This window comes from Epargyreus clarus, unplaced genomic scaffold, assembly GCF_041222505.1.
Source record: "Epargyreus clarus isolate Ecla_fem2 unplaced genomic scaffold, WU_Ecla_fem_2.2 ptg000024l, whole genome shotgun sequence".
Taxonomy (NCBI): Eukaryota; Metazoa; Arthropoda; class Insecta; order Lepidoptera; family Hesperiidae; genus Epargyreus; species Epargyreus clarus.
Window position 1 is genome coordinate 10,263,341 of NW_027332231.1, and position 472,972 is coordinate 10,736,312.

The following is a 472,972-nucleotide window of genomic DNA, read 5'->3' on the forward strand; positions in this document are numbered from 1 at the left end:
TTTAGCTTAACCACCATAAGGATCGGATACTTTGTTCATTTAGCTTTAATTTCTTTTTTTAAACACCCTGATACGTCCACTCCTCGCTGAGATATCGGTCTTCAAATGGAAAAGGATCTTTTTGTCTTTGATTATCGATATCTCAGCAACCAATGATCGTACAGAAAGTTAAAGATGGCTTTAAAGAACTTGAATAAATTCCCCTTAACGACTGTCCATTGTTTTTTCGAAAAAAATTTTTTTTCTTTCTGTCACATGAATTTGAAAATGCAACAAAAAAAGGGCTTTTGGTGGTTTTTTGGAAAATCAAGCGCTGGATCGTAAATATTGAGGAAACCACTAATGTTAAGTGTGCCTTTTACAGTTCAATATGTCCACAAAAATCCTACAAAGAATCAAATTAATCCAGCCAGCCGTTTTTTTGTTTCACTTGATCGAATTTTTGAAAAAATTAAAGGATCATGTTTTTTGCTCTGAAAAGCTCATAATTTTTAAAAATGAGAAAAAAAAATTGTTTTTCCGAGCTTTTTCCACATTTTTGTTCCAGAAAGTGCTTAAATTTTCAAAAAGAAAAGAAAAAAAAACTCCGAAAATACAATGGACAGTCGTTAAGGGGAATTTATTCAAGTTCTTTAAAGCCATCTTTAACTTTCTGTACGATCATTGGTTGCTGAGATATCGATAATCAAAGACAAAAAGATCCTTTTCCATTTGAAGACCGATATCTCAGCGAGGAGTGGACGTATCAGGGTGTTTAAAACAAGAAATTAAAGCTAAATGAACAAAGTATCCGATCCTTATGGTGGTTAAGCTAAAAAAAATTTTTCCATGCCCGTAGACCAAAAAAAAAACTAAAAAAATTTTGAAAATTTTTTTGTTGCTGGTTTTTCTACGATTACTCAGAAACCGCGGAGGCTACAAAATTTTGAAGTTCTAATCCAAAAACTAGACACTTGAAGCTACAATTTCCTTTTTTTTTATTTCCTGTACGACCATTTCTCTCAAAGTTACGGCCTGTTGAAAACTACCGAAAAATTTGGAATTTTTTTTTGATCCCTTAATTTTTTCCAGTAGTGTATAAAGGATATAATGCTAGAAAACGGGAAACATCATAATCTGCCGATTACTACACGTCGAAGTAGTGAAAAAGTCATTTTGAAAAAAAAAAACCTGTATTATTATACTATCTATCAGTGTCACTTATTAGCATGAATCCCTGGGAACTAATGATGCATCATAAACTAAAGGAAAAGGCTCATTTTCAGGAAAATACATTATTCTTCATATATTCTCATACAATTTTTTTTTTCAAAATGTCAGAATAAGAAAACCCCCCGCTGAATCGAAAAATATAATATAACCTTCTCTTCATTCATGTCATTTATTCATGTCTAATCTACACAATCATATAGGTCCTAATGACGCTCCTGGGGTCCCCTACTATTTCAAAAGTGGTAAACATTGTTTAACAGAAGTATTATCAAAAATCCGAGTAATAACATTTATAGTTCCTAATCTGGATACATATTCATAGAGGCGCTCTCGTCGCGAGATCTGTGTTGCATTATTTATCTCAATTTACAGTTACTTACTCCGTGTTCTCGGAATGTGGACGGTAGTGAGAAGATTGTTGAGTTATGTAGTTTTTAAATTATTACTATCTTATATATACAATTCTCGTGTCACAATGTTAGTTACCGTACTCGACCGAAACGGCTTTACCGATTTTCACCAAATTTTATATGCATATTCAGTAGGTCTGAGAATCGGCTACTACTACTACTATTTTTCAAACCCCATAGTGATAAGGGTAGTTCACCCTTAACATTTTTTGATTTATATAGCAACACAACGTTTGCCGGGTCAGCTAGTTTTACGTAATAAACGATTCAATGGCAACGCGGCGCTCGCGCCCTTCATAAAATTTTAGTGTGCCCTTAAGCTATTGTTAATTTAGACAAGAAAGTCCAAAGTAAAATTTAAATTTCCTAAACTCTACTGTATGTCAAACAACAAGGTGGTATAACCTTTTGTGGTTCCACTCCGGCGGCACCTCCGCTACACCTGTTTACCTACCACCACCACCACCACCTACAAACTTTATAAAGATAACCCGAAATAAACTTAAAACAAATGACTTAAAAATACCGTAGGTATCACAAGTGGTCTTAAGTTCTTAAGAGAACGCTAATTAGTTGGCGACTGGATATAAGTACAAGCACTTGACTTGCGAAAGTGTGGAGTCTGCCTAGAATAAAGCTAGAGAAATTCAAGTTAAGTCTAGAAAAGAATCTAGTTGTTGGGAACTTCGTACATTTTAGTTGCAGTCCTAAAAGTTAGTAAAACTATGTACAGTCACGAGCATAAATATATGACTATGGGCAGATTAGCAAAAATATCTGACCCAAGAACGAGTTCAGTAATATCTGCCTGCAAGAACGCTGCAAAAATATCTCGTATATAATATATCGTATCGTCACATATTTTTGCTGATCTGCCCATAGTAATATATTTATGCTCGTGACTGTACTTGAGTATTTTCGTTCTTAATTTGTATTTGTTTTTTATTACCCGAATGCGGGTTATGTTTTTGAAATATAGATGTCTTATTCTTTGGCACACTCTACATTCAAAATGGCTTGACGGATTCCATACATAATATGAAGTGTATTTGTGTATAAATTTAAAGCAAAAATTGTAGGTATCGTTCAACCGGGGAAGTACCACCGCAACACCTAGATATTTATAACGTGAAGCAATTCTTGCATTTGTGTTGAAGAGTGAGAATACCGACAAACTTACGTAATGAGGTGACCATGATTCTCAGGAATCGAACACTAGAATAGCATACGGCTTCAGGTAGAATACCTGTTCTATATGAAATGGTTACAAATATCCATGAGCCGATACTAACCACTTCACATCAGGTGGAATCCCAGTACATTAGAAATACGATATTTCATTGAAAACATTAATTTCATATATGAAATATCACAACCGCAACTAATGAATGACTGACACGTAAAGTTGCAAAGGAATAATAAATCACGTAAACCGTTCGCTGAACACAAAGACAAACATAATTATTGTTATATTCGTATCATTTAGCGCAACCCATTTATGTGGTACCCATGTCACCGGATACACATCGCTAACGGGAAATTGGACGAAATGCTTAAACCTAGTAATACGTAATTTTCATCAATATCAATTAGTTTATCGGAATACCGCTAAGGTTAAAAGCCGAGGATAAAACCAAAAAGGTAATTAAGTATAGTCCGCGTAAAACTTCTAGTCCGCTCTGAATATAGAAATGAATCGCGTCGCCGTAGCAAATTGTATGACTACGAGTACCTGCTCGCAACAACTTCAGAGCGGACTAGCAGTTTGGTGCGGACTATAATACCCTATCTAATTATGTGTGACGGGTTCCATGGACACATTCACGCATGTGCATGCGACATGCATACACATAAAACAACGAAACTAATATGCAGACACAGAAAAAATCTAAATTAGTAAAATTTCTCCTTGGCCGAAATCGTACCCGGAGCCTTCTGCCTGTTAAGTGTTTTTTCTGTCACGCAGTCTTTTGTCCTCGTGCAAAATTGGCCCACGTGCCACTTCTTACTTCTTATTATTTATTTCTTACTATTAAGTTTTTCGTTATGCGTGCATCATGCACGCAGTTCGTGAAGAGACTGCATCGAGTTTATCGGTAGTACCATATAGATGTTGAAGCATAAAAGGGATTTAAAATATAGGGCTATAGAGAGAACATTGACCAGATATCAAATCAGGTTGAGTGAGGTTTGAAATGTATTGTAGAACAAACAAATTCTAATAGCAATTAGTATAATCATCATCCTCATTAACCCACTACCGTCCACTGCTTGGCACGGGTCTCCTCTCAGAATGAGAGGGATTAGGCGATAGTCCACCGCGCTGTCCAAGTGCGAATTGGTAGACTTCACATACCCTTGAAAGCCTTTTTTGTTAAGATTTCTCAGGTACACAGGTTTCCTCACGATGTTTTCTTTCTCCGTTTTAATTAGTGTTACACCGGATTTAATAAGTATAATACTTATCGCTAATTGGCAATATTAAAAAGAAATATAAGTACCGCATGACAAAGGCCTTACATGTTTGACTTACTTATACTCATAGTCGAAGATATATGTCACTTATATGCTGTAGCACTGACATATATGTTGTAGCACCTACTCCATAAAAAATGACGACAAATTTACCCTTATCAAAGAAGGGAAACGGAAGTTCTCGGCTCTTGATGTGATCGATAACACCTTCAGTCATCAGCGAGGACATTCAACCCTTATCTTTCTACGTTATTAATCCATGTCCATATGTAATATTGTACACGCAGCAAAAGACCTTACACCTCATGTAACGGTAAATGTGCCAAATATTATCTTTAATCAAAGGAAAATAAGACATGCATATTATCTAGCGATCATAGGACGGGAGACATTCTTCCGAGGCATTTCAGCCGGGGGGACATTCTTCCGGGGCATCTGAGCTTGACTTCAGATAGGAATATAATCTTATCTGGGGTTGATTACACATGTCAATGGGCGGCAGTAGCCACTTATCATCAGGTGGACTGCATGCTCGTCTGCTACTTCTATATTATAAAAAAGAAAGATCTGCTTCTGAAGATTGTACATTTGAAGGTGATTGAGCCCTTTGTGCATCGCAGGCACCACCGCCATACTTTTGCCTGGTAACAGCGGTGTTAAACGCCAGTGTATTCAGGTTTGACAGGAGACACTTATCCAAAGCGTTTCAACTTAGTCCTCAAGGATAGTAATGAACAGCAGATGACAAGAATACTAAGAAACAAAAAGTTTTTAAACTGTTTTGTTAAAACAAAGTATATAGGTAGTGCATAGGCACATATTACATAGATAAATCAGTAGACACTAATATTCAGCTAAATTTATTATACATATAATACATTTTCAAAAAACTATTATAACTGCTACACCAACATAAAGTAACAGGATTTAAGGTTCTACGAAACTAAAAAGTCCGAAGCCAAAAAATATCTACCCATTTCAATAAAAGGAAATATCAGAGGATCGTATTTGCTTTTGACTTTCCTGAAGTTGAATTCGCAAACATTCAATATGATTTTTCCGTCTGTTTATATTTTATTCATAGCCCAGTGACAAACTTTGGTATTCTGCCCAAGGACTAACTTCGAATTTAAGTGTGCGGTCAAATAAGCACGTACAGTCAGTCGCTGACTGTCAGTAGACTAACTGACAACTTCTCCGTGCATGTGAAATGGCTATTTCTTTAATAATCCTCGCTTAGCAAAGAAGATTACGCATAGTAGTGACGGATTTTTGGTTCGATGTGAAAGAAAGTTGAATATCAAAAGAAAAGCAGGAAACCGCGTAACGCGCCCTGACAGTCAGCGACAGACTATCCACGTTGGTGTGAATGCATTGTCAAGCCTTAAAGGCAAAAAGTCACAATTTTTTATCATTCAATCTCATTCTCTCCACTTCATATCTGTTATGTACATTATAATACTTTTTGCGATATGATTACCGGAAAACCAACGATAAGATTAGTGTTTCAGTTTGTATGACAGTCGCATGCCGTTTAAATTTTGTCATTTCTCCATGAGCATTACAGGCTTAAATTATGACGCGTTCCTAATGGCAAAGGTCACAGAAGTCTTGCAAATGATCGTAGGCGGGTGACCACTAATCTCGACCCTGTCTGTCACTATGTCGGCTCAAACAAAGCAAAAGAAATATTTCCCCGAGAGGTTACCTCTATAGGATTTATTTTTCTTTCTCTCTAGAGTACTCCAGAAGTGACAAAGTCACTAGTAGTTACTAACAAGTGGGAAAAGCTGACTTTTCTCAAACTTAGCGGACACGCGCTAATAGTAAAAACTACTCGAGAAAAAGGGAACTTTCGGCTAATGAGTTCGGGGAGATGATTAACGAGGAAGTTTTGACATAAAACCTTCAAAGTTTGTTACTGACATGTTAAAATCAATGTGTTAATAAGACATGGGCGTCTATCATCTTAATGGCTTACATATGCAAAACCGAACATTTTTTTACAGAACTACTCGTAAGTAACTAATAGCTAGTTCTGCTATTGAAATTTTATAAAAATCTCAAATCCATCAATTAATGCAATTTCTGTAAATTGGACGCCGCTTTTTGTTTTAAGGAATTGCTTATAAAAGTATATTTTAATTTTAAACGGGAAATCATTTTAAATATTCAGTGTTTCTTATACATTTTAATAAATTCAAGTTATGATGTTTCTCGGGTATTTTATTGTATCAGATTAATAACTGTAGCATGTTTACAAAGATCATGGAACACGTTTGACATAACTAGGAAATCTGCCATTTTGAAAATAAATTGAATCAATTGAAAGCTTAATTATTCATCTATCGCATATTATGGTTAGCGAAGATCAAATTTGTCAATTCTTGCCTACAAAAGATTGTAAACTTTCTTTCTTTGGTAGCCAAAAGTTGGATAGATACATTATTTTTATGGACGTAGTAATTACAAAAAAGTCAGGCAGGCAGTGAAATATCACAAGATATATACTTTCGAGGATATTTGAGTAATGCAATGATTAGCGTGTAAGAACACAGTGACACTTGATTTATTTGTATGTACTCGTATCTAAACATTCCATTGTACAATATACATAGATACATACAGATCTGTAGACATTATTATAGACACAAATATTTAAATGCAATCTTAATATATACCAGCATTTACATATTTGTTCCCTACCTTTTTCTATCACTTACACTCCTTTTTATTCATGCAATTCAGTATAAACCTAACATTCGCTTATGTTGACAGCGGACGAGAACGGCTCGATATCGGAGACGATACCGGACAAACCTGTCGAGTTGAAGAGCTTTCCGAAGCTCTGCGAGCAGCGGCGGAAGTTTCCAGTGCTTTACAAGCTCGAGTTTCAGGTATGTACTTTATATTGTTAACAACATTTTTGATTAGAAAACTTATGTTAGTTACTTTAAACAATACCGAATTTTTGATTGGATAACTTTAAGTAAATCTGCTTACCTCAACGATGAGTGTACTTTATAGAATAACTAACTTGTGTGTTTTTGTAATGGAAGTAATATTAGATCCATCTATCTGTATCGAGGCTAAAACAGATCATCCTATTTCATAAAAAAAATATTCGTGCACAAAAAATATTTGCCTCCAAGAATTAATTTAGAATGCTTCTTGACTCATCTGATATGAGCCCTCCACTGATGTCTGCTTTATCATCCTATTAAATCATAACGTAGCACATGTAGTGCTAAAAGGTAGAACCAATGTGGTTCAACTGGCGAATTACCACCAACACAAACTAACGGCTCGAAGGCAAAAGGGAGCGTAATAAAACCAATCCCGATGAGTGTCGGTTTTACACTAATTTATTTAAGTAGAATATGTAAAAATGATGACTGTGAAATTATGGTCGTGTGCATGAAATGTCTACATGTGTGCACTTACATACGAAAAATTGCCAATACGCATTATTGGCGTCACGTGTACGTGCAGTAGCTCGTACAGTGCGGATGCCGGCTAATTTATATATACAGGCGAGCATCTTATTCGTTAAGAGTGGCAACGCATCTGTGATCTATTGCAGGTAGTATCAGGTCATGTACAACTCCTATTTTACGTGAAATTAGAAATGCCTATAGACGGAAGTGTCTACTTACCATCAGGTGGACTGCACACTCATTTGGTACTTTAATTTTATTAGAAAAAGATTGTGACGAGCTAATAGATGATTGATATTAAAATTTAGTCCCTCGCACGGTCAGGAATCAATTCAGAACTAAGTAAGTCACCTGATAAATCCAAAGCAAATCTTTGAAGTGCTGAGCTTTGGGAACATTTGTGGGTAAGACATCCTGTTGCTATCCGAACAGAGCTCCTGTACATTGTACCAGCTTAATGTACCTCTAACGTATTGAAGGTTTCCAATTTGGATGTCTGTAGAACACAAAAGAGATTAATCAGGCAGATCTGTACAACGTATGTCATACAGGAACGTTTGCTATTACAGCTTGTAATAGATGAATAGAATTGAATCAGAATACAAATGAGATGTACCACGTTATAGGTGATCACATCTGCCCATGGATATCTAAAACCAGTCACAAATAAAATTGAAATCGTAACTGACTTGACCGCAAATGCTTTACTGTCCATGAAGAAGACTATATGATACAATTAACTATCCATGAAGATCAAATATGAAAATCTCGTAAAAATGTATTTATACCAGGTCTTTGAATGGTGTTAGAAAGAATATGGTTATACTGGGGTCGTACTACCACCATACCAACTTTTGCGTAAAGCAGTTTCAGTAGAACGGCATGGATCCGGCTGACTTACACATAAAAATTAGTATAGTGATAGACTTCAGGAAGAACATGGCTTCTACCTGAAGTCTATCATTTTTAATTAACCCAATAGCTAATTAAAAATGTCCATGGACGGCAGAAACCACTTATCATCAAGGGGAATGTAGGGTCTTTTATTACTTGAGTTAGAAATTAAAAAGTATAAACACAACATAGCAACAACGCGAAATCGCGAAATCAATTATCGCGAAATAAAATTCCAGTGAAACATACTTACTACATACTTGTAGATTGCTCGCTTTGTGCTGTTTTAAAAAGTTTGTGTCACGTTTTTTGAAAAAGTTTTGTTTTCGGAATCGTTTTAAAGGCTTCTGCCATTTAATTGAAATTTAAGAAATTTTCAAACAAAGTTCTTTCGTGTCCAAATATAAATAAATATAACCAATACTAAGTTGATTGTTATATTGATATTTAGGTAACATTCAGTAAGCTTAACCTTAAGTTAATTTAAAAAAACTGTCGGTCAGTGCACTGCCGGTAATAGCATGTACTATATTTACCAATAATTAAAAAAACTTCGAAAAAACGGTCTATTGCTACTTAAAAATTTAAAGGTCACATTAGGGATAACCTTTCGGTTTTTAGGTTGACTCCTTTTTTGTTGTACATAAGTAAAGGTCAGCTATTATTTCGGTTAGAACCCTTTCTAAACCTTGTATAATCCCGAACAAAACTCACTACGCCTGATTAGGCTTCCCTTTACGTGTTTAATACACCGGGGACTACAGCGGATATTACAAGGGGAACCCATAGACCCATACTCTTAACAACATCAAAATATTAATAAGAATAAACCGTAACAAAATTGGATGTACATATTTAATAAATTTAATCTCTTTCCGGATTTTATTGTATATGGTGCTGTTTGCCAAATGTAACCTAATCGTGCAAAACTGTTTGTATATCAGCATAATTAGTAGGGTTTAAGTACTTTGAAATTTAGATGCAAGGCGTTGACTCAACAATTAAATAAACAAGACAAGTTAAATCATCATCAACCCATTACTGTCCCACTGCTGGGCACGGGTCTCCTCTCATAATGAGAAGGATTAGGCGATAGTCCATCGCGCTGGCCAAGTGCGTATTGGTAGACTTCACATACCTTTGAGATTTTTTTTTTGTATAAATCGCTCAAGTATGCAGGTTTCCTCACGATGTTTTCCTTCGCCATTTAAGCAAGTGATCATTAATTTCTAATACACACATAATTTTTGAAAAATCAGAGGTGCGTGCCCTCGATTGAGAGGCCGAGTTTCTTAACCACTAGGCTATCGCTGCTACTAAGTTAAATAAAACTGGAGTAAACGGATATCTAACACTATTGAGCCACAGGAAAATAATTAATTTGGATCAGTTAAGTACTTATCATGGCCTATGCAAATCGACAAGTATTTATATAATGGCGAATGAATACCCACTTTTGACCAATCATCACAGAGTCTAAACTATTAAAGCAAGAACCATGAAATATGGGGGAAATAAAATGAATTTATGACGTAGATATATAAGAAATACCCTTTTGATATTCCACAATTTTTGATATACACAAGATGTTTTTCTGACAAACATAATATATCACTTCCGAAGAAAATGCGAAATAAATATAGGTGTAAATCTAGATTGTTCTTGCTGTATAAGTACATATTTCATTCAGGAAATAAATTGAATTCTAGAACAAAAGAACAATGTCAGCAAATGCATTTTTCTGCATCATAATGATCGCATTATCTAGATTATACTTGGTGCTGTTTTTTGGGACTCCGCCAAGTTACTGTTACCCACTGAAGCATAACCTATTGAGCATTAGTGAGTCGACTTATTTTTACCTATTGGGGTGAAAATGGTGTGATTAAACGTTGACAATAAAAAGCCATTTCAGTGAGCCAATGCATCTGTATCTGGAGTTGGTATTCTATCTGATTAGACAAACTTTCTCGAGGCCTTCCAGCTTAATCCTAAGGGGTGACACCGCATCTGTGGCTAACCTCTGGCAGTGCAGTTCTATTTATAGTTGACTCCAAATGCCCATAGACCACAATCGCCTTAAACTCTAGAGGACTGCAAGCTTTTCAATATTTATATTTCCTAAAATACTATCTACTCCTTTTTAAATACCGCTGCTGATCAACGGCTTTCCTTACCATGTTGTAATTAACATTAACATTCTAACATTAACATTCTATCACAACGCAGTTGTAATAGAATAGTAAATAGAACATAGATATATACATTCAATTAGAAACTAAATAGAAGAAATTGTATATGAATGTAAATACGAGTTTATACTATGAAAACGCTCAGAAGGAATTCCAAAAATACAATATATTCTTCTATAATCATCAACACATACAACTTTATCCACTATTTTATCATATTTCCATTATAAAAGACATTGCAATAATCAGCTGACATTTCATAACTCAAAGCAAGACTGAACATTCTAAAATATAAAATAGAAAAGTATTTATAAGTGACGTAAAGTATTAACAATCAGCAATATCAATGGATCAATGCGATGTGCCTGTAACAATACAGAATACTACATAACATAACGGCGTGCTAAATAAAATCTTTGCTCCCAAATTAAGCGCAATAAAAATTCACACTATTTTCGCCGCCAAAAGTGCATATTACCATAAAACCAACGCTGCCCATTTAACTCCTGTGCGAAAACAGTGCATTTCCATTAAATTTTTAAACAGCTTTTTGCTCATTCACGCTAAGATGGCTGCATTTCTTATGTTTGAATGGTTTTTAATGTAAAAACGGGTTTTCAAGCGGCAAAATTGCAATAATAAATTTTACATTTCGTTTCTATATTAAGAGAATCATTTCAATTTTGTGTTTTACTTATGTTACTTTAATATATGTATATGATAATTTTTGTATAAGATTGATATGTCAGACTAGCATGCAGTCAACCTCCGCTAGCGACTCTATATAAAATAGGCATTCTATTTGAAAACAATTACAGATATTTGCCACTACGCCACTTGCCACTATGGACTACCGCCAACTGAGCCGGCATTCACACCTTTCAAGAGCATAAGAGCTGCTTTACGGTAGACATATATGTGACTGTCCGTGTAGTTCCGGGACCAGAATAGGGCTACGATATCCTCTGCCTGTCGTAAGAGGCGACTAAAAGGGGCTTCCGGAGTTGCGGGCCACAAGGGTGAGAGCTCAAACTGCCCGGCCAGCGACCCCGCGAAGGATGGCAGTATGTGTGGTCGCATACCGTCGTGTACAACAGACGGTTTGGCGAGCAGCATTCTTACCTGGGCGGAGCCCGACGGCAACGCGCTAAAAGGACTCCGGTTGCGTTGCTTTAGATATCCCAGAGTCCTCTACGCAGCGCCCAGGACGGCCACCGGGGGGGTTTTAGTACGGTAAGAATCCCACATAACTCTGTGTCGCTCCCGTGGCACCGGGTACCTTTCGTACCTAAAAAAAAGACATATGTGGCGGCGATACAACCTCTCCGGTCGAACCATGCACGTTTTGAGTTGCAATGTTTTCAGAAAAGCTTTCTACCGATCTCCTGCTAATCGTGAAAGATATCGCCACATGTATCTTAAATCACACTATCAACGTTTTCTAAACATACTATTGAAAGAAGATTCGCATTAAAATGTGGAACAAAACCGCTTTTCCTTCTTGATTAAGAACTGTACCCTTACCATGAGTTTTTACGTTTTGACAAACATGACTGTTTTGGTATTTGTTTACGTATTGGCCCGTACAATTTCCAATCAGCGCCCCTAGCGGATTGTATCCCAACTATAGTGTCAGTAACGTAACATTAAATGTATAAATTGACAAAATTTATGTTTTGTCTCTCTTTTTTGCGAACATGTGAGGCAGACAGACTTGAGCACTTACTTATTGTTACGTTTACTCAGTCTACTGAAATAAACGGAATAGAATAATGGATTGAGTAGACGTAACGTACAATTGTGGGATGATTTGATAACTCATGGTAAGGGTACTGGGTATTAAAAACAGCATTCTAATTGGTTGGGTTAGGATTAGCGATGGGCGATTGTTCTAAAAAAAACAATCGAATAAATCGACAATCGACGGAATCAACAATCGATTGTCGATTTATTCGTAGTAACAAAAAAACAATCGAATAACAATCGACGTTCGAATAACAATCGACGTTCGAATAACAATCGACGTACGAATAACAATCGACGTACGAATAACAATCGACGTTCGAATAAAAATCGACGTACGAATAACAATCGACGTACGAATAACAATCGACGTTCGAATAAAAATCGACCTTGAAATAACAATCGACGTACGAATAAAAATCGACCTTGGAATAACAATCGACGACCGAATACAAATTATATCGCGCGGCCACATACGTGTGCTCAGGACAATGTGCAGGTGCGTCGTGTTGCAAAGCTATCGTCACTTGCCACTGGTTGGAAAATGTAAAGTATTGTATTACATTTTAGTCAATTGTATATTTTGTTGAGAAATAATTATACCATAAATCATTTTGTATCAAATACTATGGAGTATCATCGATAATCCAGATGTCGTAGTCATCCCCTAAGTTCGTTTCATGACAACGTTTTACAAAAGGGGGCCTCTGAAAAATATAATATACGTCTTCATGGCGCATATTATAGAAAAAGATTATCAGAAAATATAAAATGTCTTTTTAGCGTATATTATAGATAAAAGTTATCACAAAAAATTATGTACTCATAGTTACATTAAAATTAATCGGTGAAATACTATATCTTTAAAGAAAAATAATGTTAACAACGCGAGTAGGGTGTGAGAGTGTGTGGCCACGAGGCGCAGTGAGCAGTGCGAGAAGCAAGGTGTGGACGCACCATTAAATAACGGAATGCAACGAAGCAGCGGAAGGGTGCACGACGCACGTGCGCTTCCCCCACCAAATATATGACTGACTCAGATTTCTTAAACACAGAAATTAGGGGCTCCTCGCTGCTAGTAGCTTTGTGTATACTAAATAGTTGACCAACAACCAAATAGCTTCGATAGTTGTATTTTACGTAACAATCGCGTATCGCTTGACTGCGCTGTTACTAGTTTTGCGTGTACTAAACAATCGAGCAACAATCGAACAATCGACGAACAATCGACCAACAATCGAACTATCGAACAATCGAACAATCGACGAACAATCGAACAATCGCCCAACAATCGAACTATCGAACAATCGAACAATCGACGAACAATCGAACTATCGAACAATCGAACAATCGACGAACAATCGAACAATCGACGAACAATCGAACAATCGACGAACAATCGAACAATCGAACAATTTCGATTGTTCGATAGTTATTCGAATACAATCGAAGAATTTCGATAGTTATTCGAATACAATCGAACACAATAACAATCGAATAATTCGATTGTTTTTAGTAACAATCGCGCATCGCTAGTTAGGATTACAGCACTGCAACTCAACCTAATGTTACAAGGCGTGTTTTTACGTACAAACAATATATTCGTTAGAAATTCTATTGCTTTTATCAAACTTGCCTTGTTAGATAGTATGTACGAGTCAAGTTTTGCTACTTAACTTACCACTTAACCTCATTCTATTGAACTGAAATTTGGCTTGAAATGCAGTGCATGATTAGCTTAGTGACTTTATTCTAAAATCATTATATTTGCGCACTTCTATGATATGACTAATTAAAGAAATGTTTAAACGATTTCTGAAATAATACAAAAAACGAACATAGAAAATAACTTTACAAAACAGCTTGTTTTTAAACACTTTTTTTATTATTATCTCCACCGGAGTTTGAACTCAAAGGGTTAATTTTCCTTCCTGTCTTGTAAAAAATAAACAATGACAAAGGCTGTAAAAGTTGAAAGAAAATGGGGTAATTAAAATTCACAAACAGATTCCCTTAGGAAATAGGAATGGAAATTGAGAAAATTTGATTATTTTCAACATGACCCAGATGGTAAAGTGTACTTCGTGTCCTTGTGTCCCTATTAATATTACCTTTGTACGTTAAGGCGGGGCCTGACCGGAAATTATACTTGAATGCGACCGGCGAATATTTTTAACTATTGTATAATCGACCAATATGTATGTATATAAGTTAGTATGTCCGCGATTTTCTCAAATACTACAGATCCAATTTGGATGGGATTTCGGTTTTTGGGAAGCTTACTTTACAAGACGGGTTAGTACATAATACATTTGGATGTTATACCATATTTTTGCTTTACTTGGAAGGCTAATGTTTTTCGATCATACGTATAATGCATGTATGTATGTCTCATTCTTTGACTTGCTCACCAGCGCAAACTGATTCACAGACTGATCATCTGAGATGTCGTTGGATTCGCCTAAATTGTCGAAGTAACATACATTTTGTTTTTATAATGGTTGATATTTGCAAAACTGGTGCTATAATATTTTTTATGAAATAATCTACTGGATTCGCTGTTTTTTAATCGTATTCATAGATAAATAAATGATTATTATATATCAAAAGGATTGAAAGATAAAAGGACGAAACGAATGAAATATTGGTATAACATATTAATTAAAAATTCTTTCAATAGGCAATATTTTGATCTGATTCCATTTTCAGAAATAAAAAAGGTGTAGGTAGTAACATTGCAATATTCACATTGTGAGAATGAAGCTCGGAGCGAGAGTGGGTTGTGCACAACCCATTCACTCTTGAATGATTATTTATTTAACGTGTGGGAGAACTGTCAGATGCGATTCATATTGTTTTTACTTATCTGGTGCTGTAATAATAGTATTTTTTGTTAAAGCTGAATACAGACTATCGTATTTGCGATGTGTGGCGCAGAAATATCGAATAGAATATTATTTGATACACTGAAATTAATGTGTATTTACTTAGTTTTAGCCTATGATTTGTAACATTTGTTAAGAGCAATTTTACAATAGCAATATTTTAGTAACAAGATTTAACCAGCTTTCTTAAAAGAAAAAGACATGTTATTATTATTATTTTTTGTATGAAATGTTATTAATATTTTAATTTCATTTCACTGTTAAACGCTATAAATAAGTGTTCTAATACCTTTATGCTACATCTTATTCCTCCTAACATGGTGTAGGTACAACATAACTACATAGACGAGATCTATAGAACATGTAGCTAATAGGTAACAATTAAAACATAGTTGTAGTTAATAGCAAGTAAGTAACCAGACTTATTTATCGGATTCAGCCAAACTTTGCAAAAATAATCGCATTGGTATTTTACGCTATAACTGTCGGTTATATTGATGAATACCGATAATGAAATTTCCGTAGTTTATCACATTACAGTGTTGTAGTTACTTTATGCTACATCTTGTACCTTTAACATTGTATATACCATAACATAGAATAGATCTATATACGTGAAATATGGCTAATTGGTAACAATTAAAACATAGATTTGTAGTTAATAGCAAGTCAGTAACCAGACTTATTTATCGGATTCAGCCAAACTTTGCAAAAATAATCGCATTGGTATTTTACGCTATAACTGTCGGTTATATTGATGAATACCGATAATGAAATTTCCGTAGTTTATCTCATTACCGTTAATTTGGTCGTTATGTCAGAAATTAACTTCACGCATGACCAGATTTCAGTATGGTAGAATGAATTATAAATGTTGGAATTCGCAGTGGTTTATTATTATATTATTACCGACTGCGTGATTTTTACGTAAATCCGATTTATCTTATATATAAAATTCTCGTGTCACAATGTTAGTTACCGTAATGCTCCGAAACGGCTTTACCGATTTTCACCGAATTTTATATGCATATTCAGTAGGTCTGAGAATCGGCTACTATATATTTTCATACCCCTAAGTGATTCACCCTAACATTTTTTTTTATTATATGGCAACACAACGTTTGCCGGGTCAGCTAGTAAAGTATATAGGTAAAATTTCATTAGAAATAAGCAGCCCCTTTACACTTCACGTCAAGTACCTATAAGATCTTATTTTATTTATGCTTAAAATACACGGACGTTCTAAATTAGTCCTCAAGGGTAGCAACGCATCCGTGGCCTTTATCAGATGTTCATATGCAGCAATTACTATTCAATTTCTTTATTCTTTTACTTCCGATAAATAAAATCATTACACAATTCAGCGTCCTGTCTTGATTTTTGAGTTTGTAAATCAGTCTCATAAAATCCTGACATTATTTTAACATTACAAAACTCGTAAAATTGACATAGTTTGACTTGCTATTATCGACGATAATAGTGCTATTTAGCCACTGTATGAAGGTCATTAATATTCAGAATAAATCGTTTTTCAATACATAAACTGGCGATCTGTACTCGGAAGCATGTAATAAATAATAGTTATATGGCTTAGGAAATTTTATAAATTCGATAAAATTGCAACAATGTTTACTTAATACTTATTATTCTCAAAATGAAATTATTTGAAATACAAATTTCATTTACAGATAGTGTTATATTGGTAAAATCTTATTGAAAAATCCTTATGACGTCTTTTCACAACTCGTCAAAAGATGGCGCTACTAGTATTTCTGAATCTCGCTTTTGAAGTTTTCTCAACTTCCTATTATACATAATATAGAAGCTCCGAACTAAGACTATCCGATGTCGTTTCCCAGACATGGTCACCTAACCTAGGGGGTATCTCCCGCTAGGTTAGGTGACCATGTCCCCCCTTGTAGAACCTCATCAAACCATCGCCGTTCTACTGCTACAGTATTCATTTCTACCCAGAATAATATGACTTTAGCCACAGCAGTCAAAAGCAAAAAAAGATCACTAACACTTATCTATATATATAAAAGAGATTTCCACGTATATAGTCACTCATCACGATATCTCTGGAACCATTAGAGCTAAAGACTTGAAATTTGGTAGGAATATTCTTTTCACCGAGTAGAGGTCAGCTAAGAACGGATTTTTTGATATTCCACCGTTAAGGGGGTTAAATGGGGGTTGGAAGTTAATATGAAAGTCCGTCAGTTTTAAAGCAAACTAGATGAAAATTGGTATTTAGCTTTCTGATTTAAAGTAATAAAAATCTAATCTAAGGGTTTTTCCAAAATCAACCCTAAAGGTGGTTAAATAGGGGTTGACAGGTTATTTTAAATTTTGCCATTTTGGAAGCCAGCACTATGAAAGTTAGCCATTGCTTTGCTGGTTAGATATAAAATAACTTTAGTTCTACCGTTTTTGGAAAATCAACCCCTATGTGGGTTAAATAAGGGTTGTAAGTTTGTATAGAATTCCCCCAGTTTTGATGTAAACGCTATCAAAATCGGTATTTAGGTTTTCGATTAAAAATAATTAAATACCTATTTCACCATTTTTGGAAAATCAACCCTTAAGTTGGTAAAATAAGGGTTAACAGCTTATTTTAAAATTTGCCAATTTGAAAGCCAGCACTATGTAAGTTAGCCATTGGCTCACTGGTTAGATACAGTGGAACTATAATTCTACCGTTTAGAAAATGAACCCTCATTTGGGTTAAATAAGGGTTGTAAGTTTGTATGAGAGTCCCCCAGTTTTGATGTAAACTGTATACAAATCGGTATCTGGGTTTCGATAGAAAATAATTAATCATCTATTTCATTGTTTTTGGAAAATCATCCCTTAAGTTCGTTAAATGGGGGTTGGAATTTTATTTCAAACTCCGTTAATTCGGAAGCAAGGACTATAAAAACTTGCATTTGGCTTCCTGTTGGAAATAATAGAACTTTTTTAACACCATTTATGGAAAATCTATCCTCAAGAGGGTAAAATAGGGGTTGTAAGTTTGTATGAAAGTCCACCAGTTTTGAAGTAAACTGTATAAAAATCGGTATTTGGGTTTTCAATAGAAAATAATTAAACACTTATTTCATTTTTTTTGGAAAATCATCCCTTAAGGTCGTTAATTGGGGGTTGGAATTTTATTCCAAACTCCGTTAATTCGGAAGCAAGGACTATAAAAACTTGCATTTGGTTTTCCTGTTAGAAATAATAGAACTTTTTAACACCATTTATGGAAAATCTACCCTCAAGAGGGTAAAAAAGGGGATGTAAGTTTGTATGAAAGTCCTCCAGTTTTCATGTAAACTGTATAAAAATCGGTATTTGGGTTTTCGATAGAAAATAATTAAACACCTATACCATTATTTTTGGAAAATCATCCCTTAAGGTCGTTAAATGGGGGTTGGAATTTTATTTCAAACTCCGTTAATGCGGGAGCGACCACTATGAAAAATTATCATTACAATCAATGAAGCATCTGAGTCACAGTTTTTTTTAGATTTTTAGATCAACTCTTAAGACTGCTATAGAAGGGTGTATGCATTATGCCTTTCTGTTTACACATCTGTTTCAGCATTTTAGCAACTCAACAATCAACCACCATTAGGGTACTATTTTTTTTTATACTATAGAAGTAGAAGACGAGCATGCAGTCCACCTGATGGTAAGTGGCTACTGCCGCCCATGGACATCTGTAATCAACCCCAGATAGGATTAGATATTCCTACCTGAGGTCAGCCACAGATGCGCCGCTACCCCTGAGGACTAAGTTGGAACGCCTCGGAAAAGTCTGTCTCCCTTACCACACCCTTAAAAACGGAACACAGCAGCGCCTAACACTGCTGTTATTAGGTAGAAATAGGTGTGGCGGTGGTGCCGCCGGAGTCGAACCACAAAGGGTTCTACCACCTTTAGAAACCTATAAGTAAAGGAAGATTCTTTAAAAACCGTTGTTGAAGTTACTTCCTTTGGCGTGTCTGGAAAAAGAACAGAGTGCAGAGAGGTTTAGTGTAGGGTGAAATTCCACGGGCCATCGTAACATATATTTTTAACATGGGAATGTATTACGCGTGTTGAAGTGCACATCGAAGGTTTTTTAGGGTTCCGTACATAAAGGATAAAAACGGAACTCTATTACTAAGACTTCACTGTCTGTCCGTCTGTCCGTGTGTCACAGGGCTCTATCTCTGAAACCGTAATAGATAGACATTTGAAATTCTTACAGAGGATGCATAACGGTGGCCGCTATAACAACAAATACTAAAAATAAAAAAGTTGAAAATTTCATATATGATAATGCGTAATTTTGGTATACTGATTAGGTACATCGCAACTACTTTGGACACACTGCGTGCCAACATTTTGTCCTGCCGTGGGGTATGGTTGTGGTTATGCGTGGATTAGTGATGGTTATGTGATAGACACATAGACCTTGGATTAAAATTTTGGGCTAGAACAGGGCTACAGTATCCCCTGCCTGTCGTACGAGACTAAAGGGGGACTTCAGGATTTGCGGGCAGCAAGAATGGGAGCTCTAACCGCCCAGCCAGCTACCCTGGAAAGAACCACTGTATGTAAGGCCACATATAACATGGACGGTTCCTATAGAATAGAGTAAATAATAATTATTGTATCCTACATGAAACTTATATTTTAAAGAAAGTTTCATTACAGTCCACTAATTAGAATTTTAGTGTATGTTTCTGAAGAAAGCTTGACCAATTTAGTTACACAGTGAAGAAAAAAAGCTTTTATTAATTAAATATTAATGCTATTTTATCGTTAAAATTGTTAAAGTTACAAATTTACGATTACAGTTACGAGTATTTGTCTGTTATATCATATTTTTTTTACGCGGGCGAAGCCGCGGGGTTCTGCTAGTACATAATATATGTATAAGTCTCCTCACAATGATTTTCTCCACCCTTGAAATAAATAATCATTAATTTCTTCTTTTAAAAACTTGAAAAAACTTAGTAACTGAAAATCCGTCACATAAAAAGGATATTCTTCCCTCCCGACTAAAAAAAATACCACAGACACCACTTACTAAGCAAAAAGATCAACAATCTGTACCGAAAACTTAAATTGCTTCCGAAACGCCTCGCTATAGCTTATAAATTCCGTATTGACAAACTTTCCTATTTAGTATTCGGGAGCCTTCAAGGAACTGTTTTATCTTAACACAAGTCGGTAACACGACGTTTTTAATATCGTCCTTTGAAAATTATGACGAGCTCTCTACTCTCCGCATGTTTAACGAGTTTGCTAATATTTTTTGCAACCTCGCTTATTTTTATAAGATTTTTTACGTAGCTGATGTATGTTAGTGCGAAGGGAAAAATCGCGAGGAAATTTAACTGACTAGAAGTTAGAAATTGTTGAAGGTTTGTGAATAACGTTAAGGTGGTAGAACCCTTTGTGAGGCTCCGAAGGCACCACCGTCATTTCTGCCGTATACAGCAGTATTATCCGGTGCTGTTTCCCGGTGTGGTAAGGGACACATACATATTCAAGGCGTTCCAATTTGTCCTCAGGGGTACAAATTTAATAACTCATTTGTGATCGACTTCAGGTAGGACCCCTGTTCTATATGGTGTTGGTTACAAATGTCCACAGGCAACAGTGACCATTTACCATTAGGTGGGCTGCTCTCTTTTACTGCTTGATAACAAATAAAAACCCATCCTTCAAACTAAAACACAGCAGGTCAATACTATTAATAGTAGTGTATCATGCCACCAAAATCTATCTTTTTTTTTTTTGTTAACGAGGGGGAAACCTTCAAAAGGTACCCGATGCCGTGGGAGCGACACAGGGTTATGTGGGACTCTTACCGCACTAAAAACCCCCCGGTGGCCGTCCTCGGCGCTCTTGCCGTCCGCAACCCCGGAAGCCCCCTTACGACAAGCAGGAGATACTGTAGCCCTATTCTGGTCCCGGAGCTATAGGGACAACCAAAATCTATGTACGTAATATTTAACCTGCTATTCGTAGCATCAGTGCCATGTGACCTACTACATCGATTAATCAACATACTGTCTTCTATCTTAAGCATATACGGTGCTCAAGTTCCGACCAAACTATTTAAGATAAGATTAAGCCGTGACGTAGCTTGAGGCTTTTAGCGCGAAGTCGAATATAGGATTAGTCGACGTGGGTCGTCAAAGTGCAGCAGAATGGGCGCTTATGGACAATGTACAGGGATTATGGGGACGCTGTAGTCTGTATTAAGGAGCGCGTAGTGTCGCGGCTTGTGGTCTTAGTCAAGTCTCAAGAACGTTGTAGTCTTTAAGAAGGATGTATAACCCCGCAGCCTTAGCTAAGTTGTACTTACAACGTTAAGCAACGTTGAGCGCGGTCGGAATTTGGATGGGTGACCGTTAGTGGCTGGATTTCATGCGTGCCTCGGAACGTCAGAGAACACATTAAACAGATACATGTTAGATAGTAGCTGCTTAACCTTGTCTGGCGGCGTTTGGGTAGTTTGAAACCATTCTACCCGGGTTGGTAACTAACCCGTACCTTGCTTAAGGAATACGTATTGGAGTAACGTGATGGTTCAAGCTCGACCACTTCTTTACAATTCACCAGATAAATTATTATAAGTAGCAACATATTTTAACCAAATATTGGAAGAACGCTTATTGAAATCTCTTTCACTGCCAATAATATTGACTTTTATAACAACTCGGGCAATAAAGCGGGGAACGTTATTTTCGTTTTATACCCCATAGCTGGCAATTTAGATGATTGCTTTGCGTATCCTATATATAATCAATTAATTTTAAATATAATAAATTTGTTCTTTCATCCTTTCATATTACTAAAACTCATTCGCATTTGAGTACGTAATTAATATTTTGTATGTTGTACCCAAATATATGAAGTGAGCGTTATTTATGTAGAAAAGTGCCTTTTTCTGTATTTATTTACTTACTAGTTTTTGCCCGCGGCTTCGCCCGCATTTAAAAGACCTTCATTGGAACGACAGTGGCACCATCTGGCGAATATTGTTCGTACCAACTCTGGAACCTTCGTGGGCTCATGGACAACAACTTTACTAAAGATCATCACTTGATCAAATGCATAATTTACGATTCAATCCTTACTAATATCGATTAAAATAATCGATTTTAGTAAGGATTGCATTTAGTAAGGGATGAAATCGATTCTTAATAGAGATCTTAGACCACCATCCCTAGTTCCCGTGGGATTTACGGGATAAAAACTATCCTATATCCGTTCTCGGGCCTCAGACTAACTTCGTAAAAAATTTCATTAAAATCGGTTCAGTGGTTTAGGCGTGAAGAAGAGACAACCAGACAGACAGACAGAGTTACTTTAGGATTTATAATATTTGTAAGGATTTTCTTATTATTTCTATGTAATGATGTGTACTTGAGTGAATAGAACGCCTAAAAGTTACACATGCTAGCTAGTCGAGATTATAGTTTGTGTATTGTTTAAAACAAGATATTTTTATTTTCTTGCAACCTTTTGTAAGACTAAACGGGCATAGGTCTCCTACATTTGAGTAAAATCTGACAGAATCTATTATGTTTCACACAACGGCGAATACACAAACACTCAGACCCAGAACAGATATCTAAATTCATCATTCAGATATCTGTCTGACCGGGGATCGAACCGGAGCCCTTTGCTCGTTTAACCTGTATGGATACTGCTCTGCGACGCGGATTGTCATTGCCGGGTATTATGAATAACTATTTGTATTTCGTTTCAGACGGCGGTCAAAGTGGACACCCACGCGTGCAGACACGCTACCAGGAAGACAAATCTAATCAAAAATCAGAACCAAAAAGTTATTCCTTGTAAGTACTTGAAAAACATTTAAAGCATATTTTTCTTTCTTTTATTTTAAACAACAAGACACAATTTCGACGATTCGTCAAAGTTTTTATATATAATTTAAGAGTAGCAGACGAGCATGCAGTCCACCTACCTGATGGTAAGTGGCTACTACCGCCCATGGACATCTGTAATCAATCCCAGATAGAATTAGATATTCCTTCGTGAGATCGGCCACAGATACGCCGCTACTCTTGAGGACTAAGGTGGAAAGCCTCGGAAAAGTATGTCTCCCTTACCACACCCTTCAAACCAGAACACAGCAGCGCTGCACTGCTCTTATGAGGCAGAAATAGGTGTGGCGGTGGTGCCGCCGGAGTCGAACCACAGAGGGTTCTACCACCTTCAAGATTGATGGGAGTGATGTAACTACTCCATATATAGGATTGAAAAACATTACTCTCTGCAGTCGGGTAAAAAAACACTTTAAATTGTGAAAAAAAGAAGTCACAGAGTTACAATTCCGAATATACTTTGTTAAAAATGTTCACAGCTGTAGATGTAGGTTTTTTTCTACTACTTTGGTACATTAACTTTTCCCCAGGCTATAATATCGTAGTCCAATTGCACTCAATTACTGCTTGCTTGCTCCAATTCTCGGGCAAAAGTTAGCTTAAACCCCTATTCAGACATGCCACAACCACACAACACCACGGGCACATTACATTTTTTTTATAATGTAAAAGTAGCAGACGAGCATGAGCAGTCCACCTGATGGTAAGTGGCTACTGTTACCCATGGACATCTGTAATCCACCCCAGATAGAAGAAATTCCTACCGGAGGTCGGCCACAGATGCGCCGCTACCCCTGAGGACTAAGCTGTAACGCCTCGGAAAAGTATGTCTCCCATACCACACCCTTCAAAACGGAACGCAGCAGCGCCTAACACTGCTGTTATTAGGTAGAAATAGATGTGGCGGTGGTGCCGCCGGAGTCGAACCACAAAGTTCTACCACCTTCTTCTTCACCTTCACTACACAATAATACATGGGCGGACGCAGAGTATAAAATGCTTGCGTTTTGTTCACGCGGACCACATTTTAACATTTTAATAAGCCATGTGAATTGTACTGCCACAGCCACAGCAACAATGCACTACTTACTACTAGCTACTATATCCTACTAGAACCAGCCACTCTGCCGCACACTTTTTATAATTACCACAATATATATACAAGACGCTGAAGCGATGATTGTAACGAAATTACTGTACACTTTTTGTCGCTGTGGTGAAGTGTGATACATGTGAATATGCACTAAGACCCACACATATATACATTTAATTCTAGTATACTTAAAAATAGATTAAAAGATAAAATGATTATCTGTTATACGTTGATAACTTTATAACCACTTATAATGGAAACGACGCGTTAAATTAATATTATTAAGTGTAAATTTGAACGAACATTTAATTTTAATAAAATTCCCTTTTTGAGCATGTTTTAAATTGACGAAGCATTTAATAAACTGGAGTGCACTCACACGAAAGTACCTACTATAGAAGTTAAAAACAAAGAGAGATAAACGCAATTTAGTATTTTTTCTACTTAAAGCCTTATTTATTTTGAACAAAAAATATAAACCAAAGTTATTATGGTTTTTAAGGTTATTAGGTGTCAAAGTTTTTTTTTTTTAATAACTAATGTAACAAGTAAGTGAACTTGGTTGGTCGGTTACACTAAATGCTATCGACTATTAAGTTGAGGGTTCCGTGAAGGTTACGCAAGGTCGACGACAGAGGTGCCACGCTGGGCGTTGTTCGCTTGTATTATGTGTGCAGTGTGCACTTTGCAAATATGCTATGTTTTCGATATATAAATGATTTTTTTAATAATTTAAGATCTTACAGATCACCTGATAGTAGGAGCTCCTTGCTACATGGACGTGATGTTTATGTCTATGTCGATGTGTCCTATGTGACAACCCCGCATAGGACTGAAATCCTACCTGAGATCGATCATGCATGCGTCCACCCTTGAGGACTAAGGTGGAATGCCTCGTATACCTAAGCGCTCCATATCACACTTCTCAAAACCAAATATAACAGCATGATAACTGGTGTTGCTAATTAATTATTACTAATCGTATTTCTCTCTAAAGCTTACAACTCAAAGTAGATTTTTATGCGTTAATTCAAAGAAATCCTACTAATTAATGATTATATTCATTAACTAGAGACTATCAGTCTCATTAGTACCATAAATCTAATTATATTAATTCGACATTCGTATCGCAAAATTCAGTTCCATAAAACCGAATAGCGAGAGCCACAGTGTCAAGTGATCATTGACAACCATTTGCAAAAACAGCAATATTCGAAACTAGTTCTGAAGCAACTCCACAACCAGAGGTGTGAAGTGCGGCTCTATTGAGCCTATTGGCCTTTTTTGTCGTTAAAAACTGCAAGGTAAGAGCCATTTAGAGACAAGTGATCATTGGGCACAGCTCGTGAGGTCAGCGAAATTGTAGAATACTGTAGTTTGACGAACTGAGTTTTGAGTCACAGGTACTACACGTGCAGTTTGATTTTTAAGTGTTGAATAATACTAGTAATACGAGTATATTGGTGATTTTTCAGTAATAAATGAATTTATATTTTGAGTAAAAATTAATTCACTTGGATGTTGACAGAATATAAGCGATGTAACTTTTTAACAATGATTTTAAATAGCAAGCGTTATGGTCCGTATTTTATTACTTTTTAAAGACAATTTAAATTTAAATACAAGTTTTAATAAATATATTTAAAAACTAAATTGAGCCTATTCTCCTTTTTTGTTATTTAAAAACTGCAAGGTAAGAGCCATTAAGCCCAGCGAAATTGTAGTACACTGTTCTATCTACAGGTACTCCGTGTGTAGTTCGATTTTTAAGCGTTAATTATATTTGAGTGATAAATTAATTTATCTTTTGTGTGACAAATTGACAAATTGTACGTAGCGGAACATAAGTTAATCATGCGATTTTTTCATAGCAATACTGACTATTAATTTAATGACTTCACACAAAGGTCTTTGAAGTAACAAACGGATGTAATATTTTTATATATTTTTTATTATTTTAATACAAGTTTTAATAAATACCTTGAAATCATTACATTACAGATACTTCCTAAAATTTATTGAATTTGGTATTTGGAATACATTATCTTAAGTAAAGTTGTAATATTACCAATTTCTTATTTGTCTTGACAAACTGAACAAAATCAAATCATTATTCTCATACCAAAAGCTTTTACTTTTGTTAAAATAAAACAAAAGAGATTAAGGACATTGTTTCATCACCACTGATAAACTACAAACTGTTAAAGCGAGCAAATCTTAAACAAATATAAATCCTAACAATAAAGAGTAAAAAGAATTACATATTAGATAAAGGTCATTGGTTACAGTTGACTATGTAGTTAGTGATATGGTCACCGTTTTCCGAAAATATATCTTACCTCATATAAAATACTGTAGATTTAGATATCTTGAATACTAGTCGTGTACGACACAACATTTTTTTATGGACTATACGATAAAAATGGTTGCCTTAGTGAATACTAATTATCGTATTGCTCAAATTTTTAAACATCAAAATACATATATTTAAGACAAAAAAATCCTTACATGATCCAGCCTCACATCAAAAACGTTGAATAATTATTAATAGACGCATTAGAACATCCTGTATTACAGTTGTCGGTAAAAAACACAACAAACAAAAACATGTAAGAAAAAAGGTATTTGATAGGTACTCGTATATTTGACTGAAAGAGAATGTAATTTGGATTCCGTCTGCTGGCAAGTCCAACTAGTGTCAAACTATGATTTTAGACTTAAATTATCGCGGAATTGAGACATTTTATTATGTAACGGGTACTCACGATATGCGTTTTTTATTGCCGATATTTCGACCCAGTTGCATGGATCGTGGTCACGGCGAAACTGAGGTGGAGGGGAGAAACTACTAGTACTAGTGGTAGATTAATCTACCCTACGTCTAGTTCGTTTTTCTTTTCTAGGTTTCATATCACGACACACAACACTGACAATATCCTTACGCACCGTACTTTGCACTATTTGTGACTTGCATAAACTAACCACTGGATTCCACGTTTGGGCTAACTTAAAACCATCTTCTCTATTGAAGTTCCTAGGATGTTTCTTGATCTCTATTGCTTCTCTTACTAAACGAGGAAAGTATAAGAAAAAATAGTGTCAAACTAGTCAAACAACTCAAACCGTAAACCTCTTATCTCGCTTATATCTTATACGATCACAGTCAAACAAGCAGCCGAGTGCCTTGCCTTCATTACAGATAATATTTTGTTCGCAGACGACTACAACAGAGTGGTGCTAGAGACAGTCGACCGAGAACCCGACTCGGATTACATTAATGCTTCCTATATAGATGTAAGTACTTTTCTTTGTTTTCTGTCTTATTGTTTTTATACTCTTTACTGTTTTTTTATTATTTGCTTAGCAGAGACAGAAGCGGTAAGTGATCGCTATTTTGGTTTGAGGTTTAAGTCTCTTTTCGTATTGCTTTTTAGGCGAAAAACAGAATCTTCATTTAGCGCCATATTTGGATTACTACTTACTATATAATTTACTTTGTTTTAATATAAAACTGTTTTACCGTGTACCTTTTCTTAAATATGTATATTTGATTATTCTTAACCATCATGTTAAATTCTTTATATAAAGTATGAGAAATACTTTTGAGCTTAATCAAATATGTAAGTGCTTCTACTAAGCATTCTACTTAGTATTAATATTAAAAAGGTATATTAAAAACGGTGTAACATTAAAATTCTTATGTGTATATATTACATACTATGTCAGTAGTAAAATAAATTGATTTGATGCCCTTAAAACCTCAGACATCGTAACAATATATACCAAATCAAAATAAATAAATATACAAAACTATTCTAAACAAAGAGGTTTGTTTACCGAGCTTCAACCGACATTTTCAGTGTAATTTACCTCATACGTGACGTTCACATACCTATTTCTTGTAAAACTTTATAATTAGACCAAGCTAGTTCGTAATTGGATGTGTACCTTAGTTGTAAAAGTAATTACGTGAGTGGTACATTAGATTACGGAGAGAAATGAGCACCTCCGTAAATTATGACGGGACAATGATATTATAAGTACAACGGGACAATTATATTATAAGTACAATGTCATTAATGGAATAGCTAATCAAGCGGTTGCACATCTAAATCGAATTCATGTTTTATTAACTGTTATAGTCGAATTATTGTACATAAATATTAATTAATTTTGATTGAATTCCATCAGTCCAACGATCAATCACTAACTGATTGTTCGAGAGTGTTATTTGGAGCCATACTAAAAAGCTCAGAATTCCTTGATATTTCGCTACGTGATACGCTTGAAATATTAAAGAACAAAGCCTAATGACTTAGCTCCCCAAATTCACGAAGAGTATGAGTACTCTTAGGCAAGAGATATACACATGGCTCCCAACCAAATGATCATACTAGATGAAGGGCTAGAATAAGACACCAAGCAGCCGTTACATTCATAGAAGCTTTAATCTTTGCGCTCAAACGGATAACTTGCAGAAATAATGTCTCTTGAAATAATATTCTTGAAACATCGAATCAGTTTTTATCAGAAAGGGTTATATCGTTTGCTGGACGTAAGACTTCTCGTAAATACGCTTTTCCTGTCGCGCCTGTTTACGCCCGCACGCCCGTCTTACTCACACATGTGAATTAATTCGCTACTCTCATTCGCTCTTATCTCTTCGCACCCCATGTGCATGTGCATATGAAACGATAGATGCAAGTGACATGCATGCAGCTGAGACACGCGTGCGGGGTAAACACGTGCGACAGGAATAACGCACTTGTAATTGGTTTGTAAGAATCAATATAAATTGAACGTATCGCACAATGAAATACAATTAAATATATAACGACGTACAATTTCTGTAAACTGTAATTTAAAATAACTGAACTAATTAGCCTCAGTGAGTTACAAAAAATGACCTAAGTCTCACAGCGTGTGTTTTTCGTCGTCCATGAAGAAAACTACGAAGAAAATTAATTAAAATGGAACCTAGAAACCCAGTTTCCACCAACGCTCCTCTGTTTGTAACTGCCCGTTATACGTTAACAAGGAAGCGTCGAGCAAACCAATCATCTCGTTTTAATAACAATTCTCTTTATGAACATTTAATTAATTTCGTTCATAATTGAGCTAAACGAATTATGCGTGTAATAAAATAATAAAATTATTAGTTGCTTTAATGATAAAGAAAACATATCCACGAGCTACGAGTAGTTAAAACATTGATAGCTGTGTTAATAGGGATAGATACTGATAGTTTCATATTTGACACTCTCATATATACCACCTTACCACAAAATGACACATCCTTAGCATTCCTTATGTACATATTAAGTATGTTCTTTTTAAACTTATTTCATCTAGACACGGCAAAGTGTCAGCCAAGTTCTATAAAAAGAACTGGAGACACCATACCGTGTGATATTACACGTATCTTTTGGTCAAATCTATAAGCGAGGTACATGTTTGGAATGTTTACTATTTTAGTGTTATTACAATACAAGACATTAATAAAATACATGCTACATTACAGAAAATAATTTTGAAATCGAAAGAACCTACGGAGGACATTATTTGAAGTCTCCTTTTCGATGATAAAAACGGTCATATCGTGACTTTTAATAAAAGTGAAACTATATATCGAAGACATATGGCGTATGTTGATTTATGGATGTGGTTCGGGACCCTTAGCATGTACAATAATGGAACTAGAGTGTCAACTTTCAGAAAAGGGTGTGATGGAAAGACCTTGGGGGCAAAAAAGGGCGTAACATATTGGTCGCTGTGACTAATGTGTATGCCATATAAGACTCATACTAGTATTTATATGTATGGTATTTTTCATTAATATGACATTCATTACTTGATTCGGTTTTTACTTTTGGATAAAAATAGTTATTTTTTTCATTTGAAGGTTTCACTGTGCCTGTAAATCGGTTGTCTATAGGATTAAAAACCGGGGCGGTGAAAGGGATTGAAGCCAAAATTAGTATAATTTGAGTAATTGATCATAATTAATTACACCACGTACTCATCAAAAATAAAAATAAAAACTATTTAATTTCAGTTATCGCTTGGATTTTCCGCTCCAAACATTTGTCTCAACATAGATATTAAAATAATTATTTTACGTCTAGATTATATAACTTATGTCTTGTATCTGTATAGTTATATATAATTGCCCTTATTTGTGTGTTACCACATACACGCTAGTGCTAATACACACACGCGTTTAAACTGTATAATACACTTATACACGCACACGGCCCAAATGACCCGCATCTAATATCCGCTTAAAGCCGATAGAGATTATTTAATGCGAAGAACATAATAAAAAGATAGAGATTGGGCAGTCGTGTAACTATTACAAACCGCTACACAAATGCGGTTAAACTGTACAATACACTTATACACACTCACGGCCCAAAGGATAACTCGTCTAATCGACGCTTACTACCAGTAAAGATTATTTAGCGAAGAACATAATAAAAAGATAGAGATTGGGCAGTCGTGTAACTATTACAAACCGCTACACAAATGCGGTTAAACTGTACAATACACTTATACACACTCACGGCCCAAAGGATAACTCGTCTAATCGACGCTTACTACCAGTAAAGATTATTTAGCGAAGAACATAATAAAAAGATAGAGATTGGGCAGTCGTGTAACTATTACAAACCGCTACACACATGCTTTTAAACTGTATAATACACTTATACACGCTGACGGCCCAAAGGAACTCTTATCTAATCACCGCTTAAAGCCAATAGAGATTATTTAATGCCAAGAACATAATAAAAAGATAGAGATTGGACACTCGTGTAACTATTACAAACCGCACGATATAAAATTAGGGAGCTGTCTTCACATTAGCAGCGATCTAACGGAAGGAATCGACGTCGTTTGGGTTTATTGGGGTCCTTTTATAAAGGGTCCGCGAATTTTATTACGCGTTTGAGCATAATGATCTGTTTATACTCGTGGTTGGTTATAATATTCCAAGACCAAATAGATAGATAAATCGTTTATTTAATAATACTTATACTTACTTAGATTAGTTTACGTATATGCCTGCATGGTGCATTGGAGCCGTGTGCCAACGAAATTGTACACTAATACAGTATGCCAATAAATACGTCTATAACGCACCTATACAAATAAGTTTTTGCTCTCTACGTAAGATCGGTTAGGGCTATAGTAAGGCTATATAGTTGACGAACATCAAACGTTAAGCATTGAATAAACAACTGAAATTTACAAAAATCACATTAATATGATTAAATAAATTGTACGAAACCAAAGTAAATAAATTTAGTTATACACATAAATGCAAAGGTCATTAAAATAAAATAACCTTCGATGAAACTAGTAATGTTTATCTGTCAATATTAAAACATTTATATGCTTGTTTGTTTTACTTGTTTGGTTGTTTAAATGCGGTTTGTATGGTTACGGTACATAGAACGGTATATGTAAATATGATCTGTGGATTTAAACAAATCCAAAGCTGCCCATATCATAATAATAGCTTTTGTCATAATAACATGTAGTACCCGCGGCTTCGCCCGCGTTTTAAAAAAATAACATGACATACCTACATATAACTGAAAATTTGTACCTTCATTGGAATTACAGTGACGCCATCTGTCGAAAATTGGTCGTGCTCAGAAACTTTCGTGGTCTCATGCACAACAACTTTGCTAAATATCATCACATTATCAAATGCATAGTTTACGATTGTATAAAGAACATACATACAAACATTAATTTTCATATAATAATATGTAGATTATTTTATTACTAATTTTGTTGCAATTCCACAGAGTATTTTAAAGCCGAACGCGTACATAGTAACTCAGGGGCCAACAGAGGAAACGGTGGTGTACTTCTGGCGGATGATATGGCAAGAACGAGCCGCCGCTATCGTCATGCTTACCAAGACTTTCGACTTTATCAAGGTAAATAAAGATTTGAATAATCCTTTGTAATTCGACTCCGGCAGCATCACCGCTACGCCTATTTCTGCTAGTAATATCAGTGTTAAGCGCTGCTGTGTTCTGGTTTGAAGGGTGTGGTAAGGGAGACATGCTTTTCCGATTCGTTCAAACGTAGTCCTCAGGGCTCTGTGGCCTACCTCAAGTAGGAATATAATCTTTTCGGGAATTGATAATATATGTCCATGCGCAGCAATAACCACCATGTTTGCTACCAGAATATTATAATAAAGTAATATTAAACTAAGGATACGGTCGGACTGATCGAGCCATGTACCATGATGACAAATTCATGAAGATGTTCGTTAAACATGTAATTGCCGCATCGAGCGACGTGCGAAATGCGACAACCACATATGTATGTCATCTTTGTTGCATTGAATTACATTACCGGTGCGACCGCACCCTAACCTAACCTAACAACATAGACAACGTAATTAAATGAACTCCTAATGTAAGTAGATATACATAAGATACGAGAATCTTTAAAGTATATATAAGTCTGTGAAAATCTATACGATGTGGAGGCAGATTGATTGGCTTGAACAAATGGAACGTATTGATGAGTCGATAAGAGCTTTATGAACCATGGTGACTTGAATCGATACGATAGATACAGATAGTGATACTGAAGCATCGACGTATACAATATTTTAAATGGGTTTAGCGTCACTACGTCGATTTCGAGTGATGCAGAATCGTTAAAAACTGTTGCATAGATGATTCAGAATTCCATCCCTGGACAAAAAAAGCTAAATAATAAATTTGGCTTTACTTTCTTATTCTGGGTGTTTGTGTATTTATCAATGGCAATAAATGCTCAAGAAGTGGCAGGAATATAAGCTTTAAACAATCCACTTAACTCTACATACTTTTGTTCAGGATAGTGTATGAAAAAAGATATTTAATTTCTTTTACGAAAGAAAAGAGTTTATAATATAAAAGTTTATTCCATTAGCCCGGTCGAGAGCAAGTGGGTTCAAACGTAATTCATTTCACAAAATGGAGTGTGAAATTGAGACGAATTCGCAGCATAATCATGATGGAAGAGAATTGGACGAAATGGAACGCCTTATTTCAATTTCGTCTAAATGTATGCTAGGGATGGTGATCTGAGATCGACTAATCGGAGAATCGATCTTTTGGACGAAAATAATAGAGATATCCAGTAATAGATCGATACACTGAATCCAAGAAAATCGAATGTCGATTTTTTTGAAGTTGATTGTATATTAAGAAATGTTATATAGGCATTTTTGCTGACAGATACGTATGTCAGTGGTCATTTGGTCCTGATGATCTTTTTTATGTCGCTATCTTCGCCCTTTTTAGCTGAGAAGATCGACGATCGATTTTAGGAGAATCGATCTATGGGCCTCGATTTTTAAGTGAATCGATATATCGCACTTCGATTCGAATCGATTCAAAAATCGATCTTTTTCGGAAAAGGATGAGGAATCCCTAATGTATACCGCCCGCGTCCCTTAATGTATGTTTGTTAACTCGAATATAATTCCGACGAAAGGATGATTTGCATTTCGCCTTTTCCCGACAGGAAAAGTGATATTCAATTTCTGTAATGTCTCAAAATTTGCCGAACGACCCGAATTTTTTTTCGTATTCTGAAGATGGAATCGGTGAAACCTTTCTGAAATATTTTTTGAGCTGAGATTAATAAGTGTCTCTCTTTAGATTTAGATTTGTCCCTTAAAGTACATATAGCACACATTTTTTATAGTTTTAAGTAGCAAACCTTATGTGCCTTATGGTATGGCTATGGTGCCTTATGGCCGGGAGTAAGCTCCCGGCCTACCATATCTATACCCTTACCATGAGTTTTTACGTTTTGACAAATATGACTTTTTTGGTATTTGTTTACGTATTGGTCTATACAATTTCCAAGTTCTAACACAATCCGCTAGGGGCGCTGATTGGAAATTGTTTGAGCAAATACGTAAACAAATACCGAAACAGTCATATTTGTCAAAACGTAAAAACTCATGGTAAGGGTACTGTAACTGCATATTAGACATTAGTAGAACTTACATTATTTGACCGCAGAGGTACCACCACCACACGTGTTTACGAAGCAGCACTTCTGTTTCGGTGCAATGGCGTGCGTACCGTGCCTGCTGCACTCAGCATCTGCTACTGGCTTCAAATAGAAGTCCTGTTTTATATGAATATTACAGATATTCAGGGGTAGCAGAGACCACTTAACATTAAGTGTTACAAGCACCTTTACTACTTCAATGTTAAAAACATGCACGTTCACGTCGACGCACTACAGATGCATAATGTTATTTCAAAAAGAATATCCGAAAATTGCATGGCGTACTAATTGAAAAAGAGCCCAAAAAGGCGCCTCGCATTTTATCCAAAATTTAAAACCATTTTTCGCAAATGGATTCTCTTTATGGGAGCTATCAAAATGTAGCTTTATTTCACTGCAGCATAGCAGTAATTATCCCCTCTTTACCGCAGGCGTTAATTATATTTTGTCCATTTTAATAACATGTAGTTTATTATCGGATTTTTGTATAAACATATTTTGAATGTACCTATGTGTTAAAACCAATGAACATTTGTTTATATTTTGAGATATATTACGCTTTAAATACTAGCACATGCTAGAATTATCTGTGTAGGGGTGTTGGTGGTGCTACAGTGAGAGGCAAGGTTTAATAGCCAACCCGTGTCGGATGTTTTTAAATCACCCATGAGGCCTCCAATAAACTTAGAGGGACATTCCAACCCATATTAGATGTTTTAAAGAGGCCACCTACGCACTTACAGGCACTGTTATTCAATGATAATAACCTTTCAGGGCACACAAAGTCATAGAGTTACAAACTCTCATGAAAATTTTGTCACTAACGGTCGCCCATAGATCTCCCGTGTCGGTAGTTGCTTCACGTTGTACATCGGTTAAGATCTACAGAACCAAAGAGCTACGCACGTCTGCTAAATTAGACGTCTTCTACACTCACAGCTCCATACTAGGATTCCTTGTGTCATGAGTGTCATAGACACATACTTATATGAATATACAAACTCCATTATTTACATATCTTTCTGCCCGGGGATCGAACCCAGAACCCATAGAACAACAAACCGGTATGCTGACCAATCCGCCAAGCAGGTCATCAATATTAATAATATTGTATTCTCAGGTAATGTGCGTCCAATACTGGCCGCCAAACAAAGAAAAGGACGAGACATATGGAGACATAAGCGTGGGCATCGTGCAGGAGGAAGAACTGGCCAACTTCCACATACGGACCTTCCGACTGTACAAGAAAGAGAAAGATGTAAGCATTCGAACAATCGTACATAATAATCATGATTAGAACAGACTTATTATTAAACATGTTTTACTAAGGGTGATCGTGATCAATTCAATGAAATATATCAAAAATATTTCTGTAGCAACATGCATACCACATGGTAATGCAAATTGCAATGCTACAGAGTCAAAGATGGTAGAGCCAGTACGGATCGACTGGGGAGAAACCACCCCTAAACAATGATTACTTCTATTCACTCCTTATAAATTCATTGCAGGGCCTACAAAAGAGAGTTTCGCTTTCGATACTGTTTGTTACTGTCCGTGTCGATAACCGCAGTAGTATAACGTGAAAAAGAAATTACAATTTTCGGGTACATAACCTTCTCGCTGAGTATTCATATCATAAAATCTCTTCCAAACAGGTTGTGGTAGAAGAACGCTTCATACTGCAGTTCCACTACACGCAGTGGCACTCACACAGTTGTCCGTTCAGCAACGCACTGCTGGAGTTCAGGAGACGCGTCCGTGCCGTGGTTGGTAGGAGGTTGGCTACCAATCCCGCAGCTGGGCCCATGGTGGTGCATTGCAAGTGAGTACTTAGATAATAAAAAAGCAGTGATAGCCTAATGGCTTAGAAACTCGGCCACTCGAACGAGGGGTGTCCGAGGTTCAAATCATGCACCTCTGATTTTTCAAAGTTATGTGCGTATTATAAATTAATGATCATTTGCTTAAAACGGTGAAGGAAAACATCGTGAGGAGACCTGAGAGATTTATATAAAAAAAATCTCAAAGGTATGTGAACTATGGCTTAATCCTTCTCTTTCTGAGCGGAGACCCAGCATTACGGCAATAATGGGTTAATGACTTAGTTGTCTACTCTTCTTCTTCTTTTTCAACCATTGTTCGCCCAATCTTGGGTATATGCTCCTCATGGTGTTTCCATGTAGTTCGGTCACATTTTTGTCCAATGGCGGCCGGCTACTTTGACCAGGTGGACCGCCCATCGTATTGCGTCTGACATCCAAGTACATCGTACATCGGACTTGGATGGAGCTTGTAATAAAAGATTTTATTTAACGATTTCGGTACACAGAAGTAATAATAAAGATATAAGAAATTATACAATTGTTAAAAGCTGTGGTTATTTTCTTATATAATTCTTTCAGCTGCAATTATAACAGATCACTAAAAATAGTACGCACGTATAATATATAAATATAATATATACATTACATATTATGTATAGTTAAATGTTTACGCATTTTTCGATTTGTAGAATAAAAGTAGATAGGTACTTAAAGTTCCTTCAAAATCGAATGCTAAAATACTAAATACGACTGATAAATGGACAGAAATTTCAAACTTGTTAAGATTCTCAAATATATGGAGGTTGGCTGAAATAAGGATTTCTACAGAAACAGTAATATGGATGCCATGTTTGTTTACTCGATGTCTATCAAATGTCAAAATATTGATTGAATGAAATAAGTGATTGTATTAACATTCCCGAAATCTGATTGGCAGTGACTGATAAATTATGAAGTTTATAAACACAACCATGGAATTGACTGTCAATAAGTGTTTACGATATTGTCGGTAGCTTTTAGATTGTCACTCTCCAATTAGATTTAATAGCAGTGGTTGAAACTTGGCCTCTTGATCGAGGAGTAAAAGGTTCACTACCTAGGTACCTACGTTCTTCTGGCTTTTGAAAGTTATGTGCGTATTAGAAAATAATTACCAGTTGCTTTTACGTCGGAGGAAAACATCGTGAGGAACCTGCATACCCGAGAGATTTTTTTATATAAATCTGGCTTGTGAAGTCTACCAATATGAACTTGGCTAGCGCTTTGACTATGATCTAATCCTTTAAATTCGGAAAGGAGACCCATGCCCAGCGGAGGGACAGTAATGGGTTGATGACGATTAGAATTGAGTACGAAAGTAATAACTTTCACTACCTATTTCTGTTTCATGTTACAATACACGTTATTCAAAGCGGTTACGAAAACACACACATGTATGACCAATTTCAATTTTCATATAACATGAGGTAATAAAAAGCGTAAGGTAAGCGTAAGCGTCAAATAAAACTTAGGTAAAGCAAACATAGCTGTAATGGTAAAATAATATTTATAAATCAATTTAGTAATATTTGACAGTAGGATATTCTGAAAAAAAATATTTTGATTCTAAATGAAAAAAAATTCACCAGTGACGGAGGTGGAAGGTCCGGAGTATACTTAGCAGTCGATGCTAATCTAGAGTTGGCGGAAGAAGAAGACTGCTTCGATGTTTTTGGATATTTGAAAAAATTGAGACAGTCCAGGAAAGGACTTATAGAAAACGAGGTACGTAAAAATCTTAACAATATTAATGTTATTAAGATTATTAAACTTATTAAGAGTAGTATTGCTACTATTAAGCCACATTTTTTTTGAATTTTTTTCGACATGCAGTAATAGAGTTAGTCCCAAGGGAATAGTGATTGTGATAAATAGATTTAAACAAAGCTTCTCCTTTTTAAATGATAAATATAGAGAAGATAAGATTTGAAGATTTTATTTTAAAAACTATTATCGTCGCACGTTTGGACAACTTCATACATATTTCTTCCATCAGGAACAATACAAATTCGTCTACGACACACTTGAAGAGCACGTGGTATGTGGAGTCTCCTGGTTCCCGGTCTCAGATCTCTCCCAGCGTCTGAAGCAAAAATCCCAACGGGATCCAGTGACCAAACTAAATGAGTACCAGAAGGAGTATCAGCAGATTTGCAAACAGACTCCGAGGTTCACGATAGGCGACTGCGCTGGCGGCCACAGGGGAGACAATCGTGAGAAGAATAGGGACGTGCTTGTGGTTCCGCGTAAGATGCTTTTCTGTATCTTTTAAAATATCCATAGCGCATGGTGTATATATGGTCTATTCTAAACTAATATTTAATAAGCCCTATTCAAAAAGAATATTTCATAGTTAAGTAGTATTTATCATTATGTTAATATGCATTATTGCTAAGTTAGACAGACAGTTTCTGACAGACAGTTTTTAAAATAAAATAATGAGAGTAAGAGAAAGTACGTCTACCATAAAATAACATACATACATGAATGCAATAATTCTGTGTTTTCATTGTATAAGTTTATGACAATTGTTGCCTTTTCTTTACTTATTTTATTTTTTCAGCTGATAATTCACGTCCCTACTTGACGTCCTTCCAAGGAAACAGTTTCACGGATTACATCAACGCTGTATTCGTAGATGTGAGTTTCTTCTAGAGTTTATTTTAAAATTACACAATCTTCGGGTCAGACAATGATAACTTTGCCTGAGACCGCTAAACTGTGATGTTATTTGACGGGTGTACCTCAAGGTTCAATATTGTGCTATAGGTACCAAAGTAATCATGAAATTATTGATAGAAAAACGATGCGCAGTGGTTAATTTATATTAGTTTTCACTGTAATAACGGGAATAAAATAAAACTAAAGTCAAGAACTTTTTCTTGTTTACCAATTTGAAATCTGTCTCTTACATTTATCTGGAGATAGGTGGAATACTTACGTCAATGCAAAACCTGTCGAAATAATTATAATATATGCTGAGAATACTACAAGTATATCATACCACCAGTTCATTTAAGTGTGCTAGGAGCATTACTAAATTCGAACATATTTTCAGGGTTATACCAAGCCCAGGGAATACATAGTAACGGAGTGGCCCCTGGTTATGACGCAAGGAGAATTCTGGTCGCTGGTCTATGACTACGAATGTGCTGCTGTGGTGGTTCTATGCGTACCACCTAAAAACTCGGTAAGACCATCTGCTGTTTCTTTATCCAATATCTTCCCATTCTTGCTTTATTTTTCTTTTTCAAAATAATATTTTTGTTAAGTATCGCATTTTCATCTCTCATTCCATTTATCACGTTGATTTGTTTACATTACTGTTTCACAAATTAATCCGTACATCTTTTTGATTGTCCGGCAGTAAGTACTGTTGTGAAAAAAATATCATTTTTTTAACGAAATTATTTACAAATAATTAAAAAAGAATAACTTCAAATAGTACAGAGTTATTGACCTACAAAAGTTATACTACCCTCGTATTTCTTCCCTTATTCCGCAACTATTCGTATTCTCGTCCTATACTCTAGTACTTAGTACTTCTTAACGAGATACCCGAAGTTTAAACACCATTACTCACTCACTTGTTTCGTTCATTGGCTAACAAATTGTTTCTATTTCAGCAACAATACCCGCCCTTCTGGCCCGAGGGTCGACACTCCAAGAAATATGGACCAGTGTTCACAATAGATCACGTTTCGCATAACCACTACACTAATATCAAGACTTGGATATTTCGAATCAACAAGAAAGTAAGTCACAAAGTTCACTTTCTAACATTTTATAATATAGGAGTAACAGACGAGCATGCTGTCTATTTGATGGTAGGAGGCTACTACCGCCCAGGACTGTAATTAAGCCCAGATAAGATTAGATTCGGATCAGCCACAGATGCGCCGATACCCCAGAGGACTAAGCTGGAATGCTTCGGAAAAGTCACCAGGACACAGCAGAGCTTAACATTGCTGTTAAATATAATACATTACTAAATGTTTACACAATTAAACTGTTTACACTATTAAACAAGTTAAATAATCTTTTATGATAAAATGGAATGTAAATTTTAAATTGAAATTGAAAAATAACTTGAAAATGGAATAATGGAAACGGATTATGATAATGGATTGAACTGGCTTCGACAAACACTGGGACTTGGTTAATAATGGAGGAACATGGAGCGATTTTATAATAACAGAATTTTATACATTTTAAAATGTTATCATGGAAAATATAAGTACTTGGATGGATGGATAAGTATCTACATTATAGATGAACATACAAAAATCCTTAAACAAATTAGATAATAGGGATAATAACTTGACTAGGAAGTTAGGAAAAGATTTTTAGGTTTTTTTTTTTTAATTTGCCTTGTTAGTTTGTACACGTATGTGTGGGTTTAATCTTCATGTTAAATTTGACGTACATCCCGTTATCCGATTAATCTTAAATTTTGAGTTTAACGTTATTTAAATCCAATATGGCTGACGTCCCAAGATGGCGAAACAATTATTTTTTACGCACATCATAATATTGGTATCAAATAAAAGTGTTTTCCCATGAAATACAAAAAAAATCAAACATTTATTTTAACATATTTTTTTTAAGAATGTCTTAATCCAAAAATAAACAAAAATTACACTAAAAATTTCTTCACAGATCGTGTCCTTAACGGAGCTGATGGCGGGCGTAAAGGCGCCACCGAAGACAGTCCAGCTGTTCCAGCTGACGTGCTGGCCGATGGGCCACAAGGTGCCGTCCTCCACCAACTCGCTGGTCGAGCTGATGAACATGGTGGAGCGGTGGCGACAGCGCACTGACTACGGACCAGTCTGCGTTGTGTCTCCGTATGTCTTTTGTCTTTTTGATTTATATCTATAAGGCTATCCATATACCATTCCAATTGTGCGAATTTCAGGTCGCTGGCTTAATCCGAAGCACAATAGAATCTTGTGTATTTATATGGAATCGTAGAGATGAAAGGTTACACCTTCTTCCTGTTTGCACGATATTTACGTCCATACTATAATCTGTATTGTAACTGGTTGGTTTTTTGTATCTGAAGGCATCGGCCTTACGTACATTTTAAAATTTATATGTTTTTAATTCTAATTAAACAAATTCTAATTAAAAAAGAATAATATAAACTCCTTTGCAAAAAAAACGGGCACCTTACACACACACTTTACCTTAGCTTTTCTATGGGTAAATATTATTATATTTTTAGTATGTCATTAGCTTGGATGACTAGAAATTTCTTATTATCAATGAGAATCTAGTTTTTTAACACTTTTATCCTGGTATCGGTGTTTTAGTCAATGTAAACAGAGAGCCGTGTTAAAATGGACATTTTTATGGGTATAATGAAATTAAGACTACGAGTATTTTTATGGTATTTTAATAAAAGAGACATTAAAAAATAAAAATTAATAACGAGTATGACCTCCTCTTGCAGCGATTACGGCATGTAATCGTCTTGGCATGCTTCCCACCAGGCTTTTGATGGTGTCCTGTGGAATGTGTTCCCACTCAGTCGAGATTACACGTTTAAGCTCTCTGATGTTTTGTGGAGGTGGTTGGACAGATCGTACTCGCCTTTTTAGGAGGTCCCAAACATGCTCAATGGGGTTAAGGTCGGGGCTCCGCGCTGGCCAATCCAAACGACGAATACCGACCTCTTGCATATAAGCATCTACGTCGCCAGAACGGTGGGCCCGAGCATTATCGTCCATGTAAATGGCATCTTCACCAATTACAGTCAGTGCGGGTTGTGCATTTTGAGAAAGGATTTCTGTTATGTACCTATGCGCATTTAGTGAGCCATTTTCTATGAATACTATCTCGGTACGATAGTTGGAAGTTACGCCCGCCCAAAACATAACGGACCCTCCACCATAAGGGGTGATTTCTTCAAAACACACATCGGCATAGCGTTCCCCTGGTCTTCGTAACACTCGCCGACGTCGGTCCTCACCATGCAGACAAATTCGAGCCTCATCGGAGAAGAGTACGCTACTCCAGTTACCTGGTGTCCAAGATAGGCAATTTCTAGCGAACCTCAACCGCGCAATCCGGTGCTCACGGAGTAACTTGGGGGCCCGCGCTGGTCGTCGACTACGTATATCAGCAGCTAAAAGTCTTCTCCTCACAGTCCATAGGCTAACTTGTGCTCCTCGTACCTCTTCAAGGTTTCTTTTGAGGTCTATGTAACTGCATTTGCGGTTCCTCAGCGCCTGAGTCACTAAAAAGCGATCGTCTCGCGGCTGTGTGCAAAGTTTTCTCCCAGAACCTTGCCTTCTCTGAACGGAACCTGTCTCTTGGTATCGAGTCCAGGTTCTTTGTACGGTTGAACGACTCACGTTTAACCGCTGTGAGACGTAACATTGGCTACACCCCTCTTCCAGCAGCGCTATAATTTTACTAGCTCTCATTGCTTTTTCTGCCATTACGATAGACACAAAGATATCTGTTTTAAGTCACAATAAGGCAGAATTATGCGATAAACATAAATTGTTGTACTAAAAATAACGAAAAGTTACTTTTAGTTGCTTGATAACCTTTTAACCGCAAACCCGCGAAAAGTGTCACAAAATGAAAAAGGGATTAATAATTTAAAAAACAAAAGTTTTGAATTTGGAATGAACTTTTTTTCATACCCAGACTCTTTATTAAGTGCCAGTAACATAGTTTGGCTATTAAAACCTCTGAAGAACTAAATTATTACCAATAATGTTAAAAAATCAAACCCGCCCGTTTTTTTTGCAAAGGAGTGTATATTGTTGATGCGATTCTTTTTAAAAACTTAACGGGCATACATAATAACTCATATAAAGATTACGTATAATGGGATTGTTTTATGTCGTAGGAGTACCTTTATTTTTCTAAGATCGTCAGTATAATTTATTACAATCTTTCAGGGATGGTCGAAGTCGTGCAGGAGTATATTGCGCTGCTAATGCATGTATTGAGCAAGTGATCCAACACGGAGAGGTCGATGTATTCCAGGCAGTCAAGACAGTACGTCGCCACCGACCACAGCTTGTCGAAAATATGGTAAGTTTTGATAACGAAGTAACAGTCAATTTAATATTTTATAAATAATTAAATAAGAAATACTCTTCCACAGACTGAATACAAATACTGCTATGACCTCGTCCTCCATTACGTCCTGCATTACTTAAATAAAGATATGAATGAAAAGAAGTGAGAGTGCGAACTCAAAGACGAACTCTGGTTCATTGAATTCGGGCGCGGCGCGGCATTACCTACTACACCGGAGGAAACCAGTCCGTCAGCAGCACCAAAAGAACCAAAGCGACAGCAACAGAGACCGGCGCGTCCGCGCCGAGGCTTATCGCTTGACCGCTTGCTGCCTAACACGACACGCCCGCCGCTGCCCCATGCGGTAACACTAGAGGCACCACGCCGCCCTCGCCGTGATCGTCCACCTCTTCGCCGGTCTATTCGCCTCGAAGACGATGAAGGTGCCGCCGAAGAACGCCGACGAGTGTTCGGCCACGGCCCCCGAGCACCTTCGTTCGACGAAGGCGACGCCAGTGACGACCACGACGAGGAATGCGAGTGCCAACGCACTTCGTTCGAGCGTTCGGGACCATCCGCCGATACGCCCGACGAAGAAGAATACGAACCGGAGTTCGTCGCCTCTCCTCCAACGGAACCACCGCCCGAACCACACCCGCACCCGCAGCCGCAAGTGCGTGGTGTGTCCGCCGACCGCGTCCTTGAACGCCGGGAAGGCCCTCCGCCCACACTGCGGGCGCCCTCCCGAGCCCACTCTCAAGGCGTGTTTGAGCGGAGATTGCCAAAAATTTATAAGTTAGGCTTGATGGACAAATCAAAACGGGCGAGTTCTAGTGCTCTTTACGAGCGGACTGATCGATCTCCGACGGAAGCTTTCTATAACGCAACTGGTTCGACACGACTTAGCTCTCAGGAACTTTTTGAAAAATTCTGCTCTGAAGATTTTACTTCACTGTATGGCCGCGAAGATGATAGACGTCGCCGACCGCCACATTCCAAATCGACTGGGAGTAGCGGTTCCGACGTTAGACATGAAAGAACGTGCTGCAGACGCGCTCCTTGTGGCTCCCAACCTGCTCTAACTCGACGTCATATTTGTCATGCACAAAGGTCAGATCGCTCTACGGATTCAGAAGACACATCACCTCACAAAGCTACAATGCACCCTCCTCGCGCGGCGGAGGGTAAAGCTACAGATGATTGCTCACGCTCTGCCCCACTTCTAAGTCCTGACAGATTCGAAGCGCGGTTCACGTTTGATATCTCTGAAAGGAGCGAGGCAACCTCTAATCGAGATGAAACTCCATCAGATGCTACTGAAACAAGGAATTTGACATTGTATGAGGAGCCGCATTCCGATCGCACGAGCATTTGTGAATTGTACGACGCTGCATTTTCGTCGCATCGTCCATCATTTCGGCGAAGCAGTTCGAGACGTCGGGGTGTAGGACCTTTCGATTTGAGCAACCTCGATTTTCGTGCAATCGATGACGAAAGCCCAAGAACAAGTCGCCGAACGTCACAACGGAGCGTCGATGAAACATTAAGGCAAAACTCGGAAGCTCGTAGTTGGGCATCGGATTCTGTGTTCGCAACACCGGAGCGTCGGGGAGCAGTTGATACCTCACCTTCATCGACTGACACGCGCCGCTACCTGACTGCCCAGGGAGACTCAGAGCGTGCAGATTCCGCAGCGGCTGATTCTACTCTGGCTGATACCACCGTGGTGGAGGACGCCCCGAGCGTCATCGAGCGATCGGAATACGCGTTAGCATTAAAATTAGGCCGGATAGATCTCGACGAGTCACCGGAGAGACCGGCCTCGACGCCGGTGGCGGATGGCGCCAGGCTGTCGAGCCGGCCATCCATGCACAAGCTGGAGCCAATCGAGCCCGATCGGCTCGTCGGCGGCGGCGAGGGTGACGCGGCGGCCACGCGGCGGCGGCGCGGGGCGAGCGAGCCGCGGCGCGCGGCGCGCTGCTTCCCGCTCTGATACCGCGCGGCGGCGGCGCCCCCCGCGCCGCTGCGCAGCCGCCGCCGTGCCCCCCATGTGCCTTCTCGTCGCCGCGAGCGCGCGAATGCGATACTCAAATTGAAGCTACTCTTCAGTGCACTAGACGCTGACGTTATAATTAGAGGGTCCAGTGTAGGTATAGCTTAGCGGGCCCGCTCCTTGCTAGGTGTAAGCGGCGTTCGATTTTTCTAGCACGTCGACGTCGAGCTCCCTCGTCTTCGCCTAGACCGAACAGTACTGCCAAATTTCTTACCTAATGTAACTAATTGTAATTAATTAATTATTTCGATCGTATATTAATTGTAAGCGACGTCCCGTCGATATCGTTAAGCGGGCAGTGCCCAACACAACTACGAGCGTAGATTCTAAATTGAGTAGATAAAATTGATCCCGAGGCTCATGCGCACGCCTCGGTTGCAGTCCACGACTGACACAGGGTCAAATTTTAGATAATATATTAAATATTTCTCTCACTTATGCTTGAAATGTCCTTTTGTAAGAATTCCAGGAACTTAGAACTTCCTGCTTTTTTAATGCAACTAACTACCACTAATTTCCACGTGTCGTTTATAAGATACCTACTGTATTTGTTTGTTTTAGATGATCGTATAGTGTTAGGATCAAAAGGTTTTCTTGTACGATATGAATGACGTTTCAAGCATCAGTGTGTGAGTTTGTCGGTGTCATCTTTGTGATGAAAGTAGCTAGTGTTTATTGTAAATTTATTTTATCATAGCCGTATTATTTTGGTAAAAAAATATTTGAGATTTATGCGTTTTCATGAGCTAATATGTAGTGTGGTACGAGCACACTCACGGCTTAATGAGATTGCTCTCGCCTGGCTTACCCTTTACCAGACTGAAGCGAATTTATAAATGAAAACAGATTCATAAACAAAACACTAATGAAACTTTTCATATTTTCGCTATTCGTAAAAACACAGAGAGCCGGCGGATTTTTAATACTTTTGTAATTTCGCTTTAATCATATTATATTAAAATGCGGATTGTATAAAATATTTATTTAATGTTTTGATGTCCGTCACGTGTAAATGTATTAGGTGTCTGTAGTTCTATTCCAATATTTTAGTGGTCTCTATTCTGTTGGTATTTCTATTAAATTAAATTATAATGATTGCTTAATATTGTTAGCTCGTGTTATTGTTATTTGTAATTGAAATTATAAGTACCTACATATATTCTCAGGTATTTTATATTTTTATCTTAAGTGTCCCCACTATATGGAAATTTAAGAAATGTTATATTTGCTGTAATAAATAATGATATTTTTAATCTGTTGTAAAAATGAAAACTGTAATATTGTTCTACAGTCGAAAACTTATTTATACAGTTTCCTAAACAAATACGCGTACAGTATTTAATTTATTAATAATATTTAAAAAGAAGTGTGCCAATTCTCCCATAACTCACCTCTTGAAAACTTTGGACTTTGTCCGCCATTTTGATTTCTATTTGTTGTAAACAGTGCTAGTTTTAAAATTAAATGTTATATGGTTTTGCCATAGATAAGTAAAGATTACTCACTCCTAACAAGAAAATGTAACCAGTTTAGAGAATTGAAATAATTGCGTAAAAAAGTTTTGCCACGTCTCCGTGTTAAGATGTCCCTAAATTATTTAAAGTAATTATTTATTTGTTATGTAAATTACGCAGTATTAGTTATTTATTCGTAAATTTTCTCTAAAAATGTTTTTGTCAAGAATTCAAAAAAAGAACTTACTAATAGGCCGTTTGTGGCTTCATTCAATTTCAAGGCGGCGAAGTGTCTTTACTAATCTATAGGTTTTGCTTAGTATATAAGAAATACTTCCATTAACGTTTAGGTGCGACCTTTGTATTTCTTTATATTGGATAGTTCGTATAATCGGTGTTGTTGCCCTTTCGTAATTTCAATATTATATAATATATTTTGATGTTGGAATTGCAATATTTTAATATAATTCAATTATATGTTATAGTGTTTAGATTCTACATTTTGTCGTCTATGTTCTTATATATTTCGGAACATATGTAAACATACTAGTTAAATATTTACCTATCTGTATGCCAAAGTATAATTGTTTTAAGTATAACCTATTACTCTGATGTTAGTATATTGATGTAATGATTTGCTATAACAAGCATAATAAGGCTACATGCATAATGGAATTGCAATTTACTTTTACGTTAAATATACAAAAATTACTTAACTTTTGAAGATATACTTCTTTGGCCCATGTAGGAAAACAGATTGTATTTTCAGCACGGCACGGATTTGCGCGCGCTAAAGTAACACATATTTTTGGCGAGAGACAGATGCCATTATGGCACCATTGTACACACGATTTATTTGTAGTAGAAACTTTTGTTTAATATTTGTTTATATACTTTATTAATTACGCTAAAGAAGTATATCTTTTATATATATATGCAATGGCGCTTGAAGCAAATCAAATCCACAAAATTTAAATGGTGATAATATAGCGTATTCAGAAGCGCATACCAACATAATACTAAATTCACACTTATGTTACGTTAGCAAGATACCTAATTCATTATAAACCCGCCCTTATATGCAATTGGCCCATAAACAAGTATTGGTAATTCATCTCTATGTAAATTACTAGTATATGCATTGTGTCCTGTATCTTCAAATGTTTAAAAACATATGCGATTAAATAGAGCAACAGAGTCATTGTAAAAAGGCGAATGAATAACTTTCGAAAATATTTTTTTGCACATAGCGTTAAAAGTGAGGAGAACGGATAACAAATTAAGAACTGTATTAAATATGCAGATACAAATATACTCTATCCATCGACATAAAATAATAAACAATTGAAAACTATTGTCATCTTTGTAAAGTGTTGAAAAGGGTTGAAACTGTTATAGCTCTGTTGCTTATTGTTCAATCGCTTGCTCCTAAATGTATATCTTCTTCATAAACGCGTAATTCTAACCTGTTATCTATTGTATATTTTGTCCTGTTCTCTTTACATTCGAAATAATATGATAGAAAGGGACATAACATTCAATATCTAAAGGTTTGAATACCAGATAGTTATGAATCTAGAGTATACGCTAAGGAACATGATCCTCTTATCTCAATTTCTTGCTGTCAAATCGATAGAAATAAATTTTAATAGACGTATTTTATTATAATAACGAATAACAACGCACAACCTACATAGGCCCAACGTTTATAAATTGTACAATTGTACAAGGACTGTCAGGGAACATGGCCGATTTAATAGAAATGAAATTGACTAGCATAATTGGCAACGTTTCCTTTACAATTCAATATAGAAAGCTTAAAATATTTATGGGATACGAACAATAAAAAAATAAAATATATTACAGTTATTTAACGTCTAATAACAAAAATGTTACATTAAAATACACACAAAAACATGTTTATTTAAGGTTTTAAATTTAATGGAAATTGTATTAACAGTAATAATATTAAGTTTAAAAGTAAGTTGCACTCTAAAATTTTTATTACAAACTTCACTGGCAACTTTATTCTGAATAAAAAAATATTTTTGACAACATCCACTCTAGGCTTTCCATCAACGTCATGTCAACAGATAAAAAATACTGTCTCGTCACTAGCGCTATGTATTTTGTTTTTAAAAACCAGATTTCGTGTCTATTCAGCCGGCCATGTTCCCAATGCATAATACCCATTTTTATAAGAGCATTTTTTAGAAGTTACGCTTTAAATTTTAGCGGCAGATTTAGATCCACGATCCAGGTCCGATGTTTAGGATTTAAGTATTTACTTAAAAAGAAAAGACATTAATAATCGTGTAGGTTTATGGGCTTTTTACATTGGGAGAAATTTTATCACATAAAAATACAAATGAGATTGAAGTATTTTTTAGATTTGAATGGGATAAAACTTCGGGTGGTGAGTGGACGTGCAGTTTAATATTGAGGTTATTTTATAAGGGTTATTACCAATTAAATGTTCCCTTAAAAGATGAGCTGCAAATCAGCGCCCTGTAAAGAGTAGTTGGCTGTAATTTGTGCAAGAGATTCTCCTGATGTGAAACAGCCCTTATTCATGTATGAGAGTATAGTGTAAAAGTTGCATTGATTGAAATTTTAGATAATTAAATCTTTAACGTTTATTTTATTCATTTTCAGAACAAAAAATAAAAAGTCTCTCCTAAATTTTTAAGAATCGTGCATATGCCAAATATTTTTTATACATTTGAAAAAAATGTGTTTTTAAGTTTGTACATTAAAACTGTATTTAAAAGTAATTATTATGGAAATACTTATATAGTAGTAGTTTAAATGCAGAAAAAGGATTTTTTTTTTAATTTTTAGTCAGAAGAACTAGAAACTAAAATAGAAATTCGTTTTTAATATGATTTTAAGTAACAATCAATGCATCTTCGCCTATATTCCATTGCATATTCTATTATTTTCAATTTTATTACTATGAATAAATTCGTTTATTGTATTACATTTATATGGTGTTGTAATTGCTTTATGTTAGTTAAAATTTCATGTGGACCATTATTCGATGTTTTAGTATTGTAGTGAATGAAGTAAGCACATGAACTAAAGAATTTTCTTTGTAGACATAAGTAAAATATATTCTATAATATGAAGATTATAACTTTGCCGGTTGATATATTGCAATAATAGACAATTTATCCGTCATACGAAAGAGATGCCGTATGCCTGATTTATAGGCGACCATTTTAGTCAATAGGCGTAGACTAAGGTGGTCACCACCGCGTCGGTGGTCGGATTCAAATACAACCCCTGTTATATATGAAGTTGGTTACAGATGTCCAAGGGCGGCAATGACCACTGACCACCTAGTGAACTGCTCCTTTACTACATCATTTATATAAAAATAGTTTCGTAAAACGGTGATATGATTAAAGCATTTCAATTTAGTCCTCAGCTTTATAACTCATCTGTGACCGACCACAGGGAGAATTCCTATTCTTGCGGTCGGTAACAGATGGCCTTAGACCACATTGCCCACGTACTAAGCGGACTGCTCGATTGCTACTTCCGTAACATAGTAAGGCAGTATGATTAGGATATACAAAATTATATGGCTCCTAAACGCCGTACAAAATTTCATTTTACTGGAAATCTTGCTGAAAACTTGCACAATATTGCCAACGTCACAAACTTGCAATGTATAATGTTACTTTGCAACAGTGTATAGACTACACTGTAATATTACAGTTTATTACAGGTACTACATTTATGCAAACTGCAATATTACAGGAAACTAAGAACGCGGCAATTTTGCCATTCGTTGCGCGATATTGACGGCAAATTGACGGCTATATAATGCAATGCAACTATAGACCACCAGAAAATAATGCCATTAACAAACTCTGTAACATAGCATTTTACTAATAGATTTAAACTGCAATATTACAGGGCGAATCTAAGAACGCGGCAATATTGCACTTCTTTGCGTGATATTGACCGAATTTGACGGCTATATAAGGCAATACAGCTATAGACTGCCAGAAAATAGTGCCGTTAGCAAACTCTGTAACATAGCATTTTACCAATATATTGAAAGTGCTCAGACCGGCAAAGTTATAATTTACGTAAAATAAAATCTCGCCGCGCAGACCATCTTTTATGTAAATAATGGCAAATATTAACCAAAAAGTAATTAGTCGGAAGTATCTACATAAATTATACCTAATAATAAAAGTATTGTATACCATATACACATATTATAAATTCGATAATTATAGAAGGGATTTAAACTTACTATTATATTAAAATTATATAGAAGCATTGTGATTTCAAGTTTCAACTTCCAAATATTGTAAATTACTTAATGATATTGTTGTCATGGATGTTATTTAAAAAGTAATTTTAAAATTTATACATGGAACTTAATGGAAAATATATTTATTTGTTGTATAATCAGGTGTTTTATTTTTTGACCCGACAAAATAAAATGTTTTTATTATCCGTTCTTATAATATATCAGAAAGAAATGTTTAGTTTTTGTTACACAGTTACAGCGAAACTATTAATAAAATTAGTATGAAAACTAAAATGCAAGTAGATCTATAAAAGACAGAGGAGGAAATAAGCTGTGCTTTTTTAAATCAATCATTAAGCAGTGATTTCTTTTTTTAATTACACCACTTTAATTATTATTGTGTGAGTGAGTAAGGGTTATTGTGTGAAAGTGATTTATTGTTAAATTAGTCAAAAGATAGTACTTTTGACTAATTTAACAATAAATAACTTATTTTATATATATATATATACTAGCAGAACCCGCGGCTTCGCCCGCGTAAAAAATATGATATGACATACAAATAACTGTAATCGTAAATTTGTACCTTTAACAATTTTAACGATAAAGTAGCATTAATATTTAATTAATAAAACGTTTTTTTTCGTCACTGTGTACCTAAATTGGTCAAGCTTTCTGCAGAAACATACACTAAAACTCTAATTAGTGGACTGTAATGAAACATTCTTTAAAATATAAGTTTCATGTAGGATGCAATAATTATTATTTACACTATTCCATAGGAACCGTCCATGTTATATGGGGCCTTACATACAGTGGTTCTTTCCAGGGTCTCTGGCTGGGCGGTTAGAGCTCCCATTCTTGCCGCCCGCAACTCCAGAAGCTCCCCTTTAGTCTCGTACGACAGGCAGGGGATACTGTAGCCCTGTTCTAGCCCAAAATTTTAATCCAAGGTCTATGTGTCTACCACATCACCATCACTAATCCACACATAACCACAACCATACCCCACGGCAGGACAAAATGTTGGCACGCAAGGTGTCCAAAGTAGTTGCGATGTACCTAATCAGTATATCAAAATGTAGGCCAATTCGAATAAACTTACGCATTATTATATATGAAATTTGCACCCGTCCACGTTGTCGTGTATTTGTCTGAATAGACGTTATCTGAAATTTCACGTTTCTAACTTCGAACCTAAAAGATTCCCGTATAACACTTCTTTTACCTCCTTTAACATTGAATTGAATTTCAAAAACATTCCTATGTACATATACATCAATAAATACTTTATCAGCAAATTTCTGAAAGCTAATATTCAACACCAGCGGTCGGCAACCCGACACCCACGGGTGGTGTGTGGCCCGCGACTTTCCCTTGTGGCCCGCGGGTCTGCGCGTTACTAATAATTGGCCAAGTGCAAGTCAAACCCGCACCTGGAGGGTTCCGTACAACCAAAATTTAATTTTTTTTTAATTTTTAGTATTTAACATTGCAGCAGCCATTAAAGTACACACATTGTGAAAATTTGAACTGTCTACCTCTAACGGTTCAAAAGTTATTTGGAAAAATATAGCAGTTTGTTGTATGGGGACCCCTTTTTGTTTTCAACTTTTTTATTTTTAGTATTTGTTGTTAAAGCGGCCACCGTTATGCATCCTCTGTAAGAATTTCAAATGGCTATCTATTACGGTTCCAGAGATAGAGCCCTGTGACACACGGACAGACGGACAGACAGCGAAGTCTTAGTAATAGGGTTCCGTTTTTATCCTTTAGGTACGGAACCCTAAAAAACCGCTGTTCTACACTTCAGCACGCGCAATACATTCCCATGTTAAAAATATATGTTACGACGGCCCGTGGAATTTCGCCCTACACTAAACTTCTCTGCACTCTGTTATTTTTCCAGACACGCCAAAGGAAGTAACTTCAATAACGGTTTTTAAAGAAACTTTCTTTACTTATAGTACCCTAATGGGGTTGATTGTTGAGTTGCTAAAAATACTGAAACAAATGTGTAAACAGAAAGGCATAATGCATACACCCTTTTATAGCCGTCTTAAGGGTTGATCTAAAAAAAACAGTGACTCAGATACTTCATTGAGTCCAATGATAATTTTTCATAGTGGTTGCTTCCAAATTAACGGATTATAAAATAAGGTTCCAACCCCTATTTAACGACCTCAAGGGTTGATTTTCAAAAAATGGTAAAATAAGTGATATATTAGTTACAACCAGAAAGTAAAATACCAATTTTCATAGACTTTGTTTCAAAATCTGCGGACTTCCCAACAAACTTTGAACCCCTATTTTACCCTCTGAGGGTAGATTTTCCATAAATGGTGTTAAAAAAGTTCTATTATTTCCAACAGGAAAGCCAAATGCAAATTTGTATAGTCCTTGCTTCCGAATTAACGGAGTTTGAAATAAAATTCCAATCCGCATTTAACGACCTTAAGGGATGATTTTCCGAAAAACGATGAAATAGGTGAAGAATTATTTTCTATCGAAAACCCAAATACCGATTTTCATACAGTTTACATCAAAACTGGGGGACTTTCATACAAACTTACAACCCTTATTTACCCCATATAAGGGTTGATTTTCCAAAAACGGTGGAATAAAAGTTCCACTATATCTAATCAGTATGGCAATGACTAACTTTCGTAGTGCTGGCTTTCAAATTGGCAAATTTTAAATTAGCTGTCAACCCCTATTTTACCAACTTAAGGGTTGATTTTCCAAAAACAATTAATTAGGTGTTTAATTATTTTCTACCAAAAAGCTAAATACAGATTTTCATAGAGATTAGATCAAAACTGGGGGATTTTCATACAAACTTACAACCCTTATTTAACCCACATAGGGGTTGATTTTCCATAAACAGTAGAATTAAAGTTCCACTATATCTAACCAGTAGAGCAATGGCTAACTTTTATAGTGCTGGCTTTCAAATTGGAAAATTTTAAAATTAGCTGGCAACCCTTATTTTACCAACTTAAGGGTTGATTTTCCAAAAATGGTGAAATAGGTATTTAATTATTTTTAATCGAAAACCCAAATACCGATTTTTCATAGTGGTTTCATATTTTACATCATAACTGGGGGAATTCCATACAAACTTACAACCCTTATTTAACCCACATAGGGGTTGATTTTCCAAAAACGGTAGAACTAAAGTTCTATTATATCTAACCAGTAAAGCAATGGTTAACTTTCATGGTGCTGGCTTTCAAAATGGCAAAATCTAAAATAAGCTGTCAACCCCTATTTAACCACCTTAAGGGTTGATTTTGGAAAAACTCTTAGATTAGATTTTTAGTACTTTAAATCAGAAAGCTAAATACCAATTTTCATCCAGTTTGCTTTAAAACTGACGGACTTTCATACTAACTTTCAACCCCCATTTAACCCCCTTAACGGTTGAATATCAAAAAATCCGTTCTTAGTGCGCATCTACATCATAAAATGAAGCTATATTCCAAATTTCATGATTGTAGCTTCAGTAGTTTAGTCAAAACCTTGATTAATACGTTTTGAACGTGAGTATCCTTTCGCTTTTATATATATAGATATATATATATATATATTATTAATAGCAAAACGTTATTAAGTTGACAAATTTTGTGCAAATTCTTCGTTTATGAAAAAACAATGGTCATGTAGGTTATTATATTTATTATATATATATATATTATCTAAAACCACAGAAATGATAAATTTCTAAACACATAACTCACCTATATATACCCAAATTCTAGATTTTTATGTTACTCTAAAGTAAATTTATTCACAACATTACACTTATAAAGAATTCAAATCGCTGTAATAAACTAAAGGATTCTCTTTGTACTGCTAAAATTCTAACGTCACTTAGCGTAGTGTATGTTGCAATTTGCATTGCATGCAAACCAAATAGCGGTAATTAAACTACTAAGCTTGTTACAAACTTCAGTAAAACCACACTTAGACCTCTAATTAGTTCGTAGTGTAGTGTCTGAGAACTTTGCTTGAATTTCACTTCATCTTCAGCCACTCATGTGAGGAATTCCTTGAATTGTCTAGAGTAGTTTTACCGGTGAGGAGCAATAAATTGTAACTCTATATATATCTGAACTTTAGAAATGGAAAAACAATTTTCATACAAAATTCAGGGCAACATAAAAAGAGGCAAAATATGTTAAGTACTAAAAATAAGATGATAATTTTACGACATTTTTAATAGGTTTTTTTACATACGAAACATTTATTTTGTGTATGTATACAGAAATGTCACTAATTTTCTCAACTCTTACACTTATTTGTATTAATTTATTTTTACCTCGAACCATTATTTTATCCATACAAATTTTGAAAACGAAAGAAATTACTTTAAAGACATTTAGTCAAATAAATTACGTAATATTATACTCTAGAGTTATAAAATAAATGTAACTAAACTGCAAATGCAACTCATAATTGAATTTATTTTACACTAACAAGTGTAAATAAGCTTATTAATATCAAAAACTGCAAAAGCAACTTACTATTGCATTTACTTGTCACTTACGAGCAAATAAGCTTGTTAATAACCAAATCAAGAGTCCATGTTTATGCAAACGTCATTATTTCTCTAATTGAGTTGCAGACTGCCGGCAGAAACTGCGAAGTTAAATTAAAACTATTAGCAGAGCACAGTACCGACAATGTTAGCAACATACATTAAAGTTGAATTAATTTTCTTGGCCTGCATTCACTAGATGATATTGTTTATAGTTATTTTAATAAAAGTAGCCTTCAGAATATGTGTGTGTGTGTGTGTAAGTTAAGCAAAGGTGTTTTTGGCCAAGCGCATGTCTGATTCGGACACGTAAGATACCGTCATCAAATTTTAATTTTGTTTTTAGTATTTATTAAAGTAGTAGCCATTGAAGTGATCAAGTTTTTGACATAAATGTATAAAAGTAACAAAGTGAACCATTGTTTTATCCATATGAATTTTGAGAACCACAGAAATGACTATAACGACACTTAGTCAAATACTCGTAATTTACGTAATACCCTATTTCAATACCCCATAATTATAAAACAAAGTCTTAAACTGCAAAAGCAACTTATAATTGCATTTATTTAGCACTTACAACTATAAATAAGCTTGTTAATATCAAAAACTGTAAAAGTAACTTGTAATTGCATTTATTTCACACTTACAAGTGTAAATAAGCATGTTAATATCCAAAAACTACAAAAGCAACTTACAATTGCATTTACTTGTCACTTACAAGCAAATAAGCTTGTTAATAACCAAATCAGAGTCCATGTTTATGCAAACGTCATTATTTCTCTAATTGAGTTGCAGACTGCCGACAGAAACTGCGAACTTAAATTAAAACTATTAGCAAAGCACAGTACCGACAATGTTAGCAACATACATTAAAGTTGAATTAATTTTCTTGGCCTGCATTCACTGCTTGATATTGTTTATAGTTATTTTAATAAAAGTAGCCTTCAGTGTGTGTGTAAGTTAAGCAAAGGTGTAATTGGCCACGTGCATGTCTGATTCGGACACGTAAGATACAGTGTCTTCAAATTTTCATTTTATTTTTAGTATTTATTGAAGTAGATTTTATCCATATAAATTTTGAGAACCACAGAAATGACTTTAACGACACTTAGTCAAATATTCGTAATTTACGTAATGCCCTATTTCAATACCCTATAATTATAAAACAAAGTCTTAAACTGCAAAAGAAACTTAAAATTGCATTTATTTGACACTTCGAACTGTAAATAAGCTTATTAATATCAAAAACTGCAAAAGCAACTTATAATTGCATTTACTTCGAATTACAAGCAAGTAAGCTTGTTAATAACCAAATCAGAGTCCATGTTTAGGCAAACGTCATTATTTCTCTAATTGAGTTGCAGACTGCCGGCAGAAACTGCGAACTTAAATTAAAACTATTAGCAGAGCACAGTACCGACAATGTTAGCAACATACGAGTACATTAAACTTGAATTAATTTTCTTGGCTTGCATTCACTGGTTGATATTGTGTTTAGGTATTTGATAAAGGTTACAAACATGATGTTATTTGTGGTATTAATATGTTAATTTGAAAGGTATATAATAGAAATGTAGCTTAAGATGGTAGGATCCGTCGTAATTCGATTGCAGATGCACCATGTTCACACCTGTACCTTTTTTTCTTTTTTTACTAATATAAGAGTAGCAGACGAGCATGCAATCCACCTGATGGTAAGTGGCTACTGCCGCCCATGAACATCTGTAATCAATCCCAGATAGGCTTAGATATTCCTACCTGAGGTCGGGCACAGATGTGCCGCTGCCCCAGAGAACTAAGCTGGAACGCCTCGCAAAAGTCTGTCTCCCTTACCACACCCTTCAAACCGGAACACAGCAGCGCCTAACACTGCTGTTATTAGGTAGAAATAGGTGTGGCGGTGATGCCGCCGGAGTCGAACCACAAAGGTTCTACCACCTGCAGATGCACAATGTTCACACATGTTCCTTTTTTAGAATTATAGTTAACAAACGACCGGTCCACGATGATGGTAAGTGACCACTGTCGCCCATGGATACAAGTAATCGACGAGATATAAGGACATCTACCGCCTTGTACCACAACTACAACTGTAGACTACAAATATAGTCTAAAAATAAACCAGTAGTAAAGTTAATCAAAGGTAAAAAGGATACTACCACAATAGAATGAATAATTATAAGACTTAATACATATTTATATGCAAATAATAATTCTAAAATGAAATTTTACCTTTTACTAATTGTACCCCTATTAATTGAATTCTGTACTTAAAAAGTAGCACTGAAAATACGAATTTCCGTTATAATTAAACCTAACATATGAAAGCTCCGCGTAAGCTGTGATTAATTCGCGCCATTGCAGCTGGACTAGGCTAATGCGGCTTATTTACGTTTTACAGTCTCCGTGTCCATTCCGTAACAATGTGACCATTTTCCAAATACTCTGATAAAACTTAAAAGCTTTCCAATTCATACAATTGAAGTGACAAGTTGAAGGTACCCTCTGTGGTTTGTCTCTGGTCACCGCCACATCTATTTCTGCCTAATAGCAGTGTTAAGCGTTGCTGTGTTCTCGTTTGGGTATGGTAAGGAAGACATACTTTTCCGAGGCATTCCATATTAGATCTCTGGGGTACTGACCCATCTGTGGCCCATCTCAGGTAGAAATCTAATGCTATCTGGGGTTTATTACAGACGAGCATTTGCCCGCGGCTTCGCTCGCGTTACAAATTAATATATTTTCATCCCCTATTTTATCCCTTTGGTGGCAGAATTGATCAAAATCCTTTCTTAGCGGATGCCTACGTCATAACATCTACCTGCATGCCAAATTTCAGCCCGATCCATCCAGTGGTTTGGACTGTGCGTTTATAGATCACTATGTCAGTCACCTTTGAGTTATATATATTTAGATGTCCATGGGCGGCAGTAGCCACATACCATCCTACAGTCCACCTGGGACTGCGAGCTCGTCTACTACTCGTATATTAACAAATTTATGTACATTGTACATATAAGTAGATGCACACATATACACGTTAGCAGATATATGTAAAATACATATGTAATTTCAATCTACGTAGTGTCTACAAATCCGTAAATACGTGCAACGTAATTACGACTTCAGAAGTAACTTTTCATGTAATTTCGTTCTAATTAGTTTTACAAGAAACAGCTAATTAAGACTTTTCCGTACATACTTAATGTACGACTATGAAATGGTTATTTTGAATAATAATTAAATTTTTAACGGATATAACTTTTTTTGGATTAGTTGTATGTCACAAAAAAATAAACATTTATTTAATCGATTTTAGTTTGACACAACAAAAAATTTCCTACAAACTAAAAATGGATTTGGATTGGACAAACATCGGATTGCTTCACATTTAGATTTGATATCATCCCGTTTAAAATAGGATGACTATTGGGATAAAGCCCCAGTTAGATAACGGTGAAAAGGGATTGGTGGCAGGAACAACACGAGGCCGCAGGCTAAAAAACCAATCTGCCTGACCACAGGCCTGACATTTGAATAAATTAAATTGGTATCGTAAATAGGTTTTTGCAGTAGCTTCTATATAAGTATGGGTGAATGCTTAATAGTAAAATGCTAAGTTCTGGTATGGAGAGGTAAGGGTAATATTTTTTTTTATATGGGAGTAGCAGACAAGCATGCAGCCCACCTGATCGTAAATGGCTACTGCCGCCAATGGACATCTGTAATCAACCCCAGATAGGATTAAATTGTTCCCTGAGGTCGGTCACAGACCTCAGGTACCTGAGGACTTAGTGGTAAAATGTAGGTTTTTTTATAATATAGGAGTAGGAGACGAGCATGCAGTCCATCTGATGGTAAGTGGCTACTTCCGCCCATGGACATCTGTAATACACCCCAGATAGGATTAGATATTCCTACCTGAGGTCGGCCACAGATGCGCCGCTACCCTTGAGGGACTAAGCTGGAACGCCTCGAAAAAGTTTGTCTCCCTTACAAACCCGAACACAGCAGCGCCTAACACTGCTGTTATAAGGCAGAAATAGATGTGACGGTCATGCCGCCGGAGTCGAACCACAAAGGATTCTACCACCTTCAATCGGTAGTAAATAGTACATTACTTTTCTTTTTACAGTAGTACATTACTTTTTACCTAGAAAAGTATCATTAAAGACCTTTTATTAGACTTTAACGAAAGTTAGTCTTCATTTAACACGAAATTGAAACGTAAAGGAACCTAATTTAACTCGTAACATTCCGTAATGTAGTTTTTGTTACTGGAGCAGTAAAACGTGTTTTGTGAGCATTCTAACGAGTTTATGAAAGGTATGTTGTTTCGAATATGTGACGTGAATAAATAGTTTGTAGCTATATATTAACTAAAAACTGTGTTATATCCAACACATCATGATATTTTTTTTAAATTTTTATATTTATTGTAAAAAGACGCTTTGCAGCTTACACTCAAAACTCTACACCTGGATTCCCCGTATGGGTGCCATGGACACATACAAATACGAATACATTAACACCCAGACTGGAACAAAAATCTAAATTCATCATTCAGACATCTGTCTGCCTGGGAATCGAACTCGGGATCCTCTGCGCATCAGACCAGTATAGTGATCGCTACTCCACGCAGGTCGTCTACTCATGTAAGTTCACGATAAGTAATAATAAACATTAAGATCCAATTATTATTTGGTGATGCCCTTAATCTAATTCATCATATGCGCTCGTTATTAATAATCAATCTATCCAATCATTGCCTAATAAAAATCGACATTTGACAATTTCATCCCATTACCATATTTCCTTCTTTGGTAGGTAAAAATTTAATTGATTGTGATAACGGGCAATGATTGACAGATACCTTAATCTAATGTATATCTCACTTAAGTGAAACAACCCATAAAATATTTAAGGGCGATTAAACTTGGTAAGTATCAGTAAATAGTAAATAGCTCGAATGCATGACATAAATATCGAAACCTTTTACTGCGAGCTCCCCCGGGATTGCTATAAATCTCTCGGCTGTGTATTTGGTGTCTGAAGTCGCACTGGTGTGATTCATGGCCTAGTTTGTACTGAGGAAATTTGGTGGGAATTTATAAGCGACGGGTTAAAAAACAGCAGTGATAGCCTAGTGGTTAAGAAACGCGGCCTCTCGATCGAGGGGTCCGAGGTTCAAATCCCAGGCACGCACCTCTGATTTTCAAATTTATGTGCGTATTAGAAATTAATTATCACTTGCTTAAACGGTGAAGGAAAACATCGTGAGGAAACCTGCATACCTGAGAGATTTATAAAAAAATCTTAAAGGTATGTGAAGTCTACCAATACGCACTTGGCCAGCGCGGTGGACTACGGCCTAATCCTTCTCATTCTGAGAGGAGACCCGTGCCCAGCAGTGGGACAGTAATGGGTTGATGATGAGGGTTAAAAAACTACTTGAAAATCGTAGAAATTATGGTGGTTTGACTAAGCGAACTAACTCCATATGTTATTGTGTGTAATAGCTGTGATATATAGATGTTTTCTACTTTATTACTTAGTTATAATTATGTGGAACAACATGAGAAAATTTAAACATGATAGAACCATTCATGTTTCTACTCCCAGGCACCACCACCAAGAAAATTTATTTCAAATAACATAAGTGTTATGTATTACTGTATTTAGTTCGTTGGACATGATAATGACAAACGCAACACATCTGTGGTCGTCCTCAAGTACCTAAAAGTCAAATCCCATTAATCGTTCATTATATGAGTATAAGTTCATTTATGGCAGTGGCATTTACCATCAGATGGACTGCATTATCGTTTGTTACCTCTATATTATATACTAGCTGGCCCGGCAAACTTTGTACCGCCTCAAAATCTATTTATCAAATATATTTCATATAAAATATAGCTTATGTTACTCGTAGGTAATGTAGCTTTCGAATGATGCAAGAATTTTTAAAATCGGTCCAGTAGTTTTTGAGCCTATTTATCACAAAAACAAACAAACAAACAAAGTTTTCCTATTTATAATATTAGTGTAGAAAAGTAAGACCTTGCAACTTTGTACCCAGGAGCTGCAACGTATCGACAATCGGCCTCAAAAATAAAAACCTTTATTACATTCACTCTTGTAAAAGAAGCCGATAAGCCAATATTATAAGCACCACTGAAAGGACGATATTCAAAATTCCGTACCCTTATTTTACGAAACATATTACAACCCATACTTTCTCAAAGTAAGCAAATTCGCCGACGAAGTTCCAAAGAGTAAAATCAATTTAAAAGTGAGAGCAAACTTAACGCGCTCTAAGTAAGATATATAACTTTTCAAGTTATTCTAGACTTGCAATTTCGTACGTAATAAATTTTGTACTTGTAAACAAATGACAATTTGTCAAAAGTTGAAGTACTGATTTTGTTTCTTAATTAATAACGCCGTATTGGTATTAGAACCGTTTGTGGTTCGATTCCTGAGACACCACCTATTTCTGTCATAACAGCAGTGTTAAGCGTCGTTGTTCATCTTTGAAGGGTGTGGTAAGGGAGATACATGTCCGAGGCGTTCTAACTTAGTCCTCAGGGATAGCGAAGTATCTAAGGCCAAAATAAGGTTGTTTCTTTCTTTCAAATCTTTACCACCTACACCGTTCATGACGTCTTATGAACAAGCCTTAGTACCTATTCCGCATAATCACACTACACTAGAGATGGGTTGTCCTAGGTAAATTTGGGACTAGGTATGCCTGTTCTTAGTATTTAAAAATACGTAAATCCAGAAACCTGTTCCACCTAGTCCCATAAAATACTAGGTACTTATTCTTGGACTTCGTACATATTAAAGAACTGTGTCATGAGCCAGCCGGCGCGACGAGCAAAAAAAAAACTACCTAGTCCAGTAAATTACCTAGTCCGATAAACTACCTAGTCCGATATACCACCTAGTCCGATATACTACCTAGTCCGGTAAACTACCTAGTCCAAAAACTACCTAGTCCGGGAAACTACCTAGTCCCTGAACCTATTCCACCTAGTCCCATAAAATACTAGGTACTTATTCTTGGACTAGGTACATATTAAAACTTGGAATAGTCCGACCTAGTCCGGTAAAATACCTAGTCCCGATACCTGTTCCAGTATATACGCTTCACCTCTACACTACACTATTATTACAGGCATAACAAGTGTAGTGTTGTTGTTAACCTGTTGCCTTAATTATCTGTATTATTACACAAGCTTTCAACAAATTGGCATAAGATATAACTTTGCAAAATTATTACAATTTTGAAGTTTCTAAGCACCTCTCATTTTATTAATACACAAGATTAAACTTCGGCAAACTGTTTTATCGCACATTTGCAAGTGTTGTCTCCGTTTATTTCTTCAGTTTCCTACAAATTCCCAATTTCAGTCTCATCTGTATTTCAGCGCTCTGCAAATAAGACGTGCTCTGTTTGTAGATAAAAAAGATAAGTTAAAAAGATAAGCCGAAGATTCTATTTACCTCTGAAACTGAGATTATTTATTTAATTTATAAATACGTAATCTCTTTAAGAACACCACAAAGGCTTCTGGAGGGTTTTCGTGATACAAGATTAGATTTTTAGCAAAGTAGGTTATCTGTATATTGTCCCTGTAGTTCCGGAACTAGAATAGGGCTACGGTATCCCCTGCCTGTCGTAAGAGGCGTCTAAAAGGGGGCTTTCGGGGTTGCCGGCGGCAAGAGTGGGAGCTCGAACCGTCCGGAGAGCAACCCCGGGAAGGACGGCGGCATGTGTGGTCGCATGCCGTCGTCAACACCAGGTGTGCGGGAGGAGCGCAAAGTGCTCCCCCCAGAGCAGAGCCCGACCGGGGCATCGTGCTCGGAGGACTCCGGTTGTGTTCCATCGGAGATCCCAGAGTTCTCCACCAAGCGCTGAGGACGGCCACCGGGGGGGTTTTAGTGCGGTAAAAATCCCACATAACCTGGCGTCGCTCCCACGTCGTCGGGTACCTTTTGAAGGTTGCCCCCTTGAAAACAAAAAGAAAAGGTCATCTGTATATGCATAAAACAATTTTCTGGCTCTATTTGCCTTTAAGGTTCGTGTAACAAAAAGCCTCGGTTGCTGCTTCTTACTTTAGATTTCAGTTAAAGTGATGTTCATTAAGAAAAAATCGGGTCAATCGTATCGCTTATTTTGTCATCTCATAACAAAACTGAGCATATAAATTTATTGCTTAAAAGTATAATAAGTAATAACATTTGTACAACAGGTTTTTGGTTACAAAATACATTTTTCATCTCTGAATCTGTTTCTCGGTAAATAAGAGTAAATCATAGTTAATTCTATCAGGCGTTACTTTGCGGAAATCCATGCTATTAAGTTAAGATTAAAACTACTTCGCAACAATCCGCTAAAAATATGTATGATGGTATATATTTTAAACCATGTAGTATGTACCACCCTCCCTCCCTCAAAGGATGCATGCAGATGCAAAAATTAAATTATATGGTGGTATTATATGGTGGTGTATATTTTTAATAAACACGTAACCCAGTTTAATCTTGTCCTTAAGTTAGCTAATTAAGCAATGGAGCTGTTCTAAGTATGGCGTAGTTGTCATTAGACGTAACGCCAAGCTACATGATGTCATCCTACTGTTTTATGTTGCGTCAACAATACTGCTTCTTTATATATTTCAGTATTCCTACATTTATTAATGGTAAAATCAGCGTGATCGAGACAAAATATCTATAGATACGCTCATAGAGCAGAAAATACAACTTACTTAAAGGAGATGTTTCATTTTCGGCCATCTCATGTACACTATATCTAAAAAACACGTATAATTTGTATAATTGAAGAAAAATACACATATATTTTGATAACCTAAAGTATTCTTGTTTAAAAATATTTAAAGTAAGCATTCCTCATTGAAATATTAAATATGGCGGAATACTGTCAATGTCAACTTTTTAAAATTGTCGATGTCGGTCAGGGAACCTATGTGTACCCCACACATAGGTTACTATACTCTTTGGATGTCGGTAATTCTGGATTTCGCTGTTTTTGTCGTAAAGTTATTGTTACCTTAGTACTTTACAACCTGGCTTTTGTTTTGGGTATCCCGTCATTATTTCTGAATTTAAATAATGATTTATAATAATTATAACAAAACCACCTTTTAAATAGTATCTGGTTTTATAGATGTAAGTGAAATGTCAAATTAATAAAGAAGAAGTTGTCAATTTGATATGTGTAAAAGTGGATATATACATATTATATAATAGTGAACTCCAATGTAAACGTTAAATAAATATGTACTGATGAGAAGATCCCATTTCAATCCTGAATATAGTTCTGCTCTGTGCTGCTTACGATTTTGGACTGATTCTACCTTACTTGTTTACCCAGCTTATGTGTTATGGACTCTTGTGATTTTCGTGCGATCGCTATGGATTGTGTTGACAAGGATTCAATATCATCAGGTAAAATATACAAGTTGTATTAATCGTGAAATAATCGTTAATAATTTTAAACTAGAGAAGCTAATCTTTTTACATTTGTCTTTTTTTAGATAATTATAATAGCAAGACAAGGACATTCTTGGGATGACAAAATAATCAGTTATTATTGCAACTGCATCGCTGGGCAACGAACCGTACTCGTAGGTAGCTGCACTCACATTATGACCATTGTTTGAAGTTTGGGCTGAGCTGAACAGGATATTACAGAAGCTGCTACATGATTGGATCAAAATATTGATTAGGGAAGATATTGAAAATGAATAAATAATGTATCTAAGTGAACAATAAATAAAATATTATCTAAATGTGTACTTAAAGTTGTTTTATTTACACACTTAAATGTTTGAACTAAAATAAATTGGTATAGAAATACATATTTTGGTACGTTTGTGTTACGTCAAGATTTATGAAAGTAAATATAATTAATGTTTATCAAATATAGGTATTTTTTCTCAATACATACAATACAATATTTATATATCTACGCCCATTCGCGTAAAAATATGTTAAAAAAAATTAAAAAAATGTATAAAAAGTATATAAAAGTATATAATGTATATAGTAAGTTAAAAGAGAATGACAGATGACATTATTACGGTAATCACTACCGCCATGATGTTTTTCCACTGCTGTGTTGCAAGTTTAAGTGTAAATTATTGTTTTTAAACAATTAAACGAACATGATTTGAAGAAAATGAAACCCTACGAATTGTTTTTTGCATGTTTTCTTAGTTTTTAGTATAATGTACAAAAGGTGGCCGGGAGCCCATACATTTTGAAACATCTCCTTTAAGCCATTTGAACCAACTCACCACACACAGAATTTGGAAAATGGAATAAATATTTTGTTTATAATTAGGATATTATAATATTTCAACCTTGATAATTCTCTCTTTTTGTTTTTATGTTTCTGTTTTAAGTAACACAAATATTTTTATATGTTTTTTACAAAAAAGCTAACCCCTTCAACTAAATTCTATTTTATAAATGGTAAGTGTTAAAATATCTAAAAATAGAGACTCTATTAATACATTTTACGAAGAATTTTACTTTAAAAAGGTTTTCTACCAAATCCAGCCACAGATTACGGCGTCATCTGAAAATGACAGGCTTCTTAAGTTAATGAGGGTGGATAAAATGTCGAAGATACCCATCAAAAGTGTCAAATTCTTAAGTGACCCGTAAACTCCGCCCTTTGATGTAAGGTCAGTCACTTTATTAGGTATTTTTTATCTAAAAATATTTAAGTATCTCAGCTAAACATTGATGAAGGAGGTACAACCCTTTGTGGTTCGACTCCGGCGGCACCACCGCCACACCTATTTCTGCTTAATAACAGCAGTGTTAGGCGCTGCTGTGTTCCGTTTTGAAGGGTGTGGTAAGGGAGAAATACTTTTCCGAGGTGTTCCAGCTTAGTCCTCAGGGGTAGCGACGCATACACACCCTTCCACTGAAGCGCAAGGACTGTTTCACAGAAGAAATATGTGTGGCGATGATACCTCCCTGATCAAACTACTATTAGTTACAATATAGAATGCAGTACACCTGATGGTAAGTGCCTTCTGCCACCTTAGAACATCTGTAATTAACCCCGGAAGAAGATTAGAATCCTACCTGAGGTCGGCCATAGATGTGTTACTATCCCTGATAGCTGTGTTAGGAAGCCTGAGTTAAATGTATATCTCCCTTACCACACCCTTCAAAGCGGAACAAAGCAAAGTTTTATACTGCTGTTAGACAGAAATACGGTAGCAGTGGTGCCCCCGGAGTCGATCTACGGTTCTGCCATCTCTAAAAAAATAATGTTTATAGAAAAACACAAACAAAATTCTAGCTGTTTGAAATGACCAAAATCTGTTTTTGAATAAAAGTGGATACACATTAGCATTTCTTTATCAAGTGATTAATGATGTGGACGCTATTTTCTTCCCGTCATTATTGAATTATGTCGAGACTCGAGATGTTTTATGTGAAGATTTTCTTTTGAACGTCTTATAAATTTTATAGTACACCAAAGATTAATATTAATGAACATCGAAATGACGCGAAAAAATTATAAATAATAATAATTTAGTCTCGAAAAATGTTTAAGTGTACCTACATCTTTTAACTGTGACATTAGAACACTAAGGGCGTCCGCAAAGCAGACGATTTTTGCATATTATTAGGCAAAATGGGTGTTTTATCAAATCAAATGAACTCAATTAATTTATTTTGCTTAATATAGGTAAATACAGTTGTTATATCCTCAAAATTGTCCTCTATATTCCACCTCTTAGAGGTATGCAAAATTTTAATCAATACTTCAGCCCCTTCTTAATATTATGAGGGTCAAGTCTTATTCAAATTAAATTTTAAACAGTCAATTTATAATTTCAAAATATAAATATAACAATATCATTAAATTATTATTATTAAATAATATATGTCATTATCATGCATCATATCAGACGTCTATACGATGCAATGAAGCGCTGCATTGATACAGTTTGGTAATAAGGGAATAATACTTATCTGAAGCAAACTTAGTCTTCAAAGGTAGCAACGCTGTGGCCCACGTCAGGGAGGACTAATCTTATGCGTTGTCATTTCTATAAACTCAAATGTTCATCTCATGAGTAACTCATTTAGTGGAATCCTTTTGGTTCGACTCCGGCAGCACCATCGCTACACCTATATATGCGTAGTAACAGGAATGTTCAACGTTTCTGTATTATGGTGTAAAAGGTTCGGTAAGGGAAACATACTTTCCGAGGCGTTCCAATTTAGTCTTCAGGGTAGCGGCGCATCTATGGCTGACCTTAGGTAGGAATCTAATCCTATCTGGGATTGATTACAGATGTCCATAGGCGGCAGTAGCCACCTATCATCAGGTGGACTGCATGTATCAGAATACTTTCATGTTATAAGAAATTTCAACAGTATTTTTTGTTACATTCATTAAAAAAAACACAAACTTGATACTAAGACTTATTTGGTACTTCAACCGTAAAACACGACTGACAAAACTAACAAATCCCGTATCTTCTACTTTACATTATACGATCGGTGCTTAACACTTTTATTTCGTTCTCGCTTTGATAGTACCGCGGTCACGACAACAATGTTTCTGTACAATAAATGTAAATGCAGGAATTCACAGTTGAGTTCTATCTTGTTTTATTTCCATCTCCTCGTTATCTCCTGTACTTCATTATATTATACACGGTTTAATGGTTGACTGTAGATTTTTTAGTTTGAAAGACTTTAATTTTAATATTTGCATTGGAATTTTTCGCACTCAAAGTTAATGAAGTTATTATTTATTTTGTGAGATTCTTAATGTAACTTACGTAGTTGTTTTCATTATTTTAGTAACGGTATATTTTGAAAAACATTCAATTTTTAATACATTAATTCACGGTTACAAAAGTTGCAAATACATATTAATAAAGTTTCGACAAATGTTTAATACATCAGTTTTGAATATGTTCTTGTAAAGTTAATTTCAATTTATATAAACCGAATACATTACGATAATCTCTTGTTTTGAACGTATATTTCATTTCACTTCCATTTATCATCGATTTTCTCACTCTACAGCGGAATCCTATTACAGAAATTGCGGTCACAACAGCGCCCCTAGCCAAAACGTCTTTCTATTAAATTTAACGCTATAATCCGTACGTTTTCCGAGTAGATTCTTTTACCATGAAAATAATCGTGTCAAATGTACGTTTGTGAAATGAAAGAGCTATTGGTAGAAGGGAACGTTGGTGTAAGATAGTGCGGACGTCATCGTCAACCCATTACTGTCTCATGGGCGCAGTTGTAGTGTTATTGGCCCCTAAATGGCTACTTGCCAAACTGTCACAAATTCAAGCGTGTGGGTAGAGTGTTTGACTTAGTATTTTTTACAATATAGGAGTAGCAGACGACCATACAGTTCACCTGATTTAAATTTTCTTTAATTTACATGCTACCGTATTGTTAGCAGAATAAGAGGACCTAAATTTTGTAACACCTGATTATGTACCTATTCTATGCAATTCTATTCTATTCTATTCTGATGGTAACTGGCTACTGTCGCCCATGGACATCTGCAAACAACTCCAGATAAGATTAGTTATTCTTATCTGAGGTCGGCCACAGATTATACTATTCCTGAGGACTAAGCTGGAATGCCTCGTAAAAATATATCTCCCTTACTACACCCTTCAAGCCAGAACACGGCAGTGCTTAATACAGCTTTTATTAGGCAGAAATAGGTACAGTGGCAGTGCCGCCAAATTTGAAACACAAAAGGTTCTACCACTTTGGGTTTGTGTCAATTTACAATAGTATGGCTTTTGAGTTTGATCAAACGTTTGTACAAATTTGGAGTTTGGCAAACCCCAAGCGTGCGGACGCGGTACAAAGGTTTATGGATGGATGGAAAAATAGCGGCTACAATAGAGCCATGAAGCGTACGTTGCAGCATCCCACGCTCGCGCCATTTTATATCGTTCATCCCGCTATACAATGCAATTGTGTTACAAAAGCCGCGGTCACCATAAAACCACTTAGTGTGCATGTGTGTCTCGGTATGTGATATGTAAACACATACAACGATATAAAGAGGAATTCTACAAAATCTAAATACAGGACGATTTAGTGTATCTTTTTTTATATAGCTTATCTTTTATCCTTTTTTATATTTATTTTATTTATTATCTTTTTTTTATTTTAGATGTACAAAGATAGCCAAAGACACTATTGTCTGCCTGACTACAAACTTGCAAAAGTCCAGAGTTATTACAATCCTTTTTATGACCTCGGTCACGATCTCTTCCCAAAACTAAAACTGGTCTAGAAAACACTCCACCAAGCTGTTACAGTGATAAATTAATAGAGAGGAAATGTTATTGAGTTGTTATTATATTTATAAACATCAGCTTTAACCAAATTATAGTAATTCTCAACTCAATCTGCAGTCGAATAGTCCTTATCACCCCGATTTACTCCAATCATTACAATGATAGGTCCATCCAGTAGCTATCTCCTGACGAATGGAACGACGTGCGGCGGAGCGGAGTCGTTGAGAAATGGCTGAACATTCGCTCCTAACGGCGGGAGCCAGATAACTCCTCTCTTCGGAAATCTTGGGAAAAGATACTGAAACGAAGGACAGACAAAGTACACATGATTTCATCAATATAAGTACGTCTGACTTATAGTTGCGTTACAATGAAACTAGATAAAATTATATAAAAAGTAGCTATGTCTTTTATACAATGTGTGCACAAGTGCAAGCATTAGTTGGTCTGGTAAGGGAGACATACTTTTCCGAGGCATTCCAGCTTAGTCCTCAAGGGTAGCGGTATTTAAACCTATCTGGGTTTGATTACAGATGTCCATGGGCGGCAGTAGCCACTTACCATCAGGTGGAGTGCATGCTCGTCTGCTACTCCTATATTATAAAAAAAATAGTAACTGGTTGCAATCTTATTTATATACTATTACATAGCATAAGACTCCGTCCAAAATTGGGGGAAACTGGAAGTATACTCCACCATACTTTTCAAATGCGAATTAATGGAGACAGAATTACTTGATATCACTTTCTAGCATCCAATAGTCCTTATTACCCCGATTTACTCCAATCATTACAATTATAGGTCCATCCAGTAGCTATCTCCTGACGGATGGAACGACGTGCGGCGGAGCGGAGTCGTTGAGAAATGGCTGGACATTCGCTCCTAACGGCGGGAGCCAGATAACTCCTCCCCTCGGAAATCTTGGGAAAAGATACCGAAACAGATGAAGATGTAACTTAGAGATATTTTCACGTATCAATATAAGTAGTAATCGCTTACTTCAAGTTTAGTTATTAAAATACATAAGGTAAGCCGTGATTTTTTTGTATCATCACAAAGTACGAACAAGTACGAGTACGTATCAGGTAGGACTCCTAAATTAAAGAAATGTTCAAATAAACTTGTATAAAACAAATAGTTGGGGAGCCCAAGAGGGGATTCGGGACTATCTCGAGCGCGTCAGACTAAGATATGGGAGATACCTTACACCCTGTAGAGTATCCTAAACCTTAAATGAGATTTCTATGTCGAGGGGTTTGCAGAATCGCGAAAGCGTGATCAATTTTCTTTTTAATATAAAGAAAATAATGCTAGAAAACGGGAAACATCATAATCTGCCGATTACCACACGTCGAAGAAGTGAAAAAGTCATTTTAAGAAAAAAACATCCCGTATTATTATGCTATATGATAGTGTCACTTATTAGCATGAAAGTGTTACTTTAAGTCTATCAGCATCAAGTATTAAAGTAAATTACTAAACGGATTTGGACAAAACTTTGGCTAGATTACAGAAAACTTTAGACTAACTTACATAGATATACATAGATTAACCTCAGAAAATATCCTTAGTTCCTGTTACATAGTACATTATAAAGCACCTACATACGAGTATAAGGCATCGAGTATCATGTTCAATACACGTATAATGTTCCGATAATATATCGTCTGAAGATGCCGGATTGAAAAACGTGAAACGCGAGTCGAGTTGTCAGTGAGAAATTGCCAGATCTACCCTCCTAATAGCCCCGCGAGGTACCCCTCACCTCTCAGCAGGAAATCGCGGATATGGACACCATATCTACTTGAATATTACCGGATGGAACTGACATGTTTAGCGCAGTAAAACAATTTTTTTTTTAGTTTCCAAAGCATATAGCTTAGTCAAGAAACTCAGCCTTTAGATCGAGGAGTCCGAGGTTCAAATGCCAGTCTTCTTTTTCAAAGTTATGTGCAAAAATAAAGGAATAAAATAAAGGATCACTTGCTTAAACGACGAAGGAAAACATCATGAGGAGACCTGCACACCTGAGAAATTTTAATAAATAAGTTTTTAAAGCAGTGGACTATGACTTACTCCTTTCCATTCTAAGAGGAGGCCCGTGCCCAGCAGTGGGCAGTAATGGGTTGATGACGATCTATCAAATGAAAATAGCGAATGGACATACCCACAGCCCACCTGATTTTACTTGTAACATGATATAATATATTCGAGTCTGTCCTTGAAGCTTTATATACATATATGGACATACTACACCTTACGCGAAGACAAAAGAAGTGAGAAGCGTCAGATAACTTCTAAAACGGGAGCTTAAAACTTTTCGCTGTGATGCAATGATACAAAATTGTTTCAGAAATAATTTTTGAAAAATAAAATTCTATTAGTTTTCAAATATTTCTGCTTTCTATATGTATTTCACATTTAATTTAGAAGTTTATATAATTAACACTTAAAAGTTGTACTGGATACATTTAGGTAATTAAAGCTATGTTCATTGTCAAATTAATTCAAATGTAATATAATTTAGTCAAATTAATTACTTCATATCAATTTCAATTTCATTTCATCAACCGCAACTGCGCAAATAAGTATTAATCACATTACTAATAACGATTAGTATCAGTGGATACTATGGATAAACAATAACCTTTGTAGGTAAATCTCTACTAAATTATCATACAATGACTAGCTGACCCGGCAAGCGTTGTGTTGTCATAAAAATAAAACAATGTTAAGGGTGAACAACCCTTATCACTTAGGGGTATGAAATAGATAGTAGCCGATTCTCAGACCTACGGAATATGCATATAAAATTTGGTGAAAATCGGTAAAGCCGTTTCGGAAGAGTACGGTAACTAACATTGTGGCACGAGAATTTTATATATAAGATTTGGGAAGACATACGAATATAAGTCATTCTAAAGTGTCCTTTTCCTGTCACGCGTGTATACACCCGCACGCACGTGTGACCCACACAAATGATTTCTCTTTCTGTACCCTTACCATGAGTTTTTACGTTTTGACAAATATGCCTGTTTTGATATTTGTTTACGTTTTTGGCCATACAAATTCCAATCAGTGCCCCTAGTGCATTGTATCACAACCGTAGTGTCAGTAAAGTAACATTAAATGTCTAAATTTACAAAATGGCGCTTTATGTTTTGTCTCTCTTTTTTGCGAACATGTGAGGCAGACAAAAAGACTTGAGCACTTACTTATTATTACGTTTACTCAGTCTACTGAAGGAAACGGAACAGAATAATGGATTGAGTAAACGTAACGTAAAATTGTGGCATGTTTTGAAAACTCACGGTAAGGGTACTGAACCGAACTATGCAATACAATGACAGACGCGCGTGCAACGTAGACACGCGCGACAGGGAAAGAGTCCTTAGTCCGTAGGAATAGAGATGCTACCCTCAATTTTGCTGTGATTTATCAGGTAGGACCAATACTGGCTTAGCATCATCATAAGCTGCGTCTAATAACTACATAAGACGTACTAGTCCGTATAAAATACCTACCTAACTAACGAACGATAAATTTAATTATATTTTGTAACTTATGAAATCGGTGCAATATTTTAATCAACTACGCAGTTAACGTTTATTATAAAATAAAAAGCATAAGCTTGAGTAAAACCCTGATGCCGTTTATAAGATTGCTTACTTAAATAATTACATCAAAGATTCGCTGAACAGCGAAATAAAAAGAAGTATTGCAATTACTACTCAAAGAAGCGGAAATTCCCGGATTCCTGCTGGATTGAACTGGAAAATAAAAATTAAACCGTATAATGAAATAATGTGGATATTCTATTATGAAGTTAATTGCAAGGAACTAGCACTTTAGTACAATAGGATATAACTTTTTAGAATGAACTAAATACATAATATGAAAGGATAAAATTACTTTGCATCATCATCAACCCCTTACTGTCCCACTGCTGGGAGACCCGTCTCCTCTCATAATGAGAAGGATTAGGCCATAGTCCACCGCGCTGGCCAAGTGCGTATTGGTAAACTTCACATACCTTTGAGTTTTTTTTTATAAATCTCTTGCATGCAGGTATGCAGGTTTCCTCACGATGTTTTCCTTCACCGACACCACAAATTCACTACAAATTACTTTGCAATAATTCACAAGTAATATGTATAGTAGTACATATTATTATGTACGAGTAGGTACTTAGAAGTATATACACATAAACCGATCACCTTTCCACATTAGACACATGCTTGCAATAAATATATGTCCATCTAATCCGCAACTCCTACATATTTATGTGTATTATTTACTATAGATACGTGTGTATACTTTACTTTATATTGCGTATACTTTACTATGCATAATAAGTGGCTACATGCACAATTATAGTAACTATAATGTGAGGTTGAGAGGAGAACCTTATGTAGATAGTGGACACTAATAATAATCAACCCCAAATAAACCTGGACCTAACTCGGTGACAAAAGCATGACTATCCCTGAGGACTACTATATGCTGGAACGCTTCGTTTAAGTATGTCACCTTAATCAATATTAATCAGAACATAGATGGACTTAATAATGTACCACAAGAATCGAATCTTACTAACTTATCTATCTTCTTTATTATATATATATAAGAGATTTCCACGTATATAGTCACTCATCACGATATCTCTGGAACCATTAGAGCTAAAGACTTGAAATTTGGTAGGAATATTTTTTTCACCGAGTAGAGGTCAGCTAAGAACGGATTTTTTGATATTCCACCGTTAAGGGGGTTAAATGGGGGTTGGAAGTTAATATGAAAGTCCGTCAGTTTTAAAGCAAACTAGATGAAAATTGGTATTTAGCTTTCTGATTTAAAGTAATAAAAATCTAATCTAAGGGTTTTTCCAAAATCAACCCTAAAGGTGGTTAAATAGGGGTTGACAGGTTATTTTAAATTTTTCCATTTTGGAAGCCAGCACTATGAAAGTTAGCCATTGCTTTGCTGGTTAGATATAAAATAACTTTAGTTCTACCGTTTTTGGAAAATCAACCCCTATGTGGGTTAAATAAGGGTTGTAAGTTTGTGTAGAATTCCCCCAGTTTTGATGTAAACGCTATCAAAATCGGTATTTAGGTTTTCGATTAAAAATAATTAAATACCTATTTCACCATTTTTGGAAAATCAACCCTTAAGTTGGTAAAATAAGGGTTAACAGCTTATTTTAAAATTTGCCAATTTGAAAGCCAGCACTATGTAAGTTAGCCATTGGCTCACTGGTTAGATACAGTGGAACTATAATTCTACCGTTTAGAAAATGAACCCTTATTTGGGTTAAATAAGGGTTGTAAGTTTGTATCAGAGTCCCCCAGTTTTGATGTAAACTGTATAAAAATCGGTATCTGGGTTTCGATAGAAAATAATTAATCATCTATTTCATTGTTTTTGGAAAATCATCCCTTAAGTTCGTTAAATGGGGGTTGGAATTTTATTTCAAACTCCGTTAATTCGGAAGCAAGGACTATAAAAACTTGCATTTGGCTTTCCTGTTGGAAATAATAGAACTTTTTTAACACCATTTATGGAAAATCTATCCTCAAGAGGGTAAAATAGGGGTTGTAAGTTTGTATGAAAGTCCACCAGTTTTGAAGTAAACTGTATAAAAATCGGTATTTAGGTTTTCGATAGAAAATAATTAAACACTTATTTCATTTTTTTTTTGGAAAATCATCCCTTAAGGTCGTTAATTGGGGGTTGGAATTTTATTCCAAACTCCGTTAATTCGGAAGCAAGGACTATAAAAACTTGCATTTGGCTTTCCTGTTAGAAATAATAGAACTTTTTAACACCATTTATGGAAAATCTACCCTCAAGAGGGTAAAATAGGGGTTGTAAGTTTGTATGAAAGTCCTCCAGTTTTAATGTAAACTGTATAAAAATCGGTATTTGGGTTTTCGATAGAAAATAATTAAACACCTATACCATTATTTTTGGAAAATCATCCCTTAAGGTCGTTAAATGGGGGTTGGAATTTTATTTCAAACTCCGTTAATTCGGGAGCGACCACTATGAAAAATTATCAATTCAATCAATGAAGCATCTGAAACACGGTTTTTTTTAGATTTTTAGATCAACCCTTAAGACTGCTATAGAAGGGTGTATGCATTATGCCTTTCTGTTTACACATCTGTTTCAGCATTTTAGCAACTCAACAATCAACCACCATTAGGGTACTATTTTTTTTTTATACTATAGAAGTAGAAGACGAGCATGCAGTCCACCTGATGGTAAGTGGCTACTGCCGCCCATGGACATCTGTAATCAACCCCAGATAGGATTAGATATTCCTACCTGAGGTCAGCCACAGATGCGCCGCTACCCCTGAGGACTAAGTTGGAACGCCTCGGAAAAGTCTGTCTCCCTTACCACACCCTTAAAAACGGAACACAGCAGCGCCTAACACTGCTGTTATTAGGTAGAAATAGGTGTGGCGGTGGTGCCGCCGGAGTCGAACCACAAAGGGTTCTACCACCTTTAGAAACCTATAAGTAAAGGAAGATTCTTTAAAACCGTTTTTGAAGTTACTTCCTTTGGCGTGTCTGGAAAAAGAACAGAGTGCAGAGAGGTTTAGTGTAGGGTGAAATTCCACGGGCCATCGTAACATATATTTTTAACATGGGAATGTATTACGCGTGTTGAAGTGTACATCGACGGTTTTTTAGAGTTCCGTACATAAAGGATAAAAACGGAACTCTATTACTAAGACTTCACTGTCTGTCCGTCTGTCCGTGTGTCACAGGGCTCTATCTCTGGAACCGTAATAGATAGACATTTGAAATTCTTACAGAGGATGCATAACGGTGGCCGCTATAACAACAAATACTAAAAATAAAAAAGTTGAAAACAAAAAGGGGTCCCCATACAACAAACTGCTATTCGATATTTTTCCAACTAACTTTTAAACCGTTAGAGGTAGACAGTTGAAATTTTCACAAAATGTGTAAATAAAAATTTTAGTTGTACGGAATGCTCAAGGTGCGGGTTGGACTTGCACTTGGTAAATTATTAGTAACGCGCAGACCCGCGGGCCACAAGGAAACGCGACTTTTCCTTGTGGCGCCGCGGCCATACACCACCCGTGGGTGTCGGCTTGCCGACCGCAGGTGTTGAATTAGCTTTCAGAAATTTGATGATAAAGTATTTATTGATACATATGTACATAGAAATGTTTTTGAAATTCTACTAAGGAGGTAAAAGAAGTGTTATATGTATATACACGGGAATCTTTTAGGTTCGAAGTTAGAAACGTAAAATTTCAGATAACGTCTATTCAGACAAATACACGACAACGTGGACGGGTGCAAATTTCATATATGATAATGCGTAATTTTGGTATACTGATTAGGTACATCGCAACTACTTTGGACACACTGCGTGCCAACATTTTGTCCTGCCGTGGGGTATGGTTGTGGTTATGCATGGATTAGTGATGGTTATGTGATAGACACATAGACCTTGGATTAAAATTTTTGGGCTAGAACAGGGCTACAGTATCCCCTGCCTGTCGTACGAGACTAAAGGGGGACTTCGGGAGTTGCGGGCAGCAAGAATGGGAGCTCTAACCGCCCAGCCAGCTACCCTGGAAAGAACCACTGTATGTAAGGCCGCATATAACATGGACGGTTCCTATGGAATAGAGTAAATAATAATTATTGTATCCTACATGAAACTTATATTTTAAAGAAAGTTTCATTACAGTCCACTAATTAGAATTTTAGCGTATGTTTCTGAAGAAAGCTTGACCAATTTAGTTACACAGTGAAGAAAAAAAGCTTTTATTAATTAAATATTAATGCTATTTTATCGTTAAAATTGTTAAAGGTACAAATTTTCGATTACAGTTACTATTTATCTGTCTGTATTGAGTATTTGTCTGTTATATCTTTTTTTTTTACGCGGGCGAAGCCGCGGGTTCTGCTAGTGGAATATATACGAATAGGGACAAAATAGACAGCTATATAGATAGAAGTGTGGGTAATGTTAAACTCGTTAGAGCGATCAATCAGACACGTGACGCGATTTGCGGCGGAAGAGGCGCTTTTGTTGACGTAACATTACGAGTATTATTATGAAAACCAGTGGCAAAAATGTTAGGAAATTATAAAAATGATTTTTTCGGTTATCATAAGATAATTAATAATTCGCTCGCAAACAATAATTTGAATATTTTTCTAATTTCCTAATATTAGAGGTAGCACACAAAACTCAATTTGAATGATTCTTTTATATATAAAAACCTGACTGTCTGTGAACCATTTTCTACATATACATATCTCACTTTAACACAAGTCATATATAGAAACTGAAAAAGTAACAGATAACCAGGTGGGTAATGCTTAACTCGTTAGAGCGATGAATCAGATGTGTGATGCATTTGCGGCAAAAGAGGCACTGGTACTGACATAACGTTATGAGTGATAGTAAGAGTAGCAAACAAAAGTCGATGTGCATATTACTTTTATTTTAAAATCGGAGGGACTTTGAACTATTTTAATCTCACTTTAACTTACGGAATACACAGCAACAAAGGAGACACAGACAGCTAGGTGGGTAATGTTTCACTCGTTAGAGCGATCAGTCAGACCCGTGATGCGATTTGCGGCGGAAGAGGCGCTGGTGCTGACGTAACGTCATGATTAATATTAAGAGTAGGAAGCAAAAGTCAATTTGCATATTACCTTTATAAATAAAAACCTGCTGTCTGCGAAGTACTTCCATCTCACTTCAACATAATGTATACATAGGAACAAAAGAAGACACAGATAGCCAGGTGGGTAATTTTTAACTCGTTAGAGCGATCAATCAAACACGTGATGTGTTTTCGGCGGAAGAGGCGCTTATGATAATATTATTAATATGTCGTAAGTTATATTAAGAATAGCAAATAAACGCCTATTTACATTCAACACTTATATAAACTAATTGCAGTTAAAAAAACTAAACACCACGCTTTTATAGTAACTATAACCACAATTACAGACAAATAAAGACAGTAGATAATGTTATTTTTAGGAATGTTAGAGCAATGAGTAAAAATATGAAACCATATAGAAGTAACCTATTTTCATCTAACTTTTCCATCAAAAATCCAATAACATAAACCGAGCGAACAAGAGACAGCCACGCTATTCTGTGAGATTGTTTTATAAACTCACAAGCTGAGTGTGCAATGCAATATCTAATCCAAAACTAGAGACTGGAAGGACCACACTTAGAAATGTAGAGATGATTCTTGACATAATGCTATTGTGTAAGAAATTCTGAAATTACTTAAACGAAAAGACATTATATATACTAAAGTAGTAATAGAACGGATTTGGAAGGTAAGTGCCATCCACGAGTACCAATAGGTAGTAAGTCCATCTGATATATATATATCAATTGGCAATGAATCCGTTATGGTGTTGGTGGAGCGGAATGAAGGTTTTTGTGTAAAAGACTTGAAAGAAATAATGACTTTTGTATGAAAACCCTTATTTCTCTCTATAACCCATAGATATACTACTAATAAAGATTAGTAGTATATCTATGCTATAACCCATCTAATCTTTTTCCATGTATGTAATTATGTAATTAACATCCCGAAGGTAAAGCTTAACTCAATTATTTTAAAAACACAAATTCTCTTGTTATATTGTCAGGAACATCGAGATTGCGATTTATCGAATTCGGTCTCTTCAACATAATAGTACAGATAACCTCAGGCCAGACTCCGATTCAGTATAATAGTAAAGAAAATCATAACTTTGATGAACAATCAATCAGTCAACGCTATCTATGCGAGTCGTTTACTACACTTTATGAATTCACTTATTATTACAGTGTTCTCAGCGCAATCGAGATTGCAATAATTGATCGTTTTAAATCCGTTTCGATCATTTCCCTTGTCATAATTACTATGTTCTCGGGACAACCGAAATTGCGATTAACGTATCGAATTCGGGCTATATAACGGTAAAGGACAGATAGAGTCATAACTGATGAGCAATCAATCACTCAACGCTATCTGTGGCGTCATTTACTGGAGCGACGTAATTAAGGATCGATCTGTCTATCCCGGTAAAACGGTTTGGGAACTTATTCACGCGTCAATAATTATTTTAGTTAACCCATTAATCAATACGGTGCGAAATACTTCGTTATGCGTAATAGCAATATACAGGCCATGGGGTGAAAAAAACACCCATGTTATTACCGATTGGTAGTCGGCGGAATGAAATGTATAATATTAAGTGAAGAACATGACTTGAAACAATAATATAATCAATGCGATTGACAATTGACATACTTACATGGTGTTAATGGAAGACAGATGAAGTAGTGAAAGTTTTTATGAAAATGCTGAAAGAATGAAGTAATTTTGTATGAAATATACTTAAATGTGACAACCCTATTTAATATTTTGACATGTATGTAATTAGCATCACAAAGACGAATCCACTTGTCGTAATTACAGTGTTCTTAAAGCAATCGAGATTGAAATAATGCGTCGTTTCGACAGCCTTTTTCAGGAAAACCGAGATTGCAATAATTGATTGCTTCGAATTCATTTCCCTTGTCATAATTACTATGTTTTTGGGAAAACCAATTGCGATTAACGTATCGAATTCGGGTTATTTAACCGAACAGTACAGATAGAGTCATAACTGATGAGCAATCAATCAGTCAACGCTATCTGTGGCGTCATTTACTGGAGCAACGTAATTAAGGATCGATCTGTCTATCCCGGTAAAACGGTTTGGGAACTTAATCATGCTTCAATAATGATTTTAGTAAAACTATTAATAAATACGATGCTAAAAGCTTTGTACACGAAACTATAAGAGCTTGTTTATATGTTTTTAATGGTATTTAATCTATTTACAATTTGGAATTGACTAAAAGTAGTAATAGTTGGGTGGAAACTCCGTCTCTCTATAGGGGATCCAATTCCAGGCACTCACCTCACCCCGAAGTTATAGCTATAGTTAGCCAGGGTAGCTAACAAGCCTGAAAAGCAGCCTTGCTTAGCTAGTCTCAATTAAGAGCTTGTATATATGCAAATTGTTGAGAAAACTTCGATACCGTGATTCAGAAACTGTAGTGACGCCATCTTTTGTCGAGTTGCGGAAAGTCCCCACACTACCAAAGAAAAAGATGAAAGCGAAATCTCATTAACAGCCCCACTAGTCTCTCCTACACTATCTTCTTACACCCTCGGTTCTTCTTTTAGTACCTCTTTTGAAGTACTAGAAGACGTCACCCTACTGCTAGAGGTTGACACTTAAGAAAATAACCTGCAGACTTCTATACATTATCAAATGACTTTTGAACATCACATTCCTTTTGATTGCTCAAGCGCTAGATCTCATTAAGCTCGCCAACTCAGTTCACTTAAAAGGAAAGAAACACGCAAATACTAAAAGGTCGACTAAAGCACAATGTCCTTTGTCAATGAGAGTATTCTTGCCATGCTAGGTGATTACGCCTGGGTGCCGGCTGTGGTCCACTACTCCTAGTTAAGAGATTGCATGTATGAAAATTTGTTTTAAAACTTCGATAACATGATTTAGAGACGCTAGCTGCGCCATCGCATGACGAGTTGAGGAAAATCGCCATACCAATGAGATGAGAAAAATGATAATACATACAATAGTCTCAAAAGCAATCTTACTATTCTCTTCTAGACAGCTTTCTAGGCTACTGTCAAGGTTTGAGTCTTAGTACCTTCTCATACAAGTACTAGAAGATATTACCCTACTGCTAGAACCACTTAAGAAAATAACCTCCAGACTTCTGTACATTATCAAATGACCTTTGAACATCACTAGCGCTAGATCTCATTAAGCTCGCCAACTCAGTTCACTTAAAAGAAAAGAAACGCGGAAATACTAAAAGCTCGACTAAAGCAATTTTCGCTAAGCTCTCTATCGCTATGAGCTTTCCTTTAATTAATAAAATGCAAGTTCACGAGTTTATTCTTTAAGCTACAAAGCTATGTGAAAAATATTTTCATTTTTAGCACACTATAAAAAGGCGAATATTACATAAACGAGTTTCTTCATGATAGTTTTTGTAATTAAAATAAGTCACTTAGACTTTAGATACACAAACTCATAACGTATATAATAATTATACATAGTGACAACAAAACTTGAGAAATACCTCATTGGTAATTTTTTTTTTTTTTTTATAATATAAGAGTAGCAGACGAGCATGCAGTCCACCTGATGGTAAGTGGCTACTGCCGCCCATGGACATCTGTAATCAACCCCAGATAGGATTAGATATTCCTACCTGAGGTCGGCCACAGATGCGCCGCTACCCCTGAGGACTAAGCTGGAACGCCTCGGAAAAGTCTGTCTCCCTTACCACACCCTTCAAACCGGAACACAGCAGCGCTTAACACTGCTGTTATTAGGTAGAAATAGGTGTGGCGGTGGTGCCGCCGGAGTCGAACCACAAAGGGTTCTACCACCTTTAATTGTTTTCATAGAGCAAATATAACTGTATGCTTGTGAACTTCAATATGTAGAGTATGTTATGTTTTCTTCCTTCTCAGTGATAGTAAGCAGTGATAGCCTAGTGGTTAAGAAACTCGGCCTCTCGATCGAGGGGTCCGAGGTTCAAATCCCAGGCACGCACTGATTTTTCAAAAGTTATGTGCGTATTAGAAATTAATTACCACTTGCTAAACGGTGAAGGAAAACATCGTGAGGAAACCTGCATACCTGAGAGATTTATAACAAAAATCTCAATACGCACTTGGCCAGCGCGGTGGACTATGGCCTAATCCTTCTCATTATGAGAGTAGACCCGTGCCCAGCAGTGGGGCAGTAATGGGTTGTTAATGATGATGATGATGATGAGTGATAGTATTAAGTTGGTGTTCGGCACATTAATAATTATAGTTTAAAACGTAAAAGTTACGCTAAAATCGCTTAAAAAGAATAATCGCTTAATAGGAATATCGTTAATCCTGGTTCCTGACGATCCTAATTAGGTGAATGGGATACAATTATTTAAATCGTGACTTGTCATCGGTTCTTCATAAGTGTTCAAAATTTTAAATTAATCGGTTTTAAATTAACCGTTCAATGTGGATAAAAATCAATTTCGAAGATTCATGTACATACATACATAGATACAACCCAAGCTAATAAACGCGTGTTAAAAAGAAGCTTCATATAAATATTGTACAAGTAGTATGTATTTATTATAATTGTGCAATAAATGGAATACTTATAATGGCAACAGAGATCTATATGATAAAGTTACCAACACTCCACACATACAATTGTAGCCAACAAACAATACAGTTTCTAACAGTTTTACAGTTTCTATCGGTGAACGTAAAAGTCTAAAATGACAGATACATCCCTGAGGACTAAACTGTAACATTCAATTTAAGTAACTTTGCTTTACCACACATATAGAAACGAACAAAGCGCGTTGCTACAAAATATATATGTTATGTAATTGAAATAGAAAACGACCATGTAACTTGTGTTTTTGTAGGTGGTAGAACCCTTTGTGGTTCGACTACGGCGGCACCACCGCCACACCTATTTCTCATAACAGCAGTGTTAGGCGCTGCTGTGTTCCGTTTTGGTGTGGTAAGAGAGATACTTTTCCGAGGCGTTCCAGTTTAGTCCTCAGGGGTAGCGGCGCATTGACCGACGTCAGGTAGGAATATCTAATCCTATCTGGGGTTGATTACAGATGTCCATGGGCGGTAGTAGCCACTTACCATCAGGTGGACTGTATGCTCGTCTGCTACTCCTATATCTTAAAAAAAGGTAAGTGGTAATCAATCGTAATTATGATTGAAGGCTCCAGACGTCTGAGTAGTAAGTTGAATTGCCACGGGTTATAACTGCTTACTGTTCCTTTTTATCCAAAGGATGTTACATTGCTGTTATAAGGTAGAAAATAGCCAGATAATATGATGTTGGTGCATCGGAATAATACCACCTTTATTACGATATTTCAATAAGATATTCTTAGGAGAAAATAATGTTACAATAATTCGCCAAGTACGAGTTGAACTCGCACATGGAGGCTTCCTTACCACCAAATGTTATTTTTTTTTATTTATTTTCAACAATACTTAGTTATATGATATAACAATAGATGGCGTTGGGGTGATGATGAATGATATGTAAACAACGTATAATAAAATTAAAATAACGATATTAAAATATGTTTTATGGTTCTTATTTAACCGACTTCAAAAAAGGAGGAGGTTACTCAATTCGACCGTATATATATTTTTTTTTATTTATTATAATACCAGTTATAGAAATAAACGGACTGTAAAAATTTCAACCGTCTTCCTAGTACAGTTTAACAGTTAGATCGAAAAGTGCCGAAAAAAACCAGTTTGTTGTATGGAGACCCCCTGTAATATTCAACTTTATTTTATTTTTAGAATTTTTTGTTATAGCGGCCACCGTTATGCATCCTCTGTAAAAATTTCATGTGTCTATCTATTACGGTTCCGGAGATATAGCGTTGTGATAGACGGACGGACGGACAGGCAGCGAAGTCTTACTAATAGGATTTCGTTTTTACCCTTTGGGTACGGAACCCTAAAAATGAACGAAGCAAAGCATTCCCTCATTTACATTATGATTCGATTTAATTCTAATTGATACAATCCAGCTCGCTAAACTGCGAGTAGCCAGCAAAATTGTTAAGCGTCATTCAAAGAAATTAATCTCCCAGCGAATCACAGAATCCGTTTGTTAAATACTGCACCGCATAAAGGCATTGGATTCCTTTGTTACTTATTTCTGACACTTACACAGAGTCGAATTGTTTTTAAATTAGTCCCATTTAATCCTTACATCATTTCATATTCTTTATGTTTTCCTAACTATCTTTTATGCACAAAAAAAATTGATGTACTATATGTGTTTATCATATTATATATCTGAAGGTGACAAATATCTTTTTGATATTACTTTCAGTAAGCATTTGAAAGCGTCCTTTTTAGGTTTACAACACTTTCATAGCTCCTAATAATACATTAAAATTAAGGCACTCTTTTCACAATATTCTCCAAATTCTTTCCTGAAAAATCGATAAACGTCAAGCTACCTTTGATATAGGATCTGAGATTGTTGACAGTGTAAGGTGGGACGCAGGAAGCGCGTCAGGTGCTGCAAACAAGATTCAAATTACGAGAGGCTTCCACTTGACAACATTTTGCAAGCGTGTTACCCGTAACAAATGAATTTACAAATCTACATACCAAATCACTGCCGAGACTCCGCTTATATTTACGGACATTGAACGTGACAGGCAAAATTATATTTTTAAATAATATTTTGACACACACAATTCGTTTTTGTGCGGCTGTATTATTGTAGGTGTACATACATCAATTCAAAATATATAGGAGAATAATTTTCTGTGTGAGATGCTCTTTGTTAGTAGATGTATTACACACACAGAATTTCAATTTATGATGTAAACAAGCCCTTGAAAACTTTGGAATAAGCGCACTATTTTATCCTTAGATACCTGCATATCAATTTATTTTAAAGAACTATAAACATCATAAACAGTAATACACTGTACATCTTTCATATAAACCCGTACACTTGCAACAAATTCTTCTTTTCAATGGAATTCAACGCGGGATTAACCCGCTAAACAAGATTTAGCTTGTCGAGGTGAAGCTGACCGAGATTGGATATTGAGTTAGAGCGAGCCGAACAAAGCTATCTGAGGCTCAATGGGCCCGCATTCGCCGGAGCTATTTGTTATCCTTCTTGTTATACGTATAAGATAAGGTATCGTCAGTGCAGGTTAATAATGTTTGGTCTCTGTACGTTATATATTACCTACTTAGTTTATACTCATCCAAGGAATTAGAAGTATCACAAAATACAACGCAGGTTCAATGGTTTTCATGGATTTTTGAAACATATCTACACTAATATTATCAAATCAAATCATTTTTTTTTATTCAAAATAGGTTCTTTACAGAGCACTTTTTGAATGTCAATACAACTACCAATACTTTCTATAAAGAGAAAAACTTTGTTTGTTTGTTTGGTTGTAATGTTAGGCTCAAAAACTACTGGATCAATTTTAAAAATTCTTTCACCATTCGAAAGCTACATTATCCACGAACATAGGCTATATTTTGTATGAAATATATTTGATAAATAGATTTTGAGGCGGTACAATGTTTGCCGGGTCAGTTATTTATAAATTGATTTAATAGATATTGTGTATACATTTTAAGAACTGTTTTTATGAAAATGGAGTTAAAAATATTTCATTAAATACGTAAAAGAAGAAATATTAAACATAGGTATCACTATTATAGTGCAGTGTTATGAAACTTTAGCACAAACTATTATATTTCACGCAATAATTTCATAATTATGTTTTCACTTAATACCAGCAATCTTAATTATTTAACCGTGATTTGGACGTGATTATCTGAAAGGGCACGTTACACTCGACGTAAAATTCCGACGTAGATACTTAACCCAAACAAACCCATAAAACCTACAACTGCGTACAGATAAAGTTTTGAGTACGAAAAAGGTCATAACTTGTATCGTAACATTCATTTTATTACGTTCAAGTGTACTAATAATTCCGTTAAACTAAAAATATTTTAATCGATAGTCTACGTAGACCATAATAATACAAACCTCATTGCAACATTTAACATAATTAGTATGTAATATTATTAAAATAGGTTACAGTTTAAATGTTTTTTTTTTTATATTTGAACCTGACGATAAAGCAGACGTGCTACCTGATGGAAAGTAGTTAACGTCGCCTATGGTCGTTTGCAACACCAGAGGAGCGGCCAATACATCGCCGGCTTTAAAGGAGAGCTCTTTTTGCACCTTTTTTGAAGAGCCCCATGTCATAAATACATATTTGTCGTTTGCAATGCAAGGAATTATTATACGATATAATTCTATGACGTAATATTACACGTAGCACATTAGAAGTTACGAAGAGAAGAGTAGAATCCTTCGTGGTTTAACTCATCAGGCACTACCTATTTTTGCCTTACAGCAGGGTTAAGGACTGTATGGTTGAAAGCAGAGCTACATGAAGCATTCTAGGTCTCAAAATTCTCTAACCCTATCTTAAATAAATATCAATCTATATATATAAAAGCGAAAAGATACTCACGTTCGAAACGTATTAATCAAGGTTTTGCCGAAACTACTGAAGCTACAATCATGAAATTTGGAATATAGCTTCATTTTATGATGTAGATGCGCATTAAGAACTTTTTTTGATATTCTACCATTAAGGGGGTTAAATGGGGGTTGAAAGTTAGTATGAAAGTCCGTCAGTTTTAAAGCAAACTGGATGAAAATTGGTATTTAGCTTTCTGATTTAAAGTAATAAAAATCTAATCTAAGGGTTTTTTCAAAATCTACCCTAAAGGTGGTTAAATAGGGGTTGACAGCTTATTTTAAATTTTGCCATTTTGAAAGCCAGCATTATGAAAGATATAATAAAACTTTAGTTCCACCATTTTTGGAAAATCAACCCCTATGTGGGTTAAATAAGGGTTGCAAGTTTGTATGGTATTCCCCCAGTTTTGATGTAAACTCTATGAAAATCGGTATTTGGGGTTTCGATTAAAAATCATTAAATACCTATTTCACCATTTTTGGAAAATCAACCCTTAAGTTGGTAAAATAAGGGTTGATAGCTTATTATAAAATTTGCCAATTTAAAAGCCAGAACTATAAAAGTTAGCCATTGCTCTACTGGTTAGATATAGTGGAACTTCAATTCTACGGTTTATGGAAAATAAACCCTTATGTGGGTTAAATAAGGGTTGTAGGTTTGTATGAGAGTCCCCCAGTTTTGATATAAACTGTATAAAAATCGGTATTTGGGTTTACGATAGAAAATAATTAATCACTTATTTCATTGTTTTTGGAAAATCATCCCTTAAGGTCGTTAAATGGGGGTTGGAATTTTATTTCAAGCTCCGTTAATTCGGAAGCAAGGTCTATAAAAATTTGCATTTGGCTTTCCTGTTGGAAATAATAGAACTTTTTAAACCATTTATGGAAAATCTACCCTTAAGAGGGTAAAATAGGGGTTGAAAGTTTGTTGGGAAGTCCGCAGATTTTGAAACAAAGTGTATGAAAATTGGTATTCAGCTTTCTGATTGTAAATAATAGAACACCTATTTTACCGTTTTTGGAAAATCAACCCTTAAGTTCGATTAATAGGGAATAGAACTTTATTTTAAAATCCGTTCATTTGGAAACAAGGATTGCAAAAACAGCATTTAGCGTTCTGGTTCGAAATAATAAAGCTTATTTAACACCCTTTATGGAAAATCTACCCTTAAGAAGGTAAAATAGGGGTGGAAACTGCGTTTAGAAGTCCGCAGCTTTTTAAGCAAAGCCTATGAAAATTGTTATTTGGCTTTCTGATTGAAAATAATAGGACACCTATAAAACAGTTTTTGGAATATCAACCCTTAAGGTTATTTAATAGGGGATGGAATTTTATTTTAAAAACCGTTTATTTGGAAGCAAGGACTGTAAAAAATGTAATTGGTTAGGAATGATAGAACTTTTTTAACACCATTTATGGCAAATTTACCCTTATGAGGGTACAATAGGGGTAGGAACTTCGTTTAGAAGTCCGCAGATTTTGAAGCAAAGTCTATGAAAATTGGTATTTTGCTTTCTGGTTGTAAATAATATATCACTATTTTTCCATTTTCACACATCAAATCAACCCTTGAGGTCGTTAAATAGCAACCACTATGAAAAACTATCATTGGACTTAATGAAGCATCTGAGTCACTGTTTTTTTTAGATCAACCCTTAAGACGGCTATAAAAGGGTATATGCATCATGCCTTTCTGTTTACACATCTGTTTCAGCATTTTTAGCAACTCAACAATCAACCCCATTAGGGTGCTATAAGTAAAAAGTTTCTTTAAAAACCGTTATTGAAGTTACTTCCTTTGGCGTGTCTGGAAAAAGAACAGAGTGCAGAGAAGTTTAGTGTATGGCGAAATTCCACGGGCCGTAGTAACATATATTTTTAACATGGCAATGTATTGCGCGTGCTGAAGTGCAGAACAGCGGTTTTTAGCGTTCCGTACCTAATGGACAAAAACGGAACCCTATTACTAAGACATTGCTGTCTGTCCGTCTGTCCGTGTGGCACAGGGCTGTATCTCTGGAACCGTAGTAGATAGACATGTGAAAAATTTACAGAGGTTGCATATTTTTAGTATTTGTTGTTATAGCACATAACAACAAATACTAAAAATAAAAAATAAAAAGTTGAAAACAAAAACGGGACCCCATACAACAAACTGCTATTCGTTATTTTTCCAACTAACTTTTGAACCATTAGAGGTAGACAGTTCAAATTTTCACAATGTGTGTACTTTAATGGCTGCTGCAATATTAAATACTAGAAATTAAAAAAAAAAAATTTTGGTTGTACTGAACCCTCCAGGTGCGGGTTTGACTTGCACTTGGCCAATTATTAGTAACGCACAGACCCGCGGGCCACAAGGGAAAGTCGCGGGCCACACACCACCCGTGGGTGTCGGGTTGCCAACCGCTGATGTTGAATATTAGCTTCCAAAAATTTGCTGATAAAGTATTTATTGATGCATATGTACATAGGATGTTTTTGAAATTCTACTAAGGAGGTAAAGGAAGTGTTATATGTATGTATACGGGAATCTTTTAGGTTCGAACTTAGAAACGTGAAATTTCAGATAACGTCTATTCAGACAAATGCACGACCACGTGGACGGGTGCAAATTTTATATATGATAATGCGTAAGTTTATTCAAATTGGCCTACATTTTGTTATACTGATTAGATACGTCGCAACTACTTTGGACACACTATGTGCCAACATTTTGTCCTGCCGTGGGGTATGGTTATGGCTATGCGTGGATTAGTGATGGTGATGTGATAGATACATAGATCTTGGATAAAAATTTTGAGCTAGAACTGGGCTACAGTATCCCTTGCCTGTCGTACGAGACTAAAGGGGGACTTCTGGAGTTGCGGGTGGTAAGAATGAGAGCTCTAATCGCCCAGACAGAGATCCTGGAAAGAACCACTGTATGTAAGGCCCCATAGATGGACGGTTCCTATGGAATAGTGTAAATAATAAATATTATATCCTACATGAAACTTATATTTTAAATAAAGTTTCATTACAGTCCACTAATTAGAGTTTTAGTGTATGTTTCTGAAGAAACCTTGACCAATTTAGGTACACAGTGACGAAAAAAAAGCTTTTATTAATTAAATATTAATGCTACTTTATTTTTAAAATTGTTAAAGGTACAAATTTACGATTACAGTTGTTTGTATGTCATATCATATATTTTTACGCGGGCGAAGCCGCGGGTTCTGCTAGTGATCATATACAATTAGGCGGACTTCACTATCTTTCTATTATTTTACTATCAAAAAATAAATATGATTATGTTTCATATGTGTTCCTAATGACTCCACCGTCCCTCACATTTTCTGCTAGCTCATAACTGTCCAAAAAAATAAAAATAAAACCCACAACTGTGTTAGATAAAACTTCAAGTACACAAACGTCGTAACTTCCATCGTAACATTATTTTATTTCGTTCAAATGTTCATTGTGTCATTGTGTCATCAGAAAACGCTTAGTTATCTTATACTCTTACAATCAAAACAAATCAAATAATATTATTTGATACGAATGTACCGCTGCATATGAAGTACACACAAAAATATTGTTTACTTAATAATTAAGTTGTTGCACTTAAAATATAAGTAATTATCCAGAAACATTCATAATTATGATTCTGTGACATAATCAATGTTACAGAACATGGATTCATGTCGGAATTCGATTTGCAAATAAATTCATAGTACCTGAAATGTAAATTAACTGAGGCCTACACTCTAGTAACAGATCAGTAGTTTTGTCTTAATTTTCGAACAATTTCAACTTAAGGACTTACTGTTTTTAAGAAAGGACTTGTCAACTTTATTTGACAGCTCGTCCTTACCTTTTTATGCAGAGTTACCATAAGCTATAGCTTGTTTAAGATAAATCTTCTTGTTGCCTATACTATCTATTATCATTAAAAAAAATCTCGTTTATTGCAAAAGGTGCTTTCAACCAGCTATCTCTTATATATTCATTTATTTGTATTACATTTATATGCAAACGAACAACAGATACATATCTAATTCGTTTATTTAGCCAGAAAGCGTTTGAACAAATTTGCCAGAAATACAGCAGGTGATGAAAAAAACATATCCAAGCTGGGATATACCCAGGAGTGCTCTATATCGTAAGCAGTACGTTTGCATTAGGAGGTCTATTTCCTGAAGATTTTAAAAATCCCCTCAAAGATTGTTGCATATTGGTAGAAATCCAATAATTGACCATACTTCTATCTTGAAAACTCTGAATGTAAAACATTTAGCATTCCCTGCAAAGGACTCGAAGCGTGGTTCCATTATTCGGTTTCAGGCGCTGAAAGCTCGAATAGCCGGGGAAATAGAATAAGGGGCTTATAAAGGTTTGTATTTCAAACATAAGCTTCGAAAATTAATGCAGACATAAATGTTCTCGGAATCACCCGTTTGCGGCGTTTTTGGGTAAACATTGTTGTGTGTGTTCAATTGTAGCCCATTATGTTGTATGCTTTGATAAGTAAATATACTTCGCCGCCTTTAAATTGAATAAAGCCACAAAAAGGATTTGTCAGTTATCTTTTTGAATTCTTGACAAATAAAAACATTTATAGAGAAAATTTACGAATAAATAACTATCATTGCGTAATTTGCATAATAAATAAATAAGTATTTAAAATATTTTCGGGAAAGATTTAGCACGGAGACGTGGCAAAACTTTTTTACGCAACTATTTCAATTCAAATTTCAAATTTCAATCAAAACTGGTTACATTTTCTTGTTAGGAGTAGTAATACTAATCTGTGTATGTTATGTATGTGTAAAACACAGATCATTTATGTGTGTTTTTTATAATATCGAGTTAGCAAATATATATTGTAGTGATGCATAATTATTGTAGTATATGAAACTTATTGATATTATTGATAATTCCCCCACAACATAACGACATCGACCAGAACATACTCGTACATATAAATTCATGAATTAGATGTCTGCTTGACCGGGAATCGAACCTGCTGCCCCTGCGTTTCAGCGACTATATTGACTGCTTATCACATGTCATACGATGGGTTATCTAAAACTAAATATTACTGTAGTGTACATGTTTCTGAAATTATAAACATTATTAATAAATATTTAAGAAAATCTCACGGGTACTTTCCGTACAGTTTATTCAGCTTATTCACTCCCCTTTCCTTTGACAGATTTTCTCGTACAAAGTGACCTTAACTGAAGGCATCTAAGTAACGGACAGAAAAACTTTTAGAAGCCATGAAAGCTTTCGCCTTGTAAGCTTTTGTTTATTTTAAATAAAAAGTTATGATGAGTAAAAGTTTGTGCTACTTTATGCTTCATAAGTGTAAGTTATTTTACAGGATTTTTCTGTATCACACAGAAAAAATACCTTGTTGGATATTTACATACCTTGCTGGACGGGGATCGAACTTGAGACCCAACAAGCTTGAAAATTATAATCGGCTAATTTCGCGCATGGACTACTGAAATCAACCCAGGATAGGATTATATTCCTACCTGAGGTCAGCGTCAGATGCTTTTAAAAACGCCTCGCTCAAGCATGTCTCACTCGCCACACCCTTCAAACCCGAATACAGCAGCACTGAACACTATTATGAGGGTTCTACCACCTTTAACAGTGACAGTTCCTCTACACAATTTTGCTCTTTATTAATTAATATCGTATTTATTTTTTATTGCATCACCTCTAAAATAGAAATGCAAATATTCTGCATCCAACCAGTCAACCTTAGGTGGATATAGAATATTTGCAGATGTTATACTTGTCATCATTGGTGTTATACCTTAAAAGCATAAATGACAGCAAACGCTGTCAGCTTGAAATTGTTATTTTCCTCCTCCTTTTAAAGAGTGCAGCATTTGGTAGGTAAGCTAGCACTCAGCTCTGTCAACACGGAACACTCACGTTTTATAACTTTAAAAGGTTCTTGAGTTATATGACAGAAGATTGAAGGTTACGTAAACGTATCTTCGTAAGAAATATATGAGGACACGTAAATATTTAAAGGTCTACATTTTTAAGGCTTTGTGAACTCAACTTACTAGTAATATACTTGGTTAGTTCGAGGGGCAATAGCGTGAATCCTTTTCTCTTCATTCAGGGAGACTCGTACTCTTTTTTTTTCTTATCGAGGGGGAAACCTTCAAAAGGTACCCGGTGTCGTGGGAGCGACGTAGGGTTATGTGGGATTCTTACCGCACTAAAACCCCCCCGGTGGCCGTCCTCGGCGCTGCGTAGAAGGCTCCGGGATCTCCAAAGGAACGCAACCGGAGCCCTCTTAGCGCGTTGCCCCGTCGGGCTCCGCCCAGGTGAGCTTGGCGCTCGCCACACCGTCCGGTGCGTACGACGGTATGCGACCACACATACCGCCGTCCTTCCCGGGGCCACTGGCTGGGCGGTTCGAGCTCCCACTCTTGCCACCCGCAACCCCGGAAGCCCCCTTTTAGTCGCCTCTTACGACAGGCAGGGGATACCGTAGCCCTATTCTGGTTCCGAAACTACAGGGACAAGGGAGACTCGTACCCAGCAAGGGTACACGGTTGATAAATTATATGACAACCATTGACAGCACACTCAACACAATAGACAACTGATCTCGTAAGCAAGTCAGAATTCCAACCCTTTCACCGAAACTCAAGAACTGCTTCAAGCTTGAAATAGGCGTGACGGTGATACCTCGCCGATCAAAACATACTGGTTCTACCTTTAAAAGTAACATGAATTACTTTTTACTCAAAAATACTTGCGATACCTGTAATACCAAAAATAAACATACTTAAAAATACAATTAAAATAATAATTAAAAAAGCCGGCTATTTTGCCGTCACTAAAAATATACATAATGAATCATATAAATTATACATGTCATGTATACTAAAACAGGTCCTCTGTAATCAATTGTATAATCCCAGGGCCTTTGAGGTATAATTGCTCGTCTCGGCCCTCTTAGAACAGTCCTGCAGGATTACACCACTCACCTCGACCCGCGCTGAGAGGAATTATTTCAATTTGCGAAATTAATGTGACATAGGGGTCGTGCAAATTTTACTAGCGTCATAGTATGAAATTTAGATTTTTTACTTAATAACTGTTGGCGTGACTTCGCAGCATGAACTATATGTAATACAAAAGTTCAACCTCTGTTTTACTGCATTAGGCATTTACATTATATAGCGTGTGTCAACATAAACACACGCGACACAATAGTCAACTAATCGACCTGACACGTACGTACCAAGTCATCGCTATCCACACCCACCGAAACGTAAATACTGGTTCACGCTTAAATAGGTGTGACGGTGTTACCTCGCCGGTCAAATCATACTGATTCTATCACCTTTAAATCACATACACGAAGCAAGACTTCAAAATAGCCACCCATTTTGCCGTCACTAAAAATATACATAATGAAACATATAAATTATACATGTCATGTATACCAAAACAGGTCCTCTGTAATAAATTGTATAATCCCAGGACCTTTGAGGTATAATTGCTCGTCTCGGCCCTCTTAGAACAGTCCTGCAGGATTACACCACTCACCTCGACCCGCGCTGAGAGGAATTATTTCAATTTGCGAAATTAATGTGACATAGGGGTCGCGCGAAGTTTACTTGCGTCATAGTATGAAATTTAGATTTTGTACTTAATAACTGTTGGCGTGACTTCGTACGCGTGAATTATATGTAATACAAAAGTTCAACCTCTGTTTTACTGCATTAGTGGTTGATTTCTCCTATTAATAATATTAATATAAGTCATATTTTCACGATTTTTTTATTTTTTTATTAGGGCGAGCGAAGCGAGTCCTCTATAATTCGAAAATCTTGCAAGCTTTCCATCCCTTTTTTGAAAAAACTACAGGGCTTATAAATTTGAAACTTAACATAGTTACTTAAGGTCATGTCTAGATTGGACCAACACGATTGAAATAAGGTTTTGTACACAAAAAAAAAACACTTTTTTATCAAATTTAAATTTAGTGTAACATTGATGGCTGTATGACTTGGATTATTTTTGTTTAAATAATGGCAGAATAAAAAAAACGTCATGATGAATGCAGACATTTATGACATAATTAGGGCGAGCGAAGCGAGTCCTCTATAATTCGAAAATCTTGCAAGCTTTCCATCCCTTTTTTGAAAAAACTACAGGGCTTATAAATTTGAAACTTAACATAGTTACTTCAGGTCATGTCTAGATTGGACCAACACGATTGAAATAAGGTTTTGTACACAAAAAAAAACACTTTTTTATCAAATTTAAATTTATTGTAACATTGATGGCTGTATGACTTGGATTATTTTTGTTTAAATAATGGCAGAATAAAAAAAACGTCATGATGAATGCAGACATTTATGACATAATTATGTCAATCAAAAATATGAAAATGCTAACGTGGCAGCGTTTCACCGAGGTTTCACCGGTGTATTTTAAAAGCGTTTTTTTTCAAGTTTTTCTTTGTTTTATAATATAGGAGTAGCCGACGAGCATACAGTCCATATGATGGTAAGTGGCTACTGCCGCCCATGGACATCTGTAATTAACAGAGGTCGGCCACAGAAGCGCCGCTCCCCTGAGGACTAAACTGGAACGTCTCAGATAAGTTTTTTTTTAATAATATATGAGTAGCAGACGAGCATGCAGTCCACCTGTAGTAAGTGGCTACAGCCGTCCATGGACATCTGCAATCAAACCCAGATAGGATTACATATTCCTACCTGAGGTCGGCCACAGATGCGCCGTTACCCCTGGACTAAACTGGACTAAGCTGGAACTCCTCGAAAAGCCATGTTTCCCTTACCACACTTTTCGAACCAGAACATAGCGCTGCTGTTATGAGGCAGAACTAGGTGTGGCGGTGGTGCCGCCGGAGTCGAACCACATAGGGTTCTACCACCTTAATTTAAAGTATCCGTCCGATTTATTTAGTGTCAAAGAAAAAGTTAATCTATTTACAATATGCGTACCGAAAATGTATCTAATTAATTACTATTAATCCATTCATATAAAATTTACGTATCATCGTATGGTAGGTACATCAATATAGCTCTGACAACTAAGTATAGTATAGCCATATCTTTATGAATTGTATTCTCCAGGTTATACTGGTGTACTTATAGACTGTAATACTGTAAAGTTTCATTCAAATCCGATTAATATAAGGCACAAACATCCATCCATACTCACAAACTTTCGCCTTTATAATATTCGTTGGATATTATAAATGTTTTGACACAGTGCAGTTTCAAAAACTCCACATATCCGATTAATCTAAGTTTTTGTTTACAGTGGGAAATTATAAAACGATCAAATAAAAAAAAAACTTAGCGACTGATAATGACATACTGTTTTAATAACTTGTGCGACTACATTACTAAGTGAGCGACTGGAAATATAGAGAGGCAACTTTAGTATTAAGATAGATTAGGTTTTTGTAATTGAATTGGTTAGGTTAGGTTGGAACATATAAGACAATATAAAACGAAGCGAGCAGGGCGCGACAGCGCCCAGCGAGCGGGTGGGCCCAATCTGTATGAATTCAGACCTTACCTTTATTCATGATCAATGACATGAGCACACAATATTCTACTTATTATAGTATTTTTCAAAGTGATTTTTGTATTTGAAACACTTCATTTAAAATAAAATGCTGTTCAGTATTAAAAAAAAAAACATTTGCTAAATATTGAATAAAACGCAGGACGTAATGTTTACACTTAGAAAGATATTAGGTCGCTCAAATTAATGTTTGTAAGTTGCTGTTCTGTTGATTTCTCGTCACTCGCAGCCAGTTGCTCCCTTAGTAATACTATAACCAAAATTCATTATTTTTGTCATTCAAAACTTTTATTTGCAGTCACTCGTTTCAATACTACCCGTTTAGAATCCATCCGCAAATTTCATTTCCATCGTCAAAAAATACTTTGTTTGTGACAAAAAGCCCAGTGACAAATTTACAATTTAGCGACTATCACATTGTGTTTTACGGAAATTCGTTCCTGTATTGTATAGAATTGGTTATGTTAGGTAGAAACATAAAAGAAAATACAAAACTAATTGAGCAGGCCACACACATAATTCATTAATTTAATTCATAAATTTAATAGTTAATTTAACAATTGATAAAAATGTTATTTAATAAAATTAATTAGTAGCTCATTCGCAGCTTTACGGAATGTATCCCTCGGAGCTTTAGTAAATTAAAGAAGTCGTGGTGAATTCAACATTCACTGATAAATGACCCAAATCGACATGAAGAGAATAATAAAGGACATTCACCATCTTGTTGATTGGTAACAGACCCCAGATTAGCTTATAATGTACTGCGTTTCAGACATCCACAATAGCTCATACCTATATATACTTAAAAAATATTTTTTGCAAATCAGACGCAATAATTTTATAAGTATGGCGGAGTTTAAATTCAAGAGTAAAAAGATACCAAGGATAAATCGCAAAAAAATTACAATCCCAAAAAAATGATCTAATATAAGTTATCCACCACAAGCATTTAAAGTGGTTGTGGTTCTGGATCAAAGGTAGCTTTGCTCTTCATAGGTCTTCTGACGAAAGGTAGATTTAATAATTTATTGTTAATTAATAAGTGACCACATCATCTTTGATATAGGATCTTAAACTGAATATACCATTCACGATACGCGAACCCTTATAAAGCTGCGCTTTTTGCTAGTATTATAAATGGCTACTGCCACAAATGGATATCTGTAATCAATCCCAGATAAGATGAGATACCTACCTGAGGCCAGCCACAGATACGCCGCCACAACTGAGGACTAAGCTGGAATGCTGCGAAAAAATATATCTCCCTTACCCTTACTTCTCTCTTACCAAACCAAAACACAGCAGCGCTTAACACGGAACGGCGGTGGTGCTGCCGGAGTCGATTCACGGAGGATTCTACCACCCATGTTATATTTGAGTTGTCAGAGGATGCAATTTTATTATTTGGATGCCAAGGTACCGTTTTAAAGGTTCAAGGGTCAATGTAGGTTATTATTATTTGTACCGCAAACCTAAATCGTAATTTGTGGTGCGGCAACGTGTCCCTCGGTCGCCATCTTAAAAGGCAAATCAATTTCACGCTCTATCGGACAAAATATTAATCGCGTTTATGCTAACATTTCATTATTATCTGATGAGCCACATACTCATTAGCTCCCTTTATTAGATGAAGAACATTTAGTTCATTTCCTTTCCGATTAGTAACATCAGAATATCACGTCGTCAATCAATATAAGCGATATTGAAGATAATATCAACATAGTCAATATCGCTTGGGCCGAGATTCTCTTGTCCCGTCACATTAGAAGATAGATGACAGACATAATCGACCTGTCCATGTAATCCCGAATCGACACATTAGCCAACTATTTGGCCAATTATGTTAGATTGCTTGGTCGGAAACATTAGCGCCAATAACTGTAACTCGAGAAGTACTGATCTTGTTGTCTCTTTTACACATAAGCAGTCTTTTTTTTACTCAAATACGGACGGTAATGTATTCTAGCGTATGTAATCTTATATATACAATTCTCGTGTCACAGTGTTACGAGAGTTACCGTACTCCTCCGAAACGGCTTTACCGATTTTTACCAAATTTTATATGCATATTCAGATAATCGGCTACTATCTATTTTTCATACCTCTAAGTGATAAGGGTTGTTCACCCTTAACATTTTTTTATTTATATGGCAACACAACGTTTGCCGGGTCAGCTAGTATGTATGTATATTTATTTCAGTCTTTGACACGCCCTACTATAATTCATCTGAATTGTGGGAGTAATATAGGCATCTTAGTTCACGGAATTATTATTAAACACAATTATTTTATTACTTTTTTTTACTAATTACTAGTAAAATACAATGATTTTTAAATTGTGGTGTCAAATAGTATTTATTAAATAACAAATCTATAACAAAAGGCAAGTCAATTCATGATTGACATAAAACTAAAGGAACTAAAAAGGATCACGTGGGTTTTTTAGAAAAAAACTTACTATTAGGTGCACGCTAGTGAAGTGACTACGAAAGACCGTCTACAATAAAATCTCCTCTAGTTACGCAAACCAATGAGGTTGAATACTAATACTAACATTTAGGATTATTCAAACGCAATTCCTACGAAATAAATGCCCCAAAACACCAGTTTCACGAAATTAATGCGTGGTACACACACGCGATCCTCGTCAAGATAACGCAGCATCGCTACATCTGTGTAGGGATGTGCGGAGTGAAATAAAATCGATAAATAATACTCGACTTTTGTTTTAATAAAATCGATGTTGTTGTTGTTGTTTAAATAAAATCGATAAATAATACTCGACTTTTGTTTTAAGATAAATGGATTGTAAATAAATGATTATTGTCATAAAAGTGAATTTAAAATGGACCGATGAAATGGTCGTCAATACTCATCGTAAAAGAAAGAAAAGGGTAGCCAAGAATTAGCTCTGAAATTATAGATCACGAGCCTTGCAACGCTGGACGCCCTAATTGTGCGGTCGACTTTAGTAAAGTGACTAAATAGTTCATTCGTAAAATATATTTTTCTTTTTCAATTTATTTGTTTATATTTTTTAAATAATCGATTATTGTTATTTTAATAATCAATTAACTAATTGATTATTAAAATAACAATAATCGATTATATAATCGACTATTTTGGGTATTAATCGATTTTAACTAAAATCGATTAATACCCAAAATAGTCGATTATATAAAAAAACATTATTTTTTCACATCCCTACGACGTGGCCGCGGCCTAATTGCGCGTGCTATCCGCAATTTACGACTACCCTCTTTACTGTGTGGTTTACTTTTTGCTTCTAATGGATCTGGACGTTATAAAGGATTTATCAGAAAATCACGCAAATTTTGCTGGATTAAAAAAATCATTACTTTATTCTTCGAGGGTAGCAACTTTTTTTTATATTTAAACCTAATCGATGAGGCAGAGCTACCTGATCTGAAGAAATCACCTTCGCCTACGGACATTTGCAACAACAGAGGAGTCGCCAATGTATCGCCAGCTTTGGAGGAGCTCCATATCATAGTGCTGCGGGAATACTTCAACAAGAAGTTCCTTCCACATCCTGCAAGTTCGTGGCAAGAACGTCCGTGCTAACCGAAGCGTGGGTGGTGTGGTTTACTTCAAGTAGAACTAACTAAAATCATATTTTCGCAATGCATGTACTTCAATTACTGCTATAGTGTTGCTATACTAAAAATAAAAATGAAAATGTTGATGGTACGGTAACCCCCGGGTGCGAGTTCGAAATGCACTTTGCCAATTACTTATAAAATTAATAACAGCTTAAAACTGAGCGAGTTTATTTACGAAAATTCTCAGAAAAGTTAACTAACAGAAAACAAGTCACTGATGACGCTCAAATCCGAACTTATATTGCAGGCAATGTTTTTGCTGAAGGAGCCTCCTAACGAGACAGGTAAACACGACGGTAATTGAATTTTGTTTATAATTGAACAGGTCACACGGTGCCGGAAGCTCTTCCTACATTTAAAAATCGATACACGTGGTTCAGACCTTTACAGCGCAATATGAACTTTTTGTTATATATACAATAGGAGTAAGAGACGAGCATGCAGTCCACCAGTAAGTGGCGTCTGCCGCCCATTGACCTGTAATCAACCCCAGATAGGATTAGATGTTCCTACCCGAGGTCGGCCACAGATGCGCCGTTACCCCTGAGGACTAAGTGTAACAGTGGTGCCGTCCTACTGGGACTATGAGATACTGGTACACTTACTTCAGGATTAAGTTAAGAATCATAAATTTACGTAGCACGTTATTTTATTTTACAATCCCACATGAGTAGTATGAAATGAAAAGAAAATTTTCGTAATTTTTAATATCTATTACTAAAGGCACTTATTACAGCAAAATGAATACCAATATACTCCTGTAGCACTACCATGAGTTTACAAAAGTATTACTCGCTAGCGACTGCGTTAAATAAATGTATGAAAAATTGTACAGCGCCTCTGGTGGTTACTCGTAGAACTAAATTCCGTAGTGTGAGCCACTCGTAACGTAAAAATCCTATCGAAATCAAATCGCTAGCGAATGTCATTATGATCTATTGCCATACAAATTCGGTCCCATGAGTCATTAATTTGACAGACGTTGTCAAGAAATACCGTAACGATAGTAGTTATGTTATTCACTAGCAAAATGACAATAGTTTTCTATTTACTATTTCTATAGTGTCGTTTCTATGCCAACTCATGGTAGTGCTACTGTATGCACAAGTGTAGTCCTACGATATGTAACTACACTCTTTTGTTTAGTTTATTGCTGTATATATCATCCATATATCGTAAAAGGAAATTGAGCGGAAAAATAAATAAAATGAGGTCGCAGACAGAACCCGATAGACATAAATAAAAACGCTAGGACGCTCAAAATCCAATCTGGATCGCTTCACGAGATATTACATATATCTAAGCTATAAAAAAATATTTATCGAATTCAAACTGCAAACGCTTATAAAATGATTGAATTTCAATTTCTGTGTAATAACAGCAGTGTTAAGCGACAAACTTTTTCAAGGCATTCCACCTTAGTCCTCAGGAGTAGCGGCACATCTGTGGCCGACTTCAGGTAGGAATCTTATCTTAGCCGAGGCTGGCTACAGATGTCCATGGGCGGCAGTATCTACTTACCATCAGGTGGACTACACGCTCGTCTGCTTTATTCAATAATGCCATACAAAAAAGCTCAGCTCGTGTGCTACTCCTATATAAAAAAAATCTGAGAACTATCAACTGTTCTAATTATAGTCCTTTAATTATTCGCATATTCTTGTCAACCCTCAAGATCCTGTTCAGCTTCAGATACCATCAGACATAGAAGACACGACGTACTTCTTCTACACGTCCTTAAGATCGTCATTCATGACCAGATGCTCTGATGCTGTTAAAAGCTGTAGGGAATATCCGCATACATATTTTGCCGTAAAATGTCAAGGCATCTGGCCGCTGGCCTGCGTATAAACCGATTTGATAAATACCTTGATCCTATTTCACACAAGTTTAGTATAAAACGAGCAACGGATACTTTATAATACCTATGTTACGGGAAAGCCAGTAGCAAGTTGAACTAGCGGATTTTAGGGCTGGCAAACTCTGTGTTAAATAAATCAATATGTTGTGTGTCTAAAGTACTGATGTCATACGTACTTTAAAATTATTTACGTGTGAGATAATACTGTCCTACTGTCATTATTAAAGCCGAACGGAGGATTTTGGGTACTCAATTCTCGTCGAAATCGTTAAGTATTTTGGACCAGAGTCCAAAACAAAAAAGATAATCCCGCGTTGCGCCAGGACCGTAGATCGTAAGTCGAGCATAAATATTTGTAGCTATATTAGACTAATTTGGAACACCTAGCATATTCGACTGCTACGTCAATTGTACTCGTAGCACCTTAGAAATGAAAGTAGGTATCAAGAAACAAATTTTGCATTAAATATTAATAATTAACATTGCTACACCCCTAGGGTGGACTTCCGTAAGCTCTTTGATCATGTTGTGGAAACATACCTAAAATGCCACCTGTTACAAATTCCATGTGAGTAAACCGTTTCGTTGAAGTTAAAAAATAATTTCCAGTAACATTAACGAGGTAGGTACTGTAACTTAATACAAAAATGGTTTAAAATTCTTTCCCTCGGATAAAAGTCAACTTTGCTGCTCCTCATTTTGACCGCTCCCGGCAATTACCCGAGTTGCCTCCCCTCTGGCCCTAGCAGCAAAAAAAACGTGTGTATCAATTTCGATGCTAGACTAGACTTCCCTTTACAAGTGCACATATTACATATACAATTATACATACATGAAGCGTAAGGTAGGATGCACAGAAAAATTGGAATTTAGCTAACGCTTGTATTCATTTCATTTTAAAAAAATCTTCATATCGGGGGCCTGTAATAAAAATCTATTCTTAAGGATTAAACTCCAAAACACATACCATAAAGTAATGCAACGCTGCGAACGTGTTAACCGAATGAAAAGGCCGCACAACTCGAGGACCTCATTACTTGGCTCGCTTGTTCAACTTAGGTGTTCAATAGAGCCTTACTCTAAACAGCTTTATCCGAGCCAAGAAACTCAAACAGACCGTCAAAGGGCACGTAGGGAACATTTAACTAGATCACGTTTACCGTTACATGTGCTCAACTTTGGCTCAAGATCTCATAAGTTTTGAGCTGGTATTTTAGTGGATTGGAATTCTCATACATTTGCCGCTGCTTATGTAGTCGAATGGAAAATATGAAGGCCGTTTCGAATTCTTTTGCGAATAACAAAAAGTTTCACCAATATATTAATGCTGAATTAAAATATCATCGTCCATTTTTATAATTTATTTTTGGCTGTTATTAGGCAGTTGAATTTGTCTTGAACTTTGTTTATTTATTATTATGTATAATGAAAAAAGTGTCTTATGTTTTACGTGGTCATCGTCAACACCTTACTTAGCCAGTGCTGGGCCCCTGCCGACCAGTGGATCTCCTCTCTAAGTGACAGGAGTTTTAGCCACAGTCCACCGCTGGCTAACTGCGGATTGGTAAACTTACAGTATTTTTTTAGGATTATTTTTGTGTAGGTTTCTTTATGAGAATTTCCTTTATCGTAACAATTAATTTCTAATACGCAAATTATAATTAATCATGAGTGACAGGGATTTAATCCTCGTACCTTCCGATTGAGAAATTCCGGTTTTGCAACTAAATTATCACTGTTTTCTTACGTGAGTACATCATTTATTATGTAACGGGTTACCTACACCAAAATTTGATACACGGCTTTCATATAACAAGATTAATACGGGTTACAGACAGTATCTACGCTGATCAGGCCATTTCTCAAACTTGCCCTTTGAATGTTGCTTAGAAATGGGATGCTGAGTCGGTAATGCCGTCAGTGGCAGTATTTAAATTGCTCAGTCGGCCGGACACAGATAAGCCTACAAAGGCGATCTTCCATCTTATTTTACCGTAACTTGTTTGTATTGAATAGTACGTTTTGTTACATTTAAATTTTAACTAGAAAGTTTAAGTCAATAATAATGGTAAGTATAGTCCGCGCCAAATTGCTAGTCCGCTCTAAAGTTGTTGCGAGCAGGTGTAGTCATACAATTTGCTATGGCGACGCGATTCATTTCTATATTCAGAGCGGACTATACAACCCTTTGTGGTTCGACTTCAGGACCACCGCCACTCCTATTTCTGCCTAATAACATCAGTGTCAATTGCTGTTGTAAAATTTATTCTCTAATAGGGTAAAATAGGGGTTAAAAGCTCATTCATTAATGAAAGCATATAAAATTGATGTAGTAGCAATAACTAGAAATGGCATAGTGACGTATTTACATAAAAGCCCATCAAAAAGCTCTCAGTTGTGACGACCGCATAAAATAGCTATTAGCTAATAACGTAATAAATCGACTAATTACGTAATTATGCGGGATCATAAAACAGTCATAGTTCATATTTTGATGTCACTAAATGTTCAGTTTCAAACCATTTATGGAGTCAGGTTATGTCAGCAGATTTATGTTTACTTTTATCCCCCCCCCCCCTTTTTACCGAAAGTAACCAAAACTTTTGTCTTCCTCCCCTACGGTTACGTTAACTTTTGAATTAGAAACTATAACGCTAGATTACACGCAAACAAACGGTCGAATAATTCGCCGAGCAATGACAAGTGTGTAGACTCCGCGCACGAGGACAGACGCGTAATCCTTTTATCCTATGTAATCCTCCACGAAAACCCCACGTCCTGCACATTACTACACATTTTGCAAAAAAAAAACAAAAATAATAAATAAAGCCCCCCCCCCCCCCACCTGGACGTTATGTCATCAAAAATAATCATATTAGATAAGCGTTGAGATACCAGAAAACCTTATGCCTAAATCATAATGTTTTCACTCGTCGTCAACAATATAAAAACCCAACATCGGTAGCCGTTTTCCAAAACAGAAAACGACTATATCTAAAGCTCAATATTCACTATCGGCCAAACGGAGTACAGTTACAAAGTTTACGTTACCAATAACTTGACCCACTTCACTGACAGTTTGAGACTATAAGCCAATTTGTATTGCGGGCACATCAACCTTTGACCCGCGCCGAAGACAATCGAATTAAAACATTGACCCACTTTCGGTTTATGGATCGCAAGAGGGACATTATCTAACATGATCTCTAAGATTAAACGTGGGGCTCTTACTAGCTGTTATGTGAATTTGGAATGTGGCCGCATGGCAGAGTTTACTGGTAAAAACGACAAATTAATAAAATTGAATTGATACTTTAAAACAATACGAGCGACAGCCTAAGCCGACGATTTCCGCTGATTGTTGCTGACTGTCCGCGGGTCATCAAATACTGCCAACTGCCGGGAGCTGCTGACTGTCGTTGCCTGTCATTAGTGACTGTTAACAACAGTCAGCGACGATCATGAGCACTGTCACTTCTATATATGCTTACTGTTGCTCATGTGTTACCTCCCTTACCTATATGTAAAAATTAAATGAATGGTGATAAAATATATTTATTCTAAGAGTGACGGAGGGTACCAGCTTCTTAACTTATATAAACTGTAGTATCACATACTTATTGCAGCTCGTTTAAGTTGAAAATAAAACTAAAGCATCATCAAATAAACTTCCTTACTACAAACTCTGCGACGTACACAGCCTCTTCCTACATCGATCAGAATTTTATTTGTGGTAATGTGTAAGTAAATCTACCGAAGACCTTTGAATAATATCACGAAGCAATCATAATGTTTTCATGGAATATTTATGGCTCTTCATACATTATGTATTGCTCGTTGTTTCGGAAAATTTGTTAGAAAATAGCATAGTGACAAGAAATTTATAGCGATTATTATCAACATACACTTACCTCATAGCACACAGACATTCTGTTGTCTTTTAATGCGAAGAGTGTTGTAACTAACTCCACAGGGGTTCTACCTTAAAACAAAGGATTAAACGATTGCGTCGTATGTAAACAAACGGCAGCTAATTGTCCAAACCCTTTCACCGAAACGCAAAAACTATTTCACTGTATAAATAGACTCTACCACTTATAAAGTATTTTGGCTCGAACATAGTTACCTAAAAAGCGACAAAATACAATAAAATATAATATACTTAACATAATAGAATACACATTCACAGGTTGATAAAAATTTGTGGACTTAGAAATAGTAATTTTAGCCCGTAAAAGTAGATTCAAACATATTCAATCATTCATATCCACTGCGATATCAATACTATAGGATACAGTCTAAAGCTATCCCGATAAATTAGTTTCCTGATCAACGTCAAGGAATAGGAACAAAAAGCTGTAAGATTAATCGCCACTAATCAAGGTAATTGGGCGCTACAGCCTCACCACAAGGTTTCTTGCGACGAAACTTGACTTGTATAAGAAATCAATTGTGTTCGTAAAAGATAACGATGTAACACAGTTGGGAAATAATTAAGATTTATATGAAATACATTCGGGAAATAATAAATACAGAGAATAAAATACTGGTTAAATGAATAAATGTAATTCTTTTTTCATTTATTCGTATTGTACCTTATTGCCATATTCAAATTGTATTGTTATAATTCATAAAAAAGAACTGAGACAAAATTCAAAATTCATCTTTAATTACGTTGTCAGAAAAGAATTCCCTTTTCAAATGATCCCAAAACTTCATCCTTTTCTCCTCGGGCAACTTCATAATTTTCAGATTTTTCCTCAAACTCATGCCTTTTAAGCTTTGGCCACAAAGCAAAGGTTCCCATTTTAACGTATTTAAAATACGATCCTGTTTATTCGGCGTTGGATTTCTAAAACGATAAATTGTAACAATTAATTTGACAATAAAATAGAAAGTAATAAAAATCATTTTATTAGAAGACAACAAATTAACTACGAGTATATATATTAAACTATAATTATGTTAATTATCACTTAACGAATTTCCTTCTATATCATTAAGATGTTATTTAGATGATCATTAGAAGATAATAACTTAACTAAAATTAATTTAAACCAATGATAATTATGAAAATTATCATATAATTAATATCCTTGTATAATTATAGGACATTGTATCATTTGAAGACTATTCAAATTCAAAATTGCAAAAAGAATTCCTCTTCAAAACTAACGATGCATTAGTGATTTACAACTATAATTGCTCTTATTTCAATAAACAGCGGTAACTTGCACTTTAAATACAGCCTGTGTTATTTCTAGATTAAGCTACAAAAAGACAACAAAATTATTCTTACCCATATTTAACAAAATTTGCCATTAATCTCACAATATTCTTAATGAAGTGTCTTTCATCCGTCGTTTCGACGCTTTTATAGACGTCATTAAGTGATTTACATCTGAATAGGTAGCAGATTTCGTCCCCAGACGTGGCCCCAGTCCAATTTAAATTCGGAACCGAAGACTTCCATCCGATATTGAAAGCCCCTTTAAATCCAAATCTATACAAGTAAACATTATTGCACGATTCACATTGGAGAGCGGCCTGGCGGAGCAACGGATAAATAACTTGATCTGAATGGTACTTCGCGTATCGTCTCAAACTTCTTTCTCCTATTGTCCCATTAACGAAATAAAAATCCATTATCCGCTTCCGTATTCTGTTGTATATTTTGGAATTGTATTCATCTTCCCGACCCTCGAACGGTAGTAAGTACTGGAAATTGTAATTTAGATACTTCAAAAGTTTCCTGTTGTTCGTGAGTCCCTCCAATTTATGCAAGTATGGTAAACTGGTATATCCAAACATGACATCAATATTACTAATCGTTTTTTCTTCGTATATCTTTAGAGGTGATTTGTTCATGAAGTACTGTTTTGATGAACGCTCAACGACACATCCGAATGGATTAATTAGTCTTTGTCTATCCCTCACTTCGGAACTATCGAATAAATCCCAAGACGCTGAAACCAATTCCATTGTAGACGCATTATTGAGAATACGATAAAATCTGTCTCGGTTGAATTTATGACCAGATCCAGTCAGTCTGAGATACAATTTTCTTTCTGTTTCAAACGTGTATGGTCTATAGTCTGAAGGTGATAAAGCGCTTCCACTTAAAACTATTATTCTTATAAACAAATCTTCTGACGCTGATAGCATTAGTGATGCTGCAATAGTACTTCCAATTCCTGCCCCGGCAACAGTTACTTTGCTAGGATCTCCATGAAAAATGTTGATATTGTCTCTGATCCATTTAAGAGCCTTTAATACATCCTTAGCTCCCATATTACCTTCGGCAAAACTATCTCCTGTGCACAAAAATCCAAATATAGAAGTACGAAATGATAGACTAACAACTATTACTTCTTCGTCAATAAAAAAGTCTGGTCCATGAGAACTGGAATATTCGTGAAGCCATACGAGAACAGGAAAGTTAACGCTAGCGTTTGAAGATACAGGCATATAAATTGTTAAGTGCAGACAATCTTCATTAAAACTTGTTGAGCATGTCTCCTCCGCAACCTGACTGTAGTCATTAACAGAGTTCTTTAACTGTAACGGATGCCATTTTGGTGACTGGAAAAAAAAAGACAAAGTACTTTGATAATGAAAATAATAATATCGATTTTAATTTAAAATTTAAGTAACTTGTAATGAAAGTACCAAGGAAGTCTGCAGCCCGTGCATAAGTCATAAGTCATAATTATTTATTTGCATAAATGTGGTTAGTAAGTTGTACAGAGTTAGAGAGTTTCTCACATTTGCCATATTTGGCGTGCAAAATACATTTTTATAGTGTTAGTAGGTACAGCATTGTTTAATTTATGTCAATTATGTCATTATATTAATTTATTAATTCAAATTATGCCATTACATTAATAGAATAAAATTATGATTAGGGCATAAATTCTTTCAGAGTATAGAAACATTTTTCAAGGAGCCACTCGGTCAATTGTTTTTTAAATTTATTTATAGTTAAACTTTTAAATTTATTTGGTATTTTGTTGTATATAGTAACACACATATGATATGCGTTTTTAGACTGCAAAGCATGAATGACGGGCCTTACTTGGAATGCCCTCTCAACTCTTTTTAAGTCTAGGCAAACATACATTTATATATATCAAAGTTACAAAGATATCTCAAAGAAACGAATTTTATCAAATATAAAAAAATAACTTAAAATTGCACTAGTTCTGTGATGTGTATTTCTAGAATGCATTTATTTTTTATTTGTAAAAATAAACAAAGCGCTTTTGATTTATCTTGTGACATTGACTAAACGAGATGTGTCTGGTTAGACAAAGCGAAATCCGGAATAGCATTGGTTCAGACACAAATGCATTTAAAACTGTTTTCGTCCCTTCCCAAGTAAACGTAATTTGAGGGAGGAAAAGAAGACTTTATTTAATGAATTTTGGCAATAAGCTTAAAACTAAACTCTTTGAAAAGTCATATGATAAGACCTTCGGTAAGTAACAGGTTGTGAACATATTAGAATGTACTCGTAGAAATCAAAGGCGTATACTACTACGTCTTTGAAAACATATAGGCGATACGACCCAAGTTAGTCAGTAGCACCGCTTTAATGATCGACTTTATGTATGCTTATTACTTATAAGGTATATTTGAAGTGGTAGAACCCTTTGTGGTTCGACTCCGGCACCACCGCCACACCTATTTTTGCCTAATAACAGCAGTGTTAGGAGCTGCTGTGTTCCGTTTTGAAGGTTATGGTAAGGGAGACATACTTTTCCGAGGCGTACCAATTACTCCTCAGTCGGTCGCGGCGCATCTGTGGCCGACCTCAGGTAGGAATATTTAATTCTATCTGGGATTGATTACAGATGTCCATGGGCGGCAGTAGCCACTTACCATCAGGTGGACTGCTTGCTCGTTTGCTACTCCTATATTATAAAAAAATACGCCTACTATATGAAAATGGTCACATAAAACGTATTTGAAATAATAATAACCTTAAACCTTAGGTTTCCTATCGGTGGTGCCGCGTAAGGTATCCTGTAAAATGCTGCGTATGGACGATTTTCAAACACTGTTAACAACTTCTGTCCAATAATGACAATACCATTTAATTCCAACGTGATATTACTTTTTGCAAACGAACACAGAAAGTTTAATACAAATGACACTACGACTACAAATTTCATTTTAGCTACTGAACTAAATGTACTAACATACCGCAGTTATAATAACTAGACTTGACGATAATCAAGAGATCTATGTGTATAAATGGTATTGTAACTGTTTAAAAGAAAGTATATTCGTATATACTTTCTGTTTTACAGTTAAATCGTTTTAAGAAAATTAATGTGACAAAATATGAAATATTATATATGATTTCAAAATATAAAATTCCAATATTGATGTAATGTAACTAGCTTAGAAACAGGCTAGATGCTAAGTATATACCAAATGTATATACGCATAATATAAATTTGTTTTATGGATGACCAGACACCTAAGAAAAGGTAGTATTAGAAAGAACTAAGAAAATATTTTTATACATCTGATCCCATTTTATATTTGCTAGCTTTTAGTAAAAGCAGAATATTTTATAGGATACCGGAGGAAAGTTACATAAACAACAATTCAGTGCTTATTGGAACGAATTGTTTACTTTCGTCAGTGTCCGCATTTTTTTGCATGCGAAATCAGAGACAAATATATGTAAAAGTTTAATAAATTCAAAAAACCTTTTGCGAGCTACGCCGCGGGTCATAGCTTAGTTAATAATTTTCACGGAACACGTCAATGTAAACTATAGTGAAAAGCGTAAAAATGTTTTGAAAATACGTAACAGTTGAATTCAAAGTTTATTGCAAAACATATATCAAACGAATTTGTCCAACTTCCAGAAAATATTTTGGTGTGCGGGTTAGAATTTTATAAATCCTATGTTTGTGTGTCTGAAACAAACAAAATGCTAAAGTTAAAATACAACAATTTCTGTATAGTAATAATTGTATTCCTCGTCTAGTATGTTGAGGCGTACTATGTTTTACCCAGACCTTCCCAGTTATAGCCACATCTGGAAGCTGTGGAATGAGCTTCTTCCTGAAGTATTCGTAGAGCGCTATGACATGGGTCTCTTAAAAAAAGGTGTAAATAGAGTTCTTCTTCAAAGCTGGTGATGCATTGGCAAGTCTTCTGCTGTTGCAAATTGCATAAGCGACGTTGACCACTTTATATCGGGTAGCACGTTTGCTTTATCGTCAGGCTCAAATATGAAAAAATAACACCAAATTTTAAATCTGATCCAAGTTTTTCTGTCAAAATCTAGATGAATAGCACGTCCTCTTTCATCACGTAATGCAGTAAACGTAATTCTTTAATACCAATAAAGATAAAGATTCCTTCGATATACAAATTATCGCAATTGATAAAATGTTACATGTATTTTTAACATAGCAGTAGTTAATACCGGTAATGTTTAGTATGAACATGTGCAATTTATTTATGAAATATAACCTATATTTACTGTTATTTTTAAATGCATTTAGTGTTGTATTTGGTGAAAATGAAACTGTAGGTACAACGCATGGATTGGTGGCAGGGAAAGTGTTAAAGACTTTGATAAATGATGTGAAATACTATGGGTTCATGGGAATACCGTTCGCTGAGCCACCCGTGAAGGAACTGAGATTTTTGGTAAATATTTTTCTTTAAAAAGCAACTCCTACTTCTATTGGACAACTCAAGTAGAAAAAATTGTCTTGTTACATTTTCAAAAGGAATTTCTCTGTAACATTCATGCCCATTTTTCACTTATACGGGTAGTAGCATTCCTACTTTGACTCCATACGATATATGATGTAAAGGTTATTTTATAAAGAGTTTCCACTTAGTTCTCACATCTCAAAAGCAATAACTCTTCTTTAGTTGACAAGTAGAAATGTATTTTACTTGTAAGTAAATTAAAAATACAATATCCTCAAATAATTTTGATATTTTTCATACTAGGATCCTCGGGAGATAAAACCGTGGGAGGGTGTGTTATCAGCTACCAAGGAAAAGAAAGCGTGCGTCCAATTTAATATTGATGTGAAAAAAGGTCAACCATTCGGAAATTATGGCGTAGAAGACTGCCTCTACCTTGATATTTATACCCCCGCTCCAGACCAAAACAAACGTGCTACTGTTGTTTTTCTTTACAATGATTTCTTTAAAAATTCATACAACAAATCCCTCGATTATGCACCAGATTTCTTCATAGAGGAAGACATAATTGTCGTTACAATAAGTCACCGTCTTGCTGTATTTGGATTTTTATCCGCTGAAGATGAAGTTCTACCAGGCAATGCAGGACTAAAAGACATAGTCACAGGACTGCGTTGGATTAACAATAACATAGAACGATTCGGTGGTGATCCAAAAAGAATAACCCTAATGGGATGGCATGGTGGCGCTGCCGCGGTAGACCTACTTGTCCATTCAAAAGCAAGAGAGCTATTCAATTCGGTCATTCTTCAAAGTGGTACATCCTTGACACCTGTATATCTGCAAGAAAACAGTCGCGAAAGAGCTTTCCAGCTCGCGGAGTTATTGGATAGAACTTCCCCCAGTAGCAGCCGTCTCGTGCAAAACTTGAACGAAGTTTCTGTCGACGACTTATTGGCAAAGGAGTTATCCGTAGCACCACATGACTACGGCGTTGTAAACCAAAAGCCATTGCTTGCTTTTGGTCCAATTGTAGAAAAGAATCCCAATGGCTTGTTGACGGAATATCCTGAAAATTCGCAGCAAAAAATAAACATGCCAATTATGATCGGTTTTAATTCTCGAGAGGGCTTGGAACCCTCTTTAGAGTACCTCATCCAGCCGATTTTTATGCTGCCCATTGAGAAAGATTTTCCCTTCATAATGCCTATTCGATTGAACTTTACATTTGACCCTCACGCTGACAGTTTCATGGACGCCATGAACGAAGTGAAGAATTATTATTTTCCGAGGAAAATTAAATTGGATAATATTCCAGAATACGTAACTTATATTGGAGATATTTTGATGTCGTACGGAGTTGATCAAACTGCAGCTTTGTATACTAACATATCTGAGAGTCCAGTTTACTACTACCATTTTGATTACTATAGTGATTTCAATGAGAATAAAAATAACATAATGAAGCTTGCAACGGTTGAAGAAGGCACATGGGGCGCTGCGACTGGAGATGAACTATGTTACCTGTTTAAATGCCCAAGTCTTAAAAACAAGTACAAAAAACATCATAATAATAAATCTGAAGATATGAAAATGCAAAGAATAATGATCAAAATGTGGGCGAATTTCATTAAATACGAGTAAGTGACCCTAATAGCTTCATATTAAATTATATTAAAAAAAAGAAAAAATATTTTGTATTAAAATATTAGTTTATACAATAATGTGAAAGGCTTTTAAATGTTAATTTTAATTTAATAACAGCATAAAGTCATAAACATAAAACTTTTACTTTCTTTGATTCTCTCGCACATAACGTGGGGCATTTCATGTCCTTAGTAGCACTTGAATAAAAGTTTCATTGTAAAAGAAATGAATTTGTTTACACATATTCTCTCTATTCCCCACATACAGGCACAAAAGAAAAACAGAAGGAAAATTAAAATACCGCTTAAACAATTCTCGATTCAAACTTCATACTTAAATCTGTTTTTTTCCAGAAACCCCACTCCGAGCGAAGACAATCCGCTTAGCGTACAATGGACCCCATACAGCACGGACACAAAGGAATACCTCCACATCGGAAAACAAGTAAAAATCAAACGGGATCTCTACAAGGAGAGATTTCAATTCTGGAACGGGTTTATAAGGAAATGGGAGCGACTCGCGAAGAACGGAGTCGTGTCTGTCAATAAACATGATGAGTTATAGGTGCTTGAGTTTGATTTGGATTCTTCAGCTTTTTAATGAACTTACGGGCTTGTAGTCCTCCTGATAGAAAGATAAGCTTTTAACGTCCAACACTTAAACTTATTATTATAATTATAAACGGTAATATTTGTGAGGATCGATTGGTGTTTGTTACATAAAAACTATTGATCGAATTTGGATGGAATTTGGCAAACAAGATAGCTTATAATTTGGTAGATAGCTTATAAGGTAATTATATTGGATGGTAAATAGGACGTGGTCCATACGTGAGAAACACAGCTAGTAACTGCAAAAAACAAATCAACTGAATTAGTACTCGTAGTAGATATTTTTCACGTAATAGATGATTGCATCGACCACCTTTGCGTGAGGACTAAGTTAGAATGCCTCGGATAAATTAATTTGTTCCTGCTTCCAATTCGTATTTTCTTGTTTTACAACTAAAAGAAAATACTATTTAGCATGTAATAAGTACATTTTTTTGTAAAAAAGAGTTAATAAAGGAACTACTTATTATTCAAGATTTTGTTTTTGTTAATAATTACCACACAATATATAATACACTTCGCTACAGATGACCTACGTCCATCATATCAAAAATCATTATTTCTCCGCTACATTTTCCTTTAGTTTACACTGGGTATAAAACCCTGGACCCTGAACATAGTATTAGCAACAATCAGTATGTCGTTTCAAATAGCAACAGATAGATAAATAATAATCTTCATCGCATTGATATACACTTTTATCAACGGAAGGGCCAGCTAAGTTACTTAACAATTATCGCCGGTGCGTTAACTGAACACTCATAAATTATCACTGCTCCATAGATAACGGTAGCAGTAAAACTTGAGTAGATTAACACAAATTCAATTATCTAAAGAACACGTCAGGTTTCAAGTTACAAAATGCTCGATCCGTGTAAACAATTTCATTTGACGGAACATGGCTATCAGCACTGTTTTAGTGTTTACGATCCTATCTCTAAGTTTTGTGGTCATAAGTGGTGACGTAATAGTGGAAACAAAGAACGGAAAGGTAGCTGGTATTGAAGTCAATTCAATTATCCCGAATGAGAAGTATTATTCCTTCTTGGGGATACCGTACGCTAAACCACCTACGAAAGAACTTCGATTCAAGGTAAGAGTATAAGATATGAAACTGTATTAATTACTTCCAGTAAAACCTGACTTTCATATGATGACATAAATTGTAAGATTTTGTAAGATAACCAAGTGCTTTGATTATTCCATTTCGTAATTAAAACATTTTGGTAAATTTTGTTTATTTGAATGATAAAACATGCAAGATTTTTAATTCAACGACATATTTTTTTAATGACAGAAACCTAGTGAAGCTAAATTTTGCTTCTGGAGAAGCGATAAAAGCAACTCCATTTTTCTATCAAGTATGAGTTGTACAATTTTGAGAATTTGTATTCTTTCTTACATAATATATGTATGCATATAAGAGCGTGCATTGTAGATTGCATGCAATACAATCAGTAATAAGTCTTAATTAACAATAAGTTGAAACTAAAGAAGTAAGTAGAGATAATATTATGCGCATATGAAAATAGAAGTTATTAGATATCAACACTAGTATGATATCAAATTACACTCTCAATATTTTTAACTAATATTTATTATTTCAGGCACCGGTGCCTCATCCAGGATGGGATAAGGTTTTAGACGCCAAAAAAGAAAGAAAACAATGTGCTCAATACAACTTGCCGGGTAGGCAAATAACGAACTATGGATATTTTGGAGATGAAGACTGCTTACATCTTAGCATTCATACGCCAAAACTGCCTAACGAGGATCTACAGTTACCTGTAATTGTTTTCTTTTACAACGAACACTTTAAAGTAACTTATAATGCCTCAAAGGACTATGGCCCAGATTTCTTTATGAAAGAAGAAGTTATATTAGTGACTGTTAATCATAGAATTGGATCTCTAGGATTCCTATCATTTAAAGACGACTTATTACCTGGCAACAATGGTTTGCGAGACGTTATATTAGCTCTACGTTGGCTTCAAGAAAATGTAAAAAGCTTCGGAGGTGATTCTTCAAGAGTAACTTTGATGGGTAATCAGGGAGGTGCAACTCTTGTTGACATATTACTACATTCTCCAAAAGCTAAGGGATTATTTAGCGCTGCTATATTGCAAAGTGGTACATCATGGGACCCTCTATATTTCGATGAAAAGGCATCGAAAAGAGCTATAGATTTAACTGAATACCTCGAAACTAAAGCTACAACTAGTTCTTTTCTACTTAAAGTAGTATCGGATGTACCAGCGATAAAACTAACAGAAGCAGAAATGTTTGTCGTACATGCTGATGAATCGCGATCTGTCCAGCGATCTGTTTTACCTTTCGGCCCAATAGTAGAACACCCACACCCCGAAGCAGTAATAACTGAACTACCTGACAAAAACCCTAAAGACATAGAAGTGCCCGTAATGATTGGATTCAATTCTAGAGAGGGAATAGATATGGCAGATCGATATCTCCAGAAACCATCTTATTTGACATTTGCAGACAGGGACTTTCTGATGTTGTTCCCAAAGAGAGTCAATTATCATTTTGAAGTTAATGACAACATTTACTACACTGCCATAAATGAAATTAAGGAATTCTACTTTGAAGAGGGCTATATAAAAATAAGTAAGCCTGGGGAATATATAACTTACCTTGGAGATATTTTTACTTTTTACCCGATTGACTATACTGTAAATGTGTATACTAATACATCCAGTTCCGAAGTTTATTATTACATGTTTGATTATAGCGGAGAATTGAATTTAAGAAAGAAAATTATTTTAAAAGAAGCCATCACTATAGAAGGAACATGGGGAGCTACAGTTACTGACGAACTATGTTATTTATTTGTTTGTAATCCTCTAAGGAAGTTATACAAAAAGCTCATCGAGGAAGAAGCGGAAGAAATAACAGTTTTGAATAATATGGTTAGGTTGTGGACTAACTTTGCTAAGACAAGGTAATATTTAATTTATATTTGTCACACTACAAATATTGGATCTTATGTCACACTATCACATTGTACATTGATAGTATGAAATCTTTGACATCTTTAGTGGCCTGTCTTTATACCTTACTGAGCTCAACCACATGTCTGTTCTTTGAATAGGCAGATTAATTAGCAATAGTCTATGTTACACAATGTGGGACAAATGGTCTTTCCTTTATAGTGATAATTAGTTTCTAATATTTTGTGCCTACATAACTTAACTATCTAGGACTTGAACATCTCCGTTAGTGGAAGACATATCACTTCTTTAATAGAGTACAGATTTGATGAACAGTGTTTTATATAATATTTTTTTCAGAAAACCAACAAAACCTGACGACAAAGTCAACTGGAAGCCAGCAACTAAGGAAAACAAGGAATGCTTAGTCATCAGCGACCAATTGCAATTGAAATCCAATTTGCATAAAGATAAAATAGATTTTTGGAACAAATTCATGGCGAAATACGAAGAAATGGCAGTCGATGGCGTCGTCAAAGACGTTAGAGACGAATTATAATTTCTGTGGAAAATATCTTATTATCAATGGAATAAAAACTAGTTTTTATATTACTTATTGTTGTTTTTCTTCTTTATTCAAACGCATGCACCTATGGATAATTATAACAAGTAATAAATAAAAGCCATAAGTACAGAATAAAACAAATGATTAACTGCATTAACTGCGTAGAAAAACACTTTTTATTTTAAACCGATTTTACATGGTATACATGTTTTATAGATGTATATGTACAAATAAATGTATTTTGTGTAGACTTTACAATTCTTTTATTTTTTTAAACATTCACAATAAAATAGTACCAAAAAACCAAGGGTAATATATTCCTTAATTAGGGGAGATCCACAAATTACGTGAGGTGTTTTTTTGAATTTTCTGTCCCTCCCTCCCCCCCTGGTGAGATGTCGTGAGATTTTATTCAACCCCCTCCCCCATCCCCCAATCTCACGTGAGATTTTTCAAAATGTGCGTTTCTTAAATATGTAAACGTGTTGGAGTGTTATTGTAAAAAGAAAAAAAAAATTGCTTCGTACTTTTATATACGACTAGTTAAGACTAGTAATCAATATTGCTGAGTTATAAGTGTAATAAAAATTTAACAATAGAATAGTAGTCAGTAGTAATGTATAACGTCGAAGTATGAATGAAATTATTTTCTTTCGAACGAATTAGTGAATGATCTTAATCGTATTACAGTTATGCTTAAATCTTAAGCATGTAGAATCTGGATAATGGGTCAAAATAGTATATATTTTTTTGTTTCAATAAGAAAAAAAATTGCGTGATATTTGCCGAGACCCCCCCTCTCTCCAACGTAAGATTAGATGAGATTTGACTCGACCCCCCCTCCCCCTTAAACATCTCACGTAATTTGTGGATCTCCCCTTACTTCGTATGATAAAATAGAGTACTTAGTCATTGCAATTTTTATTTTAATATATTTTCTACAATTTTAAATACGATATATGAATTTATCGCATGATAACCTTAACGTAGGGTCAAAATTACAACTTATTGAGATTTGGCCGTTACAATAATTTAATTTAAACAGCTAAGAATAATCTTACAACTAAGCCTTTGACTTACTCCATGCCAAAACACAATAAAATTACATTGCTATAATAAAAGCAAAAAGCTGTGAAATTGGCGCCACCGCATTAGAATATAAATCTATTTAAATTAGAATTATTATATGTATAGAGAAATCTTGAAGGATTTGTACATCAGCTATAGTTGGACCACGTACTCTACCACTTTAATTCCACTTTAATTTATTGCCATTGATTCATTTTCTTATCAAAATAGATAAACGTTACATTCTTATCAACTTAAATTCTACCGTTCGATACATATTTACCTGTAGTAATTATAACATGTATTACAATTAAAGAAACGTTACGAAAAATGAAGTGTTATTTATATTTCTTAATAATAATCTACTTATTAATCAATATTTGTAAAAGTGATGAAAGAAAAGAAGTTAAAATCAAACAAGGTGTTTTGGTGGGAAAAGTGGAAAGAACATTATTCAAGCAGGATGAATATTATGCATTTAGAGGAATACCGTATGCTTTGCCGCCTGTCGGTTCACTGAGATTTAAGGTAATATCTTAAACAGTATCTGGACTAGAACTCACCATTGTTCTAGTAATAGACTTATAATTATAGATATAAGTGATCTTATTTTTAATTAACTTTGATTGACACACGTTATAAATTAATTTGTACAATAAAAACACTCGTACTAAGAGACAATAAATGTGTATTATGTAAATTTATGTTTTAAGCCATAATATTAACTTTGTCATAATTTATACCGAAATTTCCATTCACAAAATTCAAGCATATAAAGTAATTCAAACTTAATTGAAAACTTGTTAATTAGGTCACCTTTATTGCCACGGTTTAATATTTGGAAAATGCAAAATGAAAATCATAAAACGATTTCAATTAATGTAATCAAATATTTTATTACTTTTATTCTCATAATGTTTTGTCAATAAAACTTTTAAGGTTGTTTGATATTTCAGCCGCCGGTGCAACATCATGGCTGGGAGGGTGTTTATAAAGCATATAAAAATAAACCGACATGTTATCAATATAGCGCGAGAATGAGGAATGGCGAAGAAATGGGAATATCTGGCAAAGAAGATTGCCTGTATCTCAGCGTGTTTAGTTCTAATCTTGAAGGGTCTGCACCCGTCCTCGTGTTTGATTATAACGACGATTTTAGAAGCGGATTTAATGGCACTGATGTATATTCTCCAGATTTCTTCATTGAAGAAGATATCATTGTTGTGACAATTAATCACAGATTAGGAATTTTTGGATATTTAACTACGAATGACGATGTTATTCCACCGAATGCCGGAATAAAAGATTTTATATTAGGTTTGAATTGGATTAAAGAAAACATCCATAAATTCGGTGGTGATCCTAATCGCGTCACGTTAATGGGAAATCGAGGTGGAGCCATTTTAACTGATATATTATTATATTCGGAAAAAGCTAAAGGCCTATTTGATGCCGTCATTATACATGGAGGAACAGCACTAGAATCTACATTGTTTGACAAAAATCCACGTGAAAAAGCTTTTAAATTGGCCAAAGCTTTAGAAATTGAAGTCGATGATAGCGGATCGTTATTGAACGAATTTCAAAAACTAGACGCAGAGGCTTTGATCTCTAAAGATGGCGAGGCTGTTGACCATACACTGATGGATAAGCATCAAATGAGCATATATCCTTTTTCTCCAACTATTGAGGAGAATAATCATGATACCGTTATTACATCTTTACCCGAAAAATCAAAAATTGTGAATGATGTCCCAGTATTAATTGGAATGAATTCCAGACCAGGATTAGATTTAACATCTCACTACATTATCGAACCCCGATTGGTAGCAGAAATGGGGGCAGACTTTTTAATGATGTTTCCAATAAGATCATCATTTTCATTCGATCGTAAAAGTTCTATTTACGATCAAGCTATCAAAGAAATAAAAAACTTTTATTTTGAACAAGGATTCTTTTATTATGGGAACGTTCTGGAATATGCAGTATATTCAGGGGATATCGTTCAAAATTATGCTTTGAACTACGCAGCTAAAAGGTTAGCAAAGAATTTAAATTCGTCAGTTTTCTACTACATGTTTGATTTTCGTGGTCTGTTGAATGAAAATAGTGAATACCTCGCTCGGAATGCAAGAACAACAATGGAACATTGGGGAGCAACTATTACGGATGATATTTGCTACCTACATCTATGCAAACGTATCCAAAAAACTTACGAGCAACTTAGTAAGTTAGTTAGCGAACAGCCAGAAATTAAAGTTTTGAAGAAAATGGTACGCCTTTGGACAAACTTTGTTAAAACCAGGTGAGTTTTACAAACGTCATAGTATTTAAGTAAAAACAACAATTAGTTGTAAATGCAACTTTTTCTAACGCTTTGCTTATCAATTTTATTACTATCTGCATGTTTATGATAACTATAAATAAACTTAACCGTACATATTAACGTTATAAAATTTGTGAAACTGATGGTCAGCTCTAATTTAAGGTAATTTTAATATTGTACAATGTCTTGTGATTATGCAATAATTTTTGACTCCTTTTATAGGTACGTAGGTAATATTATTTGATTAATTAATTAAGAAGCGATGTTACCAATTAGTAAATGTTATTTTCAGAAATCCAACGCCACAGGAAGATGAATTACTAAATAACCTTAAATGGGAACCATTAAGCAAGGAGAGCAAAGATGCGGCCTATCTTCATATTACAAAAATGTTAAAAATGAAAATAAATCCTTTGGGCGAACGCGAGAATTTCTGGGACAACTTTTTGGTCAAATATTCGAAATTGGAAGTAGATGGCGTTGTCACAAAAGAAAATGATAATCATGATGAACTTTAATTTTTAAGTAGTAAATGACATTTTAAAACTAAAATTAAAAGGTAATTCAGTTTTGACACGACTGTGTGATGTTTTTTTTATTAAAAACAAAACACGTTGATTAGGAAAAATCGAGATTTATACATGGCTAAGTGGGCATTATTCATATTCTTTCATAAAAATAACATTATAGATACATATCAATATCTATTTTATTTTATTTATTTATTTATTTATTTTCTCTCATAAGGTACATTCAAACATATATTATTTAGTCTGCCAAACTGTGTAACAGTTTAATGATCATGTAACTACATTATAATACTGTTTATTGGACTTTATATACAAAAGCTCCATCTGTAGCGTTTCGCGTAAATGATGCGGACATATTCTGTCTTCTTCATTATTGGCTAGATGGCAGCACTAGTACAACAATGAAGCAACGCTCAACAATGTGTGATAAAGTTCTTATAATACAGTGAAACTTGGTTAAGTGGGACCTGGATAAGTGAGAAACCTCCATAACTGGAACTCATGCTGAGGTCCCAACACTTTGGCACTGAATTACCTCTGTTAGTGGGACGAGGTAAACCTCTATATCTGGGATTTGTTCTTTCGATTTATCATCATAGTTACCTCTATAACTGAGACAGCGAGTAAATTTTATATGCATAAACCTCTGTAACTGAGATAACATTGTTTGTTTACTCATTCTTATTCTACCCACAAATTCCACACGTAATTCCAAGTACGTAAGTACAAATTTGTATAATTGTATAATTTACACGCTCTGTGCTATTCATAGTTTTTGTACATCAACTAGAAGTTTATATTTTGTAACAGATTAGAAACATGAGATTTTAAGGGGATAAAAAATATAAATTACATAGAATACCTACTTATTGTTCTATATTTTTCCGAGGACTATGTATTTTTTATGAAATTTATGAGTAAAGTCAGGTAAATTAGAGTTTCCTAAAATCAAAGTGCGTATAATTATTAAAACGTAACATTAATTACTAGATATTCTATACAGACAAATTCTAAAACATATTGACGAAAGTAGGAGGCAATAATATTTCTTCGTACCTAATAAAAATGATTGATGTAGGTAACTTCTAATTAGTTTCAACCCTAACTAATTCGTTTTGAGAAATAGAAATATTCTGTCAAGTTGTTAACCACGTACCTACTAATCATCATATCATCGCATAAAATATGAGGTATAATTTACTACATAATAGACCTCGCGTGACATACATACGGCCTCACGTATAAGTAACACCTCTATCACATATGGGTCACATAGGACTATCGGCCCTCATTCAAAAGAAACAAGAGTTATATTCGTGTGGGGTCGTAAGAAAAAGAATGTTATCACTTAGACGCATCGTAAGGTCCTACATGTCACGGAATAAGTATTATGCAATTACAGGCCTTGCAAGACGTCTCATGGTTCGTAGCAGGGTTGTTGCTGATGCAGGTTTTTACTAGATCAGCTGATGCTGATGCTGATGCTGATTTTTTCAGATTAATGTCAGCTGATGCTGATGCTGATGCTGATATTTAAAAATATTAAATAATAAATATAGTTTATACTGAGGTATTTGTACGTCCCTTACGAGAATAGTCTTTTTTAACTAACTTCACAAAATGAGGAGGTTTCTCAATGCTACCATAATTATGTCTTTTTTATGTTTGTTCGCGGATAACTTCGTCGTTTATGAACCGAACTGGATGATTTTTATTTTGTTGGAAAAAAAGATATTTCCAAAGTAGTTCCATTATAAGAAAATAAGGGTCTGATCACCAGAGAAATCGAGGGGAACTTTCAAAAATCGTAAGGGCGACTAGTGCATTTGTAAGATTTTTAGTATGTCATCACTAAAAAAGGTGAAAAAAAAAAATAATTAAAAAATACAATCGACTTCCATGTCACTACAAAGCAAAAATCAATTGAAACAAATTTTGGCTCAGCACATATCTCCGAAGCCGGCGCTCATATTGAACAAGCTGTTTACGCCGTTATCCAACGAAATATATTTAGCACCAACTTCAGAACCAAACCAACATCCACGTCAGCTACCCTCCAGTCTGCAATGACACAGAAGTCGGCATTTATTTGTTATTTTTTTTACAAATACTACACTGTGTCGTATCTTTGTTCAATAACGAAATATTTGGGTCATATTGCACTTTTCACTGGATGTGGCATTATGAATTGAATACATAATTCTGTTATTGATTGATTGAACTATGATCGAAAGTTATTGATGTGTGACCAAATTACGTTATCAATACAATCGAATGATTGTTTGATGACAACTTGTGTTTATAAACTTCTGTGATTGGCTAAAACTCCACGTGATTTAAGCTCGGTCCCGCCTTCAACGAACACGTTACAATTTCAATATCAGCATTAAATATCAGCATCTTTTGTTGCGGATGCGGATGCTGATGCTGATATTTAAAAGAAAGCTGATAATCAGCGGATGCTGATGCTGATGCTGATATTCGCAACAACCCTAGTTCGTAGGTCATTAAATAATTAGATAATACTAGTAAAATACTGCTTTATCACTTCTTGAAACATCATTTATGTTTATTTGAATTATTACGGAAATAGTCCGTAAATGCCAACGTCATCCTATTTCTCTCTTAATGACTTCCACAAAATCTTTTTCACGATTTTATAGAAGTCTAATTCTCCACACCTTTGACATTAAAACAGCGATGAGCACCAGGTCTGATATATATCTTAGAAGGTAACAGAACCCTGTAAAGTTAGACTCCGGCGGCACTACCACCACCACACCTATTGCTGTCTTATAACAGCAGTGTCGAGCGCATCTGTGTTCTTATTTGAAGGATGTGGTAAGGGAGACATACTTTACTGAGGCATGTCCAGCTTAGTCCTCAGGAGTAGCGGAGCATCTGCTATTTCTATATCATTAAAAAAAGGAAAACACGTCTTTGCTGCTGTAGAATCAAACGTTGAAAAAATTTATAATATGCATAATAATGCATTATTATCTTAATAAGAATTTTAATTATTAAGATTACATAGGTGAAAATTTAAAGTATCTATTCTTAAATGTAATCGCGGTTTATTAAGCATAAAAACATATTTGCATTATAAGTGCGTTCCTAAGTACCTATATTATATGCAAAACGAGCTCCGTTAATTAATTAGTCAATTTTTATTTTTATTAACACACATGTCACATTAAACTGTTGATGTCTATTATATATTATGTTTATTTACGACTTGCTAATTAGCTTTTCGCTATGATTATGATTTATATTTAGTTGTAATTGTAGTTTTTTAATTTATTCCTGTTGCCAATTGCCATGCAACAGTAATATGAATTTCGTCGTTCCATGAACATAACTCAGGTATTTTGGATTCTGATTTTCATAATTTCAATAATTTTCTTTTTAGTTAATTAAGTGTATCTTCTTCGCGCATAATATGGGGAAATAATAACAAGCGGGCAAACCCGCTTCGGCATAAAACCCGGCCCACGACAAATTTGACTTGCCGCAAAATTTTATATACATAGCCATCTTCGGGCATGAATACCTATCTTTCGTCTTTGTCGTGAGAGCTATCGACTTATTTCCTGGTCGTTTTACTCATACGCGGGGCAACAGTTTTTAGGGACGGGCAAATCCTTATCATTCTGAAATGGACGGATTAATGATGGATGATTTAATAATGGATTGACAATTGATAACGATATAACGTTGTTGACTATAGAATCCTGGGAGTAGGGCGATTTAACAATATTATATTATTAATTTTTAAAATCCGTTAAAGTCCTAAATTTTATATACAGACAAGTAAATTCTAAAAGTATTGTATACATGAGTGTTACGATATGAGCATCTAATATTAATGATATGAAAATTATTGAAAATAACTAACTACTGCAGTTTTCTTGTAGCCTTCATGCGTCGTGACGTTTCCGTAAAGCGGTCAGTGTGAAAAAATAAAGTGCTTATTTAAAGTAAGACGATAAAAAATTACAACCGACTTCTAAATACCTAAGATTTCAAAATACCTAAAAAATAAACAATGTAGAATCGACAACAGATAGATTAGACAACAACGCCGTATATGAATTTATTTTTGTTTTTCAACCCAAGAACGGGAATCATTTACTACAATTTATTAATTTTTATCATATTTATAGTATTTTACATAATAACAGCATTAAATGTAGCGCTGTATTCTGATGTAAAGGATGTGATCACAGATATAAACTTACATAGGGCTTTTAACTTAGTCCACAAGGGTAGTAAAGCCTTAATCAGATAGAACATCTAGAGAATTCAAATTCCGTGTGATTAAAGAACAGATGGACTGCGTGCCCATACACACAAACACACACATACACATAGAAATACACACATACACCCCATACATACACAGATCCCACACATAAACCATACATACACACTGTCATTTCTATATTAAAAAATCTTAAATAAAATCAATTTGTACATAAGCGTACGCCACGTTATATAACTATTGCAGTTATGCATTAACTGGTTCAGGCAATAAAGGTTCAATAGTAACTGGTTTTAACACGATGTCCTTACACTCAGGGCAAGTATTACGGAGATTGTGACATAGGTACCTAACATTACACGTAATAATGAGATAAGTAAATTGTAAGCGAAGAGACCTTGTTAAATATTATCTACATATATTATGAATATGCTTAAAATGTGTTCGTAATTTCAAGTCCTGACTTAGGAAGTGATTTTGCTCTTTGGCTCCTTAGAGCAGTTTTCCTATCGCGCGTATGCGCACCCTCACGTGTGTCCCACCGGCATGCGTGCTACTTTTTTACACACTTTATATTAGCTTCACTTGTATGTTTGTCAGTGAGTAACTCCGTTTTTCAGTAGAAAGAGATCAACATACATCCTTATAATTATGACGCTTTGTGGATGATTAATGTGAACAGCAGTATAAATAAAAAATAAATAATAATTAAAGAATCTAAAGAACTTGCTTTTATAAGAAATTTAACTAAAAAATAAATATACTATAAAAAAAACTAAAGTACATGCTTTTATAGAAATCAAACTAAAAAATATAAAATAAACTTAGAAGTTTTTTTATGAAAAATTGTATTAACAACAAAAAAATATATATTTAATTGTAAAAAAGCGAGCTATCACAAACGTTTTAAAACATGGGGTAAATAACGCTGCAATTATAAAAATAACATTAGATTAATGTTATATCTGTATAGTTTTTTAATATAAATGGGTTTATAATAGCTTAATATTTATGTCATTTTAGACCATGTCTATTTTTTTTTATGCCGGAATATTTTATTATTATCTATGGGAATATAACCTAATGTTATTCTGTTTTAAACATAATATCTGTATATATTCTGTTTTGTACACCTACTACAAAGAGTTGTTATAATTATACAATATAAAATAAATTAAACAGATATGTTTTGGTAGAGTATTTGAAACTGCAGTATTTTTCTAGCAGTATGTTTCTGCTCTTAGTACTACCACAAAATAATTAGTTTTTATTTTGTGGTACTACGTGGTATACATAATATTAGATACATTACCTACTAACGTGAGCATAATATTAAATGTTCTGTTACTAATAATATTAGATTAAATGTCTGACTTTGAGATTTTGAATGAGATCTGGTAACTAACACATTTTGCTGTTTTTACATATAGTGAAACAAAAAAAATGTTTCCTTATTTTCATATGCGCAAATCTCAAAAATTAGTGAATATATTAACTCAAAATGATGAAACACATAATTTAAATGTATTAAAGTTTTATTTACTATTCATCCCAAAGTTCACTTTATATGTCAAAAATTATAAAGCCGTTTGAGCCGCAGCTTTTTTTTATAGTTGTTTGTATTTTTTTTATAGTTGACGAAACAAGGTAAGAAAAACGTTTTAGTTCTGTCTTCCGTCATTAATTTTAACAAATATGTACGTTAAAGTATACATATACTCGTGCAAAAAATCTACCTATTTTTCTTTATGCTTGCACCTTAGAGTGCCTCTAGTTCAAAGATTAATCGCTGTGAAGTCAAGAAGACATTTTCCTTGTTTTTTGTTACTATTTAACATGATGTAAGTACTTTGTAATACAATGAGAAAAGTTACTGAATACTGATACAATACTGATACAATATTTTTACACTACATACAAGTTGTACCGTGAGCACGATTCTACGATCTTTTATTGAAGAACAAATTATTATTTATAAAAATAAATCGGTTTTCCTTACAAACCTTAAAAATTCAGATATTTGTATTTTATAGAGATACGTTAATTGTAATTCTTTAGAATGTGTTTTTAGAAGGGTGAATAAATCAAAACGTATTTTATAGAGCTGCTTCACGGAGTTGCAATTTAATGTTATTTTTTTTTTTTAAATAATTTTATAAAATTTGTGTTATTCGTTTACGCTTTAAGTATTCGTATTATCAAGGAGCGTATTGCCAAAACATGTCTAGCAAGTTTTTGTGACTAAATAAGTTGAGAACAATAATAACATTTTATAAGCTATTTAATGATATTACTAAACTGTATAGTTTTTGTAAGACAATTTTAGTATAATTTTATTGCCTATCTTAAAATCTTGAAATTCATAAAAGCCTTAACTTACCGTAGTTATAAGTAAATTTATCGCTATGAACTACGTAGTTTGTTTAACGGAGTCATATTATTTATCTTTTATACCGTCAGTAACTATTATGCGCCGTAATTAAAGCATAACTAGTGCTTATGTGAACAGTCGTAACGCGATAATAGCCCAGAACAGGTATAGCAGCATAATAAGCGTTACGTATTTTTCCCGCTTCCTGCAATATTTGCAATCACTTCGTTGCGCATTCGCCCTGAGAACGCAGGAATGCCATATTTGGCCTAATCTTGTAAAATATTAAACAGATTTCCGAATTGTTACGACTATAGAAGATAAAATAATGTGTTTTATAATCTTTGGCTGGTGTTATTTAAATGTTAAATGCATTATTCTCAAAATTAGGTAAAAACGTAGAGTACTAAATAAGAGCATAACGTGTCATTCCCACTTTCTGCAGTTTTTACAATCGCTGCAATGTTCTATTTGCTTTCATCTCTGTCAATATAAAACAGATCTGTAATTATAACTGTTTCAAGTTATAATTATAGAACACTTAGTAGACATTTTAGAAATTTTGTTCATATTTTTTTAAATTAATATTTAATATATTTGTGCATGACACACAATAACTAGCTATAGAAGTATAGTAGTAGCAGATATAACAAGGGTTGCGTGTTGTTCCCGCTTCCTGCAACGGCTGCATTTGCTACGTTGCGCATCCGCTCTTACCGCTCTGAAATAGGGCATTCTTCCTTCGCTCCAAATACCCCATAATTTAATTTAATAATAGAAATAAACAATTATTTATAAGTTTTAAATTACCCGCATTAAGGCTAAAATTATTCCTTCACATATATAACACCCAAAAACGAAATTCGGTGGTTAATACATTTCAGTGACGACCAAATCAAATCAAATCATTTATTTTACTTAATATAGGTATACAGTTGTTATATCCTCAAAATTGTCCTCTATATTACACCTCTTAGAGGTATGCAAAATTTTAATTAATACATAATTGTCTTCTTATTATTCAAATTAAATTTTAAACAGTCAATTTATAATTTTAAAACATGAACATAACAATATTATTAAATTATTATTATTAAATTAATTATTATTAAATTATATATGTCATTATCATTCTATACATTGTCGTTTAAAAATTCTTTAACGGAATAATACGCATTATCAATAAGGTGTAATTTAAGCAATCTTTTAAATTTATAGCCAGTTGCAGATTTTATATAATCAGGGAGTTTATTATATAGTTAATTGTATCAGGCGTTACTTTGCGGAAATCCATGCTATTAAGTTAAGATTAAAACTACTTCGCAACAATCCGCTACAAATATGTATGATGGTATATATTTTAAACCATGCAGTATGTACCACCCTCCCTCCCTCAAAGGATGCATGCAGATGCAAAAATTAAAAATATACACCACCATACATACCACCACCAACACGTGTTTCGCTCCAAAACGGAGCATCATCAGGGTAAGTTGACTCTACGACGGTTAATCGCTAAGTGACGCTGTCAACCTTTTTTTTTTTTTTTTTTTGGCGCCCAGATGTAGGTGGAAAAAGGGCTGACCCTCTACGGAGAGGGAGGAGCAAAAAATGCGTCCAAGCACTTACAGGCCGCGACGGCCGGTGCCTGCGTCGTGTGGGGCTGAATGAAAGGTCCTCCTGAAGGGAGGACCATCCCACTAAAAACTCCTTTAAGGCATTCGTCCAAGGGGACCGTACAGCCGACATCGGATAGCGACCTCTCGTTTGCGGAGCGAGAGGCGCTAGCGGCGCTCCCTAGAGAGCTACCGCTGGATAGATGACACTGAAGGTGTCAACGTATCATGAATAAGATTAGAATCGTCGGGAAGACGATTCTCTATGGAGAGTTGTACGCCCCTGTGGGCGGCCAGAAGATTCTCCACATCGGTGGAGAGTTTGTTAGGAGCGTCGGTCAAGATATTTCTTGGCCGACGGCAATTGTAACGGGTAGGAAGAGGGGCAGCATAGTCCGCTGCACCCTTGATTAAGGGGTTGGAATGGTTTTCTGAGCGGTCGAAGAACGCTTCAGAGAATTGTCTGAGGACTTGTTGTATTGGAGCGAGCTCCAGGTCGCGGTGGAGGTCAGCGTTTCTGACATACCAGGGGGCATTAAGTGCCCGACGGCAAAAGAGATTTTGTATGACCTGGAGTTTGTCTAGGATGGTGGGATTCGCGTGAGCGAAGACTGGAGAGGCGTATGTTAACACCGGTCGAATGCAAACCTTATACAGCGTTCGCTTATTCCTGGCTGACAACTTGCTGTGTCTGCCAATCATGGCGTTGAGGCGGCTCATGTAAGAGCGGGCGGTATGGGTGACCTTAGAGACGTGGGGTCTAAAGGTGAGGCCCGGGTCAAGGGTAACTCCTAGGTATTTTACTGTGGGCCTCCATGGAATGGGGGCCCCAAGTAATTTGACGGAGGGCAGGTTGTTTAAGCGCCTGCGTTTGTGGTCGAAGCGCATTGCGGAGCTTTTCTCCGCATTGACTTCGATGCGCCATTTCCTAAACCAATCTCCTAACTCGTTGACCGAGCGTTGGAGTTTGGCGAGGACAGATGACTCCTTTTGCCCTTGGATGTAAAGGGCGGTGTCATCGGCGAAGAGTGAGAGCTGCACCCCATTTTTGGGGATAGGAATATCGTTGGAGTACGATATGAATAATGTAGGAGCGAGCACTGAGCCTTGAGGGACTCCGGCTGTTACGGGGCGTGGGGGAGAGAGGATACCTTCGTGCCTGTAGCGGAAGGTTCTGTCCTGAAGGTAGGAAGCCACGATGCGGACTAGGCGATCAGGGAGACCAGAATGGTATAGCTTGTATACCAGTCCTCCATGCCAGACTTTGTCAAAAGCCTTGGCGACGTCGAAGAAGACTGCTAGTGTCTTGTTACGTCTTGGATAAAACCCGCTTGTGATGTACTCGACAATGCGGTGGACTTGTTGGGGGCACGAGTGCTGGAGGCGAAAGCCAAATTGGTGAGGAATGATGAGTGGGGGAGCATCTATTGGGAAGAGGTGCCCTCTTATGTGAACGAGGATCACCCGTTCGAAAACCTTGCCCATTGCATTGAGGAGGCTAATGGGGCGGTGGTTGGAGGGAATATGTTTCGGTTTCCCAGGCTTGGGAATACCGATAACTGTTGCTGTCTTCCAGGCTGTTGGAAAGAAGCTGAGATCGAGGCAGGCATTGAAGATAATGACCAGAAGGGTCAGTGCCTGCTCGGGGAAGTGTTTGAGCGCCAGGTTGGAGATACCATCCGGACCTGGGGCTTTACGAGGTTTCAAACCGCGGATGACGGTCCGGACCTCGTCTGTGGTGATTTTAATGGGAGCAGAGGTGACAGGGAGAGAGATCTTTTTAAGGACCTCCTCCTCCACCTTGTGAATGTGGATAGGGTCGCACGGTTGAGTGCTGGGGGAGCACTGCGCAGCGATGCTATCTGCGAAGCATTCGGCCTTCTCAGCGTCTTCGAAGGCTATGCTGCCGTCGGGACGCGTGAGAGGGGGAGTGCTTGAGAAGGCTTCGGTACGAAATCGTCTAGCGATTTTGTAGAATGCCTTATGAGAAGGTTGGATATCCTCCATGAGAGAGTTCCAGTTGGAGTCCCTCATTTCGGCTAGCCGGGATCTGACTTTCCTTTGGAGGGCGTTAGCGCGCCTCCTAAGGACAGGGGTGGGATACTTGGCGGCCCATCTGAGGGCTGCGTTTTTAGTTTGGATTAGCTTCCTGACCTCGCGAGGTAGTTTGCGGTTCGGGACCTCTACCACCTTCGCGTTGTCATGAAGCGAAGTCTGAACTAGCTGGGTGAGTGAGTTCACCGTACTGTCTATTTTCTCCGAGCTAACAAGGTAGTCTGGGGGAATAGTATACGGTGAATCGGGGGCCTCTATGGCCGAGGTGAGAGATTTCTCGTACCCTTCCCAATTAGTGAAGGTTTTCGAGGAGGTATGGGGAGTTGGATCATAGGGACCTAACTGTAGAGAGACTGGACGATGGTCTGAGCCCAGATCGTCCAGTGTTTCGATCGCTCTTGTATTGAGCGCGACGCCTTTAAGGAGGGCGAAATCCAGCACGTCGGGTTCTTGGTCTTCCCGATCGGGGTAGTGGGTTGGCGCTGTTGGAGAGAAGATATCAAAGTCCAGTGCGCGGGAAATGGTTAAGAGTTTCTTACCGTTGGTGTTAGTCAGACGACTGTTCCAAACGGTATGTTTGCAATTGAAATCTCCAAATAGTACGACAGAGTCTCCGAGCGAGAGGAGGGCCTCCAAGTCGCTTTGGAGAGGGGCTTTATTGGCGGGGAGGTAAATTGAGGCTATGATCAGGGACGGGTGTCCTGTCATGCCTAATTTGCATATGGTGGCTTCCATATTGGTGAGCTTGGGTGTTTCCAGAGGGGTGCAATGGAAGGATCTCTTATAGTAGATGGCAGTGCCTCCGCCACGACGGTCGTCGGCTCTGTCATTACGTACAAGCGCGTAAGAGGGGAGACTTACGCCTTTAAGGGAGGGCTTGAGGAAAGTTTCCTGAACAAGCAACAGGTCGATATCCCTGTTGCGGACGAACTCTTTGAGTTCGGGAATGCAAGGCTTAAGACCTCGTGCATTGAAGGAGATAAGCGAGACGCCTTTAGGTTTTTGACGACCGGGATGAAGGGGTTGAGTATGAACGTTACTCATTGAATGGACTTGAACAACGCTAGGTGTTCAGAGTAGATTGCGATGCGCTCCGCCTGGCTGGCGTTACGCATTTTTTGCGAGACGAGTATGATCTCGTCGAGGTTCACGCCCTTAACGCAGTCCTTAAGGAACATGATATGTTCCCTTACCGATGCGTCTTGGGTGGGACGGGGAGTGGGAGTGGCCTTAGGGGCCGGGGTTGGTGGGGCGGTCGCGGGTGCGACTTTCCTCCAACTCATGGGAGCGGTTGGGGTTTTGGAGGCCCCTAGCCGCGGGAAATTGGTCGAATTGACCGGAGGTGGGCCTGCTTTCGAGGGCTGCTTTTTAGCAACCTTCTTTTGAGCGGGACGGGGGGCTTTATTGCAGCCACGGTAGTTAGCCGGGTGCCCTGAAGTGGTGCATAGCACGCAGGCAGGAGGGGACTCGTCTTCACGAGACCTCTTGCACTCACGTGTGGCGTGGGGTTCTAGGCACTTGACGCACCTTGGGGGGGCAGTGCAGTTCGCCGCTGCATGGCCGTAAAGCTGGCAGCGGTGGCACTGGGCAGGGTAGCCACGCTTGTTAGGTGGTTCCACCTTGATCTCAGAAAGGCCACAGATTGTGAGCTCCTTCTCCTTGAAAATGTCCTTGGAGGACGGGGTCTTGGCTAGAATGGCCAGGGCTAGAGGGTATTTGACCCCGTTGCGGTTGTACAACTTGTGTACACCTTCCACGGGGAACCCTTGGTTGACTAGATCCGTTAGGATTTCGTCGGTGGGAAGCTCGTAGGGGAGACCCCTAAGGACCGCTTTGATTTTGCGGTCCTCTTCTAAAGCGTACGTGTGGTACGGGAGTTGAAGGTGAGTTAGGAGCCTAATGAGGCTCCTGAAGTCCTCGGTGGTGGGGCATGAAACGCGAATGGAGTCGCGAAGGTTACGTGCCTTGGTGTAGTGGATCTGTTTTTCCACTAGGGTTTTAGAGAAGTCGGACCATTTCGACTTATCTCTGAAGAAAATGTGTGGGGGCGGTTTGCACTTGGCAAGTGCCGGTTCGCAGCGCGTGGCTGGCTTGGCGGGCTTAGCCGCGGGGGTTGAGCTCTGGGGCTCGGTGGAGGTTTTTGGCACGGGGGCCAGAGTGGAGGCTTTTGGCACGGGGGCCAGAGCGGGGGCCGCTGGGGCTGGGGTGGCTTCGATAGAGGCCTCGGAAGAAGTCTCACTTGTCGCCTTAGCGACGCGTTTGACCGGTCGTTTCTTGGTCTTCTTCGACTTGACAGGGGTGAAACCCTGGTCGTCGTCGGAGGAGGGGGCGGTGATGAGGGTGTTCTCCGATGATTCGTCGGAGGAGGCGGGGCGTTTTAGCGAGATGGCGTCAAAGTCCATCTCGTGTCTCGGGGTGGCATCAGGGGATGCGGGTGAATCGGTAACGGACAGGGGATCCGTTACGGACTTTAAGGGCTCGCAAAGGGAGCGGAGTTTGACAGCGTCAATGGGGCGGTTGAGCTCCTTGCTCAAGAGGGAGGACAGAGCCTCGAAAAACCTATCCGTTACCATGTAGGCCATGGTAACCAGGGATGCCTCCCTGCCGAGGCAGGGAGCTAACGGGGAGGGGGAGGGAAATGCAATTACCCCTAAGGGAAAGTAACTGCTACCGTCACCCTTGGGATAGCCCAAGTGCAGTGGGATCGGGTCTGCCGGTTTCTCTCAGACCAAGAAGTCTGAGAAGCGCACCGGGTCAACGCTAGCTGGTTTCGTTGGCACCGTTAGGTATCCACCAACTCAAACGCGTCGGGACGTGAGTTTTGTTTATTCCCAATAAATTGGCAATAAACAAAGCACGGACCGCTACCGATAAAAATCGAGTAGTCGATAACCGGCCGAAAGGCCAGACAAAAAATCTGGGTTAGCGAACACTTAGAGCGCGAGCAGGCGGGGCTGCTCGGTCTGGCGTTCAAACGCAGAGTGCTGTCAACCTAATGCATGCCTTTTATAATGGTATCCAACCCTCCCCTCCACAATGAAATGTAAACAACTGATGACAGTTGTGTGATAATAAGGTTATAGATTAATTATTCGCATTAAATCTGCGAATAATCATCTGTTTACTGATTGTTGGTAAAAATATGAAGTAAAGGAGAGCTGGACACATTAATTTGTTCATTCAGCAGTGTAATCCTACTGTTGTTATTGTGCTTAATAATCTCCCGTTGTTCTAATATATTAAGTCTACAGCCCTTGTCACCCGTGTGTAAAATTTCATACGTATGGTTACTTGGCACATTATGGCCCGCGTCTATTAGATGTTTAGCGAAATTTGACTTGTCTGCGTGACCACTTGTATACGCGGCTAGATGTTCGCGTGTATCTGCATGCATCCTTTGAGGGAGGGAGGGTGGTACATACTGCATGGTTTAAAATATATACCATCATACATATTTGTAGCGGATTGTTGCGAAGTAGTTTTAATCTTAACTTAATAGTTTATTATATATTTTAGGATCCATACAAAATACACTTTTGTGGTAGAGCTTTGTTCTCGACTTTATTGTCCTTAATTTATTAATATTTCTAGTCAATGTTAATTTTCCATTAAATCTTATAGTAAAATACCCGTGAATATGTAAGAGGTTATTAAAGAATTAATCCCAATTTTGCACTTCATGGCGATCTGAGCTGAGTCTGTAGATATATTATGAATGAACCCTTCCCTCGAGAGAGTTTTAAGTAATTTCGCCTTTCGAATACGTTCAATAACATTCATTAGCACATTGCAATAATTTACACTTAAAATGTAGTACAATTTCTTGATCACATTTCAACTCTTAAGCAACCTGTTCACACATTGTAATTAATTAGTCTGCTAGCTTCGTATTAAGTTAAGATTAAAACTACCTCGCAACAATCCGCTACAAATATGTATGATGGTATATATTTTAAACCATGCAGTATGTACCACCCTCCCTCCCTCAAAGGATGCATGCAGATGCAAAAATTAAAAAATATACACAAATAATATAATTAAAAAATATATATATATATACCATCATACATATTTGTAGCGGATTGTTGCGAAGTAGTTTTAATCTTAACTTAATAGCATGGATTTCCGCAAAGTAACGCCTGATACAATTAACTATGCTAGTTTCGTGCCTTATTTAAATATTTTGTTGAGTGATTTGTATTACAATATAATCAAATAAAATACTGGAACTGTTTTCAATTTCAAATTCAAATCATTTATTGCCTGAAAACACGTAGGAAAACGTGTAGGTACAAATGATCGATGGTTATAGAATAGGTTTACCAAATTCTACCTGTCAAGGCATGCAATTTATAAGTTTTTATTTTTATAATATAGGAGTAGCAGACGAGCATACAGTCCACCTGATGGTAAGTGGCTTCTGCCGCTCATGGACATCTGTAATCAACCCCAGATAGGATTAGATATCCCTACCTGAGGTCGGCCACAGATGCGCCGCTACCCCTGAGGACTAGGCTGAACGCCTCGCGAACACAGCAGCGCCTAACACTGCTGTTATTAGGTAGAAATACGTGTGGCGGTGGTGCCGCCGGAGTCGAACCACAAAGGGTTCTACCACCTTAAAACAACAATACTTACAATTCATTATTATATTAATTTGCTGCAAACCAATGGGCCTTGCAAGCCATTTGAGCTGCAGGGCGTGTCAAAGAATGGGGCATAGATAGGTACATAAGCTCAAAAACATTACCCTCTGCAATCGGGTAAAAAGCGTTTATGTCCGCGGGCTTTTCAAGCATATTACATAAGCCTTGACGTTGAACTGCTATCTTATTTTTATGAAACAAAAAACGTAAAGTTCACTATGCGAACCGTGCCTTAGTTAAATAGTATGTTCTAACGCGTCATCAAGACTCATCCATATCTTACTTAAACCAAAAAACAAAACCTTTTTCACAGAAAAAGCACCTAAAATTGATAACAAAATCGAATAACACTCGCCTGCTTTGACAAGCAACAATTCATTCATCATGCGAACAGACAGTGACATGCAATGAAAATAAATCCGCCCAGCAAAATGATCCATCATCCCTGCAGACAATTTTATCAAATGGACGACAAAATAAGAGCCGTAGAGTATAAAGCTTATTATTATACGGGTATACCAAGTTCCGGATACACCGAATTACATTAATCAAAAAATGTTTAGGAACCCAAAATTCGGAATTTTTCAGGAATTTTATTGATATTTCTCTTCTTTCGTAGGATAGTCTTGAAGGATCACTAAAGGCCAGTGGTAGCATTACCCATGTTAAGGTCAATTTTCGAAGGTGTTAGAACTTAGAACCCTCTATGGTTTGAATCTGGCGGCAATATCGCCACGCCTTTTTCTGCGCTGTTTATTTGAAGAAAAAGGTAAGGAAAATACTTTTCCGAGCCATTTCATAGCACTCAGGGGTAGCGGCGCATCTGTGGCCCATCGCAGGAAGGAATCTAACCTGATCTTTCCCTTGATATTCACGAAAGTTCGTAACGAGTAAGTTATCATCTCCCCTTTTTTTTCTTTTTTTTTCGAGGGGGAAACCTTCAAAAGGTACCCGACGACGTGGGAGCGACGCCGGGTTATGTGGGATTTTTACCGCACTAAAACCCCCCCGATGGCCGTCCTCGGCGCTTATTGGAGAACTCCGTGATCTCTAACGGAACACAACCGGAGTCCTCCAAGCGCGATGCATTATCTCCCCTACCCTCAAGTAGTACCTCCATACTGTTCCAATAACAGGAATACAGAGCCTGCACTATTGTCATCTATGAAATAGATCCTAAAGCCGGGCCCCTGTCTAAAACACACTAAGTTTTGTTTGTACCAAAACGAGTCAGTGGTAAAAACGCCAAATATATCCAAAAAAATCAATACGACGTGAATATCTGAGCGTAATCGCAACTGCCGAGACTCGCACCAGAGACAAACTCGTTCTCGTGTCATTTCATTGACCTTCAAAAGGAGGAGGTTTTTAATTTTAACGCTGACAAACCGGTCTGATGGGAGTAGTCATAATTCTGGCGCGCAAAAAACTTGTAACATATCCAAGTATTTATTGAAGTGCCTTTTATGTTACGAAACTATGCTTATAACTAAATAAACTTCTTTTGTCCATGGATCCAATCCAATTAAATTCGTAATATACCATCTACGGCTCAATCCACAGCATACCCTGAAGATTAGGTATGTATGATGCTTGAAAAGCCATGTGGCGGAGCTGTCACCATACCAGTGTGACGCGCAAACGGTCCCGAGTTCGATCCGCGGCCAGACAGATCTAAATAACTATTTTAGATTTATGTTTGGCGGTCTGAGGGTTTTGCGTATGTATTTGCACTATGTGTATGTCCATGGCACCCACGACACAGAGAATCATAGTTTGGCTGTAGGTGTAGAAAACGTAGACAATACAGCCTTCCAGGTTGACACGTTTCCAGAGCTATTAAAAGGATCTAAGCGTGGAAATTATCGATTAGAATCAAACATTATCTTGAAATCTTGCTGGTTTCGACTTTGAATTCTATCCAAAGTATGCCAACCAAAGATTGATGATTGACAATTTTTGTGTATTACATATTCTTTCTAGATTATTGAATGTAAAACAAAATCGTCTATAAATACAAATTCAAACAATTATAACAAGAGTTATATAAACAGCATTGAACATAAGATTAAAGTTACAAATCTTAGTTTACGCGTGTAAATAGGTATAAAGAACAGGTAGGTTCAAGTGTCATGCATATATTACGAAGATAATTATGTTACGTTTTAAATATATTCCTATTATTCTTCTTTTGTAATTATTATAATGGTTTAGTGCTATTAATTAGCAGATTAAAACAAAAAACATCATTCAAACAAGGATGCTGATATAACCAAAATAATTACTTAGTTTATTTTTAAACGTTAAATATTTTATAAAAAACTATATTTATTATTTATTTATCTATACATATAAATAAAATTGGAGTGTCTGTTTTTATATTGAAATAACCGCTTTTTACTACATGCATGAATATATGTATATACGGTACATACACCAAAATAACATATTTTAAAATTTTTGTCTGTCTGTCTGTTTGTTCGGTCTAATCTCTGAAATGGCTGAACCGATTTTGACGGGACTTTTACTGGCAGGTAGCAGATGTAATGAGGTGTAATTTAGGCCACTTATTTTTAGAACTAGCTGTGCCCCTGTTTCTTTTCAACGCGGGTGAAACCGCGGAGCACAGCTAGTATTACATAAACTTTTTTACAAGTTTGTAGTTGATAAGTAGGTTAGGTCTGCTATTATGAATATTAATGACTTAATGTTTGTTTCTCACGAAGCCTCATTAAATCTTTTTGTATTTACTCAGAATATTCCTTCATACATGCATATTTTAAACTCGTATATATTTATATTTTTATTAACGAGAGTTGTACATTAAAGTAAATTAGGTATTATTTTTTGATCCTGTAATAAAATAAATAAACGCTGTTAAACACATGTACCTAAATATTTAATAATAATAATACAATAAGATAGTAGAGCGCGGTGGACTATGGCCTAATCCTTCTCATCCTGAGAGGAGACCCGTACCCACCAGTGGGACAGTAATGGGTTGATGATGGATGGATGGATGAAGGTGGTAGATCCTTCATAATTCGACGTCGAGAGCACTTATAATAACAGTGTTAAGCGCCTATTATATTATATATTAGCGCCTATTTAGCGGACCAATCAGGTCTACCGACGGCGGTAGCTACTTACCATCAGGTGAACCGCATATTCATTACCTACTTCTATGTTATACCTAAAAAAGAAATCTAGGCAGATATTGTCCAATGTCGATCTATGGTAAATAATACATTGAAAAGATTAATAATAAATAATGGGCATAAATCGATTCCTGACATGTTGCGGAATTTCAGGGTAGTGGGTCACACCATAACATATTTAGACGTGAGACCATAGATTAGTAAAGATACTTCGCCGCCTTGAAATTGAATGAAGTCACAAACGGCTAATTAGTAAGTTCTGTTTTTTAATTCTTGACAAATAAAAACATTGTTAGAGAAAATTTACGAATAAATAACTAATACTGCGTAATTTACATAATAAATAAATAATTATTTCAAATATTTTAGGGACATTTTAGCACGGAGACTTGGCAAAACTATTTTACGCAACTATTTCAATTCTCAAAACTGGGTACATTTTCTTGTTAGGAGTGAGTAATCTTTACTAATCTATGCGTGAGACAATAACCGTCCCTATTTAGAATGAACTTTGTGATGAACCTTGTATTGGACAGTTACCCATTGCACAACGGTTTACAATGAATTAGCACGTTTAATAATTAATTATCGCTTCCTTTAACGGTCACATAAAACATCTGCCAAATTCATAAAGTTCTGAAAATGTGTGTGAAGTTTACCGATTCGCACTTAGTCATCATGATGAAGTATCGTTCAAATGCGATCCGTCCTTGCCACCTGTGGGTCTTTCATGATTAATTAAAAAATGAACTATATAAATGAAGTAGATGAAGATATACCTCTGTATGTGAACGGCGTCCTTGCTTCACCACAGAATTTACTGACTTTATTGTGGATGGATTAAACTTATATAGGTGTAATTTTTTTTATTATAAGATAATAGTACACAAAAGAACATGCAGTCCATCTGATACTTTATGGTCACTCTTGCCAGTACCCTTACCATGAGTTTTTACGTTTCGACAAATATGACTGTTTTGGTATTTGTTTACGTATTGGCCCATACTATTTCCAAGTTCTGACACAATCCGCTAGGGGCGCTGATTGGAAATTGTATGGGCAAATACGTAAACAAATACCAAAACAGTGATATTTGTCGAAACGTAAAAACTGATGGTAAGGGTACTGATTCTATCTGAAGCCGTGAATGTTTTTATTTCTTAGGCGTGAATGTTGACTGAAAAAGAAAATAGGGAATTTAACAAATCGCACATTGCTTCACTAAATGGTAGATGGTTAGTACTTAGTTAGCTCTGGCTACCTAATATACATCCCGTCGACACTAAAATTAGTTTTGTGAAAATGCCCATTCGATAATTTAAATTTAATAAGTTGGTAAAAATACGAAAAACCTACAACCAAAAATACTAAAATATTTATTTATAAAATACCAAAACGATAGAAAAAACCTTCTCGAATATTAACTCATATCGTGTACTACGCGAAGTGTTTCGATTAAGTTTTAGTTGTTTAGTTGTTTAGTTGAGATGCCGGCGTCAGGCGAGCCACACGCTAGCGTACGCGATAGTGAGGTGCATGTTATCGACATTGATCGAGATATCGATAATATTATAAACGACACTAACATCGACATTGAGCCGGTTCCAGCTGTTCTTCAAGTGCAAGTTCAAGAGACCAAGGAGACCATGAACGGAAATGGTAAGTCTGTTGTATTAATTAAAATAACTTAGCAATTATTTTCATTTTCCATTTAATTCAGACGTGGTTCATATTTTGTTAGTATTTATTTTTAAGTATAATACTTAACAAGCTATGTTAGTAAAATTTATCATAAATAAAAAAATAAATAATATAGGTGTTTGTGCTTACAAATGTCCTCAGCGAGAGAAACTTTTTTATGTAAACATTAAACATAAGCAATTTCTGGATGACAAGTACCGATTTAATACACATACAATTTTACGACGAAAATGTAAATTACAGAAAAGATAACGGTATTTACATAATTATTTCATATTAGAAAAATTATAAAATATAATTTGGAAAAAAGGGGTTACTTAATATTCTTACACAATTATAGAGTCGTCCCCTGGAATCGAGCAGAAAATGCAGTGATAGTCTGATGTTATGAACTTCAATCCCCCTGCTTGCGATTTTCCATAATTATACTTACACGTTTTAAAAATATTAACATTAATTCAATTCACTTCATTCAAGAAGTTATCGTAAAAAACTACTTGCTACATCCCTAATATTTAAAAAAACAATCCGCACTTTTACCAACCTAATAAACTTCAGCCACAATAGAAATATGGAATAGGCTTAGTTTCCATACTGTTCCATATTTGTACTGTGCTAAAGCCAAACAATTAATCTGAATAGAAAGATATGAAAACAATTGTGGAATAGCTCTAGATTGATAATGATGACGATTATGATTAATATATAATAAATGCTTTAAATCAGTGGTGGTGGTGGTAGTGGTAGATCTATATATATCTCACTGATAGTTTCTTGCTCAATTTTTAATTAATAGAACAAACATTGATGATATAGATATTCCATTATATAAAACTAATTTAATTAACTAACACTTTCATAAAAATCGTAAGAAAGGTTTTTAATATTACACATTTTTAAGATATGGTTTAAGAAAAGATTCGGAGATTTGTCAGCCTCTTTAATAAACATTACCTCTACAACCTGTGACAGGCTTTGGATGAAGTTTTCCGGATGTTCCCCCAATATTTCTCGATGTGCTTTTACAGATTTGTCGGAAAAATAGTCAATACTTCGCAGACGTCACATAAGTTTCAGAACTTTTTTAAAGATTTCTCAGGTATGCCTCACGATGTTTACCTTCACCGTTTAAGCTAGTGATAATTAATTTCTTATACGCAGATAACTTTGATAAATCAGATTGCCTGGGATTTGAACCTCGGACCCCTCGATAAAGATGTCGAGTTTCTTAACCACTTGGCTATCACTGCTTAAAACTATAAATATATTAATAGGGACAAATCATTAAAAATTGATATCTTTACACATTCATTATCTTGTATAGCATTGTAATAAAAAAAAACTATTTACTATTTAATTTTTATGATCATAATCATAGATAAGTATAGATATCTCACCGTCTTATAATTGAAGGAAGCCAGTAAATGGCTTAAACGGCTGACAATTCTGTCAGCCGTTTAATGGCTGTCATGGTGTAATTTACGCGAAACAATGCCGACATGCGCAGTTAAGTGGTGCAAAAACACGAATAGATGACAGTGACAATTTCAATTGTCAAAACTGGTTAAGTTTTCTTGTTAGGAGTGAGTAATCTTTACTAATCTATGATCATAATAGAAAATATTGGATAGCATAGAGGTTCTTTCATTAGAACATCTTTTCTTCCTGAACATTACCAACAGGCGGATTCATGCTAGTTTGATACTCAAATCTCGTAAAGTAAAGCCTGTGATTGGAGAAAACAGAAAGCATAATACCAGCTAAGGAGTCAATATTTAATTTTCGAATTACATTACAATGCAAATTTCATCAAGGTTACTAATTACCTACTATATTTACAGCTTGACAAGTATGTTAGTGTTACGTTATGTTAATTAGGAGGAAAACCTTTATATAATTAAAGAACACTAAATACCTACCTTAATAATTAGAAGAATTACATCTGCGTTTAATCGTAAGGATTTTTCCGTAGCACATTAATTATAACAAGTCTATTATTAACTTACCTTCTGGCATTTTTAACGATAAATATCAAGGGCAAAAGATGTTATTTATCTTTCGCAGTTTCTTCATTTGTTATTGTTAAACAATGCGATTAACTGGCGATTTTTGTGTAATAAAACATCATAACAATACCATAATCGAAGGTGGTAGAACCCTTTGTGGTTCGACTCCGGCGGCACCACCGCCACACCTATTTCTACCTAATAACAGCAGTGTTAGGCGCTGCTGTGTTCCGGTTTGAAGGGTGTGGCAAGGGAGATAGACTTTTCCGAGGCCTTCCAGCTTAGTCCTCAGGGGTAGCGGCGCATCTATGGCCGATCTCAGGTAGGAATATCTAATCCTATCTGGGGTTGATAACAGATGTCCATGGGCGGCAGTAGCCACTTACCATCAGGTGGACTGCATGCTCGTCTGCTACTCTTATATTATAAAAAAAAGTAATATTTATTGACACGAATGAAACAACTATATTATGTGTTCGCTGTGAAGTTTCAAATGTCCATGGGCAGTAAAGACCATCATAAGGTGTTTGGCATCCTCTTTTGGTACTTACAAAATAATAGCCAAAATATGTCGCCATCTATTATGAATTATATTATACTAGTGGTGCCCGCGGCTTCGCCCGCATTTTAAAGAAATAATATGACATACATAAAACGGAAAATTTGTACCTGCATTGGAATAACAGTGGTGCCATCTGTCGAAAATTGGTCTTACCAACTCCCGTGGTCTCTTGGACAACAACTTTGCTAAAGGTCATTACTGAATCAAATGCATAGTTTCCGATTCTATACCTACTTAAAAATTAATTAAAAAACCTTTTACCCACGGACTAAATTGTGAATCTAAACCATTCTCAAGTCCCCTTGAACACACACAACAAATTTCATCATAATCAGTCCAGTCGTTTAGGAGGCGTTCAGTTACATACACACGCACATAAGAAATGTATATATAAAGATTACACTACAATTAATACACAAGTTAATAAGAATGATATTATTTACTTTTAAAGTTTTGGATTAAAAAAATACAAAATTTTAAATATCGTTTCTTATTAAGATCGGAATATTTTTATATCTATTATCTTAATAAATAATTTTTACATGCGTATTTTTTGTACTCTTCTTATTTCAAAGGCCTCTCTCGATGACTAATTTTTTACGTAAAATAATTATTACGGTATTTCTATACCTAAATAAGTGGGATAATATATAATAGTTAATATACAATTATCATGGCAGATTCAAGATAAAGGTTCCAAAAAATACCCTAAAGAATTAATTTGCAAAAATATGTTATAAAAAATCTAATTAAATAAATATAAAATATGATAGACTTCCGCGAAAATTTAATTTGTGTAATTAAATACGAGTATATCAACGTAACTGTTGACATATTAATGCTTTATAATTATAAATTACTAGATGACCCGGTGAACTTCGTACCACCTAATTATGAGTGACTATCTGTACCTCGTGGTTTCACTCGTGTAATTTATGTATTATGTCCATAAACTACTGGTAAATATTAGGAAATGGCCACAGGAGAACAGGAAAATAAAAAATACAATTAAATAAAATTCACTCTACCTCTCTGCACTCTGTTATTTTTTTACCGACTTCAAAAAGGAGGTGGTTATCAATTCGGCCGGTATCTTTTTTTTATGTATGTACACGAATTACTCCGCCGTTAGGGGAGATCCACAAATTACGTAAGATGTTTAAGGGGAAGGGGGGGTCGAGTCAAATCTCATCTAATCTTACGTTGGAGAGAGGGGGGGTCTCGGCAAATATCACGCAATTTTTTTTCTTATTGAAACAAAAAAAAAACTATACTATTTTGACCCATTATCCAGATTCTACATGCTTAAGATTTAAGCATAACTGTAATACGATTAAGATCATTCACTAATTCGTTCGAAAGAAAATAATTTAATCGCATTAGTTACGATTTAAGTATTCTATTGTTAATTTTTTATTACACTTATAACTCAGCAATATTGATTACTAGCCTTAACTAGTCGTAAATAAAAGTACGAAGCATTTTTTTTTTCTTTTTACAATAACACTCCAACACGTTTACATATTTAAGAAACGCACATTTTGAAAAATCTCACGTGAGATTGGGGGATGGGGGAGGGGGTTGAATAAAATCTCACGACATCTCACCAGGGGGGGAGGGAGGGACAGAAAATTCAAAAAAACACCTCACGTAATTTGTGGATCTCCCCTTAGTGAACCGATTTTAATAATTATTTTTTTATTGTGTTATTTTTTATTGTAGGTTCTAATGAAATTACAAAGTCAGTTCATCATTGACTATTTAAGGGTCTGATAATGTGGCTCGGAGACAAAATATGTAACTCCTCAACCGATGGGAATAATTGAGTCGTGTTTGAAGATATTTGGTGTAGGAGGTTCTAATGAAATTGTAAATCATTGACTATTTAGTTAGGTTAGGTTGGAACACATAAGACAATATAAAACTAAGCGGGCAGGGCGCGGCAGCGCCCTGCGAGCGGGCGGTTCCAATCAATGTAAATTCAGACCGTACCTTAATTCATGATCACGTTTATACAATTTTATATTGTATTAATATAAATGTTATTATGTCATCACTAAAAAGGGTAAAAAAAATTTTAACAAAAAATACAACCGACTTCTATGTCACTACATAGTAAAAAATAATTCAAATAAATGTTGGTTTAGTACATATTTCTGAAGTCGGCGCTCAATATATTTCGTTCGAATTATTTTGTGTTTAGTGACATAGAAGTCGGTTGTATTTTTTGTTATTTTTTTTACAAACACGCGAAAAGAAGTACCTATAACTTCAATAACGGTTTTTTTTAAAGAAAGTTTATTTACTTATAGTACTCTAATCGGGTTGTTGAATAGCTAAAAATGCTGAAACAGGTGTGTAAATAGAAAGGCGATTTATAACAGTCTTAAGGGTTGATCTAAAAAAACAAACAGTGACTCAGATGCTTCATTATGTCTTATGATAATTTTCTTAGTGCTCCAAATTAACGGATATTAAATTAAAGTTCCATACCCGATTAAACGACCCTAAACGTTGATTTTCCAAAAACGGTGAAAAATGTGTTCTATTATTTTGAATCAAAAAGCTAAATTCCAATTTTCAAAGACTTTGCTTCAAAATCTGCCGATTTCTAAACGAAGTGTCTTCTAAAGCCAAATGCAAATTTTTACAGTTTTTGCTTCCAAATTAACGGATTTTAATATAAAATTCCAACCCCTACTTAACCAACTTAAGGGTTGATTTTGCAAATATCGTAAAATAGATATTTAATTACTTTCTATCGAAATCCTATCAAATACCAATTTTCATATATATTTGCATCAAAACTGGGGGACTTTAATACAAACTTTCAACTCTTATTTATTCACGGAAACGCGGTCGAACAGGATAAAAAGTATCCTATGTCCTTTTCCTGCTTCTAAGCTACCTCTCGATTAATTTTCAGTCAAATTGGTTCAGCCGTTCTTGAGTTATAAAATGACTTCACGGAAACGCGGTCGAACGGGATAAAAAGTATCCTATGTCCGTTTCCTGGTTCTAATCTACCTCTTTACCAATTTTCAGCCAAATCGGTTCAGCCGTTCTTGAGTTATAAGTGGAGTAACTAACACGACTTTCTTTTATATATATAGATTTTGCGCGTTCATCTGATAGTCAAGGTCGATCAAATTAACAAAATAATAAAAGGTTTCCTCCCTTTACTTGAAAAATCGACTCTCACTTAATCTATTTATAAACATAGATTAGTAAAGATACTTCGCCGCCTTGAAATTGAATGAAGCCACAAACGGCTTATTTTAGTAAGTTCTTTTTGTGAATTCTTGACAAATAAAAACATTTTTAGAGAAAATTTACGAATAAATAACTAATAATGGGTAATTTACGTAATAAATAAATAATTATTTCAGATATTTTAGGGAAATTTTAGCACGGAGACGTGGCAAAACTTTTTTACGCAACTATTTCAATTCTCAAAACTCGGTACATTTTCTTGTTAGGAGTGAGTAATCTTTACTAATCTATGTTTATAAAGTAACAGTTTTATACAAACGTAAGGTCATTGGCCTTCGCATATACAAGGTTATCTTAGGTTAGCTTTGCATATACAAGCTTATCTTAGCTTAGCTTCGCATATACCAGCTTATCTTAGCTTACCTACAATTAAGTCTATTAGTTCTTAAAAGCAACAATAACTAGAGAATAATCATAAAAATAAAAATCCCTATTGCTATTGCCTTTTCCACATTTAAGACGAATCCGAAAACAATGTCGAACAAAGATAACATGAACACCCAGACCCAGAACAGAAATCCAAATTGATTTTAAAGTTGGTAAGACCCTTAGTGTTCAGGGGTTGGGGTCGCCGACCGCAGCCAGAACTCTATCCTATTTGAGGTTAATAATAGATGTCTATTATCGGCAATTGCCACTTACCTCGTTACCAACCACTATTATACAGAATATCATCATTCATCAATAAGGACTTTCTGACCATTTTTTTTTTTTTGTTTACGAGGGGGAAACCTTCAAAAGGTACCCGGCGCCGTGGGAGCGACGCAGGGTTATGTGGGATTTTTACCGCACTAAAACCCCCCCGGTGGCCGTCCTCGGCGCTGCGTAGAGGGCTCCGGGATCTCCAAAGGAACGCAACCGGAGTCCTCTTAGCGCGTTGCCCCGTCGGGCTCTGCCCAGGTGAGCTTGCCGCTCGCCACACCGTCTGGTGCGTACGACGGTATGCGACCACACATACCGCCGCCCTTCCCGGGGTCGCTTACCGGGCGGTTCGAGCTACCCACTCTTGCCGCCCGCAACCCCGGAAGCCCCCTTTTAGTCGCCTCTTACGACAGGCAGGGGATATTCGTAGCCATATTCTGGTCCCGAAACTACAGGGACAGAAGGACTTTCTGACCAGGGATCAAACCCGAGATCGTCAGCGTAAGACTACCACGATGATCTACAATGCATGTAATACAACATTATGCATTGCTATTGCTACATACAGCTGACTCAGTGACCCTACCAAGATCATTGCCTACGCTAATACGCTACGTAAATACGCTGCAGATGTAAACAATAGACACTTAAAACATAACCACGTAATTTACAGATAGGTACCTACTTAAATTATCATTTTTTTTTTTTTTTAAATTATAAACATTTTGAAAAACTAATTCTAACATATATTCTACTTAACCGATAGGGAACTTAAGTAACATAAAATACTCTTATCCGAGATATTCCAACTTAATTCTTACTTTGTAAGTAATCAACTCTTTTTATTATAAAAATATTTTAGATGTAGATTTTTATATCTCACACATTAGTATGTGGTGTTTTAATGTGGTGGTGATAAATGTTAAACTTTAATGTAAGAAATCTTTGGAGTAAAATATTATTATTTTTTCCAATAATTTATTTGCCATAATAAGCTAAAAATATTCCATTTCGGCGTACCAAAGTAACGAACCATAAACACAACAACTGTTTCATATATTCTAAGATTTCATATACATACTTAATTGTACAAAGATTAGACATAAACACTATAATTTATTAAAGTATTTGGTTCATAATGAGTTTACATAGTGTAAAGCTGGTCTCTTCGTTTATTTTGTTTTTAGTATTGTAGGTAAGTAGTTAAATACTTCAAGTTATTTTCTTTTAAAACACGCTCCGTAAAAATCGAATCTAAGAGTGATTATCTAATACTCAGAAGATAGAGCACTGTATCAGACGGATAGACAGCGTTGGTATAAAAATAGGGCCCAGCTTATATTCCTTGGGTAAGGAACTGTAAAAAAGTTAGTCTGAAAGATAATTTTCATAATTCTATCACTACTAGCGTAATAACCATGAATGTACCACTTTAATTTCATTTCCTTTTACTTACGGTACTTTTCCCATTGGACGGATCGCAAACAAAATGTAGCAGCTTAATTGACGCATGTAAATTGGACACGCGTGGGTGCGTATAAGAATGTTTGGAATATAACAACATCGACGTAAACAGCACACATACACCCTCACATGCGCACACGCGCGCACACACACACACACACACACCCACACACACACACACACACACACACACACACACACACAACAAACACACACACACATACACACACACACACACACACACACACACACACACACACACACACACACACACACAACAAACACACACACACACACACACACGCGCGCGCGCGCATACATACACGCACGCACCCATGCACATACATATATTAAAGTTATTGGCTATTCTCTTCTAAGAACTGTAATTATAACTATTATTATGTAATTAAATAAATGTATTTGTAATCATATATATTTATTATAGTTGTAAAAGAAAATTGTATTAGTTCAATAAGCAGAACATACTTCCTCATTGTCCAGAGGTGGGCGTAAATGGCTGCGTCACAGTTTTCAACTATAGCAGTCGTTTAGGAACAATTACTATTTGTGAATTAATGTTTTATGTTCTATAAAAATCTTTGAATCTTTGAAACAATAAAATGTATCAATAAGAATATTGCATGAAGCATGTAATCGAGATTAGGTTTTAACAATACTTACAAACTTTTTAGATTAATTGAACATCAACGACCGTGGTCCAGTATTCTAATTTTTTGTACGCATAAAAAATTGAGGTCATGTGACCGTGATCTTAAACTACCTATATTACTTCATTTTTTATAATAATAAAGAAATGCAGTCCACATAATGTTGAGTGGTCTATTTAAAATTTCGAAAAAAAAAGTCGATCTTTTTTTAATGGTTCTGGGTAATGTGTCCTAAAAAAATATAGACTATATAGCAGCGCCACCTGTCGGGTAGAAACCTAACTATTTGATTTGAGAACTTTTTTTTAGAGTCAGGTGTGCAGGTTTTACGATGTTTTCCCTCACCGTTTAAGCAAGATAATCTGTGCTTATGAAAGACATTTTAATCTTGATCTACGTTAAGCGACTTTGTGAGGTATGACGCAGATAACATCTATTTGCCAGCATATTTTAACAGTATAATAAAAATGACAAAGGTGCGAACTTGACAAAAACATGATTTTTTACATTATGTTTCCTCGTTTAACGGGTTATGACGTTTGTATATAAAAACACACTTTTTAGATACATTTGATCTTTGTACATCGTTAATAAGATAAGTAAGGAAAGGATTTTTTATTCCAAGGTAAGAATTTTAAAAAAAAACTTCGCCCCAATATTACAAAACCAAGTTATATCAACATTATTATTACCGTGTAAGATAAAAATACAATAATGATTATAAAGCTCTAAAATAACACATAACGTGAAACTCTAACATACTCGAAGTCTTTTTTTTGCCTTTTTATTATTTAGTTTATCTGCAGTGATGTGATCACGTAATCAGGAAAATTACCTATTGCGATTCAAGATCAAGTTAAATTTGAAGTTTAAGGCTATAAGTCCACAGCGCTGGCCAAGTGTATTTGCATTCACACACCTACCCATTTTTACCTAGGTAATCATCAGATCATCACAATATTTAATTTGGAGCTTCTTCGCTAAGAATAATTTCAAAGAAAAACACGCAAGTTGCCTAGTATAACCGTCGAACATATACAGGGTGAATTTTTCAAATAGGCCTTCAAGGCTAAATCCGAAACTATAAGGATTAGCGAAAAGTGCTGAATGGAGTTACGAGGCCTATTTTGATAAAAACTAAAACTGCATCATTAGTTTTTTTTTATATATTTTTCCTTAGCCGGGTATCGAACGAGTTCATTTTGAAAAAAAATACATTAAATTAGCCATATGTCCTTTTCCCTTGATTTGTCACATAACATTACTTCCTAGAATATGTTCCTTAGAAGCAACTATCAGATAGTGCAATAATATAGAGAGTGATTATTTTTTTCAAAATAAACTCGTTCGATTCCTAGCTAGGGAATAGATATTTAAAAAAAAATAATGATGTAGTTTTAGTTTTATCATAATCGGCCTCGTAACTCCTTTCACCATTTTCGCTAATCCTTATAGTTTGGGATTTGGCCCTGAAGTCCCATTTGAAAAACTCACCCTGTATACTAAAAATACAGGACAACCACTTTCATTCCTCCTTTTATCAAGTGCAAAAAAACTCTGCATTCAATAACAGCAGAAAGTGACAAAACAGCATATATTTATAAATATAAATTGAATGAATTATTCCGAAAGGTCAATCTATTATGTAAGGTAACATTCGGAGTTCGGACAGATCACAGAACTGGTTCTCAATGGAATTTTCTTTTGATTAAATAGATACACGGTCAATATATCGCTTACAAATATGCTTAGATATGCGGTGTAATGTAAGTAAAGTTTGCAATCGTGGGATCTTTTGGAATATTTTACAAATGTTATTATCATAATCATAATAAACTGTATTTAGTAATTTTTTTGGGTTACAATATTTGGGATACACATATAGTCAAAAGCGCAAAAGTTAAAGATGCCGATTAACGCATTCTCAAATATGTGCTCTGTTTGTGTGTGTGTGTGACTGTGTGCAATTAATAATTTGGGTGTGTCCCGTCGAGCTTAGATGCCTTAATATATATTTTTTTATAAGATTAAAGTAGCAAATCATGCAGTCTATCTAATGGTACGCTCAGTGCCGCTTATGAACAACTCTAACTGAATCCCTGGAGCTCTACCTGACGTCGATCCCAGGTGCGTTCTTAATCTTAACGATTAAGGTTGCTTCATATCATATGTAAGGCACCCGACATCCACACCTTTACAATATAACGCAAGAACTACTCCACGTTAAAAATATGTTACAGAGGTAACTCCCTGGCTGAAACATACTAGTGCTACAGATAGACAGCGGAGGCTTAGTAGAAGGGTCTCATTTTTACGCTGTTTTCACGAAACCAATCAAATAGAAGAATCTGCTACTTATCTTGCACACTTTGAAAAGAATTCCAAACCCCTTGCTGCTGTTTTGCGGCAGATGCAGCGGTAGACGAACATGCCGATGGTAAGTTACTGGCGCTCATGGATCTGTAATTAACCCCAGATAAGATGAGATTCCTACCTAAGGTCACCCATAGATGAGAACCTTACCTTACTTAGAGAACTAAGCTGGAATGACTAGGATAAGTATGTCTCTCGTACCGCACCCTTCAAACCAGAACACTGCAACGCTAAACTGTTATTATTAGGCAGAAATAGGTGTGTCGGTGGTGCCGCCGGAGTCGAACTACCGTACAATATAAAACACAAGTGCAAAATCTACACATTGTTTGCAATACGTTCCGGTAAATATAAAAAGCAAATATACTAAAGTATGTATAATGGGTACTCAGTATACAACCCATCAATTATCGTGCGATGTGGGAGTGACGTAAATTGTCAGTTATTTATTTTATTCTCATTGAACAGAACATGTGTGAGTCGTGCTTGTTAGTTAAATTTTTTTTGTAGTTTGGCAAAGGGAGATCTCCCGCCGGGACACGATCAGTGTGTCATTAGCATCGGTAAAGTTATTCATCATTTTCCGTGTAAAAGAGTCAGAGGTGCAACATGGCCACCTTCTCGCTACGCTCTCGGGTACATAGCGACATTGCTATTCTTGGAAAGATATCGTCACTCAACAGAGAATTTCAAGAAAATGTCTTAGTAACAATACAAAGTAGGACTGGGCCGAGCTCGAAACAATGTGATCATGCCCGGGGAGCGGCCGTGCTCCGACAGTCTCAGTTCGGAACTTGTATATATGCAGGATATTTAGAAAACTTCGATAGCGTGGTTCAGAATACTCGTGGCGCCATCTCTTGACGAGTAGCGGGAGGTCGCCACAGTAGTAATAACCTGCGTTACGGAGAGTCCATTACTTTCATGAGGTGATTTTAGCATTTGTGAAACAACTCCCTCCTTGATGAATTGTTGTGAGATTAGTTTGGAACAAACTCCCAACCCGAATCTCACACAGGATTGTGCAAAATTCGTAATTTTAAAAGACTACTACCCCTCTTTATGTAAGACCGTTATAGTGTCCGTTATCCCACGCGGATCATCATCATCATCATCAATATTAACATAAGTGTCGTAAACCCATTACTGTCGCACTGCTGGGTATGGGTTCTCTTAGATTGAGACCTATTTAAAGAACTCTCAGGCGTGTAAGGTAATTAATTGACAAAATGCCCGATGGAAAAACGAAAAGATTCGAACCGCGGACTCATCGATTGAGAATGCATATTTAAAACCACTAGGTTATCACTATTTCCTATTACACTAGCCCATATTAAGTTTCAATCAAATTAACTTATCTATAAACAAATACATAATATGAAGGACAGAATTTGTAAGAAATCCTTTGCTTTCATCATTATTGCCCACATTCCTTTTGAAGTGAGAGCAAAATATTCCTCTAAAACCGCGTTTCCCAACCTGTGGCCCGCGGACCTCTGGGGGTCCGCGAGTATATGTATAGGGGTCCGCGGTGTCATCTCCGGACCATACATAAATTACTCATTAAATGCAAAAGGGCCGCAAAACGAAAAATCAGCAAACCAGTTTTATTACAAAAACGTGATCTAAGCACACGGTATTTTAAAAAAATAAAAAAAAGATGCATCCAATGATGTAAAACACTATTATTAATCTATAAAAAAAAAAAAACAAAAACAAAATACGTAAATCGGTCTTTCAAATTATGTTTTGACTGGGATTGTTTTTTTTTTTTTTTGCTCTTCATTTTATTAAGGGGGTCCGTGAAAAATGTGCTTGATTTCCTAAGGGTCCGTGGACTGAAAAAGGTTGGGAAACGCTGCTCTAAAACTCCTTCAAAAGAACATCATTGTTACAATTATTTCAAATTACAATATTGATAAGGCTCGTTTAAAACTCATCACGAGTAAAGCTTGATCACAGATGCCCTTAATAGCACATTTTAACTTTTTAATGTAGTTTTGACGATCTTCAATAGTTAGAAAACTCAGTTACTACCGTTTTAAGTTAACTATCTAAAGTAATAAAGGATTTGTTGTCTGTGATTTGTGAATTAATTTCGTTCTCCAACTCGTTTGCTTGTGTTGATATCATTCAAACAAATTTTGGATACCCATTTTTAAAATTTTGTCTGTATGTATATTTGTCTGCTCTAAAACGCCTACTTAAGAACAGTCGGATCTGTACATTAATACGATTGGAATAGCAAACGAGTTGGTAAGTTGGTAAGAATCCCACATAACTCTATGTCGCTTACACGGCAACGGGTACCTTTTGAACGTTTCCCCCTCGTAAACAAAAAAAAAAAGTTGGTTAGTGATCCCTGCCTCTTACTTACACGTATAATCAACTTTTTTGAACAGGGCCACTTTTGAATATTGCGTAGCCACTTTTGAAAATGGAGAAAGTCGCATATGTAGTAAGCCGGGATCTACATTCTTCTACCGTAATACAAGAACTTCCTCACGCTAGAAACAGGTGACAATAGTACCTACCCGGTTGAATCAGACTCATTCTACCACCTTTCAAATGGTATTGAACGGATGTTCACATTGTGAGTAAAAAATATTTATCAGGCAGGATACATACGTTACAAATACTATCTATTTTACAGACTAAACAGAACAGACGTGATTTAGAGGCAATTTTGGTGATAATAGCTAAAAAATCCTGCGTAAAAATTCTATCATGCAGATAGCGTGCATACAAATGAAGCCGCGACCAAAACCTCTTTAAGATAAAACAAATCTCGTGCCACAAAACTACATAATCGCTTCTAACATTAGAATGTATATGAATCAATTAACGACCAACTCATCAGATTTATCAACTATGTAACTCGTAACTGGTTTCGATGGTTTATGAAGGTCAGCTCAAGCAAAAATGCTTCCTGTTAGTTCAAGGTGAACGTTGTTGAACCACAGCTTCGGTAACAGCAGTAGTAAGGTTAGCTACCAATATGTTACGTGGTCTATTGAGATTTTAAGTGTTTTAATAACAACTATGGCTTATGTTATGTGGTCTTTTATTACTGATGAAGGATTTAACATTTTAAAATGTAACTAAAAAAATTGCAGCACGCATAGTCACGGCCTGTCTAGAGCTTAGCCGCTCTACAAAGTTGAGCAACGACGGAAGCAGTCTGGAATTGGATGGCTGATTGCTGGTACCGTCCATTTCCATGGTTCGGGTCACGAGGTAGGCCGTTGCTACCAGTCGTGATTCTATTGAATAGCAGTCATTTAACTTCGCCGGAGGCCTATATACCACTAGCAGTCCTAAATAAAAATCGAAGACTCCAAGCCGCTCAAGACATTTTTTTTTTAATACATTTCGTGAATAGATTTTCGATTGTTTACTTATTGTACGAATTAAAATATGCAATTTAACGAATGGTTAATTTATTTCATCAAATTTCCGGTTATTAAGTACCGGAAGTCAGCTGAATGCGAAATAAAATTCTGATACAATTTCAATAACTACATATTCTTTAAATCTAACCATGAAACTTCTGAATAATGCATATTATTGTTATTGGTTTGTATGTTAATATAAGAAGAGTTTTAAAACTTAAAATTTCTTTGGTGCTTTAAGACAACCTGATAAGAACTTATTCAAAATAAAATGCAGAATAATCGCGCGGTTACCGAAATTACTGAATCAACAACACCCTAAGATTACTCCGATTCCTTTGGAAATCTCGAAGTCCTCTACGCAGCGCCGAGGACGGCCACCAGAGGGGTTTTATGCGGCATGAATCCCACAATACCCCGTGTCGCTCCCACGGCTTCGAATACCTTTTGAAGGTTACCCCTCCTAAACAAAAAAATATATAGTTGAATTTTAAGAACCAGATAAAGATAATTCTGGAACTTTTGTTATAAACTATTCGGAATTTATTTTCAAAAGTAGATTTGGTGAATATTTACAGTATATAAATAAAACTTCAATCAAATCTTCTTACATTTTATAGGAAAATTTTATTATCCGGAACGCATGCAAATTTAGAATCACATAAAAGTTTATGCACTAAAGAATGGATCCACAAAAAACCGGATTTGAATAATTAACCGGTTATTTCTTGCATGTTCTTATTTATGTAGAATACAAAGGTATTAAAATAATTGAATTCTATGCGAAACAACAGACACAACCAATAATTATTTATGATCACGCGAGAAGGTATGTTCCTAAGTTCAATACCTACTTGAATGGAAAACTACGATTTGTCCGCTGCTACGTCCACGTTAACGACAGATTTTATTTCTCCATTTTCTTGTATCTAATGAAAGACCACTTATAAAGGACCTTCTGTTACTTTAGTGTATTTGAAATGGTGTCTTATCTGTATAGCTTTCTAAATATAGCTATGTCTCTTGGACAAAAGAAAAAATCACATTCATAGTAGTTTTTTTAGTTTAATATTTAATCGTATGCTTAGAATAAACAAGCCAATCTTTCATCCAGTCTTTTGCATTTTGCCAACATTTTTTTGCGTGATAGTTGAACAAACAAACAGGCATACAGTAGTTTTACAGTCGCATACGTTCGTGACAGTGACTCGAATTATGTAACTGCACAAAGAGAGCAAAATAAACCATTTATATAGCGACACGGCTTACACAATGACAAAAAGTGAAGTGAAAGTTAGTTTTTGATCGCAACGCTATTTTCTTCCAGCGAAAATACGGGCAATTTGGTCATTATAGTAATTTGTGGCTAAGACCCATGAGAACGTAGCTGTAGTTTTAAGAGATTACGATCATGGGAGTTGTCTGCAAAGATATAAAGCAGTATTAAGTATTTTGATTCCTGTTTTAGTAACACTTGCAAGACTAAAAAAGATGTTTGACATGAAAGTCATCAAAATCGGCCCACGCGTTTAGAGTAATAGGTATAAACGATCTTAGACTTTAAAAAGTCTAATAAACAAATATAGCGCAGTCAAGTAAAAATCAGGCACTATCGTGGTAAAGATTTGTAGTTTTTTTGCTTAACCGCCTCATAAGGAAATGCGCCTACTTCAGAAGAATAACATATATCGATACCTTAATTTGCAAATCAGCCAACTCCACTTTTTTTCAAAATGTTTTTTTTATTTATTTTGATAGTAAATGGCGTTGAACGAAATCAAAATAAAAAACAAAAAAAACATTTTGACAAAAAGTGGAATTGGCTGATTGGCGAATTAAGGTATCGATATCTACCTTCGGGTAATGTGACGAGAAGTGTTGAAGCCAAATCAAGCAAAGGAAATATGTACCTACCTGTGTACAAGTACGAGTTAAACAATTAGGATTAGGATCAATTAGGATTGTTATGAGCCAGTGATTTATCGTCGTCCGCAAATGTTTATTTATTTAATGAGTTTTCATAAGTAGACATACATCCATTCACAGAACAATTTTTTAAAGGCGAAATATAATTTAAACTATGTAGAGTCTTTCTAGATGTAAACACAAGTATAAATAGTTGAATTGCCTTATAAGAATCTTATACGAGTAAATAAATATACAGTTTGTTGTGAAGCACAGTATCGAAACATTCTATCAATACCTAAAATAATATCATGAACTGTAAAAGATTAACGTCCTTCTTTAAATACAAAAAGGTGTGAAATCATAACAGAATCGATGACGCCTATCCTAGAACGTCGTCATAGAACTGTAATTCACAACGCTTCTATACGGATATGTAATGTTCTTCATGCATCTGTATGACATTTATGTAGGAATCTCATTCTTTGGCACGCCCGTAATCCAAATTTCTTGCAAAATTTTAGTATCTGAGGTATAATTAGAATCGTCTAAATTGTGGTATTGACATAAGTAAGCTGCATTTTTACCAGTCCTACTTTTTGTGTTCATAATAAATCTCCTTTATTAATTGTATTGAATTCACAAATGTTGTCAGAGCTCTTGGACAGTGATAGTGTCATCTGTAAAAGAAGCTTAAATAGGATTACATAAGTGTCTACAGTACACACATTATTACAAAAATAGATGTAGAGGTAGTGTCGCCGTGTTCTAACGACGAGAATTCACACTATACAATATCCACAGACCTGTAAATTCTGTAATTAATCTGTGACAATGTCGCACGCACAACAAATATTTTCTACAGCAGTTCTATGAAGTACACATTAGCATGTCTTCGTAATCAATGAATTTCGGTGGAGTGGTGCCGCGAATGTCGCGAGAGCGTTGCCACGGCGTGACAGTGACAATGAGTCCGCCGGCGCCGCACGCCGCGCTCAGCGGTGTCGCGACACTATTCGTAGACGTACACTCGCGGACACCACGTGACACTGTTATTGATGTTGACAAAGTGTGTGACGGTAAGGTTTTTTGTTATTAAAAACCGGACCGAGTTGTTAAGCTCAGTTAGCATTTTTTAGTGAATCCTGTGTAGTGATAAATTAAATAAAATGTAGTTGTAAACATGTTTTTGCTTACGACCGTGTTTTTAAAACTTTTGGTTGTTTATTAAACTTAATTTTATGCAATTTTGGCATGGTATACGTAGTAAATATTGCAACGTTTAGTCTTCAGTTACTTAATATTAATTAATTTTTATTTTTGATGTTTTGTACAGATGTATTTTGTATTGTAATAAACATACAAAGAGCCTGTTAAAAAAGACACACTGCAATAATTAAAGTGGCGACTGCGGCTCATAGACATCTACACCAATTTACAAATAGTTAGAGCTTGTATTCAAAAAAACTGCAGATTAAATCTAACTTAGTCCTCTGATGAAACAACACATCTGTGGCCGAACGCAATTAGAGTTAAAGGTTTTTTTTATATAATTGAACAAACATGTGTACCTATAGTCCAATGGGTAATAAGTCCCTCTCGCTCATGAGCACACATGTTCTCTAACCTAACCTAACCTGTCTCTACAAAACAAAGACTTTTTACATGGATTTTTTTTTTTTTATAATATAAGAGTAGCAGACGAGCATGCAATCCACCTGATGGTAAGTGGCTACTGCCGCCCATGGACATCTGTAATAAACCCCAGATAGGATTAGATATTCCTACCTGAGGTCGGTCATACATGCGCCGCTACCCCTGAGGACTAAGCTGGAATGCCTCGGAAAACTCTTTCTCCCAAAGAATTTCTCAAAGTAATTACAGATGGGTTGCCACTCCTAAAGTTTGAGATGGTCGTTTCATATGCAATTATCCGGCACCCACACCCTTATCGAAACTTACAACTGAAACTAGAAATACGTGTGGTGGATAGTACCACTGTGGTCAAACTAAACTGATTACCACTTTTCAGGTTTCATCATCAACCACTTACTGTCCCACTGCTGGGCACGGGTCTCCTCTCAGAATGAGAAGGATTAGGCCATAGTCCACCGCGCTGGCCAAGTGCGTATTGGTAGACTTCACATACCTATAGGCTTTTTTTATATATATATATATATCTCAGGTATGCAGGTTTCCTCACGATGTTTTCCTTCACCGTTTAAGCAAGAGATAATTAATTTCTAATACGCACATAAATTTGAAAATCAGAGGTGCGTGCCTGGGATTTGAACCTCGGACCCCTCGATCGAGAGGCCGCGTTTCTTAACCACTAGGCTATCACTGCTTTTTCAGGTTTAATTGTTATTAATTTAATAAAGTAGAGGTGTAGATGTCGGCTGACTTACACATAAGGCGAGCTAAATCTTCAGGACTGGAACCGTACCTGTGATCGGCTTATGATTGGCCCCTTTTTTATAGAGCTGGTTATTTGGGTATGACAAAGGGCGGCAACGACCACTCACCATCAGATGGACTGGAACCTCGAAAGGAAACAGAAAACAGAAAGGATTCTGACCAAAATACATAAGATACAAGAAGGTTTATATGCACAAAAAATCGCATTGCACAATTTTGTAATTCAATGCACATGACATACTTATGCTCATTTGCAGTTTAAAAGTAAATTGCAAATGAAAGTAAACAGGTCAATGCCTTATCAATATTTTTAATTTTTAAATTGCGTTGTAAGTAAAGAAATTTCACTTTTACTATTATGTAATAATATTTATAGGTAGGTACTTAGACTCTTAAAAGCAATTAGTGATATTATGTTTAGGGTTAATTATCCAATTAACTAATTTTTAATTTCATTTAATAGTATTTTTAAATCCATAAATGTCTTCATTAGTACTAAAATAGTCATTTTAATTAATTTTATTTATTATTATAAATTATATATATATATTATATATTTTATATATATATATATATTAATTATATATATATATATATATATATATATATATATATATATATAATGTGACGGATAGGGCTCAGGTTGTAATCCCGGTGATGCAAATACCTATGTATCTTGTATAAAGATACAGTAGTGTGTGTCACACAATTCTAGAGAAATAAAGATAAAATTGTTTAAGGAACAATTTTGTAACGAGAAAGCAAAGCAGATTCGACAAGCAAATATCTTAACTACGTTACTACCGTTAACTACATCTGAGCATCATCATCATTATTTTGATTTCAAAAGAAGCAGTGGTAGAGCCAGCATAATTCCGGGGAAACCATAACAGCATAACACCGAGGATACCGCTAGACTTATTTCTAGCGTGACGTTTAATACATTTCGGTGGAAGACTGTGAATGCCGACTGATTTTCATATAAGACGATCATCTTAGTCCACAGGAATAAACTGTTTTATATAAGTGCCCATAAGTCATAAGTGGCAGTGACAACATATCGTCAGGTGGTCTGCATCTTGTTTGCTCGAAATTTGAGAATTTTTGCCAGTTACAAATGGACAAATTTCGATCTTTATTTACCAAAAAAATTATAGATTGATTATTTTTGTTATTTATAATTATGTGCACTTACTAATGCTTACGACAGCGTAATCTATATCCAAAGATAAGCATCTTAAGTAAGAAAAATACTACTAGTATTTCCGTGTGAAAATTAGATATTTAAATATTCTACCTTGATCGATTGGCATCTTCACTAGGAAGTAATTATTTCTGGTTTCGCATAAATTAAACATTAACTAGGCATAAATTCGCATTACGACGAATTAATAACATAAAAAAGCGTTTTAATAAAAAGATAACAATTTTGTTCTATACCCGCTCCGTGGTAAAAAGCTTTAGATGTATGCAGTGTGTATATTTATTTATTTATTTATTGTCAAATAGAACGGTTTCGCAGAACCAATTATACTAATTGACACACACACAAATTAAATTATGTTATAAAACAATTTGATGTGAACATAAAGAATAAATACATAATAAATATTGAAATTTTATTCTTATATTGTTAAGCTTTTTCTAACAACAATCAAATTATAAATGCTAATTATCCACTTTGATAAATCTCTATGTAAAAACTGCACATCAAGTTATCTTAATGACTAAATACTGACATCATAGCAATAAACTTGTCAACGCTTCATTGTCACACTGCTCGGCTTGGGTCAAATCAAATCAAATCAAAATTTTTTATTCAAAATAGGTTCTTTACAGATCACTTTTTGAATGTCAAAGCAACTACCACCACTTCACAAGGTGTTTCGTTATGGAGAAGAAGCGGCGAAAGAAACTCCATAACACACATCTTTTAAAAAAAATGTTTTTGACAATGTTAACTTAACGTAATGGTACATGTGGAGCTGGAGCTAATTCAGACCACACCGTTTTGTCAGTCAAATAATCACTTACTTTATAGTACGCTTTTTTACATAGCGTTAGTTTAACGACATGTTTAAACTTTTTTTCTGTGAGATTCAAAATGTGGTCGGGTATTTTATTGTAGTAGCGAATACAGTTGCCCACGAAAGATCTAGCCACCTTACATAATCTACGTTTAGGAATTACTAATTTATTTCTATTTCTGGTATTAAAGTTATGGTGGTTACTATTTCTTTCAAACATCTCCTTTTGAGAAGGGTTCAGGCCTTAATCCACCGCGCGGGCCAAGTGCGTATAAACACCACACAGAGAGAACTTGTTCTTAAAGAACTCTCACATGTGTACGGTGAAGAAAAATATAGTGGGGGTTCCTCTAGATATTTTTATTCAAAATAATAATTAAGCTTTAATTCGCACATAACTACTAAAAATGGAACAATTGGAACCGCGGACCCGCTGATTAAAACGACGGGTTTTAACCGCTATCACTGTTCTTTGTTAAAATAATCTGTTACCAACTCATTTATTATTCCGTTCATCGAAGACTATAAGTTGCATTCTTTAGTCCTTAGGTGTTGCATATGTTAATAAACAATTATGAGTTAAACAATGAAAATTATATATAATTCTACCTAACAACATGTATGATTGTATTCGTCAGAAACAAAAGAACAATAAACTAACAATGAATGTTTATAAACCTCGATGCCGCCGTTTCTTAACAGCAGTGTGCAAATAAATTTATATCAAATATGTTTTAAAAAAACAAGCTTTATCTTTAGATGTTTTTGTTTCTCGTATTGTACCCAAAAACCCTTTCATTTCATATCCATATCCTAACGGTTCTTAAAAAATAATTGGTATACCACATTGTATTTAGGGGCATATCACTTATATAATTATGGATATGTGTAGTTATATGCAACATATCAGCTCAATCAGTAGAAATCGGTTGAGATTTGACTCTCACAAAACAAACGAACTAACAAAGCAAGCTAATTAAAAGCTTGTAAAAAGCAAAACAACTTACACAAGGAAAACTTAACGAGAATTGGATGATTACTATGTTTACTGCTCCTACGTAAGGTACATCCCAAGAGATACGGTATGTGTGTCTTAAACAAGAGTCTTAAACTATCTGAGGCTGACCTGATATACTTAGATCTCTTTCTTCAGGATTTGCCATATCGACGACGAATTAGCAATAACTCGTAACTCAAAAAACGCTTCTTTACATAAGAAGAAACGCTACTTTAAAAAAGACAGAACGTATTGGCCACACTATAATTTTATATGTATATATTAATATTTGCTCAATTTTGAACCTAAGGACCCAGGTCCTTAAGCTTAAGACACCAGTGTCTTAAGGACGACCTGTGATAATTCATTTTAAGTCCAAATATGCAAAAACGAGTTATTGCTACTACATCGTCGATATGATATACATATGAGATAACCATTAGCAAGAGTGGCCTCACTACTGAAATGGAGTTCATGACCATCTACTTAAAAAAGCCATTAGTTGTCTTCTTTATTGCCTTACTAGTTTTTGCCCGCGGCTTCGCCCGCGTTTAAAAGAAAATAATATGACATACTAACATACATAAAACTGAAAATTCGTACCTTCATTGGAATGACAGTGGCGCCATTTGGCGAAAATTGATCGTACCAACTCTGAAACCTTCGTGGGTTCATGGACAACAACGTTGCTAAAGATCATCACTTGATCAAATGCATAGTTTACGATTCAATCCTCACTAATATCGATTAAAATAATCGACTTTTTGGTCCAAAAGATCGATTCGCCGATTAATCGATCTTAGATCGCCATCCCTAATTCCCGTGGGATTTCCGGGATAAAACTATCCTATGTCCTTTCTCGGGTTTTAGACTATCTTTGTACAAAATGTCATTAAAATCGGTTCAGTGGTTTTGGCGTGAAGAAGAGACAACCAGACAGACAGACAGACAGACAGACAGACAGACAGACAGACAGACAGACAGACAGGCAGAGTTACTTTCGGATTTATAATATTAGTAAGGATTACAATATAACAAAGATCATTACTGTGATTACTTAGTAGGTACAAACTTACCACGTAAACAAAGGTTACCACAAAATAATCTCACTCGTAAAGTTAATTAGAATTTACTGTGATGAGTCACATATATTTGTTAATGCTTCTTCGTGTTTACGTTTTCTTCCATTGCATTTAATTTCAGATGCATTTAGCATGTACCTGTGACTTTGTGACTAAGTTTTTTGTGAAAAAAGGTCAACTTCCAATAAAACATCTACTTGTGATCTCTACTGAAATGTTTTTTATTTGTTTTCTTACTTTTATTATAAGACAGGTGAGAGATTTTACATGGAAACCAGTTAATGGAATATCACTAAATCAGCGGGCTTTTCTATTATTGAAAGTAATTTTTTTCACGCATTATGTCTATTTCTACTTAATGTAACAGTGTTAAGCGCTACTGTATCCTGTTTTAAACAGTTTATTAAGGGAGAGGCACTTATACTTTTTTTAAAACTCGAGTCCTTAGTCTTATTCAATCTAGAGTTTATTACAGATATGAATGGGTAGCAGCATGCTTTAAAACAAAGCTGAGCGTCCCTTTACTCACTATAAAAACTATCACTATCAATATATATATATTTTCATTAAATAAGAAACCCTGAAGGTGAGCAAATCGTGAGAAAAGTAAAATTTTAAGAAAAAAAAGATAACTTGACGATTGCGTCCAAAATAAAAACAAGTTTATTAACCTCCAGGTAACTTTCAAAACAGGTAACCTTCAGGTTGTCGATGATCCTTCGATATGAGCTGAGAAGGAAAAAATGTTTTTTTGTGAAATTTAATTTGCCTAATCCGGTAGATTATTTAAATTAGACTCAACTGGAATTATCGATATTAAACTTCTTCCAATTTTTGTCCTCAAAGCCATTTTTTAACCGACTCCAGGTAAGGAATTTCTAACCTTACAGTAGGTTTCCATATATCGAGAATACTAAACACAAATACAAGACAAACATTAAAAAAGACTTTTTCAAAAAATCTATCAAACTAATTAGATTAAGTCCCCTAATATGTTAATATGTTCTGGCATAAATACTCGTATTAGAAGAGAATAGATATTTGAAAGTATTAAACATTATTTAATAACTAATTCAAATTTAATTACGCCGACACCAACGTCTTTGATTAATTACGATACCATTATTATCTAATCGTTCAGGCTAAATGAAATACTTTGGTCGTTTTATATCTTAATTGATAATTTAAATATTGTTTAAGACATGTAATAAACCCTATATATTTACATTCTCAATATATGTAAATTACACAAAAAAACACATCACATGGTGTAACCTTTTTGTAACGCGCATAAAAAATCTTAATTATACGAAATGATTATAAAGACATTCTTCGTAATAACACAGTAAAACATTACACAGCAATATCTTAACGTGGCACGCATAGTTATACTCGTTTAGAACAGTTGGTAATAGGATTAAACTGTAATTCCGTATTCTAACAAACGTACATTGAATTAATAACGTATTTGCATTCGGTGTATTGAATGATCTTCGGCCACACACGTACAGCTATTGTCCTAAGTTGACCACATATACCAGTGTTGATTGGGACACATTTCGTTGATAGATTTTTTATATCATACAAGTAGGAAACGAACTAGCAGTCCTACTGATTGTTCCTAAGATGGCAATTACTGAAACGCCTCTTAGAGTAAATATTTCTTCTTACCAAATCATTCAAGCCAGAGCACAGCAGCACTCAAAAGATACTAATGAATTAATAGTAGAATTATATTTATAAAGTAACTAACTTTAAGTAATCGTAAGGCTTTGAACGAAAAGTTTTCCGAAACATTATAAATGTCAAAACTACAAATGAATTAAAAAATCAACAACATTTTTGCTAAAGATGCTTTTAAAGTGCTATAAAGGTGAATTAAAAAGAAATAAAACTAGGACAATATTCCCACACAATGCGCCTCTATAAAGATCAACAAGTAAACTTTAATTTCCGTATATAAAGAGATCAATCCAGTTTTCAATTATCTTTTTAACATGCTTTTATTAGCTTCACCTATATGTATGTATGTTTGTGACTAAGTGCCAGCTTCTTACTGTTAGTATATGCAATTCATCGTGGGTTTTAATCCACGGTGAAATTTTTTTTTTAAATAGGTATATCGAACTAAAAATGAAAAATAAATATAGTTAAAAAAAAAACTTAAAAGCGTGCAGCGTTCCATTTATCAGTTTTCGAAAAGCGCCCCACCCCACACTTTTACCACAATTATACTATTTACTGTTCCTTAATTTATTCCTAGATTGAAATTATTTTCTACTTTTTAGTTGTTTTTTTCATAAAATCGTGTTTTCTAGATTTTTTTAAACTATAATTATTTACAAACTGATGTATGCAATAATCATTTGATATCGTGCACGCAATTATCCTGTCACAATCAGGGTGTCAACATGCGTACAAGTACATGCACCATGCTACGTGTCGCCCCATACAAATAGCATCAATGACGACAATCAATGATGACCATTTCGACATGGATATTGAAAGACTGGCGAAAATTGCCACACCTATTTCTGCCTTATTATATATAGATATGTATTCTGACTATAAGGGAAAAAATAGGTATCAAAAATAAAAATGAGAAACAAAATATGATCATGACATTTACCAAGCCTAGTGGTTACATCTCGGCCTCTCAGACGGGCTCCGAAGCTGAAATCCCAGTCATGCAACTTTGATTTATAAAAAGTATTGGAAATTAATTATCACTTGTTACTTATAATGGTGATGGAAAACATTTTAGGAAACCTTACACCCCTGAGTATTCTTTAAAATAGTGTTCTCAAAGGACAACACCCTTCAGTCTAAGAGGAAACCCGAAAACCGAGGAAATGGACTAATAATGCGTTGACGACTAAGCCAGTTTGGACTTGGGCAAAAGCGTAGAAAGCCAATTACAAGGAGTTCTAACTTTTTCTAATAAAGCAAATAGGTGCTGTAATGAACTCCGGTTGCGTTTCTTTGGAGATCCCGGAGTCCTCTACGCAGCGCCGAGGACGGCCACCGGGGGGGTTTTAGTGCGGTGAGAATCCCACATAACCACGTGCCGCTCCCACGGCATAGGGTACCTTTTGAAGGTTTTTGAAGAAAAAAAAAGGTGCTGTAATGAAAAGTAAATCTACATCAATGTAAATTTACAACACTGTGGTTTACTTTTACTACCAACGTTCCATAAATACGAATAAACTAAAATAATTGTAAATATAAATACGTTTTAGTATCTTAATTAAAGACCGTAAAACAATCCCATTGCTCCAGTAGCTAATAAAAAATAAATTGTATGTATGTATTCAAGTCGAGTTACCCACTTTTGCTAAATTGAACAGTGTTCAGGTTTTTTTAATAAAACGGATTTATGGACGCTTACAAATTAGGTAGGTAAATTAAAAAAATATCAACGTTACTTTAAAAAAATATAAACAATATCATTATCTGAAAGGAATTTAAAAATCTCAGGCACCTTCAAATTTAATGAGGAACCCGATTATTAGAAGCCATAAAATTAAAATCCACGCATATATACAAGCATACATTGGGCACCGCGTGCATCACATAAGCGTACAAAAAATCTCTATTTGACTTCTGAACATCTTATCCATCGACAGTGTAGTTCTGGTAACTTCATCAGACATACCCATATACATACTCGTAAGTAATAACGAAATGGAAGCGCTACACTTATTTCAACAGCACATTAATTATTCACGAGTAGACACGACAAAACCACTATTTTCACAGAAACACGTAGAACATTCGTCGAGAAGACTTAAGAAATATGTAATGTGAATGTTTGGGTTAAGCAACTTCTTGTTTATAAGATCGCTGATTACTATCATCAATAATATCGCGTCGTTTTTCGTTCTAATGGTTATATTTCGCATTAAATATTGACCAAATAGGGTAATCATTTATTGCGTAGGGACTTTCAAGATGGTGGCAGTAGTGAAAGATCGTAACGTCATACATGAGGCGTTAATCGCGGTATAAGTTTAAGGTGGTAGAACCCTTTGTGGTTCGACTCCGGCGGCACCACCACCACACCTATTTTACCTAATAATAGCAGTGTTAGGCGCTGCTGTTTTCCGGTTTGAAGGGTGTGGTAAGGGAGACAGACTTTTCCGAGGCGTTCCAGCTTGGTCCTCAGGGGTAGCAGCGCATCTGTGGCCGACCTCAGGTAGGAATATCTAATCCTATCTGGGGTTGATTACAGATGTCCAGGCGGCAGTGGCCACTTACCATCAGGTGGACTGCATGCTCGTCTGCTACTCCTATATTTAAAAAAAAAGGTATCTGTTTAAAGTTGCGGGGCAAATTTAAAGATGTTAACGAAGTCTCGGGCCTTAATACTGCCTGCTGAATCTACCGCCCACTTCTCCCCAGATAACAGGTCAACGAAAAATAAGGTATTTGCCTGTTCCCCTGAAGGGGCCCGCGACATCAGTTCCTACAATTTTGCCTCTCAGGAAATAAAGTCCCTTTTTAGACAACCATCGGCGATTTTTTTTATATTATCAACTTCTTTGAAACCCTGTGGCTTTGGGTTAAATTAGCGAGAATTATAACCACACCGCTGCATTTAATCAAACCTTAGTGGAACTCCTCTTCCATGTAGAGTTCGATCCAAGAGTTCATATTTTTTGCTGTTTCCAAAATATAATATGTACTAGTTTTTGCCCGCGGCTTCGCCCGCGTTTAAAAAAAATAATATAACATACTAACATATAGGACAGTTTTTATCCCGGAAATCCCACGGGAACTAGAGATGGCGATCTAAGATCGATTAATCGGAGAATCGATCTTTTGGACCAAAAAAATCGATTATTTTAATCGATATTATTTATTTATTTTTATTTATTTATTTATTGTACGCCTTAAACTAAGGGTTACAAAGGGTAAACTTAATTAGTAAGGATTGAATCGTAAACTATGCATTCGATCAAGTGATGATCTTTAGCAAAGCTGTTGTCAAAGCCCACGACGGTTCCAGAGTTGGTACGACCAATTTTCGCCAGATGGTGCCACTGTCGTTTCAATGAAGGTACGAATTTTCAGTTTTATGTATGTTAGTATGTCATATTATTTTCTTTTAAACGCGGGCGAAGCCGCGGGCAAAAACTAGTGCCTAATAATTTTAAGATAATTTAATATGCATAAGATACCTACTAAGCGTACGTAGCCTGAACTGCATCGCGCACCGTTTTACACGGCGCGGTTTACCGTGAACTTAATATTGGAAGGTAAACAGCAATTCAATTAGGTAATTCGGTATTGCAAAGCAAGGGTCCATTTAATTAATACACTACACTTGAAACACTATAAATGATTTCAAAAAAGAAAAGGTATATCGGCATCTTTTTACATAGACTCCTACCTAAGTCATATACCAATTTACCTCTTTTTAGTAGAAAATATGAGAAAATTTTTCCTCGATTTATTTTTCGAAATTATTTAAACTTGATTTTGAGGTAGCAGAACCCACTGTGGTCCGACACCGGCGGCACCACCCCTAAACTAGGTGTATCGTTTCTGCGTAATAAAAACAGTGTTAAGCGCTGCTGTGTTCTGGTTTGAAGGTGGTAAAGAACAGACTTTGCCGAGGCATTTGAGGTTAGTCGTCAAGGGTGAGAGCCACAGATGTATGGCCAACCTGAAGTACGAATCCAAACTTATCTTATTTGGGGTTGATTACAGATGTCCATAGGCGGCAGCAGCATATCAGGTGGACTGCATTGTCGTCTCTTTACTCTTATATTATAATTTTTTTTTTGTTTGTATAAAGTACCAAGTGTACTAATAGGTTCTTTATATTAATTACGATCTAGCCTAATTTATGACTAATGAGTAATTCTACGCCAACTTAAACTGCTAAATAATCATATAATGAAGGTGGCGTCCTCTGACACTGCACTTCTTTGTTTTACCACATAAGGGAGTAGACACATTGTTCTTGTGTTCTATAATGTTCACTTATCACTATTTCACTAACACTACACTGTGTCATGGCACAAGCTCAAATTTAGTCCGTTTGAGTCTTCTCACTAGGTCCGTTGTATCGAGGAGCTGGATCGCCTCGATATTGACGTGATGATGAAGTCTTTTTTGATGACCTTCTGCATATGTACTGATTACTTTTTTGACAAGGTCTACTTTAAGGTCCCGATGTAGATCTTCATTCAAGGTGCATTTGCCAACCTATTATTACACACTATTACACAGCTCCTAGTCTTCGTTAACCCACTTAAAAATTAGGAATTATCTCATAACCAGGCTTTTAAATGCAAATATCCTGTATTTGCTGCAACGCCTTGAAAGCGAAGTTATGCAAAGGTTAGTTCTATTATGTAGCTAGTTAGCTACACATACTGTCATTGAAATGAATAGCTATTTAGAAAACTAACCTTACATTTTAAACAAAGTAACTATTTCAAAAGTTAAAGGTTAGCAGCTTCATACTTTAAAGATTTTACCTAAGAATCCTATTGAAAATATGTTACAGTTGGAAATAGTTGCAGAAGTACATCTAATTTATAAATTCTACCAACTTTCTTAAAAAAAACTATTTTTATAAAAAAGTAAACCTGATTCATTAAGAATATGTAAATATATATTTTATAGATGATATATTTACAGCTAAACTATAATCATCTTCATCAATAACTCATTAATCTTCCTTATATTACTTTTTCAATGTTATATAATTATTATACCGAAAGGTAGAGTTCGACTAGGGTGGTCTCACTCATTTCCGTCTCACTCATTTCTTTTCTACTTTATCATCTTCTCTATTTATTAAAGATATCAGTAATGGTGATCTGAGGAAAATGGCATATAACCGCCGTAGTAACATAGGTAACTTGTAACTCATACCTATCATATAAAATATACTACCTCAAATGGACACTATATTATACATAGGACTACACATAAGAAAAAACGAAAAGGATACATATGTCTGACACAATATTTTATTAGTCTTTGTGTAATTTGTAATTTAAAATTAAAAGTTGATATGTTTATTAATTTGTTTAACAGCGCTACCTAGTGTTGATTCTAAAAACTTGTATAACAAATCTCCATACAAGAAACCATGCCATCTAGCGACAAACTTTAAAATTACTTGGTTGCGTTTAGTGCTTACGTATCAACTGCACATGTAGCAGTAATATGTTTTCGTATATCATGTCACAGAATTTTACAAAATTTACAACATGTTAACATTCAAATAAATATTTAACATAAATAAATATCGACATTATGGTGATATCTCATACTATGTTGTTGAACGCCTGTGATTAATGAAAAATACTGCAGCATGCACTAAACGCTGCTCGACTTTGACATTGCCAAAACTGACAGGGACTGTCAAAGTCAAATAAAACAGCTGAATCAGTCAGTACCTAGCTAATAAAAAAATAGTCTGTGGTTGGTGGTCAGGCGGTCGAGTGTCGCTTTGAATGAATCAGATAATCAGTTGATTGACATTGTAGTTTGACGTTGGTGTCCGTACGGAGTGAAATTATACACAAGTTAATTTACTTTTTAAATTTGTTTCTTTGCTTTTACGATGACGTTGGGTAAGTTATTTCATTTTAAATATGTAGTACGTTAAAATATTAACAAGTTTTATCAATATCGTGTAATAAGTGGAAAGTATGAGTATATATTTTCGAAACAAGTAAACAAGTAACAAACTGTTGGCATAACTATAGGAAGTATTGTTTTACACGAATGAATAGGCTTACATAAATAAAGTTGAACTAGGCTTACTCTAAAATTTGACTTACTCAGTTTTTTTTTATTTTTGTTGTGATTTTAAACGTTTTGTGTTGTGTTGGGTTGTGATTTTAAAATATATTTTTAACAATATTAAAATTCTAAATTACATTTTTTAACGTATCTTGGTATATAAGTATCAAGTCTTTGTTGTGTCGTAATATAATTTGACCTCATTTCCAAAAAGGAGGTACATATAATATGTTTTTAATTTTTATGTGTTTGTACTACTTAGTCTCATACCTACAGTACATAATTTTATGTGTATTTGTGTAATCAGGAAATTCAATGACATTATAGCATGAATGTTCATTTAACTCAGCAAATGTAAAATGGTGTAATATCATTATTTACACAAGGAAAGAATGGGGATAGGAACTAACTAATATATAAATAATAATGTTCATTTTCTTTATGATACTAAATTTTCCTGTTTTGGTTGGTGCTAGTTTTTCAAAGAAAATTGATTTTTAAAAAAGAAAACGGCTTACTTAAGGATACAATTACAAACTTAATTATCAGGAGTGTCAACACATCTGCGATGGGAAGGTAGAATCCTTACTCAATATGGAGTTATATAAAAAGAAATTATTATTATTGGTACAAAAATAAAACCAATGAACCCAAAGCAAACAAATCAATAACAAAAAGGTTTGAAATACGTATTGAAGTATGTAACTCTGCCACATAAACCGGTCTAATGTGTGGTAGTTTATTGGTTGATTGCATACATTTTAAATTTAGAACAGGATCTGTTCTATTTAGGAATGCATCATTTTCCTTTCTATAAAATGTTGCTTCATTTCAAAATTTAAAATGTATTGTGATAGTTGTGAATATATTGATAATTTAGTATTAAATATGTTAAATTCATTCATTATGAAATTAATTAATTATGAATTCATTAATTTTGAAGGTGGTAGAACCCCTTGTGGTTCGACTCCGGCGGCACCACTGCCACACCTATTTCTACCTAATAACAGCTGTGTTAGGCGCTGTTGTGTTCCGTTTTGAAGGGTGTGGTAAGGGATACATACTTTTTCGAGGCGTTCCGGCTTAGTCCTCAGGGGTAGAGGCGCATCTGTGGCCGACCTCAGGTAGGAATATCTAATCCTATATGGGGTTGATTACATATGTCCATGTGCGGCAGTAGTCAGTTACTATCAGGTGGGCTGCATGCTCGTCTGCTACTCCTATATTATAAAAAAAAATGAAATGGTAGACCTTCCTTGATTCTACTTTAGGCACACAGCATCACACATAATCCAATTTAACAACAGTTAAAAGTGCTAAGAGGAGCAAAGAGCAGTAGAAAGCCTGGCATGACAATGACTACTCACCATCAGGTGGACTGCATGTTTGCTACTACAGCATAATAAGAACATATCATTACACACGTCCCTCATTGGTAAATAACAATCATTATTACATAATGGCCTTTTTTAGGGTTCTGTGTACCCAAAGGGTAAAAACTGAACCCTATTACTAAGACTATGCTGTCTCTCCGTTTGTCATAATGTTCGATCTCCTAAACCCGAGTTTGACTTGCACTTGGCCAATTATTTACCTTTATTCTTGGCTTATGAAATAAAGTTGAATAATAAATCATGTATTATTTACATTTGTATGTTAATTGAATTATCACACACAGATTGTGGCGATTATTGAGTCCTTATCTATTTATCTTTCTAAAATTATCAACATTGTGATAATAGAATCTTATTATTTCAGATGTGAGTCTACAATGTTCGATCTTTTCTAGTGTTAATATGGCCATGCTAAATTTTGTACAGAAATTCAATTTGGTTTCTTATCACTATATTTAACAAATCTGAAATATGTTTTGTTATAAATTCAATGAAAAATTATAATTTCGCAATTTTGAAGGTGGTAGAACCCTATGTGGTTCGACTTCGGCGGCACCACCGCTGTATTCTAGTTTAAAGGGTGTGGTAAGGGAGACATACTTTTCCGAGGCGTTCCAGCTTAGTCCTCTATGGTAGTGGCGCACTTGTGGCCGACATCAGGTAGGAGTCCTATCTGGGGTAGATTACAGATGTCCATGGGCGGCAGTAGCCACTTACCATCAGGTGGACTGCATGCTTTTCTGCTACTCCAATATTATATTTAAAAAAAGATTAGGACATACTTCTATAGGCGCGTTGGGAGAAAAAATTAAAGTGAAATTCAGGTACTTGTAAATCGTCACACATAAATGACAGATGCAATGATCCTCAATGACATTCCGACCGTTGTTTATAAATCTGTAACTTTATTTTTATAGAGAATACTATTGTTCACTTAATATTATTAATTTATTCTGCATTGTTTCTTTATAAAATAATTATTACAACTTCTCTCATGTTTAACACCTTTTTGTCAGCGTCTACAAGTAATTATATTAAAGATAACAAGAATGATATATTTATTTAACACAGTCTAAAATATTTTTAATAAAATAACACAATTTTATTGTTAACTAGCTTTTGCACGCGGCTTCACCCGCGTTTAAAAGAAAATAATATAACGTACCTACTAACAAACATAAAACTGAAAATTAGTACCTTCAACTTTGCTAAAGATCATCACTTGATCAAATGCATAGTTTATGATTCAATCCTTACTAATATCGATTATAATAATCGATGTTTTGGGTACAAAAGATCGATTCTGCGATTAATCGATCTTAGATCGCCATCCCTAATTCCCGTGGGATTTCCGGGATAAAAACTATCCTATGTCCTTTCTCCCGAGAAAGGACATAAGATAGTCTAAGACCCGTCTTAGACTATCTTTGTACAAAATTTCATTAAAATCGGTTCAGTGATTTGGGCGTGAAGAAGAGACAACTAGACAGACAGACAGACAGACAGACAGAGTTGCTTTCGGATTTATAATATTAAGGAAGTAAGGATTAGTAAGGATAAAAAAACATTATGTATGTATATAAAAGGCACAGTACCAACAAAATTAACTAACGATAAATAATTGAAAAACATTTTATATATTTTACCTTATTACAATACCTATATGCTACGTATCACTTGGGTATAAGTCGGTATATTAGTATGTGTGTAATGTACGCTAATTTCCAAAACCGGTTTCAATGAAATTTTGTGCTCGTGTATTATTTTTATCATAAAAGTTAGGGTTTCTAAGGACCCAATGGGTTGCACTGTTTTCGGAAACTTTATTACTTATTTTTTTTACCTGACTTGAAAAAAGGAGGTTCTGTATGCGACCATTATCTTGTATATAAAATTCTCGTGTCACAATGTTAGTTACCGTACTCCTCCGAAACGGTTTTACCGATTTTCACCAAATTTTATATGCATATTTAGTATGTGAGAATCGGCTACTATTTTTCATACCCCTAAGTGATAAGGGTTGTTCACCCTTAACAGTTTTTTATTTATATGGCAACACAACGTTTGCCGGGTCAGCTAGTGTATATGCTAGAGATTTTGGTTCTGAAGTATTTGATGTCCAATAGGACCATGCATTACCCGTCTGCGTAGGGTAATTTTTTTAAACGTATAAACATATTATAATGTATCTATAGTCTGATTCATAATTAGGTGTCCAAAATGTAAACAAACAAATGTCACTGTCAAAATTAACAAGAAATAAAAACTTTCACAAACTCAACAAAAAACGAAAACTTTACAATTATTCACATTTTAACAAACGCGCTATGAAAATGATAATACATTTGAGTTCGATTACAGTCATGAAAATGAATAACATCAGCTACGAAACTTAAAAATGACGGCACAAGAAATGTTATGGGTTCCGGTTGTGTTACCATTATCACATTTTAATTTTCTACCATAAACCTTGTTTTTATTATTATTACTGTATGGAACGAAATTGAGGTAATATAAATATTAGAAAATGTGAATTGATCTTAATTTATTTAGATTATTATATTATTATCGTTGTATTAATTTAATATTGTCAAAAATAAGAAACTACCATTTGAAACATATTTTCTTGATAGGTCAACACCTTTGTTTACATTTTGGACACCTAATTATGAATCAGACTATACGTATGTCTAATTCATTGGTGTCAAAGGCGTGTGCCTTACAGCCCAAATGGTCTGACAGATTTTATTTATAAGGTGTCATTGGATTCGTCTTAATTGTGGGAAAGTAACTAATTTTAAGCAGTTCAGTTTTTTGTTTTTATAATAATTGGTAATTTAATATTTTTCCCTTTGTTGCAGGAACGTTAAATACATCGAAGCCAAAACCAGTGAATTTGGAAGAGGTAAATATAATAGTGGGACGATTAGGTACAATTCACATGTAATTACAGTACACAAAAACAATTACTTGCAGCTATTAGTACTTATCATGTAATCTACCAAATTTATGCGCTGAGAACAAGATACGATAATTTTAAATGCTAAACTCGTATTATAATCCCTTTAAATGTATAATTAAGTGTGTTGGATTGAACAAAAACAATGTCATTTACTTTATATATTTTAATTTATTTTTGTAAAGTTGCATATAGGTATATTTTACATAAAAAAGTCTCGTACGATCTGACTGATATAAATTGTTTTTACTTGATTCTTAGAGTACGGATGAATTTGTAAGGTTTTTGAGGTTGGTGCTAGGTGTCCATGGGTTGAAGCACAGACCTATGTCTGTGGGTTGAAGTAAAGACAGATCGTCTCTTTACTTTATAGATGTTAAGGAACTTATATTTAAGTAGATTTTTAACACCATCATCATTAACATATACACAAGGATTGACAATCTCCATTTAAGGACAATGATGGCAATTTGCCTGAGATCCTAATTATTATTTTTTTACAGAAATTTTATATATTTATTTTTCATTCCAAATAGGTAGTCCAAAAAGCTCATGACACCTTCAGCCGAGGAGTCACCAGGCCCCTAGAATGGAGACGTCAGCAACTCAAGAATCTTCTGCGCATGTACGAGGAGAACTCCAGCGCAATGGTCGCTGCTCTCCAAAAGGACCTCAGAAGGAGCAAGACCGAAGCCATTCTTCTAGAAGTAGACTACCTCATGAATGACTTGAGGAATCTTCTTCACAATTTCGATGATTGGTCTAAGCCGGAGAAGGTGAGTACATAAGTTTCAACTTCAAAAAAAATATTTTATTTGTATATTACACACATGAATGATTACAAAATATGTGCCTATTTGAACGGTAGAGCCAGTATAATGTGACTTGCGTTGTACCACCGCCACATCCATTTCTAGCGTGAACATAAGACTATCATCCTCAGGAGTGAGACCGCAACTATGATCGACCGGAAATACAACCTGTTTAATATGGAACTGATCACATATGTATGGACGCCAGTAACTACCCATCAGGTGGAAGCAAGCTTGTTTGCTTCTACAATCTTATAAAAAAAACCTTCTATTTTGCAATATTTAAAGCACCAAGCATAAAAAGATTATAGAAAAACACAATTCGTAGATTTATCAACTTAAACATTACGTAACTATCTATAATCTTGCTTTTTATTCATTAAGGTGTACGTAATCAAATCAAAACAAGTTATTTTTGTACAAGACGTAAGATGACTGGCAAGTTTCTCTTCGGCTATGAGATCATGGATGCTTTTTGTTAATCCGATCATAACACCATCCTTCGATTAAAAATAAAAGTAATAACTTTTATATCACGGCGTGCGTAAATTGACGTTTTACGCACGCTTCGCGTGCGCAAAACCCCCATTTCCGACCCCGTAATATAAAATTTTATACAACACGCGGACGAAAAATGTTTTTCTGACTCGTGTGATTGCAGTCCTCGCCTGCGGCTCGGCCTGCAAACTCACACTTGTCAGAAAAAAATTTTTCGTCCTCGTATTGTAATGTACTATTAAACGACGATTAGATATCCTCTATCCTTTAGATAGTTAAATATACAACGTTTTAAAAAAGTTCCACCTTTTATATGATCCACTTAAAACATTCGAGAAGGTGGTAGAACCCTTTGTGGTTCGACTCCGGCGGCACCACCGCCACACCTATTTCTACCTAATAACAGCAGTGTTAGGCGCTGCTGTGTTCCGGTTTGAAGGGTGTGGTAAGGGAGACAGACTTTTCCGAGGCGTTCCAGCTTAGTCCTCAGGGGTAGCGGCGCATCTGTGGCCGACCTAAGGTAGGAATATCTAATCCTATCTGGGGTTGATTACAGATGTCCATGGGCGGCAGTAGCCACTTACCATCAGGTGGACTGCATGCTCGTCTGCTACTCTGATATTATAAAAAAAAAAAAAAAAAACATAAATGTATGTCTTGCATGCATGCGTGTGTGTACGCGTGCGTATGTCTACGTCAGGCATAGATTAGTAAAGATACTTCGCCGCCTTGAAATTGAATGAAGCCACAAACGGCTTATTAGTAAGTTCTTGATAAATAAAAAACATTTTTAGAGAAAATTTACGAATAAATAAGTAATACTGCATAATTTACATAATAAATAAATATTTTTTTCAAATATTTTAGGGACATTTTAGCACGAAGACGTGGCAAAACTTTTTTACGCAACTATTTAAATTCTCAAAACTGGGTACATTTTCTTGTTAGGAATGAGTAATCTTTACTAATCTAGTCCACTTAAAACATAAATGTATGTCCTGCATGCATGCGTGTGTGTACGCGTGCGTATGTCTACATCGGGTGGGGAACGCGTTTATTTAGAAGTTCAAAACATAATATGAAATCTTCTCAATATATTAAGACGTCATTTAAGAATTACGTAAGCAGAATTTTAGTAATTTATAACCCTTGCCAGCTCTCAAACTTTTCCCCTTCTGCCCTATGCTTACGCAAAGTCTGAAATAAATCATTTAGCCTATTTCATTCTGCATAAAAAACAGAAATAATAAATAAACATTGCTGATGTAACCATATAATACAAACCAATATCTAAATGCTATAGATATTCATTGCCCTTATTAAAACGGTGTAATTAAAAAGCAATCAGCTTTAAGAGATAAGTGCTTGCTTATATCTTGTTTTTCCTGAACTTTGATTCCATTGTTTATAACCGGATCTGGTGCCTATGCAATATATAAGCTAAGGATGTCACCTTTTTTAAAAGAAAAATAGTATTTTTGGCTTAAACCTTGCAAGAGTATAGTGTTTTTGGAAAATAGTACACATTTATTATTAAATATTTTTCGTCGCTGACTAACTGTATAATGTAAACTATTTTTCTGGAAAAAATAATACACGTGTATTACTTCTTTTTTGCCCTCGATGCTTTAAAACCAAAGGTTTTTTTTGTCTTTTTTTTTAATATTCATTGTAACTTATTTATTTATTTAATCCGCTCCGACGATCTAGCATTTAATAGGATGGGATCATCTGAATTGTCTAAGAAAATATATCTTGCGTAGTATACTATTGTTCTATAAAGGTGCCAACCCTAATATGGGCACACATTGAAGAGCGTTTAGAGAAATTTGTAGTAACGTGATATTTGTGCTATTCATAGAGCGGGTTAGGTCATGCTCCAAATCTGATTGCTGTTCAATTCAAAGGAAAAACAATGGCTACGTAAGAGGATACGATCTCTCTTACACTTTCTGTATCCTGTTACTCTTCCTGACTGTCTAACTATAGTTCAAACTTTAATTGTGTAACTTTGACATTTTTTTTTTGTCAAATGCGTACTTGCTCCCTACTTCTATATAAACAATGTTGGTAATTTTTGGAATAAGGACACTGATTTGTAGGGTTTCCTCGGCAGTCTCTCCGTCTGACGTAGAGCTCTCTTGAAGCGTGATAGTGTGAAGTCCGTGGAGCCCCGCAGTATGTGTATAATAACCGATCTACAAAGTTACGTAACAACAGCTAAATATGCGGTTCCGTGCTTTGGAAAGCATATTAAATAGTAGGTCACTGTTGTTGTCGAAGGCTTTTCGGGCGATTTGAACTTCGCTCCACTGATTCAATTGTAACTGAGTAATGATTTCAGTAGTGAGGAGTGACCCGCCCAGTAGTAGAATGTACAATTAAAGCGATCTTATCCATAATAATAAATAATGTAACACGCTAAACTTGATCGCCTAAAGTATAATGTTAAGTCAACATTCCTAATTTGCATTTGTGACGCCAAGTTCGTTTCTATTTGACCTGTCTTAGTGCGTTGACCTTGTTGAATGATAATAAATAACATATGTTTTGATACACAGTTAGGATCCATTTACATGTACATACATAGAACGTGTCAGACGCGTGCCGTGACAGACAAAAGTAATCTTTCTACAATGTATACTCGTATTTTTGTCTACCAAGCACACTTGTTGCGTCTTTGTAAACAGGAGAGAAGACCGTGACTGTGAAAATATTGTAGCTATAGAAAAATATTAGAGATGCGCCGAATAGTGGTTTCACCGAATACCCGAATACCGAATAACCTTTAACCTTTACCGAACCGAATATTCGGCCGAATTATTTGGTTTACCATTACTTTATTGTCAATTTGCCAGTTATGTGTGTTCATTCACACTTTAAAATGTAGATTTGAGTTTTTAAAATGCATACTGATTTTAGGTTTAAAATAAATGTTGACTATAGATTAAGTAACAAATGTGTTGACTTTAGGTTGCAATGTTATTTTGTAGTTGAATTGCTTTATTTTATTAGCTTTATTCAACATATTCTTCATAGGATTTGAGCTTGACTTATAATATAACATAAATCTTATATAGGAAGTTTCGTGTTTTAGTCCTGTACCAAGTCATGTATACAAGAAAATAGAAATACTCGAACCGAACATATTCGGCACTAAAACCGAATAATTCGGCCGAGCTAAAAAGATGCCGAATACGCCGAATTCCGAATACCAAACGAATATTCGGCGCATCCCTAAAAATTATTATTTTGCCTGTCACTGCCCGAGCCTGACGCGTTCATTGTCTGTAAACAACACCACAACGTGTACACGGGGCCTATAGTCTGATTCATAATTAGGTGTCCAAAATGTAAACAAAGAAATGTCACTGTCAAAATTAACATGAAAACAAAAACTTTAACAAACTCAACAAAAAACTAAAATTTTAATAAATATACACAATTTAACAAACGCGTTATGTAAACGAGTTCGATCACAATCACGAAAATGATGTGCGTCGATCCTTTTTTTGATAAAAAATAATATGATAAACATATTTTATATACGCGAGACACAGTTAACGCGCAAATGGCAGTTGTTTAATTAGGTAGTTTATCATGATTGACTCATTGTGTCGTAAATACCTATACTTGGCTTGTAACAGCGGATTTGTGTATGTTTTGAGAAATTTGTTTGTCTAAAGAGCATCCATTCCATTTTGCTATAATATTCGCTGATTACATATCATCACTGTAAGTCATTTAGTAAATCACATACAATTTTTTTATATTATAAACTCTTATATTACTGGTACTTAGCAGACGAGCATGCAGGCTACCTGATGGTAAGTGGCTACTGCCGCCCATTGACACATGTAATCAACCTCAGATAGGGTTAGATATTCTTAGTTTCTTACGCGATGCGCAGCTACCCCTGAGGACTAAGCTGAATCACCTCGGAAAAGTATGCCTCCCTTACCACACCTGTTAAACCAGAACACAACAGCAGCGCAACACAGGTGCGACGGTGTTGCCGCCGGAGTCGAACCACAAAGTTTCTACCACCTTACAAAATAATATTGTAACAATATTTGTTACTAAGTACAAAACGAAAAATTATTATAAGCAACCAGACTAGCCCTGAATATTTTTCCTTGAATATTTTAACTGGTTAAAACGATACATCAATAAGCACGGAGTGCGTTCGGGCAACGGTACGCAGTACCTACTGTATACTACACGGAAAGTTTCGGGTGTTTTTCCTCTATCATAACTCCGTTATTGTTGCAATTAAAGGCATAAAACGTTGTATGTAAATTCATATTAGTATTCTTTCTTATACACACACACGTGAAATTATGTAAAATGAGTTTCAATTGGCAAAAAACATTAAATTAACCAAAATCAAAAGTGCAATCTTAACGCGCCTTGAACTACATGTTAATTAAGGTAATTTTAATACACGTTTACCAAAGCTTCTGAAAATGGGAGCATAAAAACCAGTTTGTTTACTTTTACTTACCGATCTCTTTGGTTCTTATGAGCAATATTATCTTATATATAAAATTCTCGTGTCACAATGTTAGTTACCGTACTCCTCCGAAACGGCTTTACCGATTTTCACCAAATTTTATATGCATATTCAGTAGGTCTGAGAATCGGCTACTATCTATTTTTCATACCCCTAAGAGATAAAGGTTGATCACCCTTATATATTTTTTTTATTTACATGGCAACACAACGTTTGCTGGGTCAGCTAGTTTAATTATATTTATATTGTGCCACGAATTTGTGCATTTTGAAGATCATTATTCATTTTGACTATCAAAATATAAATTGTTTCCCGTGGCACTAAAAATATTGTTATGGATTTTTGAAAATATTAATGTTCCAACCTCAGGTATGACTCTTATCTTATGTGATGTTCATTACAGATGTTAATGAGTAAAAGTAGCCAATATCCGTCAGATGAAACGCAGGCAAATTTTACTACTTCTATATCTACATAAATATATATAACTCAAAGGTGCTGACTGACATAGTGATCTATCAACGCACAGTCCAAACCACTGGACGGATCGGGCTGAAATTTGGCATGCAGGTAGATGTTATGACGTAGGCATCCGCTAAGAAAGGATTTTGATCATTTCTACCCCCAAAGGGATAAAATACGGGATGAAAATATTACTTCGTAAGGTGAGCGAAGCCGCGGGCAAAAGCTCGTAGTTAAATAATCCCTTCGGTAGGAGGCTTAAACTATGTAAGTATACATTAACAAGCAAATTCAGAAGTTATTATTATCTAGTTAGTTTTAGTAACCAGTAGGATAATAAAAAAAAAATTAAGAATACTGCTACGCTACTTAAATGTATCTTAAAAGTATAATTCATACGTGATCTTGACCTTCAAGAATATGCACAAAACATAATGTAGATGAAGGCTTAAGCTGAGGTAATTAACGTGCAAGGTTAATACATGCAGTTACATTCATTATGAAGAACGGAAATCTATGTCAGTGCCGGTGCATATGCCATGCTTATGCATGCATATTTTTGAAGTAGTTAGGCTTATTCGTTTGAATAGCTAGAGTCCGTAGTTCATATGAGAAAATTAATTATTAGCTTCAATGAAAATTCAGTGGTAGAGTTGTGATTAACCTATCAACCGGGTGGTCTGATGTTCGAATCCCAGACAGAACATTCTCAAAGTTATGTGCATTTTAGAAATAAATGAAGACTTACCTTAACGGTAAAGGTAAATAATAAAACGAAGTTACAGGAGGTCAAAAATGGGCCGAATTGCTTCGGGAAAAGCATGAATCGGTTCGGCCGTGCCGCTTTTTTGGCTCGACTTGGCGCAGGCACTGCCGTGCCTCCAGATATCGTGAGGAAACATGCATACCTAAGAAATCTTAAAAAAATATTCTCATAAGTATGTTGAATCCACAACGAATTTATTCGACAAGTATCAAATTATCAAATTTAATACAATGTTGATTTCTATATAAAATATCCATTTTCAACTAAATTAATTTACATTATCTTTAAGTAGGTAGATTAAATATCGATACGAGTTACAAAATACGAGTCTATACTCTTTTATCAGATACGTAAGTGCAAGTGGTACAGGTGTTTTGATAGGTAATTATATAAGAATTAAATAATATAACTTAATTATACGGGGTGGATAAACGCTGGTGGAAGACACTTTATAGATATCATATTTACTAATTGGCAAAAAAAAGGTACAGGTCCTGGTAAAGATTTCTATTACTCAAAATCACTTTTTTATTCAGTACCCTTACCAGGAGTTTTTACGTTTCGACAAATATGACTGTTTTGGTATTTCCATGTTCTGACACAATCCGCTAGGGGCGCTGATTGGAAATTGTATGGGCAAATACGTAAACAAATACCAAAACAGTCATATTTGTCAAAACGTACTGTTAAGGGTACTGTACAAAAGTTATTCAAAAACGAAATAGGGTGTATAATTTCTCTCCACCCTATACTTAGATAATAAGAATTTGTATACTTCGGGGTGTACTTTAATTCAATACTCATATCTAGGTCGTGTCAGGTCTTGCCTTTACCTAATTGTACTATCTATATATCATAGTACGGAACGTATTATCGATCATTCAGTTATGTCCTTGGCCGTGGCAGTGGTTTTCAATATTTCAGCGAAGTAAGTCGATCCGACAATTCGGAATAATTAAGGAGTTTACTTACAGAACGATCCGAAGGTTTCTTGGCGGAGATGGATGGTAGAATGAGTGATTTATTACACATACTCTCGTATATACTATTGTGAAAATTAATTAACTTTATCCCTAGCACATCGAAATTTGACGCTAAAAACCGTTCGATGCCTATTAATTTTTACAATTGTAGACAAAAAGAGGTAAATAGAGTTTCGTAATAGCGGGATGATATTTAATATAATGTTTTCTCTATACTCGTATTTAGTTACGATATACGTTTTATACTGTAAATAATAACTTATGACAAATATTAGCACTGATCTTCGATCACTAATAAGAACAGTGATCGAAGGCACTGATACAATAAAAGGAAAGTTACTCGTAACTTCACATTTGAAGGTAAGCGTGAGCTTTACGTATTACGATGCCGGCAATGCAATCGCTGCAATCGGAGAAAGTTGTTTGCTTGCATTTGCATTGAAAGCAAAGATAACATCGTAGTATTTTAGAAAACTGTTCTCTTACTTGTTACTTGTACTTTCAGTTCCAATCACGCACTAAAGTTGATACATTTTTAAGGTATTATATATTTATTATTTTAATCGTTCAATACCTATTGTCATGTTAAGTGTCAAAGTACCAAAAATAAAGATCTTTTATCGTTTAAAGGAATAATTGGTTTATTCCCTTAACCGTCCCTTGTTAAAACAGTCGAAATAATCCTCTGAATGTATAAATAAAGAGACTATCTATTTAATCGGACGTTCTACATTATATACTTTTGACGGTCCAAAATAATATATTAACAATCTCACTCAGGTGTCTGAACTCATGTGTTCTCACTCAATTCATGTGTTCATCAGACAAGCATGTGTTCATGTATGTAACTGGTCACTGTCGCCCAAGTACATCTGTAATCTAATGAGGACTAAGTATGTTTGATATGAAGACTCAGTCTTACCAAACCTTTGAAACCAGAACACGGCTTATCAATACTATTATCTTGTCATAGACATAATATATAGCAGTGATACTGCCTCGGCCAAAGGTCAAACTATGAAAAGTTTTGACTTTCGTACTATTATATATTTTTTTTAATAAAAAAAAAACTTTTTGAAAATGTTAAATCATGTACGAGTACTTATCTACTTATTTCTATGCATCACCATTCTAGAGATATCACTTGAAACCGTAGATAGGCGCCCGGCCCATTGTCTCGTACATTATGATAATAATAGGTACCATTTGTTTTATAAGCTTACTTCATACAAATATGTCATTTATTTTATTTTGGAATACAACATATACTTATTGCTAAACAACATAAACTTTTGTTTAGCAATAAGTATATGTTGTATTTAAGATAAACTGAGTAACCTCAATGATGTTACGTAAGTAATAGGTACGTACTTAGGTACACTCGTTAAAGTACAAATCACGTCTCTAAGTTACAATTTAAGTTCACGTGTTCTACTTTATTTAAAGATGTAATCTACAATGTAAAGTAGACTTCGCTCTAGTATCATAGCAGCTTAGTAAATTATATTAGTGTTTACCAAGAGCACACATGTAGTCTACCTTGAGTATTAAGTGCATGTTAATATTGTGGTTAACTTGGTTTTCAGAATATATCTTATAAAAAATATTATGTTCTTAGACATTCGTAATTAAAGAAACATTCGTTCGCGGTGATAAAAACCGTATAAATTAAGTGTTTTAGCTATAAAGATAACGAACAAAGAGCAGGAGATGTCCAACTAAGTAAGGCTAAGTGATTATGCCTGAAGAAAGGCGGTGCTTCAACCGTTTCAGTTCAAAACTTATATATGTGCAAAATGTTGAGAAACTTCGATAGCGTGATTCAGAATCGTGTAGCGCCATCTATTGACGAGTTCTGAAACGTAGCGACATCCAAAATCCGGGTGAATACTCTACTTAGTATACCACCCACTGAAATATTGTTTTCAATCTCTTGTTCTACTTGATTGTAACTGCCCAAAAATGTAGAGTGGGCGCATGATCCCTGATAAATAAGCTCACGATTCCCCTTTAGCGCCATTGCACACTATGCGACATATTATTATGTATATATTAATAAATATAGCATCTGAATGCAGAAGCGTAAAAAGTAATTTATATTATAAAGGTATTGAACTTTTCGTACTTCGAAAATAGCGGCAGCAAACCTAATTCTACATTTTCAATTTATCTGTTTACGTATTTTAACAAAGTGCAGCGTTTTGTTAGTTAATACGGAAATCCGTAATTTCGTTCGAAGTTTCTGGCTCTTCCGAATCTGGAGCGCTTACGGATGTCTGTTTCAGACGGTCTTCACGAATTATTAATGTATTAGTAATTTCAAAGCTAAATTACCAACCTACTTTGTATGGCTTGAGCCCCGTGCGAATAATTTAATTACGCAGTTGTTTTATCGGATTGTTATGTCGAAATTGCTTTCGGGCCAATCCGAAACTTCGTAACCGGATGCATAGAAAATTATTTCCTACCTCCAACGCGTGCAATGACGTAATTAAACGAGCATGCAGTTTACCTGATAAGTGGCCACTGTCGCCTCTGAATCTGTATACAATCCCAGATAGAATTTAAGTCATAACTAAGGCCAGTCACAGATACCCTTGAGGATTAAGATACAACGCCTATGTAAGTGTTCTTCCTTTACTACAACCTTCAAAGAAGTCAGCAGCGCTCAATACTATGAATTACGATGAAATACCTATTTATAAGAAATGTTTCAATTTAAAATTTAGAACTGAGATAACACCTAGGATCGTTAATATAATACATGCACTACCTATGATATTTAAGTGAATACTAATTTAATCTACAACAAGACGTCGAGATCGCCTTGGATTTAATACTGATGAAGTATTTGAGGCCGTTGGGTGTATTACCATAGCGAATATGAATTTCAATCTAGACTTGGGTCAAAACAATATACTTCAATACTATAATATACCTACGTATAGTTAATATTTACAGTATAATAAAATCGACTCTTTAAAACTTTTTTTTAAAACTATCTGAAAATTATTTCTTGTAGGATTGTACTCAAATAATTATAGTAATCAAAATTGCAAATTTAAATAACCCTCCTACATACACGCATGCACGTACAAACACGTATTAATAAGTAGGTATAAAATTGTTAAATGTTTGTTCATTATAACAAACCTGTAATTGGAAGAAGACGCCGCCTTTAATAAACCGAGGCGGCAGGGATTCCGTCACCGAAATATACAAATTAAAAACATTATACAAGACTAGCTGACCCGGCAAACGTTGTGTTGCCATATAAATAAAAAAATGTTAAGGGTGAACAACCCTTATCACTTAGGGGTATGACAAATAGATAGTAGCCGATTCTCAGACCTACTGAATATGCATATGAAATTTGGTGAAAATCGGTAGCCGTTTCGGAGGAGTACGGTAACTAACATTGTGATACGAGGATTTTATATATAAGATAAAGATATTTGTAAGTAACAAAAACAACGATTTAAACCTGCATAGATAATAATAAAATTAATGATTATATTTACGTTCTTAACACAACATAAAAACAATGTTTTACCTCTTCAGTTTTTCTTTATGAGATTTTGATCGTCTTCGCCCGAGTAACAAAATTTGACTTAAAATTCAAGTCAATAGACATATAACTGAACTACAGTGGCCTCTAACCTTTGACTGTCTCTATACACATACCTATTCGCACACTTTATAATGTGTACGAACTTGACTATAAAATTGTAGTTCTATACTTAGGTATGTACATAATAAGTAGCTGCTTACCTTCAGAAATGGCAATTGTAAATACATACCTACTTCTTCGGAATAAATAGTATCTGGAAAATTCTTCTACAAACGGATATCTTCTACTACAAAAATTACCGTAATTAATGCCGGTTAAACAACTCCTAACCAATGACATCTAACAGCTCCATAGTATTTGATTTTTACCCGACTGTGGAGGGTAATGATTTTCGAGCGTTAGTATGTATGTAGGTCTTCTTGTCCCTGTAGTTCCGGGACCAGAATAGGGCTACGGTATCCCCTGCCTGTCGTAAGAGGCGACTAAAAGGGGCTTCCGGGGTAGTGGGCGGCAAGATTGGGAGCTCGAACCGCCCGGCCAGCGATCCCTGGAAGGACGGCTGTATGTGGCCGCATGCCGTAGGACACACCAGAGGATGTGACGAGCTTATGCTCACCTGGGAGGAGCCCGATGGGGCAATCAGATCAGGCAGAGGATATCCTAACCTTATTCTGGTCCCGGAACTACAGGGACAACGCCCTACAGCCCTAACGGCTTAATGTTTTTTTCTTATAAGGTGTCGTTGGATTCGTCTTAATAGTGGAAAACAAGATAGGCTATATTTATAATGTGACAGGTTTTTAAAATTGCAATTTTTTTTCTCAACAGCCACCCAAAGGCATAGTGAACATCCTAGACGAGGTCGTGATCTACAATGACCCGTACGGCGTGGTGCTCATCATCGGGGCGTGGAACTACCCGCTCCAGCTGTTGCTGCTGCCGTTGGCCGGCGCCCTTGCAGCTGGGAACGTGGTCATCCTCAAGCCGAGCGAGCTGGCCGTCGCCTGCACGCAGTTCATGGTTGAGACTATACCGAAATACTTGGACAATGTATGTATACTTGTTTCCAGCTCAGTTTCTTGAGAATTTCTAGATCCAGGACGTCTATGGCTATCAGCGGAGGCAAAATTTGGCAAAGGGTGATCTTCCCTAAACGAGAACTCAGCACTGTTACGCGCTGCTGTGTTGTGGTTTGAAGGGAAGGCCTCGGAAACATACTTTTCCGAGGACTTCCAGCTTAATCCTCTGGAATAGTGGCACATCTGTGGACGACCTCAGGAAAAATCGAATGCTATCTGAGGTTGATTACAGATGTCCATATAAAAAATACTATTATTATTATGTTTGGGCAAAATAAAAACTGCCGATATTTTGAACTTTACTTTTTGTTGCCCTAAAGTGATAGCTTTTTTTATTTTGTGCTAAAGTGTAATAAATAAAGTTCCCATTTGATCCAGGACGCTGTGATACTAGTGGAAGGTGGTGCAGAAGAAACGACTGAGCTGTTAAAGCAAAAATTCGACTACATCTTCTACACCGGCGGCACCAACGTCGGTAAGATTGTCTACACAGCGGCCACCAAACACCTCACACCGGTCACCTTGGAGTTAGGTGGTAAGAGGTAAGGGCAGACAAAACTTTGGATTCAATTTTTTTTATAATATAGGAGTTTGCCTCCGGCGGCACCACCGCCACACCTATTTCTGCATTACAACAGCATTGTTAAGCAGCTGCTGTGTTATGGTTTGAAGAGTTTAGTAAGAGAGATATTTTTTTCCGAGGTATTCCAGCTTAGTCTTCAAGGGTAGCGGCGCAGCTGTGGCCGACCTCAGGAATTTAATCTTATCTGGGGTTGATTACAAATGTTCATGGGCGACAGTCGCCGCTATCCATCAGGTGGACTGCATCCTCGTCTGCTATTCCTATATTATTAAAAAATGTATGCTATAGTCATTTTTGGGATAGTCTGCAAGTCGTGTTTCAATTCATTACAGTCCAGTGTACATCGACAACACCGCGGATATCATGGTGACAGCCTCTCGGGTGCTCTGGGGGAAGTTCATCAACGCTGGTCAGACTTGCATCGCGCCAGACTACATCCTCTGCTCGAAGGAAGTCCAGGACAAGTTCGTGGAAGTCTCCAAAAAGATTCTGAAGGAATGGTACGGTGAAGATCCTCAGGAGTCGCCCGATCTGTGCCGGATTATCAACAACAGGCATTTTAGGTAAGGGATTTATTTTATAGGGTAATGATGATTTTATTTCGCCTTGTAATATATAGACGTCTGACATGTTACGTGTCCAAATGACGACTGACGTTTTATTGCTCGTTCAACTCATTTTACGTTTTAGCTCAGAACATTTTAAGATCGTATGTCCAACATCGATATCAATATAGACATCAACGATAATATTATTATAGTTGTTATTCTGTTTATGACATGTAGATTTTAGTAATAGTGGTTTAGTAAAGTTGTATATGTCTTCTATGTTCGCTAATATATTCGGGTTTAAAGAGTGTGGTAATACTGGTGATGCAATAATACTGAAATGTGACAAAAATCTGTAACCGACTTTAAGTAGAACTGCTTCTACCCTACTACTACTAATACTATTTTTAGAGCTATTTTAATTACAAAAAAATATGTTTCGTCCATAATTGGACTTCGGATACCAGCATTAACCTGTTTTACACGGCACCTGCTGTATTTCGTAGAACAGCTAGCGCCTATGTTCAATCACTTGCTAATAAAACTAATTGAACGCATTAGGTTAAGAAAATCTGTAATGTTTAGTTAGTATTTCGATGTAAAAATGTAAATAAATAAATAATGTGAATTCGACTTAAACGCAATTTATTCCCCAATTTTAGCCGTCTCCAAGCGTTAATAGACGCTAGCAAAGGGAAGGTGGCGATCGGTGGCAACTACGACGCTAAGGACAAGTACATAGCGCCCACCATCATTACTAACGTGACGGCGACTGATAAGATAATGGAGGACGAGATATTCGGTCCTATTTTGCCTATTGTACCTGTTGAGAACGCCTACGAGGCTATCAAGTTCATCAATGCCAGGTGAGTGAATGGGAGTGGTCTGGGGATGACAGGGAGGGGGGTGGGGGGAGTGGGGTCGTTATTACACGGGAACAACAAGGGCATAAATGTATTTGCTTATTACTGAGTAAGCGTAGCTTTGTTGAGGGGTAAGGAGCGGGGTATAGGGGGATCTAATGCATAGTAAGGGTTTGAAACTCATTGTCGAAAATAAAGATGCATTTGATTTTTTTCTTATCAATGTTAAGATGGCGGTGTTGTGAGTCTCTAAAATTTGTCGTAAAATATTTACAGAACCAGACAGAAGCTTTTATTTACAGAATTTGATTAGGGGGTTAGTTATTAGATCAATGATTTGCATTATTTGTTTCTGGTTATTTCTTTCATCATAATAAATATTGTCCTTCTTTATCTTTAACATTTACAAATCATGTATGCCCTTGTCGTATGATAAGCAATGACCGACAGTAATAAAGCCAAACTTTAGATCCAATATTCAAATATTTGTACAATTGTTTGATCAAAATTTAATCACTGATTCAATTTGTACATTATTCAAGGGACGTCTTAGCTATTGAATGTTTTGTCCCTTTCTACCATTGTAAGCATAATTGGAAAAGAAAATGATAAAACATGCAATAGCTAAAATAAAAGGGTTTATAAGGAGGTAAGTATGGGAACAACAAGGGGGCTCACAGTGGGTAAAAGATTCCGGGGAGGCACTTTAACCAGAGTGATATCATTGCAATATCAACTTTAACAATAAGTTGGAAGTGTTGGGATTCATATCAGATCATATATAGAATCTATTATTCTCATATCGCGTAGCCATTATTATTCTGTTTTTTTTTTCAGTTCTTTGCACTAATTAATTATCATGTATTATGTTTTGTATCTACGTATCTAAAGTATTTAATTAGAATTACTTTTTACTGAACATTTAGTTCATTACGTTACATTGTAAGTAGTTTTTTGTGTTTTATTGTGTGTGTTATGAGTTCAAGTGTCATGTGAAAAACATGTCTCTATTTTTTATCTGTGGTATATTGTTTGTTGTCTATGGTGCGTTCTTTTGTTATTGAAGTAAATGTTTGTCTGGATGTAGATCTGTAAGAATTGGTAAAGCGCCAAAATAAATACAGATGGAAACAACTCGGCAGTAATTTTCCCGCCATTTACATTCCACAAAGCTTTTGCATACATAATTACAGATACATTTAAGTGTGTGTGTGTACATGACGTCAGACGCAACCTAGTAAAAAATATTACTTTTACTTATCATATTTCATTACCGGACGTATATAGTATATATACCTATAATACTTACATCTACAAAAATACGTTAAAATAACTTATACATTTATTCTAAACAAAGTTACCTACAATACTTTTAAAATTATAAATAAGATCTAGATGAATTAATAAGCATAATATAATTATTTATAAATAGGAATATAATAAACACTAACGTGCGCACGTAAAAAAAATAATTATGGCGTATTTATTTTAAAATAAAAAATAGACCTTGTATCGGGTGTACACGCGCATGAAATAAAACTATTGCAAAACAAGGCAAAAAAATCTTAAGTATAAAATCGAGTATATAAAATTATTTTGTTCGAGACTTGGCACTAATGTGAGAGTGAATTTTATAACACCGACATCTGAAATCGACACTCTAAATTTACCTAGTAAATGTCCAGTCTAAATACCTACTATAATGAGGTATAACTTGCGTACATAAATACATAGACGCTATTTAGAGTTCCATACCCAAAGGATAAAGACCGAATCCTGTTACTAAGATTCCGCTATCTATTCCTCTGTCCATCTGTCACAGGACTATGTCTCGAAGCGTAATAGATACATAGATAGTCACTTTTTACAGAATATGTATTTTAAAAATAACAAAATAAAAACGACGTACAAGAAATCAGCGTTTTTCGCTTTATCTATTAAACCGTTATAGGTAGACATTCTAAAATTTCACAATCCAATTAGTTCTATGCCTGATATCCAAAAAATAAAAAATAATGAAGATTTGTTGGTAAGAACTACTCCCCGAACGAGTTCGATCGCACTTGTCCAATTTATTGTGTTCTTTCAAACAAACAGTGTCCATCTTGGAATGCAAATGGCGCAGCAATGTATTGTCAGTATTGATATAATCGTTTATGAATCACGTCCTTTGTTAAACGTAATTGAATATGTTTGTATTGAAGTTAATAAGTAAAAAAACAGTTAATTTTCCTTCGTCGAATCTTGGAATAACAATCTTATTTAACTTAGTTTATTTGTCTAAATCGCATCTAATTTGTATATAACGAAGGTATTGTATAGATATTATAGTTACAGGAAGTGGTTACGTATGATTGAATATTGTGAAATTGACACTATCTATATTCAATCATATATTTAACCACATCGTGTAACTATAATATGTATGATAATAATAACAATGTAACATTGCTCTTGTTATTTTTTTAAATCTCGAGGCTATTTGTAATAGTTCGTACTAGTTTTTGCTTGGTGGTCAAAATTATGATCATAAAGTATAGGTTTATTTATAATATTTTTATCTATATCACTAAAACAAAAAAAAAGGTATCGGTTACACTTATGATTTTAAATTGATTTAAAAGTAAAAATAAGTTATACAAACAAAATTAAATTAAAAAATGTTCTTAACTGTCTCGTAAAAAGTATTCGTATTGCGATAATATTTCAAGTTCCGTCATATGACGGGAACACCTATAGTAACACACAATTTCCCCCCTCATTTGTGAGTCAAATGTATTTTTGATTAAATATCCAATTAGCTCACGCATCGGTAATAGCGATCGTTTCGTAAGTACCTACTTATTTTCCAACATTCGGAACTTTTCCTTGTTAGATGTTATACATAGATATGTTTATGTTTCTTTATTTAAGTTATAAGGATTTTTAAATCTCTATTGTATTGTGGAATCGTATAATGATGTCATCAGCTGGCCAAAACTCATGGTAGCTTATTTAATGGAAAATTTATTAAAATTATGTTTATGATAAAAATAAAATAAAATTCTTTAATAACCCTATTTAACATACATTTTAAAGAATGACCGTTTGAGAGATAGGTTAGTTTTACTTAGGTATAATACATCCTGAAGTATTTGTACCTAAAGGCTCTAGAAAAAAAAAATATACAACTAGAAAATCAACAATATTTTTTAAATATTAATTTAGGACTTCTCCTGTCGCGCGTGTATACGCCGCACGCGTGTCCCACCCGCACGCATGTGACTTGCATCCTATTGCCTTCCTAGTGATTGCAAAGAGACTGAAGCCTCTTAATTCGTGTGTCTGGGTGAGACTAGGTCGCGCGTGCAGACGAACACGCGAGGCGGAAAAACGCCCTTATAACACGAGGCAATTTAACTATCAGGAAATAGAAAGGAAATTAATATGAATAAGATTATACACATAATAAAGTATCGAAAGTTTTCTTCGAGATTACTTCTAATATAAATAAACAACTTGATGGATATAACAAGAAATGTATTTCGCCTCCATCCCACCACTCGAATAAAAACCCGCGTTCGTCTTAGGTAATTAATAATTATATAATTAAGCTTTAAGTAGTGTTTTAATTGTTGGCTATATTTATTGTAATCGCACAGTATACTTACTACTTTATTAAAGTCCAGACAAAAAAAATGAGCTGCGTTAGAAAAAATTAAATACCTTTTCCAATCATTATAATTTTTATGATGCGTAATTAACCATAGGGTCTTCACGCTTCACACATTAAAATAATTGAATGTCTTTTTTTATCAATTACGCCAAAAAAGTTATTAAATAATACCACGTGCAATATTAATAACACAGTTAATAACACGTGTTTTAACTGTGTTATTAATATTAGTATTAATAAGTTATTATTGTAAGGAATCATTAATAAATATGTATGCAAAGGGAATTGGCAGTATATAGGTAACAGTACGTAACAAGTTATTTTATTAATGACATGTTTTTAAATATCTTAATAATTTATTCATATGACGTCATTAGCACGAGGTTCCTAATTAAGTTGACAGGGATCTTTTATAACATTATTATCACTATATACTATCCACTATGTTATGATAATATATCATATGACATAATATAAGGTTTATAGAATATTAAGACGTAATGTCCCCAACCATACCATAACCCGGCTGCACCAGGACATTACAAACGAAACACGCATCATTTCAGGGAGCACCCATTAGTTCTATACGTGTTCAGCAAACAGAGCAACATACATAAGTTGTTCACCGAACAGACACGCTCAGGGAGTCTATGCGTGAACGAAACGATCATGTTTTATGGCGGTAAGGAACAGATTATGGCATGTGGCTTTTTGTAAAATTATCACGTTTTTATTTTTAATCTGTGGTTTGGATTAAGCGATATAAAATGCACACTGTCTGACAGACAGAAATGTGACAGATTTATAATCTGTAACGTGTATGACAGATATCTTTTTTTAAGTATAAAAAAATAAAAGATCAACAACAACAACAAAACTATCAGTTTTTATTTGTTAAATGATTCGTAGTATCGTAAATTAATGTATGTAATTTTACAAAAAGCCGACGGTGGTAGGATGGGGTCACTGTTTCTTATTCAAATTTATTCATCGCTCACAAACACACGTCTGCTTGTATATAAAATACACTTTACTTGTACATATCACGTTTTGGAGGTCAATAAACAGTGTATTCCGTATATGATTTACAGATTTTAGATAAGTATTTTCAGCGGAAATTTTATGTACAACAGTGTCATAGAAATCGACAATATCCTAAAACGTGATAGTATAAAACTTTTTGTTTGTTGGTTTCGGTTCATGGACATGATGGGTAATCATGGTAAAAACTAAACTACTGGTTCTATGGAAAAGTAAATGAATATAGGTGACGGTTATATGTTTTCTTGTAGTTATTATGTCTTAAATATGTTAATACACTGTAATTATTTTGTACTATTCTGATATATTTTATTCACTTTTTAAAATGACTACTGATTGTGTAAATATAGGTATTTGCTAGTAGCCTTTTATTTTAATTAATGTTTGCATTAATATAATACTTTTATAGTTTCTAATGTATTTAATTTATGGATTTTGAGTGCGTGGCATAGCAAAAGCAGTTTCTTTTGTGTTACAAATAGTTTCTTTTCGAATAGATGGCACTGTATTGTCTACGGTAGCGCCACCTACAACCAGTAAATTTTTGTTGCAAACTTTATATTTCCTTTCATTGTAATTCCCTCGTAGATTCTTCTTAACTTTCTGTTTTACCCTGGTGGTGGTCTGTACTTCTGTGCTTGGTCTGTAGAGAGAAGCCGTTGGTCCTGTACGTGTTCAGCACGAACAAGGAGGTTGTGTCGAGAGTTATCGATAACACCAGTAGCGGCGGGATGTGCATTAACGATACAGTGATGCAAATGGGAGGTATGGAGAAAGTTTTACGTTATTGGTTTTTAAAAATCAAATATTTTACAATTTGTTTGCACAGTGATAGTGAAAATTTATCGCAAAGTTTCAGCCATATTGAAATACTTTTTTTTCTTTAGCGGCAAACGATTTCTGGTCACAAAAATGCTTAAAATGTCTTTCAAAATCCATTAGTACCTGGCCGGTATCGTGTGAACAGATATTAAATAAGCTCAAAATGGCAATTATTTAGAATTTACAGACAAATATTTAAATTTTATTCAAGTCATTCTAGAAAGCCGTTACTAAATAAAACGACACAACACAAATTTATTTAAAGTTATTAATGTTTTGTTTTTATAAGTACAGAGAATGGTACCTATATTATAGTTGTAATAAATTTCTGTGTGTATTTGTTGTAATATATAAAGTTTATGATCGTATTAACTGAATGTTTGCGAATGTGTGTGAATAATAATTATATAATTTTCTATACCTAATCCTAGCGTAGCATGATTGTATATAATCTTAATACTTGCTTTTCTTGAAATATATACTTAAGCTATAGTAAATTGCATGAATAACTAATTTTCATAATTAACTTGTAGCTTAAACATAGTTTTAATTGAGTTATACCCGTAACCATGAATTATACCACAATTACATATATTTAATTAATTTTTTACCTACAATAGATTATTAAAATGAAACAGAAATAATACTTTTATTACGTTAGTTTTTATTTACGTTAATTAATTCAGAAAACAGTAATTAGTACTGTCTTAAAATCATACACCTACATTATGAATGTGCATATTCAATGCATGCCCACTGCGCATTTATAAAACAACAAATAATTAAATTGTTCTAAAATATTGGAGCCTTACGTAATTATACCATGAATATGAAGAAAAATAATATTTTGAAATCACACTGAATTTGGTTACATTAGCTGTTATTATTCAGATTTTATACGCATTTAATGTAAATTAAGAAACTACATTAAAATTAAGTAATTACAAGTAAAGTTTAATACTAAAATTAGGTTTTTTTTTACATATATAAAAATAAAAATTCTAAGAAGTAATATAACTATATGTAACATTGCAGTTGATACGCTACCATTCGGTGGTGTTGGTAACAGTGGTATCGGCGCCTACCACGGCAAGGCGTCCTTCGATACCTTTACGCACAAGAAGAGCTGCCTTATCAAAAACTTCGCTATGATCGGCGAAAAACTCGGATCGTGAGTATAATGTTACTTAAAGGTACTAAAATTTGTCATTGTGCCACACTATAGTCGTAACCAGATGGATAGTTTTCGAAGTTCTGTCGTGTCTCTCCGCTACTCGTCAAGAGTTGGCGCCACGAGTATTCTGAAACACGCTATCGAAGTTTTCTCAACATTTTGCATATATAGATACAAACTCCGAACTAAGACTGTCGGAGCACGCCCTTTCTTTAGACATGATCACCTACAAATCCCTATGTCCTCCCTCCTCCCTTTACAAATGTCCATGGGCGATGGCTACATAATACATTATATTAGGGGCATGCTCGTTTGCTATTTTCTTTTTTATAAATAGAAATCTAGAGTTAATATCAGCCTTACACAGATTTAATAAATTCTACAATACATTACAAAAAATATATTAATAGCAACAGCAGAGGGTAATGTTCTTCAAGCGTATATGCCATATATTTTTCAAGCGTGTGTATATCTTAAAAGTTAAAGCAGATTTTAAAATATGACATGTCGTTTGATTCATCTTAATTGTGGGAGTGACAGGCTATATTTTTAAGCAGTTTTGTTTTTGTTTTTTTTATAATAATTGTTTATAACTTTTATTCTAGAGCGAGATACCCGCCCTACACAGATGGGAACCTCAAATTCATAGTGACACTGATGCGTAAGAGGCACGGCCCTTCGCTCAAGTTCCTGCCCTACCTCCTCACGTTCGCGCTGGGCGTCGGACTGTCCTACGGTATCTTCGCTTGGCAGAAGGTAAAGAAGTGAATGTGGCTTCAGTATTATTTGTAGGTATGTAGGTCGACTGGTCTATTACATTGGGGGTAGGTAACAATAGAGTTGCTTGTATTAATTTGTGATTTAACACTCTATGATTTTTATGCTCTGATATTGATGGAAAATATGCTTTTCAGATTTTCGTTTTTTTAAATAACTCCTAATAAAATTCAAAACATTAATTGTAAACTGAATGTTTTTCAACATTTTATTTAGCTTTTTTAATTAAACGATATTATAATTTATAAGTAACAATATTGAACTGCAAATTTATTTATGCACGAAATATTTCATTTTGATATATTATAATCGTGATATAAATAATAAAAGTTACCTTAATTTATCAATTTATAATTAAATTATGTGCAATAGAGAAAGGTCGAGTATTCGTTTTTATTAAGTTATATTGGTTATATATAAGGTATATTGATATGAATAAAATTCGCGATATATTGCACAATTCTGGATACCTATGCTTATTTTTTCCCGGTTGCATTAAAATGGAGCTTAGAATTTATAGAAACTAGTTCTTGGTAACCCTAAAATAAGCACTACCTTCTTTTAAATAATTATTTACATAAGTATTTTGGAGTGGTTAAATGGGAAATGGTCGGGTAAATTAAAAATCGAGTAAAACTCTGCATTTGGATTCTGGTATTTTTGGTATTTTTTTACTCGGCCTGTCTCTATTTGTATGCAAGAGTATAAGCTACATAGACATTTATTATAGAATTAATAAAAAGTATTTGATTTGATAATAGTACACTTTATTTAGGTCGACTAACGACGGCATATTTTCAACGTATCGATATACTTGCATACATAATAATTTATGCTTACCCAATTTGAAACATAACAATTCTTAATAGTATATTCTGTGCACCCTGTGTGTGCACCCTATATATTATTTAAATTTAAATATGTAAATTTCCATAAAAAAAAAGTCATATTAATGTGATACTTGTCTTATAAATAGTGTGTGAACTGAAAAATTTAGTGTCAGATGTGTAAATATGTAAAAGATTATACATTGTTATTTGTTTAAACCATACGTATCAATCCATTAAATTACTCTGTCCGTAATCTCCCTTAATCCGTGTATTATCATCTTGTATTATTGAAACATAAATCTCTTTATTTTGAATATTTGTTTCATTTAATCCCCGTAGCAATATTCGTTTACACTAATATAATTAACAGTAAATTTAATTTATATTTAACTAGATATATCGGCTTAAACCTAAGGTTAAATAATTCAAACCTTTAAATTTCAGAAAGGTATTTTTCGCAAATGTGTTGACGCTAGCCTTGAGTATTAATTGCACAGATATCAATTAAATTAACGTATCTTTAAAACAAGCAATAGAGCTTCAATTAATGTTTTAATTGCCCAAATTAAATTTTATTGCATTTTTCATGAACAAAATATTTTCGTTACCTTCGAAGTATGGCGCCATTAATGTCTCGTCTGTTCTTCAAATATTTGTGTTGCCACATACACATTTACATTTACCTTAAGTCTTAAAATAAAAAAATATTTCATTACTAAAAAATCTTAATTATTATACACACTATATGTTAACAGTATTTGTAATTATTAATAGTAACATTAATATTTCATATGGTTAAAAAATAATTATATTCAATAAGTTAATTATAAATCTTTTACTTACAGATGAGTTCTGAAGATTTGTAGAGAAGATTTGCCTTACCTAAAACGCCGTAAACGCCTAAAAGCTATATTTTAATAATTAACTATTGGAAGTGTTATATACGTTTAAGCTATTTTTATAAGATTTATTATGAAATATTTTCTAAACTCATGCATTTACTTTTTTTTATTTTTTCAACGCACTGTCGGTGGAAAACTTTTCTTCAATCAATCTTGCCGCATATAGTTATCTGAATGTACAATTATTGAATTGCCCACAACTATGAAATCATCTTTAAATAAACATTTGTTTTGTATTTTTATTTTTGTAAACATTTTGAATTGTGGCATTCCATAAAATTTATTATTTAAGTTGTCATATTGGAGTAATTTTGGATTCGTGATAAAAAGGACGTACTAGCAATGTTTTAATTTAATTTAATACTAAAAATTTATAGAAATTGTTTTTTTTTACTATTTTTTATGTTTGTTATACAAAATGTATTTAATATTTTTATCTATGAAAACTGTTTGTAAATAAATAAGGGATTTGAAATACTACTTGTAATTTATTTCACCCATAAATCTTACAAATTACGTTTAGTACCTACTGCATGCCATACATGACTACCGTTCTTATGGTTTGAATAACTTACATTGGGTAGAATGATACTTATTTCCGTTACATATCTGTATTAAAAAAACAAATATATAAAAACCACCAATATATATATCATTATTAATTTAGTAGTCATAAAAATATAATTTATATACCCTATAGTTAGGGTTCCATGCCCAAAAAGTACCAACGGAACCCTATTACAAAACCTCCGCTGTGTCACAGTGTAACCTGTGTCTGTCACAATACCATAGGTAGACTTCCTTGGTTGCCATGATAAGAAATAATAAAAAAAAATGATAATTTGGTGGTACGGAACCTGCTGTGTGCGTTTCGTCTCGTAGTTGGCTAATTATTTTTATATTTCTTTTCATGGTGTGTATTTGCAACAAGCTACAAAGTTTGACTTTAATTTTGAGACTAAGCGGCACCAGCCTAATGCCCCATTTACATAGAAAGAGTTTCTCGTCTCGAATATATGATTATCGAAGTAATATAACATATTTTGTTCGTCTAAACATTCGCTCTTCTCGCTCGTTGCCTTATGAATATTTTATCGCATCCGTGTAAACAGAATTTGAAAGAAATAATCGTATTTCGAGTTTTAATGCCAGCTGCTACCATGAATGCAGTGGACTAGGATGTTTTAATTAAAAACATCGTGTAGAAATCTACATGCATAAAAAATCTTAAAAGTGAGTGAAGTCTATCAATTCGCACTAGGCCAGCGCCGTGGTCTTAACCTCTTTTACTCGGCGAGAAGACTTGTTCAATTGGTAAAAAACATTTTTTTTCAATTATTTTTCATACGTAACAAAAATTCGGGTAAATTTTTAAATGGCCATACCACGTATTATTAAGGTATCAACAGACTTGACGTTGTAAAACATTTAGTTGCGTACAAATCTGACAAATGTGAGAGTGTGTGAGGGAGGTTTTTGAGTAATATATGAACAAACTGATTTGAATATTCGCGACTTCTGTTCAAACACATGAGGCGAACATGAGTTGTCAAACAGACGTAGTAACTCACAGACCTGTATTTGTTATAGGTCTGTGTAGTATCTATTGGTAAACAGCGCGTGCACAGCGCATTTGCCAAATTTGTACGCAGTATCGTCGTGTTTTAATAGAACATTACATATTACACTATTCCACACTCTCGGTCTTACAAAAAACATACAATTAAGTACTTCAATAATATAATACTAGCAGCCGAGCATGCCGTACGCCTTTTGGTTAGTGGCTACTGCCGACTACCGCCCCATGACATCTGTAATCAATCCCAGGTAAGAATCCTATAAGAAAGCCTGAAATAATTGTTTTCAAAAATTCCTACCTGAGGTGGGCCTCAGGTGAGCCCAGAGGAATAAGCTGCCCTTACCACACCCTTCAAACGAGAACACAGTAGCGCTTAACACTGTTGTTATAAGGCAAAAATATGTGTGGCGGTGGAATCAAACCATAGGTGGAGTTCTACCACCTTTAAAATATAACCTATATTTATTTTATTACTTATAAATAAATTGTTCTATAGTAAAGTTCTATAAATAAATAGTTATAAATAAATATAAGTAATAAAATAAATAATGTTATGACTTATTGAGTGTTACAATGGTACGGTACACAATGTTACTTTTTAAAACAAACAAAAAAAGTTACTAAAATATTATTTACATTTTGATTACACTCCGTGCGTGTTTCGTATAAAATAAGTTTGTTGTACTATATTGTACTATACAGGGTGAATTTTTAAAACGGGCCTTCAGGGCCAAATCCGAAACTATAAGGATTAGCGGAAAATGCTGAAAGGAGTTACGAGGCCGATTTTGATAATAACTAAAACTGCATCATTAGTTTTTTAAAATACCTCTTTCCTTAGCCGGGAACCGGACGAGTTCATTTTGCAAAAAAAATACACCCTCTATATTATTCCTCTATCGGATAGTGTTGCTTATAAGGATCAAATTCTGGGAAGCAATGATAAATGACAAACAAAAGGAAAAGCCTCAATTTTAAGAAAATACATATGTTTTCATATTAATTTGGCAGTTAAGTTTCCGCCTGCCATTCATATAAACATTTCGCGTATTAACATTTTTTTTGGCCTAATGTTTCAAATCATTCGAAAGCGGACGTTTTGTTCTTCAAGAATTTATATTTTTCTGTTCGATTTAGTGAAGGTTATTTTTAGGACCATTATAATAGATTTTCAACTTGCTATGCGCGGAGTTTCATTTAATACAGACGTAAAGTTGACAATTAGCTGAATGACATTTTCGAGTCAAATCAAAATGATTACTAAATAAAGAGATATAGAAAATAATTTTTAACGTTGAAACAAAGTTGTAAACAACAAATAATAAAAAAATACTAATTAATCAGAAATCTATTTTTATTAAAAAAATAATCCTAAAAATGGCGGGAACTTAGTTGCCAACCTATTACTTTCTCACACTAAGTCGTATGTCATGGTTATAATATCGAAGAATTAGTTGATTAACCAACAAATTCTTCAATGTTATGACTAATGTATAGTTCTAAAGAATTATACATAAGTCATATGTTATGTATAATCCTTAAGGATTAGTATGCCAATGTATGAAAAAATATGTATTGTCTTCAAAATTTTCTTATTCCATTAATTTGTCACATAACATTACTTCCCAGAATTTGATCCTTATAAGCGACACTATCAGATAGTGGAATAATATAGAGGGTGTATTTTTTTTCAAAATGAACTCGTTCGATTCCCGGCTAGGGAAAAAGTTATTTTAAAAAAGTAATGATGCAGTTTTAGTTTTTATGAAAATCGGCCTCGTAACTCCTTTCAACATTTTTCGCTAATCCTTATAGTTTACGATTTGGCTCTGAAGGCCCGTTTTAAAATTTCACCCTGTATATGTACGGCTCAGTCTGATTGCACCTTTAGGTCATAGAGTATATAGATGCAGTTACCAGCCGAAAAATACCACTACAGACTTTAAAAAATTAAAAGAGCTTGTTTTTAATTTATAAATAGATAAAATATATTGAATTATATATTTTTTACAAATTAATGGGTTTATATTCAAATATTATGTGTCAATCAGAGTTTTCAATCCTACAAATGTAATGTTCTAGGGTAGTAAGCTTCATTTTATAATTTTTACTATATTTTAGTATGAATTGATCATGTTTTTAGAATATTATGTACCTATTTTAATCTTTTTCCTTAATTTGCTCAAAAATACGTTGTATGTTGTACTGTGCTAAAAAGACATGAATCCAAATCATAATTCCTAGAAATTGACAGATTTTTAATCTGACAAAAACATTATACTGATATAATTATTTATTCTGGCAATAATTAAAAGTAATGTTATAAATAATTTAATATTACTGCTGAAGATAATTTATGTTATTGGTGAAGTAACAGAAAATAATAGTAATAATCTGCTTAAATAATGTGTCAAATATAAAATACCCCAGGGAAAATAACGTATCCAAATGTGTTAGTCAGTATTAGTATTTTTAGACATTGCAATACTAAGTTACGAACGAAACGAAAGTGCTTGTGATGAGCAAAGACGATTAAAAAAGTGTCGATAGGTCAATATTCTCCAGAAATTAGCCACAATCTTCAGGTATCTACAAAATATACTAAATAACCACCCTCGCATGTGAGGGTACTATGTGGTGGTGCTGTTCTTCTTCCGCTAGTTCAGGTGCTTATTCACAATTGAGGGCTTGTCTGACTACTCCCTTCCCATATTCCTATACGGCGGCCATATTTATAAGTCATGAAAGGCGTTGACGCTCATCATAATTATTTGCGTTGTATTCTTTTGCAGGACCGATGGCTGCGATTCGCAAAAAATTAGTGATCGTCGGTGACGGTGCATGCGGTAAAACATGTCTTTTGATCGTGTTCAGCAAAGATCAGTTCCCGGAAGTGTATGTGCCGACAGTGTTCGAGAATTACGTCGCCGATATCGAGGTGGACGGTAAGCAGGTGGAACTGGCGCTATGGGATACGGCCGGCCAGGAGGACTACGACCGGCTGCGGCCGCTGTCGTACCCCGACACGGACGTTATACTTATGTGCTTTTCGGTGGACTCGCCCGACTCGCTCGAAAACATACCCGAGAAGTGGACGCCGGAGGTGAAGCACTTCTGTCCTAACGTGCCGATCATCCTGGTGGGCAACAAGAAGGACCTCCGCAACGACCCGGCCACGATCAACGAGCTGCGCAAGATGAAACAGGAGCCAGTGAAGCCGCAAGAGGGGCGCGCCATGGCGGAGAAGATTAACGCGTTCGCGTACCTGGAGTGCTCCGCCAAGAGCAAGGAGGGCGTCCGCGAGGTGTTCGAGACGGCGACCCGCGCCGCGTTACAGGTTAAGAAGAAGAAGAAGACTAGGTGTTCTCTGCTGTAATTGTGCTGTTGTCGGAGGAACTCTGATTTATGAATCGTTCGCATACTGCCTGAAACTTACGTTTGAAACGACTCGAACTCTGCAGCAGTCGCGGCGTTGGCCAGTGCTTCCTTCCGATACTGCCAGCCGACGCGATGTCGCGGCGCGTAGCACGCACACCCACTCAGTATTCGTGTGGCTATATTTTCACAATTGGTACTTGTATATTTTATAGATTATCTATAAAGAATAAGAGTAATTGCCTTAACAGAAGTAGTCGGGGGCGAGCGTGGTCCCCGTTTCCGGTGGACCCCGCTGGGATTTTTCGTGCTATACTATCGTTATATAATCAAGTAGCATTTCTTCAACATATAGATTATTCCTCGACCGGTGTCATTGCACCGAGACTTGATTGTTTAGTTTGGTATTTTGTATTTTAATTTTTTCAATAAAATAGTTATGTATAAATTGCGTAGGACATTTATTTAACATGGAGCGCGAGCCCCAATCTGACTCAGCCAAGTGCCTGTCAGCTGGATGCATCTCTGAGATGCCCAATCTGGTCTTGATCATGTAGGGCAGTTTTATTGTAATCTATTGTTTGTGTGAAATTTTAACTTCAGTATGATTAAATTGCATGCTACTATAATTTATTAGTAATAAAGAACCCCATGTTTTAACAATTCTTTTCTAGACTTTTTGACTTTTATAAAATTTAATACAGCATTTATAAATCAAAGGTTCTATATAGGATGGGGAATATTTAAGTTAAAATTCAATCATCTATGTTATGTTTTATTAGTATTGTAAGTACAAAATTATCTTACTTGAATATACATGAATTAACATAATTTCTAGATTTCCTTTTATAATTTAAGATTTTGGAACTATTCCAATTACAAATTTCTTAACTAATCAACCAAGCTTTCAATTTAGGAACCTCTTGACATTTTTAACAGCTGAACTGGATTGAATCTTCTGCGTGGTGTGAACATGAGTTGCTTCTGTTGATGCATTGTTGGCATGCGGTACGGCACGGCAATGCCGGCCGGCAACTGGGCCTCCTGACCCCTCAGCTCGGGCACCCAGTCCGCATACAACAATGTATCCACCATCTGCAGTCCTTCAGCAGGCATTGGCGTGATCACATACAAAGTTCCTCTTTCAAAATCAATCCCTCGTATAAGTCCTGCAAGTTAATAAGTGACAATATAAGAATATATAAACTTATCAGCTAATCAAGTCCTATATTATAGTGCTCTTATTGATAACACAAATATGATATTAATGATGTACTTTGTTCGAGTTACATCACCTTTGACTCATATAGGTGTTTAACTCGAAGCAAGATAGTGTCTGCAAATGTACACTTAATTTTCTCTGTATGTCTATATTTATAAATTACATATATCTTAATATTATTATAGCATATTGTAATATTTGATTTTGCCAGTAATTTCTTAAAATTTTATATCTCTTAAATTTACAGGTTTAATCTTTCTTCTGATTATACATGGTCCAAATGCCACATGATTTGATCATAGCAAAAGACTGCTAGTTCTATTTATATCGGTAACTGTTTCTCATTGCAAATTGAACTTTGTGTAACAGTTTGTTGTTATATTATAATAGAGAAACGCCATCATAGAACTTGAACTTCCTATCTATAGAATATGTTAACTTAGGAATTACCGTGTCCATGGCACAAGAGTGGTTCGTCGGCCAAAACATACGTCTTCTTGGTAACACTGCCTGGTTCGTGTTGACACAGTGCGACTATTTTACCATTGAGCACCTGTGAAACTGTACCTTCGGGAATTTTTACATTCATGTATACACACAAATCTTGTAACTGCACTCTGGAAAAATAAAAGGTTTTCTATACAAAGTCTAATTAGAATTTTCCTCTTACACGTAGATAGTTGTTTGTTGTAGTGCTAGTTTGTGTCGTTAATGATAAAGAGGCATCGAGGATTGATTAATGAGGCTGTATCCGCAGCCAGTGACTCACCAGATTCCTAGCAACTTGTATCTTTCATTACTCATTTGTGAAACAATAATGCGATTATATTTATATTGAATTTGTCACTATAATTCAAGTGTAATTGTTGTATATCTTTGTGTTTATAAACTGCTAAACTTACTTGCCTAATATCTTTTTATTATAGTAGAAATTTATTGATTGATTAGATATGTTTACAGTATGAATAAAACATAATGAATTCATAAATTAATGACAGGTTTATATGAAACTAACGTGTAGGTATAGTACAAATGTACTAGTAGAAAACTAGCTACTTATGCACTATGTTCTACTGCACAATATGTTATAAATATTTATATTGCTCAATGACAGGACGTTGACCAATATTTCTTACATGGCTCTAAAGTCTAAATTGATTGATTGTGGGGTTGCAAGTTGTTTCCAACCCATGTAACTTATGAAGTGTAAGGGAGGGGCCCTCATACCTACATAATACATAAGGAGTTATCTTTATCTGTATTACTTAGTTTAGCTGTCTTCGATTTGAAATTAAGTAAATTGTTCACACATGCTTATTTTCAAATGCTAAGTATTTAAAAATGTCTAATGGGTTAATTTTGGAAATTTCTGGACCGATTTAGATGAAACTTTCGTGTTATGATAATCTACAGCAATGAGCTTTTAATTGGGAACAATTAATGCTTATGCAACTCTTCCACGGATCACGTAAAAAGTTATCGCGCAATATAACTCAGTGTAGCCTTCATAGATGAACTTATGTAGTTAACTATTCCTCGGTAAAGTAGTTAAACTGCTTAAAGAACATTTCTGAAAGCGCCCTTATAACATCACATACATAAATTCTATCAATTGTTAAACCAGCACAAGTTAATTCGCTAAATGGTTTTAAATTAAAGTGTACAGTATCTTTCCCTTGCATGCGAGGGCACGGTGCTATGACATCATTGCAAGCGATGCGTCATCCATGAGTTATAAAAAGATGACGTGCGAATTCCACCTAAACTGGTATTTTGTTTACTGTAAATATTATACTATAAATATAATTACACTATACTATTAACTATATAATTAGTTGTAAATATTAGCTGAATTTATTGATGGATATATAAACTTTTTTCTGAAAATTCATTAGTAATTAAGTTTTACACATACACTTGTATCACCGTGCGTTTCCATGACATGTGGTGATATTTACACACGGAGAGGAACCCTGAGCGCCAAACAAGAAATCTATATTAATCATGTAGCTGTTTTGGTAAGCCCGAGAATCGAACCCGAGACTTGCGTAGCTTCTACAGTAACCGCGCCATATGCGTCATGAAGAGAATGGAGGTTTCCAACTATAGGTATGTGCATTCAAAATTTACCCAATATTAGAAGCAAACCTGTTATATTACTGCGTAAATGCGCCTATTAATATTTAATATAACTTTTTAAGCGCTAAGGAAGTCTAGTCCTCTCTATGCTATGTACAGTACTGATCAAATCACAAACTTAATTATTGTCAAAAGATTTTAAACCAGCCTGTAATCTGTAATAGACAATGTTCTTTAACTTTGCCTCAAAATTGTAAGTTTGAAAAAAACCAGAACACTTACTCGTATGGCGTGATGCCTAGTAACGTGGAACCCCTATTAATACCGAGCAACTCGCTGAAGTAGGCAAGATAATTCAGATATCGTTCGTCTCGTGGCGCAAGCGTATTATTATTCTTCACGGGACTGTCTGTGTGATGGGACAAGATGAAGTCATACTCCAAATTATCAGGGCACGTCGTGTTTGCGAACAGTCTCATGTTTTTGTAGTAATCATAATGCGCTGCAACTAATTGAGGTCGTAGGAACATATCGTATCTTTTTTTAGCGTTCTTAGAGTCGATTTGTAGTAGGTAAGTCGGGCGACAATGCAAGATGACAATTGTTATGAAGTGTAATCCGACAACATTACACAGTCCCATTGTGTTGACGATCCAGCGCATGTCTCTGAGCCGCTCGTCGTTGGCGCAGTGGGTGATTAGCTCGACGACTGCGTTTACGTAACGCCTCATGTTATCTAATGGGTTTATCATGCCTAAGTTCAGTGTCCTGTAAGAAATCTGTACATTAGTATGCTAGAAAATCCCAATAATCCCGATATTTAGCTATCCTAGGGACTATGTTAACAGTACATATGTATCTTATAGTACATATACACAGTTACATCGCTAGTAAATGAAATACATTTCCACACAGCACCATTCTGCCGCTTGGTGTAGCCAGAATCCACCAGTATCTATATTGAAATATGTGACCAACTGGGAATCGAACCTGGAACCTTCCTAACAGAATATTGTTGAAGAGAGCAATGACTGTGCTACAAGGGCTGTGTTCCTATATCTGTACTTTATTAAAATTAAACTATCAATAGTTCCATATAAATTCTAATAGATTGTTCCTCTATTAAGTTTCAATGGGCGTCAAATGTATACACCGCGATAAACTTGCTACTTTGACTGGACTGGCAACTGCATAAACCACCTGTTGAGTACCACAACATAAACATCGGCAACAAGTGGGTTCAGCGAAGCCAGTTTAAAGACACGAATAGCCTATTAGATGCTAATAATAGCACAAAATATAAATAACATACTTATGCGTATATATTTATACACAAATGAACTAAGCTATGATTTTTGTTAGCTATTTAGACATCACTAGACATAAAATTTATTTCGTAGGGACCGATTTATGAGATAATGATCCTTTTATGTAATGGGCAATGTCCTTGGACTCTCCAACTTGAATGGGACATGGTGGATTCAAAACATTGATTACTTAGCGACACGAACACGTAGGGAGGCCTGCTGTTGTAGGATTTCCTGTGCTATATAAGTACAATCCAAGTGCCTAAGTTGAGCACTATTTATTTAAGTTGCGATTTTGACTTTTTTTTTACCTAAATATGCCTCTCCTCTTGAGATCTGCGAGGTGCCTAAGCTAAAAAGAAAATTTATTTTCTTTTTTTTCATAATATGAGAGTAGCAGATGAGCATGTATTCCACCACATGGTACGTGGCTACTACCGCCCATGGATATTTGTAATCAATCAGATAAGATTATTACACACCTGAGGACTAAACTGGAATGCCTTGGAAAAGAATGTCTCCCTTACCACACCCTTCAAATCAGATCACAGCAATGCTTAACACTGCTCTTAATAGGCAGAAATAGGCGTGGCGATGATGCCGACGGAGTCGTACCACAGATGGTTATACAGCCTACAAATGCACTGATGGCTGTCTAAATAAAAAACCTATAATAAAACATCACCTAAGTACCATACCTTTCTGGTTTCCTCAAGTGTGTGAAATTAGGCCCTAATAAAGGGTCTGTCACAACAGTAGCTGAGATATTGCCTGCTACAGTGAACTCACACTGTCCTATGTCCAAATCTATTACGAGGACAGGTCCATGGTGTACGAGCTTGTTCACATGGTAACGCACACAGGTGGACTTTCCAACCCCTTTACCACCGCATATAATTCCTCTGCTCTGGTCTTCTGCAAAGAATAAACATTTCCTTTTTACTGGGTAAATAAGAATGGTCATACAGAACACATTTTTTGTAACTTATTATACAGTCACTCGAAAGGCTAAAAGTTTAACACGAAAAAAAACGCTTTCTACATTTACAGCCCCACATTAGGATTCCCTGTCTCGTGGTTGCCATGAACACACACAAGGAGAAATCTAAATTCATCCTTTAGATACCTGTCTGGCCGGGAATCGCACCCGGGATCCTCTGCATGTTCTGACATGCGTGGTGACCGCACCGCCATGCAGGTCGTCAAAGCGGCCTCTTTGCATGTTAAACTTCAAAGGGGCAATATGATAGATAGTATATAGTAGTAGCATTTCATTCATCTTGACAGTATGTAATAAACAGACGAGAATAGAAAATTGTTGTTGGAAGCTATTTACAGATGTATTGTAACAGTTAAGGATTAAGTATGTAAGCCTTATGTAAGTATTACATCAGCAGTTCTAAGCTAGTACATTGATCTGAAGGGTACGATAAAGTAAAGTACATGATATAAGGTACAACAAAAAATATTAAAGATTGGTTACAATCAAGTTTATATCTTGTTAAATGTTTAATTGACCTCTTAACATTAATAAGAATGGACTTGGTTACTTGTGTTTATTCTCTCATAATTCATTTAATTATCTTATATGACTTTCTATGAAGTATATTGAACCAATAGTCCTACTTGTGCATTGCATTCTACCTACAATTGCATTGTGTTAAACTTTACTGCTTTTGGGTGTAAAAACCTTACCACAACCAATGGAACCACTCCACTTTATATTTATACTAGCTGACCCGCCAAATGTTGTGTTGCCATATAAATAAAAAATCCTTATCACTGAGGGGTATGAAAAATAGATAGTAGCCGATTCTCAAACCTACTGAATATGCATATAAAATTTGGTGAAAAATGATGAAGCCGTTCTGAGGAGTATGTAACCAACACTGTGTCACGAGAATTTTATATACAAGATTAAAATGGAAGTTGGAACCAAGTAAAATTGGAACCTTCCTATACATTATGTAATAGTTGAATACTTACTAAAGCAGAATTTATTAAGCTCCTGCCAAATGATAGGCACATGAAACATCTTGCGTGGCTCATTTAAATAGATTGCGCAACCTAATCTTTCCATTGCTTTCATATGGCAATAGTCCATGTGCTTGCTAGACTTAGAAAACAGATTAGCAATAGAGAAGTATTCCTCTACAAAGTTCATCTTAATACTTCTTAACGGCTCTAATAATAGAACTCCATCATGTTCACCGATTGTGGTTACTATGTCTTCAGCTTCAGCCGTGCTCAGTCCTATTGATGTTAATTTACTGAACAAACCATAATAGGCACTGTCTTTCTCAACAGTTGTTAAGCATTGAGCAAAACTGCAATGTGGGGCATATACTTCATGGGGTTCTTCATTTATTACATGCCCAAACATTTCAACTGTGCCACCCAAGGCCTTAACTTTGAATTTGCCATGTATATACATCTTTGCGGGGTGTTTCATTACACAAACACATGTGTTATTATTGAAAATCAGTTTTATTGAGTCTTCCAGATTATTTTTTGTTAATTCTTCAGATATTTCCGATTGCATAGTATCATCAATATTGATAATGCTGTCATTTTGACTAGAATTTAAGTCTATAACATCCTTCATCTCTCCCTGGGTGATACCCACATCTATTGTAGATTTGGCTTCCTCTTCAGTAAAATCTGTTATTTCTTCTGCCATATCATTTTCATCAATTGTCATTATGTTTGTTGAATACAAGCTAGAATCATTCTCGGAGAATATTAAATTTTCATTGTCAAATGGAATGTTTTTTATAGTAGAATGTTTATAGTCTCCGAGAACAGTGTCAAAGTCTTCTTGTGGCATTTCTGTAGCATTAATAGAGATATATGGTGGTGATGAGATAGCACTGTTTTCTAACGATTCATGTATAGATGGAATGTTATCGTCTTTTGTAAATCTCGGGTGTACTACCTGTGGTGATTTGGAAACTTTATTTTTTTTACTCTTGTTACTAGATTTAACTTTCTGGGGAATAACATTCTCTTCGTCAACCTTCTCTAGTTTCCTTTTTGGAACTGCTTTGCTTTCGTCCTTGTTTCTTAACCTCTCATGAATTTTTGCAGCTAACAGTCCATCGGGATCGAATTCCTGTGAGGTTTCTACATCTGTCAATGATTTTAAGGAAGCACCTAGTGAAAGTTCCTCATCACTTTGTGAGGAAGAGACATCAGCTTCAAGTTGGATGTCTTCAGAGGTAGAGGAATCTGGTAAAGATTGATGGCTCACTGAGTCCTCATTGTCACTGTCTATGGGTAGGTCAGGTATCCGAGGTGAACCCTCTATGTTCAATTCATCGAAAATACTATCGATTTCTTCAGGTGACCCGATAGTGGCGCGAGTGGTGTCATCAGCACCGCTCGATTCAGTTAGGTTCAAGTCGGAAAAACCACTAACGGACGACGAGTCGTCGCAATCAATTTGTATATCCATGGAACTCTTAATTATATCGTTATTACTACTTTTATACCCATACAACATCTGTTTAAGCTGCTTCTTCACTGTCTCCTCTGATTTTTTCTCCTTTTTTAATGTTTCGGCACCCTTCGCTACGTGCGCTTGTTCAAAGAACTCCATATTTTGCTTTAACTATTTTATATTTATGCAGATACACTTATGACCATATATCTTTTATGTTACTGCTGGTGTTTAATTAACCAAATAGGTAATTGATCAATTATTGATTTGTAAAATTAAAACATTGGCGCATGGAAGGGGACTTCAAATTCAAAGGCATGTTGTTGTGACAGCCGCTGTCATTTTAACTCGGTTGAATTTGTCATATTGTTTTTTTTTATTTTTTTAATGGTGTTTTACGGGTTTGGCTTTTTGCTTTTCAGCCGAACTTTATTGTCTTGTCATATTGACAGAAACGTCACAGATTCCATAATGATTGTGTGCAAATATTCGGCAACTTTATATATAACATAGCGTATACATATGTTATTATGACCATAGAAAAGAAAATCATTATGACCGTGTGTTATATAATTAATTGCATTTATTCATATTGATTTTTTTTTTATAATTTAGAAACAGGAGAGTCTTGATGGTATATGGCCACTGTCTCCCATGTACATTTATTATCATGAAACTTGCTTTTCTCTTCTGTTTGTTATCAACCCCAGATAAGTGGCCTAGGTTAGCCACACTACCCCTGAAGATAAGTTGGATCGTCTTATAAAAGGATCCCTTATCAAACCCTTGAATCTATTACTTTCGAAATGAATTTTGTAGTATAACGCATCGAATTTGCCTCATCAATGTATTATTCTTCGGATTACAAAGCGATAGATTAACAGAAATGCGGCCCTCTCAGAAAATAATCATTAGGGACAACTCTCATACGAAATTATGAAAAAGCTCAATAAACAGACATCAGAGTATGTTTAAAAACGTTGTCCTCAGGTTATAGTACTGTAATAGTTCACGTACGTAGTTATACGTACATATATTGTGGCTAATCACGTATTTATTACCAGACCATATAGAAATCCGCCGAGATTTTCAGTTTTATATTTTTATATACTAAAACCTATTTACAATAACAATTTCTAAAGGTCTCTATAGGCATAAAATAAAAAAAAAACATTTCATTTCTTTGGTATCATTGGATTGACTGAAAAATATTAAGATTACAGTTTTGTCCAAACACATTATTGTTTATTAAATTCTTGTTTTTTCTTTGATTTAAAGTAATTAACCCACTTTGTTCAAAAAGGGCATGAAATAAAAGACACCAGTAATTTAGTTTATATATAACACCTGACGTTTCGAGATAAATACATTCCATGATTGTATTCACATTCAATACAGTCCATACGAATACAACTACAAGATCGCTGACGGAAGTATTAGCCACGAGTAGAATGCTTCCGTTGACGGTCACTTAACATTGGAATTTTAACAAGAAATTGTGGCGCGTCTGTTGCCGATTTATAACATACGAAACACAATCTCGAGTTAAAGGCTAACTCCGTTCATACTAAGCGCTTACTGCGATGTGAAGGTACCGAGGAAGTCGGTGACGATCTTCTTGAGAGCGGCGTCCGACTCGGGCGTGATCTGACCGTCCTTGGCGATGGTGCTCAGCAGACCCTGGTGGCTGGTCTTGATGTGCTGGGTGAATTCCTTCTCGAAAGCGGTGATCTTGGTGGGGTCCAGTTTGTCGAGGTGTCCACGCACACCGCAGTAGATGATGGCGACCTGCTCCTCGATGGCCATGGGCACGTACTGGCCTTGCTTCAGGAGCTCAGTGAGACGCATACCACGGTTCAACAGCTGCTGGGTGGCGGCGTCCAAGTCGGAACCGAACTGAGCGAAAGCGGCGACCTCACGGTACTGCGCCAACTCCAGCTTCATGGAGCCGGCCACCTGCGAAAAGAATACTTGACTAAGCTGCAATATCTACTAACGCGAAACTGAATATTTCATTCCTATCCTAGTATCCCTAAGGCACTCATGCAACAAAAAAAAATGTAAAATCATGAGTCCTATTTCTGCCATAAAACAAAAACGCAAAATTGTAGTGCAGATAAAATTGCCATAAAACCAAACACAGAAAAAAGAAGAAATAACCTGCTTCATAGCCTTGGTCTGGGCAGCGGAACCGACACGGGACACCGACAGACCGACGTTGATGGCGGGACGGATACCCTTGTAGAACAGCTCAGTCTCCAAGAAGATTTGGCCGTCAGTGATGGAGATCACGTTGGTTGGAATGTACGCGGACACGTCACCAGCCTGGGTTTCAATCACGGGCAGGGCGGTGAGGGAACCGCCACCCATCTTGTCGGACCTGTAATATAAAGACGTTTTATTAAAAAATATTATATATGTAACGCAGAGAACATATGGGTCGTAGCGCCATTACAGTAAGTAAGTAACACAAAGAAAAATCGTAAATGCTTATTCGTATTGAAGTCGCTGGCGAAGTCGCGAAATATTAAACATATGGCATTGTATTATTAGTTTCCAAAAACAAGCCTAGCGAACAATATTCACATGAATAGCAGGATCTGCTGTCTGCCTACGTCAACGTGCCCGCAAGTTCTATATTACGCACTAAGATGCGACATTTTTTATGCATAAAATAGCAATCCTACTACAGACTAATGTAGATTTATACTTTTGGTAAATATATAGAGGAAGTAGACTTACATCTTGGCGGCACGCTCGAGCAGACGGGAGTGGAGGTAGAACACATCACCGGGGTAGGCCTCACGACCGGGGGGACGACGCAGCAGCAGAGACATCTGTAGAGTATTGTAATACAACATTATACAGTAGCTATAAGTAACTGCCAATGATTTTCAAGTATATAGTGGTCCATATATTTTTAATGCTTTCTTACAAGATAATAAATGTAATAATTTTAGAATTATTAAAATTATAACATTTGAAAAAAATCTTTACAAGAAGAATAAACATAACAGAATATTAAATAAAACTATTATTTTATTACTATGAAAATAATTTAGAATTGTTGCATGGAAAACGCGCTCTGATGCGTTTTAAAACTGATGGTACTGTAATGCCATTATTCCACATAATTTAGAACGTAACACACCTGACGGTAGGCCACGGCCTGCTTGGACAGATCGTCGTAGATGATGAGGGCGTGCTTGCCGTTGTCGCGGAAGAACTCTCCCATGGCGCAGCCCGAGTACGGCGCGAGGTACTGCAGGGGCGCGGCGTCCGACGCGGTGGCGGACACGATGATGGTGTAGTTGATGGCACCTGGAAAGACAGAGTATAATAATTATTAAATTTGAGATGTAGCTCAAATTTTAGTGATGTAAGTAAAACTTTCTTCAGGTTCAAGATTTTCTACTACAGAACAGACTTCACAAAATCAATTGTTTCAAGGATATAATACTACATACTGTTATTTTATAATTTTATCAAACTAAAGGAAGTTTATATCATTTATTTCCTCAATTATTACTCAATATTCCAAAATAATTATATCGGCCATGCTCCAACATTCTCAGAACAGAGCTTGTATAAGATGTTTAAAAAACTTCGATAGCGTGATTCAGAATACTCGTGGCGCCATCTCTTGACGAGTAGCGGGAAGTCGCCACGACACGTATTTTTAAATTTTTTTAAATGCTCCTCTACTTTATTCTTCTCTATTTTTCGTCCAGAAGTTCCTGTATCCGCCTAAAATCTGACCACTGTATGAATAACAGGTGACACCCACCAGCATCAGTCAGCCTCTTCACGATCTGGGCGACGGTGGACCTCTTCTGTCCGATGGCGACGTAGATGCAGTACAGCTTCTTCTTCTCGTCCTCGCCCTTGTTGAAGCGCTGCTGGTTGATGATGGTGTCGATGGCCAGCGCGGTCTTGCCGGTCTGACGGTCGCCGATGATCAACTCACGCTGACCACGACCGATGGGCACCAGCGAGTCTACAGCCTTGATACCTATTTATCATGAAAACAAAACCAAATATTAAGAAAGTTTCAAATATAATATGTATTTTTTTGGTTTTTACTTGATACTACAAATAGTATGAACTCAAAAAATGACAACAGTAATTTGTTATAACCCTAAGAATCTGGTACTGAATGCAATTTTTTTTTTTGGTAAATACACAAGACAAATGTTTTGTTGTAGTACAATTTCTAGCGTAGCGGTTCGATGCATGTATATAACGCTAATCCTATTTAGTATGTAGCTCATTAACAAAATCCGATTAGGAAACATTACTATTGGATTTGATTTTGAAGATATCTTTTTACGAAAATGAAATAATAAAAATAAAAGAGAAATGTAAAGTTGGCACCCCTAACATAAAGTATAGGCTACTACATATTTTTCTGTTTTCTAACAATTTTTGATCGGTAATTATAATGCGCGATCTTAACTTCGTTAACCATTTTCCAAACTCACCAGTCTGCATAGGCTCGCGCACAGACACACGGGGGATGATACCGGGGGCTTTGATACCGACTCGCATGCGGCTCTTTGTGTCAACGGGGCCCTTGCCGTCGATGGGGTTGCCCAGAGCGTCCACCACGCGGCCGAGCAGCTGCTCGCCGACCGGCACGTCCACGATGGCGCCGGTACGCTTCACGATATCGTCCTGCTTGATCAGCTTGTCGTTACCGAACACCACCACACCCACGTTGTCGGGCTCCAAGTTGAGGGCCATACCCTAGATGAAGATTTGTATTGATTTATTCTTGTCATAATTGTACTGAATGGCATTCAAAGTATACAATTTTTGGATTATTAGTTGCTTTGCTGATGATTACCAATTTTTGACAAGGACAAAGACAAACAAATTCCCAGAACTGACATGTTATCGTAGACAATTTGGAACCCTTTGCATATTAGACAGATGTGGTAATTGATGGATTTAGTTTCTACTATAGAATAGAAAAGAGTACAACACTGTTCTTATCAACCTACAATTGTAAGTCATATTGAAAGGGAAACTTCATAAAATGCCATGGGTTAAGTTAATATTATTTTATAATGAAAGAAATAACAACCTGACAAGAGTTTTTATAATGGTCACCTTCTATTATAAACATTTGTAACACTAAAGTACTTTTTAGTCGATTGCATCTTGACTGCCTTTATCAATTTGAGAAATTATACCCATTATAAAAACACAATGAACGAATAATCCTGAAATAATTTATTTTATCTAATAAATCATTAAACATTCTCGTCATATTGGTACCACATTATAATTTTAAGTGTTCCGTAGCTAATTAATCAATGTCTTATCACTGGTTATATAATTACACTTTGATTTTCTGTATCATAGAGGTAGGCCATTTTTTTAAAAGCAAAGCCTATTTTCGTAATAAGTATAAGTTTCAACTTAGATGTTATGTAATTATTCTTACTTATCAATGCGACTTAAGACAACATATCACTTATGCAACTTATTTTCAATTTCTATTTTTTTAAATATTATTGAAAATCCACGTACCTTAAGACCAGAGGAGAATTCCACCATCTCCTCGGCCTGGATGTTCTTGAGGCCATAGACACGGGCGATACCGTCACCGATGCTCAACACGCGGCCAGTCTCTTCCAAGTCGTCCTAGAAAAAAAATTATAATGATCTCTTCATATCTTCACATTTAACTATATAACATTGACATGACCCATTACCGTCCGACTGCTGAGCATGTGTCTCCTCATGAAGTGAGAAGAATTAAGTATCATGTAACATAACAATGTAACATAGGAGTTTTAAAATATTGCTAAATAATATTATAATAAAAAAATAAATTATTTTTAATGGTTTCTGATTTTATCTGCACATATTAAAGTAAGTTTATCAAGTACAAATGTTTGTTCCTGTTAGGAATTGAACCCATGATTCTGATAGGAATATGATCTACTAGGTCATTTAATTTGCATTGTATCCTGTTATTATTACATATTCAGGTGGACAGCTTTAAGTTATACATAAATGCAAAGTGAAACATTACTGTTTATATCAACTCATATGCTGAATATGTAGTATTCCTTGAAATATTCATAAGCGCCAAGTTGCCTATCTATGCGGTTTAATTGCTTCAAGTATATTCCTTGCTTACAATTTTTTTTTTTAAATTATGTCATTGTATAGTCAATTTTGTTTCTATATCTGTAATCTCTCAACTTAAGTTATCAATTAAAGTAAAAATATGCCTATTTTCAATCAGATGAAAATAACTTCAACCTTGAACTAAGAAATTATTCCTTGACCTAGATAAAAATATTTTAAACTTTTTGAAAAAAAAATGAGATTTAATATTTTATTAAAGGACTAGTACCAATTAGACAAAGTTTAATGTCGATTTGTAAGGTTATAGTGAAAATTTGAAATTCTGAAATTATTTGCAAAAATTAAATTATCCAATTGGAATTACATAATTCATGTAATAAAAACATTCCTTAGTCGTACAAATTCATTAAGAACCCGGTTCACCGTACGCCAAAACAAAGTATTGATTAAGTGTAAGCCAATTGACAAGTAGGTTTATGTAACACTTAGCACTGACCTTAGAGGCGGCACCGAGGATCCTCTCCTCGAGGATGGTGGAGATCTCGACGGCGCGCTGCGTGCACGAGACGTGGAGTTTGCGCGAAGCCACCGCCACCGCGGGCACCGCCACCTTCGATACCTGAAACATAACCAATACAACTTCACTTATAACATCACTTTATGCACCCTACATGAAGTAATATCATATTTACACACATTTCGAACGATATTATCTTCTTTTCGTGCTGGAGTACAAAATGGACATGCCCAATATGACAAAAACTGATCGGCCTCTATTACATAACACGATCCGAAGTGATAACTGAGTTATGATTTATATATCAATAACTTAGATGGATAGCAATGATCATCATAATACCTTCTAATCACTTGTTTATTACAATTTTTTGCTGTTATTTCCATATTTGTCATGTAAAATCGGTAGACATTAATTCGACATTATCGCCGGATCAAGGTAATAGATGTAATATTGGACACAATCTTAGTAATTAGGGCAAATAATTACCTGCGTTGCGGCATTAGGCAAGCGCCTGGCCACCGAAGAGGCCAAACGAGCGGAGATCAGCGACATTTTTCACAAATATTCAACTAAAAGGCAGACTGAAAGGTGGTGCTCTCCGCTCGCGACTCGTTGCGATATTACCGGAAATGACACAATTGATCTTTGTCTGTGGTTCGCCGCATTAGAATTTCGTTCTGAAATCTATTTTTGATCATTTATTTCATGACCATAATACAAATATGTAAGTTATTAAAAAATATGTACATTAAATACCTCGTTTTAATTTTGAATTCATATAAAAGATAATAATGCGATACCTAGGTATTGTTTTCAAATTTATTGTAAGGATTAAAAAAAATAGGTCTCACAAAATTACTAGTTTATTTCTAAAAGTTGGCAACCATGTTAACGTCAAAAGTCACAATCATCTGTGATATTCCATAGATTAGATAGTTCACGGTTCATCTCTCTGTTTTTATACTTTTTATTCTATTCTATTCTGGGAATGTGTCAAACGATAGTCAAGTCAAGTCAATGTTTGTCATTTGATTGATAACAAAATGTTTAGTGTCTGTACTGTAGCTATTAAAATTAAATATTGCTATAAATATTCGATGTGATGGCTATATTTGAAAAATCCTTACAAACCAAAGGTATCGTGGATGATACAGAGAAACTTTTATGTATACTGGAAAATGCACAAAATATCAACAAACATACTGTGAGTAAATTTTTTGTTGGAGTCACGATTTTCCGGTAATTTCGCAATGGTTGGAGGTTTCTCCCATGCGAAGGTGATTCATAATCTAATACGTTACAGGAATATGTACTACGGGTGCAAAGAGGTCCGTCTAAGGAAAATAGGTGGGTGGTGTCGCGTCGGTACCGTGACTTCGCGGCGCTCCACGCCAGCCTGCATCAGGCCAACATCGACCTGCCGTTACCACCAAAGAAACTTATTGGGAACATGCAACCATCCTTTATTGCTGAGAGACAGATAGCCTTACAGGTACTCAATGTTTACACTGATATTGCTTAATCATCTAAGAATTTTCAAAATCCATTGGACCTATATCAATGCCCACTATAAATACCTAAATTGTCGACATTTTGTCTACCTAAGGTCGCAATTTTAGAATTTCAAGTAGGCTGAAATTGTGAAATGGTGATCGATTGTAGGGAAAACATTGGATAGATGATTATTGATAATGAGCTTTCAATTTTAATATGTAAGTTGCAGGTAGGTTGTACTTTGTTAAATAATAAATAAGATCTAAGATGTGTTTATAAGGAGTAACGTCAAGTTCCAAAATTTACAAATTACTGTAAAAGTATGAAAGTCTCTGCTAAAACAATGATCAAATTAGGACAAGAGTGGTTTAAAATTCAGCCCCTTAATCAGGGGACTGATGTTTGAAAACCAGGGATGCACCTTTATTTCTCAAAGTTGGGAATTAATTATCACTTATTTAAATACTGAGGGAAATTTTAATGAAAAACATACTTAAAACTCTTATCTGGGTTTGTCACAGAGAAGATTTATGCTCACAATTGAATCAGTAATAGGTTGATGATGTATGTATTGAGTATTGCATAACTTTATTTTTGTTCCAGAATTATATTAATGAAGTTCTGAAACATCAAATTCTGGCTCTATCATTGCCAGTGAGAAGTTTTTTGGATCCCAATAATTATCCTTTAGATATAGCAGGTAAAAATATTAAAAGTTGTTCTACTTATTATAAATTTTCATCTTGTGATGTCATTAAAAATTTTATAATGTATGTCTAAATAATATTTTTGATTGCCCTAAACTAATAATCCCTAGATAAGATAATAATGTGATAGGTAGATGTTGTTATTTCCTGGAGAACAACTTTATGATTCTTGTATGATATGTCATGCTAGAACATTGCACTTGTTATGTTTTCCTTTAAAAGTTAGTAGGTTTCATGCCCATATGACAAATGTTTAAATAAAGAAGTTTTGCAAATCTGGTCTTCGGGTGGATTTTTTTATGCACTACTAACTACTACCAGAGTATCTGTAGTATTATTATTATTATTAGGAATAGAGAGACAACATCTTAGTCCTTAAGAGTAGTACAGTGTCTGTGACTAATTCCTACAAATCTATTTAGTAATAACTGTAGATGTTTTACACATACATTTTTTGAGTAGTCACCCCACTATCATTCAACTTTAACTTCATATAGATTAGGATAATTAATTAACTTATTTTTTTTTACAGAACAAGCATTACAGACTATGTCCATTGCACTGAGAGGTGACGGCCGCTATGAGTTGAAGGGACCTGTACAAAATATAGGCTGGAGAGTGCGGAAACATTATTTCTTAGTATGTACATAACATGACTTTAAATAAATTACATAATATGATAAGAGTCTTTACCAACTGAATTTTGGTTAAGATAAGATGGTAACTTATAGAAATGAAATGTATATGTTTCATAAGCTGATAGGACACTTATACATTGTCAATAATTATATATTTTTTTCTTATACTGGTCCAAATCAAAACAGGAATATTTAGTTTATTAAATGGCTTAATAACTCTAGTCATATAATACCAGTTTCATATATTTACATATTTATATGCAAGAACTGCTCACATAAGGATGTACATATTTTCAATGTTTGAAACAATGTCAAGAACATTAAGTTTAAAAATTACTTTGTTCCTATTCAATGTCAAGTGCTTAATAACAAAATTCTGTTTTATCAGCATTTAATTATTACCACACTGCAATGCAACAGTCGAAAATATTTTTAATTAAATCTCTAATTGAGCAATGTACATTCTCAAGGTGTTTGTGCAAAATATCTTAATTATTTTTGTTACCTGCCATGCAATGGTACAGGTTAGATTGCAGTTAGAAAGAAATGTGCATAATGAAGATACTTATTTATTTGAAATCTAGATGATCATAATTAATTGATAGTGTGGCGTAACGTGGGAATCGGCAGGCGGAAGACAATTTTACTGCCCTCTTACCTATTTAGGTATTTCAGTTTAACATATACTATATATTACATACATTCGTTCTAGAAAACTTTACGGCAAATCATATTGAACTTAATACATATGTAATAGAAGTTATTCTCGCTGATTTAGTGATAAACACTCCAAGGTAAAATACGGGGAATCCCCGCAAGTTCAGTGTAGACGGCGTTGCTAGTAGCTACAAAATATCATTAAAGGAAAGGGGAATCCCCAAATTCGTTACAGAATAAGTAAAAAAAATCCGTGCTCTTTTCAATCCGTCCGAATTTGTAGTTGCGATAAAAATACGAAATAGTTTAAGTATTAACAAAATATTTTTATTATTTATTGTGATATTTTGCCGCCTCCTAAAAAGTTCCGCCCGGGGCGGGCCGCCTCTGCCGCCCCCACTAACCCACTGGTGTGTAGAGAACTTAAGAACCACAGACCTATTTAGATATAGGTCTGTGTTAAGAACTTTTCATTTTGAAGACACCTAAAATGTTCTTTAGGTGCCAATAGTGATAAAAAAGTGTTGATGACAGATTTTGTAAGGGAAACTATTATACTGAGGTGATATGTTACAATAACAATTATTAATTATTATTTACTCGGTTTTTAATAAGAATCATGATACCAATCTTAACTTTGTGCCTTGCCATTATTCTTACGCGACAAACAGGAAAAGTCGCGAGCATCCACAAGTGTAGAAATATATGGTTTATCAGAGCAAAGATAAAATGAATATGAATTCTTTGTTCTGACATTGTTGTTGTTGTTCCAGGTGACTGACACAGATAGCAAAGCTAATTGTCTGTTGGCGTGGCAGAGCTACGGTCCCGATAGACACTTACAAAGTAAAGATCTACAGGCTGCTTTTAAGAGCTTACAAGATATATCTGTGAGTCAATGTATGAAATTATTTGAAGAATTCTTTCTAGCTAATCGTGTCAATACCAATGTTATTATTTTTTTTAGGTAAATTAACTGTAGTTGTCTTGTTGCTCTTCTAATTTTTTAATTCTGTTTCATCATTTTTTTACAAGTTAATGTTTCCTTTGGAACAAATGCAGAGTACTACATATGTAGAGTTCTACAAAATTAAATAATTTTGTCTACAAAGAATTAATTGCCTTCTTTTGAAACATGATTTAAAAGTTTTACCTACTTCTGAAATAATTCATTTTTAATTGGTTTGATATTAACTTTAGGCTTCAAAAATAATAAAATTAATCTTACATTTACTTAATTTACTATACTTACCTTATATACTTTATTTTAATGTACTTAATTCTATCCGCAGCATCCATACATAGACGAAATATTAACGATACACAACTTAGAGTCCGGTGCGTACGTAGTGCGTAGGATACATGAGAACGGCAGCATTAGGGATTTATTGTATGGCACGGACTATAACAAGAGTTACCTATCCAAGTATAGGAACCCGAAAGTGAGGAAACCGTTCACGACGGGACAAGTGGCACACTACGGCTATGAGATATTGCAGGCGTTGAAGTTTCTGCACGAGAAAGGACTGCCTCATGGTATGTATTCAAATAAATCCATTTTTTACACTTTTCTATGTTTATAGTACACAATATAGTAAATGTATAAATGAGAATATTGTACATGTATATTTGTAACTCAAGTGTTTATTTACATCAGTTGAATTTTGAGTATTTACATCAAAATAATTAATGGTCGATCAAAAAAAATAATTTAACTGTTGTTGTGAAATTTGACTGGCGTTCTTAATTTCACCAATTGAACTTGAAATAAACTGTGTTGATTGAGATTAAATATTCAGATTATGGTTACAAGAGCTTAATTGGAATTTAAATGTCTTATATTTTATTTACTTGAGTCAAATATGTCTTTTCATAAAGCATTTATCTGAGTCAAAATAGTTTTTAATTAAGGCATAATTCATATATAGTTGATTATTACAAGTGCTGATTTCATTTCGGCAACTTCATTCACAATCAGTTCAATTGTGAAATACATTGGTGTTCCAGGCCACCTCCACGCGGGCAACGTGACGATAGAGAACCAACGAGCGCTACTCATGGACATAGAGAACATCCTGATGGGCGTGCCGTGTGTCCACCGCGAACAGTTGCTGTCGGTGCGGCGGCTGGGCGGCGCGCCCGCGGCGGACGTGTACGGCTTTGGACGAACGCTGTATGAGATGGCGTTTGCTAGCCCGTTGCCAGATGTGTACTATGATGCGTACTCTGAGGATGTTGCGGAGGATTTGGGTGAGGTTTTGTTGTAAAGTTTTGAGTGGTATAGTCCTCGTAAAACTGCTAGTCCGCTATGAATATAGAAATGAATCGCGTCGCCGTAGTAAATTGTTTGACTGCCTGGTCGCAACAACTTCTGAGCGGACTAGCAGTTTGGCGTGGTCTATATGAGTATAATGGTTAAGTAATGCAAAGTGATATATATATGTAGTTAAGTGCGTTTAAGATTAAAAGCCTTAATGTTCTGACGAGCTGTTGGCCACAGATACATTGCTACTTACTAGAATTAAATTTAGATACCTCGCATCCCTCCCTTACATAGACCCTCATGCAAGAAAACAGTAGCACTTGACAGTTATGAATAGTTATTTATAACTTAATGATTAGTTGTTGTTAAACTTGTTAACTTTATAAATTATAAAAAAAATATAAGAAATATTTTATGAAGAAAAAAAATCAACATACATATGTTTTTTTTTAATTTTAAAGTATTATATTACATCTTCAAATTCAATATACAAAAATCTATATTTTTTCTAAGAACTTCATATGTTATACTTCAAACGAATCTATTCCAGAGTCAGTACTCCAGCTGTGTCTATCAAGTACGTCATTTAAGTACGGAGGTACGTCGCTAGAGCAACTCCTGCACCACCCGTTCTTCACGCGGGTCACGCTGAACGGACTGACACCTCGCTGTAATACGAAGGGACACCTGAAGTTCCCCATAGCCCTTAAGAATGAACTAAAAGACGCCGTTGATAAGATTGAAGCCAGACTTAGAAGTGAACAGAAATTAGTGAGTGTTTATCTTTTTATGTTAATTTTTATTGTAGTAGTTTTTACCCGATTGCTAATGTTCGAATGTCGATTGGTAATGTTCGAACTGTATTTATGTCGAATTTTAACATGTGAGGCATAGGAGTCACATATGGTAGGCAATATTTTTAAACAGTTGGGTTTTTGTTTTTATAATCTATTAATAATATTATTTGGGCACTAAAGTATGTATTTGAGAATATGAATTGTGTATATTAATTAACCGATTCAATGCGGCGGCCTTTTGGACAATCTTTAACGCCTGGCGGCGAACAAATATTTCGTGGCACAACTGTGGTGCCAAACGCCAGGGACTTTGATGGCACCGCTAAAGGTGCCATCCGCCATAAATTGAAACTTATCGTTTTTTTTGCTTTTTCCACGTGCTGTAAGTTTAGTAGCCACCCAAAAGCGAAAGGTTTAACAGTTCGATTAGTGTTTACAACACTGACTATCTACGTGTAATAACGGAAATGGAAGGTAAGTGTCTTGTTTCTATCAGGTGTTGTAAACATTTTTGTAAGTTTTTGATGAATTGATTGTTTTAGTGTTACTATAGAATTAAATATGAACATTCGAGACGTGGAGAGCTTTTCTGGTTTTTCGTTTAGAATAAAAATTCAAATTTTTAATGTATAGGTTTCTAATAGAATATCGAAATTGCGCTATTTATTCAGACAAAGATAAACACCAAAGTACGAATATTTTAATCCAGTTTCTATTGGCTTACTATTAACGAAAAGTAGGTACTATTACAGTAATACAATCACAATAATTTGCAAAATAATATAATATATTTTTTTGAAAGGTTTACAATCCCTGAAGTATGTGAAATCACGTGATCTGCTGAAACTGACATTCTAAGAAGGAACTACGTGATAAATAAAGACACTTTTGTTTTCAGAACAACTTTGATAAACGTCAATTTATCCGAGTTTTATGGCTTTAAATTTTGGCACCTCTCGGGTGCCAAAGAAATGGCATGGCACAACTGTTGTGCCATCCGCACGGAATCGGTTAATAATGTGTAGAGATGTAAGCAGGCTCTTGAGGGATTGAGAGGCGTGTTTATAGTTTGATGTCTTTATTGTTACTGTCTTTATACTAAGCTTAACCTAACTTATATAATTAGGAGTCTTCGCACACTACAAATGTAATCATTGTTCTCGTCCTCAGGTTCGAAGTGCGAAGAGAGAAGTGCGGATACAAGAAATACTCAACTCTGAAGAGGAATTGAAAAAACAGCGACGGAGAGCAGTACGTTAAATTTTATGAACATGTTTACATTATAATATCATGATTAATCTAGTCATCATCTAATTATTCTAGAAGTTCGTAATATAGGTTTGTTCACTAAGGCTGACTGTCCGATGGAAACTATAGCCAATGCGGTAGTTGCGTAGGCTACCAAATTGCATTGCATAAGCTAAGGATCAGGCTACGTACCCGTGGGCGAGAGCGAACAGCGGAGGGTGCCGGGGGGGTCCCGCGTTGTTTTCGTCCCACTAATACCTACAATTTGCTGTTGCGACGCGACTCGTTTCTATATTAAGAGAGGACTAGAACTTTGGCGCGGTCTCTAGTTATTTAAGTGATAGTAGCCAATGGGTTCTAATTTGAGTGTATTGTTTCAGAGGAAGCGCGAGAGCGTGTGGAAGTCTTCGTCGTCGCTGGCGGACACGGTGCGCTCGCACTCGGGCAGCACCGCCTCCTCGCCCACGCCGCCCGCGCTGTGTGAGTGTTCCTTTGCTATCCTTTACAAATAAGGGCTATACGCTAAACCTTGAGGGTGCACGAAGCGGACGCCCGCCGTATACATCATCGTACGCCAGCTACTCACCAGTGTCTAAGAAATGCCCGGCTAGTCTCTGATCTTGTCTCACTCTGGTAAGGAAGAAATAGACTCCGACATTTGTCGGTTTTGTTTGAAGTTATGTTATTTTATCCTCTATGCTAAGGAGAGCAGATTCTGGTTCCCCTAAATCCCCCCATATTATTGCGATAGTTTTATTATACCAACCGGGAAGTAATGTGTCAGTGTTACTCTCACAATTTATAAGAATCCAACGACATCTCACATAGTAAAATCCGTCAAGCCGCGCCAACAAATATACATAAATATGCTCGAAAAAACCTTCGCGGTTGGTTACAACAGATCTATAAGTTACTATCGTCCACGTTCCCAGCGGCGGACACGAGCGGCACCAGCTCGTGCGCGGCGCTGCCGACGAGCCCGGCGGCGGGCCGCACCGCGCTGCTCGACGCCATCTGCGCCTTCGACAAGACCCGCCTCGCGCGCGTCGCCCCGCCCTGACACACACCACACCACGGACCTCAGACCATACACCATGGGTACGCAGTACACTCCTAATGTTCACGACACCCCACGGACAATAGATTTCGGTACGGATTACACTCCAAATGGATATTTTTTTTTAAAGAAATTATGTGTATGTTTAAGGTTGCAAAATTGACTCCAAATAGGTTCCTTATAATTTTTGTCATTAAAATTTTCGTGATAAATTTTCGTAATTTTTTATTACGTTACTGTTTTTTTTTGAATTTCTTGAATAAAAATACGTCCGACAGTTCTGAAACCAGGTGGAGTATATATAGGATATTTTTTTCTACTACATGATACGAGGCAGGTATTTAGTATTTACAGGAACTGTAAGCCTTTGAATATGTCTTTTTGTTTTTATGTAAGTGAAACAAAAGTACGAAATGGTCATGCAGGTTAGAGGCTACTTTTTTTGGTGTTACGTCATCATACTCGCACCCATACCTCCTCACTAGTAAAACAATACCTAAATATAATATCCATCCGGTATGTACGTACTTTAAAGAACAAACTTATGTTTACTTCAATAAAAATTACTTTACTTAAAAAAAATAAGTCTTGCAACGCAATATATGATGGGTTCTGAAATCGGAGAAATATACAGGTAGGCTGATACCAGTGAATACCCGAGATCTTTATCTATATTAGTATTATTGATATAAATAAGTGTAAATATGTATTTCTTAACATATAGTATTAAGTATAAGATATTATTTACATAAATATAGACAGACAAAGTTATATGGTTCATTGAAAATGTATACTTTTGTTTTGCAATACTTTTCTTTATTTACTTAAGTGTGTATTTTATGCATATGTATATATTATTTTCATTTATATGTGCTCAGAGAATAATACTTTTTATATAACAACAAAATGCAAAGTATCCAGTTTTTAGCAGAGTATGAGAATCCGCTTTAATATAACTGTGCCCTGGAAATTGAAAAAGTTAACCTAACTAACAAGGTTATCATTGTCTTTGCACTTAAACCGTTTATTACCCGCTGTACTACAATTCGACTACTAATAGTAAAACGGGTAATTTAATAGCATTTATTATTAATTCAGTTCAGTTTTCCTTATACCACCAGTGCTATATAAGTTCAAACTAGCAAGTGGCTACTGCAGGTGCACAGTTATATGAAATATATACCCATTGAATTTATAAATCGGATTTTCGTTATTTTTCTTTTAAGTTTTACCTAGTAGATATAGCAGACGAATGCATTGTTTAAGTGTAGATCTAAGTGTGTTTTATGTGGTCATAGTGACTATTTAAATTGCTTTTTATATCGTAAGATTATTTTTATATTACATATATGCATTCATCCAAAGAATTGGGAGGTGTTGCTATTATTATATTTTAAAGAGAAATTAAAAATATTTGTCATGTGTTATGTAAGTTGTAGGTACTTCTTATTAATCTAGTTTATGCGAATTATTTTGACTATGTTTTGGAAGCTAAGTTAAAACTTTAAAACCGCTACAGTACGACACAAACAAATGTATGTACAACATTACTTATAATGGAGAAAACATTATTATTAAGACCACTAATTTAAAATCAAATTACTAACAAAATAAAAAACAGCAATAAAAAGATGCCAGGCTCCTAATTTAAATTAGGCTAAAACTAACTTTTTTTTACATTGATTCTTGTCGTATAGAGAGTACATTTATGATGTTCTTTTTATTGATTTTGTACGTGATAATTGGTTGGACACATTAATAAATGAAAGAGATATTTAGCATGTAAATAAAAATGAATATTTACTACGGGCGGTCAATGAAAGTTGAAATAAGGAGTAGATAATAACTGGCGTTTATTGTAACATTTGAAAAGATCTTGTTAGATGTAAGTTAAGCTTAAGTTTGAAAGTGATAAAATGACTGGTCAGTCTTCTTTACGTCTGGGGGCCTACCACCATCTATTAAACGATCATAGTTTAGGAAAGTTTTATTTCCTCCTTAAAACATTAAATATTCCGTCATACACAGCTGAACAAATTTAAACCCTTATTAATTTTTCGCTTATCCATTGTATAAAACCAACAGAAATTGTCATATTTTGCTTAAAAAGTTAAATTTCTTGCAAAAAAGTAAAAGTATGATTAAAATAATATTGTTTTAAGAGATGGCAGTAACCCCCCTGGTTTATGTTATGAAATTGTTTTTGAAATTATATCTATGTAGCAGCTTTAACGTTTAGAGTAAGAAACATAAATTATTTTAATATAATTATTTTGTTATAAATGTAAGAGAATATAATAGTTGAAGTATTCGTTTGTTTTTTTTTTTGTTTTAGGGTCCAATAAAATACTTTTTTAATATATTCTTATATTTTAATCATTCAATGAGTTGTACAAATCTGAATCATAAACATATCCCACTCTCTGTGGTTTACGAAAAATACTCTTAAACTCGAATAAAACTGAATTTTGCAACGTTTGGCTAAGTACAAATCGTTTACGCGCTACTTAACCAAAAACCACTCATCTGTACTTAGTCTAACGTATCGTTCACCATACAACAATCCCTTTTTAACAAATAATAATTAAATGAGATACCAGTAATAATCACTAGTCATAACAAAAATGCAGAACAATTTTTAATCACTACAATTTATGTTCTGCTTTTAAAAATAATTGTATACTATACCTAATTAAAATTACGTAATTCTTTCATTCAAAGTTACGCTATTCTAATAGCAACCTTACTTACATTTCAATACTTCACTTCGCTAAGAATTTCAATTCGAATAGAAGCGGTTATATAATACAACTATACAGGGTGATTTTTTCAAACGGGCCTTCAGGGCCAAATCCGAAACCATGAGGATTAGCGAAAAATGCTGAAAGGAGTTACGAGGCCGATTTTGATAAAAACTAAAACTGCATCATTAGTTTTTTAAAATACCTTTTTCCCTAGCCGGGAATCGAACGAGTTCATTTAAAAAAAATACACCCTCTATATTATTCCACCATCTCATAGTGTTGCTTATAAGGATCAAATTCTGGGAAGTAATGATAAATGACAAAGTAAAGGAAAAGCCTCATTTTTAAGAAAATTCAATTTTTTTCATAATAATTTGGCAATTAAGTTTCCGCCATTCATTAATTTAAACATTTCGCGTATTAACAATTTTTTGGCCTAATATTTCAAATCATTCGAAAGCGGACGTTTTGTTCTCCAAGAATTTATATTTTTATGTTTGACTTAGTTAAGGTTATTTTCAGGACCATTAAAATAGATTTTCATCTTGTACCATTGTAACATTATAATAGAAATTCGTAATACAGATGTAAAGTTGACTAGAATTATTTTTTTGCGAGAATGATTTTTTTGAGTCAAATCCGAGTGATTACTTAACAAAGAGATATTGAAAATCATATTCAACGTTGAAACGAAGTTTTAAACAACAAAAAATAAATAAGAATTTACTAATTAATCACTTATCTATTTTTATTAAAAAGTAAATCCTAAAAACGGCGGAAACTTAGTTGCCAACCTATTACTTTCTCATACTAAGCCGTTTGTCATGGCCATAATATCGAAGAATTAGTTGATTAACAAACAAATTCTTCAATGTTATCACTTATATATAGTCCTAAAGAATTATACATAAGTCATATGTTATGTATAATCCTTAAGGATTAATATGCCAAGGTATGATAAAATATGTATTTTCTTTAAAAAAATCCTTTTCCTTTAATTTGTCACATAACATTACTTTCCAGAATTTGATCCTTATAAGCAACACTATGAGATGGTGGAATAATATAGAGGGTGTATTTTTTTTCAAAATGAACTCGTTGGATTCCCGGCTAGGGAAAAAGATATTTTAAAAAACTAATGATGCAGTTTTAGTTTAGTAAAATCGGCCTCGTTACTCCTTTCAGCATTTTTCGCTAATCCTCATAGTTCCGGATTTGGCCCTGAAGGCCCGTTTGAAAAATTCACCCTGTATAGTGACAGTTTAAAAATAAAATCACAATTAGAAATAGTACTTATTTTAGCATTCATTAATCATGCATAATCAAGTTATCATTACACTTATGAACAACATATATCACAATTGAAAAAGATATTCGTATTCTCAAACTGAAAAATCGAGGCTCGGCACACACTCGGCTATAATAAAGTATATGTTATAAATTAGTCTTGGCAAACCAGCTTTTTGGTGGTCCGTTGTCACTCTCGATAAATAAATGACACGTGAACGTCGTGTCGTACATATCTACGTCGTGAATCATAAAAAAATAATGATACGACGCCGTGTCGTGGACGACACCGTAACGTGACACAATGCGACGTTGTATGTACTATGCGTGTATTTTCTAGTCCGAAGAATAAAATTGTTAACTTTTTAACATTAATTTTGATTTATATAATAATCATTCCAAAGAAATACGCTCCTATCATGCCCAAATTTTAAGGTAAACGCTTAAAGGACGTACAAATGTTGGTAGAAGGTATTTATGTTATCAAGTATCACAAGACATTTCGATACCTTAATTAATTTTGAACGAAATCAAAATAAATAAAATAAAACATTTTGACAAAAAGTGGAGTTGGCTGATTTGCTAATTAAGGTATCGATTTCTATGAATACACACACTCCTATTTTTAATTAGCATCTTCCTTTCAATCTTATAACGTTACATTACAAGGTACTTTGGCATATCAATATATATTATAACAGTGTGTGTACCGGTACGTAAGTTGTATAAATATATGCACGTCTATTAAAACAAATATTAATCAAATGCACAGTACAAACATTTTCACTTACTCGTTAAAACACACAATTTTACATGTTCTGCAATGTAAAAAAATACAAATAACAGTTGTTTTGAAACTTTGGAAGAACAATTCGGTCTATTCGGTGACTATGAGGAATACAATTACTGAATAGTTATTTATTACAATGTTATAAACAGATATTCGATTATTTTTTGATGTGTCTAAATAAATTATAGAAAAAAAATCTTGTAATATATTGAATAGTCTGACTGACTGAGAAAGTAATATATATGTTAGTAATATAATTTACATATATCTAATATTACATAATTAATAGTAATACACAAGCTTTATCTAACGTCTATTCTAGTTCGATGATGTCGTCTATATCGTCGAGATTAAAGTCCTTTAGTGTCATCGGTTCTGCAATAAAAAAAAAAAATTATTTTAATAACATCATTCATTTTACAAAAAGCATGCAGGGGGAGTGCGCCTCGGGCCTCTGGCCCTAGGGTTGCAAAGGTCTACCAATTCCCTTGTACCCATTTGGAAAAGCTTGTAAAACTATATCAACTTAGATTGCGGGCTTCGTTCAACTTTCCGCCCGGGCCTCCGACGAGCTTAGTCCACCACTGCTGCACGCTAAGAATATTCCTGTGTAGTGAGCGCCATGAACCGCATGAACGTATACGAATACAGAAGCACCCGGACACAAAACAAAAATCTAAATTCATCTTCAAATAGTATATCAGATAAATCCGATATCTGTCTGACCAGGATAGAACCTAAGCGCAATGCATGTCAGACTTGTATGGTGACCGCTCCGCCACGAAAGTAATCAAAATATAACGAACATGATTAGTTTATGTTCAGATTTTCAACGTGGTTGCAACTATTTTTTCAGCTGATTAAATGGTCACAGAGCTTGTTATTATTCGATGACAAAGTACTATACTAATTCTGTAAATCTAGATAGATCTAGATTTGTTTTTCAACGTCTGTAAATCTAGATAGATCTATATTTACAGACGTTGAAAAACATTCTTATGAATAATATTTATTGGTTTACTCTTTTCTCGTGCTGTTTTTAAATGGAAAAAAACCTTAATAGGCATATATGATGCGAGGTGCATTCCTAGGCTCCTTTCAGAAGATATCTGTAATAAAATACCTACTTAGACACTTACTCTTTGTCTTCTTCGCAGTCTTGTCTTCTGGCCACGGTAAAACCCGCTTTTTAACGTCAATCGGTTTTGATACACCCTGCTTCGGCACCGACGCGGGCATTTTAATGTTTTCCGAACGCCTAAAAATATAGAGTAAAATTAGTATACAAAGTCTTAAAGGTGGTAGAACCCTTTGTGGTTCGACTCCGGCGGCACCACCGCCACACCTATTTCTACCTAATAACAGCAGTGCTAGGCGCTGCTGTGTTCCGGTTTGAAGGGTGTGGTAAGGGAGACAAACTTTTCCGAGGCGTTCCAGCTTAGTCCTCAGGGGTAGCGGCGCATCTGTGGCCAACCTCAGGTAGGAATGTCTAATCCTATCTGGGGTTGATTACAGATGTCCATGGGCGGCAGTAGCCACTTACCATCAGGTGGACTGCATGCTCGTCTGCTACTCCTATATTATAAAAAAAATCAATTACTGCCTGTCCAACCACTAGCCAAATGCGAATTAATAGATCAAATCTATCTTATCCTCCTAATCCTATGAGAACTTGTCAAGTAAGTAATAATTAATTTCTAATCTACCATCATTTATCATTATTTATTTCCTATTGGTAAATATTTGTGTTTAAAATGCAAACTCTAACTACTAACGCAACAAATTTTCTGTCTTAAATTTCTTTAGTCAAATATGAAGCGCTAAAATGACGAGATTCTAACCAAATAAACACCAAGAGATACTTACACATTGCTCGACGAAGTTGTTTTTAAGAAAGGGCCGCCAGACGATTTCGCGCGTAAAATAATATCTTTCGACGATCCGACCACAACTGAACTCGTCGGTTTCGGCTTCTCCGCCAGTTTTGGCCCCTCCGTCGGTTTTGGCCTCTCCGCCAGTTTCGACCTCTCCGTCGGTTTCGGCCACACCGTCAGTTTCGGCCCCTCCGTGAATTTCGGCCTCTCCGCCAGTTTCGGCCTCTCCGTCGATTTCGGTTTCTCTGTCGGGCTTTGCGTAACGCGAGACACGGCTTTCTTAAGTGTTAAGGTTGATGATTGTTGATGCGAACTCATTCCAGACTTATGTTTAGTTTTAATAGATGGCTGTTGTTTGTCAGACATCTCTTTCACATACGGTATCTTAATTGATGTTTTAACTTCTGATTTGCTTTTAGGCACTTCTCTATATGAAAGTTTCTTAGCTTCCGTTTTCAATAATATTAGTTCAGTATTGGCACTCTTGTTTCGGTCAAGTTTGATTTCATCCGTTTTGGATGGTGCCTTTCTTGCCGACTTTTCGTATTCGCCCGCCTGTATGTGTACCACATCTTTTAAAATCGACAGAGGATCGTTTACTGAGGTTGACGTAGGGACTAAGCCAGGAAGCTTAACTTTTTCCATAATAGTTTGTTTGGCCTTCTGTTTTATTGCGTTCAGATCTACTAAAGGCATTACGGATTTATTCAGCGGTTTCGGCTTGACATTGTTCGGAAGCTTTTCCAGTCTAGTCAAAACTTCTAAATCTCCTTTTGGCGTTACCCGAACTATATCTCCCGGCTTGCAAACTTTTTTAGCAGTCGGTTGGGGAGAGTCGCGTTGGTTCACGTTCACGTTCGAACTCGACGCTTGCTGGCTAGGATTTACACTGACTGTGCCATTTATTTTTGGGCCTAATTTGTCTTGTAACGGGGGTACTATAATGAAATTTGATTGCTGAGAATTGATTAACTGAATTTCCGGTGAATCGCTTGCGAAGTTTGTCGTCTGCGTATCTTTGAGTCGCAAAAGTAATGGAATACCTTGGACAGTGCTTAGCAGGGGCATTTGTGTCTGGTTTATCATGCTACTGCTGACAGTTGGGATAATGGCCGGAGCCTGCGATGTGGAACCGACAGCCGATACTTGACTACTCACGGCTTCTTCTTCGTCGCTGTCCAAGCAAATGGTATCATCGTTGACTGAAGATTTCTTCTTACTTTCAACTGGCGTCACATTGCTTGCGGTTACCGCGTTACTTTGATGTGGCATCACCAATTTGCCTTCCGATATCGTCAGATATCCTTGAGGTTGTAACGGAATTAAAGGTGGAGGTGGTAAGTCAGGCGCAATGGGCTCTGGCATGGGTCTTGAATACGCTATCGGTCTCTTTGACGACACGCTGGTTATTATAAAAGGTTGTGAGTTGGGTTTCTTATAAATTCTCGATGTTTCGTTATTACTTCCCAATATAGCGTCGTCATCCGGTAATATACATTCTTCGACCATTTGACTCGTCGTGTGCTTCATGGAGACCGAACCTTTGAACCTGATAAGAATTAATGATAGGAATATAAAATAGGAATAAAACTGTCTAGTCTATGAATAATAGATTGTAAAAAAATATAAACTTTAAAATAACTTTTCCAAAATCTTTAATGTCTATCATACTGAACATATTAGTGTTTCAAATGTTATTAAGTAGAAAACTGGCATGTACACAAGGACAACTCACAAGACAAGACGTATACTTCTATATTAATAAATAAAACATTAATTTCGATGAATGACGGAATTACCAGCACCTAATTACTTTCTTAGACAAACAGCAGTAGCAGTGCCAATATGGTTCTAGTGGTATTAGCATCGTACTTGTGACTGTGACTGCAGACAGGACTACTGTTCTACTTACAATTGGCTACAGATGCACAAGGTGGCTTTGACCACTTGGATACAGTCAGCAGATTACTTACAACTAGCTTAGCTAGCGTTCTTAGCTACTATTCTCCATCAAACACCACAAAGAATTCTACCAATAAATTGGTGGTAGAACTCTTTGTGGTTCGACATTATAACATTATAAAAAAAAAAACTTACATTCCCACGGGCACGACGTTCGACGCCTGCGACGTAGATGCAACTATTTCCACGTCGTTACTCTGTTCCGGCATATCATTTGGTAAAATAGATTCCACTCTATTTCCGGTGATCTCGACATCATAAACTTTCTGGGCTCTTTCTGTTTTTCTCTTATGTAAAACCGGTTCTACTCTATTTCCGGTGATCTCGACTTCATAAACATCTTTTTGAACTTTTTCTGTTTTTCTCTTATGTAAAACAGATTCTACTCTATTTCCGGTGATCTCGACCTCATAAAAATCTTTTTGGGCTTTATCTGTTTTTCTCTTATGTAAAACAGATTCTACTCTACTTCCGGTGATCTCGACTTCATAAAAATCTTTTTGGGCTTTATCTGTTTTTCTTGTAGACGGCTTAAGGTTTCTTTTGCTCGAATCTTCGGTCACTTCCTTTGTGTCAGTTACGGGAGCCGGTGGCAAGACGTCATCTTTTTTCTTAGTTTTTGTTTTGCTCTTTTTATGTAACTTCTTTAATACATCATAACCTAATACCTGGAAACGTAAAAATATGTTGCACTCATCCTTTAAATCAATTCAAATGAATATGTAAAAAAATATTTTTCACTTTTTTTAGAATAAGGACCTATACCAATAATCTTAATAATAATCTTTCAATGTGTTAATTTGACAAATTTTAAGTAAATTCGAATTGAAATTCATCGATTTTTTTAATTTTGTAGACAAAAATTGACAAATATAGATCTTTGGTAGGCGAAACAGTGAACAATTGTTTTTTAATAATGACGTACGGATAAAGAGTCGTCTTTAAAGATTTATATTGGTTTAAGTTTATAGATACAAGCATATAAATAGATACAAACCTTAACAGCAATGTCATATAAGGGTCCGCTGATGATATCCTTCCCAGTGGCTTCGATTTCCTTCAAGGCCTTCTGCGTGCTATACTGAGCTGCCAACAGCGCCGCGTCCTCATCCAGCATGCGATTGGACTGATACGCATATGCGACTATTTTAATAAAATTCGAGTTACTCAGCATCGACGGATGCAACGGAACTAGGTCTTCTGGCTTTTTTGCTTTCTCTGGCTCTTTGTTCACGGGTTTTTGATTTGAATCTGAATCTTCATCGTCACTTAATATTATACTGTTATCGCCGGGATCCTCTTGTCGCTTTACGGTTTTCTTGGCGACTTTCCTTGAAGTAGATTCCGTATTTACAGTATGTGCTGTTTTACTATTGTCTTCCACCGTAGTGTTGTTTGCTGGAGCAATTTTGCCGATAGAAGTGTAACCCCTCTGTCTATCATCAACCCAGTCATCGTCATCATCGTCTAACGTAACGACACAATCGTCGTCGAGTTTCTCTAGATTTTCCGCAGCTGCTAAAGCCGCTTTCCTTCTAGTTTTACCACTCTTTTTAATTTCGGCCGGTTTGTTAACTACGTTTGCTTTGGAGTTCTTTTTAGCAGATTTATTAGATTTTTCTTTTTGATTCTCACTTACCTCTTCTGACCAATCAATTTCTACTACAGCATCATCTCTACAAGTAGTATCATGATCGTCATCATCATCATCATCCACTAGATTAATTTCTGATCCATATTTCAGATTTGGTTTTCTTTCCAGTTCATTTACAGGTGCTTTGATTGCAGGTGACGATTTCTTACTAGATGTTCGGTCTCGTATATCGGAAGATTTTTGAAGTCTAGTTCTTAAAATACTCAATACTTCATTATTAGTCTCCTTTTGCGAGCACTGTTCAGTATTCAAAACTTGAACTTTTCGTGGTCGTCCAATGGGACGTTTCCTAGGCCGTCCCAAGGGCTTTACTATCCTCTCTCTGATCGGAACCAGTAAGTCGTTGGAATCGTCAGAATCATTTTCATTTGGTTCTTTCAGTTCCTCCTGTTTAACTTCTACTTCTTCTTGAGATGGAGTGTCGTTTAAGTCACTGGTAATGTAGTCTGCGTCAGGCCGCTGTGTTGTTTCCGTTTCTGTCGTTGTTGTTTCCACTGTCGGTACGATTTCGTCTTCTTGCATCATGACAGTGGCTATGCTCCGCGTGAGCTCGTCGCTGTCGTTGAGGCCGGCGCCCCCGGCGTCCACTATCCTTCTTACATTCGCCACGAGCTGAGGTATATCCTGCGTCTGTTTCCTCGTATGAAACTGATGCTTGATTAATAGGTCCATTATTTTTTTTACTTTGGCTTTTTCTCTCTCAGCATCCAAGAAGAAATCTTTTTGCTGTTTAATATTAGGTTCTTGTACTGGAAGAGCGGAACTTACGGTTGCTCCCTTTTTCCCTTTCTTTCCCTTCAGTCCAGGCATCGGTTTTATAATCTGTTCTTCGCCTATTTCAGTCTTAATTTCGACAGACCCGGAAGGCGTGGCCATATCTTTTTCTAATAATTTTTGAATGCCCTCACTTGCTTCCGTGAGACGATTCTGTATTTCTGTGAATTGATTTATTTAGTTTCAATCCATAGTTTCTTAAAAGTGAGTAGATAAAATAATACGATGCATTATATAATGTTGGAATTATGCTAATAAGACAATCTTCAATGAAAATTTTACAATACCCAATAGATAGGAGAAGGATAAAGGGAGTTAGTGGATAAAATAATCCTTAAAACCTAAATTACATTGAAAGCAATGAATATTATATTGATAACTTGGTTAAGGTTTAGTATGAGAATGTATGGAACAAAATGTATATTTAAAAAATGAGCCTTTGTCGGCGTTTGGGCTTCCAATTAGCAGGGAGTTTAGCTCCCGCAACGCTTGAAGTCGCACGCGCAATGCCATCCAAAGCCGCGCCACACCCGCCACGAGTCGGTATCGTCGTGTACAGCGCGCGCGGTACCTGAGAGGTGGTGCGGGGTGGAGTGCTCCTGCTGGAACTGCATCCAGGCGGCGTTGCGCTCGTGCTCGGGCAGGTGCTGCTCGCGCGAGCCGCGCAGCAGCGAGTCGTGCTCGCGCACGGCGTGCAGGCGCGCGCGCGCCGCCACGCGCAGCAGCGCCACGTCCGCCACGCCCGCCGCCAGGCCCGCCTCCACCGATAGCCCCTCCTCGTCGAATCTACACACGACACACAACAACGTTTACGTAACGTAAAATTTAGAACGACTTGATAACTAAAAAGTAGACACAACCGGAAAGCATCACTCGTCGAATCTACACACGAAACACAACAACGTTTACGTAACGTAAAATTTAGAACGACTTGAAAACTATGAATGAATGAATGAATGAATTTATTTATTTGTAATTTGTAATTATTTAGTAGTTCATACATAGTAATTGAGTTCGGCATACTCTACCGGTTGATCCGGTGTACAAATCTTTGTTTTATTCTTACAAAGTGGACACAAACGAAAAGCATCACTATATGCTATATATGGCGACCAGTTTCAATAAAGTAGGTGCACCTATTCATACGGTAATTTAAGGCAAATTGAAGTTGGTAAAATCCTTTGAGGTTGGACTGGAGACACCACACCTACTTCTACCCATCAACAGCACTGTTCGGTTCAATCATGTTGTTTACGTTCAAAATCAGTTCGGAATACAGTCAAACCTTCATAAGTGAGAACTGGGTTGGATAAGCGAAAAAACTCTATAAATGAGAATATTTACCAGGTCCCGTCATTTTTCTCTCCTATTACCTCTATAAGTGAAAAATATAAAACCTGTATAAGTGACAGTCATTTTCCACGCGTGAAAAATGACTGTCACTTAAACATTCCCCTTTTAGTGAGATTGATACTTGCCTATACCTCTATAAGCGACAGTTAAAGGTGTTGTTAACTTTTACCATAAATGGCTCATTCTTAAATTTAATTGTTTTCAAATGACCAAATGTGCGTCTGCTATTGTTTTGTTATTATAGTTCGAGGAATTCATTCTATTCAAAAAGCCAAATGTGCGCAGGTACCGACGTATTCATCAAGCTTACTACAGTCAGTTCATAAACAGCAGATTTTAAGAAAGTTTCTGTAGGTACTTCGTTGTAATATCTAAACGAAAACTCAGCGTATTGTATTAAAGTGATAAACTAAAAATTGTGAATGCTTTTGTGTCTGGGAAATTACGAAATCAAATATGTACAGACTAAGTTTGGTTTAGTTAAGAATCGGCCTACTACAATTGTCGTATTTGCTGTATTTTTATTGACCTCCACAAATGAGACATACCACTTCTGTAACTCTGTAAGCTAGAAACTCGCGTTAATGAGAAACCTCTACAAGAGAAAAAGTGATTGCGGTCCCTCGAGCTCTCACTTATCCAGGTTTGACTGTAAATCGTCAAAGCGAATACACGTATTTTTCTTAGAAGTCCCTAAAAGCAACAGCGACCTTAATACGCAGAACAAGCACTATACAACGTTACTGCGTTTCGGTTCAAACAAATGAGATGAATGCGTCTATGGCCGACCGCAGTTAAGACTTTCATTTTATTTAGATTGAATTACAGATTTCAATGGGCGGTAGCAACCACTTACGATCGACTGCATATATTTGTTATTAATTATTATATACGGATGCCAAAAATAATAACTTATTACATTCTTCATTACATTAGGACACACATATATCCGTACCAAGCGTGAATAAGTTGACAAGTGGAAAATGCACAATTTTATTGCATCTATGTGCAGTATTTGATGAGAATTATTTAAATGTTTACAAGTGGCATGTGTATGGTAAAAATACCCGTTAACTTACCTATTTACTCACCATATAGGTAATACAAACAATCTTAATGTTTATTATAATTAAAAAATATAAAAATGTGTATATATACATATTTGTATAAGTAGGTCGTATCAATATATTCACGCCTGGTATCCATATTATACGTAACATCGAATATCGTTTAAAAAATATGTATATATACATATTTGTATAAGTAGGTCGTATCAATATATTCACGGCTGGTATCCATATTATATGTAACATCGAATATTTAAACCATCGTTGACCTGTACAGCTCGGTGAGCTCGGCCATGTTGTAGTGGCGGTCGATCTGCTGCTCGTCGACGACGCGGCACGCCACCGCCTGCTTCGTCACCGCCCGCTCGTATATTTTCTGTTCCATCGTGCCCTGCAACGTTAACATAAATATTTTATTAGTTAATACAATATTTTTTCTTAGGCATAATACACGGATACGGGCACACTATTGACAGAAATTAACAAATTTTTGAAGAATAACAGATTTTTTTTTAATAATATTTTTTCATCTTACTTCAAAATTTTATTCTAATAAATTCTATGCCATATGTTAATTATTTCAAAATGATCTCTTTCGATATACGGCTATGAAAATAGATATCAAATACTAGTTTTATAGAAATCGACAGCGTAATTCCTTTAAGTGTTTTCGCTATTTTTTATACAGATTTATGGGCACCTAGTCGAAAAAATCATCTTTTATACTTACCATGGCGACAAGTCGGTATATATAGCAGTCCTTCTTCTGTCCGAAGCGGTAGACGCGGAAGATGCTCTGTATGTCGTGCGCGGGGTTCCACGACGTGTCGAGGATGATCACGCGATTGGCCGCCGTCATGTTCAGCCCGAGGCACCCCGCACGCGTCGATATTAGGAATAATCTGCGGGGCGACGCGAGTGTTGGTTATTAATATAGGAAAATGGGAAAATTCAAAATATTGTGTAAGACGGGACAAGAGTAAAAATAATAAGAGACAAAAAGAGAGAAGGATAGATATGTATAGAGCGTAAGAAATATAGGATGAGAGAGAAAGAGAGAGATGATGATGATGATGATTACGAATAAGTAATTCATTTTGTAATAAGAGACAAAAAGAGAGAAGGATAGATATGTATAGAGCGTAAGAAATATAGGATGAGTGAGAGAAAGAGAGAGATAACGATGATGATGATTACGAATAAGTAATTCATTTTGTAGGAAGTAGTAACTGACGACTATAAATTGCAGATAAAAATTACTACAAAATTAGCCCTCTTACAAGCTCTGATACGTTTCAAACAGTTGATGGGTGATGAATGGGAATGCATAATCATTTTGAAGTTACTGTTATTTCTTTGTATATATTAAATGGCGTACGGTGATATTTTAGTGTATTTAAATGTAAGTAGATCTCTCTCGAGCGCATACGTCACTACGGTCATAGTGTAGTGGAGAAAAACCCGATTCGTATCGACTCTACATCCTCGTTTCTCATGCTTTTTTCGCGTTCTCGCGAGAATGTGAAGCGGGCTTTAGATGAGTGCCAGAGTCAGTCGCAGTTCGACCGCCAGTGCGGATTGACGTCTATTTAGCTCGTGAATACTACGGCGATATACGGCGGCGGTAAAATCAGTGGCGGAGTTACTACGGCAGGAGAAGTGTGATAAAAAGAATCTCTTATTACTTGGTATTAACGTTGTGTTCCGCGTTGAACTCGCGACACCACTTCTGGCGCACCTCGGCCGGCACGGAGCCGTCCAGCCGGTAGTACTCCTGCCCGAGGCTCCACTTGTTGATGCGCTTCAGGAAGTACTCCAGCGCGTCCAGCGTGTACAGCGACGTCGAGAATATTAAACTGGAAAAAGAAAATGGTTCTAGTATATTCATACTATAATGCATGTCAAATATGATAATATGCATTTTATTGCAAATATCTATAGACGTCGGTGAATACTTTCCATCAAGTAGCCCGTCTGTCTTATCGCTAGATAGGCATGTTTTTGCTTAGGTACGAAGCGCTACCTTTTGAACCTATACCTATTAGACGTGATTACATCTCTGGTGTCTACTTTCGGATTAATCATCTATGAAATTGCACTGATTTTGAAATGGAATTAACATAGACTGCATGTACAGTTTATCGTAACACAACATAAAAAAGAAACTTTTGTCGGAAGTTCCTTCAGTCAGTTAAAGTTTTTGTGGGTTGCTACAATATAATTGATTCCTATAGTGGTTATGGTACAAGGTCGCCTATTGTATTTTTAAAATTATAATTTTCCTTGTGTATATTTCTTTTATGGGTACAATAAAGCATATATATATTATTATCATAGTGGACGGCACAAAAATTTATTTGATAACCTCAACTTACATTTTATCCCCAAGCGCGATACACTCCTCCAGCAGCTGGAAGACCACGAGGAACTTGTTGGAGCTCTCGAGCGACTCCAGCATGTCCCCGCCGGCGAGGTACTGCAGCCACCACACCTCGGTCTGGCTCGGCTTCACGTCCTCCGACGCCGCGAGGTCCTCTTGCGCGAGGTCGTCTTCTAACTTTTCCACTGGAAAAAAGTTAATAATAAGTTATTGAGACTGTAGTTATGTAATGGATTAAACACTAGAATGAGAAAAATACTTAAATAGGCTTTTATTTACTTTAAACATGTAATGAATCAGTTGCTTAGCCAACACTGTTTGTATTGTAAAATATTGGTAATTTGTTATACAAACGTAAATAAAAATAAGTGTTTTCTGCACTAAAAATATATAAAAATAGCGTGATGTGCCCACTTTCTTACTGTAAAGCATTTTAATAAAAAAATAACACAGGTATCATAATCACTAACATGCTTGTACAAATGCTGATGTGTCCGTAAACATTCCCGAAATTAGCATGCAACCACACGCAACAATCATAATTGACAAATTTTGGACACATACTCCTAACTTGCAGCATGTATAACAGCTGAATGATATGTATAACCACGATCATTAAGTGCTTACCTTTAATTTTATTGCGTTCGTCGCGGTCCTTCATTAGGAAGTTGTGCAACACTTGCGGGTGTGTCCAGATCTTCTGCAGCACGTGGAAGTCCTTCAGCACGCTCTGCTTCTGCTTCTGTTGCTGCGGCAACGCGTACGTCATGATGTAGTGCTTGTATAGTTCCCACTGGCACGCTGTAGGCGGTATGAACACTGTGTACTCATGTTTTTTTGGCAGGTACGGGTATAGGACGGAGGCTTCCTGCCGCTGGAGGCAGCCCTCTAGCACTTTATGCAAGATATGCGTTCGCGCTTTCATTAACTTGATGTCCTCTTCCAGAGAATCTCTGTGTTGGCCGTTCATTATGGGGTTTTCGAATCTGCGAACATCAAAGAATGATCTGTCGTATCCGTATTTCTTAATGACAATGCTAATTTGGTGAGAAAATAACTGGAAGCAGTATAAACAATATTATATTTTTATTTCGGTGCAAATTAGGTAGTAAGAAGGGCAGTTTAAAGTTCTTTTTAATGTAATTAAGGATAGTAACTTATGAAGAAAATTAATAACATATTAAATCGACTCAGCCTTTCTAGATATGCAAAAAAATAGTATTAATAAATGAACTCCTAAATACATATTTATAGTTGAGCTCACCGATTCGAGTACTCCGAATACGTCCCAAGCAGGCTAGGTTTAACAAAATTCACCATACAGTAGTATTCCCTCAGATTATTTTGCATCGGCGTGCCAGTCAATACTATCCTGCGCCGCGTGGCCACTCGGCTCATGGCGACCGCGAGCACCGACGAGTCATTCTTCAAAAGATGCCCTTCGTCACATATCACTACATCAGGCCCGGGGTCCAGCAGAGCATGCCGGATCTTGTTCACGATTGTGGGTCGTATGTCGTCGAGGACAGGGTCTAGGGTGGTGAGGCTCCGGAATAGTTCGTAGCCGATTATGAAGATCCCGCCGCCGTTGTACCAATCCTCTAATTGGTACGCACGCTCGTAGGTCTTCTTTAGTTTTGAAAGTTCGAATACCTATGAATGAAAATGGTAAGTATTAAAAATATGTTTGTATATGTAACAGCGAATGAACGCCGGTGATTGTGGACCAATAATATTATAATACTCTATGACCAATATTATAGTCGTCACAATTTAATAGGCCCATTTTGACACATGCCATCGCTACGGCACTAAGCATGTGATATACAAATCGATAACCAAAGAAACCGATTTTTACGACAAATCGATTACAACCATTACACAATTACGATTACAATACTCAAAATTTTGTTTACAGAATATTTGTTTAATATTTTTCTAAATCATATAAAGATTTAATAAAAAGGAGAAAAGAAAATAAATTATTTCGTAACTTAAAGATTTAATCATTTTTAGAAGATTAAATAAGTCGTTTTGTCGTAACCTGTATTTTTTTTTTCATTTTATCATTCACTTAGGAATAAAGTCTCGATTATTCTATTGTTGTTATGATGAAAAAGGGACAAATAAATAATGATTGGTAATTCTAAGTTTTCATTATTTAAAAGTTAATCGATTATGGTTTCTTTCGAATGGTTTGAAGCCGCAAGCTGTATCCGGAAATGGGCGTAAACTTCCAAATTACCCGAGTGATATAACATTGCAACGACGCCCTATGATACTTTTTGATGTAGGATAATTTGGTTTCTGGACACATTTTAACTGAATTAAAATGTGTAATACAATTTATAAATTTTATTAAATGTTCTTGTTTACAAATTATTGCGTTATATTGTATATTTAGAAGTATTTGACTTTCCAATTGCGTGTTATACGTTCACACAAAGTTTGTTCTACACTTTAATGACATTAGAATGGCATATGTCAAAATGGGCCTATTAAATTGTGATGACTATAACAAACTATATTTTCTCAAATAACCATTCCTTATCTTTGTATATTTATTGAAGATCTTTCATAGTCTGTTAACTTACACAGACGCACAAAGAATTTTCTTAAAATGTAATTAGTTGTAGGTAAATAATTTGGACAAATGTTACCTGAAGTTTCCGTCTTAATTTGTGTTGCTTGGAATTTTAATAAAAGTTTAAAATATTAATTACACAAATTGATTCTCTCTTCATAATCATCATCAACATTATAGCAAAAAACAAAATTTTAAGAAGTCAATAATTCCATGCTGTTATTTTGTTAAATGCAGTTTAGTATGTTTACATATTTTTATAAATACCTTTATTTTATTAGTGACAGGTCCAATCCACTTGTGTATCTCATCTACCCAATTGAGCACAGTGGACAGCGGGCAGCACACGAGCACGCGCTGCATGCCCACGCGTGGGTGCGTTAATACCTGCATATCAAAGTTATCATATTTGTAAGTATATTATTATTTAAATAATATGGGACTTGGTGACAAGCAGATCACGAAAAAATATAAAATTTTCGTAATGACGATTTTCATTTTAAGTTAACATTTTCATTCTTTAAATTTGACAAGTTATGATTTCCGTTTCCTCTATTATCCTAAGCCTTAAATCAGCGATCGGCAACCACATCACTTTTTGGTAACACGAGCCACATAGTAGCTACATTCGCATTCGGAATACTCCTTGAAATTTTGCCCGCGAAAAATAAAACTGACGAGAAATTGGGTTCTAACAAGTTGCGCAGTCCGCAATCAAGAGGTTCTAGGATGACTTGCCGGACTACAAGAAGTGGATAATGGGCCGCAGGTTGCCGACTGCTGTCCTAAAGGATTTCCCCTAACGTAAATAAAACAAAGTGTAGTTGATCTGACCGTGTGCAGCAGCGCCAACACCTGCAGCGTCTTGCCGAGCCCCATGCAGTGCGCCAGGATGCAGCCGCCGCCCGGGTGGCCGGCCTCCATCTGCGACAGCGACTCGAAACACGCGTCCCACATGAACTTCACGCCCTCGTACTGGAAAGCCAAGAGCAATAATTATTAAAAGTCAATAAAAAATAATGAATAAATAGCGTGTTTAGCAATTGTTATTATTATGGTAGATTCTAGGTGTCGTAGTTGTCGATGTTCACAAAAATCAAGGATGAGTAAGTAATGCCCAAATTTTAAAATCTTTGATTTTCTTCGAAATTTGCTAGACTGATGTTGATGATGATGATAAAATTAATTTGAAAATAATTCTACCTTTAGAATTCTTAACATGGGCAGCGAAATAAATTCGGACAACAAAACACAGACAAGAAAAGTATAATTTATGAAATAGAAGATCACTCGATCGTAAGTTAGCAGTAGAAAAAAAATACAAAGCCTAGCCGAAAATAAGGACGCCATTTCTTTCGGACTCCTCAATAAAATATAGTTTAGTTATACATATATAATGTTTTGTCGTACCTGATGTGCCTTCATAACCTTAGTGAAGAAAGGGTGAACGGTAACAACCGGACACATCTGCTCAAAGTCATATTCGAGGCACACCTCGTCGTTTATAACTAGAACGCTCACACCCTCCTCACAACCAAGCTGCTCCCTCTGAAATAAAAATATTAAAATGTTGATTCTGATCTAAGTTGGCATATGTATGGCATATTCAGAACTCAAAAATTGGTATTTTATATTTTAATTTTATCCATTAAAAATTGTAAATAAAATATTTAAAAATATATCTACTGAGGCAAAAGTGGTAAGACGTAAGCGAAAATGTGTTGCTAATAGTATTATCGACGGATACGTCATCATATTTATCTATGCATACATTTTAATTACAGAAATAGGAAATGGCAATATACAGAAATAAGAAAAATAACAAGAATTTCACTGTATTTATTAAATTATATATGTTTTGCATTACCATCATAATATTAAGAGTTAAAAAACTGAATGAAAATTATACTTTTTTCCTGTCCTCAAACCTGTTGAAACTTGAAATAGTTACCCAAGAGCAAGATATATAATATGTAATATCTACCGAACAAGCTAATTATTATAAACGACCGCTTTAAAAGCAGATTGGTATATAACCTCACCAGTTTTGTTTGTTGCATGTTCAGTCGGCGTTTTCGCTCAAATTCCTCCATGTTCGCGACCACAGTGCTCCGCGCTAACGACTTTTTATCTATAACCTGTTATAAAATTTACAAATTTAAATAATCATACAAAACATAAATTATTTCGTTCAGGAAAAAAATCACAAAATAATAATAATAATACGGTTTAAAAATAATATAGTTACAAATATGTAAACACTTACTTTTCTTATGTTCTTCCTTCCTTTTCCAAATGCTTGGGAATGCTTCTTCCCTTTGTACGAAGCATCGGCTTCCCCAAATAACTCTCTTTTGAGAACACTGCAACATCGAGATAAATTATTAGATTTATTGCTAATAGCCTGTCTCGGAAGTCGAAATACAAAGATAATGTTAATTAAAATAACACATTACCCTCATTTTATAAGATACTTTGGAGATATCTGCTTCAAAGCTTAAATAAGTTTTTATATATTTTTTGGCCTATACAATAATCTTAGCATACCTCATTTGTTTCTGCCGCTCCAAGAACTTCTTGCTCGAGCGTCGGCTGCGTGCTCTCCCCCGCGTTCGGATCTCCGGCGCATCGCCACGCCTCTCAATAAACTCGCTCACGATTTTAGCACGTTTCGCGTCGTCAACGCTAAAACACGAGAAAAGTTCAAAGACGAATCCTTTATATAGAATATATTACTAGGTGAGTCAATACAATTGAATATGTATTAAGCAATTGAGCAATATTTTATTAGACAGAAAATCAATCCAAATCACTCGTACAGTAAACAGCAAGCTATTCAAAAAGGTAGTTAAAAAACGGTATTTATTTTTGTGATATTTAACATAAACTGTACTACACCATACCTAGGATTATCTTGTTTCTTTTCCAACCGTTTTAACAGTTTTTCTTTTGTAGTAACCCATTGTTTTTCTTCTTCCGATGATGAGTCCTCGTCCAATTTAGCGCGTTCAAGGTGCCCTTGTTGTTTTGATGCACTTTTCTGGTAAATTATGCCATAAAATCTTTTAATAATTTAAAAGATTGAAATGTAAAAATTATTTTTAAATTATTTGAAATAATATACATGTATCTATATAGGTAATAATATAAGTATATACTTACGCATGAGGATTTAGTAGATTTTTTTGGTGTGTCTTTAACATCTGGATCATTTTCGTTGAGCGACACGGGGGCGTGAAGTAGCGCCAACTCTTTGTTCATCATTTTGTCAGCAGTTAACATCAAGGAGTCTATCTCTTTTATGCCTTTATACTTTGACTTTGGCCCAGACCTAGTAGTTATCGTATGACTTTCCTCGTCTTTTTTCTTTTTGCCTGTTTTTTTAGGTTTCTCTATATCCTCAGTGTTACTGGGTTTTTCTGAATCACTTTCGGGGTCGTTCATAAGAGAATTTTTGGCCATTGCGTTTTCAGTTGCATCTTGGTGCGGCGCCTTAAAAATGGTAATCCAATTAACAAAAACATTACATGCAGTTATAGATTGAACAAAATAACTATAAAAATATTTCTCCTTTGCTGTTTATAATTTTTCCACAAGCTGAATCCTGATGTACATCCTGTATGTAATATTTTGTATAAAATAACAAAGTAATATTTAGTTTGCAAATTCCGAAATATAGGTAAGCTATGTACTATGAATAAAATATAAACAACGATGAAACTCACAGGTGGTGCTACTTCATCATCGATATTCGCTCCTTCGTCTTCAGAAGGAGAAAATTCGTTGCAGTGGTCGTCGTTAGCAGGGCTACCGGGCGCAGAACAACTCTCCGTATCTTTCGATTTTAATTGCCCATTCAGCAACACTTTATTTGTTTTACTCTTTAATTTGTTATCCTTCGACAAATTACGATGAAGTGTATTCAAATTTGTTAACCTACAATAAAAAATTAAAATCGATCATATCTTTATATTCAATAAACCATAATAAATATATACAACACTGCAATAGCATAATACCTGTCAACATCAGTGTCATGCTTGTTTTTGCTGGCCATTCCCTGATATTTAAAATACGTTTCCACAAATGACTCTGGTAATTTTTCCAACTGGATGTATGCATGTTCGTATAGTTTAGTATCATTATTGTTCACTTGAAAACACTTCCAACCGTGTCTTTCGGTGTATGGAAGTGGCTCTGGTGACGTCCGCACATCTGGTGGGGGACTTTGATGATGCCCACTATCCATTTCCATATTATCCATATCATCATCGTGCAGCATAGGTAATGTTGGCTCACATTCTAGAAGTTCAACTGGCGCGTCAGGCTGCATAACAAATGCATCTTCGTCTATTGAGTTGCTAATACCTAAAAGGTTATTTCCTTTACTTTTTTTTCGTTTGGTATTTGAAACTTTATTCTCCTTTATTTTTTCTTTACCTTCATTAAGTATACTATTGTTTATATTTTCTGTTGAATCTACATCATTGCACTGAATTTGATTGTCTACTTCTTTATTTGTTTTTGATTTTTCATTTTCAGATACAGCTTTATTATAATTTCCTAGTTGTAAAGACAAAGAATTTTCAAGTTCAGAATCTTTATTTGTTTTTGATTTTTCCTTTTCAGACAATGCTTTTTTATAATTTCCTAGTCGTAAAGCCAAAGAACTTTCAAGTTCAGAATCTGAAGATTCATCCTTTTTTTCTTCTTGTCTTATTTTTTCTTGCATCTTTCTTGTAAGGATAGCAACAGCATTTTCAACTGTATTTTTATCTTTGTTTGTCGAAATATCCTTATTTTTCTGGCGCGTATTTTTAGGTTTAACTTTACGTTTCTTTTTTGTTGAATTTTTTTGAACATCTGTCCCTTCATCAGAGCTACTTTCCATTAGTCTTCCCTTAGCTAGCTCTACAGTTTGTTGTGGGATTAATAGACCCATATCTGTGTCGAAATCATCATCCATATCAGGCTCATGTTGCCTACGCACTCGTAATGCACTTTGACTAAATACTTCATCATTACCCACACTGTAATCAGAAGCTAGCTGCAACAATTTGTTAGTACTAGCAAATGTTTCAAAAGCATCTTCATCATAACTGGTGCTGTTTCGTTGAGTAATAATGTCTTCGTTATCAACTGATCTATCAGTGTTCTCTACTTTAGTTATTAAAGGTGTAAAGTTGACAATGTCATTATAATTTTCCACAGGTTCATTTTTAACAATTGAATCATCTACATTTTCCGCGGTTTCTTCTAAGGGTTCTACTTTAATTTGAGCACTGACAAAGCCCTCATTGGAGTCCATACAAGTCATTGGTGTCTTTGATCGCTTATCATCAACAGAGTCTAAACAAGATCTTAATTCTTGCAATTGTACTTTTGAAACCCAGTTACTATCTTCTATACAGTTATTATGTTGATTGCATTCTTCATAATCAGGTTCATAATGATCGTAATCAGAATAATTAGAGTCATCATTTTCTGGACTTGAGGAGTTGTCATGAAGAGCATTTGGTATTTTTGAAAAAATATCATCAGACAGTGTGTTTACGGATTTTATCGTTAATGCCATTGTTTCCTCTATGTTATCAGAAAAATATTCATTTTCTGAACAAATTTCAGTGTTAGCTGGCTCTGTGGTTTCATTTAAAATATTCACTTTGTTGGGACTGTAAAAATCTTTGTATATGAAATTTTTCACATTTTCAAGTGCAATACTTTTCAATGACTTAATTTTATTCAAGCATGTTAACTTCTTATCAAATTTAAAGTGGTCGTCATTTCCTTGAGATAACTGAATGTGTTGTATCAATTCCACACAAAGTGAAAATAATGTTTTTAAATTTTTATTTTTTTCTTTATTGGAGGTAAGATTGCTTTTGAAAGGTCTTTCTGCCAGTTTATATTCAAGCATATCCTGGTCAACATAAGCTGCACTTGAGGTAGATGACGAGTTACCCGTAAGTAAAGTAGTTTCGTAAATAAATTTATTCACACTATCCAGACATAAAGCCTTTAAAGAATTATGTTGAAGCATATCCTCTTCGACATAAGGTACACTTGAGGTGGATGACGAATCACCCGAAAGTAAAGTAGGTTCGTAAATAAATTTATTCATACTATCCAGGCATAGAGCCTTTAAAGAATTTGCAGATCTTACGCCGTCTGTCTTCTGGCAGTCTTGTGATTGCGTTTTTTCTGTCACCTTACATTGGTCATTTTTTGCAAGTGTTTTTGATATTACACAGAGTGACATTCTAAGCAGTGTTTTTGGTTGATATTTTTGTTCCTGTCGTAACTGCTTTGTATTCTTATCACAAGAATATTCTTGAAATTTAGTTGGTTCATACATACATTTCTGCAACACTTTTGTACATAGTATTTGTAATGACAATGGCTGTAACATATGATTTTTTGTTCTATTTACGATGCTATTGCTTGCTTGAGGATCTGGTTGTGGCATAAAAAGAACTGGAGAATGTGCAGTAGATATATCATTTAACTGTGCAATGAAATAATTGCAAGTACATATCTGTCTCATATTTAGCCACTCAGGTGATACAAATGGAGCACACGCTGATAATATTTGCTGCCTTTTATAATAATTGTCGAAAAAGTCCTTTACCATCTCTGCAGTTACATAAGTATCAGGAGGTTTTTTATTTCGGCTGTCCTGGGCTAAAAAAGACTGTGTAGGTTTCACTTTTTTTACCATTATGGAATCATTAATCCAGACGGTGTGTCTACCTTTTATATTCAACTTTTCTTTATTTGTCTGGGGTTCTTCATTAGATTTTTTTGCAATTTTTATAGAAAGTTCTTTGTTTAGGAACACAGTCTTGAGATTAAACTTGGACTTTTCTTTTTTGTTCTCAGGTACTGGTTCTTCCACTATTTCACAGTCACTGTCACTACTAACCGGTTTTGGAGTTGCTGTAATACATTTAGGTGATTCTTGATATTGTAACATGTCATTAGTCCTAAGAAATCGCTCATATTCATTAGCTAGATCTTCTTCCATTTGTATTAAATTATGCTTAGCCAATTTGAACAATAAAAATGATTTCTGGACACAGTAATCCATCTTAGTTGTATCAGTAACATTCTTAGTATTAATTTTCTTTTGGATAAAGTCTTCAGATTTTTGTATCATTAACTGTCCAAGGTCAGAAGTAGTTTTTACAATGCCTTTTAAAAATTCACATGCTTTTACAGATTGTTCAGCAGTTAAGGGAACTTTTGTTTTCATTTTACTCTCGTAAGGAGCCGTTGTCTGTACTTCAACTGTTTTAGTGGTAACAGCATTTGTCTGAGTACAAATTTCCACAGTTTTTTTAGGTTCGTTTGGATCCAATACTGGTATTTCCAAAGGTGTTATTGCAGTCTGTTGAGGAGTTGTGCCAGACAGTTTCTTTATTTGTAAATTGGTACCTTGGATTTTCTTTACTATAAAATTCTCAAATTCATGTGAAGTACCCCATGCTTGTAGCGTTTGATTTGAACTCTCATTGGTTGTTATGTCTGGTGACTGAAGTGAGCGTTCCAAATCATCATCATTTTGGGTTGTTGTATCAGCTGCAGTTGATGTTACATCAGCTATTGTATTTTGTTCCAGTTTTTTACTTCTCTTATGAGGGTATGCTTCATCTGATTTTCTTCCTTTTTTTCGATATATTTGCTTTTTAGAAATAACTTCTTCCAGGTTTTCAAATTCGTCACTTTCAGACATTGATGATTCTGAATAAGCTTTTCCCTTTTTCCTTTTACCCGGTATGTATTCATCATCTGAATAATATCTTCCCTTTCTTCCTGTTAAATCATCATCAGATAACTCAACATTAGCAAATGGGTCTTCATCTGATCCCTCATCATAATGAAATACTTTTTTTGCTTTTCGTCGTACTGGCCTTTTTGAAGGACTTTCAATTTCAGGCTCATTTGATACTGTAACATTTTCTTCTGTTGAGTTCATCTCCGCAGATTCAGTGACAATGGTATCAATGAATGTGGATGGCTTATCCACATCACATATTTTTGGTGCCTGTTCTGTATCATCTTCGAGTATTTCCTTAAGATCATTAATTATGTGTTTTTCCTTCATTTCTTCTTCGTTACAAACATTTAATGTAAGTGTTTCTTTTAATTCATCTTCTGGTGAAAGTTGTTTTTTTAATGAACTCAAACACATGTCATCTGTTTCATCATCATCATCTTCTTGTTCTATTTTATTTGATGATTCCTCCTGTTTCTCTTCTGGTTTTTGTTCAAGTTTTTCTTGGGTAGATTCTTTTTCTTGCTTTTTTGGCCTTCCTCTTTTCTTTATAACACTTTGATTGGTGTTGCTCTCTTGATCATTATTACCTTGTGTATTATCGCTATTATCTTCAGGTATATTAGTTGGAGTTGATAATATTCTTTCAAGCTCACGCTCAATTTTATCATATTTCTGATCAACCAACTTTTTTTCAGAAGCATTCTTTTTTGTTGTTTTACTATTCACATTTGAAGAACTTTTTTTCGAGGTAGTTTCAATTTTATTTGATTTATTTTGTTTTGGACGTCGTCCAGGTTTTTTTCGTTGAGGCTTTCCAGTATCTGTAACTGAAAAATCAGTGCTAGAGTTCAATGATTCCTCTATTTTATCATTATCTTTAAACACAGCTAAGCTTTTTGTTCGTCGTATCCGTCTAGCAGGTTCATTAGGTAATTTTTCAAGTAAGTTATTAGCATCATCTTGAGTTTGCTGAGATTCAGGTTCCTGTACTGTGATATTTGTATCCAGCTTTGATGCAGAAAGTTCTTCAGTAGAACTATTTATTTTTTTTGGCCTTCCTCGTTTACGTTGATTGGTATTATCTGTCTGTATAGAAGTCTTAGTCTGTTTCTTTACGGGTAATTCAGGGCTTTGTTTCCTCATCAAAATCCTCCTTTTGCTTTTTCTAGTACTAACCAGCTCACTATTATTTAATACATTAGAGTCTATTTTGTCAACCTTTGAATTGTCTTTAGTGCCCATTTTTAATGGGCTACCTTGATTATTATCATCACAAGTTTTCACATTTTCTGAACAATTCAAATTAATAGAAATACTATTTTTTCTTAAAGTACCCTTTATAGGAGTTGAAGTTGGCGTATTATCTGACACATCCGAATTATTGATGGTAGATGAAGAACTAGAGTGTATCAACTCTTCACTATCGTCTACTCTATTAACAAGTGCACTTTTCCTTCGTGTAATCTTTTTAGGAGGTGTGTATTGTAATGTTTCTTTAGAGACATCATGAGGTGTGCTGCTTACTAATAAATCAGAATGTACTACATTGTCTACATTGGGTAAATCACTAAGTAATGTAATTCTCCTTTTTGTACCGCTTTTAGTGGGCGTACATTCTAAAGTATAAATCGGCGCACCCTGAGGCGTGCTGCATACTGACGAGCCAACATGTATTACATCTTCTGAACCTCGTAGCTCGCTTATAAATGTACTTTTCCGTCTCGTAACTTTTTTAGTAGTACGTTGCGGCATATTTACGCAGGTGCCCTCAGTTGTACTCCCTGTTGTTATATCAGAATGTATTTCACTTTCCCGCGGCTTATGCATAGTTGTAGCTAATTGTTGTTGTTGTTGGTTTGTTTTCGTGGTTGACACCGACACAATGTTTGTATTTGGCTGCAGGTCAGGTCCACTGACAATACAATCGTCGTCTTGTATTTCGTCCAAACACGCAGTCAAGTCCAATGTCGGCTGCGGTTGCGGAACAATATCTGACAATGTAATAAATTCATCATCATCGCAAACTGATTCCGATTGAAATTTCTCAAAGGCGTCCTCCGTAACACATAGGTTGTTAGTTAAATCAATTTGGTCCGACATGTTGAAGCAAAACGTTCACTTGTAACCAATTCACGTTTATATTCATCATCAAATAGATGCAGCACTAATTTAACGTAAATAATTACACCCACTATCAATATTGTATGGTTTCTAGAAATGAAAATAATAGCAAAAATGTTGATTTTGAGCTCCACAATCACTGGATCGCTAGCACATTAGTGTTGCAATATAAAAAAATATGTTCATTTATTATTTCTATTTCTGCACAAACCACTACGTATTTCTACCATAAGAGTATATTGCCAGTACGTATTTCTACCACGTTTTTACTTTCTAGAAACATAAGCATCAGGCAATATGAAATATCACACAGAGTGAGCCGACTGACGTTATTAAGTTCAAATCACAAATCATATTGCGTAACTTCGTTTTTTTTTCATTGAATTAGAAATAAATATTTTAAGGCGCTTTTTACACATATTTGATGAAGTAATTCTTATAGAAGTCGTTTTAAGAAGTCTAAACAGGTTAGGAAAAGACTGACTAATCTAAAAAAGCCACTTTGCTTCCTTTAAGGAGCAACAGGGCTTCATTGGTAAATGGTAATTTTCAATACAAACAATATTTTTCAGTTACTGAATTTTATGACAAGAACGTGTCTTATTTATTGCAAGGCAATATTAGGTTACGAATTTTATTCGTAAAGAACACAAGGGTTAGGATATGCACACAAGGGTTATATAGGATACAAACATATCAACAATAAACTATTATTTTGCTTTAACTTTTTTACAAATTTTCATTTGGTATGCAAGGACGAAAGTCGAAAAAATATTTGATACGTACAAAAAGTATAATACGTCAAATAGGTACGTCAACTCAAGTTGCGAAATTGCACCATGTTATCTGGCAACTCTGCTGTAAACTGTCAGTATCAGTACCAGTGCCTGCATATTGTTGACGAATGAAATTTATATTAAATTATATTTACATTGTTTTAGTTTCATAAGCGACTAGCAAGATTGTTCTATTGTATTTCAGTTGCAAAGCTGAAAAGGTTGTGGAGAAAAATATAAATTATGTGTACGTGAAGTTTACAAATGACAGTGCAACATGTATTTTCCAATAGGATGGCCCAAAGTTCTCAAGAATCTGGGCACAGATGCTTCGCCAATAAAACAGATCGTGTCCAACAGGGACAAGATTTTGTTCACGTCTTTGAGCGACGATTGCTTCGTTGTATGGTTCTGTAAGGTAAGGATCTTGCCAACTATACTCTAAAACATCTCAAAAACGGAATTCTTCAAATCTTGTGCGTGGGACACAGAAGAAACCATCATGTAATTAGTTTAAATAATAGAAGTGACCATAAGTAATTAATTTAATATATAATATTCAATAAGATTGTATAAATGTCTAGTATGGTTCACCATGTATCTTCATATGAGAATAGTAATTCATTGTATAATAACCACTGTATAGTAAAATGCAATATAATAATAATTTCCATTAAATTCACTCGGCACAATAAACTTAGGCAATGGGTCAGGCATTTGATTCTATCTCAGCATAATGCCGGACGATTTATGTCCTATTTCAACATATCTGATATGTCATATACACACAAATTTCAAATGCTTTATCACGCAAGTCTGTCTGTCATATTATAAGTAATTTCTTGATATGACAAAAAGCGAGTTTCATATATTTCAAATTAAACTACAAGAACATAGCCTGGTACTTTTTAAATAAGCATAAAATGATAAAAAATTACTATGTCTCTTTCTATTATGTAACTGTGTTATTTTAAAAATAAAAAATAAATGAAAAAAAACTACAACATAATTTATGTATTAAGAGCTAAGTTAGAACTCCAGATGTCTATATTTTTAATTACTTTGAATATAACATGTAAACATGAAAAATGAAAATGATCAAAAGTACCTAATTGTAAGAAGTTTTTAGAAAAAAAAATAGGCAATGAACAGGTACAATATTATATAAAGCTAATTGGTTGTATAAATAAATCAAAGTCGTCCGGCAGTCGCAGTTGCGCATAGACGTGTACACGATTTATTAAAAAATATTAATTTACAATTTAATATATATGTTACTGTAAGGTGTTAAGTTCAAGTTTTCGGTGCACAAGTTAACGACTTATGCAACCTATTGACTCCGCTTCCCTAACGCACCCGTACCTTTTGTTCTCTGCCAGGTAAAGAAAAGATAACGATGAGAACTAAAGCATCGGCCAGTCATCATCATCACTAGCCCATTATTGTCCCAGTGCTGGGCACGGGTCTCCTCTCATAATGAGAAGGATAAGGCCATAGTCCACTGTGCTGGCCTAGTGCGTATTGATAGACTTCACATACCTTTGAGATTTTTTTTTTATATATCTCTCAGGTATGCTGGTTTCCTCACGATGTTTTCCTTTATTTTAAGTGACCATGTATGTCTTATGAGAAAAATAAAGATTCTTTAAACTCAAATCACACAAATACAAATAAAATCCCAATGTTGCCCTCCCCTGCTGAGTTATATTGTTTTTTATTTCAGCCGACAGTGCCAATAGTGTACCACAAACGGAGTGAGGAATCTCTACAGAGGCTGGGTGTTAATGTCGGGGTTGAATGGAAGCCAGACTCTTCCATGATATGTATATCAGTATGTATTGTGATATCTGCCCATTTTATTAATTAGACATTGGTATTTGGAAGATAATTTTATTAAATGAAAATGGACACAATTTAAAAACAAATTTAGAAACTTGATATACTTTGTTAAAATATTTTTTTTGTAAGATGATATGTTAAATTCCGTGTAAGTCATCTATCTATTTAGAATATGTCATGATTACATTATAAATGGTTAATCGAAAAATACAAAATTATGAATTTTTATTTAACACTATTAATATTGTATTATTGCAGACATCAGAGGGACACTTAATACTGTACAATGTGGAGATGCAGAGTGATCAAACAGCCTACCAGCAGTTGGACCCCCCCTCGGCCAGCTTGCGGAGAGACTCTGCAGAGTTGTTTGTTAAAGAAATCATACCTTCACTCAAGATCACCCTGGTAATTGATACTGTAGTTGTAATGGCATACTTATGTGAAATGATAGATATTAGTTATAGCTCTTGATATGATTTTCGAAAAATAAATCACATCATTTTATATCAGGTGCAAAGGTGCCACTTTGCATATTAAACATTAGCATTTCCAGTGACAAGATATTTAATACATATGAACATTTAATTTTGTTATATTGAATATTTTTTATTTTATTTGACATACTTGTATGTATTAATATAACACAATCTGCCGTAGTTAAAAGGTATCAAAATTATTTTCTATATTAACATTACTTAAATATTTTTCTTTTCCAGTTCAAAGAAATACTTGTATGGGATGGGGAGATAACTAGAATGTGTTGTATATCTGGGACGGAGATCCTAGTGTGCACCACTCGCGCGCATCTGCTGCGGTATCGATGGGATGGTACGCAAAACAGAGACTACTGCCTTGACCTCGGCCGAATACCATTCTCAATCAACCAACAAGTGTCTAAAGGTACCCATGATGCATTATTGATTAAAATTCACTGTTATATAAAATTGTAATGACTAAATATCCTGAGGTTTTAATCTGTATCAACTGCACGCGTGTGCAATTATTGTACTGTTAATACAGCATGTAGATCTGAGATGTTAACAAAAATTTTAGATGGAGCATGCTATATATTTTTCATTAACTATTACTAAAAGCTACTATAGTTATACTATGAGCAAAAATTTATTCACTATTTATAAAATGAAACTTAACGAAACCATGTCCGAAACGTATAATTAGATTAAATATAAGTAGGGTAATATCAGTATTTATAATTTTTATTACTTTTTGTAAGATCTCTCTTGGAGTAAAATAATTGTAATTGTGTGTTAAACTTGTTATATTGTAATAGTAAATGTAAGTATGTATCTAAATGTAAATGAGAACCACAAGAATTAAATGTATACTGCCGACAAACTGGCCTACAGTTTGGCAGATTTTAAATTATGTTTTTTTTGTAAGTCTTCTTTATTGAATAAATAAAAAAAAACATATCCTTCTTTACTCATTCACTCATTAGGGTGCAAGCTAATGTAATAAATTAGAATATTTTTCAATTTATCTCTCTCTTTAGGATATGACCATAGCAAATAATAATTGAAATATTTTTGCAGCTGAGCCGATCCTAGAAGATAATACACATGTGAACGACATAGAATACTCGCCGCTGGTGTGTGGTTTCGGCATCACGCTCAACGACGGCAGAGCGGCCTACCTCACCGCGCCCAATCTCAAATTTGATCCTAATGTAAGTTACTATATAACTACTACTCCCATGTAATTAACAAATTATTTAAGACAGAGCAACACAATACTAACTTATTATTAAGTACTAAATAATGTAAATCCTTTAAACTACTCTTATTTTTCTATTTGACACCTACAAGGATGTAGATGGACTATAAAATGATCATGTTTTTATACATATGTATATGAGATTGCATGATTGTATTTTCTGACTATATAGGGATTTATTAATTAATGTACAATGTTTTTTTTTATAATTGGTTCAATTGTTTTTGACATAAGTTTTGACACAGATATTGTTTACTTAAAGAACTTTAAAGGAAACTTTTTTTTAGTTACCTGAGATAAATTGGGATACAGTTATGAGGGTAAGATGAAAATTTAAGTACTGGTGTAGGTATGTGTTAATCTTGATAAAAAAAAGTTGAAACCTCATGCTAACTAAAGTCTTAAATCATTTACAGGATATTATTGCTAAAAGTTTAGTGTGTGAGCTAATTTTATTACATTGTTTTTTGAAAAATGTTTGAGTTAAGTTTTATGGTACCTTTATAAGCAAGTGTTAACATCTAGTTGTTGTTTTACAAAAAGTTTCTTACTTGCCTTAAGATAAATATATATTGCTAGGTGAAACGCTCATTCTTGCTTGCACAAATGGCTATATATTTATATATTCATTTATTAAACTAATGATGTAGTCATCATATTATAATATGAAAAATATCGACATATTAACACATATTCATGTGTAAAAGAAGCCAATGGTATATGTCAATGGTTTGTATAGGCTAGAAATATATAATGACTTATAGTATTTCATTTAACTTGTAATATATACATACTTAATATATACATACTTTGTAATATATACATATATTATATTCGACGTTTCTATAGAGAGTTAAGTTAAGAAACTAAGCATATTAATAAGCGGATTATGCTATTATGATGCAGAAATTGTTATGGAAGTTATTGCAACTTGATCATGAAAATTCTTGCATAGCTACTTAGGAATGTTATGAATGCAACTCAAGGGCTTCTACCACCTTTGTAGTTCGATTTATATCCTTTTCTATTCTACTTGTGTTATGTCAATCTTTTGTTTTTGTTTTGTAAAAAACCTGTTTCTCTAATTACTTGTGTCTGTTAAAAATACCTTTTATATAGACATCAAAATACATTTTTTTTTTTCAATGATCATTGATTGATAAAATTTTAATTGGGCATACCTATTTGTGTGTGTTTGCAGGCGGTGCAGGGGATATGGGCGCCGAATATCGACGATGCAACGTGCGCTCGAGTTAATCACAAGTTCAGACTCATTGCTATTGGGAGAAAGAAGTGAGTTTTTTTTTCAGAATATAATATAAGATTGGTTCCTTCCCAAACCCGTTGTGTGTATTAACATGAACAATATAATTGAGGGTAATATGAATAATATTTGATATGTAGAAACATTTCTATAAGTATTTTACATCTACATTATATGATTATATTGTATTAACTCAGTATAATATGTTATTTTTTACTAGATTATTTTTAGAAGATGAAATGACAGCTGACATAATCTGGTGTTATTCTGGTAGCTGGAGAAATATAATTTCATTTAAACGTTGATATTACATTAATGGGGAATTTAATCTGTATAATTATCTATGTAATTTTAGTTCTCAGATAGACGTGTTCACGATAGACGAGGTGACGGGAGGCTTGGAATTGTCACACACGATGGTGCTTAGCTCAAAAGATTTCCCTGGAGATCCGGGACCAGTGAAATGTATGAGGTATGATAATTTCTTAGCTTTCGAAGCATTAATTAATTATCATTATTAGCGCGGGTGGGCCACATTCTCAGCTGACTAAAAAAAGTTTTTCAATACCAGTGATTCATGGTACTAGTGTTGATGATTTGTTGTCTCTATTGCTTTTTAATTAGTGCTGTAATTGTCAAAATATACATGAAATATATAGTGCATATTTTGGTAATTATAATGATCACAAATAGGCCATGCGATCGTTGGCTGTAGGAGGTCATATTTTAACCTGTGAATACATCAATACAACGCTAGACTAATATTTTCTATGTGCTTTGTATAGCTAAGAAAATGAGTACAGAATGAGTGATTGTAATGTATCGTGCAGATGGACGGCGGACGGTCGCGCGGTGGCGGCGAGCTGGGAGCGCGGCGGCGTGGCGGCGTGGAGCACGTTCGGCGCGCTGCTCATGTGCTCGCTGGCCTGGGACCACGGCCTGGCGCGCGACCCCGCGCCCGCCTGCCCGCTCGTCGTCACCAGCATGGTCAGTGCGCGCGCGCACACACACACACACGCACATGCGCACACACACACACACGCACAGAGAGAGAGAAAGACACAAGTGCATGCTGTACGTGTACATTTGACATATATACTTTCGCACGTATATAGGCACGAATACGAGCGTGTGCATGACAAAAAGGACACCCACATCCCTACGAACATGTTCGCGTACACGTACGTACGCACGTACGCACACGTACAATAAACGTACGCGTCGAAATACATACTATCAACGGGCAATCCTGATTAAAATGTTGTTCCATTATGTATATAACTTGATAATCAAACAAAGTATGTATTTTTAACCGACTTCAAAAAGGAGGTGGTTATCAATTCGGCCGGTATCTTTTTTTTTCTTTTTTTATGTATGTACACGAATTACTCCGCCGTTAGTGGACCGATTTTAATAATTCTTTTTTTATTGTATAGAGACGAGCTGGAAATTGGTCCCATTTAAATTTGGTTAGGATCCATCGATGGGTTCTGGAGAAAATGAGGGGAACTCCTCCACCCATGTAAATATAACAGCCATAACTTCCCCGTTTATGAACCTATTTTAATGCCTTTAGTTTCGTGTGTGTACAATTGCTACAAGTTGGTCCCATTTAAATATGATGTGGATCAGAGCGGGTTCTGGAGACAAATTATGTAACTCCTCAACCGATGGGAATAATTGAATTGTGTTTGAAGATATTTGGTGTAGGTTCTAATAAAATTGCAAAGCCAGTTCATCATTGACTATTTAGTTAGGTTAGGTTGGAACATATAAGACAATATAAAACTAAGCGAGCAGGGCGTGGCAGCGGCCTGCGAGCGGGCGGTTCCAATCAATGTAAATTCAGACCTTACCTTAATTCATGATCACGTTTATACAATTTTATATTGTATTAATACAAATGTTAGTATGTTATCACTAAAAAGGGTGAAAAAAATTTTTAACAAAAAAATACAACCGACTTCTATGTCACTACAAAGTAAAAAATAATTGAAATAAATGTTGGTTTTGTACATATTTCTGAAGTCGGCGCTCATATTAGACACGCTGTTTACATCGTTATCCAACTAAATATATTGAGCGCCGACTTCAGAAATATGTACAAAACCAACATTTATTTCAATTATTTTTTACTTTGTAGTGACATAGAAGTCGGTTATATTTTTTTGTTAAAAATTTTTTTCACATACTTCTGGTACAACACAAAAATTAATCGATTTACCATTCATTCACATTGCAATGTTTTTTCACGCGATGAAATATTCCAGGAATGGGCGACGGAGGGTTACCAACTTTGGATGGTGAAAGTAGAAGAGGATTCGAAATCTAACTTAATTCAAATGGATTTTGTCAAAAGCCCGCTTAGTGTGAATCCATGTATGGTAAGCTAAACATCTTGTCTTCAATATTTTGTAAAAAAATATTTTAATATTCGTTAAGCTATAATAGATGAAATGGAATTATATTGTATGAAATGGACAAGTCCGAAAATATGATTTAATATCATAACAACCAATAAAATGAATGTACTCTCATAATAGAGCAACCAGCGCCATCTATACCTGCAAGGGGCTGATAAACTGTACGTGAACTTGGAAGACAACCTAACGAAACGCACCAAAGTCTCCATCATCGACTCCTCGGGGGACGCGTACCAAGAGAACGGTCCAGACCAGCCCACGGTGTACACCAGCAGGGCCAAGTACAAGGACTTCGTACACGACAACGAGTGCAGGAAGCAGTGGATAGTGCTTCCTTTGCCGGCGACGTACATATCTAGCAACTGGCCGTTGCGGGTGAGTGTAAACTTATCCATTCTAGATATGAAATGGACCACATCGATTTTTGCATTTATGTCCTGTCGTCCTTCATCTTTAATAATTAGTATAACATCTGTAATATTGTTTATTTTAAATCTGAAATAAAGCTGATTTAATTTCTATCTTACTATCAGTCCTCATGTATAAACTCGTAATATTTATAAGTTCTCTTTTCTACAATTCTTCCATGTTGCTTTTTCTTGTGATTGCATACAATTATTTTGTTGGTTTAGTTTATGGCTATAATGTTTTATCAATGTTATCCTATTGTTACCTTTCCCGACGTAGGTATGGCAATTTTTCGAATGTATCCTAAGTGTGTCTCCGGACTATTGCCGTGACTTAAACATACAGAATTTCTCGCACACAGAAATAGTATAATTTCCGTATGTGTGCGTACAGTACAGCGCGATCGACGAGGCGGGCGTGAACGTGTGCGTGGCGGGGCGCACGGGGCTGGCGCACTACAGCACGGCCGCGCGCCGCTGGAAGCTCTTCGGCAACGAGGCGCAGGAGAAGGACTTCGTCGTCACCGGCGGCATGCTCTGGTGGAGAGACTATGTTGTCATCGGTATGATCCAAACTATCTTATACTCTTTGTTAAATATCTGTTGGTTCACTTAACATGATGAACATAGAGCGGCGATCGAATAAACAAAAATCAGCTTAGCAACTAAATAGAAAAAAGTTGAATGTTTCCAGTACAATTATTTTACATAAATAATGATATAGCAGTCAGTCAATGGTCATTATCAATTTTACTTTCTAATGGATCTGTGACATAAAAATAAGTTAATGAGCCGAGAAGAATAATTTGAATAGAGATTTTCGATCAGGAGAATGCCATCAGGCAATATGTTTGCCCTTTTGTACGTAAACTTTCTGTTAGTGTTACAATAAATAAATAAATGTGATGATAATATCTGAAAAGTAGCTATGTTCCACTAGTTTTATTTCAAAGATTATGTAAGTTAAGATTAACAAAAAAGCATGATTCAGATACACGTGGCGCCATCTGTGAGGTTGTTGTAAGAACACTAGCGCAAAACATAAAATCGTTCGTATCGCCCAGGTTGCTACAGCATCCTGGACGGGCACGACGAGCTGCGGTTCTACCCGCGCGACGCGAAGCTGGACAACCGGCACGCGAAGGTGGTCCGCGCGCAGGCGCAGGTGTCGGTGCTGGACGCGCTCGCCGACCAGCTCGTCGTGTTCGCCGCGGACGCGCTCGTCACCATATACGAGCTCGAGAGGATCGATAATAGTATGTTGTTATTCCACTATTTTAATATTGATGTATTTATTTTTAACTAGCTGACCCGGCAAACTTTGTACCGCCTCAAAATCTATTTATAAAATATATTTCATATAAAATATAGCCTATGTTACTCGTGGATAATGTAGCTTTCGAATGGTGAAAGAATTTTTAAAATCGGTCCAGTAGTTTTTGAGCCTATTCATTACAATCAAACAAACAAACAAAGTTTTCCTCTTTATAATATTAGTATAGATAAGGAGAGGAATATAGAACGGTATTTTCGCTTTGCGACATGTAGTTTGGGTAAAGGGACCATGTTTAAAAAAAAAGGATTTATGACAAAGTAGTTAAATAGACTTTATGAAATTTACTTCGATTATTTCGTACATCACGATTATAACGTGATGAAATAGTAAGAGTACATATAGTCGTCACAATTTAATGGGCCCATTTTGACACATGCCATCGCTACGGCATTAAGGATGTGCTGTACAAATCGATAACCAAAAAAACCGATTTTTACTACAAATCGATTACAACTCCATATCGTACTGTATAGATTACTTAATATTTAATAAACAAAATATTTGTTTAGTACTTTTCTAAATCATCATAAGATTTAATAGAAAAGATAAAAGAATATAAATTATTTCGTAATTTAAAAATTTAATCATTTTCAGAAGATTAAATAAAGCATGTCCGTGCTATCGTAACCTGTATTTTTTTTTAAATTTTAACATTCACTAAGGAACAAAGTCTCGATTATTTTATTTTTGTTATGATTAAAAAGCGATAAAAAATATTATTGGTAATTCTAAGTTTCGATTATTTGAAAGTTAATCGATTATGGTTTCTTCCGAATGGTTTGAAGCCGCAAGCTGTAACCTTGAATTGTCGTAAACTGCAAAATTACCCGACTGATATAACATAGCAACGACGCCATATGATACTCTTTGATGTAGGATAAATTGGTTTCTGGATACATTTTAATTGAAATAAAATGTGTAATACAATTTATAAATTTTACTAATTGTTCTTGTTAATAAATTATTTCGTAATTGTATGTTTAGAAGTATTTGACTTTCCAATTACGTGTTATACGTTCATACAAAGTTAGTTCAAAAATTTTATGACATTAGGATGGCATGTGTCAAAATGGGCCTATTAAATTGTGACGACTATAATGATGATTCTATTAGTATTATTTTTAAGTTTAGTTAGTTTTCTTGTAAGATACGTAGGCTCAGCAATTGTTTTATTTGTTCAATATAATTGCCAAAGAAGTTGATTATACTCTACCATTTCAAGTACATATCTCAAAGTTCGCTCCTGACAAAATAGAATGCACTACTTATAATAGTAAGTCTCGTAACATGCCAAATAGTTGTCTGGTTGTGCTGCACTGTTCTTACGTGTACGTTATGTGTGCAGCGGGCAACATCGAGGTGCGTTGCGTGCAGGCGGTGGACATCTCCGCGCTGTCGCACCCCGCGTGCGTGGTGTCGGCGTCGCTGTGCCGCCTGCAGGACCCCGCCGGCCCGCCGCGCGCGCACAAGCCGCCGCACGCCCCCGCGCACCCCGCACACCCCCCGCACCCCGCGCACCCCGCGCACCCCGCCGCGCCGGACTCGCTGGTACGTAATATAGCGCAATCAGAAAAATAAGTGGCGGTGCAGTGCTGTCTTCAGGCCTCCGCCGGCCCGCCGCGCGCGTTCCAGCCACGGCAACACCGCGCGCATCGCGACGCACTCGACTCGCTGGCACGTAATTTAGACGTATTTAGGACATGTAGGATAATAGGCGGCGTCGCTGTGTCGTCTGCAGGTCTTCATCGGCCCGCCGCGTGCAGATAAGCCGCCACCATCGCACCCGCACATCTTATACAACCCACGCAATTAACCACACCCAAATCCTTAGTATGTATTAGATGGAATATTGAGACATAAAGCACACGTATATGGCGCTGTAACACATGTTACACACAAATAGCTGCATACTTGCTACTGAACCCGACTCTGTATGTCCCCTTAGGCCTCTATGGAGCGCACAGTTCAGATAAAAGACTAACGCACTAAGAGGGTGACGACTTCTGAACTCAGATGAAAAGTTCATTATTTCTAATATTTTACCACGAACTCTTAATGCCCAATTAAATGACTGATGATTTACGTAGTATTATTTATCAGCAAAATGTTCGCAGCTGCTAACTTACTTAAATCATCCCAATTATATGAAGTTTACATGTAATTAAGAGTTTAGCATATTTAGCTGACAAAATGTTCATGTGCAATGCTAATTATCTATGTACGCATACATATTCAACGAAAGACGATCGGATCCATAAATATAACCTTATAATGCTATTTTGTGACTTGCATGTATTTCATTTTTAATCGTAATATTGCCGCTAATATGGAACATTATTTCAGGTAATAAACGCTAGCGGTAAGCTGATGATGGTCCAACGAGAGGAATACGACGTTGATGAGGACAACAACCCGGTAAGTAACATTGAAAATAACATTATAAAAAAATATACCGGTCGAATTGAGAACCACCTCCTTTTTGAAGTTGGTTAAAAATATACCTACACAATGTCATTATTTGTTAGTGGAAATTGTTACTATTTTTCAAGCTCCAACTTTATTGTTTTATTTCATATTGCTTTAAGTACACTCACTGCTTCAGTCACTTTTAAATTAGAACCAAATGTATATTGGTTGTTAAGGCTAAAATTCTTTTACAATTTTTAATCGACTTATGACGATTTTTATAACAATTGTCTATGGTATGCGTTGTTAAAACTAAATTCTTGATATAGTTACTAAAACGTTGCGTATTACCAAGATATTCATCGGTAAAATATTACAATATAACAACATACTTACGTTTACGCAAACCAAATACGTGATCTATAACAATAATTCGCACGAAAGTAACTATTATACTATATTCCGTTATTACGTATCTATAACATTAAGTTCTGTAACAGGCAATAAGTTCCATCTTGTCATGTCGTCCTGCGTGTATAGAACGCATTACAGTGAGCTAACCATGTTGCAACGCTCGCATAATGCGTGTGATGTAATGCGAAGCGCACAACGCTTCATCAACGCCGTACCGTAACCGCCCGTTGATATATTTCACGTTCCGTTGGTCACGACCGATAATTAAGTTAATTGTTTAGGGATAGTTGTATTCAATTAGCATTTAGTTTCATAAGTGGCAACTGCCGCCCAAGGATGTTCGTAATTAGTTCATAGGATTAGGGTTCCACTTATATATTGATTTATGATTATATATTGATTTTAAGAGTGAAGAGTAAGTTAAAATGCCTCCAGTACGTGCAGTTAACACTGCTGTTATTAGACAGAAATAGGTCAGTCAATTTTTACAGACTATACAACTAGTATAGGATAGTGATTAAAAAGTAGTAACAAATTTTATAAAATGAAAATTATCGTAAATTATATAGGTATTTATTTTCAGTCATATAACCCATTTAACTCAGGTACACTTCATTGCTCTGGATATATACCAAATACATATAGCTTAACTTCTAATGACCTATGTGTACTTTTGCACGTAACAGTCCATATGCAAGAACACACTAGCGCCGTGAGTAACTTAATGGTTACCTATACACGGAGAAGTTATAACATAATTATATTATTGGCACATTTAAATTATCATCACCTCAGTGGTGCTTTGTTCGAATGGTCACCTTGTTGCCATGTTGCAGAGGGATCGGGCCAGCGGTCCATCTGCGCACAATGTTGCCCTTTTTCCCATACGTGGTTCCGGACACCGATACCCAGGGAGAAGGAGGGGGCAAAATCAAGGGCGGCAAATGTAGATAATCCACGACAGGCACGTGCGCGATCTCCGGCTCCAAGATCGGGGTGATGATCGGCTCGTGTACGATAGGTGCGTGGACTACCGGGGCCACCTCGGCGATGTGAGCCACCTCGGCGATCGGGGCCACCTCGGCGACGTGGGCCACCTCGGCGATAGGGGCTACCTCGGCGAAGTGGGCCACCTCGGCGATCGGCGCTCCGTGCGCTATTGGCAGGCCGAAGCCGTGTATGTTGGGGCCGGTGCGCTTGACGACGGCGTTGAAGCCGCTGTGCGCGTCCGCGTGGTACTCGACCAGTCGCACGTTGCCGTCGGGCTCCACCAGGGAGTAAGCGCCCCGGACCACGTCCCCGTCGCGCGTCTCCCACTGAGCCTTGTTGTCGCCAGTCATTGGGTCGTTCACCGCGTAGTGGAACCCGTAGTTAGGATTTGGCTGTCAAGTAATAATTGATATTAAAGATATATTCAGCACTATAAACAGGTTAAGGAAATGTCACGTTCAACTTACTATACTTTCGACGGTGTGGACGGGATGGAACAGCGCGAGCGGTGGGTTTGCCGTCGCTGCTGCTACAAATGCCAAGAGGCATGATACCTAAAAATAATAAAAGTTGGTGATATAATTCTTTGTACATCTTTATCGAATGGAATTTGTAAGGCACACAACATCGTATTAATAATAATACGTGAAAGTTGTATTTATCTTGTTATATGAAATCTGGAGATTTTATTCCGAGATATTTGAGATCTGTCAATTCAAACCAATTTTCCATGTTTTACAATAAATATTTTTTAAACATATCTAATTGCTGATTTATCTGAGATTACAAATAACACATACCACGAAAGAATTCATTTTGCTGACAAGGTATACCAGTGAGCCAACGAAGTGCACTGTGCCTTGTCATCAAGTACTGGATTATTTATACTACACTAATTATTCGACCTGACTATACTCCGGTTTTGTCAAACGTCCGATTTCCACGGACGGTTTGTTTTACCATTTTTTTACTTGCATTTGGTCCGTTCGGCCTAACTCGTTCGGTTAGTTTATTCGAATATATAAATTGAATAACGTGTATGCATTGTTTAAATTCGCTAATAAGCATGTCTAATGCGCGATAAATATTTAATATTTTAATGAATCCTGTTATGGAAAGAGCAACTTCATATTTTAGGCCAGTTTCACGGACATTTCAGGAGAATTATTTTATATTTGTTTAAGGCGCTATCGTATCCTTAAAAGGCAACATTTCTTAGAATTTACAGAATTTAAAAAGCCGCGAACAAAACGTTTTCATGTCTTGTTTTTAACATTTCTCCACTAATAATTATATTCTAAATATATCACAAATTCCGATTATAACAATATGGTGACTATTTATTTTGCTTCAGTAGTAACCTTTTATATTTCTATCCAGAGGCGCTTGAATTTTGGACTATTCTACTTTGTTCACCTGGTTGGTCATATTCCACTCATGAGTGTATTTTAATCACCTGTGTAGTTTTCCCAATAGTGGAAATTGTATGTCTTTCTGGTAGAGGTACCATTTAGAACGTAATAGATATAATCCGTTCCTATTTCTTACAAAAGCGTAGCTGATTATCGGATGAGACCGTTCAGCGCGAGGAACTGAAGGATGCCATTTTTGTAATTTTTCTTACACTGTAACTGTGCCTTAAACTGGATCGTCCAGTATATATACACGCACGCTTATGTCGAAGTAACCATTTCATATCTTCAGTCTGGGGATATGAACGCCTCTAATCTAATATTATTTACATATTAAATCTAGGACCAACAAATAAATATTCCCTTTTTCAACAAATAAATAGCCTCATTGCCAAAAGCTAAATTTCAAACATGGCTGATATTTGTATAAATAAGGCTGGCGTCTTCAAAATGGTACGAAGAAAAGACTAATATATCCGTCAATTGTATTGTATTATTGCTCATTGCATGATTGTATTCGTTTTCCTGCCTTTGTCGATGTGTCTCTTGATGATGTTAACATTAATGTTTTCTCTTTTTTGTCTTGTATTCTAATTGTATATAAAAAGGAATTTACTTTTATTCGTATATACCGTAAAAAATAAATTGTTATGTGTGTGCACATGTTGGAACTCCTACTTATCTATAATAATTAAAAAAAATCTCGATGTTCATACGTTGAGGGTAGAGCATTACTTCAAACGCTCCGCGTTATGCGGCGTGCAATAAAGTTATCTAGAGGTCCATGCAACAAATGGATTCTTAATACTCTACTCCGTGATACTAACAAAGATTGAAGCCTTTTTTTGATGTAATTGAAGTAGCTTAGTTCTGCTTAGTGGTGAAAATAATTATGTTTAGTTTTAGACATTATTAGATAACCATTTAAAATATTATTTAAATGAAATTAATTATTAACAACAATTAATATTTGTTTCTTTGCTTATAAAACTTAATACAATTTAAAGCAAAAGAATATTAATGTTCCTTTAAGTTTAATCAATCGTCAACAAATATTCATAAGACATATAACTAAATCCTTTAATCATTTTAAAAATACTTTCCAACCCCTAGCCAGATTTATTGATACTTAAAGGATATTCAATGATGTGAACCAGGTATGGTCAAGTAGTATTATCATGTAGCAGAAAGATAATAAATGCGAGGATAATAGGGATATGTACTCGTGTAAGTAGATGGTAAATAAATTAAAAAGCTATTTATTTTGTCATTTATTCCATCGTTTTCATTGTTTATTTAAACTTAAATTAATGAAGGTATTTCTGATTTTTATTTACTTTTATTGCTATTTTTTAATTCAAAATAGCAACAAACTATTTATAAAACTCAGGGATTACCTATACATTGTCGCACGCAACACAACGCTATTTACAAAGAGAAGACTAGCATTTCACTACTATTTGGCAATTCACTATCAATTGTCTCTATATTGATCATTAACTATAGTTAATGTTTCACTTTAAACACTAGCCTTCGACCATCGAGAGTGATTGGTCCGATCGCCCATTGATGCAGCTTTCCGTCGATATACTTCTTGTTGAAAATTGTCGCGGTTATTTTAGATTTCGGTTTAAGCGGCACCCATCCTCCGTACGACCCAGTCTTGGCGTCCCAGAGCAGATTTCCAGTTCCCTTCACAGATGTGGTAACCTGACCGAGAGGTGCGACACCTTCAGAACCGAAGCCGTAGTTTTCCGGGGCTTTCAACGTTGTCGTTTGTTCAACTGGCGCAGGTGGTGCTTCTGTTTCTTCAACTGGCGCAGGTGGCGCTTCTATTTCTTTAACTGGGGTGGGTGGCGCTTCTGCCTCTTCTACTGGTGCGGGTTTGGCAACGGGCAGTACCTCTACTACGGGCGTGTTCGCCGCCAAGCGCTTGACGTCCGCGTTGAAGCCGTGCGCGTCGTCCGCCCAGTAGTCCACGAGGCGCAGCTTACCATCCGGCTCCACTAAGGAATACGCGCCTTGCACGTAATCTCCGTCCCTCGCTTCCCAGTGGTTCTTGATGTCCCTCGTTTTGTGGTCGTGGACTGAGTACCTAAAAGCGTAGCGAGGATAGTGCTGCAAATAATATAGTAAGTTACTGAATCTTCAAGTTATTTTACTTGTATATTGCACAATATTAAGTTCATTCTTGGATAAATTAATAGGAAACAGCTTACATTTTCTTCGCTGTTGTGCAGTACCCTCGCGGAAGTGATTGAAGTTGCTACTGTTAAAAGAAACAAATTCTGAAAAAACAAAAGAGATTTTTACATGCATAAAGTCTGAAATTAAGTGTTATTATTACTCAGTAAAAGTCTTATTTTTACTCAATAAAAAAATGTTTGATAGGATTTATTGATGGGACATTGATGCTCGCGGATGACTCCATGCACTTGACATCGTGTATTATTGGAATATCTTTAAGTTATTATACTTTTCAATACAGATTACGTAAATCCTTAATGAAGACATTTACTTTTCCCCAAACTATACCATAATATTATGAAATATTTGATTTCATAATATTATTAATATTTCATAATATTATGAAATATTTAATTAGTATATTGTTAGGTTTCATCGTACAACTATCAAAGAAAGTATCGTTACCGTCGCAAGTCGGTTCATACTGCCTGTTATCGAGTCCCACGCCAGTGTAACGTGTGATTGATTACAATCCAGTTCACCTTTTATATTGTATATGTTTTACCACCGCCGGCATCCACTGTGTAACAATAATAGTAGCACATGGTTGTATATTAATCGTTTGAACGAAATCGCATTAAATATACAACCTCTAATTTCATTCAATTGAGTGAAGCAATAAAAATGCGAACAGGGCGCGGTTTGTAGGGCGCTGGGAAACTCTATTATTTTTTGTAATTCTTTTATATACAGCGTGTATACAGACTGTAGAGCGATAACAGGAAATGATTTCTAGGTACTATGTTATTATTCGTTAATAACTCTAATTCGTTTGTGTAATCGATTTCTTGTTTACAGCATTGTATTATTTCATCTGTGACTATTGTGTGTATAGATAGAAGAACTTCGTTACGCACCGAAAATTTATCGTATTTGTTGATCTAGCTTAATTGTTATTAATGTTGCCGATGACATTTAATTAGTACCTATTTACTGTATATTTCCCCTAAACTCCATTAAAAATTTGAGGTTGCAAAAATCAGAAACCAATTTTCTTTAAAATACTGGTGTAGTCATTTTACAGTAAAAATTACATTAGACTATTGATAGACAGATTATTAAGGAATTATTTTTGGCAGTCATATGAGTTTGTATAATTATATAAAATTTAATAATAACTCGTAAAATTCTTATACATGTGTATTTACATTCGCAGTACATACGCAGATTATATTTACTGCAGGCATATATGCACGAACGCATACGCATGCAACGCGCGCAGCCAGGGCGGGAGCTGCAGCTCATAATTTGATTGTGATTTCGATACGCAAAACGCATAGATTTTACCTCGACTCATTATGAATCTAATAGCTTACATTGTTACACACACTGCTGTAACATCATCACATTGATTCATAAAATAATTTTATTATATTATAATGTCGCATGGACTACTTATTGTGTCTAAAGACATATTTTGCGAAACAAAGTTTTCTTCTAGGATCAGCCTTATTGTAGAAATGAAATACGAATTAAACTGTTTACTACCACACAGTGGCCAATGCTTTATTTGTGCTCTAACATATCTCTACTAATAACTTAAATAAAGTATTAAATATCCTTAAATAATAATATTAAATTACTACTTTACAATCTCATCGTCAGTTCACTTTCTGTAGGAGAAGCGGAATTTAGAATTGGTAGCGGCATTTTGTTTAGCTTTAAGTAGTTTAAGTTGAGGATTCATCATCTAATGCTTGTATCCGAGTCCCGGATAATGCAGATCACCCAGCGGTGGCAGGAGGAGGCCTTTGTCAATTGGCCCGTAGCCAATGCCGTCAAGATGTCCGTGAGGTAGCAGCGGCTCCTTAATAAGTCCGTCTCCATAGCCACCCAGTCCAAGATCGTGTCCCTTCAATATGGGATATGGGTAGGGCGCTGAATATATAGGACCGGGCAAGGGTCCCGGTGTGAAGTGAGGGTCCTTCACTATAGGAGCGGGTAGGTAAGGCTGCTTTATGATAGGCGGTGGCAATATTGGTTGCTTGTAAATGGGAGGTGACAGTATTGGTTGCTTATAAATAGGAGGTGACAATATTGGTGCAGGGATTACGGGAGCAGGTAGATGCTTGTAAATTGGAGGGGAAAGTATTGGTTCCGGCAATATTGGCTTTATAGGGACAGGTAAGATTGGCTCCTCTGGGACCACCGATTTAACTATGGGAGCAGCTTTGTAAAGCGACGCGCTGGACACTGCTGCGCCGTATCCCCCACCAGCGTATCCCGCACCACCGTATCCTGCACCACCGTATCCCGCACCACCGTATCCCGCACTACCATATACGGGGCCGCTCAGCAGTGGAGCACTCGCTAACCCTTCGAGATTCGCCACAGGACCCACTGTGATGGGGAGGGAATGTCCATGTCCTAACACCGGAATGGGAGCTTTGTAAATGTGAGGAGTGGTCGGGTGAAGGTTCGGACCGATTTTCTTCACCACCGCATTGAAACCAGACTTGTCATCGGCCCAATATTCCACCACACGTAAACTTCCATCTGGCTCCACCAATGAATAAGCTCCTGGAATTTGTTCAAAATTAATATAAAATTTATCTTGTTCATATTTCAACTTTATTGTAATTTGCGATACCTTTAACTGTGTCGCCGTCTCGTCTTTCCCACTGCGCCTTGTTGTCTCCCGTGTGTGGATCTTTCACCGCGTATTCAAAAGCGTAACTAGGATAGCTCTGGAAATTGCGTACAAGATTAATTATAGTTACTTCCAAAGGATTAATTTATAACTTTGGTAGACGTACATAGTAATTTAGAGATGCATGTCCCGGTGCGTACACTCCGAGGCCGTCCCACTCTCCGCTAGCCTTGATTGACGTCGTCAGCGCCAGGAGACACGTTATCTGCGGATCAAATTCCACCAAACTTAGAACTGTGTTTTGAACGAAACCTATTTGTATGAACTCTAATGGATATCGTTATTGATTTGTATATAAACACCAACCGCAATACTGTACTCCATTTTGTCGGAGCCGCATCGACCACTTGCTGTCAAAAACGTACTGATGCATAAGGAGCAGTGTAGTCAATTTATAGGCGATTGCCTTAGACCTTCATGTCCTGCCGTTTGGCGGATGTCGACTGTTTCACGCGCTCGCGGCTCCTGATAGCTGCAACAACAAATACCAAGGCTTGCATAAGCCTTCCTCATTTTCATACAGCCTTCGTCGGTGAAAACGCATATTAAACTGATATAATACGTATAATGTTTGTTTACATTGCTTGTTCCAAAAACTAATGATATACAATACTATCCCAAGATCTTGATTTAAGAATTTTTCTTGGTAATACATCCCATAAAAGATAACTTCTTACTTTTCCTAAAATTATATATTAATCTATGCCTCCTGCATATATATGATATTTAAAATATATTTTTTATTTATAATCTACCCCTATATTACGTGCCCTGATAGCATTAATTAGGATGCTTTTTCGACAATTAAGTATACGTCACGGTTATATTGTCCCGTAATTTGTCGATTATTACTTGTTAACAGGAATGATTGAAGCGAATCCGTCAGCCTTGCCTGACGCAACACACTTCAAAACACAGAGACGATCTGCTCTGATTGCGTTCGCGTGTATGTAACTTGACAAAGCGTATTTTGATATTCACGTTAATTGTCACTAATAATATGAGACGGACTTTAAATTGCTAAACTGATAGTACTAGCATTCATCTTGAATTTCATGTCAAATTTATTATATACCTGTTGCTTTAAAAATCCAAAGAAGATTATCTATGCGAATCTTATCAAGTATAGGGTGTATCAAGTATCAAGTGTAGGGTATTTGAGGCCTCTCAACTATTGAGATCATTTGGGTTATAATGGATCTCAGTTTCCAATTTTCACCTCAATTCTAGCTACGTTTTCTTTAATAGAGATAATTGATAGGGTTAATCAAAACGTAATCCTTGATTGTAATTACATCGATAAACTGCTATTGAACGTAACATTACTTAATACGAGTACATTACCCAAGCGCATACAATCTCGTACAGTAAATTAGCTCCGGAGGAAACACTTAATCTGGATGTCAATAATTCAACACCGTTCGCAGTGATTTGGTTCGTGTTTTAATGTCTTGCTATTTTCCTTGCTTCATTATAGGTTTCGTGTTAAACTAGTTTCACAATAAGGCGGCTATTAAAGTTATAATAACATTTGCTAATATACTTTTTTATGCTAAGAAATATGTTGGTAAACTTTATTTAGAAATTAAATTTATTATATTTTTACGATGTTTATTTTTGCCATATGGTTCGTATGTTAATACGAGTAATTATGTTCAGAATTTCCATACGGTTTAATTTCAATTGAAAGAATTATGATTCTGATTCTGAGATCAGTAATACCCCTGATATAATTCTTAGGAATCTTGTTCTATTTGAATTGTATGACTGATATTCTTTGATTTTGGATAACATACAGTGTTTTAAAACCAAGTTACAATATATTTACATACTACATAATTAATAAGTTTTCGTAATCTCAGTCTTGTTACCAATCATTAGGTGGAATGTAAGAAGTACCTATATTATGTTTTCTATGTCTACATATATTTATTTAGGCTTGAATGTGTTTAATTAAGTACTTGTAATAATTTAGGAGGTATAGAGTAAGAATTTTAAATTTTTGATTAATAATATAAAAATATTCCTAACTAAAAAAATATTACAATCCGATTGTATAACGAGAAAAGATCTTCCAACTAATATTTTTGAGAGCCCAGACTGGAAAAAATAATTAGTATATTTTCAATAATTGTATGTAGAAATAAATCATTATATTGATAGTCATGTAAACAATAATAGCATGTCTCCCCGCAGGCGTACAGCTGCCTGCCGGCGACGGTGCTCGCGTCGTGCGTGGAGAGCGTGTGGGCGGCGGGCGGCGGCGCGGCGCACACGCAGCTGTCGCGCGCGCTGTGGCTGTGGTGCGGCGCGCTCGGCGCCCGCGTGTGGCTGCCGCTGCTGCCGCGCGACGCGCGCCGCCAGGACCCCGGCCGGCACACCTTCATGGCGAAGCGGATCATGCTGCCGTTCCATCTCAATATATATCCGCTTAGTAAGTTTACTGAATGTTCTATATGAGACTATGTCTTATTCTTATTTGAGAATTTCGCCTTTGCACTTTGTCAAGCTAAATTGCTTAGGTTACGAATCTCGATGACAAGCCACGTCAAGGCACACGTCTCCGTGTCTTCTTCTGTCTGTTTCTCTCTTTTATTCTGCACGAAACCTCCTAGTATATACTACCTTACCTTAAAAATATAATTATATAATTTCAAAACAGGATTTGCCCATACAAGAACAAAAAAATCTCCCTTAAATAAAAAAAGATTTTCTTAAAATCAATTCCGTATTTATGTTCTTGTTTTCAGCTATTCTCTTCGACGATGCCATTCTACTCGGAGCAGAGAATGATACGACTTTGTATGCCTCGGACTCCAATTCTGTTTTTTCTCTACCCTTCTGCGTCATAAATAGAACAGTAAGTACTTAAAAATCAAAATAAAATAAAAATGGCCAACTTTTTTTATAACCAGAGAACTAAATTAGTAACTCATACCCATATCGCAACTGTAACATCCATTAACGTAATACATGACAATACTAAGTACCGCTAGCGTTAGGCCACTTATTACCGGGCGTCGAAGCGCGAAGTGTTCTCTGATTACCACCTTTGACTTGTATATTTGATTTTTTTTATAATATATGAGTAGTAGACGAGCAGGCAGTCCATCTGATGGTAAGCGGCAACTGTCGCCCATAGACGTCTATTATCAACCTCAGATAGGATTAGATATTTCTACCTGAGGTCAGCCACAGACGCGCCGCTACCCCTGAGGTCTAAGCTGAAACGCCTCGGAAAAGTATGTCTCCCTTACCACACTCTTCACAACGGAACACAGCAGCGCCTAACACTGCTGCTATTAGGCAAATAGGTGTGGCGGTGGTGCCGCCGGAGTTGATCCACAAAGGGTTCTACCACCTTCAAAGATTCACCTGTTCTAATAAATTACTAAATAAAATTTTCCATTCCAGAGCCAAGTATACCTACACCAGATCCTGCGGCAGCTGCTGCGGCGCAACCTGGGCTACCACGCGTGGGAGATCGCGCGCTCGTGCGCCCAGCTGCCGTACTTCCCGCACTCGCTGGAGCTGCTGCTGCACGAGGTGCTGGAGGAGGAGGCCACCAGCAAGGAGCCCATCCCGGACGCACAGCTGCCCAGCGTCATCGAGTTTGTGCACGAATTCCCGGTGTACTTGCAGGTATAACTTTAACACTTTATACGCTCGTTAATATGGGTTATTGCGTTTTTTTCTGTTTCACACAAAAATTCACACAAAAATGAATACATCAACATCCAGACCCAAAACATAATATTATTTTTATCATTTAGATCTACCTTGCAGATATTACTATCACGGATCACCGGTATACTAACACAAGTTTACTTGCGTCAGACCTGTATAGTGACCGGTCCACCACGCGGGTTGTCCAATTCTATAAATCAAAATACATTTAATGATCTGTCTGATATTTGCAAGTAAAATATTTTTGAAAAAGTTTATTATGGGTATTTGCACGTTACTGATAACGTTGATATTTTTGCAGACCGTAGTACAGTGCGCGAGGAAGACGGAAATAGCGCTTTGGGCGTATCTTTTCTCTGTCGCCGGCAAGCCCAAGGAACTGTTTCAAGAGTGCTTGGAGCGGAAGATGCTCGACACGGCCGCTTCCTACCTCATCATATTGCAGGTTTCTACCGTTGATATTTTCTATGTTATTGTATTAATCCATTGACAATAATAATTAAACTGCTGAATATGTGCAATTCTGTTGATGTTTCTTCTATTCCTAATTTAAAACTTGAAGTTTAAGAAGTGAAAAAGTAATTATAATCTTATTTCAGCGGAATAAGGTATTACTCTTTTTTTTGTTACAAGTTTTTTTGTTAGACGAGAATTGTAGATAGTACTGGAATATCAATAGATTAATGATGATTTTTATGAATGTGTGTAGAATCTGGAAAGTTCGGCGGTCAGTAGACAACTGGCGACGCAGTTACTCGATACCGCGCTGCAGGAGGAGAGGTGGGATCTTGCTAGGGATTTAGTTCGGTTTTTAAGAGCCATAGGTAAGTTGAAATATATCTTAATATGAATTATTGACATGTTATGCTGTTTAAAAGTATTTATAAACGTGTTTTTATTTGTAGATCCTAATGACGTGGATTCGCCACGAAATTCAGTGAACGTCCAAACGAAGTATGGCCAAATTGTCCAATCACAAGCGGTTCCAAATGCGGAAGATTTATCAGTTATATTAGGAAGTATGCAGGTACGTGTAATTATGTAATTTATTTTTCATTATTACTATTAATCATTGCAATTTTAGAATACTTTTTAAAAGCTTTTTAAGCTTTCATGTGCTGGTTGGCTTAATAGACGCGTTTTTATAAAGGAGAAAACTTCTAATATTTAAAAATGATTAATTAATGATATTATGTTATTTTTATTTTGTTGTGTAAATTTAAATCAAGGAAATAGTATTCGTAGCAAGATTTCACTAATGTAACACTAGAAAGTAAATGTTTCATTAGGATAGAATATTCCGTTAGTAAAAATGTACTAGGTAATCGATAAAATGTGTGTACATTGATGTATTTATAACTGTGATGTGTCAGTTGGCGGGCGGTCGCGGGCGCAGCTTCAGCACGACGGCGGCGCCGCGCGAGCCGTCCCCGCCCGCCGCGCCGCCGCCCGCGCCGCCCGCGCCGCGCCGCACCGCCGCCGTCAAGCGCAAGAAGAGCGTGCCCGCGCGCGCAGACAGGTACCGCACGCTATGTACTCTTCACATGGTTGAATATAGTAGAAATTTTTGTGGTTAGACACTGGAGGCACTACCGCCAAACCTATTTGTTCCAGCTGAGCTGACCATTGATCATATACCATTACGCCGTTTGTCCACCGCCACCGTCACCGAGCCGATACCGAGAACGAGATTATTTCGGGCCAATTTTAATATGACGTGACGGCGATAGTTTGTCCACCGCGACCGATATCGGCGGTTTATTTTGTTCCAGCTGTCACGCGTGTGACGGCAGCGTATGGACCTCTGGGCGTCGAGGAAAGAATCGAAATGTCTATTTACGCGAACGAAATAAAATTTTTATTTGAATTTTTCACAAACTTGTAGTTATAAATTTTTAATAAGAAATATATGAAATAGGTAGAGTCACTTTCCGCGATGGAGGTGAACTGTTCCCATGGCGTCGACCACCTGCACAAGCGACGCGCTTCGTCAGCCATTCCGCGAAGGCACGATGCAGCGTAAGCACGGTCTAGGGCTGCGCGATGCGTGTAGTGTAGGGCTGCCTATTACACGTAACTACTGCATAATTAAGCTAAGACAATTTTATGAAAAACACAATTATTAACACCCACATTTTACCAAAGATAAACGTTTAAGCACAATTGTTAACCTTGTAGAGAATCGTACAGCGGCACCGCGGAGGAGTTCTTCATCGACATGATGATCCAGCGTCACGCGCGGCAGCTGCTGTCGAGCGCGCGGCTGGTGGCGCTGGGCCGCCTGGCCGCCGCGCTCGACCTGCACCTGGTGCGCTGGCTGGCCGGCGAGCGCGAGCGCGCCGCGCGCGTCGACACCGCCGTGCTCTGCCTCAAGCGGCTGCACGAGGACTTCAACTGGCCCTACCCCACGCCGGAGGATTATAGCTGCGATCAGCGCAAGACCAGCCTCGTGCCCAGTTAGTGTTGGTTTGGTACTATTGTGATAGTTAGCAAGCGTGTGAAAAGCGTTGAATATTGTGTTATAATGTTTGGAGTAAATGCAGATAATGCAGTGTATGTGCATTATTCGAAATAGGGATATTTCGGGATAAATTATAGTATTATGTAATAATAGTTTTAAATGTTTGATAACGGAGTATTAAATGTCAATTAGGAAAAAACGATGAATCTAAATGTAGGTCTATTAATTAAAAAAAAAAAAAACATGACATATTAAAGAAGAAGGCAAAAGAGAAACACGGCTATCAAACGATCCCAGAGTTATTGCACAATTCTTATTTACAGATTGTCTATGTCACTTCTGGCTAGCTCGAAGGACCAGAATACGTATACTATGCTAAAATTAAATGATTATTAAAATATATTTGTTTGTGTGTCAGCGAGCGGCTACGCGGGCGGCGGCGAGGCGGACAGCCTGTGCGGCGACAGCGGCTACGTCAGCCTGTCGCTGCGCGCCGCGCCGCTCCCGCCCGCCGCGCCTTCCTCGCCCGCGCCCGCCAGGTACCATTGCAGTTTGTTGTGAATCACATAGTTTAATATAGTATTAACTTTTTAATCAGTAAAACAGTCAGCCAGTAACAGTCATTACTGCCAAGAACGTGGTAGAATCTTCTGTGGATCAACTACGGCACCACCACCGCCACATGTATTTCTGCTTAATAACATCAGTGTTATGCGTTGCTGTGTTCTGGTTTGAATAATGCAGTAAGGGAGACATACTTTCCCTAGACAGCCGGTCTTAGTCCGCAAGGGTAGCAGCGAATTTATGATTGACCTGAAGTAGGAAACTATCTTATGTGGGATTGTTTACAGATGTCTATTAGCGACAGTAGCAACTTAGCATCAGTTAGACTGCCTGTTCTTTTGCTACTCCAATAATATATAAAAAAAAATATAGAGCTATAAGAGCGCGAAGCGTTTGAAAGACGCAAGTGTTAAAAGTTCGTGGTGTTTTTCGTGTCGCAGTTCAGTGGGCGAGTGCAGCGTGGCGGAGGGCGGCGCGGCGGCGTGGGGCGAGGCGGCGGGCGAGGAGCGGCGCTACGCCGCGCTCATGGAGCGCCTGCACCACCACCAGGCCGAGCGCGGCGACCACACCGCGCACGTGCAACTGCGGTAACATACACTTTGTTTTGTACACTTTTTATTTTATTGAATATGTAAAATAAAATAAGCCTTTATTACTAAACTATATAAAAGTTATATAAAATATAAATACGTACTGTAAAGCCCGGTCCACATCCTTGCGAGAACACGAGAAAAGCACGAGAAACGAGAATGTATCACGCTCTCGCCAGATTCTCACGACAATGCAGAGCGGGCTTTAAAATGAATGTCATAAAATCATGGTGAAATAAGACAAAGGTACGCGATCCTCGAATGTTTGTCCCTCTCCCCAGATACTACCTGCAGCTGATGACGGAGGCGAGCTGCGTGGAGTGGGCGCTGGTGGTGGCGGTGGCGCTGCGCGACGCGCTGGCCGTGCTGCGCTGCGCCAACGCCGCGCGCGCGCCCGACGTCGCGCTGCCCGCCGCGCGCCGCCTGCGCCGCGCGCTGCAGGACCTGCGCGCCTGGACCGACGCCGAGTGGTGCGACACAGTACCCACGCCACACACACACGTATACACCCACACAGCTACACAAGACACGCATACATATACAATACACGCAGTTACCTAGTGAACGTTACCAAAATGTAATGTTACATTTAGTCCAAATTGCGCTCAGATTGACACATATGTACGCATACGTGCTCGTCACGAAAGTTCAAATAAATTAAATGTTTAAATTTAACAATCAAGTTATTTATAATACGCCGATATTTAGTACTTCCAACCACATGTAAAAAAATGCATGCAAAGCCCGATAAAAAAACTTAATGGGTATTTTTCTTCTAGTACTTCGATATCTAGGTGCCATAAAAAAGTTTCAATTAATATTTCAAAATTCTAAAATTATTTCAGCCTTGGCTACAAGCCCTTCATGATGGCCATCAGCAACCAGATCCCATTCCTTACGTCCATCATCAACGCTCGGGAACGCCGCGCCTCCATGGTAAAGACTAGGGTGCGAAGTCCTAGCACAGGCTCCTTGAACCAAGAGAAACTCCAAGCGGCACAGGAGCCTAAGTTCCCACCTCCGCAGAAGGCGCAGGATATGTCTAAGCAGTCGGTGAGGAAGGACTCCCCGAGCACGCTGCCCGAGGCGGCGCCCAGCGCGGCGCTCGCTCCCCCGCGCCCGCCCGCCCCGCCAGAGGAATCGGCATCCAACTGTGCCATCATGTAGACGTAAGTATATACGGCAACTATGCGAAAGGACTTTTGAATATTTTTCTAACGCAATGATATGTATGTACTTAACACGTACATTCTATAAATAAGGTATCTCGAATTAAGTTCAGAAATTAAGTTATGGGCGTAAATTTTACTTGATGTTTAAATCAATGAAGAAACTCGTGATGTAAAGGGTAATTGAGTCGGATAAAAACTTATTGTTTATTGAGGATGGTATAACTCTCAGAAGTTCAACTGCGGCAGCACTACCACCATCATTTTTTCCCTGTACTTGAAGGTTATTGTGATAGACAAACAAGCAAGCAAGCATATGGCGTTCCATATTTGCCATTAGCCTATCCATTTAATGGTGGTAAATGGACGGTTTTGTGGTGAAAAACATTGAAACTAAAATCCACAATGATTTACCAGTTGCCCAATCTATGGTTATCACATATGTTATATGAGACTAATTTCATCTAGATGGTTTTGTGGATGGATGAACAGTTTCGTTGCTGAGACCATTCTCTTTTCGGTGTCTATTAAAGTATATTTGAAAATCTGACGTCCATTTTCTTATTTAGTCCATGATCCTAGTATTCTTGGTTCTCAAGGGTCATCTGGGTTTGAGTTTGACCATTTGGGTTTGATAATTGGGACACAATTTTATCAGATCGAGTGCATCCCCGTTTGTTTATGTTAAATTAACAATCCTCTCTTTTATTAAACGTACCAGGGTATATCGTTTGCGTCGTAAAATTGCAAATATCATTTTTAAAAGTTACAATTAGTTATATGTGGACCTTGCATAAGGCCCGCGCCGTATTCGTCCCAGTATTTCACTTCGTGTATAAGCATTGGGGTAATTTAATAGATACAAATAAATAAAGCAAAAAAAATAATATTTTAAAATTGTTTTTATAGGATTTTAATACCAGAATCATATGTTGAGATAATCATTATAATGTTACTTACATTGATTACATAGTATCCCAAGAAAATTATTATGAAGGAGTCATTTAAGAAATGTCTGATGCTCGGGTCTGCACGAAGTATATTGTGTAATGGGACAAAGCGATAAACTTATAAATTATGCCTGCTCTTCATATCAAATATTTTCTTGTATTTTTCTATAACTATGTGTTTTTAGATTCTTTGTCTTTACAAGGTGTTTCAAGGTGCAGGACCTAATAGGAAACATCTTATTTGCCTTATATTTTTTTGAGAATCAAAACATCTACAATAGTATAACTAAAAGTAACTAACCCAACCTAACCTAACCACCTTAATAAATAAAACTGTTCTAAAATAATAGTGTAATATTGTTACTAAACGGTGCTGTATAAATGAGCATTTTCTATATTTTTTCCTTGTAGATAAACAATAAAAATCAGTTATATTCATTTGTTATAACATTAACCAACTCTAGTCTTTACAGTTTATTTTCGAATATTTCAATTAGGTATTCAGTTCATATTATCCGTTACTGAAGTTTGTGATATTTTTTGAGTAAAAATATTTGTTTTATAATGCATTCCCACATTTGGTTGTGACGGTAGTCACAATAAAATTTAATGTCATGATATGTCATAATTGATTTAAAGTAAACCTTTGTTTATTATTATTCTGCACCTATTTATCTGAACATATATAAGATAGGTACTTAACATTATTGCATGGAATGATAAATTAATGTTTATTTTTAATGTGTGCAAAATAAATAGAGAAATTATATAGTTAATATATTAAGAGAATTTAAATGGTGTCTTCCCGGACGATATTAGGACGAATGTTTAGTATAAATTATTATAATCTGTGTATTTTGTTATTTGAATTGAATATTTTATATTTCCATACTGTTTGAAAACTAATTTCTTTTGTCGCTATGATAATCTTTAGTTATAAACAGTATATATGCACTAATATATTAATTATTCTATTATATTTATATCTGGTATGTATAAACTTTGTTACAAACTATTAAATAAATAGTTTTAGACGTCGTCCCCAATAGAACTATAGTAATATACTAATTGGATAGACAAATAAACACCTTTCGAAATTGAACTTATGTACTTAGACAGCAAGTAGTGCAATAAATGTATTCAAGTTATTATTATCAATAGTTTTACAATTTCTATTAAATTAATTTATGCTATATTTGATATTTTCTCGAAATCGGAAAGACTTCTCACAATGTCTCGATGGAAAATATAATTAATATTAAACTGTACAAACGATAATTTTTATATCGTAACATTAACTTAAATGCCTTTGAATACAATTTCCACTTTACTAAATATTATATATTGTAAATCTGTTACGGATGCAATAATAATGCTACTGTTATTATATTATTTTCAATATTTTGCTCATGTATTAATTTATTTTAGATATATTAGATTATTTTGTGTTGCTCAAATCATAATCTCATATTTATGTTATTTTCCTGGATTCTGAGCTTAATTTACTATTAGCCATAAAATTAAAAGCCAGCCCATAATAACTATTCTTAGAGCGCTTTCAATACCTACGCTCTGGTTGCCACTTTTCTCTCTAGTTCATCAGGATCAAAACATGTCCTGATTTATATTATGATGTCATCGTCAAATATATATAGAAATAATATGCCAAATAGCCTCCAAATTAAGTTGAATAATTTTTAACCAGACGATAAATGTTTTAAGTCTGAGTGTGAATAAATACTTTTTTTTACTGGAGCGTAAGTACTGAACAAAGCTCTGTAGCCTCCATACATTGTAAGAGAACTCTTTTATTATGAAAGGAGGTAACTTTATAACTTCTCGCCATCTCGGTGCCAATTTGTAAAATAGATACAATTTATATTCTATTTATATCAAATAATTATTCATTTAATAATTGAAAATATGATTTAGTACAAATTAATATTTATATCAATTCTGGCGTGACCATAGTCCTATTAACACTAATATGTATTTGTATTTAGTCGTAAGTTGTTTTCTATGAATAATTTTAGTGTAGGAAGAAATTATATCGATAATAATTTTAATGTTTTGTAAATAAGAGTGATTAAATCTCATTTCTAATTTCTCCGCTGAGCTGTTAGATTGCAACGAATTCTTATAAGTTTTGTTCTAACACAAGTGCATCGGAGTTTGAAAATGAAGTGTTATCGTGAATAAATGCTTAATTTATTGAGATAATTAATAACTGTACTATTTAAATGTTGCATCTTATAGGATATACCTATAAAATCTCTAATAGTGAATAAATACTATTTATTAAATGGATCATAAAGGTGAGAGGCAGCTGAATTTAGGAAACATGATTGCAATTCAAACCAAACGGAATATTTTTCATTAATGAGCAGGTTGTTATAATATCTGAAGTTTATTAAAAAAAAACGTGCAACTTTTCTGTGTAATATAAATTAATGTGTAATTCTTATGATTGTGTAGCAAAATATATTTAGTAACATAAGGATATGCCCACTGGCATCTGCGAACTTTAAAATACATTCCGATATTGTCTTTGTAATATTTATAGCAATAATATTATCATATTGTAGTCGTCGTACGTCGAAATTAGAACAATAGCGTCGTCAATTAAAGTTGTGAGTATCATTAAATGTAACCGACTAACTTGAGCCGTCACGAATAGTTTGAAAGCAGGTGCTAATATACATATTAAGCATTTTAGTCATAACAGTGGACAGAGGATCTTGAATTAAGGACCCTTGCTAACCTCACATCCAACGGAATATGTTCATATTGTGTATACATTTCATCAAATATTAATACACGTTTTCATAAAGTTTATTTCTATTTAAATCTTCCTCTTGATCTTTAGACACATTTGAAAGGGAATCATACACTAAAGCCCTTATTATGAAATGTAAGCTTTATTGAAACCTATACCTGTAATACCTGTATATTATTCATGTTTTTTTGACATTTTAAATGAAAATTTAAACCTTTCACAATGTATTAGAATTGGCTATTCTGTTTGCATAATAAAAAATTTGTAAGTCTAAATGCTATATATAAATACTTAGCAGATGTGATAAACAAGACTTGAGCTATGGTCCTTTAGCTGATACAGTTTTCTTAGCAGTTAAATAAAATTTAAATTTTAAAAATATATAATTTACTATTTGCATTATAGTGTATAGCCCAACAATTTGTTAGAACTAGTAACATCAGATTTTAATTCATGTGAGTTTAACTTGTAAGCTACTATCTATAGAATGAAATTAATATTGTGTTATTAGTTTAATACTTCTAATATTAAACATTTTGGATAAAATTTTATTTATACATACTAATATTAATTAAAATCTGATATAACAATTCCACCAACACAAAAAACAAGAGTCGAAAACTGTTTTACAATAAAATGAAGTCCATTTTTGTAACAATAATAGTGGTTTTAACTGTAATAGTAATAATGTTTACTTCTACAACATAGTGTAATAATAACATTGTATAAAATAATAATGAAGTAAGAGAAATTGCTTTACTCAAGAATGAGGTGTACATTGTTCTTATTGACATTTTTGTATCAAAATTTTGTAATTTTAGTCAATTGAATTGATGTTAATAAAAGAAATTTTGGAAATTCCGGCTGTTTTTTAATATCCTGTTTATCTATCTATCTACATATTGGGTAAACTATGGCGTAATAGGTCTTTAGTATAGTGAATAATTTATAGTAAAACTAGAGGTGCCCGCGGCTTCGCCCACATTTTAAAGAAATAATATGACATACATAAAACGGAAAATTTGTACCTGCATTGGAATGACAGTGGTGCCATCTGTCGAAAATTTGTCTTACCAACACTCAAACCCTCGTGGGCTCTTGGACGACAACTTTGCTAAAGATCATCACTTGATCAAATGCATAGTTTCCGATTTTATACCTACTTACGAATTAAAAATTAATTAAAGAAACCTTTTCCCACGGTCTAAATTGTGAATATAAACCATTCTCAAGTCCGCTTGAACACACACAACAAATTTCATCAAAATCAGTCCAGTCGTTTAGGAGGAGTTCAGTGACATACACACGCACATAAGAAATATATATATAAAGGTAATATAAATTATATATAATAAATAAATTATTCAGTCTCAGCTTATTTTACTTTTGTGTAAATGCCTACCACATAGTGTCGCCATTGCCTAGGGTTGACTGGCAGAGAATGCCAGTCACGATCAACACTATTAATCTTTGCATAAAAGCTCCGTAAAGTTTGTTATGGAAAGACATTTCCGTGTCTATTCCAACCAATTCAGAAGTTAGTAATTTGATAAAAAAAATGGCAATCGTGCATCGAAGAATGTTATGACTCACGAAATGGTTATATACCAAATCTTATACGGTAATATGTGATAGTATACGGATGGTTACTATTAAGTACATACTGATGTTATATTAGACTATGCTCAGGTATAAATAAACATTACGAACTAATAGTTGCGATTTCAATTTGAAATTATATTTTCGCTAATACGATTACTATTTTTTTAATTACGAGTTCGCTACGTTACCAGTATGCTTCTTACCCCATTATATTTCGATTCCCGCCAAAATATTTAAAAACTTTGACACTTACAGATTAGTTCACGTTTTTATATTACGTTCCGTTTCGTTATTATTTTCAGAATTTATATAAAGATACGTTTTGTAGAATAATGGTTTTGATTAGCATTTTGCCATTGTTTTAATTTAAATACTACAATCCAGACAACATCAATCCAAAAAATAATAGTCATATAAGTTAATAATCCAATTAGCTCAAAAGCCTTCCATCCGGGCCAAAGTCACAAAAAAGGTGCTGGCATCGTCGCGAGCGAGCTGTCAAGACGTTATACTTTTGTTGAGAGAATGTAGAACCATTGATTTACACGTTTTATCGTTGTTTTTCTGAAATTATTTACTTTGTTTATGAAGTTTTAGTAGTAAAGCCGTCTAACTGTCACACGATGGCAGCCACGGCTCACAGCGATGTGTCGATCGTGGAGTTAAAGGTGGAAATCGAGAGGCTAAGTCGAGAGCTCGACCAAGCTAGCAGCGAGAAGATCCAGTCAGCACAGCTGGGTCTCGTGCTTCTGGAAGAGAAGAGTGCGCTGCAGCAAAGATGCGACGAGCTCGAGAGCCTCTACGAGAACACAAAACACGAATTGGAGATCACACAAGAGGTTAGCTGGCCTACATACCATATATTTTCACTTTTCATGCCTTAATGGATACATTAACGTGCGAAAACGGTAACTTCAAAATGTTCTTTCATCTTGTATTCATCTGTTGGTCTACTTTCAAAAATGTTAAATGAAATTAATGTACCAATTATAACCTGAATTTATATGACATAAAGTTTTAATTGTCTAATAATTACTTAACTAATAATACCAACATGAATTTACAAAATATATTTAGTGCCTAATTTTTTTTCTTACTTGTATCACTGAATCTAACCAATAATGCAAAGCATAATAATGTACTATAATGACTATGTATGTAAATCTTGACCATATTAAACTTCATAAAACATAGTTCCTAATGGAAAAGTATCTCTTGTAGGCGTTAATGAAACTGGACACAACTCAAAAAGTAACGACACAAAGTGGAATAGAACAGGAAAATGCCCTCCTCAACGAATCTGCGGCTATGGAAAGCTCCCTCACACTACAAATTATTGAACTTGAAGGAGAAACAAAACAGGTCAGTAATATATACTTTTTTTACTTTATAAATAACTATAATTTAATAAAAAATAAAGAATAAAATATTGAAGTTACTTTTATAGATGATTTGTAATATCTTTTAATATTTATTGAATAAATGAGATACTTATATTCATGCTTGCAAATAGAAATGCAGCTCACCTGATGTTAAGGAAAAAAACATTTCATGAAATTCAAGAAGCCTTAATTTAATCAAATGCATTCCTCCCATGAGTTGTGAGTTATAAAGTTACCCCTCTTTGAAGGTGATAGAATAAGTATGATTTGAACATGCAGGCACCACCACTCTTATTTCTAGTGTCAAACAGTTCTTGCATTCCGGAGGTTCTCAAAAATAGCAATGCATATGTAATGGGGCTTGGTTGACCCCTGTAGACATAAAAATGGAGCCTTAGGGGGTTGTCCATTGGCGGCAGTGACCACTTAACATCAGGCGGTCTGTTACTACTTGTTTGCTACTTTAATCAACACTAATATTACAAAGAGGAAAACTTTGTGTTTGTTTGGTTGTAATGAATAGGCTCAAAAACTACTGGACTGATTTTAAAAATTCTTTCACCATTCAAAAGCTACATTATCTACGAGTAACATCGCCTATATTTTATATGGAATATATTTGATAAATAGATTTTGAGGTGGTACAAAGTTTTCCAGGTCAGCTAGTCTTATAAAAAATGTTGACTAAACTATTGTAATCTGTATGATACAAGTGTAAAGTAAAACTTTAACTTCTACACTTATAGCCACACATAAGATTTTTAGGAGGTATAAAGTACTCATACAATAATGGGTATAGAACTTTAAACATCTCGAGACCCTGAAGAAAACCCTAAATTCATTAACCTTTCGTGTGCCAGACTGGTATGGTGACCACAAAATTATTCAGATGTAATATGCATATGAGTACAATACCTGTAATAAAATATTGCATAATTTTCATAGTCAAAGTATTATATTTTGAAGTATTTTTATATAAATTTTATAGTAGTAATATGTTGCTAATTACAAGCGAGTGGTAAAATGATTACCTCTACAAATTGATGTCGGAACAATACCATTTTGATTGTAATCATAATAATTGTAACTATGATTTTTACAAAGCAAACTAAAACAATAGAATCTCCAACAGTAAATGCACTTCACCTGTCATGACTAAATCCACTTAGATCCATAAATACATAATTGGATTATTTATAAAAGTGGACTAACGTTAGAGTGCTATTCTGAATTATATGGACATTTTACTGATAATCTAGGGATTATAAAATTTACATTAACTAGATATGTGGTAATGCATCAGCCAAGTTCTTATGAAAAAGATCTGGTGGTTAAATTTCTGTTACTAAAACATGTATTGTAATAAAGTGGTGAACAACTTTTAAATCATTCTTGCTTTTCAGTTTCTATCCTATATCTATACTAATATTATAAAGAGGAAAACTTTGTTTGTTTGTTTGATTGTAATGAACAGGCTCAAAAACTACTGGACCGATTTTAAAAATTCTTTCACCATTCGAAAGCTACATTATCCACGAGTAACATAGGCTATATTTTATATGAAATATATTTGATAAATAGATTTTGAGGTGGTACAAAGTTTGCCAGGTCAGCTGCAGTATTGTATATAAAGTTGAGACTATTTTTTTTTATTACCAAGAAAGTTACAAATGAAAATGAATTTTGTTATTTCTTCTTCTACAAACGTCAATATTCATCCCCCCTTTTTACATTGTGACTTTCACTAGTAAATTAATATGCAATCATTTTTTAAGACTTACTCATTGTTAAGCAGATTTAGACAAAATTATACAAGAAAGTTATTGCATAAGTAGACTATTTAGCTCCATAAATTTCAGATCATTAATATTATTACATCATTAATGTGGCCATGTTGTTTCTTTGTGTGTAATATATTAATATGTAAATAATATCATATGAAAATGAATATAGAAAGCTGTAATGTATTTTGTCAAACATTAGTTATATCTGAAGTATTCTATTTGGATTTGGTAACTTGTTCTTTACTGGCGCGCGCGGTGTTCCCGTGCGCACCTCAAAGATGAGCGGATGGAGTAAACTCCAACTCCATCCTAAACGGAGACGGGCCCTGCTGTGGGCAAACGCCGCCGGGACCGCGGACGAATGCTATAACATCGTGGGGTTTTAGCCGGTAAGAGTCCGGCATATCCTCTCAGCTGCCCTCCCGGCAGAGAGGAACCCGTAGGGGTTTCCCCACGTAAAAAAAAAGAAAAAAAAATGGCCTTATAGCCCCATTTTTCATTTTTCTAATATATTTAAACTTAACCATATGAGAATGAACATCATGACGATTTACCTACACAAAATTGTCATGTAAAACTTATTAGTATACATACCGTAAATTTAAAGCACATAGCACCCTTCACGAACACGTAACTAATTGTATGATTATCTTGGAACATTAAGTCAAGTGAATTGTTACTTGGAGTAACAATTGCTAATTTATTCCTGGCTAGATAATGAAAGCGACTTTTGTATTTTATCACTGTAATGTATTCCGCTTTTTAAGCAATCGTGTCTCGTTAACCATGTAATATTTTGGCTCTCTGTAATGTTAATTTTGAGAATATTTTAAAATATTTTTTCTTGGTATAGTAATTTTTTTAGGCAAATAAACAATATTTAAGCAAAATAATAACCTTATTTGCCTTAGTTGGCTTGCACATATTTGCATAGAGTCAAAGTATTAAAAATATTTTTCTAAATATGATTGTCTGTCTCGCTGTATAGGCCAATGGAAAATATATGTATTTTGCAAACACAATGAGAGGAACCAAACTTTTAACCCAAAAATAAATATATTTTTAGCTGATCCTTCAATGCAATTTTAAAAAAATTAACATTAATAAAAAGTTGTTGATTGTCATACAATTAACTGAACAAGATATACCTACCTCATTGTAAATTGTATGTGACACGAGTCACTTAATAAGGCACATGAGCAAGCGCAGGGTTGATAACCGTATAAAGATTAACGGCAATGGCAAGTGGAAGTGGAGCCGAGTGCCGTTTAGTGTCCCTTCCTGGCTGAACTCAAACTGTTGTAAGCGTGTCATTATCTTATTACTGCTGCGTTTGCCCAGACACATCTGACGAATTATGCCTACGCCCGTTTAATCAAATGAGAGCAATTGATGTGAATCATCGCCGGACCCCCGATCAGTGCGCGCGGGACGTCGTTTTGAGCACACTATAACATCTTTTCGTGCAAGAAAAGTCCTATTTATAGTCCTGATTGCAGAACAATCGCTCCTCACGAGACGATCCTCTCCAAGGCGTCATAACCGGCATAATTCCTTTCAGTCACAATTTTCGACGGAGCTGAAAGGTTCTCCGCGGCCCGTGATGTAATGCCGCGGATGGCGTAAGCGCAGCCACAGTTAATCCATAACACTGGTCCAGAAATAAATTTTTATTCGGCCGGCCTTGATTCACATGTTCCCGCACTAGTCAATGGTGTGAGGGATTCACGAATGCATTAGAGTGGTGTGGTGGAAGTATCGCCTGAATAATGCGGACTATATCGCGTCGGTGCCAAATGCGCGTGCGATAACGTTGTGAATTGTGCATAGCTGTGGAATGTGGGTGTCATTAATCGAAAATGAGTGAAGGTGAAGAGGTATTGTGTATATTTTATATGTTAGATATAGTATATTTGCTGACAGGCCTCTGTCCTGTTGAACATCTATCAAACTCTACTCGTATTTCAAGTAAAATATGGGCACTGTTTACTTTGATAATGGAACATTGTTGATGTTTGTTTGTTGGCCCGACGCCAGCGGAACAACCAGGTTTGACCCATTTATAGCATCGCCATCACACGTTAGCGATTCCATAGTCCTGGAACTGGCAACTTCATTTCCACGATAAATCTCAATAATTTAGGCGTACAGCTGCTCTGTGTGTAAACTGTTCAAAACTTCCGACAGATTTTAATAACACGAACTCGTTTGAACTCTGAACAAGTTTATTTCTTTTAACGCTCGCCTGCAATATTAAATGAAACTATAGAAAGGAGATGCGAATAATTTATTTATAGCTCCTTCCGGTTTCCGCGTAACGTTAATAGCCGTTTTGTATTTTTTGCTAAAGCGCTAATAAGTTTGCATAATGTGCAAGGCTGCGATAAATCAGGTCAATTCTGTTATCACCAACCGCCGCTTAGAAGTAACTGGTCATGACTCACGCCACATATGCCACATTCATAATTTATCACATTCCGCAAACCTATTCCATGTACTCTAGCTGTACCATGCGTATATACTATCTCCCGTCTTCGTGCAGCTTTAATTACCTGAAGCCAGGCTGCGTCCGGTCTCTACCTCTTATTTTATTCATCGAGTTTGTCAGACTAATCCAAGTTTGTAATGAGTTGTCTAGCTACGACACTGTCAGTGACACATGGTAATGAATACGTCTAAAGAGGTCGTAGTTCTGTGGCACTGGCGACAAATTTCATAGGATCAGCCACTAGTAGTATTTTTCAAGTTTCCCCGATTAAAGCCAGGGAAACTTGAAAGATACTACTACCAAGCGGTAAGCCAACCGGTTTACCGGTTGGTTCCTGAGGCATACGGGCAATTTAATACAAACGACAGTTAGGTTAGTTACTGGAATGGTAAAGTATAAGTATGGGCTTCCTTTTTAGTGTACGAGAAGTCTCAAGTAAAGGGAATTTAATGTAACAAAACCAATAAACCTTGCTATCTTACTCATAGGGGCACGTTGGTCTCGCTCACGTTATAGAACAGGTGATAAGGAAATTATTGTTTCTGTAATGGAAATCGGAACTATTCAATATAGTACATTACAATACGAGGACGAAAAATTTTTTTCTGACAAGTGTGAGTTTGCAGGCCGAGCCGCAGGCGAGGACTGCAATCACACGAGTCAGAAAAACATTTTTCGTCCGCGTGTTGTATAAAATTTTATATTACGGGGTCGGAAATGGGGGTTTTGCGCACGCGAAGCGTGCGTTAAACGTCAATTTACGCACGCCGTGATATAAATTATATTTTTTCACATGAGCATGATCGCATATGTAACGTTATAAAAACATAACATAGCGTTAATAATTGTCATGAACCCTCAGTTTTTCTAAATTATCTAGAACTATAGATTGGATTCTAGTTGCACAAACAACATAATTTTAAGCTATATTTTCGACTTGAAGGAGGAGAGACAATAATAATAATTAAAACGAATAAAATAATTAAAACGAAAAAAATATATAATTATTAAGTAGCCTTAAGATTATTTTTGTCTAGGTTTTTTTATGACTAATATGTTGTGACGTTAATTTTTATCGTGACAAGACTGGAAAACTAGGCTGACAATACTGAATATCAATATTTTTAAGCAAGAAATAGTTTCGTGAAATCATCGTACTTTAGAAGGTAGTTCGAAAATTCGAAATTTTCAGTTGCAACTAGTGAAATATTACCTATATTTATCAAGAGGTTTCGTGTTGATTTAAAAATCTTAAAGTTGGTTTAGATCATGACAAATTCAAGTTCTCATAAGGTAAAATTGTGAAGTATTTTTTAATAAATTCATTAATATTTAAATACATAATCTGGTGATATAGCATAGCCACGTAGTTATACGTGGCTATGCTATATATGGAAGACATAAAATGTTTTCATTTCATATATTTCATAGTTTTTGAACAACATATCCAATATTTAATTATGTAGATAGTTATATATTCGGTGTACCACTTTTCCTAATAAAAATGGCAGTAGCGATGGGCGGCAAAATTAAATTAAGAATTGGTGATGACGTGCAAAATCTGATGCAAACGATTAATTAACGGTAATCATTTTCACGGTCGTTTTAATTACGTCGTAATTGTCTGTATAATCAAGAGCACCTCATGATTGGTAATGTGTGCCTAATTGAATTTGAGATACATGGATAGTAGATAATATTCTACATGTTATGTAGTTGATATTGAGTGTTTGTATAAACTGCTTCAGTAAAGATTGTAAATCATAAGACTAAATTCTTTTCGTTCCTTTTTATCTCCCAGTCGGTTTATTATATCTGTTAGCGAGTAATATACACAAAAGATTATGATGAAGTCCGTTATTTGATGCAGAATGTATATATTTATACGCTAAGCAATAGTGATTAACTTAATTACAAATTTATTTTCGGCTTTTACTTATAACATTGCTTTAAAATTTGTTATTAAAATTTCCAGTATAAAAATCTGTCATTTTTCTTAAAAAAATACAAAATAAAGTTGATAGACAGTTTAAAATTTTTTCAGCGATTTTCAATATTTAAAATTATCTCACATCATGTCAAAAACGAAAGAGAGAACATAAAGGTTGTTGTTATTTTTGAGTATATATTGTTCCTATATACATAAACAAATTTTTAACGAATTATATAACGGATCAACGTCAGCATCCATATTGATTTTTAAATTCATATTTATTTAAATCTAAATCGTATTCCAATTAAGCCGCCCAACTTTTTCCTTTTGTACAAGGACACTCAAACCAAGTGCCCATTAATGTACAAAGCGACCAAGTACCGAAAGTTAACAATTGTAAAGCAGATTTGCGGTTTACGAGTGCTGCCGTCGCATTATATCTCCTCGGGAGCGCCGGCGGAGCTGAGAGCCGCAAAAAAACGCGACAAGGGGTTTTTGTCGAACGAGAGACAGTTTTTATTAAATCATCGTTCGCCTCGCGTACCTATCTGTGTTCTAAAGACTGAATGATACCTACCGCTTGGTAGGCGATTAGATAAATGAATAAAGTCTGGGCGTCTTAACCTCAAATCGGGAGGTCCGAGGTTCATATCCCACTCACGCACCTCATTTTTCAAAGTTATGTGTGTAATGGAAACTATTTGTCACTTGTTTTAACATTGAAGGAAAACACCATGAAGAAACCTACACGCCTAAAAGTTTAAAAAAAACATGTTTACAAGGTGTGTGTGAAGTCCGCCGATTCGCACTTGGCCAGCGTGGTGGACGATGGCCAAAACCTCTCTCATTCAGCCGTGCCGTGGTTGACGAACCGGGGTATAGTCTACATTTAATTTCAATACAAGCCCCTTTTTCGACACTTATAATATTATGTTTATTTGCGTCACACCAAAATATAAAAGCATGTTTTATAGTTTTGGCCTGCTGATTTCGAACGGGTGAATGTACTTCGTCGGGAACTTGACAGTGAATGATACTTAAAACTCGCAAAAATCTAGACATTTTCGTGAAAATTTACAAGCTGTGCAGTTTTTGGATAAATGGGAGCAAGTGACAAAATTTTCCACCATGTTCTTCCAGTCAGTACCTAATATTGGTAGAGATGCTGAATTTATTTATCTTAAAGCAATATATTTATTATCTCTATGGTAGATTTCTGTAAGTATCCATAAGTTTCGTTACGTTTTGTGTAGCACTAATAGTCATAGCCATCCTGGAATTCCTTGTGTGCTGAGGCAATAATACACATTGAACGCACACACGCACTCACACCTGGAACAATAAAAAATCTTAACTCATCAGTCATATCTGGTCCAGGCAGGCTTGGAATAGACTTAGATTTTTTTCATTACCCTGTATGGCCTGGTTAGGGATGCCTGGAACTCTGCTTGTTAGGCCAACCGCTCTGCCAGGCGGATAATCATAACGTACGATACAAAAGGAACAATTCATGTTATGTATTCCACTGATTGTGTGTTAAATGTTCCGCACATCCACGATACGTTTGGAAATGCAGCTCCATTTTCGTTTCTCATTTTCTGATATTTATATTTCCCTCATCGCATTACCGCAACGGTACGCTATGATGCTCGAAAAGCATTCTCTTAATTTGAACATACTCGGGACTTGACCCACTACGCTCTACGCCGCGGCTTGTAGTTTGTAGGCCGCTTTATAAATATGTAATAAAAACTGTAGTTGAGTTCCGTATAATGAATTCGCGCGCTCTCGTTACGTTTTCAGTAATGCTTCAGTCAGATAATATTTTAGAAGTGACAGTAATTAATTTTAACGTGGTAGGTCTTTGTATTTTGACTGGTAGCATCCTCGTTACATTCTACAGAGCCACATAATCCCTATTATACCAATACCTATTATACGTAGTGGTGGATTTCAATATTATTCGTAGATATGGATTTGTAGATGTGGTAGGCTTTCCTTTGACTGAGGTTATAATAGAACCGAATCTAATATTCGAATCGAACCGCACGTTTGATTAATTACCTAGAATTTCGCTTTGATATGATTTGAACACATCGTTTATTAAATTGTAATTAAATGTCAAATACCACTGATCTTGTACGCACTGCATATTTGATCCCGGGACTCAAGTTGCCGAAAAGAAATCTTTTGAGTTTTCCTCATTTAGATATTTAAAAAGGAAAGCTAAAAACGTAATACAATTTTACGCATATTTTACCGACTTCATGTACACAAGTACAAGTCTTAATTCGAGAGATTGGTAGGCTCAGGGGTCAAGACCCAGGCACCTTATTTTAATTCATTATAATTATTGGTTTAATTTAAACGTGCACCCCTTCGTATAATTATTAACGTAACGAAAAATTACGTGTGGACAAAACTCCCTCACAGTCGTAAATAATGTCAATATGTTATGTTAATTAAAAAAAGACAAAGGAGAATTGTTTATAGTCATGGTGTGGCGTGTCAGACTGTCTTTTCACGCCTGTCCGGCCGCGCCCTGTGTCGCTAGTTTTAGCCACCAATCAGCTAAGAGCCAATTTTGTAGGCACCTAGACTAATTGGTAAACCCACATTGCGTACATACTCGTATTTCTCCAAAAACCTAGTGCACAATATAAACGACGCCCGTAATAATATTCATATAAAATTTCGGCACAGTCAATGGAAGTAGAAAATTGAGTTACAAAATCTGTAATGTTTGTAAAAAACTTAAAAAAAGTAATTTCATTTGAATAGGTACTTTTTGCACCTTGTTTTTGTTAATATAAATAGCGTTGAAATATTTTTACATCATGTCACCAAGTCTATTGATATTTATACTTATAAAGGTTTAGGAAAAAAATATTTTTAGATCTGACTGAACTCAAAGCTTACGTACCTACCTACATTCGATTACTTCATTTAGCCAAGGGCGTGACAGCCGCGAGGGAGTGTACTGTGTAGAGTTCAAATACAATTTATATTTACGCCCTGACTACAAAATGAACGGTATACACACATGTTTTATGTACTACAATAATTATATTATAAATTTGATTATTTTAATCATTACCAACTTCGAAAAAGGAGGAGGTATGGGTAATTATGTTCGGGTGTACCGTACCTATCATCCATCTAATTCGTAAAGGTTATTGATACGATTAGAATTTACATATACATACCTACATTGTAATATACTCTTACATACCGTAACCATACACATTAAAATGTATAGTGATATTAATCTCATCTCACGTAACAGACAATAATAACATACTATGAAACAATTATTGTGAGAGCTTTAAAAATACAGTCTATTTCAGTAAAAACTCGCTAGTTCGTGTAAGGTTAATGAGAGGGTTACTGGCTTATATTTATTGTACAAACACCAGCGCCGTAATTACTTAAAGCAGGCGCAGTTGAAACTTTGCTCCCAATTGCGACGACTGTAAACAGTCGCGTGGCGGCCTGAAAGGAAAGTTCTGTTTATTTGGTTAACGAAGTAACGAGTAAACGTAGACGTGAGTCGACCGCATATCCATTCAATTTTATGCTCATTTATCCTACAAAAAATAAGTTTCAGTAAATCCACAAAGTCGAAACGTTCATGCTATGGATAGGTAGATTTGCAAGTCAATGATTTAGTAAACTTATTGTATTCGATGGTTTCTTAAGAAATTCAATGTGAATGGGAGCATTTGTCATAGCTTGCGAAATGTTTTCATTGGCTCCAGTCCATATTAGATATGTGGTCCATTCAAGCTATCCGTTTCGTATTTACATTAATAAAACACCCACTAACGCGTATGAGTTAATGTGGACTGTATTTAGACTGTTGTCTATAACACTACTCTTATAGGTTTACCAGGTGTGTAGGCAGTCACAGATGTCGGTACGCATTATTAATTAATATTTGATTAAAGTATTTAGCTGCAGCATATTTCCAAAGCTCGGGTCTTCTCGATAATTAATTAAATGTGGATTGTATACCGTCACCTGCTTTAATGCATGCATGGATCCGGATTAATGGGTTATGCGGTTTTTTAAACTCGTCTTTAAGAAGGAAAACGTCTGGTGCCTGCGTGTTTAATAATAATTTGTAATAATGATAATGAATACAGCGCGCGTAGAAATTATGAATTGAGGTTTAATTAAGTAGGTTTATCCGTCTGCTTGACCAGAACCACGAAACAAGAGTTTAAAGAACTTTGCACATCTTTTATACCTTTCATTTTATTAAATTTAATTTGCGTCTATTCATTACACTGCGTGCATTGATGCATGCTTACTTACCATGTCCGTTTTGAGTCCAGAAATTGAAAGTTAAATATCGCTTTGGTCCGTTAGGAAGTTAATTAATAGTCGGAAATGGCCGTCTGGAAACTCGATCGATTTACGTGTACGTCGAGACCCAATCTCGCAATGTACAATTTTTAATCCGGTATTTCGAAATCGTACATTTCCCGAGAAATTCGAGATTGCAAATCCTAATAATCAATTTCGAATAAATGTTATATGTACCTACTCAACGAAGTCCATTCCCTCGTTGTGGCATTGTGAACTCAGCGCATCTTTCATCCTATTTAAAGTAGGATTTACCTCGCGTTTTCCGATAATCTCTTTATGCCACTACTATAAACTTGGAAGTTAGTGATTTATTGAATCACTTAAAGAATTTTACGAAGGTTCTTGGTTAGAATTCCGAAAGCATGTGTGTATGTAAGACATTATGTTTCGCATAAGTGTAAATATTGCGATTTAAATTTGTCTGTATAGTTATTGCCATGAAGCTTGTTTAAAAATAGTAGATTAAGTTTGTCTGGTTTCTGTTTGACTTCGTTAATGTTTGCCGATATTATGATCGTCAGCAAATGAGAAATCAAAACAATAGAACAAATCTCCGCTCCGATATATTCTTACCTGGTATTTTAGTTTTTTACTAAATACATAATCATAGTTTCTTCACAATATCTCACTTTGTAAGAAACATTATCCGCTTGATGTAAATCAAGTTATATGGCGCTACCGATACGATACTTAAGGAAATTCAATTACCACTCACTACGCCTTGTGTTATTGACAACATTAAAAGTAAATATGAACATAAAAACATGAATTTATTAGACACTGCAACGTTATTAATAGAATATACTTATTTTACATTAAAATATAGGATACTAGCGACTCAAGAATTTATGACAAAATATATTTGTGCAGCATGTGGCACGCAGTGAATCACGTTGCGAGTTAATCTTAAAATGATATTAGTCATCTGCATCGATTATAACGACATGTGGAGACCATGAATACCGGCATAGATCACGCTTGTGTCATAAGGATTAAACTCTCAAGGAATTTCATCGTTTAGAATGTGATTAAATTATTTCATCATTGTTTTATTACATTGTCTACTGTAAAGCTTGTCTTCTCCTGTGTTAGAGCTTGCTGATACTTCTATGTTAGCGATATTATTTATATGATTATGTTTTAATTGTTTTTGTACGTACACATTATTTATTTTATAACATGCAATAAAATTAAACGTAAACCTGTATTTATAGATTTATACACGGCCATCTGCAAAACCACTTAAACGATTTCATTTTAATTTTGTGAATGATAGTAATCGGATAATTAGTTCCAGCTTAAAAAGTAGAATACTTTTTGACCCAACAGGTGGTGCAGTCACTAACATGTGATTTTTTAATGGCAGAATGTCTTTCGGAACCCACTTGTTAAAATGTAAAAAAAAAAAACAGTTTGATACGAGCTCTATATTGTTTCCAGTTACGACATGAGCTCGAGCGCGTGATCAGCGAACGGGATCGCCTACTTGCAGAGAGCTCAGAGCTCGGCGCGGACAAGGCGACGCGCGAGTCCGAGCGGGCGGCGTTACGCGCTGAGTTGCGTGAGGCGCGCCAGAGGGAACACAGGCTACAGCTCGACATCGGAGACTTGGAGGACGAGAACATATCGCTACAGAAACAAGTCTCCGCGTTACGGTCCTCACAGGTTTGTTTTTGGTTTCGTGTGAAGCGTCTGTGGGTGCGGTTGCGGTGAGAGTGAAATTTTAAGGTATTTTTAGTGAAATTTAACTCTACAACGTACTTACCGGAAGGTTTATCATTAGATCGTCAAGTTACTGAGCTGCACACTGTTTTTTATTTTCTTTGTTACAGTTGGCTCAATCAGCTCAATTTAATTCATGTAGTGTCCTACATTAAAGAACTTGAACATTGGACAAAAATGTTGCCAAAAGTATTTGATTTAAAACCATAGTTGGAGATTTTTTTACTTTAAAAATTTAATGAAGTTTCAAATCTTCATTGTGGTTAAAGTCGGGTTAAATTATTATTTTAATCGGCTATACCTATAATTAGAACCTTGTAGATAACTTCTTAAATACGTAATTAGAACTAATACTCATTGGACTTTTTCTTCAGGTTGAATTTGAAGGTTTAAAACATGAAGTTCGACAATACCGGGAAGAGGCGGAGACGGCGCGGGCAGCGGCCGACGAGACCGCTGCGCTGCGCCGCATCGCTGAACGACAGCTCGCCGAAGCGCTGGAAGCGCTGCAGGCGGAGAGAGAAGCCAAGTTTGCCGCTAAGAAGGAACTCGATGCTCATCTTAGTAGAGAAGCAGCGTATAATATTACGAATTTGGCGTACAGTATACGAGGTATGTTAAGAAATGTTTGTTGCTAAGATTTTTGTGAACGGGACTGGAGCGTCGATAGTTCAACTGACAAATGTGCTGGGAATGGTCTATGGGTAAAATACTTAGACTTGTCTAGGAGACAGGATACTTTTATTTCTTCAGACATTTTCTTTTCAATTATACATGCGCCTATTCTCACTCGGGTCAATGCCCTCTCGAACGAACTTCCTGGGTCCGCCATTGAGGTTATTAGGTGGATTGCATTCGATTGCAATTTTAAATATAGCTGCATGTTGTCCTTTAATGTCATAAAAATCTGGTGTCGTCAGGTATGCCGGACGACAGCGCGGAGGAGGAGGGCGAGGCGGGAGGTTCGGGCGCGGGCGAGCTGTCCGTGGGCGACCACCACGTCGACCTGTTCTCCGAGGTGCATCTGCACGAGATCTCCAGGCTAGAGAAGCAGCTCGAACAGGCACACAACGAGAATGTAAGTGATTCTGTTATTTAACGAGTCATAACTGAGTAGCTTATTAACAAAAGTATAAAGAAAGATTACGTTTTAGCGGGTTTAGTGGTGTCATATATTGATCTAGCATATAAATTAAACTGATATTCATTTCTGGTTTAAAAAATCGCACATCTTTCTCGCTTAATTTTTAGTTACCTAAATTTAAAAATTGAAGGTACACAATTCGTACTATCCGTTCTTATTGCTTATTGGTAACTGATTCAGTAATTAATAGTATTAAAATTAAATGAAACGCATTGCTCGTTTTCCAGATTTTTTTATGTGAAAAGCTTAAAAATAAATGGTTTATATTGTCATTTGAAAGTTGTTTTATATGTGTCTTCAGAGTCAGTTGTCTGCGGCGATGCGCGCGGCGCAGGCGGCGGCGGAGGGCGAGGGCGCGGCGGCGGCGGCGCTGCGGGCCGGGCTGGCGCGCGCCGCCTCGCGCGTCGCCGCGCTGCACGACCTGCACGCCGACTGCGCGCCCATCGTCAGTATACACACACGCTTCATCTTATGCTTGTTCAATACGCATGATAGCATATTAGAATCGTTTTAGAAGAAATAATAGGGTATAGTTGTAAAGCAGTGATTACCGGGGTTAAGAAACTCGGCCTCTCGAACGAGGGGTCCGAGGTATACCCCGCAGTAGGACATAATGGATTGATGACTTTCACTAAAGTTGTAAATGCGTTTAAACAAGTTTGTATTTTGTACATTTGCTTTTATATAGAGGATTGGGTCTTAATGAATTCATAGTTAATTTTATTTGGCTTCACGACATGGGCCAGGTGTCCGATTTTCACAACAATAAAACGAATTGTAATCGCTATAACTTGTTATAGTTTAATTACTTTTATTTCACGACAAATCAATTAGATTCTAAGATTTTTTGAAAATTTCATGTCAACTATTGATTATTATAGTTACTTGTGTGTATGTGATAGAATAAATTAGATCCGTATATGCCAGTCAATATTGACTAGGATTGGGTCAATTATGTAAATTAACAACAGCAAAAGTGTTCTACTTTACCTTTTGTTCAACGTCTATTCAACCTCGTATCCTCAGGAGGACGACAACAAGTCGGACAGCGGCATGTCGGGCGTGTCGAGCGTGTCGAGCATCACGCAGGGCGGCATCGCGGCGCGCGCGGCCAAGTGGCTGACGTGGTGGCGCGTGTCGGGCGGCGAGCTGGCGTCGCTGGGCGCGGCGCTGGCGGAGCTGCTGGGCGCGGGCGCGCCGGAGGGCTCCGCGGCCGCGCTGCAGCGGCAGGCGCTCGCCGCGCTCTCCGACCGCGTCGCCGAGGCCGAGCTGCGCTGCGCCGCGCTGCAGGCCGACGCGGACCTCCTGCGCACGCTCGCCGGAGGTAATACTATCCATCCATCCATCCATCCATCAGCTTCTACTAGTCCACTGATAGACATAGGCCTCCCCTAATCTGCGCCACTCCGACCGGTCTTGAGCCGTCTGAATGCAGAAGTTACCCGCCGTCCGCTGTAGGTCATCCGTCCACCTGGTCGAAGAGCGTCCTGTACTCCTTTTGCCGAGACGTGATCTCCGGAGGCAATACTATAACAATTAAAGCTTCATGATTGATCTTTTTCTCTGCGAAGTAGTGCATGAGGGTTAAAATAAACTTTTAAATAATCAATACACAGTTTACATGTAATAGGTATTAGTGAACAAAATACAGAGCCGAAAAGAAGGACTAGATTTGAAATGTGTTAGTTTCAAACAGAATAAACATCGATGTTCTATTGTCTTCTATTTTTATTGAAAACAAAATAACAAAATCATAAATTTCACCGATTGCACTGATTAACCATTATAAATTCGATAATATTAAGTTTCAACATTATTTTATAATGTATCTTGAATTAAAATATCATCGATGTGTTCGCAGGAGCGGGTCGTGCGTTGTCGGCAGCGGCGCCTGCGCTTACATCAGCAGCGGAGACGCTGGCGCAGCTGTACCACCACGTGTGCGCCGTCAACGGCACGCAGCCCGAGCGCCTGCTGCTCGAGCACGCCGGACAGGCTGACGGTAACGCACCCGCTATTTTATCATTTATTACATTATATATCTCTTGGTGTAAAAATAATGACATTTTAAATTAATAAAAAAAATTGCTCATTTATTCCACACACTATGTTGTGAATTTGTTCTGCAACAAGGAAAGGGACCATCTCTGGCCATCTTCATTACATTTAAAAAAGGTGAGAAGTTTCAAAATATATTTATCTGACAATTTATAAGTGTTCCAATAACAAATTAAGTATTTTATGTCATCCTACATATTATAGATTGTAGATACTTCACGACTACCAGTGTAACGGAGCGTAGCCATTTATCAAGCATTATTAGAAGGTAGAACCCTTTGTGGTTCGACTCCGGCGGCACCAACGCCACACCTATCTATGCCTCATAATAGCAGCGTTAAGGTCGCCCGGCAGGATGCTTATCTTTCCATTACAATTTTTTCTTAAGTTCTGTTATTTTGTATGTTATCAGGTCCCGGATCGGACGGTCGGTCGGTGGAGGAGGAGGCGCTGGCGCTGGCGGCGGGCGAGCTGGAGGGGCTGCGCGCGGCGGCCGGCGTGGCGCGCTCCGCCGACACGCTGCTCGACCAGCTCACACACCTGCGCGCCGCGCTCGACACCGCGCTCGACTCCCGCCTGCGACAGGCGCAGCCGACGCAGGGTAATGCACACACACATACAAACATGAATGCACACATACATACACACATGAATGCACACACATACATTCACACTTGAATGCACACGTATACTTGCGCACACCCACTCGGGTATACACGAGTATGCACACGCTCGCGCATACATGTATAGTCCGCGCCAAAATACTAATTGGCTCTGAAATTATTACGCGTAGGTTTAGTAAGTATATACTCCGTACGTAAGGGCACACTAAACTGCGCTTTGTACCAGTGTGCGAGAGCGTGCAGCGGATGGTGCCTTTGGGGGCTGTCTACGTCCCGCTAATATCTGCAATTTGCTATTGACACGCGACTCGTTTCTATATTCGGAACGGACTAGCAATCTGGCGCGGACTATACGCGAGCGCAACTTAAAATACACGCGCAAATACTCAAACATGTGCAAAATCCTTCAAAATTACATATATACGCTTAATTTTGCACGCGCATCTTCAAATACACGCACACAAGCACTGAAATACGCGTGTACGCATTAAACTTACACACCCATATACTTAAATATGCGAAAACACCCTTAAAAATACTCAGTCACACGCACAGATCAGAGCGTGATTTCATAAGTCGCAGTTACAATATCCCTAAATCCACTCATAAATGTTATCAACCCATTAACATTATAATAATATTCGTTTTGTATTCCCCAGAACCTAACCGATCCCAATACTTCCCGTCGAAGGCTAAACAAATAATAAACAAGTCCATAAAAAATGCAAAGGACCAAACTAACTCTAAAATTAAACACGCGGATACGAGACGCAAGTTACATGATTTTCTAAAAACATTTGAAGTGAATCATCCAGCAGATATAAAAGAAATTTGTACTGGACGCACAGTCAAAGAAATAACGAGCTACTTTGAAAATATATCTAAAGTTACGCCTGAAAACATTAACGATTTATGTTCCGATAGTAACATGACATGTCATGGTGAAAACGTCTCTATTACTTCTGTAACTGGTACTAATATCGCTTACAAGAACGGGCAAAGAAGCGCAAATAATTTCGCAAGAAAGTCCAATTCTATCAAATGTAACGTTAATTTTCACGCTGTGTGGAAAGATGCGCTGTTGCAAGGCAGGAGTTTTTACTTTAAGAGAAGTAGCGTAACTCAAAATAAGAAGTCGAGAAATGTAACTAATTTTATTAAGGAGTCTTGCAAGTCATGTCTTGTTACCTGCCTCCTAATGCTACAGTATATATTATGAAGCTATCCTACATATCCTGTTCCTGTATCCCTATGACATATTTTATAAATAAGGTAATATAATGTTAAGTCAATTACATACATTTATTAGTTATGTAGGTTAGGTTAGGTATAAGTAGTTTATGTATTTGTAATATGTACATTAGGTGCTATATGAGCGAGGTACATAAAACCTTCATTACGCAACATTTAGATACTCGCCGAATACAGACGAGCAGGAGCGAATATGTGTATGAAAAAATTTTCTTCGGAAGTTTTTACTCCTCGCTACGCATTGTCCGTTCTCGGTTAGGCGTAAGTTTTTTATTACGACTCAAAATATAATGCCTCTGTATTCCTGAAACTCATCTTGTTCGACAGCTTATTTGGTAGATTGTTCACAAGTATCTAAATGTTACCATTCATTAATTTACTGAGAAAAATACTTTATATTCGCGTGTTCCACAGCAATGGAGTCGGAGGAGCGCGGCGCGGAGCTGGCCGAGCTGCAGGAGCAGGTGATCAAGCTGAAGTCGCTGCTGTCGACGAAGCGGGAACAGATCGCCACGCTGCGCACCGTGCTCAAGTCCAACAAGAACACGGCCGAGGTGGCGCTCGCCAATCTCAAGTCGAAGTACGAGACCGAGAAGACGATCGTCACCGAGACCATGCTCAAGCTGAGGAACGAGCTCCGGCTGCTTAAGGAAGACGCGGCTACTTTCTCCAGTCAGTATTTTTTCTATAAGTTACAAAAGAGTATGATTTTAAAATAAGAATTTTTAATATGATTTTTTAAATTTTCTAGTTTTCGGCAGATTTTTTAAAAGTATGAATTATTGTCCATCCTAATATTTTAACCCTTTCAGTGAAAATTCGTTGACAATCATTTATTTTATTATATTGCAAAAGTGTTCATTAATTAATAATTGACAAATTTTAAACAAAGTGAAGTTATAAGTTGTTCGTTCGAGTTCTTTTGATATAATCGCGGTGTTGCATGTGTGCAGGTTTGCGCGCGATGTTCGCGGCGCGGTGCGAGGAGTACGTGACGCAGGTGGACGAGCTGACGCAGGCGCTGGCCGGCGCCGAGGAGGAGAAGAAGACGCTCAACCAGCTGCTGCGGCTCGCCGTGCAGCAGAAGCTCACGCTCACGCAGCGCCTTGAGGAGCTCGAGGTAGGCTTTTGCCGTTATAAGTGACGGTTGTCTGTTTCAGTTTTTGTTTGACAATGAAACTTTTGAATGTGGTAGAACCCCTTGTTTGACTGTGTTTGACTCCGGCGGCACCACCGCCACACCTATTTTTGCCTCATAACAGCAGTGTTAAGCGCTTCTGTGCTCTGGTTTGAAGGATGGTAAGGGAGACATATTTTTCCGAGGCGTTCCAGTTTATTTCTCAGGCGTAGCGGTGCATCTGTTGCCTACCTCAGGTAGAAATATCTAATCCTATCTAGGGATGATTACAGATGTCCATGGGCGGCAGTAGCCACTTACCATCGGGTGGACTGAATGTTCTTCTGCTATTCCTATATTACAAGAAAAAAACACTCTTGGTAGTTCGACTTCAGAGTCTTCATGATCACACCTCCTTCTGCCTTATAATATTAGACTTAATGCTCTGTTCTGGGGTCTGAACAGTAACATTTGAGAAACAGGATCATATTCACAACATTTTGTGGTCGTTGACGGTAGTTGAGAGTTGCATGTGTGCGTGCAGGTGGACCGCGAGATGCGCACGCGGCGCGTGCCGAAGGCGGCGGGCGCGGCGCGCGCGCGCGGGCGGGACTTCTAGCGACTGGTGCTGGCGCTGAAGGCCGCCGCCGCCGCCCTGCGCGCGCTGCTGCGCCCCGCGCCGCCCGCGACCGACTCGCACTGAACTGATGGACTCCTTTTGTAATCGTTCTTATATAGGAAACTAACTGAACTATTTGTACGTTTTGTAAGATAGACAGAGAAGTGTAGTGCGCGCCCGGCGCACCGCGCGCCGCCGCGGCCGGCGAGCCGCGCGCGGTGCCCGCGCCCGCGGTGTGACTCGCGCGACGCCCCGACCTCCCCGTTGTTGTTGACGCGCCGTTATTTATGTGTTGCACGACTGAAATGATTGTATTTATTTTTAATGAAATATTTTTGTAATGCGACCGGCCGGCGCGCCGCCGCCGTCGCCGCGCCCCGCCCTCGCCGTGCGCGAGATGAAAATTTTACTATTTATCGTTACGCCTACGATCGAGCAGAAAAGTGTAACCGTGCAACGTTATTTTTTATTATATACACGTTTAAAAGGTGAAATCGTTCGATTCGTATATATGTACATATTATAGAATCCTCTACTCGATACGAATGTTTAGTACGTCCAAGAAGAGAATCTAAATTTACTCATCGATGTCCATCCATTGTGTGCGCAAGACTATGTAATCTGTTTCTGTAGTCGTACGTTCGTTGCGTTGTTGTGGCCCTCCGCCGACTACTTTCGTCCATCTTGTTCTAGTTGTATTCGTAGTTTTTCCGTATCGTTTTCGTTGACGTAATGTTGAGACTGCTGCGGCATCGCGCCGCTCGCCGCGCCGCGCCCCGCGCCCGTGCGGCCCCGTGCCGCGCCCGTGTCGTGCCCGTGCCGTGCCCGGTGCGGCCGGGTGCGGCGCGGCGCGGCGGGCGGCGGCCGTCCAGCGCACTCTGCCGTCCCGTGGCGACGCCACACGCGTCCATTTCTTGTCCATGGCCCGGTCGACCCCTCTATGTTTCTCATTCCCTCCTCGTAAACGACTTCTTATTTAATTCTTTGTAATTTTCTTTATGAAAGAAAACACGGCCGACCTCGGACGCTCGGCTGCTCAAAATTTGCTCACGAGGGTCGACCGGTGATCTATTGATAAGAGGAATTTTACGGAAGATTATTGTTGAGAATGTTGATGTTTTATCGTTTATGTTACTTGGCGTTCGCAGCTTCCCGTGATGAGATTGCGTGAAACCGGTCGATGACGTAGTCGTTCTGCCCCGGCGCTCGCCGGCCCTAGGCTAGTTCAACCGTTCCACGTAGTAAGGGCGCTCGCCCGTCGTAGTGTAGTACTTTTACTGGTTTAGGTGTAGCCCCGTAGGTAGTGTTGACCTTCGAGTATACTTCGTAGGTGACCCGCGCTTCGTCGAGGCGAGTAGTGAAATGATTTGCGATATTAACCGTTAGCATAATCGTTTCGCATAGCTCAAAGCGGTCCGCGCCGCACGAGGACCACGGCCTTGCATTTATTGTTTTTAGAATAATATTATTATTACCTATTAGCCTTTATCGTAGATCATTCTTCGTGTACTTAAACGATGGACTTACCATTTAGCGTTAGTGTATTCTTTTTTCGAGTATTATTTTTTCTTCAGTAGCTTAGCAGCAGACATCGTTTATGTATTGTTTATATCTAGTCACTGTTGATGCCGCACCGGTCCGCCGACGCGGCGTTGTTTCGACATAATAAATATATTATGGTATTGGTTGTAAACGCATATCCTTGTATTATTATCTTGCGTCCAATTTTGTCTGTTCACTACTTGTACATGTATTTTGAAGTTGTTATATTTATCTTGTTTATCTGACATGTTCATGTAATCGTGAATTATTTTTACACTTATTATAATTTTCGCGGTTGTTATCGTTGTATGGAGCGCGCCGCAGCCGCGATGTCTGCTGCCCGCGGTGGAGGTGTTATGAGCGATTAACCAAATATTATTTTCCTTATACAGTTTATGTAACACTTTATTAGATCACTTATTTTGCCTAGGCGTAGATTTTATTTTATATTAGAGAGAATTTATTATCTTTATTACCTAATATCAAATTATATGAAATGTCCGCTACTTTATTATTATATTGCAACATGAACTAAGTGATCGACAACTCGACGCATGATTGTTCCCACAGCTATCATCTTCGATTCGTTTTAATTTGTAGCTAAAGTATGCAATATTCATTATGTAGGCCTCGAACTTGCACAGTTTCTTGGTACACAAAGCACTTCTTGTTTACTTTCCTTTTTATTTTACAAGATGGCCACTTGTTCGCACTTGTTGTTTATAATATAATTTGTGTAATCCACCAGATTACATGTCTTTGCATAATTGAATCCCGACAGATTCGTAACGCATGAGCTTTCCAGAGTATAAATATGGTCGCATAATATTTACACAATTGTACTCCGACAATCGAATGAGCCAGCCGGGAACATATCATGACAGAGCGGATTTATTTTCAAACGTAAGGCACGCCGTGTTGTCGCAATGACTGATATGATTCATGTACGAGAATAATAAATGATATATTTAATAAATGTGTTTTAATTACATTATTACGATTTTGATAAAAACTAAAACTGCATCGTTAGTTTATAGACGTTGTATTTTTTTTTTCAAAATGAACTCGTCTATCGTTGTCATTAAGTTATAGACGGTGTATTTGTTTTTTTTTTAAAATGAACTCGTACGATTCTCGGCTAGGGATAAAGATATTATAATAAAGTAATGATGCAATTTTAGTTATTATTAAAATCGGTAACTCGTAACTCCTTTCATCATTTTTCGCTAATCCCTATAGTTTCGGATTTGGCCCTGAAGGCCTATTTGAAAAAATCACCCTGTATAGTTGGAAACACCTGATAAACTTTTCGTATCCGCGAATATTGTTTTCGATGAATTTTCCCACCAAATGAAACGAATATATAATATATTGTACAGTTTAAGTATGCCTTACCTCAACTTAATACACGATTTAGTAGAGTAATATATTTTGTTTTAATTGAAAACTTTAACGGACAATTATAAAAACTTATTGAATATCAGCATCAAAGTCGTAATTTTCGGTATACTGTATTTAGAAAATACCATACCAACTGGTATTGTTGATCGAAGACTGCACACATGGAGTCCGTCTACGGAACGGGAATTTATGACGAAAAGATAGCAACATAAACAAAATATTGAGTAAATATTTTATTGGTATTCTGAAATTACAGAAAGTACTAAACATAAATTAATCTTAAGTTTTAAATGCATAGTTATTTACAAAATACGGTGAAAAGCAGATACACGAAACAATAATACAATTAGTCATACGAGATACGTAATAAAACTCCTAGTTATATACATCGTACATTCAAGTACAGACTACTAGTAGTGTTAGTAGAAGCGACAATTCGATACCCGTTTTTATTGCAAATACTGCAAGTATTCAATTCGTACGTAAAGGTTAAACCCGATTACAGTATGAGGATTTAAGGATGCGTACAAATCTAATGCGCTTGCGCGCAAACGTGGCTCATTCGCCAGATTTGTACGCGCTTTAAGAAAAAAGGCTTAGATGATATAATAAGGTACACAACACACGTGTATTAATTAGCAGCTCAAGACGAAATTATTATAAAAAATATATGTAAAATGTCTCTCATATGGGTTACTTTTCTTAAAGGGAATTTATACATGGTTTATTAAGTGCTGCTTTATTCGTTTTTTTTTATCAACATTTCTCTATTAAAACGGGTTTTCGCCTTCACATATCTGTTATTAAAGCGAGAAAGATACAAAAATCTGTTTTATATTCATTACGTACAATTCCTAAAGGATCTTTAACTAAGCCTATTGACTATATCGATCATATCACAGGCCGTAAAGACGTCATTCCGATCCTCAAAAATGTTATATACAAAACAAAACAATCCAAGTAAAGCCTCTATGCCAACAAAACCGAACGGTGTTTCTGTTGAACTAACAAATATAAGTAAACATTATGTCTTAGATAAAGTAACATAATAGACTCTATATTTAAATGCAGAGTGTCCGCTAAAACTGACGCGGGTGTTCGCTCACATGTGTATTGAAAATATCTCATAGTTCCACACACGAGCGACTGGTTTTTACATGCGCAGTTTTCGGTGCCCGCTGACATGCTGTTTCTCCAAATCAGTTGAGCGCCGTTCCGAGCACCCGCGCAACTTTTAGCGTACCTCCTCATAGTCGCGACATATTACTCTAATTACCATAATGAGTCTATTTCATTACGTTGTCTATGTATAAAACAAACATCACGATTGTTATAATTACATATATAGGAGATACCAATAATTGTTTTCAACTATACCTAATATGAATATTTAAATTTACCTGTCCATAACATTGCTGTTTTGTAATTAATGCTATAAATTGAGAATGTTGAAAATAGGATAAAATAACCTAACTTTAATTTCTATTCGCAATAAAAATATATTTGCCGGTCTGTCTGGAATTTAAACATCTAAACATATCTAAATACACATATTATTTAATAATTGCATTGCTGTTCGAGGAATATCCTAAAACGAGTACAAGTAATATATTAATCGAAATAATATTAACGTAATCCACTATAGAAACACAAACACAAAAGTGATATTTCAAATTCGAAATAACATGAAGAATAATTGTATGTGACAACTTCGAATCATCAAAATTGTTAATTTTACTCAATTCAATTTGTGCCACATTAAATTAATAACTATAACTAACATCGTACTAAAATGGTAGTATAAAATAGAGATATCGTATTTATATATTAACACGTATTTTTAAAATAGATATATGGTATAATTATACAATGTTGAAAATTGAGTTTGTTGATATAAATTTAAGTGGCAGTTATGTTAAAATATTTGAGTGCGGTATAACATTCAAGATTACTTCAATAATGATAACAGCTGAAAAGTGAAAGCGAGGTATACGTATACATACTCTAACAAACGTAAAACCGTAAAATATAATAAAACATACACCTTAAATGTACGGCCACGGGTGTAGATCTATTTGCAACTGATGCAAACCCATTTGTAAAAATTGTTGGCAAGTTACCAGAAATTTACCGCCGTATAGCCGTCAAGGAAAGTTAGTAGAAAGAAATATATAATATTAATGTTATATATTTAATAGTTTCAATCTTTCGTTTCAAAAATATAGTTTTTTATAATGTACACCGAAAATCTAATTAAGATGTTTTAAGTGCTTAAACATACTTATTTCATTACGTAATAGGTAAAATATTATATTAGTTTTATATGTCTATACAAATTTAAATGATACACGTATTGTTATACTAGGTGAGCCAATCATCGAACAATTAATGTACTGAGCATACATTTACATTATATATTATTTGGCAATGACAATTTATTTCTTTGTGTGCTTATTATATCTAAGAAGTGACATAAGTAGGATGGTTTCGAGAACAGTAATGGAAATACGATTAAATTCTTAGGAATAATCGGATTAAAATTGAAACCAAAAAGTGCGAGTGTTTTTCGTGCAAAAGGATACATATAATAAGGTGATTGATCAGCATAATAGAGGTCTACGATTATTTGGTGACGTAATTGTGCTTGTTACGATATTAGTACTGGCAAATATGTCGTAACAAATGTGAACTGCAGAAAATCATTCGCTCAAATTTATAATTTTTATCTGTATAACATTGATATAATTCTGACTAAATACCACGAGCTGTCTTACTATTTAATTTAGTAATTAATTAGTGTTATCTGTAATGTTATACAACGTTACCTCATTCAGCACATAAAAATCAATTCTGTTTAGTTTATTCGCTATACATAAAACCGTTGATATTGATATAAAGGTTCGTTGCAGATCAGTTGTTTATTGTGTAAAGTGTGTAGTATGCAAGTTGACGAATTCAGTGACGTCACAGTTGATATACAATATGTCTCAATCGCAGTTATACACGATTAATCGTCACGCGTACTTAACAAAATCAAAAGTTTGTTGACTTCACAATTTGTATACATCTAACGTTACTACAACGGTCTCTACATTTGCATGTCACTCGGATTCACATAGTTTATATAGTGACGTCAAAGCTATACAGTATCTCAGAATACCGGTAACAAAGTCCACGGTCACGCGTAATTAGTGACGAGCTCCGTAAATATACAGTACCTTAGCTTACTTACAGACCCACCCTAGGATTCCCTGCGTTATGGGTGCCATGGACACACACCAAGACGAATATAGGAGTACAAACACCCAGAACATATATCTAAATTTATATAGATATCTGTTTGGCTGGGGACCGAACGCGAGTCAATCCAGCGTGGTTATTGTCAGCCTAGAGCGTGACGAGGTCGGTGAGGTCGGCGCGGGGCGGCACGGCGGAGGGGCGGAAGTACGCGCAGAGCTGGTCGTAGAGGCGGATGCGGGCGTCGCGGCCGGCGTCGCGCGCGGCGCCCGGCAGCTCGTCCGGCGCCGCGCCCACGTCCCACGTGTCCGGCGCCGGCTCCTCCGCCAGCTCGAACGGCTGCGGCGGCTCCGGCGGCGCCTCGTCCGCGCCCAGCACCTGCACAAACCGTACACCATTGCATACAAACATCAGCTACATTTACTTGGTAGTCCATTAACAGCGGGTCACGCACTAAATTCTAGTGTGGTGTTTTAGGGTATGGTAAAGAGGACATACTTTCCGAGGCATCCCAGTTTAGTCCTCAGGGGTAATATTTGATAAAAAAAACTCATTTCATTGATAATTAAAATCACTTAATTCACGATAGTCATGTTTCAATATCGAAAAGTTTATTAAATATATATAACTCAAAGGTGACAGACTGACATAGTGATCTATCAACGAACATCCCAAATCACTGGTCGGATCGGGCTGAAATTTTCTTAAATATATATAACTCAAAGGTGACTGACTGACATAGTGATCTGTCAACGCACAGCCCAAACCACTGGACGGATTGGGCTGAAATTTGGCATGCAGGTAGATGTTATGACGTAGGCATCCGCTAAGAAAGGATTTTGATCAATTCTACCCCCAAGGGGATAAAATAGGGGATGAAAATATTACTTCGTAACGCGAGCGAAGCCCCGGGCAAAAGCTCGTCTTTCTATAAAAAAGGAAAATACCTTTACATTTCAAGAAAGTCTTCAATATATCACTGTAATCCAAAAAATAATAAAAATACTTCCATTTACCCTTACAAAACAAATACATTCGCAAATATTTCTATAATTGATTTATGTACGTGCGTATGTGCATGTGTGTGTATATACGTGTTTGTGTGTGCAGTGGGTTAATATCAGAGTACGTACGACGGCGAGCGCGAGCGCGAGGTCGGCGGGCGCGGCGTCTCTCGCGCGGCGCAGTGCGAGCGCGCGCGTGGCGGCCGGGCTGAGCGCGCACGCGCCGGGCTCGTCGTCCGCCGCGCCCGCGAACAGCACCGTCGCCAGCTTCTGGAACTCCGCCACCTACAAACACGACCTTTACTGTAACAGTTTTTTTTGTTTACAAATATTTCGATGTTTTGTAAATAACTCAATATGTTGTAAGTCTAATCTATAAGTTCAAAATTTACTAGTTGGAGGTATACGACTCAAATGGAGAAGGAAAACATCTTGATGAAAACTACTAAGCTTTCGTTCTTTAAAATTAACTTATGGTCGTGCGAAGTCTATCTATCCGCAGTTAACCAGCGCGGTGAGCTATTATGACGTCACTTACCCCTCTCATTTTGAAAGGGAACCCGCAAGGGATGGGACAAAACTGTGTTGTCCGCAAGGCATGTGTTACCTGCGCGGGGTCCGTGTGGTCGGTGGCGGCGCGCAGCTCGGTGCGCAGGTAGTGCAGCGCGCGCGGGGCGAGCGCGGGGCGCGCGGCCAGCTCGCGGAAGCAGGCGTGGCGCAGCGCGCGGCGTGTGTTACCTGCGCGGGGTCCGTGTGGTCGGTGGCGGCGCGCAGCTCGGTGCGCAGGTAGTGCAGCGCGCGCGGGGCGAGCGCGGGGCGCGCGGCCAGCTCGCGGAAGCAGGCGTGGCGCAGCGCGTGGCGGGCGCGGGCGCGCGGCATGTCGGGCGCGGGCCGCCGCAGCCGCAGCGCCCACAGGTCGTCCAGCCGCAGCCGCACGCTCGCCGTGCCCGGGTTGCCGCCGAACAGGTAGTGCACCTGACACACACACCGGACACAATCAAAATATTTTATTCGTGAGTCGTTCCAATCACTATCCAGCGCTCACATCGTTACAAACAAAAACCAAAAACCCTAAAGTGTGATTGTAAGCTCGTAAACATGAAATTATTGCCACTTTCGATTTTTTTCCTTTGGCCATTAACATTTGATTAAAAGGAGATTAAAAGGAGTTTATTTGTAGAATTCAAAATAATCATTTTGCAAATTGATCATTCGTAAGCAAATCCGATAAAACCATCAATAGTTAAAACGAAATTGTTTGTCAAGCATTGGCTTGAACTTACAAAGCATCAATCAAAAATCTATTTAAAAAGCCTATTAGCTCACCTTCCTAACAGGATCGTATACGAGCTGGTGCGCGAACCTTGGGCGCGGCTCGTGCGGCGCGACGCTGTCGTTGCGGTACACGCACGTCCACGTCATCAGCCGCAGCGACAGCACCCACAACGTGTTGTACACGCGCTTGTCCTTCTCCTTGCTCATGCCCTGATATACAATAATAATTTGAACAAAACTCAGTAAATAAAATTGTAAATACTAATGATTATGATGTGTTGATATTTCACCCATCGGACGATCAAGACATTTGTAATCATAGCTCATATGTTATAAACAAATAGTTAAGAAGTTCTGTTATGTGTTACATACAACGCATATTCTAGCGCCGCGCTAGAATATGCGCGCGTAAGAAGAAAATTCTGACGCTGCTCAGTTGTATTATTGTACTGAGTTAGTAGTCAGCGGTCACAGAGGCGTACTCGTATGCGTGAGCTTTTTGATGCATTATGAATGACTCATGACGCTAGTACGCAAATCTGTAAAAACAGACAGACAGACGTGCGACAGACGTTTTAACTCAGTACGACACAACTCGGCAGCACCAGGACTTTCTTAAAGCGCTAACGTCTAGCGCGGCACTGACATACGCGTTATGTTTGTCCCGGCCCTTATTACTCACGGATAGCACGTATATCTCGTCGCGGTCGGGGTCGAGCGTGGCGCGCTGCGTGAAGCCGGCGGGCGGAGGCGCGCGCGCGGCGCCGGCGCACAGCGCGCCGCAGCGGCCCGACGCCGCGTCCCACCACCACGCGTCCACCAGCTGCTCCTTGTTGCGCTGACCCGCGAACATGTACAGACGACGCTGCACCTGGAACGATCATAACTTAAAAACTTTGAACTAAACTACTTAGGATTAATATGAATTTATACTACGCTTTCTTACTACGCCACAATTTTTTAACAAACTACTTTTGGCAAGGGAAGATCTCCCGCCGGGCTAGGTCATCATACCCGGGTAGCGGCCGTGCTTCGGCAATTCGGAACTTGTATATGTACAAAATGTTTAAAAAAACTTCGATAGTATGATTCAGTATACTCGAGGCCCCATCTAATGACCAGTAGCGGGAAGTCACCACATACTAATTAATAAATTTAAAACTGATTATACTAAAACAAATTAGTATAATATTTAACATTATTACATGATAAACAGCTAATCCGGCTTGAAGGACCAATAACATCAACTTCAATAATAGCAAATCCGGTTTCGAAAAATATGACTATGCGCATATAACTGGAATTTAGATTTTAAATACCTACAGGATGAAAAAGCATAGAGTGCGAGACCCGCGGCTGCGGCGCAGGCAGGTCGTGGTTGTCGGGTAGCAGCAGCTGCCACGTGTTGGTGGCGATATAGTACGCGTACAGCCCCGAGTACTGAGGACTGGCCGATTGCTCTTCTCTGCGGAAACAATATTGTGAAAAGACTTTCAATTTGTAATAATATGTTAAATCTAACAATCAAAATACAAGTTGCCTTGTATTGGGACGACATTGACTAAGGTATGTTTAAAAGGTTGAAAGTAGAACAATGTAACACATGTTCCTATTCGCCTAAATTTAAGAGCACTTCGCTAAACATAGAAAATACATACACCCTTTGATTGAGAACAAAAATAATGAATCAAAAAATATGTTGAAAGTAGAAAAGTGTCATAAAGTTTAGCACTATGAGCAACAAAGATAACATTTATTTTTTATTCATTTCATCAAAAAATAACTTTCATATAACGTCTTTTAATATCACGTGACGACCCACGTGGCGGAGCAATCATTATACCGGTCTGACGTGCAGAAGGTCCTGGGTTAGATCCCCGGCCAGACAGATATCTAAATGATTAATTTAGGTTTGTGTTTCTTGGTCTGGGTGTTTGTGTATTTGTCTCTGTGTGCCCATAGCACCCGTGATACAGGCAATCCAAATGTGGGGCTGAGTGTAGAAGGCGAAATACTGACGTGTTAGCAGGCAGCACGCGTCCCCCGAACACGTATACGGTCTGCGTGTCGGGGTCGATGCACATCTGGTGGTCGAACACGAGCCGCGGGCCGCCCGCCGCCGCCGTGTCGCCGCACAGCAGCGCCCACGCGCGCTCCGACACCGAATACACGTGCAGGTCGCTCTGGAAATCATGCTCTGAAGTTATTACATACTCCGTAACGTAAGGACACACTAACGCAGCTGTGTACGCGCGAACGAGAGCGGGCAGCGGACGGGTGCCGTGGGGGTCCCGCGCTGTCTTCGTCCCGTTAATATCTACAATTTGCTATACTGACGCGACTCGTTTCTATATTCCGAGCGGACTAGCAGTTTGGCGCGGACTATACCTCTTAATTTACTGTCTGCGTGTTTCAAGTTTTGTATATGATCAGGAAATAGAGGTGTCCTACAAAATACCATCAAATCTTATTTGCAAAAGCATGTCTCCCTTACCACACTCTACAAACATCTAACGTAAATATCACTACTCACATTCATATTACACGGCAACCGTTGCACATTATCCAGATACCGTCCGAGAGTGAAGAGCCTCTCGTGCACAGGGTCGAACACCATCTTGTGGCAGGAGCGGGGCGAGGGGCCGTTTACTTCGTGGCTGTGTCGGCACAGCAGCGTCCACTTCTCCTCCGTCGTGGAGTACGACCACAGGTCGTCCAGGTCTTCGGAGCCGTTCCAACCGCCGAACATGTACAGTGTACCTGGAATCGTGAAATTGAGATTTTAAGTTTTGTGGTCAATATATCTTGTTTGACATTTCTTACGGTTCTGAAGGTCGTCTTGGTCCTTGTGCGCCAAATCTCAGAGCAGATGAGCAAAACGATATGTAGGTCTACTTGACGATATATGGGATCGTTACCGAAAATACGATGGAGTCCTACCTGAAGTCACCCACAATCTCATGTGTTGTTATTCCTGCGGACTTTCTCGGCACTCCTCATATGATACCTGTACGATAAACATTAAGTGGTGATTGTTCATGTATTAGTACTGTCTTGGCACTTACCAGTGTTGGGGTCTACGACGAGTTGGTGTCCGCCGCGGGGGCCGGGCCGCGCGCCGCCATCCTCGCACGACTCCAGCGGCTCACCACCGTTTACTGCCGCCTCCTGTATAAAGTGGTACACTTTACATTATAGTAAAACCAACACTGACTTATAGAAAGTTATATCAGAGGGTCTGGACCTACAAATGCATCTAGAAACATAAAATAATTGAAAGATTTTTTAAATGTGACGTAAAAAATTATCCCCAAACGATAAATAAATTTATATATTTTGATTTACTTAATAATCAGTATAGTGTTGCTGAGCAATTATGTTTTAATTCTGACAACTTTGTGAACTCATCCAGTTAAACCAGATCAGAGAGCCAACACATTATTTAAACTGCATGATGATGATGATGATGATTGGCTGCAATCATAAGATTTTTTAAACGAACTTACATAAGACTTATATAACTAATGTAATAACATTTATAGGTATAAGATAGTGAAGCATCCGGAAAATATACGGCCCCATAACATTTATTTTACCAACAGCAAATCATGCACCCACGATTATGTTACACGCACTAACATTAGCATCGAGGCGGGGGTCGCAGTCCGCGCAGGAGATGTCGCGGCTGCGCGAGCGCACGGGCGCGGGCGCGTCGCTGCAGCACAGGCGCGCCTCCACCGCCGCCGAGCACGGCGACAGCTGCCGCCACTCCGGCAGGTACGGCAGCCACGACTGGTACCACTCCAGCTCGCCCTCTGGACGACGCAAAAATCTAATATATTTTTTTGAAGTGAAAACTTGTTTAGCAGCTTTATGCACTTTTTGCGATGGGTAGAAAATGTTAAACTCGCGTTAGGTCACGTGTCCTGATCGAAAATTCGTAAGACGGCAAAGCAAACTGCAAAATTCAAGACGTAATCCAGTATCAGAATAGAAAAAGTATATGAATGTGTGTCACTTTCCTTTTTTATTTATTATATTGTATTGTTCAGGTCTGGTTTCGAAAATCTGTCGGCTTTTACTTGATTTTTTCCATTAACCAAACTGAGCCCATAAAACAGATATGAACAACCTTTTTTAATTTTAGCCAGGTCAACAAAGAATGGTAGCTTAAGTATGTATGTCATGAAAATACACCTACGGAACAGCTAAAACATATTGCAATAATAGTGACCTTAAAATTAAATAAATATTGGTATAAGCCTAATTTACCATATATTTTACCTGGTCCTAATAATATTTTAGTGGGCTTTTTTTTCATTATTATATTTTGCACTAATATTTTATTAGAACCACAAAACCATACAAAGACTGTAAGTCAACGGGTGATATTTGCTGTATGCAATATGACATAGAGCACATTATTTTACAAAACAACAGTATAATCCCTACTTAATAAAATAAGAATAGTGTACCATTAGCAGCCTGTTCAAATATTTCTTCAGCGAGCTTGTAATCCCCATTCTCGACCAAGGCGTTCCATAGTCGCGCTTGTATTGGCCCTTCCAGTTGAACGCCGGTCTCCCGCGACAACGCCTCAAACGCGTCTTTATATTTTCGTCTTCGTAAATGCTTCAAAAGTATTCGAACTGCTTCTTCCTCTTTACGCTGAAAATACAAAGTTAGATAAGTATTATAATATCAATGACGACCCGTATGAGAGGCGGATATAGATATGTAAATGATGAATTTAGATTTCAGTTCTAGTTTTGGGTGTTTGTGTTTTCATCTATGTGTGTGTCCACTTGTGTGTGTTTGGCAAAGATGATATTATGGGGCCGCAAATGTAGGAGAAATCTTTAAAAAATTACAAATTTAAATCAGAATTACAGCTGGTGAACTGAGGAAAGATTTAGAATGTATCATAAACATAAGAATCTTTTTACTTATACTAATTATTCTTGCTTATCTGTTTATACTAGTAATGACTATGCTCTTTTAATGTAGGTAAAACACGACATTGACCATCTGCATACTTTTATGATACCATATCAGGTTTTTTTCTCATTATGAGAGTTACTGTTTATGTTTATATTAGATGACAGACAAAATTTATTAATAAAAGCGACATTTCATTCATTATTGTTTTGTTTAATCCATATTGAGAGAATAGATAATGCTGCAGAACTTTATCTTAACACTACTATATAAAATACATATTATAAACAGCTAAGCATTTTATACAAGTTAAAAGGTATGAAAGTATGTTTATAATTTGATAAACAATTATTTGCTCTATAAACATAGTGATAAGCTATGAATCTTAAGGTAGGTGCTGACTTTGATGTATGTTACAAATATCTGCAAAAATACATACTTATTGAGGTAACAGAGTTGTAACCTTATACTTAAATACTCTTGTCAGTGCCAATCATTAGAATTATAAAGTTCCTGCATAAGAACCTAGCCATATTTTTTTAGGTGTGCAATATTTAAACTTTATCATAAATATAAAATTGGAGTGTCTGTTTACTACATGCATATGAATATATATACAGTACATACACCAAAATAACATTTTTACAATTTTTGTCTGTCTGTCTGTTTGTTCTGGCTAATCTTTGAAATGGCTGAACCGATTTTGACGGGAATTTAATTGCCAGGTAGCTGATGTAATAAGGAGTAACTTAGGCTACTTATATTTTAGAACTAGCTATGCCCTGCAGTTTCACCCATGTTATTTCTTTTTAACGTGAATGAAACCGCAGGGCACAGCTAATCATAAATATAATATCAAAAATAATGTGTGAATATATTACTAAGCATGCAGCTATTGTTTATTTTATCAATTCTAGTTAGTTTTCAAAATTGACCATTGATTCATTACATTAACAGTTAGTCAAAATAAATAAAACAATGTAGTTTTGGGCATTGGTCTAACAAGTAAATGAGCTGACTAATGGATGCTACATTGAACCGAGTACAGACTCCTCAATATTATTTATTTGCATTAGCATAATTTCATATTTGTGTTACTAGAATTGTTTCATGCACTCTACCAATTAATAACCAATCAATTACGGATGGGTGGCAGTCATCACTTACCATCAGGTGGACTGCAGATTATAAAAAAAAAATCTTAGAACTAAGGTCAAAAGTTCAGATGTAACATACCAGGCTTATGGTCTCAATGGCTCTGGTGACCAAGTCTTCATTGTCAATGCCGTGGAGCTCCACATACCAGATTGTGTAGCTGTACGACGGGCCCCATGACTGTATTGGCACAATTTTGATGTACCTCAGTGGTAGATACAGACCCTCATTTGTTCTGTTACGAAGTTTGAATGTTTCTGGAATATTGTCTTTTTTTAACCCCCTGGAATAGATAATTTTTAATGATTTATATTATATTGTAATGATTTATGAGAGATTAGCAAAGCAACTAACAAGCTTCTGGCTCATCTGATTTCAAATGATCTTTATCACCTATAAATATATAAAAATCTCAAATAGGACAGGAGTCCTAAACGAGGTTAACAACAGGTTAATGTCTTATATTGGTATCTCTGACCTAGTACATTTTTAAATTAAAACAGCACCTTCAGCTCTTACAAATTGACAAACTAGAACTTCTACGACCTGTATATCTAAAGCAATCACATACAGCTCTGACTTTACTCCCACATAAGGCTTTTCAAATATAGATCTCTTAGATTGAAAATATCAGTGTTTACTCCAAAAGTTTTCGTTAATTCCAGGCTTCTTATGTCTGAGTTCTTTGTACTCAAAAAATATGAAAAGAAAGCTATGCAATGAATGATATCATATCTATGTCGGGTAATTTACAATAAAATCGATTTACATACGCAGTCAGTATTAAAGACATGGTGTTTTCTTCTGTTCCCCCATAAACTTGAAACTTCCTAAGATCACTGACATGTGCTTTGATGTATTTGCCAAATTTGATGGTCTGAACTATGGCTGGTGTGTCCAGCTTCAAGACCAGGTACTGCGACGCAGGCCCGCTGTCCGTAAACCATCGCGAACTTGTGTTCAAGGGTTTGTCTATCAGAATGTTTCTGAAAAAAAAGTAAATACTATTAAGAAAAGTTGATTTTTTTTTATTGTAACATAAAAGAGATCGGCTCTCTTTAAAAGTTAAATGGAGCAGTCTGCATGTTAACTTTCGATATTGTTTGACTTATGTTGTATAAAAAATAACCCAAAATAAAAACAAAAATAAACAAACACGAGTATGTTGCGAACACTTCTTTGACTTAACTATATTTTTGGAGAAGTGAAATGGGATGTACAAAAGCTTGAAATATCAACAGTTATAAATAAATAGCCGGGGCGTGTTACATGAATACTCCGACGAAATAATATTTGCAAAAATCGTACTTACTCAGGTACGAAGGTGGTGGTATAGCTGGAACATTTATGTATGGTATATCCCAATTTAACACTCTCATATTTATCTTCCATTTTGATGTGTTAATATAAAAAATACCACACTTATTTTCAAATCACTAAAATAATAAAATAATCTATCAATCCAATTCACTTCGATGACACTGACAACTGAAACAACTGACATTGTAATGACAATTGCGACGATAATTACCAGCTGACATAATGTGTAAATTTTGCGTAAGTCCATAAATAAATGTTTTCCAGACATTAGGTTTTTTATCTTAGGAACTATTAAAAAATACTAATAAAAACTATGCAAATAATTAAATAAACTATGTATTCCAATTTTAATTTACGTTTTGTTTATTCCATACATGTAACAAGCAATATAACATTTCCTTACCCATTGTGCAATAGCGTGCGCCTGCGCATATGTACAAAAAATATTTAAATACTCTTAATAGGCAATAGTAGTGAATAGTCGTGGTAGGCACTCAAAACTATACTTTGTAACTATACTAAACTATAATTTGAAGGTTGATCATTTTGCAATATATTTTATTCTTTCTGACACGTTGTACCTACTCTGTCACATATCCTTTCTGATTGAATCCATCTTGAAACGTACATACGTTTATCAAATTATGCGCCGATTGCGCGTCATTTTATTCGAAAGGTTCATGTTATCCTGACCTTCATATAAAATAAACAGAGGAACTTGGATTGTGTGCTTATACTTATTCGTTTTTTTCATTGTACTCGTGTATTTTAAAGTTATTAATTATTATATTATTATTATTACAAATATTTACCATTTCATAATTATGAATTTATTATTGTATTCTACGATAACTTTATTGATAATATGTGAATCCACGGTAAATAATGTTCAAGGTTTAATACCTCGAGAATGTGCTAACTTAGATTCGTTACATGAATTAATGTTAAATTCATTGAGTCGGATGGTCATACCCGACTTACATTTTAAAAGAAAAGGGGAAGCTGGGAAAATTCTTGTAATTGGAGGTTCAGTGGAATACACTGGGGCGCCGTATTTTGCTGCAATATCGGCTTTAAAGGTAAGTGATTTCAATGATTAAATATTTAGTTTATTATGTAGATACTTGTTATGTGCATTGATTTGTACCTATATGTTTCTTAGATGTGAGTAATATTTTGTTTTTAAATAAAATGTGTTTGACATATTTATATCTACATTAATAATTACGTAAACTAATTACGTAAACTTAATTAATAATTAATATATACAATTTAATAGCAAATGTGTCTTACACTTTCAGGTTGGGGCAGATCTCGTGCATGTAATAACAACTGAAGCTGCTGCGCCAGTCATTAAGTCCTACAGTCCAGATCTTATCGTACACCCGATCAGAAATATATATTCTTTGTCTAAAATTAATATTCTATTGCCTAAAATGCATGTTATCGTTATTGGTCCAGGATTGGGACGAGAAAATGATGATATAAAATTGGTTCATGAAATTGTTGAAACATGTAAAGTGCTTAGGAAACCTCTTGTTATCGATGCTGATGGACTTTATGCGATTGCCAGGAATATATCCGTTCTGAAAGATTATCCAAGTCCAGGTGCCATATTAACACCAAACCATGTGGAGACTAAACGATTGATGGAAGCTATGCCGAATGCTGATGATGATTGGTTTAAATTCTGGGGAGAATATGTATCTGTATTAGAAAAAGGTGCTATTGACCAATATCATTCGAATCTCAAGAACTACTCCTGGGCCCTGTCTGAAGGAGGGTCTGGTAGACGCGCTGGTGGGCAGGGTGACATTTTAGCTGGTTCATTGGCTACATTTTACCACTGGACTTTACAATCAAATTTGTGTGAAAATTATATTTCTATGAAGCTTGCTCAAAGCGTAGCTACGCACGCTGCAGCTAAGCTTACCAGAACTTGTAACTTTAAAGCATATCAGAAACTTGGACGTAGCATGATAGCATCAGACATGATCAATGAAATACATGCTTCATTTGTAGAATTATTTGAATAAAATTGAATTTTCTTTCAATGCAATATAAAATTAATTATATTATAAGTTTTATAAATATTATATTTTATTATACTATCAAAAAATAAAGTGGGAAATGCTCTAAATTTACCCTTTCAGTCTTCGAAGGTTTTAATTTGTGGGTCTCATGAACTAAAATGATAAGACCCATATCTAAAATATATATTTTTATTCGCAATTAATTTTCTCTAGTTTGAAAAAGAACATGTACCCTGTATTCGACAAATAGGTATCCTTACATACTTTACTTACGTAGAGGTATTTCTTTAAACTGTTACTTTGATACAAGTTTCTTTTTTATCTTAATGCTTTTATTACCTATCTGGAGGCACAGCAGTGCCTCCGCCAAGTCGAGCTATATCTTTTATTATATATACCTATGTCTTTTATTATAGTGTTTGCTATGTTATGAATCCTAATAAACAAAAAATACGGATTAAAGTTAATTTAAACAAGACAATATTATTTCTCAAACGTAAAAAAATCCGATTGTTACTCAATTACTAATTATTTTCTTAATTTATTAGCTTCGGTTAATTTGTAGGTAAATAAAAATAATCAGCTGCTTGTGATCCCCTACTTTTAAGGCTGACTTACTATTGTGGCAACATTATATGAAACTTATCTTGTCAATGTCGTGTTCTTGACATTTATAAGGTATGTTCAAAGACTTAATAAAAACATAACGAATGTCATTATTTAATATATTTTTTTCTGTAGAATTTAGCCAATCATATACGAAGTAATCTAGTAATACGAGGACTAAACAAAAATATTTATATTTACGTGTCGTTTTGTGCTTAATAAATTAATTCCTTTGCATTAATTTTTAATTACTAATCTGTGGTATCTACTCTCAATATAGCAATGGAGGTTTTCGAACGAATTCGCACATAATATTTTTCCTTATCAAAATTATTTTGCAGAGGTATTAATTATTGTGTAAAGTTCGATGTAGTGCGATTAAAAGATAAAATCTCCAATATCATGGAGGATGAAATCGACGAGTGTATCAGAAAACGAACACAATGGCAGCAGTTGCCAGCGAATGTGAAAAAGGTAAACAATGTTTGAATAGTTTAACAAAATGTGTTATGATATTCCAAATATGTGTTGTTATTGGTTTAAGAAATAAACATATAACTCGGTTTGTTGCATATGCTCTATCATTATATTATCCATCTCAATAGTATTTAGACATTCTCCCGAATATTTTGTTCAATGATACTTGGTGATATTTTACAGCTGTTAGGCGACTCGCCAAAGGAATACGAGAGATACATCTTTGAGTTCAGTATTAAAAACCAATTGAGATTTCGAGGCAGTCTTGGTGAGTGTTTTTACATTTTTCTATGTTGCAAGAATGTGTCTTGTTTGTAGAAACTTGTAGGTGAAATGCTAGTCAAAGTGATGTACTCTCTATCTAGTAATATATACAATGTCTGTTGGACCACTTTGTCCACAAAATATGTCTATGAGTTCATAGCTCTCAGGCCTTCAAAAATTCTAATGTGAAGCGATGAGTGTGTTATTATTTTGTCACACTATGAATATAGCATTATTTTTTACACTTTCTGCACTGTCATGTAATCTAAACATACATAATTTAGATGTCTGTCTGGTCAACATTGAACCCAGAGCTCTCTGGGTGCTATTATGTCCTATGGGTTGTTTAACTAACTTTAACAATAAACTGTTGGATGCATATAAATTACATATTTCTCTTTGAATTTAGCAAAGTGTTCTTGACCTACATTCAATGTTTACTTTACTTGTGCTTATCTGAACATTATGTCAGTATTAATCATTAATATTATCTTATTAAAAATAAAATTATCAACTAGTCTAGGACATAAGCAGCTGTTTGGATGTGTATTATCAAATTTATTTTATCATTACACTGTCTGTATATAACAAATAAAAACATCAGAGCTAAATTTAATATAAAACTATTTTATCACCACGGTTTGAATGTTTTTAATTTGAATAGCGAAGGTGGGATAGAAGGGATAGCAAGTGTTGCCCAACTATTTCGCCTCGCTAAAGATCAAAGGAAGTTTGCAAAATTGATGGCTAACCTAAGCTAGTCGGAGTGTCACTTTAAGAAGAAGAAGAACAATTTTAATACATATAACATTTACAGTTAAATTCCAATAAGAAATTTAATAAGTAATGCTCCGTGAAACTTGTGTGAGAAAACATAGGTTTCTACATGTTTACTACATGAATGTAGTAAGCTTTGCTATGTAATGAAACATTTCTTCTAGTTCTACTATTAAAATGATGCAAAATTCGAATTATGTGATCACATTGTGATGAGTATCTCAACATTGTTTTTTTTTCAGTGCGAACAGTTCGTAAAGATGAGAAGAAATACTACGAAGTGCTCATACAGAGCAGCATACAAAGGCTCATGTTGTACCCATATCACTTAGCGGACATGATTGTGAAAGGTAACAACCTTAATCATTACTGTATAATATCTAAATTATTTTTATAATGTGCATTTACTTTGACTGATAAAAACATAAATAAAAAATAAAAAGTTTAAATTGTTTGTATTTTATGTGTGGTAAATGTTCATAATTCTATTTTCTATTTTGATATGCACACAATATTTTTCTTATGTTATTTCAGGGTTAAGAATAACTCCCTTTATCTACTATGTAGAAGTGGTTGCTCTACTTATAGAGCTGGAGAAGAGCTATGACACAATGCCGAACTTCACTGCTGCTGATTGTAAGCAATGAAGAAATTTAAAATATTTCTTTCTGATTATTTTTATTTTATTTTTGTAGCTGTGTTCTATACTCGTTCACCTTTTTCTACTTTAAAAGAGAAGTGGTTTGTGTGTGTGGTAAGGAAATTTTATTCATGCGCTGTTACATCAGGCTTCCCGACCAGTCATGGAGATCATAAACGTTTGCACCAAATATTTGAATGATGTTCCCATGCCTTTGTTACATCAGGCTTCCCGACCAGTCATGGAGATCATAAACGTTTGCACCAAATATTTGAATGATGTTCCCATGCCTTTGTTACATCAGGCTTCCCGACCAGTCATGGAGATCATAAATATTTGCATCAATTATTTGAATGATGTTCCCATGCCTTTGTTACATCAGGCTTCCCGACCAGTCATGGAGATCATAAATATTTGCATCAATTATTTGAATGATGTTCCTAGGCCTTCGCCTACTCGGAGTGGGTCGCAACGAATACTTAGAGCTGGTGGCGAAGGCGCGGTCCCTGGGGCGGCGCGGCCGCTCCAAGGCCATACGCGCGCTGCTACCTCGCGTACCCCTCAACATACCCATGCAGCCCTGGTGGAGGGTCGAACTTGGATATGTCCTGGAAGAAGATGTTAAGGTAAAATCCAATAATAATATGCTATTTACATAAGTGTTGATTTTTTTTTGTTAAATATAACATAATATAATTTTATACATTTATAAGCACTATTTTATGGATTGTTAAATTAAAATTCGTCAGGCATGTTGCGTGTAATTCATTTACTACTATACATAATTTACCACTATAACAATGATATTATATAACATTTTTTTTATGTCCTTAAAATAGCTGTATTTTAAATTACAATTATTTTGGCTAATTAACTGTATTTCGTTAATAAAAAATCGATAACAATGATACATAACAATACTATTATGTTTTCTGAATTTTTATATGTTTGAGTGTATAGTCTAACCAAGTGTTTTGTTTCGTGCTAGCCTTTGAGTGAGAGCGAGAAGGCACTAATCGACTTGCTAATCGACCGGGGTTCGCAGACCGCCGGTACGCTCGACTACAATGTTGTAAAAACGTTATATAGGTGAGTTTTATGCCCAAGTATAGGAGGGCTTTATGTAAAAAATATGTACGAGTATTAAGTATATTTGTACTTAATGTTTTTGCCTGTTATGACGAAAAAGGCGTAAGATTTTTTAAGCTGTTTGAATACAATAAAATACTATGTAAAGTACAGATAATAAAATTTACAGGACACATAGTTTAAGCAAAGTTTAATTTCGAGAGCCACGCCACCAAAGTATATTTTTATAATCTGGAACCAAGTATTTATTAAGAATGGAAGATTAGACTTTTTCATTAATTATAGCTAACAATGAAGGAACTTTTTTTAAATTTTAGGCGCGGTCTCATATACCTGGACGTGCCTATAACAGCGGCGGACAAAGTGTCGGTGCCGCCGTTGAAGGGGTTCGTGATGAACCGGATCGCGGGCGATTACTTTGAGACGCTCCTGTACAAAGTGTTTGTGTCCATCGACGAACATACCAGTGTTGCTGAATTAGCTACTGTTCTTCAAGTAATTTTAAATTAATTAACTCTCAATATAGGTTAAATTACTTTTTTCGTTTATGATAATTGCTTTTTTACCTTTAAAAAAAAGGTAATCATGTATGTAGTCCAGCAAAATTGTTCTAGCTATCAAGAGGAAAAATACTAGGCATAAACAACTACCATATATTATGTATATGTCAATAATCTGTTTAGATGGTAAATATATAAAATAATTGAAAAGACCAAATGATCGGTCACAACATAGCTTTCAGAAATGATAAGGTGACTAGGATAATGTTCAAATATTAAATCCCGAATGCAGTTTATGTAGAGTTTCTTACTTGCACGAACAAAACTTTTTGTTTTTGTTTGTTCCTTCTTTTATTCATTCATTCGTTTGCTCATTCTTTTCTGTTATTTGATTTTTTTTGTAAATTATTTCGTTCACTCGAGTGAATTACGTTAGCTGCGGCCGGAGGTTCCAAAAAAAGACCAAAGTTGATTTAAATTTAATTTAATTTAAAAATAAAAATTACATTAATTACTTATTTTTAATACTAAACTAAGTGAGCGACCCTAATTCGAAGTTTGAGATTAGAATGACGCGGGGGGCCTTCCGTAGGTCTAAGGAAACCGCGTGATTGACGTCAACGCTGCATCTGCAACCTAGTTCTCTCTGGCCCGACTAGCATACACGTGTAACGAGTCAGCGATTCCTTTAGGGTTCTACTATGTAATTATAGTCTGATTCATAATTAGGTGTCCAAAATGTAAACAAACAAATGTCACTGTCAAAATTAACAAGAAACAAAAACTTTAACAAACTCAATAAAAAACGAAAACTTTACAATTATTCACAATTTAACGAACGCGCTATGATGAAAACGATAATACATTTGAGTTCGATTACAATCACGAAAATGAATAACATCAGGTACGAAACTTAAAAATGACGGCACAAGAAATGTGTTGGGTTCCGTTTGTGTTACCATTAAAAATTTGAATTGATCTTAATTTATTTAGATTATTATTCTATTATTGTTGTATTAATTTAATATTGTCAAAAATAAGAAACTACCATTTGAAACGTATTTTCTTGATAGGACAACACCTTTGTTTACATTTTGGACACCTAATTATAAATCAGACTATAGTGTGTTGAGTGTGTCGGTGTGCAGGTGGAGTGCGAGCTGGTGAAGCAGGCGGTGTCGCTGTACTGCCGGCTGGGCTTCGCGCGCCAGCTGCGGCCGCCGCCCGCCGCGCCCGCGCACGCCTCCTGGCGCGACGCGCTCACCACGCACAAACATCAGCCGTACGCAAACATTGTATATTTTAAGTCCGCTCCACATTCTCGCGAGAAAAGCACGAGAATTTGGAGCCAATACGAATCGGGGCTTTTCTCGCGTTCTCGCGGAAATGTGGAGTGGGCTTTATCTTTAAGATTAAGTTATGAAACATACTTGGTCCTTACCATAAATATTTTTCATCAGTAGGTTTTTTCTTTTGGGCTGTTTGGAAGAAATACATCAGGAAAGACAGAGCAATTTTTACATAATTTTACAGTCATACGAAAGTTCTTAATATCATAGCTTTAATAATGTCTAGTAGGAGTATGTGAATGTTCGTGTTAATTTTTATTTTTCATGAATACTCCTTAAATTTGTATTTTTTTTTAATACTAGCTTTTTTCTGTAAAAAAAATGTTTAATAACAATGTAAAATATACCATAAGTATGTGCTAAAGTATATTGTTGTTTCGTTTATTCAGATATCGACAAATAGCGCCTCTGACGTTTGACCCAAATGTGGACGACGATGCGTTGCAAATGGAACCGGTGCTTCTCAAGGACACTCCTTCTACATCTAAGCAGGTAATATCATACATAGGATTAAATCTTTAATTATTTAAGTTCACGCTTTCCAATAAATAAATAAATACATAGACATCATTACCTATAAACAAGAGATAACTATATTGTACCACTATCACAGTGTTCTATCCAAAGCGAATTAAATTGAATTCTAGTAATATTAAGTATCAGACTAATCTGAAAACGTATTTGTGGTTATAGAACATCTAGTAATCTCTTCAATATCAACTCTTGTAACTTTCTTAAGCCACAAATTTATTGACGAAATCTAGCATTGAATTTATTATGTATTCAATCGTACAATACATACATAGAGCAATGTCTAATTATTGTTGTGTTTTCAGAGCTCTCACGAAGCGTCCGAAACATCCAGTAACAACAGCGGTGGTCAGCGGGTGGCCGTGCTGTTCGACTCCACTCTTGCCGCATATCTAATGATGGGGAATTTATCACCGGTATTATTATAATATTATTAAATTATGAAAGTGGTAGAACCCTTTGTGGTTCGACTCCGCTGGCACCACCGCCACACCTATTTCTGCCTAATAACAGCAGTGTTAGGCGCTGCTGTGTTTCGTTTGGAGGGTGTGGTAAGGGAGACATACTTTTCCGAGGCGTTCCAGCTTAGTCCTCAGGGGTAGCACCGCATCTGTGGCTGCCCGCAGGTAGGAATATCTAATACTATCTGGGGTTGATAACAGATGTCCATGGGCGGCAGTAGCCACTTACCATCAGGTGGACTGCATGTTCGACTGCTATATTATAAAAAAAAAAAACATAAATTCCCAATAATATTACAAATGATACTACGCACCTCGAAACGATTCTAATAATTTTATACATTTTATAATTTCAGGACCTCAAGAGCCATGCTGTAACATTATTCGAAGTTGGGAAGTTGTGTGACGAAAGTTTGGATAGCCTACTTATGGAGTTGGATAAGGTAATTTTATTATAAAACAGTTTATGTATTGACACCGCGATTACGGCCATTTCAATGTTAATAGTTTCGTTTTGTGTACGGCAACGAAATAGCACGTATTTTGATATGCTTAGGAGGGATCAAAATTGTGTAGAGACACAGTATGTCTCAATCTGAATAGATCTTTCTAATTATTATATGCTGACCTCAAAACTTGACTAGAATATAATGAGCTACAGGTGGTGACCAGTTACAAGAGGTTAACAATAAACTTTTTCCCAATAGCTAACATATACATTTTGTTAGGTGGTAGCCGACCCCGAGATCGAAGGAGAGGCGCGGCGGTACCTCGCCGCAGCCGCGTGCCTGCGGATAGCACTGCGGTGCTTGCGGCCACGGCTCCGCCCGTTAGACTTGCTCCGCTGCGAAGCGCTGCATGCGCTTGATGCTCCCGCACGGACTCGTTTACTTTCCACTAAGTACAGGTAAGATTTTTTGCGTGTTTTGGTTCATTTTATTTGAAATAGTTCTTATAGTGACATTTTTATTACGATTATAAAGTTTGTGAACAATATTTAATTTCGCCAAGGTGCAACCGTCAAAGACATTCACCTTGCACGTTCTAAGGAAGATAGTGTTGAGGTTTTACACCCGCTTTTGGAGGCAGGTTTTTTTATAAGTTTAGTAAAGTATTTCTTTTAAAGAATTTCAATTTTTGTGTAATTCTTATATGCATTATTCGATTTTGACATTTTGAGTAATGCATTGACATTGTGTGGTTTGACAAATTCACATAATCAATATACTCGTTAAAATAAATTCATTTACTTTACGATGTTTCCCTTGGCGTTAAAATTTTATTAAAAATAATGGAAAGACACGCTCAGGTTGCGGACCGTCTTTTCACGACATTTGGACCTTGACATACCTGTAATGTTCTAAAATGGTTATATTTATTATTAAATAAAATAGTAAAAACCACACACGAAGTATATAATAATATTGTTGTGCGTGTGCGCAGGCTGGCGGTATCGACGGCGCCGCTGTCGCGCGAGGCGCGCGCGGGCGCGGCGGCGGGCGCGCTGCCGCACGTGGGCCCCGCGCCGCCCGAGGCCGCCTCGCCCTGGATGCGCCTCTACCTCTACCACGTGGCCGGATACGGCCCGCCCGCGCTGCTGCTCACCAAGGGTACGCTGATTTATGTATTTGTTAATTAAATACATCTTAGGATTCATTTCGGAAGGATATTCATGAAAGGTTAATTTTACTCATATACTGTGTTAAGATATATTTGTGTTCTGGATAGATACATCATAGAAATCATTTAAAGTCCTACTTAAATTATTCACATGGTACATAAGTGTCTGCTGCCTAGTATAGAATGTAGCTGCTGGGGATGTAGGTTGATTTTATTGCCCATGCCCCCCGTTGTACAAATTGTAGAAAAAATCGAGTTGCGCTTAAAGCATCAATTAAACATATAAATTTGTGATATTGGAATAGAAGCCTCCTATAAATTGTTCCCCCAGTGCAGGAACGCTACACCTCAATATTTTTTTAATTATTGTAAAGAAACATAGTGTGGTTTCATGAAAACTGTTTAAATTTCGGTAGTGAGACTTAACTAGTGCTGTCATTTTTTAATGATTTGCGGAAAATCGCCACACTTACATATTGTTTGTGTCACCAGGTACAGTGCTCCGCGGCGTGCCGCGCCCCCTGCTCGGCTACGCGTCGCTGTCGGTGGTGTGGTGGGGCGCGGAGAGCTCGGCGGCGGCGCTGCCGGCGGCGGGCGCGCTGGCGGCCGCCAACCACGCGCTGCGCCGCCAGCCCGTGCTGCTGCAGGCCGCCGCCGTGCGCGCGCACCCGCGCACCGCGCACCTCGCCTTCCCGCCCAACACGGCTGATAACGCTGACGGTGACGAACATTTTTTCATTTAATTAACGCCCTTACAGTACGCTCTCTGCCGACTCTATCTCATAATGAGTGAAACGCTCGAAGACATTTATAATAAATTACAAATAGAACTTGTGTTCCATTATTAAATTACATATATGTACTTCAAAAAACGTACTGTTACATTTATGAACTGTCATTGTTATCATATTTTCTCATACAAGCGTTATTGGTTTAGAAAATGAAGTGCTAAAAAAACCTGGCATAAAGCTCAATGGATTTATCTTATTTTTTTATCATTATATTCTACGCTACTTACTCCTTATTCATTCGAATTTCGTTATCCACGTAAAGTTGAAAATTGACCTTGTATATTTTGAAGGTGGTAGAACCGTTTGTGGTTCGACTCCGGCGGCACCACCGCCACACCTATTTCTGCCTAATAACAGCAGTGTTAGGCGCTGCTGTGTTCCGTTTTGAATGGTGTGGTAAGGGAGACATACTTTTCCGAGGCGTTCCAGCTTAGTCCTCAGGGGTAGCGGCGCATTTGTGGCCGACCTCAGGTAGGAATATCTCATTCTATCTGGGGTTGATTACAGATGTCCATGGGCGGCAGTAGCCACTTACCATCAGGTAGACTGCATGCTCGTCTGCTACTCCTATATTATAAAAAAAAAAAAAACTAAATAAATCATGAATGAATAAACATTGTCCCTTAGAGTGGCAGTCGCTGTGGCGCAAGCACGCCGGACTTCGGCGGCTTTCGCGGCGGCTGCGGTTGTCACGATCAGCCGGCTACGTCACGCTCGTCGACATCGGCGTGCCCGACCTCGGCTGCGCGCACCCGCCCGCCGCCGTGCAGCTCGGTATGTACTCGCGATAGTGTGACGTCACGCTCGTCGACATCGGCGTGCCCGACCTCGGCTGCGCGCACCCGCCCGCCGCCGTGCAGCTCGGTATGTACTCGCGATAGTGTGACGTCACGCTCGTCGACATCGGCGTGCCCGACCTCGGCTGCGCGCACCCGCCCGCCGCCGTGCAGCTCGGTATGTACTCGCGATAGTGTGACGTCACGCTCGTCGACATCGGCGTGCCCGACCTCGGCTGCGCGCACCCGCCCGCCGCCGTGCAGCTCGGTATGTACTCGCGATTGTGTGACGTCACGCTCGTCGACATCGGCGTGCCCGACCTCGGCTGCGCGCACCCGCCCGCCGCCGTGCAGCTCGGTATGTACTCGCGATAGTGTGACGTCACGCTCGTCGACATCGGCGTGCCCGACCTCGGCTGCGCGCACCCGCCCGCCGCCGTGCAGCTCGGTATGTACTCGCGATAGTGTGACGTCACGCTCGTCGACATCGGCGTGCCCGACCTCGGCTGCGCGCACCCGCCCGCCGCCGTGCAGCTCGGTATGTACTCGCGATAGTGTGACGTCACGCTCGTCGACATCGGCGTGCCCGACCTCGGCTGCGCGCACCCGCCCGCCGCCGTGCAGCTCGGTATGTACTCGCGATAGTGTGACGTCACGCTCGTCGACATCGGCGTGCCCGACCTCGGCTGCGCGCACCCGCCCGCCGCCGTGCAGCTCGGTATGTACTCGCGATAGTGTGACGTCACGCTCGTCGACATCGGCGTGCTCGACCTAATTTACGAGTATAAATCAATTTAAAAGAATTTGCCACTGCCTATATCTAAGACCATGTATTTTATTACAGTCCCCCCAAGAAAGAAGAAAGACATTTGTGGCATTGCGAAGCCAGTCAGCGACGTGTCTCTATCATCAAGCGATTCCGTTGAAAGGACGCCGGAGTACACCAAATCCATCTCGAGGCTACAATCGCCCATTGAGTCTCACTTCGCCGTCACGCCCACTACTGACAGCAAGACAAGTTCACCTGCTAACGGATTCACGAGCGCTGAAGGAGGGAAGTTACTATGCGAAGAACTGGACAGCTTGAACATAGACCAGTACAGGAGCAAGGAGTCGATTTCAGGCAGCGATGACTTCGTTCCAATACATTCGACGTCAACAAGCATCGAGGATTTAAAAGACAAACAGTCGACGGAAAAGTCGTCGAGCAAGGAGTCCTTCCTCGACGATATAGTACCGGTTCACATGCCCAGTATGGAGAGCTTGAAGTTCGAGAAGTCGAGTGATAAAGAGAGTCAGTTGAACGATCTGCTGAGCCCCGCGGAGGAGTCTATCTCAATGTTCACGCAGCTCTCGGACAAGCTCGCGGAGATCACGGCAGAGGGAGACAGCGGCGTCGATACCGCGCACAACTTCTCGGATGACGAGATGTGTAAACCAGAGGTAGTTTAAAATTATATATTTATATGCGCATAAAATTAAATGTAGCGTATGTGGGTAGGTGCGTATACGTCTCGAGCGCATACGTCACAACTACCAGCCTGTGTGCGGCCGTCGGCCCGAGTGGACATGCTGGTCGCTAGCGAGTCAAATAGCTATCAGTATCGGGGATACTACACTTATTTAATTTGGTTCTAATCGGATATGAATGTTGTTCGGTCTGAAAATAAATATGATAACATTTTTCATAGATTTCAATGTCACCCGATTTTGACATGGTTCTCCTAATTATGTACTAAGATAATAATATTTATTTTGATCCTTGTTTTATATCATTGTGTAATCATTTTCCTCTTACTTATTTTCTTTATACATTTTTCTATTTTTTGTAACACTAGCATGACATAATATTCTGATTGAAGGCATGTAACCATTTTTGGTGTATATCTCAGGGGATTTTTACATTTCAATGGTCAACTACTGCATGTAAAAATAGATAAAGTTCCATTTGTCATGTTTTTTTTGTAATATTTACGAATGTAATTATTTGTATCTTACTTTTAGAAATGGACGATATTGGATCTTCAGTTTGGCATTCCATTGTTTGATGAAGCACTTTGCGAACAAGTGTGTAGGAGTATAGTTGATCGAGTAGCGTTACCTGATTTGTAAGTATAGTTATAATCGATCTTAAAGCTTCTAAATTTTGTTTTAAATCTGTTTGTACAATGACACTTAATTTTTTTACATATCTTTAATGTTTACATTAAAATTTCTATTAAAAACATCTGGAAATATTTAATAGAGAAATGTTATTACAGGTTAGAAAAGGTGAAAGAGGATAATGAATTCATTAGGTCGGATGTGTTGAAGTTTGTTTCACAATGTCAGGTAAGTAATACATGTTTTTAATATCTTATTTAAAAGTATGTGCATTAATTATCATAATAGGGTGGGATGAATAAATATTTTCAAATTAGTTTTTTCAAAGGTTCATTATAACCTAAATATTTACTAAGAATATCTGTTTGCAGATCAGAAACCATACTTAATATAAATATTTGAACATATGTAATACAAATTTAATATATATGTCAATTCGCGTATGTGAAATGTTGCAGATATTTAAGTCTTTCTAATATTTTGAATGTTTAACCTCATTTTCTTTTAAATTTGTTATTGTTCACTTAAAATATCCATAATTTCCAGTATTACCCAGGTGAAGACATGGGGATTGTGAAGCGCGGTACGTTAGTTCCTTTGCCCCGGAAGAACCTCGTCTTCGAGAACGGTCGGATCAGCGAGTGGAACGGCAAGTGATCCTCTCGCTCGCACACTACTCGCGTACAGTAGAATCGAAGCAATTCTTGTTGTGTGTCCATAGATTGAGCTTTATTAAGGTCTAAATAAATGTTAGCAGTGAAGTTGCTGAAAAGGTGCGTTTATATTAAAGTCGTGCCACGGTACTGGAAGTAGATAATAACAGTATTGACCAACATATCGACTACCGTGGCAGTGTTGCCATATCACAGCTTACTCTATACTATTTCTTATAAACATTTTTTGATGTGAATTAAATGTCTTAGATGCATGATTGTTTAAAATTGAATTATCATCAACTAATCTTTGGGAAAATAATTCGTCTCAGAAAGAAAAATTACGCCATACGTTCAAGTGCAGATGCTCCATGATATTTTTCCATAATCATTATATGTAGTAATTAAAAAAACTTCTTCGAAAAATCACAAGTGTGCCTTGGATTGCACCTCATACCTCCAGATATAGGTATTAAAAACACCAAACACCTGGTTTCAAATTAAATATGTAAAGAATACATGTAGGTAATTTTTCATCACTGCCCCAAAATAATTGCTATTCGAAATAATGAAGTTTGTACCCATATTATAAATTCTCAAAGTGTTCATAATCTTGTGACGTCATAAATCTATAGGCAGGGCTGCTAATCCTTGTAAGAGGTCTCCATGGTATATGTTGTGGTACTGCATTTGACGGGAGAGCATTTTGACAGATTAAGGCTTCAATTTATATCTAAAGAAATTGAACGTACAAGATATGGGCTATGGCAGATAAATTCATATTTTTCATAAAATATCTTTACAACAAGCATGCCCCAGGTTTGTGCGTTTGTCACTAACACTGCATACGAGAATCCTTCTTGTCTGCATCGGCATACGTCTGACACGCTCTAAGTCTGTAGATGTGAATGAATCCTTAAGGCTTTTTGTGACATACAATAAAGGCGTCGACTACCCATAGATTTCAGCAGCCGTCTGTCTAAAATAGTAATATTTACTATAAGTGTTACAGTTTCTAGTTAGTGTTTAAAACGTGTCCATTAGTTAACATTATAAAGATTATTACCATAATATGATATATTATTTTTATTATGAATATAAGCACAATTAGTTTGATTTAAATTTCATTATAATCATCATAATGACATCATAGAAATGCGAATAAAATTCGAGACGAAAATGATATGATTACGAAGTATGATTTAATAACATGTTTAGTTATATTTCAAATTGTATAATATAGATTATTGTATTCATAAATTATATATTTTCTGTAATAATTTATAGATTACATACAGTATTTTAATGTGTGCATTTTGCCTCATCTTCAGTAGGCCAGAAGTTGCGTGAATATTGGTTTTGTTACGTAAAAGAAGTAGAAACGGGCATGCGTACATTTCGTACACTTGATATTAATTAAAAATCATAAAAAACTGCATATAGTGCCCGGTGCTGACAAAACTATTTATGTTAAATATTTTTATTTAATTTTTGTAAAATTTATTTCGTTACAACCTAAAAATGTCTAATCTACCTTAAAAATGCTGTAAAAAGTATTAAAAACATAATAAATCGCATTTTATTTATTTGTTTGTTATCTTGAGATTATTTTCATGATTTAAAATTACTTAAAATTGTGTATTCCTTTGGGTAAAATATATTACTTGTTATTTAAAATTATTTTGAGATTGGCACAACATACTTCTTTTGTCACCGGTTATACATATTTTATTTTATTACATTTAAATAATTTCAAAGAAATCTTATTTGTCGACATGTACCTGGCTTTTAATATTTATGTTTATATTATGTTGTTATGATTTGTTATTGTAGGGTTCCGTCCTGGACATATCTATAATTCTCACAAACTGAAATTCTTAGTTACTTTCTATAATATAATATTATTTTTTTACTTAATCTAGAGTTCTTTAAAATGTAATATGCTAGAATGAAATGAATACATCATTTCAATGTAAAAAAACTAAATAATTCCATTGTTCATAATCATCATACTCATGATATTGTCTTATCCATTAATGTTTATAAAACCATTGACCTACATTTTGTTTGAAAATTTTATTAGTGCCTAGGTATAATAACATTATATAACCTATTCTTTTACTTGATGTGTTTGTTAAATTCAGTAGTTTTCAGTTTGGTGTATGATTTCTTTTTTCCATCTAGTTTAATATTTGGACTATTGTTATTTTGTCTCATAATAGTCACAATAAAGTATTTGTTAAACAAACATGTGTATTTTTCCGAATGTTTATCTAATGAGAAGTTATTACTCAAAAAAGTTAACAGATCTGTTAAGATATCTCTTTCATCTTTTATATGGAAATAACACATTTACCTATGAACGCTTATATTAGTTACTAGTTGACCTGGCAAACGTTGTGTTGCCATATAAATAAAAAAATGTTAAGGGTTAACAACTATTATCACTTAGGGGTATGAAAAATAGATAATAGCCAATTCTCAGACCTACTGATTATGCATATAAAATTTAGTGAAAATTGGTAAAGCCGTTTCGGAAGAGTATGGTAAACTGTAGCGGGGTAGTTGAAAAAGGTAATCTCTAACTTACTTAATAAAACTTTGTGAAAAACCTGCTTAAAATTATTTTTATAGACGTGTAACACCGAATTTTTGAAGCTGTCAGATTTTATAATTCAAATCTGTGCATAGGTCCATAGATAAAATAGTTCACTATTAAAAATTGTAGTTCGTATGTCAGTCAAATTATTTTGACAGGTGTGTTGGAGAAAATTACGTTATTTATTTATCTCTAAAGAATAAAAATATTTTTGGCTGAAGTGTGATTGCAATTTTCGCTGCACTGGATCCGGAGTTGGCGGAAACCATGGAAGTGGACCAGTATACTTCAGATTGGACGTACACCGCCGAGGGGTCTCGTCTGCCGCTCATCGATGAAACCACGGCTCTTGGAACTCAGCCTCCCAAAGACAGGTGCCCTAACAATTGCATCTTTTAATTAGCCTTGTAACTACTACATATTTAGCTATTACTCAGGTTCATTCAGAGATCGTGGACCCAATATGGTTATCGAGTTTTTACGGTCTAGTTATAAAAATATAATGACCAGCCATCGCCCACGCTCGAAAGCGGTTGCTACGTTGGTGGAACGGCCTGTTGGATTTTTTGTATCGATAATCTAATAATCATCTGTCTTACAAAGTTTCAAGGCTCTCTTTTATATAACCTTACTGTAATGCCGTGTGCATTTTCCCTTACAAAAGATAAGGAAACCACAACCAGAGTTTCTGGAATAGGAATGGAAATAGCGATAAAATGTTTGCGATAATGTTAAAAAACGAGCCTTTGTGCCTTTTTAAAGGAATATTTAAAATTATGTATAAAACTGTATCAGGTTTATGAGGGCATATACTTATTTGCAACTCTGTTCTTTATCCCCTACCAGTTCACAACATGATATAAACTGACATTGTTCCTTGTAGCCGGCATTTAGCTCTTAGCATTTCTAAGTGATCTCCATTGTGTTAAATCTTCTGTTTAATCAAGAGATCTCAGGAAATGTCTACATTAAGAAGGAATAATTAGAAGATGGAAAGGTAGGAGATAGGGATAGGCCAGGCATTTATACAACATTATTTACAAAATATTTTTTGTAACTGTTTATAATGGTAGGCATGTCAATTGCATTAAAAACATAGGTGAAACATATATATTTAATAAACCTTTTAACTATTTAAAATGGCAAATCAGATTCATTCATCATCATCATCAACCCATTACTGTCCCACTGCTGTGCACGGGTCTCCTCTCGGAATGAGAATGATTAGGGCATGGTCCATCGTGCTAGCCAATTGTGAATTGGTAGAGCTCACATAGCTTTGAATACTTGTTTTTTATTTAGATTTGTCAGGTAAGTAGGTTTCCTCAAGATGTTTTTCTTAACCGTTTCTAAGCTAGTGATTTTTGAAGAACTTTGATAAATCAGAGGTTAGAACCTTTGACCCCTCGATCAAGATGCTGAGTTTCTTAGGCTATCACTGCTTGTAAATTAGATGCTTACTTTATGGAAAATCATGTTACCAAACATACAAGGTACATATTATGTACAACCAACACATACTTCAACCCAGTAACACAGGATCATTAGGTTCGAAGACTCTACAATAGACAAACACAATGAATGAATTTAATGAAATTTGTTTGCTTATGTTATGGATAGCTGCAGTGTCATTATTGTAATTCTTATCTTACAAAATTTTGGTTTCTAATAAAATCAATAAACACTTAATCTAATATAGCTTTTTTACATTTTAGTACTTGGTACTTCAAGCAATGTTATCCAAACCAAATTTGTACACAAAATTTCAGCTCAATCGGTTGTACCTGGTTTAAAATTCAGTTGCAAGATTTGAACCTCATTTACATACAAACTTGCTTTTTCACATGCTAGTCAAAGGTAGAAATAACATTATATAGAATAAAAATACTACAAAAGCACAATTTTGCTCTGAATACTATGCATATTGCGACGGCTTGTTTCAGATTGATCTCAGTTCTAGACCAAGTCGAGTTGAGAGTGGAGCGACTGAGGCGAGACACAATCCGGATTGAGGAGGAGCGAGACTCCCTGCTCTCCACACTAGACAGTGTCAAGCATTCCGAGCTACTGGGAGATATATCTGAATGTAAGGGATTTTTATCAATCCTGTTTTTTTTAAACAATTTCTCTGTTTAAGTTTGTTTAAATTAAAGTTAAAATTTGTTTTTGCAATTTCTCTCTTTTAAATAAAATCATATTTTTCTAAACAATATTATGACAGGCACTATGCAGTTGTATGGTATGTATCTATGCAGTTGTTACTGTATATTATAAATATGTTATTACACATTGAACAGAAGAATATTTTTGTCTGTCTGCACACACTTACAAAGTCTGTAAATGTCCTTATATCTTTTTAAGTGCCCATTAGTGCCCCAGTTTATTAGTGAATTAGTGACAATATTAAATAAAATATTCACAGAATTGGGCATTTGATTCTTCATAAAACTTAAAATGAAGCTGGGACTAACATGGCACTAAGTAGGAAATTCCTTGCCTTGAGACAGTTTGTGAAAAATTGGGTGACTTGCATCATGCAATCATTTGTTATTGAAATTCATATCATGAGTGTGCAAGGTCATTGCACAAATAATGATTTAAATTGACAGCAGTGAACAGAATACATGGAGAGCTATATGAGCTGTGTTTCGTAGGTGATAAGGATGACATCTTGCGGTATTCTGAGCGGATCCTAGCACGCGCCATGACTGTGACGGTGGCGGTGCGAACTGATCGCGACCCGCAACAAGAAGAGGCTTTGCATCAGGTCAGATATCTTTGCATGATTTATTATTTGTGTTATGATGCGTAGTTTCAATGGGAATGATTTTTACAGTAAATGCAGGCCAGGGCTATTATTTTAAATGAGAAAATCTTCGATATTATTGTCTCATTGCTACGAACTGGTCTCCTCTCGATGTGAGAAGATTTAGGTGCATGTAACAGTACATTGCCAACTACAGAATGGTAGAGTTCCCACACCTTTGATAACGTTTTTTTATAACTGTAATGCGTGTAGTTTTTATAACATTGTTCAATTTTTAGTTCAATAAAAAAATGTGGTATGTGCTTGGAGTACAACCCCAGATCTCGAATGTGAAAGTAATTATACCAATAGGCTACTACTGCTTATATGTAAAAAAACTGTATGACGTGGTTTCTGTTCTGCTTTGTTTTATTCAACATTCTATTACATTAATTCACAATTCCAGAATAATACAGAAATGAGGTCACTGAAACAGCAGTAAAAGATTAACGGCTTTATTAAACTTTAATGCATTATTCTGCTTTTAAATATACAGCATTAAGAAATGTAACACCGAGTCAATGTCGCTCGGAGATCACGCAATTGAAGGCGAACAAAGCGCCTCTTTATTGGATCTGCGCTATTCCGGTGCGCGGTTTTTGGGTTCCGTACTCGAGGGCTACAAACGGAGCCCTATTACTAAGCTTCCACTGTCTCGCCGTAATGTTTTTACCACCACTTGTAATGTTTTTACAGAGTATGTGTAATGGTGACCTGATGTTTTTACAAAGTATGTATAACAACAAATACAAAAAATTAAAATAAATGAATGGGAGTCGCCGTACAGGAAACCGCTATTTTTCGACGTTTTAAACTTTATCTATTGAACCGTAATATATAGACAATTGGAATTTTCACAATGCATTCACTTCTATAGCTGCTATATGATAACCAATGTTAAAAATAAAATATATGATAATTTTGATTGTACGGAACCCTCCGGTTGCGAGTTTCACTTACACTTGGCCATTTTTTTTATTCTCCAAACACATTTGTATACAATAGCATGACGATAGCTATTGCAGTGCCGCGCGATAGAAGATGAATTTAAATTAGGTTGTATCACATTGTATAATCTCTGGTGATATTGATATCATAATGAGTGATGTTGCATAACCCATCATACATTTTTATGTTATTGTATTGGAAAATGGGCGTTCATTTCACTTAACGTTAAATGGTTATGATTAACGCATCGGTCCTATGTAATATAGTCCTAGTTTGTCGGTTTTGGTGTCAAAACACTAAACTCTTGAAAACCTAAGACGCAAGGAGCTTCTTCAGCATATGCTAAAGGTGGTAGAACCCTTTGTGGTTTGACTCCGGCGGCACCACCGCCACACCTATTTCTGCCTAATAACAGCAGTGATAGGCGCTGCTGTGTTCCGTTTTGAAGGGTGTGGTAAAAGAGCTAGCTTAGTCCTCAGGGGTAGCAGAGCATCTGTGGCTGACCTCAGGTAGGAATATCTAATCCAATCTGGGGTTGATTACAGATGTCCATGGCATTAGCCACTTACCATCAGGTGGACTGCATGCTCGTCTGCTGCTCCTATATTATAAAAAAAAATGCTCTGAACCTACGATACTAGTTTGATAACACTACCCGATAGTAAATAGCAGCTGCCTTCCGTGGGAGTCTATAATAAACCATAAATAGGATTATAGGATTACCTCAAGACCCGTGGATTAAGTCGGAAAGCCTCATATAATTGTATTTCCCTTGCCCACACCTTGTCACAAGGCAAAATAATACAGATGGAGTGGTGTTACGACTAAAGTCAAATCAAAGACAAAAAGTTCTAACTACCTTTGGGGACCTAACACGCACTTTTCACATAAACAAACTTATAATGTACTATAGTAAAGTTTTCCTACTACAGTCCTTGATATGAAAAACTACTCGTATACTGTTAATTTTAATGTAATGTTCGCCTATAAAACATTAATCGCGATTGTATACAGAATGTTTGTAGCCTAATAGCGGGTCGTTTGAGTGTTTATAGTGTTTGGCCATTAGTCATTTGGACGGGTTGACGGCCGCCCGGTCGCTGACTCACTTTTAACAGGGCTGACAGTATGAAAAATATATTGTACGTCTGAATATCCACATACAAGATCCACTATTATTATACTTGTTTACTAGCTGACCCGGCAAACGTTGCCATATAAATAAAAAAATGTTAATGGTGAACAACTCTTTACACTTAGGGGTATAAAAAATAGATAGTAGCCGATTCTCAGACCTACTGAATATGCATATAAAATTTGGTGAAAATCGGTAAACCCGTTTTGGAGGAGTACGGTAACTAACATTATGACACGAGACTTTTATATATAAGATAATACAGAAACAGCAATTGTGCATGTAGTCCATCTAATGATAAATGACAAATGCCGCCCATGGACATCTGTAATCAACCTCAGATAAAATTAGACTCCTTCATGAGGTCGGCTACGGATGCGCTGCTACTCTAGAGGACAAAGTTAGAAGGCCTAAGTCGGAATGTTAGTTTAGAGTTTTAAGTCATGCCTTTTACCCAATATTCCTATCAAAAATAAGCGAAGACTTTCACATATATTGTTGTATTTTTCCTATACATAAAGAATAAAAACGACAATTATACACTTTTTGGATCCAATTATATAAAAGGGCAACCCTACTAGTGTCGACTTTGTTCCAAACTCCCATCACATTTTTAAGTGTTATCTAACATCGAGCATCTACACAATAAGCATATATTTCAGTTTTATTATGAAGTGGGTATTAAATCAATATTGAATACGTTGTTATGTTTTATGTTTTAGTACGTGTTTTATTATACACGGAGGATACAACTAATAATCTATTTATACACTTTCTGTATCCAATTATACTATAGGGTAACCCTACTTGTGACGACTTAGTTCCAAACTCCCACCATATTCTGATTGTTATCTAACACCCAGCATCTACATGTTAACGATTATCGTCCCTACATGATACAATGCGACGTAAATACAATTTGTTTACAAATATTTTTAAAGTCAATCGAGATATGAGGGGCTTACGTAAGGGAAATTTTAGTCTGTTCATGAATGATCATTGATAACATTTAGTTGAATTGTGGTAAATTGTAATGAAGTAGAGTGTATGCATAAGATGTTTTCCATTTTAAAAAGCCGTATCTACGAGTCTATCTGATTACGTTATCACATTTTATGTATATAGAGTCCAGGTGAAAATAGGAATTACTAAGAACGGTTATCAAGTCTAGATATCCTGCAGATAGGTAAAATAATATGCGCACTTGTACAAACAGCGTGTAACATTATATGTTTAATTTTAAACTATGAGACCGTCGTTTATACGGTGACGTTGAATATATAATTTGAAAATACTATTGACCGTTCAAAATGATAAACATGTCTGTAAGATAGTCATGTTTTTATGACGCGAAGCGTCTTCCGGTTTTAAAAAATGTATACTTCTTTGCTCACACAAAAAAACATTCCAGATGCATTTTATTAAATATTATTAACGTAACGAACGTAGCCCTCTAGCGAACCCGCTTCCGTTACAAAAATCGTTTCACCGATATATTTCCCTTTCATGCCACGCTTAAAGATATAATGTAACATTCCAGGTGAACATGTACATCGACCAGCTGGTGATGTCGGTGCAGGAGGACGCGGTGGTGGCGCACACGCGCTGCCAGACGTACATGAACGCGTGCTCCTCGCAGCCGGACCCCGCCTCCGCCACCGACAAGAACTTCGAAACGGCCATACTCGGCTGCACCCTCGACGACCAGAAGCGGGTCAAGAAACGCCTCCAGGGACTCCTCGAGTACTTCGCCCGCCTCAACGTCACCACTTGCTCGTGAGTGATACGACGATCTCCGCTCAGCTGTTGTACTGCCAGCTTATGTTAACCGACTTCGAAAAGGGGGAGGCTTTCTAATAGGGCTGTGTGCGCTTGAAATATAAACAATTTTAATGCGTTTGATAGTTAGATGTTAGCTGTAATAGTATTGAAAGTATAGTTTTTTTTTTGCATTGAAAAACTTATTTTATTTCAATATTATTGTAGAGATTATTTTTAAAGATAATTGCTTACATTTTGGGATATTTAGACTGACAAATGTGAAGGGATCAAAAGCATTACTGCTTTATCTTCCTATTATTTAGATATTTTGTCACATGCAAGACTAGATACTTATTTGGATCACCAATCCTATGCGACCAGTGTTTTCTTTAGAACTTTTTATAATTTTTTTTCAATATATATTTTTGTACCCTTCTTACCCTGCTATACCCCTCAAATATGGATCTGATAATGAGTATGAGAGCCTCCTCCTTTTCAAAGGTAATTCTTAATTATTGTTCTGAAATGGCTGTTCTGCTATAGAAGTCGGTTTTTTGTTTTGTTTTCTAAGAGTGTCCGTGTCTTAGATTTTTGTTTGTATACACCATACTGTGTGTAGTGATTTTATATCGCTTTTCCATTATGCTAGTGTGATAGCTTAGCTTTATAGATTTTAATCATTATCTCCCGTTATAAATAATCAAGTTATTCAATTTTTTGCCTACAATAAACAGTTTGACAATTTCTGCCTATTCGAAATTGTCAACGGACTTCGGTATGAAATAATGGGTAGATAACTTATTATAACAGGCGTAAATTAGCATTCATTAAACTTAACCTTTCTAGAATAGCAGGTCAATTTATTCTTAATAAAATCACTTCTGCATAAGTGGTCCAAATAACAAACAATCTAAGGCGCGCCCACACAATTACAAGCATGTTTTGACAATACGTGGCGATTAATGAAGCAATTTTTTTGTATGATTCCATGCGATTCCTCGATTCCATGCAAAGAGTAGTGTTTGACCATTTTATAAGAAATATTGCTAGACACATATAAATTGTGTTGTGCGTTCCCTCATTGTGGCTTTAGCGCTCTAACACTCCGCGGTAGACTAAAAATGCGCTTTACTATACAAATTAGTATTTACTCAATAACTATGTATCGTGTCCCATACAACCTCTACATTGTGTTTCTAGCTTTATTTTTTGAATGGAAGTCGGACTCTTAATTATGTACGAGACATTATTATAATTTAATTAAAGTTCGCCAATTTGTGTTGCATACAAAATTAGGCGGCTTAGCTGTCTATTGTAGCTGTGTATTGAATGAGAATGTGCTTCTTACGTCTTGTGATAAAACCCAATTTTACCTATGTGTTTTTGAACAATTGGATAAGAACCTTTTGTCATATTTTATGCAACATCTTAATCAGTGGCGGCCCTAGCAAAAAAATTAGGTGGTGCGACATCCCATGGTGGTGCTCCCTAGGTCCTGGCGACGTTTATTTATTTAGCGCGCACTCTATAGTTACGTCAAGAATACTTGGCTGCAAATTTGTATATTGTAGCCAAGTAGTGGTGGTGAAGATGGTAGAACCCTTTGTGGTTCGACTCCGGCGGCACCACCGCCACACCGATTTCTACCTAATAACAGCAGTGTTAGGCGCTGCTGTATTCCGGTTTGAAGGGTGTGGTAAGGGAGACAGACTTTTCCGAGGAGTTCCAGCTTGGTCCTCAGGGGTAGCGGCGCATCTGTGGCCGACCTCAGGTAGGAATATTTAATCCTATCAGGTGGACTGTATGTTCGTCTGCTACTCTTATATTATAAAAAAAAATGTAGTTTAAGTAGCCGTTCAATTAACAGCCTAGCCTCTTCGCTAAACAGTGAGGCTCGAGTGTCTTCGGCGCCCGCCCTAGGGCCGCCCCTGATCTTAACGTTGCAGTGTTAAAAGCTTTGGAGTATGTGATATGTATACAGCGTATACTTTATTGCTCGTTCTTAAATTTCTACGTATGTAAGATAAATGTTTAGTGTATAATTGTATGGAAACGTTTGTTTACCAAATTGTTCCTTGGACGCGATTCTAATTATCTAGATAAAATAATAAGTTTTCTGAAATTAGGATTATCACTTTATCATCAAGCTATTCATTGAGTTGGATGCTTATTTTCATTTTTTTTCGCTTGTTAATTTTTTCTTAGCATTATTATTCATAAAAATTTAAATATGCTAAACTAAAATGCTTATGCCATTTCAAAGATTGTAAAAATATATTGCATCTCTTGAGATAACTCTAATAAATATTCGTTCAATCGATCATTTCATAATGTATGGAAATACTTAAGAACTCGTATTGATCAGAGCTAAGTGCAAGTGACATCGTTTTGCCATGACGTTGACAGTTAAGAACCCATAGAAGCGTTTGGTAAAGTTTTGTATTAAAAGATCGATAAATGTTACACATGTGTCTGATTATAATGCTTTGAGTCTGTTACAAGATTGCAGAAAACAAGAGAGTGCGTCGTTTTAGATTGGCTGTTTGATTTCATTGACAAGTAATGAGTAGAGTTTTAATTTTTAATATTCTATGCTATGACCATTTTTTTTGCTTTCAAATATTAGTTTTGGATAGAAAATTAACCTATATATGTACTGATTAGAAAATAACGGCTAACAAAGTATTGTAGTTTCAAAAACTATAACTATAATTTTAGTAATATGCTAAATTTTATATTTTTTTACTAAAATACATTCAAATTTCTTTTCAGAATGTCGGATAGTGATGGGTATAGGTATATTAATGTGTAACTCCGGTATATATAACTTCATCGTATAGTTTATATCGCACGAGTATTGTAGTCATTAAATAATTACATTCCTTATTTATTTTGGAAATGTATTCTTTTCAAATTTTGATATCTTTGGAGCTTTCTAAGCACACTGAGGTAGGCTTTTGTAAATGTATATGCAATGTTATATGTTCATAAAATGAAGAGAATGTTTTTTTTTTGTTTAACTTCACGTTAAAAAAGTATAATTCATGAATATCGTTTTATAAAATATTTTACTGAAGTAATCGTGCTACTTCGGAATCTTTCATTTATACTAAAAATGTTTTAGTATCGATTTACCAAACAGTTACATTATTATCATAAATTATTTATGTATTATATGTATAAAGTATTTAGTACTTATATTCATTGTTAAATATTATGTTATTTATATTGAAGCAAAATTTGTTTATTAATATAAAAGTGCCTGTTTTAATAAAGGATCTTGTCAACTAAACTGTACGGTACACGTATTCAGATAAAAATGAATAGATTAATATAACTTCAATGGATAGTTTCGTTACCAACCATTTTTTACCAATAAGGGTTTTTACCGACTTACCGTTTTGCTGTATGTATCTATTTTTATTTGTTTGTGATATAAGTAACGATAGTATCGTTCAGTGTAGTGGGTCAGGAGCCTTAATGGTCAATCCGCACCATAATTTGGTCTGTAAATGTGATTTTTAGGTGAATTGAGCTTTATGTTTCGTAATGTTTGTGTTATAAAGCAAATGGTATGACGATAGAAAGATAAGATTTCAATAATATAATAAATATTAAAAACGTACTGCTAATTTTCCATATATAAATTAAATCTAGACTTTTAAAAAACATCTTTAAATGAAATAAAGACTTCTGATAAAAAAAAATCTGTTGTCATACTGTTCGCTTTAAATATTTTTAAATTACTCTCATATTGTATATTGTGTAAATTATATATATCACATAGCATCTCTAGCATATGGTGATATGCGTGGCGTACCCACCTGTGTTTGTTTTAGCATAAAATGTTTAGTAATCTCTTTAACGAATTCTTAAAAATATTAAAATATCTAATTTTCCTGGTATGACTTGGAGGGCCTTGAACACGCCAATTATAGGTTTGCACTATGAATATATATATTTGGAGCTTTTTTACGAATTTGAACAATAGTGACGTATTTCTTGCATAGTAACTTTGTACCGTTGAAAATATAACGATGTTGTCGCCGATATCGGATCAACAATATCGATTAACATTGATCGATTGTCATATTAGAGTGGGGTAATAAAATTCTGCACTATCTGTGGACAATATTGGAATAATGTTCTCTTGTTCTTGCAAGAATTTTCTGAGTGGATTCGTTTGTTACCCAGTGAAAATTCAATACCCGCTTAATTACTTCAAACGGTCATCGGTAGTTTAATATTTCCACAACAGATCTACTTCTTACATAGTTCGATAAAATGTTCCTTTTGTGATTATTTTCCCGCTAATACTTGTTCGTATGACGCTGGTGGCGATTATGTAACAACGTCCGTACTGGTTCGGTGTCGATGCAACAGAAGTCGGTATCTAGTCGGTAAAGATGTGTGATACCGGCGGGACGGCAGGTGCTTCGATTTTACCGCAGCGGTACTATAAGAGAAATATCCACTTTTCATTGTATTTTTGAACTAAAGTTGCTTTTAGAGTTAATCTAGATGTAATCTTAAGACGGTGAATATTCTATGGACCAGTGCAAAATAAGAATGTATAAGTTCAATAAAATGGCGGCATTGCTATGTGTCTCTGGTTTACGCTTTATGGAGAACAAGCGGGAGGGATATAGCAGTGCCGCTGTTTCGTATTACGTCCTTTATTGAACCAAATTACATCTATGTACACTTTCAAATAATGAGTTTGTAATACTGCAATAGTTGTAACTGCGTTTATACTACACTATTAGAATATAAAAATGTGTCAAGTGTGTGATCATGACATGTAGAGTTCTATCTCACTTGCTCACACTTGTACGAGAAGGACAAAAAATGTATACTAGAAGGCTTATTTTAAAATATGCTAAGGTGTTGGTGCAAGTGCTCAGTGCTTTTGTGGACTATGTTTTTGTTTTTTTTTCAAGTTACATTTTCATTGTTTAAATATTGAAGCTGTATAATCTTAAATTTTAGTTAATTTGGCGTCGTTTATAAATAAAAAACATCTAATCACATTGTGTTGTTTTCTATGAATATAAATAACAAAACGCGTTGAAAAAATAATTTATTAATTGTTATAAACGATTAAGTACAAAATATTTACATACTTGTCCCGTTAAATTATTTTAACTACCATAAGCAATGACTAATAATAATTAAAAAGTTAAGGAAACTATCTATTAGGTACACAATTTATCATTAAATGGAAACATGAAATTTTTCACATTACAATAAAATATTTAAAAAAAAGTACGCGTGTACTTTATGTACACATGACAGAAGTTATACTTCTTTGACGGGGCGATATATTTTATTATGAGTAAATAATACATAATCATGAAAATAATATTGGTATTCTTTTTTCGAATTATGTTGTCATTCTTTATTAAGTTGTGAACTGTAATAAACATTTTTTGACATTTATATTCGTTATAATATGTATGCACTAAGTATCTTTAAAACATACATTGCGATTTGAAGGACGCCAGCACCTTACTTTTTTCGAATTAAAAAACCTTATTTTTTACTTAAAACGCCTAAAGAAGTATAACTTCAAAAACAATAAACTTATCTGAATTGCACTCTGAATCGCAAAATATTTCTTTACATTGATACTAAATTACTTATCTAAATACATGTAATGTATATACAGATACAAAATAGAAATCTCTTTCTTTACACATGTAATACGTTGTTCTACTTTGAGACGTTTAGAGAGCTAATAATTTTAAATGTAAATAGACGACTTCCGCTATAATTCGCATATTTTCGAAGTTTAGAAACTTGTTTTATGCATTTTTTAGTACAAAATGATATCCTTTTCACTCAGTCAAAGCGTGGAAGGAGTGTTAAAATTGTGCGAATTTACGAATATTTGTCAGATATATCAGAATTCTGATGGGTTAAAATAGTGTCTGTGACTTTTAATTGGGACTGATTGGAGTGGCGTCAATTAGGGAAGGCCTATGCTCAGCAGTGGACCTTAAAAGGCGGATAGATGGACGGTTGGATGAAATATTTACTTTCGGACGTCTTAAAAACCACAATTGCTTAAGAATCAGGCTTCAGAGCTAAGCAAAATTAGTGATGACTTTTCTTTCAATATGTATGTAATTAAGGAGGAGACGGTAGATTTCTCATAATGTTACTTGTTATCTGTCACAATAATATTGTTAGAATGTAGAACGGAATAATGAACATTGTTGAAACAGTCCATAACAGAATAATTAACAAATATCCTCTTCATGTATCTATTGATAGTGCTACTGCGGACTGTACTCAGCCTACTGCCACATGTAAAATCATCTAAATACGGCAATGTAGAAGGTACATGGTTAGAGTATTCGGCAAGCATTTTTGAGAACGTTCTTCTTCTTAGCGCCCGGCCGGTGCTTGGTCGGCCGCAACAGGATCGTACCGTTGCTGTTGTGGTTCGTGAATGTGCCTGGAAATTAAAATATTATGATTAACAGAAAGGGACAAAGTATTAGGATAATTCAATCAATTTGTTAAATTACGAATTTAATACACAAGTGCATTTTGATATAGATGTTTTCGCGGCTGTGTTATAGATAGGTATACTTACGCAAATACTTAAGTGCACCTCGTATAGGAGATTACTATTTTGTCTGACACTGTCCATGTCTGTAGATGTAAATAAACGCTTAGAATCTATTCAGAAAATCTGATTCGGAATTCGAACCCGGGATTGTGCCTATAAAACGTGTCAGAACCCCTACGTCAGTAGGATAATATATCTATGGTCAGAATTCAGAAAATGTTTGACGTCCGTTACTAATAAACTCCAACTAAACGTTTTGTCGTGTTGTTTGGTAGGGGCATAGATAAGTAAAGATTACTCACTCCTAACAAGAAAATGTACCCAGTTTTGAGAATTGAAATAGTTGCGTAAAAAAGTTTTGCCACGTCTCCGTGCTAAAATGTCCCTAAAGTATTTGAAATAATTATTTATTTATTATGTAAATTACGCAGTATTAGTTATTTATTCGTAAATTTTGTTGTTTTGTTCGTGTTTTTATTTGTCAAGAATTCAAAAAAGAACTTACTATAATAAGCCGTTTGTGGCTTCATTCAATTTCAAGGCGGCGAAGTATCTTTAATAATTTATGGGTAGGGGTAAATTGGTCAGATTGTTTATAAACAACGGGTAAGTGGTGTTACCGATGACGGGCGGCGTGCAGGGCGTGCCGGCGCGCGCGTCGTCGGCGCGGTCGCGGCGCAGGTCGGCCAGGCAGCGCGCCGCCAGCGCGCGGAACACGGCCGCCACGTTCACGTCCTCCTTCACCGACGCGCGCATCAGCCGGCAGCCCAGCGCGCGCGCCACCAGCTCCGCTTCGTCGCTGATCATATACGACTTTATGTTACCTTCTGGACTTGCAGATTTGTAGGGGTGGTGGTATTCATGCATCGAAGTATTGTAAACGTGTGGCATATATACAGCTTCTAAACTAGAATTATCAGAGTACGGCTGCACGGCATGATCACCTAGCCGGGCAAAAGATATCGTTTTGCCAAAATGCTAACACGGATTAAAGATCCATTAATTTAAGTCTTTAAATACTTAATAGAAAAGCATCATTTTGACTGTAATTATTAAAAAAAGTACATTTCATCTTTTTTTCCTGTTACATACAATTTCTACCGATTTTCAAAAGGAATTATTGTTATTTTGACACCTATGAAAGTATAAAACTATTTATTGATATTTTATCAATTTTCATGCTTATCATAAGATACACCTAATACTTACGGTCCAACGACGCATTGGTCCATCAAGTCAATTTTGTTTTGAACTATGATTGTTGGGATCTCCCCACATTCATTCTCCACCTAAAAATAAGAATTAAAATTATCGTTTACTTCAGTTTCTTAATTAATTCACCTATATAGGTACATACATTCTATATACATCTATCAAAGTGATTTATATAGAAGAGTTATACAATCATGACAGATTGCTAGGCACATGATGTAGGTAAGATAGGTAATAATATAAACACTTATAAGGTACGAGTTATGTGGTCAGTTAAATTGCAATATTAAATAAATTATATTTCTTTTCTTCATAATCATCAACCCATTACTGTCCCACTGCTGGGCACGGATCTCCGAATGAGAAGGATTAGGCCATAGTCCACCGTGCTGGCCAAATGCGCATTGGAAGACTTCACATACCTTTGAGATTGTTTTTTTTTACATTCAGGTTTCCTCACGATGTTTTCCTTCACCGTTAAAACAAGTGATAATTAATTTCTAATACGCATATAACTTTGAAAAATCGGAGGTGCCTGCCTGGTATTTAATCCTCGGACCCCTCGATCGAAAGGCCGAGTTTCCTAACCACTAGGCTATCACTGCGCTATAGTAATCTTACTTCTTCTCAATTTATATTGTCTTAATGATCCTTGACCCAAGATGTCAAAGACTGTCTCGTAGAAACCTATTTTAGTATCAACTTCGTCTTTTATGTAATAATGTAGAAATAAATAAATGAGATTAAAAAGTAGATAAGTAGTGTATAAGGTATAATAAGTTATTATAGTTTTCTCTTCGTTTTCGAAACAAAAGGAAAACGTCGTTCGTTTTCTTAATTTTTCATTATTCATATATTAATTGTGTATTTCAATTAACTTAACCAAGATTTGTAGCTATTAATTTAATTTTATTGCTCATAACTTACAAGAACATTCAGAGTGGTAAAATTGTATTGGAGGACATATAAAAATATACGGAAAATTTATGTTTTTATACTGAATCTAAACTTATATTTGGATAAACAATGATTCGTCGACTTTATAAGATGGCGATGTCATTTAAAGTAGATACCTGCTCGTGAAAACCAAATCGCATATTTTAATAAAATGTATGGTAACATACTTATGTTTTTGAACATACATAGGTAAAAATCGTTTACCACTAATTATTCCAGAAAACAATAAGACAGTAATTTTTATTGTATATTTATTGAGATTAAAAAATAAAAGCACCAATTTACAGTACATCGTCACTTCTTTTAAAATAAAATCATTGAATATTTTCTAAATACATGCCGTTTCCAAAAGACTATGCAAGTCGCCATAGTCGCAATGGGCAAAGGTAGTCGACATTTATCGACTTCGCAGTTGACAATCTGGCCTTCCATCACGACCAGACATAATATCTATTCCATTAACCACCGCTTGCACTTGTGAGACCGTCGGCAACTGCTTGGCGAGCAGCATTCCTCGCCCACCCATCGAACAGTTTATACCCAACAAATAGTCATCATTTACATCTATGAAAAGGTACTTCGAAAAACGATTGCAGGACCGGATTTGGTTCTTCACTTCTTCTTGTCCGTAATAGAATACATTTGTAAATTTTCCAGCGTGGTTCGTGTATGTAGAGTGCCAAATTGCTTCGTCTGATGGTATATTGAAGTGGCAAGTTTTGTTTGTAGAACTGACATCGGCTGAACTGACTTTCTTGAAGTTTACAACGGCGCAACTGTCCCGCTGCCTTTGTATCGGTGGCCAGAAGTACACAGCATGCCACGCGCCGTTTAATTTTTCTAAATCAAAGTTTTCACCAGTTTTGTAGTAGTCGATGCACCGGCTCCCGGCATTTGCGTATACTTTACAATTAACACTTGTTGATAAAATTGTGAATATCGCCGCTAACACGTACAGTTGGTGTGACATCTTGAGAAATTATGGCAGCCAAATCGCAGAGATGCACGCACTAAATCCAAATATAGGCTCAGAGAATACAAACATCCGGTAAAGCCGACATGTGAACGTACGCAACTACTACTGGGTTGTTTATTTTGTAGTGGTATAGTTTGAGTGTATGCATCGGCGGGTCGTGACCCCGGTTATCTCTCAATCCTGCTTTATTATCGGGCCCTCGTTTTCGCTACGATAATACTATTAGCGAATTTGTTATTTCTTAAAAACGTTGTTCAAGAAATAAGGAACGAGTAGGTACTCTTATTTTTATTTCCTTAACCTAAGTTGACCTAACCCAGAATGTATGTTAAGTTTCAACTTACGTTGTATGTACAGTCATCATCATCATTTATCATCGGTTTAAATAAGAAGTGTTATAAGATTTTGTATTGTGTGTATTACTATGATGACTTCTTTTATTTTTCATTTCTACTTATGATTTTTATTTAGGGTAGTACCTCACATTTTTGTACTCATTTACTTGAATACTATGTAATTCAATTGCAATTGTATGCTCAAGTAATTTATTTATTGATGATTTTCCCTTCGATCGTCGTATTTGGGTGGCATATTGGTTAAGTAACTATCTATGGTACCTACTCTATAAAGTTTTAGGTTGAATCTGCTTGATCGCTTAAATGAGTGAGTAGGTAGGTACATATTCACGTGGTCATAAACGTTATTTATTTATGAAACAGACGATAAATATCGACCCAAGCTTATCTTTGACCTATCTTAATGCACCGCTGAAAGGTTTATTAGGATTAGTCAACGTATTAAGATTACAGAGTGTACCTACACAAAGGAAAAAATCGAAAACTGCTTTATTAGGCTTAATAGGACGACTTCAGTAGGTGGCATTAATTTCCGCTTGAAAATAATAAATTACGAAACTGTAAATTCCAACACTGACAGATCATCCTGAAAGTCGCCATCCTTTTTTATCTTAGTTATTGTAACTTGCCTCGAGATGGCGCTATCGAACACCAATAAAATATTCCGTTCCACAGATCGCAATGAAAATAATAATAACCATATAAATTAAAAACGAGACGAAAATTGATATCATAAGCACGGAGAATAATTTCGCGCTATTAGATTACTTTAACTTACACCTCAGAGTAGATAATTCATTATTAGGTGCTTTGAGGTTTACAAATATACCTAATTTAGACTAGAGGACTCTCGGCTCTTGCTAGTAACATTTATTGATCTCCTTACTACGTAGTTTAAGCCTACGTAGACTACGTACCTTGAGCTTCCAGGAGTGCAACGCGAGGAAGGAGTCCCGGTCGGTGGTGGAGAAGGTGAGCACGCAGGCGTGCGCGCCGCGGTAGTACGCCTTGGTGATCGCATCGAACTCCTCCTGCCCCGCCGTGTCCCACAGCATCAGCCGGACTTCTTCTCCGTCGATTCTGGAAAAAAATATAATGTTTTCATCAAACTGTAATATTATGTGGTATTTCAACTATCATAGGGGCAGCCATAGACTTAGAAGTTAAATGGGAGATGAAACGTTATATACGATAGATTTTAAATTAAACGTCCCAACTAAATTTTCGGATGTAACGTCACAATATATAAAAGACCTTCAAAGGCGCCTTCGAAAGTGACTTGTCACTTGTCAAACCTTAAGAAAATAAGTCGATAGTGATTATTAAGGCGGTAATCAGGGATGGAGGTTTGCGTATTTAAACTCCCACGGGAATTATTAGATTTACGTGCAATGGCAAAAAACTCCCTCCCGAAACAAAACTTTGGCTACGGCCGTGTACCTTCAACGTAACAATAGGATAATAACAGTCCTATTATATATTTCATTATAATATGATTAATTGATTAGGTACTTACTCAATCTGTCGTTCAAGGAAGTCGACACCGATGGTTTTCTTGTAGTCGCGCGTGAAGGTGCCGCGGCAGTAGCGCTGGATCATGCTGGACTTGCCGACCCCGCCGTCGCCCACGATCACCACCTTGAGCGCCGTCTCCAGCTCCTCCTCGCGCATCCTCGCACCATCCCCCGGACACCGCACATTAGTCTATGCTGCTTGCTCTCTGGAATAGTCGAAATGAGTCTATGAGTATGGTGGGTCATATAGCCAAAGGTTTAGAGAATTATACATTGGTTGGATGTAGTGGCAATCACATACAAAAAGGACAGAAGACTATTTATTGCGTCACAAATATTTCAAGTGAATAGTCACAACTTACAACACTAAAATGACCTAATTAGGTACCTTAAGATATACATCCCTAATCTAAAGTAGACCTTACGCCAACGTTTAGAGAAACGAGGGACGTTTAGGGAAGTGTAGGTACTCTTTAGAAGCGGACTTTTTGTTTTGAGAAGTGGATCTAATGGAAAGTGTTGCACGCGGGTCTAAAGGCTTTTAACAATAACTGATATCGGTACCGATTTTTGCATATTTTATGCCCGTCCATATTTATAAAATATTTCGTATAGTTTTTAGCTTAGACACGTTAATTTGTTATTTAAAACATAACGTTAAAAATGTTACCGTGTGAATAAATAAATCACCGTAAAAAACATAAAACTTAAGTAATCATTTCTTAACTATCATTTACGATTAATATTTACGAGGCAATCTGTAATAATATTGATTATCAGGTACATTCATTACTATACGAGTATACCTAAGCTAAATATGAAATGTCGAATATTTCCTAGGTCTTTAATTAACTTGTTGCCTCGATGACCCCTCTTTATGTGTCTAGAAAAAAAGTCAAAAGCAATAAAATAACGATTTCTATTTACTGGCGCGCTCAACGGAAAAGTTTCACTTTAGATATTTTAGCTTTAGACAACTTTATTAGCATAGAGCTTGACGTCGATCGCATAGATTTCTGTAGGTGGGTACAATGTTTCGAATAGAGATGCGCCGAATAGTGGTTTCACCGAATAACCGAATACCGAATAACATTCGGTTTAACTTTTACCGAACCGAATATTCGGCCGAATTATTCGGTTTACCATTTCTTTATTGTCAATTTGCCAGTGTGTGTGTGTTCATTCACACTTTAAAATGTTGATTTGAGTTTTAAAATTGATAACTGATTTTAGGTTTAAAATAAATGTTGACTATACTAATTATAGATCAAGTAATAAATGTGTTGACTTGAGGTTTCAAAATAAATGTGGATTTGAAGTTTAATTACTTTATTTTTTAGTTTAATTTAACATATTTTTCATAGGATTTGAGTTTGACTTATAATATAACGTAAATCTTATATAAGAAGTTTTGTGTTTTAGTCCTGTACCATGTCGTGTATACAAGAAAATAGAAATACTAGAACCGAATATATTCGGCACTAAAACCGAATAATTCGGCCGAATACGAATAGTAAAAGAGATGCCGAATACGCCGAATACCGATTACCAAACGAATATTCGGCGCATCCCTAGTTTCGAAGTATGTATTGCAAAGTTAAAGAAATTCTCTGAACCCGTTAAACTCCTGAAGTATCCGTGATGATATTTTTAAATTTGGGTAGGATATTTACTGACGCGGTTTTTAGACTTAAATTATTGAAATGGGAACTTATCAAATTAACTAATTTAACTAATCTTACTAACGAACTAATCCACAGCGGGAAGGGCAGCTAAACCAGAGATAACCACTATAATATTAAGTCTTATTGTCATTATAAATGAATATAGCGTAATATCCTGAGCGCAATGTCTTTAATGGAGAGCGCATAAATAGTATAACGGAAGTCGGTTATTAAAAATTTTGTTATTTATTTCCCTTTCCAATAGATTGAGGGGACAATAGAAATAAGTACCACGTAGCACCAATAAATATTCTGTGGTAGGTACGCAATACCCAACAATTCATGATCCCGTTTCATTTTACCCGAGGCTGCTCACATTTTGAGAATTACCTAAAGTCAGCTACACACTATTCATCATGTAGAGCGTTGACCAGTGACAAGGAAACTATCGTGTACAGAATTCCTATTATGCAACATAGATATTCGAGAATAATCTGAGTTTGAGAATATTTTTCCGAATGACGAATACCTTAATGATGCATTAGATATCTATGTAGAGTACAGACGAATAGGCGCGAATACAAGCTGGCAAATAATCCGGTGTATTCGGCAGTCGCTACGAATAATCGTCTGTTCTCGGCGCGATGTGCACGATGGGCGCGATTCCGAATGTACGTTAAGTTATTCGGCGGATTGTTTGCGAGTAGAAGATTAATAAATTTCTAATAAAATGTATTTATTTATTAATTTCTTTTTTTAAACAATAAAATATAGTCTTTTCACTTTTCAAAATAAAAAAGTTCGACGGAAAAAAAAATGAAAAAATCATGTCAAACTATAATTTGCAAAATAGAAAAAGAGTAAAAATCCTGAAACCGATACACAGTAGACTTACAGAAATGTGTACGGAGCAAAAGTGAAAGTAAGTGTTCCAAAAGGCCGATTACTACCATGCACCTTGGGTAGTGTAGAGGCGACTTTAGTTAGGGAGCAGTTGTTTGCGAACATAGCACAAACCAGTTTAGAGAAGCACCTGTCGCATTGAGATCGCTTGCCCTGATTTAGATTCGAATCTGTTACGTGTTCCGAATACTCGGCGAATTTACCTATAGGTAAATTATAATAAATTTCTAAGTTTACTTCGTTTACTAAAAATGTGTATTAGGAAATTAGAAAAAGCTTCAAGCTGGTATTCTTTATCTTACAGTAAAGTTATATAAGGCAGAATCTCAATAGAAATTGTTAATGAAAGGCCATAGACAATTAAATAATATAGACGTTTATTCCATGACTGTGTTTTTCCTGCGTTTACTTTTTTACTACCTATTTTATCGGATTAATTATAATAACATAAGTCATGTACAACTGAGAATCAACAAGCAACAGTTCATAAATCAATCCAGTAACACATGTTATTCACGACTTGACCTATTCCGATTTAGATTTCTAGATGTCTAGATTAAATTCAGTTACGTACTTAAGTGGACACTCGGTGCATTTAATGAGATCTAAACATGATTGACCTAGACAAAATGGTGCCCACAAATATAAAATTTCATTTAGCGTGGTTTGCGTCGAATATTCAGTAACTTGTCGACTATGTACAAAGTAGACGACATTACTTATTAATACTTATGTATATACATTTATTAATATTAATTCTAATATGTATATTAACATATCGAAATACTTCATCTGGTTGCATGACTATGCGGAATTCTGCGCGCGGAGAAACGCGTCGAAAGTAAAATTATAATGATAAATCAAAATGAGTCTCATCCGCGCTGTCCGGCCGACGTTATTTACTAGTTAATGCTTGTTATAGGCCACTAGTATCCGCCCGCGGCTTTGTTGACCGCAACTCTCTTTAAGGTGTTACAAAATTTTAAAGGAATCCTCCGTGGCTCAACTCTGATAGCAATACGTCATACTTATTTCTGCCTAATAACATCTGTGTTAAGGTCGAAATATCTGTTAAGAAGGAGTAGGTACATACACAGGAACTTTCTTAGCCTTTAGGAATATTTACGTTGTTGTGACAAAGATATCCAAAATATTTTAAATAAAATATTCCGTATCGATGTTATCTTAATAATGCACTAATGTCTAATGTCTTTCAGTGACAATCTCCTCAATCGGTTTTGTTATTAAAATATATTGTTCGTACAGACAGCTTTAAGTGAAAAATACAGTATATAGGTACTTATAGTTTGTGGTCGCGTAATGAGTACTTATGCTAAGTAAGCTTAGGAAATGTGAGTTGTTTAAATACCATAGACAAACATTTCGATTTTATTTATTTGTATAGATAAGCTAGCAATAAACTATGACTGCGTCCGCCATGCAGTCAGATTAATTATCTTTGAGGCATCTAATTGCGAAGCAGGGATTATTAATTAACTAGCTATTGCTTCCGGCTTTGCTCGGCATGCCAAGTTTCAAGTTACTGGCCGAGAGAAAAAGAAAAAGTTTGTTTTAATAAATCTCATTTAATCTATAATTATTTGCATACTGATTCCACTTTGTAGATTTAGCGGAAATTGTACTATTAATCGTACATCATAATTTATTTTTTTATATAAAATACCTAATCAATCAAATCTGGTGCTGCTATTAATTCATACTTTCTTGTACTTAATGGCAAAGTGAAGTTTCCTATCAAGTTTAAATGGGATATGAATTACAAATGATAATTTTGGATATAAATTGAAAGTGGCAGTGATAGCAAAGTGAAATTAATTTCTATCTCCAACGTAAGAGGTATGGGATCATACATCATTATTTCGGAGTTAAAATATTTGTATCTACTATCTATCCTTTTAATTAATAGAGTTACATAATTATGCGAGAAAATATTAATAGTTCATAATATTGTTCTGAAATATTCAAATAACTTTTTCTTGGCTAGCGGTAATTTCTATAGCCTTAACTCTAGTTTAGTAAGTATGTAATAGAATAGCAACAGAAATATAAAATAGCTAATTGATGGAAGCCTTGAAGAAGCGAGGATTTTAGAACTCTTCATGGTATGACTATTTGTTGGATCGGGTGAAGTAATTGGTATTTTCAATCTTTCGCCCTAGAAGACAGACATTCAAAGAGTTCGCTTCATAATTATTAGAGATGCGCCGAATAGTGGATTCACCGAATACCGAATAATATTCGGTTTAACCTTTACCGAACCGAATATTCGGCCGAATTATTCGGTTAACCATTTCTTTATTGCCAGTTTGCCAATTATGTGTGTTCATTAACACTTTAAAATGTTGATTTGAGTTTTAAAATAAATACTGATTTAAGGTTTAAAATAAATGTTCACTATACTAACTATAGATTAAGTAATAAATGTGTTGACTTGAGGTATCAAAATAAATGTTGATTTGAAGTTTAATCGCTTTATTTTATTAGCTTCATTCAACACATTCTTCATAGGATTTGAGTTTGACTTGTAATATAACATAAATCTTACTTAAGAAGTGTTTTAGTCCTGTACCATGTCGTGTACACAAGAAAATAGAAATACTCGAACCGAATATATTCGGCACCAAAACCGAATAATTCGGTCGAATAAAAATAGCAAAAAAGATGCCGAATACGCCGAATACCGAATACCAAACGAATATTCGACGCATCTCTAATAATTATCATCATGCAACAAATTTCATATAGATGCACATAAAGGTACCTAATTACGTATTTAAAGGTAATACAGGTAGTTTTTCTGAGTGGTTTCATCTCGAAAATCTGTCTCAGCATGATAAGTAGGCCGTCGTTCAGTCGTTCTCGTTACACACGCGGACGTGATCGTTTTATCCATACGTGCAAACATCTCCAGCGTCGCGTGTCACCAATGCTGTTGCGTCAACGGAAAATGCTTTATCCACGCTCTGATCTTTATTATTAAGCAAATACCATCGACGATCTTCGATAAGCCGACAAAAATTACTCGCACACACATGCTGCGTTGGAAAGTTGCATAAATATTATAAACCTAATCAATCATTCATCGATTTCTTGGTTAAGAGAAGCTAAGAAAGTAGCGGCATTGTTCGGTCTTCATAAGCTGGCATGGCAGGTGTTAGGTAGTCTACTAATTGGTATAGAGGTAATATTCATTTCGTAGATCACTTATTGGTTCGTATTAGGCAATTAAATTTAAGTACTTGAAACGAAAATATTTTGAGCAATGCATAGAACGTAAAAATAGAATGCAGGTAATTGCGCAGTAAAAATTAAACTATTCTAGTGTGTTAAGAAATTAGTTTCATCACTTTATACGGTTTATGCCACTCGCAACTTTGTTATTCGCTTTTATTAACATAGGCCATTTATAAATCCAATCTCGGATAGAATTTGTATCTTGTCTACGGTTGACAATAGATGTTCATGAACAGCAGTTGCCACTTACCGTCAGTACCCTTAGTATGAGTTTTTACGTTTACATTACGTTAAATTCTACAGTATAAGCACAGTATACTATATTTGTACCGTGGTATAAGTTTCAAAAACGGAACTATAACGCTATCAAAATTAAATTTAAAATGTAAAAGTAAACAAATCTTAATGAAATTCGTAAAATGAAATGTCGTTACAATGAACTATTCAGTTTTTTAAAACTCATAATGCGAAATAGTTCCGATACGGTCCACGGGGGCGCTGTATGAGCGAATACGTAAACGTTGAAAGTTTTTGCGCAAACGTAGAAACTCTAACTAAGGGTACAGACTACATATAGATTGCATACTAGTGAGCTACTTCTAAAATATGCGTTGGAGACTAAGATTTCTAGGTAAAAACTTGAATCATAAACACGGTCACTTTTAAAAATGATTTTGGCTTTATCTCTACCTGTTTTTGGATTTATGCAAAAGTATATCATGTAACGCTGTGAAAATGTAAACATATTAGATGAATATATATGTGCATATTTAAATAATCCTGACAGGTATTATACAGTTTATAGCCATTTTAAATTCGTATGCGTCGCAATATGGTCGCGATGCATGTTTTGCAATCGAATGTAGTCAATTCTGAAAAAGGAAAGTACGAATTGCATTGGAATTGACATTAAATTTGTTAGATTAAAATTTATCATGTGTATCAAATTATGCGAAAGAGAAAAGATTTTTATTGATATCTAATGATTCATGTAATTAATTTCAATTTCCCCAATTTCTAGTAGTTATTATAATATTATACATAGGTATTATTATAATCGCAAATCAGATAATTCATGATGGGACGAGAAGAGTTATTTTTCTCATTTTTATTACAGTTTGTCATCATCATCTCATCTTCAGCCCACGTTAGTCCACTGCTGGACATAGGCCTCTCCCAAGGTACGCCACTGAGCCCGGTCTTCGGCTCTTCTCATCCAACTAGCTCCCGCCGCCCGGCGCAAATCGTCGCGCCACCTTGCAGGAGGGCGTCCCACACTACGTTTGCCTAGACGCGGTCTCCACTCCAAGAGCCGTCTACTCCAGCGGTTGTCGGCTCTTCGACAGATGTGGCCAGCCCATTGCCACTTCAACTTGCTAGCCTTCAGAGCTATGTCGGTGACTTTGGTCCTCATGCGAATTTCATCGTTACGGATCTTGTCTCTCAAAGATACACCGAGCATAGCTCTCTCCATAGCGCGTTGAGCGACTTTTAACTTATGGACTAGCCCTACTGTAAGTGTCCACGTCTCGGCTCCGTAGGTCATCACCGGTAGGACGCACTGGTCAAAGACCTTGGTCTTCAGGCTTTGCGGTATAGGCGACGAGAAGATGTGACGAAGCTTCCCGAATGCTGCCCAGCCCAACTGGATCCTCCTATCGGCTTCCCTCTCAAAGTTGTTTTTACCTAATTGCATGATCTGCCCGAGGTAAACATATTCCTGAACAACTTCGAGAGTCATGCCCTCAACGGTAACAGGGCTAGGAACAACATGCTCATTGAACATAACTTTCGTTTTGTCCAAGTTCATTCCCAGACCCACCCGTCGGGAGGCACCATTTAGGCTGTTCAGCATTTCCTGCAGCTCCTGCAGCGACTCTGCCATAATGACAATATCATCGGCAAACCGCAAGTGCGAGATGTATTCTCCGTCTAAGCGTATGCCCCGTCCATGCCAGTCCAATACCTTGAAGACATCCTCCAATGCAGCAGTGAACAGTTTCGGGGACAGTATATCCCCCTGTCTCACGCCTCTGCTTAATTGGATGGGTCTTGTTTGGACGTTCTGGATTTGGACGGACATAGTGGCGGCATTGTAGAGACATCTCAGCACTTCGATGTATCGCCAGTCGACCTGACATCGCTGCAGGGACTCCATAACAGCCCAGGTTTCGATCGAGTCAAATGCTTTCTCATAGTCCACAAACGCCAAACACAGGGGCTGATTATATTCTGCAGTCTTCTGTATAATCTGCCTCACTGTGTGGATGTGGTCTATGGTAGCAAAGTCTCTACGAAACCCGGCCTGTTCTGGTGGCTGGAATTCGTCAAGTCTTCGTGCGAGTCGATTCGTAATAACCCTCGAGAACAACTTGTAGACGTGGCTCAGGAGCGAGATGGGACGATAGTTCTTTAGCATTGTTTTGTCCCCCTTTTTATGGAACAAAACTACGATGCTCCGGTTCCACGCCGTCGGAGTTCTCCCTGTTTGTAGGACGGAGTTAAATATCCTAACTAACTGTTCAAGGACTGGCTTCCCTCCAGCCTTCAACAGCTCGGAAGTGATGCCGTCCTCACCAGGGGCTTTTCCGTTTTTAAGTTGCCCGAGGGCTAGTACGATCTCCCCAAGACTGACTTCAGGAAGCTCGTCGGTGTAGTGGCGTGTCAAGGTGGCTCTAGGATCCGTGGCTTGAGGTTCTGGTCGTGGAGTGCGTGAGGCATATAACCGGCCATAGAAATTTTCGACTTCAGCGAGTAACTCGGGCTTAGAAGCGACGGTTCTACCATCCTGGGTCTTCAGCCTCGTCAAACTACTCCTTCCAAGGTGATGTGCGAATACTTTAGACCCCCGGTGACGCTCAATTGCCTCTTGTATGACTTCAACATTTGAGCGCCGAAGATCTTTACGTATCGATTTTCGCACATCCCTTGTAAGGCGTTGAAGTTCTGACGGTGTGGGATTAATTTGCTCTCGTCTTTTCTTCATAAGCTCCAGAGTCTCGTCTGAGAATTTGGACCTCTTGCCCTTATGTCTCGTTCGACAGAACCTGTTGCCCTCAGCCCTAATTGTATTCACCACTCTTTCGAAATCCTCGTCTATGTCCACAGTGGGTTCCAGGGCATCGAATCGGTTTTTCAGCTCCAACTGAAATTTGTCGGAGCACATTTTACAGTTTGTACCGTAGAGAAAAAAATTAACTCTATGGTTTGTACGGATATAATAAATATTGTTTATTTACAATCATTTCGTAATAATATTTTCAAGTATTTATTATTTTAATCCTAATTAAATGAAACTCCTGTGCCTTTATTACTTTGTAGCTTCTTTATAAATAAAATACCTTACTTGCATCTAACGTTAAACTAACTTCAACTTTCTTTTACGCATTCCTAGACATAATTTATACTTAATACAGGTAACTATATGGCCGGCAGGTGTAGGCTGGTTGATTATAGTCAAGTACTTCATATCAACTTACCGTGTTTCGCAAGATTAGTGGGCGGTAAGCCTTAGAATATAGAAAATACGTGTGTAAGACGCTTAAAAATTAACGTGCTTGAAGCTGTGAAGATAAGTAGCTAATTAATCACGTAACGATTAAACGTCGTAGAGTTAAATTATTATTGCCTTCATGCTCCATTTTAGAACGATAGTAATGGTGGTAACAGGTGGTTGCGTTTATTTACTAACGTACATAATCTAAAAGTTACTAAACAGATCATAAACAGATAAGTATAATTCATGATCCTTGTGTATTTTAGCGAAGTGGTTTTAATAGGATAAAGAGGTGCTACGTATATGTACATTTTGTACATATATTATTAAATTAAAAGAAGTTAATATTTATGATGAAAACGAAATTATGTTTTGATTTAAGAAATAAAGATGTGTAATTTTACAACTTGTTTCCTTTCGAAACGTTATCAAAATATATTAGATTTTATTCGCTGAAACAGTGTCATAATCGCCTTCTGTATATTTCTTAATTCAAAGGTACATAAGTGCTTGAGCACTTGAGGTCTCACGGAAGCAACTGTACGGAGATGTAACGGAATAATTTTGGGTGTACGCCAAGGTTGCCAGGTGTCCGGCATTGAAATCCTTTATTCAGGATTCATATGCATTACATATGCAGTCTCATTGCACCTGTCACACTGTTTCCTGGAATCTACCTACCGCATACATTTTAATTCAGTTTACACATTAGTTATGCAGTTCCAACTACTCTACTTGTCACAGAGATTAAATATATTGGCATTTTTATATCCCTCTACTAGACACAAGACTCTAAAACTGGATTGGACTCTAGATCGCGATTCTATTGCGGATTGGTAGAGCCTAGAAAGCTCTTTAATGAAGAAATAAATAAGAACTAATACTAATCAATAAATAAACAAAATTAATAAATGAAAACCAATCTGTATAGTTGATAATAAGCTTATGATTGTAACGTTAGTATGTAGAGTCCGTAGATATTATTTGGTTAAGTTCTTGTTCAATTGATTTCATTTAAAATAACAATTTATATGTACTTAGATATAATTATACATAAATTACTGACTTTTAGCGTCCTACCTACGTGCCATGTCATTAAGTAAACAAGTATTAGACTTACTTTACCGTTACTTTTAAGCAAATGTTATTTCTGCGTTTTCTGTGCAAATTACATTCAAATTACACCTACTCGTAAAATGATATTCGATTTCGATATGATTACATTAAACCTTGCATATTTAGGTCGTAGGCGACGGTCCGAAGCTTCGGTCCATACATTGTATACTTGTAACTAGAGATTGTATATTGATACTTGTTAATATCGGGTTAACTAGTTTTTTATATATGTAATTTAAGTAGATACTCTTAACTGAACTTGTATTTTATTATCATTGGTGTTTTATGTTTGTATTTTTGAATAAAATTTTAAATTTAAGTAGAATAATTAAAAAAAATGATAATAAATTATAATCCGTGAACCTAAAAAAAAATTGCGGAAATAATAGGCAACACGTTTGTTTCAAAAAAAAGAAGAGCGTTCAGTGTTCATCAGTAATTAAATTTAATGGATAATCCTGTCAAACATTATTAACATCATATTTTTAGGACATAAAACAATCGTATAATAAGTCCAAGAAACTTATACAAGCCGTCCACAAATAGAATCTCTCTATATACAAATAGTTTCCAACAATGCATTTGACAATCTTGTTTGTTAAAATTTAATTTCCTTGACAATATTATACAGACAATACGACTGTAACACACAGTTGTAGTTTAACAATTTTATTGCTGAACAAGTAATGAGAATAGATATGTAAGTCAGAGCGCGCACGCACAAAGTCTATGACACGTGGAATTCAGTGAGGCGTGGCTGATTTGAGAGTATAATTATAATACGAGATGATGTTGAGTAGTGTCACCACCCAGGATGGTGTTTTTACAGGAAAGGACCAAACGGTTGGGGGTGAAGACGATTTCTTCTGTGTAGTATAACTACGAAATGGACATGCAGTTGCTCTGATTGATGTTTTTTTTTTGTTACTGCCTAAAACAAACTCAACTACGCTACGAATCGGTGTAGGAAGGTTTGGTTTAAAAAAAAACGAACAACAAGGTCGACAATATTTTAAAAGTTAATTATTTAGAATAATTCTCTCCGTAGAAAAAGTTTTAGAGACGTAAACTAAAATTTTATTAACGCGAAATTCAAATCATACCAAGGCCACTTATGACCCTACTGCTACTACTGCTCTCGATCGCGTCCGACATTACTCAACTTTGTAGATGAATTGTCATCTATAAAAGCATGACTGCGCGTGCATCGACGTCCTGCAAATATACAGTAGCCTGGTGACCCTGCAGCAGCGTAATGTTACATCTGCGTAGTGCTCTGTATCCGCGAGCAATTTGATCGATGCAGCCGAGTGCGAACTAGTTCGAGTCACTCGCTCATTGTGGCCGACTGAAATTCGAATCAAATTACCGGTACTGTTAGCTGTTCAATAGCCAGGATTCTATTACTGATCCAGCTATCTTTTATCTGACGGTAATGAAAAGGAAGTCTAGCACTGATTAAACAGCTCGAAATGAAATGAGTTGGGGTTGATTTTTATTATTTGTGTATCTTGAGGCGTTATGATAGTATTGTGTTTCTTTAATTCAGAAAATAAAAAGATACTTACTCGTCATATAAGATAAGAACTCATTTACCGATCGGATAGAATTATGTGTAGCGCTAGACTTATCATTACGTATTTAACGTTTATTTTACCTTTTTAACGACGGATCAAGCAAGAATTTTAGTTCAATTCAAATGCAAAGCAGCTTTTAGATATGAAATCGGTTATTTCGTTAAATACCATTAAATTATACAACGCATTATGTTAATTTCGCACACAGCAGTCAACAACTGAAACAACTTTTCCTTCCCTATTAGAATTCAAAGAAGTTACTCAATATTTATATGTGTAAAGTCGCAGTTTTCAATTACCTTTTCTTTCAAGAACAATCAGCAATTCGATTATAAACGGCATAACAACGTTCTTCGGACAATACGAGTACACGGCCTCGAAAACTTCCGCGAAGTAATATTCTTTTGTCTTAAGTCAAATAGTCAAAGCTGAGTTATGAAGTTGATGATTTGACTTCATTTTTTTTGCTTTAATTACATAAACTTGACTAATATTTGATTAATGGCGAAGGTATGTAAGTAGTAGGTAGGTAGGTAGTAGAAATACTCATGACATGGTATGTTTGTGTCACCGATAGTAAGTGAATACTGTCGCCCATGGACATCTGTAATAAACCCCTGTTAAGATTAAATTGCTCCTCGAGGTTGTTCTTCCTACCTGTAACAGATTGCTACGGCTAAGTTGGAAAGCCTCGGATAAATATATTCCTTACCACACCCTTCAAACTTTGATGATTAATAAGCCTATTAGCACGGTACAAATATAGATCCTTATACTGTGCTGTTAGTGATCGAAGTCTTCAAACCAGAACGCAGCAGCGCTAACACTGCTGTTAGAGATAAATATTTATACTCAAATACTTAAAATATGTATACCTACTCTCATTACTCGTTTTTAATAAATTTATCGTAAATGCTCCTGATTTTACCTGACGTTGACGTCAAATCACGAAAGTGTAGGTAAGGACGTAATTACGAGCACATTAAAGCGATGGTCATTCAACTTGCTAACGGAATGCCAGCTCCGATCTACACCGCAGACATTGTTCCTCGGACATTTGATCGCACACATCACTGTCGTTAAGGTGCTGTCGTTGCGAAACAAAAATCATATTTCGCCATTGATATAGCGAAAAAAATCGAATTCCATATTGATACCTTAATTCGCAAATCAGCCAACTCCACAATTTGTCAAAATGTTTTTTTTTAATTTATTTTGATAGTAAAGGGCGTTGAACGAAATCAAAATAAATAAAAAAAAAATTGACAAAAAGTGGAGTTAGCTGATTTGCGAATTAAGGTATCGATATATTTTGCACTATAGGCATATGTAATGGGGAGGTTTACGGATTGGACTCTTCACCCCTTAACATACCAAAGAAAGAAAAAATATTTAAGCAGGAGAACCTTTTTCCATCAACTTTCATAGACTATTTATATGGACTATTTATTCTGGACTTAGTGAAAACAAATAAGGATGACACTGATATTGCCAAATAAAGTTCACTCAACTTATAAAGCTGCGCAGGCTCTACAGTATCAAGAACACGGAGGTGTTAAACCTGAAATCGACTTCAAGTAGGACACCTAATCCATTTGAATTGGTTTTAGATGTCTGTAAGCGACTTCATTGTAGCTTAGATATACTATAGTATATTATTATATTATATCACCAAACCGTGAGATAGGCTCCTTACAGTACTTCAATGACTGCCTACTACAAGTAACTTAAACGTTCACTACTCTAAAAACATTTTTTTCTAAAGGTACTGAAACTCTTTAAATCTCATCTTTTCGTTTAATTACCTACTAATTTTAATTACCTACTAATCGAAATAATATTTTGAGTTTATTAAATTCGCACAGTGCAACATAACCATCTTACCCCTTTCTTCATCAATTTTCTAGAAATTTTCTAGAAAACATTCTAGCAGTTTATGCACGGTAGTGATAAATCTTTTCGTTTTGCGCACTGTCAGCATCTTAAATCTCATTACCACGCGCAGTTGCTGTGCTCTTGGAGTTCTTCGTACGATTCAGAAGTAAAGCAACACTTTCGAATGCTAACTGCATTAATGTTCAGTTCTAATAAAAACTTGTGGCCACATTTTGATAGACAACCCAGTATAGAGATTTACGTCTACTTGAGAACATTTTTTGTATGGATGTCGTTTCATGCAAGTAACATGATTGAATTATATTGTCAAAATGGTAAAAAAATCTCAGTGATCTCTATAATATTTTGACTTAGAAAAAGATATCACGCATTTACTTCGTTTAAATTACACGGGGTACATAAATAAGTAGATCATTACTAGTGTTGTGCCTATGATAGTATCTCTGTATGTATTCGGTGTAAATCCTCTACCTTTCCATGAGAGCTATGTCTTAAAACAACGTTTTGTTATTATGAGTTAACATGAACTATTTGTAATTTTTCTTCCGTACCTATTTCCTAGTCTCGTGTTATATTATATAAAAATTAAATCACTCTTACATCAAGCGAGGGAAACTATAATAACTATAATAAGCTATCGATAAATCGATAGTTTCCGCAACACTATTAATATGTAAAGATACGAGTTACGCACGTCCCGGCGGCGTCCCGCGGCGGCTTATGAATGACGCGCGTGATCCCGCGTCCTTGCGCGTGGGTTACTGGATTTACTGGCTCTAGACCCCTTGCCTCGTATCTCATTTATATACAGTTCATTCCAAAAGATTTATTTTTAGAATATATTTTTACATAGAAAATAAAGTACAGTTTTTCGCTGGAATAATTATTATTATAATAAAAACAGCGTACAAGGATAACAAATAGTCTACGTTACCCCAATGTGGTGGGATGATTTTAAAAGTTTTTATTTCATATTTTTATTAATTAAAGTTAGAAAACGTTACCTTATCTAGGTAGTAAATGTCCCGTTTTATGCATACAGGTGATGCATGCATATTTTGCTTAGTAAAATCAATAGTTTATAATGAACATCGTCAAAACGATACTATAATAATAATTATAGTGTTGTTTTTCACTTGTTTTCTTAATACTACGTAAGAATTTTAAATAAATTATCTCTTACCTCCCATGTTCTATGCAATTAAAGGAACATCAACATTCTTCCTGTAATTTCCGACATACCTAATGTTATGTCCTATTTACAACTCAATCAAGAAATCTTGTTCAGAAAAACGTGTAGAGAAATAAATGACTTGTATGTTGAACATTCTATGAGCTTTACATTTCATGTTAACTGTTAGGATCCCATCAGACGTGCAACTTTTAGCATCGGCGATCGACGATTTACCTACTTTTTGGAAGTCAGATGCAATGAACAAACGGTTTACACGTTTGAGTGAAGGGTGAGACTACTTTTAGGCGCTCGATTCAGCAACTGAAACCAAGAAGCGCAAAGCAGGACTAATGTCGATAAGAAGTCGGTAAAACGCACGTTTTCGATACCACGATGGAACGCAGCAAGTCACCGAAACGTGATGCAGCATCAGTGCAATCGCCGAAACGCGAATCGCCGCCGCAAAAAGCAGCTAGTCTGTTAGGGCCGTTAGCATACACAAGTACCGCTAAGTACGGCCATCATTCATTAGACGCAGATGCAATCTTGAGCAGCGATTCATTATGAGAGCTTCTTACTGTGAGTCCACTATAAGCTTTAATCTACGTGTATTAAGCTATGTACGCCTTATTACGGTACATAATATAAGTTCAATGAAATTGCTTATTATTTCCATGGATTCATTTCGTCATTTCGAGTTACCTTTTGTTGAATCATCTTAATTTTAAAGGGATAAGAGGATTAAATTTTCAGATCTACTGACACTAATTAAGTTGTTATCTGAAAGTAGAATTTAGAATTTAGGCTCTTCGGCACAATTATGGCACTAAATTCGACTCTGACGCATAATATTTTATATAACTTTAACGAGAAATAAAATATCAACAGAATTTGTCTTGGCAAAACATATTTCCATATTTTAGAGCAGGTACATAACGCTCAATGATTTACAATTTTTTTTTGGGTCTCTATCAAACGTTATGTTATTTCTACAAATTAGCATGTCTGCATATTTTTAGGTATTTTACCTGCCTAACAAGTTTGGCCGTCCACATGAATGTAGTCTTGGACAATATGGACAGAAGACAAGAATAAAATTATAATTATACGGCTTCAATGTATATTTAATATTAACATTTATGTTATCGTCATCCCACAGTCCCATTGCTGGCACTTCTTCTTCAGAGTGAGAGGGGTTCAGCCTCCACCGCGCTGGCCAGTTGGTAGTCTTACACTCCTTGAGAACATTTGTAAAAACTTGGGATGCGTAGGTTTCCTCATATACATATTTTCACCATTACAGCAATCGATAATTAATTTCAAATACACACACTACTAGTAATATTTTACAAAATCAGTGACAATATATACCAGTATTTTCTTCTGACTGTATGTTTGAATATCTAGGCATGCCTTTTATTTGCTCTACAGTTAGAGGCGTGTATAATAAGCAAACACTTAAGTATAAACGAACAAGCTTTCCTCTCCGCATTCTTCAGTGTACATACTTACATTGATAGGATCTTTAGTGCTCCTATGTAGTGTAGGTACCTATATAACGACATTACTTCTAATTAAGTAAAATATCTCTATTGAAATATTTTTCTGTATTATCTTTATCTCGAAACCAAGCAAATAAAAGTTAAGAATGTTTACTAGACTGGACTGACTTTAAAATATATTTCTTTTAGCAATTTACTAAGGAATAGTTCAGGGTAAATATTATGGGTTTATTTTTATTTTTTATAATATAGGAGTAGCAGTCGAGCATGCAGTCCACCTGATGGTAAGTGGCTACTGCCGCCCATGGACATCTGTAATCAACCCTAGATAGGATTAGATGTTCCTACCTGAGGTCGGCCACAGATGCGCCGCTACCCCTGAGGACTAAGCTGGAACGCCTCAGAAAAGTCTGTCTCCCTTACCACACCCTTCAAAACGGAACATAGCAGCGCCTAACACTGCTGTTATTAGGTAGAAATAGGTGTGGTGGTGGTGCCGCCGGAGTCGAACCATAAAGGGTTCTACCACCTTTCTTGTATTATGCACATTAGTGAATGATGTTGAAAAAGTAATATTTTTGAAGGAACTGAAAGGAAAATGAATTATGATTATTATTTCTTTGCTCAAGAAGTTGGAAAAAAAAGGTCTAATTTTTTGTTGGCCAAGCGTGGTCCCATCGAAATCGAACCACCGATTCTACCGTTCCTAGATAATAGACGCCTACTACAACGGGTATTTACAATAAAAAACAACGCATCCGCAGTCCCTTTGGTACGACAGGTGTTTCGTACATCTGCTGTTGTTCTGAGCTCTGCATACGTGTTTATGTGCAGTAGTTACGTTGACCTGGCCAGTTTGAAGTTGGCTTTGTTAAGTAATCTATAGATATTTCGTTGTTAACAAATGATATTATAGAGAACAATCATACTGCATCATACTATCATACTGCGATTTTGTATGTGATGAATCTGAAAAATAAGTCTAATACATGTCTAATACTACTACTTAGTATTTTTAACAGATTTATAACTAAGAACATTATGATTTACGACCAAATGATTATAATAAATCAAAAAAATGCCTCAGCTTTTTGATCTTATTATTTTCGACGTTTATGTATCGTAAATATTTCTATTTGTTTAAATTATTATTATTTAATTATTTATTATTTAATTATTTCTCCGTCCACAAAGATGTAATCAATAGTTATTTAATCTATGATATTTTACTTAGTCACTTTAAGTACTTAGTGACTAAGGAATTGTAATACATAACAAAGGAGAACGGAATAAATTATAGTGGGACCCATTGTTGTTCCACTTTTACTTCACAAATCTTACTGGCCGATAAAATAGATCGAGCTTCCGCGGCGTTCTCGTGCGTCCAAGCTGTTTCCGCGGTTTTTATGTAATTCGCGCCATAAAAATATTGCGTAGAATATCTTACTGTCTACTCTATGTTACATGAGTGGATTAAGCTACGTCATACGTACGATTCTTGACGTAATTATCACCAAATAACAAGAGTAGGTACTGTGCTAACGCTTTTATACTATGTATTCAAGTATATTCATTTACAAAGAGGCTTTAAGCTTACTTTAGCGTGATAGCCTAGTGATTTGAAACTTAGTTGCTCAATCGGGGGTTCGAAGTTCGGATACCAGGCACGGACCTCAGATTTTTCAAAATTATGTGTGTATTACAAATGATCATTTGCTTCAACCGTAAGGAAAATTTCTCGAGAAAACCTACAATCTTAGAATTTCGAAAATTAAGTTATCAAGGATATAAGGTTTTTCAAGGATATTGGTAGACTTCATGTGAAGTCCGCACTTGGTTAACGAGTTGGACTAAGTTAGACCTTACTTAATCTTCTGACTCTGAGTAGAGACTCATGCCCGGCAGTGATAGCTATACTTACTTAATAACTAAATGCATGCATATGCATATGCATTCCTGCACACAAAGCTTCGAAAATATTAGTAAAAAATTGAAATAACTACCTAAGTAAATACAAATTTTGTAAAGAAGAGAATTGTAGCTAAACGTTTACATGACACACATTGAACATTTCTTAAAACGTGCTAAATTCATATGCAAATATTTATGCAGTTCAAGTGAAACTTGTCACCGTGTTGTTAGTTTCCTCTCGATCGGTTAAATTTTGAGGTCATTTTGACCACATTCAATATTTTTACTTTTGATGATCAAAAGTGCAATTGAATATGCACATTAATAATGAATATTAATGAACATAAGTTTTATAAAGTATAAATTCGCAAATATTTTTAAAATATGTAAAATAACTTTCAATAAAAATGTAACGATGGCACTAAGGGGTGAAAAGGCCAATATCTCTCACCAATTAATTAAAATGGAAGTAGAAACGTTAGCGTTCACTAAAATGTATAAGTAATTTATCTAACTTAACATAAGTCACGTTAGAATCCCGAACGAAATTTATTCGCAAATAAAGGATTCAATGAACTCATGTCAGTAGTTTTATCTACATTTTATAGCAGGAAAAAATGCAGGTTTTGGAGGAGTGATGTGAGATACACGCCGCGACGCGTGAACCGTGTCCGTGACGCCTGTGGATAATGACCGATGTACCTCAAAAGTATTTTAGGGTTCCGTACTTCAAAAGGAAAAAAGAAACCTTATAGACTTGTCTATCTGTTTGTCAAGAGCATTTTCTCAGGAATGCGTTGGGGTATCAACAAGAAATACTGCGTCGACGTTTGCTTTTAGCTAGGGTTCGATTTAATACTTTAGAAAATATATATGTAATAGTTTACAAGGAAATAAAGAAATCTTACTTATTTTATTACATATGAAATTTGGCAAAAAGCAGTCTTGGAAAAATTCGAAGACCCTGACGAAACGGAAAATCTGAACAAAAAAGCGAATTTAAAATTACAAACATATTACTTGCGGTTGTTTCTGTTTTTAACTATTAATATTTGGTGATCGCACTGAACCCTCAGTACGCTGGTCAAACTCGCTCTTTATAAGTATTTTAAATACGTGTTTAATTGTCTCACAAAGTATGATCGACTTAACTCATGGGGCTTTAGAGTCATATTATTGTGAAATATAATTTACAGTAAGTATATGCAACATTTAACGGGTACTCACGATTGTGGAATTTAAAATTTCTCATCGCGAATACCCGTTATATATTAAAATGTTTACACATTCAAGCTGATTTGATGCCCACATCTGACAAAAGTAAGTATATTTAGGATTGTTAAGTGGTCATTGTTATCTAGGTAAGTACATATATAGAACCTGCGAATAGAATACCAATAATAATATGCAGTATTGCACATGTAATGCGCCCCTGAGGATTAATTTGGAGGACTACATTGTTCGCACAAAATCCGTAGACTTTTTCCGAAACTTACGCTTTGCTCTTCGGACGGACTTCCCGAAGATATGTATATTGTATATTTGTATATTACGTATCTAGAAGCATGGTAGTGCGTCCACCAAATTCAGGGAACACGTAATAATAAGGACGCACGCTATTAAACTTTGATTTTCGCATAATTTGGTAAATTTGAATGTATGTATTTTTGTTCTGTTTACTGTAAAAAGAGTTTAGAAATTCATCATTTAGAAGTTTTATTCGTCAGGTTCGGTTATAAGTCCGTAAACGGAGCAATATTACACAAGACATCTTATGATGCTCTTCAGTCCAAAGTAGTTATGCAAATTTTATGTTCTTTAAATTGAATACATATTAGGCTATAATAATAATAAAGATGGTGTAAAATATTAGTCTATATTTTATGATCCTCAAATATTATACACTTTTACAACCGGATGAAGTCGCATTAATAGCAAGAAGAAACTTATACTCAATATTGTATCACTTTTATTCAGTAACTTTCTAAAGTATTTAAATAAATAACCATTTATTGATTTCTAATAGTCAAAATAAATTAGCAAATATAATGAAAATAATGTATGAATAATAAGATAACATATTTTCCATGACTTATTGGTAAGCAAGTGTTTTCACTATCTGATTTATGAATTCTCATAGCCATCATCAACCACAGATATCAAACATTGACTAAATAAGTTTTAATCTGTATCTTCAATTATTCAATTATTGAATGCAAAGTTTAAGATTTATGTGTTTAGAAAGATACTACGGGAAGCCTATTTTTGTGACGCTTTTATAAAATAGCCTACACGATTTATATTCTCTCTACTCTGTAGCGAGTTCTAATAAATTCTCCTTTTTTAATTCCACATGACCTAAAATTCCCTCAGATATAAACTCTCTCTTTGTTCGAGAACATTGCTTGAAATTCCTATTACATTTACATTTCTGACCTACTCGTAATAAGATCAGTAGTTTCCAAGCTGTTCGTTTTTATTTCGCAGTATTGAACATTAATATAAAAACAGCAGTAAGTACCTACTTGAAAATAAAAACTACAGAAACATTTCAATTTGTTTAAGACTTGTAGTCGGCGTTGACAGGTTAGGCAGTGTACACACTTGCCGATTGCACACAGCCGGCTGAGCTACGCAAGCTTTTCTAACTTAAATTGCACAAATATCTCACAATGATGTTTCACCTCACGTCGTCGCCGAAGAATGGAGTATGTAGGTATCTACACGCTACGCAAAAACGAGTATAACTCGTCGGGTACGTCTCAGTTAATAAGTGAGAAAGTATCGGCGCTTGAACAGTAATTATTACCGGCGTTTTACGAAGCAAAACTTGTTAATTAACACTGTTGTTTATAAGGACGATTAACAGGTTTAAACTTTAAAAGTCAAATAACAATAAGCAATTACAAAAACGAATAGAAATGACTTCGGTATTATTTGGATGTTGGTTCGACAAAACAATAATTTTATTCTGAACAACAGTTTATGTACATTACAAACTGATGTTCAGAATAAAATTGCGTTACGTTATTAAACTTTTATATTAATACGTACTGACCAATTGTTAGATTTTACGGTTATATAAAAAAAATGACATGTTAAGTTAAAAAAAAAAGACAAGCTCACTTAATTTCCGTTCGGTCGCTTTCCGCGTAGAAGAATATATTGTAACGGAATTTGTAAGTGCTTTCACATAGTACAAGTAGTTCATTTCATTTTATTACAATTACTGACTGGTAAGGGAGGAAACAATCGGCTGGACAGGTGCAGAGCGTCCTTCGGTACCGGAATGAGGACACTCGTTCACATTTATTGTGTTTATGGTGTGATGGAAACTTTACTATATTACTGCCGCCTTTGGTATTAAGCATGTGAGTATTGACATACATATTATTCACACGTATGTACAGTAAATAAATACATGTTTATTTTCATATAGGTACGTGATATGTAATTATGTATATGTATACTACTCAGCATATTAATTTATTTTTTCTCTTTTGCACGTAAATTGATGATTAATATAAATAATTATTGAATTTAAGAATACTTAATAACAAGACTATTTGACATGTTCTCGGTCTAGATATAAACGAGGTTTAAGAGTCTTAACAGCTCTCTAAAACCAATGTAATAAACTTAACGGCTTGTAAACGCCCACTACGTCTGCCACTTCAAACAGAATTACACTATTAGCGTGCAAATTGATTGATTGGTGCGAATTGATGACGCTTACATTTTGGTAAGAGGTCACTGCGACTAACAGCAAAACCTGTTCTTTAGAAACTGATCCCACGTGTCGCGATCCGGATGTGTTATAATGGAGCTATTATGAAAACATCGAGCATACATCAACCTTGTTCTGCCATGTCCCACTGCATACAGATCTACGCAGTCTTTTCATGTAAATGAAACGGCAAAGGGATTTGCAGTTTGCATTGTTCGGCCTTTGGTTGATTTATTTGGTCGAGTTTGGTCTTACGTTGAGTAACGACGAAATTATAAGAAATCTACTTAATATGAAGAACAGATCCATACTGTCCATTGATAAAAGTCTGATTATACTTAGCCATCGCAGAAAACTATAAAAATTGCAAGTTTAAAATTCTTAATTCTACAAAAGTTAAGTCTGAATTAAGCTTTATATTAAACTTGTAAAACTATACATATACTAGCTGACCCGGCAAACGTTGTGTTGCCATATAAATGAAAAAAAATGTTAAGGTTGAACAACCCTTATCACTTACGGGTTTGAAAAATAGATAGAATATTTGAAACTGCGATGGTAGCAAAATCTGTCGAATCCAATGTGAAACATTCCAAAATCAACAACTACTTATGAATTAAAAATTAATTAAGAAAACCTTTTCCCACGGACTAAATTGTGAATCTAAACCATTCTCAAGTCCCCTTAAACACACACAACAAATTTCATCAAAATCAGTCCAGTCGTTTAGGAGGAGTTCAGTGGCATACACACGCACATAAGAAATATATATAATTATAAAGATTAAAATTGTAATATAATAAGTTTTGCAATTAAGTAAGTCGTGACGTGTTCACATGATAGTACTTACATTGCCAATATTATGGAGAAATGCTGTGGAATGAAGGCTTCTCCACGCAAGATAAAGGGGAGATAGGTCATTTAGCACCGCATTATTTTCTAAGTAGCTTTTTGCTGTCGCGTGCTTGAAGCACGCCAGCTATAAGTGAAGCTAGGCTTAATGGAAAAATACCCTTAGGCTAGCTTGAGTAAACTTTCCTCATGTTAAGCTATAATGTATTAAGGAAATAGTGTTAAAATATATTATTGTTAATATCCTTATATTAAATATCGTTACGTACGGTATCTTCTATGAATAAGAAGGATTTAGCTAGAAATTATAATTTACGATGTTGTTGGTAGACTTAACAACTTGGACTACAAGAGAATTCCTAGTTTTTATCAAAGTCCACGATTGTACCTTACGTATACATAAAAAATAAGTTTATCACTGGGTATTTACGAATATGTATGTAAAAGGCTAAAAGCACCCATCACATCCAAACCAATGGACCGCTGACCTGAAGAAGAAAGCAGCAAGTCATTGGATTCATAGAGCACAGAGCCGATTCTATGTCCACCTAAGGACCTTAAAAGGTTTGGCTAATGTATGTGGACTTAGAAAAACATAATTTAAAAACAAACGCAATTTTATGGTTCATTTTTATCAAGAGCAGAATTAAATTCTCTATTGCATATACGCGTATATGTTTAAATGTAGGCACAATTTGTTTCCACTTATTAAAACCTAGTTACGAATAAGGAATGTTGACTAACAAGTTGGAAACGAGTCCAATGAAGATCAGCTTCTCATTACCAAAATTGAGAAGCGCCTCTTGACACAGATCATTTTTAGATACTTGCTGTACCTATAAATTAAAAACTATAGATACATGTAGATGTAGGTATACATTTAAATTTATATTAATACATAGATTTCAATTATGGTTATCTACTGGTCGAAAAAACGAAACGATACGATAGATACAAAATTACTTAGGAATACAAGTCAAAACTACAATTTTTGACGCGATGCTGCCTTGTTCCATTAAGCTTCATTAAAACATTTCCACAATCCTATGCATATTCTATATGCTATTTTCGTATTCTCAAATAAAAAGCACCATAAAATATAATAATAGCAAATTGTCTCGTGGAAATAGAAGCAAGTAGATAAATAAGTCGATTAGCAGCATGTAGGCGATCCTTCGCTCCCCATTATAAATTCTTCACACTCGGCGCAAAAACATCTTAGCGAGTGATGAGACTTGCAAATGCCCAAAGCTTTTAATATATTCTAATCGTATAGTTGACAAATGCTACTACATAACGTTCGATCGATTTGCTCTGAGTCGATTGTCATTCATGGCACACACTCGTCTTCCTGCTAAGTGCCTTTACAAAATGTTTATACGATTTAAATCCGCTTAAAACCACAAATATGAAATGAATGGAACTTGGATCTTTATTAAACTGTTGAAGTGTTATTATGTAATAAACTTGACTGCCGCTTATGTGATACCGTCAAGATAGTTTAAACTACCCTCTCAATAGGTATATTTATAGAAACTTTTTATGGCGATCAAAAGTTTAGTCTCGTAGCACATTATTTGGCAATATACATACATGAATGCATGTAAATAACAAGAGAAAGAACGAATTGCACAAAACATTCAATAAAAATTGAGTAACAAGGTTTTCCGTGACGACCGTGACCGAACACTAATCAGAAAAAAGTCGCTCGCACTTTCATTATTTATTGGCTTGGATCACTTGGCCTAGATTTAATATCGATGGCATAATTCTTTTAAAAATTTCTCTTAAATACATCTGAAAGTTGTAAACGTTCAGTTTATAAAAGGTTTTTGCTCAGTAATATCTTGCAACCATTTGAGGAAAGTACTAATGTTGTCAACATAGACCTCAATCACAATACGTCATTAAGTCGACACCACAAAAGCTCGCAAAGTCGCCAACTTACAATAAGCTCAGGCAGTTGAAGTACCACGGCACGTTGGATTACCATTCCATAAGAAATGGCTTAACAATTCTCATCGAAGTCTCCCAGCACAGCACACTACGCGATTTCACTATGCACAAATTGATTAAGCACTCACATATGAAACAGATTTACTGATTTCGTAGTGAGAAACTTTCCGCGAATACGTTTAGTTCGGTGTTTGTTAGGTACGTTCAATTTTTACGGCGTTCACGTGAAGACTGGCGAGGAGTGGCGCGGCGACGGACGGCGTGCGGCGTCTGCGCAGGCTTCGCGGGAAAGTTCATCGAACGTGCGCGAGTGCCTGTCGCGGACGTACGTATTCTTATTCTGGATTATTACATACTCATTATGATTTTGTATTGCGCTGTTTCTTTTCTGATCTGTGGTCGCTGCTGCGATTGATAGTCGTGAGAAATGTGCAAATATCGACCCAAGCCTAAACGCTACAGATGAAAATGACATATAGAATCATAAGTTCCTAACATTACTAGTATTTAGTTAGTAGTTCAACGGTAATAGGAGCACGTCAAGAGTTTCCCACACTTTGTAATCATTGATGAGAATCGGAGAAAAACCTACTTACGTTAAAATACTTGTGAGCAATTAAAAATCAATTAAGACTAATTGGCTGCTGGCGAAAAATTGATTTCGTATGGTTTACACAAGTACTTAAAATGTTTTGGTTGTAAAGGATTTCATAATATAAAGAAAAATATTCTTAACACAACAAGTGCAATAGTTATTTTTATTTTTGCTTCCTTCCTATTATGCTTCATCTTTACTGTTTGAAGCTTTATATTTTAAAAATAACACTGTAATTAAATTACACTACAGTGCAGTAATACGTATTAAGTACCTACCTATGTTCAAGAGGGGTGCAAAAAGAGTTCTCCTTGTCAGCCGGTGATGCATTGGCGACTCCTCTGGTTTTGCAAATATCCATAGACGACGACGATTACTTTCCACCAGGTAGCCCGTCTGCTTTATCGTTAGGTATATCAAAAAGATGAAACGTTTTTTGAAGTATTCACATTCACATTGGCGTTCGGTATCAATAGCAGAAATGTGTCCAATGTCCAATGCTTTTTGATATGTGAAATAAGAATATAAATCATTTTCCTTACATAGTTTATCGATTTAATTTCTTTCTTTTATGTTTTATTTGGTAGCTTCTATTGACGAGCTTTAGTATTACCGAGAAAAAAATCACCTTTCTATATCGACCACAATGAGACTCAATGGGCGAAAATGATCAGGCGCTTTGGTTTTGCGTTAGCTAAAAGCGCCTGATAATATTTACCGTCAATCGGTAAGCGAATGAATAAGTTATAAAACTTATAAACATCAGAATCCGCCTCACGATGTCTCGCCGATTGTTATAATGGAAGAAAACTAACATGTAGGTATATTATAATACTCTATGAAGAAAACTAAGGATGCCGGACCCGCAGGTATGTTCAGAGTAGGATGTGCTTTTACTATTTCTATAACGACATCAAAAAAGGAGAAGGTATTAAGATTTAAGATGGTATTAAGCATTAAGTACCAAGTACTTATGTTATTTTTTTTTTATTTTTCTACACGTAGAATAATAGATATTTATTAAAATACTCTCGACGTATTATCAAATAAAATAATATGGTTTATCTGTTTTAAAATGTTTGATTTCTTCACGATAATTAGCAAAATCATAATAAACAATATTTTTATGGAAACTAAGAACTTGACTATTATCCGAACACGTTAAGCATTTAAAAACAAAATAAACTGTCATTGGAGCTGACATGACTTGACGTCTGTCAACTCAACAACACGGGCAGAGTGATTCGTAACTTTTGAGTTTCAAAACCTGTGTGATCGAAATCGCTTATTGTTTTCTATTATTGTTATTAAAATAAAGTATTGACAATGCCGAAGGTTTCAGGTAAGTCTATGTTATTTATGAAACCTAGAAACTGCTAAATCATCGTCACATTTTGAGGTTAGAAATGAGTAACAAAAACCTACTTTAAATTTTTGGTATTAATATTGGTTTTTGTTAGTTTAAACCCCTAAAACATGTAAATGGATGAATATTTTAATGAGTTCTAGGTTTGTAAGTGTTGTATTTTACTGCGAGACATCGTCTAAAAAATATGTCAAGGATGAGTCGGTCGCCATAGCCGGCATTCTTGTTTTTGTACTTTTTTTGCGATGCTACCACTTCTAGTACTTTTGTCTATTTTTATTTTACAGTAACAGTAACCTGCTCTATTTATAGCTTCGAATTTGAAAAATGAAGCATTGCTGTTAATTTTATTTCACCCACTTATTTCGTTATTGGTTATACATTCATATGATTCGTATGATTTTATTGTTTTCGGTAATTTGCAAATTTTAGGAAAATGGCTTCCATTGATGTATTTTTCTGAAATAGATGTTGTGTATGTTAATATTATGGTTAATTGTGTAGCATATAATCATATTCAAATCAGGTTTCTCTCTTATTTGTTTACATACTTAATTTTTTATACTGAGAGTATATTAGCCAGTTTAAACCAAACAATTAAATGTACCTGTAAAGTCTTTACATAAATAAGTTAAATATTTGCAAAACTTTTTTGCATGTGCATGTTTTTTATGTTATTTATTATTATGTTAACATTTTTTTACGTAAAGGTGAGGCAATTTATTATGAAAAATATTGTTAAAATACAACCACAATCTATAAAGAAAATTTAAGGATTTTTTAATTGAAACAACAAAATATTATGATGAACTAGTAAAGAAAAAAATTGTTGACAAACTCATATGACAATACAGAGAGTAATTTAGATAAAAACAAAGCTACAAGTGAGTAATTAAAATATTTTTTCAGTTAAAGTTAAATGGGGCAAGGAGATGTATCCAGATGTGGAGGTGAACACGGACGACGAGCCTGTGCTGTTCAAGGCACAGATCTTTGCCTTGACGGGTGTGCAGCCGGAGAGGCAGAAGGTCGTGTGCAAGGGGGTCACCCTGCGTGATGATAGCTGGGCCAACTTCAAATTGACCAATGTAAGTTTAATAACAGTACTTTTGCTCTTTTTACTTCTTTATACTATTATTTATATTGTACCATTGTAAGACATAAGTAAGACTTATGCAAATGTTTAAACATTTAATTAATTATTGAAGTAGCAAACAAGCATGCATTAAATCTGGTGGTAAGTGGCCATGGGCATCTGTAGTCAACCTCAGATAAGATTAGAATCCTACCTGAGGTCAGCTTGAATTATCTGTGGCAAACCCACAGATAATAACCATATCACTACATTATTGTGAAAGTAAATTGTTTTTTACATTACAGTACATATAATAGACATTCAGCTTTGATTAGGCAGAGCTTAACACTGAATTTGAATTAGTTTTGTGATTATTTATAAAAAAAATCTGTTAGTTTCAAATATATTGTGTGTTATTTAAGCTGATTCACTGTGTATTGTTGTTTCCGAAATAAAAAAAACAATTTTCCAGAATGCTCTGGTGCTAGTAATGGGAAGTAAAGAGGAGGACGTGCCAGCAGCTCCCGTAGAGCAGACGAGATTTGTGGAAGACATGAATGAGGCAGAACTGGCTACTGCTGTAAGTAGAGATTGAAATAGATGTTATAAGCTTTTTAAGCCTATATTTTATATATGTGCAATGAAGTACTTTAACAAAATTATCATGGGATAATTGTAATTTTAATTAGATGGCAACTTATATCCATTAGCAATAATAAGTTTGAACAAATTTTTCTTTATTTTAATTGTATAATACAATTTCAAACATTGGTAGAAAAAAAATATGACTAAAGGGTATTGGTACCAAAATTATTAAAACAAAAAGTGTTGAAATATGGAATTGAATGATTGTGTACATCTTTATACAACAAAAGACAAGTCATTGTGTTGGCAGCTTCCCAAATTTTTATAATGTCAGATGTATCTACTTAATATGAAATATACATTGCAATATAATAGCTAAATATGCCAAGTCGTATAATAACAGTCTGCAATCTTGTGATATGTTATAGCACCACCTATTTCTGCCTAATCACAGCAGTGTTAAAAGCTGCTGTGTTTTCCTTTGCCTTACCATACAAGGGAAACATAGTAATATAAAAAAGTACTTATGAACCTATATTAGGGGAGGGAGTGTAGAGGGTTTAGGAGTTCAGAATACTATTGATTAATATTGATTTAAGTATATAATTTTATTTTTTACAGTTGGATCTCCCGGAAGGTCTGATCAATTTAGGCAACACCTGCTACATGAATGCCACAGTGCAATGCCTAAAGACTGTACCAGAACTCAGAAATGCACTTCTCAATTATGATGCATGTAAGTAATGTATGCTTATCTGTATGCATGTTTAATTATGTATGTTAACTTTGGTTAATTACAAAGTGTTTGTATTACATGGTACTCTATTTCCTCCTTTGATAATGTTATGAAATAAATGCTTTTTTTTGTCTTATGTTTGAGTAAAATTTTGATTAGTTTCATTATAGACAAAATAAAACCAAACAGAAACAAACGTAAATACGGAAATAATAATTGGGAACGTTATTTTATAAGATCAATTTTGTTTTTCACTTATGTATAAAGAGTCCGACATAGATTTAAAATTTATCTCAAGTTTAGTAAACAAAAGCCATTTTGTCATCAAAGTTAAATATATTGAATTTTGAAATAAGAATATTTTATAACAACAAAAGATTAACATTAATAGAACCCATAAAATTCATATAATATTGAATAGAAGCACTTAAATCCTATTCACGTTGGAGATATTGATTTGTTCTGTAACTATGTCTAAATCTGCGTGAGACAACTATTTAATATCCAATTGTGTTTTAAATGCGTGTGAGTATCTTATATTATTTGTCTATCAGCGTCTGGCGGCGGTACGGCGGGTGGGTTAACGGCGGCGCTGAGCGAGACGATGCGCGCGCTGGAGGGCGGCGGCGCGGGCGCGTGCGCGGCCGCCGCGGCACGACTGCTGCAGGTTAGTGATGGGACGATGTGAATGAGTGAATGATTTTAATGAGATTCTAGGAGGAGGAGTATGTCGAGGATGTTTGGCCATATGTTTGTTTTTATGATTGGATTGCGAGTGTACCTGTCATGATGGTACTTTTGTTAAAATTACAATGTTTTTATCGAAAAACAAGTAGCATAAAAGTTGTGGGTATTATTGGCTACTTGCATTTCTAATTTAACTTTGTGTGAAAGTAAGAAATCCGAATCCGAAGCGTTTTCTAGCTAATTTAATAAATTGTTATCTATAACATTAGTAATAATTCTTTCGAAAAAACATAATTATTTACATGTTAAAAATATAAAAATGTTTAAAGAAAACTCCTTTATTTTCTGATTCAATCTTTTGAATATTTGGTGAACGTCATTCGGTTGATGTTATGATCCCTGAAATCGGACCAAATATAAATATTATACATCTCTATTACAGGCGTTGCACGCGGCCGCGCCCCGCTTGGCCGAACGCGGTGCGGGGGGTCAACTGGCGCAACAAGACGCTTCGGAGTGCTGGACCGAGATCGTGCGTGCTTTGCGTATGCGACTGCCCATCGCGCCCGCGCCTGATAGGTAAGCTTAGTTATGTAATAACACTCGCCGAGCAATGACGAATAGACGCAAGTAAAAGTGTGTAAATACTAGTAAATAGCCTACTCGGCTGTTTTCTCCACGATTCTTGTCCGTTTACCGCAGTGTTTAGGTGGTCGAATCATGGGTGATTCTAGAGATTCCACTGCAATACCTATTTGTGCCTAAAAACAGCAGTGTTAAGTGCTAGTATATTCCACTTTCATGAGTGTGGTAAGAGCAAACTTTTCCGAGGCATTCCAGAGTCTTCAGGGGTCAACTGTAGCGAACGTCAGTTTAGAATCTAATCTTATCGTGGGTTGATTATAGATGTTCATGGGCTGCAGTGGCCACTTACCTTCTGGTAAACTGCATACTCATATGTTAGTTTAATATTGTTAAAAAAAAGTATTTTCATTGCAAATCAAAATATTAGGTGTTATTATTCGTAAGCAGTTTCTACATACATATTAGTGCAGCTGTCCTTTACAAGTTGTATTCACTCAATTCCTAAACAATAAATGTCTAATATACGCTTTTCTTTAATATCCAATTTATGTTCCAGCAAATCCCTAATCGAGCAGTACTTTGGCGGCACTCTGGACGTTGAGTTGGTTTGTAGCGAGGCGGACGAGCCGCCCACGCGCACGAGTGAGACCTTCCTGCAGCTCTCCTGCTTCATCTCGCAGGACGTCAAGTATCTGCAGTCGGGCTTGCGATCGGTGAGATTATGTTCATTTAGAAGGTGGTAGAACCCTTTGTGGTTCGACTCCGGCGGCACCACCGCCACACCTATTTCTGCCTCATAACAGCAGTGTTAGGCGCTGCTGTGTTCCGGTTTGAAGGGTGTGGTAAGGGAGACAGACTTTTCCGACACGTTCCAGCTTAGTCCTCAGGGGTAGCGGCGCATCTGTGGCCGACCTCAGGTAGGAATATCTAATCCTATCTGGGGTTGATTACAGATGTTCACGGGCGGCAGTAGCCACTTACCATCAGGTGGACTGTATGCTTGTCTGCTACTCCTATATTATAAAAAAATATATATATGTACAGGCTACATAAATTTATGTAAGGCCTCTTCTAACAATGTTTAATGATTGCTATCAATGATAACCGGCACCAAAGGATTTATTGGGTTTAGAATCAAAATTGGGATGCTACATTATGCATCAAAGGGCAATTAACATACATGGTAACTCAATCAACTCCAGACCGCCCCTGACATTGTTTAACTCTGTAGATAGGTACAGATCTTCACAAGTCATAACACAGGTTGTGCATGTCATGCTATTTTATGTAAGTAAGTAAATAAATATAAACCTTATTTTGAATAACTGATAACAAGATAATGATAATTGAAATTGTTTATTTGCAGAAAATGGCTGAACAAATTACAAAAATGTCTGAAACATTGGGAAGGGATGCGGTGTACACTAAAACAGTAAGTATTAAAGCCAACTTGTAAAACAATCTAAAAATAGCGCCTTTTGCTATGAAATACAGACTTGCATTATGTATACATCTTACACAGACATCATACTTATCCGAGGCATTCCAGCTCAGTCCTCAGGGATAGCGGCACATCTGTGGCTGACCTCAGTTAGGAATATCTATCCTATCTGGAGATAATTACAGAGGTCCATAGGCAATAGCTACTTATCATCAGGCGGACTGCATGCTCGTCTGCTACTCCTATATTATATAAAAATAAATAAATTATCTCTTATCCGCAGAGCAAAATCAGTCGTCTGCCAGCCTACCTAACGGTCCAGTTCGTTCGTTTCTACTACAAGGAGAAGGAGTCGATCAACGCCAAGATACTGAAGGACGTGAAGTTCCCGCTCGAGCTGGACGTGTACGAGTTGTGCTCGCCTGAGCTGCAAGAGCGACTCACGCCCATGAGGACGAAGTTTAAGGTATTTTGTGCATAGTAACGTATAGTAACGTATAGTATAGTAACGTGTCCTGGCAGGGTCGCCATGGGATGACGTGGGAGGTGTAAATTATACGCACCTATTCACTTAACAGGGGTTGTAAGATCACTAATGTGTTATTCTAACAACACATTCAATGTGTCCTATAACTATGCATTGTACATCTAAATACGTAACACTACATACCAGTATGATGTCGGCCTACAATAGAAATATATTTATTTATTTATCTATGCACATATATTATCAAATAAAATATTAAGTAATGTAAAATTATACTTTATTCGATTATATCCATATTTTTATATTGTCAATCAACAATTCGGTTGCCTGGAGACTTAATATGTAACATGTATTTTTTTCTTTTTTATATAATATAGAAGTTGCAAACAAGCGTGCAAATGACCTAATGCTGTAGAGTTGAAATATATATAAAAATCCATAACATTTATTTCCAGTTTGCAATTTTTGTTTGTATATTCGTGTGTGTCCATGTCACCCACGACACAGGGAGTTTCAGTGTGAGTGCAGAAAGCTTCCAATTTTTGCACATAATTGTAATGTATTTTTTCAGGAGTTAGAAGATGCGTCCATTGAGACATCTGGCAACTCGAAAAACAAAAACCATGGTGATAGTAAAAAAGACAGCAGAAGAAAAACGATTGTGCCATACTGGTTTGAAAATGGTTGGTATAACTGTATTTTCTGATTTATATTTTATTAATTGCAAATAGCATTTAAAAAAATCGTGGCTTTTCTTTTACTTTTAAATACCTAAATACTAAAATTATCACGTCCTATTTAAGCTGGTGAAACGTTATATTTAGGTAAACTTTGTTTACGTCTTGCATTAGGATAAGGACCCTAAGTGGCCGTGATACAATGTTATCATTTGATTAATAAAATAATGCTACGTTGTGTGTGATTAGACGTGGGCAGCAACAACAGTGGCTACTACCGCTTGCAAGCCGTGCTGACGCACCGCGGCCGCTCGTCGTCATCCGGACACTATGTGGCGTGGGTGGCGCGCGGCGACTCCTGGCTGCGCTGCGACGACGACAGCGTCGCGCCCGTGCCCGAGGACGAGGTGCTCAAGCTGAGCGGCGGAGGTACGTGTGTTGTGGCGGCAGTGACGTCAGCACTGCGCGGCGACGACAGCGTCGCGCCCGTGCCCGAGGACGAGGTGCTCAAGCTGAGCGGCGGAGGTACGTGTGTTGTGGCGGCAGTGACGTCAGCACTGCGCGGCGACGACAGCGTCGCGCCCGTGCCCGAGGACGAGGTGCTCAAGCTGAGCGGCGGAGGTACGTGTGTTGTGGCGGCAGTGACGTCAGCACTGCGCGGCGACGACAGCGTCGCGCCCGTGCCCGAGGACGAGGTGCTCAAGCTGAGCGGCGGAGGTACGTGTGTTTTGGCATGGTTACCGTCAACACACGCGGTGAATGAGGCAGGATTGTTAAGAAGGTAGAAACCACACCAAACTTCTAGTCCGATCGAAATATAGAAACGAGTCACGGCGCAACAGCAAATTGTAGATATTGACGGGACGAAAATAGCGCGGGACCCCCCGGCACCCGTCCGCTGCCCGCTCTCGCCCACTGGTACATAGCTGCATTAGTTTGCCCTTATGTTTCTACGGAGTATATGCTTGTAGTTATGTTCGACCGCATTGGCTCTCTGAGTACATTTGCGCACAATAACTTAAGAGCGGACTAGAAGTTTGGTGCGGATTATAGTAGATATGTACCCAGTAGCAGTGGAGTGGTGCGTACAGGCAACAAGTACCTTTCGTCCGTTGGGTGTCTGCACTGTCTTTTATTTATAAAGTATGTCTCGTAAAGATGGTCTGGAAATAAAATAATAATAATATATTACAGGTGACTGGCACTGCGCGTACCTCCTGCTGTACGGCCCCAAGATCCTGGAGATCCCCGAGGAGGAGGAGGAAGAGCCAATGGTGACAGACGCACCGGAACCCGCCGGGAACCCGCCCACTGCGCTCGCTTAGTTCACACTTCAACAAGGCTGAAACGCTTGTTCAGTCTAGGAATGAGAATGTACCCGCTGCCGAACTAAACGCACATTGATATGAAGGAGTTTAAGGAGTCTGTGAGCAGGAATTTATCGGGACTAGTGGCGCCACTAATGTATTACGAACAATGTACGAATGTTACGAATGTGTACTAGACTACAGGCCCATGTTGAAAAAATTATGGGTCATTTGAACCACCAGGTGACTTATCTAGAACGATATAAGAGCATAAAATAATAAGATTCAGCACTATGCCGTCACTTGTAAGCTGTCCAACTGAGTGCAGATGAGAATTCGAAAGTACAGGTTGAGTGAGTACATTTTGGTCACATATTTTTGTACGACATTCTGACCACCGATAGATCCATTAAAAATAATAAGAAAACGCACAGTACCGTACAAAAATAGTGCGCCACAAAGTCGGAATTCTTTTTTATTTTCCGACAATTACCGGGGTAAATTTGGTCATTTGATTTTGTACGGCATCTGTGTCATACTATTTCAATACTGCTTTTAATCCATTATTTCGCAACGCCGTACAAAAATCTTTTTTATCGATATTGAACCATTACCATTGAGATATTATCATTAAATGTGTTAAAAGTATTGAATTATCGATAATATCGCATGATTGCGCGATTTCACCTATTGATATTTATGGACCTTCGTTTCCTAATATCAACTATGGTATCCATAATTTCGTACGTTTGTGCATAGTTCTAGTGACTGGCGTGAGGAAAAGTAGATGAATTGTTCCAACTTACTTACAGAACAGAATCTCTCATTAACACTCCTGTTACAAATATACCACAAGTGGTTTCGGTAATATTATTTTCTTAAAATCTCACAAATCACAAACTGATGGGCGGCTATAAGTCTCATTCCTAGGCTATTCTAAACATAAGTACTATTTTCCGTTCGTGCTGTATAATTATATTATTTAGTTAACTTGTTAGATGACCCCGGAAATGTCTCGCTCGATACTGTGACTCGCTTGGTGATTATGTTATAAATAAAGTTGATAATTTAAATTGGTCTCTCATAGGTATACTTATTTGTTATTTGCAAAATAAGTAAACCCCCTTTTTTATAAATATAGGAATGCATTTAAGGAATACTTAAATAATACAAACTTGCTGTTAAGAAGCGTTATATTAAGTTGGCAGCTAAATTCCCGCCATTTTTTATATATTTTTTCGTATGTTTTAAATTAGTTGAACGACGACGTTGTGTTCTCCCAGTTAAATATTTATTCTTGTTGTAGACAAGTAAGCGCCTATGCGGAGTTTCGTTCAATACTGCTGCAAAATTGAAAATTTGGTTGAATGTTTTTTTCAAGTCAAAACCAAGTGATTTCTACCAAAGAGATTAAAAACCATGCTAAACGTCGAAAATAACTTTTAAACAACAAAGGTTTTTTTATTGAAAAATAAAACTTAAATTTGGCGGGATGTTACTTGCCAACTTATTAAATTTCTTGTATATGAGAAATAATAAACATAGCAATGAAATTACTTAAGAAATGGGAGTTTACTTTTACCAATTCTGAATGTCGCAAAATGCCGATACTATTGTCTATCGTCCTCTCAAAGGAACGTGTATCCTGAACATTGAAACGAAACATTGAATTGAAACATTTATAAGAAAGAATACATGGTATATTGGTTTTATTTATAACAAAAGAAGGCTTATACTTTAAAATAAGTTATTTAGTCTTATCAAATATTTAATCTTGTTAGTAGACTTACATTGTAGTTTTGTAAAAGTTACAGTATCTAATAATTTATTGGTTGAGCGAGATTTAACATAATTTATTGTGAATAAGGCATTTAAAATGCTGCTGTTGATCGCTTAGGCGCTTTGATTTAATTAGCATTTCTCATCGTCGTATGTTCATTATACAGAATGTATTGAATTTTATAAGACTAATTAAATTTACTAAACAATTTACTTAATAAAATTAAATAAATTTGATAAACTGATCGCGGGCTTTAATTGTAGTTCTTAGTAAATCTTGTAACTAGAGAGGTTATTCACTCCATGTAAATAGTGGTTTTACCAGCTGTTTTGGTCTATACCGGGAAAGTTCGGGTATTAAATATTCACTATTATAATTCACTAATGTAAAGGCCCTCTAGTACATGATATATTTTTCCTCCTGGAAGTGCATTGAACTCACGGAGCGGTTTCATTTGCCTACCGAAGATTTGAAAATTTGTCAAGCTTTGGGAGGAATAACATTAGATTAATTGACTTATAATAACAGGCATATGGCGCATTCAAAACAATACAAACTGTTGAATAAAGCAACACCTCTGGTTTGTTCGATTAGTAGCCACCGCGCCTCGCGGTTAAGGAAGCCCCCATACTTGCACACATAACACATGACATCACAGAACACGGAAATTAATCCCTCTATGAAAATAAGAAGTAACGTCTACATACATTTCCATATACTATGCGTTGTGGTGGAAAACGCTCAGTGAGATCGAGGCCTTGAGTACGTTAAAGTCGCCGTTTGTAATTAAAAGAGAATCGACTCGATTTTATCTATAACCTTTGACGTGTAATAAATATTATTTATCTATATCTATCTAATGACGATATCCATAGATTACACCTATGTCAATTAATTACGATCCCAAAGTAGTATATGTGATGAGTAGATGTGAATATATAATGTTATTGTATACATACATACATATTATATACAAAACGAGCTGTGAACATTATATTCTCAAATAAATAATAACGCTTATTATCACTAATCAACAAATGCTCCTGAAATCTATGCTAATATTTCTAAGATAAAGTATACGAGATGTTTTTGGAGTACAAGTGTCGATGGCTGAAGAGCGTATTAGCTTTCGCAGCAGGGTTTGCTTTAGGACATTTGTATTACATATATTTATTGAGAGACATACCGTTTCCCTATCATATGAGGTTCTATGGTTGGTTGGTTCTAAGTCTTCTTTTAGGTAAGTAATTTTGGAGCTCGACTCTTAAAGATTTTTTAAACTGATCTCTCTATGTACAAGTCATTTTAGGTCGCACTGCTGAGCTTGAATTTCTGCCAACAGATATAAGGAAAGTATATAACACGTTGCTTCAATGGGCCTGTACCATAGATATATTATCTTACTGACGTAGGGGCCTGTACCTATGAAATGGTATTTGTTTATAAAATAGTAACTATAATTGATTTAACAGTATAAGTAGTAGAAAAGAAAATATAGTGAACAAAAGGCACATCGAGTGATCTAAAGATACTTGACCAAATCATAAATAAAAATCTCAGATAATAATTACATATTAAATCGTTGTTTTATTCGTACTTTCATTTTAGGTATTGGTAACGTCATATCGATACAGTTGAGATGTACATCGCTGCTACTGTTGCCCATGTATTGCGGAAAGCCTGGCCGAGGCGTGCTAAAAGCCGTCGTTCTTATTTACGTTATTGCTGGTAGTCTGTATTCTTATTAAAATTCTTTTTAAGAGCCGGTATACCAGAAGAGTTACACATTAACGCAAAGAAGCACATTACTACATTTTTCAAACGCCAATTTTATTTACATTTTTTGATCGCGGATCAAATCCAGAATACTCTGCGTCTTCGACCGATATGTTGATGGTTGCGCCCTGCGGGTATTCAAAATAAATTGTCATTTTCTTTATGATGGACGTACATGGCGAGAATACCTAGTTGGTAAAATAATGTTCGTTATTTATAAATAGTATACGTTCTTGTTTTTTGAGTACACTTAATCTTTGTGTAGGTCCTGTAACAAACATGGGATTAAACGCTAAGGAAGTTGTCCGAGTTTTTGCTTGCAGTGCTGAACTGTCGTATAATCTCACAAAGACGAAATATTCCATGGTAGCTGGCCCGTTGAAGATAGCTTTATTTGGGTTGAAGTCTGAAATCGCTGAGCTTAAAGATACCTTCAGGTTTGTATGAAAACCCTTAAACGGCGTAGAGGTCTTGTGACAGACGTAGGCTCTATCGATCCATAGTCCATGCACCAAATATATTCAATTCAAAACAAAGTTTGCCATTATCGAATCATTTGCCATCATCAATGTGATAAAAGGAATGTATCGCAGCTTTAGTAAGATATTTGAGAAAATGATTAATGTCTTTTATTTTGTCGTAAAGTTTGTTTTTGAAGAAATCTGCAAATGTGTATTCTAGAAAATAGAATATCTTAAATGGACGCATATTAATATGTAATTTAAAGTTTCGTTATGTTTTGCATTTACAAAGGTCTATTCAGAAAGTAACGGGTCCGATTCAACACGAAATCGAAGATTTTACAGAGCAAGAAAAGATTAGAATAGAGAATGATCACATTGATGCTATGCTCGGGAACTCGTATCGCTCTAATGTTATTGATAAAAAATATAGGTAAGCATTTAAGGCTTAGGTAAGCATTTTTGATTTAATAACATAAAACTGTTCCAATTTCCCCATAACAATCCGTGATCAACATGTACCATGATATTATGTGCTTCTAAAATATGTATGTGTACCGGATGTTTTTGTGGTAGGAAGCTAGAACTAACATTTACATACCTACTTACTTCTATTAGTACCCGTTTTAGCAATTGGATTACGTTTCCCGCATTGAGTGGCTGCATTTAAAGTCCAAAAGTAACTGCGACAGCTGCTCATAATCCGAAAATTAACTAAATCGTCGATTGCCTATATAAATAGTAAGTAGTTGAAGCTGTGGTGCCGCAGGAACCGTATGACTACCGTAATTCGCGTAAATAGCGTTTCCTAACACCAGCCATATACTTATTTGTAGCTCAAGAACAAGTGACAAAAAGGAACTACTGCATCAAAATAAATACTTGAAGAAAACCGAATATCGCTGTGAACACCAAATGTCACAAGGCGTGTACAATTGCTTGAAGGCGTGTACCTTGCTTTACAATGTATGCTGTTATGTCCGTAGCGAAGATCCTGCGGCATTCTGTCAACCCCTGAGACTTCCATATGTTTGCAACTTATCATATCTGGAAGATAACTTCACGTGTAATAGTTTAAGACAGGTATGTATTCTAAGGCTATAGTGTACAAAATAGACTCTTAATTTAGCTATTATATACTATCTACCACACGTAAAAGTGGCTTTCGAATATTGATCTCAATATTGTTCTAAAAAAATGCTATACATAATTTTCCGATGATAAAGTAACTCTTGATAATTTACAGGTTGATCCAGGACTAGGAGAAGGTTACGCGTTTCTTAAAAGAATAAAAAATGAGTTTACTAGAAACCCTAATTGTATAAAAATGCAAAACAAAATATCTTATGTGCAAGACTTGTATGATAATCAAGTAAGTTAGGTAGGCTATTACCAACTGTAGGAGTAATTCTACGTCATATACGTGACTGACACATTTTTTAGATATATACAGGTGAATTTTTCAAACGGGCCTTCAGGGCCAAATCCGAAGCTGTAAGGATTAGCGAAAAATGCTGAAAGTAGTTACGAGGCCGATTTTGTTAAATACTAAAACTGCGTCATTATATTTTTTATATATCTTTATCCCTGACCGGGAATCGAACGAGTTCATTTTGATAAAAATACATCCTCTATATTATTATAAGGATCAAATTCTGGGAAGTAATGTTATGGGACAAATTAAAGGAAAAGGAAAATTTTGAAGAAAATACATTTTTTTTCATACATTGGCATACAAATCCTTAAGGATTATACATAGCATGTGACTTATGTATAATTCTTTAGGATAACAAGCATTCAGCTCACCAGATGGATACTGCTGTCAATGGTCATCTGTAACCAACTCTATATACGGCAGATAAATTAGAACACAGCAGCATTTAATACTGTTATTAGATAGAAATTGGTGCAACGTATCTAACATCTCCAAATTCATCTGCCTACTAATTGTTCTCTAATAAAAGGGCCTTCATACACAATATCTATCTATAACTAAATTCTACCTACATCTTCATTATATTTTAGGATGCAAAAGAAACTGGGAAACTAGTGATGCATGCGTTTAAAGAGAAGAACATGATAATGCAATCCGTCATCACTGTAGTCAACATTTGCCTGGCTTTGATTTTCTTTCGTATAGTTTTCGCTGCGCAGAATTACCACGATTTGTATCTCACTAACATAGAATTTGATAACGTTTACGTTACCAGTCGATTTAAAAGAATAGATTTGAAAAGAAAGAAGAGAGATAAGAATTCGTTGCTCCCTTTGAAAAAGGTATGAGTAATCGGTTGTTGTTCAGTTTTTTATCTTTAGTCGATTTATTATTCATTCATGTCTCGAATATGTTTACCTGGTATTTATAAGTAGGGTTATTTGAATCCGGTAATCATTTTCCGTAAAAATCCTACGTAAAAACCAACCAAACAAACCAAACATTACTGTATAGGTACGTACCTATAGCTTTCTTGGAAGTGGTTGTTTTTTCTTGGTCCTCACAAAACTGTAAGGTTTAACTACTGTAATGATTGATGATATGTTCAGGAGCAGTAAAAATAGCACGGTTTAAAAATGTGTACCATCACATATCTTGGTCGTTTTTTTTTATAATATTGGAGTAGCAGACGAGCATACAGTCCACCTGATGGTAAGTGGCTACTGCCGTCCATGGACATCTGTAATCAACCCCAGATAGGATTAGATATTCCCACCTGAGGTCGGCCACAGATGCGCCGCTACTCCTGAGGACTATGCTGGAACGCCTCGGAAAAGTATGTCTCCCTTACCACACCCTTCAAACCAGAATACAGCAGCGCTTAACACTGTTGTCATTAGGTAGAAGTAGGCGTGGCGGTGGTGCCGCCGGAGTCGAACCGAGAGTCGAAAGGGTTCTACCACCTTCTAATTTATTTATTTTTTGGAATACAGTTATCTTAACTTTAGTCAAAGAGGAGCTATTAAGTACCTCATGACTAAATAACATTACATTATTAACCAGATGGAAAGAAACAAATACGTGGATGTCCATTCGATGTCATACATACCATCAGAGCGAAGTAATTTGTTGACGCAAATGCTCAAAGTGATGCTAGAAGTGGTGACGGCCACCACCTTTGTGATGCTCGACCGCCTGTTCTTTGAGGCTCTGGACGTTGTCAGACAACATGCTGGGCAGGAATCCCAACAAGAGATGGGTGATTTGAAAATCGAGGTTATTTAATTAAAAGTTTAATAAATATGATTAAATTATTATAAGCAGGTAAAGAAAACGCACGCACGAAAAAGAAATACGTTCCTACATTATCACAAAATCTTAACTACGGCCGTGCCGCTTTTTATTTCTTTTTTTGTTCGACGAATATTCTTCTTCTGTTTTTTATCAACACCACGTACTTTACAAACTATTTTCTATCTTACGCTCGTCATGTACATTTACCCGTGAGTACATGTAATAAGTAAATTCCATCTCAAATAACAATTCTGTAGTAGATCGCACAATAAATCCTACATAACGCAGGTTGAAGGGACAGGCTCATTAGCCGACATGGTCCGCAAAGTGCTCGATGGCTTAAGGAACCCCAGGATGATCAAGCGGGTCACCAATGTGTGCCTGCCGAGACCTCGCGCGATGCCCACTATCTACTACTTCAAGATTTACGGTGGATATTTGTGGATACTGCTCTTGCTGTATCTTAACCCTTATACGCTGCGATTGCGAAGGTTAGTATATTGTATGTTAAATTAATATCAATTTGAACATACATCGATTTTTATTAGTAGATATATAGGTTTTCAGCTGCCTTAGAAATTATATGACTATTTATTATTATATTTATTATAGGTAATCAATTTTTTGAGCATTTAATTGAAGAGTAAATAATAATTATTTATTGGATTAACTTCGCACTGTGTTAATACATTCTCATTGAATTTACAAAAGCTACTAAAATAAATAAAACTTCTAAAATTTTGGCTTGCAAAAAATTCCTTAAATGAACCACTGTTTTATGAGAATACATTTTCAAATACAAACTTCACAGACTTATCTGCAGTTATTTCTATCCAAACCGTGAAAAGCAGCGCATATTGCATCTCTACAATGATATATTGAAAAAGAGATTGAAAATGCAAAAGACTTTACGAAGAAAAGCGGTGCGAACGGTTCGCGCTCATTATCTCTCTGGGGAAAATTTGCTAAGTCTGAGGATAAGGTACCCTCAGGTGCTTGGGTGGCTGGCGATCCTGCCAATGGCAAGGATGCAGTGTATGATATGCGGGGATACAGAACCAAGGAATGGTGACTAATATTAACTATTTATTTTTTATTCTTCACCAAATTAGTACAATCATCTTTGTCGGAAAATCTCGATTAGTACCTATTGGGTATTTAGTGTTGAGAATTTTGAGTAGTCCTCCATCAATCCGCAATGGTGCAGCAGTGAAGTACGTTTCAGGCCCTTTTTTGCGAGAAGAAACCCCTTTTCCAGCTGTACATAAATAAGCTCAGTCAATATACAATTCAGAACAGTGTATTGAGGGAAATAATCATATGAACTTAAAAAGTACTTTACATTTACATTCTTACTGATTTTGCTTGTCTATAACCAGGTCCATCGTATCTAGAGGGTTGGTACTCATGCACATCGTCAAAGTGTCCTTTCGTGTACTGTGCGGAGTGCTGGCGCGAGGCGGGCGGCCGCTGCCTCGCCTGCGACCCGCGCCTGGCGCAGCTCAGCGACGTCGACTCTATCACTGATGATGAACCACCTCGTTATTGAAATTGTATTTCATCCGGCATAAATGCGCAGGTGGATGATGAACCACCTCGTTATTGAAAGGATCCTGTATGTAATTCAGCATAAGCCCGCAGGTGGATGATGAACCACCTCGTCATTGAAAGGATCCTGTATTTTATTCGGCATAAGCGCGCAGGTGGATGATGAACCACCTCGTCATTGAAAGGATCTTGTATTTTATTAGGCATAAACGCGCACGTGGATGATGAACAACCTCCTTATTGAAATGATCCTGTATTGGTCCGGTAGTGTACTGGTAGACCGCGTACCTTCGTGTTTGCAATATTGTGGAGTGAGCTAGTTGTACAGTAAAGTTCTATTAGTGGCTAGATAATTAGTAAAACTATTTTCACTTTTGTGATATTGTGGAGTAGCAGTTTTCTGATATAAAATATTAAAATAGAAGCAAATTATAACAAACATTGATTATCCTATTTTGGCCGAATAGTATGTTTCTTAGTTGTTTAGGAAAAATGACTACAGACTGCGAGAATGTTAGCTTTAGGCAAGAAATAAAGAAAACTACAAAAGTTGAAAGAGTAGTTTTATTCAAAACAAGCCATATTCTAATTGTTCTCCGACAGAGAGGTTACTGACGAACTGGATGTTGTCCGCCACGTCGTTGCACAGTTGCGCAAGCCCAGTCAGCTGCTCATTCTCTTGAGGACTGAATGTGTAAACCAGCTGTAAATGGAACAAGAACTTGGTATAGGTACTTATACAACGAATATATGTACATACTAGTTTTTGCCCGCGGCTTCGCCCGCGTTTAAAAGAAAATAATATAACATACTAACATACATACCTAAAACTGAAAATTCGTACCTTCAACTTTGCTAAAGATCATCATTTGATCAAATGCATAGTTTACGATTCAATCCTTACTAATATCGATTAAAATAATCGATGTTTTAGGTCCAAACGATCGATTCTCCGATTAATCGATCTTAGATCGCCATCCCTAGTTCCCGTGGGATTTCCGGGATAAAAACTATCCTATGTCCTTTCTCGGGTCTCAGACTATCTTTGTATAAAATTTGATTAAAAGCGGTTCAGTGGTTTAGGCATGAAGAAGAGACAGCCAGACAGACAGACAGACAGAGTTACTTTCGGATTTATAATATTAGTATCTAAGGATTATGCGCTCTACTCAATTTATTAGAATTAGAGAGCAGGTATTTCTGAAGCTGTAGAGCACTATAAGTTAATAAATAATTATACTAAAATCTAGATTTCAGAATACCTACTTATGTAGTATACCTGTGTGGTATCATTTATATCTTCGACTTAAAAGTTGAAAAAACTTTTTCTTCAAATAAACGTAAATTATACGTAATATTTTTCATGCAATCAATATCTATATAATTAACACGACGATAAAATACAATTGTTTTTAAGGAAAACTAATCTGGCTTACCTACTTACGTTATAAATAAAATGTAAGGTACCTACCGAAAGAAATTCGTCGTAAGTCACCCAACCATCAGTATCAGTGTCAGCTTCATTAAACTTTTCCTTCCTCAATTCCATTGAAGTCTCGTCGCCTAGACTCTCCAAAACTGCGCAACTAAGCAATGTCAACAGAGTAAGTCCATTTATTTCAATTGTGAATAATGCTTTATTTTTTTTTGCGCCAAAATGCGACATTTTCATATCGTGTTGCATACTTATGTCGAACGGTAAGAGACTTTTCTAATTTCCAAGCTTTTTAATTATATAGAAATAGCAGACAAGCATGCGGTCCACCTGATGGTAAGTGGCTACTGCCGCCCATGCACATCTGTTATCAACCCCAGATAAGATTTAGATTATTTCGTAAGGCCGAGATCTCTCACCGAGAGATGCGCCGCTACTCCTGAAGATTAAACTGGAATGTCTCTGAAAATTATATCTCCTTTAGCAAACCTAAGATATATTCTAATTTTTAAACCTTGTTACATATTTAAGATTGAGTGTAGGTAAATGAAGGAGAGATAACGTTTATAAAATGAACTAACAAATCATCGAATCCGAGCATCCCATTAGACTGGTTGTCGAATAGCAGAAACAGGCTGTGGAGGTTCGCGATGGTCACCTCGTTCCAGCCTGGAAACTTTTCCACAACCTTCTGCATGCTCCAACGACGATCTTGCTCTTTCATTTCCTATTCAAACAAAAATAGTTAACTGTTTCATAAAACTAATTAAATCCTTGCGGTGTATTGTGTTGCAATCTTAGATGAGTTAAAAAAAAAAAAAACTTGAGTGTATTTTACTCATCTAAGGTTGCAATGAAAAATCTTAGCTAAGCAGAAGCATGTGACGTAGTATTATTATAGTAGAGCGTGAAACTGCTCTTATTAAGCAGAAATATAAGAGTTCAACCACATAATATGGTTCTACTTGTAAAATATCTGATAAAGGTCCTAAACATGATAGAAAACTACTTACCTAACCTATTACTAGAGTTTGACCACAAACGCGTTCAGCCGTTGAGAATTTTATTGTAGGTAGGTACCTAAGTTTACCTAACGCTTCATAATGATTTTTGACTCACCATATATTATATGCCAGAAATAAACAATACAGAAAGAAGTACCTAAATATAGTCACCGAAATTGAATAACATGTTTTACGGTAAACATTCCTGTTGTTATAAACCAAAGCAATAAGAAAAGGTAATGATGGATGTATGAGACAAGTAATATTTTAGCTACTCATAACGAGTAATTCTATCACCTACAAATACCTGATTATATTGTCGCTGTTCAGCCAACCTCTTGTAAAAGAGCTCCACTAACTTATCATAGTCCGTCATGGGTGCTTTCTGTTTTTCAGACACTTGTTTCATTGGCTCGCCTATAAAATATTATTTGCAAAAATAATAGCACATTTTTTTAACGTACCTACTTTAGTATATTATTTTGTGTTTTATATATTTTATGGAATAGTCTCGGTTTTTTGTCTTTATCATATTTGTATTATAATGTTTGTATCGTATGTCCAAAGGTTGCCTGTAAGAGATCGCTGCCTTAGCGATAAGGCTGCCTTTTGAATCTAATATATAAAATTCTCGTGTCACAGTTTTCGTTGCCATACTCCTCCGAAACGGCTTGACCGATTTTGATGAATTTTTTTGTGCTTATCCGGTATCTATGAGAATCGGCCAACATCTATTTTTCATCCCCCTAAGTGATAAGGGTTGTTTACCCTTAACATTTTTATTTATATGGCAACCCGACGTTTACCGGGTCAGCTAGTAACATTATATATTTGTTGTAGGCAAGTTCAGCGTCTAAGCAATGATACATAAAAACTAATTTTATCATTGGATGCATGTAGGTAGTACAAAGTTAAGTTTTTGTATTATATGTTAACATAGCTAAAACTAGAGAATCATTTAGTAATTGTATTTGAATGTATTTACATCATTTATGTGTTATGTACCTACTCGTACCTACATGGATTCGGCATAAACAACTATTATGTTCGTTAGGTAATTTAAAAGTCGAGGAATAAGTTTTAAATTTTACCGGTGGCTGTAAAATCTTCTTGCCTGTAAAAACATATTGGCTTTCTCTTCACTGGATATTCAAAGAATCTTCCTAAGCTGGAGTATAAAGAGCTCACGTGGTGCCCCATACCAAAGCTTTTTAATCACGTTAGCTTTTGACAGTGACATTTCTTAAAATGTTTTCAAAGCAGTTTTCTCACGTAAGTTTGGCTAACAATTCAATACTTATCTAATAATTTTAATTCTGGGAAATCATGACTATGTTTGTGTACTATACGTTGTATTTTGTATTTTAATAATTTTCATTTTAGATATTATGATCTAAAATTCTGATATTATCTTAGGTACATTGAGGTCATTTGTTTCAAATCGTAAGTTTATGTACAAATGTAACTGCATAGTAATTCTATTTTAAAACTAATGGGATTAAGGGATTCTAGGTCTGTAAATAAAACACCAATCTCTATCAATCACTTGATTAATTTTTAATACAAAATTCCATTAAAAATTTCAAAAATTCCATGACATATATAGCGTCATGCACAATTGATAAGATTATAGAATCAAGGTATGATTTACCGAAAGGATAAAATAATGTAAATGAAATATGGTAAGCAGTAAATTATTCTAAATTAAAATATAGGAACATTTTTAAAATTATTCAGTCTTTTTCCTTAATGACAGGAGTGTAACGTAAGATACATTTTATAAAAAGAAAAAGACTGTTGTCGACTGTCGTGCAACAAAAACATATTGAACTGAAGATTTACAGCTCGACGCTTGACGCGGAGCGAAGCAATGTGACTAAAAATTTGGACGCATAGTTAATGGGGAAAGAAGGTAAGTGTTCTGCTTAATCTAGTAGACAACAGACTTCTAAAGCGGTGATTATACCACCGCTTCCGTTTCAGTCTTATATTAATATTACAATTACAATCAATTATAATTAAACCGAACATGAGGTAGAGCGGTTATACAATTTGAACACAACTATATACGGCAACGAGCAAAAACCATTCATGATGATGAATAAATAAATATAAGATGAGAAAATGATTTTAAAATAAGGTATATAAAATAATAATTCAATATAAATAATATAATTATTATTTTAAATAATAATATAAATATTAGTATGTCGCAACTAAATTGATGTTATATTCTTTATGCTTCAAAATAATACAAAATATGAGATCGATAAAATAATTTGTATTTAAATAAATAATAATTTAATATAATAAAAAAATCATACTTGTGATGGGTTTATAAAATGGACAAAATACTGTAATGACGATGAATGAATTCAATAAATAATATATATGAAAAGAATACGTGAAAGATGGGATCTGCTCGTTTCCACATAAGTCGCCCCGCGGGGAGCTTCGGCCGACCGGACAAAAATACGCTCTAACCCCGAGGCTCGTGTACAAAAATACTACTTAACTTACATACATCGTGATACACTATCACTACTGCATTCGTCGCCCCTTCCAATACTACGTAATTACCAATATATTATATCATCCAGAAATCACTAAAACTCGTTAATAAATAGAAGCAAATTGTGACACTAATACACTACATCAAGCACACACTGAATGCAATTTTTGTGTGAATAATTAAAAAATCCTTAACCCTATTCCGACGCCCAAAGGGGAGACGAATGTAGACATTCAATACACTAAGACTAACACAACACAAGCGTCTATTTTAAACATTAAAATAGCACAAATAGAATGGCTCGATACAATTTCCTAAAATCTCAATTAATCGTATTAATATTATGCAGTTTCCGTGTTGCGTCTCACCGACGACACTCGACACGTAGGCCGGCCGACTACCGAACAACGGATCAGAATGTTTGATACAATAACGGATCGGAATTGTGTAGATCCTCATACTTTGAATTCTTGGATTTGATGACCAGTCTGAGCTATGTATCAATTGTCAAAATTCGTATCAAAAAATGATCCGCGTGGGTTACAAACGGCCAATCCTATATGTGAAATGTCGTTACAATTATCCAGTTTGAATTAATCCAAACATCAAAAAACTTGTACAAAATTACAATCACCTTCAAATATTTAGTACTCAATTTTATTGTACCTATCACAAAACCACTATTTTACTGCTAGCTCCTAGCAGCTTTCACATAACTCACATCTTTACCTCGCGATCAAGTTTCGCCATGACTTTGCGATTACATCAAAAAGAACATAAATGTACTGAGAGATTTGGTTTAACACTTTTATAAAGTGGTGGTCTTAGGTTGGTCACACATGAAACGATTTTGTCCGATTACCACAATTCAATCAGCATTTCAGTTCATTCAATTGAGCGTTCGTTGGCAATTAGGAAAGAATAGTACAAATCCAGCCGAATTGATTTATGGATATTATGTGTCTTGAACCCAGTGTTGTTCTGGCTGTTGCCACAAGGATTGTTGCCACAAGCTACAATAGCTTCGCCGTTTTTTGTTATATAGGTTTGGGCGATGGTTCATATTCATTCGTTAAACTTTATCTAACAACTGGATTGTGATAAAATAGATCTTATTCCAGACAGTTCATAATTGGATTATTGTTGTTGTTATTCCTTTCTTTAATAATTACATTGTTCGATATAGTACTTTGGACTTCCTCAGTTCTTTACATGTGACCAATCTAAGACTTTGGCGTATCGACAAAATTATTAAAAAAACGGAATAAAACTTAGAAAAATACATAATATCGAATAATATAGAACTAAATGCGGAGTTATTAAGTAATGAGATAGCCGCCTACAGTGGAGTTATTGACACGTTTATAGATACACAGTTTTCCGGGTATTCTGCTTGATGGAAAGACCATACGAACTTGTATAAATTGTTTCAATAAATATTGCAATTCAAAATGTAGGAATTTGTTTTAATCTCTTGCTCCTTCTTTATATATTTGTAAGCTAGAAATATGTACAAATACCCTTCATTTTGGCCATTATTTACTGAAACAATTTATAACTTATTTCTATATATAGTTCAGATAATAAATCATACAATCAGTGAAAAGTATATATCGTAAAATGTCACAGGTATACACATATAATTTGTAAAACAAAAAATATAGTAAAAACCTCATTCATTATTTCATGCAATTTAATTTCATATAATATCTGGTCTATATTTTACATAAAAAAATATTACCCCGCGCCGGAAACCAGCTACCTACAAACGCAACGTTACAAGGTTTAAGGTCCGCGACCAGTTAGCTATGTTAGAAATGGCTTTAAATTTCAATCAGAGAAATCAGAGAAAACCTGCCGTTACCTACTGTTATGAATACTATAATTATCTCATAATATTAATGCGTCACCCACACTGACATTAGGAAATCTTAATTAGATCGAGGACCTTACATCTGCTATCAGACTGGTAACATTCTAAGAGTGCACTAGTCAATACAATATTTGGGTTGAAATGATCGGAGTTTGCTATGCAAATCCACTTATCTGAATCACAAACGATCGTCTACTCATTTTTTTTTTAATTTTCATTAAATCTGAGATTCGTCGTCGCTATAAAAATACCTGTCGTAATTCACGTAAAAAAGATAGATACTTTTGAAAATTTTCAATAATAAAAAAATGCATTTCATGCAACACATCATTAAAAAAAATAACATAATACTTTTTAAAAATGGCACTGAACGAAAAGTAAGTAATGTTCATTTCATCACTTAGTACTGATATGAAATAAAAAAAATACACATTACTATTTCTAATTGACCGAAGACGCAAAACACTGCACACTGACTGAAGACAAGTCCGCACTGTTTCCGCCGCGCCCGCAATATTCTATCTACACACATCATTTGCACTAGTACTGTCGCCCATAAAACACTAATATATTATGATAAAAATTTTCACTATTAAATACGGGTACAAATATCATATTAGAACTCTCTATGCGGATTACATTTATTATAAATTTACATTATATTGCTTTAAATCGAAGATACTAAAATATAACGGTGATTATTATGGACTTCAAGGATTAATATTTGAAAAGTTACTTATGAATATTTACTTTGAGTATAATTTTTCGATGCAATAGTTATATTTGTCTAGGTGCATTGTTACTGAAACTACATATTTGCGCTTACAAAGTGTGCGGACGAGGCTGAAAACTACATAATACAGCGCCTAAGCGAGTTACTGTACTCATACATACTTCAAACAACAATTTTCGCTTTCACGCCACAGTTGCTTAAACATTACCTCAGACTATTATTTTAATCAGTTCCATTGATTACATCTAATTTAAATCCACTCTCGCAGAAAATTTTTGTTTGAAGTGGTTAGTGTTTACACTATAGAACACCACTTACACATGTTAGTAAACGAAATATTATCTTCTTAGAGTCTTAATCTATTCTAACCCTAAGTACAAACGTGAAAAATATTACACTAGACGTACGTTAAATTACAGAGCAATTTTAAATTATTACAATATGGAGAAATTCTGGTTAAATACTTGAATATCACTGTAACGATTAATGGAATTTATAGATTTCTACGATATTTTTTTTATTATTTTTAAACGATTATTTAAGTGGGTCTCTATTCTTTAGTAAATTAGTAGTAGTAAGATTACGCGGGGATAGAGACCTACTGCTGCATACATTAACTTTTACAGAACAAGAATTTGTTTGAAACAACGATAAAATATTGGATATTAGTAATAATATATTTGCATTAAGCATCTGAAAGCTCTGCGTTACGATGATTATTGCTCCGTGTATGAGCTCTGGCCGAACCAAGCCGAGATACCTATATTCAATTACGCTAAACTAGGGAACTGACATTACACAAGATAACCTAGAGATCATAACTATTTAATAAGCAAAGTTATTTCCAACGCGAGTGTACCACGAAATTTAACTAGCTACTAAGGCCCGACGCAAACACGAGAACAACAAACATGATCAGATCCACAGAACAGTCGCCATTTTGTATAAAACGGGCATGTGAACATCGGCGGCGGGAACAAATGGCCGCGCTACCAGTTCCCGCCACTTACCGATTATTGCGAACTCAATGCGTGCGACATTAGAACAGTAATTCATTTGCTGCTTTGTAATCATGATAACCTATACATACTTTTTTTTTCCCCCCGACTGTTTTGTGGTCTTGAAGTGGTTCGCATTGTGTCAGAGTTGAGCCTAAAGGGCTGTTCAAACCAACGCGACGTAGTGCTTACGACGCGGCAACGGCAGTCTCGTTCCCCTTAAGAGTAAGCGAGACATAGCCATCCAATATTAGTGTCACACAAAATCTGCGTTGGTTCGAATAGACCGTATCATTCGAATCGATCGATTCGGAAACGTCACTACAATCTATATTTAAATTATGAACACATACTTAACTGAACACAGTGTTTAAGGCTGAGAATGTACATCCGATTTTTTTCTTTTCAACAGTAATTTTGTTAGCGGCAACTGGGTCGATATTCGTCTACTGGCAGTGGACTTGATTTTTTTGCTCTTTTAAAAGAAAAAAAAATGAATATATACTTTCAGCCTATATATAAGTAGTGTCATCCATGAAATATACATAACATTTTTGAGTACGTACACATTTGTATAGATTTAGAGCAAAAAATAAATAATCTAGCGCTATTGCCTCTATTTGCAAATTATAAATTGCGATATATATAATTATATATGCGTTACAAAAAACAAGCTATTTACTATAAGAGGATCTTTTAGACCCCAAGTTTGAATATTTCATAGATGGCCATTACGTCATTATAATAATTTTAAATATGTTAAACTATGCCTAAGGTATATTACCTAAGGTGTGCAGAGAAATCTATGAACGAAGGGGAAACACTTGAATGATTTTGCGTTCTTCAATTTACAGATTTATGAGTCGAAATTTTCTGTGAATATTTTCATTGAATTTCTTTTCCTTTATTTATAGATTTCCCAGGGAACAATTAGCTATAATATTTGAACTAACAGAAAGTTTTGACTGTACGCGACCACACTTATAAACTAATTTAAAATTAAATTGTAGAAGAATATCTATAGATTAACTATTCCAAACAACAGACGCATTATTACGTCTGAAATTAATTACAAAAGTAGTTTTCATATTACGTAATACCTAATTAGAAGGTAATATTTTTGGATTAAATAAAATTAAAATGCTACATTTGGGATTCCAATCAGTACTATGTTTAAGTCAAATTAGCAGTCGATTTTATATCAAATAACTATGGTTACAAAATAAAAGGGAGCTCTTTCACACAAAATAAAAATATCACGCGTCACATATGAGTTGCGACAAAAAAAAAATAGGGCATGCACTCAATCACCAATAAATTCATCGAAATTTAGGATACAATACCTATGTTTTGGTAGTCAAAATTGCATTAAATTAATCGCGTAAGTTGTACCGTTACGCCCGCCCGCCCTCGCGCCCGCCCGCGACGCCCACGCTTCTTTAAGACAGTCTTCTAAAGTCAGTCTTAAAGGTTTATTGCATTAATTTCTTATCTCATGCCTCATCCCTTCCCTCGCTTCAAGTCGCAAACAAAAGAGAAAGTCTAGAAATCGAGCAATACATAAAGCTAAGAACTAATATACTAAACGAGAAGCAGTATATAAATATACCAAAATCATTATGTAAAATAACTTATAAGAATACGTATTAACGTCTGCGATAATCAAATAATTAACCAAGTTAAAGAACGCAAAAGTAAGTAACATTTTGGAAAAATACTTTTCAAGTTAAATTTAAATTATCTCACATAAAAACATCTTTTAAATCACAATGTGATCCTCTATCATATAATAATCTGCGAGATTTATATTCTTTATATTTATGCAATGCGCAAGTCGCAAGATTCAACGTAACGATATCGTACGTAATCCATTAAGTAGCACTGTGAACGTGACTTTATAGTTAGTGTTAAATCTATATAGATCGATGAATATACATATGTTACAGAACTGGCGTTGTGAATGTGTTTAACGAACTGCAAACATTGTTTGGTCCTTAAAGACTAGTCTCATACAGAAATGAATTCAAAATATATTGGTAACGAGAGAGTCATAAAAAGAATTTAAAGAGAACACCATTCACTCCTGATGCTTTACAAACCACGAGCAAATTGCAATTCTCTGCACAAGCTATGCTCGATTCGAATTTTTCCAAACATTAATAATAAAATTGGCACATTAAAAAAATAATCACAACTTAAACAAAACAAAAATAAAATAAAACGGACCTTAGGCCCGCGTCATTATACCGTACTATTATTTTTCAGTACACCTTAATGTACTGTTTGCCATGGGAAGAGATGTCGCGAGCGGTGTCGGGTAGCGTCTCGAACAGTACAACTAGATATCCTTCGGGGGTCAGCGCCACGTCGCTGGGGCGGTCTTTATCGTCTAGTCCGGGGCTCTTGAGATCTACGGCCCACAGTATACGAAGCTCAGAAGTAAATACAAGCACACGGTGGTTCTTCGAGTCTGCTACAATAATCCTTCCATCGTCATCGGTCACGATTCCGGACGGGCGGTTCAGCTCGCCGATGCCGGATCCCTCGCGGCCGACGCAGTGCAATACTTTCGTAAGAGTAGGGTCCACCATCAATAATCGATGATTTTCGAAGTCCGACACGATGATGTTGCCGGAAATCGTAAAGCATACGCCTCTTGGTGTCGTGGGGCCTTTAAGCATCTTGGCTGGGTTAGCTCCCTCGAAAACGAACTTAGTCACGAACGATCCATCGCTGCTGAATAGCTGAATGCGATGATTGCGCGTGTCAGTCACGACGATGTTTCCTAGGGTGTTAACAGCCACGTCCCACGGATACTGAAACTGGCCACACTCCTTGCCGAAAGATCCAAACTTCAGTATGAAGTTTCCAGCTGATGTAAATATCTGAACTCGATGATTATCTTTATCGATAACTATAATACGTCCATACGTATCTGTCGTAATACCTGCTGGTAAGTCAAATTCACCGGGCCCAGTGCCCTTCGAACCGAACATGGTTCTGAACTCTCCGCGGCTGTTAAATAACTGTATGCGGTTGTTTCTCCTGTCCGCAACGATGATATTGCCCTCTCTGTCCACACACAGGCCCCAGGGTCTCGATACTTGTCCTTCGTCCTGGCCTTCTCGGCCGAATGAAAACATGGGAACTCCAGGAACTGGGCTCCGAGTCGGTCTTACCGTTACTGCCATCCAATATCCAGGAATAGCTTGTCCGACACCACGGGTGTTAGTCGGATCCAAGGTGATGCTTGAAATGCTCGATGTAATACTATGATCGTAGTAGCTTGTGGATCTTGAATGGCTGTTGCTGTAATCTGGCAAAGATCTAAGACTGCTCGTCAGAGACAAGGGATAATTTAAAGGTTGGTAGTTCTGGACTGATTGCAGAGACTGCAGCAGCGACTGACGCGACGATAGAGACACCGGCGAAGAACTCATAGTGTGCATGGCACTTACTGGAGCGGACTGGACATCGCACTGTCTTTTGATCTGATCGACTAGATCGTAATTTGGTGGAATAAACAAAATTCTGTCCTCAGAAATATGCATGTTCTTATACATGTTAGAGAAATAATCAACTTGAGCTCTTCCTTTTTGTTTTACAACGAACAAGTCGAGACCTTCGGAGTCCATGCTCCTTACCAAAGTTTCATTGGTATGTGCCAATCCGGCTAAGATTCCACGCAGGGTATTCATATGATCGGTCAGTTGACTCATTTTAGCTTGACGCATCTTCTCCACTTTATCTAATAGGTACTTTTCGCGATCTTCAATGGCCTGAGCATAACAACGCATAGCCTTTCTAATTTTTAAACTAGCCTCAGCTGTTTCTTTTTCATAAGCTTTAGTCATTGCGACAGCGCGATCAATAGCTGTTTTGATCGCTTTCGTTCCGGTTTTAGTGTCTTCAATCGCTCTGAATACATTAACGCGACACACGTCGAGCGCACCTTTTATTGGTGCGTAGCAGTGATCCTTATGAGCCCAAAGCGTACATTCGACGCAAATCACAGCGGCGCATTGTTCGCAGTAAAATCTTACTGGATCGCCGTGAAGTTCACAGTACATGTTCACTTCTTTTTCATTATTGACAGAGTTAGGTCTTACGCCTATCGGTGAGATCTGATGTATGGGTAACAAAGTATGCTCCCGTAATTGGCAATCGGAAGTAACTTTGTGGCAACACTCGTGGCAAAATAGATCATTGCATTCGAGGCAACGCATCGTAGGCGTACGTTCCTCGCACCGGAAGCAAGAGATAGAAACCGAGGAGGATGTCCCGGGGGACCCAGTTGAGTTTTCTTCCTTGGAGTGATTTGGATGATTGTTGTTAGTAAGAGCGTTGTACTCACGACCGACGGGTCCGATGGGATTCTGGATTGAGCTGCACGACGGGAGAGCCCAGATATCGTACGGAGACGACACTGTAGACGACGACGTCGTCGTAGCTGATTGCATGCCTGACGGCTTATTCATGCTCTCCAGGAGATTGCAGATGATATGAGACATTCCTAGCGGGTCCTCTTGCTCGTTGGAGACATGGTTGGACGTCGTGCTCGACGACGACGTGGCCGGCAGGCTCGCAGCTAACGACTGCGTCATGTTAGCGAAAGACGTCATTATGACGCACAGTTCAAGTCATTAGATCTGTAACAAATGAAATTTTGTGTTAGCACATTACTAAAGTTTGCATGGCAGAAGTAATTTCTAAAACTTGAACGTAAACAAAATCCATAAAATAGACCAATAGGTAAATATAAACTTTGATCAAACATTATTTGTTAAAAATATTTTATTAATAACAGAAAGCTTCGTAAATTATTGATGATATAATTATAATTAAATTTAACAAAAGTATATGGAACAATGCGGTCACATTGTTTGCAAAAAAATAATTTATCAGCAAGTATTTCGCAGCAAAATATGTTTTCAGAAAATCTGCATTTCTATTTATAACAGATACACTTTTTTCTGCAAATATATTATTGTATTGTTTGTATTGTTAGTTATATATTTATTTTAATTATATTTTGAATATTTTTTTTTCTAAATGATCTAATCATTTTTTATTATGTTTTAGTTACTCGTCTACATTTGAAAGTAAGTAATAACCGAACTAAATATAAAAATATGCAATAAAATATACCAACACATTCCTTTATAAATCAACAACAATAACTATGAACAATCCGCAATTTACGTAACATTACTTACATTAAAACACAAACAATCAAATAAAACTAAACATTTTGTTATCCGCCTAAACGATTTTATCACTGGCTTGCTCCGGGTAGTAACACACGTAACAATATAAACAATTGGAGGAACTACAAGTCGGGTGCCCCTGCCTCGTTCACGGGTGCACTGCCCCATCGGCCCGTTTTCATGTGGTGCAGTTTGCGAAAAAAATCTATCCCAAAAACTTTTGTGCGCTCCCTACCACTACCCCTTGTGATTGTAGGTAGTGATCGCAGAGCGAGATGGAGCGATACAAACGAAAGTGAGTGGGAGAAAGAAGCCCCTGCGTCGCATTCCAAAATTTTCCATAATTTAGATAAAGGAGGTTCGCTATGATTAGGGTTGGCGGTGACGATCTATTTTGTGTCGAGTACATTTTTAGCGTATGACATACATTTCATACAATTCTAATTTTAAATCTACAGCGTTGATAAGTATTTTATAATAAATATTGATTCTTTGTACAAAAGTCGTTCGAAGGGTATAAATGGGTAAAATTATACATTACGAACGTGACATTGGTTGACATTTCTAAGCCTGCTTCGAAAATACCACGTTGACTTTTTTGACCAGTATTTACATAAATTACGGCGCAAGTATAGGCATGTGGCATTCGCATGCACCGCGGCTTCGTGCATTGTCATTCAATAAAATATCGCAACTGCAATTTTATCGAGAAATTCCTAAACATCAGGCAACCCTAGCCGGGATGTTAGAATCAGTATTGAGTGGTATAATTTGGTAGTGTACGAGCGTTTGGGGGAGAGGGACGGATGATGGGGTTTGTAACGGGCGTGACGGAGAGACGTGACGTTTCTAGTTATCGAGATTCTGTATTTCGGGCTGCGTGGCGCGTTGGTAGCACATGTCGTTCGTGACCTTGCGCGGTAAGTGCGCGTGAGGCAGGTCCGGGACCCGGGCGGCCATCTTGCCGCGCCCCCGCCGGTCGTACCCAGCGTTCAGTTCAGGAGGGTGCCAAAAATCGATGCTTCCCTAGCTGCCCTTAGCTACATCCCAGAGGGCGATGCCACGGATAGAACCACCGCTAAGAGTTATTCATATATAAATAGATAGTCGCGTGCCAAGCTTTTTTGATAAAACTGACGACATCTACACGAATTTTCAAAAAAAAAATTGAAACAAATTGTAAATTAAAGCATAAATGACTACGAGATAAAATTAATGAATCGCAACTAAAAGATTTACCTCATAAATTTAAAAAAACATACAAAGAAATCTGCAAAGTCCTAAACAAAACATGGCATTGTTCATTTAATTTAAATATTTTCAATTCAATTAGTTGAAATTATGAAAACATTGTACAAGACAAAGAAACAGGATGCCAAAAATATTCATTCAAAACTTGGACATCTGCCAGGAACGGGGCTAGTGAAATTTAGAAAGTTCCCAAAATAAGTCACATTGTTCATTGACTATGAAATATTACCTGTTCCTTCACAAAGAACGGTACGATGCATCGAGCAGGTAGTAACTGCATTGTACATTATCGGCAAATAATCCTAAGACCCATTTTTTCTGCGCCACCAAGAAACAAAGGATTCGTCGACCCGATTCGATTCGCACCCTGCAACGCTAAGTTACGAGTCAGGATGCCACAAGACGGAAGATAATGCTTACTACGAAATTTGTTCCGATCATTACTGTTCGGAGTTTGAATGACTATAGTATCTCTATTGGAATTCCTTAGACGACCGCTGTTAGTAAACTAAAGAGTAGATGATCATTCAGGAATACGGCGAAAACGCAAAGATCTAAAGCGAATTGAAACAACAGTACGGAATGACGTAAGCCCCATTGAGTTATAGAATAAAAAGATAGAAAAAGAAATTCTTGATCAAAACAACAAAGGTATAATTTCATTTATCATCGATAGAACTGCTTATGTTGTTAACCTTCTCGCCGTGTTATGGACTTTATCAGTTATCGGGTCATAAATATTAAAAACAAACGGAATCTTTATGTAAGCAATGATATTCAAGATTATGTGGATACTGGAATACAATAAATAAATACCTGAAAATCATGTTGTACGAACCGCCATTGAATTGAAAAACATCTGCTCGGGCAATAATTGTACATATATGCGAAATTATTACCAAAACATGGTATGTGAAGTGTTTGTATGCGTGCATTACGTCTTCCGGCAGATCGATATTAATTATTTTCGTAATAATTTTAAGGTTTACGTTGGATCAATTTAAAGTTATTTTCAAAATAGAAAATCATTAAAAATCCAGTAACACAAAAAGTATTCATCCCTCTCCATAAATGAAACTTATAACCAAACTCTGTATTTAAGATTATATTTACTTATGATTTATAAATTCATATCAAAAAAATTATGTTCTAAATCGAAGTTTCTAACTCACGTTTTGTCAGCCACTAAGTCAGGTGGCCAACCAACCACTGCTCCTTGCGATACGCCTATCACGTTTGACCTGAAACCTTACGGTTACTAAGTCAATGAAACTTTTACACAACAAAAAGTAAAATTGCTTTTGTCTCCGAAATTTGGCTCTCAAAAACTTTACAGTTAACGCAGAAACTTCTTACAATGGATAAAAAAGGAAGCCAAGAAAAAATACGACGACCTTTCGAAAACAAATTTACATAAAAATAATACACTTGTTTTGAAATGCTCGTACATTTTTGAATAATGTAGATTTAGCAGGTAAAAAGCGGAGGCAAACATTGTATCCTTTTAATATTTTGAAGCTTTTCTTAAGGAATATTACACACTACATCTATTTCATTGAGTAGATGCTATACAGATTTCGGTACAATAATTTGGCTGGATAGTTTAAAAATGAAAAGGGCACTATCCTTGTAAACTCACCCTAAATCCTATTCTGTATCCCGGCTTAGCTTATTCCCTCCGCACATTTTCAAAAGTTCACACTTAGAATACGAGGAGAATAGTAAAATTCTCATGAATTCACCTGAACTGTTATTTTTAACTGAATTGAGGTATTGTTGGAATAAACGAGAGCAATATAAGTAAGTTCCGATTACTCGTATTGGTATTTATGTGAAAATAATTACGGCGGTATTTTGAGGGGACCGAGCGAGGTTCACTGCGCATGCGGAGTGAGCGCTAGGGCAAGACCCCTTGGTTTACTCGCTACAGATTACAATAACGGAGAGAGAAATTGAACAACGAAATGGACAGATATATATAGATATGTAGATGGAGAGCAAACTGATAGCAGCAGTTTGGAAGATTCCTTTTATTATTGCGAAGATACGGAGTTTCCAATTTTGTTTACAATATTCCAATTGTCTGTAATATTCCAATGTGATTTTTTGATGTCATTATTTTGAAATATAATAATTTGTAAGCAATTATAACTCAGTCGAGGTGACCGAGGTTCGAATCCTAGGCACATAATAATATCTCTGATATTTAAGTGCGGATTAGAAATTATTATTTGCTTTAAACGGCGAACGAAAACATCGTAAGGAAACCCGCATACTTGAAAGATCTTAAAGTTTCGAATTTAAGAAGTCTGCCAATTCGCACTTGGCCAGCGTAGTGGACTATAGCGTAATCCTTCTCATTCTGAAAGAAGACTTGTGCCCAACAGAGACAATAATGGATTTAAGATAATGATGACAACATTGCAACATTAAGAAGATTTGAAAATATTAAGAAACCTTTTAATAATCCCTTCTAAAATTTAATTACGGACTTGAGTTCACTTGACTCATGATAATGAAGTCATAAAAATATAAAGTTCGGTTATTAATATGTAGACGGTTAGAGCCGAATCGATCCACCCACTACATCGTTGCTACATAAAGAAAATGTAACCCTCCCTTCAAATCCCGAGGGATCAGGCTTCAATAAATCTCCTTTAAGTGTTTTGGCAACAATAAGTATTTATTCCTTTCCATGATTTTTTGTGACGAAAGGGCCAGTTCTAAGAATTTTACGACTACATTACGGCAACCAATGTCGATCTAATTAATGACTGTATTCTAAAGCGTCTTTTAGATCTTAGATGTTAGTATTATTAGCATATGTTAGTATTATTAGTATTAGTAGCATACCGATTTTTGGAATGTCATTTCACAGTACACAATACCATTGCAAATCTGAGGTTTTTTGTATATATTGTCGAAGTACAAAATGAACATCGTTGTCAATCTTATTGTAAGTATTAACTGCCGCCCATGGATATTTATAATCAACCCCAGGTACAGTTCCAAGTCCCTGAGGTCCCTGAGGTCGGCTACATGTGTTTCTACTTCTGAGGTCAAATTAGTTACGTCTATCTCACTAACAACTCCCTTCAAAACAGCAGCAGTGTTTAACACTGCTGTTATTAGGCAAAAATAGGAGTGGCGGTGATACCACCGGAGTCGAAACACGAGCTTCTAGAATTCGGACTTCTCCATAGCGCTTAGATAATTTAGCTCAAGACATTTTATACTTGTAATTATTAGTTACATATTTGGAATGACGTAAGTATCTGAGATTACTAGTACAAGGCTTCATAGCTAACCTAATCTTCTGGGGTAGTCGAATCATAATTGAAACTAACCAGTACAAAATTTCTTAAAATACAAGCCAAAATAACCTTTCAGAATGTATAAAGCAATAAAAAAAATACCATCTGTAGATTTATTGTTGTGATTGTCACTTATTAACAAATTCTAAATGCTAATTGACAAAAGCAAATGTCTTATTAACCTCTCTCTTCAAGTCATCACTGTTTTGTGGTGAAGCTTATGTTCATTACTAGAATAAGGAAGGTTATGGCAAAAGTTCACCACACTAGTGAAGTATAAGTAATAGTAATGTAGATAAATAATGTAGATGAAAGATTTCACATACATTTTTGAAAATTAGTAAATCAGGTTTCTTCATTAAAGAGATTAATAAAAATTAAGTTTTCCATGGAAAAATCCATGCCTTATTTTCACACTTAAACCTCAGGAATGGACATCAAAATGAATATCACTCCTTTCATATACAATTATAAGTATTGTCCAATGATTAATTAATTTGCCTGGATTGATAACATATGGGAATTCTCTACATGGTATAGAAAATAGCATGTTAAATTATGTGAATATTATCTCAGAATTTTCCATCTAGTCTAGACTAACTTATATTGTATGTACTGAGGGTACAATAGTGTTGCGTCATATTTTTTTAAGTAAAATTATTCTTATTACTTATAAATATATATTTGTTTTTTTTTTCTGTTAATGTGCAGTTGCTGACATACACATGAATAATTGTAGAGTTCATTAAACTCATCAACATAGTAATTAGCTTTTTTGATCTTTGACTGACTACAGAAGGTGATTTTGAATTGTACCTAGAATTTTTGTAAGTTTAAATAGTTCTCCCAAAAAAAAAATATATAATTTTTTTAAATTATTTATTGTGAAGAGTTATTTATCTAACAGTAGAGGCTTCACCAAATTAACTATACATTAATTTTTACCGATAAGTTCTTAGTATTACCAATGGTCGCCTATTTTTTTTACTACCTATACGGTTTACTAGTTAAGGCTGGGTAATATTCATTATCAATTCAAACATTTTTAATATTAGCCCATAATTCAAATTTGATACAAAGGTTTTCATGGTTTGGTCTTTTACAAATAAACAGCTGATAGCAATTTTGAAACTTTAAGCAAATCCTTCAAATGTATTTATACTCAAAAGACACATTAATATAATTTAATAGTAAGCCCACAAATAAAAAGACCAATATGAAAATTATTAGGTAAGTATTCTTAAGTCCCATGTATATTACAAGAATTATAGGTAGAAGACAGTGTCCTAGCTAGAGGAAGGCCTCATCGGGGACTGCCTACCAGCAACACAACTTCGAAGGATCTCATTTTACACATAATAATAGACTTGTAAATATCCTTTAAAATAGTTGGGAAAAAATATTTGATACATTTCTTTTAAAGTCTCAGGGGGTATATACTTATAAAAGCATGTCTAGTCAAGCATATTTATAGCCCTAGTTTCAACTGGTAGCAATAGAAGACAAGATGAACAGTGGAAAAATTGGTCTGATGCTGTTTTCATTGTCTTGTTTCATTCAATGAAACAATTTCCAGAAAATTATGTATATGCCTTATTTATTTGTAGACTTGTATGCAGGTACATACTACATACATAATCATTGCCTTACCACTGACAGATATCTGTGTAAGATTCTTAACTGGATAGATACCTGAATTATTCATATTGATATCTTTATTAGATCAATATGTCTTTGTGTAAAATCTACTGTGCATGGGCAATAATATTTTTTCATATTTAATTAAAAATAATGCTTATATTATTATAGTTTACCTAAAACCACATATACCATATCACTTACCACAGTCACACACACATGTGCATGTAAATAAATATATTGTTGTAAAAATAGTTGTCCCATCAATGTTTCAGTGGTCTAAGCATACTCAATACTACCAACTACCTTCAATTTTTTTAAGTAGCAAGATCAAATTGATAAGAGCATAAAAATATGTGGTGCAATACCAATAAATGGATTTTTTGGTCAAAAAGAATAACTGTTCTTCTTGAGTCATGAACAAACAGTATGTCTGGGACAGGACAATGTCATACCTTCACACATGTAATGAATTATTTCATGTTATATTTATATTTAAATTTTAACAGGATTAAGTCATGTTGTTTCAAGAAAAGAGAATAGTGATTGTATTGTTATTAAAGGCAGACTTTATATTACTGAGTATGTAACAATAAAACCTAATATATATTCTACAAGATAAGTGTAATTATATAGACTAGAACTTAAAATTAGGGTAGTTAGTTTAAATACAGCCAAATTATACGGCAAAATACGTAGGTAGGTAAAAATTAATGTATGCCTAACAATGGAAGAAAGTGATGTTTCTCAAGGATATTACCACTTTCCGAATCGATAACAAAGATTTTGCTGGGTCTTCCCGTATTGTCGTCATTACATTCAGATACTGAATAAGAGAGGCACTGATTCATAACTCCTTATAATTATCAAATAACTACTTATATACATACCGAAAATATACCGAAGTCCTTCCACGACCGATATCAGTATAAGCTACTACGCATCACAATGTGTTCGCTAAGCTTTAGTCCATTTAAAACGTAAATCATAAACGCCTCGGCGTTATAACTTTATTTAATGAAAATATGCCCGACAATGCAGGTAGATTGCACACAATTATATCTCCTAATGATGTTCAATTTTAGAGTCTCAGATGGACTTTTACAATTTTATTGCACTAGTTACAAATACTGCTCATCAGCACGATACTATTTATATTATTTCGCAATTAATGTATATTTATTTATTATCATCATAAAACACCACGAAAACAACAGCGGTGAATGAACGATCAATTGATTTAAAAATAAAGATTTTTCTCTATGTCACTTTGTCAACCGTACAGATTAAAAATGTTGTTTGGATAAATATTTTTGCAACAAAATTAAACATATTCCAGAAATTAATTATTCGTGGTTATTCTTTAAGTAAATTAATAAAAAACAATTCGCTTACAGAAATATTTCTTTTTATTTTATTTAAATATTTTTCCAAAATAAACAATTTTTAAACGTAAATTCTATTGTTGATGGCCACCTGGTGTTGCCCAACTATAAATAATTACTATATTTATTTTATTTATCAACAGCATTTTAGCATGCTGTCAGATTTATTTTTAAATATATTGCCGTCCAAGTAGATACCACATTCAAATTAGTTTTCTAAATATATGTTCAATTTGTGTATATAATAATTTTAACTTATGGCCATATTATTACTGTAACATAAATGTCAATGTCACTAAAATAATGTCATAATCATAGTCAAACTGGCCCAATGTCAATTATTCGCGCCAAAAGAAGCCGCTAGCTCAACAAGATTCGTGTGAAGTGTTTATAAATGTTTGTAAGTTAGATCTTCCGTGTTAAAAACTAACAATGTCCACTCCATCCAAGCGTCCATCGTCAAGTGCATCGTCGGAAGCGGGTACTCCGTCGAGGAGGACAAGAGCGCAAAGTTCTCAACAAGTTGTTGTACCTGAGACGCCGCAACGGTCCACCGGGACTCCTTCAAAAGGTAAAAATGATATCACTATGAAAATATTATTGTCGGAAATCGTGTTTTTATTTAATGAGAGTTGCAGGCGAATTTGCAAGCGGTGATATTATTATATGACAATTCAATATGCAATCCCTTTGAGGTTAAATTATCACAACTGCTGCACATTTGTAATCATTCACAATTAACACCTGTATTCTAATCTGTAATCGACAGACTGATGCTGCCAATAAAATACTATTCTAAGTATTTTATTGGCAGCATCAGTCTGTCATTAACATAACATTTTATTTTTTTATGGTTAACATAATATTTTTATTTATATTTGTAACTGAAATTTATTACTAAGGATAACTTTTGTTGACAGATGGCACCCCAGGCACGCCCCGTAGAACTCCAAGAACGCCCAGCCAGATCCCAGGAACATCACCAGCTCGAGCCATGGCTTCCAGTCCACTTGGTAATGTCACAAAATTAAAAAAAATGTTTAACTGGTATTTTTTTTTATTTTTCTGAGACCATGTTGGTCCCAGTTATAAATTTAAAAAGAATATGTTTGTAAGTGACTATGAGAGTGACGGGTGATTTCACGAGAAATAGAAGTGCTACTTATGGATTTATCCCTTAGACCACACTTAGATTGACGCTAATAACAAAGTCTCATGTTCTCATGCAAATCCGTACAATTTTAATGTTTGTTTTGCAATACTCATAGACTTTCACTTTATATTTTTAAAACTTACAAACACTCATTTGCATTGAAATTACATAGTACCCAAAATATACTATATTTTCTAATATAATGTAATTTCCATAGGGACCGACATAGACATGAGTTCACCCCTCAACTATGGCACCCCCAGTTCTCTTAGTACCCCTCGCTCGCTGATGCGCGGTGCTATGACGCCCGCGCGCCAGAGAGCAGATCTACGAGGTTATCAGCTAGGGCCTAATGTACCGGCACCTACTCCTACTAGAAGGGTAAGATAACAAGTTATGTTACAATATATAATATGACATTGGTTATTAGACTTTTCGTGGTATGAAGTTATAAAAAAAATCAGAATTATGTGAATGATTCCTATAGAATTTTTCTGAAATTTCAATAACACAGCTTTCAAAAGCTTGTCTTACTGTAGAGAACAAGTGACACATAAAACTTTATGAGCACATAAGCAAGCATACCATAATTACCTTTAATAAAAAAATAATTGTACATATAAACGTTTGTAACTTAAGTTATCATTATGTGGAGTTGGAAATGCTTAACATTTTTAATATTTTTCAAGTACTTTATTGTTTAAAATGTTAGCTTTATTACAATTTTAAGTAATTTTATAATACATATAATTTTTATGTATGAGATACTTTTTGAATGACTAATGTATACATAATAACATATAAGCAAAAGGATATTTTTTCAATATCCAGGAACAAGCAGGCAGTGCAGAGGCAGAGCCCTCCAGTGAGCCTCAGCTAGTAGTATGGGGCACGGACGTAGCAATCGCAGAGTGCCGCGAGATGTTTATTAAGTTTATCCAGAGATTCGTCGAACCCACCGCTTTGACCAATGAGCCCTTGTATGAACTGAAATTGGAGGAGGTTTGTATGATATTAAATTTGTTTTGATTAGAAACAGACCTAAGTATTTCAATTATAAGTCTATTTATAAAATTGTATTTCTCAATAGGACCCATTATTTTATCAACATTAATTAATCTACTCTATAAAATTCAAAATAAAGTTGTTCACTATCCTATATCATAAAACTAGTTTAATGTTAATTGTATAACCAACAGTATCTCAAAAGATAAAATGAGCTTATAGCTTTATTACATTTTGGTTTTTCAAGTATTCTGGGACAAATATCTTAAAGACAAAATTAAACAGTATATGTAAGAAAATGTTAACCTTTCAATTTTCAGATACATACATTGGAGGAACCATTTTTAGATGTTGACTGTGAACATGTCAAGATTTTTAATTCCAAACTCCACCGGCAGCTGGTCTGCTATCCCCAAGAGGTAATGTTTGAAAGAATTCGTGCTGTGACTACTTTTAGGTCTGCCAATGAACTTAAATTGCCTGTATCAGTTGTCATGATTATATCCCAAGCTTATAACAGCAAAAGTATAAATGCCTATTTACAAATACAAAATCAAATTTCAAAGAATTAATAAAAATGGCAAAATAACTAATTTTAGATTTTACATACACAAACACAAACTAAAAATAAAAAGGAATTAGATTAACTTAATATTTCCAGGTGGTCCCAGCCTTTGATGCTGCTGTCAATGAGTTGTTTTTTGAGAAGTACCCAGCAGCTGTGTTAGAGCATCAGATCCAAGTACGCCCGTATAACGCGCCACAACGTCACATGAGAGATCTTAATCCAGAAGGTACCAGAAAATATCATTGAAATTTCTATATTTATATTAATTACTGTTTCAATTTATTTTTAATATCTTTATTATTAATCCCATTAGGATTATAAAAGATGATCTAAATTATAATTTAAAAGACAATAAATCTCGTTATCCACATCTATTTTTGGCTTACAACTATGCTGCTAGGCTCCAATGCTATTCAGAGTCGATGCGATATATCCATGACCAGCAAACTAATCATAAATTTCACAAATTCCTCCACAGACATCGACCAACTGGTAACAATATCGGGCATGGTGATCCGCACGTCAGGCATCGTCCCAGAGATGCGTGAAGCGTTCTTCAAGTGCGCGGTGTGCGGTGCGGCGGCTGCTGCAGAGTTGGAGCGCGGTCGGGTGCCCGAGCCTGCGCATTGTGGGCATTGCAACACGGCGCACTGCTTCCAGCTTATACACAACCGCTCACACTTCAGTGATAAGCAACTGGTCAAACTGCAAGAGGCACCTGGTTAGTATGAAATTACTGAGTTACTAAATAAGTTTCAAATGATTTTGGTCATTTCAAGAAAAGTCTGAATTATATTTATTAGATGAACAAATGAAATAAAATATGAGTATGTCCTATGAGCAAGGACAAAATTTGGGTGATAAATAATTTAATAGAATAAATAGTTGTTAAGTTCTAATTTTGTGGAATACATGATGCCAATATCAGGTGATAATTTAGTGGTAGTACAATAAGATATAATATTGTACTACCTGCGGTTTGTGTAATTGCCACCTGTAGGTGACTTAAGTAAGTTCTACTCTGATAGTGGCGAGAAATGGACGTGTCGTGAGCACGCGAATAACTTAGATATGAAGATGTTTCATTGAACCACCAACCTTTGTGGTACAATCCCAAGACGTGACAATATTGAAAATTTCGTAAATAAAAAATGGCCTAATATAATTATCTAAATTACATATATTTTGTATAGTAAAGTCTTATATAATTAATGATAATAATGTTATGGAACGAGATCTAATTGGCAGAATTTTGAAAGAAAATCCTCATAATGACGATGATACTAATTATATCACAATTCAAATTTGTGATGTTATTGTTCGTAATGCTGTCATATGCGTATCATGTTTTTCCAGACGACATGCCAGCGGGCCGCACGCCAGCCACGGTGAGCGTGATGGCGCACGGTGCGCTGGTGGAGGCGGCGGCGGCGGGCGAGCGCGTGGCCGTCACCGGCGTGTTCCGCGCCGCGCCCGCCTCTGCACACCCGCGACGTTCCACGCTTAAAGCGCTGCATAAGACGCATCTCGACGCACTTCACTATAAGAAGGTGCATTCAGATCGTCTATTGGAGACTGAAGAGGGGTGAGTAAAGACCTGGCCACACAGAGCGCGTATTTTAGCGCCGCGCTATGGCGTTAGCGCTAGTAGTAAATCCTGACGCCGCTGAGTTATATTGTACTGAGTTACTAGTAAGAGGTCACACAGAGCGCGTACGCGTGTACTCGTACGCCTTGTGGTAAGTGTTTGAGGTGGCGACGGCGGGCGAGTGGGCGTCACCGGCGTGTTCCGCGCCGCGCCCGCCTCTGCACACCCGCGTCGAGCTACGCTAAAAGCGCTGCATAAGACTCATTTGGATGCGATGCACTATAAGAAGGTGCACTCGGACCGTCTACTTGAGACTGAGGAGGGGTGAGTAACACACACAGTCCACCTGATGGGTGCCAAAAGTATGAATCTGACGTGTTCTGCGCATAACACGTACGTATGTATTCGTGACGAGTTACTCTTGAGGAAAATGCCATTGAATAACCTGTATCAGAGATGAACTCAGGAGGCTGACAATATCTAGCGGGGAATGATGTCGTCAGTAATATGTGCGTAAAGATTATAGCAAGATACATGACCCTCATTATATAGAATATATTTTTTTATCTTTCAGCAAGGAGCACCAGTTCCCACCTGAGCGTATTGAGCTCTTCAAGGCGTTAGCGTCGCAATCCGACTGTTATGAGCGGCTCGCAAGAGCGATCGCTCCCTCAATTTATGAGAACTTGGATATCAAGAAAGGCGTGCTTCTACAACTACTCGGTGGTACCAAGAAGAACTTCAATGCAGCTGGCCGTACACATTTCAGGTATGAAAAAAATGCATTAAATATAAGTAGATATGATTTTGTTAAGTATTATATTAGTCCTAGTTGTATGAGAGTCATAATAATCAAATTAAATAAATATATATAATGGGCTAAACTGTATAGCGTTTTACTTCCATCGGTACTGACGACAAAAAAATATCTTAAGAATTTGCTGTAAAACATTTCAAAATAGTCCAAATAAATGATATTGATATTGCCATATGCCATTCATATTTCAGATCAGAGATCAACATCCTGCTATGCGGAGATCCGGGTACGAGCAAGTCGCAGCTACTGCGCTGGGTGCACGGGCTGGTGCCGCGCGCGCAGTACACGTCGGGGCGGGGCTCCTCCGCCGTCGGCCTCACCGCCTACGTCACCAAGGACCCGGACACGCGCCAGCTGGTGCTGCAGACGTGAGTACCGCTGTGTGCCCGGCACGCGCAGTCGCAGCTGCTGCGCTGGGTGCACGGGCTGATCGACATATTGATAGACTTCTATTTAACCAAACTTCTACATCTTTTGTAATTTTGTCTTCGTAAATCTATGGATGTAGACATTATAAGAGTGAAAATGATAATAATTTCTTTTTTTAGAGGTGCGTTGGTGTTGGCTGACAATGGAATTTGCTGCATTGACGAGTTTGATAAAATGAATGACTCTACACGCAGTGTTTTACATGAAGTGAGTATATTAGCAGAAATATCATTATAATAATTTTATGTAGGACAAAAACTAAAGGTTAAACTTAGTTGTGAATAGCATTTTTTTATTTTTTTATTATAATATACAATTAGCAAAGAGTCCGATTGCGATTGTAAATAGCCACTGTCGCCCATAGTCATCAGTTATAAACCTCAGATCAGATAAAGTACACCTCAGACAGTTTTATGACATTTTAAAACTATTTATTCAATTGGATTGTTTATAGTTTACGAATTTCCTTTAAGAAGACCTGTCGTTAGGCTTTTAACATAGGAATCAAATTATTAAATTTGATCATCATCCAGATTCATCCTATTATTTCCAGGTAATGGAACAACAGACGCTCTCGATCGCGAAAGCCGGTATCATCTGTCAGCTGAACGCGCGCACGTCTATCCTGGCGGCGGCGAACCCAGCTGAGTCGCAGTGGAATAAGAACAAGACCATCGTGGAGAATGTGCAACTACCACACACTCTCATGTCTAGGTAACACGGACTATGTGAATAAGTGAACTCTAACATAACATTACTCACGGCGGTGGTAGTAGTATCGGTGGAGTTTGTTATGATGATTTTGATCTGAATTGCTTTATAATAACGCAGTGACTAAATAACAGTGATAGCCTTTTTGTTGAAATGCAGCCTGTCAATCGAGAGGTCCGATTTTCAAATCACAGGCACGCATTGATTTTACAAACTTATGTGCGTTATGAATTATAATGATCACTTGCTCTAACGGTGAAGGAAAACATCGTGAGGAAACCTGCATACCTGAGAAATCTTGAAAAAAATGGGTATATGAAGTCTACCAATATGTAACCAGTGTAGTGGACTATGGCAGTGGGGCAATGATGATGATGATGCTTAATAATAACGTGGTTTTTCTCACGTACGCTCATTATTAATAATCTATCCAATGTTTTGCCTATAAAAGATCGACATTTGACAATTTCTTCGTATCAGACATTGTCAAATGTTATCAAGGGTAAATCAATCAAGTAAAAAATGGATAGTTTAAATATCAATAACAAGGATATGATATGTATTAACAGTTGACTAGAAACCTGGTCTGCGGTTTTTAACCTGTAGTTACAATCATTAACTATTAGGTGTCTATTGGGCTACTTCATCAGCGTTCCATGTATATTACAGGTTCGACTTAATATTCTTGGTGCTGGACCCCCAAGATGAAGTCTTCGACCGCCGGCTCGCCTCGCATCTCGTGTCCCTCTACTACAAAGATCCCACCGACACACAAGAAGATGAGGATATTGTGGTATGGTGTCTGTCTCAATTTATATGTTAGCTGTTCTTCTGCTCGCCCCTGTTGGCCACACAATTGAAGGAGGCCTTGTTTACTCCACTCCACTGGTGATCTTATGCGGACTGGTATGAAAAGATAAAAAAGGTCACATAGATGAACAATTAATTCATGTCAGATGTTCTTAAACCATTCATAAGGTCTCTAAAAAATGTACTTACTGACTGCTGTTTAATCTTAATAACTGTGACAGACCATTAAAAGTGGCCGCTCACAATACTTAAATTTAATAATTAGTATACAAATATTTTAGGAGACAAAATGTATTTGGATGTATAAAATTTTTTGATAATTTGTCGTATTACAGAATATGAGCCTAATGCGTGACTACATTGCGTTTGCGAAGGAGCACATAAACCCAGTGCTGAGCGAAGCAGCGCAGCAGAGGCTCATCGATGCGTATGTTGATATGAGGTATGTATACATTTTGAGGGCGATTTATATGAGGACAACTTTTATTATGGATTTAATGGATGGTATTAGAAAAGTAAATGTGATCCATTTAACATAAAGAGCTTAACTTCTTAATACCTAAGAGAGATCTTATGTGGTCTGAAATGGATCTTGTAGGGTCTGAAATGAAGGTCATAAAACACTGTTCTTTGTGAATAGTTAAAGTTACTACTCCTACTAAAATGAATTTTCAAAGTATATTTTAGAAAAAAACAGGGCTTTACAATTTTTTATTAAGTCATTATTAGTATTTATATGACACATACTCTGTATTTTGCATTGGGTTAAATAAAGTTTCTGTTCTTGGTATTGTACTAATAAATGTGTTGTTTATTTCCAGGCGGGTAGGCAGCGGTCGCGGGCAGATCTCAGCGTATCCGCGACAACTGGAATCGTTGATACGACTCGCAGAGGCGCACTCGCGGATGCGACTATCACCTGTTGTTGAGATACTGGATGTTGATGAAGCTGCCAGGTACGTTATTTTGTTTGAATATTATAATGGTTGAGAGTTTTGAGACAAGTGCATGTAACATGCTAGTGGTCGATTTTTGTTGAAGGAAATGATCTTTTATATCACGGCGTGCGTAAATTGACGTTTTACGCACGCTTCGCGTGCGCAAAACCCCCATTTCCGACCCCGTAATATAAAATTTTATACAACACGCGGACGAAAAATGTTTTTCTGACTCGTGTGATTGCAGTCCTCGCCTGCGGCTCGGCCTGCAAACTCACACTTGTCAGAAAAAAATTTTTCGTCCTCGTATTGTAATGTACTATTATTACACCAAAGTAGATGTCATTTTAAGTTCTGTTGTTGTAGCGATGTGGGAAATGTAACTTATCCTTTGTTTAATAAGACTTTATAACAGTCTTATGATGATAGGATATAATATGATTGCTGCCTGCATTCTTGTGAGGATTACAAGATTTTCCTTGGTCAGTAGCTAACTATTCGGAAATAGTTTTACTTTAACTGAAAAATACGTTCTAGATTACACCGCGAGGCACTAAAACAATCTGCAACGGACCCAGCATCAGGACGCATTGATGTCGGTATACTGACGACTGGGCTGGGAGCCGCCGCACGTCGCCGTCGTGCAGACCTGGTCGCCGCGCTGGTCAAACTGTTGCAGCCACACCCCAGACCACATACACTAACACATGCTAAGCTACTGCAAGAGGTTAACGCTGCGTCACAGATTGTAAGTTATCATCAGTAATTTATATTTCTTAAGATAGTAGCCAACGAGCTTACAGTGTACCTTATAATCCAAGAGGTTAACGCTGCGTCACAGATTGTAAGTCATAATTTATCAGTAATATATATTTTTTAAGATTGTAGCAACAAGCTTGTTGAGTAACTTAGTGATAAGTGATCACTGCCCCCTCACAAAGTGTAAGTTTTCAGTCATATATTTTTTTTAAGATAGTAGCAAACAAATTTGCACTGTAACTTATGATTAGTGAGCACTGCCGCCCGGAGACGTCCGTGACCAACTCTAAGTTATCAATCTTTTTTCTTAGGTAAGTAGAAAGAAGCTTGTTGAATAACTTATGATAAGTGATCACTGCCGTCTGTAGATATCTATGACCAAATCCATATAGAACAGGAACTTGAAGCACATGACAGATGCGTTGACACTCCTGAGGAATAAGATAGTCGCGTCTAATGTTAGCCCGTCGGCATCCCACACACACTTCCACCGAAATGCAAGAAGTACTTCATGCTAGAAAAGGGTAGCACCTTCGAATGTGGAAGAGATAGTGCTTCATCAATCGCAGTGACGTCATACCGCGTGTTTTTTCACAGACACGCAAATACAACTTGTAAATACCACATTTAAATCGCCCTATAACAACGTCTTAACGCGATGTGGAATCTACCAATACGTACGTCGGTTCAATCAAGACCACCAACGATATGTAATAAAAGTACATGTGCGTTCTTTCCAGACGGTGTCGCGCGATCAGTTGGACGAGGCGTTGCGCGATCTTCAAGACGAGGGCAAGGTGGTCATCGTCAGCCATACGCACCTACGACTTTGTTGAAACATTCCAGTGTAAGAAAGAACAAGTAAACATAATGAAAGATCATGTCGTCATATCATAATAAAAAAAAAACTATTTTACTGAACTTTCTGATACATATCAATAATGTGGTAAAAATTTAAATTCGGTTGATATAATTCGATTATGTTTTAACTCCAAAAATACTTACTAATTATTATTTCAGAATTATTGTTTGCCGTAATTATATTAAGATCCGGAACACAATTTGGTTAATACAAAAAAAAATACTTTAGTAACAATTGAAAATATTGTGTACAACCCACTTAACATACCAAAAAAGTGTCTTAATTAAAAACGTGCCTGAAATAAAATGTGCCTATGAAGAGATTGTGTGATAAATTGTATAATTAATAATTGGTTAATTTTAGAATAAATTTTAGTATATAAGAGTGATTTTGTATTTCGATCTGTTATTTTTTGTCATTTATTAAACCATAACTTTTTATAAAACAATATTTTGATTTCATTTCATATTCTATGGTTGTGTAGGTTAAAAGTAAAATTTATTTCAGAGCTAAACTAAAATGCTGTACTCATTACGTAAAACCAAACCAACTGTTTCCCTATTTCTTCCTTACTTTGTTACCTGCGGCTTCGTTCTTGGCCAAAGATTTTTATGTATCTTTCGGGAAGGTACTCTTTTGGGGATAAAAGGAAATATGCCCTTTTCTAAAGCCCCCATAAGGTATGTACAAAATTTCATGATAATCGGTTATTTAGTCAAGGCATGAAAGCGTAAGAAACTCACATTCGCATTTGTAACATAATAAGATAATCCAGATTATTCTAATAATCACTCATATGTCTATGCTTAATGGACTTGAAAATAAAACGCATCGTTTTCAATAAATTATTTTTATTTACATTAAAATCTTATCCACGTATAAAAAGCTCTGTAACATACTTATTATAAAACTAATAGATAGGAGCCAATACTTTACTACATTCAATTTTACATAAAATTACGTATTGTTCTAGCGAACTCATTGTGGTCACCATCTACAATGAGGTTTATCATCATCATAAACTCCTCATCAATCATGAACAATATCACGATGATAAAGTTTCGGAAAATATTGCTAATAACATTTTTTTACCAGAAACTTGCATAATTCACCATTTGTGATGTTTGGTGCCACTTCAAAATATTTGCGCTGTGATGCTATATTTGAAAGCGATCGGTCCTTTTGGTCTTTCATTGCAACCAACATTTTCTTCTCAGTTCATCTTAAGTCTGCAGTAATTGATTGATTTTCTAGTTCTTTCGAAAAAACACGTATATTTCTTCAATATTATTTGAGAGAAAATAAGGGAAAAAGAGGAATGTGAAATTGTACTTTCGGCTACGAAATCATAACAATAAATATCTAACACATCAGCGCAACACCTAAACCCGTATTCCTGTAGAAACTTTAAATTGCTTTGGCAACAAATTAAAATAATAAAAACAATTTAAAACCAACAAACAATAAACGTTAAAATATCTTCAGCCAACCCTTTGCAGTAAAATTATCTGTTTACATAATTTTACTTGTGCATTTTGATCGCATTTAAGTGAATTTCTAAATATATAATTTTAATATACACCAGCCGTCTTATAATTTGATTACGACACTTTCAATGCACTATGTGCGTGACAATTTGTAATAAATACTCGATTCAATTCGAATTCTATTCGATTATTCATCCCCGCAACTGCAATGTATTTGCAATTTCAAATGGGTTAATTTTGAAAATAAATCGATTTAGACCTTCGCATAAAAATCTAGGCTTAATAAGGAGTAACAAGGGTTACTTTCACTCTGAAAAGGTTTAGGACCCTTTGTTATAATCGAAACAATAAGCGGATGGGAATACATACATTATTTAACAGGTAGAGTTCTTGTCATAATCTTTATATAAGATGTCGTCAATTTTTCCACGAGGAAGTCTTAGATATTTCAAAATATACTGACAATATCACAGGATTTGAAGTATGTACAAGTATAATATAGAATCTTAAAACGTGAAAACAAAACAAAGGAAAGTATGGTTTACTATACACAAATTGTTAATAAATAAACTACATGGCTATTTAAGTAGGCCATAAACATTATTTTAAGTAACATTACAAACATAAATGTTGGAAGATAACCATATATTAAGGGTTTGTCAAAGCGTAAACAGTTTTTTGGGAAGTCTATTACAGTCATACTATTTATAGTCTGTTTCATAATTAGGTGTCCAAAATGTAAACAAACAAATGTCACTGTCAAAATTAACAAGAAACAAAAACTTTCACAAACTCAACAAAAAACGAAAACTTTACAATTATTCACAATTTAACAAACGCGCTATGAAAACGATAATACATTTGAGTTCGATTACAATCACGAAAATGAATAACATCAGCTACGAAACATAAAAATGACGGCACAAGAAATGTTATGGGTTCCGGTTGTGTTACCATTATCACATTTTAATTTTCTACCATAATTTTCTACCTTGTTTTTATTATTATTACTGTATGGAACGAAATTGAGGTAATATAAATATTAGAAAATGTGAATTGATCTTAATTTATTTAGATTATTATTTTATTATCGTTGTATTAATTTAATATTGTCAAAAATAAGAAACTACCATTTGAAACTGATTTTCTTGATAGGTCAACACCTTTGTTTACATTTTGGACACCTAATTATGAATCAGACTATAAAATATTTAAGGGCAGTGATAGCCAATGGCATGAATTAGACCATAGAGTTAAACCTGAGTTTATAATCAGGATCATACCTTAATTTCATTCTCACTCATTCTTTATCATAAATTGGTCATACCATTGTCAGCTCGGTTTTAAACCTCGGTTAATTAACATTCGATTTTGGTTACAACTTACTATCGGGACGAATTTGCGTGCGTCAGCCAACGGAACAAAGCTAACGCGTGATTTTGCTAAATTGGTGGAAACGTCAGCATCATCAAGACAGGGGTGCTTCGTTGAGGCGCTCGGTGCCTTCCGTGTCGGGGCTCTGTGCGGGGGCGGCGGCCGGGGCTTCGGGCGGCGGCGTGCGCGCTCGTCGGGGCTCCGCGTCCGCCTGTGCGCACGCGTCGTTCACGAACTTGTTGAATATCTCCGGCTTGTCTAGATACACGTGATGGCCGGCGCCGTTTATTACCTGCAATAGATACAGAATCATGAGGGCAGTGAAGATTTCAATGCAGTAAACAGATTCTTCCTGAAAACCTGAAGTTTAAGTTTAAAAACCACGCTTATATCGCACAAGGAAAATCGTTAATCCTAATTCCTGACGATCGTGATGAGGAGAATGGGATAAAATTATTAAAATCGTGTATTGTCATCGGTTCTCATTGGTTACGATATTGCCGCTGCGCAATGTTCGGTTCTTGATAATTGTTCAAAATTTTAAATTAATCCCACCGTTCAACTTGGGTAAAAATCGAGTTCAGAGATTCGTTTACATACATACATACATAGATACATACATACATACATACATAAAAACCAAGCTTATAAAAGCGTGGTAAAATAGTTGTTGCAAAGGTACCTGCTTAAGCTACTTTACTTCATGTGTAATAAATTGTGGTTAAAAACTGCAATGTTTTATTCTATAATACTATATTATGTGACTATAGAATTAAATATCGTTGTGTAATAATAAACCTTTAATCTGTCTCCAGTGACCGCGGTCAACATATACTAGTGCTCAATCATGTATTACCTTACTGTCGCTCGAGTGTTATCTCCCTTACCTGCACGTAAGTCTTAGCGGAGTGCCTGTTCTCGACGAGCAGTTGTCCGGTGCTGTTGTCGACCCAGGAGCGCGCGCCGAACAGCACGGTGACGGGCAGCGCGGGGTCCAGCTGGCCCACGCGCCGCACCATCGGGTTCTTCGCCCAACCGAAGCCCGACATTAGCGTGTGGAACGCACTTTCGCCACTGGAACAAATATTATATATTTAATTACATAAAAAGCTGTCGCTGTTAATACCAGTTTGTTTAGTATATACAGTTATTTCGTTTACATTATACATAGCTATTTATTAAAAAAAACATTAATTAAACGAAATGAATAATTGCCCGGATAATAAATACTCTGTATATAATACGGGAAAGCCTGTTTTTATCTTGTATCCTTATTTAATTACGGACAAAAGTTATTTAAATAAAAATATCTACTCGAATAACTTGCCGAACTACGCCGCGTACTAGCACGTAATATATCTGTATGTACAACATATACACATCCATAATTCTATGATTCGCGCTGAAAGATCTGCGGAATATGGACGAGCATCGGAACGAGTACCAAATACACCCGAGTAGGGAATTTACATACTCGGATTACGCGTACACACGCGTCTATTGGTCTGTACTCGGCAAATATCTAAACGTTGCATATATCTATAAGGAACATCAAATAAAGGATCATGACACTATCATTCATCCTTATACAACTAGGTACTACCTTTTAATAGTGAATAATAGATGCTAATATTATGTAATAAAATAAACCAGCATGTGTTCAAAACTTAACTTACCTCGGCGTTTGCGAATTACACTGGTAGATGTACTCCGGGAGAACAGTCTGAGCGTCTGGTATATAATTGGTGTATTTCCTGGTAATATCCGGCCTCGCTTTGCCGATGAGCCACTTGCCCGCGGGCCCGGCCGCGCGGACCGCCCACAGCGGGTTCAGGGGCTGGACAACGGTGGCCACCGCTCGCACCCAGAGCGGGATTTGGTACTTCTCGTTGATGTTCGCCGGCTTCTCTGGAAAGCCCCATGGGTCGGCGAGGATGAGGTGACGTACCCTGTAAAAGTAATAAGTTTATTTATGATTACTTTCGTCATCAACACATTATTGACCCACTGCTGGCCACGGATCTCATCTTAGAGTGGAAGACGTTTGATTCATAGAACCCCGTTGTGGCTCGAAGCGCGTATCGATAGACTTCACACTCTTCTGTTTTAATTTCAGGCGTGTTGGTTTCCTCGTGATGTTTTTCTTCACTATTTAAGCAAGTGTTCATTAATTTTTAACACGTACATTTACAAGTTCTGGGATGACGAGGGAAGTAAGTTATCACTGCTTATAATTTAAAACTATTCCCATATTAAATTTTAACTGCAACAAGCTCAGCGGCTTTGCCGTAAAAGCGTCACAAACCAAGTCACCTTTGAACTAAGAATATTAGTACCCACTACAGTGTTACGCATTCCCACCTCGACCTCGATCTCCTATGCGATGGACTGACAAGATCAAGGTTGTGAATGCCCCACCACATTAATGCACCAGGAAGGCGTATTGTTAAGCGTACCACTAGGACCACATGATGACGTGCCGTTCTGACAAGAGCCTAACGCTTTAAAACATTACCACCTACCTATCAGGGTACTTGAGCGCGTACGCAGTAGCGATGTACCCGCCGAGGCTGTGCCCGAGCAGGATGAACTCGTCGAGGTTCACCTCCCGCCGCCACTCCTCAACCGATTCCACCCATTGCGCTTCCACCTTCTCCGGCTCCGAGGCGAACTTGGGACGGGAGCTGCGGCCGAAACCTGGTGGATTATCATGTCAATGATGACAAGTTTATAGAAGACAAAAGATCCAGGATATCTTTTAATTATGTGAATTGCAACATGATAATTAAAGGTAACTATGTAAAAAACTTGGATCCCTGAGGTATCCATGTTTTCGAAGACATGTAGAATAAATCAATCAGCAGTGTTATTTGTTAAATATCAACACGAATTCGAATATCTATTGCTCAGAAATACCTAAAGTCTGACAAGTGATTTTATCAAAACCATTGGAATTACATGTGGGAGTTGTGTCTCCCACATTTCATGACATCAGTGAGATGTATGATTGACCGGAAGCCGAACACATTATCCACTACATATTAAACAGGTATGATGGCCGCTCCACCTTAGTCAATTGGAGCCTCAAGGATGTCTTTGATAAGTTACGACGTAAACTTACCTAGCACATCGATAGCGTAGACCGGTCTCGACGCAGCCAGCGCGTCGAAGTTGGTGCACCGGAGCGCGAGCCCGGAGGCCAGTCCTTGCAACAACACCAGCGGTGTGTTGGGAGACTTGTCGTTGAATGACTCCGTCCATATCTTGTGAAGTACACTTACCTAGCACATCAATAGCGTAGACCGGTCTCGACGCAGCCAGCGCGTCGAAGTTGGGGCACCAGAGTGCGAGCCCGGAGGCCAGTCCGTGCAGCAACACCAGCGGTGTGTTGGGAGACTCGTCGTTAAATGACACCGTCCATATCTTGTCACTCTGACCCACCACCGCGCCGATGTCAACGTAGAAACGTTTGTATGCTGTCTTTACACCTAGAACCAATTTTTAGTTGATACTTATTAATAATAAAAGGCCAACAAGAACAAAAGTCCCTTCACGTTAGGAAATCCGAAATTTTGAATCACAGGCATACCTCTGATTTATAGAACGTTAGGCAACCTTCTATTAAATCATCATCATCGAATCATTACTGTCTCGGTGCAAGGCGCGCGTCTCCCCTCAGAATAGAAATATGTAGTTTAAGCTACGCGGCCCACAGTCCACTATGCTGATTATCTACAGATTGGACGGCTTCACGCGCTTTTGAAACCTTTATTTTAGAGAACTCATGAGCATGTAGCTTTTCATATGACGTTTTCATTCCACGTTAGAATAAGTGAAAATTGACTTCGAAAGCCGAGAAAATTTATTTTGGACTGTTATCTATTTTTGTTTCTAGTCATGGCCATCACATTTTATGTCTGTGTAGCTTTTTAAATCCATTTATTTGGATTAAAGTGAGTTAGGAGGAGCAGTTTATAACTTTAGCAGTCCTTAATATTTTATCAGAATACGATAATTATGCTCATAGAACTTTGGTCCCAATAATTACGATTCGTCACGCCTAGCTTCAAAAAGACTAATTTTATAGATGACTCGGCAAATGTTACAACAAAGAGGTTTGTTTACGTAATTCTGTAGGTATTGTTACAATGAATGATTAAGATCTAAAGCCTTTTATGTGCCAAGGTGTAATGTCACCCTTACAGTTCAAAATCGATTCACAGCAGCTTTTGTTTATCGTTAGGAGTTATGAATCATACTTTATATAGATTGTGTTTCAAAACTTTGATATTAAAATTGATCTGCGTAGCTAAGCTGTCTTCAATATGCACAGGGTTCAGAGTTCAATTCCCGGTGAGATCGATGCAGATAATGAATTTAGATTTCCTTTGTAGGTTAAATGTTTGAGTAATTGTCTGTTCGAAGTTTTCGTAGGTATTTTTCTTTGTATAATCCATAGATTAGTAATCTACGGTATATTCATGGAACCCACGACAAAAAATCCTAGTTTAGAGGAATACCTACAGTGGATTTTAGAAAAACGGTAATAATTAACTATTTTATGCGACAATAATATTTTTTTATATAATATAAGAGTCGCAGACGAGCATTCAGTCCACCTGATGGTAAGTGGCTACTGCCGCCCATGGACATCTGTAATCAACCCCAGATAGGATTAGATATTCCTACCTGAGGTCGGCCACAGATGCGCCGCTACCCCTGAAGACTAAGTTGGAATGCCTCGGAAAAGTCTGTCTCCTTTACCACACCCTTCAGACCGGAACACAGCAGCGCCTAACACTGCTGTTATTAGGCAGAAATAGGTGTGGCGGTGGTGCCGCCGGACTCGAACCACAAAGGGTTCTACCACCTTATATTTTCATTTCGTAAATTTTCACTATTCAAATTTTCACTTCGTAAATCGTTTTTAAATATATTCCTAAGTTACAGTAAAAATAGACATCATGTAGACATTTATTTACTCTACAATATTCGACTAATAGTGTACTTCTTAAACTATACACCTATACTACAATTAGACTGCAAATCTATTTATACACTCGTAGACTGATTAGATAAAAGTAAAATCAATTCTGTCTTTGCTTTAAACCAATTGTTAAAACACTTGTTACTTCAATAGCATAAAACTAACCGCAATCAGTTAACTAGGCTAGTTCCGGGTCTCACAAGGGAGAGTAATGGTTACGTCCTGTGCAGTCTCCGGTTGGCATTAATACGGGGGGTCCCGTCCTACGGTCCTCATTAATATTACTGTGTCTATCCGTATTTATGTAGGTTTATGTACGTCACACGCTGCGACGGACTTCTGTATAAATTTCGGTACGATTCTTTGAAAGCATAATGCGCATTTTATAGAAAGTTATTTCAGAAGACAATCGGTATATACCGTGCCAAACTGCTAGTCCGCTCTGAAGTTGTTGAAGCAGGTGTAGTCATACAATTTGTTATGGCGACGCGATTCATTTCTATATTCAGAGCGGACTAGCAGTTTTACGGGGACTATAACAGAATACGTTTTTAGGAATTAATCCCTTTTGATTTTTCACCAAATTGCCACGAATATTACAAGTGTTAAGATATTTTTGTAAGATAAGCGAGACATGCGAGGCGTTTCTTCAGGGCAGCAACGCATTTGTGGTCGACCGCAGTTAGCATTAATCTTATCTAGGGTTGATTACAGATGTCTATGTGCGGCACTGGCCACTTACATCAGGTGGATTACACGTTTCTACTTATATATAGTAAATCAGATATTTTTTTTAATACTTGTAAATAATCAAAAATTCCTCTCGTTCAATTTTTATCGTTCTTTTTTTATATAGGAGTAGCAGACGAGCATACAGTCCACCTGATGGTAAGTGGCTACTGCCGCCCATGGACATCTGTAATCAACCCCAGATAGGATTAGATATTCCAACCTGAGGTCGGGCACAGATGCGCCGCTACCCCTGAGGACTAAGCTGGAACGCCTCGGAAAAGTCTGTCTCCCTTACCACACCCTTCAAACCGGAACACAGCAACGCCTCACACTGCTGTTATTAGGTAGAAATAGGTGTGGCTGTGGTGCCGCCGGAGTCCAACTACAAAGGGTTCTACCACCATCTTCTATCTACAAATTAGTATCATCGTATCAAAGATCTTTAAATGCTCTGAATTATAAAGGTATCTACAGAATAAAATATATTATTACTTATAAAAGTAAATAGATTTGACATCTCAACAATTCTCCTTTAAGAACACACTGCGTCATGTAATCACTAGTAAGTTTTAGTTAGTAACACAAATTATAAGAAAAAACGTCAACCGGATTCGCGAATAATAATACAGTAAGTCAAGGTCGCAAAACGAAGGTTATTGGCAATATTTATAAAGATAGATAAAGCGTGGCTATAAAAATATATATGATACAGTATTTTTATCATTTGCAAATCGAATACGGAAGTTAAAATTGCAACGTAGGTACATGTCCATCGCATATTTATCGTGTAACGCTTACCCATACAAGTCATCAAATGAAATAAATTATGTTAAGAAAAGTACAATGACTTGGATATTTTTAGAGGCGCAGACGGTCCCGGGTTCGATCCCCGGCCAGACAGGTATCTGAATGATCAATTTAGATTTCTGTGTCTGCGTGGTTGTGTATTTGTCTATATGTGGGTCCATGACACCCATTTTGTGTGAATCTTATTGCGGCGGTGGATGTAGAAAACGTCTTTAAACTGGCCCTTAAAAATATTTCCCAATTGTCATTTTTTATATTATGACGCACATGATTTTCACATTCATACAATAACATATGCTCAAAAACAACCCTGCATCTCGCACAGTTAAGTAGATAGCTACTTACAGACTTTTAAAAGTCCATTCTTCAAGATTTTCCTTATTTAAATTAAACATGGAATGTCCATCTATGTGCACAGCATAAACCAAATTTAATTTACTTACATGACAGTATTTTTTTCTCAATGTTCCTTAGCATTGCATCAGATTGGCTAGTCCAGCTGAACCACTGTGTCCAACTGAAATATAAAATGGACAATTGATTTACATATATCATAAGGAAACTACCACAATTAACAATAAATAAAAACTATATTATAAACTTCAGTTTACAACATTCATTGCAAAAAAAAAAAACAATTGAGATGATATTTACAAAAAATATTAAAGTTAACAAGGATAACATGGCAAAGGTAATGCCAAAACATGTAAAAGGATTAATCATACAAGCATTTTAATAGGAGCATACAAAATCCAATGACTAACTTATTAAACAATGGCATATAAATTTAAAAAGCAATAAACAAAAAAACATCGACAGTATTGTAATGAGGCTTACTTCCACAGAAAGGACAAAATACTGCCAATCCATGTTCTGCTTAGAGAACTGAAATCCAAGATATAAAGTCACAAATAATGGTATGCTTTATAATGCTGACTGTACAAAATATATTGACTTTGCAAAGATAGATATGTTATCTAGTTGATATTTGGTTATATTCAGAAACAAAGTGAGTTTATAAAACTTTTTATAAGCCTCCATAGTAAGCTAGATAATTACTATTTTAAGTAAGCATCGAGACTATTGAAGCTAAAAATTCATTGTTTCCCTTTATGAAATCATATTATTTGATTTATTTAAATACATAACCTGTGCATGCATATTTATAAACTATTTGTTTAAGTTAATAATAAGAAATCTATCTGTGATTTTAGTATATCTTTTGTTTAATGTTTTAGTTATATGGTTGGCTGTTTCTTTTATATTCCACTGCTGTACTCTACAACTAGGAGAGGCCTATTTAATTAGCAGTTCTGACATTTTTATGTAATTGTCATATTATGTATAATAATTGTGATACGGGGTCCTATACAGTCTACAGACACACAAACAGCAAATGCCAAAATTCTATCAACTATCTGAAGTTGCACATTAAGTTTGTTATTCTACAGTTACACACACACATACCCAAGACAACACATAAACACCCAATGCAAAATAGCTTTAATGTAAAACAAACAAACAAAGCAACATCAAACTTGCTTGAGATATCCCATTGGTGACGTTTATATCAAATTATCTGGAATAACACATACACATTTAGCGGAAATGTGGAATGATAATGACAGTTTAATTTCTAATTATTAAAATTTGTGTGAATGTAACTTATATTCAGATTATTAGAGCTGAAATGTTTTTGTAGTGAAACTTTTTTACCCTCAAGGAAAAAGGATTGGCATTCTGATTTTTGAACTAGAAATGGTTGTGCTTGGGTGGGACATTACTATGATAATATTCAATTATCATTGATTAAAAGATATGGTATTATACAAGATATAAACCAATAATTTTGTAATAGTTTTAGTATTTCAATATTGTCATTTCACTAGTCCACATAGATTCACACTTTGTCTGTTTCTGGTATATATATCTCTCCCTACTTCTCAAGCATACATCACAAAGCTCCACAGTTTAAAAGGTGTAAATTGTTTATCATTTTAAATGATATAATGATAAATTATTTAAACTTCAGATTTTAAAGTGATAAATTAATTGGATATTGATAAAAAAAACTAAGGTAAGTTGTGCAACACAGCATTTGCAGTCAAGGAGAGGCCAAATGGGCCATATCTTCTTAAATTGGCAATTGTGTGTATTACACATGAATTGAAAATGATCACATGAACCTACAATTTAAATCATACAATTTATCCTAGCTCCAATTCTACCTAATTATTTATTACACCTAAATAATAACAGTTTTCTATAGTCATGAAGGTGGTAGTACTCTTTGTGGTTCGACTCCGGCGGCACCACCGCCACACCTATTTCTACCTAATAACAGCAGTGTTAGGCGGTGCTGTGTTCCGGTTTGAAGGGTGTGGTAAGGGAGACAGACTTTTCCGAGGCGTTCCAGCTTGGTCCTCAGGGGTAGAGGTGCATCTGTGGCTGACCTCAGGTAGGAATATAGAATCCTATCTGGGGTTGATTACAGATGTGCAAGGGCGGCAGTAGCCACTTACAATCAGGTGGACTGCATGCTCATCTGCTACTCCTATAGTATAAAAAAAAAACAAAAAAAAATGTTATAGTTGGTTTTATTTAATAATAAAAATGTCAATAATAAAGATCAGTAACTGACCTAAACTAATATAATTGTGTATTTATGTTACATGACCAGAATTATAAATCTGTCACTGAAAATTTAAATACAATAGTGAAGGATATTTCTGCAAGACAATACCTTACTAGAATATTCTAAATTACTTTAAAATAGGCAATACAAAGATAGGTGTAGGTAATATATGCAAATCATAGATATGATTTATTCTTATTGTATGTGGATATGGTTTTTGTGTTTGAATGTCAAATAAGGTCTGCTGGAGTGTCAAATATTGTGGAGGATGTTGAACCCTTGCTTATCTGACTTATAACAAACTTATTAGTAATAGCAATTCTAATTGAATAATTGATGGAAGGCAGAGGAATGCTTTCTTGTTCAAATTTGGAATCACCACCACTAAAGGTAATTGGACGAGTAGTGTTCCTTATTGCTATGTTTTGGTTAGAAGGTTGTAGTAAGGGAGACATACCTTTCTGAGGCATTTCAATTTAGTCCCCAGGGTAGCAACACAACTATGGCCAACTTCAGGGAGAATTTAATCTTATCTGGGGTTGATATCAGATGTCTATAGGGAGTTGCCAGGTGGACTGTGTGGTAGTTTGCTACATTATAAATAAAATGGATAGAATTGATCTACTGAATAGTGCAAGTGTTTATTATTTTAATGTAATTACCTCAAAAAGCCAAGGATGACATGATATATGAGTTGCATGACATAGTGCGCCCAAATGTACCATGATATACCCAATCTTGGCATAACAGACTGCAATGCATTTGATGTTAGGGCGAAGTTGATCTACGTGAAATGAAAAAGTAAACCCATTTTATTTTTTTAAACGTCATTTCACAAGATTACATCGATAATGTGACAATAATTATAGCTTTATTGCACAATTAAAATATACGTGAAATAGCATGAATACACCAAACTGCGCATGAGTAATAGATAAAGTTGGAAAATGTTACGATACCTGGATTCAGCCGTTTCGATCAATTCACTACCCATTTGCCCCAACACTGAAGTAGGAAAAATATGTCACTATTTTGATTATGATTGATATCTTCTAGTGCGTATCAGTCCGCGTTAAAACTACAAGTCAATTTGTACGTACTGTACGTGCGTAAAAAGCGAAGATAAATCGGCGTTTTGCCAAAGCCAAACGTCACTTCAAGATTTCATTTTAGCTGTCACTGTCATGGCCGGCCCGTCAGCGGTCATTGGCTGACATTGTCAAAGTCGCTCGAATACTCGTAATGAAACTTTTTTAGTTGCCAATCAGAAAATATTCTTGATATGACTGTAGTTGCTTGGTAGTTACCATGGAAACAGTAGCTGATATCAAGAAAAATAAATAAAACCTCATTACGAGCACAAAATGCAGGTGTCTACTGTTCAGCCAGTATTTAAATTGGAACTGAACCACAAGGTTACACCTGGCATTGTAACCATAGCAAAGTACGATGGGACACATCCATGCCTTACAGCATCAGCAGGATATGACAAAGTAAGCTAGTTTTGTGATACTTTCATATCCTTTATTATTATTTAAATATCTCATGATTGTTAATTAGAAGAATAAGGAATTTATGACACTTAAGATGGCTTGCATAGAAATATACTTATATCACTTAGAATTATAACTCCACACTAGGATTCTAATTATCGTGGGTACTATGGAGTTATGGACACACACAAAGACGAGTACACAAAGACCTAGGACAAAAATCTATTTCTATTATTTACATTCTGCTTTGCCAGGGATCGAACCCAAAATCTCTAGCTTATAGGTATAATAAATGCTCCCCCATACGGACCGACTCTTTATAACGGAAATATGTTTTCCAGATTATTATCCATCATCCCCATGGTGGGATTGTCAGTGGGAGAGCACAGAGGTCTCAGGCGCACGGTGAGGTTTCCGAGCTGAATCTAAGCCAAGCTGTAATCGCTCTTGCTTCTGGTCCTTTAAAACCGGATACTGGGCGAGATGTTTTGCTTATTGGATCCCCAACTCAAATCTTGGGTAGGCAATTTATTTGGCAAATACACTGTAATAAATTATCCAGCTTTTATTAAGAAGAGTTAAGAACAATATCATGTAGAAACCTACAACTAACAGAGTTCTCTAAATGCCCGAAGATGTGTTAAGCTATAAAGCATATTAATCCGCACTTGGCTAGCTTGGTGGACTAAGTCATAAGCCGTACTTAATTGCCATTTTGAGAAGTGGAACACATTTTTCCACGGCTGATCACGAGTTGATGACGAATTGATGTTTAATAAAAAATATAATATAATATCTATAGGTAAAAATTATATTGTATTCTATTCTATGTTGCAGCTTATGATGTTCACGACAATTCGGATCTTTTCTTCAAAGAAGCACAAGACGGAGTAAATGTTATAATCACTGGAACTTTTGGCAAATACAACAAACTGCTAGCAATTGTCGGCGGCAACAGCTCAGTGCAAGGGTTGAACTGGGAGGGTAATGAAATCTTCTGGAATGTGGTTAGCGGAAAAGTGTGTTCAATGATGACATTTGATTTCGATAAAGATGGAGAAAATGAGGTGATTGATAGAATATTTCTTGGGAAATAAGTACAATATCTTATTAAGTACAAATACAATATTTTGTATGCAATAATTCGATTAACACAAGAGACATTTGAAGATAAATAGTAAATACGTAGTTATGGTTTTTAACTTTTTGCAGCTACTGATTGGTTGCGATGATTCCTACATCAGAGTTCTCAAGAACAATCAATTTATCGTAGAATTACCAGAAACAGGGTCTGTTATATGCCTCTCACAAATAAACGAAGTGAGATTTGCATATGGTTTGGCGAACGGTACCATAGGTATTTATGAAGAGGGTATACGGCTGTGGAGAGTTAAGGTACGTATTTTAAGAGACAGAAGGAGTTGCGGAGGTTTGTGGAAGTCTTAGTTTATGCTCTTCACGTCTGCTTTCATTTAAAACATGTAAGTGTACCGATGTGAAGATATTAAATACGACATTATTATGAAAGATCTTATAATCATGATGTTAAATTTAGGGAATATGTAAAAAATATTCTAAAATATTTAAGATGGCCTGTTCCTGTGCTAAGTCTCTATATTTAAGAAATAAAATTCAAAGATCATCAAATAAAATTAAAACAACGTGGAATATTATTAACAGTGAAAACAATAAGAATTTGACATATCAGCAAGACTTTAATTTAAAAATAAATAATATTGATATAAAAGGGGATCTAGAGGTGGCATCGGAGTTTGATAATTTCTTTACTAATATGCCCATTTTAACAACTAAAACTCTGAAATCATCACCTATTTCCGCTGAAAACATACTTAAACAAAGTATAAATGAATGTAGCACAGGATTTGACTTTTCAGTTGTTAATGCGAATGATATTATTAATGCATTCAATAGTCTTGATTCAAAGAAAACGGCAGATCTATGGGGGATCTCCGTCAAAGCCGTTTCATCCATTATCAATCTTATTGCACCGCACTTAGCTTCTGTGTTCAATGCTTGTGTTTTTCCTGACCTTATGAAACAAAGTAGAGTGATTCCCTTGTTTAAATCGGGAAGTAATTCTGATCCAACCAATTTTCGACCAATTTCTATACTACCAACATTAAGTAAAATTTTTGAAAAACTTGTTTTAAATGAACTGTTGACGTATTTTAATAAAAACAAAATACTTCATGACAACCAATTTGATTTTAGAAGGAATCGCTCTACTATAGATGCAGGGATTGAATTGTTAAAGCATATTTATGAGGCCTGGGATGACTCGCTTGATGCCCTAGGTGTGTTTTGTGATTTATCTAAGGCCTTTGATTGTGTCCACCATGAGACACTTGTCAGGAAATTACACCACTACGGAATCAGGAACAAGGCTCTCAACCTTTTGACTTCTTACTTAAATAACAGAATTCAGAGGGTTGATGTAAATGATACAAAATCGCCCGGCGCTTCTGTTGCAATGGGCGTGCCACAGGGTTCAATACTCGGTCCATTCCTGTTTTTAATTTATATTAATGACTTGCCCTACTATGTAGGTAATAATCATGAGATTGTATTTTTTATCTGCAAAAAACTAAAACACTTCACTTTTATTTAAGATTAAAAGACAGTTAAATAATTATGACGAAGTAAAGAATGCTCTCTCGAAAGTTATTCATTGGTTCAATATAAATAATCTTCTTCTTCATGAGAAGAAAACTAAATGTATCAAGTTTTCGTTACCCAACGTGAAGCATGTTGAAACCAATGTGCTATTAAATGGAACGGTTTTGGATCCTGTGAAGTCAACTGTTTTCCTAGGTGTTACTGTTGACGCCAAATTGCAATGGGGTTCCCATATAGATAAATTGTCGGGTAGACTCAGTTCCACTATTAATTAATTAAGAAAATGTCAAAGTGTAGCGTATCTTGCTGAACAAACTTCTTTTTTAGGTAAATGTAAAGCAAGATACTGGAGCTAATGCTTTATTAATTATATGTAAAAATGATGGCTATAAAAAAAAGAGAATAATTATTATAAAAAATAAGAAAGACAAACCCACTGAGTTTCTTACCGGATCGTCTCAGTAGAGGTCGCGTTCCGATCCGGTAGTAGTTTAAGAAAAATATTGTACCTTACAATTTGTAAGTGCCGTCGTTGGCCTATACAAAAATAAATATATTTCATATTTCATATTAGATGCAAGGTACATAGTACATACGTATGGCCAATACGTAACTGTTGCATTTGAGGCTCTTTTCGCCTCTGCCCGACTTGTGTCAGGCATATTCTAACAACCGTTTTTCATCGAAATTAACTTACTATAAATTGAAATAGTGGGCGTAGACAATCCTATAGCATGTACAAAATCTAGGTCCGTAACAGATAAAAGTCCCAAAGGTATATTTTTATCCGCAGTCAAAACAGAATGCAATTGCCTTGCAATGGTCAGGGGAAACTCTGGCGTGTTGTTGGGCCAACGGACGGATAGACTGGCGTGATGTCGCTGGGCGGGTGCAACGGAGAGTGCAGATGCGGTCTGGTGCAGCGGCCATGTTGCTGGCGGACTACCGCTCCACTGGTGCACCGGATATTGTCGCAGTTTCTGATAAAGGCGAAGGTATGTATGTAGTCTTGCTTCAAATAAAAAACTGACATACGCAGAATATTCCTATAGGTCATATTGAATAAACGTGAAATGGATTTCATCTAAGTCCGGCGTCGTCTAGCCCTTTAAAATTAAAATAAATGGGGTCTTTGTTTGGATCCAGCGTACAATTAAAAATTATTTGATCTGAAATAATTAATAAGTCTATTCAATGAAGTACATTTATATTATTATGCTGTAATAACAGAAGTAGATACTTGACAATAAAAATAAATAGTAAATGAAAAGTCAATTCAAAACGAATCCGGTTTAAAGGACCATAATTATTTCCAAAACTTACATTGCACAGAAGAAATTATGTAACTTATGAAATTATGTAACTTATCCTTAATGAAATCATCATTATTTTATATAAATTCGCTTCTTTTTATAACAAAAATAATTATGTCTAACAGTGTTAGGCTACTGCCCTCATGAAAAGACAACAGGTTTCAATCCTGCTTCTAAGAAGCCTCCTTCAGAGGAGGATCGATTAGCGATCACGGAGTTGTTGAACAAGAAGCAGGCGTTGATGGTGGAACTGCAGCACTATGAAGCGAATGCTGCGAACTTGAATACCAGCTTGGAGGTCGGTGACCGGCCAGCCACTGCTATGCCGACGAATACGCGGCTTCATGTGGCTATCACTGCTGATTCTGAGGAGGTTGGTAGCTTTTGGAATGAGATTCGTGGTACATTTTTTACGGAATAGAAAGCAAACGGATCGGCCTACGTAGATGTTTTTCTTAAATTGAATTAAAAAGCTCATCTTAGAAGTCTGATTCCAAATTCGCACCCGATTTTTCGACGTTAATTGCGTACTTTAATTATCACATGCCTTAGTGATGAAGCTAGAATCTAAAAACCTTTATACAGGAGCATGCTCCTTTGTCTAGGTAAAATTTACTAAATCATATATTTGTACAATTTTAAGATTGAATTGTTAATCAAATACGTACTTATAACAGAGTTTAGCCCAAAATTATTGTATATCAGGGATGTCTAGACATCACAGTGTCAACGAACAACGAGACTATAGTGAGGGCAGCGATGGTATTGGCGGAGGGTGTGTTTGAAACGGGGGAGACGTTGGCCCGTCACCCGCTGACGTCACAACTCAGGTCGCTGTTGCACATATCTCTGCGCCCGCCGAGAGATATACCCCTTGATGTCCATATCAAGGTAATTGTTTTCTTTCTATATTTTTTCATAAACAGTAATCATTACAGTTTCTGATTTAAAAATCCATGTTCTGAAGTACATACTTCACACATAAAAATGAAAGCGTCGGTTATTGTACGTTTAATTTTGGTCCCACTGAAATGGTACCCGAACCTCCAAGTACTAGAAGAAAATATTAAATCTTATCTTCAATGCCCATCAATTCAAATGTAATTTGTGTCACATTAATAACAAATAAAGAGTTATTTGTTTTACTTAAAAAATCTTGATATATTGCAGGCCTTAGTTGGATACCCTGACAGTGAGCAATTCCACATATTTGAGCTCACAAAGCAGTTGCCAAGATTCGCGATGTATACCCCCGCGCCACCAACATTAATAAAACCCAAAGAGGAAAGTTTTGTAACATTTAAGATAACGGAAAGAATCCAGAGAATTTGTATCTGGATCAACCAAAATTTCCTACTCGATGATGTGGAGTTGGAACATGAGGATATTAAAGAACTGGACATCAGTTTTATTTGTTTACGGGATAGGTCCCGATTGTCCTTGTACTTCGGAGCTGATGGTCATGTGAAGATTGTTACACCGGATATTAGATTGGCTGGGGACTTGATACAGAGTTTGGCTGTTTACTTGAATTTGTCCGATTTACAGGTATGTATGGGAAGGTTGAAAGGTAAATAACAAAATATTTCTCATGTACCGATTTGGTTTGTTATATAAAGTGGAAGAGGCAACCATCTTAGCCCTCAGGAATTGCAGTCTGTAATCGGTTTCAGATATCTATGACGGCAGTGGACGGACTGCATGCTTTATTTGAACTTTCAAAAAAATTATACAATAGCTTAGTAATAATGTTCAAAGAGTATAGAGTTCTAATCAATGGCATACCTTTAAATTTTTACTTATATACATATTTCAAATCTACCATTTGAACAGTGTAAAAATTCATCATAACGGAAGACTCAGCAACATTTCTGTTTTTTTATTAAAGTAGACAGTCCCGCAAGCAAGAAAATGAAACTATATTTGTCATTTTCGACAGAGCTACGTACAACTCAAATTACTTTACCTAACTATATTTTCACTCCAGTACAGAAACGGGAACATTAGTTGAAAATAAAAAATAGTTGATTACTTAAATTATATTATATTTCCTTATTCATCTTACATTAACAGATCGATAACCATATCACTGGCCGTACAGTTCTACAAAGCCCACACATTTTACAGGGTTGAAGAAGAACATGTTGTTATGTGGTGGTTCTCGTTGACTGACTGCTTTCACGACCTCCTGACCAATAACCCCGCCAACAACGGCCGCTGCGCCCGATACAATCCCAAACACATCTGTCAGTAGCGCATCAGTCACGAAATTGGCTGGAAGGGACAGTTCCTTCACGAGCTCGTCACGCATCTTTAGTAGGATCTCTGTATCCGCTTTTCGTTTAGTCGGGTCAGGATTCCGATTATACTCGTCTCTGAAACGCAGTAAGATCTTCATTACGAAGTAGGACGGGTCGCCGCGACGCAATCTCGACCGCAGCTCCGGCTTCGTCCAGTCCGCGGAGAGCGCGTTCTGTAGTGGAACGTAAATAGCTCTGCGTTTCACTGTGATGCTAACTGTCGCGGCGGCGCTCTTCTGGTCGTTGTCGGGGCCGCGCTTCACGGCTTTGTGTTGCACTATCTCCTCGGAATACTCGTGGTCGACCAGATCGGCGAACATGTAGCCGAACATGCCCCAAACGTCGCCGCAAAGGAACTTCTTCGTGTTGTCGCGGCAAATGTTGTTGATGCGCTCCAGTTGCTCCTGTTTTAATCCCGTCGCGCACACGATGTCGTAGGTGGAGAAGTACTTGTCGGGCAGGCCGTCGACTTGCTTAGTCTCCGTTGTGATCTCAACCATGGGGTTCAACGCCTTCGCTCGTTGTAAAGAAGCCTCGGCTCTGTTCTCGCCGATTTTGTCCGGTGGCGCTAAAAACTGCGAGTAAAGATCAGTTTCATTCAATTTCTCGCTATCTAGTAAACATACACTTTTAACTCCGGATAAAATTATGTTTTTTGCGATTTCGGCGCCAAGACCGGACATCCCGATTATCAAAACCTTTGAAGCACGTAAGCGCTTCTGTGAGTCCAAGCCCCATAAGCGAATCTGACGATCGTACTGTTCCGCTTCAGCTTCTGAGAGCTCAATATCATTGTTTTCCACCATATTTTTAAGAGAAATTTCAATAAACACGCAAAACAATAACCAACACCTACTTTAGTTTTGACAGATTAACAAATTTGACAGTTGACCCACGCTAGCATGACCAGGGTTACCATAGACAAGCAACATTTTTTTCTGACCGGAATTCCAGTTCCTTAGCTACAACTGATCATATCACGAATTTTATTCGTTCCTCCCTGCTCAATAAATTATCAATCAGTGATCATCTCATTTCATAACTTCAAAGACGAAACACTGGAATCTGAAGAGAAGCTCATTGGGCTGAGTAGGTTACTATACTCTTTGGGCTGTCCTCCTGTAACTACAACATGCAAGACTTCATGATTAAAAATACAATTAATTATTTATTTATATCAACCAACAGTCAACAGCTCAATTCCCAGAAGCAGAAAGGAAGCTTCGTGAGGAAATGAACAATGCAGCTGAGGTCGGAGAAACAAGGTCTCGATTAGCAGCAGAAACTGCAGAGAAAGCGCAGTTGATCACTGCTTTACTACCGGCTGCTCAAGATGCCGCTTCTTACGACCTGTATGAGGACTTCAATTTATATTCTTATACCAAATAACATATACAACACTTTAGTTATGGACTATTTTTTTCGTAGGAAAGAAATGATGAAACGCTACAAAGAAGTTATTATGCTAAACGAGGAGTTATTAACTGGATGTATTGTACGGCGAGCAACACAAGAACAAGCTGTTGGGTCTTTGAAGAATCTTCATACGATATTACAGCAAGCTGCTAGATTGAGAGGTAGTTTCAAATGATGTGGTAAAGTCCGCGCCAAACTTCTAGTCCGATTTGAAGTCGTTGGCGCAGGTGTAGTCAGAGACCCTATGCGGTCAAACACGATTACAAGCATATACTCCGTAGCAACAATAATGGTACACTAACGCAGCTATGTACCCATGGGCAAGAGCGGGTGCCGGAGGGATCCCGAGTTGTCTTCGTCCCGCTAATATCTACACTTTGCTGTTGTGACGCGACTCGTATCTGTATTAGAGCGCACTAGAAGTTTGGCGCGGACTCTAACCATGTATTCCTATTAAAAAAACTAATATTCTTATTTATTTTTAGTGGGAAAATACAGCAAAGCTGCTGTAGTCGCATGCAGGGACGCCGTGCGCTCGAACAATACAGATGCTCTCATTAAAATACTACAAGTTGGAGATTCTTAAAAAAAACAACGTTATTATTCAAAATAATTTATTCATTTTATAATCCGTAAACAATTATTAAAATAAGTTAATGTCATACTTAAGTTCAACATATTATCCTATCAGTCAAAAATTCTTGAACATGTAACAATTAAACTTGAAAGTAATTCCTAAGCAATATTTTTGAGTTCATAAAATAAATGTTTGAATAGTTTTTTGTTAATACCACATTTCATTAACTAATCGCTGTATTAACTTCGTTTATTAATCACATATAAAACTGTAAATGTACATGAAATAAAAGTAGACCCCTTTCCTGTCACGCGGGTTTATCGGTGTGTGGTTTCGGCCTGTGTGTAAGCTACTCGCACCCGATCATTACATAAATGCTTTCCCTATCTTTTGAGCTTCGCACAGGATAGAGGAGGAAGCGCAATAATTCACGCATACGGACAAGACAGAGCAAAAATGAAACACTGTGACAAGAAATAGGATGTCAGGCTTACTACTATGAAAATAAGGCACATTTTCATTTAAGGCACGTTTTCCTTGCATTACGATACTGTTTATCTATAAGGCACTTTAACGTCTTACACATTTTTGGAAACCGCACGTCATTTATTACGAGCCATTTCATATTAGCAGTTTTGTGATGTATGTTTTGATATAACACTATAACTTCATTCGGATATATCCAGTCAAAAACATGAATAATACCGCTAAATGAGCTTCTACTTCAAGACCATCACAGATACGTTAGTATTCCCGAGCACTAATATAATCAATTCTATGTAAGTTAGCCTCCAATCACACTATTCTGTTAAAATGCAAGAATTACTTTATGCTTGAAATAACTGTCGCGGTGGTACATCCCTAGTCGAACATATTAATTCTATTATAAATACATATAATATTTATTATGTTAGTTATACTGGTCACACGGTTATTTGTTTAGTCGCATAGTGAACGTCATCGGCGCTGACATTGAGGAGTAGCCTCGGTTCAGAGGGCTTAGGTTCCAGCAGTAATAGCTTGATAGCAGCCAATCGTGCGCAGATAGCTTGGGCCTGGGACGACGTGGGTGCTCGTATGCTGGTTGCAGATCTATAGGGCCGGCCGTCCAGCGCCACTATAGCCGCAGCTGTGGATAGCGCGCGAGAGAGCGTGGTCTCGTCGGATCCTGTTCTTTCCACCTAAAATAATATAATAGAAATAATATAAAAATACTTGTATATAATAAGTATTTCACAAGGGAGAGACTGTGAGGTAATTTTGTTGGGTACAGTAATTTGTTTTAATTCAAAGTAGTTCAACAATAAATCGTGTTAAATGACGGCAGTTCGACAATAACTTGCGTTAATCGACGGTAACATAGCAGTACGTTGTATTAATTTATCGTACTTTAACGGTAAGTCGTGTTGAGCGACAATTGGCTAAGACATTCTTCTCAAATTCAGTACCATTAAGCATCCGAATCCCTAATTAATAAGTTAATGAACGGACTCAAAACTAAGTCGTGTTATTTGACGGTATGTCAGTATTGTATAGTCATATGAGTATAAAGATGGATAAAATACAGACAACATACTTATCCATTCGGTCACTGGTTGTTGAGAAGTACATTTAACCTAATATTAGAGAGAATACTATTATTGATCATAAATAGAAGTAGTTGTGTTACCTCAGCTGCCACAGCTCTTAGCATAAGCCTCTCAGCGGGGGAGCAGTTCTTTATGGCCCGCACGGCGGCGCTAGAAGCTGCCTCGCCCAGCGCTTGCTGCACCTCCTTCAAGCCCGCACCTTCGGGCCCCGCCAGCTCGAGTGCGCGGCTACTCAGTGCTAGCGCTCGACGGGCGTCCCCTGACACTGCGGCTACTTTCCTGGAAAAAATAATTGAAGATGTTAATTTTTTTCAGAGGTTTTCAATCGGAGATTCTCAAAAGAATCTTGTCTACTGTCCACTTTGTGAACCTATTATGTTTGTAAGGCCCCTTTTAACTTTGTCGATCTTAAAATATACAATCGTATTTAGCCCTTTAATTTAAATATAGCATACTTCTCTGTGCCCTTCATTGTCGTCCTCCAGAACACAGGGGGCATTATTGTTTACATTGAGAATAACTTTGTCGTATCTTAAAATATACAATCGTATTTAGTCCTTTAATTTAACTGTAACATATTTATCTGTGCCTTTTATTGTCCTCAAGACTGTAGAACACAGAGGGCATTATTGTTTACATTGAGAATAACTTTGTAGTATCTTAAAATATACAATCGCATTTAGTCCTTTAGTTTAACTATAGTATATTTCTCTGTGCCTTTTATTGCCTTTCTACAGAACACAAAGGGCATCATTACAAACATTGAGAAAGATTGGATTAAATAAATCTTCGGGGAAACAAATCTCACCCTCTGGATCTGGATCATAGATTTGACATTGATAAAGAGTTATCGTCATAAATAGATTAATTTAAATATTACGGATGAGACTGATTTATCATTAACAGTATTTAGCAATTAACGTAAATAGTAATACTAACCTTGCAATAAGTTGAACAGCATCAGGCGTGACATTCTTTCCCATCAACCTCGCTGCCACAATGCACTGCAGCTGTGTATGGGTATATGGTGGGAAGGTCAGTCTCGTGAGCCCCAGACGTGACGCCACTCTCGCGGCGAGCGCTCGTTCAGGGAGATCCATGGTGTTGGCTACAGCTAACACAGTGAGCAGGGCCGTTCTGTGCGCCGCCCACTCCATTATGCTATAGAGGACGTCTTGTCGACGATTGCAGAGCGCATCCAACTGAAACAATCCACATACACAAATGTACAAGCTTTTCTTACCTATTGCAATTTTATTGTAATGGAAGTAGCAATCATTATGAAAACCTGGAGTTATAAACAGTTTATCTATAACCCAATACAATCAATACACATGTTTTATGAAAAGAGTAATCTATTTTATTAGAAAGGAAAGATAACATATTTTATTTCTTATACCTCATCAACTACTAGTACTGTGGGCGTTCTTCGTGGCCCTGGATTGGTAAATCGTTTTTCGAGTAGAGAGCAAGCCTGTTCCCATACAACAGATTTACCTAAAAATAAAACAATACTTATATACTAAGATTCTGGTTTCTTTGGAGCATAATTTTCCTAACTTATAGCAGAATAATTTAAATAAGCAATTAAGAAAACAACTGAAATTAAAGTCCAATTCAATCCAAATTACGCTCACACACACATGTACCCAAAATATATACAGTCCAACAGTTAAAAAGTAAAATTACCAGATCTTAAATTATTCACCTGATTTTTAAAATTACCTTGTGAGGTTCAATAATATTTTAGATTCATGAAGGGTGGAACATTGGAACATACAACTGCAGTGACAATTTTATCATATGAATTGATACTAATTCTATGGTGTAAAAGTAAAATTTAGTAGTGCCTTACCAGTAAGCTGCTTATAAATTTGTACATAGGCTTGTCTTGGTTCAGCGAGCCTCATGCCATTGACCTCAACCAGTTGGAACTCTGGCAGATCCACCTCCTCCTTCAACACCTTGAGGGCTGAATTGACTGTAGCCGTCTTGCCAGTACCAGGTACTCCAGAAATGTACATACACCTAGAAATAAGATGATATTATATTGATGATATGATATTAAATCAAGAATGGGTATAAAAGGCCACCGCCTTAGCACCCTAGCACCCTAGCACGACGGTCGGCGATTATTATTCAAGACTTTGTGCTTTACGGACACTCATACAAGAATAAACAAATGTTTAAAGTGAGCACTGTTCTATCCCACTTCTGATAGCTAATAATATATTTATTATGTGACTATTCCAATAGGGTTACAATCCTCGGTGTGAGTATGTGGATTTTTTTGTCACTATTTATAGCCTTGATAAATGGCTTGAAAATTTTCAAACTTTTTCAATTCAAGTATGCTTGTAAAGAAGAAGTAAAAATAATGATTGTGTTACTAACCCACTCATGTTGTCTAATAATTTTGTTCTGATAAATGATAATATCTCATCCATTTGACTCTCTCTACCCGGTAGTGACTTATTATCTTTTAGGAAATCTGAAATGAAATACATCAACTACATAATTGATCTTGTAAAGTTAATTGCTATAAAAGCACATACACAAATTTGTGACATGCAATATAGGAAACCTGTATTTACAATGACTTTTAGCCATCTATCAATAAATCTAGATATTGTACAAATTTAATTAATTGAACTTATTTTCTTTTTTTCTTTTACTTCTCATTTTTTTTAGTATTATATTTTAGATAGAAAATTGTTAACACTGAAGTATTGGAAACAATACATTCAACTATAGAAATTACCATCAATATTGTCCACGGAATGAGCTCTATTATGCAATGTGGGGGTCAATTGACTGGTCAATATCCTTTTTGAAACACTTTTAGGTGTTTTCGCAGATGCCCTAGGAGTTCTAGGTGTTCTCGGGGTCTTCGGAGTTTTAGGTGTTTTAGGTGTCTTAGGAACTTTGTACTCATCATCACTGTCTTCAGTATGACTGATTTTTGTCACCAGTTTCCTGGGAGTTCGTTTGACCGGTGATAACTCTGGTTCTAGGTATGTCACCGGTTTCCTAGCAACTCTACAGGATCGAGTGGAGTAAGTGGTCTTTTCCTCCTCAAATACTAATACTTTCTTTGGGGTTTCCTCATTTGTTCTAACTACTGAAGTTTTTCGTTTTGGTGTGCCCGGTGTGTGTTGCCTTATAATCAGAGTCGGTAACTCATCTTCAGAATTTTCTTTCAGTTCCATTGACAGCATTTCTTCTATGTTGTGTTTGGTTAATTTTCTAGATGTATTCGGGGAGTCTATGGGAGTGTGTTCATTGCTTTTAGGTGCAACTTTTTTGGGAGAATCTCTATCATTCTTGTCGGCTAATATAGCTCTTTTTAGTAACAATTTGGTTCCGTCATTTTTGCTTATACTCCAATTCTTTTCTGATATAGATACTCTTCCCATTCTTTTGACCAAACTGCTTGGTGTCTTAGGTGTTCTTCTTGGTGTAGTGGAATTCTTATTGGGAGTTGCAAGTAATTGCATGGCTTTTCTTTCCTCCTCTAATACTGGTTCTATGTGGACTTTCCTTTTAGTTAAGGCTATCAATCTGTACCTGCAGATGTATTTGTATGGACCAGTGTTAAGAATTTCAGTATCTTTGGTGTATGTAAGTGTGATTGAACACTTTTTGAAGAATGTCTCTATTGAAACATCCGTGTCAAACGGTCTGTGATCTTCTACTACCTGTAAGAAAAGATGGTAAAAAATATTATCACACATTCTGCAACTGTCATGACATATATGCCCAAGTGTGAGAAAAAGGTGTGCGTTCAGCCACTCCATTCTAATAGGAAATTAGAAGACAGGCAATACTCTGTATGCAAGAAATAAACAGACCAGACTTCTAATGGATATATGCACTCAATTTCAAGACAATCAGTGAAACTATATTCTAACTATATGTTATTATACATACCTCATTTTGAAAGAAATCAATATTCTCAGTTTGGGCATTATTAGGGATGTCTACTGGCTTAGAGTACCATTGGACCTTGGCCCTGAAAGGGTCAGTTTTGTTTGATGAGTCCTCATACAGAGACAGGATACGCGCCGCATCACAACCTTCTTCTGTATCCGGTTCAGCTGCATCCGCATTTGATATGAGAACGAAATCATTTATACCTGCTACTATTTCTTTGAACAGAAACTTTCTGGAAAAGTATTTTGTGTTATTAACACCAATTATGTGTCTCCGGTGAGGTATGGCCTCGTTTTAGAGTGACAAGAGTCTCCAGGCTTCCCTGGCGTAGACTAAGCGTGAATTGGTAGACTTCATATTATAGGTATAGTCCGCGCCAAAGTGCTGGTCCGCTCTGAAGTTGTTGCGAGCACGCGTAGTCATATAATTTGCTATGTCGACGCGATTAAATTCTATACTCAGAGCGGACTAGCAGTTTTTTGTGGACTATATTTTGGAAAAAAAATACTAAACTTACTCGTAATAGCGAAATGTCGCTGACAAACTCGATCCATTTATAAATTCTTCACTTAACCAAGTAACCGCTTTAGATACTACCTTTCGTCTTGGCATGTTACTTATGTTTTATTAGATTATTTAATTAACTTTGAACAAACAGAATATAACCACTACGTTTAGTTACAAAAAAGTTTAAGTTTTTGTATCAATGTCAGTGTCAATTTTTCGCGCCAAAGCTGTGCAACTACAGAATGCAACTGATTATTAAGTGTTAGTGATTATACTTATTATTATTAACTATTATTACTTTGAGATCCATGTAATTATAAGAAAACCGATATTCAATGTTTATTCAATAGTAACATTATTTTTTGACAATCAAAATAAATGTTTACTGAAAGAATATTCAAGTAACTCTCAGTAGTACTTACGAAGCTATAAAATATGACGTCTGTGGTAAAAGCCACGCTTGACGTCAACTTGAAAGGCCTGAAATTGTCAAACTTTGACATATTGTGGTTAAGACATTTTGTGGTTATGCCTGTTGTATTTATTAAAAATTAAATTAAAAATGAAACCCAAACAAAAGAAGTCCTCTAAACCGATTCTATCGGATAAAATTGCAGATGCCTTAACGGTCAAACCAAGGGCCGACATAGAAGATGACCACGTATTCCATACGAAACCAAAAACCCTCACACGTGCTGATCTCAGCTCTTCAGACAGCGAAGACGAGGCAGCTATCAGCGATTTTCGAAAACGGAACGTTAATTTATTGAGTGATATCAGTAAAAAGTACGAAGGGAAAGTGGTATCGCGTAGAGATCTAAAGTCGGAAGTTAGTGACGGAAGCGGTTCAGAAATCGAACGTAACCATTCTGAAGTTGATAGCGGAGATGACACAGATAATGAAAAAATAGAACAAAATTCAGTTGATTCGGACGAAAGTGATGATTATAGAATAACACAGTTTAAAAAGCAACTTGAGTCTGATGAAAGTGGCCAGTCCGGTGAAGGATCCGATGAACACGATGGAGAAGACGAAGATGATGATGAGGAAGGTTACGACATCAGTCAAATGGAAGAACCAGTTAAGGAAGAGTTTGAGCATGTCAAAAAACAAAATATATCCGAAGAAGCAAAGAAAGGGAACTGTGTTAGAAGTCAATTGTTACTGTGGGAGGGCTTACTGGAGATGAGAATACACTTACAGAGATGTATGAATACTGCAAATAGGATGCCTATGAGTGATTATTATGGTCAATTGAAACAAAGTAACGAATTTGTTGAGGAGACTGTAAATACTGTTAATAATGTCACTAATGTATTAGAAAAGTGAGTAACAATCTTATATATAAAATTCTCATGTCACAATGTTAGTTACTGTACTCCTCCGAAATGGCTTTGCCGATTTTTACCAAATTTTATATGCATATTCAGTAGGTCTGAGAATCGGCTACTATCTATTTTTCATACCCCTAAGTGACAAGGGTTGTTCACCCTTAACATTTTTTTATTTACATGGCAACACAATGTTTACCGGATCAGGTAGTATACAATATTATTAAGCTGGTCCCTTCCTACTTTGAAGCAACACTTAAGTGTGTATGCATTATTCCCCTCAAACAGTATTTATGGGGTATTAATAATTCAAAGTAATTTTAAGCATATTTCTTTAAACTAAGCTGGTTATCCTCAACACAGGAGAGTAACATTTTTTAATTGCGTAATCTTTCATGATTATAGGATCAATATTTATTCATATCTACATATTTTAATCAATATATATTTTCTTTTAATTTTGATTTCATTCTTATTGTTATATTTTTATTATTACAAAAGTTGAATTCGCATTATGTTAAACCTCAATATATTAAAATAATATGTTTTCTTTCAGATTATTAACTTTACAAAATATGCTGTATAAAAATTTCCCTGAAACCAAGACCCTGGCGACAAAGAAACAGGCACCAGAGCAGAAAAAGGAAACAAAAGAGGACAGCGATGAGGAGATTCCAAGTGATACAGATAATGAAGAAATACCATCTGACACAGATAATGAAGACAATACACCAGAGACAATACAAACACCTAAAAATAACAATAAAATAAGTCAAAAGAAACGTAAACTAGATGACTATGAGACGGACCTTGCAACATCTCATAAAGTCTTCAAATCCTTTAGAGACACAACAATACAGAAATGGAATGATAAGACCAGGCTAGCAACAGCAGCTAACATGAAAAATGCACCAACAAATACTATTTTGCAACAAATATCTTACATACTGTCAGATAGACAAAAACTTATACGACGGACACAGTTAAAAAGGTCTGAATATGATATTATAGGGTACTCTAAGACACCAGAAATAGAGAACATAGAAAAGAATGGAGCTGAACATAGTCTAGGAGTAAGAGACAGGAAAGACAACGATGAATACATACCAGAAATATTTGACGACAGTGACTTCTACCACCAGTTGTTAAGGGAGCTTATCGAATGCAAATCTGCAGATATATCAGACCCAGTACAGTTGAGTAGACAATGGATCGCACTACAGCAAATGAGAAGTAAAATGAAGAGGAAAGTCGACACAAAGGCAACAAAGGGTAGGAAAATAAAGTATGTAGTACATAACCAATTAGTTAATTATATGGCACCTGAGAAATCTCTCACGTGGAATGAAGAGAGTACTAATGAATTGTACAGCTCACTATTTGGCAAAATGTTTGAACAAAACAACATTGGTGTAAATGTGAATTTAGAAAATGGTAAAATAAAAATATGATTTTTTTGGATATATTAGTTATTTTTTTGGTAAATCCCTTTGTTCCTAAGAGTTAATTATTTGCATCTGGATAAGGATAAGGATTTGCATAAGGAAGTTGTTTTAAGACAAACATTGATTCAAAAGTGTTATAGCAAATGATTATTTCAATTTTTTAAATTGTAAATTAACAAATAGAAAAAATAAACATATTACTTATTATTCATACATATATTTACCATATATTTACTATAGCTAGGTAATTATTTCTGCTTTTAATTTTCCTTAGTTAATAATTTATAGTTATATTTCGTCTGAAGGCAGAAAGTAGCATGTGTTAATTACATACGTCGTATGTTTCAATTAATACACAAAGAAACGACGCCCAATATAAGCTTTAGACTGGGTAATAGACAGCCTTAGATGAGTATGTATTTTACTAATCTAAGTTGTGTTAGAAATATATTCAAATTATTTAATTATAGTATTATTTTAATTAATTATTTTCTGTTATTTTCAATAAAGTGCCCATTGATCAAGTTAATGGTTCTTGTGGGTTATACGATTGTACATATAAAAAAGAAAAATAACGCTCTTGGCGAGAACTTGTATTTTACGCGGGAATAAGAAAAGTTTTGAATTGTATCTAGAAATAGTTTTATTTTATTAGTTGCGAGCAGTATATTTTTAGAAAAACTAGTGCGGGGGAGGGCGGTGGGGTTTTACGCAAATATGAAAACTTCGTACCTTGCTAGGGGCACTTTTGATCATACCTACGACACTGCGTAAATTACACGAGCTAAATGTTCAGAAAATAAATAATTCAAGCATGTAGTTTGGGCATGTTAACTGATTAGAGAAAACGATATCCTATAAAAATATTTTGTTGTTTCATAATAACATGCCCAGATTGCTGGGATAACAAAACAAGTTTACATTTATATTTATCAGTTTCCGGGAGGGTATAAAGTTTAGTTATGTATGTACTTATAGTATTAATTATTGAGTATATAAGATAGCCGATCATATATTTAATATGTTATGGACTAAGTATTGGATGCAATAGGTACCTATTTATAGCGTCTGGGTTATAAGGTATTAATTATGTCTAATATCACATAATTAAACACTTGTAATAATATTGCTTCAATCGATTTAGCATTATTCATACTGCCCGCGCAATAAAGATTATGCTCTCATTAATCACATAAAGAGACAATCACACTTTGAATACGTGAAGATATGTGAAAAGTTTTAGATATTTGTTTCACACGAAATTTGAGGCAAATTTGCAATGGTCAAATGCCATTTTTGATATAGCAACCGGACACCAAACAAGTAGAGATCGACCTGTAGTTACGACGAGACTGCCCGGGAAGCGGAAAGGATATGTATAATTCGTGCCAAACTGCTAGTCCGCTCTGAAGTTGTTGCGCACAACTACAAGCATATATTCCGTAGCAACGTAAGGGCATATTAACGCAGCTTTGTACCCGTGAGCGAGAGCGGACAGCGGACGGGTGCCTGGAGGGTTCCCACACTGTCTTCGTCTCGCTAATATCTACAATTTTCTATTCGACGCGACTCGTTTCTATATTCAGAGCGGACAAGCAGGACTATACGATTCTAACCGACTAAACTGGGTATATCTCAAAATGTTAAAATCCGTCAAGCCGTTTAGGCTGTAGTCCGCGCTAAAGAATACGATGTCTACGCTCGAAAACCGTCGCCCTCCGCAGTCGGGGAAAAAGGAAAACAAATAATATTAAAAAAGTTTTCAGAAACACATTTCAAAGAACATGTTACTCTTGGAGGACGAAGTTCATTTGCCATTGCACCTAGTCATGACTGTCTGAGCGCATTTGACAATAACACGAATGGCCAGTTCTAGCGACATCGAAGCGCGATTATCGGTCGTAGCGACCCCAGGCACGCCGGGTTATCTTGTATGCATATGTAAACAGTGGAGTAACTAATTAACGGTACACATATACTGTTTTTAAATCCGCATTCGAGCATAGCAAGCCTCAGACCTATTTTGTTCGCAGGCGTGGGTGTTTAGAGGGTTCTGAATCCTCCTTAGCGTAGGTGATAAAATAGACATTCTCCGAACGCTCTCAATTTTATTAGCGACGATATATTTCAAAGATTTTTTTATTTATAACTTAGCATAGCTAAAATAGCGGGCGATTATTGTTTTTTTCCGATATCAACTACGTCATGCTATTGACTCCCCCTCCTCTCTTAAAAAATCTAGAAAATTCGAGTGGCAGGATACTTAATAACGTCGGACCGTACGTTCAGCAATATCTTAAAAGAAATGGGAAAGATACGTAACCATTCTTAATTATAGGAATAAATTATTATTATTGAGTTTCCATACTTATTTACCTAAGCCGATCGTGACCTCTGCCAAATAGGAAGCATTATCATGATAATTTTCACGAACTTCAAAGAACTTTATGTCGTTTATACCTTTAATATAGATCCATGCCAAAGCCTGACAATTAATTTTATAGACAGATCTCGACTTAACTCCCAATGTTCTAATCTATACTTCTTATTATAGTTTACATATAACTTACCATCAGAATTTCGTTATTTTGCGACAATTTCCTTAATAGAATCAAAAGATTGAAATAAAATTGGCTGGACTTTATACTTAAGATTTTATGGCATTTTATGATAAAAGAGTCGCGTATATTGTGTGTTTCGTTAATGTTAGGTAGTTAAAAAAGTTTATCTGGTTGCTAAGTCTGTAAGTGTTACTGTGAGCGATGTAATTTTTGGACGATTTTCGGATCGTCAACCGTGACATCGATCGATTCAGTTAGAGTGTTGTACAAAAATGGTTGTATGGTTGTTCAAACAATGCTATAGGATAGTAAGCAGCACTCTGGGTCCACAATTATAGTCTTTTTATATTATTGAAGGAGTAAACGGGTAATAGTATCAGTAGTCATTGTCGTCTATGGGTATCTGTAACCAATTCCATAATGGTAGAGTGGGTTTTGCCTAAAACCTGTCACATCTTCATTACGACTCTTCATATAATATGATAACATACATACCTTTTTTCAGAATACCTTTCTCATCATCATCATCATCAACCCATTATTGTCCCACTGCTGGGCTCGGGTCTCCTCTCAGAATGAAAAGGATTAGGCCGTAGTCCACCGCGCTGGCCAAGTGCGTATTGGTAAACTTCACACACATTTGAGATTTTTTTTTCTCTCAGGTGTGCAGGTTTTCTCATGATGTTTTCCTTCACCGTATAGCAAGTGATAATTAATTTCTAATACGCACATAACTTTGAAAAATCAGAGGTGTGTGCCTGGGATTTGAACCTCGGACCCCTCGATCGAGAGGCCGAGTTTCTTAACGACTAGGCTATCACTGCTATTTCTCATGCCTTTTATCAACTAAAATTGACTAAAGAAGGCTATTTTTTCAAGTATTTGTTTGTCTGAATTGGCATTAATGTAATAAGTGTAAGTAAATATTTCCGTAGGGTATACAAAAATATTAATTTTACTAAACATAAGACATTTCTACCTGGATACCATGAAAATATGTAGTAAAATACAGATAAAAATATGAAGAAGTAGTAATAATTTTGTCACAAACAAGATTGTTGCAATAATAATGTATAAAATATGTGTTTTATAGTCGTACAGATGATAATTAACAAGGTTATAAAAACATGTACGCATCTACGTAACAGTTCTCAATTAAATTAAGTTGAGATGCCAATTCTCGTCTGCCACTGTTTATTTTACGAAGATCTAGAAACGGCATTTAATTTCGAGCTTTACATTTAGAAAAACAAAAGACGAACTTCGCTCTTAAGTAAGTTTGTTTTCTGATACGAAAGTTCCAATGATAAGTAGAGACACTGTTTTTTGGATTCGTCTCCACAGATTTGGTTGAACTGAACCAAAACGGTTATTGTTCTGGAAATAAAAATAAGTAATAGGAAAACTTAAGAAAAAGCAGTTTATAAAATTTATCATTCTCATCATCATTAACCCATCACTGTCCCACTGCTGGGCACGGGTCCTCTCAGCATGAGAAGGATAAAGCCATAGTCTACCGCGCTGGCCAAGTGCGTATTGGTAGACTTCACATACCTTTCAGATTTTTTTTATAAATCTCTCAGGTATGCAGGTTTCCTCACGATGTTTTCCTTCACCGTTTAAGTGATAATTAATTTGCAATACGCAAGTAATTTTGAAATATCAGAGGTCCGTGCTTGGGATTTGAACCTCGGACCCCTCGATCGAGAGGCCGAGTTTCTTAACCACTAGGCTATCACTGCTTTATAAAATTATATAGAGACAACTTCAAAAGGTAGAGCCTGTACCTACTGCTATTCGGTGAAAGAGTGTGGATGCTGACTAACTCTACATCTGAGATTGGCTTCAGGTATAGCTGGTTCTATATGTAGTTGGTTATAGATGTCTATGGGCGGCAGTGACCGATTATTACCCCAATTTTATAAAAAAAGTTCAAGCGCGCTACTACAATTTTATAAAAAAAAGGTAACACCTTTACTGCACAAAACACATAATAATAAGTTCCTCTGTCGTATCGCCGACGTGGCTGTAGCTTGCGAGGTGCAGACACCATCATTAAGCTGTGTTTACGAGCGGCCAAGTGAAACAATTGACGACAACGGGGTGTCCTCGGGGACTCCACGCTTTATGGCATAAGCGACGAGCGGGTAAAGCCCGTGGGCATTTTTATTTGTTGCAATAAAGATGAGTCTAGAATGGGGCCTGATGTGCTTTTTCTCGCTTACACATTATAGAGTATGAGGTGAATATAAGACATGAGAAGATAGGAGAAAGTAAGATTAATAGGATTGCCATTTTAATTTTTTTGTTAAACTTATTTTGTTTTAAGTAGATTTTCCGTTGCTTGATCTGATTATTTACTTATTATCGTGTATGTGTTAATGTTAAATAACTTGACGCGTAAGTAAACAATTGTATTTAGTATCCTGTATCCAGTATGTAAATAATGTTTATGTTTAAACCTAGGCCAACAAGTTGAAACAATTTATAATAACATAATATGCAGGCAATGTATAACCTGTTTAAACATTGTAATTGTGAGTAATACTAATAAAGGTGTCATAATATTTTAAATGTAAATGAACGTAGGTACTTAGTGCATGTACACATATTTTTCTGTATTGGAAGCAGTAAAAAACAGTAGTTCTGGATGTAAAATGTCTGATTTTGGTAAAAGTCTTATCTGAGATTATAGTAGAACATGTGTCTTTTCTCCTTAAGACTGAGTTCGAAGGCTTCATATTATCATTTCTGTTTTATCGCAAAATTCAAACCAGAACACAGCTTTACGATGCTCTAATTAGAGTAAATTATATACGGTGAAAATTTCATTGCATATTGATTCCAAAATCTTCATTATCCTCACTTTTTTAAGACTTTTAAATTTCAAGTTAAAAAAAAGGACCTTTAGTTCGAATCACACGAGTCATCGTTTTTTCTA

The 472,972-nt window shown here is 36.0% G+C and overlaps 29 protein-coding genes across 42 annotated transcripts in view; 15 read left to right on the forward strand and 14 right to left on the reverse strand.

Annotated features, from left to right (window-relative positions):
* The window catches only part of Ptp36E (protein tyrosine phosphatase 36E), a 235,923-nt gene extending 190,747 nt beyond the window's left edge, over positions 1-45,176 (forward strand). The window contains 14 exon segments of the mRNA XM_073086560.1: positions 6,876-6,994; positions 23,008-23,095; positions 27,457-27,533; positions 32,054-32,188; positions 35,398-35,535; positions 35,936-36,102; positions 37,732-37,867; positions 38,139-38,388; positions 38,706-38,782; positions 39,201-39,332; positions 39,769-39,897; positions 40,802-40,989; positions 43,060-43,195; positions 43,269-45,176. Of these exon segments, the coding sequence (XP_072942661.1) occupies positions 6,876-6,994; positions 23,008-23,095; positions 27,457-27,533; positions 32,054-32,188; positions 35,398-35,535; positions 35,936-36,102; positions 37,732-37,867; positions 38,139-38,388; positions 38,706-38,782; positions 39,201-39,332; positions 39,769-39,897; positions 40,802-40,989; positions 43,060-43,195; positions 43,269-45,176 (3,680 nt within the window).
* A 61,608-nt stretch (positions 45,177-106,784) lies between these two features.
* LOC140752558 (acetylcholinesterase) lies at positions 106,785-108,427 on the reverse strand. The gene is made up of 2 exons (XM_073086897.1): positions 107,431-108,427; positions 106,785-106,983 (listed from the first exon to the last, which is right to left on the reverse strand). The coding sequence occupies exons 1-2, from the start codon at positions 108,420-108,422 to the stop codon at positions 106,785-106,787; spliced, it is 1,191 nt and encodes a 396-aa protein (XP_072942998.1). The 5' UTR covers positions 108,423-108,427.
* A 429-nt stretch (positions 108,428-108,856) lies between these two features.
* LOC140752559 (uncharacterized) lies at positions 108,857-121,498 on the forward strand. The gene is given in 11 exon segments (XM_073086898.1): positions 108,857-108,861; positions 111,659-111,806; positions 112,119-113,455; positions 113,816-113,912; positions 115,038-115,166; positions 115,681-116,591; positions 116,823-117,032; positions 117,382-117,690; positions 119,053-119,182; positions 119,611-120,959; positions 121,273-121,498. Coding segments are annotated over 11 exon segments (4,851 nt in total).
* A 19,585-nt stretch (positions 121,499-141,083) lies between these two features.
* Positions 141,084-200,603, forward strand: LOC140752462 (aldehyde dehydrogenase, dimeric NADP-preferring). 4 transcript variants are annotated; one of them, XM_073086768.1, is made up of 11 exons: positions 141,084-141,276; positions 176,150-176,193; positions 176,784-177,023; positions 188,681-188,902; positions 189,310-189,473; positions 189,847-190,077; positions 190,725-190,928; positions 196,271-196,386; positions 197,479-197,614; positions 198,223-198,373; positions 200,070-200,603. In XM_073086768.1, the coding sequence occupies exons 1-11, from the start codon at positions 141,105-141,107 to the stop codon at positions 200,088-200,090; spliced, it is 1,701 nt and encodes a 566-aa protein (XP_072942869.1). In that variant the 5' UTR covers positions 141,084-141,104; the 3' UTR covers positions 200,091-200,603. The 4 variants fall into 4 exon arrangements, with proteins under 4 accessions (XP_072942869.1, XP_072942867.1, XP_072942870.1 ...); XM_073086766.1 differs by lacking the exon at positions 196,271-196,386 and adding an exon at positions 195,147-195,262 and having other exon boundaries at positions 141,085-141,276; XM_073086769.1 differs by lacking the exons at positions 141,084-141,276; positions 196,271-196,386 and adding exons at positions 158,556-158,682; positions 195,147-195,262.
* A 3,528-nt stretch (positions 200,604-204,131) lies between these two features.
* Positions 204,132-206,954, forward strand: Rho1 (ras-like GTP-binding protein Rho1). 2 transcript variants are annotated; one of them, XM_073086611.1, is made up of 2 exons: positions 204,132-204,290; positions 204,498-206,954. In XM_073086611.1, exon 2 carries the CDS (start codon positions 204,503-204,505, stop codon positions 205,079-205,081), a length of 579 nt encoding a protein of 192 aa, XP_072942712.1. In that variant the 5' UTR covers positions 204,132-204,290; positions 204,498-204,502; the 3' UTR covers positions 205,082-206,954. The 2 variants fall into 2 exon arrangements, with proteins under 2 accessions (XP_072942712.1, XP_072942711.1); XM_073086610.1 differs by having other exon boundaries at positions 204,182-204,371.
* On the reverse strand, positions 205,843-213,468 carry LOC140752347 (polynucleotide 5'-hydroxyl-kinase NOL9). The gene is made up of 5 exons (XM_073086609.1): positions 211,675-213,468; positions 210,387-210,603; positions 208,664-209,149; positions 206,753-206,919; positions 205,843-206,249 (listed from the first exon to the last, which is right to left on the reverse strand). Exons 1-5 carry the CDS (start codon positions 213,284-213,286, stop codon positions 205,993-205,995), a joined length of 2,739 nt encoding a protein of 912 aa, XP_072942710.1. The 5' UTR covers positions 213,287-213,468; the 3' UTR covers positions 205,843-205,992.
* Positions 213,469-214,452: 984 nt separating this feature from the next.
* blw (ATP synthase subunit alpha blw, mitochondrial) lies at positions 214,453-220,394 on the reverse strand. The gene is made up of 9 exons (XM_073086305.1): positions 220,236-220,394; positions 219,726-219,848; positions 218,663-218,776; positions 217,609-217,873; positions 216,915-217,139; positions 216,279-216,448; positions 215,870-215,964; positions 215,288-215,507; positions 214,453-215,083 (listed from the first exon to the last, which is right to left on the reverse strand). The coding sequence occupies exons 1-9, from the start codon at positions 220,299-220,301 to the stop codon at positions 214,703-214,705; spliced, it is 1,659 nt and encodes a 552-aa protein (XP_072942406.1). The 5' UTR covers positions 220,302-220,394; the 3' UTR covers positions 214,453-214,702.
* A 332-nt stretch (positions 220,395-220,726) lies between these two features.
* On the forward strand, positions 220,727-228,734 carry LOC140752242 (PX domain-containing protein kinase-like protein). Its single transcript, XM_073086463.1, has 11 exons — positions 220,727-220,953; positions 221,053-221,241; positions 221,847-221,943; positions 222,483-222,589; positions 224,019-224,135; positions 224,538-224,781; positions 225,253-225,495; positions 226,059-226,279; positions 227,476-227,556; positions 227,934-228,033; positions 228,486-228,734. The coding sequence occupies exons 1-11, from the start codon at positions 220,852-220,854 to the stop codon at positions 228,611-228,613; spliced, it is 1,629 nt and encodes a 542-aa protein (XP_072942564.1). The 5' UTR covers positions 220,727-220,851; the 3' UTR covers positions 228,614-228,734.
* Positions 228,735-230,960: 2,226 nt separating this feature from the next.
* On the reverse strand, positions 230,961-257,142 carry LOC140752241 (uncharacterized). Of its 3 annotated transcripts, none has more exons than XM_073086459.1 (23): positions 251,099-257,142; positions 250,805-251,015; positions 250,242-250,571; positions 249,983-250,119; positions 249,627-249,764; positions 249,346-249,442; positions 249,122-249,217; positions 248,490-248,627; positions 247,914-248,054; positions 247,347-247,466; positions 247,156-247,182; positions 245,760-246,148; positions 245,123-245,481; positions 244,491-244,680; positions 243,801-243,971; positions 242,846-243,017; positions 242,385-242,506; positions 240,267-240,481; positions 238,265-239,856; positions 237,403-237,935; positions 235,298-236,854; positions 234,559-234,689; positions 230,961-233,806 (listed from the first exon to the last, which is right to left on the reverse strand). In XM_073086459.1, the coding sequence occupies exons 1-23, from the start codon at positions 256,954-256,956 to the stop codon at positions 233,745-233,747; spliced, it is 12,786 nt and encodes a 4,261-aa protein (XP_072942560.1). In that variant the 5' UTR covers positions 256,957-257,142; the 3' UTR covers positions 230,961-233,744. The 3 variants fall into 3 exon arrangements, with proteins under 3 accessions (XP_072942560.1, XP_072942561.1, XP_072942563.1); XM_073086460.1 differs by having other exon boundaries at positions 234,571-234,689; positions 251,099-257,141; XM_073086462.1 differs by lacking the exon at positions 247,156-247,182.
* Positions 257,143-257,845: 703 nt separating this feature from the next.
* Rich (guanine nucleotide exchange factor subunit Rich) lies at positions 257,846-289,936 on the forward strand. Its single transcript, XM_073086962.1, has 26 exons — positions 257,846-258,171; positions 259,477-259,584; positions 259,851-260,000; positions 260,312-260,495; positions 261,149-261,282; positions 262,531-262,622; positions 262,949-263,065; positions 263,424-263,580; positions 264,864-264,977; positions 265,137-265,391; positions 265,818-265,986; positions 266,488-266,679; positions 268,105-268,307; positions 269,103-269,174; positions 279,075-279,312; positions 279,629-279,738; positions 280,293-280,520; positions 280,867-281,010; positions 281,275-281,389; positions 281,471-281,592; positions 281,939-282,084; positions 282,744-283,021; positions 283,445-283,565; positions 284,031-284,177; positions 284,462-284,650; positions 285,026-289,936. Exons 1-26 carry the CDS (start codon positions 258,031-258,033, stop codon positions 285,345-285,347), a joined length of 4,248 nt encoding a protein of 1,415 aa, XP_072943063.1. The 5' UTR covers positions 257,846-258,030; the 3' UTR covers positions 285,348-289,936.
* LOC140752608 (uncharacterized) lies at positions 270,137-271,485 on the reverse strand. Its single transcript, XM_073086963.1, has 3 exons — positions 271,370-271,485; positions 271,037-271,123; positions 270,137-270,961 (listed from the first exon to the last, which is right to left on the reverse strand). Exons 1-3 carry the CDS (start codon positions 271,382-271,384, stop codon positions 270,371-270,373), a joined length of 693 nt encoding a protein of 230 aa, XP_072943064.1. The 5' UTR covers positions 271,385-271,485; the 3' UTR covers positions 270,137-270,370.
* LOC140752516 (uncharacterized) lies at positions 273,240-277,340 on the reverse strand. The gene is made up of 7 exons (XM_073086853.1): positions 277,185-277,340; positions 276,985-277,083; positions 276,819-276,915; positions 275,921-276,748; positions 274,634-274,710; positions 274,201-274,269; positions 273,240-274,099 (listed from the first exon to the last, which is right to left on the reverse strand). The coding sequence occupies exons 1-7, from the start codon at positions 277,200-277,202 to the stop codon at positions 273,488-273,490; spliced, it is 1,800 nt and encodes a 599-aa protein (XP_072942954.1). The 5' UTR covers positions 277,203-277,340; the 3' UTR covers positions 273,240-273,487.
* A 1,206-nt stretch (positions 289,937-291,142) lies between the features above and the next one.
* On the forward strand, positions 291,143-313,687 carry BicD (Microtubule-associated protein Bicaudal D). Of its 4 annotated transcripts, XM_073086473.1 has the most exons (12): positions 291,145-291,516; positions 291,899-292,039; positions 304,076-304,300; positions 304,732-304,969; positions 305,278-305,435; positions 305,803-305,946; positions 306,528-306,825; positions 307,363-307,503; positions 307,972-308,160; positions 309,848-310,105; positions 310,387-310,553; positions 311,095-313,687. In XM_073086473.1, the coding sequence occupies exons 1-12, from the start codon at positions 291,301-291,303 to the stop codon at positions 311,167-311,169; spliced, it is 2,250 nt and encodes a 749-aa protein (XP_072942574.1). In that variant the 5' UTR covers positions 291,145-291,300; the 3' UTR covers positions 311,170-313,687. The 4 variants fall into 4 exon arrangements, 1 of the variants encoding a protein (XP_072942574.1); XR_012103422.1 differs by lacking the exons at positions 310,387-310,553; positions 311,095-313,687 and adding an exon at positions 308,842-309,454 and having other exon boundaries at positions 291,143-291,516; positions 309,848-309,984; XR_012103423.1 differs by lacking the exons at positions 310,387-310,553; positions 311,095-313,687 and adding an exon at positions 308,842-309,454 and having other exon boundaries at positions 291,143-291,516; positions 306,531-306,825; positions 309,848-309,984.
* Positions 313,688-314,332: 645 nt separating this feature from the next.
* muskelin (muskelin 1) lies at positions 314,333-327,223 on the reverse strand. Its single transcript, XM_073086475.1, has 14 exons — positions 327,034-327,223; positions 326,495-326,707; positions 325,803-326,004; positions 324,104-324,296; positions 323,268-323,443; positions 322,694-322,796; positions 322,162-322,388; positions 321,648-321,811; positions 320,952-321,093; positions 320,311-320,499; positions 319,680-319,838; positions 319,083-319,328; positions 318,483-318,629; positions 314,333-317,727 (listed from the first exon to the last, which is right to left on the reverse strand). The coding sequence occupies exons 1-14, from the start codon at positions 327,111-327,113 to the stop codon at positions 317,500-317,502; spliced, it is 2,469 nt and encodes an 822-aa protein (XP_072942576.1). The 5' UTR covers positions 327,114-327,223; the 3' UTR covers positions 314,333-317,499.
* A 265-nt stretch (positions 327,224-327,488) lies between these two features.
* LOC140752251 (ATP-dependent (S)-NAD(P)H-hydrate dehydratase) lies at positions 327,489-329,396 on the forward strand. The gene is made up of 2 exons (XM_073086474.1): positions 327,489-328,120; positions 328,343-329,396. Exons 1-2 carry the CDS (start codon positions 327,866-327,868, stop codon positions 329,075-329,077), a joined length of 990 nt encoding a protein of 329 aa, XP_072942575.1. The 5' UTR covers positions 327,489-327,865; the 3' UTR covers positions 329,078-329,396.
* A 484-nt stretch (positions 329,397-329,880) lies between these two features.
* Positions 329,881-343,959, forward strand: LOC140752248 (protein FAM91A1). The gene is made up of 19 exons (XM_073086472.1): positions 329,881-330,154; positions 330,341-330,425; positions 331,441-331,548; positions 331,733-331,834; positions 332,283-332,464; positions 332,827-332,927; positions 333,245-333,422; positions 334,576-334,709; positions 335,166-335,268; positions 335,613-335,723; positions 336,125-336,211; positions 336,497-336,675; positions 337,212-337,378; positions 337,881-338,108; positions 338,807-338,953; positions 339,800-340,398; positions 340,960-341,063; positions 341,217-341,286; positions 341,605-343,959. Exons 1-19 carry the CDS (start codon positions 330,083-330,085, stop codon positions 341,713-341,715), a joined length of 2,868 nt encoding a protein of 955 aa, XP_072942573.1. The 5' UTR covers positions 329,881-330,082; the 3' UTR covers positions 341,716-343,959.
* A 463-nt stretch (positions 343,960-344,422) lies between these two features.
* Positions 344,423-355,990, forward strand: LOC140752439 (BAG family molecular chaperone regulator 2). Its single transcript, XM_073086732.1, has 5 exons — positions 344,423-344,684; positions 346,254-346,396; positions 346,965-347,077; positions 350,740-350,975; positions 353,733-355,990. Exons 1-5 carry the CDS (start codon positions 344,578-344,580, stop codon positions 353,770-353,772), a joined length of 639 nt encoding a protein of 212 aa, XP_072942833.1. The 5' UTR covers positions 344,423-344,577; the 3' UTR covers positions 353,773-355,990.
* A 34-nt stretch (positions 355,991-356,024) lies between these two features.
* Positions 356,025-387,865, reverse strand: LOC140752437 (ras-related protein Rab-23). Its single transcript, XM_073086731.1, has 6 exons — positions 387,574-387,865; positions 362,555-362,758; positions 361,956-362,118; positions 358,747-358,826; positions 358,158-358,336; positions 356,025-357,420 (listed from the first exon to the last, which is right to left on the reverse strand). Exons 2-6 carry the CDS (start codon positions 362,707-362,709, stop codon positions 357,311-357,313), a joined length of 687 nt encoding a protein of 228 aa, XP_072942832.1. The 5' UTR covers positions 362,710-362,758; positions 387,574-387,865; the 3' UTR covers positions 356,025-357,310.
* On the reverse strand, positions 358,833-361,039 carry LOC140752440 (uncharacterized). Its single transcript, XM_073086733.1, has one exon. The coding sequence runs from the start codon at positions 360,674-360,676 to the stop codon at positions 360,104-360,106; it is 573 nt and encodes a 190-aa protein (XP_072942834.1). The 5' UTR covers positions 360,677-361,039; the 3' UTR covers positions 358,833-360,103.
* A 1,495-nt stretch (positions 387,866-389,360) lies between the features above and the next one.
* Positions 389,361-397,290, forward strand: Usp14 (ubiquitin specific protease 14). The gene is made up of 12 exons (XM_073086465.1): positions 389,361-389,518; positions 390,452-390,630; positions 391,090-391,197; positions 391,824-391,938; positions 392,493-392,605; positions 393,068-393,204; positions 393,767-393,923; positions 394,577-394,642; positions 394,935-395,117; positions 395,710-395,821; positions 396,065-396,244; positions 397,010-397,290. Exons 1-12 carry the CDS (start codon positions 389,503-389,505, stop codon positions 397,138-397,140), a joined length of 1,497 nt encoding a protein of 498 aa, XP_072942566.1. The 5' UTR covers positions 389,361-389,502; the 3' UTR covers positions 397,141-397,290.
* A 424-nt stretch (positions 397,291-397,714) lies between these two features.
* Positions 397,715-406,095, forward strand: snky (ubiquitin protein ligase sneaky). The gene is made up of 11 exons (XM_073086899.1): positions 397,715-400,142; positions 400,511-400,630; positions 400,944-401,115; positions 401,432-401,572; positions 401,976-402,222; positions 402,386-402,511; positions 403,165-403,416; positions 404,138-404,350; positions 404,657-404,859; positions 405,180-405,436; positions 405,748-406,095. Exons 1-11 carry the CDS (start codon positions 399,986-399,988, stop codon positions 405,915-405,917), a joined length of 2,058 nt encoding a protein of 685 aa, XP_072943000.1. The 5' UTR covers positions 397,715-399,985; the 3' UTR covers positions 405,918-406,095.
* Positions 406,096-406,462: 367 nt separating this feature from the next.
* On the reverse strand, positions 406,463-409,587 carry LOC140752390 (uncharacterized). Its single transcript, XM_073086662.1, has 5 exons — positions 409,447-409,587; positions 408,663-408,772; positions 407,933-408,078; positions 407,388-407,502; positions 406,463-406,619 (listed from the first exon to the last, which is right to left on the reverse strand). Exons 1-5 carry the CDS (start codon positions 409,553-409,555, stop codon positions 406,485-406,487), a joined length of 615 nt encoding a protein of 204 aa, XP_072942763.1. The 5' UTR covers positions 409,556-409,587; the 3' UTR covers positions 406,463-406,484.
* A 2,305-nt stretch (positions 409,588-411,892) lies between these two features.
* wech (tripartite motif containing 71 protein wech) lies at positions 411,893-427,105 on the reverse strand. Its single transcript, XM_073086254.1, has 2 exons — positions 426,772-427,105; positions 411,893-419,120 (listed from the first exon to the last, which is right to left on the reverse strand). Exon 2 carries the CDS (start codon positions 419,091-419,093, stop codon positions 416,733-416,735), a length of 2,361 nt encoding a protein of 786 aa, XP_072942355.1. The 5' UTR covers positions 419,094-419,120; positions 426,772-427,105; the 3' UTR covers positions 411,893-416,732.
* Positions 427,106-427,583: 478 nt separating this feature from the next.
* Positions 427,584-437,354, forward strand: dpa (disc proliferation abnormal). Its single transcript, XM_073086487.1, has 17 exons — positions 427,584-427,837; positions 428,187-428,279; positions 428,637-428,800; positions 429,251-429,421; positions 429,745-429,843; positions 430,086-430,218; positions 430,471-430,713; positions 431,349-431,577; positions 432,155-432,349; positions 432,589-432,765; positions 432,946-433,033; positions 433,380-433,540; positions 434,207-434,330; positions 434,683-434,789; positions 435,169-435,303; positions 435,823-436,033; positions 436,785-437,354. The coding sequence occupies exons 1-17, from the start codon at positions 427,699-427,701 to the stop codon at positions 436,878-436,880; spliced, it is 2,565 nt and encodes an 854-aa protein (XP_072942588.1). The 5' UTR covers positions 427,584-427,698; the 3' UTR covers positions 436,881-437,354.
* Positions 437,355-439,389: 2,035 nt separating this feature from the next.
* Positions 439,390-450,112, reverse strand: puml (pummelig). 5 transcript variants are annotated; one of them, XM_073086491.1, is made up of 9 exons: positions 449,888-450,112; positions 449,591-449,712; positions 447,131-447,178; positions 446,737-446,810; positions 443,049-443,255; positions 442,290-442,464; positions 441,444-441,716; positions 440,655-440,841; positions 439,390-440,059 (listed from the first exon to the last, which is right to left on the reverse strand). In XM_073086491.1, the coding sequence occupies exons 2-9, from the start codon at positions 449,671-449,673 to the stop codon at positions 439,862-439,864; spliced, it is 1,245 nt and encodes a 414-aa protein (XP_072942592.1). In that variant the 5' UTR covers positions 449,674-449,712; positions 449,888-450,112; the 3' UTR covers positions 439,390-439,861. The 5 variants fall into 5 exon arrangements, with proteins under 5 accessions (XP_072942592.1, XP_072942594.1, XP_072942596.1 ...); XM_073086493.1 differs by lacking the exon at positions 449,591-449,712; XM_073086495.1 differs by lacking the exons at positions 447,131-447,178; positions 449,591-449,712 and adding an exon at positions 447,836-447,872.
* A 90-nt stretch (positions 450,113-450,202) lies between these two features.
* LOC140752270 (BBSome complex member BBS2) lies at positions 450,203-458,749 on the forward strand. Its single transcript, XM_073086497.1, has 11 exons — positions 450,203-450,421; positions 450,763-450,940; positions 451,259-451,488; positions 451,634-451,816; positions 453,852-454,053; positions 454,497-454,744; positions 455,077-455,262; positions 455,542-455,919; positions 457,860-458,023; positions 458,100-458,248; positions 458,573-458,749. The coding sequence occupies exons 1-11, from the start codon at positions 450,293-450,295 to the stop codon at positions 458,671-458,673; spliced, it is 2,148 nt and encodes a 715-aa protein (XP_072942598.1). The 5' UTR covers positions 450,203-450,292; the 3' UTR covers positions 458,674-458,749.
* Positions 456,417-457,563, reverse strand: Aos1 (SUMO1 activating enzyme subunit 1). Its single transcript, XM_073086496.1, has one exon. It carries the CDS (start codon positions 457,475-457,477, stop codon positions 456,458-456,460), a length of 1,020 nt encoding a protein of 339 aa, XP_072942597.1. The 5' UTR covers positions 457,478-457,563; the 3' UTR covers positions 456,417-456,457.
* Orc1 (origin recognition complex subunit 1) lies at positions 458,685-464,868 on the reverse strand. Its single transcript, XM_073086488.1, has 9 exons — positions 464,704-464,868; positions 464,184-464,418; positions 463,015-463,951; positions 462,648-462,744; positions 462,109-462,281; positions 461,653-461,750; positions 461,193-461,455; positions 460,334-460,532; positions 458,685-459,845 (listed from the first exon to the last, which is right to left on the reverse strand). The coding sequence occupies exons 1-9, from the start codon at positions 464,796-464,798 to the stop codon at positions 459,588-459,590; spliced, it is 2,355 nt and encodes a 784-aa protein (XP_072942589.1). The 5' UTR covers positions 464,799-464,868; the 3' UTR covers positions 458,685-459,587.
* Positions 464,869-465,172: 304 nt separating this feature from the next.
* On the forward strand, positions 465,173-467,488 carry Aatf (Apoptosis antagonizing transcription factor). The gene is made up of 2 exons (XM_073086489.1): positions 465,173-466,019; positions 466,582-467,488. Exons 1-2 carry the CDS (start codon positions 465,256-465,258, stop codon positions 467,474-467,476), a joined length of 1,659 nt encoding a protein of 552 aa, XP_072942590.1. The 5' UTR covers positions 465,173-465,255; the 3' UTR covers positions 467,477-467,488.
* Positions 467,489-472,972: the final 5,484 nt, after the last annotated feature.

Excerpts from the sequence above, each read along its gene's own strand:
- LOC140752558 (XM_073086897.1), bottom strand. The coding sequence starts at position 108,422 with ATGGGAGCTAAGGATGTATTAAAGGCTCTTAAATGGATCAGAGACAAT. Across the intron at positions 106,984-107,430 it reads GCAAATTTTGTTAAATATGG|AAATCCAACGCCGAATAAAC; the intron begins GTAAGAATAATT and ends TTATCGTTTTAG.
- LOC140752462 (XM_073086768.1), top strand. The coding sequence starts at position 141,105 with ATGCCGGCGTCAGGCGAGCCACACGCTAGCGTACGCGATAGTGAGGTG. Across the intron at positions 196,387-197,478 it reads TACAGTGATGCAAATGGGAG|TTGATACGCTACCATTCGGT; the intron begins GTATGGAGAAAG and ends GTAACATTGCAG. Across the intron at positions 197,615-198,222 it reads ATCGGCGAAAAACTCGGATC|AGCGAGATACCCGCCCTACA; the intron begins GTGAGTATAATG and ends CTTTTATTCTAG.
- Rho1 (XM_073086610.1), top strand. The coding sequence starts at position 204,338 with ATGTGGTGGTGCTGTTCTTCTTCCGCTAGTTCAG. Across the intron at positions 204,372-204,497 it reads TTCTTCTTCCGCTAGTTCAG|GACCGATGGCTGCGATTCGC; the intron begins GTGCTTATTCAC and ends ATTCTTTTGCAG.
- LOC140752347 (XM_073086609.1), bottom strand. The coding sequence starts at position 213,286 with ATGGAGTTCTTTGAACAAGCGCACGTAGCGAAGGGTGCCGAAACATTA. Across the intron at positions 210,604-211,674 it reads GCTTAATAAATTCTGCTTTA|AAGACCAGAGCAGAGGAATT; the intron begins GTAAGTATTCAA and ends TATTCTTTGCAG. Across the intron at positions 206,250-206,752 it reads ACTCTTGTGCCATGGACACG|GACTTATACGAGGGATTGAT; the intron begins GTAATTCCTAAG and ends ATTAACTTGCAG.
- blw (XM_073086305.1), bottom strand. The coding sequence starts at position 220,301 with ATGTCGCTGATCTCCGCTCGTTTGGCCTCTTCGGTGGCCAGGCGCTTG. Across the intron at positions 216,449-216,914 it reads GAAGAGGCTGACTGATGCTG|GTGCCATCAACTACACCATC; the intron begins GTGGGTGTCACC and ends CTGTCTTTCCAG. Across the intron at positions 215,508-215,869 it reads CTCGAGCGTGCCGCCAAGAT|GTCCGACAAGATGGGTGGCG; the intron begins GTAAGTCTACTT and ends TTTATATTACAG.
- LOC140752242 (XM_073086463.1), top strand. The coding sequence starts at position 220,852 with ATGGCTATATTTGAAAAATCCTTACAAACCAAAGGTATCGTGGATGAT. Across the intron at positions 227,557-227,933 it reads AAAAACAGCGACGGAGAGCA|AGGAAGCGCGAGAGCGTGTG; the intron begins GTACGTTAAATT and ends GTATTGTTTCAG. Across the intron at positions 228,034-228,485 it reads GCCCACGCCGCCCGCGCTGT|CGGCGGACACGAGCGGCACC; the intron begins GTGAGTGTTCCT and ends CCACGTTCCCAG.
- LOC140752241 (XM_073086459.1), bottom strand. The coding sequence starts at position 256,956 with ATGTCGGACCAAATTGATTTAACTAACAACCTATGTGTTACGGAGGAC. Across the intron at positions 249,218-249,345 it reads GAAGGAAGAACATAAGAAAA|GTTATAGATAAAAAGTCGTT; the intron begins GTAAGTGTTTAC and ends ATTTTATAACAG. Across the intron at positions 240,482-242,384 it reads GAGCTCACCGAGCTGTACAG|ATTCGACGAGGAGGGGCTAT; the intron begins GTCAACGATGGT and ends TGTCGTGTGTAG.
- Rich (XM_073086962.1), top strand. The coding sequence starts at position 258,031 with ATGTATTTTCCAATAGGATGGCCCAAAGTTCTCAAGAATCTGGGCACA. Across the intron at positions 261,283-262,530 it reads ATCTCAAATTTGATCCTAAT|GCGGTGCAGGGGATATGGGC; the intron begins GTAAGTTACTAT and ends GTGTGTTTGCAG. Across the intron at positions 263,581-264,863 it reads CGCTCGTCGTCACCAGCATG|GAATGGGCGACGGAGGGTTA; the intron begins GTCAGTGCGCGC and ends GAAATATTCCAG.
- LOC140752608 (XM_073086963.1), bottom strand. Across the intron at positions 270,962-271,036 it reads TCCACACCGTCGAAAGTATA|CCAAATCCTAACTACGGGTT; the intron begins GTAAGTTGAACG and ends ATTACTTGACAG.
- LOC140752516 (XM_073086853.1), bottom strand. Across the intron at positions 276,916-276,984 it reads ATGCATCTCTAAATTACTAT|AGCTATCCTAGTTACGCTTT; the intron begins GTACGTCTACCA and ends CGCAATTTCCAG. Across the intron at positions 274,270-274,633 it reads GTATGAACCGACTTGCGACG|AATTTGTTTCTTTTAACAGT; the intron begins GTAACGATACTT and ends TTGTTTTTTCAG.
- BicD (XM_073086473.1), top strand. The coding sequence starts at position 291,301 with ATGGCAGCCACGGCTCACAGCGATGTGTCGATCGTGGAGTTAAAGGTG. Across the intron at positions 291,517-291,898 it reads AATTGGAGATCACACAAGAG|GCGTTAATGAAACTGGACAC; the intron begins GTTAGCTGGCCT and ends TATCTCTTGTAG. Across the intron at positions 305,436-305,802 it reads AACAGGCACACAACGAGAAT|AGTCAGTTGTCTGCGGCGAT; the intron begins GTAAGTGATTCT and ends ATGTGTCTTCAG.
- muskelin (XM_073086475.1), bottom strand. The coding sequence starts at position 327,113 with ATGGAAGATAAATATGAGAGTGTTAAATTGGGATATACCATACATAAA. Across the intron at positions 321,812-322,161 it reads GGTTGCCGTGTAATATGAAT|AGCGACCTGCACGTGTATTC; the intron begins GTGAGTAGTGAT and ends CATGATTTCCAG. Across the intron at positions 319,329-319,679 it reads TATACGATCCTGTTAGGAAG|GTGCACTACCTGTTCGGCGG; the intron begins GTGAGCTAATAG and ends TGTGTGTGTCAG.
- LOC140752251 (XM_073086474.1), top strand. The coding sequence starts at position 327,866 with ATGAATTTATTATTGTATTCTACGATAACTTTATTGATAATATGTGAA. Across the intron at positions 328,121-328,342 it reads CTGCAATATCGGCTTTAAAG|GTTGGGGCAGATCTCGTGCA; the intron begins GTAAGTGATTTC and ends TTACACTTTCAG.
- LOC140752248 (XM_073086472.1), top strand. The coding sequence starts at position 330,083 with ATGGAGGATGAAATCGACGAGTGTATCAGAAAACGAACACAATGGCAG. Across the intron at positions 336,212-336,496 it reads TACTTATGGAGTTGGATAAG|GTGGTAGCCGACCCCGAGAT; the intron begins GTAATTTTATTA and ends ACATTTTGTTAG. Across the intron at positions 341,287-341,604 it reads AGTTTGTTTCACAATGTCAG|TATTACCCAGGTGAAGACAT; the intron begins GTAAGTAATACA and ends CATAATTTCCAG.
- LOC140752439 (XM_073086732.1), top strand. The coding sequence starts at position 344,578 with ATGGAAGTGGACCAGTATACTTCAGATTGGACGTACACCGCCGAGGGG. Across the intron at positions 344,685-346,253 it reads ACTCAGCCTCCCAAAGACAG|ATTGATCTCAGTTCTAGACC; the intron begins GTGCCCTAACAA and ends GGCTTGTTTCAG. Across the intron at positions 350,976-353,732 it reads CTCAACGTCACCACTTGCTC|AATGTCGGATAGTGATGGGT; the intron begins GTGAGTGATACG and ends ATTTCTTTTCAG.
- LOC140752440 (XM_073086733.1), bottom strand. The coding sequence starts at position 360,676 with ATGTCACACCAACTGTACGTGTTAGCGGCGATATTCACAATTTTATCA.
- LOC140752437 (XM_073086731.1), bottom strand. The coding sequence starts at position 362,709 with ATGCGCGAGGAGGAGCTGGAGACGGCGCTCAAGGTGGTGATCGTGGGC. Across the intron at positions 362,119-362,554 it reads TTCCTTGAACGACAGATTGA|AATCGACGGAGAAGAAGTCC; the intron begins GTAAGTACCTAA and ends ATTTTTTTCCAG. Across the intron at positions 358,827-361,955 it reads TGCACTCCTGGAAGCTCAAG|GTGGAGAATGAATGTGGGGA; the intron begins GTACGTAGTCTA and ends TCTTATTTTTAG.
- Usp14 (XM_073086465.1), top strand. Across the intron at positions 393,924-394,576 it reads TGCAGTCGGGCTTGCGATCG|AAAATGGCTGAACAAATTAC; the intron begins GTGAGATTATGT and ends GTTTATTTGCAG. Across the intron at positions 396,245-397,009 it reads GCTCAAGCTGAGCGGCGGAG|GTGACTGGCACTGCGCGTAC; the intron begins GTACGTGTGTTG and ends AATATATTACAG.
- snky (XM_073086899.1), top strand. The coding sequence starts at position 399,986 with ATGTTTTTGGAGTACAAGTGTCGATGGCTGAAGAGCGTATTAGCTTTC. Across the intron at positions 402,512-403,164 it reads AAGACTTGTATGATAATCAA|GATGCAAAAGAAACTGGGAA; the intron begins GTAAGTTAGGTA and ends ATTATATTTTAG. Across the intron at positions 403,417-404,137 it reads CGTTGCTCCCTTTGAAAAAG|ATGGAAAGAAACAAATACGT; the intron begins GTATGAGTAATC and ends ATTATTAACCAG.
- LOC140752390 (XM_073086662.1), bottom strand. The coding sequence starts at position 409,555 with ATGGGGCACCACGTGAGCTCTTTATACTCCAGCTTAGGAAGATTCTTT. Across the intron at positions 408,773-409,446 it reads AGAAGATTTTACAGCCACCG|GCGAGCCAATGAAACAAGTG; the intron begins GTAAAATTTAAA and ends AATATTTTATAG. Across the intron at positions 406,620-407,387 it reads CTTACGACGAATTTCTTTCG|CTGGTTTACACATTCAGTCC; the intron begins GTAGGTACCTTA and ends TTCCATTTACAG.
- wech (XM_073086254.1), bottom strand. The coding sequence starts at position 419,093 with ATGACGTCTTTCGCTAACATGACGCAGTCGTTAGCTGCGAGCCTGCCG.
- dpa (XM_073086487.1), top strand. The coding sequence starts at position 427,699 with ATGTCCACTCCATCCAAGCGTCCATCGTCAAGTGCATCGTCGGAAGCG. Across the intron at positions 431,578-432,154 it reads CTATTGGAGACTGAAGAGGG|CAAGGAGCACCAGTTCCCAC; the intron begins GTGAGTAAAGAC and ends TTTATCTTTCAG. Across the intron at positions 435,304-435,822 it reads GATGTTGATGAAGCTGCCAG|ATTACACCGCGAGGCACTAA; the intron begins GTACGTTATTTT and ends AATACGTTCTAG.
- puml (XM_073086491.1), bottom strand. The coding sequence starts at position 449,673 with ATGCCAAGATTGGGTATATCATGGTACATTTGGGCGCACTATGTCATG. Across the intron at positions 441,717-442,289 it reads GCGCTCAAGTACCCTGATAG|GGTACGTCACCTCATCCTCG; the intron begins GTAGGTGGTAAT and ends TTACTTTTACAG. Across the intron at positions 440,842-441,443 it reads TGTAATTCGCAAACGCCGAG|TGGCGAAAGTGCGTTCCACA; the intron begins GTAAGTTAAGTT and ends TATTTGTTCCAG.
- LOC140752270 (XM_073086497.1), top strand. The coding sequence starts at position 450,293 with ATGCAGGTGTCTACTGTTCAGCCAGTATTTAAATTGGAACTGAACCAC. Across the intron at positions 451,489-451,633 it reads ATAAAGATGGAGAAAATGAG|CTACTGATTGGTTGCGATGA; the intron begins GTGATTGATAGA and ends AACTTTTTGCAG. Across the intron at positions 451,817-453,851 it reads TACGGCTGTGGAGAGTTAAG|TCAAAACAGAATGCAATTGC; the intron begins GTACGTATTTTA and ends TTTTATCCGCAG.
- Aos1 (XM_073086496.1), bottom strand. The coding sequence starts at position 457,477 with ATGGTGGAAAACAATGATATTGAGCTCTCAGAAGCTGAAGCGGAACAG.
- Orc1 (XM_073086488.1), bottom strand. The coding sequence starts at position 464,798 with ATGCCAAGACGAAAGGTAGTATCTAAAGCGGTTACTTGGTTAAGTGAA. Across the intron at positions 462,745-463,014 it reads TTCCGTGGACAATATTGATG|ATTTCCTAAAAGATAATAAG; the intron begins GTAATTTCTATA and ends ATTTCATTTCAG. Across the intron at positions 461,456-461,652 it reads CAGTACTAGTAGTTGATGAG|TTGGATGCGCTCTGCAATCG; the intron begins GTATAAGAAATA and ends GGATTGTTTCAG.
- Aatf (XM_073086489.1), top strand. The coding sequence starts at position 465,256 with ATGAAACCCAAACAAAAGAAGTCCTCTAAACCGATTCTATCGGATAAA. Across the intron at positions 466,020-466,581 it reads GTCACTAATGTATTAGAAAA|ATTATTAACTTTACAAAATA; the intron begins GTGAGTAACAAT and ends GTTTTCTTTCAG.